The 494,045-nt window shown below is 52.7% G+C and overlaps 3 protein-coding genes and 2 long non-coding RNA genes across 10 annotated transcripts; 3 read left to right on the top strand and 2 right to left on the bottom strand.

Moving 5' to 3' along the window:
• Positions 1-8,971: 8,971 nt before the first annotated feature.
• On the top strand, positions 8,972-123,385 carry VWF (von Willebrand factor). 3 transcript variants are annotated; one of them, XM_074357439.1, is made up of 53 exons: positions 8,972-9,096; positions 9,180-9,335; positions 10,512-10,566; positions 12,196-12,360; positions 20,085-20,187; positions 20,476-20,684; positions 26,792-26,913; positions 41,011-41,227; positions 42,757-42,879; positions 43,570-43,681; positions 44,300-44,346; positions 50,025-50,161; positions 50,613-50,751; positions 51,717-51,817; positions 55,206-55,401; positions 56,131-56,346; positions 59,290-59,530; positions 63,106-63,200; positions 65,412-65,572; positions 71,070-71,173; positions 72,161-72,299; positions 74,697-74,831; positions 76,094-76,240; positions 78,525-78,665; positions 78,808-78,921; positions 80,388-80,544; positions 81,100-81,258; positions 81,796-81,931; positions 83,837-85,215; positions 86,608-86,724; positions 86,806-86,946; positions 87,244-87,387; positions 89,690-89,854; positions 91,082-91,125; positions 91,407-91,584; positions 92,560-92,780; positions 93,973-94,165; positions 94,329-94,670; positions 96,388-96,587; positions 102,622-102,724; positions 103,075-103,149; positions 104,866-104,970; positions 106,069-106,274; positions 107,042-107,191; positions 109,745-109,855; positions 111,981-112,161; positions 112,979-113,019; positions 113,523-113,639; positions 119,117-119,215; positions 119,898-120,026; positions 120,542-120,581; positions 122,446-122,543; positions 123,063-123,385. In XM_074357439.1, the coding sequence occupies exons 3-53, from the start codon at positions 10,512-10,514 to the stop codon at positions 123,249-123,251; spliced, it is 8,439 nt and encodes a 2,812-aa protein (XP_074213540.1). In that variant the 5' UTR covers positions 8,972-9,096; positions 9,180-9,335; the 3' UTR covers positions 123,252-123,385. The 3 variants fall into 3 exon arrangements, with proteins under 3 accessions (XP_074213540.1, XP_074213541.1, XP_074213539.1); XM_074357438.1 differs by lacking the exon at positions 8,972-9,096 and having other exon boundaries at positions 9,128-9,335; XM_074357440.1 differs by lacking the exons at positions 8,972-9,096; positions 113,523-113,639; positions 119,117-119,215; ... (2 more) ...; positions 122,446-122,543; positions 123,063-123,385 and adding an exon at positions 113,147-113,235 and having other exon boundaries at positions 9,126-9,335.
• A 731-nt stretch (positions 123,386-124,116) lies between these two features.
• LOC123617599 (uncharacterized) lies at positions 124,117-126,678 on the bottom strand. Its single transcript, XR_006725772.2, has 3 exons — positions 126,315-126,678; positions 125,035-125,200; positions 124,117-124,239 (listed from the first exon to the last, which is right to left on the bottom strand). It is a non-coding gene; the product is annotated as an uncharacterized LOC123617599 (long non-coding RNA).
• A 74-nt stretch (positions 126,679-126,752) lies between these two features.
• Positions 126,753-380,214, top strand: ANO2 (anoctamin 2). Of its 3 annotated transcripts, none has more exons than XM_074357441.1 (25): positions 126,753-126,893; positions 135,145-135,329; positions 136,450-136,776; positions 180,628-180,726; positions 197,701-197,852; positions 199,470-199,524; positions 201,898-201,949; positions 210,297-210,352; positions 211,479-211,520; positions 218,019-218,083; positions 247,471-247,605; positions 253,416-253,576; positions 258,563-258,645; positions 260,874-260,984; positions 317,221-317,295; positions 322,411-322,606; positions 335,045-335,156; positions 337,877-337,934; positions 338,081-338,181; positions 346,669-346,814; positions 366,797-366,949; positions 367,321-367,373; positions 369,431-369,612; positions 377,372-377,477; positions 379,340-380,214. In XM_074357441.1, the coding sequence occupies exons 1-25, from the start codon at positions 126,872-126,874 to the stop codon at positions 379,610-379,612; spliced, it is 3,000 nt and encodes a 999-aa protein (XP_074213542.1). In that variant the 5' UTR covers positions 126,753-126,871; the 3' UTR covers positions 379,613-380,214. The 3 variants fall into 3 exon arrangements, with proteins under 3 accessions (XP_074213542.1, XP_074213543.1, XP_074213544.1); XM_074357442.1 differs by lacking the exon at positions 126,753-126,893 and adding an exon at positions 131,533-131,648; XM_074357443.1 differs by lacking the exon at positions 126,753-126,893 and adding an exon at positions 131,540-131,689.
• A 45,200-nt stretch (positions 380,215-425,414) lies between these two features.
• NTF3 (neurotrophin 3) lies at positions 425,415-487,880 on the bottom strand. 2 transcript variants are annotated; one of them, XM_074357378.1, is made up of 2 exons: positions 487,635-487,880; positions 425,415-426,385 (listed from the first exon to the last, which is right to left on the bottom strand). In XM_074357378.1, the coding sequence occupies exons 1-2, from the start codon at positions 487,878-487,880 to the stop codon at positions 425,591-425,593; spliced, it is 1,041 nt and encodes a 346-aa protein (XP_074213479.1). In that variant the 3' UTR covers positions 425,415-425,590. The 2 variants fall into 2 exon arrangements, with proteins under 2 accessions (XP_074213479.1, XP_010956051.3); XM_010957749.3 differs by lacking the exon at positions 487,635-487,880 and adding an exon at positions 427,529-430,497.
• LOC141575901 (uncharacterized) lies at positions 486,246-488,168 on the top strand. The gene is made up of 2 exons (XR_012503973.1): positions 486,246-486,949; positions 487,676-488,168. It is a non-coding gene; the product is annotated as an uncharacterized LOC141575901 (long non-coding RNA).
• Positions 488,169-494,045: the final 5,877 nt, after the last annotated feature.

Below are 494,045 nucleotides of genomic sequence, written 5' to 3'. Positions count from 1 at the left end.
TTGATACCACATTTGCAGCTTCTTTAGAAACCTTAAGTGGAAAGAATATCAATTTCTGAAGTCATCAAACCAGCCACACTGTCTGCACAAAAGAATGGCCAATTTATGAACCATTTTCAGCTTTTAAAAAGATCTTTAAAGAATTTTTCTTCAGTTATAAGAGAGCTTGCTCCTAAACGTACGAACCAATACAACTTTGACAGCACACTGATAATATTCCAAAATTTACACACAGTGTAGAATGATAAACCATGACTTAACTTAACTCTAGGTGATTTCTTCTTTGGCCCATGAGTTCGTAGCGTGCTTAAATTTTTCAAGTGTGTTGGAATTAAAACATAATTACATTTTGCTTTTTACTCCTAATTACTTGTACTGTGCTGGGAAACACGTTGGTAATGATTCTTTGAAATTTGCTGAGAATTATTTTGTGGTTTAGTATATGGTCAGTTTTCATAAGTGCTCCAAATGTGTCATCCCTAATTCTTGGGTACAGAATTCTATATGTGTCCAATAAATCAAACTTACTCATTGTATTGTTCAAAATTTCTGTCTTTTCTTTTTTTATTTTTTTGGCCTCCTTGATCTAGAGAGATGTGTGTTGACATCTTCCACTGTGGTAGTGAAGTTGTCAGTTTCTCTCCGATATCTATTAATTTTTGGTTTATACATTTGAACCTATTTTATTAAATATATTTTGTAATAATCACATAGTCTTAGTACATTGAAATTTTATCATTATTTAATCTCATTCTCTATATACCTAACGGTGCTCTTTTGTCTGATATGTCAAAGACTGGTAAGTCTGTTTTGTCTGATGCTAGTATAGCCACCTTGAGTTTACTTCAGACATTTCCATGTCCTAGTCTTATTTTAAGGACGTCTCTTATAAGCATCATAGAAATACATGGCATCCAACTTCCAAGATAGACCCCTAGTGAGTCTTGTCTCTCCGTATTCACACCCCTGTGTCGTCCTCTCCGGTACCAAATAGGGCTGCCCTGTGTGTTGTTGTGTCACCAGCAGGACACTGAAAATAACAGAATTTGACTCCTGAGGCTACGTCATAAAAGTCATGTACCTTTTACTTTGTTTTCTCTTGGTTCACTCGTGCTGGAGGAAACCAGGTACCCTGTCATGAGGATGTTTAATCATCCCCTTGGAGAGGTTCACACAGTGAAGCACTATGACCTCCTGACAACAAACAGTATAATATACAAGTGTTGTGAGTGTGCCATCTTGGAAGGGGACCCTCCAGCCCTAGTCAGACCTTCAGATGACTGGGGCTCAGCCAGCATCTGAGAGACCTTGAGCCAGAACCACTGAGAGAAGCTAACCAAGCGCTGAGGAATGTTTTTTACCTACGAAGAAATACGGTCTCTTGTTTTTCTTGAAACTCAGCTCTCTTGGTGTGTCTGATTTTTTTCCATGTATAACAGAGAAGTGGCTACAAAGAAATGTTTCTGTGCTCTAAAAATATGAGGCAAGTGAAATAATAATTGGCGACTCATGATGGACCTCTTTGTTGGAGACAAAACAGTGTGTGGAAGGGACAGGCAGATTCTTCAGCACACGCCCATCCGAAGACAGAAGACCCTCGTCTCCTGCTGATCGCTCCCTGTGAGAATGCGGCCCAGTGATGTAGGACCTGCTGGTCTTCCACGTGGACGGGAAATCCACATCTGAATGTAAAAGAATTGGCTCAAAATGTAAAAACAAAGACAGTCCTTAAACACACACACACACACACACACACACACACACACACCCCTGACTACTTTGGGGAAAGTGAAGGCCACAAAAGTCTGGTCACCTTTGCAAGGTGAAGGATGAAGTAGGTGGAGACTCCGACCTCCAGGACTCAGACTTCTTCCACTTCTGAGATTCTGTGGGATTCAGTACAAGCTGCTATGAATTCAGATCTATCCTATTTCCTTGCTACCACGGCAGCATCCTAAATGTCCGTGGCTCTCTCTTTGGGCAAGGGGTTCCATCCTCAGTAAATGACTTGAGGAAGGGGTGGCAGCAGCCTGCTCAACACCCTCCCCCCAGCCCCCTGTAGTGTTTAGGATACATTAAGTTTTTCATGCAAATTATTGCAAGTAATTCAGTTTCACAGAAAGAGAGAAGCCGGAAGTTCAGGTGGACAGATTAATTTGTCCCTGAGTATTTGCGGAAGAAGAAAGAGGTATGTGTTTTTTTCCTAAATCAGTACACATTTTATAGTCTGGGAGAGGCCATTTCAAAGAGATAATGGTTGTTTTAGGAGGGTATGGAGGTAAGGGGAAAGTGTCTGCGGCCCAAAATGAATGGGTAGATCTTCCTGTGAGAGGATGTGACTGATTCACGGAGGCCTTGTATGTGTTTGAAAGCAGATGCCTGGAACCATGCACTAACTGAATTAAAAGGAGAGGTTCCTTGGTCCAACCAAATCATACCATCCCAAAGCCTTTTCCCACCAGTGAAGTCTGAGCTAAAAGGATTCCAGCCCATCTGTCACAGAAAAGCAGGGAGAGCTCAGGTGGAGATTCTGGGATCCTTCACCTCTGTCAGGATGCCAGCCGGGAGAGTCCTAGAGAAGGTGCCCTTCCAGCTGTGAGACCCGGCGCCTCTGCTTTGGGATTTCAGGGCTGGGCCATGGGGAGGCTCAGCTTGGATGGGATACGAGAAATGCTGTGGTGATGCAGGGCAGGGCACTGGACCAGGAGGCCAGGGCAAGGCATGATCATGGGCTTTCCCACTTCCTCTCTGTGTGGCCTCCGACAACTCGTGTTTTTGCTCACCTTCGTAACCACAGATGCCAGATAAACATTAGGGTTGCAGAATAGGATGAGAAAGTCTCCTCTCTGAATAAGCTCTGGATTCCCAACCTTTCTTCCCCTTTAGGCCAAGCTGTGTCCTGCCGTGTGATGCCGTGTTGATGTCCACGTATACTGTATACATCAAATTACGGCAGCTAATTATCAGCAGTAGGCAGAGGTGCCTCTGTGGCCATCAGGAGAGGCAAACAGCTCTGGTTCCGAGAACAGCCAGCCAGAGCTGGAAGTGGGTTTCCAAACAAGGGGCATGAGATGTCTTAGCAGATGCTACTTTGTCTGGAACACTGCTTGGGAGACCTGAATTATTAATAAAAATTCTAGGAAGCCTAGTAGCTTTTCAGGAACCTTTATCCAATTAAGGGAAGATAAATTCCAAGTATGCTTCCAAGCACCATTATTTTTTTTTCATTTTGAAAACTTTATATTGATATATAATATTCACAGAGCAGGTACACAGATCATAAGTACCCAGTTCGATAGTTGCTCACAGACTAAACACCCCTCTCATCACCAGCACCTAGGTTAAGAAGGAGAACAGGACCAGCCTCCCAGAACCTCCTCTCGTGCTCCCTCCTAGTCACCCTCCCCTCCCCCAAGGGAACAGTCTCCTGGTTTCTAACAACATAGATTAATTCTGCCAATTTTCATATTCTTTGTAAATAGAATATCCACTAAGTACTTTCCTGAATCCTTCACACAACACTATTTGACAGGTTTGTCCACACTGTGGTCTGTGGGCGTAGATGCTCCCATGTATTGTATCTGAACCTGCCTCTATGTATCTGTCTATCCTGCTGTGGAGGAACACGTGTGTACTTTCCAGTTTGGGGCTATTATAAATAGAAGCATTGCTAAATTTGGTTCATTGTAGAGAGGTATTAAAGTATAAATCAAGTTGTTCTTCACTGTGCTCTTTTAGCATTTTTATTTCCTTTTTTTTTTAACCCCCAGGGAAGCAAGACTCTGGGCCAAGAAAGAGCCTAACCCTTTCTCTTAGAATTCACAGCCCTCTCCTCTTCCTCCTCGCATCTGCAGCTTCACCCTGTCAGCTGAATTCTCAGCAGCCTTCTGGGTTTCATTCTCCCCTCTCCCCCTTTACCTAACATCGAAAAAGTAAACTCCCCTTTAAAGACGTTAAGAACTATTATAAGCACATTGCAAAAAAAAAAAAAAAAGCAGAAACTATACAGTGAAGTTTAAGAAAGTGACAACCTCCTGCCATCTGGAGATGACAGTGCGGTTACGCTAGCATGTTTCTTCCCAGTGTTTCTTCCACAACTGTTGCACATAGTTTCGATTCACTATTTATGCTGCATATTCGCATCTCCTTTCACTTAAGATTAAACCACAAGTACTTCCCCACATCGTTTGTAACTGTTCTTCAACGTTGTTTCTCCCAGCTCCGTGATAATCCGGCCCATGTGTGTGCCAAAGGTGACTGGACTAATCCCCTGCCCTGGGACCTCTAAGAAACAATGCTGCAGTGACTATCGGGGTGCAGATCTTTGTCCTCTTTGTAGGCGATTTCCTGAAGTTAATTCCTAGAAATGGACTTTGCTGTGTCAGGAGTACGAACTCTTCAACGCAATCAGGCACATCAAGTGTAGTCAAGCTGCTGTTTTTAGCACAGAAAGCTGCCTTTTTTACAGGCCCACCAGCTTTAGGAACTGAGCAGGAAAGAACGTGTTTCACTGCATCTTCACGTGCTTTGAATGTGTTTAATATGGAGTATCTTTATATTGTTTGCTTTGAAGTATTTAAAAATTTGTTGATTTATCTGTTGACCTATAAGTTATCTGGAAGTGTGTTTTAAAATGTCCAAGTATATAAGGATCAAAAAGTCTTTTAAGTTGACTTTTAATTTAATTGTATGGTAGTCAGAGAATACGATGCATAGTTTACCTATTCTTTGAAGTGTGCCGAGAATCTTGCATAATCAATTTTTGTAAATGTTAGAGTGATTAACCATCTGAAGTTGTTTGGGGCTGAAGGGTTTCCTGAGATAAAAGACTTTCAGTGCTAAAATCAGGAAAGTCCTGGGCTGATTTGGTTCCTGTGTATACCTGAGAATGGTATGGGCTTTCTCATTACTGGGTGCAGAGTTCTAAACAAATACATTAGATCAAGTTTATTTATTTAAAAAAAAAACCAATTTTTAGTTAAAATTTTTATTTTGAGAAAATTATAGATTCTTAGGCAATTGTAGGAAATAACAGAGAAATTCATTGTATCCTTTAAAGTTTCCTGTAATGGTAACATCTTGCAAAAGTATCCTGGAACATCACCACCAGAAATTGATGTCGATGCAGTTTTGTTCAGGTTTCATCAGTTTTACCTGTACTCGTGTGTGTGTGTGTGTGTGTGTGTAGTTCTGTACAGTTTTAGCACATGTGTGGGTTGGTGCCTGCACCACCACGTCAGGATACAACCATCACAACAAAGACGCCTCCTGTTACCCTTTTACCACTACAAGCACCTCTCTAGTTCCCCTCCCTCCCCTCTCTCCTATCCCTAATCCTTGGCAACCACTCATCTGTTCTCCGTTTCTAAACGTTTATCATTTCAAGAGTGTTCTATAAGTGGAATCAACAGTTTGTAACCTTTTGTTGTTTTTTTTTTTTCCACTCAGGTCATTCCTGGGAGATCCACACGTTTGTCCCTTTTTGTTGCTGTGTAGTATTTCAGGTATGGGTCGACTGAAATAAAACGCACAACCTAAAAGTTGAGAGTTATGTTTTATTTGATGGGCATTTCTGAGGACTTAAGCCCCAGATGACAGCCTTTCTGCTCGCTCCAAGAACTGTTACAAAGTGACAAGGTAGAAGCCAGGAAATATGAGTTTTTGCAACAAAGACCAGGTAGTCAAAACATCAAAAGATTACTGTTAATTAAAGAAAACCAGATATCTCAAGTTAAAAAATTTAGCCCTTTTCGGGGTATGGGAAGGCACAAAGGTCTGGGCTCATTGAAATCATCCCTTAGCTATCTAGGGCCAGTGCCCTGTTCTTCCACGTCCTGAGTCTCCTGGGAGGGGGCACTGCTGGGGGCGGCTGCAGAGGCCGGGCTGCCCGCTTGTCTGCATCCTGAGTTCCGTCTGCTCACTGCCGGTGTGGTGGTAGCGGCTGATGGCTTGATGGCCACAACATTCTTCGTTTACTGATACGACTTGTAATATTTTTCATTCATGTATAGGTGAACCAGTTTGTTTAGCTATTAACCCAAAGAAGGACATCTGGGTTGTTTCCGGCTTTTGACTAATACAAATAAAGCTGCTGTGGACATTCATGCATAGAATTCTGTGGGAGCCTACGTTTCTATTTCTCTGGCATAAATGCCTAAGAGTACAATTACTGAGTTTAACAATTGTTTTAAAAATACTTTTTTTTTTTTTTGCTGATTTTGTCTGCTTGACTTACGGATAATTGAGAAAGACTGTAAAGTCATTTATCACTTTATGTCTTTTGAAGCTACCCTATATAAGATGCATGCAATTTTAGAGTCTTTGTAATTTTCTATCCATAAAATGAGAAACCCACGTCCTGGGATGGTGGTTCGGGGTTCAGGAATTCTACTGTGCTATTATACGGCAGGGCCGAGGAAGGACCAGCAACTCCAGGAGATGTGATGATCTGAGACCTCCCTGACGCTGTGGCAACAATGATGTGGTGTCATTGTTGCTGAGACCATGAGAAGATTAGCCTGAAGTCGTGCGGTCTGTTACGTTGAACCGTAGGCATTTCATTATGCGGATGGTGTTTGTGAAGGCAGGAAGTGAGCGTACTGCTTCTCTCATGGGTGTCCCCGGAGGATAGGAGGTGGCGGAGGACGCCTTCCCTTTGGCTGAGGTGCTGGCTGTATGTGCTGGCAGCCGGGGCTGCTGGAACTGTTTGCTGTCACCAGGACAAATGGTATATCACTTTGGAGGAAAATGTGGAGATAGCTATTAGATTTAAAGATTCTCTTCCCAAAGCCTAGGACATGCACTCCTGGGCGTATCCCCTGGACAAACTTCCAGCTGTGTGCACAAAGCAACTTGCACAGAATGTTTCCTGCAGCAGCAAGTGCAGTTCACAAGCACGTGAACAACTAAATATACTTCAACAGTATGAATAAGGAAATGGTGGGACGTCGTTCTATGAAATGCCAAACAACTGTTAATAATAAACACACTACTTTCCCCGAATCTGAATGATAATTTCACTGGTAGAGCAGAAGCTACCTTCCCTCTCTCACATCTCCCTGATCTTAACTCTTCCTCTGCTCCCTCTAGACTGCCAGGATCTGCACCTCTGTGCCCAAGGGCCGGAGTATTGAGGAGTCAATGCGCCCAGAAGCAGTCCTTGACAATCAGTGACCGGTGTAGGGTATTGTAGAAATACTCCTGCTCTCTTGACTCAAGAGTGGGGTAGTTCTGAGGCATGTATCCTACCCTTTCTCCTAGACTTTCCTCTGGGGATGAAGCTCAGTGGCCCACGCAGTGGCTGGCGTAATACGCATCTTTTATTGGCTGATTTTCTTTCCCATATGATGTCCCCACTTGCCTGCGAGTGTTTCCTGTTCTCGCAAATAAATTATCTGCACTGAAATTCTTAAGGCTCCCTTTTGGAAGGGCTTTCAAGCTAAGGCACTGCGTGGAGAAATCTACACTGAAGGACATTTTCTTAGTATTTCTTTTTGGATCTTCTATCATTTTTTTCCTTCCTATCTCTTTGAAGAATTTCCTTAGCTCTATCTTCCAGAAAATTTTTGTTCCAAAATACCTGGTATTTGCATTTGAATTTTTTGATTAATTTACTATATATTTTCATTTCTAACAGTTCTCTTTCTTTTTAAATTGAAGTTTAATTGACTTAAAATGTTGTGTTGGTTTCTGCTGTACAAATAGTGATTCGGTTATACATACATAGATTCTTTTTCGTTATAGGTTATTACAAGATACTGAATGTAGTTCCCTGTGCTGTACAGCAGGACCTTGTTTATAAAAGTTCTTTTTCAGATCTTCCTCTCCTTTTCTCATCATGTCTTATCCTTTTATGTTTTCAATTCTTGCCCTTTGGCAAGATTTTAAACATTTTTATTTTTTTCCTCTCTCTATCTGATCCTACTAGTACTTGAAGTTCTGCGGGATCTTATCCTGATTTAATTGTGACTGCTGGTTCCCGAGTGTTTTAAAGTTTGTGCTTTCAAATTCATTCTCTAGAGAGCTTTATCTGTGGGTATCTTAAGTGACCTGAGAAGGTTTACCTTTCTAGGTACATTTGTGCTTGTTTCTGCCAGGATCTCCAGGACCTGCCCTAAAACTAACATCTGTGTCAGCTTCTCAGCCTGGGGGTTCCTGGACCCCATGATCATGTCAGTTTGAACCTGAAATTGGCATGAGTGCCAGCCCGTGGCTACAAATTCTAGTGGAAGGCTTAATTTTCCCACCACGAACTAAGGCAGATGGAGACAGGCAAGTTCCCTGTCTTCTATGCTAGTGGCTGGATTTTTTTCCTGTCTACCCTCGGAAGGTGGCTCCCTTTCAGGGTTTCAGCCACGTGCAGGTGTCTCATTCCAGCTGTCCGCTTGGGCCAGACCTGAAGCCTCATTGCCTGTTCTTGCCAGGCTCGGCCTCTAGCCGGGGGGCTACCCTGACCCTCGCCTTGCAGGGCTGAGATGCTTCCTGCTCGTTTGGGTCCCTCTTCCTCCTCGACCCTTGGAGATCCTGGGTGTGTGTGGTGTATGTTGTATGTGGTGTGTGTGGTGTGTGTTTAAGGTCGCGGGAGGAGTCAGGGCACCACAAGCAGGTGGAAGAGCTCGGGCAGAGTGCCTGAATCTAACCATCCCTGCCGTCACTTGACCAAGGCCTGGACTTGTGACAGGCCCTCGTCTTTCCCCCCTCCCTCCACTCTGGGGGCCCCATGCTGGCTGTTCACACCTAGCGTGGACAGGAATTGGAAGTTCTCTCCTTCCTCTAAACACGGCTGCGAAACTGGCTCAGGTTGAGATGTTTTTCCAAACTTCCCTGGAGTCGGGCTCTGGACACCGTTTCCGGAAGCTCTGTTGCTCTGGCCTGCATTCCTCCCTGGCCTGGACCAGCCGGGCCGGACAGCCTGTGCTCCTGGTCCTCCCGACTGGGTGGGGCACTCTGCGTGGGGAGGACCAGGGACTGGAGTGGGGGCTCGGGGAGGGCAAGATAGCTCGTATGCAGCTGCTGGGAGGTCTCCCACCAGCCTGTTCAAAGCCTTATCGCCTGCGAGGTGTTTCTAATACCACTTCCGCTCATTGTTTCCTCCTGGTAATTAAGAGGCAGCTCACGGGTGTTGTGGTGGGAAGTGGGGTGGTTGATGGACGTCACAACTTGGGCTTATCTCCCCCCAGCCACAGGGAGCCCGCAGCCCCGGAGTCACTCTCCAGCAGAACAGTCCAGTCCCAGTTACTGGGAGCATGGCCTAGAGCTGGCAGCCCCACCGTGCACGGAGGCCGAATTTCCCAAGAGACCTTGGAGACACCCGCAGCCCCCATTTGCAGGGGAAGGTATGGTCTTGGGAGAAGGGCTGGCTCCTTGTGGAAGGAAGGTGCGGGACTGGCCCCTGCCCTTGGGGAGCTGGGGCTCTCCTCCTGGACTGGAAGGACTTTGTTTGGAGGGGTATTCGCAGCCAGGGAGCGTCCTAACACCACCTCCTCCACTTGCCTCTGGTCGTCCTGTGGTTGCTTCTGTTCATGCCTGGGCTTTCCTGCTTGTAGCGCTTGACCAGGTGGGACAGGAGCGAGTTTGCCCTCACCTCTGGGTACCTTCTGGGAGCAGCCTGATGTCCCTGTGTTGGGGGTTGCAGGAGAGGGGCACCTGCTTTGAGACCAAGACTTGGCCATATGAGACATCAGACTGTTTCTTCCACAGACAGATAATGGATGGGGCTACCTCTCCCTTGGCTGGATGGGGGAATTGGGTAGGAAGGGAGTCCCCCCACCCAGGGACTCTCAGGTGACAGACTCTGCACTTAATTTAGCAGCTTTTCCAGAGCAGAAGGCTGTGTCAGGGGCCCTAAGGGACTTGGGGGGAGGGGTGCTCTGCCAGCCAGGATCCAGTGTCCCTTCCTGGGGGGCTACACAGCAAGGAAACATGCCCAGGGCCCAGGGCCGCTGGACTCCTGTCCATTGATGAGATCAATGCAAGAAATGTTGCCTGAACACCTCCTGGGTGCTGGACACAGTGCTGTATGCTGGGATGCAGATGGGAGAGGTGTTCATGTACACTGTGGGTGACCGACCCGCAAACGTGGTTCCTGAGCGTTCTTGAAGCCTGGTGCCAGTGGTAGGAGCAAAAGCGGAAGACCTGGCAAACGTGGGGGGATGAAGAGGAAGGAATTAGGTGCCCGCCAGCTCTGAGCTGCTGCCGGGGCTCAGGGACAGGATGGAGGCTGGGCTGGCCCGGGGGCGCGTGGAAGAGAAGGCGGGCAGAGCTTTCCTTCTCTGGGTGCCTCTGGGACTGCAGTCTGGGGAAGGGTGCCCGAGCTCCTGGCTCATAGTGAGTGTTACTCTTGGGCCTGGCCCCAGCCAGAGCCTTTTTCGAGGGCCAGCAATCTATATTTAAAGGGCAAGTGGAGGTCAATCTTTTCTTTTGCTTAAAACGAATCCTCCCCACTTGATGCACGGCTGGTGGCGCATACCAGCAGCCACTAAAGCGGGCTCGTGTCTCCTGCTCCTCCACAGATGATTCCTGCCTGGCTTGGGAGGGTGCTGCTTGCTCTGGCCTTCACGTTGCCAGGTAGGTACCAAAGCGCTGCCCTTCTCCTCTCCTGCCCCAGGGCCACTGGGAACAGCCCCCTTCCAGGGATCAGCAGGTGTGTCTGGAACTCACTTGTGTGCCCAGCCCCATGCTGGGCTGGTGTTGGGGCTGCCAGAGTCACTGGTTGCCTGGTTAATTCTCCTTGTGAAGGCTCTGCAGGACCTCATCAAGGAGCCGGTGCCTGAAAATGTCCTCTCCAAATAGGGAATTAAAAAGCCCAAGGGCCACAGAGAATCATCTTTTATAATGGGGATGGAGAAGGGGGAAGAAGGAATCCAAGACTTGGGTAGGTTATTAGTTTTAGAAGGGATTGGAAGTCATCTAGTTGTACAGATGGACTTCCCACAGTACAGATGAAGAGACTGAGGGTCAGAGAGGAAAAATGACTGTGCCAAAGTCACACAGAACCAAGATCGGAGGTCAGTTCTGCTGGGCCCCAGGCCAGCTCTCCTTCACTGCATGACTCTGCCTTCCTTCCCTCACTGGGATAATGAGTCTGTAAATGGCAAGAGGGGCCCTGGTCTGACCCTGGCCTGAGGCTAGTCTCCACTGAGACAGCTAGGCCCACAGCGTCCAGCCTGCTGCTATTAGTCTAGGGCGAAATGTACATTCCTCACCCACTCTGCATCTTCCTGCTAGTGGGTCCTGCAATAGGTGATCCAGGAAACAAAAAGATTGACTGCTGTGGTTTCCCACCTGCCAGCACACACATGCACGCAGGGTGTGAGGGTGGCAGGAGGGTCCCCTCGGAATTAGCCTATGACCCTGCAGGGGTTAACACTTCATAGAGTCTGTGTGTCAGGCGCACAGGCTGATCCGTTTAGGATTTAATATTTTCAAGATACCCCAGTAGATGAATGTACAAGGATGCTCATTGCAGTCTATCTACACATCAGAAACCTGGAAAATGCTAGACCCTCCCCATAGGGAGCCATGCAAGATAAAATATAACGCAGCCCCTGAAAACCATGTTTTGGAAGTACGGCCTGATGAATTCTTCACAATATGTTGAGAAATAAACAGGTTGTAAATAGTTTGCCCAGTATAAGGACAAATTTACCCCCAAAAATCTGTAGTTATGTATGTGCTGCAAAATAGAAATAAAAGAGAAACAGTAAAATGTTAACTCTGGTTATTGCTGAAGGTTGGTCACCCGTGGTTTTAACTTCTTTTTATTATTTCTTCCGTAGTCTCCACAAATTTTCTATATTAAGCATGCAGTACATTTAAAGTCAGTGAATACATGTCATCAAAATGGATGGATTTCCTGAAAAACAGCCCCTCTGTTACTGCTGAGTGCTGGGTCATGTTTGGGGCTAAAAGCAGCAGCTTTAGTCTTGTTTGGGATGGAAAGGACTTCTCCAGAGCCTGATTTTCTTTTCTTTTCTTTTGTTTTCAGGGGAGGAGGTAATTAGGTTTATTTATCTAAGTGGGGCACTGGGGATTGAACCCAGGGCTTTGTGCATGCTAGGCAGGCGCTCTACCACCAAGCTGTCCTCTCCTCCTCAGAGTCCGGTTTCTTAACAGGTTCAGCCTCCCCCCTGCCAGGCTGGAGTGGTCTGGGCTGGTGGCCCCAGCTGTGCTCACTCATGGCTTCTCTCCCTCCAGGGGCCCTTTGTGGAGAAGGGACTCCTGGCAGGCCGTCCATGGCCCGATGCAGCCTCTTCGGCGACGACTTTGTCAGCACCTTTGATGAGAGCATGTACAGCTTTGCGGGCGGCTGCAGTTACCTCCTGGCCGGAGACTGCCAGAAACACTCCTTCTCGCTCATCGGTGAGTCCTGGGCGCTGAGGCGGGGAATTCAGAGCAGGGGCCAGCGTAGCTCAGCCCTGGCATGTGGGGACGGCAGAGATTGGGGGAGGTCTTCTATCCTTAGGACGGTGCCCGAGCAGAGAGCAAGGTGGGGAATGGCCTCTCCACGACACAGGGGTTCCCTCGGCTTCTCCATAGTCTCTCCCCGGGGCAGCCTGGTGGATGGAGAGAGTCTTCGTGCTTCTCCAGTGGTGCTCCATTGCTCTGGGTCCGGGCAACGCTCTGGGAGCTCCGAAGCTTCAAGAGAAATGATGACCCAGAAGATGCTTTGTAAGAAACAAAGCCTGTAGGAAAGGGAAGGATGGTGGCATATTTGCTGAAATTCAGAGTGTCTAGGTGATGTTGAGCACCTCCCGTGTTCCTGGCGAACTGCTGGTACCATTCCCTTGTTATCTCTGCACCCCTGTGGCAGCTCTGAGATGTTGGGAGAGGTAAAGTCACCCTGCTTCACCCAGGAAGAGCTGAAGCACAAGGAGGCTGAATGATCCTCTCAAGGGCTGACAGATTGTAAGGGAAGAGCTGGATTTTGATCCTGGGCTTATCAGGAGGAAGGAACTTCCCTCTGTACTAAGGAGAGAGGGCACCTTCCAAGGCTGGGAGCGGGGCTGGAGACAGAGATGGAACATTGTGGTTTGGTGACCTTCACTGCCTAAGAATTAATGAGATGTGTGTGGTGTGTGAGCGCGGGATGCTGCAGAACCTTCCCAAGGGAGGGGGTGGTCCTCAGCCTTGAGAGTGAGATGGCAACAGACTCACAATGTTACTATAAAAATTTTCATGACAATTGTTTTAAGGATGGTGAGGTAGACTTTATTCAAGAGGGACCACTGCCTTGGGGATTTTGCAGGAAAAGAAAGCGATGCTTCACTCTGAATATGTCAGGGACAGACAGGGGTTTATAGTCAGGGGCCGGGGTTGGGTCATTGGATGGAAAATTACTAAGAAGAAACACCAGGGACAAGGGGGATTCTGGCTAAACCAGCCGGACAGGATTCTTGATGAAGGCAGGCCAGGGAGACCAGATCCAGGGTGGGTTGTGAGGGGTATGGTCAGATACTGAGGGTAGGGGGTTTTTGCTGAAACTGAGCTAAGCGGGCCTAGGACAGAGCCGAGGTGGACACCTGATCAGGAAGCAGGGTTGAAGGACCCTGACTCAGGTTTGGTCCAGGAGACTAAGAGCATCTTTGTTAATACCCAGACCCTTACATGAGATGCAGGCAGTAGGGCTCTTGGCGTCGTTATGCGATTGGTCAGGAAGGGTGGGAGCAGCACCCTCGGTGTGCCCGGCGAGGCTCTGCTTGGAGCCCAGTGAGTGGCCGTCCAGCCTTACCTATGGGTTCCCCTGCTTCCTTGGCTGTCCCCTTATGCTGGCTTCCCCATCTGCCTTGCCTCTGCTGGAAAACCTATCCCAGTGTGACTTTGGTGGTCTGAATGTCCCTGGAATGCCATTTTCCCTACTCCTCTGTGAATCCCTCGAGGGCAAGGACCATGTCACACTCATCTTTGTTTCCTGGAGCTTAGCTCACGGGGATCCCTATTGACTCTGAAGGGGTCAATCCGTGACGCCTGGGGCTCTGTTGTACGGAAGGGCTGGTTTCGTCAACAGCATGGCCTGTGAGGCTCTGGGTGCGGGGTTTTGCTCAGGCAGAGAGGACAGGGGAAGGTGTTCTGTGCAGTGGGGACAGCTTGAGCACAGGGAGAGTCTGGAAGGAGCGTGTGTATGCTCATTTTGTGCAGCCCGGTGTGTGTGTGGGGTTCAGGGGGTCAGTGTGGCCGGAGCCATGGTTCTCAGACTCCAGCACGCATCAGGCTGACCTGGAGGGCTGGTTAAAACAGACTGCGGCCCCGACTGGACCCCCCGAGGCTTCTGAGTTGGTGCGTCTGGAGTGGGGCCTGAGATGTCATTCCTGACAAGTTCCCAGCAGACGCTCCTGGTTCGAGGTGCGCAGAGCCGGGGGAGGGCTGGGATATGGGGTGAGGCTGACGGGCAGGCCCTGCTGTCTGACGGGGGGGTTTGTTTCTCAGTGCAGGGGGCAGCGAGGAGCTGGAGGAGCACCCTGGGCAGCAAGCAGGAGGCGTCAAGGGGAAATTGGCTCCTTGCCAAGACGGTCCTGAAAGGGAGAGAGGTGGGAGGTAGGATGGCCTTGGCCATGGTCACCAGGCAGGAGATGAAGAGGACCAGAGACATCCCTAGGGTGTGATGAATTAGGGAAGTCACCCCGAAGGCTGAAACTCTGGGGACCCACCACGCCTCAGAGGCAGCAGTGAAGAGAAACTGCACCTCCCCAGGGAAGCTGCAGGAGGTCCCAGTGTTTATTTAAGTGGATTTCTCCACCTTAAAAGTCACAGTGCACTTGCGACAACACGGATGGACCTAGACGGCGTTACGCTAAGTGTCATAAGTCAGAGGAAGACAAATATTAAACGATCTCACACTTGGACTCTTAACGAACAACCAACCAAACTCATAGAAAAGGAGGTCAGATTTGTGGCTACCAGAGGTGAGGATGGGGCCGGGGGATTAGATGAAGGTGGTCAAAAGGTCCCAACTTCCAATGAGAAGATAAGTAAGCACTGGGATGTGATGTACAACTTAAGGACTCTAGGCAACACTGCTGTGGGGCAGATGTGAAACTTGCTGAGAGAGTAGATCCTAAAAGTTCTCATCATAAGGAAAAAATTTTTTTCTTTTTTTCCTGTCTTTCTTGCTTGTGGCTACATAAAAATCCTAGTGGAGATGATGGAGGCCGCCTACCTGGGACGGCTCTGGGGTGTACGTGGGACGGCGGGTTAGGAGTGACGGGAGGAAGGCTTTGGAAGAAGAAAGTGGTGGCAGCCTCCGACCCCATGGCTCTGAGCCTCAGTGGCGTTTCCAGGGAGGGGGACATTATGGGGACACCGGGGTGCCTGGGGCGGGGTGGCTGCCTTGGCTTCACAGTCTGTTTTAGCTCCTCTCTGCTGGGACTCCTTACCCTGGAGATGGGTTTGTAAGCCACACACAGTGAAACCTTAGTGCCAGGCACAGAGTTCAGGGAGGGATGAGAGAGGCAAACAGCATGTTGGAAAAGCCCTCTCCCCTATTTAAACCCAAGGCCAGATCCCTCCTCCTTCAGTCCCTTCCCCTGGCCGGCAGGGAAAACCCAAGCTGGGCTGGTGTCCCTGGGCGGTCACTGTCACCTCCTCCAGGAAGCCCACTTGCCCACTCCAGCCCTGTCTGGCACTGGGCTCATCAGCTTGTGCTGTTGGCTGTTTTCCTTCCATGAGACCTGCTGGCTCTGCCCCGGCAGGGAAGGGAAGCACAGGAAGAGCCAGAGTTGGGGTCAGAGGACGTGGGCTGCGGTGCCCTGTCTCCCTCTTCGCTGAGTATCCTCAGTCAAGTCACACAGCATCTCTCAGCCTCCGTTTCCTCATCTCTAAAGTGGAGACACTGTGAGGATCAGGGGAGACACGTTATTGACAAGTGTGAAGCTCCCCCCAAACCTCAAAGGTTGAAAGCAGCCACGTTGACCCAGGACGCCCACTTTTTGGAGGTGAACGTGGTGGTGAATGTGGCTGCTTGCGCCGTCCCTCAAGGTCAGCACCCCTCCCACACATCCACGCGGGCTGGCGTCAGAAACCTGGCCTGTCTGGCCATCCTTCTCTGGGCTTCTGGGACCGAGGAGGGTGGAGGAGCGGGCTGAGTTAGGTCTCTCCGGTTCAGATCCTCTCTGTAGGATTCCCCCTGGGGTCCTTATCCCTCCTTATAACAACTTGATCTTACCAAGTATCAATTTTCTGGCAGGTAATTGACCGAAACCAGGCTATGGATCAATCACATTTCGATGTAGATTGGTTTAATCCCCACCCCAAATCGTGCTGCTAACATCAGAGGACACGGGCGGCTGCTTTTTCCATTCTTGGTAGTGGTGGTGATGGGAGAGGGGGGCGGGTTGGCAGGAGAGGGGTGTCTGAGGAGCTGGGCCATGCAGGGTGGGCTGGCACTGCTGCTCCAGGGGCCCGAGATGCTGGGTCCGGCAGTCCTGGATGTGCGGCTCCATCCTGCAGGCACGGCGGTGCTCTCCCACCTCCTTCTGCTCCATTGTTCTTCAATGACATCCTGTTTTCTCACTTCTAAGTCACCAATTCCCGTTCCTGTCCTGTGAACCTTGTTCACATCCTGGGTAAAGTGTTTGTGTCCGACCATGAGGGACCACCTGCTGTGAAAGGGAGGCCCCTTCCCTGATGCTGGCTCCCATCAGGAACCAGCGGGTTCCCAGGTCAAGGCTCCCAGTCACCAGCATGGGGACCCAGGAGAGACCTTGGGCGTCCCGGTGGCCTCTAAGCCATGCTGCAGGATGTGGCTCCCAAACCAGCCCAGAGAGAGCCACGAACACCCACATTCTGAGTCAGTTCCCCTGCCTGGGCCTCTGTTTCCACACCAGCACGTGGCCAGGTCAGACCAGATCGCCATTGCTCAGTGTTTGGACGTTGATCCCCTGCATTGGAGTCACAGTGTCAGCTCCCTGTGGACCCAAGTCCCACGGTCCATGGAGTCAGGCTGCCTCATTTTTCACCTGGAAGGGGCAGGGGCTCCCATGCACCCCACATGGTGGGAGGCAAGGGGCTCCGTCCTCCGTTCTGCTGGTTCCCTCTTGCTTGACTTTCTGCTGAGTTCGTGGCTTGCCCAGCCTCACAGGCCCTTCGTTTATAGTGTTAATGACCTCCAGGCTTTCCCACGGTACCTGTTCTGCCCTGCTTCCCCTGGAACAAGTGACTGGTTAGGTGATTTTACATCCATGGAAGCCTTTGATACAGGAAAAAAAAAAGTGGGGTGAGAGGATGGCTGTGTCCCAGGTCGCGGTTGAGTCCCTGGGATGCACCCCGCCAAGTGTAGGTCCTTGGCTTGGTGTAAGAAAGAATTCAGGAGCGAGCCCCAGTTGAGTAAAGGTGGATTTACTCAGAGAGACACACACTCCACAGACAGAGTGCAGGCTGTCTTAGAAGGCAGGGGTTGTGCGCTCAGTTTACAGTGAAAGTAGATACACACCCCACGAAGGGCAGGCTCTCTTCCTCCAAAGGGACAGTGGCCACGAGCTGTGGGCACTGTTGGTTTTCATGGGCTCAGTAACTTTGAATGCTAACAAGTGAGGGGATTATTCCAGCCACTTTGGGGAAGGGGCTGGGATTCCTAGGAGCTGGGCCACCGCCCATTTTTTCGCCTTTTATGGTCAGCCTCGGAGCTGTCACGGTGTCCGTGGGAGTGCTATTTACCATGTTAATATATTACAATGAGTGTGTAATGAGGCTCAAGGTCTACTGGAGGCCAAATCTCCCCATCTTGGGCCTCAAGGCCTGTTGGGGGTTGAATCTCCCTCCATCTTGGTGTGAATTGCTGTGTTATTCCTTGAAGGGCTGTGCCCTGCCCCCTTCCTTCCTGTCTCACCTTGAAGAGCTCCAGTCGGCAGCTGCAGGATGGCGGCTCACCCACCCTCCAGCTGACACCCCCAGCCCACCCCCATTCCCCCCCCCCCCCCCCCCCCCCCGGCAGGCCGACTGGTTCTCAGGCCCCCTTCCTGAATCCCCGTGACTGGAGGGAGTGCCTTTGAGGGGAGCTGACCAGGGTCCCTCTCCTGTTCCCAGGACAGAGATGCCTTTGGCTCAAGGTACTGGTTGAGTTACCCAGCAAAGCAGGGGTAGAGCTGCCCGTCCCTCTGCTCTGTGAGACTGGGGATGGATGGGAGGGAGAATTGTACTGACAAGGAGGTGGGTTCTGTGGTTGAGAGGGTCTCTGGGCTCATGGCAGCCCCTCCAGCAGGCAGGTGGTGCATGGGGCTCACTGCTGGCAAGAGTGTGGTGTCCACATCTGGCCTTTGGCTCACTGTGGATGCCAAGGGGCCAGGAAGTCTCCTGGGAGGGACTGAATGGAAGGTTGTTTGCTTTTTCAACATTGTATTATGGAAAATTTCAAAGATACAGAAACATTGAAAGAAAAGGATGGCGAACACCCAGATCCCCACTCCTCAGGTCCTGTCATTAACGTTTGAGTCTGTGTGTCCTATCACTTCTGTGTGTTTTCCTTTGGCTCATTTTTTGCTTTTGGACAGTTTGCTTAACTTTTTAAAGATCAACTTGCTGCCAAAACTATTGAAAGTGAAAATGCAGTTCAGGGAAGACTCCTCAGGGGAACAGGACAAAACCCTTCCCCTTGGTGGGCGGGTTGCTTCACCCCGGCCAGCACTGGTCTGGAGCTCTGCAGATTGTGGCTTGTGGGTGCTGGGTGGGCGGTGGGCCTTTCCTGGTGGCCCCCGAGAGGCTAACGGTATCTCACTCAAGACTCTATTCTTAGAATGGTGTCAGTACTCACATGCGACGGCCCTCACTGAAATCATACCAGCAACAGGTCTATTTTCTGGCTCATTCTGGTTAGTTCGGGGTGTGTATGTGTGTCATGTGTCACTGTCCTCCGGCTGCCTGGGTCTGGTTCGGATGCTGGTTGGGGTCTCCGCCTCCCAGACCTCTGCCAGGCGGCCCCTTCCTTAAGCTTTCTTTATCAGTGGTCCCAGCCGTGGCCCCACCACCTCATGTCAACAGACCTTCCTGGGTCTCCTGGACTTGGCTCCATATGCATTCTTGCCTCCTCTTTTGCAGACTAGCTGGAGCCCACAGTCCCCTCACCCTCCTAGAAGAAGGCACATTTCCTCATTCCCAAGGTTACCCTTTGCACTGGGGTCCGGTGCCCCATTTCTTCAGGGGCCCAAAGGCACTGTGCCCCCCCACATTTGACCCCTGTTTCTCCAGCATCTTCCATCTCTGTCTTCACTGGGTGCCTTCACCGTCCCTCTTTCCATCAACTTCTCAGTCTCAAAGGCTTGAGACTCAGACCACACTGTTCCTTCCGGATCCTTCATCTCCTGTGGCCACTCAGAAGTTATCTTTGAAAACCGATGGCTGAGCTCAAGCGCCGGTTCTCAGGGGTGAGCAGTGGGGTTGTTAAGTCTTCCTAATGCTGCACACATGTCTCTTCCTGTCTTCCCAGTTTCATGTCAACTGCCATCGCCCTTGTTTCTGCATTTGCCCCTCACAACGGAAACCTCAGAGACCATTTTATTCTGTGTTTGGCTGTTCAAGTATCTCTTACAGCAACATGGATCATTTGCTGTGTCCGTATGAAGTTCCCTGTGTGGAGTGAGGCACTTGACCTCCAAGAACTTTTAGAGACGCTTTCGCATCTCTCAACTTTTCCCAGAGAATCAGATTCGGTGCGCTGAGGAGGAACTTGTGAATCTCCGTTCTGTCCTAAGAGAGCATTTTAGATAACACGTCCCAGAGTACCTGCCATCAGTAACCCACCCTGTGGCTTTGACTCGCCGCCTTACAGTGTATTTGATTCATGTGCATCTTCATACTTAGTTTGTAAACTCCCGGAAGGAGGAGGTCATGCTTTTACGTTTTACTTTTGAGAAATGTAAGCGACTACTGGAGGACTATGTATCCAGAAGGCACTCAATAAATATTTTTAGGTGAGTGGAAAGATGAGTGAGTAAATGAGACTTTTAGGGAGATTTTTTTTTGTTGCCCATTTGTTAAATCTTTGTGGGGGGCGGATTTTCCACTCAGATGGTAAGAGACAATGGTTATAAATAAATGTATTAATGTTTTTCAAGGAATGATCGCTACCCAGTTTAAATGATTGTTTTCTCTTTCAGGGGACTTCCAAGATGGCAAGAGACTGAGCCTGTCGGTGTATCTCGGGGAATTTTTCGACATCCATCTGCTTGTCAATGGCACCGTGCTGCAGGGGGCCCAAAGGTAAGGTGGAATGAGCCCAGAGTGTCCAAATTAGAAGGGGCCCTGGGGATTCCCCTGGAGTCCCCCTTCATTTTTCAGATGAAGGAGCAGGGTCCAGAGAGAGGAAGCAGGTGCTCCCAGAGGAAGGGCAGGGCTGGGTGAGAGCCTGGTGTCCCGACTCCTAGACTGGGCCCTCGGCCCCTTTGCACCGTGGTCTGAAGCCTGTAGTGTGCAGCTGGGTTGAAGGGTGGAGGGACACCCAGGAAATGGATGAGAAGCCCCCTTCCTGAGCTCCCTCTGTCCCTCCAGCGTCTCCATGCCCTATGCCTCCGAAGGGCTGTTTCTGGAGGCTGAGGCTGGGTATTACAAGCTGTCCAGCGAGGCCTACGGCTTTGTGGCCCGGATTGACGGCAGCGGCAACTTTCAAGTCCTGCTGTCAGACAGATACTTCAACAAGACCTGTGGACTGTGCGGCAACTTTAACATCTTTGCTGAAGATGACTTTCGGACTCAAGAAGGTAAGCTTTTCTGGGACACCGTTTCCCTGCTCACAAGCCTTCACTGTCTCTTCTCCTGGGATCCCAGCCTCCCCGGGTCCTCACCTCAGTTTATCCCACCAGCCTTCTCTCTTAGCTTCCTACCTCCTGGCCTAGACCCTCTGTTAAACCGCATCTTGGAGCTCTTCAGACCTGGCTGGGTTCCAGTTTGAATTCCCCATAGCAACTTACACATGGTAGATGGTTGATAAATGCTGAGTGGTTTGAACAGATTCTCCTGAGCCACTGTGATGGAACGTCATGGGTGAGACCTGTAAAGGGTGGTCCTCTGCACTGTCCAAAAAGGCCAGTGTTTTGTGTGTGTGCATGTGTCTGCTCACAAGCAATAGAAGGTAATATGGACAATGTGAAAACCACTAATCTTTATTCTTCTGATAATTTCAATTACATAAACATTTAATCAGTGATGCTCCCCTCAAAACCTGAACATTTGTGTGTGCATTCTCCTTCTTTGTGATTAAGGGGTAAGTGTGCGGAGAAGCAGTTGATTATTCCTTTCATTAGACTGGGAAATAGTAAGATCATTTGTTTTGGTCTTCTCCTGCACCAGTTTCTCAAATTTTTTTTTCAGTATGTTCATTTAAGGCTATCAATTTTCCTTAAATACTGTTTTAGCTGTACCACACTAATTTTCATGTGCAAATATTTTCATTTTCAGTTAATTCTATGAATTCTCAAATTTCCATTTTGAGTTCTTTTTAACCTATTAAATTTGTTTAAAATTTTTAAATATTTAGAATTTTAAGAAGTTATCTTTTGTAGTCAGAGAAAGACGAATACCATATGATATCTCTTATATGTGGAATCTAAAAATGATACAAATGAACTTATTTACAAAACAGAAACAGATTCACAGACGTAGAAAACAAACTCATGGTTTTCCCAAGGGGGAAAGGGGTGGGGAGGGATAAATCAGGAGTTTTTGGTTAGCAGGTACAAACCACTATATACAAAATAGATGAACAACAAGGTCCTACTGTATAGCACAGGGAACTGCATTCAGTATCTTGCAATGAATGCTACTGGAAAAGAATCTGAAGAAGAATCTCTCTCTATATGTATATGTATACATACATATACGTATGTATACGTATATATATAGAACTGAATCACTTTGCGCTATACCAGAAACTAACACATTATAAATCAACTGTACTTCAATTTCTTAAACGTTATCTTTTGTAACTAAATTGATTTCTGATTTAAATGAGAAACCTGGGGGGGGTTGTCTGTGGTCTCGTATGGGATCTTTCCTGCAGCGGTTCTAGATATGCTCCAGCAGGACGCTTTCTAACTGGTGCTGGATTCTGTGTCTTTCTTCGAACTACCTTTGTTAATTGTGTTATTCAAGTCTACTGGTTTTTTTTTTTTTTTCTTTTTAAACCACGTTTTGTCTGCTTCGCCCACCCACTGCTATGTAAATAATGCCTCAATGAACGTGGGTATACAAATATCTTTTCAAGACCCCGCTTTCTATTCTTCTGGGTACACACCCAGGAGTGGAATTGCTGGGTCACATGGCAATTCTTTGAGGAACTGATACACTGTTTTCCATGGTGGCCCTGACATTTACACTCCACTCACAGTGCACAAAGTTTCCAATTTCTCACATCCTCTCCAACACTTGTTATTTTCTGTTTTTTTTTTTTTTTTAAGTTGCTATCCTAATAAGTGCGAGGTGGTATTTGTATATAGGTTTTTGTGTAGACATATGTTTCATTTTCTCTGGGTGAATATTTAAGAATGGCATTAGTGGGTGGTATGACAAGTGTATGTTTAATTTTGTAAGAAGCTGTCAGACTGTCTTCCAAAGTGGCTGTATCATTTGCATTTCTATCAGCAATGTGTGAGTTCTAGTTGCTCTGAATCCTTGCCAACATTTGGAATTGTCACATTACTATTATTATTCATTATTATTACTGATTTTAATAAATGTGTAGTGGAATCTCATTGTATCTCACTATTGTTATTTTAGTGTCACCTAATCTTTTTTTGTCTTCTGACTGTAAAATTTTGCCTCTTTTCATCTATTTTATATTAAATTGTGTTGTTGATGTATTTGGATGTGTAGTAACTGCCTTATTTTGTGCTTTTTACTATTACTGATTTTTCTATGCTACTTCTTTCCCTTCTGCCTTCACTTCCTCCCACCTTGTTTGAATAGCCACTAAATTTGGCATTATGATTGTAATTTTACATGATCAGTGCTTCTTTAGGTGTGCCCTCAAGTTTACCAGCTTCTTTGCTCATAAATTCTCCTTGTACCTTACTATTTTCTTTGTAGATTCAGTTTCTATTCTTCTAAAAAACATCCCTTAGTAGTTACTTAACTCAGGGTCTGGTAGTGATAATTGAAACAAACACTCCGTCATTCTTACATGACATTTTAACTAGGTATAGAATTCTCGGACATCAGTTACTTCTCGCAGTGCTTTGAAGATGTTGTTCCATTGCTGCTGTTGAGAAGTACGTTGTCAGTCTAATTGTCACTTCTCTGCAGATAACATGTCTTTCAACTTTGTGTAGAAGTCATCTCATTGCTTTTGATATCCTGAAATTTCACTGTGTCCTTTCTGTGTGTTTATTTTTACTATCATGCCTGAAGCTGATGATTCCTACCTTTCAGCAGATGTAGAAAATTTGAGTCATTTTCTCTCTTCTGTTAGACATACGTTGGTTATTTTTAGTCCCCCTTTCCGCCATCTTTTTTACCTTACTTCCGCTTTCCTCTTTATCCCTCCTTGTGGCTTTCCGTGTGATGTGCTCATGCTGGCTGGTGAGAACCAAGTGTGTGCATCTTTTCTCGCTCCGTGTTCAGGAATGTCATGTTGGTAGCTTGACACTGGCCATGGTGGGGAGATGTACACCATGAAAAATAGCAAATCTTACACATCAGGGCTTATCAGCACATCTCTACTTGGATTTATCTTCCGGTTCACTGATTCTCTCTCAGCTCTGGCTAACTGAGAGATGATGTCTAATCCACTAGTTGAATTTTCTTTTTTATTTCATTGACTATATTTGTAATTTTAGAAGGCAAATATGGCAATTTTTCTACTCTATTTTTTCTTATTGTCTTGTTCTTGTATCAAGTATCAATTTTTTCTTTATAATAGTAATTTAAAATATATTTGTTTTATAACCTCTGTACAACAACTTTATTATCTGAAGTTTTTAGACTCTAATCATGTTATTTTCATTTCTGCTGAGTCTTGCTTGAAGTGGATTGTCTTCTGTGTTTCATACTTTTGCATTGTAAGCTCATCTTTAGAAGGATTTTGTGTTAATTTTTTAGTGTGGAGTGACTCAATTTCACAAGAAGTATAAATTGGAATCTCAATGCCACATGAAGACTTTCCCAGTACTATAAATTCTCAGAGGAGACTTCCCCCCTCCTATCTAGAGCCCAGACCAAGGGAATAAACTTCCTTATTATTTCCCTATCTCTCGGAGTGGATTTTTTGGGTCAACTTTCTCAAGGAGAGGGTGGTGCTTTAAGAGCCCCAGCTTCGCACAGGGTCTCAAGCCCTTCTCCCCACATCATGCAGACCCACAGCTCATGTCCATCTCCAGGGAGCTGTTAAAACCCAAGCCTGGTGGTTGGCAGAGTTGCTCCCCTCGCTCTTGACGCCCTGTACTCAGAACGCTGAGTCATACTTGCCGTTTCTACTCATCCACTTTCTTTCCCTTGCTGCTTTCCCTCTCCTCCTGCTCTTTTGTGTCTTGTAATTCTCTCTACTTTGTGTGTGTGTGTGTGATTAATCATGGATTCAATAGGATATTTGTCCTTTACAGTGGCACAGTTTTGAGATTTCCAGAAATGAAAACCCCAGCCCTAAGATGTCTTTCTCTTTCTCCAGGTTTTAAGATTTAAAAAACGAAAAATGGGACCCATGTTACTAGGGAGAAGTTGGTGCTTGTTGGAAAAAAATTGAGGCTCTGGTGATATTTTGGAAATTATCCTCAGAGGACTGTGGGTTTAGTTCTTTTCGGTTGGTAAAGACTCAACAGTTAACCTTGCTTCCTGGCATCATGGGAGTCTGCCCAGCTGGGCTTTAGCGCTGGCTCTCAGAGATTTTTCTGGACACGAGATTATTCGTAATTCCATCCAGTAAGACATCCTTGTGCCTCATTTCAGATGTAGCCTATAGCGTTTCACTTCATAGAGGGTCAGGGATGGAAAGGATCCAAAGGGCATCTATCTGATCCACCATGTCCCACACAAGGAGCTGGGCTCAGGAGATGGTGGGGTCAGCCCAAGGTCACGCAGAGCAATAGAGAGCTGACACCAGACCAGGGGTCGTGCTTCTCTCTTGGGCCTTCCCACCCAGCACAAAGCCTCATCTCTGCCTCCTCCTTGACATGGCGCATTAGAAAGTGGGCAAGCCAGTGGGGCATGTGGCTCAGAACCCAGAGGTCACCTATCACAATGCCTGGCACACAGCAGAAATTCCACAAATGTAAGTGCCCTTCCCTTTGGCTTCTCCTGTGTGTCAGTTTCCTGCGGCTGCCGGCAAATGACCACAAACTCGGTGGCTTAAAACAACAGAACTGTATTCTCTCACAATTCTAGGAAGCCAGAAATCTAAAGCCCAGGGGCTGGCAGGGCTGCACTCTCACCGGAGGCCCTGGGGAGAGTCTGTTCCTTGTCTCTTCCAATTTCTGCTGGCAGTCCTTGACCCCGGGCCACATCCTTGTAGTCTCTGCCTCTGCCTCCTCCGTGTGTCTGTCTGGTCTCCCTCTGTCCTCTCTTACATGATGTATGTGATTGCGTTTAAGGGGCCACTCAAGTAACCCCAGATGAGCGCTTCCTCTCGTCATCCTTGACTCAATCACATCTTTTGCCCTGTAAGACAATATTCGCAGGTTCTGGGAACTAGGAGGTGAATATGTCTTTGGGGGACCATTCTTCTGCTTCCCACACCCCAGATGCCAACTCACTATACTTCCAAGGTCCTGCTTTTCCTTTTTTTTTCCAGGGATAGTTTATTTCCCATTTCCAGGTACATCATGTGACCTTGAACTATGCTTCACTCTTCCAGACCTGGCTATGCAAAAGGTCTGCTTGCCTTGCTGCTCCGCTGAGTCCCTTTGCAATGAAGGCGCAGCAAGCGGTGCTTTTCGGCACCGACTTCGCACCAGGCCGTGCAAGCCCGGAAGGCCGTGACGGTCTCTTGTGGGCAGCTGGCCGGAGCATGACTGCTCTGAGTACCAGTGCACCGACGCTGTGAGAGCACGGGGGATGCAGCGATGGGAGCCTTAGGTTCATGTCACCTCCGTACCTTCATTCTACAAAAAATATTTCCAGTCCACAATCCAGCAGATAAGAGTTTAGAGATAAGAGGCACAGCTTGTAGAGGGGAGGGTGTAGCTCAGGTAGTAGAGCACATGCTTAGCATGCACGAGGTCCTGGGTTCGATCCCCAGCACCTCCTCTAAAAATAAATAAACCCAATTACCTCCCTCCACCAAAAATAAACAAATAAATAAATAAAAATTAAAAAAAAAATAAAAAGAGAGACAGCCTGTGCCCTGAACTGAGGAGCTCACAGTTGACTGGGGGATAAATACAAGCAAAAGGGACCCTAACTCAAAGGAAGATGAGAGTCTTGATAGAAGAGTGGTCAGGGTGCTGAGGGAGCCCAGAGAAGGAACACCAGCCAGGCTGGGGTGGGGGCAGGGAGTCGAGCTAATTCAGAAGGGCTTCCTGGAGGAAGGGGTCCCAGAGCTGCATCTCAAAGAATACGTGGAGATAGTCAAGGTACTAAGGGGATGGGGGACATTCCACAGAGGGAGGAAAGCATGAAAAGGCAGAAGTGACAGTGGTGGTGGGGGGGGCTTGTTCCTCATTGCCTTTCCCGTCACCGTCCTCACTGGGCGCATCCGTCCAGCCACCTCTCCTCAGACTTGGCTGAGCTCCGGTGCCCATGGCCATCTGAGGTGCCCCCACCCCAGATGCCCATGGGCCAGTCTCAAGAAAGTTGATTCAGGTGATGACAGACCTGGAGTTTTCACTCAGAAGTCCTGGGTGTCCTAAATGGCTTCATTCTCTTGAAACTTTCTCCACAGGGACCTTGACCTCAGACCCCTATGACTTTGCCAACTCCTGGGCCCTGAGCAGTGGGGAACAGCGGTGCCAACGGGCGTCCCCCCCAAGCAGCTCCTGCAACGTCTCCTCTGAAATGCAGAAGGTGGGTCCGGCCCCGGCTGGATGTGGTCTGGGTGGTGTGGGGCTTCTGGAGTCAAGAGGCAGAATGACATTTAGGCCCAGGTCCTCCATCGAGGGGAGGGGTGGCACTACCACTGTGGGGCCCTCTGGCTGCTTAGTGTCCCTTGTGCCCCTTTCCTTCTGAAACCCAGCTCTGACCAGAATCTGGTTAACTTGAATTCTAATACCATTCTGGGCCTGAAGCTCTGAAGATGGGCCTGGTCTAATGAGTTGGTACGGCAAATGTCTATACTGTTCTGTTTTACATTCCAATGCCCTCTCGTCCCCAAATAGCATCGTCATCACTGCCACCTGTCTGAAATTCTGCAGTCAAAAATTTTTCTTTTTTTTTAATTAAAAAAATTGTTTTGATTGAAGTATAGTCAGTTTACAATGTTGTGTTAGCTTCTGGTGTACAGCATAGTGACTCAGCTATATATATATACATATATTTGTATATATATATACATATATATTTCTTGTCATATTCTTTATCATTATTACAAGGTATCACAAAGTATTGAATATAGTTCCCTGTGCTCTCCAGTAGGATCTTGCTGTTTATCTATTTTATATAGAGTAATTAGTATCTGCAAATACTCAACTCCCAGTTCATCTCTCCCTCTGCCCCCACTTCCTCCCTGCTAACCACACGTTTGTTTCCTTTGTGAGTCTGGAAAGCCATTCCTTTTTAAGTGCTCAATAAGTGACTGTTATAAAGTATAAATGGGGGGCAAGGCCCCAAGTTTTCAGCAGCCCATCAGTTGGAAGGGGGTTCCTGTACACTTGGTTCAGAGGGGGCGGGAGCTGGTGGGAGGAAAGGGCGGGGACGGGCCTGAAGCCGCTAGCTTGGACGCATGAATGCGAATTAGAGCGTGTAGTCTATCTACACTGAGACTACCTCCAATAATAACCCAAGTCCATCACCTGCAGAACCAAATCTTTGTATAAGCAGAGAAACTCCAGCCCTCTCCTACTCCAGAAGCAAAATAAAACACACCCCCCCCCCAACACACAATACCCCTTTCCCTTCCCCACCCCTACCTAGCGGGAGCAAAATCTGATCTTCTGAACCAAGGAGTATGTCAGGCCCAGGAAAATATTCTGGGTTGATGCTCAACCCACCTGCGTAGACTGGAAGCACAATTTCCAGTTTATCAACAAGTACACTCCAGACACCCCTTTTTCTTGGGTTTCCAGGGTTTCAGTGGTGTCCAGTGTCACCCAGAGCATAGCCCAGGACTGGCAACCGACCAAGGCAGACGAGACGAGCTCTAACTGGGCAGAGGGCGGTGCTGTCGGGAAGGGAGGAGGTTCCTCTTTCCAGGAAAGCTTTGGAATAGCAGATGCTTGCCCTTGTAGCGCCTTGTGTTCCCCTCCCCGGGCCTCGGCATTCTGCTAAGGGCGTGGGTTTGGGGTCAGGCCATTGTCGACTAAAAAAAACAAATGCATAACCTAAAAGTTGAGAGTGAGTTTTATTCGGTGGACTTTCTGAGGACTCGAGCTTGGGAGGTAGCCTCTCAGATTGCTCTAAGAGACTTCAGAGAGGCAAGGGAGAAGCCGGAATATGTAGGGGTTTTTGCAACAAAGACCAGCTAGTCTAGACCATCCAAAGACAAATGTTAATTAAAGAAAACTGGACATCTCAAGTTAGGGAATTCAGCGCTTTTCTATGAATAGGAAGGGACAAGAGTCTGGGCTCATTGAAATCATTCCTTTGATGTGCACCTTAGCTGTCTGGGGCCAGTGTCCTGTGCTTTCCCATCCTGAGTCCCCTCGGGGGCACCACTAGGGGTGGCAGCAGAGGCCGGGCTGCCTGAGTTCCCTCCGCTCACTGTCAGGGCAGCGGTAGCAGCTGATGACTTGATGGCGGTAGTGTCCCTTGTTTGCTGATGTGGCTGGCGATATTTTTCATTCACACCATTTACTGGCTTTGTAACTTGGGGCGAGATGCTTGCCTTCTCCAAGCTTCAGCTTCCACAAATGTAAGATGGGCCCAGGACGCGTACCTGCTGAACGGGGCCTCTGGGAGGATCAGATAGTGCACGGCGGGGCTCGGCTATCGGAGCTGTTACTGTTGCTATCGTTACGTGTGGACTCCCGGCGTCCTCCGGCGTCCGTGTGCCCCTGGAGGGCCGCACTTTGAGAGCAGGAGTTGGAGAAGCGGGCCAAGCACGCGCAGTACTTTCAGCACCAGCTTAAAATTCTTTCTTTCTCTCCGGCCCTCCTCCCAGCCATAACCCCACTTGTTTTGGGGAGCTGAGCCCAGCTCAGGGATAGGGGAGCCAAGTGTCTAGACACGTCCGTGTGTGCGGAAGCCAGCTTCTCTTCCGGAGCTGCTTATAACTCTGGTGAACTTCAGGCTGAAAAGAACGTGTGCGTGTGGGGGGGTGGAGGGGAGGCGGGGTTTTGTCACTTCTTTCTTTTATTTCCAAACACTTCTATGGTTGGCTGCTGGTTCGCCGTCTCCCTCCCTTCGTGTTCTGTAGGCGGGAGTGGGATTGTGGGGGTGGGGTGGGCGTGGGGGCTCAGCTGGTGAGGCAGGTGGAGGGCACGCAGGGACCTCTGATTCCCAGAGCCTGGGCTCTGTCTCACTTTATTTTGCAAACACAGGCAGCGCAGAGCAATTGCAAGACCAGCGCACCCCCCTCGGGTACAAAGCGATCCTCTCACTTACCCCTAAGAAGTGGGAGGTGTAGGCAGGGTTTTCGCACAGGCCTGATCCTGAGGCCGAGCAGAAGGGGGAACCGGGCACTCGGTCTCCCAGAGACAAAGGGGTGGGGGGGGGCAACCCAGAGAAGCCTCGTCTCCAGGGGACCTTGGGAGGCCCCAGCTGCACGCCTGTCACTCGCTTTGGCTCCTGGGTGTGTTAAGGTTCTTACTAACCAGTGTCCTGGGAGCAGGTTAAGAAGTTGGTTACCAAGTTCTTAGTCCTGGCCTGAGGCCCCCAGACACTCAGACCCCCTGAGGCACAAGCTCCTTCAGCTCCCATCTTGTTTCAGGCTGTTTACCTGAGAGGAGGGGCCTGCTTTGTGTCTCAGCACATCAGGCTGTGTTTGCCCAGTCCCAGGGCACCCTCACTGGATGGCAAGCACAAAGACATCTCCTGGGAGGTGACTGCTGTGGTCTGCGGGATTGTCCACAGCCTGCTTGGTCCCACGGGGCCCCCGGGCTCAGAAGTCGGGTCTGGTTAATGGGCATCATTTACAGCAGTTTGCCGCTGTGGCTGCGGGAGCCGTTTGCAGTGGCCAAGAGCTCTGTGGGGGAGGCGGCACTGACCTCAGAGCGTCCCTTGAGCCGCCAGAATCGATTCTCCCACTTCTTTGGCGCTTCCTGCCTTTCCAAGGCGGCACAAGCGATCCACTCGTCCTGAGAGCCAGGTCGTGTTACTTATGCCCCGGGGATGACTGTTTGTTATGCCAACAAACCCAGAGCCTCTCTACTGGGACTGAAGATGGCTTGTGTGATTGCACACAGATTTGCAGTTTTTTTCAGCTTTTCAGGGGGCAGGACTGCTGGAGCTCAGGGTGAAGGCCGCATAATAAAAAGCGCCAAACTATGGATGCGCAAATAATTAGTGTTCATTTGCAGGTAACTCTACTACACAATGAACGCTTTAGAAAGATCTTTAGGTCACTTAAAGAAGAAAGGTTTTAATTGTCAGCCTGGGGAGTACCCGCAAGGGCTGAACCTCACGCAGGGATCTCGTCTTTGTCCTGCTTCCCGCTGCACGTGAAGCCCCCAGCTCCGGGGGGCCCGGGGAGGGGGCCCGGACCTGGGCGGAAGGTCATCCGTGCGATGCTCTTGCTAACTAGGAAGAGGCACCCCTTTCTCAAGACGCTTTACCATCACCTGCTGGGAACTTGCCACAGTAAACGTGATTAATGTGCATAGAACCTATGTACTCGTGTAGCCTTGGGTGTGTTGCCACCGCACTGTGCGACTTGCAGAATACACGATGGCCATGACCTTGGCCTCGCTTCCCTTGGTGGGTGTAGTCCCTGCAACCCTGCTCTTCCTTAGAATCACCTCCTCCGGAGAGGGAGGTCCCTCTCCTGCTTCTGCTGCTGCGATCTGATTGGGAGGCCACTTTTATGCCCTTGGCCCATAGAGTTCTCTCCAGCCTCAGAAGTGGTTCTCAAGATGACTAGTTTTTCTTTCCATCCTGATCCCCTCGGGGGCACCATTGGGGGTAGCTGCAGAGGCTGAGGGCTTGTCAGCTGGGCAGCCCTGAGGGTTTGTCTCCAGGCTGAGTTCCCTCAGGGCTCGCTCACGTTGGGGCCGGCTATAGTGGCTTGCTGGCTGCAACCTCCTTTGTTTACTGATAAGTCAGGCAATATTTTTCATTCCCAGTGCCCACCCACTATGTCCCAGTGATGCTTAGGTCGAAGTTGGGGTTTGAACACAAGCACACACACACACTCACACGTACACACAGACACACACACATTCCCTTTTTTGTAGAGTGAGAACCGCTCTTGAGTCTCTTTCTTAAGTCTTCGGTAGGCTAAGGAGTGAGGATTTATTTTTGTGTGTTTTGCCAAGATCCAAGAATCCTTTTGGAGCTAACCCCTTCACTTGAATCCAGGGCCACAGACGGGGCAGTGAGCTCCTGTGCTTGTGCTGGGACATGACCTTGGTCTAGCCTCAAGGCAGAGACTGGGGGCTGCCACAGGGTTTCAAGACTTCCCTCAAATTAAGCAGAACTTGGCCTTTCAGGGTGTTTGACCAACGCTGGAGGAGGTGTCGTGGGACACAAGGCAATGCAGGTGGTCAAAAGAATTTACCAAAGACCACGAGGATTTAAGAACAAAGGGAAGTTTAGTAGATACGCTGCTACAGGCAGCCACGGGCCACACAGACAGGGGTGCCTGTGTGAGCGGCAGGGTGACCGGGCGGGGTCTTTTATTAGGGGAGGGGGCTGTGCCCACAAGGGTAGGGGGCTGACTGATCAGTTCGCACACAGGTACCTGACTGTCAGGGACTCTCTGAATAATAGCATTTAGGACTCTGATAAGGGCAGGAGGTCAGGCCATCCGCCCAGGGAGCTGTGAGCCGGGCTGTCTCCTGGGGCATTTAGCTTTGTTAGGATGCTTTTCTCTTGCAGAAATGCAGGTATGCGGAGAGTCCTGCCCTGGGGAGTTGGGGGTTAAGGGGTCAGTAGGCTCCAGGCACACTGAGAGCCCAGGAATGGGGGGGGGGTGTTATAAACTTCAGAGAGTGCCAGCCGACCCCACTGGAGGGTCAGATAAGGTGCACATGCCCCCCCCCCCGCCCCCCCGGCCCAACCCAGCAAGCTCAGCATCCTTTCATTGCACTACCTGGTCCTTTACTGACCCAACAGAGCGTCAGTGGTGTTCTCTTCCACGGTTGTTTCGTGTCTCGTGTGTGTCTTGTCCCTGGACGAGGTTGCAGATCTGCCTTGGACAGAGTCAGTATGCAGACATCTCAGTAAGCCTGTGCTGATGGGCACCTTCAGATTCCAGTCCTCACCAGGGGGATGAAAGAGAGACACTTAGGAAACGTTTCATGAAAGGATGTTGAGATTGCTGGGTCGAGGGGGGCACGTGCACTCTCTTATCACAGAGCTGGTTATCCTTCCTGATCAGCGAGGGATGGGTGGATGGAGCGGTTCCATCCCCAGAGCTTGGACCGACCCCAAACTGCGATCCCGGGGCTGGTCCTAGGCCCTTGCCCTCCCAGCCAGCTGGGCCCTGCCCCAGTCTCTGGAAACTCAGATGCCACCCAGGAGAGCAGGGCAGAGGGGGGATGGGTCCTTTGGAGAGCTCCGTGGCCATCTCTCTTGGCACTGGGGACTTCAGCAACATACCCAATTACCCCACTTCTCATGAGGACTGTTCCCCAACCATCTCAGAGAGAGAAATGTCCAAGTCCACAAAAGCCATCCATTTAGTGGAAATCCTATCAGCCAGTTTCACAGGGTCCTTTTGAGCCAGATCTTAGAATGTGGGTGGGCATCCCAGGCCAGGCAGAAGTTATAAATAGAACCAGCAACCCTCCCCCTTCCATCCTTGCAGGCTGACCAGTAAGAAACGGTGCCCTGCCCTGGGGGTGAATTCTTGAACCCACTCCTTTGGACCAGTTCAGGCCTGGGCGCCTCCATGCCGCCTCCGGGGACAGCTGCAGGGCACCCACCCCAGGGTCTGGCTGAACAATCTTGCACTTTCCATATTAGCCCCCGCTTTCTTTGTTCACTTCAGACCTAGGAATGCCCCCCACCCCCTTCTCCTCTGTCAGCCGTTTGAAAACCAGCACAGTAGCTAAGCCTCAGACCTCCTGCTGCTGTGTTTTCTCCCCACCTTCCCGTCTGCCCCTGGGGAGAGGTGCTGCGTTGCTCCCCCCTCCCTCCAACAGGCTTGGCATCTCCAGGGAGAGGCCTGGTCTTCTTTAATGAACTGAAAATGTAATGAAGCAGGGCCCCAGTTGGGTCTGCACACCCACCCAGGCAGGGTGAGGTCATGGCTGGACGGAGCTGGGCTGGCGCTCTCTCGCCAGCCTCTGGCACCGCAGACAAGAGATGCAGGAAGAGAGAAGGAGCTGATGCCGGGCATCGGAGCCAGGGAGATGCTGAAAGTAGATTAGCTGACCCTTCTTTGGTCTCCCTGCCAGAATGGTTTAGCAAAGAGCTGAGGAGAAGCCATTTCCCAGCTGTTTGGCTAGTACTGACAGCAGGCCAGTGAAAATTACTGCAAGCACTTGACTGCCTCCCTGTGTGACCTCCTTTAGTTTTTACCTTACAGCCGTGCCTAAGGCAAGCATTGCTGTCTATGTTAGTTAAGACTAGTTTCCGCTGTGACCAGACACCTAAAGTAGGAATGGCTTACGCTGCATACAAGTGTATTTCTCTCTCGTTGTCAAGGAGCTCTGGGTGGGATGTCCAGGGCCATGCGGATGCCATGGTGTTGGGATGCAGGGTCCTTCTGGCTTGTTTTTCTGTTGTCCTCAGCCTCATGGCCCAATATGGCAGCTCAGGCGTCAGGCATCATGACCACATTCCAGCAGTAGGAAGGAAAAGGTTGAAGACAGAAGCACCCCCTCCTTTTGAGGCTGCTTCCTGGGAGTTGCACAGGACCCTCCTGCTCCTGCCCTGGTGGCAAAGTTTAGTCCTATGGCTACTCCCAGCTGCAAAGGTGGCCAAGAAGTGGAATCTTTATTCCCAGTGGTGAGGTATCCAGGGGAAGATTGACAACCAAGGCTTTAATGACTAAGAGAGAAGGGAGGAATACATCCTGGACAACTTTCAGTCTCTTCCTCAATCTCCCTCTTTTACGGGTGAGGAAACAAAGGTGTAGAGAGGGGAGATGATTTTCCTGAAGCCACACATTTTGTAAGTGACAGGGTTGGGATTCCAGCCCCATTGTACTTCTGAAACCTGGGCTGTGTCCACTGTGTGACACTGTTTTCTAATCTGATTGGTAGGAAACAAGGTGGGGAGGGTGGGTGCGTCGGGGACGTGGAAAACCAGCTGAACTGTGGTTTGGTGGCAGATGCCTGGCCTGTGGGATGGAATCAGAGTTTGAGTCCAGCTCAGTTACTGCCTCACTGGTACACGTTGGCAAGCTAAATAGACGGAGGGCCCCTTCACACTCTTAAAGGTGACTGAGGATGCCGAAGAGGCTTTGCTTCTGTGGATTATATCTGTTGGAAGTTACCATGTTAGCTATTCAAATGGAAAATTTTAAACCTATTAATTCATTTAAAAGTAAGAAACACATTCTATTTACCATGAACCCCATCTTTTTAATAAACATAAAGATGTATTCCAAACAAAAAAAGTCTGGGGAGAAGACTGGCACTGTTCACAGTTTTGCAGATCCCTCTGCTGTCTGGCTTGGGAGAAACGAGCTGCAGCCTCGCATCTGCTTCTGCCCGTGGGGCTGTAGTGATAACCGTACATCACGTAGCCTCTGGAAAATTCCACTCTGCATTTGCGAAATGATGAGGGCATAAAGGTCAAATAACATCTCAGTGTTATTATGAAAATAGTTTTGACCTCGTGGCTGCCTGGAAGGATCTTGGGAGCCTGTAGGGGGTGTTCCCTGGACCAGACTTTGAGAACTGAACTGGTGAATGCTTTACTCTCTCCATGCTTCAGTTTCCAGCTCTGAAAGGCAGTGTTTATCCAGCCTTTCTCTGAGGTTTGTGGTCTTTGAAGGGGGTCTTCAGACCTCTGAAGGGCAACGTGTGGGAGCAGGTGAATGATGTCTTCTGAAACAAGTTTATTTCCTGGGTTAGGAAGGAGTGCAGTGCACGCAGAGGGGAGGAGGGGGCTGGTCTGCCTCTCCTTAAAGTAGGGAGGTGGGCGGAGAGTCCGTGGGGGGAAGTCCAGCCCCGGGCTCTGTAGCTCAGTAGCCTTGGGTGGGTGGTGAGAGGCCAGAGGAAGCTGCCTAGCTGGCCAGGAGCTTGTGTTCTGCTGGCCCACCCACCACTGCAGTGCGTGACTGTGCCCAGGTCCCATGGACGAGAGGGCAAACGAAGACACCTAAATCGTGGATGGCTTGGGATCCAAGGGGACACGTGGGAACAGGCGTGGACACAGAGGCCAGCCTGCTCATCAAACCCTAAAGTGGATGGAGTAACTGGGGACGAATCAGAAAGGCATCTCTGAGCACTTTACTCAGGGAGGAACAAACCAAGGGTCTGGAGGCAGGAGCTTAGGAGAAAATAGAGACTTACTCAAGGAGAGTCTGTTAGGTTGGGACTAAGACAGGGGCCAGGTCATCTAGAGAGAGAAGCTGAGGCCACGGACCTATTAGAACAGTGTCCTGGAGCAGCTGTGCCTTTGCTGGGGCGTCATTGACAACACCCTGTTTGGGTCGACCGTAATTACTCTATTTCTTCTCCCACCTGAATCTATACCGTCGGCCTTGCCTGGCATGGCCTTCCTCCTGCCCTGAATCTAGGTCCTGTGTAGCATCCAGAGCCTGGTTCAGGCCGTGCCTCCTTCCCCGGCATCTCAGGTGCAGGTTCCTTCCAGCTGCGGTTGGCCTCACCGTTGGGAAGACCCCCTTAAACTGAGACTGTGTCTTTGGGCTGTTATGTAAACATTTCTCGTGGGAACATCTGGTGCAGGTAGACGAAAAGCTCCGAGAACTGGGGGGTCTGACCTTCTCATTGTCGTGTTCTTGACTATCAGAGGCGACCTGGCCCTTCTTTATTGCCTGGTACTTGTGTCTTAGGGACACAGTTCCCATGTTTGAAAAGCCTGCAGGGAAACTGGGGAGATGGCCATAGAAACAGCTAATTTTGGCACAAGAGTAGATGCGCCCAGAGAGCTGTGGGAGCAGCTAACCTAGCAGCATGGGCACATCGGGAACTGATCAGAGAAGGCTTCCTGGAAGAGGTAGCTCCTGAGCTGAGGTGTGAGTAGGAGTTAGTGGGGCCAAAGCAGGGGAGAGGAGGGAGGGCGGAGGGGATGGGAAGAGGGACAGCCTCCCCAGCGAGGCTTTACTAGGGCTGGGACCCAGTCTGTTTGCTTTCTGTCGTGTGCCTTGCCTGGGACCGTGCCTGGACAGTGTAGGTGTGCAAGAAATTGACTGAGACATCAGGGTGTATTCAGGAAACCATCAGTAATGTGGGAGATTGGGAGAGGGTGGGGTGAACCAGAGAGGGAGGCTGGGCTCCGATCACGGAAGGCCTGGCCTTGCTGCCTCCCTAATGAGCTGGAACTTTGCCCTCCAAAGCTGGGGTAGGACTTAGTCAGACCCGCCTTTTGTAGTTTAAAAAAATTTTTTAAATATTTCTTTTTTTAATGGAGGTACTGGAGATTGAACCCCGGACCTTGTGCACGCCAAGCACACACTCTACCACTGAGCTCCACCCCCCACTCCATTGCCTTTTGTGTTGACCACACAGCCAGTGCTTGCTGAGTGGAGGTGTGGTCACCTCCTTCCGGTCCGTGTCTCTAAACTGGGTCTGAGAGGACGTGGTAGCTCCATCTCTGACCTGCATCCTTGGAGATGTCTTGTCTTGGGACCTGGCCTGGTCTGGGGGATGACCTGTGTCGCCGTGCTGCCGCCGCGGGCTGAGGCTGCGTGGGCTGCAGGGGCTGGCGGACCCCTGAAAGACCTGCCTGACTGTCACACTGCAGTCACCTCAGTGGGCCAAGCTCAGGCCAGGGCTGACCAGAGGCTGGACCGGAGGACAGACTTTTCCTCTTGTCTGAGAGAGAAGTCCTAGGCAGATTTCAGGTGCACATGGCCGAGGCCACAAGAATCGTTCTAAGGGAGGTGGCTGTGTCTGCAGAAATCCACTCCCATCCTGCAGGCAAATGATCAGAAAACACCCTTCTAGCTAAGGCTTTCTGGAAACCATTTAATACCTCCAGGGACCTCCCAGGAAATGGGCTGGAGCACCGTTCCCACTTTTCCTCTGGGCAAGGAAAAGATGAATGAGGGCCAGCTGGAGACAGCCACGCTGGACCCCGCCCCATCTCGCTCCGAAAGTAGGGGTACACCCGGACTCCTGAGTCTCGTCTTTCCTCTGGCTGTTACTGTGTCCGCCGAGGTGCCTGGTCCCCGTGGCTGCAGGGCTGGTCCTGTGGTGAAGGGACTGCCCCAAAGCACTGCCCTACAGCCCAGGCAGTGGCGGCCATCGCTGGAAAACTCCCATGAAGTTGCCTTTTGGCATTTTTCTGTGGTCCTAAATTGTGGATGAGGCAAGAGGTAGGCGACGAGGGCCCAAGCACCCGCCTCCCGAGGACGCCCTCAGCTGCCCTTTAAGAGTCCAGTAAGCTCACTTTCTGAGTGGCGTTTCTTACTGAAAAAGCAATGCGTCAACAATGAAATCAAAGAGGAAATTAAAAAATACCTTGAGACAAATGAGAATGAGAACAAAACCACACAAAATCTAAGGGATGCAGCAAAAGCAGTGCTAGGAGGGAAGTTCATAGCTGTACAGGCCTTCCTCAAAAAACAAGAAAAATCTTAAATAAACCACCTAACCTACCACCTAAAAGAATTAGAAAAAGAAGAACAAACAAAACCTAAAATCAGCAGGAGGAAAGGAAGAAAAAGATCAGGGAGGAAATAAATAAAACAGATTTTTAAAAAATAGAGAAAAAATCAATAAAACCAAGAGCTGGTTTTCTTTTGAAAGAGTAAACAACGCTGACAAAACTCTGGCCAGGCTCTCCAGGAAGGAAAGAGAGAGGACACAAATAAACAAAATAAGAACTGAGTGGCACGTCTAACGGGTCAGGTGGTGTAGCGGGACGGAAGGAAACAGACCCAGGCCTCAGCCTCCTTCCCTGAACCTCGCTGGGCAGTGAGGATGGAGATTCTTAGAAAGAGTTCGAAAGAAGAGCGAGTCTCTCCCCCACCCCACCCCACCCCACCCCCGCACTGGAAAGAAACCCACTTTTTTTCTGGAGGAGCGTGACCCTCCCGAATGAAAGACCAATAGGAGCAGCCCTGTGTTCACCACGAGCCCCCCGGATCCTAGTGTTGCCACGGCAACCGCTCATCCCTATGCAACGCAGGCAGGTGGAGATGGGGAAAGGGACAAAGACGTCCTTCTGTCCTATTGGTGACCTGCTCACCATCTGGAGGCTAAGCCTGATTGCAGGAGGGACGGTGGAAGGGCTCTCTCTGGCGGCCAGGATACCGAGGATGATGGCGGAATGGGGTCCCCAGTCATCATTTCTTAGGCGAAACATTTTACATGCACTGTTCCACTCAGTCTTCACCTCATTCTTTTCAGGGAGGCACTGTTATTATTACCCCCAAACCCAGAGGAGGCGGGTTGAGTAAACAGCCTGGGTCACACAGCCAGCATGCGGAAGAGGCAAAAGCTGGGCTCCGAGCTATGAAGTCGTAACAAGTCTAGGGCAGGACTCTTCCTGGCACTGTCTTCAGAGCCCTCAGTTTCCCCAGTGTGCTGTGCTCAGGTGGCAAATGGTAGGATGCATGTCATCACCAAGCCCTCAGTGGCAGATGGACCCACAACAGCCTCTCTGTTCATCAGCTCCCTGCTGGGCGCCCGGCTCTGAGTGTCCACCTGCGAGGCAGTGTCTGGTTACTGTTCCTGCCTTACTCCAGGAGGCCCTCCTCCAGCAAGGGACAAGGTTTGCCTCTGTCCCCACCAGCAGGCAGTGGCTGAGCTAGGCTCAAGCCTCTGCTTTTTCTCAGCCACTCAGTGGGTGCGGGATCTCCAACCACAGGGAGTCAGTCAGAAGGAGGAGGGTTGGGGAGGGAGGGAGAGCTGCTCTCAGCCACTGGCTCCCAGCATGCAGAGCTGCTAATTGTCCTGCCAACCAGTCTGTCTGCTGTGGCTTTGCGGTTCACAGCCCACACGGCTGCTGCTTTTCTGAGGTGCAGAGGGAGCCAGCCACACCCAGCTGCCTGGGCCAGCTGGCCCTGGAGCTCCCAGGGTACCTCGCTCTGGGGCCTGTAGCCAGCAGGTGCCTGGTCCTGACTGTGCAGGTGGGGAGGGGCGGGGCCCCTGGTCCACAGCACGGCCCTGGTGCTGCCTGGGTGGCTTTCCTAAGTGGTGAGCGGCACCGGGTCGGATTTCCAGTCCTCCAGACGAGGCCCAGGGGCCTGGCTCCTGGCTCCTCATTTACGCAGCCTTGCCCCGGCCATCCTGTGTTCAGTTTGAGCAGGTTGGGTTTCCCTGTCCTCAGAACCGGTCATTTCTTTCCTCTTGTTCACCGTCCCCTTTAGGGGACCAATTTGCCCTGGTTCACCCTCCGGGCGCAGCACTCCCTGTAGATGCCCCGTTCTCCTTTCACAGGTGCCTGGCTCCCAGTCTTGGGGGAGCACATCTGTGCTGGAAAGGAATCGTCCCCCACCCCCACCCCCGCCCTGTGTGGATTATTTACAGCGACAGGATGGTGTTGTGTCAAAGCTAAGACGTTGTCGCGGGGGAGGGTATAGCTCAAGAGGTAGAGTGCATGCCTAGTATGCACAAGATCGTGGGTTCAATCCCCAGTACCTCCTCCAAAAATAAATAAACCTAATTATCTCCCTCCCCGCACCAAAAAAAAAATTAAATGAAAAAAACAGTATATGTTGTTAAAAAAAAAAAAAGCTGAGACGTTGTTGATTCCAAGACACGTCATTGTTGCATGTGTCACTAAGAAAGAAAAAGCTGGGGGGAGGGAAATGGCTCAGTGGTAGAGCACATGCTTAGCATGCATGAGGTCCTAGGTTCAATCCCCAGTCCCTCCATTAAAAAGAAAAAAAAAGGGAGAAGCTGCCAATTAAAGCGTGATACCTCTTGTAAGATGCACCCCATTTTCAGAGATGTTAAATTGTGAAGAAGATGTGAATTTAGAGTCCCTGACACACAGGCTGCAGAAACGTTCACAGGTGCATGTGGGGGGTCTATGCTGATGTGTCACAGGAATCGTCTGTGACAGCAGTTTCAAACCTGCCTGTGTTACTGGGTTGAGGGTATCAACACACTGATAAAATCCAAGAATAGCCCTGGCCTGGCGCTGCCTCTGGGATCCTTTAGAGAGTCCTAGCATGTTTTTGCTGATGGAAGCTGATCCGATCTGCCCTCAGGAATCATCTGGGGAATGTTTGCTGAACTCCATCCCCGACACACTGAGTTCAGACGTCTGGGGCTGAGGCCCAGGGAGCTCTACTTTATAAAACACTCTGTCCCACCTCCTCGTCTCTGAGGAAGCCCCCTCATCTTGGAGAAGCCAAGGTCAGGGAGGGGCGCAGACTAGGTGAGTTCAAAGCAGATGCTGACCGGCCTTCCTGGTCTGAGCCACACGGCCTCCCGCGGAATTTCAGCAGAACTTCAAGTGCAGAGCTCCCTTCAGGAGTCTTTCTCTGCTCTTTCCCTCCAGAGACAGGCCAGGGCCTGGGCATCTGCATTGGCAGGGCTCTGTCTAGGAGGTCGCCCTAGTCCGGGGAGCGCTCCACTGGCCGCTGGACTGTGTAGTTTGACACACGTGACAAGCACCTGCTGGGTGTGAGGGAGTGTGTTTGGGTTTCTGGGCGGGGCTGGGTCTCCAAGCACCAAGGTCGGGAGTTGCTAAGCGAACCCCTGAAGGGCCAGGCGGTGTGGGTGCCGCCCGTGCTGACGTGGTACCTCCTCCCTGCAGGGCCTGTGGGAGCAGTGCCAGCTTCTGAAGAGTGCCTCGGTGTTCGCCCGCTGCCACCCCCTGGTGGACCCAGAGCCCTTCGTGGCGCTGTGTGAGACGATGCTGTGCCCGTGCGTGCAGGGGCTGCAGTGCCCGTGCCCCGTGCTCCTGGAGTACGCCCGGGCCTGCGCCCAGCGGGGGATGGTGCTGTACGGCTGGACAGACCACAGCGCGTGCCGTGAGTCAGCGTGGGGCCGAGCGGCGTCTGTCCCCGTGTCACTCCAGAGGCTCTCAGGCTGTCAACCCCCAACCAGCCAGTGCCTGCCAAGACCCGCATCCCGGTGCCCAGTTCCCACCTGGCTCCTGTGTGTCTGCTGGTCACAGAGCGAATCTCCTGCCTTAATGGCTTGGAGGAGGCTTGAGACACCCTCCTAAGTTCCCCGCATCACTTCTCCTGCCTCTGTTCTCATGCCGTGCCTCCCTTAGGAAATTCAAACTCAAAAACATTCCCCGGCTCCAAGGGGAATCTCAGCAGTTAGTGTCTGAACTGACTGGGAACAGGGCGGTGGCCAGAGTGTCCCCGGGGTGATCCTGGGGTCATTGTAGGCGTTTATCAAGTTCTTCCCTTTCATTAAATCCCTCCTCGCCTCCAGGTGCGTGCTCATCATCCCTCGCCCTCACCTGATTATCTGATCTCATTGGGTGCCTAGTCACTGTCACTGTTACCACCCCCCAGTTATCACAATTAAGTAGGAGCTTCTCCAGTCACCTTGCAAGAAGCGTCCTCTCCCCTCAGACTTCCCACTGGTCCAAAGGTGTGCCGATGGACAGGCAGCCTGTGATGATTACGCAGATCACACCGGCTGATCACGCAGGGGAGTGGGGCCAAGTATTTACACTGCACACACCCCGTTTGGTTTGTGTTTTTCAGCTTATAAATTAGAGCTTTTCATCTGTGCTGGGGGGTGTGGGGAAGGTGGTTATTAGCAGTTGGGTTCGCCCCTGAGAGGAGGAGTTGCTGCTTTTCAGGTCTTTGAAGGTAGGATGAGGAGGTGCCTGCGGTATCTTGGAGGAGAAAGGGTTTGGGGTGCTGAGATGCTCTGGTCCTTCTGGTCCTGTGGTCTGAGCATCAGTCAGTGGCGGGTGAGGAGAGAAAGGAGAGCCAGTCCCTGTCCATGAGGAGCTGGGTCTGCGCGGAGGATAGAGGCTTAGGAGGCGAGGCTCCGGGGACAGTCCTGCTGCTCGGTGGACGTAGATGGGAACGAACGTCCCCCGTGTGGGGAGGGGGCGTGACGCTGTGCACTTGGTACTGGGCGGCGCCTTTGCCTGGGGCCAGTTTCTGGGGGAGGAGGAGCCCTCAGAGGAGGGATGTGATGGAAGACACTGTCTACCCCGTGTTTGGCTTCCAGGCCTTGCATTTTCCACCTGGAGGCATCTGGCGTCACCCTGAGAGGGTCACAGGGACACCCTGGGTGGAAGGGACAGAGCAGAGAGAAGCAAAATGGAGATCAGAGGACCAGGGGGAGGGGTGGGGGTCCCAGGTGACCCTGCCGAGTCTCAGCCAGGACCCACATGGTGGAATTTGTTCATTTAGGGGAGGAGTGATCAGTGGGGTGGCCTTGGAGGTGACGTTGGCCACTGGGGTGCCTTTGGGGTGGAGGTGGGCCCCGGGGCCCTGCAGACAGAGGGGGCAGACAAAGGGGGCTCTGGGCACGGTGTGGCTTGTGAGATGCTGCCTTGGAGAGGCTACTGAATTTTCCGTTTCAGGACCGGCGTGCCCCGTGGGCATGGAGTACAGGGAGTGCGTGTCCCCCTGCACCAGAACCTGCCGGAGCCCGCCGGTCAGCGAAGCGTGTCGGGAGCAGTGCGTGGACGGCTGCAGCTGCCCTGGTAACAGACTTCCCGCTCTGTTTACACGCCCGAGACCTCCTTGCCAGTGCCCTTGATGGGGGAAGCCAAAGGCCACGTGTGTTTGGTCCCCGTTGCCGAAATCAGAGGCCTTTTATGTAGTTCAGTCTTTGTCCAGAGTGATCAGGGTTGAGCTGGCATTTATTTTTAATTTACGTTTTCCTGGTGTTCTGTACCCACGAACGCATGTGCGTCTGGGGAGTAGAAGGGCAGTCTGGGCTCCAACAGCGGCTTTGTTTGGGGAGCACGTGGCCCACTCTGAGCTGCCATGGTTTCTTGGTTAAACATCAGGGAATGGTCTGGGAGAAAGATATTCTGAGGTAGTTCCTGGGTTTGCCATGTGAGCTCAGCTTTGCACTCGAAAGTCTTTTTCAGGAGAGACTTGTGAGCTTCGGGGAAAAGTTCTGGTTAATTACTGAGAGGGCTGTGTGTTTTGATTCACAACTTCTCTACTGGAAGACCTTGAACAAATCTCTTTTCCCCATTTCTTCATCAGTAGAGAGGTGATAAATAGCACCCCCCCCATACTGAACACTGTGAAAGCTCAGCCCCCCAGGATGAGTTCTTTGCCCTTCCCATGAGAACCCCTGAGCTGAACCCGTGGGGATTCTGTAGTTGTGAGATGAGTGATGATGGCAAGGTTGAGTCTCTGCCCTGATGCCCTTGACCCAGAGGGGCAGCTCCTTGATGGCAGCCGCTGTGTGGAGAGCACCGAGTGTTCCTGCGTGCATTCTGGGAAGCGGTACCCGCCAGGTGCCTCCTTCTCGCGAGACTGCAACACCTGGTAATTGGGCTGAGCCATGTGATCTGGGGGACCTGCCCGGGGCTGTGGGAGGGGTTGGCTGGGCCAGCGCGGGCAGTAAGGGCACCGGCAGGTGAAACGGGACCTGGCCTGGGCTGGGGGTGGTTTGGGGAAGGGCGTGGAGGCTGATGATGGAGAGAAAGGCTTGTACACAGATCTGCCTGGAGGAGGGAGGCGGGTGTGTGTGAAAGGTCCCTTTATAAGCAAACATCTCTAACTTTCCCCCAACTGTGCTTTAATCAGTGACTCTCTCTCCCTGAAGAGGGACTTTAAGACAGTCACCAAGCCACAGGCGGTCCTACCCTCCTTGATCACTGACCCACTAGGTGGGAGGAGGCCGTGGTGCCCAGTGGACACCTGGGGGCCTGCCCTCCAGGCTCTGCTGCTCCAGCCTCACTCCAGCCATTTCCTCCAGAAGCCCCTCTGGCTGTCTCCCTGGGCCAGCGGCTGGCTCTGCCTGACCCTGCATATGCGGGAGGAGAACGCCAGGCCTCTTCCCTGGGCTACCTTCCCCCGCGTGGCAGTCTTCCAGGAGTCTCCCAAACCCGGACGCCTGTGTTTACAGAACCACCCCATGACCTGTGCTTCTCTCCCCAACAGCATTTGTCGAAACAGCCTGTGGATCTGCAGCAACGAGGAGTGTCCAGGTAGGTGAGCCTCCCCTCCCTCCCCGCTCTGAACGCAGACGAGTGGCCTCCCGTGCCAGCCGGGGACCGCAGGGCTGGATGCGACCCGACCACAGCTCCCTTACAAAGCCAGCCATGCTAACCTGCCCTGGGCCAGCAGCGGGAGGCCCTCCAGCAGCTGAATGGGGAGAACACACGTGGGCTAAGGTTTCATTGTCCGTTTCTCTTCATCTGTTTGCTCAAAGGATTACAGTTGAATGAGCTGTAAAAACTGTGAGGTGTCAGGTTACTAAACAAGGATGACGCAAATTCCTTGGAAAATTAAGAGGAAGAAGGGCCTGGCAATTCTTTAAGCTTAGAGTGAGTAATTTTGGGAATTTTCTGGAATGCCTGATCTGAAGACCTTGGCACCATCCAAAAGCTAGGAAAACCAGGCCACCGAATACGCCCTCCTGCCTGGAAAGTCTGTTTAGGGGCAGTTGCCTTATCATCTCTGCCTTTATTTTCTCCTCTGTTTAGCCTCAACTCTGTTCTATTTACTGCAAACGTTGCCCATTCAAAGCTGCCTCTGTCTCACCCCCCCCCCTTGACCCTGGCTCTTCTCCTGATGCCCCTCTCCTCTGTGATGGTTGCTGTATGTTAGGCACTGTGTTCAGCACTTTGCATGTATGACCTCATCACCACGACCTATGAGGCAGGTACAACTTCTTCTTATGTTACAGAAGAGGAAACAGACCCAGAGAGGTTAAGTAACTCACCCAAAGTCACACAGCTGCTATGAGGCAGAGACAGGACTCAAACTGACAACGGTCTGACCTCTACTCTTGCCTTTCCCTCTACTCCCCTTCCACGTCTTTGACCCATCCCTTGGCAGGAGGGTCTCTGCCATTTCTCATGAGTGCTGGCGAGGCCCCACGCTTAGTTAAAGACTAGCTCAGCCTCAGTGCTCGTGCTGGACACTACTTCGTGGGTCACCGTGTTTGTGGAGCGCAATAAAAAACAGCCAGGCAAATAGTCTGATGGCAAGCTCTTGTCCCTTTGGCGCCAAGAGGCTACGCTGGCTTTGGTGGGCTGGCAGGGGGTTGAGCTTACACGCCTGGGCTCGTATTTGGGGTCTGTGGCTTTAGAGTCACTTAGTAGGACTTACTTAGTGCCCACTACACTGGGGAAATTCTGGAACTAGATGGAAACTGGATGGAAAGTGGGCATCAGGGCTGGGCCACTTACTTGGCCCAGGGATGGCCAATCAGCCGATTTATCTTCTGTACAATTCTTGAAAAAAGCGCAAAGAACAAAAGATGCTCTTGCAAGTGATGTTGATGCTCCAGTTTAACATAATCATACCCTTTGAAAGAAAGACATGAGGTTGCTGCAGCTGACCCGTGGAAAAACCTTTTAATATCTAAATAGTAAGCATTTATTGTATAAAGTCTATGAGGTACCAAGGGTGGAATTAGAAATTTAACTTACTGTGTTTTGTCAGAATGACTACCAGATTAGGAAAGCTTAATAACCACTTTCTATAGGGAACGTCTTCCATCCATCCATCCATCCATCCATCCATCCATCAACCATACATTCATCTAACCATCTAATCATCCATCCATCCATCCATCCATCCAACAATTATTTAAACACCCATTGGGTACATGATGGAATGCTTGGTTTGGGGCAGACAGTACCGTCCCCTGGTTTTCAGCTCAAAATCTGGATGATAACTTTGTTGAGGATGCAAGAAATTTTCTTGATGGCTTGATGGGAAGATAGCTAGTTCCATCTCTGTGGTCTATGGAGTGGTTTGCTATTTTGCCAACACAACAATAAGCTGTTACTCTGTGTGTTCAAAGCCTCAGCTCTGACCTTCTTTTTCTAGTTCTGGAGTTGGTGGTTGCCTCTCAGTCCATTTATACCTATAGCACATATCATGTCTCTACACCTGCCAAGAGTCAGCTGGCAGTGGGGCTGTCTTATCCGCCAGCGTGACGATTGCTGGCAGAGCTTCTGGTGGGAAGTTTCTGGAAGGGAATATGCCTGGCTCTGCTAGTAAAACAAAGAGCAGGCTGGGGCTTCCCTGGAGGAGCTGACATTATGAGCCTTAGAGAGCTGAGTTTTGATTCTCTGGAGTAAGATGAGAGTGTACTAGTTGTCTGTTAGGTGTAACAGATTGCCCTCACACTTAGCAAACAACAGACATTTATTTCTCAGAGTTTCTGTACGTCAGAAATCTGGGTGCGGTTTAGCTGGGTGCCTCTGGCCCATGATGTCTCATGAAGTTGTGGTCAGGTTATTGACTGGGGCTGTGGTCTTAACTGAAGGTTCCTCCGGGGTGAGAGGGTCACGCTGAATCTCTCTCCCGTGATGGTGGGCAGGCCTTTGTCCCTCTCCACGTGGCCCTCCCCTGGGGCTGCCTCGTGACATGACACGTGGCTTCCTCTAGGGTGAGTGACCTCAGAGAGAGTGAGACAGGGCAGCCAAAACAGAAGCCACGGTCCTTTAAAAACCTGCTCTCCAAGGTGACAGCTGTATTATATTTGCTAGAAATAAGACCATGTGGTCAGTCTGCACTCAAGGTGAGGGCGTCACACAAAGACGGGAATACAGGCGGTGGGAACTTTGGGGGGGCATCCTAAAGGCTGCTGAGTACCGAGAATCTTGTGTTTGGGGGCAGGAGGGAGGGAAAAATCGTGGGGAGAGCATGAGTCTGCATGGGGAGGGGCGGGGGCTTCACTGCTCCCCGCGCACCTCTCTTCTGGTTAGGACTGGGGTTGCCCCAGGCAAAGCTGTGATTTCTGCACGGGCCGTGGGCTTCCCTTTCTGTAATCCTGAGCCTCTCTCCGCTTCCTCTGCAAACCGGAGCGGCTCTGCTGACTTGTCTCCACTGAACCACAGATGTTTGGTGAGGATTAATGCGGAAGGAGCATGTCTGTTAATTGGACTACCCCTCAAACAAGGCTCTGGTGACAGGACTTCATGGTCTTTGTTCTTTTTTGCAGTGGGGGTGGCGATTAGCTTTACTTTGAATGGAGGGACTGAGGATTGAACCCAGGACCTCGTGCATGCGGAGCACGCGCTCTGTCGCTGAGCTATACCGCCCCCCTTGGTGACAGAATTTCAGACTCCTGGGGGAGTGTGTGGAAGGCGCTCTTCTGGACCCGGGAAGTCATGAGTGGAGCGCTTTTCATTTGTGGCCCAAATCCCATGAGTGTGGAAGGGTCGTGCCGTCCTGGCCTGGGAGTGTGGGCTGTGGGCTCAGGCAGGTGAAATGTGTATTACACAAATACTTGTATTTGCTAGAAATAAGACCACACGACCAGTCTGCACTCAAGGTGAGGGCGTCACACAAAGACATGAATACAGGACGTGGGACCTTGGAGGGAGTCAAGAAATATTAAATATTATTTATTATTAATATTTAATATATTAAATATGATTATATTGTCAGGCAGTGGGAAGGCACAGAGTGATTCCACAAAACTCTGACACCAAATGTGTGTGTCTTCCCCCTACTCCAACCCATTCTCTGACTTCCTGGGCACCCGCCGGTGTCCTACAATTTAATTCAGTTCTGATCCCCACTACCCAGGGTTAGTGCCGACCCCGCAGGCGAAGGGCTCGGTTCCAGTACTCTTGCTTCTGATGGCAGCCCCAGGTATAGAGTCACCGGGGCACCCGCTTCTGTCCGCCTTGGCTGCAAACTGGGGGTTCCCGCAGTGCCGTCCTCAGGTTCAAAAGTTGCTCGGATGGCTCACAGAACTCAGGCAAACCCTTCACTATTACCGGTCCATTGCAAGAAACATCGTCAAGGACACAAATGAACGCCAGATGAAGAGGCACATAGGGCGAGGTCTGGAAGGGCCCGAGCACAGGAACTTCTGTCCCTGAGGAGCCGGGGTGCGCAACCCCCCTGCGTGTGGATTTGTTCCCTAAGCCGGAAGCTGTCCAGACTCTGTTGTGTGAAAGTTTTTACGGAGGTTTTATTACGTAGGCGTGATTGATTATTAACTCCATCTCCAGCCCTCGCTGCGGGTGGGGGTGGGGCTAGGAGTTCCAAGCCCCTAGTCATGCCTTGGTCTCTCGGTCACCAGACCCCATCCTGGAGCTCTCTAGGGACCCACCAAAGGCGGCTTCATTAGAACAAAAGACGCCCCCATCACCTAGGGCATTGGAAGGGTGCTAGAAGCTGTGCGTCGGGAACCAAAGGCATTTGTGTTTGTTACTGTCCCAGAAGGAGATTCTGGTGAAGGCGGTCTGGGGCCTCCCTACTTTCTCTGAATTTCTTCGGCCTGAGCGTGCCCTCCTGGCTCATGCCATCCTGGAAGGGGTCAGCGGCCCGGGGGACCAGGCAGAGGGACAGTTAGCATAACCTGGGGCTGCTCACCCTCCCCCTGCCTTCCAACACGTTCCAAGGACAGGGCCACCCTGTGACTTCAGTACAGACGTGGGCACGAGGCGGCAGGTGGGGGCTGACTGGGTTTGTGCCTGACAGACGGGCAGCTGGGTCCCCCTTAGGCCTTTGGGGACCCCCGACTGCATTGCACGGCACGGTGCCAGCCCCTGGAGATGGGCGCTAGTGGGACTGGCTCTAGGACCCTCTTGGGGGGACTTGGGGTGCAGGCCAGGTCAGCGGTGCGGGGGACGATTCTCTGCTGTTAGGAGGCTGGGGCGTCTGGGTAGGGAAGGAGAGCCCTACTTTATGGCTTGTGTCTGCATTTACTTTTCTGCAGAGTGGAAGGCAAGGAGCGGAGGAAACACGGAGGGAGGCTGGGAAGGGGTCCAGATGCCCGTTTCAGCTTCAATGGATCCATTGTGGGCCCTGGAGATGGGGTTGCCCTGAGCTGGGGTGGGGCCAGTGGGGAATCACTGCAGACGCTGGCAGAACCTCCCCACCCCCACCCCCTGCCACCCACACAGATGTGTTCCAGGATGTGTGATCTGTGGTCCGAGGTGCACTGGGCCAGCAGCATGGGCCAGCAGCATGGGCCGGCACTGGGCCCTGGGGAGGACGGAGTTGCAGCTGGGTGGGGGTGAGGTGAGGTCTCAAGCTGTAGGGGGGACGCAGGGGGAGTCCTCGCACCCACCCTTCGATGTATCAGCCTGGGCTGGGGAGCTGGCTCGGGTGGTGGTGAGATCATGGGCAGATGGTGTCCTGGGCCCCCACTGGCCCTGCTGAAGTTACAGCATGGATTTGCCCATGAGGAGGCCTGAGGCCGCCTCCCAGCTGGGGAGGTGGGTGAGGATGGGTCCCAGCCCCTGCTGGGCTTGGAGACAGCCCCGCCCTCCGCCCCCATCACCGCTCTGGGCTGCCTTTCTGCCCACTTGCCTTCAGGGGCTCCTGGGGTGGGGGGAATACCCCCAACAATGGCAGCCCAGAGAAAGGCCTCTGAAGGCGTGGGGCAGAGCCAGAACCCGGGGTGGCCATGGGGAGGCTCGGAGCTGGAGCCGAGGGTTTTGGTCCTGCTCTACTACTGACAGGTGTGGCTGTCACTGCCCTGAGGCCTCCAACTGACCAACAGCCTTGACCTCTCAGAGTCAGAGGAGTGGGGCCTGAATAGAGTCCTCCCATGGAGCCCCTTCTAGACTGCTGTGTGTCCCCAGAAGGCGCCCTGCCCTGCTGGGACACGCACTCTCCCCTTCCCTGTGTCCCCCCGACCAGGGGACCCACTGGGACACACACTCTCCCCTTCCCTGTGACCCCCCAGGGGAGTGTCTCGTCACAGGACAGTCCCACTTCAAGAGCTTTGATAACAAGTACTTCACCTTCAGCGGGGTCTGCCAGTACCTGCTGGCCCGGGACTGCCAGGACCACTCCTTCTCTGTCATCATAGATACCGTGCAGGTGAGCCTGGGCGAGGCAGTCCGGCTGACCTTGGTGGGGCAGGGAAGCTGGCCCCATCCCTTCAGCTGCGCTGCTGTGCACCCCTGTGCACTTCTTTCTTCTGGTCAACTGAACAGAGGGGAGGAAAGATGGGGCATGGGGGCTCCCCTGAGGACCCGAGTCCCTGCCTGCCTTTGGAACTGCAGGCCCAAGGAACAAGGACCAGCGAGGCCTAGAATCCTTACAAAGGACCAGACCAGGACGGGCACGGGTGTGGGGAGCCTGGGGAGCTGGGCAGGGCCGAGGCCTGGGCCAGGGCCCTTCCCAGAGATCATTCTGTGAGAGAAGGGAGTGGTCCCGTGTGAGAAGGCCTGCCGTCTGGGTTGGGGTCTTTCCCCGAGTGAAGGGTGCTGGGTGGGGCTGCTGGGCTGGTGGGGGTGCAATGACATCACTCTGGGGCCACTCTTGGCAGTGTGCCGATGACCCCGACTCTGTCTGCACTCGCTCTGTCACCGTACGCCTGTCCAGCCCGCACAACAGCCTTGTGAAGCTGAAGCATGGGGGAGGAGTCGCCGTGGACGGCCAGGACGTCCAGATCCCCTTCCTGCAAGGTGGGCTCCCTCCTCCCCCACGGTTCCCCTGCCCAGTTCCCAGCTCATCCTCAGTGTCCCCACCCGTCAGCCATGCTCTCTGCCCGGCTCTTCTGTGGAAATGGGAAGGAGAGCTATCTTTGGAGGGCAGACTGGGTATCCTGGCCTGCATCCTGCAAGAAAGGAAAGCTTCCTGGAAGAGGAGGATGAGCAGAGGACACTGGATGGGGGCAAGGTGGCTGGTGATGGGTCAGACCCGAGGACGTCATGGGCAAAGCCAGGTTGACCCTGTGACCTGTGGGGAAACCTTTTCAGTGACTTTAGCAGGTAGCAGTGCCATTTTGCATGGGATAATCTCAACTTTCACTCTCAAAGTACTTCCCAGACCCCTCCCCTCTTCTTCTTCCTGACCATGAATGCCCCATGGCCTGTTATCCTGGCATTGCACTCTGTGGGTGAGCTCGGGCCAGTGGGCACACAGTGTGTCCGTGTGTGTTTAATGCAGTGTGTCTCTCCATGAGATGATGTGCTCCCTAGGGCAAGAGGTATGCCTCCTACCTTGTGTCAGCTTTGCTCAGATGCAAGGACTGAGTAACTCAGCCTGGACGCATGTGCAACAGCAGAGGGGCCCAGGGCGTTAAGAGATTCACCTGAAGACAGATCCAGGCTCAGGGCACCTGCCTAAGCTAAGGACGCAGGAGCCTCTGCTGCCCCCTGGTGGCAGTATAGGGAATGGCAGGTTCCGGAGGGACTACAGAGGCACCTTCCTGAGAAGCCTTATTTATTTGCACTACACCCACTCTGAGCACCTTTCCTCTGAGACATCCCCCCCTTAAGCCTCATGTACATCCCCAGATGCCCCCTAACTCACTGCTTTCATTCTACAGTCCTTTGTGAGATACCCCATCTCTCCCTAAGATCCATCTGCCTGCCACCCCCTTCTCTCTCCCCATCTTAGCCTGAATCCTGTCCTTGCTTGGTTCCAGGTGACCTCCGCATTCAGCACACAGTGATGGCCTCTGTGCACCTCAGCTATGGGGAGGACCTGCAGATAGACTGGGATGGCCGCGGGAGGCTGCTGGTGAAGGTAGGTGCCCTCCCGCACACAGCCCCCCTGCAGCCAGACCTCACAGAGTCCCCGTTGTGCTCTGGTGGGAGAGCTCGGGGTGGGAGGAGAATTCCTTTCTCCCCAGGGCCAGGAACAGGCCTCTCTTGTGTGTGAGAGGCTGGTGTTTGCTGTCTGGACGCTGCTCATTCACCCCGGGAGTTCTCACTTCTGGGCTCTGGTACCCCAAGGGCCCCCAGACTTGGGGCGCTCCTGCAGGGCTGGGGAGGCAGCAGGTTTGCTGCCCAGGCTCCTGGCTGCAGCAAGGCCTGGGATCAAGGGGTGTCCCCGGGGAGCTGCTGTGGGACTCACAGCCAAGACCCTGTGTCGTGTCCGCATGGCCTGGGAAGGGTTGTCCTGGGGCCCCTGCAGCCTCGGGACCACTTCCCCTGCTCCCTGTGGTCCCAGAGTTGCAGGTGGATAGGAATCGATACATTCACAGGGCTTCCCTGTGTGTTCTTCCCTCTGAAAATTTCCCTAGAAGGTATTGTCACTGCTGTTTCATAAATGAAGCAACCAAGGCGCTCGGGGGCTGGGAGCTGGGCCCAGGACCCCACACCCCACTGCAGGCAGAGCTGGGCTTGCTCTCCGGGCAGCGTCACTGCCGCCAGCCCAGTGCTGCTCCCTTTTTGGTCTTCAGATGCTTTCACAATCTTAAAATTTACTGAGGACCCCAGGATCCTTTATGAAGTTTGTATCTATTGATGTTTACCAGGTTAGAAATGAAATCAGGGACATCTAAAATCATATGTATGAATTCATTGGCAAGTTAACAATAATAAAGCTACTACACATTACTATACATTTTAAAAAGAATCTGTTTTCCAAAACAAAAACCAGTGTTGAGAAGCATACCATTGTTTTACATGTCTGCAAGTTGCTTTGATGGCTGGTCGACTAGAAGACAGCTGGAGTCTCATCCGCGGCACTCAGTCGTCTGCAGCATTACGTGTTGTGCAGGCTCCGGGAAGCTCCGCTGTACACTGTGGAGCACGAGAGGGAGAAAGCCAAGTAGCGGCTTCCTGTGATTATGAAAATACTTTTGGCCGCGTCGACCCCTTGAAAGGACCTCAGGGGCCACCCCCCATGGGTCCCAAGACCACACTTTGAGGACCCCTGCTCTAGATATGCTAGGACCCCTGGAGAGTCCCCAGGCCCCATCTTTCACTGGGTCCTCGGCACAATCCTGGGATGGGCGTCGGGGTGGCCCTAAGACATCCTCATTTCCTCCTCTCTCATCATGTCACGTTCTTGCTCTTATCTTAATGTCCCTGAGAGAGTTCCATATCAACGCTTTTTTTTTTCTTTTATAAAACTTAAACCTGCAACCACAGACCATAGAGCAGGAAGCTCTTGGAGATCTTCGCCAATCCCTCCCGTAGTTAAGTTGGAAATAAAGATCTTTCATGTCTGGGGCAGGAAAGTGACTTGTTCCAGGCCTCAGGGTCACTCGGTTACAGAGTGAGAGCAGATCTTGGGTCACCTGCACCCCGGTCTTCAGGGGGCTGCCCCGTCAGCCACTTTCTCGGGCACCTCCCACGTCACCGAAGGGCACTCTTGATCTGCGGGGCTCTCCCCACTGTCCGCAGGTCCTTCTTGTACATCTCGTCTTCCCCGCAGGCTCCTCGGTCCTTTGTCTCTTCTGAGGAGAGAAGAGGACTTGTTTCTGTGGAGATGGGGTGCAGGCTTAGCTCCGGATGGGGTTCGGTCTAACAAGAAGCCTTCGTTGTTCAAGATTCAGGATGGGGCGGACGACCCCCGGCCTGGGGAAAGCCCTATGTGTTTGGGTCAGAGGAGGAAAGGAGGTGCTTGTGCAGGGGGCTGCTGACCCCGGGGTTTGTGGGGACTGCTGGGCAGAGGACGCTGGCTGGAGGCAGGCCACCGGGGAGCAGCAGGGTGGACACACCTGTCCCCCAAAGGCAGCTGGGTGAGGCGCGCCAGGGGCTCCCAGGGCGAGGTGTTGGGCGTTGGTGTGGCGTTTCAGCGGCTTCTGGAGGAGCAGCTCTCTTGCTCACGACCTTGTCCAGACGTTGGTGACCCGTTCACTCCCTGAACTTGAGGCTGAGGTAACAACAGTGAAAACAGAACAGACCAGAATCCTGGCTTTGTTCAGTTTAAATTCTAATGGGTGGGGAGTTGGATGATAAACTAAACCAATAAGGAAACTGTATCCTATGTGAGAAGTGATAAACCCTGGGGAGATGGGTGCAGTGGAGGAGGGGCCGGAAGGGCCAGGTCAGGGGGACTGACGTTTTCCGTGGGAGGCCAGGGAAGGGCCGGGTCCCCGATGGACGTGCCAGCACCTGATGTTTTAAAGCAAAACAAGGGAACGTGACTCTGTGTTCTTCCTTGTTAATGATATTTATCTGGGTACGTTTTATATGGGTCCCAAACCTCCCCGAGATTATTCATCCTGCATCTTGTGAATCAGAGCCGGAGGCTGGAAGGGGTTCATAGAGATGACGCCCGGGGCCAGGCCCACAGCATGCAGGGGTCAGAACACAGGAGGGCACACAGCTGCGACGATCAGTAGGGCAGGAGTCAGGGACATGGGGACTCCGCCACTGCCTGGATTTGAAACAGGGCCCTCCCAACAGAGACGGGCAGATGCCCCCGGTTGTACCTTGTTGGGGTACAGGCTCAGCTCCCCAAGTCCTCCCTGAATGTGCACCTTGGGCTTGAAGCCTGGAGAACACGCCCCATGCTGGTGGCCAGCACCCCTCCTGGTGCTCTCCCCAAGAGCCTCACTGTCCCCCACCTCCGCTGGCCATGATCACAACCCCTGGGGTCCTCAGCTTATGGCCTTTTTTCCTCAGTGATGCTCAGTGGCTGAGTCAAAATCAAGAAGTTAGGAAGGTGTTTTTCTTTGCCGTCCGATGCATGTTCTGAGAGCGATGAATGTTCTGCTTCCCCCATGCGGGCGATGGATAAATGGGCACGAAAGGTCCGCTGGCTTTTCGCTGCGCTGCCACGGGTATCAGGGTCCACGGGCTTGGGTGTCTCTGACAAGCAGGGCGGCAGAGCCCCGCCCATCTGCTGGTCCCAGCTGTGTGACCTCAGGCAAGTAGCTATCCCTGTCTGGGTCGCAGTATCTCTCTTTAAGTGACAGGATGATCTCTAAATGCCTTCCTACACAGCGGGTCTCTGACTAATGGTTTCAGAGCCGGGGGTGGAGCTGGTGGTGAGCAGATACTGCACTTCCCTTTTCCCTTTTTTATTCCCTTCTGTAGCTTAGGGCTTAGCTGCGGTTTATTAAATTCATATTTATTTTTCACCTGGGGAGCGTTTTTGGGGAAAGCCATCCCGTTAGCGACAGAGAGCTGTGGCTGCTTTGGCGGCAGCTGCTCCCAGCTGGTCTGTCCTCTGGCAGCTGTCCCCAGTCTACGCGGGGAGGACCTGCGGCCTGTGCGGGAATTACAACGGCAACCGGGGGGACGACTTCCTGACGCCCGCGGGCCTGGCGGAGCCGCTGGTCGAGCACTTCGGGAACTCCTGGAAGCTGCGCGGAGACTGCGAGGACCTGCGGAGGCAGCCCAGCGACCCGTGCAGCCTCAACCCGCGCCACAGTACGTGAGCCCGGGGGCCCGGGGCCCTGCGCCTTCCGCGGGCGGTGAGGGGCAGGGGCGCACCCCCCAGACCAGAGCTCCCCCGGGTTCCAGTGCCTTCCGCGGATGGACGGTGTGCCCACCGTGGGGGCGGGGGAATGCAGGCCCCCGGAGCTTCTAGCTCCCCGGGCTCCAGTGCCTCCGAGGACGGGTCCTGTTGGGGGTGAGTGGGTGGGTCTTTGCTTTCACCATCAGCATTTGACTATCTACATGTGGATCGTTTATTCTTCAAAGTCTCTTTATTGCGCGCCCTCCGTGGGCGGCGCCCTGGGAAAGAAAAGAGTAGCCCGTAACCCTTCCCCGGGACACTCTTGGTCTGCCGGGGCAGCCGGCACACGGACTCAGACTCAGTCATCCTTGGAGAGGGGCGCCGGGGCGGCCGTGGGCAGGTTCGTCCGCAGCAGCATTTCAGCCCGACCAGCTGCCCCAGCTCATTGCGGAACCGAGTCTCCGCTGTCGGTGGGCATGTGCTGGGGAAATGCAGCTGATTATGTATTTAAGCCAATCAAGAAAGTAGACGGCTGCGGAAGAAAACTTGCAGTGCTTCCCGGACCCGAGAGACGTTGCTTTTGCCGTTGGTGCAGGGGGAGGCGCGGGGCGGGGTTTCAGAGCCTGCGGCCGTGGGGTCTGGGCGCGCGCGGGGCTCGGGCTGTGCGCCGCCCCGGCCACGCCGCTGCTCTGTCCCCACAGCCAGGTTCGCGGAGGAGGGCTGCGCCGTCGTGACGTCCCCCAAGTTCGAGGCCTGCCACAGCGCTGTGGGCCCGCTGCCCTACCTGCAGAACTGCCGCTACGACGTGTGCTCGTGCTCCGACGGCGGAGACTGCCTGTGCGACGCGGTGGCCAGCTACGCGGCGGCCTGCGCCCGGAGAGGCGTGCACATCGCGTGGCGGGAGCCCGGCTTCTGTGGTGGGTGCCCTCCCTGCCTGCCGCCCCTGCACGAGACCCAGCCGGATCCGCTCGGACACCCAGGGGCCTCCACGCTGGTCCTCAGAGCACTGCCTCTGCAGGACTGCATTTGGAGACGCCCAGGGCATCCTACAAAGGCCTTGTGGGAACCGGTCATTTGTGGCCACTTTCCCCTCCCATCTCCCTGCAGGACAGGCAGTGGCGACAGGCTTGCTCCCGGAGGGCAAGTTGACCTAGAGGCCTAAATCCATGGTGTCTCCGCCTGGCAGAGATTTCCTGTCGCTGCTCCCACCTAGTGTGGGATACGTGTAGACCAGGTTGAGGAGTGAGTGGGTCCCAGACGCCAGTGGGTCCCTGCATCCCTGGAGGGTCTGATGAAGTGATGGGGGATGCATGTACCAACCCTCTGCTTTTAACTTCAGGTGAACCGTCCACACAGTCCCGGCCCACATCTCTGGCGCTGTGTAAAGTCATGTAAAATACAATCACGTCATTGCAGCCTGTGCTGGAGTCTCAGTCTGAGCTGTTAGACACCTGGCACCAGAATTGCCATCTGCCCCACACTCTGGCCCCCTGGTTGGCTGCTGATGTTGTTCTGGGGACATTTGCTGAGTGCCTGGCATGGCCAGGCAGTTGCAGTGCATAGAGCCTGAACTTTTGAGGCACAGATGGAAACTGCCTCCCTATCACACTGAATAAAAGAATAATTAGATTAGGGCAGGGGCAACCAAGGAGGGCTTTCTGGAGGTGGTGCACTTGACCTGGCTTTTAGAAGGCATTTTCTTGGCAGAAAACAAGTTGTTTCCAATGGTGGAATGGTAGTGGGCTGACTCCGCAGCAGCAGGGACAGAGAGTTTGGGTTAGAGTTTCCTGACTCCTGAGGCTTCATGATATAATGGGAAGTGTGCGTGGCAGGAAGGAGCTGTCCCCGGAGACTTTTAGGGGCAAGAGGGATCTGTCTTTATGAGGTGAGCCAGAGAAAACCAGCCCAGTGGCCAACTCTGAGGTCCAAGGAAGTGGGGCAGGATTCCTGGGTTCCTGCCTCCATCCTGTACCTCATTTCCCCTTCCTGAGAAACGAACAGCTCTCTCTCCACCACTAACTCCAGCCCTGAGAAGGGGCCACTCGCCCTGGGGACATTCATGGAGCAAGGACTTGTTGGTAGCTGCTTTGTGGGGTGTCATGAGGAGATTCCAGGGAATCACCCACATTTTCCCCTTGTAAATTGGTTATGTTTCCTTTGGGAAGACAAGACCCTGGTCTCCTTGAAGGCAGAGGCCAAGTCCTACTATCTCTGCGTCCCCGAGCCTAGCACAGCCTCTGGCAAGCGATGGGCACCCAGTCAACATCTGTTAAACTGAGATGTGCATCACTTCTGGGGGAAGAAGGAGAAATTTAATACGGCTCCGGGCCAGCTGTAGAGATAGTCCCATCAGAGGAAGAAACCTCCCAGCTCCAGCTCCTCCTGGATGGGTGGCATGTGCCATAGTCATAGGTGCAATAGACTGAACGGGATTCCCATCCTTATGGCCCAATGTGCCTCGTCTTGACCCGCCCACAATCTAAAATACTTCTCCTATGACCCCGCCTCTCTGCTGGTTCAGAGCAAAGTCTGTGTCTAATAGAGTCAGAATGCTTCCCCTCCCAGCTTCCCTCAAACAGCATGCCTGGAGCAGTGGTAGGAGGGCAGACTGCAGGGCTCGGCCGTTTCTCAGGTTCACGGTCAGCCTGTCCCTTTACATCTTCCGTGGAATACAGCCAGTGGGTTTCTGCTGTAGAAGTGGCTTTGAACAGAGAGGGCAGGGTTCTAATGGCCCTGGGAGGCGTGTCCCCAGAGTGAGGTGGACAGCAGCGGATCAGCAACGGGAAAGCGTTTAGAAAGGGCCAAGGGCTCCCGACATCTCCCAGTAAAGGTTCTGTCATCAGGGTGCTCATGAGGGGACTGTCAGCATAGGAATCAGCTGTGTGCCCGCCAGGATCCACCAGCGCTGGGTCCTCTGCCTGGAGCCTGCGGAGCTGGGGCTGCGTCTCCCCAGTGATCACAGTGTCAATAACGGCTGTGGACCTTTCCCACAGGTGGGGCATGGTTAAACCTGTCTGCTCACTTAACTGCCACCACCACCCAGGTGGACATCATCACCATGTTCCAGGGAGGACATTGCTCAGGGTCACATGGCTACAGCACAGCAGGACTGGGGCTCCAGCCCAGGAGCGTGGGATCTGGCGCTCCCCCTCCTGTGGCCTTGCCCCTCTGCCCAGCTTCCTCTCGGCTTCTCTGTGTTGTCCTTTCTGGATGTGGGAGGCCAGGGAGGGGGAGATCTGTGGGTAATGGGTGCTGTTGGCTCCGCTGGGGCAGCTGTAAGAGTGTCCCTGCACTTTGTGACTGGCGTGTCCTCAGAGACTGGTTCCTAGGGGACTGTTTCCCTTTCTAGAGCGTAATGGTTAAGAGCATGAGCTTCTGAGTCACAGAGAGCTCGGCTGGAATCCTGCCTCTGCCTCTCCCTGGGACGCGTGACCCTGACGAGTCACTTAGCCCAAGTGTCAGTTTTCTCACCTGCAGAGACGGGCTTGTGAGATCTATCTCACTGAGAGGAGCGTCAGAGGCATAAAACCCACACGAAGAGCATGGTATTCAGTCGGTGCTCAATTAATGGTAGCTGTTCTTGTTATTATCATCACAGGAGAAATGGCCTTGCCCATACCTGCTGGTTCTTTTTACTATTCACAGCTTTGAAGTCCACCAGGATTTCAGTTATGTCCCAGGCTTTGTACATCCGTCATTATAACAGACAGTTGTGAACGTAAAAATACACTTTTGCTCCTGATGCGAAGGGAAGGCAGTGACCGTATGGATATAATTGGGGTCACCCCCAGTCCTAGAACTGCAGTCCTGGTCATCTTAATGTTTCCACTGAGGCCGTCCTTCCCTGCCCTCTCTCCCAGCCCTGAGCTGCCCGCGGGGCCAGGTGTACCTGCAGTGCGGGACCCCCTGCAACGCGACCTGCCGCTCCCTCTCTCACCCGGATGACGAGTGCGACGAGGTCTGCCTTGAGGGCTGCTTCTGCCCCTCCGGGCTCTACCTGGATGAGGCGGGGGACTGTGTGCCCAGGGCCCAGTGCCCCTGTTACTACGACGGTGAAATCTTCCAGCCCGAAGACATCTTCTCAGACCATCACACCATGTGGTAGGTCGCGTGGCGGGACCAGGGGCCTCTGGAACGGCGGGGCTGGGAAACGGGCCTCCGAGTCCTTCACTTCGTGGATGGGTAACCGGAAGCCCAAGACAGGATATGACTGTCAAGACCAAAGCTAGGATTGCACACAGGGCTCCTGACTGCCTTACCGTGCAGGGACGCAGACCCCAGGCGGGCAGGAGGAGTCACTCGTGAACAGTAAGCAGCTGCCATACGTGGGGCCCCACCTCCTGGCCCTAGGCCTCAGTTTCCCTTTTCTAGAACAGGAAATGGGATGCCTCCCCGCCTCCCTTCCCTTCCGCCTCCTGCCAAAGTTCTCAGGCCGAAACCTTGAGTCAGAAGGAAATGCACCATAGTGGCGTGGTCTCAGTGGTGCCTCGCTGTCCCGACTTGCTTGCTGCACTTCCCCAAAACACAGCTCCAGGCCGTGCACACTGCTGGCTGGCCCTCCCCCCAGCCCTCGGTCAGGGGCAGTTCCAGCACCTGTCAATGGTCACAGAAGAAATTTGTAACAGACACGTTTTGGGCGAACACTTCCTCGGCTCCTGTTCTGTCCTGAGTGCTGGGCTAGAGATTGTGTCTAAAAGACGAACCAGAGTCAGAGTAGGCCCTCAGGAAGCTGACAGTCTCTTAGGGGAAGCAGTTTAAATGTCCCGTTTATGGAAAATTTCAGCCCCAAGTGGAGAGACGGGCGTGAGGAAGCCCAGCGCCTGCAGCCCCCGCTTCCGTGGTGATGGCCGCCTCGCCATTTTTGTTGGATCCATGCTCTCCTCCCCTTTTGGGCTGGAATAGTTTAAAGAAATCCTTAGATATTATATCATTTTATGTGAGAACACTTCAGTATGTATTTCTAACAGATAAGCACTTAAAAAAATCAACCTAACTATAAAACTCTTACTAACCTAACCATTAACAATCATTCCTTAATAACATCTCATATTCAGTCCATGTCCATGTGTTCCTGATTGTCCCAAGTCATCTTTCTGTAGTTGGTTTGTTCAAGGATCTACACGAGGTCTGCAATGCATTTGGTGTGATGCTTTTTCTCATCACTGCAGTGAGATTAACTTGCAGTCCCTCCCAATCTCATGTACCCAGAGTGGGTCATTTACACTTGTGTTAAAACAGTTATGGTCCCTGGGACAGGATTTCAGCAATATGTGTTGAATCTCCCCTCTAGATGGTGACTTCCCCAAAAGTCGAGACCACGTCTTAGGCCCCGACCCCCAGTACCTAACGGTCCTGACAAAAGCTAGGTTTAATGAAAGTTTCCTGAGGTGAAATAACTGTGATATTTGGTAGACTTGCCATATCAGAGGCCCCAAATCTCTGCTTGTTCAGAAAAAGGAAGGACTCTTCCATCTGGGAGGAACCAGGGAAGACTCAGTGATGCAGGAGGTCGCTTCTGAGCGTGAGGATTCTAGCCGAGGTTGGGTGCAGTGATGGGAGGAGGGGTTTTGGATGGAGCAGAGGTCCAGGGACTAAATGCACGAGGAATACTCACCAATCATGGAGGTTAAGTTCTCCAGGGGAGCACATGTGGATGTGGGAGAGATGAGACTCGGGGGAAGCTGGGACCAGTGTCAGGGGTCTTTGAAAGGCGGGTGAGGACTGATGCTTGAACAGTAGGCATGGGACCTTCGGAGTTTGGGTAGCGAGCAAATAGGACCAAAGTGGAGCTTTAGAGAGTGGGTTCTGGGAGCTGCGTGAGGTATGAGATCAGCTGCGGGAAGACGCTGACACAGCCTGGGTGGAGGGTGAGGCCCTGGAGCGAGTCATAGCAGTGGACGTAGGGGCCAGTTTGCAGAATGGAGCTAGGGACACTGGGAAAGGAAACAGACTGGACCCAAGGTGTGGGAGGAGGAGGTGTGTTGACAGTGACCCCAGGGTTCTGAACTTGAATGCTCAGAGTGTGGGCAGGGATGCCAGGAGCAGCAAGGAGGAAGACAGGGAGTTCGGTTCTGGCCTTGACGACTCTGAGTCACCAAGAGGGCATCTTGGAGTGTAAGTGGAACCAGTCGCTGGAATTCTGGGTTTGGAGCTTGAGTGAGAGATTGGGGCTGGAGGCACTTTTAGCTGTGAGAGTAGCGAGGCTTCTAAGAGGAGCAGCCGAGAGGACTGAGTCCAGAATCGGAGAGAATGTTCGGGGGACCAGGGGAGGAGGAGGAGGAGCCTGTGAGAGAGGCCAAGGGCAAAGGGCAGTGCCGGGACAGGCCTGTATCAGGGGAGTGAAGGGGGCAGGCCCATAATGACGCCTTCTGTGGGTTTGGGCGTTTGGCCTTGGCCCGGTGGCCGTCTCACTGCTGCTGGGGGGCTACAGTATTCACGGTGTTTCTCCCTGGGACCTTCAAGCAACAGTTATACAGGCAGGGCTTGCTTTTTTAGTAAAGAATTTGAGGCTTAGCGAGATAATCACTTTCCCAAATCCTCCTGCAAGGGGCTGGGACCCAGGGACTCCTGAGCTCATATTCCACAGAATATGTTGAATTTGGGGATCAGGAGGTCATGGTGGCCCCCATGCTTCATAGTGTGGTGGGGAAAGAAGCCAAGGGGAGGGGGCTGGGGTGACTTGGAGGGAGGGCAGCAAGCGTGGCTGGTTATTTTACTATTAGAGTCACAATGAAGGTGGGGAGGGGGTGCAGCACCTCCTGGATGGACAGGGCCGGGGCGGGGGTGGCCCTGGATCCAGGCTCTTCTCAGGGTCTGGACATCAGCGGCCTCTCTGGGACCGTCTCCTCTGCCCGGCCCCACCTTCGGGCACCGGGGCTGAAACCTACAGCCCATCCTGTCTTCCCACTTCATCCAGAAGCTTGGGTTTCATGGAGAGCATGAGGCAGCGGGAACTCAGGGCTTGTGTGTGGCTCTTTATTTGTGTCCTCTGACAGTGCCCCGAAGAGCAAGCCTGCTGGGGCAAGCGCAGTGACACCTGGGGAAGGGGGTGGGATGTGCAAGCCCAGGTGGCCTGCAGGCTTCTCCAGACTATTCTTTGGTCATCCAGGTAGCCGTCACAGTGGAGATGGACAGTGGGTATGGATTCTAGAAACACTCAGGACACAAAGCCCAGGGCTTAGGGATGGGTCAGGTGTTGGGGGAGGGGAGAAGGCTGTGTCCGGGCGATCCCTGGTTTCTGGTTTGAGAGACTAGGTGGATGGTGGTTTCATTTGATGAATCTGGGCCCTGGAGGAAAACTGGCTTCAGAGCGGGGGTCGTGAGTCGAGGTGGGGACAGACTGAGCTTGAAGTGTCTTTGAGAACCACAGGTGGCCATCATGCAGGCATTTGAACATGTGGATCAAGGGCGAGGTGGGACCTGCTGATGCCAGCGTGGAGGCGGGAAGGGGAGGGGCACGCGGCGGGGGGGGGGGGGAGGCCGAGGGTGGAGCCAGCAGAGGGGCGGGGCCTGGGGTGGAGTGAACCACCCGCACTGGGGGGAGTCACGTGGTCGCTGGTTCCCCCAGCAAGCTGTGCTTCAGGCGGGTTATAGGATGGGCCGGGAGCCCGGCTGGAGGGGCAGAGGGTGGGTGGGAGGCGGGGAGTCCGTCTCAGCTGTCACCGTCCTCTCTGCAGCTACTGTGAGGACGGCTTCATGCACTGTTCCACCAGCGGAGCCCCGGGGAGCCTGCTGCCCGACACTGTCCTCGGCGGTCCCCTGTCCCACCGCAGTGAGTACTGCCCCCCAGGAGCTCTTCGCCCCCCTCTGCCCAGATTTCTCACGCGGGGTGGGGGAGGCAGCTGGTTGCAATTCAGGCATGTGTTTGCGAGCGTGACCTCCAGGCCTGGGCGTGCCTTGGTCTGTGCGCATCCGTTATCCAGCCAGAGGGGTCTTACTTTGTGTTGGGGACAGGCTGAGTTACCTGCACGGTGGACCAGTCAGTGAGAGCTCCCTTCTGCCCACGGAACCTTACCCAGGGAGCAGCTGTGAGCGCCTCGGTCACCTTGATTGTGGTGAACACCACCCGCCTTCAGTGGCCTCTTTTCACCTGGGACGCGCTGACCGGGGCAGCTCCTTAGAAAGCCCCTCAGGTGGATCTGAGGTGGGGGCTTGGGCCCGTTGCCCTCAGTGGTAGTTGCTGTGCTGGTTTACAGACACGGCACGGGAGGGGGACAGGGCAGTCTTGGCACTGGTGAGACCATACTCACGTTCCTGGGTCAGCGGCCTAATTGGATCCAGAAGGATCCCTCATCCTTGCTTAGAGAGGACCCTCCAGTGGGAGGGAGAGGTGCCTTTAGGCAGATAAATGGGCTATTTTCAGCCTCCAGCTTGACTTCTCTCACTTTCCTCTAGACCCCCTCTCTCCCATGACCCAGCTCTGGGCCCGCATTTGTCTCCCGGCCTCTCCTGCTGAGGAGTCCGGCCCCACCCTCTGCATGACTGATTGCGGAGCATCTCTCAGCCTGGGGTGGCTCATGAGCTGCAGTCAGAAACTGTGCCCTTGTCTTAGTTCCTTTGGGGAGCTGTGACAAAATAGTGCAGACTAGGGGTCTTCCAGACACCAAGCCTTTGTTTCTCACCGTTCTGGAGGCTAGACCTCTGAGAGCAGGGTGCCCGCACGGGCAGGTGAGGGCCCTTTTCTAGATCCTCGCCGAGTCCTGGCATGGTGGGAGGGGCTGGGGAGCTTTGTGGGGTCCCTTCAAAGGGTTCTAATCCCATTCATGAGGGCTTCACCCTCACCACCCAGTCACCTCCCAAAGCCTCACTTCTAATAGCATGGCCTTTGGGGGTTAGGATCGCAGCATGTGAATTTTAGGAGAACACAAACTGTCAGTTCACAGCCGACCTCCAGGTCACTGCGTCTCTCTGCCTCTTTCTCCTCCCCGTTCTTGTGGTAGCCCCCCCCCCCCCCCCGCACCTCTCTCTGCTGCATTCTGCCTCCGAGGCCGGTCTTTAATGCTTCTCTCACTCAGCTTTCTAGCCTAGGCACTGCAACGTATCTTTTTTCAAAGTCAGGAAACTCCTAGAATTTTGTGTGATTTGGAAAAGCCATTTAACCTCTTAGGGTTTCAATTTCCTAACGAAAGTTTCCATATAAAAACAAGGCTGGAAATTCTGCCTTACAGATACAAATATAAATGCTGTTCAGTGCATCAGGGCTTTTGAAAGACCGGTGCTGTGTCCGTCATCTGCTGTCATCATTTATTCAATCAGCCAGTGACACCTGCTGATTGCCAGGAAATACAGAAGTGAACAAAGCAGACAAACCCCCTGCCTTCTTGCAGCATATGTTCTAGTGGGTGGGGTGGGGCGGGGTGGGAGAGGGCGCTCAACAAAGAAGTGAAGTGTGTGGTGTGTCAGATGGTGATACCAGAGGGTGATCAGGTGGAGGAGGCAAGGAGGGCAGGTCGGAGTGCCCAGGGATGGAGTGTTACAGATTTAGATAGAGCGGCTGGGATGGCCAGGGGCTGGGTGACATGTGAGCAAAGCCCCTTTTAAAGTTTTTGCCACCAGATTTGTTATAAACATTTCAAGAATGGTCCTGCTGGGGCAAAGATTTCTTTTTAGCACCGAAACCCAGCTCCCTTGAAGCCTGGCTCTGGACGTTTCTGTGGGCACATCCTGATTCCATGCAGCGGACCACAGCAGGGTCAAGGGGAAGGAGAACCATAGGCCGTCAGAGGGATGCTGAGCTCGGCAGAGGCACCTTCATAGTGGACAGAGGCCAGCGCTCAGCTGGGGAGATGAGGCTGCCATCCAGGCCAGCACAGGGACCCAGCTCTCGGCTGGCCTGGGCTGGAGGTTGGGCCATGATCTACCCGAGGGAGTGGGTACCCTGAGCCTCTGGAATCCAGTGACGGCAGGCAGGGGGCAAAGGACAGAGCAGAAGGCAGATCCATTCACCCCTTGCTCATCACCTCTTGGGTTTCCCGAATCCAAGGCAAAAGGAGCCTGTTCTGCCGGCCCCCCATGGTCAAGCTGGTGTGTCCCGCTGACAACCCGAGGGCGGAAGGGCTCGAGTGTGCCAAAACCTGCCAGAACTACGACCTGGAGTGTGTGAGCGCAGGCTGCGTGTCTGGCTGCCTCTGTCCCCCGGGCATGGTAAGTCCCTGAGCTGCAGCGGGTGGCCACCTTCATGTTCCTGCGGGGAGTGGGGTGGGCTTTGGAGCCAGAGGGAGGGAGAAACAAGAGCCCCACGAGGATGGCGGTGAGGGTGCCGTGGGGGGGCGGCGGGGGGTCCTCTGTGGCCAGAGGTGGGGAGGGAGATGGTAGGGGAGTGTCCGGGGTTGATCCTGATGAAAGTTGACAAAAATACAAGAGCTCAGCACAGCGGTGCCTTGGGAAGCAAAGCAGGTATTTCCAGAAAATACTTATAAGTGAAAATAGGCATTTCCACTAGAATTTTCCCAAGGGCGGCATCCCATTGTATGAAGATGAGATGACATGCACACATATATTTGCATATGATTTGCATATTGCGTACAACTTTCTATTTCAAGAGAGGACATTGATGTCCCTGCCATGCCATCGGCAAGCCCTGGGTCCAGCAAGTCCCTTCCGTACGCTGAGCCTTGTCCTCCTCTGTAAAGTGAGTCATGAGGTCTTGGTCGGCTTTAACATTCTGGGACTCTGGGGCTGCAGTCACTCACCCTTCGGCCAGCTGGTCCTTGGAGGCCACGCGTGGTCCCACCATGCTGGTTTGCAGCCGCCTGGCTCCTGGTGCCTCTGTGGGTGACAGTGGTCTGAAAAGGCCCCCTTACCTCCTTCCCAAGTCTCATCTCAGGGCATTTCGTATATTAAAAATATAGATTGCTCTCATCACCCTGAAGGATGCACCTTCTGGATTTTCTTCTTTCAAATGCACCCTGTCTTCTTGCTTCCCCTGACTCCAGTGCCCCACACCCAGAGTGAGTGGTGGGGGCCAGGTGGGGTGGGAGGGGCCAACATGGGGGCCGGGGGAGGGCAGGATGGCGCGTCGTTTCTCTTCTGCCTTCATCACGCGTTGGCCGTGGGCCCGAAGGAGTCATCTGTGGAAGCACTTTTAAGACCAGAAAGTGCCATATAGAATCGTGGGAAGAGCTGTAATTGTTTTTGTCCGTAACTGGCGCTCAGTTTCAGAGGCTGGGCTGACCCCCTCCTCTGGTCCATGGGGGAGACCTGGGAAGGGACTGTTTTCTTAAATTTCCAATCTGCTGTGGACCAAAGCTTTTGTAAATACGACAGACATGAATGGCCAGGAAAAGATAACAAAGGCAATGATGGGTAGACCTGGGCAACAGACGTAGTAAATGGCCGCATGATTTTCTAAACACCTGCTACACTCACACCATCACAGCCCGGCACTGGTCCGGGGACCACACTTTGAGCAGCCCTGCTCTCGGTTGAAGGTTTCCTCTCCCTTTTCACAGCCAGCAGTGTCTGATTGATGTTGGCGGCAGGAAGGGAGTCCCCCACTTTGCCATTTGTTTGGGGCCTGGCACCTGCTCAGACCAGAGGTTTTTCTGTTTCATTCCATCTACCCTTGTGCCAAGTTCTCCTTGAATGGCACAGGGGGTGAGGATGCTTCTGACAGGCAGTCAACACCCTGATGGACAAGCTGCGTGGACTGGAGCCTCCATCCTCCAGGCTTGAATCCGGGCTCCTAACATTTACTTAACTGGGCTGCAAGTCGCTTAACATCTTTGTGTCTGACTTTTCTCACCTGTAAAGCTGGGTCGGAAGGGTTGTTTGCAGGACCGGAGATGACAGTGGGGGGCACGTAGAAGTCGCTCAGTGAGTGGTGGTTTAATGACCACGGTTACAAGGAGTTCACAGAGGAAGACCGAGAATCATATCATGAACAGAGGTGCTACAGGAAATTAGTGCACACTGGGGGAAGTGTTTTGGACCTCAGGGTCCACGTATAAGACCCACTAGATCAATAAAAAAAGGGGGTTGCACTGGAACATTTCCCAAGTCTTTTTCTATGGCTCAAAAGCTCTTGAGTGAACGTGTTGCTTTTAAATAAGGGTGTTACCTGCTTCCACCACAAGGTGGCAGCAAAGCACAGCCCTCTGCCCGGCTCTGCCATTCCAGCCTCGGCTGCAGCTGTCCCAGGCAAAGCCAGGAGCCCTGATGACCCACACTTTTACCCCTCCTCCTGCACAGGAGGAGACCGAGCAAAGGAAGGACACAGAACCATTCAAGGCCACATGATTATGCAGTGGAAATCCTGCTCTCCTGACTCCCGGACCCAAGTGCAGTGCCACGGTCTGGGGGATGCTCACTCACTGTCTGAAATCCTGGCTACATTCTCCAAACTGGTACCTAGTTCTCTGGTCTTGGGAAACCTCTCAGCAGCTGGGAAGTGTGTTCATTTCTCTGGTCCTTTGATGCCCAGTTTTCTCACTGGCCCAATATGAAGACTGAAAAGGCTTTTTGGTGCTGTCTTTTGAAAGCTAGAGCTTGGGCTCAGGGGCCCATCCAGAGAGAGCTGCACATGTAAATCCTATGGGATGTGATTCCAAAAGGCCCCAGAAAGCCCCTCATCTCAAAAATATCTCCTGCACTTCCTGTGACTTGCTACCTATTCAGGTTTACTGAAGTACAATAAGCATAAATTCATTTTGGTTAACAAATGAAAGGGTCAAAAAAGCTTACAACCTTATAAATCCTCATGGGAAGTCATTCACACTTTAGCATGAGTTATTTCATCAGATTCTTTCCTCTAGCAAACATCTAGTTGAAGTCAGCTGCACTGAGCTGGAAGGAGTGATGGTGTGGGGAGGACAAAGGACACTTGGAAGGCAAAAAAAGATTTTGGAGAATAGGTCTGTATGGAGGGGTGAAGATGGGCCTTTTCAGAGAGAAGTAACAAAACCATCTTTTTCTCCACTTTGTCATTTTTCTTGGGGCTGACCAAGGCCTAGGACCATGTTCTCAGCACGAGCCTTTTTAACTCAAGATGAGCAGTAGTGAAACCATTTCTGCCTGTTTTCGTCTGAAGTCTTTGAAGGACATTCACCAGCTTTGTCTTATCCTTCTGGTGTCCCACAGGGACAAGCACTAGGCAGCAATGTTTCACTTCATTTTAGGCGTGAAGTTTCAGTGACTTGCCACAAAATTCCGTGCCGCCCTGCATGTCGGACGGGCCTCACCGAGACCCCGTCCCTCTCCTGCGCTGTGTCTTTATCTGCTGTTGTCTGATTGTCTCTGCCAAGTTGGGAGCCTCCTGCTGAAATACAGTCCGGAAACCTTTCCTCTCCTTTTAAAGTTGTGCTCTGCATCCCCTCCAGCTCTGCCGTGGGTCTAACCCAGGCCTCTGTCCCCTTCACAGCCGTCCTCGTTCAGTCCCATGGTCCTCTTTTAAGTTGGAATCCACCAACACGGCAGTCAGCAGAGCAGAGAGGAGCCGTGCGGTTTGCGGGCACAGCAGAGGTGCCGTGTTACCTTGGCAGACTGGGGCCTGCGTTTCCGTCCCCTGGAGGGGGCTGGGCCTCCTGGACTCACCCCTGGGCCCTGGGTGTGCAGGGCTCCTTGTCAGGGGGTTGACCTCCCTGGAGAGAGGTTAGAACTTTGAGTGCACAGACCATGGGGCTGGGAGCCGTCTACCCGGCCTGCGGCCGAGGGGAGGTGAGCGGGCTGCTTCCTGGAATCCTTTCCCAGCCCCCTGCGTCGCTTTTGTCTCACGTGACGTTTCGCATCACGTGGCTGGTTGTCTGGTCTCCACTAAATGCAGGACTGAGCGAGTCCGGGTCCCCTGGGAGGCGGCCGTCCTTCTCAGAGCAGCCACTAGGTGGCAGGCCTGGGACTTAGGTCGGAGCCGAGGGAGAGGGGAGGTGGGCGATGGGAGAAGGAAGCCTGAGTGTGCCGGCCTGTAAGACTGGGGTGGGGGGTGGGTAGGGACCTTTCCCAGCCCTCCCTGTACCTACCAGGCTGCCGGCTTCCCTGCCCGGGGCCTGAGCTCGTTGTCCTCCAGACACACTGTGGACCTGGGAGGTAAGGGCCACCAAGAGTGTGGTCCACCTGCGTCTTCCTCGCTCTGACTCCCATCCTGGCCCTTCACTTAGGCCCTGGGGACCCGGCGACACTTCCGAGGTTGCATGAAGGTGGCGGTTGAGTAGTGGAGGTTATTCTTCCCACCCATTCCAACACATGCACATGTATACACACACATACATGCACACACTCACATGCACACGCATATACACAGTACACATCCACACGCATACCCACGCACATGCACACACACGCACGCACACATGTGTACACTTGCACGCACACACACCACATGCACACAAATACATGTACAGATTCACACACACGTGCACACGTGGACTCACACAAGGCACATACATGCACACGCACACATACACATGTACACACTCACATGCAAGCGTGCACACACTCACATGCAAGCGTGCACACACACATGCACACATACATGCACAGGCTCATGCACACAAGATTTTAGCCTATAATTTTTGATGTGAAAGCCCTCTGTTGAACCCAAGCTTGCCCTGTCCAGGCCCGTGTCTGGCTCCGAGCCCAGGGAGGCCAGGCTCGTCTTCGGAGTGACTGGATTGCACAGATGCCGTGGACCAGGAGCTTCTCACCCCTCAGGTGGCTCTGGAACCTGAGGGCAGGGTCTCTTTACCCAGGGTCCTGCCAGGGCAGGCGTCCGGGCTGCCTCCTAGGGTTGGGACAGGAGCAGATGTGCGTGTGGGGTCAGAGTGGGCTTGGCCAGCTCTTCTCGGCTCGGCCCCTCTGGCCCATGAAGAGTTTCACTTGTCACATCATCACTTCTTCATGGGTGGAGGTGTGTCAGACCCTCAGGGACGGGGTCAGGAGGGTGCACCCAGGCTTGGAAAAGCCCAGCCTCTGGTTTTGATCCATGCCTGTGTGTGGCCTGGATTCAACTCCCACCTCTAGGACATGAAGTGCACTATTCTTCATTCATTTCATTAAATAGGTCGGCCGTTTTCTTCAGTTACAAAACATAGTAAATGCTCAATTAAGAACATTCAGAAAAAAATTAAAACCAAAAAAGAAGATAAAGTTACCTTATCCCAGCCCCTCAGAGGCAGCTGTATAGTTCCTTCAAGACTTTTTTTGAAATAGATTTATCTTCTTTTCATAATTGGGACCATATGTGTGTATGGCTTTTCCTTCCCTGTTTTATAAATTAACAGTATAAGTATTTCTCAAAACTTTTTTATATTTTAATAGCTCTACACCATCACTTGGAGATCCTTTAATAGATTTAATCATTTTTCTGTTGTTGAAAAATTGGTTGCTTCTATTTTTTTTGCAACGATGAATAATTGTACATTAATCTTTGCTCATAGCTCTGTTACCTTTGGAGAGGCCCTCTGGTGGGGCTCCAGGGTCTAAGGAGACACACATGTCAAGGGCTGGGACATGCCTTATGGGGTCTCAGGGCACCTACCCCCCCCTTCAGCGTGTGAGGGCAGAGGGGGTTGGAGCGACTTCAGCCGAGCCGGGAGGATCGGTGCAGACCAGCGACGGTTCTCCAGCCCCAGCCTGCTTCTGGCCGGGCTGTCTTCCCAGCAGAGGTCACTCGCTATGGCCGCAAGACTTCCTCATCACTTTCCCGTAGGTCCGGCACGAGAACAGGTGTGTGGCCCTGGAAAGGTGTCCCTGCTTCCACCAGGGCAGAGAGTATGCCCCCGGAGAGACACTGAAGATTGACTGCAACACTTGGTGAGGCCGGGAGGAGTTCTGGGGACATGGGGATGCAGACTGAGACAGCGAGGGTTAGCTTTGGCACTTGACTGTGGCATTCCTTTCCTTTTCTCTGTGCCTCTGTTTCTCCATCTGTAAAATGGGACAATCTTTATCATTCTGTGTTCTCACCCTGCACGGACACTCTCTGGAATGTTTCTGTTCAGGGAGACGGGCCTGGGGAGGATAACACTGCACATGTGCCCTAGCTGCCCAAGGGCGTGGAGTCCAGGGGACCTTCTCTGGCCTTGTACCCTGCACCAGGCATATTGTGGTGCTTAGAAAGGACCATGCAAGGTGGCTGGTCCCCCCTCACTCCTCCGTGGCCCCCCTTCACACAGCCCCTTGCTCTGCTGGCTCACCCTGCCTTTGACTTCAGGGCCATGAACAGCTTTACGGAAGGACCACGTGGACAGAGGCAGGAAGGGGCTTCCTGTCTCTGGCCTGAGGTCTGAGCTCTCCACTGCTGTTGTGCAGAGTGGCCCCCTGATGTCAGCTCTGGTTACGGGGTGGCGGGCTGGGGAGCTGGGGCAGCCAGCGAATCACCATGATTTAAACTCAGTTACACATACCTGTGCCCCTCCTGCCGGAAGTTCATGGCTGGTCACTGTTTCCCCACTCAGAACTTTCCTGCCCTTTCTGTCTCGGTTGTCCCGTTAGTCTCAGAGGGGCTTTGGGCCCTCAGTGGCCACTCCCAGGTGACGTCCCGGGAGGCGGGGCTTTAGCACATCTGGAGCAGGTTGTGACAGAGTGACTGGGCCTCTTCCTCCATCTGCCCGGGTCACCTCGGACAACCAGGGCCCGTCTTTGGCCCGGTTTCCCCTTGTGACAGGAGGGCAGGGTCCACGCACCACAGACCCCCCCTTCCCGAGGCCTCCTGGAGGGTGGGTGGCCCTGGCTCCCCTGATGCCCAGCCCTGACCCTACCCAAGGCGCCTGGCCACCATCCCCTGCGTCCTCTTCCCAGCGTCTGTCGGGATCGGAAGTGGAACTGCTCGGACCACGTGTGTGACGCCTCGTGCTCGGCGCTGGGCCTGGCTCACTACCTCACCTTCGACGGGCTCAAGTACCTGTTCCCCGGGGAGTGCCAGTACGTCCTGGTGCAGGTGAGGCCTGGGGGACGGGGGGTGGCGGCTGGGGGGCTTCCAGGCTAGGTCCTGCTGCTCTGTCTGCACAGACGGCCCTGGGGGCTGGTTTCCACGGGAGTGATTTTCCAGGCCTCAAAAGACATGCCCGGAGGAACAGGAGCTCGGAACTTGAGCTCACCTGGGCACTCAGGGGACTGGGACAGAAGCTCGTGTGCTGACTGGGGCTGGTGTGGGGCCAGGCTCCCATCGGCCCCAGTCCCACCGCAGTGGGGGAGAGCGACTTCCTTTCCTTCTGGCAGACGCAGCCTCAGTCCGGAGGCACAGTGGGGAGCCCCAGCTGGTGAGAGAGGGCCTTCCCACCTCCCTCTCCCGCCGCGGGGAGTCCTGGAAGCGTCTCTTGCTGGTTGACACGATGTGGGTGAGCAGGGACCGCTGAGTGCTTTTCCCACGAGGATGAGATGGCTGGACTCTGTGCAGCTTAAACAAATGTGGTCTCTCTGTCTCCATTCCCGGCGGGAGGACAGGAGGGATGTGGTGCGGTCCAGAGGGAGGACTGCAGATTCACAGGAGCCTCAGCCCCAGAGTCAGGCAGCGAGGGGGACCGAGCATGACGCCTGCCCAGGGTGCAGTGAGTGAGCCCCTGGCCCCCGCCACCGCCCCGGCTGGCCCCAGAGAGGCGGGCAGGGTGCTGGGGAGGCGAGCACACACACCATGAAATGGTTTCACCCACACCCAAGAACCCGCGGTGCACCCCTGTCTAGGGCTTTCCCAGAGATCACACGTGGAAGCCTGTCTTTCCGTTATCTGTCTGCCTTCCGGCCCTGGTAGCAAAAGACGGGTGACGCCACCTCTGGGGCTCCACTCCTGAGCCAGGTTCAAATCTGGGCACCCAGAAAACAGGACAGTTCAGTGCAATGAGGAACGGCCGGTCGGACCTCCCGCCCCAGCGGTTCCTGCCTGGGCTGCCCAGGGGGCCAGTTTAGAGCCCCCGCCAAGTCACGCCCCTTGTGGGCGGCCAGTGTTCCTGCCCCTCGGCCTGTGCTGCTGTCCCCTCCTGGTGCTTTGTCCTGGGTCCCCTCCCTCTCCTCCTTCCTCCTCTGGGAGCTGTTACCAGGACTTAACTCTTTCCCCTTCAGAAAAACCTCAGCTGATGACAAAGCACCTGTACCTCTGTTCCGTCTGTAACCTAACAGCCCCTTGACCCAACTCAGACCCGTTTAACCTGACAGTCCCATTGGGTCGGCTGATGCCGTGTTACAGAGGGGCACGTCGTGTGTGTGGTATGCGGGTGTGAGTGTGTCACCCCAAAAGCGGAAGGGAGAAGACCCCAGTTCTTGTCTTACCCGAAAGATAAGAATTTGGATGGGAGACGCAGTGTCGTGCAGCGAGATGTTAAAGGATTTATTGGCAAAGAGAAAGTACACGTCCAGGCACGGGGGGCGGGCAGATCGAGGGAGGAGGAGCCGCAGCTCTTTCTCTCCCCTCCTCTGACTCCCGCGCTTAGGGGTGGTCCTTGGACTGACTGACGGCTCTTACCCTGGGAGGGCTCAGTCATGTCTGTTCCCTTTGCACACGTCCCTACCCGTGATGCACACAGAGAATCCTATGGGAGGGGTCCAAGCCGTGACGGTGGTTTTATTACGCTGAGCCTTGGGTCTTGCCCGGTGAGGGCCTTCTCACTACCGCGCACTTGTGGCTCTGGGGTTCCAGCTGGCTTCTTGCTGGGGAAAGTAAAGCCCCTTTATGCTGGAGGCGGGCACACCGCCATCTCCCAGACCCTCCTCCCTCCCCTCCGTCTTTCTGTCCGGTGCCCCCACTTCTCTACCTAAGGAGCGTGTGTGTGTGTGTGTGTGTGTGTGTGTGTACGTGCGTCTGTGTCTGCGTGTGTCTGCACATGTGTATGTCGGTGTTTCTGTCTCTGTGTGTATGTGTATGTGTATGCACGTGTCTGTATTTCTGCATGTCTGTGTGTCCGTGGATCTCTGTGTGTGTGTGTGTGAGAGAGATCACAGAGGTAAGTGACTTGACTCAGTGTCATCTAGTAAGTGGCAGAAACCAGGCTCATACCTAGCTTTTCTAAGGTGAGTCGTTCCTTCCTGTCACCGCGCTGGCAGCCGGCACTGTCGGCTCTCTGGTAATAGCCAGAAGTACTGCTTCTGGAAGTATTTGCCAGAAGCGTGTCCCCTTTGGTTCCTTTGTATGCAGTGCATCACTGAAGACCAGTGCCCCTCGCCCTCTGTTCCCAACTGGAGATGGTAGGCCAGCCGCGGTTGCCGGGTCCAGTGACCTTTGGTGACAGTTCTGGGCCCGCAGCCCAGAGGGATTCCACCAGAACGTAGCGCCGCCAGGTGCCATGCTGATCTGGGGAGGGGTTGCAGGACTCCTGTTTCTCTCCTGACGCCCCTTCTCCCCCAGGATCACTGTGGCAGTAACCCTGGGACCTTCCGGATCCTGGTGGGGAACGAGGGCTGTGGCTACCCCTCCCTGAAGTGCAGAAAGCGGGTCACCATCCTGGTGGAAGGAGGGGAGATCGAGCTGTTTGATGGGGAGGTGAGTGCTGTCCACATCCTCCACCCCCTGGCCCTCTGTCCACTGACGAAGAGCAGGTGCCAGGCGTGCATGCGGGACGCGGGCAGATGGGACTTTGTGCAGCTGTTGAGGAGCGTGAGGCGGAGCTGTACCATCGGCCTCATGAGGGGTGACACGATCCATTTTAGTAAAAGGAAGTGCAGGGGCATGTGTGGAGAAGAGTGTGTAAGTATATCTGCTCCAGCGTGGGGAGAGCCAGGGCGGACCTCCGGGGCGGTGTGGAGAGCGGAGGGTGGGAGGACTTCCATGTGTAAATATATGTACACATGCACATAATGTGTGTTATATACCCACACGTGTACACATTGCACACACTGATGTGTGCACACACATGTATAAATATATGTACACATACACTGTATATACAAATATGTACACACATACATACAACATAGAAACATATTATAGCCCCACATATGTATACATTACATACACAGGTGTATACACACATACATGTGCATATAGCATACGTATAAATACATACACACATATACACATATATATGTACATATATACATTATATACACAGATGTGTGCACACACACATTTATTACACATATAAATATAGATACACACATATATACTGACATGTATGCATTATATACACAAATGTATATACACATATATATGTATAAATATATATACACATTGTATACGTAGATATAGAGTATATACATATATAATGTATATACAAATATACACACATATAAACATAGAGCCCCACATTTATATACATTATATACACAAGTGTATACACACACACACGTATTATATATACAAATATACACACACGTACACGTACATATAACATACACCTGTATTATATATATGAATGTATACACATACACAGATATATACACATATAAACATGCACACATACATGCATCACATACATATATACACATGTATACACATGCACACACATACATGTTATACATACAAATACACACAAACATGTACATATTATATACACATATGTACACAATATATACATGTTATATACCCACATTTGTATATATTATGTATACAAATGTACACACAATACACTCTTGTATACACGTATTAGACATAAATATATGCACATATGCACATGTTATATAGTCTCATGTGTATTATATATACAGATGTATGCACATACACACATACATATATTACACACACGCACATATTGTATATACACACATAAATACGTGTATATTACATACCCACATTTACACCTGCAGGTGAGTGTGAAGAGGCCCATGAAGGATGAGACGCACTTCGAGGTGGTGGAGTCCGGCCGGTACATCATGGTCCTGCTGGGCAAGGCCATCTCCGTGGTCTGGGACCGCCACCTGAGCGTCTCCGTGTTCCTGAAGCAGACTTACCAGGTAGGTGGCCTTTCTCCTCCTCCTCCTCCTCGTCTGGGGGGAAGGTAGGTGGCCGCCTAATGCAGTCCCCTTTCCCAGACAAATAAGATCGTGGCCTCATGGATCCGAATTCGCTCCGGCTGTTTCCTGAGACTAGCTGCCCGTGGGAAGGATGGAGGGTCTCTGGACCCTGTAGACAGTTCCTTGACTGGCCTTGCTAGGCATGCAGTTTACATGCACAAAAGAAGGAAGGAAGGAAAAGATCTGGGCAGTAGCTTTTCTTAAAGTCTCTTACCCTGAAGAGGCAAACAGCCACGCACGAAGTGACTGTAACACGGCCAGCACCCAGGTGTTGCCTTCCCGCGGAGCCACGGGCCAGCGCTTCTGAGGGGAAGGCTTCCGGTATTTGTCCAGGTTCCGGCGGTTTGCTGGGACTGCGCTTTCTCTAACCAGCATGTATGTGGCAAGAGCTCTGTCTGTGCTGGTGGCAGGAACGCCCTCCCCAGCTTCTCCCATAGCATCCTTCGTCCTCGGCCTGCACTCCTGGTTCCATTTCTGGAAAGCGGTAACACGTCACTCACTTGTTCAGCAAACCCTTGCTGAGCGCCTGTCACGTGTCAAGCACTGTTCTAGGCACTGTGGGCACAGCGGGAGATGGCTACGGATAGATAGATAGATAGATGGATGGATGGATGGATGGATAGGTAGACAGACAGAGTTATTAGATTTGTATATCTCTTACCCTTGTATTACTTTCCTGTGGTTGCTATAACCAATTACTGCCAACTCAGTGGCTTAAAAAAGCAACACAAATGATTCTCTTCCGGTTCTGGAGGTCAGAAGTATAAATTGGTTGGCAGGGCTGCATTCCTTCTGGAGGCCTTGAGGGAGAATCTGTGTCCATGCCTCTTCTGGTTTCTGGGGGCTGCCTGCATCCCTTGGCTGTGGTCCCATCCTCCACCTTCAAAACCAGCAGCACAGTGTCCCCCCCCCCGCCCCCACTTCCCTCTGTCACATCATCTTTCTCACTCTGACTCCTCTTGTGCCCCTTATAAGACCCTGTGATGACACCGGGCCCACCCAGATGACCCAGGACCATCTCCCCCACCTCAAGACCTTTAACCTGATCACACCTGCAAAGGTGTAAACGCATCACATCCTGTCATGTGTGGTAACATATTCCTGGGTCTGGGGCTTAGGACGTGGACATCTTCTTGGGGGGCCATGGTTCTGTCTACCGCACCCCAGTGGAGCTCATATTCTACTGAGGGTGTTACTTATTGTAGATGACTTGGTCTGATGAAACTGTCTGAAAAGATAATGTGTGCGTAGGGTCTTCGGGGAAGGGAGGGAGGGAGCCATGTGACTATCTGTACGTGAGAATTTAGGCAGGCGGGTCAGCACGTGCCAAGGCCCTGAGGTGGACAGCGTTTGGAGTGTTTGAACAAGGAGGCCGGAGTGTCTGGAGAGGAGGGACTTGGGGTGACCGGTGGTTTACAAGGGCAGGGAGGAGGCAGGCCATACCATGCAGGCTGTGAGGCCTTGTAAAGGTCTTTGTCCTTCTGTCCACCCACAAGAACATTCTTACGTATCTCCCAGCAGAACAGAACAAGTCGCATCTCTTTGTCCCAAGATAGGGACCCAGCTGTGTTCTAAGAGCCTGGCTCCTTTTCTTTTCCAGGACAAATAGCTCCAGTTCTGTCCACGGTTCTTGTGGGATGGTTCCCATCTATTCATTTATTAGCTGTTCAGGACTTGTATACTGCTCCCCGCAAGGGGTGGACACAGAAATAAGATGCTGTGCCACCTCTGGTGGTATTTAGTTCACAGCAGAATCCCGGCTCTGAACAGGCTACAGGCCCCCAGGTAAGGGACTCGCCGGTCCATGGTCAAGTAGGATGAGAACGTTCCCTCCCTGGACCTCTTACACTCACTGATTTAACACAGAACCAGCTCCTCTTCTGCTCAGGCCCTTCCTGGGGCAGGTGATGGTTTATCCTACAGACACCAGGACCCAGGCTGCCTCACTGGCCATCTCAAGGACATGGGCGGGCTGCCTCCCTTTGTCAGTGACCTCGGTTTCCTTAACCTTAACATGGGGTCAGTGTGGAAGCTGGGAAAGGCCTTGGCCAGGTCCAGGCTTTGCTGGTCACTCTGGTCTCCCTCGGGGTCTCCCTCCCTGACCTCATCCCATCCTCCTCTTCCTCAGACGAGCCTGCCTCCTTTGCCACCTGGTCCCTCCTTTTCCTGACTCAGAGGGTTTGCTCGGAGGTTTGCAAAGCTTATGCTCCCACCTTGTCCTCAGGAGCAGGTGTGTGGCCTGTGTGGGAATTTCGACGGCGTCCAGAACAACGACCTCACCAGCAGCAGCCTCCAGGTGGAGGAAGACCCCGTGGACTTCGGGAACTCCTGGAAAGTGAGCACGCAGTGCGCTGACGCCAGGAAGGTGCGCTGGGGCCCCTGTGTGTGGCCCGTGGGCGGTGGGCGGCGGGCACTGCAGTGGTGGCGGGGCTCTGGGAGAGGGCCTCCTGGGTCCTTCCAGGCTGACTGTTTTGAGTCCACCTGGGTGTCCCTGCCCGGTTCCCCAGGTGCCACTGGACGCGTCCCCTGCCACCTGCCGCAGCAGCGTCCTAAAGCAGACGATGGTGGACTCCTCCTGCAGGATCCTCACCAGTGACATTTTCCGGGACTGCAACATGCTGGTGAGGGCGGCGGGCGCCTGGGGGCCGGGAGCGCCAGGGGCTGGCATAGGGGCTTGGGCACTGGGAGTGGGTGCGTCTAAGTGCGGACGTGACTGGGAGCCTCAGAAATGACCTGCGTCTGCTCACCTCTCTTGGCTGCAGGCTGGGCAGCACAAAGAGTAAGCAAAGGTTTATGAGGAGAGAAAATCATTTTTCTTCTGCGCAGCACGCGGGTCTCTGGGGATCTGCCCCTGCTGCCCTTTCAGTCTCAGTCTTAGAGTTTCTCCCCCACAGCTCATCTCGTCTCCAACACGAGGGCGGCGTTTTTGTTTGTTTGTTTGTTTCTCCTGTTTCTGCCGTGTCGCTGGCCGCAGGCACCCCATCCCTGCCCGGGGTTCCCAGGTCTCGTCTCACAGAAGCTCTTTGCTGGCCTTGAAGCCTGTGGTTGTGAGCCCTCATTTTGTGGCTTCTTTTTGTGTCTTGCTCTCACTGGTGATGAGGAATTCCCCACAGTTTCTCTCTGCCTCTATATGACTGTGTAGACGCACACGTGTGTGTAGGGGGTACTTGTGTATATATGAACATATACACACACACGCACACACACTGCCGTGTACACACGTGGCCCCTGTCCCGTGGGAGTGACAGCGCGAACACCTGCATTTCAGCGCTCCTCCTGTCCATCCAGTGACTCTTAGTCCCTGAGACTCCAGCGGGTTCTTAGATTCCCTGGTCTGCTGGAGACCCTGGGCACTGGAGCTGGAAGAGATAGTGAGGGGTCAGGGAAATCAGGACTTTTGCAACAGTGACCCACTTAATGTCTGAATTCACTCCTATCACAACTGCCCTGAACAAGCTGGGGTGTGTGGGGCATGTCTAGGGGCAGGCGAAAGCTGGAGGTGGTGACTGTGATGGAAAATGGGCGACGGGTGGGCTACCCCTCGGGTAGGCTTGGGGTCAGAGTCCAGGGTCGCCCGGCCCGCCCTGCTGTCCAGCCCACTAGCCTGCAGCACCTCGGCGAGGCAAGGCGAGTGGGTCCTGATGTGTTTCCTCAGTCTCTTTGCTGCGTGGAGGCCAGAAATAGTGTGACCAGTGTGTGCGAGCTGTGTTTATGTAAAACACCCAGGTACCCAGGAGGGTGGGAGTGGGTTATGGGGGTGGATGGATGGCTGAGCAGGTAAGTGGACAGATGGACGGAAAGGAATGTCCTTTTGGGAAATCTGTAGGCAGCTCTGTTCTATGAGAGGTGGGCAGGGCTGCTTTATTCCCCCTTTCTTGCTGGAATCTGGATGAGAACATAGGAATTCTGCCTCTGCACTCCATTCCTCCTTCCCTCCTTGGGAACGTTGCCTCTCGTTTTTCCTTCTACACCAGGGCTCCCCTCCCTACTCTGGCCACCAGAACGTTCCCGCCCAGACCAAGAGCCAGAGCGCCCGAGTCCATCCCAGTTCCCATCCCAGACCCAGGCCCCATGTGTCTCCCTGCAGGTGGACCCGGAGCCATACCTGGACGCCTGCATCTACGACACCTGCTCCTGTGAGTCCGTTGGGGACTGCGCCTGCTTCTGCGACACTGTTGCTGCCTACGCCCATGTGTGTGCCCAGCACGGCAGCGTGGTGGCCTGGAGGACGGCCACGTTGTGCCGTGAGTCCTGATGTCCATCGCGGTCCCAGGCACCCTCCCCTTGCCCCTCACGCATCTGGACCTCGAGGCCTTGCTGGGTGCGGGAGGACAGAGACCCACGTTGGGGTGCGGGCCGGGGCCTGAGGGGATTAAGACATGGGTGTGCGTGTGGAGAGACAGGACTGAAGATGTGAGTGGGTAGTGACCCTTCTGGAGGAATCGGGAAGAGGGAGCGCGGGAGCAGGGAGGAGGAGGAGAAGGGAGTCAGTGAGTCGGCAGGCAGACGCCATCACGCGGCCGGTGGGCGAGAGCGGCGCGTGCGCTCCGGGAGCCTCTTCCTCCCTGCGTGTTCACGCCGGTCGGCTTTGTAAGGAAAACAGATTCAGGCTCCTGGTTCGGGTGCTCTCAAGACCCCGACGCCTCTGGCAGGCGTGACTCCGGAGGTCCCGGGCTCCATCACCGCCCCCGGGGTCATCAAGGCCGCCGGCCCCACACTGTCTGCCGAGGCCTTGGGCGCGCCAGGCGCAGGGTCGCCCGGGGCTCCGGTAACGGCCGTGCCCGCTTGTGTCCGCTCAGCCCAGAGCTGTGAGGAGAGGAACCTGCGGGAGGGCGGCTACGAGTGCGAATGGCGCTACAACAGCTGCGCGCCCGCCTGCCCCGTCACGTGCCAGCACCCCGAGCCGCTGGCCTGCCCCGCGCGGTGCGTGGAGGGCTGCCACGCACACTGCCCGCCAGGTGAGGCCCTGGGCCGCGGGGGACGGCGGGGGGTGGTTGTGGGGGAGGTGGCCCGGAGAGCGACTCCGCGTCCTGCGCCTCCCCAGCCTCGCCCAGACCACGCTCCCCTCTGGGAGCCCGGTGACGGGTTCCCCTAGAGCAGCGCTGCCCACGGCGCTTTCTGCGGTGACGGGAGGGCTCCGGTCCAGGGCGGCTCGGGGGAGGGGCGCTCTCAATTTTATTCAGTGCTGCTTAGTTTCCGCTTAAACGTAACCCAGCGCGTGTGCTTAGTGGCTGCAGGATTGGTAGCAGGGGTGAGGGTTAGCCAGTGTGTTCTTCCGTGGGGCAAAGAGAGCTTCGGAGACTTGCTGGGGTCTCGGGGCGGCGGGGTGGGGGGAAGAGCTCCCCCCTCCCGGTTTTGCAGAAGGGTCAGTCAAGGCCGGAAGAAGGACGGAGGTCCCTAAGCCGTGAGGCGACCCCTGGGGGCCCTTTAGTTCAGGGGGTCTCTCAGTGCGGAAGGCGGGAGCTTTGGCCCCTGACGAGAGGTTTGTCGTGCAGGGAAAATCTTGGATGAGCTTTTGCAGACCTGTGTGGACCCCAAAGACTGCCCGGTGTGTGAGGTGGCCGGCCGGCGCTTAGCCCCGGGAAAGAAGATCACCCTGAACCCCGGGGACCCTGACCACTGCCAGACTTGGTAAAACCCTCCCCCCACCGGGTGGTCTGAAGTGATGTCTGGCTGTCCAGCCCGCAGGCTGCTCAGAAGCGCCGCTCTGGGGAGGATGCCCTCGCTCTGTGTGCTGAGAGCAGGCGTTTAGCTTGCGTCCCCGTCTTTGAGGACAGACTAGATGCCTCCACAGGAATTATCTCCCAGGAGGTTTAGGTTTTAGCCTCTTTTGCTGAAGGAAGCGTGTGGTCTCTTCTTGTCCCTGGAGGTCACCTCCAGTCCAGGGGCAGCCCTGGTCGGTGGAAGTCAGGTTTCTTTTTCACTAGAGGTGGGGGTGCAGGGAGGAAAGTGAGACGGAGCCCCGACCCCTCCGTGGGGCACTGACAGCTCGGGCTGCGGCCAGGGTCCCGGGACACGGCTCTTGTAATGGGAGGGAGCCCAGGTCACAGCACCCCCAGCTCTCGGGGAGCTGAGGTGGTGTCCTCGGGGTGAGCCCTGAGCTTCCGGAAGTCCTGGTCTGAGTCACGCGGGCACTTGTACTGGAATGTTGAAAGGGTCCTCACGGCTCCTTATGGGATCCTAGACTTGAGAACTTAAATGCCCCGGGGAAGGCTGGGGCCCTGGCCACAGCTGCCAGAGTAGACCCCACAGCCTCCATCTGAACAAACAAGAGTGAGCGCTGCCTGGGGTGAATTTTCAAGCAAACACAGGAAACTAGAAAGCCTGCCACTCATGCTCTGTTAACCAAGGATTGACACCCTAAATCATGTGGACCACAAGGAGGCAGGAATTAACTGCCTGCCTGCCTCCCTGTGCCAACAGAGAGATGGTCGGGAATAAAGAACGGGGTGACTCCAACATGCTGGGGGTTCTGAGCACACAGAGCTCTCTCACTGCCTCCCTCCTCGGGCGCATGGGGATGGCGGCTACCGGGGTACATGCTGCAGCTGCCAATAGGCGTGGACAATGGTCCCAAAGCAGGCTGGGGACATCACTGGGAGGCATGCCACAGGGGACTCTCCCTAGGGCCCAGGGCACTGCTGTCCCCTCCGCCTAACTGGGCGCTGAGGGCAAGTTACCTCAAAGGCCGAGGGTACGTGGACAAGGTTCTAGGTGGCCTGGGTCTCCGCCCCAGCCCCCTTGACTTCTCCCGTGGTCTGGTGGACACTGCCATTTTTCAGGACACTGGAGAAAGGAAGCAGTGACCGGGGGACTGGACATTTGGCCTGGTGGGGTAGGAATTTGTGTGGGGAGCTTGGGGCTGGATGCGGGGCGTGGCCGAGGGCCTGGCATGGGGTGAGTGCAGAGCACATGTCTGGAAAGAATGAGTCACTGTCCTTCTGCGTCAGACATCTTGGGGTCCCCCGAATACCACCCCAATACTTTGTTCTACCAGGTAAAGCTGGGAGTTTTGAATCTTTATTCATCTCCCCAGAGTGACTGAATTCCAGTTTTCCTCTCTTCCTTATGGCCTCTCGGGTTAAAAGTCATGCAGCTTAGATCCTGCTGTAATAAATACTGAGAAACATTTATCTTCGGCAGAACATTTACAAGGCCTGGTCAGCGTCGACATTTTAGAGCAGTATTTGTCTTTGGAGATATTTGGAAGAAGATTTGGATAAAAGTTAAATATTTACGTGGCTAGAGACGTAGGTTGACAATAAATCAACTTTGAATGGCTGTGTGAGTCGCCGAGAATGAAGAAAGATTCCTTTTCAGGTCCTAGGGTGGGTGAAAGCTTTGGCTTTCAAGGGACTCAAGACTCAGGGGAAGTGTGCATGTGTCTAGGGGGCTCCCGGGGTACTGGGCACGCGTGTTAAAAACCGCTGTCCCTCTTGGGTGGGGACTGAGCCATCCACGGGAGCGTGGGTTCACTGGGCCGAGACGTTCCCGGAGGTTCCTCCCGGACGGTTTTGGTTTCTCCCCCTCCTGCAGTCACTGTGATGGTGTCAACCTCACCTGTGAAGCCTGTGGGGAGCTGAGGGGCTTGGAGGCACCCCCCACCGAAGGCCCGGCCAGCACCACCAGCTCGTACGTGGAGGACACCCCGGAGCCGCCCTTGCACAGCTTCTTGTGCAGCAGACTCCTGGACCTGGTCTTCCTGCTGGACGGCTCCAACAAGCTGTCCGAGGCTGACTTCGGGGTGCTGAAGGACTTCGTGGTAGGCACGATGGAGCGCCTGCACATCTCCCAGAAGCGCATCCGCGTGGCCGTGGTAGAGTACCACGATGGCTCCCACGCCTACATCGCGCTCCGGGACCGGAAGCGACCCTCGGAGCTGCGGCGCATCGCCAGCCAGGTGAAGTACGCGGGCAGCGCGGTGGCCTCCACCAGTGAGGTCCTGAAGTACACGCTCTTCCAGATCTTCAGCAAGATCGACCGGCCCGAAGCCTCCCGCGTGGTCCTGCTGCTCGTGGCCAGCCAGGAGCCCGCCAAGCTGTCCCGGAACTTTGCCCGCTACGTCCAGGGCCTGAAGAAGAAGAAGGTCTCTGTGGTCGCGGTGGGCATCGGTCCCCACGCCAACCTGAAGCAGGTCCGCTTCATTGAGAAGCAGGCCCCCGAGAACAAGGCCTTCGAGCTTGGCGGGGTGGGCGAGCTGGAGCAGTGGAGGGACGAGATCATCGGCTACCTCTGCGACCTCGCCCCCGAAGTGCTCGCCCCGACGCCGCACCCCCACGTGGCGCAGGTCACTGTGGGTCCCGAGCTCCTGGGGGTTTCAATGGCGGGACCCCGGAGGTGCTCCGTGGTCCTGGATGTGGTCTTTGTCCTGGAAGGGTCAGACAAGGTGGGCGAGGCCAACTTCAACAGGAGCACAGAGTTCGTGGCGGAGGTGATTCGGCAGATGGACGTGGGCCAGGACAGCGTCCATGTCGCTGTGCTGCAGTACTCACACGCGGTGGCTGAGGAGTACTCCTTCAGCAAGGCGCAGTCCACGGGGGACGTCCTGCAGCGAGTGCGGGAGATCCGCTACCAGGGCGGCAACGAGACCAATACGGGGCTGGCCCTGCAGTATCTGACCGAGCACAGCTTCTCGGCCAGGGAGGGGGACCGGGAGCAGGCGCCTAACCTGGTCTACATGGTCACAGGGAACCCTGCCTCGGACGAGATCAGGCGGATGCCAGGGGACATCCAGGTGGTGCCCATCGGAGTGGGCCCCAGCGTGGACAGGCAGGAACTGGAGAGGATCGGCTGGCCCAATGCCCCCATCTTCATCCAGGACTTTGAGATGCTCCCCCGAGAGGCTCCTGATCTGGTGCTACAGAGGTGCTGCTCCGAAGAGAGGCCGCACCTCACCACCCTCTCCCCTGCCCCAGGTACGCGGGCGCTTTGTGGGGGTGAGGACCTGGGAGGGCTGGGGGCAGCCTTGGTGGAGGTGCGATGAGTCTCAGGTTCTCATCCTGGCCTCCCTGCTCTGTGCTCGCTCAGACCCCTGCCTTCCGAGTATGTGTGTGTCCTCACCTCCCAGGTAGGAAGGGGCAACTGTGATCCTTTTTTGCTGGAGGATTGTGTTTGCTTCTTATCATGTGTGCTTGAAAATTCAATGGTAATGCAAACCTGTTGTTAAAATTTAAGCAATACCAAGGATATGGAGAAAAAAAAAGATACAAGTCTGACTCTATCACATAGCCTCATCCCCACCAGTGCCACTCCCTGCTTGGAGGCGACCTGTTAAATTTGGTGACTGTCAGCTTTTTGACCTCGCTAGGTGGATAAGATTATTCTAAGTCGCTGACAATCCTGGGGCAAAGCCAGGTCGGGTTCTGGAACCCGACTGCCATAGCTTGCATCCATCTCTGTCACCTCCTAGCTGAGTCATTTTTGGCAGTTATCTTGGTAATCATTTGAGGGTAATTGGGGGCAATTGCTTCTGTGAATATCAGTCTCCTTGTCTGTAAAAATGGCGATAACAATAGTACTTACTTGTAAAATGCTTGGAACAGTACCCCGCACGTAGCAAGTGCTCAGAAGTGGCTGGTCACCACTGCTTTTGGTATGGCCCTGTAAACCGATGCTAATGACTCCCCGATCCCTGGTTCTTGGACATCTTTATTTGGTGTGTTCGGGACCATCCCAGAATGACTAGCCTTCTTTTAATGTCCCTTGATCCTCATGCTTGTTATCTCTGTCTTTGCTTCTTTCTTTTTGCTTTAATCAGAGCCACAGATTTATCTGAGTTCTTGTGGTGTTTCTGCCACAGCCTCACCTTATCAGGTCTCAGAGTGGCGTTTGGGCCAGAGGATGTTTCCTCACCACGACCGTGACCCTGCGCCTAAGCACTGGGTGTATGTAACTGGAACACCCTCCAGCTCCTCACCTGCCCCGTGAGACCCGAGGACTCACAAGCCCACTTCCCAGGGCTGTGCTGCTCCGTGTGCCTGTTTTATGCCCAGTACTTCACTCGAGCCTTGGAGGGTTTGCAGCCTCCTGACACCGAGGGAGAGAGTGCCGCTTGCTCTCGTCTGCAGGCTTCTGAACTGCCTTTGGCTGGAGCTGGAGTCTCCCCAGTGCCTCCGAATGCGGCCCCCTTCCCTCCTGCCTGGCGCAGTCTGCAGTGATGCAGGACCGGGGTGGGGAGGACACATCTCCCTTCTGCGGTGCTGCTGGCTTGGCTGTGCCCTGCACACCCACTGAACGCACGTCTGCCGCAGGGGCCCCGGTGCCTGCCCCCAGTGGCCCTGGTTGCTCCCCTCCTGGTCTCTCTGCAGCCTGCAGTGAGCCCCTGGACGTGGTCCTCCTCCTCGACGGCTCCTCCAGCTCTCCAGCTTCCTACTTTGATGAAATGAAGACTTTCGCCAAGGATTTCATTTCAAAAGCCAATATAGGTGAGTGACGCGCCCGAAGGGGTCTTTCTGGGGCTCCCCGATCCGAAGCGTGACTTCCGCCCGTGTTCTCTCCCGCCGCAGGGCCTCAGCTCACCCAGGTGTCCGTGCTGCAGTACGGAAGCATCACCACCGCTGACGTGCCGTGGGACGTGGCCCAGGCGGCAGGCCACCTGCTGAGCCTCGTGGACCTCATGCAGCGGGAGGGCGGCCCCAGCCAGATCGGTAACGCGGTTGCGGGCTGTGCGCAGGAGCCGCGTCTGGTCCGGTTCCTGGCATAAGTGACCAAGTGACCCCGACCAGCCGCTTGGCTCCTTGCTCTTAGATTTCTTTCCCGTAAAGTGAGGACCTGGATGCCCACCAGGCCCCCTCCCTGTCTCCCTCGCGTGGGAGACTCTCTGAGTCTCTGGATCGCTCCGTTTCCTTGACCTCAGGCTCCACCCCGAGATAGGATGCCCAGCTGCTCCGAAAGCCCCTTCCCCACGTCAGAGCTGACTTGTGCGGCCCGTTCTCCATTCTCAGGGGCTGCCTTGGCCTTTGCGGTGCGATACGTCACTTCCGAGGTCCACGGTGCCAGGCCCGGCGCCTCCAAGGCGGTGGTGATCCTGGTCACGGAGGCCTCCGTGGATTCGGTTGATGAAGCAGCTGCTGCCGCCAGATCCAACCGTGAGTGTCCGGGGAGCTGTCCTGAGACCCCCGGCCCCAGCTTGCTGGAGGACTGCTCGTGGGCGGCCGTTACTTCCCGAGACCCCACCTGATTTTAAATGCTTCATTCCCACTCTGGCCTGGTTTCAAACACCTGGAAATTGCCCAATCTCTGTGTTATTTGGAAACCAAACAGTGGTACACACGTATTTATCCTTCATTTGTCTGCATGCTTTGGACTGTAACCTTTAATTTCTCCAAATTTTCCCTGTGCATCCAGGGGTGGGTCATACCTCCACTCCTGTCCTTTTGTAGTGGCGGCAGCCTTGGCGTCTCCCTACTCTAATGTGTCTGAGGCTAGAGTGAGTCATTCCATGGCTTCGAGAACCATCAGGGACCTTCTTGTGCTCAGAGCTCTGGTCTAGTACCAGCCTAAGGGCTTGGGGGCGCTGGATGGACGAGAGACCGAGGCTGCTGCTTTGAAGGGGGTGGAGGCGGGTGTGCCCCAGGCCCAGGACCTCGTGAGCACCAACAGTGCATGAGCCGGGCTGGTGGTGTCGTGCCGGGAGGGCTGGGTGAGTGGAAGGACGTCCTCTCACTCCACCGGGAGAACGGCTCATCCTTCAGAACCCTGCTCGGGAGTTGTCTTTCCTCTGACGTCCTACCGAGAGTTATTCACTCCCTTTTCTGCACCCTCTCTGAACCACTCCAGATGCACAAACCACTTTGCTTTTATTTGTTACCTGTCTGGTTTTTTTGCACAAACTGGAGCCAGGGCAAAACCTTGCTTATTTCTGTATTATATGTACCTGATGCACAAAATAGGTGCCCATTCAATGTTTGTTGATTGAATGAATGTGACATATTGGTGAAATCTGTTGTTTGTGGGAAGAAGACCCTAGAAAGGGTGTGTATTGGGGTGATAGGACCAGCTCACAAGAGCAGAAAAGCTGCCAGCCAAAAGTCATCCTCAGGAGACTGCAGATACCCGGAACTTTCTGGAGGAGTAATTGGGGGTCTTTTCAGCATGGAGACTTTTCTCTTTTAGTATCAAGAATCCAAAGAAAGACTTTCGTCAGGAAAGGGAGCAGCCATGGTCTGGAGGCAACAGACGTGATCTCGGGCGTGTCACTTACCCATTTAAGGCCTCAGTTTCTCGTCTGTGGATGCACGTACCCTGGGCTCCGTCCTGTGACTTTTTCTCTTCCCTCTGTACTCCGACCCCTGGTCTCATTCAGTGTCATGCTCTCGATACACTTAAGCAGCACTGACTTCAAAGTTCCTGTCTCCAGCCTGGCTCTCTCACCTAAATACTCTACCAGGAACTCAGGAAACTGAATTCCTGACCTTCCCACCCAAGGTCTCTTCCCCCTGCGGTCTCTCCCATCTTCGAAAATGGCGGTTCCACCCTCCCAGTTGCTCAGCCCCCAAACCTCAGCATCCTTGATTCCCCTTTTTCTCTCAGACCCCCATCCCATCCAGCCACACACTGTAGCTCCGTCTTCAGAATACATGGAGAGCCCCTCCACCTCCATGCCACCCCCACCACTGTCCCCATCGTCTCTCACCCGGATGATCATCACGGCTTTCTAACCTGGAGCCCCCGCTTCCACCCTTGTCCCCTGGAGTTCGTCATCAACACAGCAGCTTACTGACCCTTTAAAAATTGAAGTCGGCCACTCATGTCACTGCTCTGCTCCAAAGGCTCGGCTGGCTTCCCATTCTGCTCAGATAACACGTTAAGTCCTGCCCGTGGTGTCTGAAGCTTTGTGCGATCTGTGCTCTTCTCCCACTGTTGGCTCTGCTCCAGCCACCCTGGCCTGTGCAGTCAGACTTCTGCCCCTGGGCCTTTGCATGCACTGTCTCTTGCTCAGAATGTCCTCTTGGCTCCTTCTGTCCTTCTTCTTTTCCCTGAACACACCTCCAGCATCCTTGTATGAAACAATAACCCTCACCCCTACCCCTGGTCACTCCTATCCCCCTTAACCCATTTTGTTTTTTTTCTAAGCACTTACCTGTATCTGAAATACTAGGTATTTACTTATTTGCGTATTTGTTGTCTGGCTGTCCCCAGTGTAAGCTCCATGAGGACAGGGACTTGACCTGCTTGGCTCACTGTATCCCCGCTGCCTAGCACAGTACCTGACACAGAGTAGGAGCTCGGTAATGTTTGCTGACTGACCAAACGACCTCCTCACGGGGTCGGTGTAAGTGACCAGTCTGGGAAATATGAAGCTTTATACATATGCTGGGTACAGCTTCATGCCAGCTCCTTCTGAAGCAGGTTGACACAGACCCCTTCTTGCTCCTTTGCTAACTCTAGGAGTGGCAGTGTTCCCCATTGGAATTGGGGATCGGTACGACCCAGCCCAGCTGAGGACCTTGGCAGGCCCAGGGGCCAGCTCCAACGTGCTGAAGCTCCAGCGAATCGAAGACCTCCCCACCATGGTCACCCTGGGCGACTCCTTCCACCACAAGCTGTGTTCTGGTGAGTCTTACGTATCTGTTGTGTCCCTCTTAACACAAAAACAAAAACAAAACCCATTCCAGAGACGTGGGGTGCCCAGGCACAAGATTTGGCCTGGAGTGAAGATGCTTTCTTAGACCAGGACCTGTAAGTTTCTACTCGTGGGAGGTCGTGTGACAAACCTCCAGGAGGCCGTAAGAAAGCTGTGTGTGTGGGGGCCTTCTTCCATCCCAGCTGTCCGCTCAGATGTGAGAGAAAGCCCACGCCTGCCTGTGCAGAGGCTGTCAGACCAAGAAGTGAGGACGGAAGCAGGGACCCCCAGCATCCTCAGATCAGGGCCCTCTTCCCCGTGCCATCCTCACCCGCAGCGTGGGCAGAGAGGGCTTCAGGAAAGCAGCAAAATTCACTGTAGAGCACGGGGAGTTGTATTCAGCATCTTATTGTAGCCCAGAATGGGATATAATCTGAAAAACCATATGAGTCACTTTGCTGCACATCTGAGAACTAACACAATATTGTAAATCAGCCATAAACTTCATTTAAAAAAAAAAAGGAAATGAAGGGCGCGAGGGTAGAGCTCAGTGGTGGAGCGTGTGCTTAGCACGCTCAAGGGTCAGTCCCCAGGACCTCCGCTAAAATAAATAAATGGAATTGCCTCCCCCCCAAAGAAAAAACTAAGAATAAACTAATTTTTGTAAATGAAAAGATAAGGGAAAAAAGAAATACAGCAACATAGACTCTGCCATCATATTGCCATCATTTAAGTTGATTTAAGATGAGAATCTTTTTTTTTTTAACTACACCTTTTTTTTTCAAACCTAGTTTTACGTATTTTCCTAATGTAATTGGCTGTGGGTCAAAACCCAGTGCAGAGTTCTCGCCCTTCTCGACGAGCTGAGGGCTCGCCTGGGAGGAGTCTGCAAGCTCCCTCTCAGGCCTTCAGCCTCTTGCCTCGTGCCCCTCCGCTCACTAGGCCCCGGTCTGCGCAGGAAGGGGGAAAGGGAGGCGGGGTTCGTGGTTCCTGGCGTGCTGGCTGTGCTGTCACTAGCAAGCACCCGGCATGCCCGGAGGCCCGCGCCACGTCCGCCCCGCATCTCGTGCGCCTGCACCCCCCGCCGCTAAACCCACGCACAGTCCTTTCAGAGTCAGTCCGACTTCGGGGCTGGCCAGGCGGCCCGCGCGGATGCTGCGAGCAGCTCGGGATGTCTGGGTGGTGGGGAGCGGAGGCCTGACTTGGGTCTGTTTCAGAGTTCGTCAGAGTCTGCGTGGATGAGGACGGGGGTGAGAGGAGGGTAAGCTCCTTTCTGTTAACTTTGAAGGAAAGATCTGGAATGTGTGCTGGGGCCCTTGTTCCCAGGTTACCTTTTCCCACTGTGGTCTTGGTCCATTGCTCCCTCTGACCATTATAGCTTGTTTTTGGGGGAAGTGGGTGGTGAATCTCATCTCCGGCATCCTGTCTTCTTGCCATTTAGGCCCACGTCCTAGTCTCCTTGTCTTCTGAGGGGTCAGTTGCCTGGTGGATGTCGAAGTGCCTCATTCTAGTCCCTGCCTGAATCTGCTTCTTTCTCTGCAGCCCGGGGACGTCTGGACCTTGCCGGATCAGTGCCACACAGTGACCTGCCTGCCAGATGGCCAGACCTTGCTGAAGAGCCATCGGGTCAACTGTGACCAGGGGCCACGGCCTTCCTGCCCCAACAGCCAGTCCCCTATCCGGGTGGAGGAGACCTGTGGCTGCCGCTGGACCTGCCCCTGTGAGTCCTTTGTTTCCCCAGCTGGACTGTGTTAAGGGAGTGGTGCTTTTAGCCTGACTGTGCAGAAGGTGACCGCCCCAAAGCCCCCTTTCCCTCCCCACCACACTGCCTGTGCTGCCTCGATCCCCAGTCACCTGTGCGGGTGGAGGCCACCGGAGCCTGGCTGAGGGCGAGGGACGTTAGTGTGGCCTCGCTGATCCGCTGCCTCGGCCTCTCAGTTCTCGGGTTTCCATTCACCCACTGCTGTTGATGTGGTCATGGTTTGGCTGGAAAACTCATCCCTAACTCCGTATAAGTCCAAGAATAGCTTTCAAATCATGCCTTCCAGTGGGGGGGTTATGGAATCATCTGCTGTAGCTGCAAGACGGTTAGTCTTCCCAAGTGGTGTTTTAATAGGAACCTTGAGGACCTGCTGACTGTGTGAGTGAATGAGTGGCAGACGAGTGGCGTGCTGAGACCCGACCATTTGTTTTGGCTTCAGGAATATTTCTCCTGCACCATCTCTTCAGGGATCAAGTTGACATGGCCACTTGTACCATTAGTCACTTGGCAGCTGAAAGGACTGTGTTCTTTACAGTGAGATCATGACCTCATGGTTTCAGCGAGTCGTAACACCCCCGGAACTTAGCTTTGTTTCTTGGGCCAAGGCATCCTTGCAGGGTAGATCATTAAATTTTCACATTTAAATGTTTTGGAAGTATGGTTCTGTAATTTGCCACGTTTTAATGTAATACTTGTCCTTTTAAACCTTCTCCAGGAAAATATTTAATGGCCAAGTGTCATTTCCCTAAGCCACTCCACCTCCCAGAATCTCAGTTTCCTAAATCTGTAAAAAGGAGGAAGAGACCGCATGGCTTCACAAGGGCCATTCAGCTCTCAGCGTTGGTTTCCCGTGCGCGACTTGGGGACACCTGGCTCTCTGCACGTAAGGGAGTTTGGACGGTATCATATCCATTGTGTGCTCTCCCCACCCAGGTGTGTGCACCGGCAGCTCTACCCGGCACATCGTGACCTTTGACGGACAGAATTTCAAGCTGACTGGCAGCTGCTCGTATGTCCTGTTTCACAGCAAGGAGCAGGACCTGGAGGTGGTTCTCCATAGCGGTGCCTGCGGCACTGGGGCGAGGCAGGCCTGCGTGACAGCCATTGAGGTGAAGCACGACGGCCTCTCCATCCAGCTCCGCAGCGACATGCAGGTGAGCAGCGCTTTCCGAGGGCCCCCTGGAGAGGCAGCAGCAGAACCTTGGGAGAGCCACGCCGACGTGGGGGCAGCTGGTTTTGGCTGATGCTTCCGTCAGGGACTCGGCCTTCTACCTGATTAGCAGAGCACGACCTTCGCAGGGGAGGGCTTCCCGCCGTGCCCCTTGTGCTGGGACTTCATGTTGTTCTGGGCCCAGATTGGAAGAAAGGGTCAGTTTCAGGTAGCATTAAATTGTGAATTTAGTGCCAGTTTCTGGCACTAGTAGAAAATCGGGGCTGACGGCAGTGCGCGTTACCCAGCAGACGTCATGAGCTCAGTGCCTAGGGCCTGCGAGCCTTCCAAGGGAAAGTATTTAGGGCTTGGATCAGGGCCCGTGAAAATACCTCGGGTCCAAACAAAACGTGTGGCCCCCAAATTTGAAAGGAAGACTGCAAAACTGATAAAAGTCTATGTTTAATTAGACGTTTACAAGAGGTTACATTATGCCGACTTCTTCACACGTTCATTTAGAAATTGTAAATATTCCATCACGCAAAACCAACTCATAGGTTAGATCTTCTCACCTTGCAAGAATTCTTGAACAGGCTCAGTAATTGCTGGAAAAAAAAATCACAGCTCATCATGTATTAAATGGGTTGCTCGTAGCCAAAAATTTAAAAATCAAAAGGCTAGAAAGCCTTCCAAGTTTTTACAGCAAAAATTATATTCCTTGTGGGATGTGAGTTCACTTGAATATGTTTGATATGATGTATATAGTGGTGTCTCCGAAGAGCCAGTGAGCAAAATAAGATAAAATGAGATTAAAAAGCAAAACTCTTAAAGCAGTCCTATTAGACGTTCCTGGGGCCGGGGCCCTGATGAGCTGGCAGAATGGTGATGTCCCCAGCCCGTCTGGAGGGGTCATCCTTCCCTGCCGAGTGTGTGTAGACGCAAGGTTCCCCTGAAGCCCGGGGCTCTTGGGTTGCAGATGCACGGCTGTCTGTCCAGCACTGTAATAGCCTGCTCTCCTGCCAAGCTCTGCAAAGCCCTTTTATCATAGAAGAGCTGCTGACAAGCATCCGGGTCTGTGGATAACGGCAGAGTCGAGTGTGTAGGGCCCGCTGGGAACTTCAGGAAGAGGCTAAGAGTGAAATCCTAGGAGTCCTCGTTGCCATGACTCTGGATGGGCTGTTTTCTTCTTTGGGCAGGTGGAGGTGAATGGGAGACTGGTCTCTGTCCCTTACACGGGTGGGAACCTGGAGGTCAGTGTCTATGGGACCATCATGTATGAGGTCAGATTCAACCATCTCGGCCACATCTTCACCTTCACCCCCCAAAACAATGAGTTCCAGCTGCAGCTGAGCCCGAAGACCTTTGCCTCGAAGGTGTACGGTCTCTGTGGTAAGGACATCTTCTCAACTCTCCTCTTTAACATAAACCCTCCTTGCTCTGTTACTCGTCCAGTAGCGAGGTTCAGAGGTCGGCAGGGATGGAGAATGGCCGGGTCTTAGCATCAAGGGGTTGGTACCCTGGCCTCCCAACTGTGTCTTTCCTGTTTTTCTAGGGATCTGTGATGAGAACGGGGCCAATGACTTCATGCTGAAGGATGGCACGGTCACCACAGACTGGAGGACGCTGGTCCAGGAGTGGACGGTACAGCAGCCGGGGCAGACGTGCCAGTCGGTTCCCGAGGAGCAGTGTCCTGTACCCGGGGCCTCTCCCTGCCACGTCATCCTCTCAGCACTGTTTGCCGAGTGCCACAAGGTTGTGGCTCCGGCCACATTTCATGCAATCTGCCAGCAAGAGAGTTGCCACCAGGAGAAAGTGTGCGAGGCAGTCGCCTCTTACGCCCACCTCTGTCGGACCAAGGGGGTGTGTGTTGACTGGAGGACCCCTGAGTTCTGCGGTGAGTCTCCATGGGTGCCCCTGAGTGCTGTGCAGACCAGCTGACAGCTGGCCTGCTCACCCTCTCTGGGCCTCACATTTCTTTATTTGTGTAATGAAAATCAACACGGCTGCATTTCCTAAGATTCCATAGGATCAGATAAGATGGCAGGTGCATAAGCATTTGGATGTAGAATTCCTACGTAAATGAAAGCGTGGTCCTTTCTATAAGTATTTCTGTAGTTCACACAAATGTGATTTTAGTGTGTCAGACACATCCAGCCACCAGCAAGGTGCAGAACGACCAGTCGCGTTGAAGCTGGAATCTCAGCAAGCTTCAGCAAGGGCTCGCAGAGCAGGCCAGGCCGGGGTGGGGTTTTGGAATGTGAGGGGAATTCGCCATCTGAACACCACCTGGGCTGCTTAGTTCCAAGCAGCCCAGGATTGCTGTGCGGACACCTCCCCCAGCTCGGCTTCCTCGCTTGGACTTCACATTTACGATTTACCGTGTGGGGGATCCCCAAACTGAGTCAGATGTGGCTCCTGCCCTCAGGGGGCGCTGAAGGCACCCTCGGTTTCTAATGTGATCCCTGATTTTTTTTTCCTGAGGGAAATTAGTCCGTACAAGCATCTCGGAGTCTCACGGCTTACTGTTCTAGTGCCGTCACAGCTTCCGCCCGGGGCTGGAGGGCTGCGCGCCCTGTCCCAGCTCAGCTGGGCCTCAGCTATTCTCCTCAGCTTTCTGGGCCTCAGTGTCTGCATCTCAGAGTGAGCTAGTCGGCCTAGATGACTCCCAGGCATCTTCAAGTGCTGGCTTTCTGAGTCCGTATGGAAGATGCTGCCTCCTTCCGGTCTGCCTGCAGGGGGAAATGTTAGCTTCTGAGTTACTGACCGCACCTTCTCTGCCTATTAATGTCTTTATCTACCTCCTGGCAATTTGTTGTGCATTTATAGGAAAATCCTCGGTGCTCTAAATCCTTGGAAACCTCTCTACCATCTGCCCTGGCACCGTGAAAATGGGAGGGCGGGGCTGAGCAGGACCCGGCTGGGGGAAGTGGGCCCTTGGTACCTTTTCTCCGAGGCAGCCCTTCAGAGCTGCGGATCCCTGTCTGAGTTCAAGAGGATTTTTAAAGCATTAAACATACCTGCATTCAAAGAAAAGAACCATGAAACTTCCTAAGGGCACACAGGTTCACATCGTCAGCTGGGACTCAACTTGGCTGCACGTAGGCGAGAAGTGAAGTTCTCTGTCCCACAGCTGGTCAGAGGGAGCTGGCTCCAGCTATTTCTGGGTCTCAAAGTGGAGTCCGGTTTTTCGCTCCACCCTCACCTGGGTGTGCCCTTTCCTCATGGTTTAGGAGGGAGCTCTCCCCATCACATCCAGGTTCCAAGCGGCGGATGAGAGGAAGGAGGGAAAAGGGACGAAGGCACAGCTGTCTGACAGGAAACCATCCCCGGAAGCTACCCTGAGAGTCTGCACTTGTTCACTGGTCAGAGCTTAGTCACAGGACCACACTTAGCTACAAGGGAGGCTGGGAAATGTCACCTGTGTTATGGGCGGTCACGTGCCACCAGCTTAAAGGCCTATTTCTACGGACATCGGGGAGAGTGAAAATCGGTGGACCCCAGCCGCTTCTGCCGCAGCGAGGTTGTCAGAGGGTCCCCCACCTTGAGTCGCTGTGCCTGCTTCTGTCTGGTGGGCGCGGACCCTCGAGACTGACCCCCTTCTCCCCCTGCAGCTGTGTCCTGCCCGCCGTCCCTGGTGTACAACCACTGTGAGTCCCGCTGCCCCCAGCACTGTGAGGGCAATTCCAGCTCCTGCGGGGACCATCCCTCGGAAGGCTGCTTCTGCCCCCCGCACCAGGTGATACTGAAAGGCGGCTGTGTCCCCGAGGAGGCCTGCACCCAGTGTGTCGGTGACGATGGAACCCGGCACCAGGTAGGGGCCCTGCTCTCTCGCCTCCCGCGGGGCTGCTTCCCTCTGGGTTCAGTAGGGGGCCGTGCTCACCGGTGACTGGCTCCTTCCAACCCTGGCAGCAGGGGTCTCCGAGGGACAGGGTGTGTGGCATAATGGCTTTGGAGTCGGACACATCTTGGTTCAAATCCCAGGTCTGTCATGTGTTAGCTGTGTGATCAAACACCGGACGCATCACTGCTACTATTGATTTTGTCATTACAGTCCCGTAAGTCAAATGCTAGGAACCCAGGAGGGGGTGGGAAAAGAGTATTTTACATGGTGGTGTCTACCGTCATTAAGACATGGGGTGTGCCTTGCATTGTACCAAGCATGACATGTTCATTATTTCAGCGTTTTTCTAAGGTGTGTTTTGCAGGCAGGGTATTAATGGTTACCTGTGGGCAAGAAGGTTTAAAGAACACGAGCTAATAAGGAAGTGAGACTGGTTTTTTTATTAGAGCTTTTAATGAGCTCAGGTACATTGCAGGTGTTGAAGAGCATCTCCAGCTTCTCAGACTAATGAGACCATGGAATTGTCTGTGTGGTGGAGTGAGTGTGAGCATCAGTGTGTGTGTGTGTGTGTGTGTGTGTGCGCGCGCGCACGCAGCATCTCCTCGGACTAGGGTTCCACAGGACACACTGGTGTATGTTACATCATCTCGTAAGTACAGAACATCTACGAGGAGTCGAAGGCTTGGAGAGCTTGGTACCTTGCCCATGGACTCAGTTTGTAAGTGACGGAGTTGGAGGTTGGAGTCAGTATTTGAAGATCTGTCTGACTCCAAAAGGCTTGCTCTTTCTGATATATGAAATTTCCCTTTTGCTAGGTCTCCTTTGGGCTGATTTGCTTGGAAGTCATCCATCCTTTCAGCCTTTTAGGAGTCATTATTTTGAAAGGCTGTTTACCAAACTCCTTCATCTTGGCCTCAGATGGCAGTCCTGTCTCCAGAGTTGCCAACATTACACTGTCAGGCCTGGGGCAGCGTGTGTCTGTGGACGTGTGAATGTGGGGAGTGGTCCTGTCCTTCATCCTGGAGGTGATACCGCAGAGCATGGTAGAGGGGAGCACGTTTGGCTTCTAGCAAAGGAGGATGTGGTCCATGATCGTGGTCTGCACCCAAGATCTACCATCCCCACCATCACCCAGGAAGCACCTTAATCCCTAAGTCGACCAGGTGGGGTGACTTAGCACTATGTTTAATCACTACAAGGAGAACTCATGGTGACGCTAGCTAACCAACCCGGGGAATGATGAAAACAGTAATTCTAGTAATAAACTATTCTGTTCCTGACATAAGCCAGGGAACATCCATTTCATATGATTGTCCGCAAAGCTCCGTAGGGTAATTATCACACGTTCCATTGAACGGATGAGGAAACAGGCTCAGATGACATGAGGTGATAACACTGGGATTCCGATTCACCACTCCAGGTCGCCCCACAGTGTCCTAGCCCCGCCACTGGTCTCTCGGGGACTGTGAGCTGAGCTCTGAGCTGCCCGGGTGTCCGTGTAAGCAGGACGTCCGTTAGGCTATTACTTGGATGGTTCCATCGACTCTGTTTTGTTGTGGGCTTTGTCCTGGTGGATCCTGTTTGTTCTCACAGGGTAACAGGTAAACTAGGAGGGAAGCCCAGTCACCCTCTACTGCTGGATTTCAACTGGACCATAATATTCCCCAAACAAGTGGACAAAACCTGACCTGCAGAGCTCGTGGCTCCCGCTGGGCTCAGGTGACGTGCACCACTATCACGTGGTGTGACACCCAGCGGTAGCTTCAGGCTGGTGTTTGCTGTTGGTGGCAGGGTGTCCTCAGAGGGAGGCAGAAGTGGTCTCCACTCCTCTTCCTTGGCATCTGTGATGAGAAGGAGGCTCAAGTTTGCATTTCTGGCTCCATGAGTGTCAGATGTCTGCAGGGTCCTGAAAGCAGGAAGCTTGTGAATTTGATCTTAGGGTCTCCACCCCCCCTTCCCCACCCCTCCCCTCTGACCCTCTTCCCCTTTCGCTGCTCCTCTCTCGTCCAACACATTGGAACATGCCTCGGAGTCTTGTGAAGAGTGCATCCAAATAGTGCAGAACTTTGGACACAGAAAAGTCTCATAAATGTATTTTAAAATCAAGTGACATAAAACTAGTTAATAAAAAACTATGCAGGGAACACAGCCGGTTTTCGTTGTTTCACAAAATACAATTTAAATGGACGAAAACAGATATCCAGCCATCTGTGATTTCAGCTTTTACTTTCAAAGCAGAGAAAGAATCAAACCCTCATATGAAGAACATTTCCATTAAATGAATTTTCTTTAAACTGAGAAAGTACAGCCTAGAAAACTTTTCCTCGGGGAAATAAACCCAGGGTATAAATCTCCTGCGGGAACTTTGGAAGGCAAAATATTTACCAGTTTCCATAGCTCTTGTTTATTTTACAAAATGCACTCTGAAGATGTGAGTCTTTGTAGGGGCTCAGAAGGGATCCAGGGGCCCAGAGGCTGTCTCGCCATCGGTGATGGGGGTGGGGCTGGGGTGGGGTGCCACCAAGTGCAGGGCAGTCACTGCTCCTGCTCGGGTCCACGCCTCCCTCACCCGGCCGTCGCGCCTGAGCCTCCGTTTCCTCTCTGGTGCCTGGTGCCCCGCGGGCTCAGCGCTGACGTTAGATCGCGTCTCCCCGCAAGCGCGGGCCGTGGAGGGCGGCGCACGATGGCTTGCCGAGTCCCTTCTGCGACCTCAGGCTCTGGAGGCTTCACGTGTCCCTTGCCGCGTTCTCTGCAGGTGTTCTTGTGTCATCGTTGGTCAGCCTTTAACTCCGGCCAACTCTCTCACCTGTTCTCCTGCCCAGGTACAGTCACGCCTGGGCCCCCCGGAACCCGGGGGCAGAGATGGGGCTCCCGGGGGTCGGCTCGTCCTGGTGCAAGACTGCCACCTGCTGGCCGGTTGGCTGCACGACCCGCCAGGTGTGCGGCTGGAGAGCTGGCTGCCGGTGCTTCTAGCAGCTTAGCCCTCGCCAGAAAGGGCTTTTTCAGGGGCCATAGGTTCTGTCTCCTGCCTCATTAAAACTTACTGGGAAAACAGAAATCCCTGAAGGAGGAGGTTCAACACCTGCTCTTGGTCATCTGTTGTGATGTTGCCCAAGATAGTTGGAAAGTCGTATTATTTCTTTCTGAATTTTCAGTGTCTAAAGTTCAGTTTTAGAAACGGGGAAAAAAAACCCCAATATATAAATATATATCTCCTTTCTTATCTCATCACTTTTTCCATTTAAAACTCTAAATAAAGATGCCACGATTTACCGTTTTCTGGGCATCAACCTTCAGTGTAAGAGAGCAGGGAGGAGGCAGGGTGGGGATGGGAGAGGTGCCCCCGCGCTCCCCGACTCTGCCCGGGTTCCCTGTTCCGGGCCTCTGAGTCCAGCGCCCTGTGCCCCTCCTGGGCCGCCCCAGCCTCTTGGAGAAGCTGGCACAGCAGCTGCTGCGGCCTCTCTTCTCGTTTCCTTGTCTTCGTCCCACCCTCTGCACCTGCTCACTCGTGCCAAGCTTGTCCCTGTTTAACTCCCTTCCCTTTGAGGCGAGTCCTGCTTGCAAAGCCTCAAGGCTGCGTGTTGCCCAAGTTCAGCACAATCTCTTGCAGTGGACGGGGAGGACCCCCAAGGGCGTTTCTGGAGTTCCTCTCCCTTCCCTTTGCCCGGCTCCTCCCCTCCCTTCACAGGTGTACCTCCCTGAGGCCTCTCAGGAGCCCCCACCCCTAGGGAACTCTTTTTTGCACTCTAGGGCTCTTTTATTTTTTATTTTTTTAAAAATCAGGTTTATTGAAGTAGAGTTTACAGACAGTAAATAGCACCAAATATAAATGTACAATTTGGTGGGTTTTGACAAGTGTGCACCCAGAAAACTGTTGTCACAGTCAAGATGACAAAAATCCCTGTCACCTCCAAAAGTTTTCCGATGCCCCTTTTTAATACACCCCGACCCCCATCTCCCACCGCCAGGCAGCTACTGGTTTGCCTCCTGTCACCATAGATTCATTTATGTTTTCTGGAATTTTATAGAAGTAGAATCATGCAGTGTTTATTCCTCTTTGTCTGACTTCTTTCACTCAGCATCACACTTTCCAGATCCGTGCTTGTCGTGTGGTCCAGGGTTTATTCTGATGGCTGAGCAGTATCCCGTGGTGTGGCCCTGTCGCAGTTTACTGATCTCACTCAACTTTTCACGGCTGAGTCTTACTTCTTCGGCTTACACGTCAGTCACTTTGAGGGCTGGGACTGTGTGCTCAGTGCCGGTCCCTCTCACAGCCCCACAGCGTCCGTGCCGTGCCCGGTGGTGGCAGTCTGGAGAGAGAGAGAGCACGTGGTGTCCGGGGCCACATCCTGGCTGTGCCAGCTGGCCGGGTTCCTTCCCTGAGCCTCAGAGTCATCACTGGCTGATATAGGTCACGGTCGTATTCATCTGCAGGGCTGTTGGAAGGAAGACACAGCGAGTAAGGGAAGCACCTCGAACGTATTTAATGCTACTTGTTACTGGGAGGCAGCAGAGCCCAGTGTTAAAACAAAGGCGGATTCTGCCTCAAGGTATTTTTAAATTTCTTCTTTGATTTAATCGTTGACCCACTGGGATTTTAGCAGCCTGTTATTCAGTCTCCATGCAATCTTTTTTTTTTCTCCACGTTTCTTTCTGTGGTTGCTTTCTAGTTTCATGCCACTGTGGTCAGAAAAGACACGTGAAATAATTTCTATCCTCTTTAATTTGCTGAGGCTTCTTTTGTGTCCGCGTATGTGGTCTATCTTAGAGAATGTTCTCTGTGCACTTTGAAAGCATGTATATTCTGTGCTTTTTGTTGGGGGAGGGTGGATTGTGGGTCCCAGTGTCTGCTCTGTGCTGTGACGACGTGACCCCTCGCAAGTGCCTCAGTTTTCTCACTTGACAAGTGGGTACAATAGTAAGAATGTCTCGGTCGCAGGGCTGCGGCGGGGATTGGATGAGTGATTTACGTAAAGCCCTTAAATCTTGCCACGCAGCACCTGCCCTCGACGGGCGGGGGCTGTCGTGTGTGTGGACTGAGTGGAGGGTGCCAAGGGGCTGCACCTGAGGTTTAGTCCCTCCGAGGATGCAGGGTGGGCAGCTCGTAGGAGGGGGTTTACTCGGCGATCACTTGTTTCCTTCCTCTCAGCTACTGATGCTGACCGGGAAGCCGATGGAATAAGCGAGATCTTCTTGACCTGGGAACTTTTTAGTGGACTTTGAGCTGCTGGATACGAATGCATTTATTCAGGGGCGATTTAACCATAGTTTCACGTGATGGCCGAGTCTAGAGGGAGACCCCGTCTGGGCTCTGCTGTCACTGCCTCCCGTCCCGGGCCATCCAGAGAGGCAGGCGGGCAGGAGGGAGCCAGGCAGCAGCGCAGTGGGGTGCGGCCCCCTGACCTCGAAGCCCTCATGTAGTGGGGGTGCGTGCAGCCCTGAGAGCGTCGCTTTACCACCTGGGAGGAACCTCGCCTGGAAATGCACATGGGTCTCAAAAATCACACCCAGCCCCAATAATGTCACGATTCTGAAAGTTTTGCTGTCCCTGCTTCAACTCTCCCTGCTCCACAGTCTAAAATCAACTGCAGAAATGCTTGGAATCTCTCCAAGCTGCATCCCAGCCTCTCCTTTGGCTTGGGAGGTGGCCAGCGGGCTGAAACGGGAATTCGCACTTCTGGCCTTGCTTGGTTTTAGAGCCACCATCAGAGAAGGCTGCAGGAGAGCTCCACGTTTTCTGAAATCTGGGGTTTGTCCTTCCTGAGGGTATGAAGCGGTGGGGGCTGGTCTCCCCAGGCGCCCCTGGTGCCCCTCCTTCTTGGGACCCCACAGCATCTGTCAGCCTGCCCGGGTTCACCTGCGGGGCTCTGACACAGGCGTGGCTCAGGCTCTGCCCCCCATCCCAGGAGACCAAGCCAGAGGTTGGGGGGACCCGACTTCCATGAAGGCCTGGGCTTTGTGTCCCCAGTGCCCTGGTTCCTCTCTGAACCTCCTTTCCCCTCAGTTCCTAGAAACGTGGGTCCCGGACCACCAGCCCTGCCAGATCTGCATGTGTCTTAGCGGGCAGAGGGTCAACTGCACGGCACAGCCCTGCCCCACAGCCAGAGGTGAGTGCCCCTCCCCGAAGGGCGCCCCGTCTTCAGACCTGGTGGACTAGGTCCAAATGTGGATGTCTCCTTGCCAGCCCCGCCCTCTTCGCCTCTCTGGGCTGGGGTCCCCTGCCTGCACGTGGGGTGGAGCTCTTGGGGTGAGCCTGCCCCCGTCCCCACCTTGGCCCTCAGTCTCGGTCTCCTGAGGGCACACAAGGGGGACAGCAGGACACAGTGGGGAGACCCACGGTCAGAGGGCCCACGCCCGACTCCTCCCCTGCAGGGCCTGTGCTGGGTGCCTGTGGGCCAGAGTCCACAGCGTGTACCGTTACCCACTTCCCTGACCCCTGCGGCCTCTTCTCCCCCAGCTCCCGCGTGCGGCCCGTGTGAAGTGGCCCGTCTCCGCCAGGGCTCGCGCCAGTGCTGCCCCGAGTACGAGTGTGGTACGTGCCCCCTCCCCCCGGCCTTTCTCCAGGTCCCTCCCCAGCCCCGCCCCGGGGAGCCAGGGGTACCACCGATGCCACCGATGTCACGGGTGGTTGGGAGCAGGCTGTGGACTTTCCAAAACTTGGAGAGAGTAGCCTCTGGAAAACAATTTGCTTCCTAGAAAAACCCTGCAGGGACTTACTGAGTGTAAGGTTGCAGAGCATGAAAAGCGGTGGGGTACAGTGTTCCCAGCAGCGCTGTCTGCAATAGCCAAGATGCAGAAGCAACCTGACTGCCCATCGGCAGATGCCTGGTTGAAGAGGATGCGGTGTACACTTACCATGGAACACCACTCAGACATTAAAAGATGAAAGTTTTGCCATTTGCAACGACATGGGTAGACGCGAAGGGTAGCATGCTTAGTGAAGTAAGTCAGACGCTAGTGTGTGGGATCACTTACGTGTGGGCTGAAACATGCGGCAGACTGGTGAACGTAACAAAGAAACAGAGTGACGGGTACAGAGAACAAAGCAGTGGTGGCTACCAGTGGGGAGACGGGGAGGGGTAGGGGGTTAACGGCTACAAACTACTGTGTATAAGATAAGTAAGATACAAGGATGTACTGTCCAGCACAGGGAAGGCAGCCAGTGTCTTACAGTAACTGTGACTGGAGCAACAGCCTTTAAAAATTGTGACTCACTGTGTTGTACGCCTGAGGCTCACATAATGTTGTGCATCAGCTCTACCTGCAGAGAACGGAGTGATCACTGGTGGGAGGAGGGCGAGGGATTTACTGAGGAACCAGTCCTGCCAAAGTGACCGCAGAGGAGGCCGCACATGGGCACCGTGGTTTCAGCAAGTTATTTGTCAAAGGGGTTTGTTATAGGCTTGCAAGTTACATTGTGCAAAATGGGCTGAATAACGGTATAATTAAATGAATCCAGAGCTGATGGAATTATGCTTAACAGGCCAGAAACCTCTAGCGCCCTGTCCCTGTCCTGTCCAGTGTGTTTCTGATTGTACAGATGAAGCCATAAAGCACGGGCAAGTGAAATTTGCGGCCATACGAACCTTTGAGGGAGAGCAGATGGATCAAGGGACAGACTGAGGATCTAGAAAAGAAATAATCTGAGATAGTTCTTCTTGTTTAATTTTTTTTATTGAGGTGTAGTCAGTTTACAATGTGTCAATTTCTGGTGTACACGATAATGCTTCAGTCACACACGCACATACATGTATTCATTTTCGTATTCTTGAGACAGTTCTTCATGCTGATGAAATTTATCAGGGATAAGCAGATGCCCCCTGGTGGGATGGATCTGCCTTGAGAGCAATTTATGGAAAGTAAATCTTAGGATGTTCACAGTAGAGGGAACTGGGGGTCATTTAGTTCAAGGCCCTCATTTGATGGATATTTTTAAGCTTCTCCAATGTGCCAAGCACTTTGTCTTCATTATTTCACGACATGGAGACTGACCCTGTGAAGTAGACATCCCACCTTACAGAAGATGATCCTGAGGTCCAGAGTGTTCAAGTGACTTGGCCGAGGTCTGGGGTCCCTATCTGTCTGTCATCAGCTCTCTCTGTCTGCATCTCCACCTCCATCTCATCATCACCATGTACGTGAAACCGGAGAGGTCCGTGTGAGCAGGGATGTAGTGCAGAGGCCACTCACAATAGGACAAGAGCAGCCTCGCTGAGCGGTGTGTGCATCCCTCTCTCCCGGCCCTCAGTGTGCGACCTGGTGACCTGTGACCTGCCCCTGGTGCCTCCCTGTGCCGATGGCCTCCAGCTGATGCTGACCAATCCCGGCGAGTGTAGACCCAACTTCACCTGCGGTGAGTCCGCCCTCCGCAGACGGGGAGGGTGGGGTGCGGTCCCTCTCTCCTGTCCTGTGTCTTGTGAGCTGACTCTGGGCTGGGGGTGTGTCTGGAGCAGAAGGGGCGAGATCACACCTGCCCGGAACCCTCTGAGAACCTCCCAGCTGCTGCTGCAATGACGGGGCCCCGAGTGTGGGCGCGGTGACAGGCTCCCCGCTCTTGGGCCGTATGAGGAGGCAGCGGGCCCGTGACGAGGTCTCCATTTACTCCCATCCTCCCTCCCGGAGGCCACGGAGCAGAGGGCGTGTTCCTGCGGTTTGTCTTCATCACTGGATCTTATTCCCAAACAAATTTGTAGATTTTTCTCCCTCTGTATGTTTGTGTATTTGATTTCTAAATACTGCAATGTAAGCATTGGGATGGACTAAAGGCAGACATGCTAAGAAACCGAATTCTATCCAAATTTAGCTACCGAGAACACCCTCCTCTTGTCCTGTGGATTTAGATGCTCACCTGAGTCCCTAGATGCACGCCCTCAAGTGGGGGCCAGCACGGTGTGTTTGAAGGAGGCTGGGGACAGGCAGGCGCAGGGCGGGATTCGGCCTTGATAACGTGACATTGCGGATTGGACAGGATCGCTGTCTTTCTTTCATTCAACGTTGCTGGAGGACCTGAAGCTGTAGGGTGTCACTGCTGTAGCTGCTAGGGTGGGGACAGGGTCACGCAAGCCGCCAGCCTGTGCGAACACCAGCCGGCACCTGCGTGCCCAGCCTCTCTGGTCTTAGGGACTCCATGTCTGGCACCTGTGGGAGTCCACAGCCGGAAGGACCCAGCTGGGAGACAGTGGAGGGGGCACTGAGCAGCCTTCACCTCTCCTCCATCAAACTAGCCTCACATTTCTCCTACTGATTAATGTCCTTATTTTCCTGCAGACGAGCTGGTTTTCAGTATGACTGGTTGAATATCCCGCAGCTTCTGAGCAGGGCTCGCGCGCATTTCAGATTTAATGTCCAGGAGCTAGAGTTCCCTGGGACCTTTCGCTGAACACTTGGGAACCCGGGCTGAGTGCCGTGCCCAGTGTGCAGGACCAGGGCATCACCTCATGCCGCCCCTCAGCTTGCAGGAAGGAGGAGTGCCAAACGGGGCCCCCGCCCTCCTGTCCCCCGCACCGGACACCAGCCCTTCGGAAGACCCAGTGCTGCGAGGAGTACGAGTGTGCTTGTAACTGCGTCAGCTCCACCGTGAGCTGCCCACTGGGCTACCTGGCCTCGGCCCTCACCAACGACTGCGGCTGCACCATGACCACCTGCCTCCCTGACAAGGTAGGGGCTGCTCACCTCTGGCTGGCAGATGGCCAGACACCTGCTCCTCCTGGAAGATTTGCCTCCCTGCCTGAACCGAGTGCTGTGTGGCCTGGCGGGGGCACAGTCAGCATTCCGCCTCAGCCTGAACGGAGGTCCGGTTAGCTCAGGAGGTAATTGCAGAGGGTCTGCTCTGCTCTCAGCATGGCCAGGCGCTGAGGTGACAAACAAGGTACAAGACGTGATCCTCACTTAAAGAACTTCTCTGTAGGTTAACTAAGGAAATAATATGATCGCTTGCATTATTTAGAGACTAGCTAATGCTCATTTGTTAATTTCTATCTACCCATCCATCCAATATTTACTGAGCAGCTTCAACCACTCCTGATGGGACAGAGGGCTATGCGTGGGTGCGTTCCATGTCCAAGGACATTACTGGGTCTGAGAATTAGGGTACCACTCTCCATGTGACACAGGAAGAGGTTAAATGCAGTTAAGGCAGCAGTGAAAGTGGATCGAGGCAGCCCGTGTGTTAAGTCCCCGCTCAGTGGGCCGCGGAGGACTCACAGGGGGCCACTCCCGGGAGACTGGAGATGGCTTGTCTATGGCTCCTGGGCTGGAGAGGGATGAGGGCAAAATCTGCTGCATAAGCCACCCATAAGCCTCCCTCCATGTGGGCAGAGACCACGTTGTTTCGTTTATGGCTGTGTTCTCAGCGCCTGGGTGGCTTCCCACACGTGGTTGGTGCTTCCTGAGTGCGGGCACTCATGGGAACCCCGTGTCCGCAGGTGTGCGTCCACCGAGGCACCGTCTACCCCGTGGGCCAGTTCTGGGAGGAGGGCTGTGACGTGTGCACCTGCACTGACCTGGAGGATGCGGTGATGGGTCTCCGTGTGGTCCAGTGCTCTCAGAAGCCCTGCGAAGACAGCTGCCAGCCGGTGAGGGGGGCAGAGGGGCTGGCACAGTGTGGGGCAAGGGGACTGGGAAGTAGGGGAGGAGTCCCAGGAACGGGCAGGAGGGCCCCTTTAGTAACCTCTGGTTCAGGCCCAGAGGTGGGGGTGAGGAGGGGGTGGGGCTGGGTGAGAGGAAGGAGCCCGAGGAGAGGGCTGCGGGCTCTGCCCTCTGTGATTCGGCCCTTGGCTGATGGCCACGCCTGCTGCATGGCCTCGAGTCCAGAGGCCTGGGGAGCTGATTTACGCGGAGACGTGGATTAACTGCCTAGAAAAGGGGGCTTGATTTTTTTCCCCTCTCTCTTCTCCCTTCAGAAGAGATCTTTCTCTCTAAGGAGAAACTTTAGATCTAAACCTAGTACGGACATATGTTCTGGATTTTCTGAGACTGTCGCAGCGTCAGTGGGCCATAGCGTTTCTATGTGACCTGGTGATTTTTCAGACCGTGTTTATAATCGGAGGTACTGAAGCCAAGGCATGTTTATAAGTGGAGGTATAATTTGGGGGTTTTAACCCCCGAGCTCAGTTTTTAATTCTTCTGGTCGTGGCCCGCCCCCAAAGCTCCCGCGTGTCCTGGGCACTTTATTCCTACACGTTAAAGAGTGAGCAGACTGGAGAACAGGAGCAGGCGTCTGCGGGGGGGACTGTGGGCCGAATTCCGCTTGCTGGTTTAATGCTGTTATTGTTACTGTTACTGTGTGATTATCAGTAGACGACGATGATAAAGGAAGGCCAGGCGGGGCAGGCAGGTCCACGCACCTTGTGGTGGGGACGCCCCTGGTGCTGTTTTGGAAGCGTGTGTGGCTTGGCGATGGGCGGGACGGAGGGCCTGAGATCCAGGCCAAAAATGGGGGGGTCCATTCAGTTCATCTCCTTTGCTGGTACTGAGAGGAGCGGGGTTGCCAGGCACCCTTGGGAGCAGATGACGCTGTGGTATCCAGATGTGCCTTGTGAGAACGCCGAGTTTTGGAAACCCATCCATCTCCTCCCACCGGCCACGGGAGGCAAGGGAAATACGCTGTCAGGAAAAGAGTGCAGTTTAGAGGCCGTTTTTGTAAAACTGGCACCCAGTGTATTTTGTGCAGTTTTGATTGCAGAGAACACAGAGCACTCAAGCTGGTTAAAATGCAAAGGGGATTAACGGGGAAGGCAGGGGCCCCTCAGAAACGGACCGGGGGTGTGTGGGTGCACACCACGGTTGTACACATTTTCTCTCCCTCTGTCCCGTGAGGCCCTGTCTCTGCTTCTCTGTCCATTCGGCCGGCTCCTTCCTGCAGGCCAGGGAGGAGGCTTCACTTTCCCGCAAATTCCATTTGCACGTGGCTTTACTGAGCCTGGACTTCAGCGCATCGTGGCTTTTCAGACCCCGAAGGCATCCGTGCCTTGGCCCTGTGCTCCCCCGTGGCTGTTTCTCTCGTGGCATCTTGTTTATCCCGCCTGTAGAAGACGGTGTGTAGACCGTGCCATCCTGATTGGTTGGCTCCTCCAGAGTTGCTAGGACATCACAGAGGTGCGAATCGTGACTAGAGCTCAGCAGATAACAGACCGAGGACAGCTCACCGGGTGCCGCTCTGACGTGGCTTGGGCTGTAAGCAGGTCCCATGGAGACAGCGTGAAGTCGAGCCAGGTCTCTGGGGCCTCGCGCTCCGAGGCACCAGCTGAGATGACACCAAGCGCTGTGTGCGTCTCCGGACTTGGCCCTGCTTGTGGATGTGCTTGGGGACCAGAGTGGGCTCGGCTCCCCTGCGCGTCCTGAGCAGCTGCAGACACCCCTTCTCTCCAGGATGCAGTGCGGCCCTGGGTTCCCGCCCGGCCCTGGGTTCCCGCCCTTTGGCCCCTGGGACTCCCTCACCCGCCATTGCTTTGCCTGTTCTTTGTACGTGGCTTCAGCCTTCAGTAGAGGGTTTCAATCCAAGTTCCCAATGCTTTGGCTGGATTGGAGGACCTCCAAGAGGCAAGAGAGCCTGGCCGACTTCACACTTGTAGGATGCTGGTCTCTCTGGCAGGCTTTCTAGGGAAGGTTGGTCTCTTCTCCCTGTGCCCTGTGATCTATCAGGCAGATGTCAGGTAGCCAGCTGGGGAAACCCAGCTCTGCACGCTGGGCAGAGGTGTGGGGTCATCTCGTACAGGCAGTGAGCCCTGTTAGGGCAGAGTCCAGACCCCAGGCATCATGCATGCTCTCCCCATCAGTGCGGGGCCTGGATTTGGGCCGTTGTCAACGTCAGCTCAGCTCGCCCACTGCTGCCGAGTGTGCGCTGAGCTGTCTTCAACATGCCTGTGGCCTGGCTTTTGGCCTTAAGTGGAAGTTTTTGGAGGGCAGGGCTGTGTCTCTTCAGCAGGTGCAGGAGCTTCAGTGACTCCGTGGTTGACGCTTCCTGACCACTTGGCACGTCCGTGAGGCTGGCGGAGGACAGAGATGCAAACATCCGGTCCCGCTGGCTCTCTGCAAGCCCCGGGCTCCGTCCACCTGCCGATGGGACAAGCACGCCTGTGTCTGTGTGGCCGGCCTGTCCTGACTCTCTGCCCTTCGTGTTTTTCCAGGGCTTCGATTACATCCTGCACGAAGGCGAGTGCTGCGGCAGGTGCCTGCCGTCTGCCTGCGAGGTGATGATCGGCTCACTGCGGGGGGACTACCATTCTTCCTGGAAGAGTGTAGGTCTGGGTCCCGGGGTAGGGGGAGGAAGATGGCAGTGCCCTCACCAGCATGGCTGTCCATCCAAGGTCTAGTACTGGCCTGGATCCTGTCTGTAAAACAGAAGCATGGTCCCTGCTGTTTGCTTTTCCAGCAGGGAGTTTGATCTGGCTGTTGGTTCATCCAGATGCCAGCTGGGATCTCCGTGCTCCTGGGGAGCTTGCTTACGTTGCCCCTGACTTCCTGTCTTGTGGATTTCGGGAGAAGCCCAGTTCCCTCCCTCTGAGTTCTGGGAACCCCTGGGGGGTTATGTTCTCCTGTTTACCTGGGCACCTGAGGCCCTGCTCCCCGATGGCGGGCGCCCGGCATGCTGGGGGCCGGCCACTCCGCCACGCCTCGCAGGCGGCCAGTGCTGCTGGCTGCGTGGTGCCCGGGCAGGTCCCTGCATTCTCACTGATTCCCGCTGGAGATGTTCATCCCCCAGAGAAGCAAACAGCAGTCTTCTTCCCCGAGTCCCTGAGCTATTTCTGCATCTCTGGCTGTGGCACCTGACGGTGCTGGCAGCCCCCCGTCTCCCCGCCCTTGTCTCCTGCCAGGCCTCGCCCAGCCAGATTCCCTCCCCCAGAGCAGAGCAGTGGGGCTGCTCCTCATGGTCCTCAGGCTCTCGCTTTGGCTCTGGATGCTCATCAGGCCATTTTCTGAAACACAGAGGGTCCCTCCGCGGGTTTTAGTCCAGACGCCGGGAACATAGCAGGTCTTTTATCCTGGTCGCTGAGGACGATGTGGGAGGTGCCCGGCCCCGGAACCCGCAGGCAGTCAGGTATTGGGAGGTGTGAGATGCACCTGCAGGCCCTCCCCATCTGTGTCCTCCAGTAAGACCCAGACACACTCTGTTCAGAAGGGGGCAGAGGGCACCTCTCCTGTCCTGGATGTGACCATCTCCTACCCCGGGCCATCAGCCTTCTCCTCCTCCGTGAGTTTTCCTCAAGGCTCCCACCTCCTTCCTCGAATCCCGGTTACCTGTGGATTTATTCTCTGCCTGTGTCCCTCCTCCCCACCCTTTTAGCTTTTCCGCTCCCCATCCGTCCTGGAATCTGGCAGGTTTTGCCTCTCCTCCCCGGGTCAGAGGCCACTCCATCCTGGCGGAGGCTGACCGTTGGTCCCTTTTAGGTGCAGTTTCCTGCCCCCGCCCCCCAGCCCCGGGCTCTCATGTCCCTCCAGGGCTCATTCAGCCCTGACCCGCGTCAGTGTGTATGGAAGAGTTTCCTTCCTCAGTTCAAGTTTCCATCTTACCTACAAGACTTGGGTGTCAGCAGTGGCTCTGCTGCTGCTGGGGGCTCAGGAGGGCCGACAGGAGTGGGTCAGGATGGGGCCCCTTGATGCAGCCCGTGTGCGAGGCTCAGCAGGTGCATGATCAGAGTGGGGTGCAGCCCGTGGAGGGAAGGTTTGCTCGGGGTGAGTCAGAAGTGGGGGTGAAAAGAGGGGCTGCAAGCGTGCAGCGCTCTTCTCCTCGTCTGGAAGGAGGAATGGGGCAGCGGCTGAGAGAAGTCGTCCAGGCCAGGTGCACCTGCTCCTGCGTCTGGGAGCCGACTTACACAGACCGTGCTCCGGGCGCAGCCTCTGCAGGGACTTTTCTGAACTGTGTTCTGGACACTCGGTGCTCTCTGACTGTGCAGCCAGCCCTTGAGGGTCAGGCCACTCGTGTGCAGCCTGGAAGTTCAGGGGCAGATTGCAGGGCTGAGGGTCAGATGCCAGCATCCCGTCTCTCGCTGTCTCCCTGTACCAGAGGGCAGCAGCACGGGCTGGGTGGTGGGCTGGTTCCCCTCCACATCTCCCCTCCGCATTCCTGGTCACTCAGCTCACAGCTGGGCTGGGGGTGGGGGGAGGGTCCCCAGTGCTTCCTCCAGTGGTTGAAGAACCTATCCTGGGGGCATATGTGACTCTGAGCTAGGATCTTGGTCAGAGCGACTCTGACCCAGACCGGGTGAGTGCCGGTCACCCCCACTGTGGGCTTCACCCTGTGGGCAGGGCTTAGCTGTTAAGCTGGGGCTCACCTCCAGGGCACAAACCGGCTCCTGAGGGAACAGCCCCCTCCCAGTGGGACCTTGGCCCCCTTCCCGACTGACCGCACTGCTCTGACTGCAGGTGGGCTCTCACTGGGTCTCCCCCGAGAACCCCTGCCTCATCCACGAGTGCGTCCAAGTCAAGGAGGAGGTCTTTGTGCAACAGAGGAACGTCTCCTGCCCCCAGCTGGCCATCCCTACCTGCCCCCCTGGCTTCCAGCTGAGCTGCAATACCTCAGACTGTTGCCCCACCTGTCGCTGTGGTAAGACATGCGGCCTGGGCCCCGCAGTCAAGCCTCTCTTTCTACCAAGGACGCCCAGATCCTTGCCTGTTGGGCAACTCAGGGAAATGGGCAGGATCAGATCTCCGCATCTGTCCCTGAGGCTTTGGGGAGAAAGCAGATAAGACGAGGGAGATAAGACAATGTCCTGAAGGTCATCACTGTGCCCCAGCTGGCTTTGTACCTTGTCTCATGTCATCGTCACGGCAGCCCCGCGAGGTGGGTACCGGTGTGCTTCCCTTCACTCCCACGAGTGGTGCAGCTGGGACCGGACCCCGGCTTCTTGATTCTAGAGACACCTTCTCAGTCATCCTGCTGGGGAAGGTGTTCCAACTGCCTGTCCGCAACCCCACCAACCAACCAACCAACCTACCAACCAACCAACCAACCAATCAACCAATCAACCAACCAACCAACCAACCCATCAACCAACAACCCGCAGCAGCAAACAGCTCTCAGCACCACCTGCTCTGAAGTCTTTGTGTGATTTTATCTTGGGACTTAGTTTCCAAAGTAGAATTTCATTCTTTCATGAGCCCAGACATCCTCCCACTCACCCCTTAAGTGGGAATCATTTAGACAACTGCCCTCCCCTTGAGGACTCCAGGGTGGGGAGCAGGCAGCAGTCCTTCCTCAGCGAGGCCACTTGGGCTCTGGCAGCAGGACCCACGGTGCCTGGCGTGAGCCGGAGGGGGACAACCGGCAGATGGCGGAGGGGGCCCAGCTGGGAGGAGCGCCGGGTGGTGGGTTTTCCCGGGTGTGTCCTGCACACTCATGCCCTGTGCCCCTTTCTCCCCAGAGCCCACGGAGGCCTGCATACTCAACGACACCATCATTGGGGTAAGCTGCCGCCTTCTCCAGGGCGGGCTGGGGGGCAGGGACAGGGTGCTGGGGGAAGGGTGTCATTATGAAGTGGAATGAAAGGAACCAGGGAGACCTACCCCACCCTCACTTTCCCGTCCTCCAGGGCTTTGCAGGCATCCTGGAGCCCACCCCGTAACTCTCCGGGGCCAGGGCCCTGCTGCCGAGCACTCACCTCCTGGCCCCGACCCCAGGCACGCGAGCATTCCTTCTGTGCATGTTTCATCCTGTCCCCTCTCCCGCTGCCCCGGCTCCCTCTCCGCCGTGAAAGCTCCCGCTCTCTCCAGCGCCATCTTTGAGAGGGGAGGGTGGGGAAGGGAGAGGGCCACTTGGGACAGGAGGAGAATCCGGGTGATGACTCGAGGCAGCTTTGGGCAGCCGGGCTCCCATACCTGAGGCAGATGGCTTACGGGACGGAGGGCAGTGGGAGGGTTAGGGGTTGGGAAGCCTGGGAAGCCTGACCCTGGTCCCTCTCCTTCCAGCCCGGGAAGAGTCTGATGGTTGATGTGTGCACGACTTGCAGCTGCGCCGTCCAGGAGGGGGTTGTCTCCGGGTTCAAGCTGGAATGCAGGAAGACGACCTGCGAGCCCTGCCCCCTGGTGAGAGAGGGTCATCGGGAGCCCAGGGGTGGGCTGGGTACTTGTGGGACCCAGGCAGTGGGACCTCACTGGGGTCTTTACATAAAAGCGTTCGTGATTTTTCTGATGATGAACGTTATTTGACAACTGTAATGAAGAGACTAAAAGTCACCTACGCAAATTGCATTTCTCAGAAGTAATTACAATTTAGTTTTGCCAATGTGAAACATTTTCTTCCTGTGTTTTTAAATAACACAGTGTTTGCAAGGCTGGTGACACCGTATTTGCAGTTCCGTAGTCTCTTCTGCACAGCGTCTTGAAGGGCACCATTACCACTCTTAGAAAGCGTTAAAAATGAAAGCCAACAGCTATTTATCACACTTACTAATTAGCCCACAAATGCTCACCAGATGCTGCTATGTGCAGAGTTTTACACAGCATTCCTCGGAGCGGGTCTGTCTCAACGTATATTATTGGGCATTGAGTTGGTTTGAAATAGTTTGCCCTGTTTGTGCCAGGTCACGATGACTGCGTTTGCTCTGAACACCTCCTGAGGGCAGGTTCTGGGAGGTGAAATCGTCATTTTCTGGTTTGGTAGGTGAAAGGCACATCTCCGTAATCGTGACTTAGCCCCACCTCGCAGAGCTGGCTGAACGCCCGGGGGGACGCCTCGGGTTCTTTGGCAAGCTGCTCTCTGTGTTGGGAGCTCCTGCTGTTTTAGAAAATGCAGTAGGTTGGATGAGTGTCCTGTGAGCTGGGTGCACAGAAAGCAGTAATGGTTCTTTCAGACGGTCAGGCAGCGGGCGGGGTCTGGGCGGAGCCCCGGGAGGCATCCTTCACCAGGGGGGCTGCAGAGCGGCCAGCGAGGCGGGGACCCCGGGGCGGCGGGCAGGGGCGAGGCGCGCCGGTGCTGGGGTGCTGTACGCGCTCGACGACAAGGGGATCTCCTGCTTCTCTGCTCTTCCTGGCGCTTGGCGCCGAGTCGTGCTCCAAGTAGGGGCTCAGTAACACACACGGGGGTGAAGGGGCCCACAGGAGACAAGGCCGTTTCTCATACAATGGTCCAAGGAGAACATTCCTGCCTCAATTAGAAAGAAGCCAGCTGAGTGTGTGTTTTTCCTTTTTTTTTTTTTAAATCCCAGGTGTTTTAGGGTTTTGGGTGCAGCTGTGTGTGTGTGTGTGTGTGTGTGTGTGTATGTAACAAGCCCCCTAGATACATCTGGGCTTGAATATGGGATGAAATGATGCTGTCTGGAGTCTGTGGCATCCCTTTACCCCGGGTGTCCATCAAACTACCACTGATGCAGGAGGCCCACCAAGCCGTCCTACCCGAGAGCTTTCCGCGAACTCTCTGCTGGCGCCCTCTGGTGGTCAGAGTGTGGCACGGCCACCTCCTCTGCGTCCACAGAAACCCAGTTTTAGAATCCAAACTAGATGTGGGTTTCTAAATATTTTAAAATCCACGGCCCCTTTAGGTCTGTGTCCACTTCCTCCTTTCCCCCAAAGTTCTGATGTCTCCCCAGGACGGTGCACTCACTTCCTCCCTCCTGAGAGCCCCCACCTCGGGCCTCCTGTGGCCCTCTCCACCTTGGCTGAGCACTGCCTCAGATGCCCCGCTTCCCGCTCAGCGTCCTCACCTGGTCTTGTCACGCTCCTCTGCTGTGAGGAGCCCCCGCAGGTGGGGAGCTGGGGTGAGCCAGGGTTAGGCAGGTCTGCTTGAACTGCCGACGTCACAGGGAAGTGTCAGCAGCACCAGAGGGGCGGTCCTCTGTCTCCTCCCAGGGGAGGCCAGCCGATGGTGTTTGTGCTGGTGGCGGTAGCAACGTTTCCTGACTGGGAATACTGAGAAGGCCTCCCCGAGGAGGAGGACCGTGGGCTGACCTTGGGCAGTGGGTTGAGTCAGGAGGCTCTCCCAGAAGAGGGGATGGGGCCAGACTGGCAAATGAAGCAGGAGTTAGAAAAAGGCAGCGGGGGTGGGGGTGGGGGTGGGGATGAGACTGGGGGTCCTTGAACAGCCGACGCAGTTTATGAGACCAGCTCTGCGACACCTGAGGAGAGTCTGAGGGACATCCCTGGACAGGGGAGGAGGGCCCGTTGGCTGCTCAGACCTGAGCACGTGGACTTGGTGGCTGGCTGGGACCGTGGCTGCTCCTGATTGGATGCTCTGGTGAAAACCTTGTCAGCACGCCGTCCTCCGGGTGCACCTGTCACCCTGCAGCGTGTACCTCTGTCCGCGGTGGCCGGGAGCCCAGTGCGGCTCAGACAAGCCCTGCTGCCTGGCGCAGCTGTGTTCTCGCCTTCCGGGCTCTGTTTTCTTTATCTGCCCTGCGCTTGGGTTCTGCCACGCACTGTCTCCTTCTGCCGTCCCTCTTTCCCAACTCCCACTGCACCTCTAAAATCATGCCCCTCTCCTTCCACCTTCCACACCCGCCTCTCTGTCCTCTTGTCCTTTCTCCTCCCACAACACCCACCATCCTTGCCTGTTCTTGGCTGAACTGTGCCCTCTGCCTTGTGGGTGTGTGGACTGGACCTCCATGTCCCCGTCCCTTCCCCGTGCAGCCCCCTCTTCCACCTGCCACCCCCTTTTCCTGTGAAGACTGTGGGCACTTTCCCTGGCCTGCTGAGGGGAGGGACTTCCTAGTCTCCTCTTGGAATTGAAAAATGGCCAAATCTACACTCCCAGGAAATCCTGCCTGATTTAAGCCTTTTTTTATTTCCCCTTTCTGACTGTCCCCACTCACATACATGCATCCTGCATTTACCATCTCTTTGTTCCTCTCCCATCCACCTGGGTCCACACCTCCCAGGAATTGTGCGTTTTTGAAAGCCCAATCAAAACTCACCTGTGAAACACTACTGATGGCCTCAGATGTCAGCAGCGTCCTTCCGAATGTGTGTGTGGCCAGGGACCATCCTGTCAGGGCTAAGCTCGGTCCTCAATGGCTTTCTTTACGTGCTCCCTGAAGACACAGAGTTCAGATAAGCTCACAGACTCCTAACCTCCCCTGCTAGTGGGGAGCCTTCAGTCCACGTGCAGTGAACAGCGTGGGCCTTCTGTCCAGGGGCCCCGAACTGACCTGCTAGAGAGTCATGGGAGAAACCCCCACGGCCCAGGGAGTGAATATCTGAGTGGTCATCACTCAACGTGGCAAGACGGAGGAAAGGGTGACATTGTAGTGGGTTTCTCACGTAACTAAGTTTATCCTTTAAAAACCTTTTCTGAATTTTGTTCTTTGATTGGGGGGGATTTTTTTGGAGTGGTGAGGAGAGTTAAAAGAGCTTTAATTTTAATGCAGGGATGAGACAGCTGATGATAACGTTTTGGTATTTTGTTAACATTGTTTAAAATACTTTGCAAAATAAGAAGTTGGTTACCCTATGTTGTCTCCCAGATTTGGGGGCATTTCTGTAAAAGAGTGGATCCTGCTGTCTGGAGGCTGCTGCCTTTCCCAGCGCGGACATGGACGAAGGCCTCCATCTAAGGCACTGGCGGGGAGGCCGTCGCTGAGCCCACCCCTCAAGTGAAAGCCGGAGCGCTGACTGGGAGCTGCGTGCTGGGGGGGAATGATGGCGCCGTGTGGGATTCACATGCCTCTCAGGGAGCGCAGAAACCATCTGAACCGTCAGATGAAAATTTCAAATTGTGCTAAGTGTTATGAAGAGTGTGCGTGTTCTAGGAGACCCTGCTGATGAACGACATTTAAAGTGATTATTCAAGGCTTAGAAACAGCTATTCGTGCAGAGTGCGGGGAAGGGCACCCCAGGCAGAGGGAGCAGCATACACACAGGCCCTCAGGCTGGCGTGTCCGTGGTCGTAGACGATGACGGGAGTGGATTGTCAAGAACAAGGGGATGGTGTACGATCAGGTCAGAAAATTAAGCAAGAACCATGTCCGGCCTTGTAGAACATGGTGACATTGGATTTTATTCTAAATGCCTTTGGGAGCCATAGAGGGTCTTATTTTTAGAACTTTTGTAAAATTAATTTTTTAATGAGGTGTAATTTATGTACCTCAGATGCACAGATATTAAATATATAGTTTGACAAAGTCTGATACACATATAAACTCATGTAACCACTGAAGTAGGTCTATGAAGGAATGCAGCTAGAAGGCTAATGGAGGAGGTAAAATAAAATACTAACAAACAAACAAACCCAAAGCCAAACACTCGATTAAACCAAAAGAAGACAGAAAACAATGAACAAGTAACAGAGAAGACGACAAATACAATGAATAGCAAAATGGTGGATTTAAACCCAGCCATATCAACAATTACATTACACATAAGCAGGCATAACAGAATCCAATAAAAGTGAAAATGGTCAGTCCCCACCGTGGGATTCAGGGCCCAGACGCCGGCTTTCTGGTGGCGTGTGGCAGCGGCTGCCCACCTGTCGTTCTGTCCCGGGGCTGCTCATTGGCTCCTCTGAGCATGGATAATGCAGGGCTCAACCAGGGGTTGGGAGGGGATGTCTGTGCAGACTTGGGGCTCCCCCTTTCTGACTTTCTCTCTTCTGAGGTTGTCCCCTGTAGAGCCCAGCTCTTCTTGCAGTTTCAGCCTCTGTCCTCTGACTCCTCGGGCAGATACAGCTGTAATTTTCTGTTCCAGCTCCAGCTCTCAGGGAGGAGCCACTGAAACGTGATTCTTGTCCATATGGTTCCTTCTTTCGAGGATTAAACCACCTGTGGTTTATCCCTGATTCTGGCCATCCAGTGCCTTTAAACCACTGTCTTAAATACTTCATCAAGGATTTATAGTTGTTATCTGCAGGAAGTCAGTCCAGTATAAGCTTCTCTGCCATTACTAGAACCAGGACTCCCTGGATGGATTTTAAGCAGGGGAGTAACATGACGTATTTTAAGAACGTAATTCTAGCGGGTATGTGGAGACCTACAGCAGGGGGGGAAAGAATGGAGGTGGGGAGACGGTTAAGACTACTACAGAGGCCACTGGGAGCTGATAGTTGCTTGGACCAGGCGATGACAGAGGACACTGCAATGACAAGCAGTGGATGAGTTCAAGATGCATTTTTGGCAAGATTTGGTGATGAGTGGGGGGCGGGGGATGAGAAAAAGAGAGAAGCCAAGGATGACTCCTGGATTTCTGGTTTGAGCAACTGGGTAATGAAGCCACTTACCAAGACAGGTGAGACAAGAGAAGGAGGAGATGTGGAACGGAAAGTCAGGTTGCCTCTTGTATGTAAGTCTTGAGATGACAATAAGATAAACAACTGTCAAGCAAACGGATCTGTAGGTCGAACCCGGGGGAGGTCTAGTTTAGCAGGACTGGCTGCGAGAACTTGAGCAGGATGTGCACACGTGGAGGGATGGAGTGCTCTTTAGGGGACCGGGGGCTGACAAAGGGTAATTAAGGTCAGATGTTGACTTTCTGGGTGAAACTGCGGGATAGGACGGATGAGGAGCTGGACAAGGAAGCCTGCTTATGACTGGGATGTTCGGGGCAGGTTAACCAAGGCTGCTTTTCCCCCTGGACAGGGTTACAAGGAAGAGAAGCTGCAGGGGGAATGCTGTGGGAGATGTCTGTCTACGGCCTGCACCATCCAGCTCCAAGGGGGGCAGATCCTGACACTGAAGGTGGGAGCAACTTGGACTCAGAAGCTCCCCCTCAGCTCGCCGTCTGGTTCTCTATCTGGGTATCTTTTCTTCAAGAAAGAGGGACAGAATTTGGGCCAATTTTGACCTCCTTTTGTGCCTGTTTCAGATTTTATAATGGAAAGGTGGATAACCTTTAGAAGGTCCAGAATTTTCTCTTTGATTGAGTTATTTTGTCACTGTCCTTGACAAGAGTGCAGTTGGTGTAGGGCCCCATGATGTGGGGTTGGTTGATCTTTCAGATTTTCTCCAGCCTTGAGTGTCTATGAGTGAGACAATCATGGTGACACAGACTCTGACCTATGAAAGCCAGAGTTGGCAGGTGGGGCTGGGGGGTGGCACTCAGATCACCTCTAGTTCAGTTACGGACTGGCCAGTTTACCGTCGCAACGTCTTAGTTCTTTAAGTTTTAAGTGATCAGAAGAGTTCAGGGAGTTTTCTACATTTATGCAGCCCTGTTCCCAGTAAAAAAGCTATAAAAGCAGACTCCACCTCTATTTCGGGTTCTGGGAGTGGAGACTTTGTACACACTGCTTCATTCTTGTTCCATATCCTCCAAATTGTCTCAAGAACTCCAAAGAGTCGAGGTCACGGTTTGAAGTAGCTTTGCAACCCAAGCACCGTCTTCACATTAGCTGTACCCCGTCCCCCTCTCTCCTTTCAGCCTGGTGAGACATTGCAGGATGGCTGTGACAGTCACTTCTGCAGGGTCAACGAGAGAGGACAGTACACTTGGGAGAAGAGGGTCATGGGCTGCCTGCCCTTTGATGAACACAGATGTCTGGCCGAGGGGGTGAGTGGTCGGAGTTCAGGCCCTGTTTCCTCTAGACTGTCTCCATCTCTGACTCTAAGAACAGGGTCCCTCTGAACAGCAGTCCAGCTTGGATGTGACTTCCCAGTGTCCAAGGAGAACCCTGACATAGTTTAAAAACCAATATTACAAAACCAAAGCCAGATGGACAGACAAGATTCTCTGTACCATATGATGCTTTAAGAAAACATCTTTCCTTCGGGGGAGACGGAATCTGTGAGTCCTTGAATGAGAAGGTGAGAGGTCAGACAGATTTCCAGGCTCCCCTGGGAATGATGATCCCAGTTCTGGAAGAGAATTTGGAATAGAATAAGAACTGTGTCCGCCTGGTCAGGTGGAGCTGGCGGGCTGCTCACGTTGGTGGTGGGAGAGCCAGTTCATGCCTGGGGACTTCAGCTCAGGGCTGCGAGCCCAGAGCCAGGAACTGAGCTGGAGTGACTGGGAAGTGTCCACCGTGTACTCTTTGTGTCTGATCTGGAACTTTGCTGTTTTCTTAGGGGAAAATCGTGAAAATTGCAGGCACGTGTTGTGACACATGTAAGTATGTTACCAAAATCTTGTTCTTTGAAATCCATCAGACCATGTCCACTGTTCTTTGGAGTGAGCTTTATTCTAGAAAGATGCTGCAGTCACCATGTTCAGTTCTGCAGGGAACTGACCCCCCTCCCTGAGTTTCCTCGGCTGCCCCCTCCTCAAACCCCCTTTCAAATGCCTGTAAAGGAAGCTCTTCCTCTTTTCTTCCAAACTCCTGACAATCGCCAGCTCCTCACAGAGTCTTGGGTTGCTCATGGTCCCATCATGAGAAGGCATCTTCTCTCTTCCCTGGGAGCTCCTTGAAGACAGGAGCAGACCCTGACACACATCTGTTCTTTGGGTGTTGGGCAGTGGTCTCAGATAGAGATGGCGGCAGCAGCTGGCGGTGGGGCTGCAGGAAGCACGCAGTCTTCTCAAGGGTTTATGAGGCTGGTCTAAGCTTTATGACCCTCCTCCTCGTCCCTCTCGGCTCCTCCCGACCGTGAGTTGCACTGGTTGGTCCTCGTGGCTCCCACAGCATCTCTGGAGACGGAGCTCAAGTCTGCACGTCAGACAGAGTTCTTACCACGTGTTCCTGTGGTTGTGAGCACAGGTGGCTTTCAGAATCCCAGTGTTAGTGCTATATTCTCTGACGACAGAATTACTTGCCTGGACTAACGTTCTTTGCTTTTTAGTTTAGTTAGTTAGTTTTCGTTTTGGGGTTCATGGGCCCACGTTCCCTGTTCATTTTTGGGTAGAGAAAGGAAGAGGGCAAACACGAGCAGCTTCTGTGTTCAGTCATTCGTTCTTCTCCTGGTGGCCTCCTCGGACAGTCCCTGTGGTCGCTGTAACCAAATTGCAGACTGAGGAAACACACTCTGAAAGCATCTCCTTCGGTGATTCCTGGCTGCATAGTTTAAGAAGGTGAAGTCAGGAAACCGTCGGAGAAGATGAGTTCCCTTTAGGCACGCTGCACGTGGGAAGTGGCTGAGACTGTTACCTGCAAAGCTGGCAGCAAGGCCAAAAGGGGCCTCTGCTGGTTGGGGCTTCCAGGAGCGGAGGCCCCCTCTTAAGGAGCACAAGCCCGGCTCAGGCTTCAGCCTGCAGCGGAAGAACAGAGGGAATAAATATGCTTCCCTTATTCACCCTCTTCATGTAGTTGGTAGCCTTCCACTTTAAAATGAAATTATTTGGAAGGTGGGAGGCCAGCTGATATGTAGTTGAGGTTGATTTTGATTTGGAGCCATCCAAGAATGGAAACCTCCCGGTGCTCGGATGGCGAATGGTGAGCTGACATTAAATCTTAGAATTATCAGTGGGCCAAAGTAGAAACTCAGATCTGAATGCCACTAACCTGGGTATGTAAGGAAACCCATGCCAGCGACCTGGAGACAGCTATATCCGAAGGAAGGACCCCATGAGGGCTCCTAGGATCTTCTCAGCCCCCGCAGGGGCAGTGAGTGCCCTATTGTGGCCATGACATCTGCAGAGATGCATAGATATTAACTGTATTTATTGGCTCCTTCATTGCCCATTAGTTTCTGCAGAGTTGTAAGCACAAAAGGATTGCTCTAGTCATTATGGTTTTTAGAGTCCATGATTATATAAAAGCAAGTTTTATCCACTGACATCACCAAAGCACAGAGAATCTAGGCTCCTCTTGCAATGAAAATTGTACCGTTCAGTGAGTTAAGCCCAGCGATAACTGTAACTCTGAGTAGGAAGGGCCAGGAGAAGCCGAGGGGAACCCGGATGCCGACTTTCCCTCCCGGTAGCTGGCTGTGATGATTTGGGCACTGTGAAATTGACCCGTTTCCAGTAACTGAGGGAACTGGGCTAGAGAGTGTTGTATGGAAGAACAGGTTCCCCTCTCTCACCTGTCCTGCAGGCGAGGAGCCCGAGTGCAAGGACATCGCCGCCAGGGTGCAGTACATCAGGGTGGGGGACTGTCAGTCTGAAGAGGAAGTGGACATTCACTACTGCCAGGTAAGGGGGCCTGGCTGGGGAGGGGCGCGTCTCCATGTTTGGACACGCCTCATTAGTTACACTGTGGAAGAACCCAGACAGTTCATGGGGAGGAGGAGTGAAAGGAATGGGAGGCTTAAAAAAAAATTTTTTTTTTTAAGGAAATGTTTTATTGAAGTAACTGGGAACTTTTGACCCCAGGAGGGGAAAAAAACTAAGGAAAGATTAGTTTTTGAGTCCTTTGAAGTCCTTTGAAGAGAATGGGGAGTTAGTTACGGAGCTTGTATTTCCTGAAGGTCAACCAGACATGCCTAGGTTGCAGCTGGAGGGGTTCTGGTGTCAGAAGACCACAGGAGGGGCATTTCAGACCCCACCCCTCCCCTCCCCGGGGGCTCCTGTCGCACGGGTTGCTCTGGGCGAGGCAAGGCCCGCTGGCGGCCGGGGTGGGGGGGGGGCAGGTGGAGGAAGCGGGCCGCCCCAGAGTCCTGCCCGCCCTGGGGCTGCCCAGCACCGCAGCGGCCCCTCTCTGCCCCGTCGTAGGGCAAGTGCACCAGCAAAGCTGTATACTCCATCGAAGCGGAGGACGTGCAGGACCAGTGCTCCTGCTGCTCGCCCGCGCGGACCGAGCCCATGCCGGTGCCCCTGCGCTGCACCAACGGCTCCATCGTCCACCATGAGATCCTCAACGCCATGCAGTGCACATGCTCCCCCAGGAAATGCAGCAAGTGAGGCCCTGCCTCGCCCTGGACACCCGCAGCCATCCGCCTCGGCAACCACCAGTTGGCGCTCGCGCGCTCTGCTCTCGTGCTCCCCGCACCCCCACCTCGGGCCCACAATAAAGGCCAATCTCTCATCTTGACAAAGGCTCACGGTTCCCCGTGTCTTCCAGGCTCAGAAGGCCGTTGTCGGCCGGGCTTGAGTTCCGAGGCTGGTGCTGAGGGAGGGAGCACGGCTCCATCTCTCTGGAAACACTCCAGGCCAGATGGCTGCAGGTGGCACTGCCAACCTCTTGGGGGAAAAAGTGGCATCTCAGCCTCCACTGAGTAGGGAGGGGACACTGAGGTCCAGGCCTCAGAAGCCCAGCCCAGTGGCCTGAAGGAGAAGGGATTTGCTGAGGAACACTGGGGTCTCCAGTCTCTGAATCCAGGGGCTTCTGAGCAGAGCAGAGGGGTGGCCCTGGGGCCAAGCTGTCAACAGTGTGGCTGACGTGGTGGGGAAGGAGCCCCACCAGGTGTGCAAGGGTTTCTCTGAGCCCTTGGCTGACCGAATTCCTGTGTTCCCACAGTGGCCCCGTGGGAGGGAGAGGTGCTGGGGGCGGGGGACTGGAAATGCATGGTCCCACCCAGCACAGGCTCAGCCAAGGGGGGAGCACCAGGCTCGGGGGCAGGCCTGGGTTCCACACACAGTCCTCGCTCTACTCTGTGGCCTCAGCAGACCCCTTAGTGGTTCTGACTCAGTTTCCTCAACTGGAAAAGAGGACCATCAGGAACACTCATGTGGTTGGGAGGGGGAAACACGCCGAGAGTGCCTGTGAATTGCTCTACAATAATAGAAAAAAAGGGCAAGAATAAAAATGGGAAAATCAAGACTCAAAGAGGGACTAAGTGTGTTTATCACAGTAGCAGAGCATTGGGGGTTTCCTTTGTTGTAGTGGTGAAGGATCTGCGTTTCTTTTGGGCTGGATGCTGGAGGCCAAGGCCCTGTCCACTCCAGAACCCTGTGGTGGATGGGGAAGAGGTGTAGTTAGTGCCAGCCTTCACCGGGTCCCCAAATCACTCATGGCTGCTGTCACTCTCAAGGAGAGATAGTCCTTTCTTAAAACTTTATGAAGAAGCTTACATGTATATGCTGGCAAGATGGCAGAGACCTGAGGTGGGGAGAGAACACCCACGGGAATAAAAGCAACACCCTGGATATGAGGCAGGGATTTGTTGGGGGATTGACTTTCATTCCAGATCCTTTTAACCCAGGAGAGACTAAACTCATTAGAAGGGCTGCACGATGGAGCTGGAAAGGATGTAGACACTATCCAACGCACCGCCCCCTCCTGCCCCTTTACAGAGGACGAAAGTAGCTCAGAGAACTCCAGCAACTTGCCAGAGGTCACATAGCTGCAGGTGCAGGGCCAGGTTCAGCAGCCAAGTGCCTGGACACCTGGGCAAGAGCTCCAGCGCAGGTCCACCAGAGCCTCACGTCCCTGTTCTGACAGATTCGGTCCTTGTTCTCAGGGAAACCAGTGATAGCTGCATTTCTAGGTCTCCCTGCTTCTGGCATGGCTGGGGAAGAACTTCCATGGAAGAACTTCCATTTGCGTTTCAGGCAAATGGCATGGGCTGTGCTGAGCAGTTTTGGTGGGGCGTTTTGCAGGGTACGGGGCAGGAAGAATGGATAGAAGTTTTATGTAACTGCTCAGTAATTCAGAGGTTGTCATCCTCCATCCATCACCCCACCTCCAACTCTGAGTAGCCTCTAAGGTCTCTGTAGGAAACCAGATCCAGGGCCAGGGAATTACCTGTCTCTTCGGACTGATCGCCTAACACTCCGCCTGGGGACGGGGTGCTCCTGGAGGCATCAGCCTCAGAGAAACTCAGCAGGGAGGCTACCGCTTCAGCAGGAGGTGTCAATTTTCCAGCTGCCTCCATGGTCTGAGTTCTCATTTTGACCGATAAGATGATTTACTATCAAGAAAAAAGCTGAATCAAAACCTGCATGTTTTGATTAAAAAAGATGGCAGGGAGCAGGGTAAAAAGGATGCAGCAGAAGCTGGGAGTGGGGTCTAAGCCAGCAGCTGCCCCACCCTCTGCGGGCATTCCAGGGCGGGTCTGCCTCTGGTCTCAGGGACTCTGTTTTTGGTCACTCTCAGACCAGATTAGACAGTCCCCCAGAGTGAGAGTCTCAGGGATAGTCTCCAGGAGGGTGTGTGTGGAGACCAGGGGACCAAGAAAGTGCTGGAGGGAGAGAAGAGAGGAAATGGATAAGGAGTGGCAAGTGGAAAGGTTTCTGATCCTCTTGGCATTGAAAAGACAGGAGAAGGGTTCCTGGAAGTTAATGGAGAAGGGCGTTGCTTGGGAGAGAAAGGAGCTGGTAGCCAAGCCAAGCGTTAGAGCATGACCCTGGAGCAGGCATAGCCCTCAGGGGCAGGCTGCCTGACCGATTACACTGCAGTCTCCTCGTCTGTAAAATGGGCACATGGACAGTAACTCCCCCGTAGAACTGTTGTTAGAATGAAACAGTTCCTCTGCAGAAGGCCCTGAGAAGGGTGCCGAGGAGGAGGAAGTCATGTATCCGCATCGGCCCTGGTGACTCCTGGTGGCCAGAAGGCCGCCCCAGACTGGCACACACTGCTTTGGTTTTCCTTCTGCCCTGCCCCTGACTCATGCTGTGTTGTTGCCTCAGGTTCCTCATCTATCCAGTGGGGAGCAGTCCCCACCAGCCCCCCTTATCCGTGTGGGAGATAGCCTTCTTCACATGAAAGCACACGGTCATACATAGCCTACTCGACATACATTGTTAACACAGTTCCTTTCCATTTCCGGGTTCCTGGTATTGCTACGCTTCAGGGCATCCGGGAACTGTAGATTCTGCTACCCAGAATGGCCAGTTGGAGGCCTCCTCTTCCCGCCCCCCTGCCCACAGCCGGGTACCAGACCCACTCCAGGGAGACGCACTCCTCTTGTTCCAGGGATGGAGTTGCCATAATCTGCCTCCTCAAGCAGTCCTCCCTCTCCCCGGGGAAGCTTTTCTAAAATTTGCCCCTCCCCCTGCCTCTTGCAGCCCCTCCTCCCGCCCTACCTGTCTCCGGTGCAGGATTCCTCCACTCCTGCTCCTTTCATTCTGGAGAAAAGTGGGGACAGCTGGTGGCGGGGCAGAGTGCAGGCAGGTATTCTGGGGCAGCCTCCCGCCCCAGCCCGGGGCGGTCCGGGACAGGGTGGCGCGAAGCCGGCTCCGCGGGCGGGATTGGAAACTCATCAGCCAGACGGCTCACGAGATAATCCGGCTGAAGGCTCACACCCGAACCAGGTTAGGAGGCAGCTCCCCTGGGCGGGGAGAGCAGGCCGTCTTACTGTCTCGCCCCTCAGCTTCGTTAACCCGAGCTTGCCCTGGACTCACCCCGCCCGCGGGAACGCGCTCCACCCTCCACGTGGCGAGGCCAGAGCCCGTGCGCCCGGGGCGCCGCGGCCGGGAGGCCGGGCGCGGGCTGGGGGAGGCGGCGGCGGCCGCGGGCGAGGGGCGGGCACGTCCGGACGGAGCTGAGCCGCGATGGAATTAGCCCCGCGGCTGAGTAAGCCGGTCCAGCCGCCGGCGCAGCCGCGGGGCAGTCCGCGTTTGGCGTCCTGTGCGCCCGCACCATGGCCACCCCCGGGCTGCGCGGTGAGTCTTTCCCGCCGAGGGCCTTGGTCCTGGGCATCGGGCAGGTTGCAGGAAAGAGAGGGGCTGGGAGTGAAGGGCGGGATGGGTGACCCCCGGTGAACCTGGAGGGGGCGGTGCGGGAGCTGATCCCTTTCCCTCAGGGCAGGGAAGCTGAGGGGCGCCTGAACCATTTCGCGGGTACTTATTTCTTCTCAAGGAGAGAGGAGGTAGGACAAGAGGCAGAGGATTGGTGCAGCGACTTTTTGGTGATAAATTACCAATTCCTACCTCTATCTTCTCCTTGTTACAAGCCTGGGATGTCTAGGGTATCTGAATGGTAGGCAAACAACTGGGGTTTAACTCAGAGACCGTCCGCTGAGGTTCAGATTCATCCCCTGCAAGCTGACTCGGGCATCCCTGGAGCACCCTCACAGTTTAAGGGAGTCTCCAACCCCTATCCAAACCCACTCCCAGGAAGGGCACGTACACCTCAGGGTGCAGGGAAACACAGGTGCATCTTTCCTGGAGGCTTTTTTTTTTTTTAAAGAGGAAGCAAATTGAGGCAGCGTTTCGGGGAGCAGGACCTGACCCTGCTTCACCTCCCAAATGATACTGAGTAGACGGATACGTTTGGCAGGACTGACCTTGCCTGGAAAATGATTTTGTTGGATGTCTTGTTTGTGGTGGCTCTTGAGAGGCGTGGAGTGGGGAGGTGCTCACTCCATCGGCATGAACAGTGGGCAGAAGGGACTGGAAGGTAGGCATCAGCCATCGTGAGACTTTGTGAATCGGTGTGGAGGGACACCCGAGACCATGTGGACGCTGGTCCAGGACAGCAGGTCCCAATGAACAGGGTTAGGTCTCAGCCCAAAGGCAGGTGGCAGGTGGCAGGCGGCAGGCGAGGGAGGATCGTAGACAAGGTGGGCCTCTCCCAGGGGTTGACGGGACTCTGGGCCCTGCATTTGCCTGGGCTTTGTTCTTGGGACCTGACAGCAGAGCCCTGCCCCTGCTGCGGGGCATCCAGGGCACAGTTGCCTTCTCACTGTGTCTGCCATGCATTGCCATTTTGGGAACCAGGGACCTGAGAAAGTCCTTTCCAGCCACCTCCATCGCTCTCTGAGTTGCCCCTATGTGGCCACTTGGGCCTCTTTGCTGGCTGATGGAAGAAGGTGGGTTGGGGGTGGGGATGGGTTCCAAACACCAACCTCAGGTTCTGGTCTGGTTTCTCTGTGCACCTTCTCTGCCATCTCCCACCGCTGGGCACGGCAACAGGGCCAGAGGCATTTGGGGAGCTTGTCTTTCATTTTCTCTAACAAGGACCCGATTTTCTGGAAATTCATCCATCCTGTGGACCCTTCTACTGGCTGAGAGAAGCTTGTCTAGGCCTGGCATTCCTAGAGCACATGAACTTGACCTCTAGAGACGAGAATCTTGCCTGTAGTTACAAAGTAGAATCAGTCTTTATTTGTGATCCGATGGCTGGGGTGGGAGGAGTTTGAGTGGAGACTGCATTAAATGAAGGAACCAGCCATGTGGACATCTGGAGAATGATCTAGCAAAGGCCACAGAAGTGAAAGATCCTGTGGCAGCAAGGTGCTTGGGCTGTCCCAAAACGGGGGAACCCGGACGCCTGGAGGGAGAGGGTGAGAGTGAGCGGGTCACGCAGAGTCTCGGAGCTTGGGCTGTGTGTTTTTGACTTTGCAAAAGAAAGGGAAGACTAACATTCATCCAGCAGTTGCTGTGCACCAGACACCGTGCTTCGCTTCACAATAAATTTGGGGGTCAGTAGTAAGACCATTTCATTGAAGAGGAAGTTGAGGTTCACCTCACCTTGTTGCTTTTGTTGTGCTCTTGAGGAGCCATTAGAAGGAAGTGTAACTGCCAGCAAGGAGAGGATGGAGGGTGGGAAATGTGGGTGGAACTGGGGCCTTAAGAGAGATACTAATTTTGCAAGGCTGTGGTCATAGTCCAAGCAAGGGTTACCTTGACACGATTTCCAATCTGGAATCATCATGGTTAGTTCATCTGGTGGGACCAAGCCCAAGAAGGCTGGTTGTCATCACGAAACTCCTAAGGCAGCGTGCCACTGTGATCTGCAGGGGACATGCCTTCATGAGCACAGGTTACCTGAGCTCCACATCTGTGGTTCACAGGCACATGGGAGGCCGACCCAGGGACCACTGGGGGCAGAGGACTTGCCCAGTGTCCTGATGGGCTCTAGCAAACCTGGCTCCCAATCGTCTCTGTTGATCTGCATACGATGCGCTTGTACGTTCAGCTCTCATCAGTTCAGAGGACACCGGCTGAGCCAGATACCATGCCAGTGCCAGAGCTAGAACCATCAACAAGGGCGCGTACTGTCAAGACCTAACGTTCTGGACTCCTGGTCCCCTAAGATGATCTTAATAGGAAAGCAGCCACATCCACTGTTGCTGGACACGGGCAGGGGGAGCCAGGGTCAGGCATGGGCTCGTTCAGACGACACCAGTGAAGTTAGCCCTGTTTATACTTCAGTATTTCAAGAGGTACTAGAGGTCTTTCTTTGGCTGCTACTGACAACCCTGCCTTTCCTCCAGAAACGCTAAGGAAATAATTTATAAGTCTGTCTGGCCAACAGCTCCATGTAAGATAACTTGTGCTGAAACTACTGAAGGCTTGCAGGTCTCACAATTAGCTGACGTCAGACCCTCCCTCTGTGTAGCGAATGCAAGTATAAAGCGTATCACCTTTGCATCTTCTGACTGGTTCACTGACGAAGGGAAAATTCCCACTTTCTAGCAGTTGCTGATGCCTGTAATCATCGTAAACTAATTAAAAATAGCTTGAAGAGGGGAGGGTATAACTCAGTGGTAGAGTGCATGCCTAGCGTGCGCGAGGTCCTGGGTTCAATCCCCAGTACCTCCATTAAAAGTAAATAAATAATAAACCTAATTACCCCCGCCCCCCAAAATAAAAAAACTTTTAAAAAATTATAAAAAATAGCTTGAAAAATTAAAAAGTAATAATACATCCCCATTGTGGAAAAAAATCAAACACAAATAAATAAAATACATATTTTTAATATTTTGGTAATTACTCTTCGCCCTAAATCCTTTTTAATCTTTTTATTTTTGGCTATGTCAGATAACCATTTCTATTTATTATTTATTACTCTTGAGACAAATTACAAAAAAGGAAAACCTAGTTATAATACAACTTAAACCAAGGATACATTAACAAATGCCAAATAATGAGAGATTGGGAACATGCTGTTATAGCCCCAAACCTAGATAAGAATAGGAAGTGTAATTGAGCAACAACTGATCTGTGAGCTCCCTGACAGGCAGATCAGAAAAGAGATGAGTTCCGTCAGTCTCACCGCTTAATAAAAGGAGACTAGCTCATCAACATTAAACTTTCAGAAGACTGTCACAGTGATATTTGTGATTTTTATAGAAGACATTGCCCAGCATAATGAGCTGTAGTTTTATTAATAGGTTTTTAGAAAAGTGTTATTCATCACATGAGCATTTATTGTATAGTTTCTGATTTTTTTTAAAAGAGGTGTTTCTGTTTTATTCTTTTCTGATCCATTCTATTCTATTAAAAAAATGCTGTTTGCAAACCATTAGATAACCACCTATTGGGTTAAACCTCTAACTTGAAAAGTAGTGGCTTATCATGTAGAAACCTTACCAGCGAATGGTCCTTTTAGACTTGTGACTCTCCATCCCTTTTTCCTCTCCTGCGTGAGAAAGGCATACAAGACCCATCCATCAGGAGCAATTCTTACCCAGGTTTCCATCTGCTATCTTTTCCTTTCATCCCGAAGAACATCCTTTAACAGTTCTTCGAGTGAATTTCTGCTGGTGACGAATTCTCTCAGCCTGTGTTTTTATGGAAAATGTCTTTATTTTCTCCCATTTTTGTGGGTTGTATATTCACTTTATTTGTGATGCTTTTTGAATATTTTAAAATTCTGATGAAGGCCAGTTTGTCTGTTTTTTTCCTTGATTCCTTGTGCTTTGGGCATAATAGCTAAGAAACCATAGCCTAGCCCACGGTTATGTAGAGTTACTTCCATTTTGTTTTCAGACAGTTTTACATTTTTAGCTATTTTATTTAAGCCTATGATTCATTTTGCAAAAGTTAATTTTGTATATAGTGTGAGGGAAGGGTCTGACTTCATTCTTTTGCGTGTGAATATCTAGTTTCCCCAGCACTATTTCCACGTTTCTTTCCTCACTTCTTGGCACCCTTGTTGAAGTTCAAGGGTTTATTGATTGATTTATTGTCTATCCTTACGAGACGTGCTCATACATATACTCGTAAATATTTACTATTCTCCACGTTGATAATGAAGGCGCTGGATTAGTTAGGGTGATGCTCAGCTGGCTGCTCTAATGAGTAGACCGAGAAATAAGGTGCGGAACACAATACTTCACTTCTTGCTAAAGTGATGGGCTCAGGTGGGTAGACAGGTTGGTGGGGTGGCTCTTTTCCATAAAGCTTTTCGGGGCCCCAGGCTAGCGGAGGCTCAGCCAGCTTCAACGAGGACTCCCGAGGTGGCCCCGAGAGTTGCCGCTGCAGTTATCTGAAAGGGGGAAGGAGCACGGAGGAGCGCGCAGGAGCACGCAGGGACGGTTTCTAGGGGCCAGGCCTATAAATAGCACATATCACTCTGTTCACATTCCTCTGGCTGGAATTCAGTCTCGTGGCCACGTCTAACTGCAAGAGAGGCTAGGAAGTATGTGGTCTAGCTGTGTGTTCGGGGAGAAGAGGAGACCATGGATTTTGGTAAGCAGCTGCGTCTCTGTCGTAGGGGCCTATGGAAAATGGTAAGTTTGGTGTGGCACACTCATTACACGGTGCTAAAGGTACAGATGTGCACGTTCGTCTCCCCGAGTAGGCTGTGAAATCTTTACATTTCAGTACCCAGGACAGGACAGGCTATGTGCTCAGTGCTTATTAAGTGGCTTTTGAATGAATGAATGAATGAATGGTGTGAGCTTCTGGGACAGTAGCTGGCCAACAGATTCAGTTGCTTCTTTTTAAAAAAATTTTTTTACAAAGTGCTATCTGGCTAATGTGAGTTAGAAAGCAGGTGAGGTCATTGTGAGTCTTCTTTTAACTGTGAAAAACATACGTCATTTGTCCTTGAAACCCAACCAATTGGATTCTTTGAGACCTGAAGTTTGAATTTGATTTATCTTTGGGGAACTCAGTCCTTTGCAGAATTTAAGTACATACGTCTATGAAATTAATATGTTGGGTTAAAGGAAAGAGAAAAAGAGAAATTATAAAAATAATATATGAACCAGAGATATGGTTGCATATTTTTCAAAAATCTTTCAATGGAAATTTTATTATGAAGGATTTAACCAAAATATTTAGCTGTGGGACTTGGCTATGATCCTTCGAAGTTGGGTGAAATGATGAAACTCTACCTGAGGGCCACCTTTTAAGAAAGCTGATTTTTAAATGCGTGCTGTATTAAGATGGTATTCTGCACTTCTCTCTAGCCTCCTCCTGGAACGGCAGCTGTGATTGGAGGAGCTGTCTCAGGCTTTAACCTCAGAGCTGGCTCATTTTGGGCAACAGAAATCTGTTCCACCTTCTTTGGAGAGAAGGGAATAAGAGCGAAATCATCAATCTTGGTTATACCTAGGAGGAAGAGAAAGTGTGTGGGTTTTTTTTTTTTTACCAATACTGATGAATTCTGCAACACCAGCTGGGTGTCTCGGTTCTGACCTTGTCTCCCTGGAGGTAGCGTCAGATCCCGCAGGTCAAAGTCTCAGCCCTACAGGACCCCCTCCCCGCCCCCGCCATACCCCTTTCAGATGCCAGCCGCAAGTCCAGGTGGCCACCTGTGCTTCAGACCCACTGGCTATAAATTGGAGGTTCCCATGCCCGCCTCCTTGGGTTCAATTAACTTCTTAGAGTGGCTCACAGAACTCAGAGAACTCAGAGAGACATTTTACTTACTAGATCACTGGTTGGTTATAAAAGGATACAACTCAGGAACAACCAGATGGAAGAGAAGCATGGGACAAGGTGCCTGGGAAGGGGCCGGGAGTTCCGTGCCCCCAGGTGTGCTGTTCTCCCACATCTTCACCTGTTTGTCAACCTGGAAGCTCAGTGAGGCCCATCCTTTTGGGGGCCTCGTTATGATGGCCGTTGGTGATGACTAAGCACAATCTCCAGCCTTTCTCTCCTCCCAGGAGGTCAGAGGGTGGAAGGGGAGGTGGGACTGAAAGTTCCACCCTCTAATCACAAGGTTGGTGTCACTGGCAACCAGCCCCCACTCTTAGGTTCCCTAGGGGCTTTCCAAAAGTCAGTTCATTGACATAACAAAAGACACCTTGCCAGCTCTCCACATTTAGGAAATTCTAAGGGTTTTAGGGGCCCCTTGCCAGGATCAGAATGAAGATCAAAAGTATATTTCTTATAATAAATCACAGTATCACACATGCAGAGCCCAGGAGGGTGGCTAAGCCACAAACACCTAGGATCTCTTGTTCAAGACAGCTTGTGCTAAAAGCCAAGGGAATGGTGTGAAAGGAAAATCCAAATGGAGTCGGTATTGCTAAGAGAGAGCAGGGCCCAGGCAGTGGTCATCTAAGTGTCAGAGGGCAAGTGGAGGGGCCAGGATGGCCAGTGGGGGGCCCTGGAGGCCAGCCCCAAACCCCAGGTGGCACCGTTAGAGGATGTTGGCTCCTGGAGAGTGGTTTGACTAAAGCTTTGGGCCGACTCTGAATCTGAGCTACCCCGAGCGAGTCATACGTGTGAATGTGAACTGCTGTCAAGGAAGGTGGACGTTGAGTGACATCACCTGTATCACCTGCCCAGGGGTGCACTGGGATGGCCTCCGGCTGTTTGGACATGCATGCAGAGGTTTCCAGGCTTCCCCTGGGATGCGGAGCCCTGTTCTCCCTTCAGCCCTGGGCAGAAAGGCACGAGGGGAGAGGGATGAGCACGAGGGATGAGCAGAGGCTGGGGACCCAGGAAGGAGGCCTCTCCCTTGATATCCTAAGCTGGAGCCCCCACCCCCATCACACCACCAGCACGCATGCCCACTCCTGCTCCTCTGTGTTCTGTCCCCTGCCTGCAAGTTACTTCAAGACCTGGCTTCAGGCTTAATTCCTCCTGAAGCTCCTTTGACTCTCCAGCCTTTCCAGTCTCTCTCAATATAGACCAGAACACACAGTCTTGAAACAAACCATGAAATCTTTACTTGCTGGTCATAACTGTGTTTCCCGCACGTCAGCTTTATCTTCACAAAGAGATGATGCTTTTCTCCAGCGCAGGGACCAAATGTTCCAGGTCTCCTGGAAGTGTCCGCGGAGAGCTGGGCGCACAGGCAGCGGCTCCCCAACCTGGTAACTGACCAGAAGCTCTGTTTCAAGAGACCGGGAAGGGCGGCCTTTTGTTCATGCATTCATTCAGCTGGTGCTAAGGGCTGGCTGGCTGCTTAAGGTGTGATTTCTGCTCACACCTAGGTTAAAGTGAAGACACGAAGGATGATTATGACAAGCACGTTCCACTGCATACCTGTAGGCTCATCTCTCCTTCTCAGTCTCACGCCAACCCTGCAAGTCTGGGATTCTCATCTGACAGTTGGAGAAACAGGCGCAGAGGTCTCAGCGCCAGCAGGTGGCCGGGCTGAGGAGTGAGCCCAGGCGCATTGCAGGGCGGCTCTGGGGGCCCCAGCGGGGCTGGGGAGCTCTGAGGCTTTGGTGGGGGCAGCAGCTGTTTGGGGAATGTTCAAGGGCCTGGGAGGTGGCCCTTTCGTCAGAGGCCGCCCCTGCCCTGAGCCTCAGGGCTGTCCTTGCTCTCTCCTTGGGAGCGTGGGGGCTGCCAGGGTGCCCACTGATCTAGAGGCTAAGTGCCTGGCATTAATTCCAGGTGTCTCTCCAGGCACTGCCCCACCCACCCTGCCCTGTGGGCACCACCCCTCTCCTCCTGTCTGCGAATTAGAGGACATTATGACAGCCATCATCAGAAGGAGCTCCTGCTGGTGGCTGCAGGCTGCGCGTGCGTGTGTGTATGTGTGTGTGTAATGGGGCGAGACCCCCCTGCCCACCTTCCACACTCCACCCTCCCCTGTGGCCAGTGTGAACCTGGCTAACTAATCCTGTGAGGGCTGACTGGGGAGGCAGCTGTGGGGAGATGTGCCCATGTTCTTGGGGCCACTGTGGTGTCCCCTCTCAGTTGCCTCCATTTCTTTGTGTCCTGTGTCCTGGGTTTCCCATCACCTGAAGCTGCCCTCCCTGCTTTGTCCTTCCTCTCACAGATATCCCCCTGCTCCCTGGCTCCCCACGCCGGCTGAGCCCGCGGGCAGTGGTCAGAGGAGACCGGGGCCCCAAACATGAACAGCAGTACCTCAAGGTGCCGGGTCCCCGAGCCCAGGGTCTGCGGGGCACTTCCACCCGAGAGTCTGGCCAGCCGTCCGGTGGAGGGAGCTCCCACAGGTGCTCTGTGAGTATTGGGATAGATGGCTGGGTGACTCTGATGGGGGGGCCCACTTGACTGGGGGACCCTCCACTTCGGGGGCAGGTATGTGTCAGACAGAGAGAGAGAGAGGATTGGTTTTGGTTAGGGCCTTTTCCTCTCCTCTTTCTCCAAGCCATGGTGGCACAGTGCCCCAGCAGGGCTGGGGTCTTCTGCTCCAAGGAGGACAGGGAAAGCGGAGGTGTGAGACGCCAGGTGGCCCCACCTATTGGTCTGCAGGCTTCGTGGCTCACCTCCCATAGGTCTGAGGAACCAGACCTCTGCTGTGACGGCTCAGGCTCTCCCCTGTGCCCAATGCTTCATCTGGTTGCCCAGGTGACCTCTCAGGTGGCTGCCGAGGCAGCTGGGTATCAAATCAGTAATAAACAGAGAAACACCCAGAGGGGAGGCAGGTCCCTCCCCGACTCCGCCTCGTTCTTTCTCCTCTTCTCTCAGCTCCCATCTCTGGGAGTGGACGTGAGTGACTGCTGTGGTCTTGGGTAGGGTCCTCACCAGTGGCTGGAGAGGAGGAGGAGGAGGATGTGGGGCTGTGAGGGGCAGAGGGCACAGTGAATCTCCGTGGGGTGGGGTGGGCTAGGCGACTAGAAATTGGCTTTTGTTCCAATGGATCCAGAGAGCCTGCCGGTGAGTACTATGTGTTTGCAGGCGGCGGGTGCAGATCTGCAGGAAGGTGGGGTGCTGTCGTGCGGGCGGAGGGCCGTGTGTGGAAGCGCACCCGGGTGATGCGTACGTGCCCAGATGTGTGCGGAAGCGCGGGGCTGTGCGCATGTGCGGGCGGGGGCTCTGTGCGTGGAGGCCGGCGGTGGGATGTGCAGGGTTCGTGCAGCGTGTGCATCTGGGTACGTGAGTGTGCGCGTGCGCGTGCGCGGGGGCCTGCGGGCCGGGGCCGCGAAGCGCTGGCTGGAGGCTCTGAGCGCCGGCCCTGGCCGTGGCCGATGAACTCGGGCCCCTGCGTCCTTTCCCTGGGGCAGCGAGGGCCCTGGTTCCCAGTCTGCACCCCTGGGCCCAGAGCACAAGGTCGGCCACCCGGGTCGCTCGCCCCTCCCTCACTGGGCCTCACCGCCCGTGTCCCGGCCTCTCTGACCAGGTCATCAACAACTACCTGGACGCCAGTGAGCAGGTGTCCTCGGAGGCCCGTCTCAGCCGCATGCACTTCCATGACAACCAGAGGAAGGTGGACTATGTGCTCGCCTACCACTACCGGAAACGCGGGGCGCACCCCGGCCACGGCTCCCCCGGCCACGCGCTGGCCGTCATCTCCAATGGCGAGACGGGCAAGGACCCCCGCGCAGGGGCTCCCGGTGACATTGACCTGGGGCCGCTGGACGCCCTGGAGGAAGAGAGGAAGGAGCAGCGGGAGGAGTTTGAGCACAACCTGATGGAGGCCGGGCTGGAGCTGGAGAAGGACTTGGAGGTGAGTCCAAGAGGGTGGCCCAGGGGGTGGGGCGGGATGGCCCTGCGGACTGGGCTCCTGGTGATCAGTGTCACCTGCAGGAAGCCTTGGCTTTTTTTCTGGCAGGTGGCTTTTTTCTTTTATTTTGGTGGACAAACCAGATTGTCTTGTTCAAGGACTTGAGGAAGAGTTTTGAGGTCCCAGGTGGTGGTGGAGGAGGCAGGGACATGCTTTGTGTTCTGTGGTCCTCGGCTTCGTCAGAGCCAGAAGGCAAGGCGTTTCCTCCTGGCTCGCCATCCTGTGATGGTTTCCTTGGGCTGAAGCCCTGGTTTCATGTTGAACTTTGGATGAAAATTCCTCTATAGAGGACTTATCTCAGTAAGGGATGTGCTTGCCTGGGGCCTCCAGGAGGTTGGTTATTTGGGAACTGACATCAGACATATTTCATCAGCTTGTGAGCTGTATGTATTCTCACCTCTGATCAGTAGGCAGCCTAAGGAAATGCATTTATCAACATATCTATCCATCCATCCATCCTTCATTCACTTCTCCATTTCTCCGTATCACAATGATCCTTTAAAGATGACCTGCCCTTGCCATCCCCTCCAAAACCGTCTCCTGCCCCTCCCTCCCTCCCCCGTCTGCTCTGCTTAAATGCTGCCTCCTTCTAGACATCTTCCCTGACCGTCTTAGATGAAGTTCGCTCACCCCCATCTCTCAGTCCCTTGACCCTGCTTGATGTCTCTTCATCATACTTAGCATCTGAAATAACACGGTAGACTTACTTGTCGTTCATCTGTGCCCCTACCGGCTCCGTAAAGGCAGGGGTCCTGTTTGGTTCACTGCTGTATCCTCAGCCCCTGGCACGGAGTCTGGCACATAGTAGGAGCTGAACAAGTGTTAGTTGAATACATATGTGACGTCCCTGGGCCTCAGGTTCCTCATCTGCAAAATAATGGACACCCACTGGGTCGTTAGACAGGGCAATGGGAACATCTCACATAATGTCTGGTATACAGTAGGTGCTCAATAAACACCCATTATGGTGATAGGAAAAAGGTGTCATGCTGAGGGTTGGGGTGACATTCTCATCAGAAACCTGTTTTGTTAGATTCACGTTAATGCCACCCCTGAACTGGAAGGGATCCCGGAGGTCATTCATCCGTTTTTCTGTCCCCAGGAGGGCGTGTGGCCTGGCTCAGGCCCCTGTGCTGACCTGTGCTGCTTATCCAGACTCTCACCAGGGGCCCCGCCTCTCTCTAGTCTTTCTGCCAGTGTAGGGACGTGTGCTCTTTTAGGGCCACTTGGGGCTGCCTTGCTGTGAGTGTGCTTTCCCTTTTGGGAACCCAAAGCTCTCTTGGTGCCTCTGATGGGGTCTGGTGGGAAGGTTTCTCGAGGTAGTGGTGTGTTTTGAAGGCTGTACAAGATGCTTGTGGCATGACCCCTGTGAGAGGCTGTGGGCCAGGCACCTTCTCTGGGTGTCAGGGACTCAGGGAGCATCGGGGAGTGGAGGCCTGGGCCTCGGGTGGCTGCTGAGCTGGGGAACAGCATCCTTCTCCAGAGGTGGACTCGGGTCTGAATACAGGTGTTCACAGCCCAGGTCTGGCGCCTGCCAGCCTCACGACCTTGGGCAAGTGACTCAGTCCTTTTGAGTCGGAGTTTCCTTGTCTGTAAGAATGGAAAACAATACATTTTTCATTGGGTTGCGATGAAGATGAAACAAGACAGCTAAGTAAAGTGTCTAGAACAGTAACCGTGAGGAAGAGTTACTGCTGTTGTTATTATGTACAGTTGCCAGATTCAGCAAACGGAAATTCAGGGTGCTTATTTCAATTTGAATTTCAGATCAGTGATAAATGATTTTTAGCATAAGTGTGCCCTATGTAATATTGGGAACATGTCCTAAAAATGATTGGTCTGGGAGGGAGCATGTGGTTAGCATGCACGAGGTCCTGAGTTCAATCCCCAGGACCTCCACTGAAAAAACTAAATAAACAGACCTGATTACCGCCCCCCCCCCGCAAAAAAAGCCTAAAAAGAAAAATCTATTGGTCTGAAATTCAAATGTTACTGTCCTTGTACCTTTCACTACTTCTGCGAGCATCCCCGCGATGTTCGCTGCCCTCCGGCACGTTTTATTGTGGTTGCTACTGGATTTTCCTGCCTTCGGCTGGGAATTAGGAGGGACCAGAGGTAGCTCTTAGGACTGACCAGTGTGGGACGGGGGCGTGGAGCATGCCCTGGACTGTTGTCGCTGTTGTGTAACTGCCAAAAGCTCCCCCCTCCCACCCCCCACTCCGGCTTCAAGGCCTAGTGAACTCTTCTTTCCTGGGGTGTCCCCAAGCTACTCAGCCTCCCCCAAGTCCCCTCTGTCACCAGAGTCTCCACCTCTCACGTAGCCGTTGTGTCTTACTGTCTCGCAGTGTTTTCTTTTTCTCCCTCTCTTTTCTAAAAGTATTCGTTTGGGCAACTCTGATGCAAAGAGTTGAGTCAATCACAGTTCTCAGTCACGATGCGGACGTGTTATTACCACTGGTCTGCACGCGGACCTTCTTGTCGCTCATTTAAGTTCCCTCTGCCCTTCACTGCCTGCTCCCTCCGCAGGCGACACTGCCTTGTGTTTCTGGAAATGTATAGTGTCTTTTTCTGCTTTATGCAATTTTTTTCATCAAAACAATAGACTTTATTGTTTAGAACAGTTTCGAATTTGCAGAAAAACTGGACAGAGAGTCCGCCTCTCCCGTGTACCCAGCTTCCTCTGTTATTAACAGTAACGTCTACACGGACATGGTACCTCTGTCACAGTCAGTGAGCCAATGTGGATACGCTGGCATTAACTAAGATGCCTACTCTGTTCAGATTGCCTTAGTTTTTACCTCCTGTCCTTTTTCTGTTGCGGCCCGGATCCCATATTCTGTGTAGTTGTTGGGTCTCCTTAGGGCTCCTCTTGGTGGCGATGGTTTCTCCAAACTGTTCGCACTTTTAATTTTCCTGAGAGGCACTGAGTTTTACAGCCATTCTGCTTCTTACCCTTTCCCCTCTGCGCTTTTTCAGACCATTCACCTTCTGCACATGCATCTGATCCATTTCTTTCCCTAATGGGTGATCGCTAGTCTGCCTCATCACTCCCCTCACGATCGTGGGCACCCAGGTTGCCTCCAGCTGTGTTGCCTTTCAGTCCAGCAAGGTTGAGAATGAATTGTCACCTCCTTCCGGACCCTGGTCCCATGATCTTCTCCACCAGCCCCCAAGCCATGCTGGTGATAAACGCTGGTTAGAGCTGGAGACCGTGAGGGTCTGCACAACTTTCTGGGGACCTGTTAGGGTCTGAACGATTCTTCTCTGTGTCAAGATGCCCAGCCTCTGGCCTTGAGCAGCAGCCTGGAACGGGCCCCTCACAGGTGTGGCGACATTGTTCGGCTGCACCTGGTGGCCGTCTGGGGAGCAGGTGCAGCCGCCCCACCTGCTCCGCCGTCCCCGCTCTTCTGGGCTGGGTTCTGGTTTCTCTTTGATTTTAAGACAATGGAGAGGAAGTGCGCTTCTATCAGAGATCCCTTAAAACTATTCCCTCAGCCTTTCAGATGAAAAGAACTTCGTACACACCAAACCCTGGCTGATGGAGTATCGTGGGATTCATTTTGGACCCTGGTTGGTGTCTAGACGTGCTTTAGACAGGAGAACTGGTACCTCACCTTGCGTTTGGTGTTTCGCTTTTCATTTGGTGTGTGTATGTCCACGTGTTGACATTGCACATGTTTGTATTTTCCAGACTAGTCAGTGTCTATTGGATGACTAGACCACAGTTTGCTCTGTTTTCTTATGTTTGGCCAGTTGATTAGAATTTCATCTGAAGACCTAGTGGGGATGCCTGTGGGTGACAGAGGTCCCTGCATCCTCACTGCCAATTTGCATAAACGAGGGCCTCCTGTTTGGAGTTGGGCGTCGCTGCCAAACGGGAGGCTAATGCAGGCAGTTGAGGGACTCGCCCAGCCTTGAGCCTCCAGGCAGCCTGTAGAGTCGGTGGGCTGAACAAGGCCTCCCGTGACCCACCTCCTCCCGACCCCCTGCCCTGACCCAGGGAACCGGAAGGACAGAGGCAGAGACCCACATGCTTGGGTGGCACCGTGGGGAATCTCGGGGGTGGGTGAGCCCCCGAGGCAGGAGCGTGTGTTGCACTTGGTGGGCCGGGAGGGCATGTTTGTGGCCTTGTGTGTAAAGACCTTCTCCCAGCCCGCAGGCCCTGAAATTCCAGCAGGCATGGCCGAAAAACTTCATCTCGTGGGCCACTGATCATCCCAACTGGGAATGGGGAGAGGGCATTGCCGGGAGGCCCGGTGCCCCCTTGCTTGGTGCTGGCTCTCCTGGGATTAGGGCACCGGAGAACCGGCAGCAGAAGCTGCCTTTAATCAGCCTGGTCTGGCATCTCCGCAGGCCCAGGGGCTGCTCCCGGCAGAGTCAGGCATGGGGCAGGGGCGGAGTGCCCGCTGGGAGGCCCCAGGGGTCCATAGCTTCATGCCTTGGTGTTGGGAACCCAAGAATGGCCAGATTCCTGCTCTCTCTCTGCAGAGAGGAGACCCCCTCCCCAAAGGGCATAGGATGTCTCTGACACTGACTCCTCACTCACTCCACAGCCCTGATATCTGACGTCTCAACCCGAAGTACTGTGCCGAGCCAAAGGAGACACCTGGAGGACACTTGGGGGATGGGACTCATGACCTCCCAGTGGGGCTCATTTAGGAGGGGAAGGTGGTGGGCCGGGAAAGTCAGAACACTGCCTCACCTTCAAACTGGAGGCCACTGTTCTTGACCTTTGTCATCACCCCTCTTTCTCACCTCTTTTCCAGGAAGAGTTTTTTTTTAAGGCTCTGCATTATTTATTTATTTTATAAATTAATTTATAGAGGTACTAGGGATTGAACCCAGAACCTCACGCTTGCTAAGCATGCCCTTTACCACTGAGCTATTACCCCTCCCCCTCCGAAGAGTTTTCACACATCTGATTAACAGCTGATGGGAACATCCGTCCTCCTAGGCCTTTGGACAGAGGTGGGGCAACTTTGAGAAATTGCTCTGTCTTTAGAGTGTGGTTTAGTTGGCAGCTTTAAGGAAGGAAGCCAGCCAGCTCTCCTGGGTGCCTTCTGAATCCCTTGTATCACGGGATTGCTTCCACTTGTGTGCCCTTCTTCAGACCCCACGAATATCCTGCCAGGCAGGTGTCAGTCCCATCTTTGTAAGGAGACCGGTTGCGAGGGGCTAGCTGCTCAGCCTCGGTGACACCCGTGAAGTGGCCCAGCTGGGATCTCAGACCTTCCAGGGGTCTTTGCCATCCCGGGGACGAGTGACGAGCCCTTGATGGCGGTTTCCTGTTCTGTCTTCCCCAGAATCACAGAGGTTCTCTGCAGGGGCCAGGAGTTACTGACCCAGAAAGGGACTGATTTAGGGGGCACCTTGTCCTCCTTAATAGAGGCCCATGGGGGTCAGAGGAGTAACCGCCACCTGTCCGGGCTTTTTGCCATCCTGGAGGCTGCCCCAGGCCGGCCCTGGGTGACTGCTGCTCCTTACATGGTATCAGCCCGCAGCCCCGCAGATCAGACACCCAGAGCTGCACTGCCTTCTCTGACTCATAAAGAGCCTGTATTGAAACAGCGTCTCCCAGCTCTTGCTTTGCAGGGAAAACGAGGACACAGGAGATTCCTGAAACCTTGGGGAAGCCTTGCTGCGTGCTTTTCTAGGGTGACAGTGTCCCCTGGAGGTCTTCCTGTCCGTGGCTCTGCCTCAGGCCCCGGGCAGGCTTCAGGTGCTGGAGTGAGGGGAGTGGTGTATTTCTATGGGGTGGGAGTCCCCACACCGCTGTTGACACCATTATGAGATGAGTCTGTTTCCTCCTTGGGATGGGACGGGGGTTTGCGTTCTTAAGAAAGGCTACAGGGAGCACACGGAGAACGCGAAGTCGGCGTTTAATGAGGCCCCAGTCCATCCCGTTTCTTGGTGATGCTCCCGGGCTGTCACAGGTGCGGGTGGCGGCCCCATGGCTGCCGGCTTGCGCTAATGACCGGGGAAGACGTGTTGATTTCCCCCCCGGCTTTGGACGTGTTCCTGTCCCACATGCCCCGCCCTGAAGCATCCCGCTGGAGCCTAGGGCCGCTCACCTGCCTCTTTCCAGCCCCTGGGGGACTTCAGGGAAGACGACAGAGACAGTCCCAGCAGCCCTGCCCTGGGGACCGCACAGCTGAGCGGAGCGGAGCAGGGCTGCGTGGATCTGGTCTCCGAGGGGAGGCCTCCGGGCAGCCTGGGGGTGGGGATCCAGAGAGAAGCAAGGGGGGCTCGTGCTCCCCAGCCTCTTCCAGCGACTCTGCAGGGGGGCGTTTGGCCGACGGGGTCATCCCGCCACCCAGATAAGCGCTGCCCTGCTGACGAAAGAAACTGGCCTAGTGGAGAGTGGGCCCAGGGGTTAAACAGAGGGGGAAGGGCTGGGGTGCAGCTCTTCCTCAAGTCTTTTACGCCTGGCGTCTTTCTTTGACTGGCAAGCTTCCAGTGGTCCTAGGATTCCTCAAAAGGAGGAAGGGGGCTGGAAGGAGGTCCTGGGCTTTGACGGTCCTGTCCTCCCCTGCAGTGGCAGTGAGCAGGCATCAGAGGTTGACCTGCTTAGGGCTTCTGGCCTGTGCACCCCTTGCCTGGCATGTGTTTTGCTGGTTTCCTGTTACCAGGTGTGGTCTGTGAGGGATGAGGAAAGGGGGTCATGGGGATATTATAGCTGGAAGAGCTTGGAAGGGCTTGAGATGTCTCTCAATTCCGTAAGAGTGCGGGAACCGACGTCCAGGGGATGTGACTTGCCCAGGCTCACACTGCTGGTTATGCCTTAGGCACCCGAGATCCTGACTGCAGGGAGTCTGTGCGAACAGACAGGTCCAGGAGGTGAGCTCCTTCTGTCGGTTCCAGCTTCCGTGCGGCTGGGTGGCTGTCCCCTTGGGAGGCTGGGGTCTGGTGCTGTTGGATGACTGTTGGGGGTCTGTGGCTGGTTCTGCCTTGACGCTCTGCCACGCTGGTGGTTCAATATTCTGAGTATCACTTCTGCTTGTCCTTTCATTTGCATCCATCTCAGTGTTCGGTGACCAGAGGGTCTGGGGACAGTGGGTCCCCGTCCTGCTCGTCGTCCCTCTCACAGCAGTGCTGGGTATTTCTGGCTCTGAGACAAACGTGGAGGAAGGCCTTCATCTACTTGTCATTCGATAAGTTCAAAGTCTTTGTCAGCCAGACTCTGCTCGGGCAGTCACTTCAGCTGTAAAGACACCCAGAAGGAAAGCAGCTGCCAGAGGACACCCGCCTGGCTCTGTCTCTGCACCGCCCCCCCCCCCCCGCCTGCCTCTCATTTAGCAGACGCTCATCTACGAGGCGCCATGTCCTGGGCGGGGGAGCTGATGACACGGAGGGCCTCTAGTCTCTCAGGGGAAGCGGGCCTGAGCCCAGAGAGTCCCACAGTCAGGTCTGCAGATGTGGGAAGAGCGTGCTGGGAGAGGGGCCAACGGTCTGGGAGGCGGGGAGGAGCCTTCCCCCTGCCTGGAAGCTCTAGGCTATGTGACCTCCCCTCCCCCGGCCCCAGGTGCCCGGGGCCCAGCGGCAGTCAGTGGGCTTTGTCCACTGCTCCCTGATCTCCAGGAAGGGTCGGCCCCCTGCAAGCTGGGATGCTGGGGAGGAGGTACAGGGTGAGGAAGCTTAGCTGACGTTAAGTGGTACATGTGGAGTCTTCTTTGAGCCTCTGAGGTCTAGAGACATCTGTTGGTTGCATCTGGTACTCAGTAGATGGTGAGGATGGTTCTGCACCCCCAGCCTTAAGTGTCCCCTTCTCTTCACTGCAGACAGGGTCTTCCTGCTCCCCGGGATCAGCTCATCAGGCTGCCCCGATTCCTTCTCTCTGGTGACCCCTGGGACTTTGTGGCAGCATCGGGGTTTTTAAACCTCGGTGGTTTTGTGTATAGAATTCATAAGCTTGGATGGTAGAAAACTGCACTTTCCCCCCCACCAACATTTAGCTGGAACACAGCATTTACTTCAGTTAAGGATATAGACACAGACCCACGTTACTGTGAGTCCCTGTGAGGCTGTCACCATGGAAGCCACACGTAGATTTGTATCATGGTGTGGTGGCCGTGCGAACCTCTAAGATCACTTCACTCATCACCATTGTGAAGCTGTGGCAGGTTTTAGATGTGCGGCTGGGTCTTGCTGTTTGATGAGTTGTTGGAGAAGCAAGTGTATCGCTGTGTCACAAGTTTGTACTTAAGTATTTTGATATCTTTGTTTCTATACATAGTGAGTCACCTCGTTATCCTGTGTAATTATTTTATGCATCTAAAAACATCCTGAGAAGGGATCCATAGGCTTCATCTGACCGTCCTAGGGCTTCAGACCCCAAAAAGGATTATGGCGCCATGAACACAACCCCGAACCTAGGAGAAGCTCAGGCAGTGAGTTGGTGACCACCCTGCCTGGCTGCCGTGTGGAAGGGAGATCAGATGAGGGCACCCACCGGCTGCTCTCTGGAGGCTGCCCGGCTCGGAGAAGGTTCCCGAGGGGTCCTGAGGCAGCGGCATGATGTGCAGGGCCTGGTGACTGAGCGCACCTGTGGTGTCAGCCGGCCCCTCTGGGCTGCTCTGGGACGCTTGGCTTGGTGCCCGTGGAAGCGTGTAGTTTGACCCATAATGTGCTTGAACCCAAGAAGGAAATGGAGCAGAAAGAAGGTTGGGCTGGGCACCAGAGCACCTGGGTCCTGGGTCCCGTGCTGCCACCAGCTGGCTTCTTTCTGGACCTCGACTTCCCCGCCTGGGAAAGGAGAAGGCTGGGCATACTCAGGGGTTCTCAAACTGTGCCTGAAAGTCCTGGCTTTCCGTGGCTTAGACTGACGTGGTCTCCACTAACATAAAAATGGATACTGTTTTCTCCATGTATGAAAACACTGCACTGATAAAGATACTTTTCTCGATTTAAAATGGTTCCTACATAAAATTGTTCTTTTCCTTCAACCTGGCTGTTGTCAGTGAGTGATTATTGAGGGCACGGGAAGTGGATGAGACGCAGAAAAATATTCATGGGAAAACTGAGAATTGGCCATTCGTGTTTAATTTTGCATTTGGTTTTGGTTGTGATTTTCTGTTGTCTGTCCTGTAAGTTCTTCCACCCAAATGGTTCCCAGTTTGAATGTTGGAATTAAGCATGCTGGTGATTTAAGGACTTTTGTAAAGGGTTCTGCAGGGAGCACTGTGCCCTGGGCGGGTTCCCCCAGCTCCGGCGGATTTCCCGGGCTGAGCAGGGTGATGGCCTTTCTCCAGGAGAAATAATGTGCCTGTTTCCATCCAGGCCACAAACAAGCAGCAGATCCCCTGCATTGCCCGCCTTCCCTGTTATGTGCTCCAGGACTGCAGGGAGGACCAGCCGCTGGTTCAGCAGGAGCAAGAGGAAGACGAGCTGGCAGCAGTGTCAGCTAATTGTCAGCCGTGTCACTATCTGCTGCAGTGGACAGTGCCCGGTGGAGACCCCACCTGCCCTCGTCCCTCCATCCCTCCCGACTTGCCTGGGGGCTCAGTGAGGCCGGCGCCTGTCTGTCTCCCTGGCAAGTTTCAAGAAATTGATGAGTGTGGCTTAGGGGCACCTCGGGAACCCTTGGTCCACTGCGTTGTCTTCCAGAACGTGGTCACCGTCCCTCGGGCATCGCTGGTCTGGGAGCCTCTCTGCTGCATCCCACCCCTACGGCCGGCAGCTCGACTCTGCAGCTCAGCAGCCAGAGGGCCTGGGTGGGGCCTGGACTGGGGACCACTCGTGTTCCTGTCGCTGTCTTGTTGAGTTTCCGCGGGGGATCTGTTGCTTCAGGCGTCGGTCTGGGGGGCTGGGGGGGGTGTGTCTGGCCGTAGATGGCCTCCCTCCTCTCTGAGCTCTCTGGCCCAGGGAGCTTACACTTAGCTCATCCTCAGGCCCTTGGAGGGCCCAGGCTTCCCAGGCCGCAGGGAGGGCCTGTGGGTTTAGCACCTTCTCGGGATCAGGAAGTCAGAAGGAGTGGAATTCGGAGAGTGTGCTGTTCGGTTGTTTTCTTTGTCAAGTGCAGACACGGGAACCCCTAAAGGCTTCGGAGCTGAAGCCGGAGCCCCAGAGTTTGTGCAAGTTTGCTGCTGGCTCCCTGCCTACCCTGCCCGGGTAGTCCGTGGTCACGGCGCTTTGCCACGTGTGGTCTCGCCGTGCGCCCTGGAATTGGATGGGGTACATTCAGACTGAGCCGGCCGGGGCCTGTGAGCAGGGCTCCCAGGCAGAGCGTAGAGAACTCGGGGGGAGCTCTCTCCTGCCCGTCACCGGGGTGTCCCTGGTGGCAGCAGGTAGTGGGAAGAGCCCCGGGTGCAGAGGGCAACAAGCTAGGTCGCTGATGTGGCCTTCGCCACGCCAGGTCCGTTTCTTTATCCGAGACCTGCAGCCGCACCTGCTGTGGGTGAAGGTACCTCGCACGTTGCAGGATGCCCTGGAATGAGGTGCCTTCATTTCCCCAGGTCTCGGTAGGGATGGCGTGGGCTCTGCCTGGGGCCCAAGGTGGCTCTCCCACCTGCCACATGTTGCTTTAATTTTCCGATATTTTTACCCTCCCTGTGAGCTGAGTTGAATTTCCCTCACACTCTCTGTATAAAGGAACGTGCTAATGTGTGGCTTAGGCCTCCCAGAAGGGAGGAGTGGTGGGAGCTCACTGTCTAGTCGGGAAATGAGATGCAGTCAGGAAGGCACGGATGCCGATTGCTTATTTTCTGGGTTCCTCTGGCAAAAGATCTCACAATTTCCATTATTTTAATACTGCGATCCTGATTTTGAACACCACTCCTTGCTGGTTTCATGATTTTAGGCATACCCGTTTACCATTTATACTGTTATTTGCTGAATGTTTTGGTTAAGTTAGTTCACTTTTTAAACTTACATTTATTTTAAAATGAGATATTATAAGTTACCATCCGTGGAGCACCAATGCCACCTGCCAATAAACAGCAAATAGCTACAAAGATAAACCACAACAGAAACACAGTAACATCACTCATTTCTGGCTGGAGGCTGCTGGCTGCGCTCTTGGTTGAGAAGGAAGCTCATTATGTTGTACACCTGAAACTAATATAACATTCTAACATAAATGTCAATTACACCACAATTAAAAAATAGAATAAATGATTAAAAAAATAAGGAAGGTTAGGAAGCGCCAGAGAGGTTAAAGATACGTTGACACCAAATGGAGCCTTTATCTTTTCAGGATAATTGAAAGGGGACTAACTTTTTCATTATTTAAAACTGTTCTGTGATGCTCTGTCCATCATCTAACGCTCCCTGTACTTGGGCAGAGCTACCGAAACACTTAGTGCACCCTCGGGAGTTTCACTTGTCTTCGGATGGATTGAGGACTTGGAGAACAGGGACTGTTATGTCTTCCCTTTTTGTTTGCACACAGTGTGGACACATAGTAGATACTTAACAGCCTTTGCTGAGGCAGTCCGAAGCACAATGCGTAGCAGGCTGTGCGCTGCAGGGCTGCTCGAGGAGGGGGCAGTCCCCAGGAGCTGGAGTTGGCAGGGAAGGCTTTCCCACGAAGTTGGAATCCTCTCCCTTTCCCCGGGTCCCGCCTGCACGCTCAGCAGCCTGGAGCCCTGCCCGCGTTTCCTCCCGCTCCTGTCCAGTGAGCCACTCCCATTCCTGCCTCTCCTCCTGCCCCAGCTTCCCCAAGCAGGGGAGGAAATGCCAGAGCCCTCTGCAGCTGCTCAGAGCCACCCACCCCAAGGAGCGGGCAGAGGGGGACAAAAACCAGAGGAGAGAGCGTGCACCTGTGGGGCAAACCTGAGTCCTTCAGGCTGCCCTCAGGTGCAGCGTGGAGGGGATGTTGGGGACCTGCTGCGGGAGGAGGTTGAGCCCTGGCGGTTGTCAGTGGTTTTTCCGTTTTTTTTCCCCTGTCTTCCCATCCTCCCTCCCTCTCTGGTTCTCTCCCTCTGGCCCTGGGACCTTGCTTTCGTCCCATCACCAGAAATCTCCTTCTCAGCGTTGCCAGGAACACCTGTCCTCTCCCTCCCACCACGAGGGCCTTGGGAATCGGGACCCTTCTCTCCCTGAGCATCTCCTGCTGCTTTCGGAGGAGTCAGTCATGACAAAAACACTTCTACTGTTCTAGGCACATAAAGCAACTCATTCCATCCTTGTAACAATTCTGTGGAGGATGTGCTGTGAGTGCCTTTATTTTTCAGGAAAGAAAACTGGGTTACTTGGTCAGAGTCCCGGCCAGTGCCAGTAAGGGATTCAGACCCTGCGTCTGAGTCTCAGTCACTGCAGCCCCCCACCCCCACCCCAGGGGTAACGCTTCTGCCTCCCTAGCTTGGTGTGGGGACGGGGAGTCCTTTGTCTCGCCGTCGGGGCTGTCAGCCACCAGCGCAGGTTCAGGAGAGAAGGGAGCCTCTGATCTTGAGAGTGTTCTCTCCTCGCCTCTCTGCTCTGTCTCCCCTCTTCCCTGATGAGGTGGGCGTTCACGGGTTGGGGAACGGCTAGATCCCTGCAGATACCTTTAGTTACCCACGCGCTGTGTTTGTGGCAGGAATCAATCTTCTCGGGGCCACCCTTGAGGCAGTCAGGTGGATCCAGAGCCAGCAAGCGCGGTGAGAGGCGGCTGGGGTTCCCGGGGTGTGTGTCTGGAGGTGACTCTGCAAGGCCTGGAGAGAGAATAGGTGCCGTGGTGCACAGGGCAGTGTGGTGTCCGGAGCCACTTTGGGGCCCCGGCAGGGAGGACAGTAAGCCATCCTGGAATGTCCGCTGTCAGCTCCCCCTGGGAGCAGGGCTGGGAGGAGCCCTGCGCACGTGGACCGCCCGTATCTGCCCACGGGCGTCAGCAGGGATGGTGGCAGGACCCCTTGTCCTGGGCGCTCGGCCCCGTTTTCTGTGGCATATCCTGTCTGGTTCTCCCATCTTTTTCCCTCTTTCACATCACTCTCAGGTCTTTCATTCAGACCCCTCAGTGCGGCCTGGCTTTGCATTTTAAATAAGAATCAAAGCTTTAGGTGATGGTGGTGTACTGGGCACCGGCAGATGGATCAGGGCCTGGGAAATCATGCCGTATCAACCCTTTCCTGTTTTGAGGACCATGGCCCCAGACAGACCTCCCTCCTTCCTGTACCTCTGCCTTCATAAGCTCCTTGCATTGGAGCCCACTGCCCACCCAGCCAGGCAACATTTGGGATGGAGAGCCCCTTGTGTGCGGATGAGGAGGAGGATGATGGTGTGGTCAGCACGCTTGGGGAAGTCAATGTTTAGTGAAGGGAACAGAAGGCAGACAGTTTCTCACTGTCACGCAGAGTGACCTGTAAATGTTCAGGTTATTCCATGAAGGGGCACGAATGGAGGGCGAGCGGTTAATCTGCTCACAGCCTCCTGCATTCTGGGTCATCCCCGCCTGCCATTAGGATGTGCAGGAAATGGAAGATAATGCAGTCATTAATCTCGACCTGAGCCAAGCTGAACCAGAAGGATTCACTGGGGTCCTCCTCCCCCAAACACAGAGTGTGAGGCCCTCCAGGACCGAGGGGCAGTGGTGGATTGTTGCTGCACTCACCTCTGCTGGTTTTGGGAACCGCATGTTGTCTGCACAGACCCGTTGCCCAAGTATCTGCGTCTGCGCACATCCTAGCTACAGTGACTGGAACCAGGAGGGGCGGGGCTGGAAGGTTTCCTGGAGGAGAAAATCTTAGTGTAAAGTCGGGTTGGAATCCCAGCTCAGCCACTAGGCGATGCATAGCCGTGGCCAAATCGTGTGATGCCTCCGACCGCTTTGGTCTCCTCATCTGATGCCCATCGGGGGGTACTTGGTAAGTTGCCAAGGAAACAAAGGATTAAATGAGAGAACATAGGTCGGAGAGTCTAGAGTGGAGCCTGGTAGGTACCAGAAGCTCCGTATAGTTACCATTCTAGTTCCTTCACCTCAGGTCCCAAATCCGTAAAAGTCTTCTGTCTTTTGCTGATCTTGACCTGTCTGTAAGCGAGCTGTACTCTCCCACTCTAATTACTCCCATCCCTCTTCTGACCTGGTTTCATGGACCGGCATTAGACTCTAACACCTGCCAGTTGTCCAGATGCCCTGGAGACCGCCCCCCCCCCCGCCACCGACTTCTAAGAGCTTTTTTCTTTTCTTTCTGGAGTCTCTGGAAAGTTTGCCCCAGAGCTAGGACCCAGTATCAGATACCTCCCCAGAAGGCTGACTGGTCCCCAGGAGGACGCACCCAGAAACACGGGGACATTTGCACGATCAGTCATCCAACTGCAAGCCCTGGTCCGAGCTACAGGTCTCGCCTACTACACTGAACCCCTGCATTTAAAATTCTCATTGCATTTTAAGTGTATTAATGTAGCTTGTTACAGAGTCCTTTTTTCAAAGTGAAAAAATGCAGCCTAATTTATCTGCTTTCTAAACCTGCGCTTCCAAATCTCATTTGATTGAAGCAAGACACACCTCCACCTTTCTCAGGGCGCCTCAGTGAGCGATGCGGTGCACTCGACAGCCCAAAGCACCATGGAGCCCATGAACCTAACGGAGGAAGAGAGAAGATAAACTGCCTCTGTTGCTTGCTTGTGCAGTGTCTCAAAACTCAGGAGGGAAGTTCTTCTTGAGGTCTAGCCTAACTCCCTCCAGAGCAACCATACGTTGGTGAAGGAGCAGGTTAGATGGTGTGCATTTGATTAGCCCCACTGGGTCTGAAGTCCATGGGGATTTGTCTCAGGAGCCTCATTGTGAGCCTCCCATGTCCTAGGCCATGGAGCCCGCGGGAGGATTGGAAAATATCTTCCTTGTGAGGCTGAGGAGCGGGGAGCCTGGCCGTCTGCAGGTTGGAGCTCTTTTCCCAGCCTGGTCTCAGGCTCAGGATGGGTCACATGACTTTCCGCAGATCTTAAGTTTCAGTGTTTTCAATTGGTTTGGGTTCCTCCACCTCCTGTCTCCTGTGGCATCTACAGGCAGGTCAGCTTGCTGTTTTCTGCAGGATCTCATGTTCCTTGGTGGACGGCATGGGATGTCTGAAGGTCACCTGGGCCAGGCCCCTGCCTCTGGGACAGGCTTCCTGTGTCCCGGTCCTTCAGACATCTTCCCAGGGATTTCTCCATCACCTTGGATAATCTCTTCCTCTGCTCTGTAGCAACAAGGTTCTTTCCAGAGTCTGACTTGAACCTCTCCTGCTGCCATCTCTACCCCTTGGTCCACTTAGCCCTGGCCTCTGGGGAGCAAAGAGCAGCTGCTCAGCCCCACCCCTGTTCCTTCCTTGTTCTTGTTGGGGTATCACCTCCATGCATCCAGCTCCGAATCCCCCAGCAATTTCTTTGTCACTAGATCACATTGCGCGCTCCTGTCCAAGTGCTGTCTGGCCGCTTCCTGTTCCAGGCGTCTCCCTCCCACCTGAGTATTTGTGTTTCTGATTATTTATCCCCAGATGCAGCAGCCGCATTTTTCCAGGTTGAATCTGCTCGTTGTTACTTCCTGCCCGGCTCTGCTAACATCTCCAGGTCCCCTTTGCAGTCGCCGCTGCCTCAGGCTTGCTGGGCGTGGAAACGTGGGTTTCCAGCCTTCGGAAAGCAGACCATGTGGGGACTGGGATGGGGACAGCCGGTTCCCCTGCCTAGGGGGCCCCGCCCAGAGTGAAGTCCGGGACTCCCCAGGAGAAAATCTGAATAGATGAGCTTGGAAAGCCATCGAGCACTGCCAGCAGGGGGGCGACCGCCCGAGCCTGTCCCAGCTGTCGGGCCTTCTCGGGGGTCCCCAGGGCTGAGAACAAGGAGACGCCTTCCTGCCCTCTTGGCCTCGGCCCTTTCCAAACAGCCGTCGCCAGTTTTAATTAAATACTCAGCAGATGAAGCCATGAGCCCCAGAAGGGGGGATCGGGCCGCTTCCTGTCCGGGGAGGGGCCCGGGCCAGGGTGGCAGGGGCCACCAGTGAAATGCAGAGGGGGAGTCAGCGCTCCCCCGATTCTTTTTGCAAAGGCTGCATTGATTTTATTTCAGTTTTTTAAAATTTCTATCTTATTTCATTGTCAGCTCCGATGACTCAGAAAGTCAGAGCTGGAAGGGACCTTGGAGAGTCTTTCCTGCTTGCTTCATTTTACAGACGGAGGCCCATGGAAGTTTGAGAACTTTCTCAGGTTCGCGAAAGCGCTTCCAGTGGAGGGGTGCTAAGTGTTCGGCGTGGCCGGGGTTAGTGTCTGGGGCTGCATCTGGACTCTCTTTTGTTCCATTGGTCTGTTTGACTGTCCTTGTGCTAGTATCTAATATCCCATCGTAAGCACTGCATTTTATAATGAGTAACTCACACTTGCAAAGCTGTTTTTACTTATTGTTTCTGGTTCTTAATCTCTTGGTCAAACTCCTTCAGTCTGCCTTCTGTTCTCATCACTCTACCCCAGATACTCTTATATAGATGGCCAGTGTCCTCGACTTGGTGCTAAACCTAACAGAAATTTTTTGGTTCTCAGATTCCTTAACCTTTTGGCAACATTCAGCACAGCTAACCATTCCTTCCTCTTTTGGGGGTGAGGAGGAGGTAATTAGGTTGATTTATGTGCTTAATGGGGTGCTGAGGACTGAACCCAGGACCTCGTGTGTGCTAAGCACGCGCTCTGCCACTGAGCTGAGACGTGCGCTCCCCTCCCCTGTTCCTTCCTCCCTGAAGCGCCCTGTGCCCGCCTGCGTTCTCCCCGGCTTCTCTAGTTGTGCCTCCAAATTCTTCTCGGCTGGGTTATCCTGCTCTAATTGATTTTTAAATATTGAGCTGCTTCAAATCCTACTTCCAGGTTCTCTTCTCTTACGTTTACTCTCAAGATGATTTCTTTTATTTACAGCATGTCTGCTGCCATCTTTAGGGTAAGGGAGCTCCCAAACTTACATCTCTAGCTAGAATGTCCTTCAGAGCTTGAAATCATGGGTTGGCTCCTTCAGGGTTTTTCCCCTCTGGGGATTTCTTCCTGAGATACTTATTTTTTTAACCCAGAATTTTTTACCCTCTGACCTCGTCTCTGTTCCATCATCCAGTGTTGCCCCAGTGAGACCAGCTCGAAGCGCACCTTGCTCTGGCCTCTGGACTGGCGTGAGGCTGCCAGCATCTCAGGGCAGCCGGCGCACTAAAGGAATGAACCTGTGGCCACAGGAGTCCTTGCCACCTTCCCCAGACCCCCGGGGGGAAATTTTCCATGCTGCCAAGGACTCAGTACTGGTGGGAATTATCACCTCTGGGAAGAACTGGTTTTCCCAAGATGCAGGTCTAGGCAGGGGAAAAAAAAAAAAGAGAGGAATTTTAAGCCCCAGAGACCAAAGACCAGAGGCGGCGCACACCTGATGAGTCCTGTTCTCCACCTGAGTACCTGCCTTCGCTTGTTCACAGACACACTGCCTCTGATTGTCTTGCGTTTCTGAGCCCCAGGGGCCTGCATCATTTGCACAACTGCCATGAATCCTCCAGGCCACCAGGAGGCAGGAAAGAGCCTTGGGGGGGGGTGCTTTGCTAAGTGAAACCCGACACGTCGCAAAGACATAACGTCCCCTTCAAAGAAGGGTTTACTTCTCAATCAGGCACTGACCTAAAAGACTTCTTCTCCCCCTCTACTCACGAGCCCCACTTTGTCCTTCCTGGGTTGGCTGTCCGTCTGGTGGCCAGCACACCCCACTGTAGCCCATTTGATGTGACAGAGGGTTGTGTATAGAAGAGGGGACACGGTCCTGGCTCCCAGGAGGAGGAGATAAAGACACTTATCTTACAGTTTGCAAGCCCCATCTTGTGGAGCTGTCCTGAGTCCTCCTGCCTGGGCTCCTGGACTCTTGTGCATGGACCCACATTTTAGCAGGTCTCTTCTTGGAGGGCGACCAACTGTGTGTCCTACTGTTCCCTGGCTCCATGTAAGCTCTTTGGGGGCAGGGATCGTGGGGACCCAATCTCTGCATCTTCAGGCACAAGCGGTGTAGAACGGTGGCCAAGCACTCTTGGCGTCGGGACCAGACAAACCTGGATTCAAATCCCTGTGTGACCACCAAAAGCTTTCTTTTTCTTTCTCTTTAAGACTTTGCCTTTTCATACATGCACCCTAATGTTCATAGCAGCACTATATGAACGATAGCCAAGACGTGGGAACAACAGATAACTGGATAAAGAAGCTATGGTACATTTATACAATGGAATTCTACTCAGCCATAAAAAGAACAAAATAACGCCATTTGCAGCAACATGGACGGACCTGGAGATTGTCATTCTAAGTGAAGTAAGCCAGAAAGAGAAAGAAAAATACCCTATGATATCACTTATGTGTGGAATCTAAAAAGAGAAAAAAGACACTAATGAACTTACCTACAAAACAGAAACAGAAACAGACTCACAGACATAGTAAACAAACTTATGGTTATCGGAGGGAAAGGTGGTGGGAAGGGATAAATTGGGAATTTGACATTTGCAAATATTAACTACTATATATGAAACATGAAAACCAAGTTCCTTCTGTACAGCACGGGGAATGATATTCAATATCTTGTAGTAACCTACAATGGAAAAGAATATGAAAACAAATATATGTATGCACATGCATGACTGAAACATTGTGCTGCACACCAGAAATTGACACATTATAACTTGATTATACTTCAATTGAAAAAAAAGACTTTGCCTTTTCATTAAAAATAAAGAAGTGGAGCCATCAGCAGTCCCTGCCCCACAGAGCTTCTGTGAGGGTCCTAGAAGGTGATGCTGTAAAGAGCTCCGAGCTCTGCTTGGCATATTGCAAGGGCTCAGAGAAGTTCGTTCCTCTGTCCCTTCTCCCCACCCTCCCTTCCTTCCAGGGCATCACCTGGTACTCGGCACAGAGAAGGTGCACAGAAAACAGGAGTTCAATGACTAAGAAAGTAGCTGAAGGAAAAAAACCAACTGAAGCCCAGCGAAAGGGCTCGCTAGGGTAGTCACCCCTCATTTCCTCTGAACACAGCGGGCGATGTCTGCAGAGCAGTGGGACTGGCCCCTGGGGGTCAGAGCCCCGTCGTGGCAGCAGTGGGTTCTCAGGGCCCGGTTGTGAGTCATCTGCCTCGAGTCATACATTTTTACTGAGGGTGCTGCTGGATCAGGTAGGGTTACTTACTTCAATAATTTAATATTGGCGGATTTATCTTTCACTTTCCCCATATTTCAGTGAATCCATCAAGACATTTCACTGGGGTCTGAGGCTCGTGACTATAGATAGCTCTTTTCCATTATGAATTTTATTAATTTCATAGTCCTTTTCACTTTTTTTTCTTAGATTCAAGCCTAACTTTTTCTTTTCTTTTTTCTTTTTTTTGGGTATCTATCTGTCTATCTGTCTGTCTATCTATCTATCTATCTATCTATCTTTTTATTGAAGTATGGTCAGTTTACAAAAGCCTAACTTAATTATTATTAGATTCAAGAGACACAACATTTACTATGATATTATTGTGGCTAAATATCCACATTTTGAGTTACGAATACACACATAACATTATCTGTACCATTTTAAATCACATACAATTTACCGTTCTAACCATTTTTAAGTGTGCAGTTGCATGGGATGAAGCACGTTCTGTTGTTCTGCAGCCCTCACCGCCATCCAGCTCTAGAGCTTTCTCGTCTTTCCCGACAGAAACTCTGTCCCCGTGAACCACCAGCGCCTCCCCCGCCCCCTCTGACTTCAGCCCCAGGCACCACCCTTCTTCCTTCTGTCTCTGTGAGTCGGACCAGGAGAGGCACCTCATAGAAGTAGGACTGTACAACGTATGTCCTTTTGTGACTGTCCTTCTGTGTCCTTTTATTTCACTTAGCATGATGTCTTCAGGGTTCATCCATGTTGTAGCATGTGTCAGAATTCTCTTCCTTTTTTAAGGCTAAATATTCCATCTTTTGTGTGTACCGTGTTTTATTTATCCATTCATCCGTCATTGGACAGTTGGGTTGCTTCCAGCTTTCAGCTAGTGAGAGTGATGCAGTTATGAACATGGGGGTACAGATACCTGTTTGAGTCCCTAATTTCCCCTCTCTGCTTTTAAACTTGCTTGGGATGGTCAGGGCAGCTTAGATTTGTAGGCTGGAAAGGGCCCGAGATGGGGTGTCTGTCTAGAGCCCTCCTCTTGAAATGCAGGTCCCAAGTCCCAGACCAGGACTCTGTGCGGAGTCCTCGGGGCCCATCCAGGCATCTCCTGAGCACCACCGGTGACAGGATCTGAGGTGACTTCTGGTTTTCCCTGCTTGCAGAGAGGGACAGTGGCACGGATCTCCAGAAAGAGACAAGGGGGTTTGTGTTGGCTCTGGCTGGAGTTAGCCGCGGTGGATGGGTGTTCCATTCCTTGAGTCCGTGTTGATTTGCGTCAGGGTCCGTAAGCCAGTGGGGGGCAGGGCCATACGGGTCAGAGGTCTGAATTAGCCATGGACAGTCCTCAGAAGCATCCCCGTTGTCACTCGTTAAGGACTGCGTGGCTCTAAGGGATGTTCCGAAGAACTCAGATCAGGCTGGCAGTGTTGCTAAGTGCTCAAGGACTTGGACTCTGAGTTTGGACGGCCGGGGTCCAAGTCTTGACTCTTGCGCTGACTGACAGATACCCTGGGCAGGTCACCAAATCTTTCTCAGGCTGACTTTTTTGCCCCACCTGTAAAATGGGAGAAAGAACAGTGTCTACTTGCTGGGTTTGTTGTATTTAAAGCCCTGAGTGTAGTACCTGGCGTATGCTAAGCTGCTTGTTAAATACTGGCCTTTGTTATCACCTCAGCTTTTGTTCTTGCAGCCACGCCCCTCTGCCCATCCTTGGTCCTTACTTAGTGAGTACGAGCCTCGGACAGAGCCTGGTCTGTGTCTTGAGTGCATTTTCTAGGCAGTTCCTCTCTTTCTGCAAAACCCTGAGATCGGCTCACCCACCCCCCAGCTCGGTGAAAGCTCTGACACCTTGTAAGGCTTCACCCCTTCCTAATAACTTTCTCTGTGAGTCGGGGCCACCCGGCGTGCTCACGCTTCCGGACCCCAGGACTGGGGAAGGGGTGGTGGCTGCCGCTGGCTTTGTGAGCTCTCAGGCGGCGAGCGCCAACTGGAGAGGTCAACCCCACCAGAGGAAATTTCGTCCGACTTCCACGGAATAGGAATATTAATCTGACGTGGGGCCAGAGCAGGCTGGGCCGGAGGGAGATGAACTAGCAGAGCAAGAATGTAGTGTCTTGGTGGAATCGGGCAGAGGATGGCTGCAGCAAATCGGAACCAGATTTTTGAACCAGATTGTTGATGGTGGTGGATAGGAAGGTGGTGGTTGCGCCTCGGGGTCCCCTCTGCTCCCCACTGGCAGCCCTGCCCCGGGGCGGTGTTCATCCTTCATCACCATGCTGGGGAGAGAGAGCTGGCTTGTGGCTCTGCCTGCTGGCTTCCTTCCATATTTGTTTGGTCCGTTTTCTGTCCCAATGATCAAGAACAATCCACAGATCCAGCGTGTTGTCCTAGGTCATGGGTTGTTGAGAATGTCCTAAATAATGGCTGTTTCTGTCCAGTGCCCCATCCTGAAGCAGGCTGGACCGCTTCCCTGGGGCCCCCGGAAGAGTTTCCTGGTGTCGGGGTTGCTGTGGTCCGCTCCCCAGCCCTGGGATGGCGCTGAAGGTGCTGGCCGTCCTGGGCTGGGACAGGGATGGCTTCTGGGCCCCCGGGGATCTGATCTTGCCCTCAGGCCACCCTGCCCTCCCGCAGTGACTTCTCTTCTTGGGAGACATGTGCAGTTCCAGCAGCGGGAAGGAGTGGGGATGGGGGCGAAAGGACAGGCTTTCAGGTTTGCTCTTGCCCAGTCTGCCTAGGAGGCTGGTCCGGTGGACGGCTGAGGGTGACACGTCTGAAACTGAAGCTGCTGTTCTGAGCAGATGCCAGTAGTTTCATCCCTTCCCTCATGAATTTTACGAGGTCCTGTGGCAGCAGCTAGAATCACTGCCCACCCTGGCCATGATCGCGTGTTGCCTGGCACCTTGCAGGGCGAGAGGCCCAGATTTGAAATGCCCGTCCCTTGATTCACTGTTGGAGGGGGCACAGAATGTCAGAGCTAAGTGGTCGGGGCCTAGGGGTGGACAGCCTGGTTCCCTAGCTCCACTTTTTGCAATCTGCCTGACCTGGGGCCAAGTTTTTAACTTTTCGGTGCCTCAGTTTCTCTCTCTGTAAAATGGGGATGACAACACATGCTTATGACCATGCTTATGGTGTTGGGATTCAGTCAGCTTGCAAAGGGGTTAGAGAGGTGTCTGCTGCACAGAGATTGAAAGTGAGAACCGTCCTGTGATTTCTCCTGGGGCGTCACAGGGCACTCAGCCTTGTGAGATGCACAACTTAACCAGTTCTCCGGGTGCAGGCACAGTGTTACAGAGCTCAGACCCTTTGACTCAGGAAAAGGTCATGGTCCATCAACGTTAGCGGTAACAATGATTAATTATAAATAGCCGGCACTGTTTAAAGTGCATTAAATAAACCCGGAAAATGTCAGAACTAGAAGTGACCTATGACATCAGTCGTCTCAGCCAAACTCCTGATTTCACAGAGAAGCCAAGGCCTAGGAAGGCATGTCTTGCCAAGACCCCAATTCCAGGCAGTGGAAGAGCAGAGCCTCGGCGCCCTGAGCTCCCAGCGCAAGGCTCACACTGCTCCCCTGGGCCCAGAGCAGCCGGAGACCCGACAGCTGAGCCGACGTCAAACACGTCCGCATGTACAAGCCCCCCCCCCCCCCAGTGTTTGTGCTATTTCCAGCCAATGGCATCAGTGACTGAGAGAGAGGAATCACTCAGGATGCGTCTTAAACAAACAGCTCAGTGGCATTCCCGTGGGTACCTGTGCAGCGTGGCCGTGGCTCTGGGTAAGCCCTGGGGCAGACGGCCCTGCCGGGTCTGTTTCGCCGTAGGGTTGGTGGTCCTGCCCTGGAGGGGTGGGCGTCTTCGGGTGAATCCTCGCTCTCCCACAGTCAGTGTGGGCTCTAGGGGGAGCCTCAAATGTGTAACTGATGGCGTTTTCAGCCCCTACCTGGGGACCGACAGGAAGCCAGGGAAGGGCCGGCCGAGCCTCTGTGGGCACTGAGCCCCCCTAGTGATGGGGACTCCCACAGAACCCTGGTGGGGAAGCCACAGGGGCCATCTCTGCCCAGTGCACCTCCTTGCTTCCCTGTCTCCCCATCCAGCTCTAACGACATCCTCTGCTCCAGAATTTCTCTTTAGTCCCCGCCTCTTCTGTCCCCCTGCCCACCCCCTCCCCAGGGGGGACTAGGCAGTGCCCCCGACTCTGGTGTGAGCCAGGCTGGACCCTGGCGGTTTCTCCTGGGGCTTTCATCTGCTCCTGGGCTGCGAGGCAGGAAAACAAAGGCAGCTCTGTGTGGGGATGTGGGCGAGCGGGCACTCCCCTTTACTCCTCCCACAGGGCTCCTCGGACCACCCAGCGAACGCCTGTCCCATCTTTGATGTCGGCTTCCTCTGAACCTTGGAAAGCAGACCTGTCCCATGGCTCTGGTCCTTGAGCCCCTCTGATGTCTGACCAAGCTGTGAGTGTCCTCCGTCCAGCCGGCGGGCCAGGACCTGACGCTGCCTGCGGGGGGAGGTGTTGTGCAGAGGCCAGCCTTTCTGTGTGCGGGCGTCACGAAGGGCCACGGCTTTCCAAATTCCCTTCCCCAAGAAGTGGAGATGATAGAGCAGAGTAGAAGGTGCTGAAGTCAGGTGGTCCCAGGAAATCGCTCCAGACTGGAGTTCCCTACCCGTGAAACGCAGACTTCAAGCCTGCTCTTGTGCCTTTGCCCCCGCCTGGTGTCCCTGGGCCTTGATGGACACTTGAGTTGGAGAGAAGCATTATTTCTTTCAGACCATAGGCGAAGGGGTGGGCGGCAGTGACAGGTCCCCTGACACAGGTCGGTGTCCACCAGGATGCCGGTCATAAAACCCCACTGGGAACCTAGAGGTGTTTCTGCCTGTGGCGTCCCTGCCCTTCTTTAAGACCCTAAGACTCCACCTTTGTTCTCATGCTGTTCAGCCGTCCTTTCTCAATAGTTGTTGACATTTTGAAATCTTTCTCTGCCCTCCCGAGCCACCCACCCAACTCCACCCGCGCCCCCAGCCAGAGTCTGGAAGAGTTAATTCAGTTCTCAGCCCCAGCCAGGAAGTCTCCGTTTGCCAGTAGAGTCAGCCTAGGATGAGCAGCATTGAAATTGCTCATTTATTTCTGTAGCTTCAGTCTCCAGCCTGGAATGGAACAATGAGACCAAAAGCGTTCCAGACACATTGTTTGTTTAATGAAGGAACATTCTTCCACTGGACTGTATGGCTGTTGGATTTTTGGGTTTGATTGGTTAACCCTTGCAAGCGTTTTGGATTTCTCTTGTGAGAGCTGGCAGGACGGGGGTAGATGGGTCCACGAGCCCCTCTCGTCATTATGTCATCGCTGACTCCCCTGACCCTGACCTCTTATCTAGTCAAAAGGTTTGACTTCTGTAACATGGTCCTCCACCCGGAGAAACTGGTTAAAGCCGTAAATCTCACAAAAATGAGTGTGCTGTATGGCCCCAGGAGAAATGACAGGCTTACCCCTTCTGAGTTTCAACCCCTTTGGCTTTGAGAAGGCTGTTGATTTTATTATTGATCATTGAGTTTGATCTGATGCATTTCACAGAGACTTGGCTCTGCAGTCGTGCTGTTGGCTCCGGGGGCAGCAGCTACGCCGATGACGAGTTTTTCCGTTCCCCCCGCCAGATGCAGGAGGTGGTAGGGTAGACACAAACTTACTCCTCCCTTCCTTCTGGAAAGTCTGATGTGGATGCATGCGTGTGTGGGTTTCTTTGCGTTACTGATGGCGTGCTTTGAAAATTGCTCTTGACAGACCGCCAGAGGCAGGGGGATACATGGAATGACTTTTGGAAGACCCTTCTTGGTAAAAGAGCTATGAATTTTTTTCTTGTTATTCTGTGGACTGTATGTGTTTTTCTTTCTTCCTTTTTTTCTGGAGATATAGGTAGAATAGTATATAACTTAGCCTAGAAGGGCTGCCCTAAGGTCACCTGTGTCCAGCTCTCTGGCGCTGGATGGAACCATTGCAAATACATTACATGATGCAGGCTGTGGGTTCAGTTGGGGGTAGTCAGTATCCGTCCATCCACCTATCCATCCATCCATCCATCCATCTATCCATCCATGTATCCATCTATCCATCCATCCACCCATCCATCCGTCCATCTATCCATCCATGTATCCATCTATCCATCCATCCACCCACCCATCCATCCGTCCACCCATCCTTCTATCCATCCATCCATTCATCTATCTGTATATCTATCCATCCATTGATCCATATATCCATCTGTCCATCCACCTGTCATTTATGAAGTATCTGCTAAAATCCAGGAACAATGCTAATTTGCTCCCTATTATTTAATTTCTATTAATTGAGAATAGAAAATCATTCCAGTGCCCTTTTTACTTGATCTTTCTTTTGTATTTGACACAGTTGGCTGCTTCTTCCTACTTGGTATTTTCTCTTCCTAAAGTCTCCAGAGTCTGTGACGTGCTCTGTCCCTGCGGGTCCTCTGCTTCTGTGAGCATCCTTCTTACTCTCTTTCATGTGCTCTTTCCCTCTTGTCTACCCTTGGCATGTCAGTGTTCTCAAGAGTCCTGTCTTCAGCTTGCTTTCCTCCTTTTTCCTTTCCTCTACTCTTTAAACACTCTTTCTGGACAATTTCAACTGTGTCACCGTGTCTAAGTTATTGTCTACCTGCAAATGGTGACTCTCAGAGATTCTCATTTAACCTGCCTTTCTGCCGTGTGCTCCTGGCTCTTACATCTGTCTCCTGACCACAACTGTCTGGTTGTCCAGAAACATCTCAAACTCAGCGTGTTCATAAATGAAGTCAGCGTCTTCTCTGTCAAACCAGTACCTTGGTGATTCCCCGTCTTGGGGGTTGTCCTAATCATTCCCCTTCGTAACTGTGCCAGGGTCTGGAAGCCTCCCTCGACTTCTCCCTCCCCTTGCATCCGCTTGGGTACCAAGTCATGTCAGTCCAGCTGCCTGACATGTTTCCCCCTCACCTTCCCCATCACCACCACCCTAATCCCGGCACTCTTGATCTCCCCTCACAGTGTTGCAGGATCTCTTACTGGGTCCCTAGATCTGCTCCCTCCAAACTATCTGCATGCTGCATCAGACTGATCTCACTAGATACAAATCTGGTCAGGTCAATCTCTTAAAATCTTTCAGTGGCTTCCAAGCACCTAAGAAGAAGTTCCCACACTTTAAGCCTGTCGTAGCCCGTTTCTGTGATTAACCTTACGTCTTCGCTTTATCTCCACTCTCAGACTTCACCCCAGACACCTCCCCTAGGCTCCGTCACACCAAACCGCGTGCGGTGCGGCCTCAGCCTCCAGGCCTCCGCCCAGGCCCTTCCCTCCACCGGGAAGCCTTTCCTCCCTCGAGGTGCTGCTCTCTGCTCGAGCAGTGTCTCTTCCGTGAAGTCTTGACCTCCCGGGTTCCCCCTCCCACTTCTGTTGCACCTGGACGTGTTGTAATACTCTGTGTCCGTGTCTCTGTCCCCACTAGACAGTGAGCTCTGGGGGTGGGGGGGCGGGGGGGGCCTTCTATCCCTGTGACTCCGCCCAGTCTGGACGTGGGGAGAGCGCAGGCGCTGGCGGTGGCTCCACAGCCCCCAGGCGGTGGGTCCTCTTCCGCTCTGTGTCTGAGCTGCACATCCTTCGTCACCTGTCAGCTTAGACTCTCTCTTCTATCTCATCACGTCAGAAGTCCGCCAGAAAACACGAGGACTTCTGAGATGAGCTTGGTGCCTCGTGTTTGGGTGCAGTCGACCCGGTGGACCTGCCTGCGGCTTCATCTGACTTTCTGATTATTGCAGGAGAGATGACTAACATGGCCTCAGCATTACTTGGCCCCTTAGCCCTGACCCCTGTGCTGCTTCGCTCCCTTTGCCCCCATCCTCCTACCTGGCAGCAGGGACTGCAGAACGGTTTAGCATCGTGTCGCGTTTCCAGTGGAGAAGGGCAGAGACACTGCTGTGTCCTTGCAGGCCCCCCACCCTGGGGACGCCCCAGCCGTTCCATTGTCAGTGCTCCCCAAGTGCTCAATTTCACTTTCTTTTTTCCATCCAAATGTTAAGACTGAGCAGGACACGATTAACAACCTACTTAAAGATAAAGTTTAGAGGGGAGGGCAGAGATCAGGGGTAGAGTGCGTGCTTAGCATGCAGGAGGTCCTGGGTTCAATCCCCAGTACCTCCAACAGATGAATAAGGAAATAAAAACCTAATTACCACCAGCGCCCCAATAAAATAAAATAAAATAAAAAACCAGGAAAAAATAAAAAGAGAAGAATCATGTGAAAAAACAGTAAGTTTTTAAAAAAAGGTAGAGGTTTAGAAGGTATGTCTCTGTTACCTGCTCCATTTCCCACGGGAAGTCGAGACCGTAAGGAAGTGGCCAGGCAGCAGGTTTGTTCAGGGGAGAGCTAAATCTCAGCCACCTCCTCTGGCCTCTCTACGTAACAAAATATGCTGTCTGCAGCAAGTCTGTGTGTCCACATAGGACGCTGCGTGAATCACCGTGGGGATGTGACGTTCTCATAAGTCTGTTGGCTCGTTTGTTCAGGGACCACTGTCTCGCTTTGCTGGTCCGGGGTACTGGTTTCTATGCTGTGTGGACCGAACTTAAGGGAAAGCCAATTATGCTGACATCCAGGGCATTTCTATTCTGGTTAGTGAATGAACTCACCAAATATTTGGGGCACGTTTGTGCTAGGGCTGATAATGCAGTGGGGAACAGCACTGGTCCCTGCCCTAGAGGGGGCAGCATGGTACTAGAGAAAAGCATGCCCTGGTCACACAGACCCAGGTGTAAGCCTTCTCTGTGGCACTTTTTTTTTTTTTTTTTAGTAGAGTTGATTTACAACGTTGTGTTAGTTTCTGGTGCACAGCATGGTGATTCAGCTATACATATATATTCCTTTTCATTATAGGCCATTACAAGGTATTGAGTATAGTTCCCTGTGCTGCACAGTAGGACCTTGTTGTTTATCAATTTTATATACAATAGTCAGTACCTGCACATCCCGAACTCCCAGCTTGTCCCCCCCACCCCGTCCCCCCGGCAACCGTACGTTTGTTCTTTAGACTGCATCGCCTCTTACTGTGTGATCTCGAGCAAGAGAGATGCTCACCCTTCTGAGCCTCAGTTTCTTCATCTATAAAATGAGGGTTATGCCATTCTCCTTGCTTCCCTTATGGTAAAAATTAGCCGGAAAATGCCTCTTAACATCTGGTTGCTACTGGGCCTCCCTTATACTTACTAGAGAGTCGTAATTGCTGCCCACTGTTCCAGAAGTGGCTGTGATAAATTACAAAGCCCAGACTCTCCAGGCTTCTCTGACTGATGGTAGTAGCTAAAATGTATAGTGTACCTTCCCTGATGCAGGCTCGGTTCTTAGTCCTTTAAGTTTATGAATGCATCGAATCTTCACGACAATCTTACAAAGTAAGAACTTCTACTGTTTTGTAGAAGAAGAGGCTGAGGCACAAGGCAGTTAAATAACCTGTCCAAGGTCACACAGTTGGCGAATGTTCGGCTGGGGAGTTGACCCTGGGCAGCTTTTTAAAAAAATAAGGACACCAGTCATTGGATTTGGGGCCCTAATCCCGTGTGGCTTCACTGTAACTGGTTACATTTTTGCGTGCACCCTCTTTCCAGGTAAAGTCACATTCTGAGCTGCCAGGTGGACATGAATTTTGGAGGAGGGGCGCTATTCACTGCTTGTAGTAACCATCTGTCATTTCAAAAAGCAAGTGAAAGAATTACAGTTATTTTATTATTAATTATTTAATTATTGTCTAAGAACCTGATCCTGTTTTAGAACATGATTCTGACTGGTTTGGGCCATTGGCAGACAGAGGACTGAGAGGGACACCTGCCCCCTCCGCAGCCGGCCCCAGCCCTGCCCCAGCCAGACGCCGGGGAGCCTCGCCCACCCCGCCGCGCTGGGCGGCCCGCTGGCCAGACACCTCCATCTGCTTGTTTCCCGCCCCGTGTGCCCGTGAGCTCTTTCAGGTTTCTCGTTTCTTCCCTCTGAACAGGCTCGGATTCGTCTGCCCTCTTGGAATGCACCCGTGAGGACAGTGAGGCTGTTTCCTCCCTGTCGCTAGATGTGGCCCAGGTCACGTCGGCTTTTCCTGGCGGCTGTGCCGTGCCGGAGCCCCGGGTCTGGTTCTGCTGCTCACCGCAGTGACTTTGAGCAAGTCGCAGCCCCTCTGATAACACAGGGGTCCTCACACTTGACCACAGGGGTGTCAGGGCTCTGGTGGCCGGATGTGTCTGGATACCCTCCTACCTGGCAGCGTCACGGACGTGTTCGGGGTCGATCCTGGGCTGCAGGTTCAGATGAAAGGGGCTGCGAGTGCCCGCAGGTGTCCGCCCTCCATGGTTGATTCCAGTCCCTGGAGTGCTATCAGACGGGGATGTTTTGCGTGGGAGGGGGTGAAGGAACGGGTCCAGGAGGTGGAGTGTCTGGTCCAGACTTTTGATCGGGAGATGCGCCCTTTGATGTAGCAGAACGGAGTTCCCAGAACGGAGGCCAGCAGGCCAGTTTGCCACCCCCACGTTCTCTGGCAGGTACGGGACAAACTTGTGTGGCAGGCTTTTGGCCCTGGGTTGTCCTCCCATCGGGGCTCGTCTGCCTCTTGCTGTGTCGTGTCTGTCCTGGTGACGATCTTCCTGGGTCATGAGATGTTGAACATACCGTCAGATGAGAGCATTAATAGGACAAGCATTTATTGGACACCTGCTGTATCCAAGGCACAGTGTAAGACTCGGGTTCAGGAGTGAAAAGACACAGCCAGTTGTCAAGAAGCTCACCAGGAGAGTGGGCAGACAGGCAACAATCACACCAACGAGAGGGGCCAGGTGGAGGTGTGACTGTCAGCAAGGCCTGCCCTAGATCCAGGGCTGGCAGCCTCAGGGCCAGCGGGCCACACCCAGCCCCCCACCTACCCTGGTAACTACAGTTGTACTGGAAATCCGATAAATAAGGGGTATTGTCCACGACTGCTTCTGCAGTTCAGCAGCTGAGTGGTGACAGGGACCACGTAGCTAGCAAACCCCATCATATTTTCCATCTGCCCTTTTATAGAAAAAGCTCTCTGACTCCTGTCCTCGGTAATGGGTCAGCCGGCGAGAGTTTCCAGGGAAAAACAGAGGCAGACCCCATTCTCATCTCAGGGGCTTTCTGCAGTTTTGTGTGTGCAGCTAACGGGAAATTCGGATAAAGATGATCTGGAGGAGCTGGCTGGGGGGAGATACGGTTCCTATACAACAAAATCCACCCTTCCACAGCGTACACTCCAGTGGTTTTTCGTAGACTCCCAAAGTGGTGCAGCCGTCACCTGGGAGGCATGCTTTGAGCCTCTTTAGAAAGGTCCTGGGACCTCACCCTTCTCCCATCCGCCTCCTCCTGGGCCCATGTCTGCTGTGAGTCACTGGCGGGATCAAGATTCAGAGCCCCATCTTAGTTGAGCTGCTGGGATCAGATCTTCATCAGCCTCTCATACCTTGGAATACCTGCCCTGTCCTAGACGGACAGACTCGTCGCTTGGAAGTCCCTGAGTGGGTGAGGGCACCTGAGGTTAGACTGTGGGCTTCCCGAGGACATGCCAGGGCGTCCCTGAGCTGGAAAGGATGTGGGCTCAGTGACGTGGGGAAGTCAGCACAAAGACACGCACAGGACACGGAGCCTTGGGAGCCGGGCCGGCGGCAGGTGGAGACCTCTCAGAAACAGCTGGGTACCAGGAGGGGGAGAACGGAAAACACCTTTTACTCTCATCTTATTTAGCTGGACCTCGTTGGAGCTGCCTGACATCCAAGGACTAGGTTCTGGACTGCCTCTCTGATTCTCTTGGTTGCAGGATGAATAAAAAGAGCTTAGAAGGCTCCCCTCTCCAGAGTTCTCTGGTCTCAGAAGCATCCACGAGGCTCCCCGAGCACGCCCTGTGTGCGAGGCCTGGGACGGGTGCTAAATGGGAGATGCTAGGATTTCCAGCCAGCCAGGGGCTCCTTGGGGGCTGGGACTTTGGGAGACCTGGACTCTTCCACTCCCCTCGGTAGGGTTCTGTAAGTCCCCATGGGCGTCAGCAGCCCTGGTGAGCTGTGAGTGCTTCTCTACTCCAGGCGCTGTGCTAGGTGCCCTGGGGCTTGATGAGCAGGACATGGGCCAGTCTTCGAGAGATCATCTTATTCGCTCTTTTGAAGGTACCCTGGGAGGGGTTGTGCTTTGGCCTGGCAGGCATTCACAGCCCGTGTAGCTGACTTTTTCAGATTATATTCTTGAGAGCGGGTTTTGTGTTGGGGCCGTGGAAAGGACGCTGAATGATGCTGCCCTCTCTCTCTGGCCATTTTTTGTGGGTGTGTGTATGTGGACCGACATCCCAGGTTAAGATGGGGGCCACAGCCTGCCCATGTGGTATTTTTATGCCAGTTAGAAAAAAGTCTCTCTTCCTCTAAATGCTTTACTTCCATTTTTGGAAAATTTAATATGATGATTCTGTTTGATCAAGACTTTACTGCTGTCACCAGAAAGCTGAGATAGTAAATAGTACAACTCTAAGAGAGCTTCCCAGTGGTCAGTGCCCCCTTTCCTGTGGCATCTTTGTGCAGTGTGTGACCTGCACAACAGCACAAGGCCACCTTGGTTAGGATAAGCACTGGAATTCAGTAATTTGATAATTATTCAGTATTCAGTAATAAGCAGCTTACCCTTGCTGGCTGGTACCTGCTGTATTTCTCATCCAGCACAGAGGCTCCTCACTGGGCATAGCACCTTTGATCTTTCCAAGTTTTAGAATATGAGAACAGGGATGTGGGGCTTGGGGAAAGAAGACAAGAGAAACCCAGTTCTGTCTAGGTGGGGTAAGGCTCTGCGCTCTAGCCCACTCCTGCGTTTTCCACGGAGGCTGGGAGCTTTGCAGCTCATCAAATTACTTTTGCAGTGGAATAACAGACAGGCTGTAGTGCTGAGAATTCCTGCCCTTCATGAAGTCAAAGGATCTTCCAGTGGGACAAGACCTTCCGAGCTAAGCCCTGTCATTTTATGGATACGAATAAGCAGAGGCCGGGGAGGTGCAGGCACGACGCTGAAGGCAGGCAGGTGGGAAGTGGGGACCTGGCACAGGACCTGGTCTCTGTGTTTCATCAGCTCGTCCCTTGTCTCTCCCACAGCCCATGGAGGCCGAGCATCGCTGGAACAGTGCGGGTCCAGGGGAGTGGGAGACACTGTGGGCTCTCCCTCTCCAGGGACCTCTCAGAATTGCGGCATGTCCTGCTGGCTTGGGTTCTAAGGGCCTGCTGTGCGTACAAGGCACTCTAAAAACTCCTCCATCCCTGGCCTTTCCAAGGGAGGTTTTTCAGTACATTTGACGTTTGCTTTCCCCTCCCGTTGTCCCCGATGCCAAAGGAGGCTGAGCCTCAGGGCAAGTGTTCGGTGTTTCCTTCCTTCATCTCTTGAAACACACACGCTTGATGAGAACGTGCTCTTGGAATTCTCGGGCTCGGAGGGGCTCCTGCCTTTCTCTGCGGGAGCTTGACTTGCCAGTGGCTCCAGCAGCAGGCAGATTTCTCTGCAGGGCTGACGAGCTGTACTCAGGTTCCCTGAGAACGGGTTACACCTTGTTCTCCCGATTGCTGTGGATTGTAATGATTGGTTATGAAAGGGGGCAGGTGCCTTGGGGAGACCACTGGAGTCTTGGAGAAGCCACTCCCTGCGTCATGGGGACATCGGAAGAGTCGTCGTCACCCGAGGAGGGCCACGCCTCATCGTCTTCCCCAGACGTGCTATTCCTCCTCTCTTCCCCGACCCTGAGTGACCTCTGGTTTGTGTTCTGGCTCGAATAGGGTCAAACAGGCAACATGCACTGACTCGGGCACTGTGCACCAGGTGTCACCCCAGCATCGAGGGCGTAGTAGACGGAGAAACCTCAGACGTGGTCGTAACCCACGAGGGCTTGGAGACAGAAGTCCTTCTCTTTCTGGTGTTGTTGGAGACGATACTGCCCTTGCTTTTTGTTGAAAACCTACCCTGGGCTTAGCACTGTGGTGACTCTGGGAGGAACCCCAGTGAGCTGCAGGACTGGGGCTTTGTCCCCTGGGAGCTGAGAGTTTGATGGAGACAAGGGAGTCAGACATGGAAAGAGGTCCCTAAATCAAACACGGGGCTGCTTGTCACAGACGAGTGACCAGTGAGGAGTCTAGGAGGGCTTCCTGGAGGAGGTGTGACCGAGTTTGTGCTTGCATGGAGGCTCCCCTTGGAGAGGGCAGCCCCACCCTGCTGCCTGGGCCCCGCTCAGCCACGGCAGCCCACTCTCCAGCTGGTCTCACCTCTGGCTGCCCGCTCTCTCACCTGCCACCTGCCACCCACCCCACCCCAAGCCCTCACCTCCTCAGCCTTTCCCCAGCTCCCCTCTCTTCCCCCTGCCAGGGTCTATGTTTCTGATTATTCCCCCCATTAGAGTGACTTGCATTCTTCTGCATCGAGTCTCATTTTGTTGTTTCCTGTCCCATATTTTCTGAACTCCCCAGGTCCCTGCTCGTTGGTTTCTCATCCTCTCTGGTGCTGTTTGCAGCACCGCCCAGTTTGTTTTCATCTGCAGATTTAATTAATGTGGCTGATGACCCTTTTCTTCCAGACTAGGGGCTGTGGGAGGGTCGGGCGGCCTCGGGCCAGGCCAGCTCCGCTGCTGCGCGTGCGTGTGTTTGTGTGTGCGTGCAGAGACTCGCCGCGGAGAAGCCTGTTTTGGCTGCATAGACGGGACGTGTTCCAAACTGGGCTCTCGCCTCATATAGGGAGAAAAATGCCCCAGGAGCCAGGTTTTTCTGGGAAAGAGGGGAGGATGCTGGAAACTGGATTGCACAAGCCCCCTCGATTCACATTCCTCTGGCCAGAGAACAGCACGTGCGGACTGCAGTCGTTATCAGCCTTGAGCACCTGCTTGCCCCGCGCCAGGCACTGTGCGAGGTGCCTTTCTCGTCTTGTTGCCGATCTTCTCAAGCATTCTGTGAGCTCATCGTGGTGGCTTCCCCATTATTATTTTTATATTTTACCAGAAAGGAGACCAAGTCCCAGAGAGACTGCCTCCTCGCCCCTCCATGGCCACACAGCAGGTAGATGTCAGAGTGGGGAGTTCCTGAGCTTTGCTTTTAATGCCGCCTGCTTCTCTGGGACCCCATCTCCTCATCCCCTGTCCTCCAGACCACTCTCAGCTAACAGGTCATTCTCATGGTACTCTTGGCGGAGGGGCTAATTCTGGATATTTTTGGAAGCCCACAAAATGATCAGCTTCTCTATTCTTTTTCCTCATCGCGTCACTGGGTCTTTTCCTAGTGTCCCCGAGCAGTTTGTCTGTATCGAGGCCGGGCAGGGGAGGCTCTGGCCTCCAGAGTTCAGTGAAGGCAGCGCCAGGCAATATCTGGTTGGAAGAAAGGGTTCTTTAGCTGAGGAGAGCTTGTGACTGGTGTTGTGGAGGATTTTATAGCTTCTTTGTACTTGTTCAAAGTCTGCCTGCGTCCCTGGATGAGGCCTCTGTTACGAAGAGTTGATGACCCTTTAAGGGAGAGTCAGAGCCATGCCTTCACGAAGCCTGCCTCTTTGGACCTCGAGGAGGTTGCGGCCGCACACGAGAGGCTTCTCCTTTATTCTGTTGGTGTGGCCTGGACCAGCCCCAGAGCAGAGGGACAGTCGCTGCCCGTCGCTGCCCTTCTGCAGCCTCTTTTGGTCTCCCTGGAAAATGGGAAGCGGTTCCCAACTTGAGCTCCATCGAGAAAGGAGGAAGGCGTTCCCTCGGGGCTCCCCAGGGAGACTCCTGTCATTCTTTATCCTGCGGAAGAGACAGTGAGTCCAGGTGAGTGCACAGGGCTGACCCATCCAGGTCACTCCCATGCGGTCCCTGAGCAACAGGAACGCGGCGGGCGGTGAGGCCGGCATGGGCCGCATCTCAGCCCTCACCTCCTGGCCTCTGTGCTTCGAGCAGGCTCGCTCCTCCCTGCACCTCTGCTAACCCCACTCCTCTTCTTCTCTGCATGTGTAAATCCTACCATGATGTTCAAAGTACCGCTCAGGTGTCCCCTCCTCCAGGGCATCTGGCTCCTCCAGCCCAGAGTCAGCTCTTCCAATAGTTTCTTATATCCTTGAAAACTCTTGGTTGCATCGACAGAAACTCAGCTGGTTTCAACAAAAGGAACTCATAAGCTCATATGAGTAGGTCAGGTGAAGGGTGATCCAGCAGCTCAAATAATGGCCCCAAGATGCTCTCCATCTTTCTGCCCAGCCTTTTGGAGGGTCTGCTCCATCCTCTGCTTACTCAGTGGTCCCTTGGCTGACCTAGCCCTTCCCTTGACGGAGCAAATTGACCGTCACTATTCTCCCCAGAGCTCTGGCAGAAAAAGCTGCTTAATCCTGAAACTCTGGCCAACATGGCTTCATCTTATCAGTTCTGATTGCATTACGAACATATTCCAGAACCACCTGTTGTGTCCAGGGGGATGGATGCCTCGACTGGCTCAAGCTAATTGGGCTCATCCCTGCGTTGGTGGTGAGGTCAGATCTACCAAAAACATATGGCTGAGATCCAGGGGGTGTGTTTCCCTGGGAGCAAAATCTGGCAGTTATTGATGAGTGAAAGGGGAGACAGCAAACAGATGAGCATTCATCAGTCATCCTGTACGCTTGGACGTTAATCACCCCAGGCGTGGTGTTACTCATCTGTCCTGTGTGTTCGATATCGTTTATCCGGTTTCCAAAGAGACTGGAAACCGTATGATGGTGCGTATTTCTTCTGTGTGCCCTTAACTCTTAGCACATTGCTGGTCGGTCACACGCTTGTGGCCCAGTAAATACTTGTTGAACTGAAATATGATGGGATGGTTGAATCATAGGAAACAGGGGAGCTGTTCCTTGGGGAGAGGTGAGTCACTGCTCAGGGAGGGCAAGGGCACATCTTTTGGAGTGGAGGGGGATTTGTTCTTGATAGCTTGAAGGGTTTGTAGACGTGTCTTGAGGAAGGAAGGAAAGGATCTAAATCAGAAAATCACATAAGTTTTGCGTTAGGAGGAGTATGAGAGAGCTGGGTACTTTTAGAGGTCTTACGATGGGCTTTTAAGTGCCTGGAAACGCTTCTCCCTGAGTGGGACATTTATCATGTGGGCCGAAGGAATGCAGTCCAGGAAGGAGATACTGGGCATTCCTGTCCGAAGGTTGGAGGGCTGTTGAATTCATGGTGTTCACTGCTGATCCGGAGGGTGACTATGATTTATTGTCTGGTCTAGGACGTTTTTCGTGATACTGAATTGCTGCACTGGGTAGAAGGACGAGGCAGAAGAGATAACCGGGGACTGTCCCAGCCCCACCAGGGCCTGCCCATCACTCTCGGTCCAAGTGTCTGTCACCACCCATCTCGGGGACCCTCTGCCCCGGCTCTGCGGCTGCCTTCTGTTTCCTTGGGCGTTGAAATGCCTGCAGTGTCCTGGCCCGTGAGTGATGGCTGGGAACTAGCGTCTGCAGCATCTAATTCTACTTGCGGGATGTCGACCGTCCAAAATAGTTTTACTGTGACGAATCGGAAAGGGCAGCGTTTTCCTCTGGTTTTTCCTCTGGTTTATCTGTGACCTTTTCCTGTCTGTTTGGGGCTGGACCCCGAGTGCTTGAAGCCTGGTTTTGGGAGGGGCCCTGTCCGTTTCTGCCAACGTCTTCAGGGCTCATGGATTTTTACCCTCTTTTTTGGGTAGAAATTTGGTCCCCGGCTCCTGCTCAGCCTTCGGCATTCTGATGCCCAAGAGAAACACTCTCTTTAACTTCCACGTCACTTGGTGCTGTCCAGGTATCGCCTGGGTGGCTCAGCTGTGATTTCTCCCGGGCGGGATCCAAGAAGCATGGTAGGAGCCACATGGAGGCCAAGGGCATGTGTCCGTGACCCCGGGGGCAGGGGATGCCCTGCACACTGAGGACCAAGGCAGAGATTTGGCAGTGGCTGCCTCTGACCTTGCTTGCTCTTAAAGAAGCCCTTTTACGTTTACTTTATAGGGTGTAAAACAGTTCCCTCGATCATTCATCTCATTTGATTCTGGAATACCACAGAGTCAGTATTAGCTTTTGAATATCTGTTTCTTAATCACAGACTAACAATGTATAATATATTTTTAAATAAATAATATGTTAACAGAAGAGACATATTTTAATGAAAAAATAACAGTATTTTTTGAAACCCAAAAAATTGTGAGAAGTGTGGCATCATTTTACGTTTTTGCGAATCTCCCCCCCCCCCAGCCTTATTGGGGTATCATTGATGTATAAAGAACTGCACGTGTTTAAAGTGTCTGATCTGTTGAGTTTTGACATATGTACAGACCGGTGAAGCCATCACGTGATCAAGGTAATGACCATCTCTCACCCCCGGAAGATTCCATGCATCCCCTTGTGCAGTCCATCCTTCTCTCCTCCAGGTGCTGTTATTATTCATCATTAAAATTATTTTAGCATTGCCTTTGGGGGGAAGGTGTAGCTCAAGTGGTGGAGCTCATGCTTAGCATGCACAAGGTCCTGGGTTCAATCCCCAGCACCTCCATTAAAAATAAACAAACATAATTGCCTCCCCCTCCCACCAAAAAGTTATAAAATATTACAATAATAAATTAAAAAAAATTTAAAAAGTTGCCTCTGAGTTTCAAGAGCTTGGGTGACTTGCCAAAAATGGTGCAGCTGGTCAGTGAGAGAGCTGGGGCCTCAGACCCCGGGACCCGTGGCCTCCCCATGACCCATCTGTCCCCTGGCGGTGGTGAAGGTTCCCCCCACTCCTTCTGTGGGTCTTTGAAGTGGAAGGCCGCCCAGGGAACACTTAATCCCTTCTGCTGCCGACTCCCCTTCCTTCTCAGGTGCTGGGCTGCCCCGGGGGCCCCTGCTCTTCAGGGATTAGGTGCGGAGCTGGCTCTCTCGGCCCTTAGTGTGTAAGACGGTCTGACTCCTCAGTTGCCCTGGGTTCCCCCTCCCCAGTTCATCTTCACCGGGGCTTGAGTGGGATTTCTGGGTGGCTCCTGTCTGGAGTAGAGTGACATGCAATGCACAGATTCAGGACTGGGGTTGTGGGTCCAGAGATGATCTTTCCTGGGTCTCTGTCTGTTTTGGTCGCTGACCCGAGGGATCCTCCCAGCACGGCATGCTGTACCCCCCCAGACACCCGCCCCAGGAGTTTTTCATGATGGACATTTGATTTGAAAAATTTACGACTGGAGTGGCTGTTTCCATCTCCATGGGTTGGTCCCTGACCAGGTTGTCCCCACCTTTGCTTGGGGGCCAGGTGATGCCTTTTGTATCAGGGCAGCTGTGCTGTTGGTATTTGGCGGGGGGGGGGGGTCCCCTGGGACAGGGTTCAGTGGGCATTTGGTCCTGTCCTCTGTCTTTGCTGATCATTGACCCAGCCTCACCGTGGCCTGGGGAGGAGAGGGGTGGAGAGGAGAGATTCATCCGGGGCCCCCCGGGAAGCACGTTTGTACCTTTCCTCCTCCAGTCGGGGTGCTCTTCCCTGGGCTTCGTTCCAAGTCCCTGCATCTCTGGGAGGTCCAGGCAGAGGCTGCTCCTGGACCGCAGGTTGGAAGTTCTTGAGAGCTGAAGGGAGTTAAGACTTCATCTGAACGATGACGGGGGAGACCATGGTGTTCCCCGGGTGGGACAGTTGTGAGGACCCTCGCATTTCCTGCTCTCATTTCTGAAGTCTCCAGGCTGCACCCCACACTCCTCCTTGGTCTGTGATGCTGGCTGCCCTGGCCGCAGTCTCAACACCACCTGGAGTAGCTTCTCCAGCTGTGTGGGTGTCAACCACGGTGAGCTGAGCACATGGGGGTCCCCGGGGTGCGTCACCCTCGCCGTGGGACCACACGCCCTTGGTCCTCGCAGACCAGAGATGACTTGGACTGGCGAGATCTCAGTGGCATCTGCCCTCCCCCCGCCGTCCTCCCTCTCCTTCGTCTCCCGCTCACCCCCACCCTTCCTCTGGCGGCCCCTCTCCCGGGCCACGATGTGCTGTAGCTGCTGTTCTCGGCTCACAGCAGGGCCAGGGCCAGAGTGCACGCAGGCGTCTGGGGTCAGCATCAGGGTGGCTTGGCAGGGCTGTGTGGGAAGGAGGCTTGTGGAGTATCGGTTTCCAGTTTTGGCTGGGGCCGCCTCCCATTCACTCTTGTCTCTCCAGAGGGAGGACGTGGTCCTGCGAAGCCACATGCAATCTTTGGAAGACAACAACTAGACATAAACAATACGGAGAGTCTCACCATCGCACCAGGAGCGCAGGGCCTCTGGTCCCTGCCGAGGGCTTTGAGCAGCGGCTGGAGCTCTAGAGAGAGGTTTCCCCCACACCCGCATGCCTCTCCCTCCTTGGCCTGATCGCTTGTGAAGGGAGGGGCCCCAGGGCTGCCCCCGGATGGGCTGGGAGCCCTCTGGGACGAGTGATGTCGTCCCTCCCAGGCACTGTAGGACGGACCTCGATGTCCAGGCAGACCTGGATTTCATTCCTGGCTCTGCTACTAACGAGCTGTGTGTCCGTAACCCAGCAGGTCAGCCTCCTGAGCTCCAGATCTTCATTGGCTACTTAAGACACGTTGAGGATCGCTGGAGCGCTGCTCTCCAACTCCAGAGTCCTTTGGCTAAATCGGTTCCCCTTCTGAAATGCACCATGTCCTTCAGCTGGCTCTGCTTTGAGCCTTCAGCACGGGGATGTTGAACGGTACCGTGGAAATCTGATGCTTGGCAAGTGAAGAGACCAAGGCAGTGAACAAACCAGCGTTTTCATCTAGCAGGAATGGTTTCCTCCCCCGTCTTTTCTATCCAGGGCAGGAATTCTGCGAGGACTTACTCTGTGTCCAGCCCGTGCCAGGTGCTTGGGCGGGACACAAGCTAAGTGTCAGAGACTGTCCCTGCAGTCAAGAAGCTGTTGTTTGAGCAGAGCGACGTGCCATGTATGGAGCGGTGGGCATTCAGGCACTCCAGCGGGAACCTCACGTGCTTTCTCTCCCACCCACACAGCAGCCCTGCAGTGTTTCTCATCCTCCTTATTCAGATGCAGAAACTGAGGCTCCCTTGGTTAAGTGACTTGCCCAGTGTCCCATAGCTGTAAAATCCAGGCTTCAGATCTTAATCGATTTGAATCTGAAGTTGGAGCTCTTTCTACGCCTCCCCTCTGCCCAAAGGAATCCAATCCAACGCAGAATGGTACTCAGCTGGGCCTGGGGAACAAGGATTTTTTTTTTAAAGCTTAATTTGTGTTAACCTCCAATGTTAGATTCCTGGGTTGGTAAAAAGAGCCTCTGGAGTTGGTGATGCTTCAGCTCAGGGATTTTCAAGTATTTGGTTTTTTATTTTTTTTCCCGGTAGACCTAGCCAGTCATACCAGCTAATATTTCGCATCAGCTGGTTGTTCTTCTTTTTATGAGAAGGTAACGGCGTTGCCTGGCATGAAAGGGGCATGATGACTCGATGTTAGCACCACTAAACTGCATTCCCGCTTTTATTTTTCCTTTGAAACAACCTCCATTTGGGGAGGATGGAGACGCAGCAGCATCCTTGGCTGGAGGGAACGAAAGCCCCCACATTGGGAAACAATTTTGTGTTAGTTAATGGATGCTCGGGCTGCGTTTGCCAGAGCCTCTAAAATCCAGGGCGTGGCGAGATGGACTTGTATCTCCCCATGAAAGTCCCAGAGACAGGCTGGGGCGGCTGTGACCCTGGAGAGTCGGGACCCAGCTTCTCTCTGGATACTTGGCCGTTTCTGGCCTTGACTCTGACCTCGAGGTCTAAGATGTGGGTAGCCACGTTCCAGGCAGTAGATCAGAGGCAGGGAAGAGGATTAGGGGGCAGAAGTCACCCACTCGTGTCTCGGCAGTGGGGGGGTCTCTGGGGGCTGCTTCCCAGCACCTCCACCTGTACCGCCTGGCCTGGAATTAGTGTTACGGTCACACTCCAGGAGAGATACAGCCTTCGTTCTGGAAGGCCGTGGGCCTAGCTTAAAAATAAAGAAAAGGACAGTGGCTGTCAGGGGACAGCTAGCCATCTGTCACCAGGGCCACGGGATTTGACCCTGGCCCTTCCAGCCCTTTCTCAAACACCGAGCATCTGCAGCCACTTACTGGACATTTGGTACACACTTGGGGCACCAATTCTAGATAAAGTTAAAAAAAAAAGCATTCATCACAATTTAAAAATAAAGCTGAAACAAAATATTTGAAAGTCAATAATAGTCATGGTGTCATGTCAGGGTTGGCACTCCTCTTTGCCGTCTTTCACCTACAGCATCATTTCTGGGGCCGCGGTGGGGCACTGGGGCTGCTGGTCAGCTTCCCTGGTGGTGTCTTTTCTTCCGCTTCACTTTCACTAGGTTAGAAGAGCTTAAGTTACGGTTAGGGAGCAGCGCGTGACTGATGGCCCTGTCTGGTGGTCCTGGACGTTGCTGCCACAGACGGACGGAGATGCTGGGCGATCTCTCACTGGAAGCCCCTTCCAGTGTGTCGTCAGAGCTGAGTCCGCTCGGGAGCGCGGCGGCTGAGTGTTTCATCTTAGGGCTGCCTCATAGACTCCTTCCACCCTTTGATTCAGTTCTAGTCTTAAAAAAACCACGTCTTTATGTTCTGTTGCAGCCCTTGGATGTGGTTTTTAACCACGTGCTTACATGTCCTGTTTGTCTCTGATGAGAGGAGAAAGCCACCAGGTAGAGCGTAGGCGGCCTGGATTTGAATACTTTTTCTTCTATTACACTATCTGTGTAGCTTAGGACAAACTGTTTAAATACTCCCCACCTTGATTTCCTCAACTGTGCCGCGGAGATGGTGCTAGTCCCCGCCTCCCAGCACGGCTGTGAATGTCCTGGGAACCAAAGCGCGTGACCGCCTCGCCCCGTCCTGCTACGCGGCACGCACTCCGTGAAGATGCGTCACGGTGATTCTTATTATTTTCAGGTATTTGTCAACTCGAGGCCATCCAAGACTTTCTGCCACATTTTCAGTCTTTTTGCGAAATCTCGGTTTCTCCTCCCTTGTAAGTCAGCACCTTTCATCCCTGAAGCAGACATCCGGACGCCTGAATCATTGGATCGACGGTGGAGTGCCATTCAAAACCGTGAAAAGGGGCCTCACTTCACATTCTGAACGTCACGAAATATCTTTTTATCTTACTCGTCGTTTCGAAGACCTCCGTGAGCCCCACCATAGAGAGCGCCCTTCAGTGGGGGAAGTGGTCTTCTCCCACCTGTGTCTCTGCCCGGCACCCGGGGCAGCCGGCGGGTCAGAGGCTGTGCCTGGATGTGGTCCCTGTCATCTTCAGCGCTCACCCAAGACTGGAGGGCGGGTCGTCAAACACCAGCTGGTCTTTGTGAGCGACTTTCTAGAGGGATGACCTCTCTTCTGGGAGCAGTGCCCCCTTGGGTGCATGCAGAGTCGGTGCCATCTCAGTCCATGGGCCCTGCTGCACAAAACGCACAGGGGCCCAGCAGCACCTCCTTTCTCCGGGAGCGCGGGTCTTCAGGGGGCGGAGGGGCGAGGCGCTGCGAGCCTGACTCCAGAGCACACTCGCCAGGGCCCCGCTCCCACGCCGCCCGCAGCGGCTTCGCCCAGCGTCAGCGGTGCCCAGGTGCGCGGGCTCCTGCTTCCCGAGGGTCGTTTGATGAGCAGTTTTGCTCTCGGCTTGTTCTGCTTTCTTTGTGCCTGTAGTTCAGGTTGCAGGTGGCTTTAGAAGCTTCACATCAATGGGGCTTTCGCCCGTTTTTCCTGCTTGTTTTGTTCTTTCCTTCTTCAGTGACGAAAACTAATGGACCTTAGGAAGTGGTTTTGTTTTCCTTTGTGTGCTTGTTCTGAAAAAAAAATTGAGGTTTTATTTGAAGATGATCGATATTTAATCTGTTAAATCTGATCAGTTTTTATAGCAGACGTGGCACCCGGGGCCAGATGAGTTGATAAGACCTGATTTTCAAATACTCGTCACTGCGTTTCCCGTCCTAACTTTCCATTTTTGGTGAAGTCGGTGCACGCACAGAATGACTTGCCCCGGGACATGGAGTCACAGCCGTATTCATACGGAGCCCTGCCCACGATTTCTGTTTCTGAGGTTATATTGAGTTGTATGAGTTACATTGTTATTTGTATCATTACTTTTTGGCTCAAATGAACCCCTTTTGTGATTTGGGCAACGACACAGCAAAACAGGAGAACAAACCAATAGTCATGCAAACTTAACCATGAAAATGTGTGTGTGGAGACAGGCTGCGGACTTTTCACTGAATCTGGCAGTGGTGGTCCACCTGCCTTGAGTGCTGTCTATAGAACAGAGGACGAGGACGTACTGTGTAGCACAGGGACTCACACCCATGATCTTGTAATAACCTGTGATGGAGTAGAATCTGCAAAAATACCGAATCACTCTGCTGTACACCTGAAACTAACACAATATTGTAAATCAACTGTACTTCAATAAAAAAAAAGAGTTCATGAGATTTCTGTGAAAGTTCTAATTGCTTACATTTCAAGTCTGTGAATACAATTGTTTTAAATCTTTTCCTCTGAAGCCATCAAAACTCCGGGGACCACGCTTTGGGAATCCTTCCCCTCCTTTGATGAGAGCATTTCTGGACCAGACGTGGTGAATGGGTCTGGGTGGGAGGAGACTGGCCCCTAGTGAATTTTAAGGAGTACAGAACCCAGACACTGGAGAAATAACAGGTCTGGGCTTTTAGCTTGGGACAGGTGGGGAACCAGGAATTTAAGCTATGACCTTATAAATGTTTCTATTTCTTCTTCTTTGTCCCTTACAGAGCAAAAGCCAGGGCTTTGTCTTTGTCCGGATCCACGCCCCGTGGCAGGTGCTGGCCAGAGAGGCAGAATTCTTGAAGATCAAAGTTCCAACCAAGAAAGTATGAGCATGTTTCTCCTGGGCTTGGGGCCTCCTGAGGGTTGGCTGGATGCAGATAGTGTCGGGAACAGGGCCAGTGGGATGTGGGTTTTGTGGAGTTGAAATCACACTTGCCTCCTGGGGATCCCGAGTTTGGGACAGTGATAGGGTGAGACCCTGTCTCCTCAGAGCGCCGCCGGGACGTGCTCTGTGAGAAGCCAGACGTGGCCCTGGTCCAGCTTCTTGGTTTCTCTGTGGTGGCTCCCTCCCAGCCCTGCAGGGCGCTCCATTAGAGCCCCTGAAGCAATGGGAGCAGCCTGCAAGCCTCGCCCCGGGGTCGGCAGGCAGGCAGGGGGAACAGGACCAGACTTGCTGCGAAGACACCTCTTGTGGTTGTGACTGTCACTAAGTGTGGTGTGCTGGTGGGCTTCGCTTGTCCCTTCTGTAGAACAGAAGGTTCTTATCATGCGAGTTGATCAAAATTACCCGGGGAGTGTTTTCGCAACGTTCGCACCTGGGTACCACCCAGGCTTCGATTCAGTCGGCTGGAGTGGGAATGAGGCTCTGGCGTCAGTACTGTGGGAAAAAACCCCCAGGACGTCTTGATGCACATCTGGGTTGAGAGCCACAGGGTTTAGATGTATTTTGAGGTCCTTTCCAGCCATTATAGTCCATGAATAATTAAAAAATATCCCTGGGGAATTCCTCGGTGACAATTTCTCTGCAGAAGACAATCCAGGAAATACTTCCAAAAGAAAAAGAAGTGTGTCCAAGGATTCCCTCTCCTTTTTCCACTCGGTATTCTAAGGGAAAGGAGTGGCCATTTGACCATGCGAGGGGTCTCTGGAAGGGGCCCTGGGGCAGGTGATAATCTCATTTACCTGTGATCGATCTCTCTCTTGCTCTGTCTCTGTCTGTCTCTGTCTCTCTGTCACACACACACACGTACACACACATGCACACATGCACAGCTTTATTTCACAAGTGGTGACCTAGGATTGCCAGGATCACGACTTCGTCATGGTAACTACCATTGCCATGAAGTTCACCGTCTGCGCCATTAACAGAACTTCGTGCTTGTAGTTGTCTGCACAACCTCTCTTATCCGCTGCTCTCTCATCGCCGTCTCCACCGTCATTGTCATTTTATTGAACAAGATTTTGATGACACTAAACATCGTTGGCTATGTCGACACCTTCTTCACTACCAGTAGAGCTACTGTCCCCGTCAAAAGTCACTCATCCAGTGCCATCACGTGTGGTGCCACATGAGTCCCTGACTCAGGAAGGGCAAAGTGTGTGGGTTCTCTTCTCCGAGAGTTACTAAGATGGCTGATCCAGCCATGGCAAGTGGACAAGTGACTATTCAACAACGAACAAACACGGGCATGAATATTAGCTCCAAACATTTTGCCAGTAGAAGTTTCACGTGTGGGGGTCGGCTGCCTGAGTGTCTTGGTTTCACGAGGACCACGCCGTGACCGTCTCCCCTTCCGCTACACGGCTGCTGTGACCTGTGTCTCCTGGTTTTAGACCGCTCACTCCTGACACCGCAGTCCTCGAGCACAGGCACCACCTTTGCTCTGGACTCTGCTCCTCCTCCAGGGATGCCCTCCTGATCTAGCCGCATGTGACCCAGGCCAGCCTCAGGGGGGCGTCTGCGTCCCTCTGGCGGTGTCCTCACCTATATCCGAGAGTTCCCTTCTCTTTCTCTTGTCTTCCTTCTAAGACGATTGTGTTTCTTCTGCTTTCCCTGGCTTATCTGTGTATCTGACGTTCTCTTACTCTCTTCTGTTTGCATCTTGCCTCCTGTGTTTTCATCTCTGCTGGCTGACCCTTGGGAAGAAGGTGAGCAGAACTCTGATGCCCATTCCATTGCGTCTCTCCCCCAGGACAACCCTTTTAGCGGGAAACCTAGAGACGTAGAAGACGTGCGCATCCTTCTGCTCCCCTGTCCCTGTCTCTTCCTCTTCTTTGCTCTCCCGTCCCTTCCTCTCCCTTCCGCCTCTCTCCTGATGCCGTCTCCTCGCCTCCCTCTCTGTTCCTTAAACATCTGACTCCACCCCATCTCTCTCTCCCACCGCCTCCTCCTCCATCCCAGACTCAGCTCCCAAGCAGTGCCAGCCTCTGGTCCCTCTGGTTCCTGCTTGTCCCTCCCACGCTCATGCCTTTGTGAGCGTAGTTCTCCTTGAAAGACGCATCTGCCCCTAGAGCTTGTGTGCCCCCTACGTCAAACCTGCTGGGACTTACCATCCATAGCTTAGAAATACCTGTGCTTGAATTTGTAGGCAAAAGGATTAGGACAAGGTCACATGATGATGCAGCCACCTCTGAGTTGCCTTCCTTCTTTCTCTTTTTTAAAATAATTTAAATATATTTGGCATGTAACATTGTGTAAATTTAAAGTGTACACGTTAATTTGCTACATTTATGTACTTGTGAAGTGATTGCCGCGGTGGTGATAATTAGCATCTGTCATGTTACGTAATTACCCTTTCTTTGAGGGGAAGTTCTAGTCGCAGCAGGTTGGATGGTTATGGTGCAGTGTGTATTCCCTGCACTGAGGGTTTGATCTCTAGGGCTTATTGACCACCTGCTGCAGTGTGTTGCCTTGAACAACATCCGTCCCAGCCCGGCACTCCCAGCCCCTGGTAACCAGCATTTTCTCTTTATTTTTACAAGTTTGGCTTTTTAGAGTCCACGTGTAAGTGATACCTGTGGTACTTGTCTTTCTCTGACTTATCTCATTAGCACGATGTGCTCAAGGTCCATCCGTGTTGTCGCCAATGGCAGGGTTTCCTTTCTCATGGCTGAGTAATACTCCATCATGTGTATAAATAGAGCTCATCTTTGTCTGTTCGTCCACTGATGGACCCTTAGGTTGCTTCCTCCCCTCCTCCCTTTTCATTTTGGAAGCTTGGTGGTAGACACGGTATCTATCAGACGAGTCCTCTGAAGGGCAGACTTCCAGCCTTGGTCCTGCACTTCTTTGCTGTGTGATGTGGGGATGTCACGTCCCCTTTCAGAGCCTCAGTTTCATCATCTACGTTGGGGACACGATAACACCTACACTACTCTTCTTAGGAGGTGGTGGTTTAAGAATCTGGTTCTTCACCAGGACTATGGAAACACAGGGGTTTATTATTGTTTCTGGGTTCTCAAATATTTTTATGCATAGTCTCAATTCCTAGTTCCCCAGTCGGCGTCCCTCCTGCCTGGATAGGCTGCCAGCACTGACGGAGCTCCCACAGGAAGAGAGTGTGTGGGGAGACCCTGGAGGAGCAGGAACAATCCACGCCCTCAGTTTACAGCCAAAGGGGCAACAGGAAGAAGGCAGACACCCAGACAGCCAAGCACGAGTTAAACACTGAGTCCAACAGCAACCCATTCACACAGCACGGGTTCCGTCTGTGAATTTGGTGGTCCAGGGAGTCTGGAGAGAGCAAAGCCAGGTGGTGACCCGACAAGGCTTCAGCAGTAACAGGAAGAACTTTTCCCCAGAGTGTCTAGGCCCCGGTCTCCACCCAGGTGGACCGTCGCAGCATCCTTCTGTGGGTTCAGCCACGTGGCCCCAGATCTTTTTTGCATTCACAGAATGGAGTGGCTCATAGTTGACCTCACAGAGGGTGTCATAACCACGAGAGGGGGATGTAACTTGGTATGCACTTGCTTGTAAAAATTAACCTGAGCACCTGATTATAGGGGTGGCGATGGGGGTTAAACCCAGTTCCTGAGATGGGAAAGGAGCATGGGGGTGAGGACGAGACAGGGCAGCCTGTGGGGGCTGGAACCGGGTCCAGTGACATTTTTGCCTCTTTTTAATGGTCTTGCGAAGTGACTGCGAGGAGAATAAACTACGTTTGCAGAGAGCCAGGTCCTGGCGGCAGAGGGAGTGTGGAGGAAGACCGGGGCATGGTGTGGGATCAGTTAGCATCCTCCAGGCCGGTGAAGGCCAGTGGAGGTTTGGATCATAACTCAGCAGGGTCCGGAGAGACCGGGAAGATGGGGAGGAAATCACAAAATAGAGATCTCCAACCTGGACAAATCCATAGTAATGCGTCCAGGGACACGGAGTCCTGAGTACAGATATTAACTGGGAGGGGAAATCTTGGAAGGAAGCATTTGTTTTCCAAAAACAACAACAGAAGAGCCAGTGTTTTGGGAGGGACACTTCAGCATCCATGCACAGGAAGGGGGCGGGAAGGCCTGGCCTTTGGCCCCGAGCAGCCTGAGAAGGTTTGAAGTAGGTGCTTTCGCACCTCTGCTCATGACCAAGGTGATCCTTGTAGATGGTGGTCAACGTCTGTGTTTATTTCTCATTCACTTTTTTACGTATGTGAACGAACACCCTCCTGCCATGCTCCCCGCCAACACTCACTTATTCTCCAAGTGCTGCCTCCAGGAGACACAGGTGGGAATGGTCCAGGGGGAGGTAACGGAGTCCCTTCTTGTCCTGTTAATGAAGTCTTGTTAATCCAGCCAGAGTCCACGAAATTCAGCAGAAGTGACGTGCCTGAGGTGGGGTGAAAGTACCTTTTGTCCAATCTGCCGAAGCTTTTGTCAGGATCCATATTTGCTGTTCCCAGGAGCCTGTAAGGACTTGAGCTTACGAGTCCTTCGCGTGCAAGCAGATGCGGTCCACCTCCACCAGTGCCTTTTCGGGAGAGCAGGCTCCGAGCGCCCCTCATCTCCCGTCGGGAGTAAGGAATGTCGTGGAGGGCTGCTATGAGGAGCCGTGACTGTGTGTTTAGATTCCTAGCGTAGAGGCACGACCCGTATGATTACTGTTGTCGGTATTGTCATTTGTGGGCGGTGTGTCGAGGGCGCACCGCTGGCACCAGACCGGGGCGGCTCCTCCCTGCGGGTTCCCTTCACAGCTCGCATCTGCAGCCGTGGGCCCCATTCCTTAAGTCTGCCAAGGCGGCCAGCAGCCCAGACATGGAATCGCTGGAGAGGCAGAAACAGATGGCCTCTGGACTATGTGCTGGGGGATTTCTGTTTCCTCGAGCGTCGGTCCTTGGGGCGTCCGTAAACATAATGGCTCCATGTGCGAGGTCTGTGCTGCAGTCACCAGGAGGGGCAGCGGGGAGATGGCTCGGGCCCCGCGGCGCAGGAGGGAGAGCTCGGAGGGCGGACCGCAGGTGTGTCAGGTGGAGACCTGGCGTTCTCCCACTGCTCCGCCCCAGCCCCCGTCAATCTGGGTTAGTTGATTCATACCTTAGCCTATTTCCCCAGACAGGACTTGAGAGGGATTACAACCCAAAGCACAAGTACAGATGGATCATTTCTGAAAATGGACAGATGAGAAAGAATCATGGGATTGGTGGAGTGCGGGGGAAATGATGACCGTGAGAATGAAAAATAAGGGCGGTTGATGATGAAGTGAGACAAGTTCATTCTGAACTCCCTGGTAGCCAAGGCAGAAAGGACCACGGCTTACATAATCTGCAGAAATAAGCATGTTTCCTCAGAGCAGGCGGACTTTCTTCCAAATTAAATTTGCTAAAGTGTAATTTTCTGTAAAGGATGTGAACAATATAAGGGACATATTTTCAGTAGTGTGTTCATGTAAGGTGCTGGCATATCCTTTCTGTGGCCATTTCTTACACTGATTTTGGATAAAAACCGAGAATGTAATGTTTAGTTCAGGGAGGGTCATTCTACCAAGTCATGTAGGCGAATTTCTGATGAGCTAACTTGATTCAAAGATAAACCTGAGAGCAGAAGTGCTGTTTGTGCTTTAATTCTCTCCATGGACTCCATGTCTGGAAATAGTTTTTAATCTACTAGACTGCATTTATAAAGGAATATTTCATCTCATTTTCATGAACTGGAAACACATTTAACTGCCGTTATGAATTTTCTGAGTGCGAGAAAATCAGTGTTACCACGCTGAACTAATATAATTCCAGTTAAAGAGCACAAAACTTGACATTTTGGTTAGTCTGAGTGGCCCCTTCGGAGGAAAATATTAATTCCGTCAAGCTTTGTAAATTACTGGAAGTTGTTCTCAGATACCTATTACTGCCTCTCTAGAGATTCTGACTTGGGAACTGTGGCTTTTGCAAAAGCTCCCAGCTGATGGTGCCCACGCAGCTTCAAGGGGCAGTCCAGCCAGGCCAGGGCCAGAGCACTTCCTCGGTCCTGGTTACCCAGATTTGAGGCTGGTATTAGTCAGGTTTCTCTAGAGAAACAGACCCAGCAGGATACATGTGCTATGTGTACATTAGATGTATGTATTATGAGGAATCGGCCCAAGAGAGTGTGCAGCCTGGGGAGTCCCTGGTCTGCAGCTGGAGACCCAAGAGAGCTCCTGGTGTAGGTTCCAGGTCCAAATGCCGGCCAGCTTGAGGTCCAAGAAGAGCTGGTGTTCTGGTTTGAACCTGAAGATAGGAAAAGGCTGACGTCCCAGGTCACGGCCTGCAGGCAGGAGGCGTTCCTCTCACTTGCAGGGGAATAAGGCCTTTTATTCTCTTTAGTCCTTCAACTGATTGGACGAGGCCCACCCACACTACAGAGGACCATCTCCCTCACTCAGTCTGTCCATCTGGATGTTACTCTCATTGGAAAACACCCTCACAGACAGACCCAGAATAACATGTGACCAAATATCTCGGCATCCCTTGGCCCAGCCCGGTTGACATATGAAATTAACCCTCACAAGGCTTGTACTTTGAAGGCCTGTAATCTTCCTTGTAGAGGGTTGAATAGAGGTGTCCAAAAAAAGTTATGTCCAAATCCTAACCCTGGGATTGGTGAACTTGATCTTATTCGGAAAAAAGGTCTTTGCAGATATAATCAGTTAAGGATCTTGAGGAGAGGTCATCCTGGACTTCGGGCAGGCTCAAGGCCAGCGACAGGGGTCCTTAGAGGAGAAAGAGGTTTTGAGACGCACTGTCACCCTGGGGAGACAGGTGGAGACCAGACTGACGTGGCCCCAGGCCGGGGAATGTCTGGGGCCATCAAAGGCTGGAAGAGGCAAGAAGGCCTTCTCCCCTAGAGCCTTCGAGGGCACACAGCCCCGCTGACATCTCTGGGTCAGCCTTGTGGCTTCACAATTGCGTGAGAGTAAACTCCTGTTGTTTCAAGCTGCCCAGCTTGTGGCAGTTTGTTACGGAAGACCTAGGACACAAGCACACTCTGCTGAGCATCTGTTGTGTATGTAACACCGTACTCAAGTCTGCAGGGACTGCATAGGAGACAAACTCTAGTTCCTGCTCCCGGGGGCTTACGGTGTGTTTAGAGACTCAAGAGTAAGGAAACCAAAGCGGTTAGAGAAAAGCTAACGAGTAAGGAAAATACTGGCTGTAGGTCAGAAGAATCCAGAAAAGGTGGGGTCAGTTTAGTTGAAGGAATAAAGGAGGGTCTGTGAGGGAAGTGAGTTTTTTATCGTTCATTGTGAGTGGAGGGGGGACGGGGAAATCATTCTGGGACCAGAGGCAAATATTTAAAGCATCTGAAGAGGCTCAAGCCCTGGAAGAGGGGTCAAGTACTGTCCTTGGGACAGAAGCCTAAGTCAGGGGGCTCGGTGCAGACTCCGCAGAGAGGTGTGGTTTGGAGACCAGTCCAGCAGGTGCAGACACAGAGAAAGCCCAGTGATGTTGCCAGGCTCAGGGACCGAGGGCAGCCCGGATGAGGCTCCCACAGGCTAAGTGTACTACCTCACTTAAGGCACAGCTTGGAGAGGCGGCCGACATAGGACATTTCTGCCCTTAGATGTTTGGACACTGTCAGAGTGTGAGTGACTCCAAGGGCTGTCTGTCCCCGGCTAAAGTCAGTAGCAGGGGGATGGAATTAACAAATTCACCAGTTGTCATTTGGCTGACATGTGGGCCACAGCATTTTAAAGCTACGACAGACACTGTAGGGTCCAACCACCTTACTTTACGGACAGGAAAGCTGTAACCCAGGACTGTTAGGTAAGCTGCTGAGCTAGTCCACGGCAATGACAGAATAAAAATATTAATGCATTGCCTCTCCTTGTCTAGGATGATTTAAACCAGGGTGAAATTTCCCAGAGTACACGGATTGATCAATGGATGCCAGATGATTCTTTGCTCCCGCTGTCCCAGTACCTCGGGGCTGTGATCTGCAGCACAATAGCAGGGGCTGAAGCTCACAGCTGTAATGCGGTCCATGCACATTCAGGAGCAGAGTCGTACTCTTTCCCCCCCTCACCTGGACCATCTCCATCCTTCATCAAGTGGTGATTTAATTCCTCTTTGGGGCTATTTTGATAGTGAGTAACTCCTCCCTGAAGACCAGACAGTAAAAAGCAGGAGAAACGCCATGAGTTTTAGTAAGGATGGAGGTCTTGTTAGTCCTTGGTCACGGGAGAAGGGTCACTGTCTACCCTGCCCTCAGGATGCCTTTCAGGACAGAACTATTTATTATTACCATGGGTGATGTTTGCGAGAACCAGAGCTGGTCGGCCGTGGGCGGGGCCTCCTTGCAGTCACTGCCTGTTCCCAAGCATTTGTTTTTAATCAAGGTGCAGCCGAGAGGGGCGGGTCTGTGTTCGATATCTCTGTGGGCTTTCTGGGTGAATGCTCTTTGATTGCGATTTACACAGGCTGGAAAGAGTGCACGGTGCTTTGACTTACTCTCTTTTTTTGTTTGTTTTCTGTAATGCTTTTCATCTACAAAAATCAGGGAAGAAAAAAAAAAGAATGGGTGCCATGTCCGTGCCGTGGTTTCAGCGCAGAACCTGAGACGGCTGGTGGAACCTTCTGGATTGCACGTGAACCTGGCCGACCACAGGCCTGGCAGACCGAGTGCGGGCTGTTTACAGACAGGCCTGACTCAGGGCTCAAAAACAGTGACGCCAAAAACATGCAGATGTAATGGGAAGTGAATTTGAATTTCTTAAGTTGTTTTCAAACTTCATGATTGAAAAAGAAATTGAAAGGGAAGTTGTGGTTTTCTTTTTCAAACCCTTGGGTCACGTCCAGCTGGCCTAGGGTAGCGCACACCAGACGGGCCGGCTGGGGCCTGGGTGCTGGACCCCGTGCTGGTGGGGCTGGGAGCGGGGGCGGTGGGTGGTGGGCGGAGTTTTCATCCTTTGTGGGCCCTTTTGAGGGTGAAGGAGCTGTTCATCCTTACGCCAGGGCGGCGGTGGTAAACCAGGACTGTTCTCCGCAACTGGGATATGTGGTTGCTCTCCCAATAGGAGACGCGGGAGCGGGGGGCCCGGCTTGGCTTGGCACCACTGCCCTCTTTGTGGACGGGAGGCGCCGGCGGGAGGGAAGAGGCAGGGGAGGCCGGGGCAGTCAGCTTCAGGTGCTGGGGCTCCCGGGCACAGCTTGTCTTCCGTGATGTGCTGGTTCATAATGGCTCCTGAGATCTGAAACATTTTTAGAAATTTTGCAAGCTGGTTGTTAGACCACTGATTATTGAAGTAGGCCATAGAAATCAGCGAAGGTGACAAGTCTCCAACCCGACCCCACACGCCCAGGTGGTAAATGAGTGTTTACCAGCACATCGTGGATGAGGGCCCCAGGAACCGGGACTGGGTGCACCGTCAGAATGCCACCGTGGACTAGAGCCATCTTTCTGGGGGACACGCTGGAACCTGAGGGTATCATGTGACTCCTGCCGTGGCATTAAAGGCTCTTGGTCAGTGAGGGGCCAGGAACAGCCGTGTCTATGCAGGGACTCTAAATGGATGCCGGATCTGTCACCTCTGACACAGAAATTGACTTCCCGCCACCCCCCACCTGCCTGCCTGCCCCAGCCCCACGATCCTCCAACACACCAGGCCTGGTTCCCTCTCAGGGCCTCTTGCTTGCCCCTCCCTCTGTCTGGAGACCTCCAGATGCTGCAGGACTCACTCCTCCACATCACTGGGGTCTCTGCTCCCGAGTCTCGTCCTCAGACAGAGCCCCCGCTGCTCCATGTGAAGCAGGCCCTTCCCTCTCCCTCCCTTTCTCCCGTTTTCTCCCTCCAGCACACACCACTGCTGGATGCCGAGCCACGCGCATCTGTATCTTTGTTCTGCTGTTTGTATCCTCGCTACTGTGAAGCTCCACAGGGGTGGGGATTTTGTTTTGCCTTCTCGGCAGCACAGAATCAGTGTTTGTTAATGAAAGAAAGAATGGGTCCCCTATACTAGATCTGGCCTATGTGTGGTGGCTTGGTGGAGGGCGAGGCTGAGATGGGTTCTGAGGCTTCATCCAAGGGCGTTGAGAAGGAGTGCCATGATCCCTTAGAGCTGTCTGCAAGGAGGATGAGGCGGTGCAGGCGTCCGTGTGTCCATCACAGTGGCCATCCTGATCTGGGTCCTTAGTGGCCCCTTCAGTTACCAAAAAACATTTAGGAAGAGTCTAATTGTACCTCAAATGGGGCCAGGCTGTGTATAGGGGTCCTAACCCTTTAAAAGTTCACATTTTTCATCCATCCATCCACCCATCTATCCAGTGAATAGATCTTGAATATCGCTGTGTATGAGATACTCTGCTGACGGCTGGTGACTCAGTGGTGACCACAACTAGTCCTGGCCCCATGTGGCTTCACCGTGGTGAGGATTCAGAAGTTAGATAGCTGGTTATGAGTGGGGAGGCACCAACAGAAGGAAAAGAGCTAGATGGATGGAGAGCCGAGCAGAGGAAGCCCATTGCAACCGAGGACAGACTCCAGGAAGGCACCATCTGAGCTGAGACCTGGGGGCTGAGTAGGAGTTTGCCAGGCGGGGAGGGCCGGGGAGGACCGTCCCAGAAGAGTGGAGGACATGTCCTCCGGCCCCAAGGTAAGCAGAGCCCTGCCTGTGCGGGGAACGGGGAGGAGGCCAGGGTGCGTGCAGCACAGACACTGTGGGCAGGGGCGGCCGAGGCTATGGCAGGGTGTGGGAGGCGTAGCTCGGAAGGGCCTTAGCTTGTAAGTAGTCTGGATTCTATCCCACATTTTTAAAGTCAGCAAACATTCATTCATGTGTGGAGGACATCCTGAAACAGAATTAAAAACCATAAGTGAATCCAGAGTTAGACATCAGAGAATGTGCCTTCTGGAAGCACGTCGCTGTCTCCAACCAGCATGGCTGTGGACAGACAGGACACTGACCTGGAGGCACAGGTAGGGATGAAGAGACTGATCAGCTCCTGGTCTTGCTGTGCACAAGGAGTCTCCGTCTGGGCTCTAGGATGCAGCTGATCTTACCAGGTCCTGGTGCTGTTTGCATCTGGATTGGTGGCTGGTTTAACCCTCACTTGCATGGGTAACTGGGCTTATGCAGGGAATTCCCCAGGTCCGAGGTCAGTGGATGCGTGTCTGCATGTGTGCATCCCTCCCCCTGTCCCCCCCCAGGTACCAGCAGGGCAGGGGAATGGTGGGTGCACCCTGCTGCATCTTTAGCTTCTCATCCTCGTAACTTCTTCAGTCCAGGGGCGTCCACCCTGGTCCAGCTTGCCTGCCGTGCCCACCTCTGCCCTGCTTGCCTTCCCTGTGCATCTCAGCCTTTTGAGATTACAGGTGCGCAAGTGGGTGTGATGATCATCTTCAGCCCAGTCGACCCTCCGTCATCCAGCGAGCGGAGGAGCAGGGGAAAGCACAGATGCACTGCACGAGACAGTCTGGATTAGTGTCTGTCGGGCTGTGAGGCGGCAGGAGACACGCGCTCGCAGCTGGGCTCAGTCTCCATCTTTATGCCTGGGTGGTGCCTCTCCTGCTGACTTCCTACCAGTTGCAGAAAGAGGCCCTCTTAGGTCACTGCAGGTGGGGGACTCATGGAAATCAAGGTGGTATTGTTTGCGCCTCGTATGGTTAGACCTTTTCCTCGGTCTTTGGGGTCATTGGCTCTCCTAGTGTTTGTGTGACACTGGGCATGTTACCAAACTTTCTGTGCCTCAGTTTCTTTACCTGTAAAATGGGGACAGCAACCTGTATCTGCCCATGATAGATGTCACCATAGCCCTGCTTCCTTGCATCCTGGGAAGGAACGTGATTCCCAGGCAGGGGGGAAACCAATTAGCCCTCAGACCACACGGCGGGGCCCCTGCGGAGGGAAGTGGCCGGGGGAGACTTGGGGGGAAAAAAGAAGTAAGGGAAGAAGGCATCTCAGTAAACCTCTTAGCCTGTGACAGGAGGCCAGAGCGGGCTTTTATGAGAACCACATTTGAGCCCTGGAATAAAAATTAAGAGCAACATACTTTAAAAATTATTTATGATTTTAAGCACATGAAAGGCATATCGTGTACCCGGGGAGGGCATAATGGGTAACAGCTGGCTGACATGTGTCTTGCCATTTCTGATCATGTTCCTCATTCTCTGATGTCCAAGAATAACAGTATTAGCGATGCCAGTGCTGACTGTATTAATAATGATAAAGAGGATTGGGGCGCCCTTCCTGGACCCCTGAACACAAGAGAAGAGCCTGGGCTGCTGGGCTGGTGGGGGCTGAAAGGGAGCTCCGGCTGTTTCCTTCCTGGGGGACAATGGAGCCCTTCCAGGGATCAAAGGTTTAAGAACAGAGCCTGGCTGAGGGGGTCAGGAAGCCTGAGTACCAAGGCCGGGTTTCACCACTGATGCTGGCAATTCCCCGCCCCCTGGAGTCGCAGTTGCCCCATCTGCAAAATAGCCATGGGGACCAGCCGGGCAGCTTGCAGAGTCCTCGTGGACCCTGATGACATGGGGCCCATGGAAGTGCTGGGTACTTTGCTGAGCACCCTGTGTCTGGAAGGGGTCAGCCTCGTGGCTGTATTTCTTCAGCCCTCGGCAGGATCGGCCCCCAGGCTCGGCGCCTGGCATGCAGGAGACGCCTAGAAATGGCCGTGCCTTGCACGAATGTTTCTTTTCCATTTGGTGTCCAAAACCACGGAAGCTTAGGCTTGGATGATGCTGTAACGATGCACTCAGCGGGTCTGGAGCAGTGCTCGGCCCAGGGCTAGTGATCCCTACCGCTGAGTGGACTGGGGTGCTCTACCCAGTGCCCCGCCAGTGACGAGCTGTTCCATTCAGGCTGGTGGGGAGAAGACGGGCTGGTCCCAGTCCTTGCAGTTGGGTTTTTTCCCCAGTGTCTTGCTGTCCCTCCCTCCCTGCCAAGTACTCAGGAGGCCCTTCTGCGGGATTCTTGGTGAAGCTGTCCCCCCAGGTTCTCTGTCCTGTGAACTCTAGTTGCCTTGGCCTCCCCAGACGCCCAACTGTGCCTCCTCAGCTCAGGGGCTTCGCTGGGCTCCATCCGTCCCCTTGGCCCAGAGCCTCCCTCCAGGCCGTGAGCCGGAGCCATCGCAGGCCTCGCCTTGCTCGTTGCCTGTCTCTCAGGAACTCTTCGTTGCCTGATGTCCAGTATCTTACAAACTGTTTTCTTAGTCTGTTTGGGCCACTGTCACAAAATACCACAGACTGGGTGGCTTAGAACAACAGATCTTTTTTTCTCACAGTTCTGGAGGCTGGACGTCTGAGACCAGGGCACCAGCGTGGCTGGGTGAGCGCCCCCTTCCTGGTTCGTAGCTGGCCCCTTCTCACTGTGTCCTCACCTGGTGGAAGGGGCCGGGGAGTTCCGTGGAGTGTCCTTTAAAAGGGTGCTCATCCCATTCACGAGGGCGCCACCCTCGTGACCCAGTCACCCTTCTAAGAACCATCGTGTTGGGCCTTGGGGTTTCAGGGTATGCATTTTGGGGGGATACCAACATTCAGACCACAGCAACCATTATTTCATGATTTTTATCTGGGTGCTTTCGTTGGTCCGGGTGGCGTCAGTCTGGTCCCTGTTCCTCCGTCATAGTGGGAAGTGGAAGCCCCCGCAGTTCACTCTTTAGAGATGAAGGGCCTGAGAGGGAGAGTGACTTGCCCGGAGCCACACGGCCAGTTCGCATCAGGAAGGACCAGGACCCAGGCTGTTCACTCAGTGGACATTATCGTGGTCCTACTGTGTGCCAGGCCCAGCAGGTGTGCTCCCTGCTCTCCAGAAGCCCGCAGTCTGCTGGGGAGACAGGTGAGTGAGCCAGGAATCAGAGGTGCGAGACCGTCTTCATGACGCAGGGTGCTAAGGAGGGTTTCCTGGGAAAGCTGCTGCCTGAGCCCAGTGGAGGAGAAGGAGGGGTAGGGGCAGGGAGAAGCAAAGGCCTCAGGTAGGAGGCAGGTCCTTTGTCCTCCAAGCTTAGTGTCCATGGTCTCGTGCCATGGGCCTCCCCACTCCGTGTTTCAGGGTGGGCACGTGCCAGGCTGCATCCCACAAGGTCCCTGGTATCAGTCTGGGCATTCGTGTAGCGTCCCCGTCAGGGCTGTGGGTTGGAGGTTGCGTTGAGGGTTCTGGTGGGACTCTGACCTTTGACACCTGTTACATTTTTCCTGGAGGCAGATGGTATTATTTTTAGTGATTTAGAGCCCCCCCCCCCCCCCGCCATCAAGGAACAGTCAGAATTTATCCTGGTCCCATTCCTGGTCCCCCTAAAGGCATGCCACAGGCCCCACTCCCTTTAGCCCGATTCTCGAGCGAGCCCAGCCAGACACACCGCCAGGATGAGGGGCAGAAACAGCTCGGAGGTTCAGCTGACCTCCTGCCACAACAAGGCCCTGGGGCAGCTGCTGGTTATTCATCCTCCCTGACTGAATACAGGCCCCCACCCCCGGCCTCTGCCAGGGCTGGGCCCCCCGTGCCTTTTGCAGCTGCGGGGACACATCGGGAAGCCTTTCGGTCAGCCAGCGCCTTTAGGCTTTGGCTTTATTCCCGGCCTGGGTTACTTCTCCCAAGGCCTGTTACCTTGTGGCTGCTCCGTCCCCAGCCTGGGCTCCTCCAGAGACCTACCGCCATCGCCATCAACGCTGGTCCCCCAGAGGTGCGGCGTTGTCCTCTCAAAGATAGCAGGTAGTTTGGATGGTATCCTGCCTTCACGGAGGTTATGTTTGGTGGACATCAATCAAATAACCACGCAAGTAAAACCAGGCCCTTTAACCCTTCTTAAATCCAGCTTGAACTTTTCCACTCTTTTGTTGGCTTGGAATGACTTTGTCTCGATCTATTCAAGCCTGATTCATTGAAAGTCTGTATAAGGTGATGTAATAGAAGTGTGATCAAAGGAGTTAAGGCATGTGTAGAGGATAAAATAAATGCCCATCACTAGGGAAGTGACTACACTGTGCAATATGATGCATTCATGAAGGCAGTCCTCCACGAACTGACCTGCAAAGATACATACCTGGGACACACTGGTAAATGAGAAAAGTGAACTTTGGAATAATATGTGAAATATGACCACAGGGGTGTTTAGAAAGGGGTTCGATTGTAGATACGTGGGGAGAGTCAGCATAAAACAGACTCCAGATTGTCATAGAGATTTCCTCTCTGTGATGGGACTGGAAGAGAGAGGAAGCTGTTAATATTAGTTAATTTTTACATTAATATACTTTTATGGTTTTGGTTTCGTTGTTTACTAGAACTGTGTTAAGTGTGTAATTGAAATTAAATCTGAGTGCATAGGAAAATTTATTCAAAGAAATAAATACACCGTGCTTATGCGTCAGTTGTTAGATTGGGGAGGTTCTCCCCCCCCCTCTAAATTATCATCATTTTGTTAAAGAACAAAAAGACAAGAGAAGGAGGTTACCTTTCTGTTAAAGTCCAGCAGAGGTGCTGCTTCCAGCAAGAAACACTTTCCTGACTCCTCAGCTGGGTCTGCCGTCTCCTTTCTTTGAATCCTCAAAGCATCTTGTGTGTCTTCTGTGACGTTTGTCTCCGTCTGCCTTGTAAGTGTTTCGCCCATGTTTTGCTGCCTCTCTGCGCGCAGCAACTCAAGGACGCCACGATAGGGAAGACGGAGGATCCGGTGTCACTGTTGCTCATGTCATCTTCTGCAGCAGGACAAGTTCGTCCAAACTTAGTAGCTTAAGACACAGTCATTTTATTCTGTCTCATGAATTTTTGCTCAGTAACTCGAGCAGAGCTGAGCTGGGTAATTCTTCTGCTCTGTGGGGTGGTGACTGGGATCACTAGGTGGTGTCTAGCTTGGGGTTGAGCTGGACCGGAGGGTCCAGTAAGGCTTCCCTCGCTCGCCTGATGCTTGGCTGGGCGGCCGGCCGCGTGGGCTCAGCCTGGTCCCTTCCCTTTCTGCGTCCTCTCAGCATCTCTGCACAGACTTCCTATGGGGGCTCCGAGCTCCAAGGGACCAAGGCAGAAGCTCCCCATCTTCTTAAAGGGTGGAGCTGGCATCATGTCACTTTTGCACAGGCCGCCACAGAGCGCACCCAGACTTAAGCGGGGTGGGAACACAGAAAGGAGGACTTGGGTAAAGACACGTGTGGCCGTTGTTAATCCGTCGCAGCGTTGCCGTGAGAAGTACAGTGTCTGTGAGTCAGTGGCCACGTCTGTGAATTAGGAAGCCCGGGAGCTGCAAGGTACGCGGAAGCGCTCTGCACGTCGCGGAAACCTGTGCGGGCCGCGAGGACCAGTGCTTGTTCTGGTACTCACTCTGTGCTTCACTGAAGGCAGGTGCTCATAGGTGTTGAAAGCAAACTCATCCATCAGATATTTCCCCAGAGAAGCGTGAGAGAAGTGGGGCTGCTGGTCACACAGGGGCGTGGGTTCCTTGCAGAGCACCGACTTGGGATTAGGTTGATGCCGCAAGCCAAGCGGTCACCCAGTTACTCTGCGTGACCTCTGTGGGCTCATCTCACCTTTTTGAGCCTTAATTTCCTCATCGCAATATGAGAATGACATGATCTCCCTAGCTGGGTTGCAGAGTGCATCGGAGCTCATTTGTGTAAAGCACTTAGTGTGGTGGTTGTCACACAGTAGGTCTCCTGTGATGATGCACCCAGCCCCAGAGAAAGCTTGGACTCCTCACTGTGTCTCCACCCTGGTCCCCACCATTGGCACACACAGTTGAGAGGGCTCACGTCCTTGTGAAGGCAGTGGAGGAAGGGATGGACCTACTGCTTTCTTCTCCAGTCTCCTCTCCCCAGCACGTTCCCCTGCGGGGGGATCTGAGCCCCGGGTGGCTCTGGCTGTGAGTCGCTCTCTGAGCATCGGATGCGCCTCCCTCTCAGACCTGTGGCTGTGCCTTTCACAGATGTATGAGATCAAGTCAGAAGGCAGCATCGCCAAGACGTTCAACAAGGTTCTGCAGAAGCTGAGCTCGCCCCTGAAGCCCCGAGTCCCCGAGCACACTCACAGCAGGATGAAGAACCTCTCCTATCCGTTCTCCAGGGAGAAGATGTACCTGTGAGTATTGGAGCTTGTTGGGGGGGGGGGTTGTGTGAGAGGTTGGGATGGAAAGTCAAGGACCGCTCAGTGCCTCAGTTCCCAAAGTGAGTGCCTCGGAGCTTGGGGGGGAGGGCGGGTGCTCTCAGGCTGGAATAGTCCCCATGTTTGCTTTCTGAATCCCCTTCCCTGAATGAGATGATCTCAAAGAGCTCTGGAATATTCGTCCAGGGGCTGATCGGGGAAACCTGCCATCTCTGTCATTTTGCATGACTCAGGGAGTGAACAACTAGAGACCTCAGGACTCTGAGAAAAATGGGCAGATACCTGTCTAGTCCTCTGTGGGGAACCATTCTGCCCAGTTCCTAGCCTAACAGGGTTTCAGCAAATTGTGCGAAACCCGAGAGAAGGTGGGTGGAGCGTCTGGATGTCTGTCCTCTCAGCTGCCTGCTCCTGGGACTGTGGACTGCGAGGGGCCCCTCCTCGCGCCCCACCCAGTGGGGGTGGGGGGGATAAGCACTTGCCTCAGGGAAGCCTCTGGGAGGGGGGGTCATCACGGGGAAGTGGGAGAGGGAGGGAAGGGACTGGGGAAGGCGGAGAAGGGCTGGGATCTGTCCCTTCTGGGGAACTGGCTTTGATGGGGCGACGTGTCTGACGCTCGCTGGGGCACATCTCCTGCCCATCTGCCCTATTAGATAACAGCTCTGCACACTTGTGTTTGCTCCCCCATTGAATTCTTACCCCAGTAACGATTCTGCTACAATTCTGGTCACCAGTTCAAGTGTGTGTAAGGGTTTTCCCACACCACCAAGAAATTCTTCGACCCAGCCTGGTGTCCTACCGTCCAGCTCTGTTCTGAGCCTGTCCACCTGGAGACAGCGTCGGATTTCCCAGGTTGAGACTTCAGTATCACAGGACTCAGGCCCCCGCTTCAGAGGCCTGAGCAAGTCTAGGTTGTTACCTGTGCTTCTGACCGGCTGGCTACACAGCAGAGGTTCCCATGCCCCCCTCCTTGGGTTTGCTTAATTGGCTTGAGTGGCTCACGGAACTCAGGGAGCCCGTTTACTCGCTAGATTACCTGTTTCTTACAAATGCATGGAAGGGTGGGGATCAACAGCCAGGTGAAGAGAGTCACAAGGCCAGGTCCCAAACGCAGGGGCTTCTGTTCCCCCTGGGGTTTGGGGCTCAGCACGAAAGCCTTCTGACTCACCGACCTGGAAGCCCTCAGATCTCACCCTTCTGGGACTTCAGGGAGGTTTCATTACGCAGGCAGGGCCGATTAAATCACCGGCCGTTGATTCCACCTCCCGTACCACCCTGCTCCCCGGAAGTCGGCTCGGGGTGGGTGCTGAAGTGTTCAGCGGCCGCATGATACAGGTGTTGGAACTGTATCATGTCTTCATCGTAAGTAACTTGTAATGGACATTTTTCTTAATGGAGCTTGTTTATTCTGTTGAATTTATTCTCCAGATGGTACATTTCTGCGATAAGTTTTCAGAATGACTGGGCCAAAAAGAGTGTGAACGTTGTGGGGGTGTGTGTGTGTGTCTTGCACGTCTTGCTGTGGGCCCGGGTGGCAGTGGTCCCAGGATGAGGGTTGTGAAGTGAGTTGACCTTCTGCTTTCTTGGTGTCCCCAGGTACAACATCCAGGACAAAGACACCTTCTTTGATAACGCCACCCGTAGCCGCATTGTAAGTGAACAGGCTGAGCGGGTGCTCAACCAGGTGTGGTTGGCTGGGGAGGGGCTGGGGAGGCCTGAGTTCCATTTGGCCGGGCGGTCTCCGCCCTCCCTGGGCCGGCTCTCAAGCCTCCCGTCATCTGCTGGGAGTCGCCCAGCGACTGGGAGGCGTGTCCAGGGGGCTTCCCAGTCCCCGTGGTGGGAGAAGTAGCCCGGAGCTCTCCTCACTGTCAGGCTGAGAGGGCCGTCTTTCCACGGTTCTCCATCCGGGCCCTTCTCGGAATCACAAAATCAGGGACTGTCAGAGCTGGTGGGGACTCTCCACTACTTGAGTGACCCCCTTGCTTGACAGTTGAGGACACAGAAGCTCTGAGATGCCATGAATTGAAACAAAAAAAATCATGCAGATCGTTTGTGTCCGAGCGAGGCTCGTTGCTGGGCCGCTGTGTTTGTTCTTTCGTCCCCAGAGGAGTCCTGGGCATTTATGTCCCAGGGGATGCTCGAGCTGGCCCATTTGTCCAGGAATAAAATTACTGGCCTGTTCGGTAGGAAGCCAGCATCTGTGACTGGAACCATTCTTCGCCCTTCTTGAGTTTTGCCTCTTGAAGTCAAAGTTTTGAATTTTGCAGGATGGTTGATTCCAGTGAAAACCTGCATGTGGCCTGTGCCTCGCAGCCCCTGTCTGAGGGCCGTTTATCCCCTACCCACCCGGAAAGCACCAGCCCATGGATGGGGATCGGGGGTGGAGAAGGAGGGGCCCAAGGAACGCTGGTCCCTTGCTCAGGCCACTGTGGAAACATGGCAGCCCGTATCCATTGATCCCTAGGAAAGAATGGAGGTTTCAACAGGAGGAGGAATAACAGTTAGACCTCTAGAGGGGCTTCCAGGCCAGCGGGGTGATAAGAAGGCTTAGAAGGGACAGGTGATTGGACTTAGCTACAGAACATTTCCAAGTCATGCTGAAAACACGGCCTTGACTCTGCAGGATGGGCCAGCCAACTCCTCAGTCCCTCGGCCTAGTGTTTTGGGGAGATTTTAAATGGGCATATGATTTCTTTTATCTTCCTACGGGAGAAAAATCATACATTTCCCACTGTTTTGGTTGATGCTATTACAAGCCGTTTAACTGTCCCTGTGGCTTGGGTCCCACGTCTGCAGGGCACTTAGAGGGTGTTGTAGAAATTACCCAAGAATTGCAACATGCTTATAAAATAATAGAAGGCCACATAAATGCTGTTCCTGATGATTACTGCTGTTGAGTACTGCACTGTATTATAAGCGAATTAAGCATTCTTGGGCCCCATTCTGCTGGGAGTTATTCATTTACCACTCCCTCTAGGTCTGGGGCTGGAACGTGGGGGTGTGAATGGGATGGAGAAGCACGTCTTTCCTCCTTCTGGAAGCTTCTTCCTTCTCCTCCTGCCGTTTCCCAGGTCCATCCCACACTGGGATGGGGGAGAGAGGAGCCTTGAGTTTTGTCTTGGGGTCTGCCCTGCCCCGGGCTCTGGTCTGAGGACCTCGCCCGCATCTGTAGACATCTCCCTGTGCCCCCTTCCCTGTGGGCATCTGGGCAGCCCAGCTGTCTGTCCCAGCACTGACCTCCTGACTGGGCATCTCCTCGTAGCCTGGCGTCGGCTTGGGACCGCTCGGAGGGCATGAGTTTATGGTGCCTCCGTGTCCCTGCTCCTTGGCTGGGAGACTCTCAGCCCCCTGCCCTGCCCTTACCGGCGAGTGGCAGGACCCTGCCGGCCCCACAGTCAGGGGCGTGTTGGCCTGCTGACATGTTAACATGCAGGGCTCCTTGGGCGGCAGCAGCCGTGTGCTCAGGATGCGCTCTGAGATGTGGAGTCTTGAGGACGTCAGACTCACTCCAGGGGAGGCAAGATGAGGACTTGGGAAAAGGACAGAGAAGTGACGAAGGACCAAGCTGTAGGTGGCCCTTTCCAGTTGCCAGAGTGCTTGCATGGTTCCCCAGAGCAGCTCTGTGACCAGGTTTGGGGCCGGGACTCCAGGCCTTCCCCAGCCAGGGGCTCTCAGGGTTAGTGTGGGGGGCACCCCCCCTCCTCCCTGGCCTCCTCCCCAGCCTCCTCCCTGGGCCTCCAGAGGCCTGTGGGCCTGGGCTCTCCTCGTGCTTTCCTTCCCTCCTTAACTGCATTCAATTTACAGCCTTTTCTTCACTTTGCAGGGCGGGGCGAAGGGGCGGGGTGTGTGTGAGGGGCTTAGATGTCTTGTGTCCTCAAAGCCGTCAAGTCTGAGTGGGTTTGACAGGCAGACCCCGAGCCCGGCACAGGCCCAGGCCTGGGTCCCCGCCTGGAAGTGGGGCTGCCCCCTGGGGCTGGGGACGTACGTGGTCCAGGCACTCACAGCCCCGCTGTGTCCGTTTTAGGTGCACGAGATCCTGAAACGCACGACCTGCTCTCGAGCCAACAACACGATGGGTAAGGACCCCCCACTGTGGTCGGGGTGATGGGGACCGGGGGCCAGAGTCAGCCTTTCAGCAGACAGACTGCAGCACAAAGAGGTGCCCACACAGAGGGGATGCCTGCCTCCCCCCAGAGCAGAGGGAGCCCCATTTCTCGTGCGGCTAGGGCCACCCCCCCGACCTTCACCCCACGTCTCTCATCCTTTCTCTCCTTTCCCTGGACCACTGCCGACACCTTCCACTTTATCCACAAAATTCAGCTGCTCTCTGTTCACAGTCTACAAAAGGTTTTAATAACCACCCAGATCATGGCTGGTTTTTATTTGTTTGCTTTTAAGAAGGCAGGCATCTCAGAGGCCTTTTGGTTTAGGCCCCTCGCTTGATGTAAGAAGAAACAGCCCCAGAGACAGCGAATCATTCTGAATGCGCCTCCTCTGAGTTCAGTACTCTTGTCACCAGCTCTGGCTGAACCTGCTTTCCCCATGGTTTCTTTTTGTGAACGTGGGAGTGTTTGTCTTTGAAGCCAGACCCTCAGCGTTTGGGAGCTGGCGGTGTAAGGCGGGCAGTCCGGGTGCCGACGGGTTGTGGGGAAGACACAGGTGATGGCAGGGGCCACGCCGTGAGCCCACGGACACGAGCGCTGTCCTGTCCGCACGATCACTCTGCAGGCGGAACTCTCTTTCCAAAGGTGCTGCTGTCACTCAGGACGGCTTTCTTGGAGGTGGCAAAGCTTCGACTTTTGGGGCAGCTTTGAGTTGGAAGGAGTCATTCAGAGGCAAGTCTAGTGAGTGAAGTGGACCACCAAGCTGAGAACAAAAGCCACGATGGCAGTAATGGTAGCTGATGCTGGAGAGTGCACGGGGGCCCTGGGGAAGGGGGACGGGGAAGAGGCAGAGCAGGCGGGGCGCCGTGACGCAGTTACTAGGACAGCGCAGAGCCTCCCGGGGGCCGTTACGTGAGACTCTGCTTTGATGTGTTCATCTTGCTACAGAATTTTAAGTAACAGTTCGGTTTCAACATCTGACTTCTTACTTCCCACATTCCATGGCCTTTTTCTCCATCTTCATCTTCCTGCAATCCTTCCAGACCTTCTTCCTGAGCCTCCATCTTCAGATAGTTGGTATCCGGGGAGGGGCCACTGCTCTACTGATGGGCTGTCCTTCCGTTTCTGCCTCATGGACCACACTCCCCCTGGCTTCCTCTTCCTCCTGCCGCGTGTTAGATGTTGTCTTCGCCGTGATCCCTTGAGCTCCTTACTCTCACTCTACGCAAAAGACTTGCAACCTTGAATTTCTATTTCCTGCCTCTCTCCCCGATTTCAGACCGATGTTTCCAACTGCTGGCTGGACACCTCTGGTGAGAGGTTCCCCAGAACCTTAAAAATCAGCCTCTCAGTGTGTTCATTTCCATCCCGTTCCTCTCTCTCCCTTCCCTCTTTCCTGCTTCTCTTCCTAGAAAGGTGACTACCTCCTATTTTCACTGATGCTGTGCCCCTGGCCTGAACGTCTTTCCCCGAGTCACACCCGGGCCCGTCCCCAGGCCGGACATCTCTGTGCCACAGGGTCTCCCTTAGTGCCCTCTCCTCAGTTCTCCCATCAAGCTCCACGTCTTCCTTGGTGATTGTCTGCGTTTGTGGCTTAGACTCCTGAGACCGTCCAGGAGGTGTGTCTGGATCATCTTCTAGGCCCAGTGCACCTGCTGTCTGCCTGGCGCGTTCCGCCAGTCGGTTTGGCTGAGTGGATTAGTTAAACGTGCCTGGCCTGTTAGCTTCATAGCAGTTGCTGGTGAGGTCCTGATGCTGTGCTTTCAGGGACAAATGACTTCTCGTCAACTCAGTTCCCATCTTGCAGAGTTTTTATAAAGATTAAATACAAAGCTGTCAACTATAAAGTTCTTAAAAACTAAAGTTTATTCGGAGGGACAGTCTCCAGATTGTCAAAAGGTCATTAGAGACTCTGCTTTAACACAGAAGTTTTCTTTTTTTTTCCTTTGAGGATCTGTTTTTTTTTTTGTTTGTGTGTGAGATGTTACAAAGTCAAACATCTTAAGAATTTTGTTATTGTTGAGTAGTTTTCCAAAATCTCTTTTTTGACATTGAGAAATCATCGAACACCTGCTGTGTGTCAGATGGTGGTGTAGAACCCAAGGGACCGCAAGATGAGTTTGACCCGGTGTCTCTGCTCGCGGGGCTCTTAGCTTAGCCACGCAGACAGATGTGTAAACAGATAATTATGAGATAATCTGGTCGGCACCATAGCAGAGGCGCGCAGCCGGCAGACAGAACACAGGTCAGGAGCAGCCACCTTCCACGGAGATGTCTGAGCAGCAACACAAATTACCCAGGGTTCGCTCCCGAGCTCCCAGGGAGGGGAGGCTTGTCAGTTACACAAAGGGCACAAAGCGGGTGGGTGGCCGGTCGGGGGTCACATGCTGAGACACGGTCAGAACAGGGTCTGGCCTGGGTTCCCTTGCTCCAGTCCTGTCCCCACTGCCTTCAGGAAGCGTCCAGGCTGAGTCTTTGCAGCCTGTTGGTTCCACAGTAGTGGCTGGTGACTTACTGGCTTCTAACAAGGAACATCTGACTGAACCCCGCTTCCCAGCAGAGGAGGACCCCGAAGGCCAGTTTTCAGGTTGTTTGACTTCTGCCTGGGAAAAGTCAAGGACCCTTGAAGCTTTTTGGCCAACTTACCGTCTTACTTAGAAGATCGGAAGGAATGTGGAATGTGATAACGTTGCGGGGCCTCAGGATAACAGGGACCTTTGAGCCAGGGGCAGACTCTGATTTCATTGCCCTTCCCTCTGCTTTTATAGAGAAGCACAAATGGGCTAGAATGGACGGTTGTCTCATAAAAAGAAAAGAAAAAGGAAGAGCAGGATTGTGCTTGGAATTGTTTCCCATGGTGTTTTCATTGATGCTTCAGCCTCGGAATTACTTTTTATGTGGTCGTTGCTTGTGTGACCATTTACAAAGCTTTATTCCTTTTCCATTGTCCTCAGTTATAGTGGGTATTAGACGATGGAAAAGATGGTAAAGATTAGGATTAGAAGATGGAAAAATGAAACTGAAGGTAATAATTCAGAAATACTCCCATTTATCTAGTATTATCACTTTCTTCTTTGCGGAAAATGCATTTATTTGCATGCCCTGCTTTTGCAAAGCATTAAGCTGCATACACGTTGCAGGTATTGGTTTATTTATATTCCTCCCTTGTTCCACAAGATTTCCAAGGTGGCTTACAAGAAAAACAATAAAACAGCACGATGTAAATAATAAATTAAAAAATAAGAACCAGAAAAAAACACAAATCAAAACGGAATGTCAAAACTAAGAGGAAGAAAATAGAATGCAGAGATTCAAACCATACGGCCCTCCGGTTTCCGCAGTTGGGCTGCGAACCTGACCTTGAACCAGTGTGAGAGGGGAATCCAGTCCAGGGTTCAGCTCCCGAGGTCGGCGACATCTTTCCCTGTAGACGTTTTTCTAAGACCTCTCATACAGTTCCCTGCTTTCCTGTATAGACTAGAGCGACACGTATCTATAAATGCATATGTAAGCTTTTCCGTATGATTCAGAATTACTATTGAGAACATAAGGCTATTTGTGTTTCCTCAAGGATTACCAAAGAGTTATATTTTGGTTTGCCCCACACTCTGATTTTTTGAATTCTTGACTCTGGTAACCTCCCTCCCTGAGTTCTGCTCTTTCAAGTCTTGCTTTGCTCTTCGGGACACGGAAGCAGCAGCTCATTAGGACCTGGGGTAAAGAGAGCGTGGGGAGGCCTTGAAGGAGGATCTGGAGGGCTCTGCTGTGGGAAGGTACCCGACACGAGGGGATGGGCTGGGTGAGGCCGAGATGGCTTCTCTTCTGGGTTCTCTGTTTGAGAGCTGAGATATCCAGGCAAGAGCTCTCTGCACACGTAAGGTATTCCTGTAGCCAGAATGATAAGGACCCCTTGCACAAACTCTTGTCTACCCTGGAAATGAGGGGTTGTGGACACGTGCACACACCATGTGCAGAGACGGGGTGTATTTGTGAGTTTGGGGTCTGCAGGTGGCAGGTGAGCGATCACAAACTTGGCCCAGCCCACGATGCCTCCTAATTAGCATAACATAAGGTAAGCCGGCAGGGTCAGAACTGCGCAAGCTCAGTGCATCCCGGGGTGCCCTTCCCGTGCATTCTCCCGCAGAGAGCAGCCCACTCTTGACCACGTCAGAGGAGCACCAACGCCCCTGCTGTCCCTTCACGTGGAAGTCGTTGCCTTTTCACAGACAGAAAATTACGGATTGTTGGAGCTGCATTTTCATAAACATTTTGGTGTCAGAGCATCTAAACAAATGTATGCTTTGGGCATCTCCCCTCCCTCCTCGGGAGGCGATGCCTTAATTATTTTGACCGAAGCCAGACCATGTTGTGTGTTGTAAACATCTGGTTTATCATTCATCCAGCTCAACTGGTTTATATTTTGTTAGAAGAAAAGGCTTGGGATTAAAGGCATTTGAGTAATTAAGCACATGTCAAGACGATTTGGTGATGGGTAAATATAGTCTCTATTAAATGCACCGTCTGGGGGTCTGGTTTGGATTTATGTCCGGCTGGACACAGGGATGAAAGCAGAATGCTGGGCGGACTGGGCCCTGTTCTGGGGGGATCAAAGCCAAATGGGTTTCCGGGAGTTCAGCACCATCCCTCTAAGTACCTGTCCTGCTGGATGAACGTTGTCTTTGTGTTTGGCCTGGAGGGAGTTGAGCTGCAGTCCCCCTCACCCAGTGGGCCTGGTCGATTTAATGAGACTCTCTTTGGGAGGCAGACTGTGCTTCGGGTAAGCCTTTGTGTCCAGGAAGCCAGGGGTGTCTTGCAAGCTAAATGCTAGGCCTCAGGTGCTGTGTCACGACTGTGTTTTCGGGTACTGCCCTGTGCTGTGCCTCGGCCCTGGGCCCGTGGATGCAGGGCTGCAGAGCTGCCCTGGTGGGGGCGGAGCTCTTGCTGGGGCTGGGCAGAGGGCAAACGTGAGCCTTTCCCCTTGGGGATGAGCGTTCTCATCAACAGGCGTGAAGTACCTGGTGACTTGAAGGGGACTCTGGGGATCAGTAGGGAGTCCTCGGTGAGCCATGCTTTGTTTAAGCCGAGGCATTGCTTCTCTCTGGGGCGAGAGGGAGGGGAAAGGGTGCTCAGTGCTCTCTCCTTGCCGGCCCCCCTTCCGGCAGCAAGAAGACCAAAGGTGGGGGTCTTTCTCTCCCTGGGTCTAGAGCAGAGAGGAAGGACGGTAGATGTCACCCTGAAGAAGAAAGCTTCGCCGTCACGGCCAGCTGGATGGTGCGTGATGGAACCAATTAGCCCTTTCTGCTGAAAAGGAAGGAAAAAATTCAGAATTTCTGTTTTCAAAGCAGGGGATGTTTTTTTTAAGTTTGACTACTTTCTTCTTCTTTCAGACTGATTTCCATGCTTGTTTGAGGGTAAAATCTTGGTGTCTGAAGTCTGTGAGTGAGAGGACGAAGCAGTTCCCATTCTTGGGTGAAGTTCTGGACAAATCATTACTTTTCCGCTTGCCTCTCCCCCTCGCCAGCCCTCCTCCTTTGATGAGCCACCCCTCCCTCCGCCCAGCAGCCACTGACAGGGTTGCCCAGAGGATGCCGGCCGGAAAAGGGGAGGCGTGCAACCCTGGGGACAGAGACACGATCAGTTACAGCGTCTTGCGGCTCTGGGTCCCTGCGTTAGGACAGTTCAGGTTTGACGACCTGAATTGCATTGGCTCCAATGCAAAGAACCATGTGTGTGGGCCTCCCTCTTAGGAAGCGGGCTCATCGACTAGAATTTAAAGTTTCTTCATCAGCAGAGGTTTTGCCAAAGGAAACTGGAGTAGCAGGAAGGGGGCTGCCTGTGAGAAGTGGGGAGAGAGACTGAGACAACTTTCTCTGTAGGAAATGTTATCCCCCCGGTAGGGACCGCTACCCCTTCCGTGACCGCGGCAGTGAAGTGGGTGCTGTGGGAGACTCGGTGGGGGGCGGGGTGTGCTCCCTGGCCTCGGGGACCTTGCAGGCCTTTGGAGGACCCCAAACGAGGAGCTGACAAGGTTCTGGAAGTGAAGTGAGCACTCGGTGCCAAGGAGCGTGCTTTCAGGTGGTAGGTAGGGCGCGTAGCTTTAGACCTGCCGTGATTCCAGATCTTCTGGAAGCTCCGGCAGCAGGACCCAGGGGTTCAGGTGGTCAGCCTCATCGCTCAGACACTGGGCTACTGTGCGAAGCAAAGCAGAGAATTTAGCAGGAGAGTTTAGCACCTGCCGAACTTTCTCATGCAGTTTTGGGACTGTCTTCAGGGTATGTACTGCCATGTGACGACCCCGGGGTGGGTGCGGGGTAGTGTGTGGGGTGCGGTCTAGCTGGAGCCCTACCCACCTAGGGTGCTTCAGCCTCTGTCCCTGTCGACAGCCCTCCTGTAGCTTTGAACCGCGCCCCGGCCCCTCCCGACGTGGGACTCCTTCCCTTGATCATTGTAGGGTGGCTTCACATGGCTGTGGTTATGGCTCTTGAACTGATTAATGATGCTCAGGGTGAAATTGTAGTCTTATGAGGAAGATAAATCTGCAGCTCCGTCAGCCGCTGGGGCACCCTCCCCTCCCCGACCCGCGCGCCCTTCACCCCCCCCCGCCCCCCACGCCATTTCCGATGTTTTAGGTGCATGTACAGGCCAAGGAGGAAGCTTACAGGCAGGAGAGGCCTGGCGCTTCGGTGACGCCACAGCACTGGCAGAGTCGCCCCTTCTGCCCGGTGCCTCGCAGCCTCCCGAGGTCCTCAGCTCCCACGCGGGCCCCGGCCGGGTGCTCTGGCATCAGTGTCCCGGATCTGAGGCGAACAGGGGCGAGGTTTGAGGAAGAGGAGGCTGATGGCGGGGCGAGGATTGTGTGAGAGCCTCTGAGGCCTCCGAGCACGTGGCGGGGGCACTGACTGGGTGCGGCGCGTAGAAATCTACGAATTTTCGTGAGTAACTGTTGTCTAGATTTGTCATCCAGCCTTGTCCTCCGTCCAGATGACCTAGCATTTGGACGTCACCCGTGTTTCCCTCCAAAAGCCGTTTTCTCCTCGTCTCACTACTCTCTGCCGTCTCTGGAGAGAGTGGTTCAGGGCAGAGAGTGTGCTGGAGACCAGGGAGAGCAGTGTGTGCCGGGGACCCCCTCCCTGCCCCGAGTAAACGTGCATCCTCGCGGGGCAGGGTCCTCGGTGCTGTGAGCTGGTGAGACGGCGTCCCTCCCATCTGGGAGCCGGCGGCCCGGGGCGGGGCACCCTGAGTCAGATACAACATAGAGAGCACGTTACAGTCTCTGAGCAGAACCATGAGTGAGACAAATGAATGCCAGCGCCCCGTGCTGTGCAGAAGGTCCTCGGGGGTGAGCGTATTGGAGTTTCAGGGGCAGAGCTGTTTGTGCAGATAACACCGACTTAGCAGGGGCTGCTGTGTGCCAGCGATGCGGAGTAGTGCTGGGATAAAAAAAATGAATCCCTCATCATGTGGTTTTACACGTTGTGGTCTCAGGACCTCATTACACTGTTCAAAATTACCGAGAGCGCCCACAGGGCTTCTGCCTAGGTGGGATGTGTTGGTCAATATTTATTGTATTAGAAGTTAAAACGGAGAACAGTTTAAAGCACAAGGATACACAAGCCCATGTCCCATTAGCTGTCAGGAGGGTGATGTCACCTGTCACCAAATTCCACTGTGTACTTGTGGGACAGTAGGAGTGAAAAAGCCAATAACGTCTCATTATTACTGTGAAAAGAGTTTTGACCTTACGCACCCCCTGAAAAGGTCATGGGGACACGGGGCTCCCCAGACCACACCTTGAAAACTCCTGGCTGCTCCGGGATCTAATGGTCCAGGCAGATGAGTCGCAGACAGAAATGAGCCCGCCCTGTGAGGGAGCAGGGAGGGGTAGAGCTGAGCTCAGATGAAGTGTGGTGGGATGGTCTGGCATATACTTTTATTAATTATAAGTAATCCATATGGTCATTCCTACGCTGTCACTAAACACAGATGCTCTCCACGGATGGCTGTGGCTGTGGGGGGTGGGGGGCGGTGAGGGTCCCGGGACTGAGACGATCTGAGTGTGAGGGTAGGAGGAATGTGTCATCTGAGCGAGCGTGCTGGATATTCAAACATAACTTTGCACTCGGGAAGTGAAAAAGTATCATTGTTCTTACACTAAGAAGTAAAACCCAACAAAAACTTCTTGACTGGGACGGTCTGGAGGAGAGGGCAGGGGCTCTCAGCCGAGAGGTGGGGTGGGAGGGGTTCAATATTCACAGGAACACCAAGGTCAAGTCAAGAAGCCCTTGCCCTGCAGTTACATTTCTAACTTCCTTCTCTGTAGGTATTAACTCTCTGATAGCAAATAACGTCTACGAGGCTGCCTACCCCCTGCACGACGTGAGTATCGCCCGCATCGGTGCAGTCCCTGCGGTCTTCAGATGGCTGAGCACCACGGGTGACACGGTGGGGAACAGATGGGCCGGGAGGCAGGAGCGAGCTGTGACACCGAAGCTCCCGGGCTGGTTCTGGGCCACTTGTGACTGACAGGCATCCCCGCGCTGGTTTTTGCCGGTGTCTCTTGGTTATTTCCCCGATGGTTGAACGAGCTGGTTTTCGTTTGGGCTTTCCCTGCACTCCCTGCCTTTATCTTGGGGAAAGTATGAGAGATAGAAATGGCGTGTGGGGGGTTAAGAGATGGGGAAGGTGGGTGGATGTTGGGGAAGGAAAGTCCCAGACCTGGATAATATGCAGCCTGGACGGTCAGGCCCTTAAATGACCGAGAGTGATGTTTGATATGTGGTAGTTTTGTGGGGACATAAAATTCCTCAGCCTTCTATGCAAGTACATATTAAGTGTCAGATCTTTTTCATTTAACCTAACATTTTTGAAGCAAATCTCTCAAAATTCCTTCTGCTGTTGTGGGATTAAGTAAGGAAAACAGAGAAACTATAATCAGAGCTTTCCTTGGCCGAATAACATTATAAACGTCCCATAAGAAGATGCAGTGGTATTCTTCAAGATGATTCGTGAGGAACTTCGCTGGCACGTGAACTCAGTGCCCCCGGGCCACCCTGTTCACCCCGCTGGTCACTTTAGCATCTGCCACACAGCGGTGCCAGATGAGACCACTGGGATGGGGGCCCCAGTGTCTGAAGGGATTTCCCAGTGACCTCCTCTTCTCGCCGACATCCCTGCTGTGGGCCCCCCGCGAGGTGAGGGTCTGCCAGGTGCGGGCAGGGAGCAGGGAGTCTCCCTGACGTGCTAGCCCGTCCCCGGGCAGGCTCTGCTGCTGCCTGTGCTGCAAGGAGGTGCAGGGAGACCCCTGACCCCTGGCGGGGGCTGCCGCGGGAGAAGCTGTCCCCAGGCCACACAGCAGGTGTTGGCGACCAAGGGAGCAGACCAGTGTCTCCTAACCCTGCGTGTTCTTGACCTTTCTTAAATGGGAATGAAAGAAAGGGATGATGCTAGAAAGTTAAAAAGAAACCCCTTTCTCTGTCTCTGATAATCCCTCTCCCTCCTGCAGGGTGAATATGACAGTCCAGGGGACGACATGAATGACAGAAAGGTAAGCCGGCCTGCCGCCATGCTGGGGGCTGTGGGCACAGAGGGCCATGCGTGGGTGTGGGACTGGGGACAAGTGTCCCGAGTGTTCTGTTGACCGCTCACCTATTTCCGGCAGTTTTCCCACAGCCCCTGTCCCCGGGCCTTTGGAAACGCGAGGTCACTGACGTGACTGTGTATGGGGACGCTGCCTGGCGGGCCAGGGATGCCAGCCGTCCTGAAATACACCCAGCAGTCCCTTGCCAAAGCGGTGTCCCCGCCCCTGGTGGCGAGAGCTTTGACTAAGAGACACTGAGCGTCCAGATCCCTTGATTTATAGGGGTTTGGGGAAACTGAGGCACAGCCCAGTGGGGTACCTTGCCCACGATAGTGCTGCCTCGATAAACAGAGAAGGGCTAGAACCTCTCTGACCCTCACATCTTCCTCTCCTCTAGGCAGACAGGTGGAGCGCAGCCCCTCCCAAACCTCAGATGAGAAATCTGCTGTCTGCTCTGGGCAGCTAAGAATGAAGGTTACATTTAGGGGAGGGAAAAGAGACCTCTTGGAGGGTCCCTCCTATGCCAGTGACAGCTCCTGCCTGGACAGCTCTGTCCCCAGTGCTCCACCTAGGTCCTGTGTCTTCTGCCTGCTGGTACTCTGGGACTGGGGTGCCGCCCTCCCTGCCCCGGCATGGTGCTCTAAGCGTCACCCAGCCTCCTGAGCGGGGGCTGCCCGTCTGGCCGTCACCCTCTCATGCCATCCTTCCACCCAGGTTTCCCAGCCTTCAGCGACTCTGGGGAGCAGAGGAGGGCGGGGGCGAGGGAGGGTGGGATGTGCGCTTCCCGCCCCTTGCCCCGACTCTGCTTCTGGAGAATCGTTCATCCCCCAAGTTGCCTTTGGAGCAGCCTTCTTTTCATCCTGCCTATTAGGCCCTGTTATGAAGTGTTAAGTATTAAAAACATAAAAAGGTCTTTTCCAGAAATACTGCCGTGATTGCTTGCACATGTCCCCTCTCTGCCTGCCCGGGGATCTGCTGGAGCTGGGCTATGTTTGAGCCTCACCTGTTTTCTATCCAATCCTAATAGTCTCGGTGTTTAATTTCCTGAAAAGTCCCGGATCAGACTTAAAGGGGAAGGAGGAAGCCTTTCTCCCCACATCTCACCTGGCTCACCCCAGTCATTTTTCTGTCCACCGTTTCACATTCCTCCCCTTTAAAGAGTAGTCACCACCCACCGCCCACCTGAGGGACCTCCTGCTGGGTGGGTGGTGACCCCCCCCCCCACCCCCAACCTGTCAAGGTAGAGAGCACTTTGCAAGAATATTCCAGAGACCAGGAACACACAGAACTCATGGGAGACATCAGGCAGCCTCCTGTGATCCGCACAGAGGCAGAGAGAAGCAAATTGTAGTAGACGACCCCAAATATGTGTGCGTTTGTCTTTGGAATGACATTATATTGTTATTAACAACAAAACCTTTTAACAAGAAGGTTTTCTCCAGGGGTTGGTTTGCTTACGCCAGCAGAATCACTCCCGGTGCGCACCCCAGCTGTTGGAATGGGTGGAATCTGGGAGGCAGGGAGAGACCAGCCAGGACAGAGCTGCATCTTGGTGGCAGTTCCCAAGGCTAATGTCAAAAGGATGCTCGGTGAGGGTGCACAAGTGTCTTTAGAAGACAAGGAGCTTTTGGCTTCTAAAGATTCTTGTGGCTTTTCCTTGGCTTTGCCAGTCGTTAGTGGCGACCTTGTTTCCTCTGCCAGAATCACGGTTAGGGAAATAAAGTTGGCTCTGATGGGAGGTAAGGGAAGCGAAGAGTGAGAGCGAAAGCTTTTTCCCTGTCCATTTGGGTTGGGAAATGGATACTCAGCAAGGCAAGGAGACTGGTTCCGACGTCCACAAGTGTCCAGTCAGGACTGAGATCCCAGCGTCCAGATCCCAGCCAGGTGGACACAGTCTCTGTGTTTGGCAAGAGGAAAGCTCACTGCAGGGCTGAGGTCCTTCCTGTGGCTTCAGTGGTCTATGGGGGAGCGGCTAAAAGGTATCCTGAAGAAAGAGACCAAACCTCTGAATGTGGGCAGCACATTTATTAGCTTTTGTTGCATTATAAGATCGAGTGTTCCTCGCGGGGCTGCAGGAAGGGTTTTGGCTGGAGGCGAGGGAGAGCCCTTGGGTATGTTGCTGGAGGTGATGGAGAAGGGTTGGGAACTGCTGCGGGGTCCCCACTCTGGGAGCCTTTGGGGCTGACCCGCCCTCCTGCTGGTCCCTGGGGTTCAGTTCTCTCTTCCCTGCAATCTGTGGCTGTTCCCGGGCTCCTCGCAGGCAGAGAGGAGCTCCCTCCTTCCCTCCAGCTTGCCTCCTGCAGTCCAGCTCCATGACTCAGCCCCTTCCTGGAGTGTGATTAACAAGAGGCTCCCTCCCTCTGGAGAACAGGGGTTTCCTGCCTTTCCAGAGAGCAGGGCATCGTGGATGTGGGTGTGGACCCGCCCCTCCTGCTCAGCCACCCGATTCTGCATTTGCCAGACTCGCCTGCTTTCCCCGGCATCCCGGGGAAGTGACCATCACCACCGTCTGAGGGCTGCCCGAGTCCCGCCAGCGCCCCGTGGCTTCCCCGCGCACTTCCAGGGGGAACCCAAGGCACAACCGGGAATATGAGTTCCTTTAGCAATTTTTAAACCCTTGGTCCTGGGTTTTCCAGCTTTGGCCGATGACTGTCTTCTCCAGCGGGTGGTTAAACAGTGACCCACTAGAAGGGGTGTGAAGCGTGCCGGTCTTGTCTGTCTGACGGGAAAGGTGCTGCTCTTCTTGGTTTCGCTGCAGGACTAGCTTTCCCATCCTGCGCCACTCCCGTTCCGCTAACCGAGAAGACTTAGGTGGTGAAGTGACCTGCCAGGAGCTCACACAGGTCATTGCAGGAACTGGGTGTAGAAGTCCACCCTCTCCCATCCAGGTCCACCCTGTCCCATCGGTGTCTCTAGGTCGTCTGCATCTGGCATCTCTCTGTCGCAGGTCCAGCTGCTCTCCAAGGAGCTTGTGGCCTCAGGCAAGGCCATGAACCTCACACATCTTGCCCTTCTCTGGCATTGCAAGTGGTCTCAACAGTGGAGTTCCTTTATAGTCTCATGAAATACTTAAACCAGCTGACCCACGGTCGCATGTGGCCCTAGGAGCTGGCCTGGCCACCAGTGTGCTCTGAGCCCTCAGAGGGAGTGGCCCCTGTGGCTTGTTGCTTCCTGCCATAAAGGTCTGGGGTCAGACCCACATGTCTCCGCAGTGAAGCTCTGTGCGTTGAGAAGGAGCCACAGGCCCTCCCTGCCCTCCCTGCGGGCTTGGCCATTGATGAAGAGGTCGCGGCATAACTCTGAGGAAGTGGACTGGCTAAGAGCTGCATTAGAAGGTTCTAGACCCTGCAAGTTTAAAGGGACTGTTACAAGTTCCTGTGATTGTCCCCTTGCCCTTGACTCACCCCACACTAACCCCCGTGGGGCAGAGACTCCTGGCCTGCCTCCCTGCACCCCGACTGCCCGTCTGCTCCGGGCCCTGGAACCTGGGGCTTTGTGTGACCCACTTGGTGTGCGTGTGATTAAACATTTGTCGGGACAGGGACACCACCCTCCACCCATCGCCCCGCCTCCCCTGCAGGGCTGTGCGAGCTGGCCCGGGCAGAGCCACACCGGCGTCCGGGTGTCACTGTCACATCACCTCCCAGATCTGGGGCCCCGAAGCCCCAGCTCTTACTGACAAGTTCCTCCTCCGCACCCACTGCGCCCGTCCACGTCCAGCTCAGGCAGCTCTCATGCCTCAGCCTCACCTGTACCCGCGAACTGTGGGTGCAGCCTCGTGCTGAGAGGACGCCACACTGAGAAAAGACTCTGGAGATTTCGTCCAGCAGGCCCGGCTGAGCCACCTGGGCCATGCTGGCTTCTGGGAGCATTTTCCGTTTTTCCCTCCAGGGCGGTGTAAGGAAGGTGCTCTCAGGCTCAGGTTAGGGCTGGGGACCCGTGACTTGGAGAGGCATTTGCTCTGGAGGTCGGGGCCTGAGAGGCGGGTGGTGATGTCCTGCAGCCTGCCAGGGAGGCCTTGCCTGCACCTCCTGACGCAAGCTGGCCTCCCCGGGGGCCACAGATGGTGTCACGGTGACAACCAGGTGCTGCTGAGTTCAGGGTTTACACTGGGGAGAGGAAATAAAAACCTAGGGCAGTAGAAGCACCGAGATAACGGGGAGGAGGAGCTGTAATACTAGCAATAAGGTTAGGCTAGGAGTCGCCTGCTAACAGTGTCGGAACTCATGGATTCAGCTCTCCCTCTGCCCCTCGTGCGCTGGGCAACCCCTCCCGCCCCCCATGTCTGGGTTTCCTACTTTGCAAATGGTGGTAACCATGCTCACCAGGGTCCACGTAGTTCCTGGTTCTCTTTTGCGTTTGTCGGGAGGTACTGTGACAGTAAAGGTCTATAACCATTAAGTAGGAATGCTGGTTCTTATTTCAGTTTTGCTATCATGTCCTTCAAGATTCTTTAAAGGTGAAAAGGGTGGCTTCTTGTAGGGGCTGATATTCACCTGGGTCTTCAAAATACCTGATTAGGGTAGCTCCCCCTGCCAGAATGCCGTGTGAGCCCTGTGTGATCTGTGAGAAGATGTGATGGGGGAGAACACAGACACAGAACAGCAGCCGCCCCGTAGGTTTGTCAGTTTCATCACGCGCTAATATCTTCTCAGCATGGATATCCAGGCAACGTCCAGTGACGGTTCATTACCAGATCACTCCATTTGCTTGGAGGTGATCTGTGATGCTCGCTGCCCAGGTGTTTGAAAGTCGAGTGTGGTTTGCTCCTGGGGTTGGTACACAGGGTTGTCTCCAGGCCAGTCCTCTAGAGCTGCTGTGGGAACCTCACAGGCTGGCATGGTCTGACGTGCTGGGAGCATCATTTCCTCCCTTAGCTTCTAGAATGTGTTCCACTCGGGTTTTACCCACACCTGCCACTGAATCCACTCTTGTCGAGGCCATCCGTGACCTTCAAGTCACTGAATCCAAGGTCACTTCTCCATCCTCGTCTGCCCTGGCCCATCAGCAGTATCTGACCCAGCTGCCCCCTTTCTTCCCTGTGACTCCCACCGTCCCTGGGGGCTCCCAGGACGCTGCACACTCCAGTTCTGCTCCACATCACCGCTGCTTCTCTGCCTCATTTGCCCTTGACCTTGAAACCTTGGGGCACCCTGGGCCCAGATGTCAGGCCTCTTCTCCACCTGCTCTCACTTTGCATCTGTAACGTAATGACTTTACAAATCATCTCTTCTCTGATAACTCCCAGGTCTACGTCTCCAGTCTGGACTCTCCTTGGAACTCCAGACTTTTATATCCAGCTGCTCACGCTGTGTCCCCACGTGGCTGCATCTCAAATGAACACATCCCAGACGGAGCTGTTGTTTCCCCCCACCCCAGCCTGTTTCCCGATTCAGGAAACAGAATCCCCATTTACCCAATTGCGCAGGCCAAATTCTCTTGTTCCCTCGTTCCTCATCCTATCCAACAGGAAATCTTACAGGCTCTCCCTTTAAAATGTAAGCAGAATCAACCGCTTCTCACTACTTCCTCCATAACCTCCGAGGGGCCAGCCGCCCTCACCTCTCCCCTGGACCACTGCAGGAACTCCCCTTCTCCTGTGACAGCCCTCAACCTGCTCCCCGTGCAGCAGCCAGAGTGGCCATCTGCCATCTAAACCAGAGCATTCCTCCCCTGACCTGCCCATGGCTTCCTTCGGAGTCCAGACATTCTAGCATGGCCCACAAGCCGCTGACTGGTCCAGCCACCCAGTCCTCTCTCACATTACCTCCCACGTCCTCCTCTGCTCTGCCCCAGGCCTACGGCTTCCCCGTTGTTCCTAGGCCGTATCACGTGCACTTTCCTCAAGGTCTTTGCAGAGAAGGAGTGTTCTGCCTGAAACATCCCCCCTGCCAACTTCCTTCAGGTCTCAGCTCAGGTGTGACCTCCTTAGAGGGGACTGCCTTCGCCATCCTATCTGAAATAGCGCCCTACCCCACCCTGCCTCCATGGTCTACCCCCACCTTGATTCATATTTCTCCATGGCATTTATATTTGTCCCCGCACACCACGGGGCAGGCTCTGTGAAGCCAGCCACTTTTTCTGGTTTACTGCTTTATCCGGTGTCCGGACAGGGCCTGGCACGTGGCTGATGTGCAGTAAATACTTGTTAAACGAGTGAGTAAGTGAAGGCCAGGCCTCGTGTTGCTGGACGCAGCAACTCAAGGGAATGAAGAGCGAGGGATAAAGGTCACCTGTACTCTTGGTGGGGGCGAAGTCAGCATCCATGGTCTCCTGCCTGTGGACGTCTCCCTGTGGATGTCTCATGAGAATCTTCCTGAAAGCTGGGCTTTGGGGATTCAGTTTTCACTTGCTAGGATGGCTTTGGGGCGGGGGTGTCAAATTTTGACTTGCTAAGATGGATAAACAAAAGATGAATAGTTGCCCCCATCACTTCTAATCTGGTTCCCTGTTTTTCTCGTTTAGCTGCTGTATCAAGAATGGGCACGCTACGGGGTGTTTTACAAGTTTCAACCTATTGACCTCATCAGGTAAGATGTGGGAGGGGACTCTGGGGAGGACTGGAGAAATCTGTCCACCCTCTTGGCCCCTGGAAGTCTGCTGGCCGAGCAGAGAGCTCGGCTCTTCTGGGTTGTGAACGCCTCTGCTCTTGGACTGGAGGGCGGTGGCGGCTGTGGGGCAGCAGGTCATGGGGACAGATGCGTCGTGGCTTCCATCTTGAGGTCTTCAGCACTGTGGCCTCTCCCTGTCTGCTCTTGTCGGGGGAAGGGTGAGTAAGGTTATCTCCTTTATCATTGTCCCTCGAATTTGCCTGGGGAAGGATCTGAGTCAAGCAGATCCCCGGGTCAAGCCCAGGTGGCCACGGTGTTGACCAAGAGGAGGGAGGGCCCGGCAAGTCACACAAGGAGTAACCCGGCTGGTCTGAGAGGAAACGCGGGCTTTTAATGGCTTCGCCATAGAATCAGAAGGGAGACGACTGGATCCTGAAACCCCTCCCTCAGCGCTGCCCCTGAAGTGACGTCCTGGCCCCTTGGGACGCCCCCAGCTTCTGCAGAACGTGGGTGAAGGAACTTACTAGCATGCAGGAGGTCTGACGAGCCTAAAATGGGCTGAGGGCTCTGGAAACTCAGCGGGCTCTTAGAACCAGCCTCCTTCCCAGCGGGACTGCCGGGACGCAGCCCCGTGCAGTGGGAGCGCACTGGGTTCTTGTCCAGGCCTGGCCCCTCGGGGCTGGTTTCTTTGGGCAAGTGAGATGCCCTCGCTGGTCTTCGACCTCCTGGCTGTCCGCACCTGGGAGGCCGAGCTGAGGGATCTGTGAGGAAATTCAGTAGCAGCTGCTCACGCGGCCCCGTGACTGACAGCATCGTGGACTCCCTGCCACACGGTCACTTGTGGCTCTTCCAACGGGCGAATAAATCAGCCGGCAGACTCCGAGTGTGTTCCTGGCCGCACGCCCTGGGCTGGGACCGCGAGAGGGGCAGCAGCCAGGAGGATGCAGTCCAGAGGGAGGGATTCCAGCTCCTTCTTGGAAGAAGAGCGCAGGCTGGGAGTCACAGTTTGCGCAGTTCACCTCCCACGCTGCTGGGCCGGGCCTCCCAGGGAACTGGGAGCTTGGTTGGACGTCTCTTGACAGCAGGTGTTTGTTCCAGCTGAAGACCGTTAGCTGAGGCGCTGGGATCGGGGAGCAGGTCCACGGGGCCTGCTCCCCTCTCTCACCCGGCACCTCCCCTCCCCTGGCGCGGGCCACCTAGACGGTTCTCTGGGCCATGCCGAGGCCGCTTCCTCCGTGCCTGGCGGGCTTTGATCTTCCTCTCGGCGTCTCCAGTGGCCACCCACTCTGTCGCCTGTTTTCTCCAAGTGCTCATTCGTTTTTTTCCAAAAAATATGATGGGAAAAAAAATTCTCCCCACCAGACAGAGAACTTCAGGTGACCAGCGGCCAGCTAAGTGGAAGATGGCTCCAGCGTGCACTCAGTTTTGGGCACCAGAGCAAACTCACCTGCAGGGGAAGGACTGCCTTTGGAGCAGAGCCCGGCTCTGGGGCCTGGTGGTTCCTGAACGGGCTGGGCCCAGCTCTGTCTAGACAGGGGCCGCTTGGACCAGGACGTGGGGGAGGCTGGAACCCTAGGCATCTCTCAGGTGCTGGCTGGAAAGGAAGGGAATGGGACGCTGGGTGATGTGTGTGTGTAGGGGACTGTTGGTCTACCCAGTGGTATAAGGAGCTTGCTCTGCTGAGAGAGAGGACGTGGCAGGCGTGGGGAGAGAGGGAAGGGACAGGGAAGCTGAGAGCAGGCACCTGCAGGGCTCAGGCGAGGAAATTGGGGTGGCGGGGGTGGGGAACAGCTACCCGCCCTCACACTCAACAGGCTCCACCCGAGACTCATTTCACGCTACCTTCCGAAGTGGGTCCAGATCACCTCCTTCCTCTTCTCCATTGTCAGCTCTCTCCCATGTCCCACTCCCGGTCTGACACCAACTCCTATGGGTGTGTCCTCAGCCCCATGTCTCTCTCCCACCACTTCTTCTCCACCTTTCCTGCCGCCACCTGTAGGGACCAAGCCCACAGCTGCCCGCCCTGCGCCGTCGCTGGCCCCACACTGACCATGTCCTTCCATCACAGCTCACCCCAGGAACTGCGTCCTCCCTGTGCCCACGTGGGAAGTGCACTCATACGGTCTGTGCAGAAAGGCCCATGGAAGCAGGGCATCCTGTGCATGTGGACAGCAAGTCCTGCGAAGGCTGGGCACAGGCATTTCCCGCCTGTTTCCTTGGGCGCCCAGCTCCCTTGTCAGCACCGAGCTCCGTCCCTCTCCCCGGGCCCGTCGTTCAGAACGGTCTAAAGCACTGAGCGGCTCAGAGCTCAGTGCCGGTGGGAGATTTGTTCACATGTTGAAAGTTCCAGGACCAGCTCTCCTTCCCCTTCCGTGGCCCTTCAAGCCTCAACTTGAGATTTGGGGTTAGAGGTTCCTTTCCCAGGTGTTGAAAGTGGGCAGAGGGGAGGCAAGATGCCCCTCTCTGTGCCTCTAGACCCCCCGCTTCCGGTGCCCGAGCATCCAGGCATCCGTGCCCAGCAGGCTGCACTGTGAGACTGCGGATGGGTCTCTCCCGCCCAGCAGGGCTCTCCGCCCTGGATCCTGCCTTTGCTCTAGAAACCTCGGGGCCTGCAGGCCTGAGCAGAGTGAGTGAGTGAGTGTGTGTGTGTGTGTGTGTGTGTGTGTGTGTGTGCGCGTGCCCGCACGTGCCTGTGAGAGTTGCCTGGGACGTTCCTCAGGAAGGTATCCAGCGGGGGCCCCACTCACAGTAGCTTCTTCTGGGAACTTCTAGCCAGCAGCACTCGTGCCCTGGCAGAGACAAGGTTTGTGAGTGAGACGGTGGGGGAAGTGCTGTTCTAGCTGGAGGGAAGCGGCTCTAATGTCCCCTTCTGGGCCATGTGAGCATCCCTGCCGGCAGAGGGGTGGATTTCTGCCTGCACTGCTCTGGGTTAACACTCCAGCATCCCTGGAGGGAAGCGGGCTTTATTTTCTGGGGAACCTGAGGGCCTGGGCCATTGGATGTGTACAGGTGTGACCCCATATTAGTCATGCCCTGACTTCAGGAAGATGAGTATCTGCTCCCAGGCCAATTTTCTTAGCTGGGAGGTTTTGATATGGATGAGACGAAACAACAGGCTTTAAGCATCTGAGTTAGATTTAGCTACTGACAACTTTGCTGAAGCTGATACACAGGATTTTATTTGGAAGCATCTGTTGCTGTCTAACTAAGGCAGCATGTGGCCGCGAGGTGCCCAGAAGCCCACCAGGCTCCGGGGACGTGTCACTGTGGACTTCGGGGGATGCACCAAGGGCACTGCGCACCGGCGGCATCCTCCCCGCCCCATCGGGATTACAGCCTGGGGAGGGGGAAACGGCCCCTCCTCATTCCCACCTCCCTCAGGGATGGCACTTCACAAGGGAGGCTTCCTAAAAATCAGGCCCTGGAAGTGAAACCCATCCCCGTGGCAGCTCTGCTGCCCTCTTAGAAATGTCTCGCTTCTTCAGTGCCCTGAGAGTGGTATGTATGGGTCATACCATCTCAAGAGCCTTCGGGCATCACCTGTGGACAGCAGGAGTGGCACTGTGCCCCCACCTCGCTACACATCTCTGCCATCTTAGACGCCCGGCCCTCTCCAGCCCTCACGTGGAGAGCCCACCCAGAACCCTGGCACCCCCGGAACTGGCTTTCCCTCCTCCTCCTGCAAGGCAGGGGTCCTGGTCCTTCCCCGAGTTCTCCAGGACGGCCGACCGCTAGAAGGTTGCGTGATTCGATCCGTCCCTCTCGGCCTCTGAGCCCGACTTCTACCTGCCTGAAATGTGACCCATTCAAATCGCTGCAGGAGGGAGGCAGAGGGAGCCACATTCCTTCTTAGGGGGCTTCTCAGCAGGCCGGGCTCAGGAAGGACCGGCCACAGCTGGTTCGGGGGAGGGAAGGGAGAGGAAAAAATGTTGATCAACACGTGGTTAATTATTTCCTGAGCCCCGCCGCCTCCTTCTTGATCCTCCCCTGGGATTTATAAAGGCAGTTGGGCTGATTCTTACCCTGAGCACATCTCTGTGCCCGGCAACAAGGGGAGGTACAGTGAGGAACAGGGTGGAGTGTGTGTCCTTTGGGATCTGGCAGTTACTAGGGAGACAGACATGTGCAAGGCAGGGTGAAGTGAGGGCTATTCAGGAATATAAGTACAAATGTGATAATACGGGACAGCAGGTGAAGAGTAGTTGCTACTAATAGAATACGGGAAGACTTCCTGGAAGAGGTGGCACTTGAACTAGGAATGTTGCTTTCTGAAAGGCTGAGGTTAAAGGTCCTGAATGTGTCTTCATCGCCAGCCTGAGCTGCCCTGTATAGGGATTTGTTGCTGAGCCTGGTATTGATGGCCAAAACCACGGCGGCCCAAAGCGAGCTCCTTCCTGACTGTGGTTTGGGAGTGGTCAGATCAAAGACTCGGCTTGCAGACCTCGCCTGCACAGGTTCTGTGCCAACCTGGCTCATGTCCTTGGCTCTGCCCTGTAAGTTAGCAGAGAACCCAGGGTTGGAAGGAGGTGAGGCTGGATTCAAGACAGGAAGCCAAGGAGGGATGATGGCATGTGATGCCAGCTTCTGGTTTCTGCACAGGTTTCAGTCTTTGAAGTTTTGGATTTAGCTGGGAAACATTTTATTTTTATTTTTATTTTTTATTGAAGTAGAGTTGATTTACAATGTTGTGTTAGTTTCTGGTATATAGCAAAGTGATTCAGATATACATGCATATGTTCTTTTTCAGATTCTTTTTCCATTATGGTTTATTACAAGGTATTGAATATAGTTCCCTGCGCTGTACAATAGGACCTTGTTGTTTATCTACTTTATGTACAGTAGTTTGTATCTGCTAATCCCAAACTTCTAATTTATCCCTCCTCCCCTTTCCCCTTTGGCAACCATAAGTTTGTTTTCTATATGTGTGAGTTTGTTTTTATTTTGTAAATAAGTTCATTTGTATCTTTTTTTAGATCCCACATATAAATGATAACATAGGATATTTGTCTTTCTCTGTCTGACTTACCTCACTTAGTATGATAATCTCTAGGTCCATTCATGTTGCTGCCAGTGGCGTTATTTCATTTTTTTTTTTTATGGCTGAGTAGTATCTGTTGTATATAAAGACCACATCTTCTTTATCCAGTCATCTGTCGATGGACACTTAGGTTGCTTCCATGTCTTGGCTATTATGAGTAGTGCTGCTGTGAACATTGGGGTGCATGTATCTTTTCGAATTAGAGTTTTCTCTGCATATATGCCCAGAGATGGGATTGCTGGATCATATGGTAACTCTATTTTCAGTTTTTTAAGGAATCTCCACTCTGTTTTCCAAAGTGGCTGCACCAAATTGCATTGTGGCTGGGAAACATTCTGCAGACTGGAAAGAAAGACTATCTCATGGGCCTGAAGAATATTTTTCTTTTACTTCTGAGGGTGTAGGAACACAGTAGAGAGAGAGAAGTTGGCAGTGGCTGGCTGATGTCAGGCAGAACCAGGGATGATAATGTTCTGTGCTGTTATGTTCTGGCCCATTTTGCAGACTGGGATATAAGTCAGCCTGTTTATAAAATATAGCTGGGAAAAGGGCCCACCCCCTCCCCCTCACTCCCTCCGCACACCAAGGACCATGCTTCTCCAGCTCTGCACCCTCTGGAGGGACGCCAGGCGGCCTGGGGCTGCTGGCGGACATGGAGTTGAATGTGGTGCACCTGTCCCAGCCTGCACCCGAAGGGCGTCTCGGTCCTCTGAGGGTGGCTTCCCTGTCTTCCATGGATGGTGGCTCCTGTTTTAGGTCGAACTTTGCATCTTCCTTCCTGCGGTGTCAGCTGTGTGGGACTTGCTGGACCCTGAGGCACCGGGAGGCTGTGCCCATTCCCCAGGGCCACCCAGTGTTGCACGGCCAGAGCTGGGAGGGGACGAGCTGCCCGGCCACCAGCTCAGTGCCTCCGTGACTCCCCTATGTCACATCCTGTTTCCCAAGGAAGAGAGAAGCTGATATTAGTCTGAAAATAGAGGACAGGCGACAGACTTCCTGTCCCCTTGGCCCTCGTGTGCAGTACATTCTGTTACCCAGAACCCCTGGGACCACACCACGGTGTCGCACGGGTGGGAGGTGCTGAGAGGTTGCCTGACTGCAATGCCTGGCCGTGGACTGGAGGACTGACCACCTCCTCTCCCAGCACATTAGCTAGCCAACACGCAGCCTCTGAGTGGTGTTTCTTGTCGTGGGGACGCCTGCCCTCGGGGGCAGCTTCTCTGTCGGCTGGCCGTCTCTAGCCACTAGAAATGGTCACGGAGCTCGAGCAAGAATCACTGTTGATTTCTCTCCGTCTGAGTCCAGCTCTGCTCCCAGGAGCTCCAGGGAACGAGAGGTCCCGTTGGGGAGGCCAGTCCTCTAAATAGTGGAAAGGCGCAGCTGTGTCCCTGGCAGTTCTTCCCTGCACACAAAACACGCCTGCCCTTGCTGCGTGTCCTGCTGTGACTTGAGGCCTTCAAGGGGCCTCATGATTGTGATCGTCCTCTTCGGGACCCGCAGGCCTGGGAATCTCCGAGCAGGGTCCTCCTGCGCACCTCGCCTGGTGGCGTTACGCTGACACACGTCTGCGCTGACCAGATGTCAGTCACTGGCGCCCGGAGGGTGGAGGCAGACTGAGCACGACCCCCATCCTCCAGGAGCTCACGCTCAAAGTCAGGTCTCCAAGCGCGTGGATGACTACTCGGCTTTTCTGGGAAATGAAGGGACAGACTGATGGAGAAAAATTTCAAAAAGTAACTGAGGCTGTTGAAATACAGCCTATAGAAAAGATCCTGGGGGAAAGGTGACCCCCAAACCAGTCACCTGTGACGGGGGGCTCAGGGCTATCAGCTCTGCCTCCGGCAAAGATTGTTAAGGGGGAACTACCCCTCTTTCTGGGACATCCATTGATGTGTTTTTGCACCCACAGACCCCAGACATTCTCAGAAAACATTTTAGGTTCACGTCACTTAGGGATTTACCAAATCACAGCAAAACCTCGAGGGTCCAACAGGGGATCACACCTAAAGAGAAACCAGCCAGGCTCGAGCTAGTTCAGGGAAGGAAGAGTACTGTGATGGAAGAGGAACAGCACCCATGTGAAAGCAGACTTGAGCAGGAGCTCCCTTCTCCAGGCAGTAAGTGGGGAGGGAGCGAGGACGACACTTACTAAGTTACAAGATGAATCGAGTGACTGCTCACATGTTTGTCAAATCAGGAGGCACCTGCTGAGGGACATCCTTCTAGACTGGGAGCAGTGGGTTGAGAATGAGAAGAACCCAGTTTTGTCTCCCTCTTTGATTCCAGGTGATGTTGTGTTTGGACAGGCCATTCTCTGCTGAGCCTCCGTTCCCTCAGCTACGAAATGGGGGGCATAACACCTGTTACTACCGGCCCCACAGCACTGTTTCCAGGATTACGATGAAGTTGTACAGACAGCGTGGCAATGGGCATAGGTTTGGTTAAGTAAAGTTATTATTTATCTGCTCCCTGGGGGGAAATTATACTACCCCCTAAACTAGCAGAACTTTATGTAATTCTTTAGCTCAAGAGTCTTGACAAGTATTGTATGATCCTAAGACCGTGTTTTTCTTGTAAGTCAATGCACTGTAATTGTGCGCTTTGCATGCGTGCTCCGTGCCTCCCAGTGACCCTGCCAGATGCTCTTTCCTCCATGTTACGAATGGGGACACTGACCTCAGTGAGAAAGGAGCTTCCCGAAGCCACAAGGCAGCCCATCAGGGAATCAAACCCAGGCCTGTCCGACTCCAGAGACGATGTGTTTTCCCTCGTACCACGTGGCTGAAGGTGACTCAGCTCTGTCCAGCCAGACATCAGGCCAGCTGGGTTCCAGCTATCTGGTGTTAATCTTTCCAATTAGCGCCCTCCGGGGTCAGCTGGTGTGGTCCGTGGGGGAGCAGGGCTCACCGACCAGGGCAGCCCCTGCTTTGTGAGGGGTCATCCTCAGAACATCCCTGGGCAGGAGAGGTGTCACTCGCAGGGCTTGTTAACCTGGAGAGAGCGGTTTGTTAAGTGACTCTCAAATACCATGTTTTTGGCTTCTCATTTTCACTTTTCATAGTCTTTTTTTTCCCCCTGGCTTCTTCCATGTCATCAGATTGTCAGCTCTCGCTTCTTGCTTTTGTGAGCTGAGTAGCTTCCTTCCCGACTCCAGTTTGCGGCTCCATCTCAGCTGCAGGTTTAGCAAGCTGACCCCTTGCAGGCACCAGGTAAGCCTTGCCCACAGCCTGTCCAGGAGCCTGCCCCCTGGTAGGTGTGGGGTTTTGTGGAGGGTCTGCCGTGGTCATGGAGATGTCTTCTTTCTGTTTCCCAGTGAGAGTGAAATGGTGTTTCCAGTGCTCAGGGGGCCTCTGAGATGTGTGTGTGACACAGCAGGTGCCATCGCCGGGAGGGGCTGCATTTTGTTCTTCTTGCTTGTTTTGGGAGGTCACAAGAAATCCAGGCTGTCAAAGGGTTTTCTTAAAATAGAGCCCAGAGTCTGCTGACACAAGAATCGATCCTTACATCTAAGATCAACCGGATGCAGAGCTTTGTCCTGGGTGTGTTGTCAAAGCTAAAAGAGGGGGAAAGCAGGATGCTTGAAGTGTAGCAATGGGAGCCAGGATGCTCACAGATGAGCTGATGGAGGCCATAGAGATAGAATGGTACCCAACAGGGAGCCCCTGCACAGATCTGTGCAGAGAAGGGGTAGGGACAAGGTGGTGGACAGAGGATGGGCAAGAGATTTGGAAGGGGTTTGTAACTAGCTTTAGCCTGGTTGAGGAGAGAAAAAAAGAGACTTTGGGGACAGGTGAATTCTGAGCAGAAAGCAGAGATTTGAAATAAAGAAGAAATATGTTTAGGAGATGTGCAAGATTCAGGTTGAAGCATTCTTGGTCAGGAGATACTGACAGAAGGGGAGTCTTAAGAGTGGGCTGAGGCTGAAGACGGAGGAGAAGAAAGCCCTGTGGCTAATGGAAGTGGTTGGAGGAGATATTTGAGACAGCGCGGGGACGAAAGCCCAGAGAAAGGGATGGTGACCACGGGGGCAGGAGGAGGTGCAGAGTGGTTTCTCTGGGACTCAGGCAGCTGGCAAAGCAGAGCTTGCGAGGATCCAGGACTTGTGCGTTCCTGGCTGCGAGGCGAGATTGGCCGCGTCGGGGGCTGGTTTTCCACTTACCCCCCGTTGGGAACTGTGGGCAGGCCGTTCAGCACTTGGACCCGGTGCACTTCCTCTCCCTGACAGAGAGAGGGGAATCTTGACGTCTCCTCTACAAACCCTCTAGGCTGTGATGGCAGGTGCGGTGCTGTCTGTAGGAGGCAAGGACCTCAGGTAGATCAGAGGAACTGATCTCGCCCTGCGAGGAAGGAAGGGACCAGCCTGCAGATGAGTTATCATGGACACGGCCCCACGGTTTGATCCTGTGAGCCCCTGTTTCACCATGTGTCTTTGGAAGCCCCGAGCTCCCCGTCCTTGCTAATGATATCCCCTCGAGTGATGTCCTCCACCCACGCCGCGTGGGTCTGTAACCAACGGAAACAGAAAATGTCTTAACTCACTGAATAACAACAGCGTAACACACGTTACAACAAGGACCGCGAGATAGCTAAATTCAATTAGACGGGCACACCCAGCCTCTTTGCACAGGCACAGGCCTCTGTTTTAGAAACGGAAAGCCACAGCTTTGTGTGGGTCTGGAAGTCACAGACATAAGCAAGAAAACAAAACAAAACAAAACAAAACAAAAATCTTGGAGATACCTACCTGGGAGGCTGCTGTCTTCTAGGACCTTTTTGGGACAATTGCAAGGAATTCAAAGGTATTCAGAGGTGTAGTTGGGAAACTGCCAAGGGTGGCTGTCTGCCCTGGCAGAGTGGTTGACTCAGACGTGGAGAGGTGGTGGCACTCAGCCTGCATCACCCAGCCTGTGCAGGGGCCTCAGGAAACCCTCCTTGAGGGCTCAGGACTCAGGGTTGCTGCCTCGGCCCTGTTGGTGTCTTTTATACATTCCATGTTAACTGAACACAGTCAGGAAATTCAGAGAGGAGGTTGGAGGACTGGGATTTTGAACTTTTTATTTGGGAATTTTAGTCCCGAGGAGGGTAAGGGCAATGGCTTGGTTCCCAGCTGCTGTCAGTTCTAACAAAATGACTGTACTTCCCAAGGCTGACATTCTGCCCAATCCTGAGCCCGTGGGCAGACAGGCAGGCAGGCAGGCTGCTCATTCTCCATGCCTACCCCCGGTTTATTTCTCCTTTCTGTCAAATCCTGGGGGATCACACCCCTCTGTGGCTATACTGGCCCTTCTCTGAAGATTTAACTCTGGTGGTGAGATTAAAGCCCCCTGATGATCTAGCAACCAGCCAGAAGTGTCTTTTGGGGGATAACGTGAAAGAAATAGAAGGAGAGCCCTCAAACTGAGACTTCTCACCATCCAGTTGGGAAGAAGACGCAGTGTTTTGGGAAGGAGAGTTAAGAGAACATGTAATTCAGCTCCGTTTAACTTAGCATATTTATTATGCTGTGTTAGATATTGTTTTAGGTGCTAGAGTTAAAATGATGAAAAAGGTAGATGTGAACTGACCTTGGGTGATTAGATAATTTATCATCTAACCTGGGACACTTTTGAGAGTGAAAGGGAGCAATATTAGTAGTTACACTGAATGTACTAGTCAGCTGTTACCACAATAATGCTGCATAACAAACCACCCCGAAATCAACAGCTGACAGCAATGGACATTTATTTTTCCTACTCAAGTCTGTAGGTTGAGTGGAAAAGGTCTGCTTCAGGCGAGGGCTGGCTGGGCTTGGCTCCAGGCTTCAGACTGTGTTCAGGTCTCCACAGGTCTGTACACTCTGTAGATCAGAAGCTACCTGCGGTGTGTTCCTCTCATGGTGAGACACACGAGCATGAGAAAAGGGAGGGAAACCCACAGTGCCTCTTAAGGCATCGCTGACATCAAATCCACTAGTGCTCCCTCAGCCAAAGCAATAACACGGGCAAGCACAAATCTCTGTTACCAGGAGGTGTACTCTTTCTTAAGAGGAGAGGAGTCAATACTTGGTAAATGCTGGCATCACCTACCACACTGAGACAACAGGTGCAAACCTGACTGTCCCAGGAGTACGTGGACCACGGGTCTTACGGGGTTTATGATCTAGCAGGGAAGACAGATAATGTATAGTTAATTGTGGGTGTGACAGGGGGTAACCCTGGGGGAGTGTGGGATGTAATGGGGATACAAGGCAGCCCAACCTCCCTGAGGAAGTGACATTTAAACTAAGGTTTGACTCGTAAGTGAAAGCAAAGATGAGCGGAATTATGAAGGTAGCTCACGGCGCACTGTACTTCCTGGTGCCAGGTGCTGTTTGTGTCACTCCCGACAGCCCGTCGAGATGTGCTACTGTCCTCATTTTACAGATGAAGAATTGAGATGAAAAGAGACTGGTGTTTTCACATTTTTTTTTGATTGAAATGTAGTTGATTTACAATGTCAGTTTCAGGTGTACAGCAAAGTGATTCAGTTATACATATATATCCATACATATGCGTATATATATATTTTCAGATTCAAAAAGAGATTGTGAAGTCACCCAGCTAGTAAGTAAGAGGTGAGGTTTGAAATCTTAGGTCCAGCGCCAAATTGCCACAGTGTACACTGCCCACAGCAGGAAAAGAGAGCCTGGGGTGTCTGACATTTGGTTTGCTGTGAGAGGAGGACTAGGCTGGTGCGAAGCAGGGACCAGGTCCTGGAGCATCTTGTAGGCTGTTTGAAGACTTGGGCCTTTATCCTAAAGAGAAGAGCGTGTCCTTGAGGGGTTTGGCTTATGTGGGTGCACATGTGTGGATGGTGCTGACACGGGCTGGTTGGCTTTCACTTTTAAAGGACCTGAGGCTCTTCTTTGTGGGGCACTGGAAAGGACCTGAGATTGTGTGCTTTGTGCCAGGCAGGAGGGAGGGGCCGGCGGGGGCTCTGGGAAGAAGAGCGGCTTCTTCTCCTGGATTCCTCCGTCCCCGCGAAAGGACTTGTGGCCATTCTGGTAATATGACTCTGAGCCCCCTCCACATCCTGCCTGACCCGCAGGTTTCACTGGATGGTCATCAGTGGAGGGGAACCGTCTCTTCCCCGTTCACCAGCAGTGGGTGTCTCAGTGGGCATGGCTAACACAGCACTTACCCCACAGTCCCTGGGTACCATTTTCACCTTGCCCTCGGTGTACCCCACCTGGTGAATCTTCGTGAGAACCCTGTGGAGTTGGCACAGTCACTGTCCCCATTTTCAAGACGAGGACACTCTGGCACAGAGCAGATAAGTCACTCACTCCAAATCTTAGGCAGTGTGATTCCAGAGTCCATCGTCTCAACCACGTGGCTGTACTTTGAGGGAGGAAGGCTGTGCTGCTGGGACGCATGGGCTGCTCCCTGAACGAGGCCCCAAGGTGAATGGTGGGGGATTGAGGACAAATGTGGTCAGGTGTTCAGATGGGACGTTAAGGGGTTTCTAGGATCTTTTAGAATAAAGTAGATCTGGTTTCTAAGCGGGTGTTGGTATAGATCTTGGCGATATAGAATTTTAGATCTGGGGGTTCCCTGAAAGCCATACTCTTATTTAGTAAAAACCAAAACCAAAACCAAAACCACAACAGAATCCTCTAACAAGACTAATAAGGCGGAGGGACCGAGGTATGGTGTCTGAGGCCACTTCCAGTAAGGGCCTTTAGTAAGTACTGCTGTTACCTGCTGATGGTTTGTACAGACAGCGGCCAGCTGGGGGGCGGAGGGGCGTGTGGGATTCGAGGCGGTGGGTGGTGCTCCAGGCAGGCTGGCTTACCTGCCGCCTTCCTCACCTAACGAGGGGGTGGGGTCAGGTGACCTGTAGCATCCCTTCCAGGCCCGCTCTCCGGGCTGTACAGATAGACTCAAGCCTGGAGCTGCTCTGGGGGCAAGACCCAGGGTCTCACCAGGGGCACACTGAACTTGGGACTGGAACCCAGGGGTCTGGACCCCGGTTCTGGACTCCGTCCGCTGGACTCATCCCTGCCCATGGGCGCCCCCACGCCCACATCCTTGGATGTTTCTCTTCCCTCCCTCAGCCTCTCCCCCATCCCGAACAAACCGTCTCTGTTTTCTCTTGCCTCTCTGGCTTTGATCACATCTGGAGCATTTTGTAGTGTTGATGAGGGTGTGTTTTCCTGTGGGGACACATGGTGTATATCAGAGGCACTTAGCCTGGACGAGTGGAAAAGTCTGCGTGGCATCTCAGGATCTCAGGGGCTGCTGGCCTGGAGGTTGGATGGTAGCTGCATGGCAGGGGACCTGGCGTGAGGGCCAGCTGACTCTCCGGGAGGCCCAGAGGCCCAGCCTGGGGTCTGCTGCCCCAAATAGCTCTGAGGGTTGGTGCATGCGTGTGTGTGTGTGTGTGTGTGTGTGTGTGTGTGAGTGAGAGAGAGAGAGAGAGAGAGAGGGAGAGAGAGACAGGAGGACTGGACGGGTCTTTCTGCCTTGTTGTCATGGTGTATTGCCTTCAGCGCTTCGCTCTCCATGGTAACTGGGGCTCTTATCTGCACACTGTCCAGAAGCATAGATCCTCCAGGTAGACCCTGGGTGATGGAGGTGCTGTGGGCCAGAGGGGCAGCTCGGTGCTGTCTGTGAAAGGTGATGATAGTTTCCAGGGAGCCGTGAGGATGGGTGAGATGCAGAGTGGGCTCCCCACTGGGGATGATGAGCAGGGAGCCCGCCCAGCACCGCGCCCCCGATCGGAGCTCCATTGCTGTACATTTCCCCCTCCTGTGGTGTCGGCCTTCCTCCCTGGAGACCTGGGCATGATTCTATGTAAGTGAAGATGCTTTTGGAAGGAGGAGTGGTGGTGGTAGAGCCAGACAGTCCTTAGGAGAGTGACTCTCAAGGACTTGTCCAACTTGCCCTCCTTTTCTTTTCTTTCTCCTTTCTTATGGGTGGAGGGGCAGCGGGTGTGCCTGACCAGTGCAGTTTACCATCGTTTGGAGCCTGGCCCTGGAGGGCATTTCCAGCTGTGACAGCTCCCCCGAGGCTGTCTCCTCAGCCCTCCCCAAGCCCCCAGGGCCTGAGAGATTTATCTCCAGACTTCACAGCTGTGGGCAACTCCCTCTAAACCTCTCTGGTCCCCTTGAACTTTCTCCTTCCCTTTCCCCCAATAACCCTCCCCCACTAACCCCGTTTCCTTCCATCTCCTTTCCTTGCCAGTGCACCCCAGCTATCGTAGACCCAGTCACCCCTAGGGGTGTCTTCTGGGCTTGGGGACAGGGTGCCATGCTCCGGGCCTGCTGGAGATGGTCTTGGAAAGCGATGGAGGAGTTGATAGGCTCAGGGTGGGTGGTGCTGGGGAGGGCCGTGCACAGTTCGGCCTGGCAGGCTGTTTATGCTCCTGCAAGTCTAGCAGAGTGCAGCCTTGTCTGTCCACGGCTCCAGCTAAACTGCAGATGCCCCTGAGCTCAGGGTTGAGAAGTAAACAGCTAGTGGGTTGAGGACTTCAAGCAGTGAGCAAACTGCAGGAGAGAGGCTGGGTGAGGGCTGGCCGGGATGGATCTCCTCACTGATGTTTCTCCAGGCTTCCCGACGTCTTGGATTCCAGGCTCCAGAGGGCCTCTCTCGGGCAGCAGTCTGGGAGTGAGGTTCCTCCTTGGTTGTGAGGCCGTTGTGTAGGGACAGAGGAGGGGAGATGTCCTAGTCTTTCTTCCATTTAACTTGTCCTGCTGGGGGAGAGGACTTAGAAAGAGGGTGGGGAGCTGAGGGAGGCCAGGGGAGTCACCCCGGGACGTCTGACACGGAGCTCCCAGCTGGGATGCAGAGTCCAGGAGCCTGAGCCTGAGCTGGGCCGGCAGGCCAGGACCGGGACCGCATGCTGTGACTTGTTCATCCTTTCGCTTGTTAATCAGGACACCCAGTGCTTCAGCCCGCGCCTGCACTGTGGCAGGAACTGTCCAGGCGGTGGTGCTGAAAAGTCCTGGCCCTCAAGCAGCTTACGGTCAACCTGGAGAAAAGAAGGCTTCTTCCTTACAGATGCGTGATGAGCACTCAGACAGGACGTGCTCCGGGGGAACAAGAGGGGCCCCCAATCAGTCGGGGGAGGGCCTCTCGGAAGATACAATGACTGAGCTGAGGTTTGAGTAAGGACTTGATGTAAAAGGGGAATGGGCATTCGGGCTGGGAGATCAGCGCGAATTAAGGCAGGAAGGGCTGGAAAAGCACCTCATTCAGGGGCTTGCAAGGAGCAGAATGTGGCTGGAATGAAGAGTTTTCTTGGGGGAGATGGGGTGGCAGGGTGTGAGGTGGGAAAGGCCTGGCGGCAACAGATCATCAGCCTTAAATACTTAGCGTAAGTGATGCGGGAGGGTTTTAAGTAGGGAACTGGTGAGATCAGACTTGAAGAACGTTACGTGAGGGGTAGGGAGAGTTCCCCTAACTGCTTTTCCCAGGAGTCTGTGAGAGCCAGGGCGAAGCAAGGCCTCGGGGAAATGAGGCCCGGGCTGGGTCTCTGGTGGAGAGAGGGTGCCTGGGTGAAAGAAGGAGCAGAGCTTCTGGGAGACGAGACCTCAGATGAGGAAACCGAAGTTGGGGAAGACAGCCCAGTAGCCTGAGGACACAGGGCTAATTAGCAGCAGAGCTGGGGCTTCTGAGTGAAAGCCAGGCAGGAGCAGTGAGCCCACAGCCCTGCTCTAGGGTGGCCCCGTTGTCTCCATTTTCAATGTCACCTGTTACCTGGGGCGATGAGCGGGAGGGGGTTTCATGGGGACGTGTATATGAAATCCACACACAGGTCGCAAATTCACCATCCCCTGGCCTTCTGCCACAGTCCTTTCTCTTTTTTTAAGTTCTCTTCTTTTTTTGATTATTAAAAATTGTTTATTTTATTTTATTTATTTTTTAATGGAGGAACTGGGGATTGAACCCAGGACCTCATGCATGCTAAGCATGTGCTCCACCACTGAGCTATAACCACCCCCACCACGATTCTCTCTAAGAGCTAGGTTTACCTGTTTGTGCTTCATCTCCTTCTGTTCTCTGTTCTCCTGGGGGAAGAGATTATGAAGAAGAAGGCAGCACTGATTGGCCAGCATCAGTCAGGCAGCTGTGTCTTGGGGTCTAGTCACAGGTTTTGGGTCCTTGAGAAGGGGAGGCACACATCGGATTTTCCACTGGTTCCTTGAAAGAGAACAGAATCGAGATCCAAAGTGTTCTTGACGAGAAGGAACCTTGAGTCAAAACCAACAGGCGACATTTAACAGTGGTAAATGGAAAGGCAGTTAACATGGTACAGGGCCAAAGGAACCTGGTTTGGCAGGCGACTGTGTGACAGAGATGGGGGAGGAGGTGGGAAGTTGGCCACAGCTAAACATGAGCTCTCAGTGTATTGCCAGACATGAACTTGTCTCACCCTGAAGTAACGGACTTGGGTGCGGAGGTAGGTGATTGTGGTGTCACCCCCTTGAGTGGTCAGTCCACTCTGCGGCACTCTGCTCAATTCTGGCACCCCATTTTAAAGAGGCATGTGGACAATCACGGATGTTGCAAACTGGTAACTGGAGGGAAGATTTCAGCCAATAGACATTTTAAAAAGTATCCAAAAGATGTTTTTAAAACATTAAATATGCATATTTTCAGTTGGAACCTACGCTTTCTAGTTCCCCAGAACCCCCAACATTCCCTGTTGTCTCACATTTCCACTATGTCCCTTTACCCTAACGCATTTCAACTTGTGCCCCTTGAGTTTAAGCAGAGGTTCCCAGTTCCAGCAGCACACTGGAATCGCCTGGGAAACCAGTTAAATGCAGATTCCCTGCTTCCACATCTGATTGTTACGGAGTATCTGGTACAGGACCAGCTTTTCTGCCATAAACAACTAGAAACCTATTTAAATAGATGTGTGAAAACTGTTTTCAGACATTCGACAATAAGGAGGGAGGTAGTCCCTGAAAGAATGAGCTTAGCCCTACAGTTGCTCTGAACAAGAACAAGATGACTAGCAAGACGGTAGCCTTAAACCCAACCATACTGGTAATTGTATTAGTACAAATGGCCTGAACACCAAAAGTAAGAGGTAGAAATTGTTAGATCGGATGAGAAAGTGATACCCAACGATATGCCGCCTACTGGGACCATATTTTAACTCTAAAGGAACAGACAGGTTAAAAGTAAAAGGATGGAAAAGATATACCATGTAAATAATAATCAAAAGAAAGCTGAAGGGGCTGTATTGATATCAGATGAAGCAGGCTTTAGGGCAAGGAATATTATCAGAGATGTGGGTAATATTTATGTAGATAAAAGGGCCAACTCACGAAAAAGATGTAACAGTCCTGTTTAGGACTGTGTTGTACCGGAAAACAGCTTCACAATGCAAAACAGAAAAAAAGAGATAAAGCCGCAGTTGTATTTGGTGATTGCGGCCCCCTCAGTAATGAGCAGAACAAGGGGACAATTAGGATATAGATTTCAACAGCATCGTGAATACCTTATCCTAGTTGATATTTATCAAACAAGGCATCCAAACTGCAGCAAACACATTATTTTCAAGGGCACATGGACCGTTTACTGAGCTAAACCGCATTCTAGCCCGAAAACAAGTTCCAGTGGTTTTTCAAAATTGAGGTCATATGGCATATAGCCTCAGACCATGCTAGAATTAAGTTAGAAATCCTTAACACAAGGGCCTGCCCACAGCTCATCCTGCCGCCGGCCCCTCTGCGTCTGCAGGACCACACCCCCTTCATCTGCTGCAGGCTGACCGAAGCCGCCTCAGTCACGCACAGTTCTTTTTTGATAGACGCTGGTAGCCTCTAAAGAAGTTTTGAAGTAAGTGACGTTTACTAACAAGAGCAAAAAAAAAAAAAAAAAAAAAAGAGAAAGTTCACACGACTTGTTCAGGGTGTCCCAACTGTTTATATATTTATATTTATTTAATTATATATGTATAATATCAAAAACTGTTCTTTTGTATTCTCTGACCATCTCCTTGCATGAAAGATTCACTCTAGGCAGAAACCTCAGTTCTAGAGATGGAATTTTGTTTCCCTTATAACGAACGTTGGGGAGACAGAATCCAGAGACTCAGCTGGACGTGGGGCCAGTCAGGAGTTCAGCCGGAGGCACCATCTCTAGGACGAGGGGTGCAGACATCCATGGATATTTATAAGCAAGGACGGATGGCTGGGTGGATGTCAGAGATAAGTCTGTTTAGCCCACATTGTTTGCATACCTCTAATTTCACCAGCCGAGGGTTCTTTTCCGACATTGGTTATGCTAGTCAACAGGCCGTTAGCTTTCCCCCGTGAAAATCCGTTTCTGACGGCTGCGTGCTAATTAACCGAGCTGTGCTTGTGGTCAGAGAGAAGCCAGGCAGCAGAGCCACCTGTGAGCACCGGCTTCCTGAGCAGAGCACCTGCTGGACGCCCGGGCCTTCCTGGCTGGCACCAGCATCCCCGCTCCAGTCAAGTGGGACACGTCCTCTCACACTTCGCATGATGAGGTGCTTGAAAGTAAAGTCTACGCATCGTAACATTTTCCTCGACGATTTCCCCTTCTTTTAAGGCTGTCCAGGAAAGGCTGCCCATTGGCTCCCCTGGCAGCCTATTCCAGTGTCTCCCGAAGTCATCAAGGTTTCCTTTCCCCACTCCAGGAACTGCTTCCAGGAACATTGTTGTTTTCAGAGCCTCCTTCAAAATGTGCCCTGCACCTGCCCTGCCTTGTTAACTCTGATTTAAGACACGCGGGTCCTGAGGCCAGAGGGTGGGTTTGGCTGCATTTCCCTGCTGGTTGTGTTTACAAGCGAAGGAGCATCCTGCCGCCACGTGAAAGGCTATTAACTTCCTCGCGGTGGTTGTCGCACTAACTGTTTGATGCTCAGATAATTGTTTCTGACCATCACTGTGTTCACTGGTTGTCCCTGCTGAAGGCGAAGGAAGGATGGGACGTCTGGGGCGGTAGGACAAGCCGATGGAGGTGCCTCCGTTTTCTTCTCTGAAGGCTTTTGGAGCCTAAGAAATCAGACGTTGCTACTTAGGGGACAGGGCACGGGCTGAATGACTCCTGTAAAATGAGGAGAAATTGGTTTTATTTGTTTTTTTCCTCTTTATTTTGAAAATTTCACACTTACAGGAAATTTTTTAAAATAATACAAAGAACTCCTTCCTGTCAGCACTCAGATTCCTCAGGTCACATTTTGCCACGTTTCCTCTGATGTCCCCTTTCTCTCTGAATAAATTATTATTATTATTATTATTATTATTATTATTATTATTATTATTATTATTATTATTATTATTATTATATCATTTAAGAGGATGTGGCAGACATTGTGTTTCTTTAGCCCTGAACACTACAGTGTGTAGTTTCTAAAAAGAAAGATTTTTTTTTCTTACGGTGTCATTTTCAAAACCAGGAAATTTAGCATTGCTGTTATATCATTACTTAGCCTACAATCCCTCCTGAAACATCAGTTGTCCCAGGAACGTCCTGTGCGACAGTGTATGGTTGGTTGATCTCATCAGTCTCCTTTAATTTGTGATCTTTTGTCTTCATGGCACTGACGTTTTTGAAGACTGAAGGGTCGTTTTGTCCAAGGTCTCCTAATTTGGGTGTGTCTGATGCTTCCTCGTGACTAGATCCAGCTGATGCGTCTTTAGTGGGACTCCTACTCGAGTGATGTTCGTCCTTTTCGATACGTCACAACAGGAGCCCTGTGCATGTCCCTTTTACGGTGATGTTGGCTTTGACCACTGGGTTACGATGGTGTCTACCAGGTTCCTCCACGGTGAGGTTACAGGTTTTCCTTTGTAGTTATTAAGACATTTATGTGGGGAGTCTTTGAGATGCTGTGAATGTCCTGTTCCTCATCAGATTTTCACCCATTACTTCTAGCATGCAGGAATTGGTTTTGAATTGTCGCACCTACTGGGCAGCGTTACGAAGGGAAAAGGATCAGTTGAACTTCTTATTAAAGGTTCTTCCGCATGTGTGATTATTCTCTGTTCCCTAAAACCATGGAGTACGCCCTGAAGAAAGTAGGCTTTTTGGATTATGCAAACTGAGAGTAGAGACGGGAGGTTAATTTTAAATAACTTTGTGTGTGTGTGTGTGTGTGTGTGTTTGGGAAGGGGGCAGTGAGCAGAAGTGTGGAATTGGAGAAGGAAGCTAGGTCAGAGAGAAGCGAGTCAGCAAGTTCCCCTGTTGAGTGAGCTCTTGATTTGACCCTGTCAGTGCACAGGAAATTTCCGTGATTAATCAGATGAGCGACCCATCAGATTTCCCGTTTCAGATACAAAAGTCGGATCTAGGAGGGTTCTGCAGAGACCATCTGATTCAAACCTCTGCCTCTAGGAGGCAGTCCCTAGAAATGTGAGATGGTTTGGGCTCTCCTTCACTTTCTGATCCTTCCAGAGGGGAGACACCCACTGTTCCTTCTTGCATAATACGGAAAACTGGGAACTTGGGGAGCAAACAGAAAAAGCCAGATGAGATCCCTGCTTTTAAGAAACCTGTATGCTCTTCATAGAGAGACGCCTCAAATGACTCTTCTCCACTCTCATCAAAATTCTTTCAGCCCGTAATGTAAAGTTGATTGCACTGATTTTGGTCTGCTCTCTGGATACAGCACTTAGCCCTCACTGCCTCGCACTGTTCATTACACTTCCATCAGAGACTGGTCTTGGTTCGAGATGATCATGATTCTAAGAGCCTGCTGAGTGTAAGACACACATTTATTTCATGTACTACTTCAGGAAGGTGAATATTTATTTTATTTCCCCCCATTTTTTAATTGAAGTAGAGTTGATTTACAATGTTATGTTAGTTTCTGGTATACAGCATGGTGATTCAGTTATGTATATACATATATACACATTATTTTTCATATTCTTTTTCATTGCAGCTTACTGCAAGCCATTGAATATAGTTCCCTGTGCTGCACAGTAGGACCTTGTTGTTTATCTGTTTTGCACATAGTAGTTTGTATCTGCCAGTCCCAAACTCCCCCCAAACGGTGAATATTTAAATTGATGAAGTAGGGTATTAGAACCCTGGTGGTGGAACCCATAATTTGTGCTGGTTTCTTCATTCATTCAGCATTTACTCAGTATGAAACAATGTGCTAGTTTTGGAGGCAGGGAAGTAAAAAGAATTCCCTTCAGCACTTAGCTGAAATTCCAAAGGATGAAGAAAAAATTTGGAATTGGCTAAACTTGAGTTTGACTCTTGTTCTGCCACTTCCTGGCTTTCTGATCTTGGTCTCTGAGTCTTAGTCCTCATCTAGAAAACGGGGTGTGAGGACTGGGAATAATATCTGAAAATCGTCTAGCTTGGTGTCTGACATGGCGCAGCTCTTCCTGGAGGAGGCACTTGATAAATATTTGTGACTAGATTGATTTACAGCCATGTGCTTACTATGCTGTGTTCTATGAGTGCGGTACAACGGGTCATTCCTTTTGAAGTCTAAATTGCCTTCCCTCTGCTCTAATGGAAGCCGTCCTGTTCCATTTCCAGTGGAGATGGGGAACAGCTGGACACCAACCCTTTGATAAGTTAGGGGACAAAAGTGGACCCAGCTCTACACGTTAGTCTTGGAACTGTCGGGAAATGGTGTGGCACGTCACCCAGCTGAGTGTTAGACATTCGGGGGGGGGGGTGTTTCTTCCAGTCCCTTCTGGCAGACCACACGTCTGCTCCCACCTGAGTGCAGGAACATCCCTGGCTGTCAGTGTTAATGGCGGGGCTGGGTGGCACTGCCATTTGAATTTGTTGACCAGCTGCAACTGTTCTCCTAGCGTGTTCCCAGCTTGTTTAAGACCATCCTATGCATTTTGGTCCCTGGCTGTACTTTTGGGATTTTTTTCCATTTTCATTTTGAAATCTATATGTTTTTTTCTGGTGGGAGGAGAGGAAGATGGGGGCAGGGAGATACAGTCAAATCCATATGTTCGTGATGCACTTGCCCTGAAATCATAAGAAAGCTTTGTTGAGAAAGAGCCTTCGGATGACTTAGGGGCCCCTTTTGCAAGCCCCACCTTGGCCCCTGCATCTCCTCAGCCCCTGCAACCGCTTGCCAGGTTTGGAGCGGGTCAAGATCACTCAGGGATTCTGCTCTCTTCTCCTGGCCTCTTTCTTGCTGTCTTCATCCCTAAGATATACATCTCCTTCTCTGTATCCTCACCATGAGGTGAGGACAAGTGATTGAATTTTCACTTCTCTTTGGAGCCTGTGTGGGGCTGTAGCTGATTATTGCTACCTGTGACCTTGCTCCCTCCTCTCTCGAGACCTTTCCTTTTACCGTCCACAGTGCTGAGGATTCTTGGTTCATGCTGGTGCCTCAGGTCACGGCTCGTTGGCCCTGTGGACACCCTAACTCCGGGGGCTTTTTTATTTTCTCCAAGCTCATGTCAGTTTCCACTTCAGATTATTATTTATTTTTAAATTTATAGAAGGTTTTTTTTTAATTGAGATATAGTTGACTTATAATGTGTTAGTTTCAGATGTACAGCAAAGTGATTCAGTTATACACACACACACATACATGTATTTCAGATTCTTTTCCATTATAGGTTATTATAAGATGTTGAATATAGTTCCCTGTGCTATATAGTAGGTCCTTGTTGTTTATCTGTTTTATATATAGTAGTGTGTATCTGTTAATCCCAAACTCCTAATTTACCCCTCCCCTCATCCCATCCCTTTTGGTAACCATAGTTTGTTTTCTATGTCTGTGACTCTCTTTCTGGTTTGTAAATAAGTTCATTTGTATCATTTTTTAAAGATTCCACATGTAAGTGATACATGGTATCTGTCTTTCTCTGTCTGACTTAGTTCATTTAGTCTGATAATCTCCAGGTCCATCCAAGTTGCTGCAAATGGCATTATTTCATTTTTATGGCTGAGTAGTATTCCATTGTGTTTTTAGCACATCTTCTTTATCCACTCATTTGTTGATGGACGTTTAGGTGGGAATGTAAATTGGTGCAGCCACTGTGGAGAACAGTATGGAGGTTTCTTAAAAAACTAAAAACAGAGTTACCATATGATCTGGCAATCCCACTCCTGGGCATATGTCCGGAGAAAACTCTAATTTGAAAAGATACATGCACCCCAGTGATCATAGAGGCACTGTTTACAATAGCCAAGACATGGAAGGACATTTGTAAAATGAGAGGTTTGTAACTGATCAGTAACTCCTAACTCTTCACCCCCTTTTTTTGCCCTTCCCAACCTTGGAGAAGTGGCCTTTTGTAGAGGAGGTCCTGTGAGTCCCAGCAGTGCACTGCCCTCTGGTCACCAGAGTTACATGCTCTAGGGGCGCCCCTTATGTGTTGTGTGGGTCCTTCTGCCGCAGGGCTGACTGCTGTGGGTGGTCTGGTAGGCGTAACCTCCAGTCCAGTTGGTTGCCAGGCATGCCTTGTGTGGAGGCTGTTGGCCACTGATGGGCAGGGCGGGGTCATAAGGTGGCCGGCTGGAGAGCCCAGGGGTGTCCCAGGGCTAGTGCTGGCCCACTTGTGGGTGGCGACGGGTTCTAGGGTGGGCAGGTTGTGGCTCTAGTGTCGGCCTGCTGATGGGCGTGGCTGGCTCTTGCCACCCCAGAAGAACTGGATGACTTTGGGTTCTAGGGTGTCCCAAAGCTGGTGTTGGCCTGCTGGTGAGTGGGGCTAGATCCTCGGTGGCTGGCTGAAGGATTCCAGGTGTCTTGGAGCTGGTGCCAGCCTGCTTCTGGCTGGGCTGGGTCCTGACGTGGGGGCTGCGGGGCTGTGGTGGACCTGGGCTGGTGAATGATGCCACGTCCTGGTGTCAGTGCTGGCCCACTAGTGGGTGGAGGGGGGTCCTGAGGTCTCTGACTGTGGGGTCTAGAGGTCCTGGAGCAGGTGTGGGGCCACTGCTGGGTGAGGCTGGTCCTGCTGCTAGTTGTGGCCCATTGGTGGGTGGCACTGGGTCCTGGGGTCTCTGGCAGCAGAGCCCAGGGGTGCTGGAGCTGGTGTAGGCTTGCTGGTGGGTAGGATGTAAGCCCAGTGGTCCCAGGTGTAGCACCAGCTCACTGGTGGGTGGAGCCAGGTCCGGGGTCTCTGGCTGCAGAGCCTGGGGTATCCTGAAGCTTGTGCTGGTGCACTGGTGTGTGGACTGGGTCCTGGCCCCCCTGGTGGATAGAGCTGGGTCCTGGGGCAGCTGTAGTCTCAGGGTGTCTTAAGGCAGCCAGCCTGCTGGTGGGTGGGGCCGTGTCCCTGCTCAGCTAGTTGTCTGACTTGGCCTGAGGTGTCTCAGCACTGGTGCCAACAAGCTGGTGGGTGGGGCGGGTCCTGGCACTCATAACCTAGAGGGAGGAGTCCAACATGGCGCTTGCCAGCTCCCCAGAATGGCTGCTGCCAGTGTCTGTGTCCCCAGGTAGACTTCCAGTCGCCTCCTGCCTCTCCAGGAGACTCTCCAAGATCAGCAGGTGGGTCTGGCCGGGTTCCTTTCAAACGACTGCTTCAGCCCTGGGTCGTGCAGGCTGTGAGATTTTGTCTGCATCCTTTAAGAGCAGAGCCTCTGTTTCCCACAGCCGTCTGGCGCCCCTGAAAGTAAGCCCCAGTGACCTTCCAAGCCGAACATTCTGGGGGCTCGTCTTGCCAGCACAGGGCCCCCAGGCTGAGTCTGATGTGGGGCTTGGACCCCTCATTCCTTGGGGAGAACCTCTGTAGTTGTCATTACCCTCCCAGTTGGGGGTCGCCTGCCCCAGGGGAGGGGTCTTGACCATACGGTGTCTCTGCCCCTCTTACCCATCTCAGGGTGGTTCCTTCTTTGTGTCTTTAGTTGTTGACCTTTTCTGCTAGATTCCAGTCTATTCTGGCCTAATTCTGCTAGATTATCATCAGTGGTTGCTCTATAAACTGTTGTAATTTTGGTGTGTCCATGGGAGGAGGTGAGCTCAGGCGCTTCCTGCTCCGCCATCTTGGCCCCATCCTCTGACAATCTTTACCTCCCAGTAAATGAAAGGCCAACTGGATACAATTGGATATAATAGCCCTCCCTTAATACTGATTTTGAGTAGTGAGAATATCTTTTATGTCATGTAATAGTTTTGATCAGTTGTGTGTAATTTATGGATCTGTGTGAGTATCATGTAGAGGTAAATGTATTGAATTCTTTTTACCACTTTTATGCTCTGCGTTAAAATGTTATATTTCACCATCGGTGTTCCTTATATTTCCATCTTTATTCAAAGATTGGTTGTGGGTTAAAAAAAAAAAAGCACTATTTAAGAATGAAAATGAAAACAATGTAAAATGGCCAAAACCACTGGGTGATAAATGACTGGGGGACTGGGCGCAAGCATGTGGCTCTGATCACCATCTGATGTGTTCTTGGAAGCTCTCACGCGGCTCATTAATAAACAGAAAATGTCTAAATAATTATTTTATGTGTTGCTTTTTTAACAAATGGAAATCGGAGCAGATGCCAACATTGCCTTTTCTGATGTGAACGTGCTTCTGGAGGTCACAGGGTTTTGTAAACCAGCGAGTGGAGGATTCCGCTTTCGCTGATCCTCAGGCTTCCTTTCAGGTTTTTATTGAAAAAGGAAATAAATCCTAATACTTTGTGAACTGGGAGGCTCAAGTTTGCATTACCCTCTATCGTGTTACCTAAGAGATACTCACCGTGGGTAAAGCACGGGCTGGAAACCAGGCCGCGCTGAGCTGGTGTCCGGGGTTCTCTCATTCGCTGTGCCGCCTCACACACGGTACTCGGTTCTTCTGAGCTGTGCGCAGCTCGTGCAAAGAGGAAATACCCAAAACAGCAGAAAGACCGGGGAGCGGAACTCGCCTTTTAGTGTTTCTCCTGGATCCCGAAGAGGATCCTGCCAAGGCTCTGGTTTCTGGGGCTTGGTTTCTTCCTGTCTTGTTTTTCTCGCCTTAATTTAGCTTTTTCGGCTTTGACTTCTTGTCTGCCTGACTTTTCCACCTGTCTCCTGCACCTCCCTCTCCTGGTTGACCCTGGACCTGGTGTCCCGAACATCTGGTCCCCGGCCCTCTCTGATCTTTCTTTGGTCCCATTTATGCCTCTGAACACATCTTCCTGTGGGCCTGTGATGGACCACGTCGGCCCGGCCAATTCTGGCTCCTGGGCCTGCCCTGGCGTCGCGCCAGCCTGGCCCCACGGCTTCCCTGGCTCCATCGACAGTTCTTTGTTTGGAAGCCTCTTAAACGAGAGGACTTGGGAGGGAAGAGGGAGGCACTTGACAGAAGTGGCACAAGAGAGTGTTAAAGACGGAGGGTTCTCAGATTCCAAGCAGGATTTTCTTGCCTCTGGAGGGCTGAGCAGTTCCCATCCCGTTAGCAGGCGTCTGTGTTGCCTCCTAATGTCAGGACTTGGGCCAAGCCTGACTCTCACAGCCCTGCCGCCCCAAGCCGAGCCCTTCTGCACTGTGCTTTCTGAATTTGCCCCTTGTTGGCGACATTTTCTGTTACTGAGGTCTACCCACCCACTGGAGGAAATATCCAAAGCAGTGGAAAGACGAGGGGATCAGAACTTGCTTTTTAGTGTTTCTCCTGGATCCCGAAGGGGATCCTGCCAAGCTCTGGTTTCTGCAGCCTAGATGGCAAATCATCTTTTAAAAAGATCAAAATAAGAAAAATGCCTTTATATTTACCATTCTTTTTGCTGTTGCTGGTGCTGTCTCTTTCATTGTATGGATCCAGATTTTTAACCAAAGAACCTCCTTTCACGGTTCTCGTTGTGCACATTTGTTGGCGGTGAATTCCCTTAGCATTTGCTTGCTGAGAGAGTCTTCGTTTTGTCTTCATGTTTGAAAGCTATTTTCTTTGTGTATAGTATTCTGAGTTGACTTGTTTTTTCCTTTCCCTGCTTTAACGTTGCCACTATATCATCTTGTGGCTTGCATGGTTTCTGCCAAGAAATTGTCTGTAAATCTCACCTTTGTTCCTTCGTACATAGCATCCTCCGTTCCTCATCTCACTGACCCCCTGCCACTCCAGCTTAATTAAAGGTTTTCTCTTCCCTTTTTTGATTATGATGTGTCTAGGTATGTGGTGTTTTATTTTTGCCTTTCTATCCATCGTGCTTGGGGTTTTCTGGAGGGCTTGGATCTGTTTTGTTGTTTCTGATTTTGGAAAAGTTCTTAACCATAATCCATTCAGCTATTCCTTCTGGGTCCTATTTCTCTTAATCCTCTGGAACTTCAGTTACACGTATGACAGACCCTTTGATATTGCCTGTGGCTCTTGATTGCTACATTCTTTTTTATTCTTTACTTTTTTTTCTCTTTGTATCTTAGTTTAGATAATACTCATTGACTTATAACTTCAAGTTTATTGAGTCTTACCCCAGCTGCGTTCAGTCACCTGCTAATGCACTCTAATGAAGACATTTTTCATATGCAGTATAATTTTTTTTTGCTCTGGGATTTCCATGTTATGCTTTTATATGTGTCTCTCTATGGAAATTCCCAGTTTTCTCATGCACGTTGCCCTTCTTTGGCATTAGATTATTCCTTAGCATATTATTGTGGTTATTTTGAAGCTCCTGTGTGATAATTCTGGCATCTGGATCGACTTTGGTTTTGTCGATTGCCTCATTTCTTGACAGTGTTCTTTTGTGTGTTTGCGTTTCTCAAGATTTTTTTTTTTTAAATTGAATTCTGGACATTGTGTGTGAAAGGACAGTAGAAACTAAAGTCGATGGTATTTACACCTGGAAGTGGGCTTCTGCCTCTCTGACCGTTAGTGAGGGGAGTGGAATCAGTCCAGGGGCTGAGGTGGTTCTGTGTTGTGTTTTCGCTCAAGTCGCTGTCAGGGCACCACAGCCTTCAGGTTCGCCCGGCGGTGGGATGCTGTTGCCGTCTGCTTTGTGTGGGTGGTGGTGCACTGGAGAATGGTCCTCGCCGTGCCCTTTCCACCCTCAGATCTCAGGAGACCTTTGCCACAGGGGGTCTCTCTCCTGCCCCTCCCCCAGCATCAGACCCCCCCCCCCCCCCCCATCCTTGATACCTGGTGCTTAGGCGTCTGGTTTGAATGAAAGATGGTCCAGGGAGATGGGCGGGCTTTCAGGCCTGTGTGCAACTAAGGGGGCTCTCTCTGGTCTCCATCCTTGTTAGGTGTCCTCCTCATGCATAACTGGGTGGCGGCCACCGGTCGCTGGACAGGATCTTGTGAATGAGTACATCCTCTCAGCTGCCCTGGTCTGTCACGCTAACTGACACTCAGCTTCCAGAATTTTAAACATTTTAGCTGTTTCTTCTTCCTCACTTTTATGGTGACTGCCTTTCCCTCCCAGGCTCTGACACGAAATGGTTGTGTGTCCCATTTCCTTGCAAGAGCTTGTCATTTTTTTTTAAAATTCTGCTGACCTGGTTACCTTGCAGCCTCCACTCTGATGGGCTCAAGGGAAGTTTTGATTGCGCAGATTGTCCGGCTTTGTCTTGTGGTGGGGGGGCTACATTTCCTGGCGGTTGGCTGCGTTGTGGTGGGAGAGCATCTGGTGGGGGTGAACAGATTTTACTTGTTCTCCTTGCCCTTTGGTCCTTCCCTCCAAGGGTGGGCGGAGCTTCTGTTTCCCTCCCGTGTTTTATGTCGGGGGCTCGTTGGAAATAAAATATACTTCTCCTTCGTGGATCATATTTTTCTTAACCAGACACCCATCAGCAATATTCCATCGAAGGGAAAACCCCTTTTTAGGGGCTTAGTGTGGTGATTTACTAACTTTACTAGCTGGGGAACCATAAGATATGGGCTGGTACATTTTCTTTTAAAAAGAAACCACTTTTTATTATAAAAATAATTCACTAACAAAGTAGAGAGCTTAAAAATGCAGGAAAAAAAATAAATAACACCCATCCACAATCCCACGAGCTAACAAAACCATGACTCATATTGTGTTGAATTGCTCCTAGTCATTTTCCTACAAGTGTCTGTACTGGTTTGTCTACATGAGTATACGTGCCCCCCAATATGTGTGTTTTGTTTAAATAAGCTAGTTTCAAAAAAGTGTGTTTTTCTGCGTCCTGAGTACTGCAGCACTCGTGACATGATGATGTGTTATTCATGTTTGTCTGGTCAAGATGCCAAAATTTATGGCATGTTTTCAGCCTGCTCTTACGGCTGGATCCCTTCTTGCAGCTACTTTACGTGAACAGCCTGGACAGGTGTGTGTATGTGATGCTAATGGAATGTGATTCATTTCAGAAAAGAAACAGTTGTTGATTCCGTGTGCCGAGGTCTCCCCTCCCCTGTGATTTCCTTCTCTTTCCATTTATGCTGACCTGTTGTCAGGTTGTGAGCACACAGAAATAAGGAAGGTCTGCGGTCTTCTTAATAATGTGTTTTCTTTTCTTGCTTTTGCAGAAAGTATTTTGGAGAAAAAATCGGGCTGTATTTTGCCTGGCTGGGATTATATACGTCCTTCCTCATCCCGTCGTCTGTAATTGGGGTGATTGTGTTTCTTTATGGATGTGCGACCATCGAAGAAGATATTCCCAGGTGAGCTGGTTTTAAAGGAAATGTCTCAGTTCCTGCATGTCAGTCATTTGGAATTTCATTCCGGTTGCAAGTGCGTTTCACGTGCCTCCTTCCAAAGTCTCACCCTCTGTCCTTCCCCGTCCCTTCCCACTCCTGTCACTTTCCTCCTAGAGCTGGGGGAGTGACGGATTCTGGGGATGGCTCAGAGCCGTGCTGGGTGCGGCCACTTCCTTTCCTAGTCAAGTTCTGCAGAGCCAGGCTCTGACTGGGCAGGTGGAAGATAACTGACAAAAAAGAAATCATGCCCGGAAAAAGCTTTTTTCCCTCAATTTCTTGACTTTTGTTCCTCTGGTTTCCCAGCCAACCCAAGGCAGGACATGTCGAGGGGTGCTGGGTGGAGATGATGTCTGTGTGGTCGGACACTGCTGGGATAACGCTGCGATGCTGTCTGCAGAGGCGGGCAGCCCTGGAACTGAACTCAGCCCTGGCTCAGGAAGCCAGGAACTCCAGGAGGTGACAGGGCCCTGGCGGGGCTCTTGGAGATCCAGGAGATGGAGCAAAGGCTGGTCCTTATGCGGACGAGATCTTACAAGGAAAATAAGTGCTTAGAAATAGTGCCTAAAGGGCTGACCGTGTCACATGTTAGCTGTGTGACCGGGCGGCTCTCCCCAGTCTCCGCTTCCTTGACTGTACAATGGTAATGGCCACGTCCACCTCCTGGGGGGGTGGTGAGGATTAAAGGAGGCAGTGTCCGGCACACAGCAGGACAGCAATAAACAATTGCTGAATGAGTCAACAACATATGTGGAAACCAAGTCCAAGGGACTAAAGACACTTAGCCAATGTTTAGAATTCAGATCTCTTGCCATCTTCAGAGCTGTCCTTGCAAACTGAAGCATCATTTGTGTGTTTGAATATTCTTCCAGTTGCAAGTCATAGAAATGCGCTGGAACTAACTTAAGCAGAAAAAGGGCATGTATTCTCAGGAACCCCTGTGGCAGGCCTGCGGCTCACCCAGGGAGCCGTGGAAACAGGGCCTCTTTCTGTCGATGGCCTAGCTCTGACTCTGCCTAGTGCTTCCTTGTTCCACTGCGGCTTTTCTCCGTTGGATATAATAACCATCGCTGCCGGGAGCGATGGGTGCTACACTCAAGTGGCCCCAAGTGAAAAGGTCCTGCTGACTCATTCTGGCTTAGGTGGAGGCTCTGGGCCAGCCAGACAGGGCTGTGGCGCAGGATCCCACTGTACCAGCGAGATAGTCCCCCCTGGATGGGGGCACTGGGCAGACTGTGGGTGTCCGCTGTACTTGGGGGCAGTACTGGGGAAAGTAAGGCTGTCCTGAAGCAGGGGGCAAGGACTCTGCTCTTTGAGGAAAGTGTATTCACCAGCGGCAGGAGCCAGGTGGCTTGCACGACTGTGTCAATCTACAGAAAGCTTTTGTAGGGAAGGTACAGCGCAGTGGTAGAGGGTGTGCTTAGCATGCACGAGGTCCTGGGTTCCGTCCCCAGTCCCTCCATTAAATAAATGAATAAATGAATAAATAAATAAACCGAATCCCCCACCACCACCACCACCAAAAGCTAGCATTAGTTGTACCAGGCATGGTGCTGGGCGGTTTTTAAGCGCTGTTGTTTGACCCTGTGGAGAGCACTGTAGACGCTGTAAGATAGCATTATTATTTTCACCTCACAGGGCACATAACTTGCCTAACAACTAGTCATTGTCAGGGTTGGGATTTGAGCTCTGCCACCTCCTGCTCCAAAGCCTTGGTTTTCCCTGAGTCAGCCATGGGGTCTTCCAGAGGGCTCTTCTCGTCCTCGGCAGCCCCAGAGCTCCAACGGGCCCCGCCTGGTGCCTTCTCAGGAAACACGGCTCAGTTGTCCATTTGTGATCCCCAGAGGGCTGGTCCTCAGGTTGGTCAAAACTGGAGGACATCCTACCACACACAGAGAACCAGTGCAGTGTGGTGGGTAGGGCGTCCGTGTTCTGGCTGCAGCCGGGCTGAGAACTTGTGCCCTGGTTCCCCACATGGGAGGACCTGTGACGGCGACCATGGCAGCTGGAAACAACCATGGTCCACAGATGCTGCAAAGGCGTATATCTGCACATGAACGAACACTCACATACGTGCAGGCACATGTGCATGTAAAATGTGGTCATCATTGCAGATGTATTGCATTGCCTGTCCGAGTGCGTGATGTTTACAAACTGTGGATAACCTGTCAGTGGATTGTAGAATCAGTTTCATGGTTATCCTTTAAATGAACTGAAGTAAGACAGGGTAGGGTAGAGTGAAGCCTAATATTAGCATTTATCATAAGAAGGACGTATAATGTTGGCCCATGACATGTTATTTAGTTATAGAAGTGTGTTTCTGGGGAGAGTGTATATTTGCATACTGGAATCTGATACAAAAATCTTAAACTATTTTTTAACCAAAAAAAGTTTGAAATTGGCTGTTATAAAGCTTGAAATTTTGGTTGTCAGTTTTTCAGACTCAGGGGAGGGTGTGGCAAGTCAGGAAAGTGTGAATAAAAAATCTTCAGCAACTAAAGCAATTTTTTGATAATTCCTCCCTAATCACAATTGTCTATTTATCAAAAGTCCAAGTCCTATGGGCCTGATGAAAACTCAGAAAATATCACTGCTCATCAGCAGAGGAGTAGCCTCTAAATCCCAGTTCTGAATCCAAACAAATTCATGCTCCGCCAGGGTCTGAGTCTGTGAGCCACTCCTACGCGTGGTTAAGACAATGAATATATATATGTTCATGTATAGCTGAAAAATTGGGCTCTACACTGGAATTTGACACAACATTGTAAAATGATTATAAATCAATAAAAATGTTTTAAAAAAGAAAAAAATAATATGACAACTATTAAAAAAAAGCACTTGCGCTATTCTTCGGATTATTTTAAGGTCTCTTAATTTTCGAGTGAAGCCTGGAATTTCAGACTTTTAAAAAATGTTTTATTTTGAAAGCGTTACAGATTCACAGGACGTTGTAAAGACAGTAGACGGGTCCAGTCTCCTCCAATGGTGATGACGTCTTGTGTAAACTATACGGTATCAAATCCAGAAATTTTACATCATGTGAAACTTTAAATGGTGCCTTTTATCACCAATAGCTTTGATATGTGAGACACAAGCACCGCTTGTGAGTAGTGATTCCACATGTGCTTGACACACCTGTACAACTTGCCTCTGCTTTCATTTGTTAGCCATTTGCTCACATCAGTCGGAAAGACTGGAGCTTTTTTTTTTTTAAAGCTGATTAATCTAAACCATATTTTAAAAGTTGGTTGCTTTAGGTCTGAGATCTTAATAGCAGATGCTGTGTCTGAAATTCCCAAATAATTGCCTCATCGCACCTCCTCCCTCTGTGCTAAGCACAGCCCTGTATCGTGTAATGTGTGAGCAGCGGGTCCCTCACTGAGAACGCCACCCGCTTTGGGGTCTTGGTTCAACTGATGGTCAGGCCTTTCGTCGACCTTCTTCTGCTTCCTCGAGAAAATGGTAGATTGAAGAAATACAGCATTGGATTTATAGCCACCGTTACTTCTGACTAGGAATCCGTGGATAACACAGCTAGTGAACGACCCACACGTGATTTCAGTTCTAGGGGCGCTTCCCTCATCTTCCAGCTTGGTCGGAAGCAGCCTCTTTCAGAGAATACAAAGTCCTTTTAACGTCATCCTAAGGCAGAATTTCTCCAGAGTTCTGTTGTTGGCTTGCAGGGGGTGGCTGCAGTATATGTATACGTATAGCTCAGTGGTAGAGCGCATGCTTAACATGCACGAGGTCCTGGGTTCAATCCCCAGTCCCTCCATGAAAAAAAAAAGTTGCCTGCATCAACCTCCCCCACAAAACCCCCAACCCAGTACATACAGAGCACCCGCAGTTGGCCGTATTCTGATTTTAAAGCCCACAACTTGCACAGCAGCTGAGGTTCAGAGTGCTTTGCACCAAGCTGGCTGCTGATCCTTTTTTTCATTCCTGACCTTTTAGCGTTGACGCGTTTTGACTGGCATCGGATTGATTAGGATTACCCCTCTCCACCCCTCTGTCTCCGTGTTAAAAAAAAGCCCCCAACCACAGAGCACCGTCTCCAGCCCACCTGCAGGGCGACCCTGAGAACGCAGGTCTTCCCGGGGCCGGCGCAGAAGCCGAGCTCCGGACGAGACCTTATACGGACCGGCAGGTTTCTGTGTGAATCTGTTTTCTCAGAGGTCCTCGCCTCTCCCAAAGCAGCAGCGAACATTTGTCTGGCCCCAAAGACTTAAAATAAACCTTGCTCTCCAATTACCAAAAAGAATATGCCCAGGTGAAGCTAGCACAGCTGAACTTATTATTAAAAAAAATCACTGCTTAATATTGTCCATGGGAGTGAGTCACGGCTATTGACACTTGCCAGTGGAGAGCTTAGCAGCACGTCAGTGGAGGAATGAGGATTTATCCTGGGAGACCCAGACTTTCCATTCTCTCACACAGAAGGCCTCCCTGCCGCGGCCTTAATAGCTCATTAAACACAAGCCTGCAAGCTGGGACTGGACAGACAGTGACAGCCCTCAGTGACACCTTTCAGCTGCTTAACGCGGAGGGGCTGCACGCAGGCATCCCGCTGGCTCCTGGGCTTCATCAGCACTGGCTTAGCACCGGGTACCAGCGCACTCACCCGGCTGCTGCCTCCCGCTTGCCAGCCGTGCTCTGTGGCGCCCTCTGCTGCCTCTCTCCGGAGAAAACACAGCTGTGGTTTCAATGTGGGACCCCTGCCTCCCCATCACTGGGAGAACAGCCAGTGCTGCATTGTCAGGAAAGCTCCAGTTCTCCACCCTTTCCCCCCAGACCATGAGCGGAGCCATCTGCCCATCCCCTAGGGAGACTCCTACACACTGGCGAAATGAGTTCACTTTCCTACAAGTGTGTGGTGCGGAGGGTAACTGGGGAAGCCACTTAGGGCCTGAGAATCCTTTGGTTCTTATTTGCAGCACTTAGGTGAGCCTGAATTCGCTGGATGCAGCTAGTCACCTAACGAATGAAAGGACTTTCAGATCTATGCATCAGTCTGTTAAATAGAAATACACCGAGGGTAGGTGGGGATGTAGGTGGTGACTGTTTGACTTGTGCTTCTGTGTCCAAGGATCCTGGAATCCAGACTTTGGAAGATTTTACCTTTTTCTTTTGGCCTCCCTCATCCCATTTCAGGGTTGTGATAATTCTCTTTGGGTTGAGGTTATGAATTCCCTTTCTGCAAGTGGTCACGTGGCTGATACACATAGATAAGGGGCTTCCGACCACCTGCCTCCATGCTTCATGTGGTTTCTCCTTCTGGAAGGAGGAGCTTGGGAGGGTCCAGCTGTGCACTCATGTGTGTTCCTCCTTGAGACCAGCCTTACACATCGGTGAGATAGCCAGGAGGGTTTAAGAAGACAGACCAAACTTGAAGGAGGTTGATGGAATCTGACCTCAGATGGGTGCTGTATTCATAATTGTGATGCTCACAGACTCGGCACATTTTAAAGGGACTTACAAGGCTTTGTCCAATGTCCAGCATCCCTGACAGATGGTCACTAATCTTCTGTTGGGTCATTTCTAGTGACAGGAGTGAGGGCTCCATACCTTGGAAGGTAGCCCATCCATTTTTTAAAAGGCAAAATGTAGGAATAACACTCCCAGTGGGGAAGAATCCAGTCCCAACTCTCTTAACACACCTTGCTGGTGGAGTGGATAAACTTAGCCATGGGTTTGGAAGTGGGAGCTGTTTTGGGGGTGATTTGCTTGGGGTGGGTCCTGCTGGGGCCCCCTGACCCCATGGCCTCTGTCTACTGCAGCAAAGAGATGTGTGACCAGCAGAACGCCTTCACCATGTGTCCCCTGTGTGACAAGTCCTGCGATTACTGGAACCTCAGCTCAGCCTGCGGCACGGCGCGGGCCAGCCACCTGTTTGACAACCCCGCCACCGTCTTCTTCTCCATCTTCATGGCTCTGTGGGGTGAGTGGTCATCGTGAGGCTGGCTTCTGCGGGCGGGACTTTTCAATGGGCAGAGTGACTCAGCTCTAAAGCCTGTATCCTTTGGTTTACTTTCTTAGTATTTAGTATTTACTTAGTATTTACTTCCTTGTATCTCAAGAAGTGTGTTAGGGACAATAGATTTCTCTGCTTTACTCATCCATGTGAATAGAACTAAGGCTATCCTCCGTGGCTTTAAATATATATGTATTTATATATTTATATTTTAAATATTCAAATATATATATATTTTAAAGAGATAGACTTTGTATTAACCTTGTATTAATCTCATGTGTGATTTATTCAGAATTTGAAGCAAAGCATGTTTGGAAAAACCACACGCACACTCCTGGCACCTCCAGTTACACCTACTAGGATGTGTTGTAAAGTCACAGACGTCATCTGGTGTGACACGCGGAGTGGTGCGCTGCCTGCCATGGCCGCAGAGCTAGCTGGGGGTAAAGGTGGGCCCAGACCTGGTCTCGTGACTCCGGGATCCGTGCAATTTCCAGGACACCAGGAGGGTGGAATGCAGAGATTTTACTTAATGCCAGAGGGCTGTTTTCAATATTCCCACAGAAGGGATCTGGGAAGGAAGGAACAAATAGTTCCTGCATTTCCCTCCTCCTCCCTGACCCCCGGAGCGTCCGGGTAATAAGCTTTCCCTGGGCCATGGCCATGACCACACACACACACACACACACACACACACTTCTAGTCTTACAAACTGGAATAACCTGGACTAACCACCCCATGGTCACCGATCATTTCCAAGAAGACGCACCCCACAGGTATTAAAAAAGGGACCAAGCGTTAGTTTCTGGAGTGCAGTGTCGTGATACACACCACAGTGTACACATACGTATTCTTTTCATTATAGGTTATTACGAGATACTGAATATAGTTCCCTGCGCTGTACAGTAGGACCTTGTTTCTCTGTTTTATGTAGGGCAGTGTGTATCTGCTAACCCCAAACTCCTAGTTTATTCCTTCCCCCCCATTTCCCCTTTGATAACCAGAAGTTTGTTTTCTACGTCTGTGAGTCTGTTTCTGTTTTGTAAATAAATTCATCTGTATCATTTTTCAGATTCCACATGTAAGTGATGACATGCGAGATTTGTATGTAAATCAACTGTACTTCAATTTAAATAACGGGACCAAATGGGCTTGTTTCAGCCCATTTTGAGCAGCCACCTGCCTGCCACTCATCCCTGGAAGTGCAGGCCCTCATCTTCCCCGTAGGATCCCAGGCCGTCAGGGCCACGGGCGGTCCTGGTGCAGCCCCGGGAGCTGCCTGATGTGTCTCTGACTCCGCGGGGCCTGGAGGGCGTGCCAGGAGGGGCTGTGGGTCACGCGTCCCTCCAAGTGTGAGCAGGAGAGAGGGAGGGGTCTGTCCCCAGCCGTGCTGGGAGAACTGGCCACAGCCACCCCCTCCCTCCATCCCCTTGGGCACCGCTCCTCAGGTGGAGATTGAGCCAGACTGGGAAGATCCCATGTGACCAGGCCACCAAGGAAGATGTCTGGGGGGCAGTCGGTTCTCTCAGGGAAAACAGCCTCTGCCCAGGGGAACATAGGCAGTGTCAGCTCAGAAAAATAGGGGGGGAGCAGGAGGACACTGCACTGTGACCAGAGAGCCCCGGGGCCGTCCGCTGGAAGGGTCAGGAGGACAGACTGACTCACTGCTGCTTCCCCGGCAGTCAGAGCAGCTCTGCGTGCCCTGGCGGGGACGGCACCTTGTGATCACCCCCAAACCCGCCTGAGCTGATTGGGGCCCAAAACACACATTCTTTTTTTTTTTTTTTTTTTTGATGCGCTGCAGCCCCAGTTCCCACTCACGTTTCCCGCAGACACCACAGTGACTACGTGGCTGAAGCTTAAGGACACTGGGTCCATGATCCCTTAAGAACTTTCTTGGGGTGCGTGTTCCTTACTGGAGAGAAACTGGGTTTTCAGTTGTACTTTCCCGCTTTCAGCTGCCTCGTTTGTCTCCTCAGTAGCTGTGATGAGCATATACCCCCACCCCTGCTGAGATCCGCACCATTGGCTGCACCGCCCCCCCATCCCTGTCCCCCCACCCGGTCCCCCGCCCCGTCCCCCGACCCTGGCTCCTCTCCCTTCCTCTCAGTAGCAGCACAAATACGGTGGACCGTGTCAGTGCTTCCCAGCTTAGGGCAGTGTTTGGCTTTGTTATTTTAACGGCCTCGTTGTGTTTTATGTGTCTGTGTATTTGGTCACAGCAGCCAAGAGCCCCCAGGGCACGACTGCCTCCAAATTACAATTAAAAATAATGGCAGTGCCTCTCATTACGTGATTACCATGATCAGCGGTGCTGTGCTGGGTGGGCCGGGCCCAAGCCTGCCGGGATGAAGGCCGGGGAGAGGCGGTTCTCCGCGGGGAGGGACCCGGCGGTTGGTGGAGCGGGAGTCGGGTTGCTGAGACGGGGGGGGGGGGGGGGGGGGGGGGGCAGGGGCTCGGTCAGCGGGGCCCGGGTGTGTCTGAGGCCTCAGGCCTCGGTCAGCGGGGCCCGGGTGTGTCTGAGGCCTCAGGCCCGGCTTCTCTGGGGTCTGGCATCAAACTTGGGGAACTCTGGGAAGGGGGTGCGGCTGTATTGTAAAGTGGGGAGGGGGGAACTAAAGGGACAAGGCTTAAGGACACTGACTTGGGGGTCAGGCCATCCTAAATATGGGTCTCAGTCCTGCCCCCCACCAGCTGTGGCTCCCATAGCACCCTGGCTGTGCGCCACGGCACTCAGGCCTCTCGGCCGAGGCGCTGTACAGCCCTGTGCGTCACTGTCCTCACCTGTCGAACAGGTGCGGTGACACTGCCCCGGAGCGTTTTGGCTGTGAACGGGACGTGTGTGTGGACTCTCCGGGTGGTGCCGGCACGCGATCCACACCAGGAGCTGTGTGCTGCTCGTCATCGTCATGATGGTTCCCCCGTGTCCTCCTGGCTCCTTTCGGTGGCTCTCTGGCCCCCTCATCCCTTCCCAGTCTGACTTCTCTCCTTCACGGGGACCACAGTCTGTGTGCAGAGCCCTCCTCAGGCACTGAGAACAGTGCAGGAAAAGAGGGATGCCCCACTTGTCCTGAGAGCATCCCCAGCCCCAGGCCGGTGTCGGGAGGCCGGGACCCGTGCACACGCCAAAGCCTCATATCCAAGGGAGAGAGCACGCGGATCAGTGCACCGAGGGAACAGACGTAGCCTTAAGTAGCTGCACATGTAGCCAGTCAGCCCCGCGCTGGGCCCGTTGGACCCAAGGTGACATGGGAGGGGGACAGTTTGCACAAGTTGGGGATGAAGAGGACAGTGAGAGATGACCTTGGCTGCAATGCGGGCGTGAGGTGTGTGTTGACAAATGGCGGGGATAGATTTGGACAGATGGGTCGGGCCAAATATACAAGGTCCTCATGGCCAGAGGGAGAATTCTAGACAGCAGGGACCCACTGAAATTTTAGGGGGTGGGCGTCTTCGCGTCCTCCCTCTCCTCGCCCCCCATTCACCGCCCAAAGGCCCCTGCTCTTCCAGACTCGGCCTCGATGCTCTGACAGCTGGCACTCCCTCTCTCACAAGCCCACAGCTTTCCACCTGGGTCGTTCTCAAGGCTCTGAGCACTTGATGCCTTGTGTCGGGGTTATTTAAAGTCTCTCCTCATAGACTAGACAACGTGGGAGCAAAATCCACAGGAGATTCACCCAGTCTCCCTCACAACGTGCAGGACGCTGTTCTGTACACTGCAGGTGCCCTGGTCAGGCCTAGGTTCTTGGCAGGATTAGAAATTCATTCAAGCTTGCGCCAGTGACGGGAGAGTGTAAGAAAGCAAGAGGCCAGCTCGTGGAGGCAGGAAGTTAAACGCATCCAGGCCTCTGGGGAGCCGGAACTGGAGGACCTATCTGAAACCTTCCTCCTCCTTCTCCGGGCTGCGTGGGTTGCCCCCATTTCTGCCCCCGTTTGTGTCTCTTAGTTTCAGTTTTCAGAAGAGAGCTCCCGACTGGCCCGTCAGCAGGCTCCAGATGGGGGGTCCAGCCCTGGTGTAATGGCCGGGGCCGCAGAGCCGAGGGGGCGGCTCCTGCTGGTGCACATCGGGCTGGCCCTTCAAGGGCTGTGGTTGGAGCTGCAGACGGACCAGTGTGTCAGGGGGGCAGGCCTTCAACAGAGGTTTGCTGAACAGATGGAGGAGTGAGTGACCATCACTTACAAGACATGAGTCTCTCGGGGGCAGGTGGGCTGGGCTGGAGGGCTGGGGCCCTGGGCTCAGGTGGGACTAGGAGACTTTTCCATAACCTCAGGATGAGGTGACTTGGGCCCAGAGAAGGGGTGTCGTGCTGGGGACGGAAAGAAAGATGGTGAAAAGGTGAGAGGGCAGGGAGGGAGGGGTAGGAAGAGGGGACGTACAGGGAAGATGAGGTTTGTCAAAGAAGACTACAAACCTCACACCCTTCCATTCCTCCTTCCTTCATCCTTCCATTTCTCCTTCATTTCTTTTTTTTTTTATATTAAAGTAGAGTTGATTTACAATGTTGTGTTAGTTTCTGGTGTACAACATAGTTATTCAGTTATATATATTTTTCATATTCTTTTTCATTATAGGTTATTATGAGATATTGAATATAGTCTTTCTTCATTTCCTGAGATCAGTGTTTACTTTTTCTTGTAACCTAGAAAAGGGAAAAGTGTATGTGTGTGTGTGTGTTTGTGTGTGTGTCTATGTGTATGTCTGTGTGTGTGTCTGTGTGTCTGTGTGTCTGTGTCTGTCTGTGTGTGCGCCTCCCTTTATGCATATCTCTTGGGCTCTCAAGGATGTGGAATATTTCAAGCAGTTCCAGTTAGAAGCAGGGGGAAGGGAATAAATGCTTCAAACAAAGTCCCCAAATTTGAAAGTTACGTTTATCCACCATTTCCCTTGGTGAACCCAAAGGGAACTCAAAATCCGCTCTTCAAAGTTAATGGAATTGTTTCTTTCTCTCTAAGCCACCATGTTTCTTGAAAACTGGAAGAGACTGCAGATGCGCCTGGGCTACTTCTGGGACCTGACCGGTATAGACGAGGAAGAAGTGAGTTCTCCCACGTACTGCCTTCTTTCCCCCTGGAAGTAGATTGTCTTGCATCTGCCTGTCACCTACCAAGTCTTGCTGTGGCTCCTTCTCTAGTTTGGCTGCACGGGCGCGGCCATGAGTGACAGGCACGGGACCCAGAGTGAAACCCTCTCTCCTCTCTTGAGCTGTGAGACGGTGGACTTGACGGGTAGCCAGGTGTCCTGTGAGCCTCCCTGGGAAAGAGTGGCACGAGGCACGAGTCCTGTGGTGGCCTGGAGATCTGACTCAGCTTTCCTCTCCCTCTCGCCTCTTTGGTGCCCCACAGCATGAGGTCAGAGAACGTGACCCAGAGCACGGACGTGTCCCAGTGCTTCTGTGAGCCTCCTGAAGGTCAAGGGGGAGGCTTGGGTGCCAGATGCCGCTTGCTTAGGAGGAAGAGAGGACCACTGACCCACTGCCATGTAGGCCAGGACAGCTTTTCGTTGAAGACGTTTGTTGAGTGGGTCTCTGGGTTTACGCCTTCACATCAGTGCAGGTTTGTCCTGAGCTGGCCTGGGGACCAGCCAGGTGGAAGTAGCTTTGGGAGATGCTTCCCAGCATCTCCGTGGGAGGGGTTATGTCTTTGTGATGATTTAGCATCAGACCACCCCTCCAGGGAGGTGGTGTTTAAGGACGACCTGCCCATAGCTGGGTAAGCTGGCCCTCCCCTCACAGGGTCTAGATTCTGCTCTGGCCAGGAGCTCAGTTGGCCATCTCTCTGCCTTTGAGGAATCCTGTCCCCTCACCAGACCTTCTTGTCTATAGGCAGGGAGAGCCTTGTCTGGCCTGCTTCGGTTGGAAAGCGGAGCAGCCCAAGATGCTGCTTTGAGAGTCCCAGACTCCTGTCTTGTGCCAGGAGCTCTCAACTTGTTTTAAACACCCGAGACCGGGGCCCAGTGTGCGGTGAGGTGGGCACAGCCGCCCCGAGAGGGACGCAAGGACATGCTTCTGTGTGACGTCACGGTGTGTCTTTGGAGAGTTGGGGGAAGGTCAGGATCACCCTGCAGTCAGGAGGGAGGGCTCCTCAGCTCCTTTGCAGACCGTGACAGGGTGGAAGCAGCTCTAGCTTGAAGGGATTTAGCGTCCGCACAGTGGTCCTCAGCAAAAAGATCCTGCTGTGGTTTTTGAGCTGACATCTCCCGCGAGGAGAAAAATAGAAGAGAAGCAGCCGTTTCAGAGGCCGCGGAGCAAAATTGCAGACCATGGTTCTGAGAGTATTTCGGCGTGATCGGTCGATGATGCAGGCAGGTGAAGCCCTCACACCTGTGGATATTCATCTTTGGGAGCTGCAGGGAGGGCCCGCCTGTGGTTCTCTTTGAAGTCAGTCATCCATCTTCCCGCCCCAGCATCCGCGATGGTCGCACCACGCGCTTTCTGATTAGTTGGGCACTTTTTGTCACATCTGTGACTCACCACTCGGGTTTGTGTTGCCGGGTGGCCCGGTGATGTCTCTTGAGCACTGGTGTACTTGCCAATGAGTCACTCACCTCGGCTGTACCGGAAACAGGTCCAGGCAAGTGAGTTTTCAGGTTCCCTGTGGCCACCTTTAACTTTGAGGTTTATTGGTCGCCATTTTGCAGAATAGTGGAGCAGGGAGGGGGTTTTATTGTTGCCCTCGCTCCCAGCTGGCGGGGCGGACACGTCTGTTTCTCCAGCGGGGATTTGGCTTCTTGAAACTGCAAGTCGAGGTCTGAGGATGGACTGTGGGAGGAGCAGATGCAGCCCGTGGCCTTTGGGCAAACTGCGGTGTAAAAGCACAGGGCTCCTCTCCGTATCAGCTGCCTGGTTAACATTTCCTCTCTCCTTTCTCAACACTGGCGCCACCCCCAGGAACGTGCCCAGGTTTGGTTTTCAGTGTGCCAGCAAGTGTCATGTGTCCCCTCTCTCCCCTATGTTGTGTCCCTGGTCTGGACGCTTCGTGCTTGTGTGCGGTGCAGCTGTTGTGTGCGGAGTGGCCGTTGTGTGTGGAGTGGCCGTTGTGTGCAGTGCAGCCGTTGTGTGTGGAGTGGCCGTTGTGTGCAGTGCAGCCGTTGTGTGCGGAGTGGCCGTTGTGTGTGGAGTGGCCATTGTGTGCAGTGCAGCCATTCGTGTCCAATAGCATCCGATCCCAGATCCTGATTTACTGTACTTGTGGTGTCTGGTTACAACCCACAGGCCAAGGCTGTCCTGCACCTGTTTACTAACCACTCTTGGACTCTGGGTTTTAGGAACACTCCCGGCCTGAGTATGAAACCAAAGTTCGAGAGAAGATGCTGAAGGAGAGTGACAAGTCCGTGGTCCAGAAGTTGGGAACCAGTACGACTGAGGGTGAGGATGAGGTAAGACGCTGGTGCCTGATGCTCACCATCCTTATTATTTCTTAAGACCTTGTGGTCATTTCATTGGGAATGCCTTTGTGGACAGAGGCGGGGCTGGAGAAGGGGCTGACGGTGGTGGGACAGGACGGAATGAGAGCATTCCCGGATGGCAGTGTCTGGACGAAATGAGAGAGCAGGTCGGAGAAGAAAGCACCTATTTCAAGCCTGGCTCCTCTGGACCGCGTCGCCTACACGTGGAATAATATTAGCGCCCGTAGCTCGGGCAGCTCGCCCTTACCCAGTTCTTGCTCCGGGCCAGGCACTGTTCCCATGCGTGGGGTTATTTTACTCTCACAGTAAGTGCCTAAGACTGGCACAATTTTTAGGTTAAATGGAGACTCATGAAAAAAGTTATGTCCACAGATTAAGTCATTGGCCAGAGATCACCCAAGCCAGTGAATGATGGGTGCATCTGGGATTCCAACCCCGGTCTGTCCCTGATGGTCTGTGCAGCTGACCCTGAGGTGATGCGCCCCTTCAGGTGCCCTGGGGATGTCGAAGGACAAAGCGAGAAATGGTTCTCAGGGCCGAGCGGCTCATACGCTGGTCCGCACGTTTTGTTTTATCTGGGTGGGCCTCCGCAGTAGGGACATGATGGTGAACTTGGCTTGTGAGTCGTATTTCTGAGTTTTATGGTGGCATTTAGACATTGAAACAGAGCCTCAGAATCTGTGCTGTGATCTGTAAATACTCGCGGTGCGTGTGCGGTGGGGGTCCGGTGGGGGCTGGGGTGGGCTCTTTGGCAGTGCCTGTCTCCCCCGAGTGCTGCCCTTCTTTGAAACCAAGCGTGCGTGTGTGTGTTTATGTCTTTCCTAATTTGGTTCCCAAAAAAAAAAATCAGCGAGGTTGACAATCTGTTGTTTTTACATGTGTCTTTTCTCCATCTTGGACTTGAATTCAGATTTCATTTAATTTTACATTCTTTAAGTTGGAACCATTCATGTTAACATGCAAATTTATTCAAGCACCAAAACAGAAGAATGTGGTGTTTTTGAGCCCAGGATACTAGCTTTTTTTTTTTAAAAAAAAAAAAAAGAAAGAAAAGAAAACAGGACTTAGAAGAGAAAGAGGGTGGCCATCTGAGTTACTTCCCTTGAAAAACAGTAGGTCCAAGACCACCAATTATTTGAGGAAAAAATGAATTCATTCTTAGGGAAGACTGATCATCTCCACCACTCTCATCAGAGAGCAAACATACTGTGTTCTGGCAGCTTTGGCTATCCCACGTGACTTTCTCCACCCCGGGGCAAGATGCAATGGATAATTTTGTGGAAATCACATGTAACTTTTATTGACCACTGCCTCATTTAATTTTAATTCCATAGACGGGACTGCCAAGGAGCTGGAATTGCGTACATTGAGGCTCATATAAACACTGCTTGGATATATATGCTTGACAGGTCAAGTAACTTTCAGGAACCATGAATAATTGAAAACCATCTGAATGCGTTATGAATGATACATATGTTTATGTTTTAGCATTCAACATCTATTTTCATTACACTGTTGAGAATGCAAAGCTCAAAGCATCTAATGCCTTATAGGCACTGGGGGGGGGGGGGAAATGACCTTCCCAAATGAGCGGTGTAAGAAGAGAAATGGCCTGGAATTTGACTGTCAGCATCCTTCTTGTGTTCCCTCAGTTCTGCTAATACTGGAAATGCTCCTGTCCTTGCTGTAAGTGTAGCCAGAGGTGGGAGATGAAGGGAGGAGCACGCGTTGCTGTCTGATGGGAAGGAGGCTGCCCTCGCCTCCAGGAAGAGTTGAGGTCGAGCCCCACGGCCTCACAGGGCTCGGGGGCACCATTGTGGGCGGGCTGGTCGGGAAGGGCACTTGCTTCTGGGAAACAGACAGGGACTAAGAATCGAGGTCTGGCTGGTGGTCTTGGATGTGCTTCTTTCAGGGTCACCTTGGCTCTGCCTTCATTGTAACCCTGAGGCTGCGTATCCCGTCTCCCCTTGCACCCCTTCCTCTTGAGTGATAAAAAGCTACCACTTATTGAGGCCGAGGTGGCAGAGGAACTTCCCAAAGACCACAAAGCTTGTTGAGGGGGAGCTAGTAGTCAAACTCAGCTCCACCTGATCCCCATTGCTTTAAAAAAATTTTTTTTAAGATATAAAGTTCATTTCTAAAAACACCTTTATAGCAATTTAATCCTCAGACCATAAAATTCACCCATTTAAATTATACAATTTGGTAGGTTTTAGTGTAGTCACAGATTTGTGCAGTCACTCCCACAACCTGAGTTTAAAACATTTTCATCACCTCAAAAAGAAACCCTCTCCCCTGGGAAGCAAGTAGCCCACTGTCTGTTCTTATCTGCCTGCTGTGGACTTCCTTGTAAATGAAATCATGCAAAACGTGGTATTTCTCTCCTTCCACTTAGCAGAATGTTTTCACGATTCACCTATGTTGTAGCCATTTCACTACGCCGTTCTTTTTTATGGCCACATCATATTCCGTACTTTGGACAGACCTAATTTTATTTATGTGTTCAGCAGTTGATGGACCTTTGGACGGCTCCCACCTTTCAGCTGTTATTAAGAGCAGTGATGCTATGAACATTTGCTTACAAGTTTTTGTGTGGATGTGTGTTTTCACTTCTTTGGGACATACACATGAGAGTAGAAGCGCTGGTTCATATGGTCACTCTATGTTTAACATGCTGAAGAATTGCTATAATATTTTTCAAAGTGGCTGCACTGTTTTGCATGCCAGCCAGCAGTGTGTGACGGCTCTAATTTCCCCACATCCTCACCAGCACTTGTTGTTATCTGTCTTTTTAACTTTTTTATCCATCCTAGTTGTGTGAAGTGGTATTTCATTGTGGTTTTCATGAGCATTTCCATAGTGACTAATGACTTGAGCATCATTTCATGTGCTTATTGGCAATTTTTATGTCTTCTTTGGAAAAATATCTATTCAAATCCTTGGCCCATTTTTTAAAGTTGGGTTAATTGTCCTTTTATTATTGTGTTAAGAGTTATTTACACAATCTGAACACCAGTCCCTTATCAGACAATATGAGTTATAAATATCTTATCCCATTATATGGATTTTTTTATTTAATTGATCCAATTTGCTGCACAAAAGTGTTTTTTTTGATGTAGTTCAATTTACCTATTTTTCCTTTTGTCACTTTGCTTTTGTGTCATGTCTAAGAAACCATTGCTTAATCCAATAACATAGAGATATACTTCCAGCTTTTCTTCTGAGAATTTTACAGTGTGAACTCTTATCTTTAGGTCTATGATCCATTTTGAGTTAGTTTTTGTGTGTGATGTAAATAAGGGGTCCAGATTTTTTTTTTTTGCAAGGATACTCAGTTGTTCCAGCACCATTTGTTGAAGAGACTCCATTTTCTCCATTGAATTATCTTGACACTCTCATCAAAAATCCACGTGTCATAAATGTACAAGTTCATTTCTAGACACTCAGTTTTGTTCCATTAATGTATATGTCCTTCCTTAGGTCAGTACCATATTATCTTGATTAATTCCTGCACCTGTGTAGTACGTTTTGAAATTGGGAATGTGACTCTGAGTTTGTGCTTCTTTTTCAAGATTGTTTTGACAGTTTGGGGTGTCTTGCATTTCCTTCTGAATTTTATGACTAGTTTGTCAATTTCTGCAAAAAACCTAAACTGGGATTTTTGACAGGGATTGAGTTGAATCTGTAGGTTAATTCAGGAAATAGCGCCATCTTAACAATACTGCATCTTCTAATCTATGAACATGGTATAGCTTTCCATTTATTTAGATCTTTAATTTCTTTAAAAATGTTTTATATTTTCAGAGTACAGGTTTTGCATGTCTTTTGTTAAATGTTTACAATCGTTTATTCTTCTTCATGCGATTGCAGGCATAATGGTTTTCTTAATTTCAATTTTGGATTGTTTATTGCTAGTGTATAGAAGTATAATTGATTTTCGTGTATTGATTTTATATCCTGTAACTCTGCTGAACTAATTTATGAATTTTAGTAGTTTTTAACCAGGTTCCTGAGGATTTTCTGTTTTTAAGATCATGTCATCTGTAAAGAGAGTTAGTTTTACTTTTTCTTTTCCCAACCTGAATGCATTCTCTCTCTCTCTCCATCCCTCCTTTTCCCCCGAATTGCCCTGGCTAGAATCTCTTATGGAATGTTGAATAGAAGTGATGAGAATCTACTTCTTTGTTTCTTTCTTGATCTTAAGAGAAAAATATTAGCCTTTCACCATTAAGAAGTATGGTGTTAGCCACAGCCCATTCTTTTTGAACTCTCTCTGTAAGGCTTCACCAAGGAGAATTCACACCCCATCCACAGGATGCTGATCTGAAGGGCGGTGTTCTGCGATGAGGTATAACCACGTGTCCACACCTGGGGGGACGAGGTGGTAAGGCCAGAGGGCCTCCTGGTGCTTCTCCAGGTAGCTGAGCCCGTCTCCGGCCTCCCCTGCCTCAGCTGTCGCGTGGGGAGATGGCGTTGCAGCCTCTACAGTTCCGAGAGCTGGTGCTTTTCTCTGTGGACGTGAGAGATCACGTTGGTCTTTAGCCTGTGACGTTGGGGGACAGACTGTCTCATATAGTTTAGATGGTGGCCCTTGGGCTATTTTTATGTCTCCTGTTCTGGTTTTCAAGGCTTTGGGCGCGGTCAGGATGACAAAATGATGAATTATAAGTGGTATTTATGGTGTGCTTACTCCACGCAGGTCTTTATGGGTTTTATTTCATTTAAGTCTCAAAACCATTATTATTTCCAATTTCATCCTTGAGGAAACTGAGATGTATTTATCTAGAAATAAGGAGCTTGCTCAGTGTGTGTATGTGGACAGACGGTCCGACTCAAGAGCAGTGCTTTTGACCTTCACGCTCCTCTGCCTTTCAAATGTTCCCCTTCAAAGATCCTCACACCCTCCCGAAGACTCCTGTTTGGTTCTTCTTCCTTCTTCTAAAGGCAGGAAGGTCTGTGGTCGTCACAGGGAAGAGGGGTACAAGACAGCTAGCCAGCCTGTTTGCTCTTTGGTGGTTTTGTGTAAACTTTGGTGGGCTGACGCCGTGTTTCCACTGAGGACAGCAGTGCGTGGCGTTAGCTCAGTTTACAGCAAGAGGTTCAGCGGAGAACTGGGGACGATAAACACAGAGACGTATTGTGTTTCCGAGGAAGAATATGGCGCTGGAACTTCTAATAAGAGAATAAGCTTGTTTTCTTTTTTTCTGCTGGATTAGTTGGAACCTTTTCTGGAATAGTCTATCCTGGGCAGATTTGCAGGTTTTCTCAAGTTTTCCTCCAGGGCAAGATTTCTCTCTGTTCCTACAAGATGATAAAGCTCTAAGTGGAGAACAGCTGGCAGGGGCCGTGGCTGGCGGGGCCGGGGAGCTGTCCTGACCTCTGCCTCTCGTCCCTCCGACCCGTTCTCATGGCAGCCACGCCTCCTTCCCTTTGAGTAAACTTTGGACCAGTGAGGGTGTCGTCAGAAAACACCGCGTGCCTCCTAGTTCAGTGGAGGGAAATTAATCTGAGAAACTAATTATTAAGGTGTTAGAATTGGGGAAATCGAGGCAGACAGAGGCTGGTGAGGCCAAGCACAGAGATTAACAACAGGAGGGAGCTGCTCTCACTCTTGGGACTGGAAAGACAGGAGGGAAGTGGCATCACCAAAACCCTATGGGTGCTGGCGCCCTGCAGGAGGCGCGGCCCTTTCTGGAGATGCCACTGGAAGCAGATAGAGGGAGTGGGGGAGAAAAACCCCGAATTTCCCCCTCCTGCCCGCCAGTCTAACACCAGTGCCCCCCACTGGCCAAATCTAACCGAAGTCAGTTGTTAAGTTTTTCGGGGAAATACGGTTTTTAGGGTTCAGCACCAGGAACACCAAGCGGAGGAAGGGAGCAGGGGAGACCAGGTGTGGAGGGCAAGTGGCAGGGGACTGGTACCGACGTCCAGTTATAAGTCAGCATCGCTTTGGGATCTGTTGGCCACTGGTTGATCTCTTAAGCCAGGTCCTTGCCCGGGGAAGTTGAGAGGCTGTCTGGGGATAGAAACAAAAAACACAAAAATGCTGGCTACTGACATGATGGAAGAATGCATGAGTGATCCGTGGTTCTGACTGTCTCTGCGCCATTGGGAATGCCCATGTAAGTGGGGAGGGTGGGCTGGTGGTGTGAGCATGGGGGGGGGGTGCGTCAGTGCGCGTGTGTGTGTGTGATGGCGCCGTGGGAGGGACACAGGTGAGGTCAGGACACTGAAGGCTTCAATGAGAAGGGAAGACACCTTTTTGTGTCCAGGAGCCAGGAGCCAGGAGCCCGTGGCAGGCTGCGGAAACGGCAGGACTGTGGGTCTGAAAAGAGTCTGTTTTATAAACTGTGTCATTGGAAAGGACTTTAAAACAAAGTCGTATTGAACTAGTCCCAGGAGTTCCCCTCGTGGGCGGTGCCGTCACCCACGTTTATGCCGTGCGGGTGCCGGCACCTGTCCGTCCTCCCACCCAGCCTGGCGCTGCCTGCGATGCTGCGTTCAATGAATGTTTTATGGGGAGCACCGAAGGGGGACATTTGCCAAGAGGAGGCCCGTGGATAGACGGGTGTTAATTTACTGTTCAGTGCACCACCCTGGGGACAATTATTTCAAAAGAAGACTCATCTGAAGTTAAAGTATTGAAACATTTACGACAGATGCCTCTGGCAGGCGCCACAAACAAACATGTGGAATAAATTATGCATCATCTGGGGCCTTTGTGAGGAGGAGGCTGGGACCACAGCGAGAGGAAGCTGGGAGCCGGGGAGCGGGGCTCAGCAGTCCCGTCTGGGGCTCCACTCGGGGCCGAGGGGAGTTTATCACATTGTGCTGAGCAGAGGCCCTGGCCGGTTTATCAGCATGTTCTGTGGCGCAGAGCTCCCTCGGGCCCTCTTGAAGACACTAGGTGACTTACTGACCGTTTGAGGGTCAAAAAAAATCATGAGTCTAGGTCGTTCTCTCAGACACTTTGTAAGGTTCCCAGGGCAGAGGGAAGCCCTGGGAACAGAAGGGGCTCAGTTTGCTGGAGAGCCGCCCAGTGAGGGAGGGGCAGAGGTGAGGCTGGACCCCGGGCTCATCTCCTGAAACGTGATTTGCATCCGTGCCACAGCCTCTCACCCTCTTTATCCTCTGCTGTTTCGTGGACCCTCGGCGTGAAGGCTGAGGTCTGCACGTTGGGGCTGTTCTGGGCCTCGGTCCTTGCCTGGGGTCTGCGGGACCTGAGGGATCCCCGGCCGGAGGGAGCCCGGTTCCGGCTGTGCTGCCCCCAGACCACCCCCGGGACCCACCAGGATGACCCACCAGAATGACCCAGGCCTGGTCAGCTCTGAGACCCTGTCCTTTATCCCCGCTCCCCCGCATTTCTTGTATTTGGTAAGAAGAATGAAGAAACAGGTCACTCTGGGCAACGTAGCTCCAGGGTGAAGCACAGCTTACAAAGTAAAACTGTTACCGAAGCTGCCCCACACAATTTTATGTACTTTTATTTTATTTGTTTATTGTTGTTGTATTTATTTATAGTTATTGTATTTATTTATTATTTATTTATTGTATTTATTTTTATTATTTTATTTGTTAATTTATTTATTGTTATTTATTTAGTTATTTTATCTGTTTATTATTATTTTATTTAACCTATTAACTTATTATCTTACTGTGTTTTTATTCATTGTTTCCAGCTCTGGCTCCTCTGCTGCTCTCTCGCTGGCTCTCTTCGTCTCTCAGGGAGTGGCTCCCTCCTCTCCCTGTGGCCTCCCCTCCCCCCGGGGCGTTCTCACCCAGGGAAATGTCAGTGAGTGAGGGAGCAGCGAAGTGGCCAGACGTGGCAGGTGCTGCGGGGTCAGTCCTGTTTGACTATAGGGTGGGGAAGTCCTCCTTCCATTGGGATTTCAGGGTTCCACCTGCCTCTCCTTCCTTGGAGGAGGGGGGTCTGGCCCAGGCAGGCTGGGACGTGTGGACCTTGCCAGCTGCCTCCGGGCAGCAGCTCCAGACCCTGAGGGACAATCCCGTCTCTGCCACAGCAGCAGTCATGATGAGGGTGGAGTGAACAGACAGACCCTGGGGCAGTGGTGGGAGGGGTCAGGGTGGAAGGCCCCTGGGGACCCTGGCCGCTACCCTGGGAATCCGTGATGTAGGAAGTGAGAAAGTTTGGAGGTTTCTTAAGAGGCAGCCGCTGTCAGGGCCCCTGAGTGAGAAGCCCTCACTGGCCGGCCGTGTCCCCGCCGAGCCCTTGAGTGACGGCTCCTCCCCTGGCATGTGGGACAGGCCCTCTCTACGCGGAACTTGGCCCTGGCTGCAGTGGTGTGAAGGCGAAGGTTTTGTGTGTGGGTCCGTGAGCACTGTGGGGGTTTCGCTTATCGTTGTATAAACAAACTGCATATGAAAACATGATCCTCAAGAAAAATTCCATCACAGATAAGACGCAGCCTCCATGACTTCATCGCCTCCCGGTGTTAACTGTCCCCCAGAGGGAGCTGCAGCTTGCAGCATGCTGTGTGCCTTTTCAGGCCTTCCCCTCACGCTTTAGTCCTGTGTGGACCTGTGTTTGCTTTGGTTGCGGGTTATTTACAAACACAACACACGTACACTCAGGAGAGAGCCACAAACAGATGGTCTCATTATGTTGAGAAAGTTTCTTAAGGCAGGAAGACTGTGTTTCCCAAACTATGCCCCAAGACACCCCAGGGTGCTACAGCGAACTCACAGAAGTCCAGGAGCTTTTAAATATGTTGGGGGGCAACCCAGCGGTACCTGACATCCGTCAGACACCGCGGGAACTGCCACCCCAGCAGTGCCAGTGCTAAACCAGGCGACGTCTCCGTCAGCATCACCATGTCTTCGTGAAGCCAAGTTTTCTGTGGCTGCAGCACAGCTTCTGCACAGATTATTGTGGAACGGGGTGAAGAGTGTCAGGACCCACAACACTCCCAGGAAAGAGGAGCTGATGGTGTCCAGCAGGTGGACACATCCTTTTAGTCAGTATTGAGGATGAAGGATGGAATAAAATGTCACCTTTTCTTTCTGTCCCTGTGTATTTGTTCCCAAATGGCTACCAGGTTGTCAGGACATAAACACTTACTAAATTATTTGGACTTAAACTAAGTACTAAATGAAATTATTAAGTTTTTTGGGTTTTTTTTTTTTTTTTTGGTGGCCAAGGGGCATTGTGTAAAAACCCCTGAGACACTGAGGGTGCTGGGAGCCGAGAAGGCTGGGAATTACTGCACCAGGAGCTTCCTGTCTACACAGGCTTCAGAGTAAAGGAGGCGGCCGGGAGCAGGGACGTGTGAAAGGATACGTGAAGAAGCAGGAATTTATTTGAGGGCAACAGTCCGTGACAAAATGGTTGCAAAGACAGTGCCCGGGGGCGGGAGGTTGGTGCTGGCTTCTACATTTGTTTGAGGCCTCCCGCTCCCTCCTCCCGTGGGAGTTTCTCTCTCTGTCTCTCTGTCTCTCTCTCTGTGTTGGAGGGGTGGGTGTTAGGAGGGGACTGAGGATTTCTGAATACGGACATCCTTTAAAATCTCTGTGGTTTAAGAATAAACTCGACAACTTCTCATCCAGAAGACCTTGCTTGACTGACAGCCTCCGGGGATGGGGGGCTTCACAGGGAAGGATGCTAGAGGCATGCAGAACGTGTCCGCAGACATCTCCCTTTGTGGAGTGTGCAAAGCACTCATCCCACGGAGAGACTCCTCGGGTGGCCCGGGCCGTCACACGGCGGGGGGGGGGGGTGGGCTCTGGCCCCCTTCGGCCAACAGCCCCGTCGAAGCAGCGTAAGTTCTGGCTAAAATAAGACTTTCTCCTGTGCCCTTGTATACATTTCTACCCGCCTGCATCTAAATTAAGAAGTTACAAATAAGGAGAGCCCCGAGGCCTGGGTTACGGAGGGGAAGCTGGAGAGGGAAGGGGCAGCCCGGGAGTGGAGAGCTCAGTCGGAGGGGCGGGGGTCTCACCCCGGGACTGAGGCTGGGTAAGGTCGCGGTCGTTTCAGACCAGACCCTCCTGGAAAACACAAGGCCCAAATATGTGCAAGGCCCGGGACTGCTGGAACAGGAGAGGCGGCGCATACCATCGGGGTGTGTGATGTTTGCCACAGTTGCCTTGCAGTTTGGGCTTTTCTTTTTTCGTCTAAATGATTTTTCCATATATGGCCTGAAGCATGTAAATTAAATTTGTCTTTTGGTGCCTGGGCCAAGGTCATTATTTCGCTTCCCTAGACTTCACTTGGAAGCACATGGGAGCCCATCAGTTTCGTTTGCTGTCTTGGCCCTTCATGGGCCAGAAAATCAGAAGTGTTGGCTTAAGAAATTCTTCCAGGGTCAGAGGTGTTCTGACTCCCTGTGAGTCTTTGACATGACATCCAAAAGAGAGGTTTTAAAGAAAATGGGTGGAACTATTTAACATTCTTGGAAAGACAAAACTGTGAAGACAGTAAAAAGATTAGTTCTAGTGTCCCGAAGAACCATCTTGCCTGAGCTGGAATTCAGGCTCCTTTCATACTGAAAGGGGAGGGAGTGAAGTCAGACGTTTCCTGGTTCTGGTCAGCCTCTGGAAGAGATGTGTTCATGTCTTCCTTCCTGCACACACGCGCAGGTGAGCCTGGTCCACAGGATGTTTCCTGTGAGCTGTATTTTAGTTTAACACTTACTACCTGGGAAGCAGGGTTCCCAGAGATGGACCGTGATGTATGATTTCAGCTTACAGGCAACATCTCTTTAGTCATTAACTTGGAGCAAAAGCAATGGAATACAAAGGTGAAAGAAACAGATCGAACGTGGTGTCAGATTCGTTCTTCCCTGTTCCACATGGAAGGGCCAACCCAGAGGCAGAAGGAAGGAGGTCCTTTCACGGGCGAGGCGAGCAGATTCACTTGCATCGGGGGGCCTGGAGCAGAGTGAGGCGGAGGGAGGCGAGCCCTGATCTGACTAGCCGTCTATCCCTGTCATCATGGTAAATCAAACTTCTTTGAAAGCTGCCCCCAAACCAATTCCTTTTGGACCTTTCTTATTTCTTGTATCTTGGCTTTTGCTGAAATCCCTGAGGTGTAGTCGGAAGTGAGCCTCTGAGATGCAGTTCGGTATCGTCTGGGCTAACTCTGACTTTGATCACAGGCTTGTCCTGCGACTGGCGGGGAGGCGGGAGAAGGAAGAACAGGCCTTGGGGGAGGCCGAGCCTTCTCCGCGGCCCCCACCCAGGCCTCAGCCGGTCCGGTCCCTTCCCTTCCCGCCGTGGGAAGCCGGCTGCAGCACCGCACAGGCTAAGTGCTGGCCGTTGCGCAGGGGGCAGCTTGCTCCACAAGCCACACCTCGCCCGCAGGTTGTCCAGAGTCCAGTCCTCGTCTGGGAGCTGCTTCTCTTACTTTCCTTCAAAAACACCCCGCTTTCCCAGCGTTCTGAGGCCACACCCAGGATTTTCTGCATCATGACTTTATTTTTGCTCGGTCTGGGGCCGGTGGGCCTGTCCCGGTGATTTACATGGCACCTTTGACTGTTTCCGTCCCTAGCGTGGAGATACACATACTCTTGGAAGGGCCACTGCCTGCCCAGGGCCAAGCAGTCCTGCTCATGCACGGCCCAGAGTTTGCCCCGCTTGGGCTGGCTGGACCCGGACTCCTGACTCCCCGCGAAGGCCAGGCAGGGTGGTGTTCAGCTGGCTGTAGACAGTGGACATCCGATTCATTTTTATTATAATGATGTACGGTCTGCCAGCCAACTTACATAAACGTTACTCAGAATTTGGGCATCTGCAATGAGTTTAGAGAACTTGCGGCAGGAAGTTTGCCCTGGAAATGTACTCGGCTGAATATGCTCGCTCGTTAGCGAGGAGTGACTCCCATCCAGGAATCTCTGAGAGCTTGTCTATAAACATGAATGAATTAGTCCTCCCGACACCCCGGTGTGCTCTTTGCCAGCTGGATTATTTTAAAGGAAATGACCAGCCCAGGGGCCTGCAGTGAGTCACGAAAGATCTTGCTCAGAACCAGAGAGTTTGGACTGCAGGGCCCTGGGTGGAGTCTGGGACCACACTGGGCCCTTCCGCCCCCAGGGCTTGGAGTGTCAGGATGGGGGTGCAGCACAGTAACTCTGGGGATGCCTGGCCACCTTCCAGCTCAGCACCTCCTCCATCCTTGTCTTCATCACCAGCCCCCTAAAACCATGCCTCTGTCAAATTAAGTAACTTTGCCTTTTTCAGTATATAAAAGCAGTTATCTGCTAAATGTAGAAATTCTAAAAAGGGAAGTAAAGTAAAAAAGGAGAAGAAAAATTCATCCAATTTTTCATCTCCCTGAAAAAATATCATAAACCTGTTTTTAACGCATCCTGTCAGGTGGTTGAAAAAAATCATACTGTATGTTTAATTTTTCTTCCCCCTTGTGTCGAGGGCTGACTTTCAATAGATCACAGCGAGGGAGCTGCTCTGCTATGTATGAAACCCCGAATATATTTAATTTTATATTACGATTTTTTTAAAATTTTAGAACAGAAGAAATCCTCAATGTCATTAAATACTCTTTGTGAGCCTCATTTCACTAATTGTGTAATATTTCATCCTGTGGTTGTAGTACAGTTTTCTTAGCCCTAACCCTGTAGTTAACATATGATGAACACACTTGAGCTTTCTCTCCCTGAATTTGGGTTATTCAGGTTAGTACGTCGTCCGAATGTATCACAGTGTCCTTCATCCTTGCCCTGTGGTTGAGCATTCAGCGAACATACACGTGTTTACTATTTAAGGAGGAGGAGAACTCTGGCTTTTTCGGGGGGCTCTGTTGCTGGGAGACATTACTGGACCCTCGGGACCTTTACTCAGCTCCTGGGTTCCTAACTGCACGTGCTTTTGTGCTTGGTGGGGCGGCTGCGTAGACAGGGCGCTTGTCACGTGACCGCAGAGGCGGCTTTAGTGCGTGGCCTGGCTTGGTGCCGTCACTGCTCCGTCATTCACTGTGAACGAGGCTGAGTCAGGTCACTGACCTCACTTCCCGGAACTCTCCCATTGGTCAGGTACCCCTCTGGGAGAGCGGGCGGCCTCTGTTCTTTTTGCATGTGTGATGGAGGGAGAGCAGATGTTCTGGAGCATAGGTGGGTCAGGATCTTAGGCTCTGGGGTCCAGTTCTGGTTGGGGAGCCACTTATCTCATCCTGGGAATGGGTGGGTCACTTGTATCAAATCCCGGAACTGTTTGCATCTTCCGACCCCAGCGCTCATGTGGAAACATGATCCTGGGGCAGTGGATGGATTGTGAGTGCTTCTCCAATGAAGATATTTCATCAGTTGAACTAAGGCCAGGTTTTGGCAGGGGAATCAGTGGGACAAATCATGAGCTATGGTTTTCGCTCCAAGAGGAAATGTGTCCCGGTTGGTAAATGATCAGCCGAAGGAGTATGCAACTCTCTTCGATAACTTAAACTTCTGGAAGCAATTTAGAGGGCAAGTAGGGTCACTCTGACTTCCGAGAAACAGAAAGGCTCTCTTGTTGAGACACCGATTTCCTTTTCTTCCAGCTTTCCAACACGTGCACGCAGTGTTGACCTGGGGAAGTGTTACTAGTCCGCAGAGGAGCACTTGATAAATGCTCCAACACGATGCTGTTCACCTTAGTGCCGGTTCCCATCTGACCGTGGACTCTGCATCAGTGGTCAGCTTATCTCCCTGTAGTGCCCAGGGCGGACCTTCACAGCCTTTGGATGAGTCGTGAAATTGCAGCGTTGGCCCCTCAGCTGATCTCATAGGGCTCTTTGACTTTGGAATGCGTTTGGTGCCTTCCCCGTCTTTGCTTTTCCAATCACATACCATTTAGGCAGCGGCTTCCAACTGCTTCATGCTGTGATCCTGAACCGGGCACCTTTGCAATTCTAAAAATGGACGCTCTTAATCAGAGATGAAATAAGTAGACCTCATTAAAACAGAAGAAGGGGAAGGAGAGGAGGAGGGAGGAGGAGGAGGAGAAGAAAGAGAAAAAGAGGAAGAGGAGGAGGAAGGGAAGGAAGGACAGTGGTTATCTGTGCACGGATGACAGCGAGCGCCATGTTGTAACCCCGCGCTCCTTTATCCCATCAGTGGAGTGTTTGGGGCCACGTCCAGGTCTCTGGAGGCCCAGGTGGAAAACAAAGCTGGTGGTCAAACCCCGCTGGTCAGACCCAGGGGTTGACGGGTGTTTTCTGGGCGTGGAGCCCAACCTGCCACGGCCTCGGCTCAACTGGAGGACCCGGAGCCAGCCTCCCTGCCTTCTCTGTCCTCATCTAATCCGAAGTGGAGTGAGTCCGTATCCGAGGTGCCTGCTTGACCTGTCTTTGGTCTCGGAGACTTGGACACGTAAGCAGAGATTGGGGACTGGTGTGAATTTGGCTCAGGTGATTTTGCATTCTTTCAGCCTTTGCCAAGCCAAGGGCACTCTGGACTGACCTGCTGGGGAGGCAGGTAACCCACATGTGGGGGTGTGCAGAGAATGGGCCAGAATGTCGGCAGACCCAGGGGGCGCAGGGAGGGTAGCAGGTGCTGGCCGGGTCCCGACATGAAATCTTGTCTCTTCTGGCTTTAGCATCTCTCCCTCTGTCTCCTTTCTCTGGCTGAAGCTGGGAGCTGGCAGGCAGAAGGAGGAACCCCAAGAGAAAGAGATTAGTGTCTCTGGGCCCGCTGAGCCCTGAGGAGCAAGGTGGTGCTGGAAACACCCCCAGCCCCACCCAGGCTTTTTCAGCCACTCCCTGGACGGGAGAGGATGGAAGAAAGATCCCATTTGGGTTTTCCTTGTTTAGGCTCCAGCAGGGGAGTTTGGCAGCTGGAAATCTGGAAGATGGTCGGGCTGCCAGCGTGAGTCACCCCCCGGGAATTCGGCAACAGCAGTTCCCCAGGACTGCCCGTGTGTTTTCATCCATCTTTCTTCCAGGAAGCTCCAGAAGCCTTCCCTCTTTGCACTGACCCCCTAGACTGCTGAATGCCTGCGTGCCACAAGGCTGCTTATCACGTCGGCATGCAGGGCCCGGGGATGGGACAGTCCCCTCAGCCACCTGCCAGGGTTTCCCCAAATGGGAACAGTGACTTGACTCCCTGCTTTCTGGAAGGGGATGTTTCATGTACTTTAAGACCCAAAGAGACCTTAAAACACTAAAGTGTAGAGGCAGTGGGTACAGCTCGGCGGTAGAGCCCGGGCTTAGCACACACGAGGCCCTGGGTTCAATCCCCAGTACTGCCATTAAATAAGTAAGCAAACCTGATTACCTACCCCCCACCCAAAAAAGACACACACACACACAAACCCAAGAAAGAATGTTTAAAAAAAAAACAACACTGGTTTATTTCATATCTATATCCTTGGGTTAAGAAAATTAAGTAAAAAATAAAACAAGAAAATGCGTGTGTTTTGCTCTTCTGCAGTGACACCGGTTTTGAAAAACGTGGCTGTCTCAGCTGGAGACCTCGGGGCCCCGCAGTGCTCCCTCCTCGTCCCCCCACCTCTGAGAACCTCACACCTGTCAGTGTGCACCTACTGAGTGCCGCTTATTTTTGTCTCTTCCTCCTCATCCCCTCATACAGCTTTCCCAGACTACACCTCCCACTTCTCGTCAGGACCCCGTCCAGCCCGTTCTCTGTGTGGCGTCCCAGGGGTCTGTCCAGAATGCAGGTCTGATCCTGACGCTCCCTGGCTTAAAGGCCTCTTATGCTCTCCAGAGTGCTGGGGGTTATTTTCAAGCCTCTTGGCTTTGTCCACAAGGCCCTAGGTGACCCACCTCTCCAACTGCATCTCCCTCGTGCCCACGTGAGCCCTCTGTGCTGAGCACTTCCCAGCCCCTTGCAGTTCTCAGAGTGTATCCTGCGGTGCCATGCCTCAGTGCCTTTGCACATTCAGCCTTTTTGCTTGGAGTACGCCAGCCCCGTCCTCCTTGTCCAGAAGACTCAGGGCTAACGTCCTCTCCACTGGGAGCCATCTGTCACTCTCCAGGAGGACACAGCTGTTGGCAGTTGTGTTTAGACTCAAAGGCTGCTGTAATCTAGTGGCCACAGACTGGGTGGCTTAAAACGACAGAAATTTATTCTCTCATGGTTTAAGAGGCCAGAAGTCCAGATTAAGGTGTTGGCAGGGCCACCCTCCGACTGAAGGCTCTGGGGGAGAATCTCCTTGCATCTTCCAGCTTCTGGTGGCTCCTGGCATTCCTTGGCTTGTAGCCACATCACCCTACTCCCTGCCCCTGTCTTCTCATGGCCGTCTCCCCGCGTGTGTCTCGTAGAAGGACACTGGCCCTTGGATTTAGGCCCCTGCACTAAATCTAGCATGATCTCATCTCACGATCCTCAACATAGTGACATCTGCAAAGACCCCTTTCCAAATAAAGTCATGTTCATAGGTTCCAGGGGTCAGGACTTGCACCTTCGGTTTTGGGGGCCACAGTTCAACCCACGACAGCCCTGTAGCGCCTGGTGCATTCCCTTTAAGGAGGGGGCTTCCCATAGACATCGTAAGGCATCAGATTATCTCCTCGAGGGCAGGTCTTCCACTAGACCATGCATCTTGGCTCCTAGCCTGCCTGCATCTCAGCAAGACCCTCTCATTACAATTAAGAAATAACTTCCTCCAGGCAGTTGGTCGGCCCTTTCCTTTTCAGCATGGGCCGACAGAGGCGTGTTCCGAGGCGGCAGCTTGGACGGCCTCACGTCTGGGAAGCCTGTTCAGCTCAGGGAACCTGTTTCTGCAGTTTTGTTTGGGTTAGAAGTGCATGTTCAGGCTAACTGAGTTCAAGGGGCCTCCAGAGGAAGACCATGGAGCTTTACAAAGCACCGGGAGAAGCCCAGACTGGTTCCCCTGCATTCCCACGTGTGCCGTCTGCAGTACGAGGATTATGTGCACATTTTTTCAGAAGTTACCAAATGGCTGAAAGGGAGCAGTTGGACATTTCTGAGCATGTACAGGCACTGCCCGGATTCCCCGTTTTCAAATGTGAGCTTGGCTTTCCAGGGAAGGGCTGGTTTTGGGGACTTGGTCAGTAAATGTCAAGCCCCCCCGTTTATGAGACCTGTGGCTTTTGTGCGTTTGCTTTTTTCTTTAAACAAAGTTGGTAAGAACACAGCTCCCCACTTGCTGCCGTCCTCGCTCTGCTTGTGGTTAGAACTGCCCTAGGGATTGGAGAAGCCTCATCTACCAAGCAGTCTGCACACGATGCCTGTGGCCCTACTGTGCGCCGTTTACTTCTCCATAGACCTGGGTGGATGACGCCATCCTTTGAACATCTCATATCCTTTGAAACAGGAGGCTTACGTTGTGCAGAGTGTTTCCTCTTTGGTTCCATAAGGCAAATGTCAAAAGAATGTGGCAAGAGGCTTCTGTCCCATTTAACCACTTGCCTTCTCTCTTTGGGGACTCCCACCCCACCCCACGAGACCAACTGTGTGAAAGAACCCGTAGACTCAAACTGTTCTTTTGCAAAAATGAGGATGCAGCGGATTCTGAACGCTGGGTAAGCTGTTTACAGAAGGCTGAAGTGTTCCCAGTCATCTCTGGCCTCTGTCGCTAATAGAGGAGCGTCCTGAGCGCCAGGCCTCCTCTCTTTCCAGGGTGGGCGACACCATTAATGTCTGTGAGGCGCTCTTGCCGCCGACCGGACCTGCATCCCCCGCCCCCCGCCGCCATCCCCTGTACCGAATCGGCTCGGCCTTCCGGAATCCAAGCCTCTATTGTCTTGGGCCTTCCTGGAGGTCTTCCCATCTTTAGGATGGGGAGCGTCCAACTTTGGAAGGAGCTACAGGGGCTCGCGATCGTAAACGGGGAAGACGAAGGGAGCTGGAACCGTCCAAGGCTGTTTGGGCCTGGACGGCAGAGATTATCTTAAATGAAACACAGACCTCTGCTCAGGGCTGGACTTGAAAAGCTCGAACATCAAGGCTTAAGAGGAAAAACCAACAATTATGACAGGTTTTGGAGATTTCCTTTAATATCTGTTTAGGAAGCCACAGGGTGGCCAAAAACAACAGCGTGGGCCCTTGTAAGGATTCGTGGTTGTTGATGTAGTCTTAGGCATGGATTGAGCAGAGGTAACAGTGCGTGAGTTGGGGTCCACAGAAGCGACCTTGTCTTGCACACGCCTCCGGAGGACCAGCTCTGACAGATGATGGCATCTGGCCCCCCGCTCTGCCTGGCCCTCCCTTCACGTGGACAGACTCGTGACCCTGGGGGTGGGGAGGGGCGGCCGCGCTGTGGTTCTTGGCTGGAGAGCCCACAGTGGGCATTCTTGCATCTTTGCTGTTTGTTTAGGACTGGTGGAGCTTACCCTTTTCCCTCTGCCTTCCTTTTTTTTTTTTCCCTTCTTTTTTTTGTATCTTTTTCCCTCTCCCTTCATCTCTCTTGCCATGGGCAGAAGACATTAACCAATGTTTGATTTTTCCTCTAGTGAAGTTATCCTTGTTTCTGAGATCACTATCTACACATCGCACACCCAGACCTCACTCCCTAAAGGGAACTGTCACTGCAGACTCTCCAGTCCCAATAAAACATGCCCTGCGTGCCTACTAAGTGGTTCTCATAAATCATCCGCTCTTAAGAAAATAAAGTGTCATAATTTTTTTTTCAGTGAAACTTTGTTGGATTCCAACTGTATAAAAGCCGTAATGATGAACAATCTGTTAGTGAAATTACACTTCTTAACCAAAGGTACGATTTTCCCAGAAGTGACAGGCAACTGATAGTCCAGTTTCAGTTGCTTTAAGTAGGTAAGTTTTAAAAACATCACCACCGTAGTGTCTCTGTATTTTTTTTCAAGTGATCTTTGTTATAATCCAAGGTTTCTTTGCCTGCAGTTCCCTTGTATCTGAATCTTGGCAGACGTAGAAATGGAAAGGTTTCCTCTAAAAGCAGAAACCTGGGGTACAATTGAAAATGTGTATTGGAAATATGTATAAGATGGATATCACACACACACACACATATGCGCACACACACACACACACATGCGCGCGCGCACACACACACACACACACACTTACTGCTGCACTTACTTTTGCTGGAGAAACTTACCCTGGGGGTTTCCAAGGGCAGAATCAGGTCCAAGTGGTAAAAGTTTCAAAGAAGACAGATTTCAGATTCCTTGGGGAAGAACTTTTTTAACATTCAAATCTGCCCACCAACAGAATTGGCTGCATCACATAGTTCAGTCAAAGGCTGTTTTTTTTTTTCAAGGACTTTGTAAATACCAGAAGCTTCCAATGACAGGATTGTTATAAAAAGAGCATTATTTTATGCCTGCCCATTTAGAAAGCGTGCTATTATAAAGAGGAGAGCAGGAGCCGCTGTCATGGCACATGGTGAGTGTCACTTGCTGAGCTGGGAATGGCTGGTGGGTGATATTGCAGAAGCCACATGGATGGGGGTGGATACAGTCTCTGATGGATGGATGGTGATGGCAGTCTTGCTAATGCAGGAGTCACGAGGGGTCCCAGACATTTATGTATTCCGGCAAGGAGCTGATGCTTTGAGATACTTCACTGCAATTCTGCAAATGCATTATATGCAACGAATCCCTCTCCCCCCCGCCCCCCAACCTCTCTGTGCTTTGGCATCTAAGACTGAAAAATCCCCCACACAGCACACATCCTTGTCAGGTCAGATCTTGGGCGTTCTGAGTAAGTCATCTCCCATGGTAGTGAGCTCCCCACTTCTGGAAGTGATCAAATATGAAGTGAATGGATATTGCCAGATACATTAAATGAGAAATGTCTGCTTTGAGGTGTTAGAGGACACGGATAATATGCTTTGAAAGTTGTGAAATATTTCAAGCACACAGAGAAGTCTACAGGAGGGACTGTGACCAATACCTATGTAAATTGCTCTGAGAACATTTTGTCATGTTTGCTTGAGATCTTTTTTTTTAAAAAATGTCATGACAAAGATAAGGGAAGCATGTGTGTCATCCAGCTCCTTCTCTTCCTGCAGGCTACTCCTGTTCTGAGCTTTGCGTTTACCATTTTCACGGATATTATTATTATTATTTTTATGGATATTATTGTGTTTTTACTTAGCGTGCTTAGCACAGCGTACATGCACACAAAGACTGTATAGTATTTTTTGCATGTTTATAAGCTTCATCTAGATGGTGTCCTACTATGCGTGTTATTTTGTTGCTTGCTAATTTGCTCAGCATTGTTTTCTGATACATTCACTTTGATGTTTGCAGCCCTAGGGCATTCATTGAAACTGAATTACCGTATTCCTTAGATTAGCTTAACCATCATTTAGCTTACGCCGTGCATTTTCCTCTTTAAGGTATTGAGGTTGATCCCTTATTTTCTGCTACCAGCGAGGTAGTTATGAACCCTCTTACGTATGTGTTTGGGAACATTCATGGAAGAGTTATCCAGGAATGGAATTATTCGCTCTTAGAGGATACACATGTTTTCAGGGTACAATCAAATTGTTCTCTAAAATGACTACCCTAATTTATACTCCCACTAATTTATACCTTCTTACCAGCTCTTCCTGAGAGCAGATTTTAATTTTGGCCAGTTGACCATTATGAAATAGTGTTTCATGATAGTTTTTTTAAATTTAACTTTAGTCAAATGTATTTTTGTACATGTGTGAGCCTCTTTGTATGTTGTTTAAGAAATCCTTCTCTACCCTGCAAGATCGTCAAGATGTTCCATTTTTTCCCCCTTAAAGTTTTAAAAGATTGCTTTTCCTCATGAATCTTAGAACTAAGTGGAATTAACTTTTGCGTAGAGAGCGTAGTAGGGACCAGTTTTTATGGTTGTCTAGCTGATGTTTGTATTTTACATTTTCTAGGTTACTAGTGAGAATGGGCATGTTTTCCCCTGTTTATTGGTCGTGTGAATTTTTTTGTTCTTTGGATGTGTTCCTTTTCCTGTTGAATTGCCAGTTAGTTGACCTAAAGTAATTCTTTATATATTATGGGTACTAGCCTTCTGAGTCCTGTGTCATGCACACGTCTTCACCCAGTCTGTGGCTTGTTTATACTATGATCATGGCATCCCATGATGCACACTGATACTGTTTTGATTGTTTGATAGAGTTTACTTGTAAAATCTGAATCTGGTCGTATTCTGCGCTGTGGTACAGTTTTTTTTTTCTTAATCAGTTTATTAGATCAAGGTTGCTAATTGTGGTTTTCAGAATCTCTATAACCTTTTGAATCTTTGTCTTCTTGCATTATCAGTTACGGAGTGTGTTATGCTGAAATCTCCCCTACAGTGGAACGTTTATGAAATTTGACCATATAACCAAGCAGGAAGCAGGTCTCAGCATGTTCTACAGAATTTGTATTGTAAAAGTCATATTCTGACTACAGTGCAGTTACTTTAGAAACACATTTTGGAAGATTACCAAAATTACCCCCACGTGTTTGAAATTGAAAAAATTTCTTCCAAAAAACTCATGGGTTGAAAAAGAAATGAGAAAATACTTGGAATTTAATGATATCAGTCAGATATTGAATTTGCCAGTTTCTCATGCAGTTCCAACAATTTGTGACTGTTACTCATTGCCTATTTGGTGAGAATGGGGAGATGGATACATTTGTCTAGAGCTCATTCTTTCCTTATTGTAGCACCAGCTCAGGCAGGCTTACAGAAACTGTCCTTTCATGTAGTTTAGCAAGCGTGAGTATGCTTTCTTGAAATCCTGTCTATCCCTTCCCACCCTCCGCCCCCTTGGCAACCCATCCTCTCCGCACTGAGTTTACTACTGCCGGAAATGGCGCGCCCCTTCCGTTTTCTGTGTAGACAATCACATCTTCTCCAAATAGTGACAATTTGGGGTTTTATCCTTTCCAATTCTTACATTTTATTTGTTTTCTTATCCTGCTGTACGGCCAGGTCTTAGCACAATGTTGTCTAAGAGTGTGGGTAATATTATTTTATTCCTGACCTTAAATGGAATGCTTTTAATATTTTATCCAAAAATAGGATATTCGTTGTGGTTTTTTGTTGATACCCTTTAGCAGACTAAAAGAAGTTCCCATCTGTTCCTGTTCTGCTAGGATAAGTTAAATGAAATTATCAAATGCTTTTTCTATATCAATTCAAATAATCACGTGGCTTTTTCCTTTAAACTTTGGAATGAACCGAGCTTCATTAATCGAGCTATTGAGTCAAAGTTTACACGCGTTCCTGGTGAATACTGACTTGCTCACGATGCGCTTATTTTCCTGTATTGCTATTTTTGGCTGTATTTTATTTAGGACTTTTTCACCTATGTTTATTAGTGAGGTTGGACGAGCGCGTTCCTTTCTTGCACTGTGTGTCTGCTTTTGGTGCCAAGGTTGTAAAAGTTGCATGTCATGCGTTTGGAGTGTTTCTTCTCTTTCATTCTCTGCAATCCATTACAGGAGGGGAGGGCTGTTGCTCCCAAGTCTGGTAAAACTCATTTCAGAAATGCCTGGGCCAACTGCTGGGTTTTTGAGGGTAGATTTTTAATTTCGGATTTTCTTTTAACTGGTCTTGTTCAATTCAGGTTTTTATTTTCTTATTGAGTTCATGTTACTAAACCATATTTTCCCAGGAAATTTCCCATTTTGTGTGCATTTTCAAAGGCATCAGTGTGGAGTTCTTCATAGAACTGTCTGTTCAAGTTAGTCATCTTAGTGGCGTCTGCCATTATGTTGCCTTTGTGATTCCAAACAGTGTTTGTGTTATGTTTCTTTTTAAAAATCTGATCGGTATGTCCGATGATTATCTGTTTCATTAGTCTTAAAAAAGATTTTTGTTTTGTTTTCCCTTTCTGTTTTGAATGGAATGTGATTCTATTGTTTGCTTTCTATTTTTTTTTTTTTTTGCGGCTCATCTATTATTTATTAGTCCTTCCTCCTTCTCTCCTTGGGCTTACTCGGCTGTTTTTTGTCCTTGGACATTTACTCCCTAATTCTGTGTCTTATTTCTTCTCTAACAAGAGCATGTGTACTTCATATCACTTAACTTTTCCATATCTTCATTCTTTCTTTAACTCAACAGCTATTTTGTGCCAGGCGGTGTTCTAGGTGCCGCGGGCTTGTCAGCAGACAAAACAACCCAAAAGGCCTGCCCTCAATTTTTCACATCCTATTTTGAATCCTTTATTCCGCGCGTTATTTAAGAGTGTGTTTTACATTTCCGCTGCTGTTGGGGCGGGGAGGTTGGTGTCTTGGCTTTTTCTAATTTACTTACATTTTGTTTAGAGAATGTGGCATGTATCATACTGATTTTTTGGTTACTTTTGAGATTTGCTTTGTGACCTGGAGTGTGTTTTTAATTTTTTTTGTAAAAGTTCCATGTGTGCTTGAAAAGAATGCTGACCAACGATCTTAAGATTCTTTTCAACTTGGTGGTTCGCTGGTTCCACGTCAGGGCCAATAACCTGCCTGATCTGACATGTCTATCAAAACTGTGGTTCAAAGACGTTTTGAGTTTGATTTAAGTGCATCGGGAGCGGCTCTGGGCATGTTCAGGAGTGCAAAGGGGGCCAGTCCCTTTTTCTTCCAGGGAGCAGTGGGGCAGAGAATCATGGAATCTCAAAACCAGAAAAGACCATTAAAGACTGTCCACAGCAGCAACCTCGCTGCGTAGCTAGTTGTCCCGCAGACACTGAGGAGGCGTTGAGGTGCGCAGCACTCAGGCGCTGTTCCCAGTGCTCTGCAAGTGCCCACACACTTAATCTTCACACCAGGCTTTCGTAGAGTTTAGCATTATCCCCACTTCTCTGGTCAGGAAACTGGACCACAGAGCACTGAGGTCCTAAGGGCTCTTGGCCAGAGGCGGAGCCGGGACTGAGTCCTGCCGCCCCTGCCCTGGGGCTGAGCTCCCACCCGTGCGGACGCCGCCTCCCGCACAGACGTTGTGTTAGACTCCTGTTCAGAGTGCACGTTCCCGGCCGCACCACCGGTGTCCGGGATCGGAATCCTTCCAGGGGCCAAGCGTTAGACGCTGTAGCCTTCACATCTCTCCAGGCTGGTCTGAGATGCAGCCAGGTTTGGGAGCCACCGTGAGACCATCTCCTTCATTTTACAGATGAGAGCACAGGCTAGAACAGGGAAGGGATTTGCTCACTAGCTAATGGCGTACAAAGGCACGGTCTGATCCTGAGACGTGCCCCCCCGTAAGCTGTGTGAGGATGCTGGGGTTCGAGACTCTAACACCCCCTCGGGAAGCCAGGCCGCGTTCTGCCTGTGGGTCTGAACAGCTCACCCTGCCCGAGAGAGTCCATGGACACTGGATTCTGACACTCCAGCCTCGTCCCTCTCTCTGACTTTCTCCTTCCACCCCTGTGTCTCTGTCTCTCTCCGTTTGTCTGGCATCCCTCTGCCTCTTGAATAAAGTCCTCCATGAAGGAATTGAAGCAGACAGCCTGGAAGCCCTGTGGGGTGTGGGGGCCGTGGGCATGTTCTCTGCTTGTGGAGACAGTTTTAGAATCGAAGGGAGCCGGTTCACGCCCCAGGCCTGCCACCCTCTGGCTTTGTCCTCTTGGACTGCGCAACTTCCTGTCTTCTCTTTTTCTCACTGCTGAAGACGGGCATGAAATACCGACCTGGTAGAACATCGGGAGGACATCAAGTGTTCGGTGGTGAGCATGTTACACGGTGACAGCTGTCACTTGTCCACGCAGAGAGGAGGAGAGGTACTTGGAATGTCCCTGCTGGAGAGTCATCGGCATTTAGAGGATTTTCCAGCCGTGAGATTCTTTTTGCTCACCACATGGGTAAGTGTAGGTAGAGACAAGGGATCCCCAAGAAGGAAGCCTGAGCTTGACCAAAGCTTAGAGACTGAGATGATGAGGACCAACCACAGTTAACAGAGAAGTGGTGAGATAGGAAGAGAACCAAGAGAAAGGGGATGTCAGGATGGGAGTCCCAGGGGATGGCAGGATGGGCGTGCCCATTGACTGCATCCTTGTGGCCGGTAGACAGGATGTTCCATGGGGGCTGGACCTTCTGGTCCAGGGACAGGGCACAGGGAATGCAGACCACCAGGCGTGGACATCTGCCTGCAGAACCAGGCTAGCTCCAGATGCTTGTGTTCACAGGGAGACTGCACGGCGGGAACGTGGCACCCCGCACGTCAGCACTGTGAACCATTGCCAGGACCTGCACTTAGATTATTGCAGTTATCTGAGCCCAGTCTTGGCCTAAACCCAGGCCTGGACTTAGGAGCTCTGAGCCCACGTCATAGAGGAGGGGCTACGTTTAACCCCTCACGATACCGTAAGTTCAGGAGTCCGTGTATCCTGAATTACCAGTAACTAACCTGATGTCTATCCAACTAACACATTATGACTTGAACAAGGTAAGTGTTTTGCTTTGTATAACACATCTCCAGCTTAAGCATAGATGCCCCTTGAGTACCTTATATTAAAAAATAATGATAAAAAGGACAAAACCCAGGAGTCATCCTTGATTCTGTTTGTTCCCTCGAGCCCGGATTAGCTAACCCACCAGTAAGTGCCTTTGGCTCTGCCCCTGAACTGTACCCCTGATCTGATCACCTTCCACCCTCCCCGTTCCTGCAGACCCAGTCCAAGCCCCCATCACTTCTTGCCCGAACCACCTGCGAGAAGCACCTGCCTTCTCCACCTGGGTCTCGTTCCCTCGTAGTCTGGTCTCCTCACGTTAGCCGGGCGATGACTCCAGAGGGCGGCTCAGACTGTGTCACTGTCACGCACCCACGTAAGAGCCGCCAGCGGCTCCCCCATCAAGGCCTGTGAGACCCCACAGACCCAGCCACCACCCCTCTCCCTCTCCCCGTTTCACCTTCTCTACATTTCTTGACCTTTTTTTTTCCCCGTCCGTCATGTGCAGTAGTTGGTATCCATCCCGGCTCTTTGACTTCCTGTTCCTTCTTCTGGAAGGTTCTTTCTCAGGGTCCCCTTTGGCTGCCCGCACTCCCCACTGTGCTCTTTGCTTATCACTCTCCCAGAGAGATCTTCCCCAGCCCTGGCTGCTCTGAAGGGGGGTTCTCCCGCCTTAGCCTGTGTGATTCCCTGCAACAGGGCACCTTCCAGGCCCTGAAATAAATTGGTTATTTATTTCTCACTTCTCTGCTGCCTGCCTATCCCCACTCTACGTCGGCTCCCGGCAGGTGCCGAGTCCGGGAGGCCTGGCACTGCCGTGTGCCCCGGGTCTGCAGTAGTGTGGGGCGTTTAGTAGCTGTTCAGTAAATGCCAGCTGACAGCTCGGCCATCTCAACTTGCAAAATTAAATTGAGGTCTAGTTTCTGACTTTCATCAGCTTTCCAGCTGTATGTTTGTGACCAGGATGGAGTAACTTGTTCCAAATACAGTAGAAATTGGGGGTTCTGCCTGAAGCTTGGGGCCAGTTGAGGCCTAGGATGAGGGACCCTCCTTCCCAAGGCGGGCACATGGGGTGCCCCCACCTCCCCTCCCGGCCTCTGTGACCTCACAACCAGTGCCAGGTGGGGTGACCCTGGGCACCCTCAGTGCCCCCTGGGCACAGGAGGAAACCTCAGGGACCACTCTTTGGCACCCTTGCCCCAGGGTGATCAGCGGCCGATGTCCCCACTGGAGCTGGAAGAGACCAGGCCCGAAGCAGGGGAGAATTTCACCCCTGGAGGTTGCAGACTTTAAGGAATCCACAGGGCTGGCCAAGCTGTGTTAGCACGAAGCTGGCCAAGGGCCGTGGTCACCTCGCTTTCCTCCTGGAGACCCAGAGTCAGCAGCAGCCGTGGGTTCCGTGATTTCAGAGCACCCATTCTGGTTTGGCTTTTTTTCCTTTTTTGAGCCGATGTTGTTCCAGGCGAATCCTGAGTGAGGAAATAGTGAGGCTGGGAGATGGGTGGTTCCAAAGCCATGGCTTCTGATTCTGGCTTTGGGACCAGATTCAGGTGGTTTGAGGCCCTGCCATCCTCCCGTCTGTGTCTCCATCAGCCCCCCTGGTCAGTTCTGTTGACAGTGTCCGTGTGAAGGATCAATCTCATCCGCAGGTCTGGCCAATTGAGTGACTCTCAGAGCGAAAATCCACGTGGGTGATTTTAACCCTGACTCTGCCCTGCTGCGTCTGGTTGTGCAGGGCCCACGGGGAGCTGGCTTCTGTGACTTCAGCACGTCACAGGTAAACTCACATGTCAGCATCTTACACAGGCGGCAGTTTAGCCGCCTTGCTTGGGAAAAATCGGTTCCCGGTAGAAGACTCAAGGGTGGGGAGGAGAAGGCAAAGCAGGCTTAAGGGCAGCAACGATTTCTCGCGCTTGAGCGCTCACCACGTGGCGGGCACTGGGCTGGCGACTCCGCCAGGTTGCGTCCTGAACCTGGCCACGAGGAAGACAGAGCCCACAGCGGGGGACGTCTTTCCTTCAGCCTGCCTGTTGCCTCGGGACCCTGCAGGGGTCTGAATTCGCCTGCTGTGTGAGTCACACTGGCGTTGAAGGGGAGCCAGTCTCAGAGGCTGGGTGGGGGAGCAGGTGCGTTTGCAGGAAAGGTAAGAGCCAGCCGTGGGAGTGACCCAGAGTCAGTGGGCCTGGGAGCGGGTCACCACGGGTGAGCCGGGAGCCTGGCCTGGGGGTCGCACCTCGGGGGAGCTGAGAGGCCAGGCCCCCGTTTCAAACAGCGGATTCCAGGCTCCAGCAGGACGGCACTGAAATAAAGCCGGAGCCCGCCTCCCGCAGAAGGCCTGGCTCTGTGCTCGGGCCCCGCCTCGCCCTGTCCGCCGCTGGGCTTCTATTCAAAATTGACGTCTTCTCTTTCACACCTGTAATTTCTAACTCCTCAGTATCTCCTGTCCTCCTTCCAAAGTCGAGTCAAAGATTCTGTGCTCACCACAGTCTCTCTCAGATATGTGCCTCCTCAAGCGACCTTGCCCTGGAAGCCAACGTCACCCTTTTTCTTACTACTTTCTTCTTGAGAGACCCACCCTGGCTTCCTTACAGCCCACTTGCCCTTTAATAACCTTGCAGTTTGCTTCCCTCCCCAAATCTTCCGAAACTGGTCACTCAGGGGATCACCGATTCCTTCCGCATCAGCGAGCGGTGGCCTTCACCACCTCTTTCCCCGTTCCTCCCGCATCTCCAATTCACGCCACCACTTTGGGGCTTGGCCCATTTAAGACTTGCACTTCCTCTGCTGGACAGCGGGACAAGGATTTAGGAGGGTGATGTGCTGATCGTCTGAGATACATCGGGCAGGAGATATGGGGTCTCCCTCTGACGAGAGAGGGGCACTCCCAGCTTCGTGATGAGCGAAGGATCGAGGAGGGCTGAGTAGAAGGATGCTGGCTGTGGACCACCCGGGCGCCACCCAGACCCCACTGTGATAGGCAGACCTGGGCACACTGTGCCTCTCTGCCCCCAGCTTTGGGTGAAGCAGCCTAGGTGAGATTTTCACCTCCTGGGTCTCAGCCCATTCTGTCCGGTTTCCCAAGGACTGAGGAGGCGCAGGTGGGAGTAGATAAGCCAGTCTTCGGCCCCCCTCCTCCAGGAGGACGGGAGCACAGCTTTTGTTTGGAGCTCGGGCTTTCAGGACTAACTGGAAGCAAATCCTTGTTGGTGGTGGCAGCCGGGGCTGCTGGTTTGCCGAGAGCCCTCTGATCAAGCAGAGAGAGGTGGCTGGTCTCTCCTCGGGAGGGCGTGTCCTCGCCAGGCCCCTGGAGTGCTCAGCTGGCCTTTGCCGCTTGGGCTCCCTCCCAGGCTGGGCTCCCTTCCCTCTGTTAATTCCTGGAACAGTACGATCCCCACTCCCTGGGAGGACTCGGGGCTCAGAGCCCGCTGCGCAGGGGTCCGGTTTTGGCATCTTCCCACCACACTTATTCCTGTGCTTTGTTCTTCCTTTCTGTTCCCCGACAAGATCCCAGTCATCAAAGTAGAAACGTGGAGGGAGAAGAGAGCTGAGTCATGATTAATACTATTTCATAGTGGTCTTGTCGGATTTTCCTGGATGCTCATGACCCCAATCCAGCAGTCCTCATAGACGTGCATTTTCTTCAAGCTTTGAACTCTTGGCAGAGTCAAGGCCAAGGCAGGAGATGGAACCAGTGTGGGGCATCGGGCCAGGCCTCCTGGGATCCTTTCCAGCAGGCCTGTATTTGCTGTGTGACCTTGGGAAGGTCTCTCTCCTCCTCTGTGCCTGCACCTCCCCCCGCCCCTGCATGTCTAACAGAGGTGCTCATGCCGGTCCCCTCCCTGCCTCAGGGGGGAAGAGAGGATGCATGAGCTCATGTCTGCAAGTGCGGGGAGTTCCTTGGAGAAAGGCGCTGTGGAAACTCGCAGATGTTGGGTATTTGTGCAGCACTCCAAGTTCTGGGAGAGCACGGCCTCGTGCGGGGGACACCTTGATGCTGCTAGCATCCGGCACTGAGCCACGGCATCCGTAACCTGCAAGGGGGACCGAGTGTCCCCAGCCTCCATGCGGGACCCCACCTGGCCAGCCCGGGCTGATGGATGCCAACTCCATCCATGGCCTTTCTTCAGCAAGGAAATTGCACATGCTTCATCGGAAGAAAATGCTCGCTGATTTAGGGCAGTCTTCCCAGTGTGGGGCTGCACACTAACTCTCACTTCCTTTGGCTCTGTATGCAATGGAGTCAAAGAGCTGAAGGTCACTCATTCGCATTTATTTAGCATCTCTTCTCCGCCAGGCACAGGATCGGTGGTGAGCAGGACAGGCCCTTTGAGCTGAGGGGCTAGTGGAAAAGGCAAGTAATTAGCATGTAACGTGAACTGTGAGTAATTCTAATAGGTGGCGACGGTCCCTCATCCAGTTATTTATAACTCGGCTTAATTCAGTTGGTTAAAACAATGTTTCCTGGCTATTCTCAGTCGAAGACATGCTGAGTGCTTAACTCAGTGGGTGGGAATGGTTTTCAGTTCTTTCTTCACTTTCTCCTCCATGCAGTGGTGACTCCGTCACTGCTCCATCGGGCCACCGAGGGGTGAATGCACCCACGCCCACCTTGACCCTCCTCTTCTTGAATTTGGATCTTTAACCCTTGCTGTCAAGAATACCTTTGCAGCAACACCCAGATTTCCAGAAACGTGTGACTTGGTAGATGGATTTGAGGCCAAGGTAGCAGAGTGGGGTCACTGTATTTCCATGGTCCTCACAGGAAGGAACTAAAGGATATTTACTGAGTAGGTGTTACAAACCCCCAGGAAGACGACGTTCCCACCAGTGACAGTGACCCAGATCCCTGGAAGTGAGTGCAGCTGCGTCCTTGGCTGGGCTGCTTGCCGCCCAGTTTTTGTGCCACACTCTAGCATTCGCCCCAGGGAGGGATGGCTGGTCCTCTAATGTAAAGGCCCTCAGCTTTGCTTTAAGATGCCCCCACGCCTCCCACAGAATCCATTGCTCCTCCTTTGTGCTTCCACAGGACCTCAATGTATTTCTACTTTGTTACTAGCGACAGCTGACTGCGCGTGTGCCCCTGCCTAGCGCTGTAAGCGTATTTCCCCTTCTCGACCATACGCTCTGTGTGGGGTGGAGGTGGGGCGCGTCGGATTGACTTTGTCTCTCCATTAATCCAGCACACAGTGAGTGCTTAGTAAGTGTTTGGGAAGGGAAGGAGGACTGTGGGGACCTTATATATTGAAGTCCCCAAGGAGAGCTTTGGGAATTCCTGTCCGGGGTACCTAGCTAGCACTACAGGGAGATGAGCGTTTTAAGAAAGAGGTTTTTTCATGCAGACAGTGGAGGCAGTGGTTCTGTAGGGTCAACAGTGTGAGAGCACATGTGAGCTGCCCACTTCTTGGGGGCGCAGTGGGCTCTATGGGGGGAGGGGAAGCGGGAAGAGAGCTGCCCCGGGGCCGGATCCTGCCAGGGGGGGGCCCGCCCTCCTGCTCTCTCACTGCTGCCCAGACTGTACCTTTTCCGGATGTGGATGTGAAGGAGCCAGTCTTGGCAGCGTGGTCTCTCCTGCCACTTGAGGGGAGTGCTGCTCCAGCTGCGGGCTCGCAAGCCATCTGGGCAGAGCAGCGGCTTCCAGAAGCCAGGCTGGCCCGATGAGGGTGCCAAGAGCAGTCGTCCTGCAGCCCTTGGCTCTCCCCCTCCCCGGAGGCCTCTCTCCTCGGACCTGCTGGGCGGAAGGGGATGGGGGGTGGCGGGAAGAGCCTGGTCTGGCCAGGAGGTCTGGGCTGTCCCCAGACCTTGCTTCTCCTACCCTTGTCCACATTCGCAGAGGTGTATGGGGACCTGCCTGGGGCTCGTTGTTGCCCTGTAAGCCCCTGGCTTTCCTACTGTTTCTTCCCAGCCCTCTGCTAAGTGGCCAAGTTCAGAGACACCCCCTCCTGCCTGACCACCTAGAAGGGGGAGGGCTTGTTGCTCAGGACCTAGCCAGGGGGGGCCCCAGAGGTCTCCAGATCACACAGAGTCCCTGATGGTTCCAGATCTGGCTCCAGAAGAACTCTGACTTAATGAGGGCCTACTGTGTGCCTGACTCACCTACTGGGGTATTAGGAGAATTTAATTAAAAGTGTGCGTGAATGCAAAAAAAAAAAAAAAAAACCCAGAACAAAACTGGCACAGAACTAGACCTTTTCCCTCTAGTACCTGATTGAATCCCCCTCGCGTCATCTCTGGGGGTAGATTAATCACGCACGTCGTGTTGTGCTGGGGAGAGGTGCTCACCAAATGGGTCGCGTGCAAAGCCTCCTAGGCTCCTAAGGGGTGAGGGCAGAATTTGCATTGGAGCCCACAGCTCCAAACCAGGCCTGGGCTCTGGACCACCGCTTCCGCCCCCGCCCCTCCACGCCTCCAGCGGGAAGGGGACAGTGAGCGAACAACATAGATCTCGTGCTCCAGCGAGTCAGGTTAGGTTAGGATGGGAACCCGGATCACCGCCCAGGAAGGAGGCCCCGGAAACGCCTGCAGGTGGCTGTGCTGTGCCTTGTCCCACGGGCTCAGAGGGACACAGGTTTAGAGTGGAATGCGGTTAGCAGGGACAGGTTTCCGAGAAGCGATGTGTCTGAGCGAGGCTGAGGGCCAGCTCGTAAGCCGCTAGACTTGTTGGGAGGACGCCGTGCTCCGTGGAGGAGCCGTAGGCCCAGGTGGGAAGCCGGCTCGCTCCCCACTGAGACTGCCAGCCCTGCCCGGCCCCGGGGGCCGCTCCCTGCGTGGCACCTGGGCTCTGCACGCCAGCTCTCGTACCTCAACTCTCTTCCCGCTGGACTGTCAGCTCCTCAGTGGCAAAGACCTTTTCGGGTTCGTTACTGCATTGTGTATCCAGCCCGTGGCAGGAACTTGATGAATGTGTGTGGGTTGGTACCCTGACCCCTCAGAGGAATGGTGGGGCCCTGTTGGCTGGGACCCAGATGCTCAAAGCCTGAGAGCGTCTGGCCTTCCTGGCGGGGCAGTTGACTCCTGGCTCCAGTGCCAACTGCGAGCCGAGGAGCCTGGGACCGGCGGGGGTGTTGGGGGACACCAGGCACAGGGGCCCCAGGCAAGCGTTGGGCCTGCCTAAGCTTCCTGTGTGACTCGGATGATGGGGGCTGTTTGCAGTTTCCTCTCCCCCTCCCCTCCGTGGCCTGCACATGTCAGCCACAGTGAATTAGAGATGTTGGGACCCTGTGCCACAGACGGGCAGGAGGAGGACCCAAGGGGAGCAGCTTCAAGAGAGATGAAAGTAGGAGTGGAGGCAAGACAGCTGGTGTGCCCACTCGGGCGGGGCCCCCAGGCGTGGCCTCCTCCATGAAGCCCTCCCTGACCTCCCCCGCCGGCACCGAGCTTTTCCCTGTGCCTGCCTCTGAGGGCCTCTTATATCGCTTACATCATCTGGCTGACTGTCTGGCATACAATTATGGTGGCTCTGTTTTCTGAGCTGAAAATTGGAATGTGTGATTACAGTTGAGGTTGCCGGGAAAAACCCACTCCGTGCGGCCAGCACAGAGGTGACTCTGTGGCTCCCGTCCAGCGTCTGATTTGTCTGTTTACATCTGTTGTTATTTGTTTGTTTTTGAAGTCCTCGCTTGTCTGGGCCTTGTCTCCTCAACAAGATTCAAGCCTCTTCAGGAAAGAGAGCGTGTACGTTGCTTTCCCTTGATGCTTTTGAGTCTCTTACAAAAAATCTGCTTTTTGAGAGGAAGAGAGAGACATCGGAATCTTTCCTTTGTTTCTTGATTTTTTTTTTCCCTCCCAAATAAGATAATTTAGGATCTTGCCCTAAATTGAGCTGTATTTTCCATCTTTAATTGTGGGGTTAAGTAGGAGACAGACAGGAGGAGGCTCGGGATGGTAATCACAGAGAGCTGGGATAGCGTGTCCCACCACCCAGGAACGGGCGGGACGCGCTGCACAACGCACGGGGTAGAGGCTCGTCCCGGAGCGCGGCAGAGGGGAGCCCGCGAGGGGACACGAGTGATGCTGTCCTGGCCGCCATTGCTCACAGGGCCCTGGTGGTCACCATTCCTCCGCTTTCTCCTGCCGAGTTTAGACATCTCAGTGTGGAAAAGAAAAACTCAGTGTTTTCTTGTCCTTCCATCCGCCTCCATATAAGACCGAGCTTCCCCCGTCCCATTCAGATGAGCATCTTTCTTGGGCGCTCACAGATGAGATCAACCAGGTGGTTTGGTCCTTGAAGGTGGAGGACCATAGTTCATCAATGTCGTCTCCCACCATACCTGGCCTGGCAGTAGACACACTGCAGAATTCAGCAAACCCTTAACACACAGGGGACGCGATGGCTGGTCCTTCTGCCTGCCCCCCTGTGTTGCTTCCTTTACAACCACAGGGCCCTTCAGCGCCTAATAGTCTTTCCTGGCCTGCAGGACATGACCTGAGCTGTGGCAGAACTTTCCCAGGACGTTGGAACCGTGCAGCAGGCGCTGCAGAATCTCTCGCCTCGCCTCCCACCTGTGGCTGCTGTGAGCGTGGTCCTCTGCACCCCAAACCCACCCTTGACATCCCACATTTTTCCCCCACGGAGGCTGGGGGGAGAGAGAGAGAGCAAGAGAGAATACAGCCTGTAACTCAATCAAGAGTGTCAGTATTTCTCTAGTAGATACATTCACTTAATCTCTTAAAATTTTAAAAGACCAGAATTCACAGCCCACTTTTTGGTTTTGATGAACATAGGAGTTGGGAAAATTTAAGAATTCAAAGCTATGGGATAGGAAGCCTGAAAAGAGAGGCTCAGGTCTTAGGAGAAAGAGTTCAAGGACCATCAGGGTCAACTTATCTCTGTACAGCCATTTCCTCCCTGCTTCCTTGGAGAAGGGAAACTCCATTAGGAGAAGGAACTGATTCCATTTAAACAACAATTTACTAAATAAAGTAACAGATCTCTTCCAAAAGTTTTCTCTAGTTATGCCTCCCTCCCCTATGTTTTCCAGCACAGTCTGTTTTTATCCTCTGGATTCATGAAGGAAACTTCCCAAGAGTGATGCTTCTGCTGTCCTGGGGGGCACTGTAGATTTGTGGGCTGCGCTGTAAGAGGAGAGCAAAGAGGAATGGTCAATGGAGAGATGTGAGAGCCGAATAAACAGACCGTTGACTCAAACCATGGCCCCAGGGGCCTCTAAGTGGTCAGGGGCTTCAGGGAGTGTGAAGAGGATGTGAATCTGAATAAGGAAGGAAAAGGTTAGAGGAAGAGAGTAAATTTCCTCCCGGGTGGAAGTGACCCCAAGAGCAGAAGGGAATTTGCTCGTTAACCTTTAGTGGGACTTGCACTTCTCAATCATTCCCAGGGATGTGAGTGGGAAAACGGACGGGGTCAGGACTTCTCAGCCCTTGAGTCTCCTCTGTGCCTGGTCCCACCTCCAAAGGCTGTCCTTACGGAGCTTCTCTCCAGAGACACCCTGCTCTGGCCTCATCCTTGCGGGAAGTTGATTCCACCTCAGTGCCCTGCCTCAGCCTGGTTCTTCTGTGCCGAGACCTTGATGTCCCTGGAACCAAAGTCACCAAATCCATAAAGTTTATAGCCAAGGTGAGAAGTGGAAGGGACCAGCCTTACACATCCCTGACACCCGCCTCCACCTTTACAGAAATGGGCAGACAGGGGAAGTGACTTTCTTGGAGTTCTGTGGCATCCTGGGTCTGCTGATGGAATTGTTGTGGTTTTGAGACTATGAAAGTAGACACAGCAGACACACCCTTCTAGGAGGATTGCAGAGTAACCGTAAGCAGCTCTGCCGTCTGTCCCTGAGCTTTAAAGCTGGAGCATTGACTCCCATCTCACAGGGCTGGTAGAAGTGAGTGAGATGAGTATGAGGAAGACTGGGTGAGAAGCCCTTCACAGTGCCCAGCACAGGCAGATTTCACCCACAGACTGTCCCTGTTTTTGTTACTGTGATGATGATGTCGGTGATGATGATGATGGTGGTGATGGTGATGACAGTGATGGTGATGGTGGTGATGGTGATGGTGATGATGATGATGGTGATGATGAGGATGATGGTGGTGAGGATGATGGTGATGGTGATAATGATGGTGATGACCGTGGTGGTGATGATGATGGTGGAGGTGGTGATGGTGATGATGATGATTAAAGAACAAGAGCTGGTGGGCAGACGCACTTCCAGACACTGGGAAGGTGGCTGATGAGGAACAGAGTAAATAAGGGTGAGAACACAATGTGGGAAGAAGCCTGGAGGGAGTTAATTAAAAGGCAGTGAGCAGAGTTCAAGCCTGACGCAGTTAGCAGTTGGGTTGGCCGTGGTGTTCTCTTCTGAACAGAGGCTGTGGGTTCCTAGGAGCCATAATGATGACAAATAAGTAATATTTATCCAGCACTAGCAATTGGCCAGATACTCTGCTAAAAATTTTGCAAGGATAATTTCACTTATTCCTTATGACTCCCGCAGGAGGCAGAGATGAGGAAACTGAGGCTTAAAGAGCTGAAATAATGACCCTAAATCAGGTTTTAGAGCCGGGATTCAAACCCAGCACTCGTAACCACTGCACTCAAGGTGGCCTAGCATTAATGGACGTGGCTGGCAGCTATGTGTCAACAGAGCTCTGCACTTTTTGCCGGGAGGAGGGTCCTTCTAGGAAGAGGGGGCCACCACACTCAAGAAGAGTGGGGAGCTGGGGGCCCCTCTTCTGCTATTTTCTGTTTTCGAGCTGGGGCTCTTGCCAGAGCTGTGAGGTTCCGTCAGTGCTGTGGCCGGGAGAGACTTTCCAGGATTGTGTATGCGGCGAGAGTTGGCATGTTCATGTGGAGGTAATGACTGGGTTGGCTCCCTGAGGGAAGATCAGGGTGACAGCCCAGTTCACTCTTTGGGGACTTGAACTGAGATTCTCTGGGGTGGGGGTGGGGGCCTGGAGAAGACCCACACCTTGCAGACTAGTTCGGAAAGTCCCCGGCCCAGGGCAGTGTTCCTTTCCTTTCCTTTTCTTGGTCCATTAGCAGCGGCAGATTCACAAGGCTCTGCACCAGTGAGTGGAGCGTGGTGGCCTGCGTCTAAGGCAGCAGCTCCTTTGCTGGGAGTCCCTCACTTTTGGAATCTCTGTCACTGTTGCTTTTTTCTCCAGGGGGTCACCTTCTTTTGCATCTGACTAAAGCCAGTGCTCAAGAAATGTGACTTCCCAGAGCAGTCTGACCACAGACCAGAGTTGCTGTGGTTGGTGACAGCGTGTCAGGGGCCACGGCTGTCCCTGAGAAGTGGGAGGGGGCAGCGGAGGTGCCCCGGGAGAGGGCGGCCCTTCCCTTCCCTGGGCCCGGCTTTGCCACTTCACCCCCACTCGACCACTCACTCTTCCAGTCAGCTCTGTCAGTGACCGAACGTGGCCATGAGAATCACGTGATCCCCAAGTGAAGGTTAGATACAGAGAAAACTGGGGTTTCTGCTTCTCTGGCGGGAGAGGAGGACGTGACCCCGGCTTAGAAAAGCCTCGTGCTCCCCAAGTGAACCAGCGCCGGGCCGGCTCTGAGGAGGCCAGTTTCCTGCCTCTTCATGACTCATCCCACTAGTCCAGGTTCCATTGCGCTGGAGTTGAGTGGTCGTTCAGAGTCCGCTAACGTTTATTCTGCGGAGTGGCTGCTGTGTGCCAAGTGCTGGGCTGGGGCTTTCGCGCAGTTAGGTTGTGTAGTCATTTAAAGAGCAGAGGCCTTGCGGTTTACCTTTGCACGATCTATGAGAAAACGATGTTTTCCTGGGCAAATGAGCGATGAGTGCAAGATCGCCAGGGAGAGTTTAAACTACTTAAGAGGACAAACTGCTTCGGAGAAGCCTGCCAGGGCTTCAGAAGGACTCCCTTGCATGGGCAAACGGCAGCTCCAGGAGATGGGGGCGGTGGGGGGAGGGACCCCAGGCGGAGAGCCAGCAGCGCTCTATTCCGCTTCTGGTTCTGCGCCACGTCCCTGCCGCTGCTCAGGGCCATTCGGTCCCCATTTCTCCAACTTGACCGCAAAGATAGCCCAGCCCTCCTCAAAGCCTCGCTGAAGGTCCCGGACAAAGTGTGCGGCGTACTTCCTCTTGTGTCACGAACACTGACAAACATGCACACACATGTGTGCTTGCTTCTGTCTTCCTCACACGTTCTGTAAGCTTAGTCAACGAGTTAATCACCGTGTTTGTGGCTGAGGGATGGAGCGGTCGGCGTGAGAACAGAGTAGGTGGCGGCATCGATGGGAGGAGGCTGCCTCACCAGGTATGCACTGGAATTTTGACACATTACCTACGTAAAAAGTAAATTCAGAAAAAAAATTCCTGAATCCCAAATATGATATTAAGTAGAACTTCTAAACTCTAAGGGTGTTACCTGGCATCACCTGGTCTAAGACACTGATCATGGCTTCCCTAAGGGCTCCCGCACTGGCTTTTAACTTGCTCATTTCTAGCCTCTTGCCTGAGGTGGACGTTACTCCGCAGCGCTGGGTCACTTGGCGCAGGTCTTCGATGCGCTGTGTCTCTGCTGCTTTCTCTACCCCCTGCCCCGTGCAGACAGGCGTGCCGGCGTGCGCGCACAAATGTGCATGCCCCCCCCCCCCTTTGAAGGCGAAGACTTTTGTGATGCTGTCTTGGTCTCTTTGTACAGTTAGCTCCTACACTAGAACGTACCATGAACAGGTCTGAGGAAGTGGCCGAGGGGGGCCCTCTGTGTTGTACACCTTTGGAGTCTCTGGCAGTGCCTGCCCGGTGCTCCCGGTGCCCCAGAAGATGCTTGCAGGTGAGGATGGTGACTTTGAGGAGTCACATCCCTTGAATTTCTCAAATGAAGTGTGGAAGGGGGTCCCTGGCACAAGGAGGAAAGGTGGACAACTGTTTTCTCTCGTCTCTTCACTTTTTTTTTTGCAATGATCCGTCTCCCCAGGAGCAAATCTTCAAGGAGCCCCTTTCTGAGGACAAGTGTGGTTCTGAGTGAGCAGGTACCAGATACAGTTGTCTCCCCAGGGATGGAGAGCTTGGGGCATGGAAAATTGCACGGAGGTAGGAACCTGGGTCCTCGACCCACGTCTGGCCCCAGTGTCCCACACGTTCCCTTCACTCTGGGCCCCAAGAATAAAGTGGGACTGAGTGAAGTCAGACCCGCTTCACACTGTTGCCAAGAACATTGTTTGAAGTACATGTTTTACTAGAACAGTAAAAACGTGCGCAGAAATAGAGGAAATTGTAGAGTGAGCCTGCGTACTTCCTCACCCAGTTTCAGTAATCACCAGCTCATGGACAGCCTTGTGTCGTCTGGACCCACCGGGGACCCCCTCCCCATCAGTACCCTCCGCACCAGAAATGAGGACTTAATGGAAGGAAGCAACGCGGGCGAGCGCCTCTCTGAGCACCTGACGGGTCGTGGACGCTTAGGACGTCTGCGGGTGGGAACTTGGAATAGCATGAGCTTTATAATTATTACCTCCTGACATCTGTGGGTGGCCAGAGGGCACAGTATTTCTGTCTCACAGATGAGAAGACTGAGTCTTCGGTCGAAGGACTTGTCTAAGGTCACATGACCAGCAAGGACTGTGAGGCTGCCACCGGAACCCAGGTCTCTGAATCCCACGTGCGAGTTCACAGCTCTGTCCTCTGCTGCCTCTGGTGGCTTCTCCTTCCGGAAGCCTTCTTAGGGAGGAACGGGAGACTTGTGAACTTTTACGTGGGCTCACTGTGGACAGAGAGCCTGTTTATGAGACTGGAATAACCACATATCCACGGACACAGCTGCTTACTGGCTTCCAAGGCCCAGCTGGCCCCGTTCAGCTCATCAGACACTCGGTGCGTTACTGTGCGCCTCCATCTCCGGGAAGTGGAAGATGGGTAAGCAACGGTCGCGGCCCCCAGGGAGCCCCCAGGGTCACAGGCACCAGGACACACAGATAATCACAAAGGACGGAGAGCAATGAGTGTGTGTCAGCGCGGAGGGTGCGTGGGGGACGGCTGGCTGACTCCTAGCTGCTGCCTCCGGTAAGGACCGCCGACACGCCCCAAAATGGCAACGCTGGCACCGCGGCAGTTTCTGCTTGCAGTTCCACAGTTCTGCACGCTGACTGCTAGATTTAAGGAGAGCTGTGTAATCGTTTCATGAACTAAGAGTCCTCCTTAGATCAGTTTAACAGGCCACTAGGTCAAGAAAGGCCATCTGCTGATCTGTTAACGTCAACCTCCTTGAGCGCTGAGGCCGACTGGGAAGAGTCAGCCGGCTGCAAAGTGAGGAGGCCTGATCTGCACAAGACCACTCTCACTTCTGACCCCAACTGCAGGTTCGGGGGTCCGCGAGGCCACCTTTAGGCTCGGGAACTTGCTAGAAGTGTTCGCAGAGCTCACCGGAAGCTGGGACACTCACAGTTCTGGTTTATTACGGAGAAGGGATACAGGCTGAAATCAGCTGAGGAGGAAGTGCATGGGGTGGAGTTCAAGAAAGCACCGCGCACAGAACTCCAGTGTCCTCTCCGCGTGGAGCCAGGACAGTGTCATTTTCTCAGCTGCGATGTGTGACGATGCAGAGTACTGCCAAGCACGGAAACACCCCGAGCTTCAGTGTCCGGGGTTTTGATTGAGGCTTAATTAATCACGTACCGTCTGCAAGGCTGTTCTGTAGTCTCCAGCCTGCCCGGGGGGAGAACTAACGCTGCGCAGCGCCAAGACCTCGGCATACGTCACATTGTTGGGCTCTCTGGTGGCCAGACCCCCCAGGCAAACAAAGGCCCTCCCATCAGACGTGGCATTGTGAGGGCCTGGAGATCACCTCTCGGTAGCTGAGGGCAAAGGCCAGACCTCTCTTTGGCTGAAGTTTAATTCTTTGCTACACAACCACCAAAGGGTCTTCCTTTGAAAACGCAGCAGTGGCCAGTTTTGGGATGGGGGGACTGGAAACTTCGAGGGTAAAAAGGAGATGGATGTAGTAATGAGCGTAGTTCTAAAAATCATTTTACTTTTCAAGGTAAAATGTGATAGTGAGGAATTTCAACAATTTTTTTTTCCTTCTGGCTCCTGAATGGTCACACAAGCAGGTAAATTGCAGGGTGGGGGCTAGAAGCCCACTTCAAGAGCGCATCCTTAACAGACCAGTGGTGACGGTGACCCTGCGACTCTAGGGCAGCCCTGGGGTGGCACCTGTGGTTCTCCGCCCCAGACGCAAGAGAGGAGGACAGCAGGGGTGCCCCAGACGGGAGGCCGTGAGGCTGTTCCCTTCCCTTGGGCCTCCCGTCCTTCTCTCCCATCCGTGTTTACCGACTGCGTGGTGAACAAGGACGCGGAGCAGGGCGAGGAGGAGAGGGGCAGGGAGACGGCCTCCTGACTCCGTCAGGCGTTCCTTGTCCTCCTAGCTTTCCTCCGAGTTGCCTCCGATTTTCAGGGGAGTGGACTTCCCTTCTCCTTCCCAGCCTCAACCTTCACTGTTCTCTTCCTGTATCCGAAACTTTCAAGATGCAAAACATCACCTGCACATTCTGATCTGGCTGGTGTGGGATCCCAGACGGTCCTGGCTGCCCTCTGCCCAGGCCCCGGGGAGGGAGGGATGGCGGTGAGGCCGGGGCGGACACAAGCTCTGGTGCGAAGCTGTGCATTTTGCTCAGTAAGTTAAGGGATGCCCTGTGCACTTTCTGGAAGCCAGCTCCAGCCGCTTCTGGGGGCTAAACATTTGAGATGATTCAGTTCACTGGAAAAAACACCCTCCCGCTGGCGACAAGGAGGTGGCCGTACCCTGTGGCGCAGAGCAGCGGGCCTGGTGGGAGCAGCTGAGGCTGCAGATTCCCGGGCAGTGACTTCCCACACTGCAGTGAGTCAGGGCCCGGAGCCCAGGGAGAGGATGCGCATGGACTCCCAGGGTGCAGCTGGGGGGCCGGGGATGTGGAGCGGCCGTGGGTGGCGGCGTTCCCCCAGGCAGACACGCCGCTGTGTCACCCTGGGCCCCTGGGTCCTGGCCCCACGCGGGGAGGTGCAGGGCCCGGTCCCGCTTTCTGGGGCAGCAAGTAAAATCCCTTCTGAGCATGGAGTCGGTCCTGCCTGTTTGTGTCTTTTTTCAGAAAGAGAACTGTGAGAAGGATGGAGAGAAGCTTGAGGAAGAAGTCCACATAGATATTCTCCCGAAGCCAAAGCTGGAGATGGGGAGGCCAAGTGTAGAAAGCAAGGCCGTAGCCTTGGCAGCCCTGCAGCAGGGTCTGCGCTGGGCGGGGTGAGTCTAGAGTCACCACGCAGATGCGGGTGGGCCCTCGCCCTGGCCGGGGACAGTGTAAGTCTCAGAGCCGGGAGACGGCGTGAGAAGGTTCCAGTATAATATGCTCAGCACTGACCTGCAGACTGAACCCCTCACTTCCGCGAGGTCTCCCAGCCCCCTTGCCCTCTGGGCTACGTGGAGACGTGTAGATGTGCGGGGAGGGGACAGACGTGAAGGGTCTGTGGAAGGAGAACGTCCCTGAACATCCCTGCTTATTGATTGGCTTTAAGGTCAAGTCATTGTTTGCTGGCAGAAGGAAACAGTCCCTTGCTGGCGGCAGGAGGTCTGGATCGTGATCCTGGATCAGGTCAGGGGGGAAAGTGACTTTTCTCCAACTGCTGTGGAACTGGGTAGTTTGCGACCAAAGGAGTTCTGTGATCACTTGATCTGTGAGTGCTGGGTGACATGGAGACACCACAGGACTTCGCGGATCCTCTGGTGTGCATTGGTGTATGACGCTTCCTGAAGGAGAGGTGGTGGTCCATGGGGAACACCTGTGAGCACCTGGGAGCTTCTGTGTTTTGAAGAACACAGTGTGGGGAATGCAGAGGAGCTAAAAAAGAGCATCAGGTTGGAATTATTCAGGTTTGGATTAAAATCCCAGCTCAGCCCCTTACTAAAGCACTAGCATAACCCTGGTCAAGTAGCCCAACTTCTTGGGCCCTGATTTCCTTGGGTATGAGATACCACTAACAATTCCTATCTCACAAAGTTGTTGGGAGGAATAAATGAGATCAGATACATAAAGGATCTTGAAAAGTGCACGTGACATAATAAACACACAGTAAAGGATGGATGGATGAGGGGAGGAATGGATGAAGGGATGGATGGATGAAAGGATGGACAGATCAAGAGATGGATGGATGGATAGATGAGGGGATGGATGGATAGATGAGGGGGTGGATGGATGGATGGAGGGGTGGATGGATGAAGGGAAGGATGGATGAGGGGAGGAATGGATGGATGAAAGGATGGACAGATCAAGGGATGGATGGATGGACGGATGAGGGGATGGATGGAACAACGAGTCTTGGACCACTACCTTAGCTAGGTAGAGTCACAGTTCCGGGGCACACCCAGACCACCAAGCATGATTGTGTGTGTGTGCATGTGCACAGGCCCGCACATGTACACAAGCACCTATGCATGCATCTCCTGTGTCTTTTCTGAAGACACAGAGTTAGGAGCTTGTCCACCAGGCTTCCACAGCAGCTGGGTGTGGCCGCATCCCAGCAACTACTCCCCCGCACTGTGACTGCTTACCCATCTGTCCCTGTCACAGCACTCAGAGTCCTGGAGCACAGAGGCTGGAGCACAGTCCCTGGAACACAGTAGATGTTTATAAAATCATTGTAACGGGGCTTATCAGGGCCCCTTCTCAATTGTCTGGGCAGGTAGGGCCACTGCACTCTGGCATCTGAGAGGGCTGACTCCACCTACCTATTAACATATTGTAACCAGTCTCAAAGGTCAAAAATAAATCGTCTGAACTTGATGTTGACCAGGGAGCCGGAGGGGCTGATGACGAGGTCTGTGAATGGAGAGGGGGCGGGATGAGTTCTGGAGGGGGAGCAGGGCAGGGGTTGTGCTGTCAGCGTCAGCCTGGGCCCTCCCCTTCCTCCCACGGGGCGTGGCGGGTGGACACTTGCAGCAGCTGCTCAGGGCCTGAGTTGGATTCCTGGAGGGCCAGCTGCCCTCCCGCACGAGGACCTGCCCATGCTGAGTCCGCTCAGGAGCCCTCTCTGTGCAGAGCCTCATCCTGCCTGGGCCCTTGTCCTGAGGCGACAGTGACAAAAGAGAAAGCGGGGCAGAGACCACGTGTGACCAGCTCAGCCACAGAGCCACCGTCTGCCTCCATTTCCCCTCCTTTCTGGGTTTGTCATCCTCTCTTTGGCGCCACTTCCTTCTCTGGGTCAGGCCTGATGAGCTGAGACCCATGCCCAGCTGGAGCTGAGTGTGCCAGGGACTGCCTGTGTCACTGTCCTGTGGCTCTGTCCAGGATGTCCTCAGCCTAGCAGGACAGAGCCGACTCCTGGCCTTGGAGAGCCCCAAACCCAAAGAAAAGGCGAGTGTGGCTGGGGCAGGGTGTCCCCTCCCCTGAGGCGTGTGTGGGCGGAGCGACCCCTTTCCTGGGTTATTTCATTTACTAATTTCAGAACAGGGTGCTGACCGGTGTGTGTTATCGTGGCTCTGGCTGTGTCTCTGGGACATGCCTGGGCCCACTTTGGAGATGACTGTTCTCCTGAAGCATGACAGAGGCCACCTCCCTGGACCAGGGACCCCAGGTTTGGGGGAGATCTCGGAAACGCTTCTGCACGTCTTACCCAATTTTCCTTGCTGGGGTCCCTTCTCGTGTGTTCCGGCCCATCTTTGTAATGAAGAGGAGGAGCACCTCACCTCTATTCTGTGTTAGTTAACAAAATCTGAAACCAACCAACCAACAGTCTAGGCTGGCCGAGTTCAGCGTTCCCGAACACCGTGGTGAACGTTAATTACAGTGTCTTCTTGCCAGTTTGCTGTTGTTGCAAGTTGCTGAAGATTCATTTCTCATGCAGTCCTAGTGAAAACCAAATGCTGTCATCTAACGGTGCTGTACAGTGCCGGCTCTGGCCCTGCTTCAAGCAACTCTGACGGATGCAGTAACAGAACAGCGACAAAGCATCCTCTCTCTCTTGCCCGGAGCGCGTGGACATTAGCGAGAGTCACCATTTATTCATTTGCACATGGAATCTTTCAGAGGGCACAGACTATAAGTAAAAGTTACCAACACATTTCCAAATGTCATTTTTTTTCACACCTCTACTTTCGAATGGAGGACAGTGACCATCTCGTAATACATACTCTGAATGGTGCTCTGCGCATAGCAGGGAATTTTAAATACTTTCACGAACTGTAAGGCAGCTGCATAAATTAAGATAATGAGATGCAGTCCAGGCTTCTGTGACAGGTCAAGTGCTAGGTTTGAGAATCACAGTGTGGCCGGGGACCAGGCAGAGCTCCCACCCGCAGCTCTCACCTTCCTACTCCATGAGCACGGGGACAGCACACGGGACCTGAGAGTTACCCCTGGACTGAAGTTTGATGAGTGCTGCTCTAGCTCTCCAGTCAGCTTGTGGGGCGGGGAGGTGTGGAGAGAGGAGGGAAGGGGCATGGCTGGGAGCCAGCTGGAAGCTGGCTGGGCCAGCCATGCCGCTGACGTGACGAGTTCTGTGCGGACACCGTGCATGAGGGAATTGTCTCCAAGCTTGTTTCCACCCTGTGAGCTCCTCTCTGAGGATCTGTTCACGGGGGACAAGCCACAGGAATACAGGCCCTGGAGCAAACCCAGCGAGGGAGTGGTGAGTCTCGAAGAACAGTGCTTCCCGAGTTGGGCTGAGCTACAGCATCACCCAAGAAGCATTTTCAGAAACAGATTCTTTCCCCTGCAAGACTCTGGTTTAGTAGATCTGGGGCAGGGCTGGGAATCAGTGTATTTTGAGAAGCCCCCTAAGTGATTCTGATGATCAGCCGATGTGGGAGTCAGTGACCTTGTCCTGGGAGCTCCCATTCTGACCTCACCCTTGCATGGCGACAACCTGTCTCCTCTGTGGTTTGAGCCTCTCCTGGGAGCTGAGCCACCAGCTCTCTTCCTCCCATTGTCCAGGGCTCAGGACCTGCTTCCCCAGTCCCCCTCAGTCACCCCCAGCACAGTTAGGTGTGGGGACCCCTTACAGCATCATCAGGGTAAAGAGGGAGGAGATTCAGACAGGAGTGCAAAGCCACTGATTTCCTTCCATATTTGTTTAGGAAAAAAAATAGGAATGACAAGTATTGAGCCTGAAGAAAGAGTAAGGGGGGGTTTCATGAACAACTTCAGGTTCGTAAACAAACGTTCTACAGATCAGTTTTCCATTCTGTGGACTAGAACAGAAGGAAACGGCCCCAAATTGAAGCTGGAGGCTTGTAGGTTAGACTGAGGAACAATGTGGGACCTAAAAGGCTAGGGCACAGGAGAAGGAGATAAGCGTGGCTGCAGGATCTCTGTCACAGGTTCTTCCTAATGAGCAACGGGCGGCGTGGCCTCCTTGCCTCCAGGCAGGAGGGTGGACCAGAGCACAGCTGGGTACCACTCAGGCTAACACTCACCCCTGTGTTGTTTTCCATGCAAAAAGCTGTCCTTATTGGCACATACATGTGTACTTGACTATTTTTCTTAAAATGTTGAGAGGTTACCGTGAACCTTTTGCATTTTCCCCTTAGGTTTTTTTTAATTTATTTTTAAAATTTTCTTAAGTTGTAATACAGTTGGTTTATAACGTTGTGTTAGTTTCTGGTATATAGCATACGGATTCACTTACACAAACATATATGTTCTTTTTCATATTCTTTATCATTGTACATCATTACAAGATACTGAATATAGTTCCCTGTGCTAAACAGTAGGACCTTGTTGTTTATCTTTTTTATGTATAGTGGTTAGTATCTGCAGATCCCAGACTCCTAGTTTATCTCTCCCTGACTCCTCCTGGTAACCATAGTTTGTTTTCTATGTCTATGAGTCTGTTTCTGTTTTACAAATAAGTTCATTTGTGCCATTTTTTAAGGTTCCACATATAAGCGATACCATATATTTGCCTTTTTCTGTCTGACTTACTTCACTTAGTATGATCATCTTTAGGTCCATCCATGTTGCTGCAAATGGCATTGTTTCATTCTTTTTTATGGCTGAGTAGTATTTACAACAGCCAAGACATGGAAGCAACCTAAGTGTCCATCACCAGATGACTGGATAAAGAAGATGTGGTGTATATACGAGGAATACTTCTCCTCTCAGGTTTTGGCGCCGGTGTGTAGCCTGAGGCAGTGGCAAAGCATCGTTCTGTGGGCTCTTCCTGTATGAAGCTAGACTTGGCCCACCGGAGACTAAACCCTCCATCCTATCCTTACACACGCTGAGCGCCACCAAGATGAGCTAGACTGCTGTTTCCAAACTGACAGGCACCTCTGCGTCACATGTGCAGATGAATTCCACGAGCCAGGCTGGTCTCTGCATTGGAGATCCAGCAGTGACCCAGACCCAGAGGCTGCCTGCCCTCTTCATGGAGCTTACGTTTTCCTAAAGGAGATGGAGAGGAGATAAGTAAATATATGAGATAACTTCAGAGAACGGTGGAGTGGGAGAGAATGCCAAAGGCCCGGGGATGGACTGGGGCGTCAGGGAAGAGCTCAGGGAGGGGGCGCTGCTAGAACTGAGGACGGAAGGGTGAGCGAGCAGGGCACCCAGTGGGGTAAAGAGGTAAAGGTGAGGAATCTTACCCAGTTCTTGAGGCAGAAACTGGCTTGTCACGTTCAGGGAACAAGAAAGAAGCCAGTGGGGCTGAGATGGAGTGAGAAGGGATTGAATGGTGGGAAGCGTGGCTCCAGAGGGGATGGTACCCACATCACGTCAAGCTGTGGAGGCCACGGTCCTGGGCTTGGATGTGTTCTAACCCCCAAGGCCACGGTCTGAGGTCTACGTGATGTTCTAGACGAGGTTAGAGAATAAGGATTCGTGCCTGTGGTACTAGCTGAGGGCACTGATGGCTTCAGCCCAGCTTCCTCCTTCTACAGGCGAGGTCTGGAGAAGGACGATGACTTGGCGGCCCTGGGCTCTCCCATGTGGTTAGGGACAGCCGGTCTGAGACCCATTTTTCCACCACCACCCTCCCTTCAGAGAGTGGGTGGAGAGGGGCCGTCTGCAGTCCGAAGCCAGGCAGGGCGCATGGTAGAATGGCTGGGATTGGGGTAAGGGAGGGAAGAGATGCTGAGCGCAGTCCCGGGACCCAGGGAGGCCATAGCCGCCCCGCTGGGAAACAGAAATGAAGCAGCAAACTGTCCCGGAGCCAGAGGGAGCAGAGTCAGCAGGCTCACCTCAGGAGGGCAGGCTGGGAGCCAGAGCCTGTTTTTCTGTGATTTTAGCAGTAAAATCACCAAACAGTGGGAGGAATTACACGCTGTCCTGCCCTGACCAAAGCAGGGTTTGGCTTCAGTTACTTCCAGATTGGTAGAAGACCTCCATCCGCTATAGTGGTTGGACCCTTTGTCTCAGGAAATCAAGGCAGACAAGGTGTCCCCGAAGACAGGGATGAACTGGCAATTGGATTCCCACCTACCGCTGGCCTCCCAGGTTCTAACAGTGCCCAGGCCGTGCCCTGCTTGCCTCCTGGCCCAGAGGGACCCGGCTGAGGCTGCTTAATTTTCCTGTAGTTGGATCTCTGTTTCTTTCCTTAGGTTTGGGAAGTTTTCAGTTATGATTTCTTGAAATACATTTATCATCCCCTTTTCTCTTTCTTCTCCTTTGGGGACCCCTATTATGCGTAGATTGGCGTGCTTTCTGTTATCCCATAGGTCCCTTATATTGCTGTCACTGGTTTTCATTTGCTCGTCTGTCTGCTGTTCTGACTGGGTGACTTCCCTTATCCTGTCTTCTGAATCACTTACTCGTTCTTCTGCATTGTGTAGTCTGCTGCTGACTGCCTTTAGCTTGGCTTTTGTCTCAGCAGTTGAGTTTTCTAATTTTAATTGGCTCCTCTTTATAGTTTGTATTGAGGCTGGTTAATTGTCACCAAGATTGTTTTCAGAGTTTTCATACTCTGACAGGAGACACAGTGATTGCACGAACATTCATCGAGCTTAACACTACGTACCTGCCCCTGTGCTTACACCCCGGGTACATGGGGAGGAGTACAGCGTGGTCTCTGCTCTCCTGGAGCTGACAGTCCATGAAGAGGAAAGAGAGTCAACAGTTACAGCATCACGTTAGAGGGTAACGTGGCTGGAGATGTGCGGGGCATCGGCAGTAGAAGGAAGAGCAGCGGCAGACGGGGGGATGCTGAAGGAGCCAGGCTCTGTAGGACTTGGGACTGGTTGAGGTGAGTGTGTGGGAGGAAAAAGCCCAAGTGAATACCTCAGTTCCCAGCTTTGCCTGCTCAGAGGACCATGGTTGAGCTCACTGAGTTAGGGAGCATGAAAGAAGGAGGTTTAAGGGATAAAATGGTTCATTTTTTGGGGACATTTTGAGCTTGGGGCATCCCGCTGAAGACGTCCACCAAGATGTCGGACAAACGACTTTGAAGCTCAGCTGAGAGCTCTGAGCTGATGGTGAAGATGCGAGATCCTCAATGTGGGGCTGGTCAGTAAATCCATGATTCTGGCCAGAAGGAGGGTGTTGCGGTGGGGCGCACTGGCCTGAACTTGGCTCAACCCTTTGTTCCCAAAACTTCTCAAGAAAGCAGACTACAGCAGCTCTCTCACCTCCCCTCCCATCTGCTTTCTTATCATGTGCAATCTTGGGTTTGCTCCGATATTCCTTCATTCTGTGTCTCACGGGGCACAGAAGACCTTCGTGGTCAATTCCAGCAGACACTCTGCTGTCTTAACTCACTTGGTCTCTCTGTTAAGAGAAGCTGTGCCTGCTTCTTGAACCTTCCTTCCCTGGACTTTGGTGGCATGGCTCTCTTCTAGTTTCCTTCCTGTGCTGTGGCTGCTCCTCAGTGCCCTTGTTTTGTTGGATGCGGAGCCCTGGGGAGGCTGCACCACACGGGAGGTTGGTGAGCGCCGGCATGGACTCAGGCACACTGGGTTCCAGAGCTGTGACTTGTTAGCTTGCGACCAAGATCCTTAACTCCCCGAAGCTCACTTTCTGCAGCTGTTGGTGGCGGGGGGGGGGGGGGGGACGACACTAACTGTGACTTCAAGGGCCATTGCAGGAATTAAATGGAATATGCCTTAGACACTTAGCTGCTTGTCAGTCACATGATAAGTAATTTAAAAGTGGTAGCCGGGGGCAGGGAGGGTATAGCTCAGTGGTTGAGTGTATGCTTTGCATGGATGAGGTCCTGGGTTCAATCCTCAGGGCCTCCATTAAAAATAAATAATAAAGTGGTAGCTCTTATGGTTCAGTGTGTTGATAGGCTGAATGGCAATACCTAGCAGAAAGGAGATGGTTTAAGAGTGGGGTTACCAAAATGTGACCCCTTAATCAGCATTATCTCTAGCACCAGCGTTACCTGGAAACTTGTTAGAAGTGCAAACTCTCAGGCCCACTCCGGACCTACTGAATCAGGACTTCTGAGGATGGGGCCCAGAAATGAGCTCTAATGAGTCTTATGGGTGATTCCGGAGCTGTATGCTGGCGCGCGAGAGCACCGGCTTAAGGTAGGAAAGGGTGAGGTTCCTGAGGAAAGGGTGAGGTCCAAAGGGAAGGTGGAGAAGCTGACCCTCAACAGGAAGGGGGGGACGTCCCTCCACATGAGGCGGGAAGGCCGTGAGTCAGCCTTGTTCCCTGCCTAAATCCCGCTCTGTCTACGCTGAGCCCCCTTGTTACTCTGAACCGCTTGATGGTGCTGTTGTCGCCAAACCAGGCTTGGATCTGCTCACCTGCACGCAGCAAGGCTGATCTCCTGACACCGGGCTATGGCGAAGGAAAGTGCAGCGTTTATTGTAAAGGCACCAGTACAAGAAGGGCGAGGGGCTGGTGTTCTAAAACCCCGAACACCGTGAAGGTGTTTTTAAAGGCCAGGTGAGGGAGGGGCGGCCCCAGGTGCCAGCTTGTGCACAAATCTCTGATTGGTTGGGTGATCAGTCCTTAGGTGCCAGCAGGTCTGGGGGCCATGTGCTCATGATCTGATCATCAAGTAGTTATTTTTTTTTCTCCATTTGATGGTGGTTTTAGCATCGGAAAAACTCAGGAAATATGCATCAGATACTGTCACCTAGGTACTTTGGGGAGGAGCTGAAGCAGAGGCTGTGGGGGAGGGGCCTGTCCCCTGGAAGCCCTGTGGGTCCTGTCTGTTACTGTATGTGATGATATCTGATGATGACTCGGTGCTCTTGGACCTGCCACTTTCTCTGGAAGACCTTCATCTCCCTTTTCATCTTGCCACCTTTCAGTCACAAACAAAATGTCTCTTCATCTTTGAAGTCTTATTCCCCTAGGCAGGTGGTTCCTCCTTCCTCAGTGCTCCCATGACACACGTCACATCATGTCATGCTTTGTGTTTGTCTTTCTCAGTTTCTTTTAGTAGTGAGGGAATTCCCTAAGAACAAAGAATGTGAACTATTCTGCAAATCTCCAGGGCCTAGTGCCAGAATAGCACTGGGTACACATTTGATGTTCAATGAATGCTTCCCACATAGAAACAGGAGTAGTAGTAACTCACAGTTATACAGGACTTAGGATTTTCCATACCATCAACATACGTGGTGTGCTACTGAGTACGCAGGAGGGCAGGTTGACCAGTTGTCTGGTTAAAGATGTGGCTATGAGTGCACAGAGAAATGATAATATGCCAAAGGTTGTTCTGCTAATAAAGAGGTAGAGACAGGGATAAAGCCCTAGTCTTGTATTTCCAAATCCATTATTTTTTCCTCTTCCTGACACTGCCTTCCCAAATATTTGCAGGGACGGAGGCTAAATGTGTGAACATTCTAATGGAAACCAGAGCCTATCTGTTCACGACCCTCTGGGTATTAGCTGGAGGTGGTGAGGCAGGTGATGAGGATGGGCTGCTGGGGATGATGACGGTGCTTGGTTTCCTGCCCCTTGCAGGCTTCCCCAAAGAAAGAGGACCACAGCCGGCTTCCTTGGAAGCCCAAATCCAGTTCTGCTCCCGACATGAAACCTGTTCAGAAGGCATTTATCCCCTTCACTCTTCTTTACTGAATTCAAAGCGGTCTGCAACGGTTTAACTTTGGCATGCCTGAGCATCTCTTTACTACAGTCCTGCTTTAAGTGAATGTAAAATACTATAAACATCTGGATTAAAAAGCTGGAGGAATCTGTAGATACTCCCTTCTTCAAGGAGGTGGAATTTAATTCCCTACCCTTTAGATAGGGGCGGGGGGCACGTAGTGACTTCTTTTAAAGAGTGAAGTATGAAACTGGTTGGGGAGAGAAAGAGTAACTTGACAGCAGGGAAACCTGACAAACACGTCCACCAAGTGATCAAGGTTAACGTCGTGAGTGGCAGGTCATAGCATAGCCTGTCCCCTTGATGTGATGAGATGAAAACAGTACTTTGCCGCAGTGGTGTTCCTCCCCTGAGCCCATAACTTAAGTCTAATTATGAGAAAAACTTCAGACAAACCCATATTGAGGAATATTCTACAAAATCCTTGACCAGTACTCCTCAGAACTGACAAGGTCATCAACAACAAGAAACGTATGAGGAACCGTCATAGTCTCGGGAAGCCCACAGAGACGGCTGGCTGAACAGAGCATGGATGGGACTCTGGGGCAGAAAGGGGATAGTGTCACCTAAGCAGTGGAAACCAAGAAAATCCAAATAAAGTGTGAACTTTAGTGAATAATAATGTACAACATTGGTTCACGGGTTGCAAAAAATGTACCCACACTAATGTGACAGGGGAACTGGGTGCAGAGTGTGTGTCTATATATACACACACGTACACGCACACTCTTCTGTACCGTTTTTGAAGTTTTTCTGTAAATCTAAAACTATTCTAAAATAAAATCTAAAAGTATTCTAAAATTAAAAGTTTATTTAAAGAAAAGAAAGTAGAGGAAGGAATTCTCATATGTTACTGGTGAAAATGCAAAACAGCACAGCCATTTTGGAAAACAGTCTGGCGGCTGCTTATAAATCAAACACAGACTCACCCAATGACTCAGCACTTCCACTGCTTGGTGTTTACCTAAGTGAAATGAAAACTGCAGCCCGCAAATGCTTACAACGGCTTTTTATAACCCCCGAGAACTGGGGACAGCCCAAACGTCTCTCAGCTAGGGACGGTTGGACGAACTGTGGCACATCCATTCGGGGAATACTACTTAGCAATAAGAAGGAACAGACTCGGGAGAATGCAGCCGGGATGAGCCCCCAGTGCACTGCACTGGGTGAGAGAAGTCAGTCTCACGAGGCTCCCTACGGCATGAAGTTACTTATAAAGTTTGGAAAAGGCAAAACTCAAGGGATGGAGAACAGATCTTGCGAGGATCTGTGGATCGGGGGAGGTGGTGGACCACAAAGAGACATGGGGGTCTATCTCGAGGACTGTGGGCTCTTCTGTATCTTGCCTGTGGTTGTGGTTCTACAGCAGTACGTGCATGTTTATTCAGACTTGCAGCACTGCAAACGGTGAATTTTACCGTATGGAAGTTACAACTTCATTTAAAAAAATACCAACTCAAGGGTGATTGGCCACTGTTCAAGGCTGCTCTCCAAAGGGATTTGCTTAGATAGTGTTCTCATTGCATTTTCAGTAACTGCATGTCCAACTGTCTAGTTTGCCAGAAGGACACTTCTGTGGTTTCACGTGAATATCACCCTGCTACTTCCTGTTTGGAGACCTGGAAGTGGGAGTCAGAGTCCAGGGACAAAGACCCCAGCGCAGGCGACAGCGGGCTCATGTCTTCACGAGGATGAATTAACTGAGTGCTTCCTAACCACCTGCTTTTGACGGAATCACGAAGCTGATTAGACCTTACGTTTGTGTGACGCCTTGGCGCTTACAAAGTGCTCTCACGGGCATCCAGCCATGTGGTCCACACAATGCCTCTGCCACTTCGATGGGACAAGTGTTGATGACAACAGTCCATTTCAGAAGGAGAGGGAGGCACTGAGAGTCCTGCCCTCTGTGTGCAGGTGCCCTGGCTCGGCCCCTCCACTGGTTGGCTGATGAATACAAAACGCATGGTCATTTGGTGGGATGGATATTACCATGTACACATTTTACAGATGAAGAATATAATTGCTTGACAGCTGAGGAAAGGGAGGCTCTGGGAGTTTCCCAAGGCCACTTGACTAGTAAGGACGAGCGCCAAGAGTTAAACTCAGAAGCTGTGGTTCCCCGTCTACTTTTCTTCTGCGATCCCAGAAGCTGGTTATGTGGCTTTCACACAGAGCGTAATTGACTGGGTGGTGTCTTGCCGTGAATCTTCACATCTTGACTGTGCCAGCGAGTGGAGATTCTAATTAGCTTCCGTTATCAGAGCCAGTTATTATACAGAAGGGCCCCTTGGCTCACTGGCATCTTTTCTGGTAACTCGGGGAGCTTGGAAGCCAGTCTGGAATCTTCGCGTTTCTCTCGGCGCTTGTGTTTGAGAAGTGTCTGAATGTATGGGAACTGTGTGTATGTTGGAAGCTATCACTTCCAGGAAAAAAAAAAGGGCTCATCCGTGTAAATATGAGAGTGATTTTTCAACAAACACCAGAACGTCTGTATCAAAATGACTGTTGTTCTTTAAGATAGTTGCTTTGAGAGGACATTGGATTCAATGGCTTTGTAGTTATGTCTCATTTTTATGCAAAAAAAAAGTAGCATCGCCTTCCCTAGCAGGGTCAGCTCTGAAATCCCTTCCCTTGTGTCCTCAGTGGGATCTCTTGGGCAGGGCCGAGCCTTCTCCTCCCTGTGTCCTCCGTCCAGCCCATCCAAGACACCCAGATCGCGTCTGTTGAGTGGAACTGAGCTGAAACTCGTGCCCCAGGACAGAGGTGTCCCCGGTGGGGTAGAGGCTGGTCTTTGGCCTGAATTAAGGGGACAGCATCTGGGGCCATGTTTCCTGCTTCTCTGCTTATAATTCCCTTTCTCCCATTTCTTCCAGGGCTGTCTGTCTCCGCCCTGAGGGCCACTCTGACCCCGGTCTCACCCTCATTGACCAGTGTTTCTTACCCCTCCCCTCATTTCACGGGCCACGCATGGGTCTTCCTGCCTCTCCTTGCCCTGCTCCCCACCCAGGGAGCCCCCCTGGGGGGGGGATGGTGACACAGAACCTGTAACTGGAGTTCCCTCTTCCCTCCTCCCTGCTGGTGTTTCAGAACTCACCTGGTCTGCTGATCTTTAAGGCAGAACCTCTCCCTAGGCCAAAGATTAGGAAAAGGGTCCAAACCATCAAAACCTTAACTGTGGTGAGAGAGGCCCGCAGAAGAGCTCCTCCCACCCCAACCCTTCTTTCCATAATCCCCTCTGAGTGTTACCGTCCACCTGCCCATCTTCAGTTGTCCTCATCAGAACCTTAAAGGAAAAACCACTAATGTGAGTGAAACCAAGAATTAATCAAAAAGGAAAAAGGAAAGACATTGAGGAATCTTGTTCCAGTCCTAATAGAAACGGGCTTAGATGGTCCCTCCCATGCAGTAGGGTCACGACCCCTAGTTACCTCGTCCTCGCGTGATGGAAAGTCTGCTGGGCTCCGAGCCTGGAGACCTGATCCTGTCACGGTCTGTGAGAAGCTGAGTACCCCTGTTTACATCGTCTGTAACTGAAAGCACTAATTACTGAATGACTTCAGCCTTAAGGCTCGTTTCCACCCCATGTAAGCCTGATCAGAGCTGTGCTCAGCCCCAGACGTGCCGTGAAAAGGACACATCGTTCCTGTCCTCAAGTCCCGGGTAACCTGTGCCCCCACAGTGGCGAGTGAGTCCTCAGACTTTCTAGTGTGGGCGTGTCGCTTCCATCTCAGTGGACCAGGAGCTGCGCAGGGATGGTGATCATGGCCACTGTCCCCTGTCCGCCCACTGTGCCTGGCCCTAAGGTCTGCACGCGGTGGGTGCACAAAGGTTTTTAGAAAGATGATTTTTTAGGCCAGGAGGGCCCTCGGCCTACAGTACAAGCTTTCAGAGACTAGATGGCACTGTTGCGAGAGCCAAGGCAGGTGTGTTCTGAAATCACCAGCGGTTTTGGGAGCGAGAAGGGGAGGGTAGGAACAGAGGGGCCCTGGAACACTCGCTCCCCGAGTTCGATTCAGACACACTGCAGAAACGCGGGGGGCTCCTCCCTCGCCGGCGTGGAGGGCTTTGCGGTTTTCACGGCATCTTCCCAAACACGGCTTCATGTGGGCTTCCCAGCAACCTGGTGGTGGGCAGGCACTGTATGGGTTCTAATCTCACAGAGCTGCAGCTCGGAGAAGTCAGCTGCCTGGACCAGAATTAGGTGGCGTTAGTCAGCAGGCATTTTTACCACTCATACTTGTTGGCATCACTCTGCCAAATAAGGGTCCTTTGGGGCTGCCAAAGGAGGATGTGGTCAGGGACATGGTTGTCCCAGAAGAGCAGCCTGGGAACTGGACCCGGTCTGGTTCTCAGCCCGACTGATGGCAAAGCATCCGCTTAACCTGCACCTCGAAATGTCTGTATTTGTGACTAGGGGAGAACAGTCATTTGGGGGTGGGGGGAACCTGTGACAACACATACAGATTCTCTGAAGAACAAAACTGTGGGAATTTGTACACTTAAGATCTAAGGTCCGTGGATGACATTTGGTCTAAACAGTGATCTGCTTCAGGACGCTGCCCTGTGGTCGTTTGTATCTGACATTTGTCTAGTGCTTTACCATGTTCAGGTGGTTCTCATTCAGACAAAACGATTAAAACCATCCTGTGCGTTAGCCAGGACAGAGGTCACGACTGTGCCCATTTCACAGATGCAGAAACAGAAGGTCAGAAACGTTAAGAGAAACGCCAAAGATCGCAGAGCTGATAAGTGATTGAACTAAAACTCAGCCAAGGATGAGGCTGAGATCAAATGTGGTGCTCTCCTCACCACTGATTGTCCAGGCTGCCTTAGAAATCACAGCATTGGGAGGGTTGTTGACGTTCAGGGTGAGTTGTCAGAGGCTAGAGAAATACCTACATGGAGTGGTGAATGACTAGCGATATGCACGCTTATGGAAAATTGAGAGAAAATTAACACCCGTCATTTGCATCATCTGACTGTCTCTGTTCCTGTTTCCCCAGGATGATGACGATAAGCTGACCTGGAGGGATCGCTTCCCAGGCTACTTGATGAACTTTGCCTCCATCTTGTTCATGGTAATTTCCTGGGGGGAACAAAAAAACTGCTGGGGACACGTGCCTGGAGATCCCGCGGGGTGAATGCTGTGGGTGTGTTAGTCTCACGCGACCGGGACAGCGAGGGGCTGCTGAAGATGCAGCCGCAGTGCTGGGTAGACGGGAAGGGTCTCACCTGGTAGTGAGGCCGGTGCTGATGTCGGTCAGCCGAGGAGGGAACAGTGATTCTCTCAGAGAACCAGCCCTGGGAGGGTCAGTGGCCTTCGGCCGCTCTAGTACGGGGTTCTGTCTTCCCAGCCTTGACCGTGGATGTTTGAAGTGGAGCTTCCAGGGGGCGGGTTGTGAGATGCTGTCTTCCACCTTGAGACAGACAGAGACCTTTGAAGAAGGTCCTACCTGTGCAGGTAAGATGGCTGCAGAGTGGTGGCCGCCTGTTCGGACCGCGGGGCTGGGTTTCCCCAGTCGCTGGTGGAAAAGAAGAATCTGGAAGCCACAGAAGACGACCGGCTTGTGCTCTGTAAGCCTGGTTCTTTAGCTGCCCTCTCGTTGCCGTGCTCATTTCCCTGTCTTCTCCCTTAGAGTTTGGGAGGGCCCTTTTGAGAGGCCCAGGTGGCCTCCGCTGTGTCAGGGCAGGTGAGAAACGGGCCTGTGATTCACATCTGAGCTGATCGGTGAGGCGGGATCAGGCCATCCTGGGAGCCATGAGGGGCACCTGCAGTGGGCCGGCCCTGGGCAGCACGCTCAGAGGACTGAGACGTCGGCGCCCCATCTCCGGGTAGACTGCTTCCAGCATTCGAGCTGGGAACTTCTGTCCTTAAAACACTTCTAAGCAGGCCTACCCATGTGTTGTGGGCTTGGGGAGGGATGGCTTATTCCAAAAATTGGGTGTCAAATCATCATAACTTTCTGGGCCCACTGGCCAGAGGTAGCTCTGACCCTGGCCCGAGGTTGCGGTTCCCAGTGTTATTGCCATCGTGATACTGAGGGCAGGAACTGTGTTCTAACCTCAAACACTTGAAGAGTGAAGGACGCCTAGGCACCATCCAATTCGACACCTCTGCAGTGCCGAGGTGATGCGCGCCCTGTCAAAGCTTAGGAGCTGCGTGTGCCGTCTCATCGCTCAGCAAGAGCAGGGCGTGCGGAATTTATTCAACAGTATGTGGCGAATTGCAGTGCGTTCAGCTGGAATGGCGTGAAGTTCATTTAGCCCTTCCAAGCCACCATATGCGTGATGTTGCCGAAGGGTTTATTCATTCGTTCAAAAAAATACTTCTTGGGTGCCGGTTAGGTGCTTGACGCTATTCTTAGGCACTGAGTATAGAGTAGAAACAAAAATAAAATAATCTGTCCCTTAAGGGGTTTACAGGTAACAAACACGCACATAAATAAGAAAACAGGTACGTGAAATAGACCTCCACCTCCAGCAGTGGCAGGCTAGGACATTTGTAGTGTCCCATCCTTCTGAAAGTAACAAAAATGTTGGATAAAGATACTTTTCAGTCTTCCTAAGGCTTGGCTATCCTTTCCTCCCAGCCTTTCCCGTAGGAATCTGGCCCAAAGCCTTTTCCGTGGCTTTTCTCTGACCCGTCCCCCTGCTCTCTGCTCAGAGCACAGTGGACGCTCCTGAACGCTGAAGCCTGCGCCTCTGTCCAGCTGCCCCTGGGTTCATCCTTGTTGGATGTGTGCCCCGGTTTTCTCTACTTCAGCTCAGAATGCGAGTCCAAGGGTAGGGACCAGACCAGCTCCCCTCCCCGCCTCTCTCCTAGTGTGAGATCAGGCGCTGGACTCCATAGTGTGGTTTCCATTGTGGTTTGGCTGTGTCCACAAGTAAAGTGATGAGACCAAAACACCAAGAGCCACCGAGGCCGTGGTAACGCGACCACATGCAGGGGCACTAGATGGCCCAGAGCTGAAGGTCAGCAAAGCTTTACTGCACAGGGTCCCCCCAGGAGGCGGCTCTGGGTCATGGTGTGGGACACGGAATGCAGTACAAGACCAGCCCCGCTCTGCGCCTAGCTAGAGGACACTGATCACCACCGTGCAATCCACCCAGCGCAGGAGATGGTGGGAAAATATTTGTTGAATTTAATAAGCATAGTCAATGATGCCACCTGAGTACTGAAGATAGTACTGGATTTAGTGCCCAGAGACCTGGGTTCCAATGTCAGGATGGGAATGTAGACTTTGGAGCCACAGAGCAGGCTTCAAATCCTGGATGGCGCTAAATCACAGCCACAAAAGGTGTTACCTTGCAGGGTGGCTATAGGGATTCATGCCAGTGCAGATGTGCATCGAAGAATGAAATCAAGAGGGCGCAGAGGGGCTGGCTTCTGCTGATAAGTCATCACCATTAGTGTCTCCGCTTTGCCACGTATCCCCCATACCTTGGACCAATCATTGCTGCTTCCTGGGCCTCCATTCCCTTGTCCATGAGATGGAAGGTGGGTGTGGCCCCCTCAGTGCTAAAATTCTTTCGTCCCTACCCTGATCTAGCGTTGTAGCTATGCCTTGTGACTTTGAGCAGATCACTTCCCTCTGCACGCCTTGTTTCCTCATCTGCCAGATGGCCCCGGGACTGGGCAGTGCCCGCCAAGCTCGTCCAGCTTGAACACTGTGAACCTTGAAGTGCTTGCAGGAAACACAGAAGGAGAGGTTCAGAACCTGATGTCTGTAGTGGGGTGGAAAATCAGGACCAGGAAAGTTAGGATCGCAAGTAATTAGCATCAGAGGGCTGGGGAGGGTCATTTGGCGGAGGAGCCAGGAAGGAAGGGAGGGTGGGATGGAGGGCTTTCCTGAGTGGTGGGAGCCGTGCCTCTGGAACAGGACTCTGGATAAAATGCAGGTCGGTCCAGACCTGAGTTCGAGGTTCTGCGTGTCCATCATGCTCCCGGCGGAGGCAGGAGGCCCACGTCACCCTCTGAGGGGCAGGGAAGAGCGTCCTTCCCTCCCCAGCGCAGCAGCCGGGCCTCTAAGAGGGGAGAATAGAAACCGATTGCCTCCCCACTGGTTCCTCCGTGGCCCACCCCCCCGACCCCAACACGAGGGATGTTTTTGCCCGTGTTGTTCCCCCCGCCCATCCCCCACACCCAGCACCAAACACACAGTCGCTCTTCGGTGCCCTGGCCTCCCCCCACCTCATCAATACTTCCACCCCTGGCCTTCACTGCAAAAGCGATTTTGGGGGAAAAGAATCTCACATCACGTTTTCCAGGCCCCTACTGTCTGGCGGTGACAATCCCAGAGGACCGGGAAGTGAAATGTCTACATTGTTGGCGAGCGGTGATGTCATGTCCAGGTTTCCCCCCATGCATGGCAGTCATCCCTCCCCGGTCCCCCCAGTCCTGGAGGCCAGGGTTCTGCTGCTCTCGCCCCCACCCCGCATCAGAAAAGAGGCCTCCTTCAGAGTGTTTTTCCCATCTAACCTCTCCTCCACACTGACATACGTGCAGGCGGGTGCACACACACACAGACACACACATGGACACACACACACACCCCCTTCCTCTACCCAGAGAGCACTGCCATCCTGCCTTCCTTACAGGGGGCTTCTTTTTTGCACCCTGGGCCACAAGGCAAACACTGATGTTGTGAAACACATGGGCACATGGCTGAGGCTGCCACCAGCACCCCCAGAAGTGAAGACGTCCTTACACGGACACACAGCCCATTCTCCACTCGCAGCCCACCTGAGTGTCATTCACGCTGCCTGCAGAGCCCCCTCCCTGCCCCTCCCCACTTCCCTCCTCTCTGGGGAGGGGACACGCGGAGTCCCGGACAGCGTGTTTCTTCAGAGGAACCCGTTGACCTGTCCAGTTCTCGCCCCACGTTTTCCGTTTGGCCCTCCACGGCCAGCGGCCACCCCCCTTCCCTGCCCCTAGAGGAAACAGGACCGGAACCACCTCCTTTGCAGAAAGAATTCTAACAAGGAAGACGTCACTTGACTGAAACGAATTAAAATTTTGCTCTGAGGGGGCCATGCACCCAGCAGTTTCCTGACCTCGCTCGGCCCCCCTCAGAGGCCCACTGGGACCACTGCCTTCTCTTCACATACCTGTGCTTCATGGGACCCACCCTTCCTTGGTTGTGATGAGACAGAAGGTGGAGTCTTATCATTGTCAGGTTCTGGAAAAAAGAAATGGGGGCCCTCGAGGTCACGTGGCTGGTAAACTTTCCTTTTAAATGTAGTGGCCAAAGATGTCTGCACCCAGTGAGAAATCCGAGTCCTCCGTTTCCGGTCGCCTGGTAGAGACCTCTTAGAGCCATACTTTGTTCACCTTGAGGACTGAGGCTCTCAAACTGTCACTCTGAGTTTCTTTCCCCTTTCCCTCCTTTGGCAGCCTTCTCCCACCCACCCCATTGAGTTCTAACTCGCCCCTTCTCAGCTCAAGCACCTTCAGTGGCTCCCTGTTGCCTCTTGTTGAAGGCGTGCTTTAAACCTGCTTGGTCCACAAACTCCTCCCTGACCCCTGGTGCCCCTCGCTCCTCTGTTGTCCTCAGTCCCGTTAACAACTACCTTCTTCGCTTGGCACTGACCACATCCCGAGCTGTTGTTTACTACGGTGGAACTTAGCCTCGGAGTCCATCGAAGACTCCCTAATAAATCACACCCTGTGTGATGGGCACACCACGGTGTCCAGGGTTTCATTCCTAGGTGGTTTTTTGTTTCTATATTTTTATATATTAGTGTTTAATTTATAAGACTTCTGAATAGGTTTTGCAATTTTTTTTGAGTTGAGTGAAAGATTCTTTAAATTCTATAGTGCTTTGCAATTTTCGAAAGTTTCACTCCTGATTTCATAGCATAACCCCTTTCCCCCTCGCCCTTCCCTCTCCCCACTGGGAACCTTAGTTTGTGTGTGTGTGTGTGTGTGTGTGTGTGTGTGTGTGTTTATGTGTATGTGTGTGTGTGTGTGTGTGCCGTAGGACATTTGAAATCTGATAAAAATAAGACATTCTCTCCTGGAAGATGCACCCATGCTTGGAGTTTGCAAGAGTTCAAAGGGTTTGCTGTGCTCTGTCACCCGCCGGGGGACTCCAGATTAGCAGCACCCCACGTGACAGGACTGTTGGCCAAGTGAGGGATGGGTGTGCGAGGACCGTCCGCTGACCTGAGACTCTCCCTGCTTCCCTGAACAGATCGCGCTGACCTTCTCCATCGTCTTCGGGGTCATCGTGTACCGCATCACCACCGCGGCTGCTCTGTCTCTCAACAAGGCCACACGCTCCAATGTCCGGGTGACGGTCACAGCCACGGCGGTCATCATCAACCTCGTGGTCATCCTCATCCTGGACGAGATCTACGGTGCCGTGGCCAAGTGGCTAACCAAAATCGGTACCATGGGCAACTCAATGAATGTGTGCAGGATGTTGGAGGGCAGTGGCCCAAGATTTAAAAAAGGAAGTACAGTGCGTTTTATTTGGAGAAATGAGGAAATGGGATGTGTCTTGTAAGGCCCCCTCCGCCCAGGCAGGGATCTCTCCTGGAACATTCTCGAGCAATAGTCCCCTGGCCTACGTTGGCGGCCTCGCTGTCCCCCGGGGATGAATCGTGGGGTCCAGTCTTTTCAGCCCAATCTAGAAGCAAGAAGCGTTCAAGGCTTCCTGCTGAAAACGGCAGGTCTGAGTGCTCCCCACTTTCCCAGCAGTGTTTATAAAGTTGGGAAAGTCTCCTGACACTTGGGCCCGAGAGGGTCTTATCCACCTCTTACTGTCGGAGGCCCGGCAAATCCACGCACTCCCCGGCCCCGAGCAGACTTCATAGTGGCATATCAAGCTTCCCAGGCTTCAGGCCAGTGAGAAAAATGCGGTGGCCTCGATATTCAGACGAGTCATTCGAGCCCCAGGCTGCTGTTGCCTGAGCACCGCTTTCTGCCGCTTAGACGGGGGTTGGGGGCGGGGGGCTGGGGGCTGGGACCGCCTCGTCTTTATCCTGGGTGGCTTGGTCTCAGCTCTTTCCCGCGCTGAATCTGGGGGTCGACTGGGAGTCTCAGCCTCTCCCTCATCTCAGGGGGGTTGAATTCATGATAGGATGTCATTAACGGCCCAACCAGCTGGACACAGGCGCAGGATAACCCCCTCTTCAAGAGAGCCTTTCCTGGAGGCTCAGAGGATTCCAGAAAGGATTCAGTCATGCCAGTGAGCCTTGAAGTGCCTTGTCCTGGCGTGGCCCCTGCTCACAGTGGGCACTGACTTTGGTTTCTATGGGGATATAGACGATTTCCCATCCAGCCGCTCTGTCACTTGGGGCACGTCATATTTACATGTAAGTGTTATCTGTATTCCTTCGTATGTTTCTTGAGAACAATGAGCAGAGGATTTGACTTCCGTGCATTTGCTGGGACCCAGGATTCCATGGCGCCCTTAAGAGCATCCCACACTCGCATGGGCTCAGGGGAGGCCCCGAGTGGGGGCGTCCGGTTGGAGAGCTCAGAGATGAGTGGACGGCAGACCGGCACGCGGAGGGAGGAGGGGAGGGCAGGAGGAGGGGAAGGTTCCTGGCAAAGGAGGCAGAATGAGAAGTATGGCACCGCAGGGGGAACTCTGACCTCAGGGTCAGGAAGGGCCCAGGGAGGAGTGCCCGTGGGCTGTGCTTGCACGACTGGTAGGATTTGGGGACCTAAACGCTGGGAGTCACTGGAGCAGGACTCAGCAGATGGAAGAAAGAGAACACGGAGCGTGTCTGGGACGCCAGAGGAGCCCAGGGTCTTGCTTGGGGGTCCTGGCGTGTCCAGGGCACAGTGCGGTGGGAAACTGGGCCCGGAGAGTGGCCTGAGCCCAGACTTTTTGGTGAAAGACCTTGAACGTCAGGCCAAGGACTCTGCTTAATTTCGGAGACGGGGGAAAGAAAAGTTTTTGCTGAAGCTCTAAGGGGCATCCAGTAAAAAGGACCACCTTCCTGGCCTGATGACTGAGCCAGCGGAGAAATGAGGCAAAAGCAGATGCAGACAAAAGCTAAGCATCCACCTTGAAAGCTGGAAGAGTCTCCGTGGGAGGAAGCACTTAGCAAGAGAGCCGAGTAGGCTCCCAATAGCAGCTTCCAGGTGGGCTTGGCCCCCCAGTGGGGCAACAGTGGGCAGCAGCCCTGCGAGTCTGAGCACAGGATGAGGATGCGTGGTTCACAGAAGGACGCCTGCCTCCTGCCCGCCCTGTGCATCCCCCGAAAGGGCAGAGCAGGGGGCAGACGAGGGACTCCTGAGTCACCTTCCACGCCGACCGAGGGGCTGCGCTCTTCTTCCTCTCTTCCCTGAGAGGGGAAAAGAGTGAGGTGGGGAGAGAAGGCGGGGGATCACAGCTAATCACAGGGGACAGGCAGGAGTGGAGACAGACATCCCCCAGAGCTCCTGCCCCACCGCCCCGGCATGGGTTTCGAAGGGTGTGATGTGTTGGGAGCTGTACGTTTGCAGAATGACTCCCGTGGGATGTGGGATGCCACAGGGGGAGCGAGGCAGGAAGATCTAGCGTGAAGGAGACGATCGAGGCGCGGACAGGAAGTAGGGACAGAAGGAAGGGAAGCCGGTGGTGATGCATGACGCACAGATGTGACTACCTGCAGTCCATTTGCGTCGCTTTATTTCACATTCCTTACACAGCTCCAGAAAGCGCTGAAGGCAGAGGAGGAGTACAGAGTCCACACTCAGACACTCCCCAGCGAGTGTCTAGGGAGCATGTCCCCTGCGCCAGGCGGGGCGCGTCCTCTCTGCGCTGGGCCGGGAAGTGCGTTTCCTCCCGTGAAGCTGCGTCTGCCGTTTCTAATGGCCCCCCCTTCCTCAGGCTCCTCCGGGCTGGGAAGCCGACGTCCAGTGCTGCTTAAGAAAGTTGTGCGCTGGACAGGAGGTGGAGTTCTTACAAGTGCCTTTTGTTCTTTGTGTTAGCGATGCTCGCTCATAAAGCATTTTTCTATTGAAAGCAGATTCGGTTAACCCATCTCGTCTTCGTGGAAACTCTGTGTGGTCAGCAAGGGAAGTGTCACGTCCTCATTTTGCTGAGTGAGGTTCAGCTTCAGATTCTGCCTCTAAACTGCGAATGTCTTTTGTGCTGTTTTGATGTGCGTTTCTTGCTCTCGGGATCCAAGTGGTGGATCGGGACCCCGCTTGGGACCCCACGTGGGCATGGCTCCGGGTTGTTGCTCTCGTCTGTCTCAGACTGAATGTACCCAGAGGGCTCAGGAGGTGCCGGGGTATCGTGGAAGGACCACTTAAGTGTGGGAGCCCAGTGCAAAGGACCGTGAATTCTAGACCCCACTCCTCCTCCCTCCCACCCCAGCTGTGTGGCACTGGGCCAACAGGGAACTTTCCTGGACCAGGTTTTATTGCTCCTTCCTTCATCATTTTCCTCCTCCTTCTCTGCTGATTATCACTCCTGTCTGGACTGTTGTCCTAGCCCAGTGACTATGCCTTGGTCTTCAGCCTCTTCCTGGGGGCCTCTATCTTGGAAATCCTACCCGGTCAGCCTTTCTCAAACAGTGGGAACACATCCCTCCCCTTCTCCCCACTTCCCCACCCCGGGAGCTTCCTTGTGCCCTTAAGTCAGATATAAACTAGCATCTTCCCAGTGTCCTCCTCCAGCCCCACCGACCACTCAATTCGCGGTCACCCCCGACTGCCCCGTGCTTCACTCAGGCTGCAGTGACTGTTGCAGTGACCCTCAGTGACCCTCCCCTTAAAGGACCTCTGCAGGTTGCTACCCCTATGAATTTTTTTCTGGATCCTCAGTGGGTTTCCTCCACCCACCTCTGAACTCTGCGGGCACAGACCGCTCATTCACTTGTTCATTGCTCAGCTGGTGCTTGAGTGCCCGCTTTGTGCCAGGCCCGATTCTGGGAATGCAGAGTGAACAGGAAAGATGTGGTCCCGACTCTCCTGTGCTTACACTGGAGGGGAAGGATGGACAGTAAGCAGGAACTGTTCATAGAGTGCAAAAGAGCAGAACAGGGTGAAGGGAGGGTGGTTTGGGGTCTTGTACTTCAGTTCAGGTGGTCTGGAAAGGCCTGTCCAGGTGGTAGCATGATGGCTGAGACCCGAGTGGGGCAGAGGGGACCAGCCACACACAGATCTGGAGGGAGGGCTCTCTGCAAAGGCAGAGGCGAAGGGACAGAGCAGCCAAGGCAGAAGCAGCAGGGACAGTACCACGGACGGGGGATTGTGAGCCAGCAGGCTAGGGGGCGGCTTGGAGAGTCTTATGTGCTCCACCCTGAGGAGTGTCTCATGTGCTGTCTGCGTCATTCCCATATCTGGGCGTGTGTCTCCCAGTATGAGAGCAGACAGGGCGCCGCCAGGCACTCTGTTCATCATCCAGTCCCGGTTGCTTCGCCTGAAGTTGTCTATCTGTTCTTGCTCGTGCTGTGTCCGATGTGACAGGCCAGGGTCTCTGCTTCACACGGTTGCTGAAGGACCCAGACTGACCCGGGCCACACGGACACCATGTTAGGGACAGAGAGCGCCGGAGGGTTCCTCGCTTCTGCTCATGGCGCACGGGCTAGAGCCAGCCTGATGGGGAGGAGGCTGGAAATGTGCGGGAGCACGTGGTCGTTCTGAGAGCAGCAAAGATCTCTGCCGCTTGCCCCCACCAGGCTACGAAGCCCGGGAGCAGCTGCTCCGCTGCCTTCCGTGTCTGCTCCCCTCCGCCCCCGGCGGCCTGCTGGATGGCAGCACACGCTCGTCGACGCCCTTGCTGGTGAAATACGTCTGTCTCCACGCACGCATTCAGATTTGTTTTTCAAGGGGTGCCCATAGACTAGGCATCTGAAAGCACAGTAGAGGCTAACGTGAATGCTGGTGTATCCACCCTGCCTGCTGACGGAAGGATTTGAGGAAGTTTAGAGATGAGTCAGGGGATGCAGAGTTGCCACCGATGGGGTGGTGGTTGAAGAAGCAACAAGGAGATGCAAAGACTTGATTCAAGGCAGCGTTTGCAGGCTCACGAGACGGTTGTGCACAGCAGGGCGTGACCGGGGTACCTGCAGGCAGAGGTGTGGCTTCAGAGCCCCTGGTCCACGGGGCGTAAAGCTGGGGGTGACGGCCCTGGGGGAGTGAGGGTCCTGCCGAGTTCGGGGCTTCCTTCCTCATTCTCACGCCGGCTTCACCCGTCTGGCTCACTGCCCCAGGTCTGCTGGCTTTTGAGGAGGCGGTGACCACGAGCTTTGCTCACCAGGTGCAAACGGCTGGTGTCAGCAACCCCAGAGAGTTCCCAAGTGTTCCCTGCAGAGCTGGGTGCAGGCCCCCAGACAGGAGGACACCTCTGCAGGTTCACAGACTGGGGGTCCCACATACTTTATTAAATTTAAAAACATGTTTTGAAGAATTGAAATATGGTTAGGAAGTCCCAAGTGTAGGATTTTCCATCCAGTTCTAAGCCATTCCCAACACAGGCAGTATCTTCCTGCTACAGAGACATCAGCATCTTTAAGGAGGAGCATATGGGGTATGGGGGGATGGGTCTAACTTCCTATCAGATGTGGACAAGTGTGTGTTCAGAGCATGAAGGGCTCCTTTATGGGCTCCGAGCATGGGGGCAGGGGCTTGGCTTCCCTGCAGCCTGAGCCCGCGTGGGAGCATGCTTCTGGAGCAAGGGCCGTGTGGGTGCGTGTGCGTGCGTGTGGGTATGTGTGGATGCCTGTGGGCCGGGCTGGGACCTGCTCCTTCCCGGGGAGGCGGGGAACCACAGTGCTGGCAATTTGAAATCTGGCCCCCAGGTCTGCTGGGTTGTCTTCCTGCTCTGCCACCAGCTCCTGACTCCCTGGGTGGCCCCCTGCCTGTCCCATCTGCGAGGCCAGGGGACGGGTGTGGCCAGAGTGGATTCTCCCATTGTCTGAGAGCACCTCCCTCCATGATGCTGACTTAAAGTAGCTGAAAATGCGGTCTGAGAAGAGGGGGGATGGAGGAGCCTGCTGCTAATAATCTGGCAGACGTGATCCTGGTCATGGCCCAAGCCTGCAGAACAATTCATTCCAGTTATATGGGACTATTATTAGTAACCCCGCTACTTATAATAGTTTAATATAACTGCTAAGAATTCCTTCCAAACTCGAGCTCTAACTGTGAACATGTCTCTTACTTTTCCAGTTCATCTCTGAAGCACTCATCTCTTCTTTTAGCCAGAAGCCCTGTGCGTTCCTTTCCCTTTCTTTGAGTTTTCTAAGAACCCAGAGCCTCATCCATGAGAAGGGAAGGGACTCGTGGTGGTCATTCTGTTGGCCGTGTTTTCCCTCCAGGTTCCTTCTCCGTCCTTCTCCACCATGTTCTGCACCTCGACCGTGTCCCCCGGGCTCCCCCACGGTGGGTTCAGCCGGTAGGAAGCAATGGAAGGAGCTTAGAGAGCAGAGGAGAGGCAGTTGGGGTTAGGTCTTCCTGGTTCTCCATCATCTCTGGCTAGACTGCATCCTTTCATAATTACAGCTTCTGCTGGTCCTTCTTGGGCTCCAGTAACACCACTTCCTCTCTTGTCCCTTTGCTGCTGTAAGTAGTACCTTCATTAAAATCACTTCCTTTGAACCCTCTGAGGGTCATTCTGTTTCCTGCTGGAATTCTGCCCAGCGGGGGGGTCAGGCCGACGTCCACGCTTGCACAGGAAATACCTGGAGTGAGGCCCGCCCTTCACTCCTTCGTCTCGCTGCCCTACAGCATTGCTGCTGGGCGCTGGCCCCGTCCCGTCCAACAGGAGAGGCTGGACCACTGCTGAGACGGCCTCTCCCCACTGCAGGTCCCAGATGGGCCACTGGGCTCTTCAAAGAAGGACGATGCTTTCCTTCAGAGGCAGCTCAGTCGAGGGTCTGCAGCTGTCAGGGACCCCGCTTTCAGGACACAGAACACCTCCATCCCCATCTCTGGGGTGTCATCCACCACAGACCCAGAACCAAGGACTCTCTTCCCCTGGAAATCCACCCTCATTACATTCAGCTTCTTAAGCTTTTTTTTTTTTAAATTGAAGTTTAGTTAATTTACAATATTGTGTTAGTTTCTGGTATACAGCATAGTGATTCAGTTATACATATACATATGTATTCTTTTTCATTATAGGTTATTATAAGACTTTTGAATGTAGTTCCCTGTGATGTGCATTAGAAGCCTCATTGTTTATCTACTTTATATGTGGTAGTTTATATCTGCCAGTCTCAGACTCTTAATTTATCCCTCCCCTTCCCTTTTCCCTTTGGTAACCATAAGTGTGTTTTCCATGTCTGTGAGTCTCTGTGTTATAAACAAATTCATTTGTGTAATTTTACTTAGAGCCCACATATAAGTGATATCACATGATATCCGTCTTTCTCTGTCATTTAGTACGATCATCTCTAGGTCCATCCATGTTGCTGCAAATGGCATCATTTCCTTCTTTTTTATGGTAAAGTAATATTCCATTGTACACATAGACCGCATCTTCTTTATCTGGTCATCTTTTGATGCACACTTAGGTTGCTTCCATGTCTTGGCTATTGTAAACTGGTCTTCTTAAATTTTTAAAACTCATTAGATCTAAGGATACCCCGTCCCACATCTCTTTGAGGGAGGTGGCCCTTAGTGACCACAGGGGTCCTCGTCACCCCAGGTGATACCCAAGTGCCCATCCCAGCCTTCTGAGAGGATCGGTCAGAGATTTGGGGGTGACTTGCTGGCACCTCTCTCACCGAAGAAGAGGAAACAAGTGCACAATTAAAGGTCTGACTGGGTGCCTTGCTGCACTGTCATACTAAAAGCCGGTGTTGGAGACCTACACTGTGCCTGGCGTTTCCCATGCTTGCCCTCGATCTTCACAACAGATGTTTCAGGAAGGTGCCATTTTAGGAATTAGGACGGTGAGGTTCACAAAGGTGCTTTATCGTGAGTCTGGGAAAACTGGGACGGAACGTTCTGCCTTCCAGCCCAGGGTCCTCCTCCAGGCCTCTGTCACAGCCTCGTTAAGCCTGTTGTAGGACGCGGAGGCCCAGAGCAGGGAGGACTCGGGAAGTCACCCAGGCCCATCTCCACGTTGAGGCCAGGACTTGCTTGGGATTCTGATTCCTCAAAGCTGGCCGGGTACTTTGAAGGATGGTTTTCAGTCCAAACGGTGCCCCGCCCACCTCGGGGCACGACTCGGGTGGTGGGGAGAGAGCACGTGGGTCCAGGGACTCAGTGCGTCTGACTTCGAGCTCTTCCTTCTCCCTCCAAACCTGTTGCTTCCATCCTACTTCCCATCTCAGGAAAAGGCACCGCCCACCCCTCACATGCTCTTACAAAACCTCCTAGGTCCCTTTCTCCTTCTCACCCCTGGAGTCCAGTCTGGTCAGTGTGTCTGTCCACCTTCGAACGTGTCCCAGCTCTCATCACCTTCACAAGTTCCCTCCGTATTGGCCGTGCCCTGCCTAGACAGCCAGGCGCTCCTGGTCTTTCTTTCTGCTTCCTGGTCTGTCCCCCGTTCCACGCCCACACAGACACAGCTCATTTCCTGTGATCCTTCTGACACTTAACATCCCTGTACCTCTCCCTGCCCCACCCCAAACCCTCAGGTGACTTCCGGCCGAGTGTCCGGTGAATCTCCAGTCCTTCCTGTGGCTGCAGAGTCCCGCCTGCCCCAGTCCCCTGCTTTCTCCTTGCTCCGAATGCTCCAGTCCCTGGGACCTGTCATCCAAGGGAGACACCCTTGGGTCTCTCCTGTCCCTGGGTCTTTGCCCTGGCTGCTGCCACCTGCTGGAGCCCTCCCCAGTCCCTCCTCATCAGTCGGGTGTCCCCTGAGAGGTCGCGTCCTCAGAGACCTTCCCTGACCACTCGGACTAAAACAGCCTTCCCGTCACCCGCTCCCCGCATCTCCCTGCAGATTCCTGCAGCACTCTGCTCTCCCACGGGGCGGTACCCGTCCGCTCCTTTGCTGTACTGTAAGCTCCGTGGCAGTTGGGCGCACCGCTGTGTTTGTTCCCAGAGCCCAGTGCCTGGCACACAGCAGTCACTTGATGGACATTTGTTGAAATAGAAAAGATAGTGATGGAAAAGGTGGATACACTCCCTTTGGGTTGCCTTCCCCTGCGGAGACTCGAGGGGATGGGCTGTGGGTGGAATTACTCCCCCTCCTCACTGGGGCTTGGTGAGTGTGTCTGTGAGATGGCTCCCCCGCTGTTGTGTCTGTGGTCCTGAACGGTCACACTGCCGTGCTCTCTCCCTGCTCCTGTCTGTGCCACGGCGGGAACATCTCCCCAGAGCAGTTGTCACGGTGGGGTGGGGACTCCGGGCACTGGGTTTGGAGTTCTCGTGGCTGACCCATCACAGAACCCTGCTCTCTGTCTCAGTCTCTCCCTTCCTTTTGTGTCCCCTTTCTTTAAAATGAAATGCCCCGGGATGCTGTCGCCTGGAGCTGGGCTGCTGGTCAGCGCAGTGGTCTCCTGTCCCTTTGTCAGGGGGTGGGAGCCATGTCCCTGACTCTGAGGGTGGGGCCCCTGGTGCTCAGAGCGCTCTAGGGCCACGGGCGCAGCTCAGGATCAGCCAGCCTTCACCTCCAGCTCTGGGGCTCTCGGCGCCCTCCGGCAGTGCACTGCTGCCTAATTACCCAGCTGGCAGGCCCTGCACGGTGGTTCCCTCCCGACGGCGTAAACAATGCAGCAACATCACACGGGAGGCTGAGACACCCCAGCCACCGACCCCAACACCCCAACACACCCACACACTCACAAATGGAGGGAAGGCCAGATGGTTGGGCTGTCAGGAAACACTGCTGTTTGCAAAAGCTTCACATGCCCTGGGGGAGAGGCAGGGGGAGGAGCCGGCGCCTCCGCTTTCTGACTCAGCCGCGCAGGGCCCGGCCCTCCATCCTGCCGCGAGCGGTGGCGGGGCTGGAACTGGTTGAAATGCACACCTGGACCTCTCTGCGTTTTGTCTTGTCCCCATCATTCTGGGCCTGCTGGATGGCTGGGGACACCAGTCAGGGCGAGCTGCTCCTCCGTATTCAGATTCTGCAGCGGACATCCTCCCGCTGGCCATGCTGTTTCCATGTGATTAGGATGCAACGCTGGGGACTTCACATTCAGAGCTGCCCCCTGGGACTCACTTGGGCTTTCATACTAGTTATTTTCCAAGGCAGTTTACAGCTGGGTCGTTCATACTCATATTTTTTCATGACACAATGCACCAGAGGTTTAACACTTAAAAGAAAGCAGGGGTGGATCGGTAACGGCTCTGCACAGGAACACTCTCCAATGGTCCCTCCTAGTCCTGGAGTCTGCAGTCTGTCCACAGTCTGCTCCAACTGGTCTGGAGCAGGTGAAGCTCTCAGAATGGCCTCCCATCAACCCTAGGGGGCTTCCTGGAGGCGGTGGGATTTCAGGAGCATATGCCTGATAGAGAAGGGTTGCATTCTACCTTGCCATGCACTCTACGGGTTGACTCTCCTCCTCTCCATCCCTGTAGCAATTGATCTCTAAAGGCACTTTATTTGGAGTTTTATGAAGCACAAGGCTGGGCCATTTTCTTGCGGGCTCAGATTCGATCCCCTCCAGATCCTTGTCCTATGAGGGGATGATGCCCAGTGGCCCTACCTCCCACCCCAGGGGGCTCTGTGGAAACGTGTCCTATTTCTTCAGACATAGAGTTGCTGTCATAGGACCCAGAAGTCACATGGAGCTCCAGGGACCCCCATTCTGTCCCTCCCTGAGAGGGGCTCCCTGAGGCCCTCCTTCCCCAGAAGCCTCAGCAACGCACCCAGCGTGGCCGCACAGCTTCTCCGAGGTGATTTAGCGGCCTCGCGAGAGGATTTGAATTGTTTATTGGAAACGCCCATTATTTATGGTGGCTCCTGGCCCTAAAAGCATAGGCACCGGCTGTTTTTAGAAATAAAACTAATAAATAATAGCCAGGCCCGTGATTCATCAGGATGGTGGGAAGGCGCCACTTGTTTCCAGTTGGAGCAAAGTGCTCTGGAGGGACGGGGTTCTCTTTCCAGAGAACTTGAAGGAAATTCCTGCAGGGACTGGGAGATCGGAGGACAAAGAGTTCAAAGGAGATTTTATAAAAGGAAATCAAAGACACGTGCCTCCTGGGGCCGCGTCCTTAATCCCCCTTCTAGCCACATTTTCCAAGGTGAGTCTTCCAAACTTTCAGATCCTCAGACCTGATTCCTTATTTTCTCAGGTGACATCAGTTTTAATTTTCTTATCCCCAAAATATTTAAAAATGAGAGAAAAGACGTGGTTACGTTACTGTGGAATTGTTTGCCTCAGGCACACTGGGCAGTGGCTCAAATTCCTCGTGAAAAATTTCCCTCCCTCCCTTCCTTCTCTCCTTCCTTCCATTGACTGAAGAAAAAAAAAATGCACAACCTAAAAGTTGAGAATTATGTTTTATTCGTTGGACTTTCTGAGGACTTAAGCCCAGGAGGCAGCCTCTGAGATAGCCCGGAGGGACCGCTCCGAAGAGGGGAGGGAGGAGGCAGGACATGCAGGAGTTTTTGCAGCAAAGAACAGGTAGTTAGAACATCAAAAGATGACTGTTAGTTAAAGAAAACCAGACGTCTCAAGTTAACGATGTTAGCACTTTTCTAAGTACGGGAAGTTGCAAGAGTCGGGGCTCATTGAAATCATCCCTTTGATGTGCACCTTAACCATCTCGGGCCAGGGTCCTGCTTTTCTCCGTCCTGAGGCCCCTTGGGTGCACAGTTGGGTGGCAGCAGTGGCTGAGGGCTTGGTGGCTGCAACATCCTTGTTTACTGATGCAGCAGGTGACATTTTCCCTCTTCCCTTCCTCCCTCTCTTCCTTCCTTTCCCCATTCTCCCTCCTTCCTCTTCTCCTCCCCTCTTCCTCCTTCTTCTCCTCCTCTTTTCTGTCTCTCTCTGTTCCCAGTCTCTCTCCTTTGCAACCTGGATACACCAGAACACCGCAGGCAGTCTCTGTTCCTGCCCCTGTGCTCCACTTGAAATAGGACTCAGTCCTTTGCACATCCTTCCCCTAAGAACCAGTCCAGGATTCTTTGAGCACTGCTGAGGAATGCAGGTTTTGATGAATCTTTATTGGAGATTCTGTGGGGAGGCAAATGATAGAGGGTCACACTACAGCTTACACAGCAGAAGTTGATGAAAATTTCCCCCGGGCGTCCTCCCACTCCCCACCTGTCAGTCAGTTTCTCCTTTGGCCGCAGCCCCTCATCCCCCTCGCTGCGCTCCCCCTCGCAGGGCACTGGCTCTTCCCTTTCCGGGTCCTGCATCTACGTCCAGTGCCCCATCTCCTACCTTCAGTAGGGAATTTAACTCTCTTTGGCGGCTCCTCGCATATCTTCATGCCCATGACCTCGTCCAGCAAAGGTCCTTCCTGAGGCTTTGCCCTCCTTGGAATGTGGCAGGGAATTTTTAGTGAATGAAAAATATTTTTTCAGTGATAGGAATAATTTTTTTCCTTGTCACTCATTCATTCATCCATTCACTAAATGTGCATCTGACACCAGCTGTGGTCCACCCAGATGCAGCTCCCTGACCTTGCTCATGGTGAAAAAGCATCCAGACTGTACATGGTGAGGGCGGGCGGGCTAGGTGTGGGGAAGGTGATGGGGTTAACAGCCCCTTGGAAGTTCCGAGTTACGAGATCTTAAAGCTGAAAGCGACCTGAGAAATTGGTGGCAGGCATTTCTACCTGGGCCTCAGAATCGTCTCCTTCAGTCAGGGCGAAAGAGGCAGGCTGAAGAAGGATCTGGAGCTCAGGGACAGCGTGAGGAGCATCAGTCAACAGGGCGGCCCCTGGGTCCCTGCCCCCTGCCCCCAGGTGCAGACTCTGGAGAGGTGAGAAATCTGTCTCTCAGTCCACTCAGCTTGGTTCTTCTCTTTCAGAGGTTCCAAAAACAGAGCAGACTTTTGAAGAGCGCCTGATCCTCAAGGCTTTCTTGCTCAAGTTTGTCAATGCTTACTCACCCATCTTCTATGTGGCCTTCTTCAAGGGGAGGTGAGTATGTGGGTGCCGTCCGTGGGAGGGCGATTGGTCATGAAGACTGAGTCCTCTGCGAGACTCAGCCTGTCCACGTTATCTGTGCACGGCCTCAGCCCCGTTCCCCGTTCCCACCCGGCTGCACTGAATTACTCGGGATTCAGATGCGGATAAGCAGGGAAGTTCTCCAGGGACTTAGGTCTGGACCCCGGAGGGTTAGTCGTAGAAGAATTGTGTCTCCCCACTTTGAGGACGGGGCAGGAGGGGATTTCACGTCTAGCTGGCGGCTCTTAGATCTTGCAGTGCAAGTCTGATGCCAGCCACTCAGAGCCAGTGTGGACTTCACGGATTAAGGGCACAGTCTTCCGAATGACTGCCCTCGCTTCAGACACTACTGCGAGCGCTGGGGTTCTCAGGCCACTGGTGATTCTGACCAGCTGCCTACAACCACTGGCCCCGTAGGTTTGATGACTCACTAGAACATCTTAAAGAGCTTGGACTGTGCTGTACTTAAAATTACAGTGTCATTAGCAAAGGGATACAAATCCAAACTGGCCAATGGGAGAGGCACCCAGGGCGAGGTCTTAAAAAGGAGCTTCATGTCCTCTGGGTGCATGAGGTTGTGTCCTCTGGCACGTCAGTGAGCACCGCCCAGGATGCTCATCCAAGCTTCAGTGTCCAGGGTTTTTATTGGGCACGATTGCACGAATCACTGGTCATGTGGGAATTCAACCCCAGTCCCTCTCCCCTCCCCGGAGGTCAGGCTGCTTTTACTTGTCTCAGAGCCCAAACTCTAATCACATGGTTCTGGCATGGCCTCCCCAATCCTGAGTGATCTCATTAGCATAAATTTAGGTATATTCCCAGGGGCCCACCATGAATAACAAAGACACTCCTCTAGGGAAATTCCAAGGATTTAGAGGCTCCTCCCAGGGATGGGGGACAATGACCACTCATAGTCTTTATTATACAGGAGTCATGGATGTAAAATCACTTCTGATAAATATTTGTGGTAGAATTAGCCGGCTACCTCCAAGATTTCCCAGTCGGCATCAGCTATATCAGGAAAGCTTCCCTCGAAATGAAAGCTCATCAAGGAGGCACCAACAGCAAGAACTATTATCCTCCACGTTTTATAATTTCCTATAAATGTGTCTGTGACCCAAACCACAGCCCCTCCTCAGGACCTCTGTCCTTGACTCCCGTGAAATTATAGTAGCAGAGAGACTCTCTGTATTAATGATTATATATGTCGTTGGTGATTTACACCTCGATATAATGTAAACAGAAACTTGCATACATGGGATATTCCAGGAAAAAAAAATAATAGGATTCTGACCCTTGCATAGACTTGTATATGGGAAGATACAGTCCTGGCAACACACAGGATAATCTGCAGTAAGCACTGTAATAAAAGGTGCAAAGAAAGTGTTAGGGGGACAATTATGAGTAGAGACACAGAACTTCACAGAGAAGGAAAGCTAAGCTGAGCCTCCAATGGAGGAGGAGGATTTCAAATCAATGGGTGAGGGGAAGACACTCGAAGTGCGCAGGATTCTTCTGATGACCTGTCTGGTTTCGTGGTTGGCTGGATCCTCTCTGCCTCCCCCACCTGCCCAATCTTCTTATCCTCCAGTAAGATAGACCCCTAGGTCTTAGAAGAGGCATGAGTCAGGCTTCTTCCATCCCCTTAAATATTTTCAATAAGAAGTCTAAATTTTTCTCTTCCAGTCCCAGAAATCTCCACTGGCCACTTTTATCCGTCTTAGCCTTTATTTCCTGGGAAATCAGATGCCCTTGTGGAAGAATTGTGATCAGAACTGAATTCTTGGCAATAGATGAGGGAAGGAGGTGCGCAGACATTACACTTAGACACAGTCTGGACTTTACTGTGTTTGGGCTCTGAAATTTCCCGCATGTACACACACACACACACACACACAACCTTCCTAGCCCCACACCAGACCCAGACGTAGCTCCGTTCCCCCTGGAATTTGGCCAGAGTAAGAGGTGAGTCCTGCGCGTTACAGGGGAGCGTTAGCTGACAGCAGGTGTGATGGCAGCCTCCGTCTCTGGGTGACTTAGCACCTGCCCTGGCCAGTCCTTTCCAGGAGGACACTGGGCGGTGGCCAGTCTGCTCAGAGCTCAAAAGACACACCCTCAGGCAGCCCTGACTTTTGTTGTGGGACACAACATGGTGGTTGCCACAGTAAAATAATTTATCAAGGACCAAAGACCACGAGGATTTAAGAAGAAAGAGAAAGTTTAATAGATACGCTGCTACAGGCAACCACTGGCCACACAAATGAGAGGTCCCTGTGTGAGTGGGGTGGCCGGGCCGGGTTTTTTATTAGGGGGGAGAGGGCTGTGCCCACAAGGATGGGGGCTGAATGATCAGTTTGCACACAGGTACCTGACTGTCAGGGACTCTCTGAATAATAGGATTTAGGACTCTGATAAGGGCAGGACGTGAGGCTGTCCGCCCAGGGTGCTGTGAGCCAGGCTGTCTCCCGGGGCGGGGAGCCCTGCCAGGGTCAACACACATGGAGAGGATGCTTGTCTCTTGCAGAAATGCAGGTATGTGGAGGATCCTGCCCTGGGGAGTAGGGTTAAGGGGTCCATAGACTCCAGACACTCAGAGAGCCCAGGGGTGGGGGTTTTATGACTCCAGAGAGTGCCAGCCGGCTTCACAACTTCCCCTGTCTCCCCCTGACTCAGCCCGCACTTGGCCCTTTCAGGTTTGTGGGCAGACCTGGGAGCTACGTTTACGTGTTCGATGGCTACCGCATGGAAGAGGCAAGTATAGCTGCTGGTGTTCCCTGCCCGGCGGCGAGAGGTCTGTAGGTGCCCCCGGCCCCACCCCTCTCCCCGCCGCCCTCGGGCCCTTGTGTACCTGAGCCCCGCGTGGTCTGACGGCCCCTGCCCGGTGTCTCCCCCTGCAGTGCGCCCCCGGGGGCTGCCTCATGGAGCTCTGTGTCCAGCTCAGCATAATCATGTTGGGGAAGCAGCTGATCCAGAACAACATCTTCGAGATCGGAGTCCCGTGAGTAGTGAGCTCTGCCCATCTACCCTCCCTGCCGCCGGGGCCTCGCCCAGCGGGGCCAGACTCGCCACAGGATTTTCACGGCCTCTCTGCTTCTCAGATCACCTGGTTATTCACTCCTCTGTCTACTTGCCAATAACTGCCCCGTGAGGTAGGGCCCCTGCCACCAGTCCCGTTTGCCGCTCTGACTCAGGATGCTTCAGCCCCTGAAAGATGAAGCACTTTCTTAAGTCCCCATAGTGAGTAAGTGACCGAGCTGGGAATCTTGGCCTCAGAGTACATCATAATTTTAATGCTACCTGCCCTCCCAGTGAACAAGGGAAAGAGACTTTCCATCTGGTAGAGAGGAACAGGGAAGAAATGCAATGGAATCATTTAGAAAAACCTCTAAGAAACTGGGATATGCGACCTTAGGAGGGGAAGGGCTCATGGCGGGCGAGACACAGTGGGGGTTTCCATGCGGGTTCTCTCCCCTCCCCTCCCATGTGGTTTTATGCAAATTCCATAGAGGGCCTTCTTTCAGTAGGCTCTGCATCGAGATAGTCATGAAAATAGACACCAACTCTCGGGCACTGGACCCAAAAAAAGAGGAGGCAGGCAGCAGGTGAAAATCTACCTTCAGGTCAAAGGAAAATGTAGCCCCATCTGCATTTCGTTTTTGCTGTTTGATGTGAAGAAGGAATCTGTTTCGGGGGGCGTTTTCAGCTGGCCTTAGCATCCGAGAGCCAGAGAGTGACAGAGGTGATCAGGGGTAGCTCTGGTAGGCTGGGCCAGCTGTGTTTAGGAGGACCAGATGGGCAATTTATACCAGGATCAGAGTTCTTTGCAAACTTCTTGCAAGATTAACTGTTCTGGGATGTGGTCATGAGACTGTCCCCGTGGGGGTAGGTGAGGATACTGCCACACGCTCTGTCTCCCTCTTGGAGATTTACTGTGCACATTGTTCTAATGGTTCTGAGAAGTCCCGCAATAAAGAAACTGGTTTAATCCCTTTCTTTCCAGCTGCACTTGTGTATGTTGTCGGCCTGGGGTCTTAGTTGCAGACATCAGAATCGGCTCTGGCTAGTTTAAGCGGCAGTGGAATTTGAGTGGCCAACAGGATCGTCCTTAAGGGCCAGAGGGCCAGGCTCGGAGCTGCACGGGCAGGAGTAAGACTGGCCACACTGCAGGGGGGCTTGAGGGGAACGCCAGGGCCTCGTCTCTTGGCTCGTACGGCCCAGATATTTAAAACTGAGAATTGGATTCCACAGAGCCACACCTACGAAACCTGCATTCCGAGCCGTCCCAGCTGTCTTCATCAGCTTGAGTTCTGTAACAAAATAACCTGGCTTAATGCAGACATTTACTTCTCACGGCTCTGGAGGCCGTGACGGTCAAGATCAAGGTGCCAGCAGGTTTGGTTCTGATGAGGACCGCCATGTCCCTGTGTGCTCCTGAGACCTCTTCTCTGTGGACCCCGAGAGAGGGCGCTGCTGTCTTTCTCTTCCTGTGAGGGCGTTGATCCCGCCATGGGAGCCGCACCCTCATGACCACATCTGAACCTGATTGCCTCTCAAAGGCCCCACCTCCTGATACCTTCACATTGGGAGTTAGGACTTCAACCTGTGAATTCTGAAGGGGACACAAACATTCAGTTTATAACACAAGCCCCTCTGTTTATTTCTTCTTCTTTAACCGACGCACAAGATTTGCACACAGTTAAATGAAGAAAAATATACTTGAAGTGGTCCTCATCTTCTCAGAGATTACTGTCTTCGTTTGAGAGACCAACTAGGTGGCCTGTGACTGGGTGGCTTCTGTGTGGTGCCCACTCCGTCAGAATTCAGAGTAAGCCGAGGCCAGGCGTTTGGGAGCAGCTAAAGAAGACTCCGTCAGCAGGGGAGTGTCTTCCGGACGGGGTATGTGTCTTGAAAGAAGAAGGCCGTCACCACCGTAGGTACCAAGTTGGTCCGCCATTCTTCTGTCTGAAGAAGCCGTTTCCCTTGGGTGTACGTATCTTTTCTAAACAAATGACAGGCCGACTTGGGCTGATCAGTAAACACTTCCTGACCCAGATGTTGCTACAGGTGGAGAAGATAGGGTGGTGGTCCCCTGGCCGGTCTTGGGACACGCCAGGGTCAGGGCAAGGGCCAGAACGCAGAACCTCTCTCCATCTGCTTAAAGGTCACTGAGCGCTAGGTTCCTTGGGCTGAAGGGAACCATTAGGCACTATGTGATCCAGCTCCTTTCTCCATGGAAAACTACACGTGTCGCTGCTCCCACGGGGAGCTGGGACGGTCTGAAAGGCCCCCACAGAAAGCTATTCCTTGGTCTTGCTCAGAAGCACCCTTAGAGAGCTAATGTTATAATGGAGAAAATGAGTTGATGTGGAAAGAAAACTCTTTTTTTAATGAGAGCCTGATTTCAAAGGATGAGAACCCTCAACACTCCCTCGTGCTGTGCTGGCACCCAGTCCTCAGGATGGGTCTCGCCGTCACCCACCACCAGTTAGGTTCTTTTCCTGCCCCCGCACGGGGACAACCTCAGGTGACGCTTGGGTACGTGCTTTTTCCAGGAGGAGATGGAGGAGACTGTTGGTGTCTGGGCATCTCTCTCTGCTCAAGCTCGCCTCTTGTCATCAGTTGGGAAGTCATCAATCTCGAGGTCCTCGACCCTCTGAGACAGCGCCTGTTCTCAGCTTTCTGATGGAAAGCCGCTCCGTGATCGTCATCACGCAAAGCTGGTGAGACACGTGGACGCTGTTCTCCAGGAGCTTAGCGTCTCAGAGAGAACACATTTGTTACGGACAAACATCCAGAGAAGATACAGACCCAAAAAAGATGCGCCAAAGCCACATCTGGCCCCTCTGAAGCCGTGAGACCAGCCCCTCCACCCCTGCTCCAAAGGCAAGTCCCCATTCCCCTTCAAACATCAGGGGAAGACACCTGTCTTTCCGGGACATTGTTACTCTGCTCTGGATGGAATTGTCTCCAGCTTGTGGATGTGAGCGGCCCATTTGTTCATCCTTGCACATCTGCTCTACCACTGAGCCCATCCACTCTGGACCCAGCAGCCTTTTTCAGTCTGTAAGAGAGGCAAGAACTCAGCCATGTGTTTGGACAGTGTCCTGGACGTCTCCCCAACCCCCGGCAGCTCCATCACAGATGAAACTAACACAAGGCTGTTTTCTGTGAAGGCGACGTTTTCTTGCTCATGCTTCATGTGTGTTTAATGTGCCCCACTTTAACTGACGGCATTTGTAGAGTGATTCATAAAGCTGTGAGCAAGTCACTTCCTAAGCCTCACTGTCCTCATTGCTTGATGAAAAGGAGATAATAACACATAATATATAATAGGGTATAATATATGTAATAATATAGGAATCTCTAAGGTATTGTCATTTCAGCTCAAGCATCCTATGAACCTCTCCTCCGTTCTGTGAAACTGGTCACTGCTGATACCAGTACAAGTCTCTTCCGTTTTAAAAGATGTTTCCTCGTTTCGGGTCCTAATCTGCTAATGGAAACATACAATATAGTCATGGAGCTGAATTCAAGGTCATAGACAACAAGCTCTCCCACCAAGCCCTGGGGTCTTCCTTCTCCGGAGTTCCCCGTGATTCTGCAGGTTATGTTTTGAGTTCGTTCGCACGAAATCATGGTGACGATGACGGCTGCTTCTTCTGCTCCCCACTCAGAGCCCACTCTCAGTAAAGCAGACCCATCCAACCCGGAGCTCAGGCACCCGGCCACATCCTGTTGCGCGACACAGTTGAGAAACGTGAAATCAGCAGGGAAAAAGGAAGCCTCTTTAGGCAAGTGGAGTGGAGCCTGACGGTGAGGAAGGGATGGTGAGAACTATCAACACCTGACTTTGCCCCTGTGGTGGAGGCAGCACGTCTCTGCGGGGCAGGGCTTGTCCAACAGGTCAGGGTTTCAGTCCAGGCGTTGCTCCCTGTGTGACCTGGGAAAGTCACTCTGGAAAGAAACATGGTTATGTGAAAATACAGCTTGGATGCATGCTCAGCTAGCTAGAAAACAGAAAATACGAGAAAAGGAGGGAAGAACTGTTCCTGGGGTTACAGGTAGCCAAGGTGTTTGTGAGCGTCAGTGGCTTTTGTATTTATAAGTGATGCTTTCTGAATGTTTCGAGTCCGGGGAGTGAGACTGAAAAAAGACCCACTCAAGCCTCAGGAACTGGTTTTCTCTTCTGTTCTGGGCGCAGTTCACAGTGCGGCTCTCATGCACCTTCAGCCTGCCTCCAGTTTTTTTTTTTTCCCCCTAAGGGAGACAAATACTCATCTTAGAGGCCGGACTTTGATTTTTAAAAACAGAAGCAGGAATATTGAGGGTGAAAAATACAATGATGATACGCATACGATTGATCGTCTTTCGTGTTTGTTATCCACTTCTGAAAGCAATTTTCTGAGATTCTTCCAAAAAAATTGTAAAATGCTTAAGACTCTTGAATTGACCTTTATTGGAAAGCTCTAACTTACCTGTCTCCCCGAGGATGCAATGTTTTTCTTAGATTCGGGTGTGTGTTGCAGAAAGTACCACAACGACAACTTTGAAGGCTTCTGCAGCCAAGCGGTCCTGCCGGCCTCTTGAATTAGGCTGGTTCCCAATCTTTAGTCATTTGTGAGCCAGTTTTCAATTGTTCCCCATTATCTACCAGGACAGCAATTTGCATGTTAATTTCCTGTGAACCGATTCACTGTTTGATTTAAATCCATCACATTTCTGAAAGTGAAAAACTAACGCTATCAGTTAACCATGAGTAGCAAACACCAGAAAGAAATGCAATGAAGATGATTCATTATCAGTCAATGACGTTAGCCTGAGATCTGCATTCTCTTTATTGAAAAGGGGGGCGCACGGGTCCTGGGGAGTTGTTCAAGCCAGCAGCAGACCTGGGTTTTCTCCTGGACCGCAGTCAGAGAGGCCGGGCTGGGGGCAGTGAGGGAGTCATTCTCCCAGGTGCTCCAAGGAGATGGGAGGCCAAGTCTAGAGACTTTGCAGAAACATCGTGTGAACCTGCAGTAGAGTGTGTCCTTTGCTTGGGAACCACTGGCTGAGGTCTCCCCTTGTGACCCCCCAGTCTCCATGGCTGGCACACTTACCAGGCGTGTCCATGAATACTGTCCAGTTGCCCTTTGGGACCTTGGATAAGCGTCTTCAGCTTTCAGGCCTCTCCCGTGCCGCCCCTGCATCTGGCAGGCACCCCAGACAGGGCCACTACGGAAGGCCAGCTCTGTCCAGGCACCATCCACCAGATGGAAGTCCCACCTTTACTAGACTCCATTCAGAGACTCTGGGAGATGGGAAAACGGAGCGCTTTCAAAGGAGGCCATGAAACTGGGGACACTGGGTGCTTTAAAGGCAGCTCTGACGCCAATGGGACAAGACAGTAGAGAAAACCGAGGTGGCGTGGTCTGGCCTTGGACTACCCTGACTCACACGCCCCTGGCTCCTGGGGCTGGACCCAGTGGTGGCAGATGCTTCCCAGAAGGGAACCAGGTGGTTTCAAATGTTACTCAGAATAATGCTCATTGGCAGCTCCTTGCACGATGACTTCAGACGTGGCTGGTGGCAAGGCAGAATCTGACCATGTGCTGTTTATCACCTGGATCCCCTAATGGGAGATTTCCTTATCTCCTCCTGCTCACCACCCCCCCCAGCACCTTTCCCATATGTGTTTGTGCAGAGCAGACTTTGGGTGCAAACGGCATGGTGCCCCCAAACATGCTATAGCACACCCCAGCTCCTTGCTGTAATTCTATGTCAGGCTCAGCTCTGGCGTCCCATGAAGCAAAACTGTCAATGGCCTTTTATCACTCTGGAAGATGAACTTTGTGTGTGTGCACATGCAAAAGGGTAAATACTATCTTTTTCAAGTGCCCGATTCTTTCCTGAGCAACGGCTGAGATGGACAGAGTAGACAGATGAGAACTTCCTTTGGCAAAATGTCCCCGAACCCCTGTTCTTGCTAACAGCCCCAGCTCACGTTCCAAAAAAGCCAAAATATACCCATGGACACAGCCAGTAAGGTTTCATAAACTTTCTTCTTCTCTTTTTGATAAATGTGATAAATACTGTATTTCAAGACATAAAACAGCCCCTCTTTAAAGCCAGCGCAGGGGAGGGCGGTCTTGTTCCCCCGCGTACAGTGGGATCTGGCCAGGAATCAGAAGTTTCGGGAACAAATTTGAATCTTGTCGGTGTCAGAAAAAGGGATACATAGCTCAGAGGCTGGTATGTTTGTCTTCTTTGGCCCACCTCGGGCTTGGTTCTGCCTTTTTTCATGAGGCTCGAGGTCTGTGGAGAGCAGCCCGGGGCCCAGAATCCTGCAGCCAGGAGGCCAGGGTGTGAGCGGTGACCAACATGGTCCCGGGGTCAGCTTGTGGGGCACCAGCGGGGAAGGGCTCTGAGGCTTCTGGACAGAGTCTCCCAGGCTTGTCATTAAAAAGGGACAGAAAAATAGCAGATGAAAAGGATGCAGGGGTGACATCAAAGGAGTTATTTTAACAAGCGAGTGCATCATACGGTGGGAATCATAATCTGAAGGTTTCCAAACGGCCCATCTGTATGTTGTACAACTTGCAGGATCCTAGTAAATCCTGTTCTTGGGGGACTTCCTTTGTTCATTTTTTTTTAATGGACACTGAGGTTTCCAGAAGGGAAACTGCGGGGAAGGAGGGGTTCATAAGAGTTATGTGCGGATTTTTGGACCCACCCGCAGCATGTTACACGGCTGACCGCAGTGTCCTTCCTGAAGCCGCCCTCCACGCTGGCCTTCTCTGCCGCGTGGTCTCCCAGCTGGGCTCCTGTTTCTACAGAGGCTTCTTCCCCTCTCCCCACCCCGTGGTACTGAGTCCAAGCTCATCCTGCTCGCTGTGCGACAGGCCAGTAAATTGAGGGACGAGTTGTTGGGGGCAAGGAATTGACTTTATTCAGAAAGCCAGCAGACCGAGAAGTTGGTGGACTAACGTCCCAAAGAAGCATTTCACCCGAGTTAGAATTCAGGCTGCTTTTATGCTAACAGGGGAGGGAGTAAAGGCAAACGTTCCCTGGTTCTGGTCATCCTCCTGAGTGGAGGTGCTCACTTCTTCCTTCCTGCAGTCACGCACGGGTGACCCTGCTCAGGGTGTCTCCTGTGAGCTAAAGAGAGGTATTTTAGCTTAATGCTCACGGCATGGGAGGCAGGGTTCCCAGAGATGGGCCATGATGTATCATTTAAGCTTATAGGCAGCATCTCTTTAGTGATTAACTTGTGGCTAAAACAATGAAATACAAAGGTTAAAGTAAAAGAAGCAGATCCATGATGGGGTCAGATTTGTTCTTCCCTGTTAGACCCGTAACTGTTGGCGTTCCCTCCCCTCCGCTCCATCCGCAGGAGATGCTCGTTGCTAGGGTTCCCATTGCTCTCTCCAGGATGATTCTGGGATTTCAAGCCCTAGACCCAGGTGTAGCATTGCTTACTGGACATCCCTACTTAGGAGCCTCATGGGACCCTCCACCCCAACAACTCCTCCTCCCTCTCATCAAAATGGCCTCTTCTCCTGTGTCCCCCAGCTTAGCAAACCATACCACCATCCACGCACGTGGCCAAGGACCCTGGGGGTCATGCTTGGTTCCTTTTCCCTTCCCAAGTGCATTTCAGCACTGGCTCCTGCACTCGACCTCTTAAGCGTGACTCATTCTGTCTACTTCATGTCCATTGCAGCCACCCTGGTTTCTGCTGCCATCACCTCTCACTTCAACTACTGCATCAGATGGCTTATAAGCCATCTTCATGAACTTGGGCTACCTTTTAAGCCAACTGGCATTGCCTTCTCTCTCCTACTCCATGCTCCAAGCATTTTGAACTCCCTTTAGTCCCTTCAGTGAGCCATTCTCATCGCACACTGTCTTTGGCCATTGCACAGATAATTCCTTCCATCTAGAGCACACCTTCCCCCATCACGTGACCCTCCAAGGCTGCTTCCACCATCTTCCATCCTTGGTTGGTTTACACGTCTCTTCCCCCAGGAAAACTTCACCCAGGTTAGGTGTCCTGGTTTTATGTTCTCGTAATTCCCTAAATCTCTCCCTTTTTAATATTCAGTGCACGACACTGATGACACTTGTTTAAGTGTCCACTTTCCCAGCCGGACAACCTCACTAATCAAATGAGATGTCTTTTTTTCCTTGCTTGTTTTTTTGATTTTGCTTTTATCATTTTTTTAAATTTAAATATAGTTGAGTTACAGTATTGTGTTAATTTCAAGTACACAGCAAGTTTCTCTGGCTTTGAAGAAACCTGATCCTTTGTTGGGGGGAACCTTTTATTGTGCTGACAGAGGACCTCCTTGGATGGTCTTTAAGAGAAAAGTATCTCCTTAGGGTTCCTCTGTCGGAGATGGCTTCAGTGTCGAAACTTAGTTGTTGTTGTTTTTTCCTCCTTTCTGTCTGTAGAACTAACTTTGTCCCCCAGAGGCTTTTGGTGACTGGCCCCTTTCTTTTCCAGAAAGCTAAAGAAACTATTTCGGAAGCTGAAAGATGAGACAGAGCCCGGAGAAACTGATTCTGCCCATTCAAAGCATCCGGAGCAGTGGGATCTGGACTACAGCTTGGAACCGTACACTGGACTGACTCCAGAGTACATGGAGATGAGTAAGATCCCGTGGTCCTTCCTTCCACCGGGGGCAGGTTCAGATAGGGGGCCAGGGAACGGGGCAAGGGAGGGGGCCAGGGAAATGCCTGGGGTAGCCTCTGCCCCTTCCTGGACCTCAGTGCCATATGGAAGATGGGGAGGGTGGGGCAGAGAGAGCCCGGGAATGAGGACCAGGGGCATCTTATCACCGACTTGATCCTCAGACGACGCCCTCTTCTCCTTGGGCCTCCTCTCCTCATCTCTGAGATGAGAAGTTCCGCCCCTCGGCTTCCTTCGCACGGGCTCCATCATTGATAAAGCCGAGACGGAAATAGTGAAGCCTGCAGTTTAAGAACGGCGTTTCCATTAAGGAGGAGTAAAGTGGTCCCGTGGCGCTGGGGGCAAGGACAGAAGCACCTTTGACGGGGAGAACGTAGGAAGACTCCCCCACTCTGGTCAGGCAGGGCTGCGTGAAATGTCAGCTTATGCCTAAAGATGGGGGGGATGCTTTGTGCAGGGGGTGAGCGGAAGGTTTCTAGCTACAGAGCCTCCGTTTGCTCCTGGTTCAGGCCTGGAAGCGGGGGTGCGTGGGGCGCGGGCGTCGCAGACGCGTCTGCGGAGCCGTGAGCCCTCCGCTGTGAGCGGTGTCCCCGCTGGGAGCCGCTGCCTCCCAGTGCGTGGCTGCTGGTGAGCAGCCCCGGTCCTTCACTGGGGTGGATATTTGAGAAGCCTGTTTCCAAGACTTGGAACTAATGAATTAAAAACATAGGACCAAGAGGTCAGACACATCATCTAAACATTTACTCAATCTAGAGTGTAGGGGGGAACATCAGTCAGATCCCACAAAAGAGCCACTCAGTACTTACTGTCATTGGACCTGTCACTGTGTTTGCATAATGGCTCCAGCCTCCTTTGGTTAATCCCTTTTGACCGGGGGCCGCCAGTGGTTCTTTGTGCCTCAGGTAACTTGCTCATTATTTCTAATTGATATTTATCCTCTTCCATTTGTAGAATGTCTCTGTGTGTGTGTGTGTGTTGTAAGGGCAGAGGGATGGACAGGGTCTAGATGAGATGGCCGCAGAAGTTCTGTTCTAGCCCTGGGGTATCTGAAATTCCAGGCAAAGCCTGAACTTTGTAATCTGAATAAACTCACCAGGGGAGAAACTGTCATTACGCCTGCCTCGGGGACAACAGGCAGAGAAAACATCAAGACCCAGTTTGTGTGAACACACAGCTCCCCGCGCTTCACCCTTGGCTGAGGGCCACCTCTAACCCCTCCCCAGCACGGAACCAGATGCGCGGGGACGACTGCTCGTGCGTCAGGTGGCGCTCTGCGTCTGCCGTCCTCTCAGAGAGAAACTTGCCAGATTGAGGCTTCCATGCAGGAAGGGGCTTACACTGGAACGCCTTTAGCTCTGCCTTTGCGCCTCCATCCTCCAGCTCCAGACCCCCGCCCCCACCCGTCCCGTCCACCCAGTTCTGTGTGTGGGTTTTACACGCCAGGCTGTCCAGAGAGCTGGCTGTCTCGGAGCTTCCTCTTCTGAGTGGCTAAGAGCAGAGACGCTTGAGCCGTACTCCCTGGGTTCAGATCCGGGCTCTGTCACCGACTCGCTGGACAGCTGTGGGTAAGTGACTAACCTTCATGTGGCTCCACTTCACGGGATTGTTGTATCCGATGAATTAATATCCGTGAAGTGCTTAGAAGAGTGTGTAGCACATAAAGCTGTGTCAGGTGCTGGTGTTTCTCCTAATGGTCACGGGGCCCCGGGAGGGCAGGGCATAGGGAAACGTGCTGCGCCTTGTCAGCCGCTGTCACTGAGCAGACACGCTCTGTGTGCTCAGACTGGGGCACTTACCAAGTGACAAGAAGAGGGACAAACAGGAACTAGAAGACGGTGACTTCTGGAAGAAGTTCACACCAGGATTGTAGAGAGTGACATTCATTCCATGAATCACACAGACAGACAGACAGACAGACAGACAAGCAAACTATTACAGGTTATAAGGGAACAAAACAACCACAAAACAGAAAGTTTGAAAATCAAGAAAAGAAAGGAACATGTCTCCCCAAACCTTTCTCATTCAAGCCCAACTTCTATTAGCATTTTGGTGCCATTCCTGAGGCCCCTTTTGTTATTTTTAAATAGCAAACATTAAAAACATTTAAATATTTGTGATTTTTAAAAGACAGTTGTGATCAAATGCCCACATTTGTTTCTCTTTTTTTCATCTCGCATTATATGAGTAAATACTTCCAAGTTGTCGTAATATCCAAAAAAATAGCTGTAGAATAAATTCTCTCTCTAATAAACAGAGCAGTTGATGTATCTGTCTTTCAGCAAAGTGCGTTGGAGGCTCATTTTCCAGTTCTTCCCCCCTTGTAATGATCCAGCATGTACTATCTTCCTGCATACACTCTTTTCCACAGTTACTGATTATTTCCTCAAGCTAGACCCCCCCAGGTGTCATGACTAGATCTAAGGTATTGCCATTGTTTGGTTCTTGACCTCTTTTTACCGAGTTGCTTTCTGAAAGGCTTAGAACAACTCTCTTGGCCACAGACAATGTATGAAATACTCTTCCAATAGGTACAAATTATTTAATACCCTGAAGTCAAGTGATAAGACAGAATGCTCGGTGTACAGTCAGCTTGAGATGCCCAGCCCTCCATGCCCACCTCATTCCACCTGTTGACCTGAATATTCCAGACTCATCCTTAGCTTTTCACGGTGCTTCCTCTGGGAAGTCTTCCTAGAGTCCTGAGAGGAGTCATTAACTGTTTGATTTTCCATCCCAGCGTTGCATTCTGTGCACACACAGATGGTGGGTCTTACAGAATTATGATACTGTTGCTCATGTATCTGTTCTTCTGCAGACCCACCTATTAGGTTCTAAAAAACAGAAAGTAGGGACCATGGCTTTTCACATCCCCCAGAGCCCACCACATTTCCTGGTGCATGACAGGCACTCAGTATGTCTGATAAACCAAGACGAGTGAGTGAGTGAATGCATTTATTATTAATGAGGGAAGGTTTCTTAACAGGGGTAAGCGTTTAATAACTTTAAGTGGAAAATGAAGGATCATTTTCAAAGCAGGGCTTGGTTGATGTCGGGTCAAGGATGTTCTGCGAAGGTTTCCAGCTCCAGGTAGGAGATTGGACTGGATTCCTGAGATCCCTTCTGGTTCTGGGGGTCTGCGTGCTGATGATGAGTAAAGGGGAACATTCCAAGGAAAAGGTCTGGCAAGTCCAAAGAGTGTCGTGGCCACGAGAAGCTGTTGACAAAGCAAATGGTGGTTTGTGGGTAGGGATGGAACAGAGAAAGACCAGGGGTTGTTGGAGAACTGGAAGATCTGACGGCTTTGCACTTTGTATCAGGCCATAGGGAGCAGTTGTAGAGCCTGGGTCAGGGCTGTGCCTGTGTATGAACTCTGTTCCCCTCGAGGAAATGGGCGAGTCCCGGAGGGGACCAGGCAGACTGAGAGAGGACTGAGGACGCACCGGGGGGACTCATTCACTTATTCATTCATTCTTTCATTTGTGAGACATTTATCAGGCACCCAAAGGGAGGAACAAGTTGGGAGACCAGGACAGTCTCTCCAACAATTCAGGCTGATGTTGATTTAGTCTCATTTGGGGAAGGAAGCCTGGACCACACATGGGCTTTCCAAACTGGTGTTGGCTGGAAAAAAAAAAATGCACAACCTAAAAGTTGAGAATCGTGTTTTATTTGGCGGACAAAACTGAGGACTTAAGCCCGGGAGACGGCCTCTCGGACAGCTCTGAGGGGCCGCTCCAAAGAGGTCGGGGAGGACCAGTATATATAGGAGGTTTTTTGCAACAAAAACCAGGTAGTTGGAACACCCAAAGATGCCTGTAAGCTAAAGAAAACCAGACACCTCAGGTTAAGGAATTTAACGCTTTAATATACGTGGAAGATGCAAGAGTCTGGGCTCAATGGGGTCATCCCTTTGAGGTGCACTGTAGCTGCCTAGGGCCAGTGCCCTGCTTTTGTCCATCCTGATCCCCTCGGGGGGCACCGTGGGGGCAGCTGCAGTGGCTGAGGGCTTGATGGCTGCAACATGCTGTTTACTGATACGGCAGGCGGCATTTTCCATCCACACTGGGCCCCACTGACTCTCGCTCACGGAACTCTTTGGGCTGTTTTGCTAAATTATCCATCATTTTAGGGACATGACTGTTTTATCTTACGTTTTATATAAGTGCGAGTGTTAGCGGGCAGGGGCCCCCCCTAAGGGGAAAACCGCCAAGGTGTGGACTCTTGCCTTTCTACCATGAAGGAATTCACAGTGGAGCCAACGGGTAGAGTGAAGAGGGAAAAAAATCCCTGGTCTTTATTGCCCGAGAGGAAGGGCAGCCGTGGGCCAAGGTGACCTGGTGTAAGAATTCCCGCTCTTAGGGTCTTAACAGGGGCCTTTCTTCTGTCACCTTTGATGTTTCTTGCCTTCTTCCCATTGGCTGCTCTTTCCCTGCTTGGTTTCCAGCTTGTTCTGCTCTGTGGGACAAACGCTCTGCAAAAACAGAATTAGGTAGCTAGGGACCCCCAGACCCCGTAGTCACGCTAACACGATGTGGTCAGGCTGGATCGTGCGAGCAAGACCCTGAAACGGTGTGGTCTCTTAGATCCAGATCTGCTTGATGAGACCCAGTCAGGGCTTTCTTTTCCTCCAAGGTGGCTCTTTAATTTTGAACGTTTAAAGACGTCTCTCGTGAATGGGTCTGAGTTTCAGTTCCCTAGTTCCCTGCCTCCGTCACAGGAACCACACTTCTAAGTTAGATTTCTTCCATTCCTGGTACCTCTGGATTATGCTCTTCGCCCCTTCAGCGGGTATTTGCTTCCATGTAGAATGAAAGACTGGGCTGCAGGGTGAACTTTACCAGACGCTTCCTTCATCCAGCCGTGGCAGCTTGGTGTGGCTGGGGTGGGCTTCCAGTCCTGAGTGCGCTGTGGTTACGGGTCTCTGGGCTTGATGCTTAAAGTCAGCCATGCCCAGTTTCCTCATCTGAGAAACGGGTTTGATGAAAATAGCGCCAGCCTCACAGGACGCATCTGAGAAGGAGGACGTGAGTATAGATTAGTTAAAAACCAGCCTGGGCCCGTGCACGCTCTCAGTGGGTATCCGCCGCCATCGTTAGTGTCAGGAGGCCAATTTCTTTTTCTTTAATTTAGGAGTGGACTAAAAAAGGTCTGAAGCCCCTGAATGGAGTGAGCCCTGGAGGGTCTTCCCATCCCATGAGAGTAGGGTTGGGCAGTGATGTTTAAAGACGGAGGGTCTGAGACGCCAGGGCACATCTAAGAATGGCACGCAGAGGCCTGACATGCAAACGTTTCAAGATGCTGGTCCTTCTAGAAAACGCCACAGGCCTGAGGGCTCTACTTGTCAAGGCCAGCATCTCAGATGGGCTCTGTTTGTCATCTGTGTATCTAAAACCCACAAGCTTTTGTTCCTCCAGTCATCCAAAAAATATTCACTATTGTCTTCCTGACTCAAGAATTCAATTATCCGTCCCTCCCCGCAGAACCTCTTACGGTTTCTTAAATGCAGTCCAAGCTTTGAGGCCCTGGGGCCATTAATATGGGTGAAGAGATGGATTTCTCCTTGTCATTGACATTGTCATTACAGGAAATCTCATTTTTCTTAGTCACGAGCTTACAAGCCTGTCAAACTAGAGGCGAAGGCAGGTGTGTTGTAATTGCACATTTCCTTGTCTATCTGGAGTGAAAGCCGGGTCGTTCTTTTGAAGGGCAGAGAGCTGTCAGTCTCCCCTGCTCTTGGGACATGCCCAGCGTCAAAGACGCGTAAGAATCACCCAGCTGGTGGAAGCCCCCGGGGCAGGTCCCCCGCGGAGACCCGGGCATCAGCGCCCTTGTAGCTGCACCCAAGTTGTCTTGTGAAATCGCAGATTTGAACTTCAGGGCTCAGCATGTGCATCCATGAGTTGGTGTGGACCCCGTCCCCTTCTCCGGGACTCCTCTCTGACTCTATATCACCTCCGGCTGGGGAGAAGGATGCTCACGATCTGGGGCCTTTTTGATCCATGGCTCCTTACCTCACTGACTTTGCCTTGTCAACTGAAAAATACAAAGAAACAAAGAACCGCACTACCTAAATGCTGAGAACATGTCTTACTAGGCAGACACGCAGAGGACTTCAGCCTGGGAGACAGGCTCTCAGACAGCTCAGAGGGTCTGTTCCAAAGAGGTAAGGGAGGAGCCAGGGTATATAGAAGTTTTTGCAAAACAAAACAAAAAACAGGGAGTCAGAACATCAAAAAATTAATTAAAATAAAACGACATCTCAAGTTAATGAATTTAGCACTTTTCTATGTTTGGGAAGATACAAGAGTCGGGGCTCATTGAAAGCATTCCTGTGATCTGCACCTTAACTGCCTGGAGCCAGTGTCCGGTTTTTTTCCTTCCTGAGTCCCCTCAGGACACATGTTGGGGCGGCAGCAGTGGCTGACGGCTTGATGGCCGCGACATCCTTTGTTTACTCGTGGGCCAGGTGACTTCCTTCGTCCACAGTCCCTGCTAAGAGTTGTGGATTTCCATGTCAGTCCTCACCACTCCTTGGAATGACTGCAAACGCATCCCAGCTGCTTCCTTTTTCACTCCCTCTCCTCCTTTTCCTTCTCGCCTTTTAAAATAGCTTCTCTCAAATGCACTTCAGAGCTTACTATTTTTTTCTGCTTAAAATCCACCCGCATTAGTTACTGTGAAGCTCAGACCCCAGCATAGGGTCCGCACATGTGCGTCTGCTGATCTCACTTTGCATCCCAGCCTGCCCTGTCCGCCTGCCGCCCGGTCCTGCCGGGCTGTTCAGGCTCACCCGTCTCTCAGGAGCATCTTCCAGTTCTCGCATCTGCGGTTCCTCCCTCCTGCACCTGCTCTGGTACAGGAGGAAATGGGCTGCTCTGGGGGGAACACTGAGTCTTACTGCTCTCAGTTGCAGCGCCCAGCCCAGCTCCTGTGAGAGCTCAGTGAACTGTTTCCCGAATGAACGGCACTCCGGCTCCCTTTCCTTCAGTGGCAGAGAAATAGAGGCCGCACTGCTCTTCATCCCACGACACGTGGGCCGGCCTCCCTTTTCACGGGGGGTGTGTTTATGTATGTATATATTTATATGCAGCAATTTTCATCTCTCAAGACCAAAGTGAGCTGTGTGTATCATCAGGGTTTCCCTCCAAGAAAAGTCACTTCTGGTTTGAATTTGCTCCTCTGCCTTCAGGGACCCAGTCACGAGCCGGGACCCGGGGGCAGAGTGTGTGCTCTCCCCTAGACGGTTGTCAGTGCAACTCCAGGTCCGTGGCTGGCCCTCCGCAGCGCCCCCTCCTGGCCAACCCCCATCCCCGGGGAGGGACCTTGCTGGGTCAGGCCCTGCCATCGCAGAGGCATCACAGGGGGCCGGCCCTCCAGGACCTCAGGGTCTCCCGGCAACAGACAGAGATGGGCAGACAGTTGCAAGAAAGAGCCTCGTTGGCGCAGAAAACAACGCAGCCGCCTCTGCTGGCTTCGGACAGTCTGGGCCTTCGCAGCTCCCGTGCGGCCGTGCAGGGGACTGTCCTAGAGGGCTGCGTGTGCTCTTCCTTCAGCCTGTGGCTGCTCAGCCACCAAACTTCCTTGGGTTTTAGCAGCCACCTCCGGAGGCAGGACAGACTCCGCGCCGGAAACGGGAGCATCCCCAGGCTGGTCTGGAGACTTAGCACAAGGCCAGAGAGAGAATCCATCCGGGGTTACCACTGCTCAGCCCTTCGGCTGGGAGACCTGGTTCCCTGACAACCTTCTGAGTTCTCCACCACACTCACAGTCTCCCCACCCTCCAGGCCCCTGGCTGAGAAGCCGCAACACTACTGCTCATTCGCTCTGTCTCCGCACCTCCCCTCCAGCCGGCTTGATCTTTCTCTGGAAGCTTCCCCCTTCCGGTCGGCGCCTTGGCCTCCCGCGCCCTCTGCTTTCTCTGCTGCGCCCTCAGTGCCGCCACTTGCAAGCAGTAGCAGCTTCCTCCTGCCTTCTTGATTCTTTGTGGGGTGGTGTTGGTCTCACCACCCGTTGTCTAAAACCCCCAGAGTTCTCATATCCCAAACAGGCCTCGGAAAGACATCTTTTCCATTGATTTAGCTTTAGATTCTTTTACACATTCTTAGTCCCACCAAAACGAACCCCACCGACCACTCCCCATCCACAGCCCCCATGTCACTCGTTTTCTGCCTGACCGTGCATGTCCCCCTGGCCCTGGGATTCCCTGTGCCTTCTCACGCACGTGGCCCAAACCAGTTCTGTCTCCTCTCAAAGGGCCCCTTCCCTTCCCTCCCCTCCCCCCTCCCCGCTTCCACAGGGTTCCAGACGAGCTGCCTCCCAAGACAGCGATGCCCGTGGGTAACTGACTTCTGAGGGCAGCTTCCTCGACTCGCAGGGCTCTGCGTGGGCCCTGAAAGCATCCTGGGTAAACTGCAAAGGGGCAGCTGAGTGAATGAGGGTGTCCTTTATCCAGCTTTGCCGTATCCAGGCTGAAACAGTCTGACTTCCAGTCATGCTGGTGTCAATTCCCGTTTCTGACAGGCTGACAGTCCAGTGAGTGGGTTCTCAAGGATGGTGGTCAGCCTTTTTCTCTTTCTCTGCCTCCTCCTCCTTTCAGCCCCTAGCCCCCACCCTCCCCTTCACTTCTGCCTTCTCCCCTCCCCCAGCCCAGGCCTCTTCAGGGCTCCTTTCCAGGGAGTAAGGCAGGGAAATAAGAGAAGGCGTAATGTGAACCCGTCCTTGCTGCTCGCAGGTAGCGCGCTGGCAAGGGGCTTGGCGGGAGGGAAGCCCGAAGTCCACAGACGTCAAGAGCTTGTTGGAGGCAGTGGCTCTGCCCTTTGCGTGGATCAGTAAGACTCGGGGACGGCGATCATACCATGATTTCTGATGTCTCTGCGCCCCTGTCTTCCAAGCCCCTTTGCTCTTCGGATGACCGCTGTAAGGCGGAGGGAGCAGCCTCTCTCCACCCCGTCTTCCCCGGGTGTCAGGGGTCTCGGATGTGAGTCCAGCAGCGGGACCTTGGGCACGTCTCAGCGTCGCTTGGCCTTGTCTCCTCCTGGGTGTCCTGGGGAGTCAGGCCGCTGATGGGCTTTTCTTGCGGAGGTGCAGCCTCGCCGGCCTGCGGGCAAAACCAGTTGTGTGGCGTGTCACCAGTAACGCACGACTGCTGCTAACGTGGGTTTTAACTATAAGGCAAAACAGGGTCAGTGTCACCCCCCCTTCCTCACGTTTCTAGATTATTTTGGGGGGAGGGACCGGGGAGTGTTCTGCAGGCACAAAACCTGGCGACCCCAGTAGGCGTGAGCGCTGTGCGGAATCGCCTTTCATGGAGTGTCTTGACGAGAATGAAGGAACAGGTAACCCCCAGGGTCCCCTCCAGTGCTGACATCCTGCTTCACACGTACCACCTCGAGGCACCTCGAAGCCAAGAGGCCCCAAGCATGATACGCCTTGCTTCAGGTCACCCCAGGGGCCCAGGAGTGGAACTGAGGCCTGAGCCTTTCCCAGACCTTTCCACAGGGGAGTCTCCCCGGGACCTGCGGGGACTGGGGCTGCAGTGGCAGCCTGGGCTGGAGCGAGGTTTCCTCTTTCCTCCCCGCTGGGCTGGCCCTCCCCAGTCCCAGAAAGGCCCTTGTTTTAGGCTTTGAACAAAAAATGAGAGCCGTGAAACCGAAGCTGCCTGGGCCCTCCGGTGTGCCTGACATGGCGATCCGGGCCGCTCTCAGCTGTCAGCCCCCCTCCCGGTGATGCCGCGACCACCCACGGCGACAGGAAGTGCCCCGGGCCTTCAGTTGTGATGGTGAGGCAGGTCATCAGTTGAGGGAGGCGGCAGGGAGAGACGGATTATATTTACATTTTTCTAAATTGAGCTGGAATCAGGGCCCGGCAGGCCTGGGGGAGGGGCAGCTGGGGGTGGGAGGGGGAGGGGGGCTGGGGGTAAGCCCGAGGAGGGGAACCACCTCTGGGCAGGCTTGGTGGTGGCGATGGGCTGACTCCAGACAAAGGGAAACCTGAGAATGAGGGATTAGACTGGAAAAAGCTGTGAGGGGAGCAGCAGGCTTTCGAGGGAATCTCCAATATCAAACCCTTTTCCTGAAGAGCTTACTGAGAAGGACTTCCAGGGTTGTCCCCCTCCCCCAGCCCCGAGGGGAGGGAAGGGTGCTGGCTCAGGAGCAGGCCGTGACATTAATCATCACTGTCCCCAACCCCAGAAGAGGGCTTCAAAGCTTCTTGGCCGCAGACCCCGTGCGGCCCGGTTGTGGAGTTTTCCTCCAGGCCTGATGAGAGGAAATTCTTTAGTTGCTTTAAAAGCTGCAAGCTAAGTTCTCTGGACCCTCGCCGCCTTTGACTTCTGCAGGGTGGAATTTGGCGTAAAGATGCAAGCTGGAATTTAATCCTGTTAGGAGGAGTTTAGTGACTGTTCCAAAGGAATCTCTTGATAAAGTTTTATCACCGTTCTATCAAATAAGTAAGTGACTAACTGCATGTTACCCACTAAATTGTGATGGGAACTTGTCTCGAGGGCAAGATTTGTATCGTATTCATTCACAGCCCCTAACCACAGGGCCTGGCACACACTAGGTGCTCAATAAATGTTTGGTGGTGAAGGAAGAAGAATGTAAGAAGTGATCCTATAGTGAGGGCCTTGAAGACAAAGCGACTAGCTGATTCAGCAGACATCACTGTTTATCCAAGCTCTGCAGACATCTTGGTGATACTGATTTGGCTGAGACAGTCTGCCTCCTTCCCCTCCCAGCCAGGGGCCAAGATTCCTTATTTTGAGGTGTTTTTAATTAGGGAATGCGCTCCTCCTAAGGGCAGGTCTCTTCCAGCAATACATATCGATGGACTTGTAAAATCATCTGGGTAGTTCAGGCCAAATACCCCATGCAATAGCTAGTGCTGTGGTAATGCTTTGTAACAAATGCCCCACAGTCTCAGTGACTTGCAAATGAGACAGAGAATAAAGAGCAATGGAAAGAGCTGGCTCCAGGCATCATCGAGTAGCCTGCCCTGGAAGTGATCGAAGAACAATGGCCACTTATTGAAGACAGAGTAGAAGGGACTGAGGCTCAGACAGAGCCTTGGGTGATACCCAAGATGCCTTCCAATGCTCATATTCTTTGGTCATGGATAGTAAGGACCACATTGGGTGATTTCCAAGTTTCTAAGAGAGACTCATGTATAAAGCTAGACCCAAGGCTGCCTTAGTGGTAAGCCATGAAATATTCCAGAATATCTGCACATCAGCACAGAAGCCTGCCTGTCCTGTCACAGAACTCCAAGAGTGTGCACTCCAAGGCAATGGCTCAAAGAACCAGGAAATTCCTCTCCCCGAGCCATCCTGTTTATACAAACTGAGTCATCCCCCTGGATAATCAGGCACCTGCCATCTTCTCCAAATGCCATTTGAACACAATTCAGGCAGCATCCAGGGTCTCATCCCAGTATTTCTGGGAAGGAGGGTGACTCACAGGCCATGTCTCTCCTTTTCTCTGGAAGCACACATTGCTTGTCATTATCTGTCCTGACAGTCCCTTTCCCCGTGGAGACTTATGAGAAGAGGCAAGAGTGCTTTTGGATAGCACACCTGGAAGGCTCCTGACATGTAGGAGGGGCCCAGTCAGTGCTTGAGAAATGAATGAGGAGCGACTGAGTGACTGGATGAATGGAGGCAGTATTTCAGGTTAAAATACTGAAATCTCGATCACCTTCCCATTTCCCTTCTTGCTCTTTCAACCAGGAAGCTCAGAGTCAACTCTGTTGCTCACCCGTAGCCCAAGTATGGGTCCACAGAGTTTGCATGCTTGTTTTTCTATCCTTTCTCTGTTATTTCCGTTTTCTCAAACTCCAGAAACCCATTTGTGTGTTCTTTTCCTTGGCTTTTCCTCAGCCCTTTGGGAAGATGTGAGAGCAAAGGAGGACAGCAAGCAAAGGTCCTTAGTGATGTGATGCTGGGGAACTTCAATTCAATCTTAACGATTTTCACTGCCCTTCTGCCTCCCTGACTGCATTACCCCAGGGTAGACGGGAGGATGGATGGATGGATGGATGGATGGATGGGAGGAAGGATGCATGAATAACTGGCCTTCACGTCCCATTTTGCAGATGGAAAAAGTAAAGAAGTGCGAGTAAGCCAGGCCATTTTTTTGTTCACTCAACAAACGTTTGCTGGAAATTTGCCAGGTGTTTCTCTGAAAATCAGAAAGGAATCGGTAGATCTCACAAACTCAATTCTACTTTTAAGAAGCTGAACTCGGTCCACTGATGACTTCTGAGGTGCCACAAATGCAGGGCAGACAGGAGCAATGACACAGAACACATTGGGAACAGCTGTGGTCCCCCCAGCCACGGAAGCCCCGTGTCCGTGGATGGAGACACTTTGGAAAGGGAAAATACCTGTGTAGATTGATGGTGATGCGAGTCTTGATAAAAGTTCATTCTCAGACAAGACCAGAAATCAGATTGGAGAAGATCCAGTAAAGGAAACCTCGGGTGCGTGAGAACAAGAGTACAGGGGGAGGGACGCCGTGGCGTTGGGGTTGAATATTTACATTTTTGTGTGCTGAAAGGACCTTGAACTTGGTTGGCATCACAAACTACCTTTGTTTCCCAGCTTCATCGATTACGAGGTGTGTGGCCTTGGGAACACTGTTTTACCTCCCTGAGACTGTTTTCTCACTGGTACAATGGAGGTGATAGTGCTGGGCACTGAAGACTATTTTGTGAACCAGAGAGCATGCTGCCTGCACATGGTGGAGGTTCAGGAATCGGTGGCTGAGGCTCCACGACCTCTGAGGGTTTGGAGTTTTGCTGAGAGGATATGGAAAGGGAGCAATGGGCAGGGTTTCCAGAAGACCATAGTGTTCAGTCCTTTAAGTCTCCTGTGGCTGAGAACCACGTTCTCTTGCCGTGTCCTGTGGCCACCAGCAGGGTTCACACCTGAAGGCTCCCACCACCCTAGCCTCTGTTTCCCAGGCAGCGAAGAGGGCTGCTTATGGACTGGTCTGTATCCTGCTCTGAACCTGAGATCAGCTGTTATAACTAGACTTTGAGGTTTTGAGTGGCAGGACTCTCAAGAAGTCATTGTTCCCCCCTTCTCCATCTGAAGGGAGTTAATATTTCACAGTGCATGTGGGAGTGAGGAAAAGTGGGGACTGAGCCTCCCTTAATCACAAAGAAATGAAGAAAACGTGCCTTGCAGATCTGTCCTGGTGCTGCGTCGATTTGTCTGCAGTAAACTCTTAATACTTAAGCCTTGACTTCAAGCCTGTCCTTTCCTGTGATGACTTCCAGGGTTTCTGAACTGAGCCCAACCCATTATATAAACCCCAGGTGACTGTGCGGATTGAAAGGGAACTCCACTCCTTGTCTTTATTTCCTAAGTAGTTTGTGAGTTTGGATCAGTGGATTTGCAGGAAAGATCTTCATTACCAACCGCATAGCAAACCTTCAGATGCTTCTTTACTTATTCTTCAAGGCAAGCCCAGGGGTCATGAATCTCTGGAACCTCCAGGGACCCGCTGGTGAGAGTGAGGTACTCCTTCCCTGGGACTCAGTGCACTCTGTTAATGCTGCCATTAGCGGTCTAACTCTAAGATACGGGCAGGATTTGCTTCCTTGTCCATCTTCTCCACTGCATCCTGTGAGCTCTTGGAAGGATGACACAGTCATCCCTGCATCTTTGTTTCCTAGCAACAAGCATGGTACCCAGTATCTAGGATGTGCTCAGTAAATGCTGGTTGGATGAATGAGAGAATGAATGAATGGTGAATGATGGGCACTGAGACCCTTCTTATCCTGTCGAGACTTCTACTGTTTTCCTAAGCACCAGAGGTCCATGCCAAGGAACCGTCACAGACGCCTTCTTCTCATCGTCTCCTGTTTACGTGGTCCATCAACACCTGCAATTCTTTTTCACACCAGACACTCAGTGCTGAGGACAGCCGGCTTCCCCTGTCCTTAGGAGAAGGGAAGCGCTGGGCACAGCCTGGAAATACGGGCTGATGACACAAATAGTGCTGACCTTCCCTTGCTGTGTTTTTACCTAAGTGATGATATGAATGGGCTGTTTCTGGCTGAACCCTCTCAGTCACCGCCTCCTGAGTGAGAAGACAAACCCACGCCAGTGTCTTCAATCCCTGGCCTTACTTCTGGTGGTTCACGATGTGGAGGATTCTTAAACCTCCAGCTTTTCACCCCCTGAAGCAGACTAGCTTGCTTTTACTAAATAATAAAAAGGTTAGGGGGGAGAGGATGAAAGCTGTAATGATTTTCTTTAGAATGAGACCCTCCTAACTGACCAGTTTTACAGCCAGCCGTCTTCAGAGCCGTCTGTGCGGATGGCAGCCCTGAGAACTGCGCTGTGGACGTCTTAGCCCCGCATGTCCTGCCTCACCTCACACTGAGCGCAGGGATTTCCAGCCCCACATTTCAGTCGCCTGTCTTCTTCTGGGTGTGTTTTGTGTTTATGGCTGGTGACAGTAAGTCTGTGCTCATGAAACAAGATAACCTCTGAACATTTGCTATGGGATAGGCACCACACAAAATTGTGGGGCCTCGGAAAAGCGTCAGATATGTCCGTGGCCTCAAGGGGCTCACGAACCAGGGAGCAAGTCAGATAAACCAGTAGAGCGACAGGTGCAAGGCATTGTGGGAGGGAGGGAGGAGGAGAGGTGCCCACGGCTCCCAGTGCTTTCCGGGGGGTAGCGGGTGGGGAGCAGGGTCCGGGAGAGTCTTCAGAGAGAAGGTTAAGCTTGAGCTGAACCTGAAATATAAATGGTAATTTATCCAGAGGACCAGAAGAGAAGGAAAATGGCAGATTGTCGTGGTATGTACGAAAGCTCAGAAATACGGCAAACGTGATGAGTTTGGGGAAGTACAAATGGTTTTGAAATGGTTGAAAAGCAGGCAGAGTGTGGGCGAGGAGGGTGTGCACCTGGAAAAATAAGTGAGGGTCAGATCACAGAGGGCCCTGAGAGCCACGCCAGGGATCCGGACGGCATCGTGTGTGAGGGTGTGTGGGTCTGCGTGTGTGTGACTGTTGGGGGAGGTTGCTGTGGTCACTGAAGCAGTTTAAACAAATGAATAACAGATCCAAGTCATGTTCCATCCAGTGGTTTTCCACCCATCCTGGCTGGTTCACTCTATACCAAACATGCTATCTTCTTTAAGCAGATTGTCCTGGAATTGCCCTCGCTGGATGCCATCTTGTTTCGTTTAATCCACTCCTCCTTGCTATGTTGACCTAAGCCCAGGTAATCAAGGCCAAGGCTTTAATTGTCTCCAGCACCAGGCAGCGAAGGGTTGGTAGTTAACATATTTTTAAAGGAGCCCAGCTGCTGGGGATGGAGAAGAGAAGCCAACAGGGTTTGTCCTACGAGGGTTTCCAGTCTTCCTGCTTTCAGCTCAGACTTACCGGAGCCCTTTCCAGCAGGCTGTGTGAAGGTTTAGTTGAAAATCAGCTTGTGAATTCCTCCCTAACTGGCTTGGCCAGGTTGAATCTGTTACCGGGCAAGCGGGGCCGGCTTCTTTAACGCAGCTCACGGAGGGCTTCCGGCCCTGCTTTCAGCTCGTGGAGGCTGTTTTTAGAAGCCAGTCTCTTGTTGGTGAAGACCGGTATCTTTGTGTCCTCTGAAGTGACCCCAGAAGGATGCCCATCTGATACAGCACTTAGACCTTTGATGTTTAAAAAACAAGCAAGTCTTGGATTTGGCATTTGTCTGCTAGACAAATGCCAAATCCAAGACTTGCTTGTTTTTTTATATTTTCTTCTCCTCAAGAGGAAACAAAGCTGCCTATTTGTCTTGGCCTCTTTGGGTTGATTCCTGGAACTACGCTGCGTACCCAGTCCAAGCAGGCAACACCTGCAGCAATGGAGCATCTTCAGAGAGTGGCTTCTCTCAGGCCAGGGCAGCCTGGAGTAACAACAGAGGAGGGACGGGCGCATGCTGTCACTGGCCTTGGCTGAGTCCACTCTCTTAAGGTTATCCGGCTCTGGACACACAGACGTACCTGGCAAGGGGAAGTGGACAAGAAGTGTTACGGGTTGGGATGCTTTCTGGGCCCTGTTAGCATCGAGTCACCACTGGGCGTTGTTTGTGTCCATAGAGAGGGACCCAGGGACCCTGTGTCTGGAGAGTTTTCGAAGGTGAAGCAGCAGACCATCCAGGCAGCCCCAGAGGAGAGGGTTCGTCTCTGCCCCTGGGATTAATGTGAAAGGAAGGGGAGTAAGTGGAAAGTTCTCTTTTTCCGTGATCCTGGCAGGACACTGGATTTCTCAGTGCCGTTCGCGTGAGTGTGGGGGAGGCATTCCAGGTGCACGTGTGGTCACTCGGAGGTCACTTGCCCCTTTCCTCCCCCGTCAGTCTCCCTGCAAAGTCCTCATGGGGGCTTTGGAGCTTTTAAGCCATTCTGCTGGGGGAAGTCACTTAGCACATTCGCTCTGTAGACCTGGGCTCACTGGACTCAAGAAGACCCACTTAGAGCTCCACCGATAAAGATACGTTCATGTCTGCACGTAAATACAGACAAGCATTTTGCAGGTTTCAGAGAACTAGTCTGACATCTGTTTTGCTTTCCTCGTTAATTCCCTCCCCCCTCCTCCCCCGCTTGCCCTCGCCCCACCCCTGACTCTGAGTGAATTCCGCAGCAAAGCCTTGTTTAAAAGACGGAATAGACCTTGCGTTTTGAACTCGCTCCCAGAGCTTGTGTTTGAAGATTTCTTCTCCGCTTCGGCCAGCCGGCTAGCCAGGCGGTCATTCCAAGGACCCAACCTTGACAGAGCTGTGCCTTCCAGTGTGTCTGGTCACCCAGTGGCAGTGGCTGGTCTCCTCGGGCCTGCGGGAAGTCCACCAGGTGCCACGGCCCTCGGCCGTGATACCGCCGGGCCAGCAGGAGCCAGAGCCCATGCCTGGGGGCCCCAGCGAACTGCCAAGGCAAAAGCAGTTGTGCCGGGAAGGTTCTGTGCACGTTCTCTGTCTTGAAACTTCGACTGTGGTTAGGCTTAATCCTCTTTGAACACTTTATTTTAATTAATTAATTTGAAGTTTGGAGCCTGGTTCTTCATTCTTAATTTGGATGTCCTAGGATCTTGAAGCTTGTCCCAGAGAATGAGACCCACAGCATCACAGCAAATCAGACCTGAAGGGAATTTAACCCGGTCTGACAAGGATGCTGAAGCCCGCTGACACAGAGAGACTTGCCCAGGGAACTGTGGCTGGTGAGAAACGTATCCAGGGCCGGAGGTCGGGCCTCCTGACTCTTGTACAGTGTTCACACCCACCTTAAATTTGTGTCTGTTGCAGACAGACGCCGTGCTCGCTGCTGTGGACTCCAGGAAGTGCAGCAGTGCACGGAACGCCTACCATTATGGAGCAGTTATTAAGTGACGTTGCCCTGACCGCTTTTTACGTGCAGTATCATTTACCCTCAGGACAGCCTATTATTATTTTCCACAGCTTTCAATTGAAGTTAACTAAGACACAGGGAAGGTAAATAACTTAGTAAACAGGGAAGTCCTAAGAGACTGGCTTTCCTGAGACTCAGGACTGAATTTGCATCAGCACCTACGTCCTGAGCCCCGACGTTGGATGGAGCCCTGCCTTCCTCGGGGGAAATAAAGACACATGGGTAGACTGATCACAGCAGCAGCAGTGGTGGCTGTAATGGAGGGTGTGGGAGGTGGAGGAGGGGATAATGGCTTTCATCAAGGGGATGGCATTTGAATGTTCTTGGGCAGCAGAGAAGTTTGCTGGCTGGCTGGAGATTGGTGCTTATGCCCCAGCGACTGGAGGACGCTGATGTGTTTGGGGAGAAATCTGGAGGGTGGGATGCTCAGAGTGCTGGAAGGTGGAGCTGTTGGTCTTACAGACTCCAAACTCGATCTGCTCGCCGCACAGCAGCCAATAAATCAGGAGACAAAACGCTGGGGCAAGGAATAACGACTTTACTTGAAAAGCCAGCAGACCAAGAAGGTAGGGGGCTAATGTCTTGGAGAATCATCTTATCTGAGTTAGAATTCAGGCTCCTTTTATAACTAAAAAGGGGAGGGAGTGTGACTGGTTGTTGCAAAACTTCTTGGTGTCAGAATCCTTTGTTCTTGCAGCTGTCCAGCCAGGTCAGGTCACGACATCCCCGTAAACCTCCAACAAGACAAGTGTTACTCTCTCTGTTCCACAGCTTTTTATCTCTATATGAATGGGAAAATGTTATACCCTTAAAGGTCAGAGCCTTGAGAATGGCTAGCCTATTTCAGGCTATAGGTGACATTCTTCTACAAAAGGTGCAGAAGCAGCATGACCAAGCACAGGGTTAGAGCTAAAGGAATAGATCTAACATGGAGTCAGATTTGCTCTTCCTATTACATTGGGAGGCAGGACTCCCACTAGAGAGACAGGTTGGGAGCAGATTGTCAAGTACCTGTATCCCAATACAGGAATCTGGATTCTATGTAGTAAAGAGGGGCGCCCACAGAAATGCTTATGAGTAGATAAGTGACGGGGTCAGATCACTGGGGAGTTGGGGCTGAACTGATGCAGAAGGGTGTGAAGACCAGGGACAAGGAGACCAGGTAGGAGGTGGGGGCAGTGGTCCAGGTAGAAAGGGTGGGGGCCTGGACTCCTTGCAGCCATCTGATTGGCACCGGCCGCCTCCACTCCTTTGCCTGCCCTCCTTCTGGGCTTGGGATGCTCTCAGCCTGGAAGGACAGGCCCCTCCTTCAGGGCTAAGCTCAGGTGTCCGCACGGCGATGCCCCTTAGTCCCCACCCTGAGCGGGCTTGAGCTCTCCCCTTCTGGCCCCCACTTCTCCAGCACATTCTTCCTTCTCTCCTGACACACAGACGTCCCGTTGCGCATCTTTGTACATTTCTCCCTTCTGCTTTTACTCCCCGCTCCTGGAAGGCAGGTCCAGACCTTTGCCTCCTGAAATACTTGGCACAGGGCCTGACATTCCGTGCGCTCTCAATAAAGGTGTGATGAATGAGTCCACTTCTAAATAAAGGCAGTGACTGCAGGTAGGGAAAGAAGAGGCCACATTTGGAAGATGGTTTTTAAGAGACAGGCAGGGGTTGGCCAGTGAATCCAGCCCACTTTATTTACTGCTTTTGTAAATAAAGTTTTACTGGAAAACAACCAAGCCTGTTGGTCCACGTTTGTCTACAGCTGCTTTCACTCTGCAGTGGCCGAGTTACATCATGGCGAGACCATATGGCCTGCAAACAGAAAAATAGTTACTCTCTGCTCAGCCGGAAAGAAGAATGAAGTCATGCTATTTGCAGCAGCATGGACAGACCTAGAGATCATGGTATTAGGTGAAGTCAGTCAGAGAAAGACAGATATGTGACATCACTTACATGTGAAATTAAAAAATAATACAAATAAACATATTTACAGAACAGAAACAGACTCACAGACACAGAAAACAAACTTACGGTTACCTAAGGGCAAAGGGGCAGGAGAGTAATTAGGGATTTGGGATCAACAGACACAAACTGTTGTACATAAAATAGATAAACAGCAAGGACCTGCTGTATAGCACAGGGAACTATATTCAATATCTTATAATTACTTGAAAAGAATCTGAAAAAGAGTATACATGTAAACAAATATATGTACACGAATCACTGAGTCGCGTTGCTGTACACCTGAAACTAACACCATATTGTAAATCAATGAAAGTTTAATTAAAAAAAATTTTACTCTCTGGACCTTGGCTGAAGAAGTTTGTCGACCTGTGAGTTCAGGGGCCGGGACTGGTGCCTGGAGATAAAAGGTGAAGGAGAGGAAAGAGGCAAGGCTTGGCCTTTTCTCGCCGCTCCTCGCCCACGCGGAGCTGTGCCCTCCCGTGAGGACACATAGAGGGACCCTGGGCAGAAAGAGGGACCCTGGGCAGAAAAGACGGGCGCCAGAGCCGCAGGGCGTGGGGTGTCTAAAGCCTGCTGTCTCTCTCTCTCTCTCTCTCAGTCATCCAGTTTGGCTTTGTCACCCTCTTTGTGGCCTCCTTCCCTCTGGCGCCCGTGTTTGCCCTCCTCAACAACGTCATCGAAGTGCGGCTCGATGCCAAGAAGTTCGTCACGGAGCTGAGGCGGCCAGATGCCGTGAGAACCAAAGACATCGGTACGTGCCCTGCTCCGAGGCCACCGCAGCCCATCCCTGGCCCTCCCTCCGACCCTCCCCCCGTCCCCTAACCCGCCCACCCCACCTTCTGGCAGGAATCAAGAGGGCTGGGTAGTCCCTTTGCCTCGTCACCCCCTCACCCTCGCATCCTCAGGTGCACGGAGGCCTTTGGAGGCTACGTTCTGCAGCCCCACTTGCCCCCGGGTTTCCAGGCAGCGGGGCACCTGGGCCTGTCCAGACAAGCCCATCCTGGGGCGCCCGGCAGGGCCGCGCTGGTAACTCACCTGCAGAGCGTCGCTCTGAGCCGCGGCCTTGTCATCACTGGGCCGAGGGCTGAAGCGAGCCAGACGCCCTTCTCTTCTGTCTCACAGGGATTTGGTTTGACATCCTCTCCGGAATCGGCAAGTTCTCTGTCATCAGCAATGTAAGTGTTTGCACTCGTGACACCCTCGCTCTGTGGAAAGGGCTTTCCAGAGGAGCTGAGGTCTTCAGAGCAGGAAGGCAGTCCTGTAACCCCCCAGACCCTTCCATCTGGAGCTCTGGCTAAGGCAGCTGCCCCCACCCCCCAATAGTAGTGCGTACCTGTCTTCAAACTCGCCACACTGTCGCCAGACTGTGCAGCCTTGCCGTTCATTTCGCCGGGAGAAAGAAAGGTAGTTACCCACCAGAATGCATGCCTCGGCCGTAAAAGTCCATATCAGATCTTTCCTCGGAGCCAAGGATAATGAGGAAGGAATTCCACATATCTGTCCATCTCTGTCCTTTCTTTTTCTGCTCCGGACACACCGCACCTGGAGCCCGGCCCAGGCTGCAGCTCCTAATTACGGCCCCTCCGAATTGTCAGCGTGAAACCCGAATTATCCCCGGGGACTGTGCAGGTTCAGATAGGACCTGGAAAAGCGGGGTCTGCCTGCTCCGCCCTCCTTCACTGCCTTGCTGGACGGGACCACTTTTCCAAGGACCTCCTGCTGGGCCCGAGCCAGCAGCTCCTTTGGCGTCTGCATTCCGTGGCCCGGCGGGGCCCCCTCTTCCACCTCCCAAGAAAGTCTCAGCCCCCATATCGCACATCAAGAGAGCCAGAGCCCTTTTCCCACTGCGAGAGAAATGCTGACGCCGGCCGTGGCTCCCTGCTCGGAACACGCCAGGTGGCAGGGGCGTGAGGACAGGCAGAGGGGGTCAGCCTGTCGCGTTTGGAGTGTTTGACGCAGGAAGCGCACACCTCAGGGCTGAGAAGCCGGGTGCCATTTGGAACACGGATCTGTGGCTACTTCTCCTTTTCCTTAGGTTTATTTATTTCTTTATTCTTAGAGGAGGCACTGGGGACTGAACCCAGGACCTTGTGAATGCTAAGCACGCGCTCTACCACTGAGCTCTACCCTCCCTCCCCGTAGCTACTTTGGAATCTTCTAGAAAAGAGGCCCTGAGTACCAAGCCCTTTTCCTCTCGACAACAGAATGACAGGACGTTTACCTTCCCTGGCCTAAGACTTCTTTACTGCTCTGTAAAAATGGGAGGGAGTTGCTAGTCCTCACCAAACAGGATCATTCTGGAAGTTAAACAGGATGACGGAAGGACACGTGGCAAGTCCTAAGGGGGTTGCAGCTGTGGTTATAAGCAAGCGCCCCATTCTCAGAAGTGGTTACAGCCATGGACACTCACGTACACATGAAGAAAACTACCGAAACTTCATTTTTTAAAGGGCTTTAATTGTCGGTGTGGAGGACAGTGTAGACACCTGCCGGAAAGATTTAAGATTTTCTTGGCAGGAAGTCCCCCCACATTCAAACAGGCCATCATTCATGTGTCATTTGGTTCGCGCCGTAGACACTTACGGAGCGCTTAGGTGTGCCAGGCACCACGTCGGGGTTGTGCGGTTCCATCCAGCAGGACCCCCCCTCCCCTCTCCGTGTCTCACTTCTTCTAAGAAAAATGGACAAGAGGACGATTTCGTTACATATGTGCTCACGAGGGCTGAGAGATGGTGGTCAGATTGAGGTTGACTGTGGGACCACAGCCTTGGTATTCCTGGCTTTCTGGGGTCACTCAGGACTAGATGTCCTTGGTCATTCAGTGTCCTTGCCTATCACACGTACGGGGCACGCTCATCACTGTTGGTCATTTTCTCAGAAAATCTTCCACTCCGTTTTGGCGTGCCCAATGCCAGCGTCCATTCAAACACCTCAGAGGTGATCTACACCTCCCGCACCCATGGTCCAAACTGACTTAGCATCCTTTGCTACGGTGGTTGCAGTTTGCTCTCGTGATGGCCGCTGCCTTGTGGGTTTCCTTAGGCATGTCCAAGATGGGAGAGCCAGGAAAGTGAGCTGCATGAGCTCAGGGGAAAGGACTCCGTGTCAGTCAGAGCAGCGTCTCTGCAGGGGGAGCCCAGGTGGGTGGGGACAGCCTCTTAGCCGGATGCACCTGTGCCCCTGGGAGCACCCATCCTGACCATTCCTCGGGCGCTTGTGGTTCTGCCCCCAGGCCTTTGTCATCGCCGTCACCTCCGACTTCATCCCCCGCCTGGTGTACCAGTACTCCTACAGTCACAACGGGACCCTGCACGGCTTTGTCAACCACACCCTCTCCTTTTTCAACGTCAGCCAGCTGAAGGCGGGCACACAGCCTGAGAACTCGCAGTTTGACCAGGAGGTTCAGTTCTGCAGGTAAAGTGGTCGGGAGCAGGAGGGCAGCGGAGGACCAGAAGTGATCAATCCAAGTAATTATCTGGATGACCTAGAATTTAATCATTCTCCTTTCCCTCTGTCTCCTACCCCCCCCATCACTATCAGTCAATTTTGATGAATCAACAAATACTGAGTGCCTTTTACTGGACAATTAGGGAGAAGACAAAAAAGTATGTAGACCCATCCTTACCGTCAAGGAGAGGCTGGTTTGGGGTGGGGCTGGGAAGGAAACAGGCAGAGCAGGTAAGACATTGCAGGTTTCTCAGTGATTGTATCTAGTGTGGACCGTGAGCACTGTGAGTGTTCAGAGGAGAGGGAGCTCAGGGGGGCTGGATGGAAAGGGGAGGCTCCTTGGAGGGGCCCCGAGGAGCTGAGGGACAGTAAGAGAACATGTCCTGGAAGGGGTGTCGGCGTGGGCCAGGTCGTGGGCGTGGGGATGACTTGGGGACATTAGGTAAACCCTCAGGAGCTGGACGACGTGGTCCACAAGGGGAGTGCTGGGGAGATAATGACAGAGAATAATAGATGACAGAGGAAACAGAAGATTAGAGAAACTCCTGGAGTCGTGTAAGCTAGAGCAGTGTTGAACTTGACAGGTAGGATGAGGTAGCTAATGGGAAGTCTTGCAATCTTACAGGAATTTTAATGTGATGCAGTAGGAAGTAACTGACCTTTTTAGGGCCAGGGAATTAGAGGAGAACGTGTAGGCTTAGGGAAATTAATCTGGTCTCAGAGAGGAAAGTGGACTAGAATTGGGGGAACGAACGGGGAGCAGCTGGGGTGCTACATCCTTCACCTGCGAACCATGGTAGGAGAGTGGTGGAAGGAGTTAAGAGACAGAGAGATGAGCTGTTTAATAGAATATGTTACAGAGCCAGGGACAAGAGATGTAAGAGAGACTCTGAGTCAGTGATATCTCCCAAGTTTGGACCCAGGTCAGAGAACTGAGAAATCATGGGTCCGTTGACAGGTCCGAGAAAATGCGAATAGAATCTGATTTTACAGCACATATAGTGAATTTGAGTTTAATTATGTTGCATTTGAAATGATGGTAGGAAACCTAAGGGGCAGTTTCCACCTAAGTCCCAGAGAGAGGAGCAGGAATTCCTGAAGGGACCAGGTTAGGGTCATGACTGCAGTCCGTCAGCCCAGGGGGTCATTGAAGCCAAGAAACAGAAAATTGTCCCGAGCTGGGCACATAAAAAGAAGACGAGCAGAGGAGAATAAATGCTTTAACCTTTTTGTACCTTGGTTACGGGATAGTCCCCCCAAAGGACCTGATCAAAGATCAGATCTCATGTATTTAAAAAAAAGAACAATGACACAACAGAAGCCAAAACCTGGAGCAATGTATTGAAGGGCCAGTGGGGGGCTTTCTCGAACCGTTGTCCCCAAGAGTGTCTGATGTAGAAGCTGCCAGTGCCGCCGCCGCCGAAGTGCCCGGCTGTGTTTGCAGCCGCGAGGGCCCTGGGCGTGTCTTCACACCTCCCCAGCAGGGACACCTCGGTGCCCAAAGACAGGTGTTTGTAGGGTGGCTGCATATGCTCAGACTCAGTCTGAGATCATGCAAGAGAGGAACCGGTTGGTCTTCCCAACCCCGATGACTGAGTTAAACCGCCTTCCCCGTATGTGATTTAAATAGAAGGGTATTCTGGTCCCAGGAGTGGTAACTTTAGGGTTTAACTCTAGCCAACCAGAAAGGCTCAAGATCAGGGTCAGATCCAAGAACAGATGATCCATTTATTCATAGATATTGATTTATATAGCCAAGAGGTTTCTGGCACTTTTGCATCTTGGGGCTTTAAAGAGTCTAACTCTTGGACTTCAGTCATGTGCAGGCGGATTTGCTACCCCCCTGCCCTGCCCAGGGGGCACTGCTGGCGTGCCAGGCTGTCTGTCCGCGTGCTGGACGTCGGTCTGCAGATCCACTGGACACAGGGTCTGGACCAGCTGGAGGCCTTTTCTGGTAGCATCTAAACCTGCTCCGGCAGGGTGCGTGAAGTCAGCCCACACCACGTTAAACCGAGGGGCACTGGGAGGTGAGATGTACAAAATCGTTAAGTACAGAAATCGTCTTGCAGATACCACTCATTCTACATAAAAAGGAACTTCAACTTAGAAAGATGACAGTGGTTTCCAGGGACAGATCTTGAACTAAAGCTCACATCTATCCAAGGACACAGGCTTCGACCCCTATGCACTGCGGGGAGCAGCACGAGTGTGCCTTGGCAGGTCGGGGAGCAAGGCTAGCAGTTTCTTTAGCTGGTCTAGAAGCATGTGTCTGTCCAGAGCACCTGGGGGCTCTGACCTTGCCCTTGACCATCAGATCTTCCAGTAATACTATGAGTATACTTTCCAGATCTATCAGTGGCATAAACTGACTTAAACACAGTGGGGCTTTAATGGCCCCCATGTTGAAAGTTGAGGGTTAGAGTTCTTGGAGGGGATACTGGGGATTGAACCCAGGACCTCGTGCGTGTGAAGCATGCAGTCCACCACTGAGCTAGACCCTCCCCGCTCTTACTGGGTTACGTTTTCAGTAAAGAGCTGCCCTACCCTGAAGTGTAAGCTGAAGTCAAGAGAACGGGGTCAGCGTACCACCTGGCTGTGGCATCTTAAGTTTGTACACTTTGGGGGCTGCCTTCCCTAGGTGGGTAAGGTTTGATGATGGAAGTCTCTGCCCCAGGTGGGTCCTAGTCACTGGGTGGCATGTGAACCTGTCTGGCTCGCCAAATTCTCTTGAGATTTGGGAAGCAGAGGCATAAAGTACTGATGTCGTTGTAAGCCAAGAATTGCCAATGGTTGTTATAAATAGAAGTGGAGGGGTGGGGGGAAAGAGAGAAAAAGAGAGAGGGAGGTATTGAGAATGGGACTGCAGGAGAGGGAGAGATGGAGAGAAACACGGACAGCACTAGAACGAGCCCCAGAGCCAGCATTCAGAACCGCTTCCATGGTGGGAAATGAAAAGTTCGCCCTGATTTTCTGGCAAATAGTGTTGGGAACTCCATGACCCTTCTTATTCTTAGCTTTCAGTGACCTCTGGAGATAAATGTGGTCAAATAAAACTGAGGTTCCGGGCTCCAGCCCGGCCTCGCCAGAGAGAGGTATCTTAAAAATAGCAGTAAAAGTTAGGACGAATCTCCGGCTGCCCATTGGCGATGCATTCCCTGCGTTTTTGGAGCGAAGTCTGCCTCTGCCATTGAGCTGCTCCGGCAGGGCTGTGCCGTGATGTCAGTCTGCAGGCATGATGAGAGGTCATTTGACAGGGTCGAGGGGCCACTGTGTCCTGCAGGCTGGATGGTGGCTCAGGCTCCTGGCTTGGCTGGAGGGGAGTGGGGAGGCCAGCAGGGCGGGGTCTGGCCGGGGACCTGGGCCCCATAGCTGAAGGAGCCCGCCCGGGCTCGGGCAACCCACTGAAACAGCACCCTTGGGTGGCCCCTGCGGGTTTTTCTGCAGGGCCCAAGTTCTTTCCTATCCAAAGTCCTGTGAGTTCCCTTCCAGTGCCTGGCTGCCTCTCAGCTGCTCCTCTCTGAGACCAGAGGGAGAGCCAGCTTCCCCAGGCCATGCCTGTCCCTAACTTATTAACCACTGTATTAATATAGTCCTCGTTAGTTCCTAATCACCTGTGCCGTTTTCCCTTGTTAAAGGCCGGTTTCAGAAGGCATGTTCAAGTAGCTCAGAAGATATGAAAACACAGTAATGCAATTGTCTTCGGCATTAATATGACATTACATTCCACTGGGACTATGAAAAAGATTTTTTATATACTGCTGATTGGAGTTGAGAGAGGCATTTACTAACTGGTTGATAATGTAGCTAAAACGTGATTTAAAACACTCCATCCCCAAATGTTGACGACCTCAGCTTGCTATGTCGACACCTTCCTGCCCTCAGTGATGCTGTGTTGTGACGAATCGTGCAGGTGCCACTGTCCCTGGTCACCCTGCAGGTGAGGATGGGAGGGGAACATCGGAGCCGGGAGTCTCCCTTCCCTCTCCACATCTCAGTTTCCCCATCTGTGAAATGGGGATGTGGAATAAACAATCTCCAAAAATTCTTTTCTACTTATTTTTAAATAATTAATAGTCAATGACACATGTCATATATTACTAATTTATTTCTGCAAAAATTCTAAGTGTTACCGGCAGCCTCTCCAACTCTGTCCCACCTCCGCCCAGCCCTGCGCAGACTCGGGCACGTTCCCAGCAGTCGCCACATCGCGGTGGGTCTTCCTCAGACATCTTCCCCTTGCTTTCACATAAAAATGAACTTACGGAACCTTTAAGATGTAGTTTCCTGGGTTTGTTTTATAATAATGAAAAATATTTTGAGCTAATAGGAATCTTATTGCTTTACATGATATATAAATTCAACCCAATGTGATTATTTCACAGTGTTAGAACAGGCTAGGTAAAAAAATTTTTTTGCAAGATTTCTTTTTTAATTACTGTTTTATTTTGGAATAATTGTAGATTCACAGTAAGTTTAAAAAGAAGCACAAAGAGGCCCCGTGTGCCCTTCACCCAGTTGCCCCCAGCGGTAACATCTTAGTAACTATAAGAAAAGCCAGGTAAAAGATTAACGCGACTTTACAGCCGAGGTGTCACGTTGACTTCTGGGCCACTTCCCCTGATTGTACGAGGCTCTGCCTCACTGAACACTCTCGTTTTGCTCCTGGAAGCTTCGTATAAAAATAATCTTGGCTTAACTGAATATTGCCATTTAGATGCATTCTTCCTTTGAAATTATGAACTTCTTAATTATAAAACTCTCCCTCTGTATGTACGTGTGTGTATATACGTACGTATAAAAGGGGAGGACTGTCTTCTCAGCCCCCACCCCAGTCGTTCTCTCCCAGAAGGAACCATTTTCTGTGGAAGCCTCCAGAAATCACATTCACACGAGCTGCCTTATTTAATTCTCACTGTGTCTTCCCCTAACAGTCAAGACCCTGGCCGTCAGAGGGCCGGCAACTTGCTGCTGGAGGACACAGGTCAGCGATGGTGGGGGCGGGGTCAGGCCTTCGCCTGCTGCCTCCAAAGCCCGCGCCTTTGCCGACGCTGCGCACTGGGCTCAGAAGCAAAATAGACAGACAGCTGTCCCCACGCCGGACACAAGTCCGTTAACCACCCTGTCTTATGTGGACATTCCTAGTCTTAAAACTAATGATCTCTTTGTTTAATAAGTGCCTTCTGGTTTCTTAGGATGAAACCTTTCAACGATTACGAAATCTGAACTTAGGTTAGACTGTACGCGAGCCACTCCTCACCGGGGCAGAGGCTTTCTGGAGTCGGTGTTTTTCAAACTGCGTCTCACAGTTCGTTGGTGGCTTAGAAAGTCACTTTAGTGGGTCATGATCAGCGTTTCAAAGACGAGGATAGGAGAAAACAGTGCACTGCACACAGCAAAAATAAGTAGGTGTGGGGTAATTTTTGTTTCCGTGATGTATACGTACATGTGCATGAACGTGAGAGGCATGCTTACAGCTGGCCACTGCTCTTAGAGTTTGCTTTGGGAAGAGAAATGTGAACAGACGCAGCATTCATTAAACTGCGTGTTGCTGTTTTCCGGGCATAACTTGCCCTGTAGTTCCTGACAAGGCACCCTTAGTGTGTTGGCAGAGTGGGGTTGCAAGTCGACCTTGCTGGACGTATCTGTGTGTTAATCTTTCCCCAGATCGTGGATTAGATGGACATGCCTGCTAGATTCAAAACATGTTTTGGACACTGAGGGAGGGCAAAGTGACATTTCCAAAAGCTGTGGTGAGTCAGTATCAGAAGTGGACCAGAATTAGATTATTTACGGATTCTTTGCAGACTGGGAAAAAAGAGGGGTGAGCAGCGTCTGTCATCCTGAGGTCAGGGAGCAGCTGTTCCTCCATCGATGGAGCTGGAGCACCAGAGAGAGGGACTTGACCGCAGCAGCAGGGTTTGGGCTAGACCTGGAGGAGGATTTCCCCACAGTCAGGAGTCGGGGTGCGTGCGTGCCTCACCCCCTCCTCCAGAGGTCCTGAGAAAAGTGAGATAAATTCTCTCCTGCCCTGGGGTTTGGGGGGGACAGCAGGAGGGTGGGAGGGGCCTGAGTTTTTTCCCACCCAGGATGTCCGTGTTCCCTTGGCCGCACCCTCCCTCCCTCCCCGCAGCCGGATGATCTGGAGCTGGCGTGTTTCTGTCCTCAGCCGTGGATGGCTGGGACCAATCCCGTGCTATTGTGCTGGGCTGCCGTTAGCTTTGCTTTTCATCCGGATGTCAAACCAAGCCTGCAACAGCTGCGATCAGCTGTTGGAAGAGGGGGGTCGGGTGGGGAGGGGGCAGCCCCTGGCTCGGCACCCACCTCTTGGGTCACCTCCCTCTGCGGCTGCCTCTGCAGCTGGGGCTCTGTCTTTTTCTGTGCGTCTCTTTTCGTCTTCCTCTTTCTTTCCCTCCTCTTCTCTCATCTCCTCTTGGGCAATTGGAAGTCCTCGTGCTCCTACACAGATCTTTTAGAGCAGCGGGTTCATTCAGGGCAGGGGAGGGACAGAGAGCACCCACTTCCGAGTCCCCCACCCCAAACTGCAGCTGGCAGCGAGGAGCTTTAGGCCAGTAGGAGAAAAGCCTGAATTCAGCCAGACTTGGATTCTCACCTGGACTCCACCCCTTGCTTCTCGGAGCCTCAGTTTCCTCCTGGGTGACACAGGGCTCTCCATGCCAGCGTGAGATGTGGTGAAGGTTCAATGAGCCGCCCTCCAGAAAAGCTCCTTGCTGGGGGATAGACGCGCACGGCGCCTGCAGCACATGCTGGTTTTCCTTCCTGGCTCCTTCGGGGACCGAATCCCTCCCCCGCCTTCCTGGGCAGCCGCGCAGCCCGCTTGGCGGCCCAGTGCCACCGCCGCCCTTGCTCCAGCCCAGGGCTTGTTTTGCAGTTACAGTGCGTCAAAGATGTGTTGAACTCCATGGGGAAAACAGTTCCGTGACAGGGCGTAATTCTTCTGGTACCAGCTCTTGTCATTTTTCCAAGCTTAGAAAAAGAAGTGAGTCTGAGAAAATAAACCATCTTTTGACATGAGTCATCCCAGGCAGGGCGGGAGGCTGGGGGGACGGCAGCCGCGAGAAGCAGGCCTAGACAGCTCCGTGCTCTGAGCTCCCACCAGGCACCAGTTTCTTAAGCCACATGGATGGATGGTAAAGACGCTTAGTAAAAGAGGCTACTGGCCAACTGTGGCTGTCACCGCCTCCCTCCCCAAGTTCCGTCAGCCTTCAGCTTGGTCTGAAATGGCCATGAACTAAGGCCAGCCCCTCTCATGGCCGTGGCCCCAAAGCAGCCGTCTGGGGAAGACGCCAGGACCGTCTGCTGGCATCCGTACCCTCACTGAGCCCACAGACTGCAGAGCACGGACACGGAGTCTGGGGGTCCCCCCTCCCCTCTCAGAGCCCACGGGCTGGTGGAGCCGAGATGGGTCCACCATACTGGGATGCTCTCATGATTCTTGGGCTCCTCCAGAAGGAAACTCCAAAGGAAGCTTCTGGGGGTGTTGGAGAGACAGTAGGAAGGACATTTCTGGGCTGATGTAGGCTTGTTTTGGACTTTGGTGCTTTGTTGGACATCGTAGTCTGGAGCGGGGATTCCTGCCTCTGCCCCCTGTTCCCCAATTCTGAGAGCCAGGGGCCTGCCTGCTGCTTTGACCTCTGAGGTCACACCCAGAAAAGGCCCCCTTTCCGTCATCTCCTCCCGTCTTAACATCGCCTTTCTCTCTGGGCAGGTTTAAGGATTACCGGGAGCCGCCCTGGGCCCCGAACCCATATGAGTTTTCCAAACAGTACTGGTCTGTTTTGTCTGCCCGTCTGGCTTTTGTCATCATCTTCCAGGTGAGTTGTTCAGACAAGGCAGGGCCGGTTAGGATCCAGGCTGTGGGGTGCAGACAGCCAGGTCTGTGCGTTTTCAGGGCCTTCCTTCGGGTGCGGCAGGCTGCGGGGAGAGCCCCCTGCCCTGGACGAGGGCTCTCGTTAATGGATGGGTTTGCAGAAAGAGAAGAAAGCTCAGAGTAAGGTTACAGGGCAGATGTGCAGCCAGTGGCAGGGTGGAGATCATTCCCATTTAAACCGAAGACAAGGAAGAGTGGGGAGAGAGGGGGAAACCAGAGTCTCAGCCTAAATGCAGACAAACAGCCCCTCCTGGACTTTGCCACCCAAGAAAGGGCTTGCGTTCTGACCCTTTCTTCCCCCTCCACTAGCCCCCTCTTTTGTTGCGTTGTTTTAGCCCCTGAGACGTCTGGTGGGAAAGGCCCTGGAGCCATCCGGCCGCCCCCGCTGAATAGCAAACCCGAGGGGGGACTCCGTCTCCCACAGTAGCCGCGGCTACCGTTGCCACGCTGCGGCCCCCGCTCCCACCGGGGGCCTGCCGGCCTTCCCCCGGGGCTGGTCCAGCCCAGACCCTTTCCCATCGGCTCCCCAGGCTTGGTATTCCCTGAAGGCAGGTCTCTGGAGGGCTCTAAGGTGTCCTGCCCCCGGCCCCCGGCCCCGGAAGTGGACAAGCCCCCCAGCTCGTCTTTCACACGGAGAGCACGGGCATTCTTTCTCGGAGAGATGGGCGACACCGTGAGCGACGCTCACACGCTCACATGCTCACACGCTCACATGCTCACACGCTCACACGCTCACACGTCCCCCGGCGGCCCCGCCTGCACTCTGCCCTGCGTCCCAGGTCACTTTCACTCCCGGGAGGACTCGGGTTAAAACGCAAGTGTGTGGCTTAACGGCTGCAGGTCTCCGAAAGCACTCGGGACCCTGTGTGAGCGGCCACTGTCTCCCCAAGCCTTCCCTGGGCACCAGGGCCGTGCGGGGTTCAAGGTCAAGCAGGGGACAGGTTTAGAGCCTGGAGGACTAGAGGATGGCAGTGCTCTGTCTCCTCAGGGCCATCACTGTTCTCTGGAGGGGAGGGAGCGCCTGAGCATACGATGGGCAGGCAGAGAAGACCAGAGCTGGGGGGCGAGGGGTGCCCTGCGGAAGGATTGGGAACCAGAGTGTAAAGGGAGCTGGCCTTCCGTGGGCCAGGCTGGCACCATCAGAACATCTTCACCCACTGAATAGAAACGCTCCCACACGTGTCTACAGGGGAGGGGATGTGGCTCAGCAGGGAGAAGGGAGCCAGTTCCAGGTGTGCGCGGAAGCTCAGAACCCACGGAGGCGGGCAGGGCGCAGGGCCCAGGCAGGCGGTGTGACCGGAGAGGCTGTGATGGTGAACGTGGGGCCGGCTGAGGCCAGAATTCAGTGCAGAAACCACAGGCCCACCTCGGATGCGGGGGCGGAGAGTCAGCTGGGAGGAAGAGGGGGCGACTGGCCCAGGGAGAGCCCCAGGGGGACTGACGGGACTCACAGCAGCTCCTCTGGATGATCTGGGGCCTGGGGGCAAGAGCAGGACGCCTGGGGGCATGGAGGAGGGCAAGAAGCAACTGTCAGCCCGTGCAGGAGCGGGGCTCCGGGAGGTGGACGCTGTCCCTGCTCCACTTTCACGCGGGGACCACGAGGGACAGCGCCGCGCCTCGGCCGGGATCCCCACTAGTCAGCAGAGGAGTCGGGGCGACACAGGGGCCCTCTGCGCCCTGGGTCTGGGGTCTGGGCTGCTCACCACGCCCCCTCCGCCAGCCCCCCCACCGGGCCCTCCGCCCCGGGCAGTGGAGCGACTCGGCCTCCCCCACCCCACCCCCTCTCTCCCACCCTGGCTCGCACAGAACCTGGTGATGTTCCTGAGTGTCCTCGTGGACTGGATGATCCCGGACATCCCCACCGACATCAGTGACCAGATCAAGCGGGAGAAGAGCCTGTTTGTGGACTTCTTCCTGAAGGAGGAACACGAGAAGCTCAGGCTGATGGAGGAGCACCCAAGGAGGAGCCCAGGCACCGGCCGCCGCAGCAGGAGTAGCCCGACAGCCAGCCCGGCGCCCTCGGGCCGGAGCCAGCTGGGCAGCAGCGTGTCCTCGGGGTCCCAGCACACCAACGTGTGAGCCCGGGGTCCCCACCCGGGCGGCGGCAGCAGAGACCCGCACAGGGCATCCTTCCATCGGATCTGGCCCCAGGGGCTCTTGAGAAGGGCGTGTGTGTGAAGAGAGATTAGAAAGAGTGAGGCAGGGACTGGGTGCAGGAGGCAAGAGCAATGATGCCATGTCTCAGGAACTTCAAGCTTGAGTTTCTTTTAGGTCCTCTTTGGAGCTGTGTCCTTTGGGGGACTGGTGCCCCATTTTGCCTCCATCAGCGAAAGAATTGGGTCTCCCCCCGAGTCCCCAGGCACCATGAACCTGCTCCCTCCGGTACCCTCCCCACATTTGGGTGGCCACGGGCTGTGAGAAGCGCAGTCCCCTCGTAAGTGATCACCACCCCCATCACTTTGAGCAAACCCTCTGCGTCACTGTCACGGCCTCAGTGGATGCAAATGAAGTTCCAAGACTGATTGCTGTGGCCTCTGGATCTGAGGCTGAGGAGCAAAGGTCCAGACCTGGGCTTGTCTCCAGTTCGTGTCACAGGGTTGCTTTGAGCTAAATGTAACTAACCATCATTTTACGCAGGTTCAGATTTAAAATAATAAATTGAAACATTCTTTATAAAGATGCATGTCCTGTCTTTCATTCTCTCCTCTTACTTCCTACCGATAATTATGGAGCCCCCATGGCTGCCGGGATTGTTCTCGGACGAGAGATTCTGCAGAGGACGAGAGATGAAACCCCACCTCCTGGAGTTACGTCCTGGGGAGAGGAGGACAGTGAGCCGGTGAATGTGTATTCCAGGCGGTAATAGACACAGTCGGATAAGGGCGACAGGAGATGTGAGGGCGCCGGAGGGGAGGGGTTGGACATTCTGTGTATGAATTAACGACAAACCCAGGGTGGTCCAGAGGTCACCTAACACCGTCGATTGGTAGAAGCCTCCCGAGCTTTGCGGGGAGGTTGTGGGCTGTAGCGGGAAGCCAAGGCCAGGCGTCGTGTATCACTGCCTTTCACACACCTCCACCCACCTGCTGCTGAACATTAGTCGTGCCGTCCCTTCCCCCGGACCTGGCCCCGGCCCCTTGCACACCAGTCTGACTAGCGTCCAGCTCAGTCAGAACGAAGCCGTCGGGGGGGCCATACTGCAGAGGAGGGATGGGAGCTGTCCTTTGGAGGTTTCGGCACATCCGGGGATGCCAGGAGCCCTGGCCGCTGGTCCACTCATCACTGCCACTCACCGCGGCTGCTTGTTTCCTGCTGGGAGCCTCGGGGATTGCACTGCCTGCCAACCCTTGCTCTGGAAAAGTGGTCCCTTCTTTTATGGGGACATCAGGGCATAGACACAGCTCTTAGTAAGAGCAGTGGGCACTCCTGTTCCTGCCTCTCGTGCACCAGTAATCCTGCAGTCAACCTTGGTTACAGCGCACCTTAACGTTCAAGCTTAACATTGGAGCCGAGACTCAACCTACGGTGGTATAAACACATCTCAGCATCTTATAACAGGATTTGGCTTTTTGGGGAGAATGGAGTGGCCGATGGGAGGAAAATTTTACTTCAAGGGGCAGTAATGACTCGGGGCCTCCAGGCCCATAAACGGGGGACACCCATGGAGATTCCCACCCGTGTGGGTGGCACGATGCTTCCGGGAAGCAGTGATGGTCCACTGGCCTCCGTCACCAAGATACCCACTTGGCACCAGCTGAGCCATACCCAAGCCCAGGGGTGGCTGGGGGCTGGTTCAAGACCCTACCTCTTTTCCTTCTTTTTAAAATGAAACATTTCTACGTGATCATCCAGGGGACACTTGCACCCCCAAGAAAGATTCAGTCTCTAGGAAACGGAAGAACAAAGTAAACTCACCCACAGCCCCCAAACCATCATCCACGTCGACAGTTGCTGCGTTTCTTCCAGACTCTTGTTCCCTCTCACACGTCTGTGTTTTCAAGGACAATTATGCCACGTGGGGAGTCTTGTCCCCTTTCCTCGCCTCACATCTCGTCAGTCTTTTTAATCCCATAAATTTAGGCTCATCCACTGGAAAGCAGGGACTGAACACCTGCGTGCGCCGGACTCATGTTGTTAGACACTTGGGCTGCATCACTCAAGGCGACAGAGTCCTGCCCGCAGGGAGCTGCTGCTCCTGTGGGCGAGTCAGAGAGACAGCAGGGAATGACGGTCAGCTGCAGCGGGGCTGGGAGGTGACAGGCCGGGAGGGTCCAGGTCGCACGCAGAAGGAAGATGTCATCTGACCACGTATACATTTTAACTTCGAAAGGCCTTGACTGTCTCCGTCTTTCCCACTACAAGTGAATTGGGAATTTTGTGATGTGCCCCCACCCCCAGGCCCACAGCGTTTGGGCAGCATCCACGTTACAGGAATGCCCACCGGTTGGGCTTGCCTCGCAAGGCAGCTGGCAGGGTTTAGGCTGCGGAAGAGGAACTTTCCAAAGGACTGAACAGGCTGGGTAGAGGGCTGAGAGGGGCAGGCCTAATTTATTTTATTAAAAAAATTTTTTTGTTTTTTTTGGGGGGAGGGCGGACAGGTAATTAGAGGTAAATTTATTTATTTATTTTTTAAGGGGAGGCATTGAACCCAGGACCTTGTGCATGCGAGGCACGTGCCGCACCGCTGAGCCACACCCTCCTACACCCCACCCCCCAGGTACAGGCCTAATTTAGAAACAAAACAAACAAAACCTCTTCTGAGCTCTTTAGGGAAATAATAGAATAGAAACATTTTATTATAAAATCCAAAAAAATGTGAGCAAATATCTGAAACAGGGAACAAAGCAAAAAACACCGCTGCCTCTCCCACTCCCTTTCCCCAGAAATAATACTAGCTAGTGCTTTGGTTTATTTCACATTGATTTGTGTTCTCAGGGTTCACGTGCCGCCCCAGACGTTGATCTGTAATGGCGTCTGTTTTGTTTAGTTATAAAAGTCATACATATCATTGAAGAAGATTTAGAGATTGACAGAAAAAAAAGTAAATAAAAAAGTTGGACTCTCCCAAACTGTCACCTCCAGGAGACACTTTGCAGCCAGTCTTGTTTCCTGTTCACTTACTTTTATGCACAGGTGAAGTCTGTCGCACGCACTGACTTTTAAACAGTTGATGGAGAAACAGCCAGGAGCCGTAGATAGAGGTTTTTGTGGAAAAGACTTGGTGGCAGATCGTCTTTACCACTGAGTTTGTTTGTCTTTCTTTATGAAGAACGCAGAGAAATGGAGTCACCGTGACGGTTGATGTGAATCAATCATCTTGACGGTAACTTTTTCAGTGTGCTCTTTGTGAAGAGCATGAAATGAAGGGGAGACCCTGGTTCCCTCTCCCCCGTCACAGCCCCTCCACATCAGCCCTGGCTGGTGTAATCCCGGTTGCGGAAGGGATGCTGTTCCCAGCAAGGGTTTTAAAGAGGCAGAGAACCGCCACTGAATTCCTCTTCAATACAATGACCATCATTTCGCCATCTCTCACTTTGCTTTTCTGCGAGAGAAACGAAAGCCTTTTGGTGTGCTCGCCCTCCTAGCACGGTGTTCTAACGTTGTGGACAGATGAGCCCTTGTTCAGAAAAATGGGAGAGAAACGTAGCAATTGCTCTTCTAAGTGGCCATAAATTGTCATAGGAGATTCTGCCAGGCTGTGGAAGGCACTTCCAGGAGCAAGGACAAGACTGAGATAGGAAACCCACGGACCCAGCTCTGCCCCATGTCTGCTTTGAAATACATAACCAAACAAGGCTTGGGGGATAACTGAATTAGGAAAAGTCTCCTGTCTTTATGTTGCCCTTCTCTGCTAGTTGGCTGGAGAACACCTTCAGGAGGTTCTTTTTGATAAGATGATGTTGAAGATGCCAGCCTTCAGGACTCCGGTGCTCGTCCCCCAGCTGCTGATGGTCACAGTTGAGTCCTCCTCGCAATTGCCTTAGTTAGATGGGAGCTCCTGGGTCAAGGTCACAGCTCTGCTCTGGGACAGCCCACATCGAGCGACTCCTCACTGCAGGGGAGAAGGCCCTCCTCGCTTCAGTTTTAAGGGCCACGCCAGCTCCAGAGCTCCCGTGGGATTGACTGAGGTCTCTGTCCCAATGCACTGCAGCTCAGCCCGGCCCTCTGGCCCATTCTGTGTCTGGAGCACACAGCCCAGTGACCGTTGTGCGTGCCCGGCAAGTGGGTCGGCTTCCCAGAGAACCTGACCTACGGCTCGGAGCGTTTGCTTTTCTGTTGGACCAGGATCTGGCTGGATTTACCACTCCTGGGTCCCTTCTCTCAAACATGGCGGCTGTGACTGTGCGTCCATGCTCTTCAGGGTTTCCGAGGAGAAACCTCTGGAATAAGCTTGATTGGTAGCCCTTCGTAAGCTTTTCTTTCCCTCCAGCCTTGGTGCTAGTAGAATATTAACATTCGTTCCTGTGATTCAGAAATGTCACCGGAATGTGCCTTGCTGGGAGTTCGTTTATTCACTGTGCTTGACGTGGGGCGGGCACATTCAGTCTGCATACTTACTTCTTTTTCAGCTCTTAGAAGGGTTCTTCCAGTGTCGGCAAGGATTCCAGTAGATCCATTTCAACTGCTGTGGCCACTTTTAAGGAAACACTGAAGTTTTAGGTTGGTTTTCCAGTTTTTAATTTTCATATCCACCATCTTTTCTCCACATTTTATCTCTTTGCCCTACTCTTCTATACTTTTGGAACATGCTTCCCCCAGAATACCATATTACGGTCCGCCCCCCGCCACCCACATTCATTTATAATCTACAATATATTAATCCAGCAGCGTGTGAACTCTTACTTACGTGAATCCTTCACGGGTAATCTGGAAGGGAGGTGAAGACTCCCCCAGCCCCCTGCACCCTTGCTCGCTTGCATTTCCCGTGCCACTGCAGACCCCACCTTTCCCTGCAGCGTGCATACTCTGAGATGTGGCTCTTGCCAGTAAACGTGTCTGGACTGGGCAACGCTAACTTCCATTCCAACCCTACAAGGCCGGCACCGCAGGCTCCCGCAGCAGGGTCAGTGCGGATGGCTTCGCTTATCTTCCCCGAAACCAGGCTACTCACCTTCCACACCCCAGGCCCCGGGCAGCCGTGTCTCAGGTCCCCCAGCCCTCCTCTGCCCAGGTAAGCCTCGTCTGGCTGTCCAGCCCAGCCCTGCCCCACCCTCTGCGGTAGCCCATCCGCTCAGCCACAGCAGAGGGCGCCAGAGAGCAGCGCCCACCCGCCAAGCCTCAGCCACACATCCTGGAAAACAAAGCAGATGTCTCTTCAGAAAGCAGCCCTGTTTGCACATCTGGCTTCCCTCCCACTCCCTTTCCTCTTCTCCCCTGTTCTGCCCCACAGCACTGGGGGGTACAGGGCCCCCAGAACCCTCTCCGTTCCTGCCAGGACTCTCACCCGGACGCAGTGCATCCCCGTACCCTTCCCACCTCCCCGTGGTTCGTGCAGCTTCATCTGCAGAAAGGAAGTGCGAGGCAGAAGCCAGATGGGAATTCGAAACGACAGCTCTACATATGAGGTCGGGAACCTTCATGTTCCACCGCCCCACCTTTCTCTCGCTTCCTGTCGGCCGAACGGAGGACCGAGGCTTCCGAGCCAGGACGTCTTCCTCAATTAGGGGGCTGAAGCCACAGGCTCTAAGGGGAAGAGGCAGACTTTTGACACGGACCCCACATCGTAACCTGCTCCTGGTTTGCTCTCCGCGCGGTGGACCCCAGCTGGCCTGCACGGATCCTTCAGAGAGGACGTGTCAGCTTCTATCTAGAGCCACGTCTGCCTGGGCTGAGCGAGGCTGCGAGTGGGGACACAAAGGAGGCCCCGAAATCGGCCTCTGCACCCCTTCTCCACAGGCCTCCTCCCTGCTACACTCTCGGGGACTTCTCTCCTTGTCTGCCTCATCGCCGTCAAACTTGGTCTTCTCGCCTGCCAAGCGCAGACTCCATCTCCTCCACCTGCCGCTTTAGCGTCTTGTCTTCTCACTTCAGTGACTTGCCCACTGTCTTTTCATAAAGCCAGGTTTTTTGCACTTTATCTGTCTTCTCAGTGGCCCCTCTCTCCTTCCAGAAACCTCTCTGCAGCTCCTCTCCATATAGCTGGACAACATGTGTAGAGTATTTTTCTGTTTCGTTATGTCAAGAGAAGGAAGTGTTATCAACATGGGCAGAGGCAGGCGGCAGCTTGACTCCAGGTCAGACTCCTCCTGGCCAAGCGGTGACAGAGCTTCTCTGAGCCCCCCGGCTCTTCTTCGTCTGGGTGTGACAGCACCCCCTGCCTCAACCCGACACCCACCTCTGCCCAGCAAGGTTGGAGGTGAACCCCCCGAGCTTCCATTCTGGGTAAAGGAGGGCTTGCCCAGAGCAGAGGGAGCGTGGAAGCTTCTGCAGCTGGAGCGGCAAACAGATTCATCTGGGTTTGGAGGAAAGGAAGTGGACTAATTCTTCTCGACACACGTAGACCCCCAACTCACTGTCCCCAGTGGGTATTTATAAGAGTGGGTCGGTGTCATGGGAGGGACCACCATACCTCAGAAGGGATGTCCCCATGTGGAGGGGAGTCCAGGCTGGGGACCCTGGCTTAATACAAAGACCTGGGAGTTCCCAGGAAGGGCTGAACCTGGTACGTGTGTGGTGAGTCTGAGCCCCGGGAAGAATTGTGCAGCTCAAGAGGGGCCACGACCTTGTTGTGATCAGAAGTCATTTCAGCAAGAACGTGGATGCAGAGTGACAAATGTCTCCCAGAGCCCCCGTGTGGCCTTGGCCATCGGAACACCCCCTGCTGTCCCCTCAGGGGGTCTCTGAAAGCCCCCTTTGGATGAGTAGGCCCTGGAGAGCTTGGAGGAACTCAAGGCAGGAGACCTCAGAAGGATGTGTCAGTGACGTCTTGCTAGTGTCTTTGACCTCAACGTTTCTAAACCCCATTTCGGGGCTGGGCAGGGATTGAGGAAACGGCTGAGGATGAGCTCAGGTGCAATGTCACTGCCCAGGACTCACTAAAGAATGATTGTCTCTTTTCCCCCACGTCTGTTGACATGCCTTGGCTTTTAAAACGAATGTCTTGCTTTGACATCAGATAAGTATGTGGTGGTTTTTTAAAAAACATTGCACCAACTCCATTAAAAACATACCAAGTGATGCCCAAGGATAAGTTTCAGTCACAGGGCCATGCTTTTCCAAAAAAAAAATGCATTAATCTAAACTAATTTTTCATGGTTTCTGTGGTTTCCTTGAGTGGTTCTTTGAAAATATCTACCGAAGACAAGGGAGTTTCTTGTGGGAGCCGCGTAGATGTCTGGATTCAGATGCTTCATCATCGAGGCTGAAATCACTTCAGAAGAAAACTCGTCTCTGGGTGATTTCTTCCTAGTGTCACAGCGTAACTAGAATGCAGGATGGCGGCTCGGCTTCTACCGCTGCCTGGTAAGGATGCCACAGGCAGGCAATTATATGCCAGGGTCACTAAACAGGAAAATGCCAGAGGACCTTTAGAGAGCTGCACCCAAGAACAGGCTTTGTGAAAAGTGTCTTCCCCCCATCGCTGAAGGTCTGCAGTCTCCATTCTGTTTCCAGTAAAGTTGGAAACGAAGATTAGATGCGTATTGAAAGTCACCCACTCATCACCCACTCAGATGAGAATTTCTGTTGAAAAGACAGCGTGCGGGTTTTCTCTGCTCCTTATCGGTGGGTTCCGATTGGAAAGCAAAGGGCAAGAGAGAAAAGCACCTCCCGTTGATGAAGAGGTTTTTAAAAGCAGAAGATATTCCTGTTTCTTTATCGCCCACATCCAAAAGAGGTTTGAAGATGCTATTACAACATTTAAGATAGTTAAACTAGAGTGAGAGAGAGAGATCAGAAACTGTGTGCAGACGAGACTGGGCATGTGCAGGGTGGGATGAACTTTATTGTAAACTGGCTGTACTTCAATAAAAATATATTTAAAAAAAAAAAGAGGGAAAAAACCAGAGATGGACTCACAGATGTAGAAAACAAACTTATAGTTACCAAAGGGTGGGGAGGGATAAACTGGAGTTTGAGATTTTTAGATACTACACACTGTGTACAAGATAAATAAACAAGGGCCTACTGTATAATGTAGGGAACGATATTGGAGACCTTGCAATAGCCTGTAATGAAAAAGGGCATTAATAGAAGTCAAAGTTGAATTTAAAAAAAGGATTTAAAAGATTCAGAGTTTTAAGTTTATATTTTTACTTTTAGCCACACAAATGATTGTTATGAGAATAAATTATCATAAAAGTTGAAACAATACAAAAATTATAAAAAAGAAAAAGCATGAAAAGGAACATCTATCTGTATAAATGAGTCACTACGCTGCACACCACAAATTAACACGACATTGTTAATCAACTATACTTCAATTTAAAATAAGTATAAAAGAAACTGTATGCAGACTGTATCAGGTAATGCACCAAAGGGTTATCAATTCACTAAAATACTGAAACGACAGAGGCTGCAAAGCCGCACTGAATATCTGACTGGCCCCCAGGAGTACGTGGTCCCGCTCTTTGAGCAGGAGGGCGGCTGCAAGCTGCCCGCCCTTCTCCTCGTCTGCACCATCCCCCCCACTCCTCTGCGCTCCTCCGTCAGTTCTCAGCCCAGGACTCCTCCCGCAAGCTTACATCAGCCTCGCCCCTTGTCCCTGGACACGCCCTTCCCTGGTGCTTCTCAGGACAGATAGGGAGACACCTGGGCTGCTGTGGTCATGCCTCCTGGGCTCAGGTTTAGAGGTCCGCCAACTGCCTCCACAAACACCTTCCCAATTGCCTCTTCTGTTCTGCAAGGGGAACTACATACAAATTGCGAGTAGTCTGGGGTTGGCAGGGGGAGGGGGAGTGAGGGAGATGGATACGCAGGCATGTAACACTCACCGGGAACTGTTTCAGACCAGACGCATCATGTTCACGATCTGTAACCCTTACAACGATCTGTAATGATAACCCCAATGCAATCCTGGGGTTCTAAGACATTCTCAAAGTCACTCAAGGACACCCAGTCGCTCACGTTCACAAGCCAGAAGTGAAACCTGGTCTGTCCTGGAGGCCACGCTATGTCCTCTGTACCAAGTACCCACCAATTTCCCCCTCCGCCTTTCCCCCATTATTTAATTATGTAAGCTCTCTGCTTTGCCACACTCACCCACTGTCTCTTCTGTGTTCCCATGTTCCTTTCCTGGGCTTCTGCTACATCTGGAATGTTCATTTCTGGGCTGCAGCCAGAAAACCCAAGGTCTTACGCCTGACCTTTGGCTCCCTCTCAAGGCTGCACACATTGAATAGCCGGCTTTTCCTTCACACTGTATTTCAAGGACACTGTCCTCTCTCCCACCCTCAGGCCCTCACTCGTCCATCACCAAACCCCCGCAACTCTGCCTGTGCACCTGCAGCCCTGTGTGAGAGCACCCGCCCTGCGGAAAGGTACGCACATGCACTCAGGGGCTGGTTTCCCGTAGAAGTGGCCACGTGCTAATCGCCATTAGGCTCCAAAGCCTAGCGCGGTCCTTGGCACACAGTCTGCACGCAGTAAAGGCTGATGGCTGCAAGGAAGGAAGGCGGGGAAGGAGGGAGAGACTGAAGAAGAAACGTGGGGCTGGAGTACCCGCTGGGGTATTTAGGATGAGGGTCAGAAACGAGGCTTCCATCAGAAAGCCCCGATGCCCGGCTGCTGCCCTCTGCTTCCCAGGCCTCGCTGCCACACGCTCTGGAGCTGCATCAAAGAGAATCAGAGCCGGCATCTCATGACACACCAGTGGGGCCAGGCCAGGGGATAAAACACTGAAATAACTTTATACGAGATTATAAATAACCACTGCTCCCCCCAAGACCCCGACGTGTATTCTCAAGCCACCCCGGTACTTCCTCAAGGACTCCTGGTCCTCCCCGCGATGCTGGCAGTGAATAAAAGAGTGATGCTTGGTGCGTAGCGTGCACGAGGTCCTGGGTTCAATCCCCAGTAGCTTCATTTAAGATGATAAAGTAAATAAAATAAAATAAAATAAAATAAAATAAAATAAAATAAAATAATATAAATAAAAAAGATGTTGTTAAGTGGAAGAAACAACAACATAAAAAAACAAGAGTGATGCTTGTCCCAGCAGGAGACCACTGGAGGCTGTAATCGGTAGGTGTCCAGGCTGCACCAGGTGCAAACATTTAACTATGTCTCCATAAAAGCTCCGGCTCCTGGACGGCCGATTCTGGAGGCTCATCAGTTTCCACCTGCCTTGCATCCCACCCACCCAGAGCCTCCCCTGCACAGCCTGGGACCCTTGGCTTTGCTCCGAGCCTCTGAGTGGAGGTTGCCCCCTCTTGGCTCAAGGCTCTCAAGTCAGAGCAGGCGGCCAACGTAAACACACCCGAGAGGAATTAGCTGAGCTCCTTCCAAAGGAAACAAGCCGGGAACTGCCTACCTTTGCCTCGATTCCAGAAGGCAGCGAGATCCAAGACGGGAAAAGCTCTGGCGTCTGTCAACTTGGCTTCTCTGCGGAAATCTTAGCAAACAATTCGGGACCTTCCAGATTTCCTGACAAGACTGTAGCGAAGGCAAAGATGGGCGTGTCCCCAGGGTCTCGTGTCCCCCTTGCTCCTGCCTCCTCCCCCAAATCCTGGTCTCTTCCTGAAGGAAGAGGTAATTAGTTCTCATCTGGTCCCGAGGGAACATGTTAGTCAGACAACCCGTCGTCACATCCCCAAAGCCCTGGAGATGCTCTGCCTTTACCGTGTTCTGGTGAATAAGGGCGCTTCAGGGCACTTTCCCAGCGAGACTGAGGGGCCGGGAGCTGTCTGCATTCAAGGCAACTTATACACGTGATGGATTTAAGTACCAAGCAGCCCGTTTCCATGAACACCTGCCATCTTCTGCAGGCTAGCCGTCTCTTCCTGGAGCGGGGACAGTGCTTACGTCACGTTCCCTGCCTGCACTTAACTCAGGTCCATCCCCTCGCTCCCTCCTGAGGGGAAAGAACTCCAGGATGGCAGAAACTCGGGCCTGGTGGGTGGTGAGGTGCCTCAGAGACACACTGATAATTCTCGTGGCCCAGGCACCCGTCCCGAGGTCACCTTACGTATCCCACTGTCTCCAGGCCAGAAACCATATCAAACTTGTCCCAGACGGTGCGCCAACACCAAGCTCATGGGCAAATGAACTCGGTGTCTGGAATAAATTAGTCCGAGATGAAGGGAAACCATGTTCCAGGGAAGAGAGAAGGGCAACGGGACAGATGATGCAGCCCAGCCTTCTGACGCCACGCTGCCTGCAGCCCCAGGTGGCCTTTACCCTGGGTCACAGTGAGATTGGTGCAGGGAATACATGGTGGTGGCAACAGACTAGCTACATGGAAGTTGAGTGCAGAGTTTATCTGATTCAAAATTGCTCTTAGAGGGTGGAATCCCAAAACCACCAGGAAGGATGCCCCAGTGGTCTGGGGTGGCTTTGGCAGGAATTCCCAGGAGTCGGGGGCAGCCCTTGGCTTCACTTTTTTCTCCCCCGGGGCCTCTGTGCTCGCGTGTCCTTTGCTGCTTCTCCCATGGCTAGCTCCCTCACTCTGTTTGGGTCTCTCCTCAAATATTCCTTCCTCAGAGTGGCCTTCCCTGATCATCGTCTGGGGGTGCATCTGGGCTGGGGGGGGTGCCCCCGGCCGTGCAGTCTGCCATGGGGAGGACAGACCCAGAGAGGAAGGCACGCTCCCTTCGGAAATGGGCTGGGGTCCCAACATCCACAGGGTGCTCCTCGCTGCACGGGGAGGGGCGAGGTTGGAGGACAGTGGAGCAAACCCCAGGCTCCTCCTCCCGGATCAAGAGAAGCACCACTTCTCTCCTCAAGGCCAGCAGAGCTGCCCTAGCCATCGCTTCACCCTGGGAGAGAAGCAGGGACGCGGGGTAAGGAGGACCCAGATGAGACAGCCTCCCTCTCCCGCTTCGCTCCGCTCCTTGGCGTGAGGTGGGGCGGGACGGCTGAGGACAGCTCTATGTTTACAACCTCCCAGTTTTGTGACTGCAAAAAGCAGGAAGAGGGAGTCATTCTCCTGCGTTTATCCATAAAAACCAGGGGAAAACTCGCACTGGGTGACAAGCCTATCCCGTGACCCAGTGGTCACAGGCGTGATGTTACTATATCAGCCAGGCCTGGTCACAGGGGGGTTCAGCGTGGCCCACAGGAAGCTGGCACGAGGTCTCCAAGCTCTGTCACATCTTCTAGGTGGTCTGAGGGTCCGCACGTAAGCTTGGCTCCTGGAAGTCTTCCCTGACAGCCCCGAGCTCCCCAGGCAGAGATGCGAACGGCCCCCTGCAGTCCCAGCCCGTGACCCGTGTGCTCTGAAATGAGATGTGTCTGATCTAGGAAAAGAGGCAGTGGTTCTAGATTCACTTCTCAAGCCCCTTTAACATTCGCAGGCTGTGGGTCCCGGATGCTGAAGCCTTGGGAGAGTTGATCACAACGTTCCGAGGTATTAGTTTGGAATCTACTTGTTAGAAAAGCCTCTTGCTGGCAGGTCTGCTCCTCGCCTCACGGAAGCTGCCCTCCGAGCCTCTCTGGATCTGATGGCGGCAGAGAGTTACCATCTCCACTTCGCAGAGGAGGGGCAGAGGCTTACCTCGGTCTTGTAGGTCGGCCTCCTACACCACCAGGTCCAGGGCTGTCTCCCCGGCAGCGCACTGGCTCACGCTTTTAGCCAGGTGGCCGCAGCACCCAGCAGCGGGCTCCTGCTGCCCCGCTGAGAAGACCCCTGGAGAAGGGGTTCAGGTCTGGCGCGTGCTCTTTGCTCTCTCCCCCATCTCAGGGACCACCGATCCCAGGGCCAGCTGACTTCCTCTGACACTTAAGATTGGGGGCAGCGTAAGTGCTCTTTCCTCAGGCCTCTCCCCGTTTCCCCACCACACACACACACACACACAGGTGCTCACGCTGTGGGAATCATAAATTCTTTCTTCCAAATTTTCTCTCCGCTTAGATGTTCTTTTGTGAGTTGTTACTGTGACGACAAGGGGGGAGATAAGCAGTGGGATGGGGATGAAAGTCGATTCTAATCTCGTTGTCTCGGCTGCCTGGATGTGGCAGAAGAGGCTGACTCTTTCTGAGTTACATGCGGATGCAGGCGTGTAAGGGAGCGTTGGTCCAGGAGATTTTTTTTTTTTTTTTTTTTTTTTGCGAGTGTTAGACTCTCATCTTGCTAATCTATTAGGTGACAAGTCTGCGCTGAGCATTTTCTCTCTGCGTGTTAGTGTTAAGAGGGGGCACAGAGGCATGAAGCTACTGGAATTTAGATGTGTAACCAGGCAGAGGCACTTGAGAAGGCAATGTTCTCGGGAGGCAATGCCAAGTGCTAAATTTGTGACCAAAAAGTCTTGGTGGGCAGGGAAGCTGTTGAGCTGTTGAGGGGCCATTTAAACTGATCCAGGGCGGTTAACTGAGTCTTCTCCAGATGCAAAACTGGTGGTCTGAGCCCTGGTAGGAAAAATAGAATCAATGGCGAGGGAGGCATCCGGCATGATAAAGTGAATCTGCATAAACCAGTGGGAAGCAATGAGTCTTGTAGAGACGTCTGGTGTAGACCACATCTCCCACTCCCCCTTGAAGTCGGTGTGGCTACAAAACCAGTTCTCCTTGGGGGTTAATGTGAGTGGCTTCCAAGTCAAGGTTTTCAAAGAAGAGTGAGCCTTCTCCACGACTCTGCCCTCCTCCCACTTGGATGCAGAGCCACGAGAGAAGGAGGTTGAGCCCCTGAGTTGGAGTCTTGCTACCAGGAGCACTTACACTGGGCCTTTCTGAGAGTCAGGGATCCGCTTCTAACCGTGCGAAGCTACTGAAGAGTTAGGGTGGATTTATTAGAGCAGCAGGTGATTTCTTGGTGCTTCTTCCTAGGCGTTCCCAGCAGGGAGATCAGAGCATCTCTCGGCAGCATTTTCTGGGGCCCTGTTCTAGAGCTGGAGACACACAGGTGGACTTAGGTGAGAACTCCGTGGAGAGCTGGAGCTCAGGTTGCAAGGACTGCACTTGCTGCTCAGGGCATCCTGACCCTTCCCTGCCTCCTCCCAGGAGGGAGGCCCATGGCTCCGGCCCACTCTCCTTCCCCTCAGGACTCAGAATAACCCAGAGGGGTCACGTGTCCCTCCTCCTGTTTCCCACAAATCTGCTCATAGGAGAGCCCGGCCTATCGCAAAAAGAGAGTCTCTAATCTTTTATTTTTTACTAGTTCATTCTTAGAAGATCCTTGATTACATATTAATTTAATACAGAGTCCTAAGTACATTTAATACAGGGTCCTAATTTCAGGTTCTGTTTGCATCATGCATCTTTCCAAAAACCATCTGCACCATTTCCCAAAAAGACATAATGAATGGGTTATGATTATTAATTATTATTAATTGTTCATAGTTAATGAACCAGAAATGGACGACCAGGAGGAGAGAAATAAAGGATGGGAGGGAGTGAGTGAGGGGGTCAGTGTGCTTTGAGTTTGAAGGGCTGTCCGACCCCGCAGGCGGAGGGTCTGCTGGTCTCTCTGCGGGGCCGGCCTTGGCAGAACAGGCACCTTGTCTCTTGCGCCCTCTTACTTGCCCATCCCAACCAGGCCTCTTCTGACCCCCACACCATGTCCAGCTCCTCCCACCGCCACCTGGAGCCCATAACATCCCATTCCGGGTCCTGGGTAAGCATGCTGACGATGCTAACTGTCCCAGGCTTCAATTATTTCTCTTCTCAAGATGAGCAAAGTCATTTATAAAGGGCCTTCTGAATTCTGAAAAATAATTAAGGCTCAAAAGCAGGAATTACTGTATATTTCTACAGTATAATGTCATACATCATAAATTGGCATAACCACTTTAGAAAATTGTGTGCTGCTTGTCTGAACATGAATATACACATTCCCAAGGGCCTATTTTTAAGAGTCCACTCCCCAGAATATACCCAATAGATATGCATGTATTTGTCCAATAGAAGACAGATTTAAAAATTCTCATACCAGCATGATTCATAATAGTCCCAAACTGGTAACAAACTCCATGTCCATCAGCAGTACATGGATAAATAAACCATGGTAAATTCATGGCATGGAATACTACACAGCAAAGAAAAATACAAACTCTGCTACATGCAACCATAGGAATGAATCTCTCATATGGAATACTGAGCAAAACAAGTCAGATGTATAAGATATTTACAGTATAATCCCATTTACACACAGGTCAAAAATGGTTTTAAAAAAGTATTTTTATAGGGGGTTAGTTATAGCTCAGTGGTAGAGCATGTACTTAGCATGCATGAGGTCCTGAGTTCAATCCCTAGTCCTTCCATTAATAAATAAATAAATAAATAAATAAACCAACCTAATTATCCCCCCAAAGAAAGACAAAAAAGGTTTTGTTTGTTTTTGTTTTTTAAAATAAAAAACAAGAGTACTGGCTACTTTTGGAGGTCCCTGACTCTCGGTAGGAGCAAAACTTCTGAGGGCATGAGGGTGTCTTCTCAGGGCCCAGAATGTTCTATGCCCCTAACTTGGATGGTGGTTTCCTGTGCTTCAGGGTTCTGTACCTTATTGTGTGTATGCTGCATATGCTATAATTTTAAAGTGTTAAGATGAAAGGATTAACAGATACCACTGTGTATAAAATAAGCAACAAGGACCTACTGTCTAGCACAGGGAACTCTATTCAACTTCTTGTAATGAGCCATAGTGGAAAAGAAACTGAAAAAATACATATTTATGTATGTATATGTAGAGCTGAATCACTTTGCTGTACACCTGAAACTAACACTGGAAATCAACTACACTCCAATAAAAAAATAAGAAAAAAAAAAGATGAAAAGAAGCTTGGATAGGAGGATTGCAGTCACTGCGGCAAAGGGCGGCTGAGGTCCATCAGGGCCGGGGGTCGCCCACGGAGCGGCAGGCACAGGCCTGCACACGGCGCTCTGGGCCCGTGGAGGTGCAGGGCCGAGGGGCGTCCATCCTCGTCTTCAAGGAGCTTAGGAAACCTCGTGGGAAGCTCTGTGCTTTACCCTCCGTTCCTTCCGTAGGGAAACTGAACGGCGCCTTCGCAGGAACCAGACGTGGGAAAGCTTGGACCACCCTATCGTGGGAAGGGTGGCTGGACGTCTTCTCATCCATTCACTCTCCCACTTGGCTGGGTAACTATTTCCCTGTGTCTTGTCTCCCCTGAAACCTGCAGCAGCTCCTCCTTCATCCTCACTCCCCTTCACTGAGAAGGCAGGAGCCAGTAGAGGACAACCTCTACCCGTGGACCCCCCGAGCCTGCGCAGCTGCCCTCCAGCGCGCTCCCGGCTGGCCACGCCCCTTCACACAGACCCCGCCCCTCTTCTGTTCCAGGGGGCAGTCGGCCCCTCCCGCATCACCGCTTTTCCTCTCTTCGGTCATTCTGATCGGCTTCCAAACAAGCAGTGATTATCTCCCATCTTAAAATAAATATAGAACTCCTCCCTTCAATTATTGGCCCATTTATCTGCTCCCCTTCAGAGCAAAATGCCTCCAGACAGTTATAAATCTTAATTGTCTCCACTGGGGAGAATTTTCTCCTGTCCTCTCCTGAGCCTTTCATCATCTGGCTCTCAGCCCCACAGCTTGTCAGGGTTGCTCCATCCAGCGGTGGCCCTCGGTGGCCTTTGCCTTAGGTGATAACCAGCAGCATTTGCTGCAGTCAGTTGCTCCCTCCTCCTTGACATACGTTCTTAATCTGAATGCAGGGCATCCCTCTCTCTTGATTTTGGTTTTTACACCCACCCCGGGCTTATTCCTTGAATCTTGTCTTTTCTCTCCCTGCCCTTACATCATTATTTCTCATCCCGGTGGCAGGGTTTTTAATACAAACTCCAAACATTTATCTCTAACTGACTATTGGGCATTGGATCTCAAACTTAATACCACCCCAACTAAATTTCTCCTGCTGGATCCCCATCACAGCATATAGTGACTCTGCTTTGCAATTCCTCAGGTGAAAACCCTTTCATTGTCCAACCCTCTGATGTCTTTCTCAGCCCAAAGAGTCCGTCTTTCATCCAAATGCCAGGCAAAGACCGAGAGGCCACCCACACCCTTCCTCAGCTCTGTTGATGGAAACTCCATCTTTTCAGTTGCTCAGATCAAAAATTTGGCCTTGTCCTTACCTCCTCTCTTTCTTTCATGACCCTGCCCCTTCTAAACCAGTGTCACCGCTGCAGGGCGATGCCAATAGCCTCCCGGGCTCCCTGCTTCCCACTGTCTATTTTCTGCATTCTCCCCTGCAGCTGGATCAGGTGTTTAAACCTGGAAACCGTCCATGCCCTCCCTCTGCGCTAAACTTCCAACCCCCACCCCCACCAACCCCATTCTTGTTCAAAGTGAAAAACAAAGTCTTGACCACTTGATCCAGATCCTGCTTCCTCTCTGACTTCACTGCACAGGGAGGTATTCAGAATGTCTAATGGCACAGAATGAGGCCGCGTGGGTGCTAAGCTGGACGGGTGCCCACCCTGAGGCTGGAGGGAGGGCCAGAAGGTGTCCTGCTATGCCAGGCATCACCCCGGAGTTGCTGGACGTCAGGAGTTCCCAGGGGGGAGGGCTTTGTGGCCAGGGTAGAGGTGGGTGGCATTTGAGAGTTTGGAAAAGTGACTATTTACCAATTAGTTTGAAAGGTTTTCAGTATTTTAATGATCAGGACTCCTCTGCAGGCACATATTGGCTGAGCAGCAGTGCTGTTTCTCGCATTTTCTTCTGTTCACTCTGCTCCTGCCCCGCTGGCCTCCCTCCTGCCAAGTACCAAGCGTCCCTGTGGGGGATGCTCTTCTCCACGTGGCTCTTCTGCTCAGTTCTGCAGACCTTTACGCAAATTTCATCTTCTCAGAGAAGCCTGCTGTGACCACCAGAGCCTCCCCAACACCCACATCTCCCTGCTCAGTGTGGTTCTCCAGAGTTCTCTCAATAATCCGATACACACTCTGTCCACTTGCTTATTTTTCCTTTTCTGACTTCTCCACCGAAATGTGATTTTCAAGAGGGAAGGAGCTTGGTTTCTGTCTGCACTGCAGCCCCAGGGCCTTCACCAGCGGACGTGCCTGATGCAGTCATTGCCCGCGTGAGTGAATGATCGCTGTCGTTAAATAAACTAGTCATGAGGACCTACCGCCCTGCTCGCTAGGCTCAAACTCAGAACAAGGAAGAGCTTGTTGAGAGTAAGAGCTGTCCACAGGGGGGACGAGCCGTTTCAGGGAGTTGGTGGGCTTTCAGTCTGCGGAATCTGCTCATGACTCCACCAACCTGGGCTTCAGCTGACGCAACTGAAACTCTTGGGGCCTCTGGATAATAACTCATGCCAAAGGGCTGGGGTGACAGGACCTACAGAGTGCTCATCACAACGTCTCGCACTTCTCAGATGTATAGAGTTGGTTCCCCCTCTTCTCTCACCCTTACAGGGATGTGGTGGTCCTCAGATGGACATACAACTTCAAGGGCACAAGAGTAGGTGGGGGACATGGAGCCAGGCAGGGGCTGGAGATGGGGGTGGGAGTGGGGATCGGTACCACTGCCCCTGCTGGGACGACTCCCAGGCCTGTGGAGTTGGAGGGCACAGAGCAGGCCCCATCTGTGCCACCAGGCCTTCTGTGATGATCTGGGAGAAGTGACAAGCACGAACCCAGATCATGCATATTCAAAGCCCAGTCTGGTTTCCTGGCACACTGGGCAGAGCAGCCCAGCAGGTAGCAGCTGGTCTCCTTGAGTCAAACGCTGAATAACTGGGTCGTTTAGGTCTGAATCGATGGGGCAAGATGGGATCCCAAACATGAGGCCTTTTCTTTGAATTCAGTTGGACTATCTCTAAATGAAGTGTTCTTAGCCATGATTCCATGACTCCCAAGGGATGTTTGGATAGCATTCACCCAAGAACTTGGATGGGAAATGACATCTTTATTTTACCAACCTCTAACCAAACTGTAGCACATCCTATTTTGAGTACAGGCAACAATCCACATTATTGCTAGTGGTACTGGGGACTTTGTCACCCACAGAGTTCACAGTTTCATGTCACATTTTGATTGTTGCAAATGTCACAAAATACCAATGTACTCATCACCACTAGGAAGGAACGGCTTTTAGGACAGTGGCGATCTCGTTGTTTAATGCATCACCAAAGACACTCTTTCTCACACGTTTCCCATCGTATCTTGGTAACTAGGCTTCCATGTCATTGGTTTCGTTTGTCATCCTGTGTGTTTCATTACAGTCTGTGTTTTTTAAAAGCATTCTTAGGAGATAAGTCTCTGGGCTTCAACAGACTTCTAGGGTGGTCTATGGCGCGGAACCCTTTTCTAAACCATCTGGAGGAGACAGGTGTATGTTGTACCGTGTCTTGTGTGTGTGTGTTCATGCATCACACTCACACGTCGATGTGTTTGTGTTCCTGACTCAGAAGTAACGTGATTTCAGGAACTCCCTCCTCCAGGTCAAACTTTGATCCTTTCTTCCTGCCCCAGACCCAGGCTGGCTGGTGTCAGCAGCTACCTGCCAGGCACTAGTCTGCCACTTGCCATGAGGAAGTCACCTGCAGCCACCTCCTCTCGCAGGTGACTGGCTGGGTCCGTGGACTTCTTACTCCTGAACCTAATTTCCCTGCCGTCATCCATCCCCCAGGACCACACTGGCACTGATTATCTTCCTGAGCTCTCTCATCTTTCCCATCTGTTGTTCACAGAAGGTTTGAGTTTCTTTTTAGATCCAAAAACTTCATTCTACTAAGAAGAACAGAACACAGCATCCTCAGCTGAGCATTAGTAAATTGTCAGGTCCCCATAGAAGGAGACGGGGGCTTCAGAAGAGCCCAGGAAACTGCTGGTGTCAGTGTCCAGGTCCTCTCTCTTCACCCCGACTTCTCTAGCCACATTGGCAAGACTCCTGGGCTTGAGGCCACCTGCACAGCCACCTCTGCTGTTTCATTTTAAAGAGACAGGTTAGGTTAGTGGAGATAAGAGAGAGAGTGGTAGAGTGGCAGTTCATAATTGACAAAGAATACCTCTAATTTGGAGCTAATGAAGGCCAAGAACTTTCCTCCCCACCTCTGTCTTGAGTGGCTTGACCAAGACAGGGGCCAAGTAACACATATACAGACATGCAGCGAGCAGACACCCTCCTTGGCATCGGGGTTGCAACGGTGAATAAGAGGACGTGTCTCCTCACACTCTGGAAGATGAAACGAAAACCAAGGGAAAGAGAAAAACGTAAGAGAGCATATTAATGATAACCTTTTTAGTTGCAAATGACAGAATTGAAATGAGTTCAAGGAAAAAGTAACTTATTGACTTGTTAATTAACTTAATGAATGGGTTTGTTAGCTTTCCCTAGATTTTGCTGCAGTAACAACCACCCCCCAGATCTCAGCATCTTATGCTTACGAAGGTTCTTTTTTCTTACCCACGTTACAGGTCCTTCATAGGGTAAGGCAGACCCAGGCTTCATTACTGGACCAGATACAGAGAGTAGCCTCTTTCCTGGTCTCATGAAGGAGGAATGAAGCAGGAGGGAAATCGTGCGTTGGTTCTTCAAGCTTCTGCTCGTAGCAGCATGTATCACTTCACTTGCATTGGCCAAATACCCACAATGATTTCTACTGGCCAAAATGGTCACATGGTCCTTGGTGGGACATACACTCCTCCTACGAGAAAAAGCTTCACGGAGGGACTTGTAGGAAAGGGCCCAGCACTGAAGGGCAGCAAATGTTTTAGAGCATTTTGTCTACCACATTAACATTTACTAGGCATCTATTTTGTGCCAGGCACTGGAGATACAGCAGTGAACGATGCAGATAAGGTTCCCACTTCCATGAAGTTACCAAGTCCAAGGTGGTGGGAGTCGTGGGATGATGTAAAAAGAGAGCAATAAATGAGTAAGCAAAAGAATCAGATCATGGTAAGAATCACGCAGAAAATAAAGCAATTTGATGAGACACAGTGCTCAGTGGGCTACGTCGGCTTGTGTTGTCAGAGAAGGTGACATTTAATCTCAGGTCCAAATAAAGGAAAGACTTAGTCATGTGAAGAAACTTAGGTCTTTCCTAAAATCCTGCAAATATATTTCAAAAACATACATAAGATGTCAGCTTTTTGCAGACCAAATGGACTTGGAGGTGAACTCCATCCAAAAGAACAAAGAAAGATTATATTATACATCAGTAGAATGAATAGCCAAAGGTAATACAGTGGTCACTAAGCTATATGCACCTAATAATAAAACATGGAGATAGTGTTAAAAAAACTGAGACATGATTATTGAAATAAATAGATAAATCATTTATTGTAGATGGTAATTTTAACACATTTCTCCATGAAACTAATCAATCAAACTGACAAAAAGAGAAAAAAAAAAAAAAGGAAGGGGGGAGACATGGTAGATTTGACTCATACAACGATGTGATTAATAAGCTGAGCTAATACACAGGTATTTCACACCTAATAAATGTAGAACGCGTATCTTTTCAAGAACACTTGGAACGTTCGTTCACAAAAGTCAACATTAGACTTGAGTGACATAGGAAGCCTCAATAAATTCCAAAGAACCCACATGACACAAAGGACAGTCTGACCAACATGCTGTGAAATCAGGACCTGATAATAAGACGATAATTTTTTTAAAATCCCGTGTGCCTGGGAACTACAAATCGCACTGCCGATAACACGCTGGTTGAGGAGGCAATCACAGCGGAAGGTAAGGAGTGCTTAAAACTGAACAAAGTGAAAGAACCAAGTGTCCAAATATGTGGGACCCAACTTCTCTGAGAGAAACTTACAGCTTTAAACACATTTATCACAAAGCAAGAAAGAACAAAAACAAATGAGGTAAGCTTTTACCTCAAGGAGTTAGAAAAAGAGCAATTGTGTAAACCCAAAGAACTAAGAAGGAAATAGAAAATTAAAATGAGCGCAGAAATCAACAAAATGATGAACTAAAAAAAAAAAAAAAAAAAAAGGAAAAATTGACCAAAATAAAGGCTGGTTTTCTGAAAAAGTGTATACTTACAAGTCTCTGAAGACAACAAAATTTTAAGAAAGGAAACAAGATACAAGTTTAAAAATACAGAATGAATGAAAAAGTAACTGTTGACACAGCTGAGATTTTAAAATAATTAAAGAACCACCATGAAGTATTTCAGAAAAAATATTTGAAAACAGATATAATGAATGAAATTCTGAAAGAAGCAAAACTAGCAGAAGAAAAAAAATCAGAAAGTTGTGTAAGATCTTGCAGAAAAGTTAAAAACTCAAATAGTGAGAAAGTATTGAAATAAATGAAGAGAAGTATCTTATTCATGAATGATCAATCTAACATTCTAAATATGTCAGTTCTCTCTGATCTGTAAATTCATTGCAATTCCAGTTTAAATCTCATACGATTTTTTTGAGGAACATAAGTATATTCCAAATATGTATCAAAGAATGTAGATCCAAAAATGGCTAATTAAATTTTGTAAAAGAAAAATAGGTCAGGATAGTCATCTTACTCAGTAGGAAAATATGAGAATATGATAAACTCATAGTAATGTAGTAATAAAAGCATTGCAATTTTAGTGTGAGGATAGACAAAGAGACCAACGCTGAGTTCTATGTAGGAAACCTTATTTCATTTATATTACATATTCCTCCCCTAAATACATATGTATGAATCACCACAAAATCATGAAAAAAAGAGAAAAATTACACTGGAGAAAAATAAAATTGTATACCTATCTCACCCAAAGTAAATGCGAACTTCTGAAAGATCAGTGGTCTATATTTGAAAAGTAACATTTATAACATCATGAAAGAAATAGATAATATATCTGTAACTTTTGGTGGGGGGCGGGGTGGGGGGAAGGATTGATTAAATAACACTTCCAAAGCACAAACCACAAGGAAATAAGAAAAGGCAGATTTGACTTTATCAGCATTTTTATTTCACAGAAGACATCACTGTCAAAGATATAAACCAGCAACAGATTGGGAGAAGATATTAGCAACAATAAAAAATGAACATGGGGAAAAAAATAAACATGGGATTAGTAAAAGGATGTTCAAAAAACACAAATCAGCAACAAAAACATGGGTGCCCAATGGAATAATGGGAAAATGATGTGAATGAGCAGGTCACATCGGGGAAAACCCCAACGGCCAACGGACTCACAAAGAGCCGTTAAACCCCCGTGGACGTGGTCGCGCTGGTAACAGCCGTAGCGGTAACACCGTTACCCCCCGCAACAGGAGCAGAAGTAATTATTTAGCCCTTATACGCGCACCACCCTTCATTAATTCATTTCCTCCTCCTGGAACCCCACGACGTAATTGCATCACTACCCCCGTTTTACAGATGCAAGGGCTTCCAGCATCCCCACGTCGTGTGGGCTGCATCACTTGGCATCTGTAGATGTGCTGCTTTCTAATAAGGCCGTCCCCCACGGATGCGTTTAGTGTCCCTGCTAGACGGATGGCTCTCCTGGGACCAGGCTGTCCCCCTCCCCCCCAGCTGCTTGGAAGTGGGTAGCGTGGGCCTTCCGGTAACGTTTGTTCTGCTGTTTTCCAGCAGCGGACGCACCGGCTCTGGGTCAGGCGTGCCTGGCATCACAACCTCCCTGCCCGCCCCGCGAGCCCGCCCGGCCGGGTGTAGTAGGACCTGGTTAGGGAAACCAGCAAAGCTGAGGGGGTGGAGATAACAACCCCTTCGAGGCAGGACCTCTCCGATTACCGAAGCCCTTTCGCACACACTTCCGCTTTGACCTGTTAAAACCTCCGGGAGGCCCAGGCCTCCACAGCCACCTAGGTGCGGGGGGCTGGGCTGGGGTGGGTTCGCAGGCCTGGCTCCAGCGTCAGGATTTTTCCAGATAAGCCGAGGCCGCCCGGCCGCTGCCTTCCCACATGTAGAATGCCCGGCACCCGAGCCCAGGAGTCGGGGCCCGGCCTCCGTCCTGGCCCCGCTGACTCTCCTCGCACACGCCGGGCAGAATGAGCAAGTTTCCTGTGGCTTTTCCCTCGCTGGCCGGTCTCCTGCCCCCAGAGAGTGCGTCTTTGTCCCTGTTGCTTAGGACCCAGCAGGGCTGGTGGGTGACCCCTGTTCCCGGCCCCATCACCCCTCCTGCCTGTCAGTCCAGGGGGCGATGACAGGAAAAGCCCAGCTGCGGGCTGGGGCCTGGGCCTCAACACATCACAGCAACGCTGGTAGCTCTAGAAAACCGGGCGCTTACTCCCCTGCAGTTCTGGGGCCTGGGAGTCTGAAATCGGTGTCACTGGGTCGAGGTGTGTCCCCCCCGACGCGCCGGTGGGGGGAATCTGTGCTCTTTCTTCCGGGGGCTGGTGGTCTGTGGCTGCAGCCCTCCTGTCTTCTCGCTCAGCATCTTCACGCTCCTCCTCCCGTGTCCTGCACCTGTTGACAAGTCTCCCTGTGCCTCCCTCTTATAGGGCACCTCTTACAGGGTATAGGGTCCCTCTTATAGGATCGCATTTAGGACCCTTCCAGATAATCCAGGATAAATTCCTCACCTCAAAATCCTTAATCTGATCACATCTGCAGACCTGCCCCCATGGATGGTGACATTCACAGTTTCCAGATACTAGGGGGTGGGTCTCTTTAGGGCACGGGGACATTTTCATCTTTCTATAACCACTGACTCATGTTGGTTGAGAAGTTTCCTTCCACTCCCCGGCCTCAGTTTCCCCATCTGCGAAGTGTGGGGCCTGGTCACGGGGCCGCTGGAGCCCTTGTCACCTCCCCCCTTGGCCCCACCCGCAGCGGCCTTTCCCCTCGGCCCTGGTGGCCGCATCTGCGGGCTGGGGCGCGGCCTCCTCCCCAGCAGGGCTGCTTCTGGGAAAGCTTCCATTGCCCGAGGGGCCGGGCAGTGCCTGAAAGCCCCGATCAGCCTGTGCTCGCGCGTGGCGCCCATCACACCTGTCGGCCATGCCAGCGCCTGTCACCAAGCCCAGGAGCTTGGCTCCGGAGGGGCCACCCAGACTGGGACAGGGAGAAGGGGACAGGGCAGGGCGGGAGGGCAGAGACACTGGACCCCTTCCTCCCACTCTGCACCTAAAGCAGCTGTGTCTGGGGGGGTCTCGGTCAAATTCCTCTGGGCAGCCCGGGTCCCCACGGGAGCGCTGGGATAGGGCCAAGCCCCTGCCCCACAGCCCCCTCCCCGCCACCCCAGCTGCACGGCTCCCTGTTGTAAATGCATGACCTCACGTCTGGCTGCCTGGCATTCTGGAGTTCGTCCAAGGAGCCCAGGCAGGTGGGTACCGCACACCCTCCATGTGGAGCAGGGGCCACCCCCAACGGCGCCGTCAGCCCTGAGCTCTCGGGGGAAACGGGCTGCGAGCCTCATGCTCCCTCTCTGCTCCTGTGATGTCATTTACCGCCTCCTGTGCTGTGAGGTGTCTTTGTGTCAGCCTCGCCCCCAGCACCCCTGTACCTCTCTCTTCCTCCCACCTGTGCGCCGTCAGCCGTGATCCAACCACAGCTCTGTGTCTGGGGTACTCACACCAATCTAGCTTAGCCCTCAAAGCCACAGCCCGGGAGGTTTGTGTCATTCCTTCCTTTTTTACAGGTAAAGAATAGAAGCTTAGGTAAGTTATGGATGGGCCCGTAGTCACCAGCTTGACATGTGGCAGCCTGGGCTTTGAAGTCACTTGGCCTGACTCCAGGCAGGTCTCTCCCCCGGCCCCACCTCTGAGCGGTCCCACGCACAGCCCTGCCCCAGCCCGAAACGCCTGCCTGCCTCGCCCTCCGTGCCAGACACGTCCTTCTCCACCTCTCGAGCCTCGACCACTTCTCACCGACGTCATCATGGCCGCTCTTACCCCAGCCGCCTCCCGCGCTCACACCTGGGTTCATTCCAGCCTGCACCTGTCCTCGCTGTGAAGTCCCTGCAGACACTGGCTGACCGATGCCTGTGGCGTCCTGGCCAGGTCTTGGCCTCCTGCTCTGCAGGGGCTGTCTTTACCACTGCCCTGACCTTCTCCAGCCCTTCCCAGGCCTACCCGCCAAGCCTCCTGGAGGGAGATGGAGGGCCCAGGACAGCGTCTGCCAGTCTCCCCAGCCTCCCAGGCCTCTGTGTCACCAGCACTGCCCCGGGTCTGGAAGGCTGGGGAATCCATTCAACACCCACATAGTCTTTGCTCCTACACCAGCTCCAGGTTTGGGGCACACCCCATGGGCTGGCTTCTGCTCCGTCTTCATGTCTTGGTAAAGAGCACAGGCTTGGGAATCACACACACTCGGGTCTCAATTCCAGCTCTGCCACCAACAGCCCTGTCCTTGAACCTCTCTGTGCCTCAGTTTCCTCCCCCATAAATGGACATCATGTGACTTCAGAGCATCGTAAGGAATGAAGGAGCCCAGCAGAGCTGCTAATAAGGTTAGGACCCGCCCCAAATCTAGAGCCTGGGGCACACCATCCCTGTGCCTGGGGCTGGACCCTGGTGTCCAGCCACTGCCTGAGGCTTTCAGTGGGAGGGCTGACCCCCTGGCGCTGCCTGCCGCTGGACCCGATCCACCACCCTCTCTCCGGGATGGAACCTCAGGCCTCATGCTTGTCATCGCACTGCCTCTGCAGCACCCAGCCCCACGCTGGCTTCGGGCCTGGAGCCTGGCCTGCCCAGTAGGGCCCAGCCTTACCCCCAACATCCACGCCCACTCCCCGGGCCTCTGCTTCCCAGTCACGCTGTCCCTCTGCCCTGTCTCCTGCTGGCTCCTCCTACTCCTGCTCTTACAGACTCCCCTTGGCCGGGTGACCATTCCTTGTGCAAAGATGCGGCCCCTGGGGACACCTGCTTGCCTACAAAACAGCTCTGAGGAAGAACTTGAGCTGCCCCCAAGTGCCTCATAAGCTGTGTCTGGGCCAGGTGGGGAGGGTGCTCGCAATGTTTTGGGCATTGATACTATTACCACCTTTTTGATCAATTAAGTTTGTTGTTAGCTGTTGTTTTTTTTTAAATGGTGTTATTTAATTATTTTCTTTCGACAGTGGGGAGGGGAGGCGATTAGGTTCGTTTATTTTTGGCGGAGGTACTGGGGATTGAACCCAGGACCTCATGCATGCTGAGCACACGCTCTGAGCTTTGCCCTCCCTCCTTTGGGAACATTTTAGACATTTTACATGCATCTACCTTCTCCTATATTTCTGAACTCTGCCAGAGGATACGTATTTCTCTCAGGACAGGTCCCTCAGGCTGATGACACCCTGATTTGTCTAGGTGACCCTCTCTCTTCTCCAAAGCATAAAGTACTTTACTGAGTAGTAAGTCTCTGCTTTGCCTGCAAGGATGGTGAGAGGCGATGGGGGACATGGATTTAAAACATCTCAGGAAAACAGGAGAAAGTCGGTATTAGAGCCTTACTTCTGGATGGAAGGGCTCCGTCCAACAAGGACAGCTCCCTGGCATCCTAACGTAAGGAAAATGCTTTCTGCATCTGATTTCACAGTACAGAAGACAGTGTGTCCCCAGAGCTTTTCTGTGGTTTTCTGTTTTGAGGAAGAAACAGGCACCAGCCCTCCCACCCCAAGTGGAAAATGAACATGCTTTGTACTTTAAAATACTTTCACATGCCTTCTCCCCCTCAGCCCTCCAGACCCTGCGAGCCAGGCATTGTTGTGTGACCGTCAGCCTCTGTGCAGACACGGGAACTGAGGCTGGGAGCTGCAGTTCCTTCCTTCCCATGACTCTGCTTCCCTGAAGGCATAGCTCCCTCCCGATGTCGGACCTGCCACGTTAATTTTAACTTGAAAATGTTGCTATGCTGCTTTGCAGTATTTTTTAAAATCTTGATTTGTGTTTTTTGACATCCTCTTAATTTTTGCACCCAAGTCTGGCCTTCCCTGGGTCATGGGGCCCTGCTGTCCCCGGTCCCTGGTGCTGCAGACTTGTGCCCACACTTTCGTTAAAATACATGTCCACCGGCAGCGGCCTCGCTATTTCACTGGGAAACATTCCATTTAAAAAAAAAAAAAGAAAAAGGAATAATGTACCTTACATATAAATACATATAGTTTTTTTTTAATTGAAGTATAGTCTGTTACAATGTGTCAGTTTCTGGTGTACAGCGTGTTTGTCATCCATATGCATACATATATTTATTTTCATATTCTTTTTCATTATAGATTACTACAAGATATTGAATATATTTCCCCATGCCACACAGTAGGAAACTGTTGTTTAAATACATATAGTTTTGAATCTTTTTACATGATATTCCTGTATTTTTGACCTAAGTGATTAGGTGACCAGAAGAATCATGTAGAAAGGTGGGAGATGGGTTTGGGGAGAGGGCTGGAAATTCAGATTTGGCCTTTGAATGTTTATAGTATCTACAAAGAGAAATGCAATTTGAAGAACACTTGGAGAACTATAAACTCAAAAGTAATGTAAATATCTTTCCAACTGAGATGTCTAACTGTTGATCATTGATTAATCTGGCTTTATATCTAGATTTTTAGGAGGAATAACTAAATCTGATTCAATGATAAACAGCCGCATTTCTGCCCCTTTGAGGTTATGAACTAGTAAGTTCCCGGAGGGCAGGGGCTCTGCCTTGTTTATTACAGACTTCCAACCAATGGCACAAGGGAAACGGAGCGCTTGCCCCAGGAAGCAGGGTCGGTGCTCAGCAACACTGTGGGTAAGGACGTGCCTTGGGGCTCCTGCTTCCTTGGTCTGCTTAATTCCAGATGCTCTGTGGGAGCATCCTGGTAAATCTCTGCCCTGCGGGGTCCCTTCCTGACCACAAAAGCGATCATTCCTGCATCCGACTTCCACTTCACCTGATAGCTCCCGCCACCGAGGTGGAGATGGGGGTGTGTGTTCATCCCCCTGATGTGTACCATCTGCGCTGCCGTTCAGAAGGCTGATCCTTGGGCGACAATTTCAGACACATGGCTGGCCTAAGCGGCTGATAACTCATGTCACCCAGTTTTTAAAAACCCTGAAAAATAAAATTACATAAATTACATCATGTAGGCAGAGTACGTATGCCTTTGCTCACACTTACCAGAGGGTTTTTAAATTGAAGTTTAGTTTTATTCTTTTTCATATTCTTTTTCTTTTTTTTACTGCTGTTTTTAAATTTTTTTTTATTGAAGTATAGTCATTTTACTGTTTAAAAATGTTGCGTTGATTTCTGGTGTACAGCATAGTGATGCATTTATACATATATATGTATATTCCTTTTCATGTTCTTTTTCATTATAAGCCTTTACAAGGTATTGAATATAGTTCCCTTGCTATACAGTAGGACCCTGTTGTTTATCTATTTATTTTAGTATCTACAAATCCCAAACTCATAATTTATCCCTCTCCCTGACCCTTTCTCCTTTGGTCACCATAAGTTTGTTTTCTATGTCTGTGAGTCTCTTTCTGTTTTGCAAATAAGTTCATTTGTATCATTTTTTTAGATGCCACATACAAGTGATATCATATGATATTTGTCTTTCTCTGTCTGACTTAGTTCACTTAGTATGATGCTCTATAGGTCCATCCATGTTGCTGTAAATGGCATTAAGTCATTCTTTTTTATGGCTGAGTAGTATTCCATGGTGTGTGTGTGTGTGTGTGTGTGTGTGTGTGTGTGTATACCACATCTTCTTTATCCATTCATCTGTCAATGGACAGTAAGGTTGCTTCCATGTCTTGGCTATTGTAAATAGTGCTGTGGTGGACATTGGGGTGCAAGTATCTTTTCGAATTACAGTTGCCTCTGGATATACGCCCAGAAAGGGAGGTTGTATTTTTAAGAAGTAACTTAGTCAGTACTGAGGCAGGAAGGGCAGACCATGTGCAAGGGGGTGCAAAATAAGGGAGGGCTGGGATACCGTGGGAGGGACACTCAGGGAACTTAATCAATCAGCTACTGCTGTGTAACAAGTCACCCTGAAACAAGCCTTTATCATTCCTCACAAGTCTGTGGGTCACTGGCTGCACTGTTCTGCTAGTCTGAGCCAGGCTTGACTGATCCTGGCTGGGCAGTTGGCTCATCCATGTGTCTGGTGGTCTGCTGGCTGTTGGCTAACCTAGAATGGCCTTGGCCTCGGCTGGTCTGGCAGGCACGGTGCCACGTGTCTCAGCCTCCAACAGGCTAGCCTAGGGCCAGCTTCATGGCAGTGACAGGGGCCTCAGAAGGAGAAAGGATTATGAAGGCCTTTTGTAACCTAGGCTCCAGGTTTACACACTGACACTTCTAGTGCATTCTTTTGGCCAAAGCAACCCCCAAGCCAGTCCAAACTGAAGGAGCAGAGGGCTAGGCTCCACCTCCTGAAGAGAGGAGCGTGAACTCACAGTGCAAAGGACTCAGAAACAGGGCGGGGTGGGGAACTGGGGCCATTTTTGCAGCCAGTCTACCCTGGAGTAACATTGCTTTTCCTGTCTTATCAAACAGGGTCCTCGTGATATGTTGTAGTGGAATATTACAAAGGAAGGACCAGACCCAGGGGACAAGCAGGCAGAGGCCTGGACACTGGGAACAGGCCCTCTGCTTCCCGTGACTCCCCAGGATCCTGAGTTACGGGGCCCCTCATCCCCTCTGTGGATGCTCCCTGGGCACGAGCATCAGAAGCTCACAGCCCTCTGGACGGACCCTGGCCATCAGCCAGCAGCATCTCCTCCCTATACAGGAAACGGAGGCCCAGAGATGGGTAGTGACTTGAGCAAGGTCACACAGCTACTGTTGGCTGCAAGAGAATCCGGAGATGTCCGGAGGGACAGGAAGGCTCTGCTTTTTGACTTTCACATTGTAAGATGATGCCCCCTTCCAGGGTGAGGGAGGAAGCCAAAGTTATTAGGTTGTAGGAAAACATTTTAAAAATGAGACTGATTTCAGACTGTGTCGTGTAGGGATGTGATTTACAAACGGAGACAAAACTGAAGTCACACGGATGCTGGGAGGCCATCCCGGTGTCTCCGAGCTGCCTGCCTGATGGGATCTGCTCTCAAAGTGCCTGTGGGCAGGTGATAACCTGACAAAAAAAAAAAAGCATCATTTTTCTTTTCTGATTCAGGTCCCTCTCCTTAACCTCCACTCTGTTCCACCATGTTCCATTTTCTCCAGCTTTTCATCAAAGAAACTACACAGCCTGGTCTTAAACATCATTCACTTCTTCAGCATGATAAGATGTGTTTACCGAATGCCTGTGATGTGCGGGATGGCCTTCTAGGTGCTGGTGATGGGCGAGAAAAAGAGCAGACAGTCCCTACTCTCAAAGTGCCTGTGCTGTCACCGGTATGACGGTATCGGGTGGAGGACAGCCGGACGGTGACGGTGACATTGGGGGGTCAGGGCAGCTCCTTGGGGAGGTGGCCTTTAAAGTTGCAATCTGCTAGACAAGGAGGAGGTGGCCCCGTGGACCTCGGAGGAGAGAGCAGCCCAGGTGGACGGAGCAGCCGGCGTGAGAGCCTCCGTGAAAACCCGGGAGGAGAGGCGGGCGCCTGCAGCACCGCCCAACCTGTCACCTCTAACGCGGAGCAGGTTTTCTTCTCCAAACAGTGTTTTCTTTTCCCTAAACTTTCCCCTGAAAACAGACTGTCAGAGCTGGCCCAGAAGCCATCTGCTTGGCGGACGGGGATTAAATGCATGGCCCCGGTGTCCTGATCGCCCCGAGCGGAGCCAGCGCCCTGGTGTGTGATGCAAGAAGGAGCGGAGCCCCGGAACCGCGTCCGATTTCCCCTCAACCCCAGTAACGAGATCTCAGCTACTTGACAAGCCGCCCTCTCCCCGCTTCCCTCGCCGCCGGCCCTGCCCCCTGGAATTCTTGGGCAGAACAGCTGCGCTAGGGGCTCAGTTTTCAATGAAACAATAAAATACTCCTTCGTGTCCCGGAGAGGACGGCGTTTATGGCCGGGGTGGGCCAGCTTCCCTGCGCAGACACCCCCGCCCCGGTTCCCAGGCTCGCCGGCCCAGACGCCCACATGTCCCACGCCTGTCCTTAAGCCTCTGGGAACTGCAGCCTGGGTGCCTCAGAAGGTCCCATCCCAGAGCACACTTGCAGGGGAAAACAGACGGGCAGATCCAGGGAGCAGGAGGACCTCTGCCAAGAAGCACAGGGGCCATCCGGCAGGGCAGCCTCCCTGCCTCTGCATCTCTCCCAGAACCCCCACCACCCCGCCCCGCGCACACAGCTGCCTGGGGGAGACCGTCTGCCCCCTGGTTCGAGGACAGGAAAGCCCTCACTGGCTCCCGGAGGAGAGAGGGGTGTGACCCCCATCCCACCCACACTCCCTGCCCCTGCTCTGGGCTCCTGTTTTATGGAGCAAGTCCTGGCCTTTCATAAATGTCCCTCGAGCTCAGCACACGTGTTGGCCATTGTGTGCTGATGCCCCTGGAGCCCCTTCCAAGTGCCGGGTTGGAACTTCCAGGCGGGGCGGCCAAGCCACACAAGCTCCCATGTGGGGGCGCCGCATGTCGCCGTCGCCCTTGCCTCGGGCACATAGCTTGTGCGGTTGCTACATTTATTGTAATTTTGTCTGTGTTGCTTTATAAAAGCAAAACAGCAGAAGGCAGCGGTAGAAAGCGTAAGTGCCCCAGGAAGGGCAAAGGAGCCAGCATCAGTAGCGTCAAAGCCCACTGACTGCGTTCCCATGGTGCCCGTCCACCCAGAATACCCTCTCCCTGGCCTTCTGCGTGGCTCACACCCTCACCAACTTTCCAAGCCATTGCGCAAAGCTCAGTGGATCAGTGAGGCTCCCCCGACACTCTTACTTGCAGTTGCACCCTGCACTCCATCCCCCCCATCCCAGATCCTCTTTGCTCTGTCCTCCTTTCTCTCCCCCACTCCCCAGAGTACTTACCGCCATCTAACAGGTGGACTTGTTTCTTGTGTCCCTTTGGTGGTCTGTCTCCTTCCATTTTAGACCATAACCTCCATGAAAAGTATGTCCCAAACACTTAGAATGGGGTCTGGTACCTAGGACACCACTGTTTTTTGAATATTGACATATCATTAATATCAATGGATGTCAAATTGTAGAAAGAATACATTAACAAATAGGGTCCAGATATGGATGGTATATTGCAAATACGGTGCACCAAAGGTGAGATACAGTGATGCTATGACAATTTCTTCCAGATCCCCAGGAAAGCATACCCCTACCCCTGTGTACCTGTGATTGTGCTTTTGAATATTTGATTTTAGTGCACAATTTCAGAAACACCCTAGAGATGACAGTAGGGGCAGCGGGTGAACAAGCTGAGCTCAGAGGTAGAGGAGATACAGGTTATGGACAGAGTTCAAGGCCAGAGCGTGCAGTCCGGGAAGGCTTCTTGGAAGAAGCGGTGTGACCTGCCCTTCTCAGGGCTGACGTCCAGCACATGCTGGGTCAGGTTTTGTAGCAGGTCTTTGCCAAATAGAAATCTTGTGAAAGTAAGACGAAAATTATTTTGATGTTAAGAAAAAAACTAACAAGAAAAATTCAGATGACACTGAAGTATTCATTAAGAGGAAGGGACAGATTTCCAATAGAAATGGTACATTTCCAATAGCAGTAATGAATAGGCTCTGAGATTGTTCTATAATCCAATTAAAGGAAAGGAATGAGTTATATGCTCATATTGGAAAAAGGGTTTTCAGTCTTTTGCTGACTCAACATAAACTCCCATCACTGATACAGGTAATGTGGTCTTACAGTGGGAACAGCCACGGCAGACTGGTTAATGCGCATCTAAGATTAATCACCGCATTAAAAAAAAAAGGGGGGGAACATCCTGACATTTTCTAGCTAATATGTGAAAGAATATTAACAGAGGTTTTCCTAAATTTGGTAACAATTCTGAAACTGTACATGATGTCACCAAGGGTGCATTGTAAATCTGAAAGGAACTTTTCTGAAATATCAGTGATAAAAAACAACATTTTTATCAGTCATGAAACCAGGGAAATTGGGTTACCTTTCTATTTTCTCTATAGAAAATAATATTATAAAACTATTGAGAGCTATGAAGAATATGCAGACAAGAACATGGGTAACGAAGTCTTGTAGAGGTATTCCAGGCAGTTAATGAAACTATTAGTATTCAACTTTCTATATTTTCTGATTTTTTTAATGCTACCTGTAAACTTTTAACATTTATAATTTGCTGTGATTTATTTTTCTTCTTTAAGTAGCTGTATCCATTTGCTAGGGCTGCAAACAATCACAAAGGGCGAGACTAGGGAGCTTAACTGAAGGAATGTATTGATCAGCAATCCTGGAGGCTGGAAACCCAAAATCAGGGTGTCAGCTGGGTTGGTTTCTTCTAATGGTCGTGAGGGAAGGATCTGTTCCAGGCCTTTCTCCTTGGCTTATAGATGGCTGTTTTCTCTCTGCGTCTTCACAGGGTCCGTCTTCTCTCTCTCTGTCCTAACCTCCTCTTCTTATAAGGATACCAGTCAGATTGGATGGTGCCCACCCCAATGGCCTCATTTTAACTTAATCACCTCTTGACCCTATTTCCAAACAGTCACCTTCTGGGGTCTGGGGGATCAGGACTTCAACACTTGAATTGGAGGGTGGGGCACAGTTCAGCCCGGGAGGTCCAGCGGGCGTGGAGTGGGCACATGCCAGGCAGGTCTGAGAAATAGGGTTTCAATCCGTGGGTCTGTTTGAATACCAAGTACCAGCCAGAAGGTGTGGACTCTGAAGCAACTGGGTGGGACTTCGTGAAACTGGCATTTGATGAAAATTCATGTCTGGGAATCCTCCTGCTCAGCTTCTGTAAAGGCTGGGTCCCAGGGAGCAAAGCCGGCCCTGCTGAGGGCTCCTGGGGTGGGGTGAGCCCCCGCCACGTCGGTCCCACAGCACAGGACACTCAAAGCAAAGAGTCCAGGGGGCAGCCAGATGCCTTGTGCTCCTAAGGTGGCTGGACCTGTGCTCTGTCTTCCCGCCCCTGTCCTCTGGAGGAACTGCAGCCCGGCTGTGCCCTGGGGTGACAAGGGAAGCCAGGGCCGCCCTCCTGGAACAGGGCCTGGGGGTCCCAGAGGCTGAGCGAGGTTGCTCAGCCCACCAGGAGGAGGCTGACTCCCCTGGGCTGACAGTCACGCTGACATGAAGCAGGGTTGTGTCAAAAGTTCAGGAGGAAGGATGACAGGATAAGGCAGAGAGAAAGCAATGTGGACAGTGCAATTATCCCGGGACCGAGCCCCAGCATCTGGACTTCCAGCTGCGGGAAACCAGAAGGGGCAGTGACAGGAGCCAGTCCTCCCAGCTGGCCAAGGGGGCCAGGGGGTGTGCAGAGTGATGCCAAGGGATGGGTCAAACCCAGACCAGTGATGAAGTGTCCCCACCGCTTCCACCATCCACAAGTCTTGTCTCCCAACCAGGCTCTCAACCTGCCAGGCTGCCCCTGGTCCCAGGTCCTCCCCTTCAACATGACTTTCAGCAAGTTTATCCATAATAGAAGATGTAACAGAGCATCCTGCAGTCTGTGCTGGGGCCACCGCAGGGCTGGCCACATCGCTCTTGCCACTCCAGACGAGGCTCAGGGTCCTCCTGGATGGATGAGGCACTTGGGCCCAAGGTGAAGCCACCTGTTGGAGTCTCCAGGAGACTGCACTGCATCCATATCCCCAGGCGGGGTTCTGACACAGAGCTGGTGCTGAGGGGGAGCGAATGGACGTGGTCCATCCGAGGCTGTGCAGTGGGACCGGCGCTCCAGGGTTCACACCCGGAGCTCCTGATGGCCGGCTGAGCTCTGCTTGTCTCCTCTCCATCTCTCTCACCTCCTGTTAAACTGAAGCTAAACTGGAAGCTCCGTGGTGGGGCAGTGCCTCACCAGCAGCTGGGGCAAGCCTGAGCCCGGTGGAGCCACTGCCCGCTGGAGCGCCGGCAGGAGGAAAGGGGGTGCCGCCAGGGAAGCGCTTAGACTTGGGGCCCCTCTGCTCCGCGCCCTCCTTGTCCATCCCACTGGAACGGTGCTTCTGGAGCCTGGGGTATCTTTACAAGGGCTTCAGAATGCTTCCAGATTTGGTCTGGACTTAAAAATCAAAAGCGCTAGAAGAAATGACTTGGGCTGCAGTGTGAGGGATTTGGGCAAGAAAAAGAGACACGTCCTTAGAATGAGGGGGGCAACGAGCTGCAGGGCGTGTGTGTGGTTGTGCGGGGGGCTGGCTGGCCGGGCCCCGTCTCTCTGGGGAGGGAGCCGGTGTTACCAGGGTTTCCGGGTTGCCACGCGTGGATGGTGGATGCAGTGAGGCCACTTCATCACTGGCCTGGGTTTGACCCATCCCTTGGCATCACTGTGCACACTCCCTGGCCCCCTTGGCCTGCTGGAAGGGCCAGCTCTGGTCACTGCCCTTTCTGGTTTCCTGCAGCTGGAAGTCCAGATGCTGGAGCTCGGTTCCGGGATAATCGCGCCGTCCACATTGCTTCCTCTCCGCCTGATCCTGTGCCTTTCGTGTCTGCCTTCCGACCTGACCACGTCCTTCGAGGCGCGCAGAGTGGGTGTCGGGCTCGGAAGGTGGTGTTAAAATGCCAAACGGCGGCTGCCAGTTACTAGTAACTGCGGGCCCAACCCCCCGAGGGACCTCCCACTACCCATCCCCTTCCCGGGGGTCTGCAGGAATTCTCTGTTCCCAGACACCCGAAGAGGGCCCAGGGGAGGCCGCCATGGCCCTGCTCCAGGCGACCACTGGTCCACGCCGCCTGCTGCGGCTACAGATGGTCACTATGGCCCTGAGAAGTGGGTCCTCTCATCAGCTTCATTTTATAGGAAACTCGAATCAGAATAAAATCACGGAACTTGGTCACATGACTATGGGTCATGTGACTACAAAGGCAGGGTGGAGGAGGGGAGGGAGCTCTGTACTGGATGACAGAAGGCCTGGTTCTTATCTTCATCTGCCCTGCATATTAGCTGTGTGACCTTGGCTGGGCTGCCCAGCCTCTCTGAGTCTAGCTGGCTTAGTAGGTTGGGGTGGGAAGCAGTTCTAATGGCCTTTATGGAGCGTCTCAGAGACAATCCGTTGCCTCTCCTTCTGCACTGTCTCAAAGCTTCACCCCTCACTCGTCTGCAAGGCAGCCTGGGTCAGCTGCTAGGACGCTGCGGAACTGATTAGGGATGTTTTTACACACACTTTTCAGGAAGGGAAACTGAGGGTTGTGGTGTACAAATAACTGAGTCAGAATCCCAAGAATATCACTGAGCTGGGACCCCAGGGGTAGTTTGCCTGAAGCTTATCTTAGATTAAAAGAAAGTTCTCTTAGGGGACCAGAACCAGAAACCCAGCCTTGGGTGGTGCGAACCTCCCCACCCACCCTGGTCGGGGGGTGCTGCCAGCAGCAAACAGAGGCACAGGAATTCCGAGGGAGTGGCCCTGTCCCCCACTGCCCCCCACCCCAGGCCTTTCAGCATCCGGACGGGGATGAGGGCTTCCCTGCCAGCAGGGTGGTGGGGGGGACTGAGTCTTGTTTCCCTGGAATGAAGCGGGTTTGACAGGGAGAAAGGTCCCTCCAAGGGAGGGGAACTGGTGGGACAACACTGCACAGCGCTGGCCTCTTGGGAGAAGGGGGTGCCTGAGGTCCCGAGGGAAAGCTGCATCCTGAAGTCACGCAGAGATGACTCACGGACTCAGCCCTGTTTGCACTTCTGTGCGAAAGCCTGACTTCCAATTTTTGGTTAAAGATCTTCTGTTTTAAGTAGGGCCATTCATCGCTCAGGATCTGTGAAAACTTGACTGCCCTTAGGCATACTGACATTTCACATCTTGACTTTCACAGCAACACGCATTTTCATCCTGGAAATATAGAGTGTCTAACACCCTGGGCATCCTGCCCCTCCCGCCTGTCTACACCGTATTCCTCCTCTATCCTTTCACTGTTTCATATCTGTTTCTTCTGAGTGGGTAGAACTACCCCAAATTATTTTATATGTATATTTGCTGATTTCTTTCTTATTTTTCCCCATCACACCCTCTAGCCAAGAAGCTCCATGAAGGTATGAACCTCATCTGCCCGTGTGTCATTGTACTAATCAATGCCTAGGCAGACAGCTGCACATAGTAGGTCTCTCTCAACACTGGTTGAACGAACGTGGGCTCGAAAGGATGGGCGAACAACCCACATGATGTCTTTTATCGAAGAAGCATGAACACAGCCCTGGCTCATGACCTTGTGTTTTGTTTCCTGGGACTACTATTTAAAAGCCGTTTCCTTCCAATTCGAGCCCTCCTCCCAACATTCCATCCGTGTAATGATGGCGCCTCAGATCCCTGCACTGAAAAGGGCATTATGATTCTAGATTGCTGAGCTTCTTGTCTCTAAGGAAGATTCGCCCACTTTATCATCGCCATTTACATAACCAAGGAGCAACACCGTCTTCCATCCCGATCCATCTTCCCTGAGGTTGGACCCACATCCTTCCAGCTGGAGCCCTGTTTTATTAAGGGGACTCGTTCATCCGTGTGAATGACAAGTATTTGTCGGCTGCCTACTGAAAGCTTAGAGCCCAGCGTTCAGGAGAAAGCTCTATCAAAACCAGCACGTAACTCCCTTCGGAGGTCACGGCCAGGCGGGGCGACGAGCAAGGAGTCACACCGAGACCCAGACGCCTGTCACTCTAGTCCTGTCGTGGGCTGTGGAGTGAAATGCTGGGGCTGGGAGAATATAAAAAGGTGGGGAAGGCTAGACTATTGTGAATTCAGGAGAAGAACGGATTGATGAACTGAAGTCTGAATTTATGAACTGGGGAGAGGGACGGAGTCGGTGGGAGGGAGGAGGGGACAGGGGACAAGCGTCAGGGCAGAAGGGACGGCATGTCTGAAAGCCCTGGAAGAGAAAGGGCCTTGGCTCTTTCTAGGATGTTCCTAAAAGAGAAGAATCTTTTATTTTCCTGGCTGACCAACCGGCTTTCAAGGAGACAGCCAAAGGTCCCAGAAAGTAGACCCACGAGGGGTCCCTTTGGACCAGAACCTTTAGGCTTTGGTTTCCCAGTGTCTGATTTCTCCTTTAAACTGTAGCCTGAAGGGTTTCCGACAGCAGCGTCCTCAGGTTGACCCCAGAGGCACATCTCTGTGGAGTGACTCTGGTGTGAGGACCTGGACCTTTGCGTGTTCTTCCCGCCTTCTCGGTCACCTCCAGGCGAGGCCGGACCACAGATCCCTAGGGGGGTCTGGATTCCTCCCATGGAGCTCCACCTAGACCCATTTCTAAATGGAGAGGCTTACCTATGTGGAATTATTTCTAAATAAATAAAAGCTGTTCTTTCACAACGTCAAGCATCCTTCTCTCTTGATAATGAATGATCTCTTGTGGACTCTTAATGCCCCAGGGGCCCCTCAAACTCCTTCTCTGTCTTTCCTGTCTTCAAACCCACTTGTGTTGCAGTCTTCTTGAATTTGATTTAGAGTCATCATGCCTCCAAAACGGAGCGGTCATCTTCCTCCTGCCTTCCTCTCTCATTTCCCACCTCCAACTGGTTACCAGATCCAACCGATGGCACCTGAAGAACGCTCCTCTCACCCCACGTTTCCCCTGCTCCCCGGACCTCGTCCTAGTGCAGGTCCTCCCTTGTGTTGTCTGCTGCTGCTCCTCCAGCTGCCACTCCGTCCGTCTCCAGTCCATCCAGCAGTTACGCTAGCACCACAATCACTTTCTTAAAAAATAGCTGAAAAAAACTCTTGTTGATTCCTCATTACCTAATAAACCAGTGGTTCTCAAAGGACGTAGCAGCGTCTCCCGGGAACTTGTCAGACATGCACAGTCTCAGTCCCCGCCCAGACCCAGCCGGTCAGACTCAGGTGATAGGGCCCAGAAATCAGTTTTAACAAGCCCTTCAGGTGATTCTGACGCTAAGGTTGAGGGTCCTCAAACGATCAGATTCAAACGTTACAGCCTTGAATTATTTGTTCCCATCTCTTCTCTCCAGCTTCCTCCAGTCACATAATTCTCATTACCCCAACCTTTCACTTTCCTCTACATGTGTTAGACTCTTCCACTGTCCTGCACTTCTGAACGCTGTTCCTCCATCTGCAATATCCCTCCCCTCATTCCTCCCTGTCAAACTCCTACTCATCCTTAAGAGCCAGCTCAGTCACCTCCTCAAGGAAGCCTTCCCTGATTGTTCCAAGCAGCATTTAGTTGCTCATTTTCTGGGTTCCTCGAGCCCTTTTGCTGACAAGCTAGTTATAGCTATTTTACGTGTAGACTTGGCTTCATCATAGGGAATGGATTTCTAACAGATAATTAGAGCTGTTTTAAAATAGCACCAGCTCCTTGTGAGGGGGGGCTTGTGGCGAGGAGGTGGACGTTACCAAGGGGCCTCTAAGCAGCTGCACCAGAAGGCCCATCCTTTCCACTCACTGCTCTTCCAGGAGGGACGACATCTCTCGTGCTGAGTCCACACAGTCAAGCAGGGTGTCCAGTACCTAGCAGGCATTCAACAGATTTAAAACTGTATTGAACAGATAAAAGATGGATTTCTGATTGTAAGGGAGGAGGAACCATGCTATGCTGTCCCCATTTGAAATTCCTCTCTGCTTTTTGCCAAAGCCCCCAAATTACAGCCATGCTGGTCTTCGTCCTGCAGGGAGAAGCTCCAACCACCCTCCCCGGGTACAGTGGTTGACGGGTCGCTGGGTGCTGGGGGGATGGTTTGGGGGGTTTGCGGTGGGAGACCCACTCCTCTTTCCCACCTGCTGCAGTGAGCCGCTGGGCTGAGGAGCCTGGCAGCCCCTCGGGTGGGACGATCACTGGGAATTCCTGCTTTATCGATCCTTTAATGGCTAATTGTGGCAAGTGCCTGCCGCCCTCCTCACTCCCGCACCCCACTGAAAGTCAGCCATCACGGTCCCTTGAAGCGCTCAGCATCCTCTCTGTTGCTGAATTCCTCACACACTTCGGAGCAAGTGCTTCCCAGACCACCCAGACCTCTCGGGCGCCCAGATGGGCACATCCCCTTACCAGCTGTACAGCCCCAGGGAAGTGAGTTTTCTTAACAGCTGTCCTTCACGGCACAAAAGAGTTAAAACGACCAGAGTGTACACAGTGCCTTCCAGGGAGGAAGAGGCCAGGAAATGATAACCATCACTATGATTATTTATTCTTTGGTCTGACCTGACCCTTCACCTGCTACCCCCGGCACCAGCTTCCAGCACGTTCCTACCCAATCAGAAGGCCCGCAGCCTCAGCCCCTTCTGTTTTGGCTGGTGGAATCTGCCCGCTGCCTTTTCTGCCTATAAATCCTCAACCTCCATCGGTCTGTTTTCTAGCCCCAAGAATGTTCTTCTTCCACATGCTCCCCAGCTGGCTACCAGCTCTGTCTCCTAAAGGTTAAACTCGTGTTCCGGAACATTCTTTTCAAGCATTACCTCTCCTGAAAAAAATGCACTACATCAATGACTGGGGAATCAAAGCAACTACACACACACACACACACACACACACACACACACACACACACACGTGCAAACACGCGCAGGCACCTCCCTACATCTCCACGTGAAAAGCCACCTGACTCATCAGGCTGTGCTGCACCATTTCCCAATAAACGCTCATCTTTTCTTGCCACAGAGGTTTCTGTCCCGGTGCACCCAGTGTCATTCCTGGACCCTGCAGCGGTGCACCCCAGCCAGACTCCTCAGCGGGAGCAGCTTCTAGAAGAGGCTTTTGGTATGTCTGGGCCTTCCCCGTCCGCCTCCTGGGCCCCCCTGCCACCCGCCGCCCACCTGTACTGCTCTCCCGGCCTTTCGTCCTGTAACCAAATACAGGCCCAGGATGGAAGGAGACAAACCCACGGCCCTCCAGAGGTCTTCCCACCTGGCTGTGCGTCTCCTTGTCCAGCGGGGCCACCCTGCATCTGGAACCAAACAGAAACCCAGGGGTTCCAGTCAACATGCAGGCACCTGCATTTCAATCTGTGATGAAGCGCGTGGGTCTTGTGAGAAACCCACCAGCCCGCCAGAACTGGGGGTGCACATGTGAGCCAGGGTCTCCTTCGCTCAGGGGCGGGGACTCTGAGGAAGAGGGTTGGGCTGAAGAGGCTCCAGCTGAGAGAATCAATCTCCTGGGGCTGTGGTTCTTCCTGGGTTTTGCAAGGAGCACTTTCCGGGCCCTGGGGCCAGGGGGGTGGGGGGTGGGCTGGGTGCTTGAGACAGCTGGCGCCTGGCCAGGCTTCCGAGGCCACTGGCTGAAGCTGAGCAGAGCCGTGGCTGGTGGGGCAAGGCGGAGGAGCCCATGTGTCTTTGCACAGCCTGGGGCCACCCGAGCTCGGAGCCTGGGGGATGACAGACAGATCTCCAGGTCGCTGTGAATGGACGCCACAGACTTCATTCTTGCACACCTCTTTGGAGGTAATAAAATAAACATGGACGGTTTCTCCCAGCCTCGGTGGAGGGTTTTCACGCTAAGTGAACTAGAAAGCACACACACACACATACACACGCCTGTGTGGGGGAGGGAAGAACAGCCAAAAGATCCTCAAAAATGCCAAATCCTAAGTCACCAACCCGGAAAAGGCACTGCCAGACACTACTGAGACAGACAGACGGACAGACAATATAAGAACAAAGGTGTCCCGTCAATTTGCAAGAAGGACCAACCCGCCACCCCCCACACCCACACACACTCTCCAGGAGATCACGTGGGTGGCTGGCAGTTGTGCCGAGAAGGGGTCGAGAGACCCATAGAAGCAGGGGGGTGAATGCTACCCAGGGGACTGCACCCCCAGAGGGAGATGATTTAGACTCTTCAATTAGGACTCGTTCTCCACTGTGAAGTTTGGAAATTCCTACCAGAATCCCAGAGTGAGGGCTCCTGAAAATCTCCCCAAACTTAATGTAACACTCTGGGGGCTTCGGACAGGTGGGCCAGGACCAGGATGTTCTCGTGACATCGCAAAACGATCTTATGAAGGAGGCACCATCCTCATTTTAGAGACAGAGAAAACAAGGCTCAGAGGGGTTAAGTAACTTGCTCAAGCTGACACAGCCCAGAGAGGGGGTACCTCAGAGGCTGATGAGAGAGCAGAGAGGCGGCCAACGGCCAACAGGGCTTCTGACCGTGGCGTTCACGGAGGAAGGGAGGACGTGAGGTCTGGACGCTGGCCGTCTCTGCAGCAGGAGTTCGTGATGCTGAAACGCCCGCTTTGGGACAGGTGAGTTAGCCAAGGTCGCGCGACTACCGGCAACAAAGCCGGGCCAGGACCTGCCTTCTAGCCAGACAAGTTCCTCACACTGCAACACACGTCTCTGTTTAACCCAGCTCCGGCCAAAGCCAGGCACCCAGGGAAGAGGAGGAAGAGTGAGAGCGCCTCCAGGAGCCGGACTCCAGCCCTCCAGGGCCCGCCTGTCTCAGAGGTGAGGTGACCGTCCCCCAGGACCACGGCAAACACATGTGTTGGATGGAACTTGTCGGAGGCTCTGCTCTGGCCCCGGAGTTGAACACGTTGGCTTTGCGGTCCTTCTGTGACCTCTGATGCCAGCACAGTGGTGGAAGGGGAACTGTGCCCCCAGCACTGGAGAGGCAGAGCCGCCGCACAGCCGGGAGCCCGGAGCTCCTCCCAGGCCTGCTTCCATCGCCTCCACGTCCACTTTCTTCCCCGAGCGGTACTTACCGGGGAAGGACGCTGTTCCAGACTCACTCGGGACATACAGGAAACGCCTTCCATTCACGGTGGGGCCAGGACGCAGCCCTGCTCTCTGGGGACTGTGCCTTCTTCCAGGCCAGGCTCCGAGGTCTGTCGCCCAAGCCCACCTCCCCAGGCAGCCAGACCCTCTAGGCGAGCCCTAAGCCCGTGTGGAATAGAAGTTCCAGGGGGGAACAGAAGGGCCCCTCAACTCCAACCTGAGAGCAGGTGTCCTCCCAGGGGCGTCCGTGCACCAGCACCTCTGGCTCGGCACTGAGCCTCGTCCCACGCACAGACAGACCCACTGCCCAGGCCGGCCTCCCGGCCCCTGGGGGACAGCCAGACTTGTGCTCTTCCCTTCCTGCTTTGTGATCATTTACTCCAGAATCCCAGCTTCCTCCTCATGGTTGACACTCACCCTGCTGGGGCTCAGATCCCAGGGGCTTATCTTCTAAGGAGGAGGCGGGGGGGGGGCTGCGATTTTTCTGTTGTAGTGTGTGAAATTAGTAACTAACATTAAAGTTTACTGATTGGCAAAAAAAAAAAAAAAAAAAAGAAGTAAGACTCTCAGAATCCCATCGCAGGGTTCACTGTGTTCTCAATGCAGCTCATGAAGCCTGAGCTTCCAAAGGTTTCCGTGCAGAGAACGAAGCTTCCATTTCCCTAGGACCACGCTGTTCATTCTGAATGCAAAGCTGCAGGAGGTGGGCACCAGTGATGAGAAGACAGGACCACATCATCCTTCAAGCCTAGATTTACATCTCCCCTCTGCCACTCTCCTGCTCTGGGGCCACCGGCATGTTAAATCCTCAAGCCCCAGTTTCATCACCTGTACATTGAAGATGACAATCTCTACCTTGAAGGATGTGTGACAACTAAGGGCAGGTGGCAGTGTTTGAAAGTGCCTGGCACCTGGTGGGCACATGGTACATTCATTTCCTGCCGTGGGGTTGTGGGCCCTTGGAACGGAGTGCAGAGTGTCAATGCTCTCACCAAAGCCACTGCTACTGGCCGAGCATGTAAAGGACACAGATTCTATCAGGCATGTGTCAGAGCGAGCTCTTGGAGCACAGGCCGCTCCAGAGATGGCGTATGTGGCCTCAGAAGAAGGTGGGGCATCAGGAAAGTGACCAGACAGGGCTTCAAGGCAGTAATGCAGTGACCGTCGTGGGATCGCGGGTACCTCGAGCCTCTGACCAGACCGGAGATGGGGGTCCTCAGACTCCAGACCCCAGATGATGAACTGTTTCCAGGGGGAAGATCGCACGGAGGGCATCACTAGTGGACCTCTGGCTTGCGTCACCAAGTGCCCCCTCCTGGGATCAGAAGGCGCCTGGAAAGTTCCTTCCAAGTGGGCTTTTTACATCTCAGAGTGATGAATCGACCAAAAATGATACAGAGGGAGAGGAAGGAGAGGGATAAAGGAGCACCGTTCTTGAATGCCTGTCCTACGCTCGGACGCCTGGAGCAGGTGCTGAGCTGAATCGTGGGCACCCTGTGGGGTAGGCAAGACCCCCATCTGACTCATGGAAACCTAGTCTCAGGGAGCCTGCAAAACCCTCCCACAGCCACGGGGAGGGGCTGGAATGAGAAGCCGGGTCTGACTCCAAGCGCCGGGCTCTTCCTCGGGCAACTCTGGGAAGGGCCCGCGGAGGCGGGGGAGGCCGAGTGCCAGGAGAAGCTCTTAGGAGCCAGTTTGTCTCTTCTGTGTGCAGATGACTCGTTTCTGCTTCTGGGTAACAGTACAATTATTCTGTTACAAATAGTTAACGTTTCTTCCCCCTATGTGCCTAAAAAGATGAAAACCACTGACAAAAAGCGAAAAAAAAAACCAAAGCCAAAAAAAAAAAAAAAAAAAAAAAAGAAATGCAACCCTTAACAACCTCAAACCCCCAAACATGTGCTGGAAAGAAAGTTCCAAAACGACAACCACCAGCTTCGTTGTCACTGTTCCAGGACGGCAATGTCGGAGCAAGTCAGAACTCTCAGTGGCAAAACTGCCAGCGGATGAAGGCGAGGCGGCTCTGGGCAGCGAGCTTGCCGGCCAGAACTGAGGCTGCGGCTCCCGGCTGCCGGGCACCCCTGTGACGGGGGCGGGTGGCAGTTCTTTGAATTCACTGATCAACCGGGAAGCATCCCGGAAGGGGGGCCATCCCTGCGTCTACACACCACTCCAACATCAGCCGATTTCAACAAGTTTACTAAAAACGACAGTCACGGCCTTGACAATACTGGTGTACACAGATTTTACAGGGCGGCTCCTGGGAGCCGGGTTTACAGAATCAGGTTTAACAGATGGGAGAGGCCTGAGGGAGGGCAAGCACACTGATTTTATTGAGAAAAAAGCTTATATACGGTGGGGTGGCTGAAGTTTAATAAATAAGGGTCAACTTATAATATATAAAAACAATAGAAACATTTATATGCCACATGCATATCATATAATTTAAGGTAATAATTTATATATGAGGAGAGATGCCAATTCATGTTCTTCCGATTTTTCTCGACAAGGCACACACACAGGACGTGTCAATCCGTATCCATCGCCAGCCGACCAGTTTGTTGTTTTCTGACGTCAGGGCCCGGACGTAGGTCTGGGACGTTTTGCACTGAGAGTTCCAGTGTTTATCGTCAATTCCCCTGCAACCGTTCTTGACGGGCCTGGCCTCCTTACATCTGGTCTCGTAAAAATACTGTTTGACGGGGGAGTTGCCCGTTTTGATCTCCCCCAGCACCGTGACCTGGTGTCCCCGGATGTCGATGGCTGACGACTTGTCGGTCACCCAGAGGCTCTCGCTGTCACACACGGAGTACTCCCCCCGGTGACTCTTGTGCTCCGCGTACCTCTTCCGCCGCGCCGTTCGGTTGGCCACCACAGGGCTGCCCACGTAATCCTCCATGAGGTACAGGGGCGGGGGCTGCAGGGGCGTGCTGTCGCTCAGCAGGACCCGAGGGGAGCTGTAGCGTCTCTGATGTCGCAGCAGGTCGGGGCCCACGGCCGCCACCGGCTGGAACTCCGACTTGGCGGGCTCTCCCTGCCCCGGCGCTCGGGGGCCCTCTGCTTTGGGCAGCGTGCTCTGGTAGCTTTCCTTCACGTCCACCATCTGCTTGGAGAGCTTGTTTTTCAAAATATCGGCCTGGATCAGCTTGATGATCAGGGAATTGAGCGAGTCTTCTGGCAAACTCCTTTGATCCATGCTGTTCCCTTGGATGCCACGGAGATAAGCGAGAAATATCACATAAAACAAGATGGACATCACCTTGTTCACCTGTAAGATCTGAAAAGGAAACGCAAGAGTTGAGAGCAGGCGGGGGTTGCTGAGTCCATGCCATCCTGGACCAGCTACCTGAGAGGCTGAAATCCCAGAGAAAGCAGGGTATCACCATCCCAGGTGAACGTCAGCGCTGCTCTGTAATGTCCAGAGACCAAGGCTGTCTGTTTCTTTCCCCTCCTCTGGGAACTACTGCCTCATACGAGCCCTCCTTTCCCTCCTAGACTTCCAAGTACCTTCGGCTTAACTGCCTTTCCTCCAGCACCCTGGCTGTGTGAGAGGGGAAGCGGGTGTGTGTGTGTGTGTGTGTGTGTGTGTTGTGTAAGTAACAGACAGAGGGTGAAATAATCTTTGTCACAAAGAAACCGAGAACATTACTGGAAGAACTACAGAACAGAAGAGTTAGGTCTTTCCTGAGGACCCAGGTCCCAGAGAGGCAGGTGCAGAGGCCCGCCAGGCACTCAGCCCCGCCAGGCACTCAGCCCCGCCCTCTTCCCTGGACAGACAGCACCGGCTGCCTTTGCATCTGATGGCTACTCTGTGCAGCCTGCTGTGTGTGGACGATGTCCTGACGCTTCTTTCAACGTCACTTGAGCCTGAAAAGACCACAGGCCACTCCATCTTGGCAGACTACCAAGAAATGGAGCCTGAGAATTATAAATGCATTATGTACGTTGGTTAATATCAGCAGCAGCCTTGCGACTGTCGCAGGAATCAGAGCTCTCCTGCCTCCCTTACCGCAGCCCCTGGGGTCTCTCAAAGGCACGGATACCTGGGGGCTGGGGGCCGGGTCACTTGCCTCTACACTGCAGCGTCAGAGACGGCTCGTCCTTGGCCGGGCCAGCCTGCCCTTGGAAATGGCCACGTGGGCCACGACCCACTCCGTGAGAGGACCTGAGTGTCAGGGTGCTCTCCCAAGCTCTCCGATGGACATACTTGCCAAGGCACCCAACTGATCCCCAGGACCCTCTTCTTCATAAGACGGCAGCCCTCCTCCCCCAATGCCCTGCTTGCAGAAGGTGGGGGGACATAGATCAAATTAATGGGCTGGACTTGCCCTGAAGAGCAAGATTCCTGGTTCATTTTTTGATTTTTTAAAATTTTAAGTTCTCATTACAAAATGTTCCTGTTAGTGGTGCTGGCTCTCACCCTGCTGTCTCCTTGTTTCAGCAGCATCTGGAGCATCGGCACTCTCGCTCCGTTACCATAGGAGAACCTCGACTCGGGCTTTCCGCTGAGTCCTTGCGGAATTGGAGGGCTGATCTCCACATACCTTCACGGCTGCTCTCTCCCTCATCAGAGCAAAGCCCAGGTTTTCCGAGGGCTGGCGCTGGAAGGAGGCTGTTCGGGCGGGGCGGGGCAGCTGCCCGAGGGGCCCCTCCTGCGCCCCGTGCTTCACAGCCCTGGCCTGGAGGTTCATTCTGTGATCACCATTGCTACCACCTCACTGCCCCCGGGGCTTTCTCGTTTCCTCTCTAAAGCTCTAAGCACGGAAAATAAAGTCATTCCCTTGGCTCCCCTCTGGTATTTCGAGAAAGACTCCCGCACCCAGGGGGACGCAGAAGGGAAATACACAACGGTGGCACAGAAACAGAAAATCAGCCCTGCTTGCCCAGCCCCAGGCCGGAGCCCGCCCGCGCTGACTCGTGCCCGGGGCTCACAGACGCGGCCTCTTTCCCCGTCGTGTCTGAAGACTGCTCTCTTGTCCCCAAAGGCCAACAACGTGGCTGTCCCCTTCCTCCAACTTCCTCCTCCTGGCTCCAGGCCTGTCTTTCTGATAAGGGGACAGCCTTCCTTCCATGGGAACCACTCTCTGACTCCCTCAAGGTCAAAGCTGAGAGAAGGATTCTAGCTTTACCGCCCATCCCTAGAGATGGCCCCAGGAATAGTATTATCCTGGGAAAACGGTTCCCACAGGACAGCTAATCTCCCCCGCAACCCTGCATCAGAGTGACATTTCCCTTCAGTCTTGCGGGCCCAACAAAATGATGCTTGAACGACACCAAACATGGAGCACGCGAGAATTACACTAGAATCACAGCCGCTCTCCCTCCCAACACAGAATACAGCTGCAATAAAATGATTCGGGATGGAAAGCCTATCAAAAAAACAATTTACTAAATCCCCCCAAAGCCCAGCCACTGTGAACCAAGAACGCCCAGGCTACGTGCTCGCGGGGAGACAGATCAGGTATGGTCAGCGGGGGGAGGGCCCAGGCAGAGTCCAGGTGCAGACGGGAAGGTCATGACCAGGATGAGCTGGGACAAACGCTGGTGGGTTGCGGTGCTTCACGGGCGGAACCAAAGGGTGTTAGACGGAGGAGGGCGTTTATTTTAACCCCTTCATTTTCTAGATGAGGAAAACCCAAACTGAAGTTCAAAGAGGAGGAGAGACACACGAGGGTGGAGATGGGCCCAGCCTCCCTTTGTGTCATTTTAGCATCGGGCTCCCATGCCCAACGCTCCAGCCCCGTCCCCTGGTCACCAGCCACGTAAGTGTTACAACCCAGGTGACGGTCACCTGGCACCACTTACATCGCCTCTCCTGCTGAAACTCCGCCCACCCTTCAGCGCCTGGTTCAGAAGCTAACTTCTCTATGACGTCCCACCTCCTCTGCATCCCCACGGAGGGCTTTCCCGACAGCTCTGGTGGCAGGTGTCACAGCCCTCGTGGCACTTCATGTCCAGCTCCCTCCTCCCAGGTCGGGAGCCCCTCCTTCCTACTTGTGCCCGGCTCTCCCCTCGGGTCACACCACCGTGAGTACGGAGTGGGCGTGTGACTCAGAGATGGACCAAGGGTGGCTGAAGGCAGAACCAGCTACCTCATGTGCAGGGGCTAGTGCAAAAACTGCTCAGAGGCCGGGTGGAGGCAGGAGGCGGCGCCACGTCTGAGGTGATGCTCTGAGCGCCCGGTGCCTGCTCCTTTGTGCCCTGGGGCTTCTCTTATAAAACCCACAGTCAAAGATAAAATCCTGCAGAATTTCAAGGGGGCAGCCACAGAGCATTAAACCCTGAGTGCATAGTCCCCATCACCAAGATGGCCTATGTTGGTGAAACAGTTTGCAGGTAAAGAGTGGAAGCTCACTGTTAATCAGGGGCGGGGCAAAGGTCACAGAGCCGTGGGAGGCAGGGGGCCGTGTTCCGGGCGGTGGACAGGAGCTACGACTTCAGCTGCACCCCGGCGGGGAGGGCCCGGGGTCGTGGACAGTGAGCAGGGGCCCTGAGACCGCCTTCTCTCCTTCCCCGGGCAGCGGTGGCCAAGGAGTGGGTGAAATGAGCAGGACGGCGGGAGAGGTCGGGACCAGCGGGGAGGCAGACTCTGTCGCTGACATTGCTAAGAATTGCCACAGCTCAGCGACCGTGCAGAAGCAGACTGACTTCTAGCGGACTTATTACCGTTTTTCAATTCTCGACAGAGAACTGTTCCCAGCGCTCCGCCCCTGGGAGCCCCAAAGCAAACTCTGCACGCCCTTCAAGTCCCAAGCACCCAAATTCAGCACAGAGACATCAGGTCAACACTGGTGGGGGATGGGTGGGACCGAAAAAAAAAAAAAAAAAGGAAACTATAAAAATCCCCAGATGCCCCTTAGCCTCAGTCCTACCCTTTTCTGGGTCTAATCTGTTTCTTACCATCAAATCCCAAAACTTGTCATGATGCTTTGGACTACGTTGTGGGAATAAATCATCTGTAGGCTGGTAAGTGTTTCTAAATATTTGCAAGGCTGCATTCAAACCCAGCTGGCTTCCTGTGGACTCCACTTTGATAATCTGCTCTCAGCTTTCTCGTCGAGAGCAAGGCCAAGAATGTTGCTAATAAAACTCGCCGAAGCACAGATGTTGAAGCTGGAGGGGGCTGCAGGGAACCACCTCATTTTCCCAAATAAGGAAACTGAGAGCTGGAGCGGTGATAAAGAGTTGTGCAAGGTCAGACGGCTCAAGGATGCAGAGACTGACGGAGACACTGGGTTCTCAAGTGCAACAAGGATCTCGTGGCTTGTGCGTGATCAAGGTCACTGTCAAGGGGGTGAATAACAGAACCTCTGCGAAAGCCCTGAGCATCGTGTCCGGCACACAGTGAGTGGTGCACTGGACGTGTTGGATGAACGTGAACCTGCGCTCTCTGTGGCATCAGAGACGCGGCCCACTGGCTCCCCCCCCCCCACACACCCACCCACCCCAGGTAGCAGAGGACTGGCTCCATTGTTGAAGGGGGGAGTGGAAAAGAAAGGCAAAGCCAGGCAAGGCATAGCAGTGACTTTTTCCATTTAGAGAGACTTCTCTGCTCCTTCTCCAGGGTGACTGCTGTTCACAGAGACCCCATGTAAGCCATGATCCTACTGTGTTGTCACTGTCTGCGTGTTTCCTCTTTGATGACACGGACACGTCTTTCTCTTCCACGCATCCCTGACGCCTGGCACAGGACCGCCCCGGGGTGGAGTCCGCTGGGCTATTTACTGAGTGAGCACCTACTACGAGCAGAACCTGCCGAGGCACTGCTTCCTGGCCTGGGCCTCTGTCTGGGCTTCTGCCAAGCCTGGGTTGGAAGCCAATCCCCTTTGCCTTCTTCTCCCAAAGAAAATACAGCGCTGGCTCTGAAGCAGGCCACGGTCCCCAGGCTTTTCTCGGCTCTAATTGGAAAAAGAGCTGTTAAAGACCTCAGCGAGACCCCTTCCCACACGCTCCCCAGTGCCCGTTTCCCTCGCTCGAGAGTTTTCCAAGCTCCTGACCAACTTACAGATGCTGTTCCCCTCCCTTAGAGATGCTTTCCCACATATGGGGCTTTCTCAGTCCCCGGAGCCACATTCCTGCAAGGTTTCACCATCCCTCAAAGTACTCAAACGAGAGCCACTGCTGATTCCTCCTTTCTGGCTCTGTTCACAACACACACGGAGGGTCTGAGGTAGTTAAGAAGCAGTGGAAATGGGGAAGAGGCTGGTGAGCAGAGGGGTTCAGGACCTGAGCCCACGGCACGCTGGCTGTGGCTGGCCACATGCGAGAGATGCAGGCTGCGACTGCCGCGCTCCTCTCCGAGACCTGCATCCCGACCACGTCCCCGGGCACCTTGCTGGTGGCACATGTCCGGAGCACATTCTTAGCCTGGCCTGTGGGAGCACCAAGAACAGAGATGCTCTGGGCCCAGAACCGACACACTTTGCATCTTTCATCTCGGTAACAACCCCACTGAGACAGGCACTGCCGTTCCTCATTTCAGATAGGGACACCGAGGCACGGGGAGGTTTAATAATCAGCTAACAAGCAGCAGAGCCCAGATGCGGCTCTGGAGCTGACGCTCTAATGATTACCCCGTGCTGTCTGTCCATCTTGTCTCTGCACTCACACGTGCTAGAGGAAGCTCGGGTTCCAAGCCTGGAGCCAGAGAGCTCAACCCAAGCCTCCAGGCAGCTCTCAGCAGTTTCCAGAGTCACCACTCCTGCTCCCTCCTCCCCAGATTCCCTACGAAAGTGCTCCTTCCCCAGAAGGTAAACAAAGTTAGGTTTCCTCCCGTCCCTGTCCCCTCGGGGCTCCATGCTCTCCAAGGTCAGGCCTCTGCGGGTGTCTGTTCCAGGGGCTGGAGCAGACACAGCGCTGAAGGTGGCACCTCAGACCCTGGGTTGGGCCCTGGGGCTGGAAATCGGGGTGATTTACACAGAAGGCACGAAGCCTCTGTTCTAGTTTTCCTTGCGGGAGGAGGCACGAGATCAAATGTGAAAACCTTTCCAATTTGCCAAGTTTTTAATATGCAAATTCAAGAGACTTCATTATTTCTCGTTCAGCCACATCCTCGGGAGGCAAACGCGCTTTCTGGCTGGGGTTAACGAGGACACTGTCCAGCTGTAACCAGGAGGACCTAATTCTTTGGAGAATTTCTGCAGCTCTGACACGGTCTCTGACGAACGCCCAAGGCTCAGAAGACCACATCCTGCCAGATAACCCTCATATCTTGTTCCGGGCGCGGGGGGAGGGAGAGAGGTGGGGAAGCAATCGCAAACTAGAATGACAAAAAGGAAAGGAATGTGGTGGAAACATTAAACTAAGGCCATATAACAGGGCTGGCAAAGCTTGTTCTTCTAACCTAATTGCAAAATTAATTCAAATTGGCTTTGTTCTGAACACGGGTCCCAAGGCCTTCGAATTAGCCAGTGGGGCCACTTGAAGATGTTCTGACCCCTGGCAGGGCTGGGAGCTGGGAGAGAGCGCTCCCGTTGGAGGCTCCACTGGGGATTGGTCTGGTTTTGGTTAATCTCCTTATTAATGAGCCGGAAGCAGGAGGGAGGAAAAATTTGGCAGATTAATTAAAATACACAGATGACGCTTTGAGGGGAGGGCGCTACAAACACTGGTGAGGACAGACCAGTGGCTCCCCAGCCCCCGTGGGGGTGGGCAACCTGGAAACCGTACAACGAGATTTCACTGGAAACGTGTAGGTTAACTCACAGGGGGCGAGATGCATCCAAAACCAACAAGGGAGGGAAAGGCCTGTGAAAGGACGGAGGGAAGGAGTGAATCGGGGCGGCTGGAGGGAGCAGGTGGGAAACGAAACGCACTCGTAAGGACGGGGTCGTGCGGGTGTCCACGGCGCACTTTGCTCTTTGCGCACCTCCACATGGCAGCCACACTTACACCCCCGTCTTAGGAAGCACAAAGAGACATAAATTGAGCTTTAGAGAGGGCGAGAAATCGAGCTGCGATCAGAGAACAAGCCAAGGGCTGTCACCAAAGATGCTGACCAGCATGGCTAAACTCCCCAGCACCAGAAGTGACCCCCTCTCTGTGCTGTACACTTGGTGAGACCTCCTTTGAGACCCCTGGGCGGGTCTGCATCACACAAAGTCAATATGGGCGATGGCAGAGATGGGGAGATGGGTTCCTACCGTTCTTAAAAAAACCCGCCACTCTGCATAGTTCCTCTTGTTAAAATTTACTGAACTCGGGGGTTTTGAAACCGACTGTCATGGCCCACACTTTGCCCACAATCTGAAATCGGACAAGGTCCTCAGTTATCAGGGGATGCTGGCTTCCCTGTGGAAACAAGACCCACCGGTAACAGAGGAGGTGGATTCAAGGATGAAGCAAAACAAAACAGAGACCTCAGAAGGGTGACTCACCTCCCTCACAAAGGAACTGCTGAAAGAGGTCCCCCTCGGAGACCAGCAAAGGAAGACTGGAGACCCCTGAGTGGACGAGGAGCCAAGACCCCCAAAGCAAACTGAACCGCCCTGAGCTGAGAGCTGGAAGCCGGGAGTTGGTTTCGCACAGTTGGTGGAGGAGGAATTTTACATCGTTCAAAGCGTACCCTCCTCTGGCCCCAGGGCAGTGGGAGACGGGAGGCACGGCGCGTGTCAAAGCAATGCAACGCGCACCGGCGGCGCCAGGCGAGGGCAGTGCAGGTCTTCCCCAGGCCAGCGAACCCTCTGGCTTGGCCCCCTCTTGGCAAAGAGATCTAAAAGGAGCGTGGTATGCGGGCACAAGCCCCAGGAAACCCAGATTGACTCTATCCTTTACGCACCACAAACTCTCCTTTCACGGCCGGAGGGCGGACAAGGAAAAATCTGCAGAGAAAATCTGAGTCAATCCAGCGACTGGCCATCCTGGTGCTTATCTAGTAAATTCAGTCGTCTTTGTTCTGGGCCCGAATACTCATCCACCACGACGCTTAAAGATGTGCATGCAAGAGCTGGTGCATGCACACACATGCACGCACACACGCTAACACACACGCACACACACACACGCGCAAACACAGGCACACCCACGCGCACACGCACACACACATGCACACAGCAGCCTCCCAAGATGAGGATGGGTTACAGTGGGGCTAGTTCCAAATTACTGTATCATTTAATATTGAGATATTTTGATTTTGGTTTTCTGCATCTGTGTCCACTCCATTTGCCAAGTGTGGAAACACACAAGGGAAGGTCCCTTCAGTTACACGGACAGTTGTGGGTATGGCTGCCATTAAACTCTCAGCAGCAGAGAGTAACGGTCCCCAGTGGGGGAAGCTGCTGGGTCTAGATTTATGCCTCATGTTTGGGTTGGGTTTTTTTTGGGGGGGAGGTAATTATGTTTATTTATTTGTTTTTTTTTTTTTCTTAAATGGAAGTCCTAGGGATTGAACCCAGGACCTCATGCATGCTACGCACGTGCTCCACCACTGAGCTCCACCTTCCTCCTGGGTTGGGTTTCTGTGTCAAGTGTATGTGTTGCCTGCCAAGTGCTACCCAGCTGGAAGTTAACAGTATCACAAGGGAGGGGCGCTGGATAACGATCTTTAATAAACAATAATAAATAATGATGATGATGAACAATTATCTACTTTGTCTACTCAGCCAAAAACGGGTCTCCAAATGGCAGAGTGAGGAAATTGGCTTCATCCTGAGACCTGGAAGCTAAGGGGAGTCTCAAGGCAGGACTTCCACGCATGCTCTGGGTGCCTTGTCCAAACCAAGACCACAGCTGGCTTGGCAACACCCAAACATGTGACTCCAGCCACCCGCGCGGCAGCAGCAGTGGCAGCGGCGGTGAGGCCAAGGTCAACCCAAGACATCAAGGTTTGGCCCCACGAGGACTTGGCTGCGGTGACTGTGGTCAGACGGCCGGCTTCCTCCTCCAGGCTTGGCCACCAGGCGTGTGTCAAATATAGCCTGCATCTCCCCATCTCGCCTCCCCCGGCCCACAGCTGTCCTCCTGCCACGAGGATGAGGGATTGGCAGCTGGTCCGTGGCTGCCTCTGGGCTGGATGCTCCCTCCAGGAAACCGCACTGCCTGAGGACCCAGAGGGCCCAGGCCTCCTTCCACGCTGCTGGGAGTCCCCCTCCACTGCCCGCCTGGGGCCACCATCCTTCCCCTGAACCCCCTGCCGGACCGGAAACCGAGGCAGGGGAGGCATCTCCGCGGAGATTTCCCGCGCCTCTTTGCGCCCACTTGCACAGCGAAGCCGAGAGGCACACGCACAGGAAGGAAATCCGTCTTCCGCCCAAACCCGAGTGTGTGGGAGGCACTTCATAAACGTTACGACGCCCGTCCCAAACAGTCTGCTGACTCTTGTCCCGGGCAGCTGGGCCAGACTAGGAACCAGCCCAGAGCTGGTCCTCCGAAAGCAGTTCTGGCACCAACACTCGGGCCCCAAAGCTGTCTTTAATCACCGACACAGTTACAATAATCACTTATAGTAACAGCCAGTATTTACTGAGCCACACCAGATGCGGAGGCTTTGAGAGACGCTCTGCATGGATTAACTCAATTTGTCCTCACGGAGACGAGGCTTATCCCCCCACTTGCCAGCTGAGGAAACTGAGGCTCAGAGAGATTCAATCGTTTTGTCCAGATCACATGTCAGTGGAGAGGCGGAGGCAGGGTGCAAATCCCCACGTGGCCCCCGGGCTCTGCGTTCAGCCAGTGCTGCGGGTCCCCCCAACTCTCTCCAGGGAGTCTAAGGCACCTGCCCCCTGCCTGCAGGGAGTGAGGCGGCAAGCCCCACGCTGGCACACAAACGCTTCTTTCCTCTTCAGAGAAAGAGAGCTCCAAGACAGGCCCTCTGAAGTACAGAGAGGACATTTCACAGTCCAAGGCTGGGCGCTGCCAACCCACAGCGGCTGAGCCGCTGATCCGTGCAACCCGGAATAAGGAGCTCACTTAGAATCTGGGCTTCCATTTCCCTAAATGTTCCACATTCCTTTTTTCTCCTTCCTTATTTGATGGTGAAGAAGACCAAGAACCCAGGGATTTTTGTTAAAAAAAAAAAACAACAAAAAATTGGCTGGATTTTTGAAGGTGAGACAGATTTCGGACTATTTGGTTTTCATAGGTTTTAGTGTACTGACAAGGAGAAACAAAATCACATGGGTTCCTGGCACATCTCCCGCGCTCTGCCACTACTGAGCGCTGTGGCCGCGGGAGAACCTCCGCTCGCCCCGGGGTCTCCGTTCCTGAGGGGCTTCTCCGCAGGGCAGGTGCTGGTGCTTAGGGTGGTCCTCCGCGCTTCAGCTCTGTCTCTCCATGAAGCCTTGGCCGCCGCCTGCTGAATGAGAATCGCGTCCCCCAGTCACGGCACTCACGCTTTTCCAAATGCCATCTGGGGAGGCCTGATCCCTCCTGGTTAGGAGTCATGTAGGAGAATGCCGGCGTACTAATTAAGCCATGGTTCTACAGCCATTTTGACCCTTTTTAGAATGTGATAAAAGCTAAAGAAACGTCCCCCTAAAAACCACACGCGTGCACACACAGGAAACATTTTGCAAAAAAAAAAAAAAAAAAAATCTGCAGATACTAACTGCTATATATAAAATAGATAAACAACAGATGTCTTCTGTAGAGCGCAGGGAACTGTATTCAGTACCTTGTCGTCACCTGTGATGGAAAAGAACCTGAAAAGGAATGTACGTGTGTGTATGGGTGACTGAACTATTATTCTGTTCACCAGAAATGGACACAACATTGTAAACTGTACTTCAATTGAAAAAAACCCAGGCAGCGCACAGACTCCTCAGCGCCTAGCCCAGAGGCCCGCGGGTCCGAGGTGGGGACTCCTGAGCCCGCGAGTCTTCCACAGGTGCTTCCCACCTATTGCGCCTGTGCACTGCCCGCCCGCTGTCAACCCCGAGGCATTCTTCACCAGACAAAGACCCTCAGCACTGGTCTCATTTTCTGGTCCTCCCTGCTCCTCTGTGTTCTTTTGAAGCTACGGGGCCAGGCACGGGCATCGGCTCTGCCAAGATTCTCACACGGTGGGAAGGCCATGGCAGGAAAGGACCGACCCCAGAGGCGACAGTAAGGGAGTGGGAGAGACAGGGCCAGAAGCCCGCCCCCCAAGGCCCACCTGTGCTGCTCACCTGGGCAGAGACGCAGAGGGAGACCAGGCTTTTCCGAACAGGGCCTTCAGCAGAGCCTAAGGCCACTGCACGGGTGGCTTTTTGCCTTGTTTAGGGAAAAACGGGAGAGAGGAGAGAATGTCTCCCAAAGCCACCGTGCCTGCAGCCCAGAGTGTCTGCACGGAAATCTGTGTTAGAAACTGCTCCCCTCCCCCGCCCCCACCCGGGAGACGCCCCCACCCCAGCTGACATTTCCTCCCTCCCGGCCGGGGACACGAACAACAGCACGAAGGTGTGCGCGCTCGGTGTCCGAGAGCGCTTCCTGGCAGCGGCGCGGAGGCCCGCGGAACAGGCCAGGACCCTACAGGCCACGACCCTACAGGCCACAGTGCGTGGTCCCCAGTGGCCGGGCCAGGCCTACAGCTCCCGGGCGGCAGAGCAGAGGGGAAGAGGAGGGGTTCCAACCGGTATGCGTGCTGCCGGGAACCGGGCCGGCAGAGCGTGTGCGTGCGTGTGTGTGAGTGTGTCTGTGTCTGAGTGTGTGGTGTATGAATATCTGTGTATGAGTGTGTCTGTGTGTGCATGTATGTGTATCTGTGTGTCTATGCCTGTATGCATGTCTGTGTGTGTCTGAGTGCGTCTGCGTGCGCCTATGTGTACCTGTGTGTGCGGTGTGTCCAGGGAGGGGTGCTGGGAGGGGAGGAATCCCAAGGGCCAAGAGGACGGCAGGGCTGCGTTGCTCCCCGCAGCTTTCCCGTTCAGTCCCCCTGGGACCTTGGATGAGCCGCCTTCTCCCTCCCAGGCATCACTTTGTTCTTCTGTGAAGCCAGGGAATCAGAGTAAATCATCCTAAGGTCTCCGCAGTGCCTGAGCCCGCCGCCCCTCGCGGGCTGGGACAAGGCTCTGGGCTCCCTGCTCTGTCTCTGGTCCCCGTGTACACGGGGGTGGGAGCTGGCTCAGGGGTCCTGCTGACCCCCCACACCCGCGCTGACCTGCTCACGTGAGGAGCGAGCACAGGGCCCCAGTGGCCTTCCTGGGTCCCCGTGAATTGGAAATACGTAAGGACGGGCTGGGGAGAAGCCTGGGAGATAGAAAGAGAAACGCTGGGTCAAGTTTGCATTTCTCATTATTTCTCCAACCCTTCTCAAATTCCTTTTGTTTAGAAACCTCCTTGAGTTTCTAAGGTCTCCCCCTCCCCCATCCCACCCCTGAAAAAGTCTCGGAGCGCCTGCAGCCCGTAACCCTTCCGGATAACACGTTCCATATGTCGGTCACTCTCTGCCTGAAGCACTCGCGCCCCCTTTCCTGGTCACCTCCTCTGTGGTCCGCACAAGCCCCTCCCAACAGCAGCCCACCAAGCCCCTCTTGGGTCCTCTGTGCAAGAAACAGCCAGGGTTTCGGTCAGGCTGGAGCCCGCTGAACCTGGGGGCTCTGATCATTTTCCAGGTAGGATTCCTGCAGGTCAGCCTCCGAGTGCCCGGGGGTGCGCCTGCCTCTGCCTTTGCCCCAGGCTGCCACTGCCACCGCCACTGCCACCGCCAGCTGCGGGAGCCGCGCTCTGAGCCAGCCGGCCGCGCCTTTTGCTTCCAGCATGCCCCTGCAGCAGGCACATGGCCCTGTTGTCTCCCTTTCCCACCTGGCTCCCCTCCCCTCTCGTGGCTGCCCACTGCAGTCAACAACGGCTGCGGATTTTTCTAACAGAACTTCCAGGGCTTTGGGTCGGGGATGGCAAGGTTAGCAGACATTCCATCCCTCCTCCCCGACCCCTACCCCCCGCCCTGCTCTGAGGCATCTTTTGGTGATGGAGTTGGACTCTTGAAAAATGCAATGCACAGTTTCACATGCGTCTTACTGGACTTCCCACAAGACAGAAGGCAGGTTTTTGCTGCTCTGACCGGGTTGAGTTGGAAGGGCTGAAGGTGACATCGAATAGGTCCGGGAGCCTAAGAACTGTGTGGAGCTCCTCATCCTCCAAAGCATAGTTGTGCTTAAAGGCTCCAGGCCCCAGGGGCGCTCTGGAGAGCAAGCAGAGGCTGTCTGGGGACAGGCAGCAGGGCAACCCCTTAATCTAACAAACGCCGTCAGGAGCACGAGGGGAAACTGTCCGACGAGGTGGTCCCGGCTTTCCCAAACAGACGCAGGTCTCGGGCAGAGAAACATCCAGCGACAGGGCAGAACCACCTGCTCTCTTGAAGGAAGGGAGGATGCTACACAGAGCATCTCCTATATGCCAAGGGTTGCAATTTCAAGCTTACATCCCGCTGTCTTTAGCTTTTTTGGTGGAGATGAAGTTAGGAAAATTATAAAGAGAGGGTATTGCTACTTAATTAAAGGTGAGAAATTTAGGGCACAGAGCAGGTGAGCGGTGGGCTCAAAGCTGACACAGCTAGAGGTAAAGCCAGAGCCAGGACCCTGCTTCCTGACTCCTGAGCCTACACTCTTCATGCAAGGTAACCCTCTCTATTATCAAAGTCCTGAAGAATCCAGAGGACAGACCACGTGCCTGTGATCGCCCAGGAAGCAGAGGTCCTTCATCTCTCTGTGAACGCTGGCAGGGTCCCTCAGCTACAAGATGCAGACTGCACTTTCCCCTAGGCTCACTCCTCTCTGATGCACCAGTCTGTCCCAAAGTGGATCATTTCCAAAGCTGGGCCACCTCTAGCAGCAAGAGCATCATCCTGTGCAGGGAGATGCGTGGGATCTGCTGGTGGCCCAAGTTCTGCACCAGCTTCTTTCGAAGCCTCCCCTAGTCCTCCCTTCCTCTATTCCTGGCTCTATTTAGTCTGATGATTGATGGTATTCTGGAGATCAAACACCGGGTTAAGCAAAAGTGTGTATTAAAAACAGTCTTTCTTAATACCTGTATCAAGAAAGCGGCAACAATGATGAAGGAGAACCTGTTAGATGCTGGGCTGGGATGGTGCAGGGAGGATAGTGAGACAACTGAACGGACGTTAAGTGGAGAATCTGACTTCAGAAGCTCCAATTACACTGGGTGGGCTTGGCAAGGAACCCTGCAATCTGGTGCTAATGAGCAGAGTAACGTGGAGAGTAAGCTGGACCCCGAGAATTTGCAGGGATGTGTCTGGACACTGGGCTGGGCACGCAGGAGGAAGGCCACCAAGGACCTGATGAGCTGAAGTGGAAGAAGGCTGGAGACCTTATAACAGGCGGTAATCTCTGGCCGACAGACCAGTTCTTCTGCCACTGGACCAACCTGCTAAGCGTTTGAGCCATCCATTTCGGGGAGATCTATGTCGGTTTATTAGAAAGAATGCTCTAGTGAGTTTCCAGGCATCCGCTCTAAATGATCAGGTTAATTGGATTAAATAGAGAGGATTGCACAAAAGTTCTTTCCAGACCTGAGGCTCTGTGATTCTATGATGGGGCTGTGAAGGCAAAAGAGTCCACTGCAGGGAGGCTGACGTGGCCACAGAGACGTGTGGGACCGGGAGAGACCTCCACCCCGATGTGGGTGAGTCACGTGGTGGAGAGGAGGGGATGGCTGCAGACTGTGGTCAGACTGAAGGGTCTGGAAATGTACTGGCACTGACTCAGAGTGTGGAACTTCTGATCCTATAACGTGATATGTCTTAATTCCCCTTGGTGATGTTAATAACGCGGTTGGCTGGTGCCACGCTCACAGAATTTATGAAGCACAGACTCATCCAAGAACGAGAAGGAATGACCTCGGTTTGTACCCTACTTACAACTCTGAAAAGGCTGAGTGCAAACCAGATGTCTGTGAATTGAATTATATTTGAAAGCTACTAGGAGGGCTGGCATCAAAAAATCTTACTGTGAATTCCTATGGAAAGCAGTAAACAGCCACTCTTTAATATATACATATATCTAGCTTAAAGCAAAGTATATCTTTACGTGCAGAGCAACTCTGCTGCAACTGTATTACAGTTCCACAATCAACACGCATGCTTGGAGGCTAAATGCTTCAGCAAGGGAATAAGACTTCTTCTTTGGTTAGTTCTTCAGCCATTCGGGTGCCCTGTTAACGAGCATTATTTCCTAGGGCTTATTCTTCAGGAAACTAGAAATTTGGGGAGAAGAAGAGGCAGGAGGATTTTCTTCTGCAAGTTCCTGTGTCCTACACAAGGTCAACCTAAGTGCTCGTAATAAATGACACTCCAGTCTACTTCTCAAAGGTCCCAGTAAGAAAAGGAGCAGGAGGGCAGAGAGATCTGGTAGAAATCACGCACTTGGTACATGGTGAAGGGTCAAGAATAATTATAACGTCAATAATGATTTTTTTTTTTTTTGAGTAAAGGTAGATTTATTTAGAGAGACACATACTGCATAGAGTGCAAGGCAAGAGAAAGGCAAGGAGAGAGGTGTGGGAGTTGGGTGCTCAGATTAAAGTAAAAGTAGGTACACACTCCATAGGCAGAGTGTGGGCCGTCTCTACAGGGAAGGGGGCAAAAACGGGCCTATCAGTAATGACATTAGCCCGTATCAGTAACCTTACCAAGCGTTCCCTCCTGCCTGGAACTGCGCTAAGAACCCCGCAATCACAGTCGGAGTTCATGCTGTAACAACCCTCCGAGCTGCTCCCAGAGATGACAGTCTGTTCTCTGAAACCTTGTATGTTACCATACATTACCTAACACTCCCAGTGGGTCTGGGGCAGCACCGCACGGTGACACCAGTTAATATACCTGCTGCAAAATTATCAGTACCCGCTTAAGTGAGATAAAGATTATGTCACATTTTGTGGCCAAATGAATCTGCTGTAAGCTTAAGAGAAGACTGGGTTTTCAGGCCTTCGTGGACTCTGGCATTGCAAAGATGAGACTGAAGGCACGCATGACTCTACTTAGTAAATAAAAAACCTGAGCCCCAGAGAAAGCTACTCATCTGAGGTCACACCGTGGACATACTATAGCTGAGATTCAAACCCAGAGCCGTCTGACACCAGAACCCATGTTCTCAAACATCAGGCTGGGTGCGTGATGCTTCCTACCTCAGCGACTAGGAAAATGCAGAGGCCAAGTTAACCTGGGATTGCATGTGACCGTTTTCTGTATAATGGATTTTTTCCCTTAAATAAACTTCTCTACAGAGATTTTTTTCCATGTTATGAAAACAATAAGAATATACTGAAGGACATTCTAAAAATACAAAAATACATAAAGAAATCTATCAGCTCCCGTAAGTAGCATCATGGAATATTTGTGTCTAGCTTTTTCGAAACACATGCAAAGTTCTTCCACGCATTGCAAAGCTGAGATCGTTGAATATCGTCATTCTTCAACATTCTTTTCTTTCTTTTAAAAAAAACGAGTGCTTGATAAATGGTAGTTATTATTAAATACTTAGCATGGTTATAATTGTTATGATGTGCGCTGTGCTGTTATAGTGACTGGAATCCAAAACCTTCATTTCTCAGTTCCGAGGGTCTTAGTTTCTAATCAGACTTGAAGTGATGTCAAACACGTGGCTTACAGGATTTGTTTTGCTACACTATTGTCACTCATTAGTGATGTTAAAAACCTTAAATGATCAGCTAGCATGTAGGTTATAATTTTCAAAGCTATACCTATCTCCATATAGGACTTTCTTACTTAATCTCATAATCTACAAATCCTTCAATCATGTTGAAATTCTTAATCATGTTAAAGTTTTGATGACTATATAATATTCCATCATAGGAATGCCTTGTAACTTACTGGGTTACACCCCCTTGGTAGGAAATTTGTTATTTCCAATTCTCCAGTCTCATAAATAAGGCTGCAATAAACATCTTCCCGTGCAGAGCTGACTGTGGGTGTGAGTTATTCCCAGGGCCCATCGCTTCATCAGTGCTCTTCCCCGCGGGTCCCCTTTGCCCTGCACATCCCCAACCTCAGGTCAATTCAAGCATCCGTCTCTCCTGGCTGACACTCAGGCTGCTGAGGAGTTGGGGAAGGCGGCACGGGCACCATTTGGTGCTGGGTAAACTTATATTCTCAGGTTCAGCTCAGCCTCGCTGCAGATCAACAATTTTCTGCTGTTACTCCTATGTCAGGTCTCCCTTCCACCCCTCACAAGAGCTCCCGCAAAACCACACTTGTCTCCTGAAATCTCAGAGCACAGAGAATCTTGTCTCCTACTTCAGGGAAAAAAAAAAAAGGAGAGTTCCCCAGGTAGGAACTCCTCACTCTGTACCCCACCCCCCATCTCCTTGAGTGCTTACAGCTGCAGGGACCAGACACTTCATCACCCAAACCAGTAAACTTTTCAAGGTAAAAGGGGGTGCTATTAATCATCTGATCGGGGTAGTGGCTGCAGGGCTGCTCTGCCCTGCGTTCCCCAGGATGCATGCTCACCCCGAGTCCAGCCATAACTTCCCCTGAGAGTCTAGGCTGTCCTTGTCACACTCCCTCTCTAATAGCATCTGTCGTGACACGCTGGTCCCACACCCTCTCGTTTCCTCAGAAGCCTCCTTCCATCAGGGCCACCATCCCAGCCGTACCGTCAGCCTGCCCCCCTCCAGGGTTTCCTCTCCTGAGTAGACACGAGCAGACCTCAGAGATGTCGTGGGTTTGGTTCCAGATCACTGCAATAAAGCGACCATCACAGTAAAGCCAGTCAAGGAATCTCGTGCCTTCCCGGTGCGGATAAAAGCACTGCATTGTGCCTGCAAACACAACGTGCCTGCTCTAATTAAAATACACCTTACGGCTAAAAAGTGCTAACAACCATCATCTGAGCCCTCAGCGAGTTGTAATCTTTTTGCAACAGAACTAGCAAAGCTTGCTGATCACAGCTCAGCATCACAAATATTGTAACAAGGAGTTCAAAATGTTGCCAGAATTACCCACACGTGACCCACAGACGTGGGCTGAGCCAATGCTGTTGAAAGAGTGGCGCTGACAGGCTTGCTCCGCGCAGGGTCGCCACCAACCTTCGATGTGTAAAAAATACAGTATCCGTGAAGCGCAATAAAGCCGGGTGCCCCTCGTGTTCACAGGTTGCCAACTTTGAACAAGGAACAGACAATAGTTCTCCCCTGAGGACGACGGCCCAGTCTCAGCCCAGCTTCAGAGAGAAGCCTCGGCCTTGGTCACCTCCACATCCCCAACCCCCGGCCGCGGGCGAATGCCTTCCTCCCATCCTCACCCCCAGCACCTCACACCGGAGCAGCCCCCTAGAACAGCCCTCAGGCAGATGCATCCAGCCCCTCCCTCCTCAGCCTCCCTTCCCGCCTCCTTCAGCTCCCGCGACTCTCCGGGGATTTTCGTCCAGCCGTTACCTGTGTTTCCTTTTTCACTCTCTCAGCGTCGTTTCCCTGGATTTTGTCTCCATCTCCGCCTGTGTGCTCACGACCGTGCGATCTCAGGCACATCTTTATGTGGGTAACTTCCATGCCCGCATTCCCAGCAGGGGCCTCCATCCTAAACCCCAAACCTGTAGCTCCAGCTTCCTCCTGGGCATCCGCACTTGAATGTTGCAAAGGCATTTCAACGGCAATGGACTCCAAACTGAAGTCATCTTCTCCCTCCAGACCCTGCCCCTCCTCCGGCCCCTGCACTGGCTCTCGGGGAAGGGTGCCAGGATTCACGCAAGATCGCGCTGGAGTCCCGACTCTTCCCCGCACCCTACCCCCACAGCAAACTGATCTTTAACTGCAGTGGGGTCCACCTCCTCCGAGGTCTCACAGCCCACGCCCCTGTCCTCGGCCGCCCCTGCCCTCTCTCCTGCCTGGATTCCTCCCGCGCGCTCTTAGACGGTTATTTGAGACCCCTTACTCCGTCTCATTTCTCCACACTGTAACGGAAGGATCTTTCTAAGGCAGAGTCTCACTGCGTCACTCTCCAGCTGGAGAAATCTGTTATTTCTAAAGCCTTCAAGATGAAGCCAGAACCCCTCGGCCTGGCACCAGGTCCTGCCCGCCCGGTCTTTGGTGCCTCTCACCATCTCTCCTGTCAGGCTGCGTGCCGGCTGCAGGGAGGGGCTGTGTTCTGCACACGCACCTCTGCGAGGATCCCCGATGGCCTCCCCCCTTTACCTGGCTGATTCCTATTTGTCCCTCGGACCCTGCTCAGACATTGCCTCCCTGAATACCCCTCCTTTCACCGCGTTCTTTTAACCGTCCTGTCCCTTGTCTCCCCTCTGGACTGTGCGCCCTTTCTCTACTCCCGATGTCCCGAGTGCCCACAGTGGTGCCGGGCTCCCAGCAGGTACTCAGTGAAAGGTTCCGAGGTACACAGCCACTGGGTCCCAGGGAGGGGCCTCCTAGGACGCGTGACCATTGATGGTTCTGTCCTGGTGTAATTATTATTAGTTCTCCCTTTCATGGTCACTCCTCTCCAAAGGCTCTTAAATTGGACTCCCTGTGCCCTTTAAAGATACCTATTCAGAGTCGAGAGCCGCAGAGCAGCTAGTGCGAGGCAGCTGAGGATGCTTACTGCGGGCCGGGAGAAAGCGTCATCCTGGGAGATGGCGATGCCGTGCGTGATCCCCCATGCAAGCCTGCGTGTCCGCGGCTGCGCAGGAAGGACTCAGATGCCAACAGGGAAGATAAAAATGTCAGTTCCAGCAGCCCCAGTGCATGGCCCAGAAGCACACAGCTGCCTCTCCTCGGGACGGGCGGCGGGGAGGGCCTCGGCTCTCTAGCACAGAGAAGGACCCTGGCACCCAGATGGGAAGGGGCACACGCAGAAGCCCAGAGCCCCTGTGGACCTGAGTCTCCTCTCTCACGCTCTACCCACTAGCGACCGGGATGCCTCCAACGAGGATTCCTGGCCCCAGAGTCCAGCAGAAGTTCAGGGATTGGACTGGAAACTCCCTGCCCACAGAGGGAATGCAGGGGGCTGGACAGCCCGCGAGTCCAAGCACGTGGGAACCAGCGCCCACGAGGGCCTGTGAAGGTGAGACCGGGGGAGCTGAAATGCCCCTTAGCCCCTGCTGTGAAAGCCAAGTCCAGGTCGGGGCCAAGCCCTGGGAGGGCCTCCCGGCGGGTCAGGGGGCTGTGCAGCTCTGGAGAACCACTGGCCGGCACCACACAGAGGGCAGGCCCGTCTCCCACGTCTCTGCTGCAGGAAGACGTGTGTGTGGGCGTCAAAAGGCACCGACTCCCAGGAGACAGACGAGGACCCGGGAAGAGGTGGGCAGGCAAAAGGTAACGAGAAAGGAGGCTTGGCTCCCTCACTGTGACAAGAAGAAAGAAGGTTCAGGTTCACGTCTTCAGCAAGAGCACTTAGAGGATGGGGGAGCTGTTTTTGGACCAAAGAGGACAGGCACTCTGCTGGAACCTTCCAGGAACACACACCTTAAAAGCGAGCCTCGGAGGGGCTGCTCTCCCAGCCTGGAGAAAAATAACGTTGGGAGTTTTTTTTTTTTTTTTGCACTTAAGAAGTTCACTGAATAGCAGCTCGGGAGGTAAACTAATGCAGGGATCAACACAGACACCCGGGGTCCCTGATTTCTAGCATGGAAAGCAAAGCCTACCTCGGAGACCAGCTCTGGGCAGCAGCTGTCTCTGCTCCTGCCACTTCCCACTGCCAGGACTTTCTCCCTCAGCATCTCCCTCCCAGGAGCCCTGGCCACCAGTGCGGGAAAGACAGGGGCCAACGGGAAAAGAGGACAGAGATGACAGCCACTCCAGCCTCGAAAAACTGCCCAGTCGCCAGGCATCACGGGAGACCAGTGCCTCTTGTCCCCCTAACCAGGAAGGTTCAAGTTGTAGACAAACTGGCCAGAAAGAGCGACGGACAGTAAGTAGCCACTGAAGGGGAAAGGGGAGGATGGTGGCAGTGGTGGCTCCGGATGTCCTAATGAGAGCTCCTAACATACACGCCGTTCTGTACATTTTCAAATTGATCGTTACAGTAGCTCAAGGAGCTATAAGGACCAATATTTTCTTCACTTTGAGTTTAAGAAAACTGAATCTTAGGAAGATGAAGTGGTCTGTCCAGTGGCAAATGGCCAGTGAGTGACACACCTCTGCCTAGACTCCCCGTCCTCTGTCTCTTACGCTTTTTCCTAAACACTCACACGCACCACGGGCCTGATGGTGTCTTCCGTTCCCACCACACCAACCCCGGCTCTCTTCATCAGCGCAGCCCTGGATTCTCTCCTGGCCCATGGAGGTCTAGTCCGTGTGAAGCTTCCACACCCTTTCCTCTTCAAAGCCTGGTTGTGTAAAGATGGTAAGCTGACCGTTAGCTAAATCACATGCTTCCTGCCAGGCGATGTTTTCTCGACAGCATCTCAGATGTCACATTTATCAACATTAAGCCAGGTGGGCATGGATAACACAGAGACCCAGGTCCCGGGCACCCGGTCAGTCTTCTGTCTTGCACGGAACATGCTCCCACACGGGACTTGCAGGGTTTGTGCACGGCACCGGGGCGTGGGTTTCCTGTCTCTCCGCGTCCTCCTTCCACCGACCAAGACAAACCCTCCAGGATGCTTAACGCCTACTTTCCTCCTTCCACTCGGAAGCAGAGACTTCCCCGGGAAGGGATCTGTTTTGGGATTTTACAGAAGAAAATCCAAGTCTCGTGCAGTGCCACTCTACTCTCTCCAATGCCTCCGTGTGCAGGCTTCCTACCGCCCCTGCCAGACCCGCTCCTCGTCTCCAGGAAGAGCCGTCCAGCAGTCTGTCCAGCAGTCTGGCCACGGACGGAGACGCACGTCAACAAGGGCAGACACCGTAGGCCCCTGGGGAGGGCCGCGCTCCCCGCCGCCATCCATACCCCTGTGCACCTGTTTCTCCTGCTCTCCACCCCAAATCTCCTTACTGCCACGTTCAGTCCCTTTTCTTTGGGGATGTTACTGGGGGGAGCAGAGGACCCATGTGATCCTGCTTCTGCATTTTCATATTACTTCCTAATTTCAATCTAGTATTGTACCGGTGTTTCCCAAACTCACGTGGTGCCTTACAGGGTGACAGATGACGATGCTGCAGCCCTATCTAAGGTCCCTCCTTGGTTGATGACACAGGGGAGTCATGAATCCAGGTGTCCTGCACTCTCGTGAACTGCTCGCTCCAAAGGCTGTCTGTTCTGCATTAAGAGCCCGTGAAATAGTCTATAAAAACCAGAGGACGTTTTAGTGCCTTCACGTCAGTGAGTCCAGGTTTCTCAAGGCAGACTGTCCTGTGGACAAACCAAAGATTTAAAGACGGGGAGGAGAGGAGCCCTGTCACACAGGAAACAAACCGCATCTTGTGTGCCAGGAGGGAGGGAGGGTGGGGATGGCAAGCAGCTCCAAGCAGGTGTTGACAACGCTCTGGCTCCTGTGTACACCATCCTGTGCACACTGGCCTGTGCACATCGGCCTGAGAGAGTGGCACTTTGCATTTCAAAATGCTAGCCTGGATCAGCAGTCACCTGGGTGGCATCCTTGTCTGACAGCGAAACTTTCCGGTGGGGGTGCGCCGGGCTGGGTGGCACGCCCACAGGACGTCTGGGGCTTTGCAGGTGAGGGAAAGACGGGACTTCTGGTCTCACAGTGCCACTGGACCTGTCCGGGGAGGCTGAGGTAGGGGAAGGAAGAGCAGTGTCGAAAGGCATCTCTGGCCCCCGAGTGCCCCTTCTGCAGCCACCACCCCAGGGACCAGGGAGAAGGCAGGGCGTGCTCTCCAGGACTGGAAGTCAAGAAGGGGGCAGAGCCGCTGCCCTGCAGCCGAGGGAGGATGTGTGCCACAAATGGTCACTTGGGCTCTAAGCCGAACGGTCCAGGAACACGGATGTCCCTGCTTCCACCTCAGCGTCCAGACCATGACACAGGGTTCAGGAATCAGACGTCAGCGTGAGGGGGTGTTTTCTGGCTGTAAAACTTGAATGTCCTAGACACTCTCCCTTGGAGCTTGTGGCTGTGGATCCATCTGCTCTGCGTGGAGACAGGGAGGAGCTCCTGTGCCTGCATTGGAGGAGGGGCGGAATCCCAGCCGTGTGACCCCTTCCCTAGGAGAACCGTGACAACACAGGTCTCCCTTAAAATGAACTTGTGAGCAAGTGTCAAGGCAAAAGGGAGGTGGGGTTCCTCTCCTTCTGGTTTTTAAATACAGAGAGACTCACTAAATCCAAGACAGGCATAATTAAAAAAATGACAGATGCCATAGGTCTAAACTCATTTCCAAATTAAAAAAAAAAAACAAAAACCAAAGGCACGGTGCAAAAATTATTTTCCTGTTATTTTGGGATGTGAGAGAGATGCTCATACCACAAGATCTGTGGCCCTCAAGGTCGGCTTGGCCAGCGTTTCCACATTTCGCCTTACTGGCCAGGGTCAGTTCTAGATCAGCTGTAAAACTCCACCCAATGCTACGTTCGTGCGTGACCTAGCGACGAGGTGCACTTCCCCCAACATCCTGTGCTCTGTAAGATGGTCACTGCACCCAGGGGACGTCACTGACCCCACCACGGTGAGGCCTCCCTTCCCCCAGGACTCCACACATTCCAGCCTCTCCCCGCCTCCCTCCATCAGGTGTGTCCCTTCGTGTCCAAATCTCTCTTCCCATCCTGTTGTCTGGGAAATGGCTCTGATGTCCTCATGCTCTGACTCCTCCGGGCTGTGGCTCTACACGGGGAAAGCTGAGTTTTCAGAATTCACAAAACCTCTTCTCTCTTCAGCGCCTGCCCTGGAGGTTAGAAGCTATGGCTTGCCCAGGTTGTCTGTTACCGATTTACAGCACTGATTCAGCAGCTCCGCTGACTTCTCTGTTCTAGGTGGGCTCCACCCTCCTCGCTGGGGTGCTGAGGGTTAGCCACCCGACAGGTTTGTTTCTTGTTTGGTGGCGGTGGGGGGCTTCACCATGACTTGGACGAGTGTCCCGTTTCACTGGATCCTGACATAACCGTGGCAGCGTCACTGGGCTGGGAGAATTCATCACATGGCGGGTTACCGGGCTCTGCCACCGAGTTCCCATTTCTGAGCTCGAATCTGTGTCGTTTTCTACAGCCTCCCAGGGCTGCCTCAGCTCTCTTGTCCAGAAAGAAGAAATAACTTACAAAGAGATATGAATGAAGAACAAGTAGAAAACACTCTGTGGTCACGGGGGTCGAATGTGAGTCGAATGTGAGTCAAATGGACGAGGAACTCGCCCACTTCAGTCATCAAGACTCCGTTACGTGGATGAAACTTACACTGGGAGATAAAAGACATCTGCCCTCAGTTTATAACTCGTTTGTGACCCAGATTTAGATAGCTGGTCTTAAAAAATAAAAGGAGCCCCTGGGGTTCTCAGAATGAACCCAGTTGAGGTGACATGCATTAAGATCCTGATTTGGAGAAAGATGAAAAGAAATTACAGGCATGATGGGAAATGTATCTGTCTTTCGATCCATGATGTACATACATTACATGAATATACACACATCTACATGCATCTGAGTGTGTGTATATAAAACAGCCGCGAGGTGGAGGACGTAGCGCGAATTACATGCACAAATCAAGGCAGAGTTGATATCACTGAACAGACTGTGATTATGTTGATTGAAACCAGATTTAAAGAACAGGGGAATTTGTTTGGGAACAGAGAACAGGACCAAAATATTCCCTCTGAGGGGAAATCTCATCAGAGGAAAACCATGGAGGGTGGAGGGCGGCGTGGGGGGTGGGGAGCGGAGAGGGCAGGGGCTTCACGGCAGAGTTTGGGAAAGAGGAAAGGAAACGCCTCCTCTTTCCACTTCCTCGAGTGTACGGGGTGTGCAGCGTGACAGATCCAGCGGAGAGGGCGGTGGTGAAGGAAGTCCGGGCAGGGAGGGCGGGGGAGGGCAGGAAGGGCTGCCAGTAAGGACCAGCTGGTCGGTCCCTCCGCGGCTGCGCACTGGGGAAATAAATTCACTCCCATTTGGTGATGGGACAGTGAAACATACCTCATTTCTAACTGTCGGAGTTCAAGGATGGACATTCATCATGAGGAGGTTTGAAAAGAAGCAAGATTAACGGACAGGTCTAGCAGGAAGCCTCAAAAGAATCTTCTTAGTCGCAACCATTTGAGGAGGGGTGAGAGGCGGGAGATGGAAGAGTCTGGCATTTGGCCAACCCCTTGGAGAATTCAGAATTTCACCCTTCCAAACAAGCCAGAGGCATTCCAGGCTGCAGGTGACCCAGCCTGACCAAATGATAAACCCCCTCAGACACCACACAACTTCATGCCCCGCTGGGGGACCTCCCCAATACATGCTTTGAAATGATGGTGACATTTAAAAAAAATTCTAAAGAGCAGGATTTTAGCACCCAGAGGAACTTGGAAATCACTTAACCCTTCAATCTTCATTTGACAGATGAAGAAACCAAGGCCGAGGAGTTATGAGCTGCTCATGACACAGCCAGCTAGTGATGGAGCCGGAACTGGGGTTTGTGCCCCCGACCGAGTTTCTGCTTTTGTTTTTAGTTTTTTCCCCAAAATTTTATGCAGCTTTTGTGACAATCTGCAACCCTCAATAGATCAATTAAATCCTAGAAGACAGCCAAGGGACTATGACCTAAGAATACGGAAGTTAAATATGGAGGAAGGTTGAGATTAGCAGATACAAACTACTGTGTATAAAAGAGATAAACAACAAGGTCCTACTGCAGAGCCCAGGGAACTGTATTCAATATCTTATAATAAACTATAATGAAAAAGAATACGAAAAAGGAATATATATATGTGTGTGTGTGTGTAACTGAATCACTATGCTGTACACCAGAAACTAACACAACACTGTAAATTGACTATAATTCAATTACCAATAAAGTTAAAAAAAAATATGTGGAGGAGAAACCACCAGCACACCAAGGGTCCCTTCCTCCCAGGCACTAGGATGCCGGCCTCTGGAGAACAAGACTTCTCTCTGGGTGCGATGCTGCTGTTCCCACCACAGGGAAGGACAGAGGACAGGATCTGATGGCGATCACAGAACCCAGATCCCAGGACCAGCTCTTCTGATATCTTTCCCAATGCGCCAAAGAGCGAGCCTGGTAGACACCCACCCCCAACCCCTGCCGCCCCTTCAAGGACACTGAACAAAAGGATACCGTTCCTGCTGCCCCCTCCCTTCCTCCATCCTTCCCAGGCACAGAAGGAACAAGTAAAGAGAGTTCAGGTCCCCTGTCCTGTCACAGGGCAGATGGCTGCCCGTCCTCCCGGGAAATCCCAACCTGCAGCGTTTCTCCGCTGTTCATTTTGAAGTGGAGGAATTTCCATGTTCAAGTTTGAACAAGAGACTCTACCCAGAAAACAAAACAAAGCAGCAAATAACATTTTGGTGGGTTGTCAGTGCTCTCGGTCTCTCTCCCCCAGGTGAGCAGATTCAGAGCTCCTGCTTCTCCTCTTACCCCTCTTCCTGGACCCCCCTCAAGCATATGTGTGTGCACACACGTCACTTCTGGAATGAACTGATGGCTAAGAAAAGTCTGGATCAAGAGGAGAATTTGTAAGAAGAATTACGAGGGAATCAGAAGTTGCTGCAAAAGACCCCCCTGGGGCTGGCAGTTCATTCTTCTAGCATTTTCCTAGCAGGCTGGTTTTTGCAGCACAGGAGGCAGCAGGGAAGTGGCCTCCCCATGTGCCCTCTCGCCACTGGCCCTAGCCTTTCAGAAGAACGTGCTACGAGATGTGTAAAGCACTCGTGTCGACCCTGCCTGGGGGGGGCGGCTGCAGGCAGCTGAGCCTGGACGCCAGGGCACGGCCCCGCGATGCGCACAGATCCCTGTGAGACCCCGTTTTTGGCTCCCTTGGCAGCTCAGAAAGCTCAGCCTCCGTCAGAGACTGAGGCATGGAGGGTAGGAGGACGGCCGAGTCAGGGACCTGCCCTTGAGTCGCAGCCCTGCCACTTACAAGCTGGACGGGCTCGAGCAACTCCTGCCACCTGGACAGAAGGCTAAGAGAACTTCCCTGTGACGACGTGTCTCGAGTAGCCCCACCCGGCACGTGGTTCCTGTTGCACAAGGACGGAGGCTGGATGAGCGACGCTGCGGTTCCCCTGACGAAGCATCTCTGGCCCTGGACTCAGATCAGCCCCACTAGGGGAGCGGTACAGACGGGGCTTTGGGGAAAGGGGGTAGGCAGGGAGGTCAGAATGACCTGCACTAGGCCCCACCTCCTGTCGGCCTGACTCCGAGTAAATCACACAACTTCTGTAAGCCTCAGTTTTCCCAACCGTAACATCTGCCGACCCCACAGAGCCGTTCTGGGAACAAGTGAGGCATCGCGTGATCAGTGCCCAGTGGGCGCCCCGCCTGCCATTCGGTAGGCACTGCATCACGAGCAGCTCCACTCAGTTAGGAAAATTCCCATCTTCAACCTCCATTTCCCCACTGGTGAGCTGCGTGATAAACCCTGAGATGAAACACCCAACCTGTCCACTTAGGGGGCTCTTTCCAATCTCACCCGATGCAATGTGAGTTTTGTTTTTTAATTTAATTTTATTTGACTTTCTTTTTTTTTGGAGCAGAGAAAGGTTTACTGCAGGGCCGAGCAAGGAGAGCGGTGGCTTGTGCTCGAAAACCCCAAACTCACAGCATGAGTTGTAAGTGAATTCTCACCGAGGATGGTGAGGATGACAACGGCGCACCACCTCACATGTGAACGCGTTGCTTCCCAACGCGGCTGTCAGCGCGGGGCCGGCGCTCGGAAGTGCAGGTCGTACAACAGTCTAGCTCACAGTGTCTGTCTGCACCTCCCACCGAGGGGATGCAGCTGTCCGTATCAAGCACATGGGAAAAGACAACAAATAATAAATTCAAATAAACACAAGTATGCTAGGACACGGTCATTCTGAGCATCTTCCTCTGACTGGAGCTCCCTAAACTCGGCCCAGTGCCACGATCACTGGGGAGCAGCCCACTGCATGGACTCTCGGGCCCCGGCTTGCTGAATCAGTATCACCAAGGGATGAGCCTAAGTCCGGGACGCACTGCTCTCTCCAGGGTGGCTCCAGGGTGGCCTGTCTGGCTCCGAGATCGGCAGGGATCTCTTCTCCCGTGTGATCCCACACGACACCCGGCACAGGAACTGGCCAGAAGGCATCTGCTGACCCAGGGGGAAATTCCACGCCGGTGGGCCTGCAGCACAGAACCCCCCGCACTGGGAAAGAGCTGCGGAGCTGAGCGCCGGCGCCAGAGCAGGGAACAGACCAAGCCCAGCTCAGACCAAACCCAGAACTGGGCCCCTGACTCCTCCTTCCATGTGGAAACAGGTGCGGCTCTGTCCCCACGTCCATCTCAAAGAAGCATGCTGAAGGAAGAAAGGAAGTAAGGGAGGGAGGGAGGGAGCTCCTATCACCTTTCCATTATCACCACAGAATCACAGACGCCAGATCTAACACTGGCAAATTCAACCTCCTGATTTTACGGGTGTGGAAACCTGAGGTGCAGAGAAAGGCAGGAGCTGGACAAGGCCTCACAGCGATGCGGTACCCCGGTAGGCGGTGCAGAGCGAAGAGCTCTGAGCCAGCTCTGCAATGACCCCAGCATTCCGCAGATCTGCCAAGAGCCCACGCGGGACTTGTCCTCAGGCCGGACGTACGAGAATTCTGCCTCGGAAGCCCAGCCTCAGCAGCAGAAGGAGTCCTGGCTTCCAGGCCCCGACCCCGACCCAAACCTGTCCCCACCACAGCCTGCGCCCTTCAGGGCTCTTAGCTCCGCATCCTCCTTCTGCAGGCTCCTCCTGCCTGCCTGTCCTATGGCCAGCCCTGCCCCATCCCAGCCCATCCATCTAGAGCTGCTGTGAGACTCATCTCAAGGGCCACCATCCCCACCTCCTCCAGGAAGCCTTCGGGGGTCTGCCTCCTTCATGCTTTCAGGGCACTTTGGTGATCGCTTTGGTAGATCTATTTTGCTGTGTCCTCTCTGTATTTCTTTATCCCTCATAATGGTTTTTAAGCTGTATAAGGGCAGGAACTATGTTTTAACCCTTCAATGTCTCCAATATTGTCTAGCATGCATCTAGATTAACACATACATATTTAATTGAAGTATAGTCTATTTATAGTGTTGTGTTAATTTCTGGTGTACAGCATGGTGATTCAGTTATATACATACAAATATGTATACATTCCTTTTCATATTTTTTTTCATTAAAGGCTATTACGAAGTATTGAATATAGTTTAATTGAAATGAATCTTGCCCTGGTGCAGCAGTCTGGGTCCCGCCCCTTTCATTCCAGAAGAAAGGACATAATACCCTGTATTAACCTTTGGTGTGAAGCATCCACATTTGAATGGAAGGATAAACAAGAAAAAGTCCAAAGAGAATCTGAAGCCACATGGAAGGGATCTGTTCGGCTTGCCTTTTCACCGCAGATCAGTAGGACAGGAAGTAACACGCACCACGTACAACATGTACAATGAGAAAGACATTTGGAAATCACTGACATCTCAGGGTGTATGAATTTATGATCCTAAGAGTCCAGTTTGCTCCAAGAATGTCCTCTGAGGTTGCTGCTCTGAAAAGAATGCCTCCTCACTCTGGAGCAGCGTCTGACATCACGTTGGAGGAGGCAGCCCTGGGGATGCCCTCCAGCCCACCCTGCCATCTTCTGACCTTGGAATGGGTGACCCACAACAAACCTCTTCCAAAAAAGCCTGTCCTACCACCTCCACGAGTCCCCAGGTCCCTGTCATCATCACCGGCGGGGACACTAGGGAAACGAGCTGCACAAAGACCTCCAACCAGATCTCTTCCTTGGTCACAGGCGAGATGCCCTCGACGGCCAAGGGTGGACCAGGCTTCGCATCAGCACGTGGCTACACCCGCAGCATGTCAGGTCCTGACAGGGGGGGTGCTACCTCCGTCCTCCCAGGGTCACAAGGGACCACTGTAGTAGTTTGGGAAGGAAAGGAAGTTTTAGTAAGAGCCTTAACAACATGAAGTCACAGTCAGGCAGAACCCCAGCTGTTCCCCCTTCACTGAGGACACGAGAAGCAGCAGCAAGGCTGAAAGTCCCGCCCGCTGCTCTGCACACGGGGAGGCGCGAGCCGGGGCCCCTGCAAGCGCACCTCTGCTCGTCGCCTGCAGAGCGCTTAACGTGCCAGGCGCCGTGCCAGACACAACCACACGTTCCCTGGTAAGTTACGTGTCACCTTACTTAACCCTTACCTCAGACCTCTGTGATCGCCACTGCTTTCTTACTATAGAGGAGAAAACTGAGGTTAGATAATCACTATCAATAAGGAATTATTCATAAGTAGTGGTCAGGGACTAGAATTCAGGTATTCTGACTCTAAACCTGATGCTCTTTCCATTAAACTAGAGGTACCAAGTAGGTTTCAGTCTAAACTCCAAATCCAACTGATTGATGGCTAACTAGAGACCAGTGCTGAGGACTAAAAGACCTTGTGAAGCTCAGGGGGAATGAGTGTTATGATTGATTAATAAGGTCTGATATGGGCAAAGAAGTGACAGTGGGAAGGAGTGCTGTGATTGACTAGTGATGTCTGCTACGGGCAAAGTGGAGAATGCTAGCACATGTGCTAAGTTTGTCACTCCAACACTGACATACACTTGAGAGAAAGAACAGGTTACCCTGTTACAAATTTTTGCCACAAACCTAATCCTCACCAGAGCCTTTAAATTTTCCTGGACACATATCCGTCTAACATTTGCAACGTTCTCTTAATTTTCTTTTCCCAAGTCTTCCAAGTTCTCCACATTTCTCTTTAAGTAACCAGCCCCCCAAATTAAGTCTTGGAGCAGCATGGTTTATGGACACAGATTTCCCTTCTGCGGGTTTCTTCCTGTAGGCTGCCCCAGTTTAACCTTCCTCGTTACCCAGAAAGGCCCTTTGGGGTTGGAAAGCCTTCTCAGAGCACAGAGAGGGGATGTTTTACATGATCTTTGACAACCTTTCCCAGGAACGGCCATTGCTGATGCCGGGCTGCAGCTACGGGGGTAGAAATGACCAGTAAATGTGTATCTGTCACACGCCAAGCGCTGGAGCATGAGGAATGGAGGCAGGAGAGTGGGTGTGCAGACAGGGGACAGGGCTGGTGGGAAGGCAGGACTGGGCTCAGGGGTCAAAAGGCTGACTGCGGGCAGCTGAGACGTTGCTTTCAGAATTTAGGCCAAATGGCACTGCCTGTTTTGAGCAGGGAGCTGATAAGGGTGAAGGGTAACTTTAAGAACCAAAAGCCCTGCAGCCTAGAAGGGATTCATTGCCCCGGGCAGCCAACCATTAAAAATAAATAAGGAGGAGTGGGGGGACTGTAGCTCGGTGGTAGAGCGCATGCTTAGCATGCACTAGGTCCTGGGTTCAATCCCCAGCACCTCCTCTAAAAATAAACAAACCTAATTACCCCCCTGCCAAAATTATACAGTAATAAGTAAATAAACTGAGTATAAGAAAAAATAAACAAGGAGGAAACGGGGGAGACGGTCTCTTCCTCAGCTGGACTCCATTGTCTTCATCGTCGAAGCCACACGGACACTGTGCTGCAGGCAGGACCTGCCGCAGCTGAGAAGCCGGAGAAACCGAATCCGACCCTGGGCCCCCTTGAAAGCGATTAAACTCCTATCAGGCCAGGCTGGACCCCCTGACAGCAAAGACGTCATGCTTGGAGCAGCAACCCGGGGAAATGCTCATTGGGCAAATCAAGACCTTAAAAAATAATTACAGTTCACACATCCTGAAGCAATAATGACTTCAAAACCTCCTTCACATGTGATTTATATAAGCAGATTTCCCCCTTGAACCTTCTCCCCATTTCCCATTCTGCTCCCTCCACCCAAATCCAAGTGGTTAGAGAAAGTCAATATTCTTAGGTCCTGCTAAAAAGCCCAGATGGAAAAGCCCTGGTCTGTATCAGGAGGGAGAGAACTGCTAACACCGCCTGCCATTAAAATTCTCACAGCCCCATCGTGTGAATGCGACCGTGTGTGCGTATTCCAAGAGGTTCAAAGGGAAAAAGAGAAAAATTAATTAAGCCTACATCTCTCTGCCAAGGAATCAAATGCTCTCTGGGGCCCGGTTTTGAGGCAAAGAAATGTACTCCTACAGGGCTGTTGGTTCTGATCCAATTTATTGTCCAAAGAGGGGAGAATGAGGTTAAATCTGGGCGGGGGGCACTGGAACTTTGTTGCCCCTGGGAAGCTGTCCCAGGTTGTGTGTGTGGGGGTAGAAATGACCAGTAAATGTGTATCTGTCACACGCCAAGCGCTGGCACACATGGAGGCAGAAAGGAATGTGGAAAGATGGAGAAGGCCCTGGGATGACCGGCCTCGTGGTGACAAAAGAACAAAACGGAAACCAGTTCTGCTCCCAGGAGGTCCCGAGGGGAACCGGACAGGTAGGGTCAGGAACAGGGAAAAAGCAAGAGGAGAAGTTGGTCCCCCAGGACGAGCTGCAAGTTGAAATGAGCACCTGGAATGGCCGGCTAATCAAGTGTCTTTTCGGCATCGGTCTTAAAGACGTCAAACCAGAGCTCACGTCACAGGCCTGCGGAGGAGAAAGGATGAGACGCTGAGCTCCCCAAAGAGAAGAAAGGCGGCCCTATGATGAAATCTGCTTCAGGACCGCGGCCCCCTCTGGGGAAGAGAAGCCAGAACATGCTGATAACCTGGGTCTGGGACATCACCTGGGCTCCGGCCCTCTCCTCCTCATGCTGCAACTGCAGGTTTAAAGACATGGAAATGAAATTTCACAGCCGCACAAAGATCCCACACGCCTGTTCCTCCCCGCAGATAAAGGAAATAGGAACCAGCCCCACAGAGCATGGAATCACTTAGAAGACCTCCAGAAAGCAGCCGCTCGCGGCGGTGTGCGAGGCAGGAGGCAGGAGGCAGGACCGGGGGTCACTCCAGCAGGGGAATGACAGTGACGTCTTTGAGAGTGAAGAGCAGGGCCTGGGGGCGTCCCAAGGCCCCTTGTCAGAAGCTCCTCCCCCAGCAGGAACTGGCTGCCTCTGGGGAGCCTCCAAGAAATTTTATGGGGGTCAAGGAGGAAGGGTGTGGGCAGCTCCATCCACTGACTTCATCCCACCTGAGGATCCAGGGGAGGAAGCAAAGATGAATGCTAAGCACAGAGAGGAGGAAGGCAATCTGGGGGGAGCCAAATCAGGTGTTAACTTGGGGAGGAAGGGGAGGGTAAAAGCAGCTTTACTTCAATTAAAAAAAAACAACTGAGCTACAATCGTCCGTCACAGCCATCACTGCTTCTCCGGCTCGCGGGCTGATGGGCTGCTCCCTGGCACGCCGCAAGTCCCAACAGAGCAGCGAGGACCGCCCCGTCCCGTAGAGCACGGATGCTTCGGGCGTGTCCACGTGTGTGAGCAGCGTGTCTGTGCGCTCGCTCCACGTTCCCTTTTTCTGCATCACTGGTCACAGACAAAGAAGGAACCAGTCCGTCTCCTGCCAAAGTCATTCCACAGATTGTTTCGAAGAGTCTTTCAAAGAAGGAATAAGCTCCTTGTGGGAAGAGGTTAAAACTCATTCATCTGGTGGCACAGGGAGAAGGTTGCCAAAGTGAACAGGGTTAGTCACCGGTGCCGGGAATTCCTCGAGGAAGTTTGTTCCTTAATCCCGGGCATGACCTGTGATCCCATGCCAGGTTTCTGCAGGGCAAACCTCTCCTTCACTCATCCCTTCGTCCGACAATTGCTTACTGGCTGTTGATGTAAAGCCAGGCCCTGGGCTCGGTGTGGATGGAAATGATGCTATGAATAGTTCCCACCCTCAAGGAGTCCACAGTCTAGTGAGAGAGGTGTTGAAGCAGTAGTTAGAACAAGCGACGCGGGTGTTAGGGCCACGGTGGGGTGCTCTGAGAGCACGTGGCAGAGAGCCTCAGTGTCAGACAAGGGGTGAGGGACAGCCTCCCGGGGGAGTGGTGCTGACGCTGACGCCTGAGGGGGGGCAAGAGTCAGGCAAGAGGCACAGGGGGCAGAGAGATTGTTCTGGGTGGAAGGAACCAACGCCTAAGGCCTGGGGCTGAGAGGCAAGACAAGGCGTCGTGTATCCTCGGAAGTCATAGCACAATCCAGTATGGTGGGAGGAGAGCGAGTGAGAGGGACAGAGGGGACAGCAGGGGAGGGGAGGAAGCATTAAGAGGAGGGAGACCATGAGCAGTCCTGAAGGTCATGACAGGGGCTAAGAAGACCTGGGGAGCCAAGATAAGACTGCAAGTAGAAAAAGGATCCAACTCACTTTGCAAAGTGTGAGAAACAGCAAGAGGTGAAGGTGGCTTCGCTCAGGGTGATCAGGGTGGTGGCGGGGGAGATGAGGGGATCTAGACCAAGTCAAGAGCTACTTCGGATGCCGTGGAGGTCGCCTGGTCATGGGGAATGGTGGTGGGACAAGCTGAGGGTGGTTCCCAGGCTCCAACTTGACCGAATGCAGCAGCGGGCGGTTTCACTCACTAAGCTGAGACATGACAGAGAACACTCCCGGAGGCAGAGCAGGTCTGTGGCACAGGGGGAGCCCCTGGGGAGTTTGGGACACACTCAGTTTCCAGGGCCCATAAGACACTGGGAGGAGTATCCACTGGGCAGCAGAGTAAATGGGTCTGTGGCTTAAGAGGAAGTTCTGGACCTTTGGGAGTGAGGCCCACACAGATAGAGGAGACCCCTGGAATGCTTGAAATCAGCTGAGGAGTGTGTAGAGGGTGCAGAGCCCAGGTCAGCAGAGGAGGAGAAGTCAGCTAAGAAAAGTGGGAAGAGACCGCCCCAGAGGCGGGGCGGAGAGCAGGACCACGCAGTAGGTCGAGGGAAAGGAGAATTTCAACAGGAAGACTAGATGGGAAAGGGTTCTTGGGGGCCCAGAAAGAGGAAGCCGGCTTCCTCACTGGGTTTAGTGACAAGGTCATGGGCAGAGGAGGCCCTAGGTCATGTGGATGGTGAAGCCAGCTTGCAGTGTGTTTGAGCATTGAACAGACCCTGCGGACACGGCATCTCCATCAGAGAAGTCTGGTTGTGAAGAGGACAAAGAATCGAGGTGGGAGATGGAAGAAGTCCTCAGAGGGTGGTGAGAGGGACACCGGTGGCCTCTGGTTCACAGACCCCTGGAACTTCCTGGCCATGACACTTATAACTGGATTAATTTCTACCTTCTGACCGGGCATGCCTCAAATCCTAATATGCAGTGAATCTGTGCAGTCTGTTCCCTCTGGGATTCAAAACACTTCATAAATATTTCCTCTTTGTTCTCATTCCATACCTGAGTAGCAAAAGTAGCAAGATGACCATTTCCCCCATTTTGCAGGTAGGCAAACTGAGGCAGACACTGGTGCTGCGCCCCGTGGGTGGGCTGCTGGGGTGGACGGGATCTGGGCACTCCCACCTCTGCACTCATCTCTCTTGGAGCAGCTGCGGGGTGCTCCGGACCCTGGGCTACTAACAGAGTCATTCAGGGACTCTGGGAAACGTGGGGCCAAATCACTTGACCTAAAGGAACTCGCTCTGTTTCCCCATCTGTTCCAGGATGCCTGGTAAATATCTTGGTGAATATCAGAGCTCAGAAACGGGATCTGGTCCTCATCATCCCAACGGTGCTGAGCTGCTAAGAGGGAGACTTACACAGACCTCTCCTCCAATAGTCAGACACTTCGCACAATCGTGCAGAGCTCCCACCCCAAACCACTGCTCCAAGGGGGGAGGGTGGAGGCGGAGGTGGGCTCCCAGAGCTCCCGCCAGACAGGCGCAGAACGAGGACCACCTCTGCCCAGCAAGCTCTCTCGGGCAGCTGCGTGCAGTTGGTCCCAGCAGCAGGGGGGCGGATTCAATAATGCTGTTAAGGCTCCACCTGGGGCTGGTGAGGCCAAGGCTCACCGGGTTTGGTACATTTCCAGGGTGAGCAAAATCACAAAAGGAGGAAGTCATTCATTCATTCTTTACTCGTTTAATCAATGTGGGTCTATGAGATTCTCAGAAAGGGCTGGTACAGCCCATCCTAAAAGGCATTTGGAAATGGGACCAGGCGTTCCTGGTCATCAAGGTGACTGAAGGCAGAAGAGGTGGTTAGTGCCTGCAGCGCATCCTGCATCACTGAGAACCGTCCTGTGCGGATACTGACAGCGTCCCCGCTAAGAGAAATGCAGAGGCCGGTGACCACCTGAGCCCACCCTCTGACTGCAGAATTCCCGGGGCCCTTGAAGGAAGACGTCATCGAAAGCAAACTCTTGCCTGCCCCGCAGGGGTCACATCCACTTTGTCTCCACTGGCCACATGGCACGGAGCCCCATTGAGCCTGGGGGGCCCACTATGACCCCCAGCATGCCACAGCTCCTCTGTTTTCCTCGGCTCTGCAGACCATCTGATTCTTACCATTGACCTTCATGCTTGACCCTGTCCCCTGAGCACCCTTCACTATCCTTGTCAACCACGGAAGGGGCTTTGATAGGCCAATGAACAGAGCCCGCCTCGAGCCCATCAGTGTCTCTGAGTCAGCAATGTCCCCAGCTTAGCTGCCGAGGCTCCGAGCAAGACGATCATGACTTTGAGCCACACCGACCCTCCGCTTCCCCACAGCCCACATAAACAGGATGTGGACCTGGGCCCCTGCTGCCCAAGGTGTGGGGAGGCTAAACGGGATGGCATGAGCAGAGCTGGGCTCCTCTGAGCTCGGGGGCAGGGCGTGTGCCTGCGTGTCTGTGAGTCTGTGTGTGCCTGCACGGTACCGAGCTGAACGGGCCATCACAACCCAGGGGTTTGTTTAATCTGTTCCGGCAGCACTTGGAGAGTCAGAGCGGGGGGGCCCTTGGCCCCCCCGGCCCCCCACCCTGGCTGCAGGCATCTCCCTCCCACCTCCCGGCTCCCTTACAGGGTACAGCCCAGGCAGGCACAGCCTCCCGTGGCTGAGGACGATGGAAGACAGATGTGTGCGGTCCAAGAATAATGGGAATCATGACAAGGAGCGGCCAGCTTACATGTGGGAAGAGACGGGAGTCAGGAGGGGGAGAACTGGGAGCAGTTTGAAGACATGCAGGCGGGGCACCAGATGTGTGCCGGCTGACCCTGGGCAGGGCGGCCCTGCGAGGAAGATGTTCCCGCAGGAAGAGGGGCCGGGCTCCCGGGGCGGGGGCCGGGCTCCAGAGCCCCCATTGGCTCCACACATCAGGCTCTCAGTGAGAATTCCCTTCTGGCTGGGATGAGACCCTAGAGAGTAGCCATCCGCCTCCCAGTCTCACCCGCCGAGGAGCCGAGGTCCAGAGATGCTAACCACCCAGGCCACCGGCACACAGCAGAGCGGCGGGGCTGGGATGAGACTCACGGCTGGACGCTGAGGAACCTTCTGCAGCCTCCCCACCAACCAGGTGCTCCACACCAGTCATCCCGTCCTCATCCCACCACCCCTTTCCCACTCCCGGCCCTCTGTGCTCCCAGCCCGCTTCCCTCCCCTCTGCTCCCTCCCAGCTGGCCTCCTGCTGTGTTGCTTTCTCTCCCATTCCAGAAACTCATAGCATGTTGAGAGAGAGAGAGAGAGAGAGGCAGGAGGCCTGCGGGAAACACAGATGTCTGGGTCCAGCCAAGGAAGGCATCTTCCTCCCTGGCCATCAGTCTTGCTGAGACAGAGACCCCACTCAAAGATCTTGCCCCTCCTCATCTTAATCCGGAAGAGAGCTGACTGCAGCCTTGCACACAGGCTGTGCTGCCCAGGGTGGGTGTGTGACGGACTCGAGACCCCGAGGGGCTTTCCTTCCCGCAGTGGGTTGAACTTTCTCCCCCAGAAGATACGTGGTGTCCTAACACCTCAGGACCTCAGAATGTGACCTGATTTGGAAACAGTCTTGTAATCAAGTCACAATGAGGTCATTAGGGTGAGTCCCCATCCAACACGACCAGCGTCCTTATTGAAAGGGGGGGTTAGACCAGAGACGGGCGCGCGCAGAGGGAAGACGAGAGGAGATGCTCAGGGAGAGCGTACGTGGAGGTGGCGGGTCCCAGTGCCGCGTCCACAAGCCAAGGAGCACCTCAAGCCACCAGAAGCCAGGAGAGAGGCATGGACTGCTTCCTCCCTAGCGCCCCCTGATGGGGCAGGGCACCCGCAACGCCTTGATTTGAGACTTCTGGCCTCCTGAACTGTGAGATGGCAAATTCCTGCTGTTTTAGCCCACCAGGTTGTCACGGCAGTCCCGGGAAACTCAGACACCTCCCCACCGTCGCGGTCCTCCTGGGCCACCTACCACAGCTTAGGCCTCACTCTGTTGTTCACAGAAGGCAACAGGAGGTGGGGTTTTTGTTACCATGTCACAGAGGACGAGCTGAGTCCTGTATTCTGTGGGTCCAAAGAGCCCCAGGAACATGGCTAGGAAGCTCAAACTGCACCCGGCAGGGTCCCCCGCATCTCCCCGCTTCCCCCCGCAAGCGGGCACTCCGGAAGGTCTTGGTGGCTGTGCCGCTCCCAGTGTTGCTGGGCAGGGGGGAGCCCTTTGGGACAGAAGCCCCTGGTCTGTAGTCAGCTGGGTTAAGATTCAAGACAAGCAGGGCAGCTGGAAGGGGCAGGAGGCCAGGCTAACGGGAGGAGGAAACCCTCCCACCACCCCAAGTGTGTGCTGGCAGCGCACACACGCTCGGCCTGGGGCGAAGAGGTTTCTGAGTCACGGAGAGAACGGTTTACAACGCAGCACGTGGACGAAGCCTACGGGAAGGGCCGCGGGTCGGACTCCAGTTCTTCCCAAACGGAATGAAGGCGCTGACAAGGATGGAGCGTCCAAGAGGGACAGGAGAGAGGCATGCCCTTGCGGGCAGACGGAGGTGCCAGGGAAGAGCCATGCTTGTCAAACGGCCAAGTGTCTCGGGGAACGACGGGAAAACCCGAGAAGGGAGGAGAGAGCTGGCCTTGGGACCGCAGAAAGAGTCTGGCCGGTGAGTCCACATGCACCAGCGTGCTAATGCCTTTGCAACAGACTTGAGAAGTCAGTATGAACACAGGTATTGACGATAATGATCTGTTACTGATTCACCCATCCCAAATGTGCTTATTTAAAGCTGCCGTTTCCTGAAGTCTTCCTACGGGCCACGTGCTGTTTGAAGCATTCTGCGTGGTGTGATCACATTTCATCCTCGCACGATTTGATGAGTTAGGTTTTTATTCCCATTCTACAGATGACGAACCTGAGGATGACAGATGTGTCAGGTGACTTACTCAAGGTCACTCCACTAGTAAACGAGGGAGCTGGGATTCAAAGCCGAGCTGGCCTGGCTCCTGCAGCCAAGGGCTTTCCCACTGCACCGCATCGGACGTGCACGTGGCTGAAAGGTAACTTCTAGAAATCTCCTCCAAGAAAATGACCTCATCTGCGCATAAACGTTTGTGTAAAAGGACGGCTAACTGCAGTATGGAAGCAGTGGCCAAATGCAGATGTGACGCAGTGATGAAATGGTTGAAGTATGGTCCATGACGGTAGTGCTTAGGGACACAGACTCTGGGATCAGAAAAGAGTGATGCCAGAAAATAGGCTTACCATAAGATCCAGCAATCCCATTCCTGGGCATATATCCAGAGAAAACTGTAACTCGAAAAGACACACGCACCCCAATGTCCACAGCAACACTATTTACAGTAGCCAAGACACGGAAGCAGCCTAAGTGTCCATCAACAAGTGACTGGATAAAGAAGATGTGGTGTATATCAATGGAACACTACTCAGTCATAAAAGGAATGAAATCATGCCATTTGCAGCAACACGGATGGACCTGGAGATTATCATACTAAGTGAAGCAAGCCAGAGAAAGACAAATATATGATATCACTTATATGTGGAATACAAAAAAGATGTAAATTTTATTTATATTTACTTTTTACTTTTTGTTCGTTTTTTAAAAATTTTTTAAATTTTTAAAGACTTTCTTTATTGAGTTATAGTCATTTTACAATGTTGTGAAAAAAGATACAAATTTTATTTACAAACCACAAACAGATTCACAGACGTAGAAAAAAACTATGGTTACCAAAGGAGAGAGGGCAGGGGAGGGATAAATCAGGAGTTTGGGATTAACAGACACACAACACTACATATAAAATGGATAAACAACAAGGACTTGCTGCAGAGCACAAGGAACCATATTTAATTTCTTGTAATAAGCTATAATGGAAAATAATCTGAAAATGCATGTGTATATATATACCTGTATAACTAAATCGCTTTGCTGTGCACCTGAAACTAACATTGTAAATCAACTCAACTTCAATAAAAAATAAAATTAAAAAAAGTAAAGAGTGATTCCAAGCGAGGTGCCACCACTTCCGAGCCATTTAACCTCGGGCAACTTACGTGGTCGTTCCACAGACACCCACGAGCCACCGGCATGTGCCACGGAGCACCCCCGCCGGGTCCGGGAGACACAGCAGCGCAGCAAGGACACCAAAAAGCCCTCCCCCCACGGAGTGGGTTCTAACAGGGAGAATAAGAAAACACAGTCGAGAAATAAGTGAAATACACAGTTTCTCAGGTGATCTTAGGGGCGACGTAGGAAAGCCTGCCCCAGCCTCGGCTGCCTGGTCTGCAAGAGGGGCGGGGGGCAAACGGCTGTCCCGTCAAGCAGCGGCGAGGGTCCCTGAGCTCACGCGTGAGCGCTGAGCACAGTGCCCAGCTCAGTAGGTACAAACTCTCCCCACTCTTTTGAGCTTAAAAGACTCAAACCTACTCTTCTGCTCAGAGTATTGACACAGGACATGAAGAGAAATGGCTGCGACCATTCAGAATGCACAGGCCAAGGGGACTCAGCCCAACGCGACGAGGCAGAATTAAACCGACAACGTGGTGGTACCGGGCTTCCTAATGAGTAAGCTCTTCCTCACCTTGGGGTGTATCCGACCCCCTGAGAAGTCAGAGGACCCCCTGATCACTTCTCATAAAGGTAGTGTCTGTTCTCTGGTTTCTCCCACTTCAGGGTGGAGTTAACAAAGGACTCAGGATCCAGGGAGTTGCACCTGCTTCCATGCTGCTCTGCCCTAATCCCCTCTCCTGGGCCTCCCAAGGCTGGGCGCATAGCGAAGGGTCCTTGCAGAGGCCGAGAGGAAGGGAGGCGGGTCGCCCCTCTAAGTCCTCACACTTCCAGGACCATTTGGGAGCCACGAGACCCATTAAAGACTCCAGTGGGGTTCTCCCAGAGCCAGGTGGAGCCAGATTACAGACCACAAGGCAGACCCGCACGCAGGCTTTAGGGGCGAGCCCCCAGAAATCAAGGGTGGTTCTCATCCACGCCCCAACCACTGTCCAGTGGCCAGCGATCCCCCAGGGTAAGAAGGAAAGCAGTGAAATGCTTTACAGTCGTGCTTTATAAGCCTTGGATCCAGCCTCCTGGAGAGGAGAGAAGTCATCAGAGGCCAGGAAAGGGCACACAAAGGTGTGTGTCTGCACGTACGCGCACCAGCAAAGGCACGGGCAAGGATGCTTTAATAAGTAACTGAATGCAGGGCTTTAATCAGACGGATCATCCTGGGGTTTCACGAACCGGCAGCTTCCTCTGGCGCACCTCAGAGGGGCTCAGCGATTTGTCCGCACTTGGCACCAAAGAAGACGGTCTGCGATACGCTTCACCCTCTGTGCGAAGCCAGGCTTGGCAGAGCCCTGCGAGCTCGGGAGCTGGAAGCGTGGGCTGCTCTCCGAAGCCGCACTCTTGCACCCGAGGGGCTCCTTCCTTCCCCAAGTTGCGGGACGACAGCAAAACAGCAAAACGGGGAGCTGACGCCCAATCAGAGAAACCCTGTAGGAAGGCGGAATCTCAGACACCACAGCCTACCAGGCAGAGCCCACGAGCTGGAGCACAGTGTGAAACCAGGAACCGATGGGGACCCCAAGAGGAGTTTCCAGAAAGGTCAAAGAAAGCTCTTAGGGGGGAAATAATGCAAACCAAAAGCAGCAACAGGGGAGAGAAGCCGTGAGGGGATGCCACAGGGCCTTTCCTCCAAACCACGATGCCCTGGGAGGTGCGGGGAGGGGACACACAGCGTCCATTCCTGGTCTGTGTAGACTTCCTCTGTGTCAGGCGTATCAACCTAGCACCAAACACTCCATGACTTTCCCATCTCTATCCTCCGTCTGCACCACCCGGAGCTACCTCCCCACCCCAATTCTCTTGCCTGATCGACGGGTCTCCTCCATCCCCCACCCTTAGCCACCAGCAGTCTGAAACTCCGTCCTCTGTGTGTAACACGCCCATGGCCCTGGTCATCGCTACCTCGAGTCATGTGTAGCTGGGGATGTCTCATTTCCCCAGATACACCGTAAGTTCACGAAGGCGAGGAACTGTGAGTTTCTGTTCTCCCCACCGTCGAGGACACCAGCCCTACCACATCAGACCCTGGGGACCCAGCTGTGAATGAACGGCCGGTTTAGCCTCAGAGCTTCTGCCCATCGGGTCACCAAGCAGAGTTCATTTTTCAGATTAGATAAATGAAGCACACCGACCATTCTAGTTTGTCCTCTCGTGCCCCTGGCCACAGCGCACACAGGGCTCAGGCATGAAGGGTCGGCTCTCTCTGGGGCCGCAGGATCCCACCAGGACGGGGTGTGGCTCCCTCCCTCACCTCTGACGCTTCCTTCTTCCACGAACACCTTTCTTTCTCTCACTCTTGTTTCTCTCACTCGCCCATCAACACGTCCTTTCAGCCCCACATCCAAAACAGATCCCAAATCTTCTGGCCCTTTCACACCTCCCGCATGACCACCAGAGCCCGGGGCACCATTTTCTCTCGCCCACTGCTCTGGCATCTGATCGGTCTCCCTGTCTCTACAGCCTGCCCCCCACCGAGGAGTCAGAACAACCTTTTAAAAATGGTAAGCAGATGACACGATTCCTAGCTCCAAACCCTCCAACGGCTCCCTAACACACTAGAAGGGGAAAAACTCTGGCTTCCCACCCTATTTGGAGGGGCATGGCTTGTAATCACACACTTATCACACAAATAGACTCTGTGTTGGTCTATGAAGTGCTACACGATCCAGCCGGCCTCTCTCAGCGCTCTGTCCCAGCCCCACGAGCCTGCCTGCTGCGTCTTGAACGTGGCAATCTGAAGTACCCTCTCCCACTAACACATCACTTGGTTTTATTATCCATCTTGGCACTAATGCCCACAGGAAAATTTCATTTGTCTGTCTGTCTGTCTATTGATCATCGATCGATCGATCCATCCATCCACTTGTTTGTTTCTACATTTAAGGATTATTTCCAGTGGGATCTAAGCTCCGCGACAGCAGAGGGCTGGCCTTTCTCGTTCGGCGCTCCATCTACTGGACCTAGCACAGTGGTCCAGCAGGAGCTTACGAAGTATTTCTGGATGGAAGACTCTGTCTGGACACGGACATAAGAGTTACCTGTCAGCAGAACCAAGACTTCACAGCCCTGGCCAGTGATCCTGCAGCTGCCTTCTAAAGCCACCCGGCTGAAATGTCCCACGGGGAAAAAGGAGGCTTTTAAAGACAGCCACAAGCCTTCCCACAAGGATACACTCAACCGAGATCGATGCAGCAGTGCTGGGGAGAGTCCTGCTAAATTCTACGACCCCCTGTGCTGCTGTAGGTGTGCCTGGAGTTCAGTTCAGTGCAACCAACACTCTTGAAGCATTGCATGGATACAAAGACAATTAGAATAGGGCCTTTGCCCGCAAGGATTGGCCAGACTCATGGAGGAGACACGCACGTGAGCATCTACAATGGAGTAAATCATAAACCAGAGACGGTGTTTCTGGCCCCAGGGAAGGCTTTGTGCGTGAGCACCTGGAGTGGTCAGCCAGGCATCCCAAGTCGGGAGAGACGTCCGAGGCTTTGGGAATAATGTGAACAGGAGCCAGGTTGTGGGAAACCCCACGAAGGCAGGAAACGCAAGCCTAACGTGTGAAGCAGGTGGCGCGCGTCATGGAGACAAGGGTTGCGAAGCAGGTGGCACGCGTCATGGAGACAAGGGTGTCGCCTTCTGGGATCTTGGACTGCGCCTGACGCCGGATGCAGAGCGTCCCACCGGCCTTGTTTACTCAAACACACGCATGTTGGGTTGCACTGGGTGCCTCCACTCTGTTTCCATGAGCAACGAGATTGCTCAGCAACAAAAGTCCCAGATAACGTAGGAAACAGAGAGGGGTAAGCGGCAACCCAGTGCTTCGCGTTGTTGGACTTCCCAACTTTTGTCTGGGGCAATAATAAAGAGAATGTTTTTAAAATCAGGGTTGTTTCATGAAAAGGGGTTAAAAACTTCAAGTTAACTTAAAAATTAATCTATCGATTATACATGCACCCCAATGTTTACAGCAGTACAAGCCAGGACATGAAAACAACCTACGTGTCCAATGACAGGTGACTAGATAAAGGAGACATGGTGTACACACACACACACACACACACACACACACACACACACACACACACACACACACTGGAATACTACTCAGCCATAAAAAAGAATGAAATAATGCCATTTGAAGCAACATGGATGGACCTAGAGATCGTCATTCTAAGTCAAGTAAGCCAGAAAGAGCCAGAAAAATATCATATGACATCACTTACATACGTGGAATCTAAAAAATGACACAAATAAACTTATTTACAAAATGGGAACAGACTCAGACACAGAAAGCAAACTTATGGTTACCAGTGGGGAAAGGGTGTGGGAAGGGATGAATTGGGAGTCTGGGATTCGCAGATACTAAGTACTGTACATAAAATAGATAAACAACAAGGTCCCATTCAATACCTTGTAATAGCCTATAATGAAAAAGAATGTGAAAAGGAATATATATATATATATCCACATACGTATAACTGAATTGCTATGCTGTACACCAGAAACTAACACAACATTGTAAACCGACTACACTCTAACAAAAAAATTAATCTAACAATTAGATGAAAGATGACAGTAAGACAAATTTCACCGATGAAAATTGTGTGTTTCTTGCAGAAAGGTATGTAATTTAAAGGAAGGATGAGTGGTACCTGGACAGACAGCAAATATGACCCTGAATGGAGGAGCGGCGGGGTCGGCGGGCAGCTCGAGCCCTGGAGTCAGAGCCCTGCCTGCCGACCGGGCCCCGCCGGGCAAGCTGCTTGACTTCTCTGAGTCTCTGTCTCCTCATCCGTGAATCGGGGAAAATCGTGTGCCTTTCCAAGTTGCTAAGGGGCCTGGGACTGCGCACCAAAGCACCAAGCACAGAGCAATACCGGTGTCAGGACCCCGTGTGCTAACAAACGAGCCCATAAACCCTGAACAAATCTTTGAAAATCATCACATTAAGAACCCTCTTCCTGGAGCAGAAACTGGTTCTCTAACTGCCTAGGATTTAAGGATCTGAATCTTTGCCATTTGGCTATTCCTAAGGCCTTCACGGTTTAATCTTGGGTTCAGCTTCGAAAAGGCAGGAAATTAAAAGGAAGAAGCTCACACAAGTCAGGGCCTGCATGTGGACTGTGGGGATCTCGCCTCCGAATGTAGGAGGCGGAGCTCGGGGCAGCCTCACGGAAAAGAGCCCCAGTCCACTCCTGGGGAAACGAAGCCGGGCGGCGGATGCCGGCCTGCCCTGCGGCAGCCGTGGTCCAGGCTCCCGGCGACACAAGGTGCAGGGGGCGGGGAGAGCTGGACCCACCAGACCTCACCCAACCCCCCCAAACTGCAGGCAGAATCCACCTCAGGCCCATCGACTCCGATGAAGACTCTGGAGTGTCACCCAGAGACAGAGACCAGGGCTGGCCGAGGCTCAGCAAGACCCAGCCTTGCAGGGACACGTGCCCTGTCCTCTAAGTGGATGCTCCCTGAGGTCTGCTTGTTTCTCATCCATATGAGCCTGTGCTTTGCCCCTTGCTTCTCCCCACTCCCCCACGGTGCAGAAGCTTCCAGGAGCGGCTGTGCCCTACAGAGCAGAGGGGGGCCCTGTGTAGGCCAGGCGGGGACGGCCTCTTCAGACTGGCCCTCTCTAAACTCACCTGCCAACCCGCACGTGTCCCGTGGCTGTCTGCAGTTCTGACCTGATTTACCGATCATTTCAGTGGATGATCTGGGGGTAAGTGGCCAGTCCCCAGGCCCAGACTCTGGGGAGGGCCGCTGCACCTTTGCTGAAAGGAGGGGGGGTGGCTCTGAAGCTGTTCATGTGCTACGCGATGTGACCCCACTCCCTGGTCCCCGGCTAATGAACCAGCATGAACCTTTGACACCAGTTGCGCCAATGAGCATCTCACTCCAAGGAATTTGGAACTGGGGCCCCGGGATAGTCAGCTGGAAGGCCTTGGATGAGAGAGGGGTCGGGCGAGTGGGTTCAGATGCAGACAGAGCAGAGCCACGTCATCCCTTAGACAGAGAACAGCCTCCAGGCTCCAGGTTGGCCCCTTAGGACGCGCGGTCACGGTTCCTGCCCTTGGAGTCCCTAAGATGTCAGTGCAGCTGGTCATTTCCCGGCCTCGGTTAATTCATAATGTCATGGCAGTAACAGCTGACCACATTCCAGACTCTCTGAATCTACCTTCTATAACTTACTTAGTCTTTCCAACAACATAATGTCATTCTTTCACACTTGAGGAAACTGACTGGATTTTAGCAATATTGTCAAGATCTCAAAGCTAAGAAGCGGGGATGGGGTTTAAAACCAGGCTGATACTCTGTTTTAATCACAATAACATGCCACTAACAAAACAGTTCTACCCACAGAAAGCCTTGCTGCGGGGCAGACACTGCGTTACGCGATCTGAGGTCGATCTGAGGTTTATCTCCATCGTCTCGCCGTGACTTACACGTTTCACTTGTCCGAAGTGTTCTTAAGAACTTTGAAAGGATTCTCATTTCAAGATGACAGAGTACCCACTAAAATCCTTCTCCCCCGTATCAAGTCCACATAGACAACAGAAAACACGTTAAAAGCACGTTTCTTACTGCCTCGCCTTGACAACAAGAGGGGAGACTTTCACTGGCCAGGAGCTGTGAGGAACGCCTAAAAGAAGGTAAATATTCAAGAAGAAGCCACAGATAACTGAAGAAGCTGAAGCCAAGCACTGAATCCCCACACAAGGAACACAAGAGAATCTGGCTCAGAAGACAGCCTGGCAATGAGAACGACCGACCACCCTCCCAGGAAAGGCAGCATCGCGAAAAGAAACAGCAAACTCCAATCGGGGAAAAACTCAACCCCAAGGAGGCAGTTAAAAGGGAGGACTCTGAATATGTCACCATCTCATGGACATTAGGCATTGCTGCCACCAGCATGGGGGTGTTTCAAGGGGATTTTCATAACGGTAAGACAACAAACAAAAACTTCAGCGTCCCTGAGCTCTGCAACCAGGTCCAGGGGTGCTGCTGGGGGGCGGGTCTGCTTCGCGGATGCAGGCAGAATGGCGCAGGAGGGGAGGAAGGCAGACTCGGCGACCGGCCTTGCAGAAGGGGTGAGGAACCCACATGGACGTAAACATGGGGGACACCTTGACCGCCCGTGCTTGTCCGCTCTCAGCACGCGTTCCCACAGGCCGCCCCTCGCGGAAGGCAGCACCTTGACCTTAGACCCCAGAAGACGTTGTCAGGAAGAGGTAACTACAGTGATCCTTCCAAGCCACAGCTGTAATGCACCTTCCCTTTTCTTCTGGCGCCGCCCGAAGGCTCCCTCCCAGGCTCTCAGCGCTGCGGGAGCACGGGAGCTGCAGAACCTCTTTTGAGGGCCGTTTCCCAGCCTGACTTGGAGGAGCGCCACTTTCCAAACAGAACAATGTGCTATCAGCGTAAGAACACACCAGTTTAAACCATAACATAGACTTGCAGAGGAATTTACCAGCTCGCAAAACACTCTCCTAGGCGTTAGCTCAGCTGAAACTCTACATTAAGACACTAAGTCCCCCGGGTTTATTATCCCAGTTTACAAAAGAGGACACCAAGTCTCCAAGAGGTTGTGACTCTTAGTGAATGACAGGCATGGGAACAGAAGCGGGGGCCTCTGGCTTAAGTGTCAGTTCTCGGAGCAGGTCACTGTAATGGGGTCCTGGTGAGGTCTAAGGCAGAAAGAGACGGGGAGCATTTTCTCCTTAAACCTCCTGTGCATAAACCCACAGGGGGGTCATCAGGGGACCGCTTAACTCCTCCTGTGGTCAGTGCATGTGACAGTCCCCAGCACTGTGTCAGCTTTCCGCTCACTTCATGGTCCCAAGTGAACATGTTCTACATTAGATTTTGGAAAACAAAACAAACTGCTTGGAACCCAGCTAGAAATGCTGCAGCTCCTTTCTGGTCCCCGGCCTTGAAACACTACTGTCCCTTGATTTAAAGACAGAAAGCCACTGCTGAAGCTGACTGCGTGACGCAGGGCGGAGGGGAAGGTGGAAGCCACACGATGCCAGGAAAGACTTCAGTTCCACCCGCGGGCTACGTACACAGAGCCCTGGGGTTTTCTGCTTCCCCCTCTCTTTGTAGGGCTTGTCACTGTCTCTGATGGGCAATCTCCCCGCAGTGTCTTGTGCAACCCACCTCCCTGCGCTCTACTGTAGATCCTGGCGGCACTGCCGTCCAGCCTCCTCCCGTGAACCACCGTCCCAGGCCCCACATCCCATCGGCATGGCTCACTCCATCTGACCCTAGTCCCCAGCTACACTCAGGCCACTAGGCAGTTGGAGAATCTCAAATCCAAGCACGCGCTTAGCCACGGGCGCCAGCCAGCCAGCCCAGCACGCCTGCCAGCATGCACAGAATATCTTCTCCTCCACGAGACCTCCAGGGACCCTGACGGTTCCACGTGGCCCACTTCACAACTCGGGAACGTGTGGTTGGAAACTTAACTTTTTCAGACCTGGATTTTCAGCTTCCTTTTCTGACTCTCCACCCCTCTGTCCTGCTGCAAACCTGGGCTTCCCAACAGGCACCCGGCAGGAGAACCACTGCCTTCTGACAAGGAGGCCCGCTGCTTCAAGCACGTTGTCAAGGTGGGCCTCCTGGACACGCCGTCCTTCTAAGCCTGGTGTCTGGGCTGGATCCCACGCACCCAGGAGGGAGGAGAGGCGCTCCCCTTCCCGTGGAGCCATTGGCAGCCCTGCTCCGCAGTTGCATGCGGGGTAGGGTCTCTGACTGGTGTTCAAATTCCCAGGGAGAACCAGTGCAGGAAATCTGCGCATTCGGAGACCATAGAGCATCCTGCACTCTGAAAGCAATGCAGAAACCCTGCCCTCCAGCCGGGGAGGAAATCTGCTCCTGGGGGGCCGTTGAGGGGATTAATCAGATGGCATGCATAAAGGCGCCCACACAGCGTTTACACCCTGGGATGCTGGCCTCTGTTCCTCTCTCTCCCCTGCTCCCCACGCTCCCCCTCCACACCTGCTTCAGCAGATGGGGTTGGGGGGCACTTCAGAATCTGCTGAGCACCTGTGATCTGCCCTCCCGGTCTCCACTTTTTGAGGCAAATGCTGGATGAGTAGGAAGCGGGAGGGGTCCCCTCAACACAAGAAGGGACAGCCTCTGACTTCCAACGGTTCCACTTACGACTTTTTTACTTTATGATGGTGTGAAGGTGATACACGTTCAGTGGAAACCGTACTTTGGATTTTGAATTTTGATCTTTTCCCGGGCTGGCGAGATGCTGCGCTGGGCATCTCCCTGACAGCCCCGTGATGATGATACACTCACAGCCATTCCGTCACCCATCTGACCACCCTGTTTTCCGCTTTCGATACATTACACGAGATAGTCAACACTTTATTGTAAAACAGGCTGTGCGTGAGATGACTCTGCACAACTGCAGGCTAATGTAAGTGTTCTGAGCACATTTAACTCTCCTCTCTCCCATCCCCTCCTAGTCTCACCCACGGTTACAAGTCACATCCCAGGCCATCAGAAACTCTCCCACGTGGATCACAGGGAACTGGGTCTCTCCCTCCGCGTGGGTCGCCCTTGGAATAAATTCCCTTTCCATCTCTAGCCCAGCCCCTGCTCACTCTCTTTAACAGCGGTCACAGACACCACCGGGTGACAGGAGAGCACATGATGCCAAATGGGCTCCTTCCCCAACTTTTTTTTCCCTCATAGTCGAAAACCGGACCTTCTGCAAGGGCTCCACCCTTGACTGTGCCTCTGATGAGCGGTTCCCCAGGAACTCAGGAGCCTTGCTGCAGACGGACGGTAACTTAATACAGCAGCCCCAAAAGGAGATGGAGACCCCGAAAGGGGGCTGGGAAGACAGATTCCCGATTCATACAAGAGCCAAAAAGTAAAAGGGAAACGTCAGAGGATTAGAGGGACAAGCTGAGGTCTCTCCATCAGTAACTCAACCCAAATGCAACTTGATTTCCTAGACTTGCTAATAGACCACAATTTAAATATCTTCCTTTCTTGTTCCTGCCCTCTCTCTGTCTCTGTCTGTCTGTCTGTCTCTCTCTCTCTCTCTCACACACACACACACACAAACCAGAAGACAAGAACATGGAATAAACACACTGAAGATTTCCCTGGTGATCATTTAAATGCTAAGAAAGAGAGAGACAAAGAATGGGAGAGTGAGTTATGCAAAGCAACCTTTTCTTTCTTTTAATCCACGGCCTTCAAGAGTCTCAGATACTTTTTAGAAAACTCCATAAAAGCAATGGCAGAATGAATTCTGACACGAAGGAACCTTAGACCTGGGCTGTGACCAGCACTCAGATACTAATGCAGTCTCTTCGGGGGAAACCGTGTTTGACTCAAGCACAACGCAGTTACATTTTGGAAGGATGGTCCATGTCTTACGAAGACGCCCAACTCCTCTTCTCAGGACAGCATCCGGGATGGCGCTGGGGACGTCCTCGCCCTCCTGCCGTGCGTGGAGCTGTCAGGGCAGGACCTCCCCTTGAGGGGCACCCCCTGTGTGGGATGTAAGGGGGCCTCTGGCTCCACTGCTGCTTGACAAGCTGGAAACCAGGGGCCACCTCCTCCCGCTGCGTGGACGTGTGGATGGGCGGACCCTCGGGCAGGAAGACAACACCCTGGGTCACAGGGACAGAGCAAATCTCAGCCCTCTGACCCGCGGCATCACACAGCTATCTCAGGAGCCTCTCACCCAACCCCGGGGTTGCTAAAAGCAGGCCCGGTCAAGCTGCCCACACATCACCCCGCCTACAAGGACTCCTCCTTCCTCCAAACCCCCAAAGCCTCTGGGATCCCTGCCATTCACGTGCCACATACTAAACATACCTCGTCCCCTCCTGTAGTCTATTTCTCTGCCGATCTATCCCGACTCCCAGCTAGACTGCAAGGCCCTTGAAGGCAGGACCCAGCCTTCCACCTCCTGGTACTCCACTCGGTCCCCAGCACAGCGCTTAAGAACCAAAAGAGGCAGGAGGCCCCCTTAAAATAACACTTTTGTTAAGCAGATTAAAAAAAAAAATCTAACAAATGTGCTACGTTTTGTAAAGGCCCCCTTCTAAATTCCAAAGAAATTACTTAATAAGGACCTGATGTCTATTCTATTTCTGTGGGTATCTGGACCAATTAAAAACAGGATGTGGAAACAAAACAAAACAAACCTGGGAGCTCACTGAGCAGGAGGACCTCAGAGAGGACAGGAGTGGACAGTAGATGGCAGTCTGTCCCTGTGTCAGGAGTGGTCACAGAGACACACTGTGCTTCGAGGCAGCAGGGAGGAGCCAGGCTTACGGGGCCTCAGGCAGACACCCCTCCCCTGCCTGTGCAGACTACACGGACACTTCTGGAAAGCACACTCGTGAGCACACACACCCACACACCCACCAATGCGCACCTTCCCCAAACTCACCCCGGGAGTAGCCAAGGGCCCCCGTCACAACGGGCTCTGAGCATCCATCCCCAGAGGCTTGGTCTGGCCCTGGGATCTCGGGGACGAGGACGCTGCGGTCCTGCAGCAGAAGGGAGGACTGTTCGTGGACCCTCCGGCCTACTGCTGGCCCAGAGGGTTCCCCACCCTCCTTCACACTCGCAGCCAGCACTCCAGTCAGGAACCTGCACGATCACCCATGCTCACGCGGCCCCTCCCTGGAGCACAACGATGTAACTGGCCCCCTCCCTGACCCGGTCCCTGACCCTGAGTCCCGAGCCACGGCCTTCATCTCTGCATCTTCCCCAGCGTCGAGAACAGAGCCTGAGACTTGAGAGCCACCAACAGGATGCTTCATGAAGACTCTCCAGACACGCGTTTCCCGTGTCTCTAGAGAGGGATGGCTCTAACTCATGTGCTGCGACCCCCAATTCTCCGGGGGCCACAACCCACGTTTGCAGAAAGGCTTGGCAGACTAAGACCCGGGGGGAGGGGCCTCTAAAGAGAGCAAGAACAGCCTTTCCTAGGGGGCAGACGGGGACAGTCCTGACCTCAGCCTTGGGTCAGATCAAAGCAGAACACAGAAAACATGGCCCTGGACCCTTGGGAAGGTGCATTCATTCTCTGAGCCCAGCCTCTCACCACTGGACTCTCTGATGACCCGTCATGCATTCATTCACCCAACACATTTCAAGGCCTTGGGGACGCAGAGATGAAAAAACCAGATCCCTTTCTCAGCAGAGACTTCTAGTGAAAAGAGGAATGCTAAGTGGTGTAACATGGGGAGGCTGGGAGGGAGCCCTGGGCTCCCTGGGCGATGCAGGGGGTGCTGCCAGGAGAAGGTTATGGTGAAGCCAAGCTGTGAAGGATGCTTTCAACGTCCTTGGTGAAGAAGGAAGGGAGAGCATTCTAAGCCTAGTTTACACACAGAGTAAGTCCTCCATGGCCATCTCAGACCCAAAACCAGACGAATGTTTCTGCCAGCTCTATCGCCCTGCAGTCAGAGGATGCTTCCCTCTACATTTAAGCCATAGCCCCTTATCCATCCCTCCCTCCCTCCCTCCATCCATCCTTCCCCTTATCCACCCATCCATCCATCCTTCCATTATTCCTCCATCCATCCATCTTTCCCCTTATCCCTCCATCCATCCATCCATCCATCTGGGTTTTTCTACTAATCCTCAATTCCCATACTTTATGAGGAGGGAGGAAAGACTCTGGGGATGATCTAAGCCAGGAGCCCTTTGCTCTCCATTGAACACACAAGGAGAGGGAGAGCTGGTGCAGCTCAAGGACTCCCCAAACTGCACAGTTAGTCTCTGGGAGAGTTAGAGGTGGAGTCTGGTGCTCCTGCCCGTAGTTCAGGATCTGTCTGACTTTGCTCACAGCCACCCAAAGAGAATTTTGTCCCAATTCAACCTCTCCCTCAGCTTTCAACTTCCCATCCAAGATCTGCCACAAATCTGGCCAGCTTGCTTCTTCAGCACTTTATAAACATACAATCATCCATATGTTCAGTAACTTCTCTGGCATCATATAACTTAATTTTCTCCTCTACCTGCTCCGCATCTCTGCATATAAGTTGCCCAGAGCAGCAGGGATACCTGGAAATCCCAGGCATGGGATGAAGTGAGGTTCGGGGAGCAGCAGAGTCATGGAACATGTGAACTGTCACAGCCGGCAGGGTCCTTTTGACCTTCCAGTGAGTCCCATTCCCTCTTTTTCCATAAGAGGGAACAGCGCCCACAGAGGAGGAGGGATCTGCCCAAGGTCCCAGAGCGAGCTTGAATCCTCTGCAAGGAGAGGGGGCTGAGCTGACTGAGCATCCAGCCAGGTGTCAGGGGAGCTGGGCTCCTTCCCAACCACGAGATGCACCTGTTGGGAAACAGGTGGTTCCCAGAGCTGCGTCTTCCTCTTGGACCCAGTGGAAGCAGGGGACCGACGTGCCCCATGATCCTTCAGTGGCAGGTCGGCTAGACACAGGATGGAAATAATCCCAGACTGCAAACTCGAACTATATTCCCCAAGGGATGACTTGGAGCCAGAGGGGGAGGATATTTTTAAATGCCAGGGGCTCAGACCTAAAAACAGAGGGAGGAGGGGTAAGACCTGGCTGTCATAAAAAATGGTAATAATAGGGCTGTGTCTTCTTACAAACAAGGAAAGCGTCACTCTACACGTGGAAAGTCGTTTTAAACAAGGCAAATACATATTTTGAGCACCCCCAATTTCACAGGCATTAGGTTAACACTGTACATTTATTTGCACATTGGAAATACGTTTCAGCCACAGAACAAAGTCATTCTTGATTGCTTTGAAGATGTTTGTGAGGTGGTGATGTTGGGAAAGTCAGAGTAGGGAGAAAAAACAGGAGCCTTCAGTCACACCCTTCAGAGATGGGTCACATGCACCCCAGGAACCCCTCTGGCTTCCCTCCTGGTGTTGCCCCAAGATGCGCATGCAGCTGGCCAGTGCCAGGGCTGGAGGACTCTCCAACAGCTCTGCCCAGCATCAAAAAGAGCCTGGGGACCCCAGTCCTCAGCAGCAACTCCTGCCTCCAACCGCTCAGCAAGAAACCTACATTCACTATGGCCCCGGTATAAACGCAGGGAGGTCCCCAGCCTACCAAGGAAAGCCATTTTCCAAATTCTGAGGAGCCCTCACGTTCTCCAGTCTCTTTAACTTTGAGGCCGTGCAACCTTCAACACAGAACTCAAGAATGCTGGGACCTACCACCTCTCATGGGCGAGTGGATCAAAACCAGATGTCCAGCTCCAGTCTTGTAGAGTTTACAAGGAGGCAATTGTGGCTTAAATCAATACCACCATTCTGGGAGGGCAGATTCCCTTGTCAACAGAATGGGAATTGAAGGCGGAGGGCGATGGAGCTGACGCATGCTTTCCAGCAGGTGGCCAGAAAGCCTCCACATTTGTCTTGCACGTGACAATGAACCTTTCCATGGAGCAGGTTCCCCTGTGGGGTGACAGGCTTTGCAGAGCGCTATCAAGCAATCTCCCATCTGGATGACGTCACAGGAGGTAGGGAGAGAACCTGACTGGCTGCTGACGGGCTTGGGATGGCCACAGGCTTCAGGACAGAAAGCCAGCACGTCGACAGCTAGCCGTGTATCTGTAAGCGAACCCCTTAACCTCACGTAACCTGCAAAAGAGATTATTTGGGGCGCTGAGATAATGCCGTGCGTCATCTGTAACAATGCCTGGCACGCAGTAAGTACTCAGATATTAACCATCATCAGTCACCTTAAAGGTGGGTGCTTCCCTTAGTCAGAAGCCCTGACATGAGCAGGCATTCATGTGGAAGCTGCACGATTAGAATCAGGTCTACCACAAAGCCAGGCCCCGCCCCTTCCAGCTCTGTACGCACTGTGCAGGCCAAGCCAACTTCGAGAGTGTTCTTGGCCAAAACAAAACACTATGGCAAATTCTTTGCATGCCTTTCTGCCTTTGACTCAGCCATTCCCCAAAGATAAAAACGGAGCTCATTTAGGGCGTGCCAAGATGCACTCCGAGCAAAGCACGTTAGCACTGATTAAGTAGGAAGACAGGGCTACTGTAGGATCCTCAGATGGTTCAGATGGAATGGGGCTTCGCGATCTTCAAGTTCAAGTCCTTCATTTACAGATGGGCAAATTGAGGCCTGCGGAGACCGTCCAGGGTCACACAGCAACAGCTGCTTAGTGACAGAGCTCTGTTGCAAGCTTGGTCCCCCACTAGCTTTCTGCTGCCCCACGCCACCTAAGATGACCTTGGCCTGGGACCTTCTGAGATCAGTAAGCTTCCCACCCACAGCTCTGCCCTTGAACGAGCAAGTCTCAGTCCTTCCAAAAACCCCTGACTGGACAAACCCATACAAGGCTTGGGGCCACAGAAGAGTGAGCAGTCACAACAGACCACAGAAAGCCTCACTTCAAAGTCTGTTTCCAGCTAAGCCACACCAACAGTCAGAGGTTTGTTCTGTGAGGATGTCCAGAGCCACAGAGCACCTCTGGTGGTTCCCAGTGAGGACTGCTTGAGAGGGACCACAGCACCGACGTGGACGTGGAACAGACGGCGCCTCCTGACCACCCAGGGAGGCATGCACACTTGGCCCCTTGGTATTTTTAGGTAGAAGAAATGCTGACATAAAAAACTCTCAACAACAAAAAGTCTCAACAACAGCAAAAAGGACTTTAAAGATCTCGGTCCATCTACCTGTGCTTTCACAGGTTCGACAGCGAGTCCTCGGGAAGTCTTCCTTTGTCCAGTCTGGATCTTAACAGAAACCTGTCCAGGCAAGAATGAGGTATCATCTGCACTGACCTCATACTTCCTGAAAGTTCACGCATCCTCCATCCCCATGTACAAATGATCTGGGGAAAAAAAGCCACTCCCAACTTTTCCCACAAGCTGGCTCCTCTGCAAGAAGCCATGTGATGACGGTCCAGTCTGAGCCAGGCGCCCACATACCTGCCACCCAAAACACAAGCTCCAGGGCCGCCTCCCGCCCACCCAGGGCCCCTCCTGTGCTCACGTATCCCTAGCACGCACACGGCCCGGGCTCCGCCCTCGCTCTGCACACGTCCTTCCACGCACAACGTGTATCCACACACCTTATCAGCAGCACCACACAGGTCTCAGGCTCGTCTCCAGCAGAAGAGTTGGTCCTTCTCCAACAAACTCCAATTTTAAATAAGACGAAATCTAAAAACCCTAGCAACGGTCATTAGTTCAACATCCCCACCGCCAGAAACTGCCTGCCTCATTAGAGAGTAAAAGGGCAGCTGGCGAGGGCTGGGAGCAGGGTGGTGGGGCTTAGAGACCTTCTGTGTCGGCCTGACTCCCCTCTCTCCCTGAGCCAACGCATGGATTTGCATTCCTCACGGCTGGGGTAACATGGTCCGAGGAGCCTGCAGCAGGAGCCGCGGTCTCCATCAGTGGTCCTGGATGGAGGGGAGGCAGGGGAGGCCTGAACATCTGACACATCTGGGAGTGGGGCTGCAGAGATGGGAAGTGTTATGTAATTAAGCTCTGCCGGCCCGTCCCGCCTGGGGAACGTGAGACCCATCAGCAGTGACCTCTTCCAATCAACTTAATTGGCCCAATCTCGCCAAGAAAAGCAACAGAATTGGTTTAGTGCCTCATGGAAATAGCTTAGCTCCTGACTATTTATGGCCACTGAACTCAGGGATGGGAGGCTGACTCCGAGCCAGGAGTTGACAGCCTGTGCTGACTTCTGGGAGGACTCGGAGGCTTCAGTGGGTTTCCTCGCCCTCTGTTTTTTTGGTCTCCATTTTTGTCTCTGGGGAAAGTGGCTGCACCAACTTGCTGCACTGGGCGCCTGCCTTTTCCCAGATCCAAAGCCCTCCCCCTGCTCTCACAGGTGGGCTCTCGCCTGCCAAGGACCCACATCCAGAGAAACGCAGACCTTCCTAGTGACCCAGCATGGCTGGCCTTTGCTCCTCTTTTATTCCAACATGCCAAGAGCAAGGACTATGTTCTTTCTTCTCAAAGTCCCATTTGTTTTGGCATCACGGTCTTCAGAATAAGAAAACGTCGATCTCTGATGATTAATAACATCGATCTGTGGACCACCTTTCTTTGGAGCAGTTCAAAGATCTTTTATGGACGCAGATCTCCACCAACAAGGATCTAGGCGTAGCTGCCCCCATTTTAGGGATGAGTAAACCGAGGTAGTGAGAGAAAGTCCTGTCTGCACAGTGGGTGAGCAGTAGACGTGCGGTAAGAATTAAAACTATTTTACCAACTCCAGCGGTAAAGAGAACGAGGCACAGAACCAGTTTTCACGGTGGTTCTCGTCCACACTAGCGCCGGATAACTCGCCGTACAGCTTAGTACCCCTAAACACGTCAAGCTTGGACTGGGGGGAAAGCAGAGTGATCTTCCCTCCACAGAGTCACTGCAGACCATGCCATTTTACAAAAGGAGGGACAGAGGATCAGTGAGATTAAAAAACTTCCCCAAAGTCTCCGAGTTCCCACGTGGCAGCACCGGACTAGAATCGAGGCTTTCCTGGTGGGGAGTGTCTCACCTCCACCACGCCGGCCTCAGAACCACTGCCACCACCGGAGCCACTGACCAAGGCTCGAACCCTGTAGCGACCCTCTTATGTAGACAAGTTCCCCCCAAAATAAGGTTGAACCTCAAAATGGCACAGCTCTCATTTCATGAATTCAAAAACGTCATGAGTCAAATAAATGAGGTTTATTTCTCCCAAACATCAGCCCTCACATGAACAGACGGACAGACAAAGTTCCAGGTCGGCAGGTGTGCGCGGTGCAAGCAGACTCCTGCTCCGCACTGGCTCCTGCAGGTGTGAACCCGACCAACTTCACGCTCCCCCCCGCTCCCCAGCTGCCCCCTGAAGCCTGCAGCCCTCTTCTATCTGTATCTTTTTAACTTAAGATACACATCTAAGCATCCAAGGCAATTTTCATCCTTCCTCGGACACAAAGAATTCCTGCAAAAATGTGCATCCCCCCTACCCCACAAAAGCCAGAATTTACCCCCCTCCAGTGGTCCAGGCCAGTTTTCTCCTAGATACTTAACTTCAGCTCCGTGGTGTGTATGCACACACATAACACATGTGCACACGCACACACACATCCACACAATGTCAGCTTTACACTTACAGCCCAGAAGTCATCAAAGATTAAGAAACCCTCCCAACCTGCATCTCTGTACCTTGACCACTGCTTCAGACCCGCTCCAGCTCCACAGGGGCAGTCTCATTCCTGCCGTGCGCCTGGAAACTCAACCCTCAGATGCATCGCGACCCTCATTCTGAACTGATGGCCCGTTCCCAGCCCACCCCCACTACAAGACACAGGAACAGCCTCCAGCTCCTTCCACAAAACACAAAACTATACATCAGCCTTATCTCTACGCCCCACTTTTACAAAACCACAGATATATTTCAAATCAGCTTCCCTTTGGCCTCCGAGATCCATAAACATCTCTAGAAACTGAATTATAGTTCTTGAAGAAACCTCAGCTGACACTGAGCTCCCCTTGCTGCTCCTGGCACAACTGCAGCAGTCAGCTGAGCCCTGGGAAGGAATTTTTCCAGGGCCCAGCGCCACACCCCAGTACCCAGCCATGGGCTGAGCATCCAGCGGGCATTCCATAAATTTTCATTGATAATCAATATTAATTGGTGAAGGTGAATCCCTCTGTCAAAGAAGAAACCCATTACACAATGTAATACAGCACGCGTCTCTGCCTCCAGGCATGCAAAACACATTTCTGCGCTCACTCCAATCTTACACATACACCCTGCATGATCCCTGCCCGGTGCCAGCACTCGGAAGACTTTTCCCCTTAAATGTACATCCCTCATTCTCAGCCTTCTCCAATTCCCTCCTCTTTGGGGAGGTGGAGACGGGGAGAAGGCAGAAACCACCCCAGCATCCTTCTCTGTAAATGCTCTGTCTTTCCATAAGTCTGAGCCCACACTTTCCTGTCCCCCATGTACCCCAATGCCATTCCAGCCAAATTTCCCAGCGCTCACTCGTGAAGTTCACGTTCTGCTCTCTGCAGATAATCTTTCCTGCACCTCCCCCACACCCCTTCTGAAAACCTCAGACACTCACCTGGGCCACTGGTCCACCTTTCCGTCCCACGCCACACCCACCCCGCTGTCTGTGCAAGCACGCACAAGCCATCTGTCCGCAACACACTGCACCTCTCCTCCTGCTCCGACACCCTCCGCAGGCACGGATTTCTCACTAGCTGCACCTCTGTTCGCACATGCTCTCACCTGCTGCTAGTCACACACACGCTCACGGAAGAAAACTTCGGAAACCCACACCTCCGTGCACACAGAGCTGGCGGGGCCCCTGCTCCCTGCCCGCCGCCATGCACAGACTTTCCACACAACCTCCTTCCCTGACCAAACAGAGCACCCAAGGGGCCCGACTGATTGCCCTCCGCAGGAAAGCACACGTGGTTCACACAGAGCCACATCCTCCACTTGCAGCTACAAAACAGCCCTTTGCCAGCACAGAACGGTGCGCACTCCCACTGCAACCCCATGACTTTCCACTTTCCTCCAGCACTGCTAGAGTCTGTTTTCATCTCTCCTGCTCCCAACGCCATGCCCAGGTCTCAGCCTCCGAGCCCAAGGCGGGGGCTGCTGGATGTTATCCCCTGAATCCTACCGCTCCACTTTCTTTGTGTCGGGGGCGGGGGGCAGGGGGTGAGCAGGCTGAGTATGCTGGAGTATTTCTGAGCTCTGTGAAAGCAGAACCGATTGAAAAGTTCCCTCATGTTACAGCTTTCTCCATCCTGACACTTGGGGCAGAGGATTTAGCTGTCTCTCGCTTGCTCTCGATGCTGCAGAGTGGGAGACGGCATCTCCGCGTGAAAAGGCAGGTTGCCCAGCACAGCCTGTAAGTGGCTGAGTCCAGGGGTGACACCCACCCCCTTTTAACCCGCCCCACGCCCCAGCTCCCGCCCCCTGCTCTTCGCACACATAAACAAGTCCGCCGCGCGCAGTCGCCAGCTCTCCGGCTCGGAGCCCGGCTCGGAGCCCGGCGCCGGGGCTGCCTCGGGCGGCTGCCTGCAGTCGGACTCCGAACCTGCCGCCCGCCGCCAGAGGTCGAGACCGAGGCGGTCTAGTTCGGGGCTTCCTCCACCTGGAGCCCCCCAGCCACGGATCCGAGAGAGATCTTACTAGTCAGCAGCCCCCCACCCGGTTTGGCGCTGGGGTCTCCGTTCCGTGCCTTTGAGAGACCCAGCAGCCAAACCTCCCCCAAAGAAGCAGCGCTTCCTCACCGCGCACCCACTCGCACCCGAGAGCAACAAGCAGAGTTCCCTCCCTCACCCCAGCCCGTCCTTTCCCCAACCTTCAACTCGGAGCGTCCCAAATTTCCTGTGGAGTGTGGTTAGAGCTCTGCGGCAACGGAGCAATCTGGCCCCTGGGGGTCCGTGTTAGTCTAGCTCCGCCGGCCCCCGGCCTCCCAGCACCTCCCCTCCCTAGAATTCCCCAGGGACCGTCCAGCCCTCTTGCCCGCACCTCCCCGGCGGGGACCCAGATGCGCGGGCCGCCGGTGCAGCTCCAACATCTGCTCGGAGACTCAGGGAGGGGCGGTCGCCGGCCGGGACGAGCCCGGGGTGCGGGGCTGTTCCTGAGAAAGCTTTGAGCCGAGGCAAGGGGACTCCAGCAGGTAGCCGCGCGGGGCGAGGAGTCCCAACTCCCCAAACTGGGAATGGACTCTCCAGGTCCCAAGCTCCGCTTCCCCTCCCCCAGCCCATGTCCGGCCCGGGAGGGGCGGGCGAGCGGAGTGGTCCGTGCGGTGGCCAAGCGGACGCGGGGCGCGAGCGGGGAGGGGGGACTGTGGCACCCTCGCCTCCCCGCTGCTCCGGGTCCGCCTGCCACCCCCTTTTGTTTCGGGATGCGCGGGGAGCCGTCTCTGCAGGAGCAGACGGGTGTGTTGGTGGGGGGCTGGCGGTTCTGCCGAAGCCCTTTCCTGGCCTTCCGTCGTCCTCCTTTCCCTTCGCCTCCGCCCCCCCCCCCCCCCGTTTCCAATCCTGGTCCCTTAAACCTGATCACTTTCCCAGATACTGGGCGGTTTCTCCGGCAGCCGAGGGACCGGAGAGAGGAGGTGGGGAGGAGTGTCCGCGCGCGCGTGTGCGTGGGTGTGCCGGGGGCGGCCGTGCCTGCGCCCGGGCCTGGGCAGACCCCGGCGCAAACTTCGGGAAGGCACGAGCCGGGGAAAGTGCGAGAGCGCGGAGCGCTGGGGTGGGGGCGGGGTGCGGAGCCCGGGGCCCCGCGCTGGTCCCCCCGGCCAGTCCCTCCACCGAGCCCCCCAGCCCCGAACCTGCCCACCCAGCACGCCCGCCTCCCCTTACCGTGGCAGAAGTAACCATGGCATCCGTGTGACTGTTTCCAGGGACGTCGACATGAAGAGAAAGGTGGACGCGAGCTCGGTCATTCAAAGTCTCCCCACCCCGCCGCCGCCACCACCCAGCAGGGGACAAAAAGAAAAGGAGAAAGAAAGGAGAGGGAAGAAAGTAGTTGCGCCGGGCTCTCTCGGGGGCCGCGCGCGGAGCTGCTCGGTAGGGAGAGGAGCCTTCAACTCTGAGTCCCGTGAACATAATCTGCGCGGTTATAACCAGCCAACCCGGCCAGATGGCTCCGCGCTCAGCGCCTTAACCCCTTCGGCGCCGCGCCGCCCGCCCCCGCGCCCGGTCCGCCGCGCACGCCTGCGCCCCAGCGCCCCTGCGCCGGGGGTCGTGGACCAATGAGGGGACGGGGTCAACTCCCCTAACCTTTCTTAAAGAAAAACACCCCAAACTTCCAAGTCAGTAGGAGGCTTCAGTATACCCCTTGATCTCCCCCTTTAGAGATCCAGGAAGAAATGAAGTATTTTTCACTGCGCTTTACGTTAGCGTCTTCAGCCTGCCTTATTTGTTCTTTTCCTTGAAAAATGTCTTTGGGGGTCTTCCTTTTTCTTTTGATGTAAGGTCTTTCTTTGCAAAGCAGAAGGGCCTTTCTTGCCCCTTTCCTCAGGCAGCTGGGTCTACTGTGCAAACTCCTCCTCAGAACCCGAGACCCTTGCAGCTCCGGAGCTCTCCCCTCCCCCTACCGAGCCCACCGTCAGTCCTTCCCTCTCCCCGCGACGAGAGTGCGCCCCCGGGACCACAGCTCCCCAGCGTACTCGCTGCTCCAGGACCAGCACCCGGGGCGCTGCAGACAGTGATGGGGATCGAGTCAGAGAGGTACGGGGTGGGGGGTCGGGGACCCAGGGAGGGGCGGCTGTGTGCGTGTGTGTTTGCGCGAGCAAGAGCGTGAGCTCGGAAGGCAGAGGATGATGAGAGAGGAGCCTCTCATTCCACGCAGCCTCCACCTTCTCTAAAGCCCCTTCCTTCCAAACGAGGATCGGGCCCTGCAGCTGAATGCCCACTCTGCACCCACCGGTCTGCACGCAGGGACAGTGCGGGGAGCAGGAAGGCAGGCGACAGACCCACCTTTCTTAGAGTCCCGAAAGTGGTGACGCCCACTTCCCCACCAGTAGATTATTCAAGGAAAGGATGGGGGGGGGGGAGGCGGGCAGGGGCAAAAATCTCTTATTTCGAGATAATTTTAGCTGCCCATTAGACCCCACTTGTGCCGGGCTGGAGCTCTCTAAATTTACCGAGTTAAGTCATCTTGCTTTCGCCCATTTGCCATCAAGAGAAGTGGGGGGAAAATGCCCCTCAGGGGTGAGTGAGAAATCCAGAACCTCGCAACAGAGTTTTGCCATCCTGTCCGCCTCCTACCCTCTCCCAGAGTCGTGGCGCAGGGCGCCTCGCCTCCGAGCCCCCCACTTCTTCCTCTCTGCCATCTCGGCCACTCCTCGCCCTAGTCTCTTGCCAGGACCTTTTGACTCACGCGCGATTGGGGGAGGGGAGTGAGTAGGTATCACTTCTCCCCCCTTGCCCTGCCATTCCAGGGGTCTAGTAAGCAACCCGCTCTGTGTTTCAGCTGGGATCCAAGTTCAAAACATCCAAATTTCTTTGACTCGTTTGTGAATTTGATCAAACACCAAGAAGTACCAGCATTGTACCTACCAGCCCAGGCCGAACCAACGCAGAGAGAGGCTGCAGTCCGAGGGGATGGAAGGCGGGAGGGGGAGGCTGGGGGCTGCCTACTAGATAGATTGTACCTGCCTCATCATTATCCTGGCTGCTGGAGGCTGCCACATCGAAAACGGCCGAAGTGCCCACTGATGCCCAGGGAGGGCACTTCCCGCGGTCCCTGGGAAGAGTAGGGTCCTCCTTCAGTGTCTCCCTCGTGCTAGAATGTCCAGGTCCACCTCCAGGCCAGAGATGTCGCCTCCACCCGGCGCTCGGCACCAAGAAGGTTTGGCTTGGGCGTGCTCTGCTGGGTCCTGGTTTTCTCCCTCCGCTCTGGCCCGCCTCCCTGCCCTCCCCCACTTATCCGCACTTGCACCCCCCCCACCCCCCTGCTGCTGCGCTGTCAAAGGAGGAATTCGGGCCCCAGATTCAGCTTCTCTGGCCAAGTTCTAGGGGCTCTTTTCCGGAGCTCCGGGTCCTCTGGTAACCCAAAGATTGCAGGGGAAGAGGTGGTTGGCTCCTGCTACAGCGAGGAATGGGTTAAAAACAAGTCCTGGCTGATCTGCCAGCAGCTCCCGGGTAGCCCACAGTCAGGAGGGAGGAGGGGAAGGGAGAGGGGCAAACTTAAATTTGAAAAATCAGAAGGAAAAAAAGAGAGAGAGAGAGAAAGAGAGGAGGCAGCGTGAGTTGAAGGCCGATTTGTTCTGCAGATGCCGGGTCGCTGACTGGCCGCCTCACTTTGCCAGGAAGGACCTATGTGATCCCAGGAAGTTTGTGCTGTTTCCCAGCTCGAGGAGGTTTTGTCCTGAGCTGGTGGGTCTGTCTTTGCGTGCAGTCAACACGCCTTGTAATATGAGAAGTGACACCTTAATCTTGCCAAATATGCATGGTGCCTTTGGGAGGAGAGGGGAAGGAAGGGAGGGAGGGGCTCAGGGAGGAGAGAGGTGGAGGAGAGAGCCAGACTAGGGCAGAGGGCGAAAGATGCACTTTTCTGGCTTTTGCTCCAAGTGGGCGCCACTGGTCTTTTCCTTTGTGGAAGGCCTTTTTTGAGACAGCCTTCCTTGAACCGGCAAGCTGCCTTTCCCTTTACTGCTGTCCTTCCTAGTTCAGAGCTAAATGTTCTCTTCCTCAACTTTGGGACTGTTGGGACTGATGTCCAGGTCCCCCTTCTGGCTTCCCAGGGAGTGACAAGGTGATCAGGGAATAGGGTGGCCAGAAAAAGGAGTAAAAAGGAGTATTTTTGAAAAGATAGATTATTGTGTACAATGTAGGATCGTTTTGAAACTTCTGAACGTTGTTACTTCTCAGCAAACCCATTTTTCAAAATAGAGACAGATCTGAGTGGTCCCAGAGAGCTAAAGCCAAGATCAAAACTGGGACGTAAGCTTGCGCCCTGCAGGTGGTGCTGAGTGCCGGGCAGTCCATCCAGAACTAAGTCTTTATAGAACCCTTTCTCCAAGGGGAGTCCCTGGTCGCCGCCTTGGCTTGGGCCGCCCATCTGTTGGCTGTATTTTTAGGTTGCTGAACTTTCTTTTTCTCCCTGCTGTATCTGGGTGTAAGGCCCTCCTCCTGAAAGGGGTTGGGGAGAGCAGGAACTGGGTCTGGTGTCTGCAAGTCCCTTTTAAAACTCTCTCCTAAAGCAAAATTTCTAGAGCTCGCCTCCTGCCCACCCTTCTCTTTTGCAATAGCACCACTCTGTGGTTGAAACACTGAACAGGAACAAGATGGAACTGTCGGCAGGAAGTGGGCTCTCACCTCGTGAAAAGCAGCATTTGTGCTCTGGACGTTTCAGTTAAGTGGACTGTGTGTTGGGAGGTGGTGCTCAGCGTGTGGCCTCGTGTAGTAGCTGTCTGTGGTTAATTCATTGTGACGTGTTGACCCAGGAAATGAGAAAACTGGGCTGAATGGCTCCAAGGACCCTCTCCTTGGGGACGTACGTGACAAAGACCAGCTGGGTGATTTTTTTTTTCGAGATCAACTAGCTAGCCTTGACTTTTTGCCTTCTCTCGCTGTCTTTTGTTTTTCTTTTTCCCCCACCTTTGAGATTGCCAAGCTCTCCACTCCTCAGCTGAGCCGAAAACATTTGCAAGTTGCACCTTCTGCTGCTGGAGGGCAGTGTGGGGAAGTCCGGCAGAATTGCCACGGGCTGCTGGCCCTACCTTGTCCCTCCCACCACCTCCCGCTCCCTCCCAGGGCTGCTCAGCCAGTGGAGCCTGAAAGTCCATGTTTCTGAAACAATTTAGTGAATGCAGAAGGTATTTGCCCAGGGACTGGCCATTTAAGGTCAGGGAAGACTGTGCGCTACCTTGGCTCCTGGCGCTCAGGAGATGCCTGGCTGCCCACCCGTCACCGCGCACGTCCTATCCACGGCTTAGCCGAAGGTCACACGAACACCATGTTCATTAGCAACCCGGCCCAAGTGCCCTGAAGAGGCCTGTGTGAGGCGTTACTCTTTGTTTTTTCAAAATGGGTGCAGTTGTCCACAGCAACAGGGTGACTTTCTGTTCATTCAGCAAGCCCAGGGCTTCCCTACGGTTTCCATCACCTTGAGAAAGTGCAGCTTTGCTGTGATCAGCATGGATCTCAGACAGAGCACGGATACCAGAGGTCAAGTTCTAGGAGCCTCCGTGTACCCACCTGGCGTGTAACTGTCAAGGAATCTGAGGCTTCAGCCTGGCAGTGACTTTTTCCAGGGAAACAGAACAAGCAGAGTAACGATCAGGAAGTAGTACCCATCGAAAGGGGATTTTAGAGAGTTCCGCACTGCCTTCTCCCCTTGGCGGCTGTGTGCCTTCGGACAGCTTCTGGGCTTCGCAGTGCCAGCCTCCTAGGAGTGTTGTGAAGATCAAATGAACTTATTTATTTATTTATTTATTTATTTATTTAAAACACTTAGCGCAGTGCCTGACACCAGGGGAGCCCCAACTCCCAATCTAGTAGTGCTTGCCCTGAAGTCCCTGCCGCTCCCTGGTCGGGGATCAGCTTCGAGAAAAGAGCTTGACTCTGCAGTGGCCTCTTTGTTACCTGTAAGCTGTCTTTAAACACTTCGTGAATGTAACTTCCTGGGTGTAAGTTTTCCCCTTTGGACAAGGACAGAAGGAAACCAGCAGAATGAAGTGGTGGACACACTGAGAATTTGTGTCGCTTCCTAACATGGGCCTCAGCCAGCATGGAGGACAGCGTGGAAGGGTTTCAAAATCTCATCTTATTCAGTCTTTGCCTCTCAGGCAGAACCACCTCATCGTTTTAAAGGAAATGACACGGTGTTCTTTAACTCTTAACAGATTGCCTGGCGTATTCTTGGTTTGGGTCACTGCTAATTATGTTCTGGAGCGTACATGGAACAATAGAATGAATTACATGGAACAACAATGGGTCAACTCATCTTATGAAATAGCATCCAGATTTATAATTATGTTTCAAGAAATTACCTGTAATAATAGAGGGAAGTTACGTATTCCTACCACACAGGTGGATAGAGAAATCCTAATAAAGTCTCCGATTTCACCAGTCATGACATGAATTCCTAACCACCCTATAAATTAGCTTTATGTTGCCCCAAACTCCACTCATAAAAAAATGACATTAAGGTTTCCTAGGTAACTAATGCATTTCCAGAGGGTTTAGGCCTCAGGAGACAAAGCGGGCAGGGAAAAGGGTGGGGGTGGGGAAGTGAAGAAAGAGGGAAAAAACCCACTCGATTAGACCCATGTGACATAAACAAAATATTTCATGGGTAAGAACTCATAAAGTTTTATTAGCTGGGTTCGACATAGGTATGGCAGTGCCGTTAATTCCATCTTCGGACCATAAAATACTCCATGGGCTATCTCCCTCACCCCCTGTGCCAGCATCTTGTGGTCCAGGCTCAGAGTTAGGGATGTGGAGAGTAACTGTTCATCTGCTCACCTGTGTCCACTCACCAGTCAGCGCTTTCTCGAGCCCCCCAAGGCGTATGTGGACATCACCTAATGCTGAGATGAAAGTGAAAAACGGGGTCGGCTGGGACATTTCAGGACATGCTGATGGGTGGCCTTGTAGGTTCTGAGCACCGCGGAGGAGGGCAGGGAGCCTCGGGGGAAGTTTGCGGCCCACAGGTTGAACTGACAGGGCTCCCTTCCGGTTTTCCAAACCTCCAGCCTGGTCGTCTTCTCACTGCTCCTCCCTTCATCTGGGGAAGGGTCTGGATGCTAGGGAACGCTTGAGTGCTTGGGAGGATGTGGAAGGTTGTAGGGAAGCTTAGGTTTCCATTTACGCTGTAAGCACACTGAGTAATCCTGAAAGGCGATGCCATCCAGGGAGAGCAGAAACGGACAGTAGCTTTGTCACTGGCTTCATGAGCTCAGGGAATTCACTGAACTCTGCAGCTCCTTGGTTTTCCCATGTGTGAGAGGGGCGTGGCCTCATGTTGTTGTAAAGCAGGGACTATAAATAAGAAAAAAACCCTCCTACGCTGTTGGTGGGAATATAATTTGGTGCAGCCACTGTGGAGAACAGTATGGAGGTTCCCTAAAAACTAAAAATAAGGTTTCCGTATGATCCAGCAATCCCACTCCTGGGCATATATCCACAGAAAACTCCAATTCAAAAAGATACATGCACCCCAACGTTCACAGCAGCACTATTTAAAACAGCCAAGACATAGAAGCAGCCTAAGTGTCCATCGACAGATGACTGGATAAAGAAGATGTGGTGTATATATAT

This window comes from Camelus bactrianus, chromosome 34 (genome assembly GCF_048773025.1).
Source record: "Camelus bactrianus isolate YW-2024 breed Bactrian camel chromosome 34, ASM4877302v1, whole genome shotgun sequence".
Taxonomy (NCBI): domain Eukaryota; kingdom Metazoa; phylum Chordata; class Mammalia; order Artiodactyla; family Camelidae; genus Camelus; species Camelus bactrianus.
Note: the sequence above shows the minus strand (reverse complement) of the source record. Positions and strands in the feature narration are given on the sequence as shown.

Coding starts and splice junctions, on each gene's coding strand:
- VWF (XM_074357439.1), top strand. CDS start 10,512: ATGATTCCTGCCTGGCTTGGGAGGGTGCTGCTTGCTCTGGCCTTCACG. Junction 65,573..71,069: donor GCCTCTGTCCCCCGGGCATG/GTAAGTCCCTGA, acceptor ACTTTCCCGTAG/GTCCGGCACGAGAACAGGTG. Junction 74,832..76,093: donor TCGAGCTGTTTGATGGGGAG/GTGAGTGCTGTC, acceptor TTACACCTGCAG/GTGAGTGTGAAGAGGCCCAT.
- ANO2 (XM_074357441.1), top strand. CDS start 126,872: ATGGCCACCCCCGGGCTGCGCG. Junction 247,606..253,415: donor ATCGAAGAAGATATTCCCAG/GTGAGCTGGTTT, acceptor TGTCTACTGCAG/CAAAGAGATGTGTGACCAGC. Junction 377,478..379,339: donor CTTTTGTCATCATCTTCCAG/GTGAGTTGTTCA, acceptor TGGCTCGCACAG/AACCTGGTGATGTTCCTGAG.
- NTF3 (XM_074357378.1), bottom strand. CDS start 487,880: ATGTTCACGGGACTCAGAGTTGAAGGCTCCTCTCCCTACCGAGCAGCT. Junction 426,386..487,634: donor CCATGGTTACTTCTGCCACG/GTAAGGGGAGGC, acceptor TTTCCTTTTCAG/ATCTTACAGGTGAACAAGGT.